General features: G+C 43.2%; 1 protein-coding gene across 3 annotated transcripts; it reads right to left on the reverse strand.

Moving 5' to 3' along the window:
• Positions 1-166,318: 166,318 nt before the first annotated feature.
• Positions 166,319-437,713, reverse strand: LOC148149660 (uncharacterized). 3 transcript variants are annotated; one of them, XM_087988624.1, is made up of 4 exons: positions 437,578-437,713; positions 405,860-405,906; positions 171,376-171,462; positions 166,319-167,569 (listed from the first exon to the last, which is right to left on the reverse strand). In XM_087988624.1, the coding sequence occupies exons 1-4, from the start codon at positions 437,634-437,636 to the stop codon at positions 167,430-167,432; spliced, it is 333 nt and encodes a 110-aa protein (XP_087844750.1). In that variant the 5' UTR covers positions 437,637-437,713; the 3' UTR covers positions 166,319-167,429. The 3 variants fall into 3 exon arrangements, 2 of the variants coding, with proteins under 2 accessions (XP_087844750.1, XP_087844749.1); XM_087988623.1 differs by lacking the exon at positions 437,578-437,713 and adding an exon at positions 420,814-420,990; XR_015757546.1 differs by lacking the exons at positions 405,860-405,906; positions 437,578-437,713 and adding an exon at positions 188,106-188,197.
• Between the last annotated feature and the right edge of the window lie 139,003 nt (positions 437,714-576,716).

Consider the following 576,716-nt stretch of genomic DNA (forward strand, 5'->3'; position numbering starts at 1 on the left):
TATCACGATAACCTTCTGGCAGGCTGCTATTATTTTGTCCTTTGGTCTCTATCCTACCATGTGTTGACTGTCAGGGGGTCTGTACACATCTCTGAAAATTTTTGCCTTCATCATTTTTCACCTCCAACCAAATTGCTTCTATCTCCTGGTTTCATGAATTTAGGTCATCCCTTTCTATTGGCCTAAAGCCATCAGTTACTAGTACCCTTCCACCTTTTCCTAGCTGCTTAAATTGATTTAAAAGTCACACGGAAAAAAGTTGGTTTGAAAATTTGGAAGAGCCAGCATGGGTTTGGTACAGGGAAAATTGGATTGAACTAACTTGCTGGAGTTTTTTTGAAAAGGTAACAGTGAAGTTTGATGAAGGCAAGATAGTTGTGTTGGTGGACATGGACTTTGAAAACATGTTTGATACCATACCATATCATAGACTGGAAGAAAGTGAGAAGCCACAGAATAAAATGGACAGTTCCAATGTGGGCGCTTGACAAGAATCAAAGGGTAATGGTTAATAGGTATTTTTTAGGCTGTAAGGTTTGTGGTGGAGTTTGCTATGACTAGACCCAGGTAAGATTCTCCAATTTGCTATGGTTCCAGATAAGACACCACAAACTTTTAAGGTCCTGGTGGAAGGAGGGATGAGCTGTCTCACTTTCTTTACTCGCGAAGTAAAGAACCATTCTTGGTTGCAACAAGAATAATTTGAAAGGATCTCTTCCCTTGTGGAAACTTTTCTCACAGCCAAAAATAAAATTACATTTTAAAAAGAAGGAATTTAACCAGGTAATCAGATGTTGTTTAATTAAGAAACAAAATGTGAATTTATTAATTACTGATAAGTAACAAAATATAACACACATACACAGGGATTAAAAATAAGAATTGGATTCCAAAAGGTAAAGGTTTGAAAAAAAATCAGTTTGAGTTGTTCATGAAGAACAGTTAGCTGAATGTTGTAACCAGTACCATGAAGATTACCAGCAGTCTGGCTTTCACTAAGGGAACGGTCAATTGTTGAGATTCTTGGCTTTGTATTGAAGTTCCTTTGGCCTGATTCTTTTTTTAAACTGGTTGTGGCACTCAGAGTGGGAGAATCTTTTCATTTTCTCTGGCTGCTAGCTAACTGACATTTAGCAGTCATAATGAGAGAAGGTTTTTAACTGCAACACAGGAGGAACTAGGAATAGATCTTCAACAGTAATCTTCACAGCATACTGACGCTCAAACCCAGGTCGATACAATTGTAGTATGTTGTTCCACTATGACACTCCAGTTGAGTTGAAGCTTGCATTCTTGAATGGAAAATAATGCAAAATGTTCGTGTAATTTTGGACATAGGGTGTAGTTTGTTGCTGAACAAGAGGTCATCAATTCTTTTGTAGTCACAAGAAGTGACATTCAAGTCTTTTACACCCATTTCTTCAGCCTCTTTCTCCAAATAGCCACTTGATTTATATCCACAATAATTTTTGACTGTAACAGTTTTCTTCTAACAAACAAGTTTTGGAATTATAAGTTAAGAATATCCATAATACTTTAGAATTCTGACCAGTGGATAAGAAAGATTTGTCAGAGGATCCTTGCTATTCCTGATATCTGATCTAGATCTTGGTATTCAGGAGACAATATCAAAGGTTGCAAATGACATAAAACTTGAAAGAATTATAAACTGTGAAGAGGAAGATGTAGAACTATAAAAAGACATTGACAAATTGGACTGAGCAAGTAGATTGCGATGATCTTCAGTGTTGAGAACTATAAGTTGATATATAATTTATAGTAGAAAAACATGGAGACACAATATGCAATAAGGGATTATAAGGTATTCTAAAGCATAGACAAAGTTAAAAATCACAGAATACAAGCTTATAGTCCAACATGCTTCTTGGAAGTATACGTTTTTGAAACGCTGCTCATTCGTCAGGTAGCTAGTGGGGCAGGATCATAGGACACAGAATTTATTGTAAAAGATCAAAGTGTCATACAACTGATGTGACGTATTGAACAAATCTAGATTACTGTTAAGTCTTGAAACTGGAGTTGCAGGTAGCAAGGATAATGAAGAAGGCATTTGGTATGCTTTCCTTTATTGGTCAGAGTATTGAATACAGGAGTTCGGAGGTCATGTGGTGGCTGTACAGGACATTGGTTAGGCCACTATTGGAATATTGCATGCAATTCTGGTCTCCCTCCTATCAGAAAGATGTTTTGAAAAACTTGAAAGAGTTCAGAAAAGATTTATAAGGATGTTGCCAGGGTTGGAGGATTTGAGCTATAGGGAGAGGCTGAACAGGCTGGGGCTGTGTTCCTGGAGCGTCGGAGGCTGTGGGATGACCTTATAGAGGTTTACAAAGTTATGAGGGGCATGGATAGGGTAAATAGACAAAGTATCTTCCCTGGGATTGGCGAGTCCAGAACTAGAGGGCATAGGTTTAGGGGAAGATATAAAATAGACCTAAGGGGCAACTTTTTCACACAGAGGGTGGTACATGTATGGAATGAGCTACCAGATGAAGTGGTGGAGGCTGGTACAATTGCAACATTTAAAAGACATATGAATAGGAATATGAATAGGAAGGGTATATGAATAGGAAGGGTTTGGAGCCATTTGGGCTGGGTGCTGGCAGGTGGGACTAGATTAGGTTGGGATATCTAATCGGCATGGACGAGTTGGACCGAAGGGTCTGTTTCCGTGCTGTACATCTCTGACTCTATGACTCAAAGTCTTAATCATTTAGAATGGGTTACAGGCTTTGATTCATTAATATGTAAATTCCAAGGCACAATCCTGAGATGAGTTCAGGTAGTATAAAAAAAGATGACATCTCAGCTCAGACAATGCATTAAAGGTATCCCAACATGAAGTCAGGCTAGTTCTATTTCCAAAGTAGGAATTTATAAAATGTCACATGGATTGACTGCCTACAGATTGTGTGCTTTGTGGGCGGCACGGTGGCACAGTGGTTCGCACTGCTGCCTCACAGTGCTAGAGACCCGGGTTCAATTCCCGACTTAGGCGACTGACTGTGTGGAGTTTGCACGTTCTCCCCGTGTCTGCGTGGGTTTCCTCCGGGTGCTCCGGTTTCCTCCCACAATCCAAAAGATGTGCAGGTCAGGTGAATTGGCCATGCTAAATTGCCCATAGTGTTAGGTAAGGGGTAAATGTAAATGTAGGGGTAGGGGTATGGGTGGGTTGTGCTTCGGCGGGGCGGTGTGGACTTGTTGGGCCGAAGGGCCTGTTTCCACACTGTAAGTAATCTAATCTAATCTCTAATCTTTTGAACAAATAGAATGTATATGCAAATATCAATCTGCAAGTGCAAATTCATCCCATAGGCTTATGTTTATGTGTGTGTGAGAGAGTGTATAGTATAATGGGGTCACCTGTAATGTGGCATGAACCCAAGGTCCCAGTTGAGGCCATCGTCATGGTGACCAAACTTGGCTATCAGCCTCTGCTCGGCGACCCTGCATTATTTCATATCCCAAAGTCTACCTTGGAGGACTGTCACCCGAAGATCCGAGGCTGAATAGCCTTGACAGCTGAAATGTTCCCCAACTGGAAGGGAACATCCTTGCTTGCGCGGTGTCCATTCATCCATTGTCACAGAGTCTTCTTGGTCTCACCAATGTGCCATGTCTCAGAGCATCTTTGCCTGCAACATATGAGATAGACAATTCTGGCAGAGTCACATGAGTATTTGCAATGCGTGTGGTGTTTGATGTCCCCACGCATTGTGGTTGTATCCATGTCAGCACTCTCACATGTCTTGCAGTGGTTGCAATGACAGGGTTGTACAGCGTTGTGGTTAATGTTGTCCTGAAGGCTGGGCAGTTTGCTGCGAACAATGGTCTGTTTAAGGTTTGGCGGTTCATAGATTTATAGAATCCCTACAATGTGGAAACAGGCCATTTGGCCCAACAAGTCTGCACGGACCCTCGGAAGAGTATCCCACCCAGACCCATTCTCCTACCCTATTACTTTACATTTTTTCCCTGACTAATGCACCTAACCTACACATCCCTGAACACTTTGGGCAATTTAGCATGGCCAATTCACCTAACCTGCACATCTTTGGATTATGGGAGGAAACAGGAACACCCGGAAGAAATCCACGCAGACATGTGGAGAATGTGCAAACTCCACACAGATAGTCGCTCAACATTGGAATCAAACCCAAGTCCTTGCGCTGTGAGGCAGCAGTGCTAAACACTGAGCAAGAAGTGGAGACATCAGAAAGATCTTGGTGAGGTGCTCATCCTCATCAATAATGTGTTGCAGGCTGAAAAGAACATGGCGTAGTTTCTCCCCTCCTGGGAAGTACTGGATAATGGGGCGGCGCAGTGGTTAGCACTGCTGCCTCACAGTACCAGGGTCCCAGGTTTGATTCCAGCCTCTGGCGACTGTCTGTGTGGACTTTGCACATTCTCCCTGTGTCTGCTGTCACTGAGCTCAATCTGAACTTCAAATATGTGGCTCACTTTTCCACTATATACGGCACTGTTTTTGTAAAGTGTTCCCTTGTCCATCAGGGATTGCAACATTATTCACAGAAGCTCTCGTGTCCTTTCATTCTCTGACAGAACCTTCACTCTGGACTGCTCCTCCAGATCATTGGCACCTGATGCAATCTGTAGCTGCCTTAGTGTAAGGAGCGACGCTCCTTCATCAGGTGATGGTGATGAAGGAGCGTCGTTCCGAAAGCTAGAGTGCTTCCAATTAAACCTGTTGGACTATAACCTGGTGTTGTGTGATCTTTAACTTTGTACACCCCAGTCCAACACCGGCATCTCCGAATCATAATTAGTGTAACTAGTTCTCCAGCTCCATGGAGTTCCTAGCTCATTCTTGCTGGTCTCATTTTTTTACCATCAAATGTAGATTCTGCCCTATTGAATCTTGCCATGAGTTTGTTTTCTGTTGAGTTCTCAAATGTTCAGTTCTTCCAGCTGCTGACTGCGCAAACAATCTGCTCAAAGCTGTGTTTAAAGAGATCTTCAGACCTCCACTGCCTCCAGCACATAAGAGAAAGCTAAACAGCGTGTGCACTTCTTGCTCCCCATGTTAGATGGAACTATCTGCTAGATATGCTGCCATCATCTTTTTTTCTTGGAAAGAATCCATAGGATCTGTATGGTGTATATAATGGAGAAATAAATTAATGAAAAGAGGCTGTCTAAAACACAATATAGTTTATTGCATGAGAGCAGCTATGTACAGCAATATGAGTATAGTATGATTAATATGGACATTCAATAACATTAATATGATAGACATTGTTAGAGAAACCAAGAAAGACCCAGACAGCAGATCTCCTTTGAAATCCTAAGCTGTTCTCTCACCATCTCCACTTGACCTCATCACAGTGGCCAGTGCTTAAGACATTCCTCAGCTTAAACCCCTTCAGATCTTTACTCTCTAACACAATGGCCTGCGGACCCTGAACTAAACAGGTTTCTGTTCCTTCATTTCTTTGCCCGTCATTCTATTGTCATTTCTCCCTTCAGGCATAACGCAGACAGCCAGTGACAGAGATGTCTTTTGAATTTTTCCAAAAAGGTAATGTGCTCAGCTCTGTTTTTTTTCCTATTACAAGTCTGCTTCCTTTAAGTGTTACCCTAGATGCAATTTTGTTTTGCTTCTGCCAGTCACATCCTCCCTGCCCAAATCCACTAGCATCAGTAAATAATGATTACATCTGTTCGCAGAGATTGAGTACAATTAGTACAATGACATTCTGGTTCTTTTTTGTCATCTTAGCCATTTGGAATTCACTTAAGACCTATATATAAGAATTGGCCCCAATTACGTAGAAATGATGCCACAACAAAGTGACATTCTCAAAGTGTTAGCTGTGACTCATGTTTTGAACAAGGAGAATATTATCAAACCTGCCAGGGGCTCTGGACACATCGGCTGGAAGAATGTCACTGATTCACTCATTGCTGGGAGGCAGCATCTCCTTATGTCTGATGCTCATCCTGCGTTCATCCACCCCCTCCCCCCCTCAAGGGTTACCACCACAGGGGTGCAATAATAGGCCTAACAATACCAAGTGGCAGGGATGTCACAACCATTACAGTGACTTTAATGGTTTGCAGAACATTTAAAGCTATCCTGAAAGACAATTTTCAACAAAAACATGAGATTCACAGAATAAATGTATTTTGTTTTAATCTATTGTTTAAATAGATTTAAGGGGAATCTACATAATAAATGAGTAGAATGAAAAAGAAGGAGAATTTGATGTTGGAATGAAGTCCATTAGGAGCAGATTCATAAATACTCATCTATCTCTGTTGCATTTAATAACGTCTTTCTGTGTTGTACCATTCAATGCAGTTTTATGTTATTTCAGGTGCTTAATTTAAATTCTTTGAGAGAAAGTGAGGGCTGCAGATGCTGGAGATCAGAGCTAAAAATGTGTTGCTGGAAAAGCGCAGCAGGTCAGGCAGCATCCAAGGAACAGGAGAATCGACGTTTCGGGCATAAGCCCTTCTTCAGGAAGGGCTTATGCCCGAAACGTCGATTCTCCTGTTCCTTGGATGCTGCCTGACCTGCTGCGCTTTTCCAGCAACACATTTTCAGCTCTTAATTTAAATTCCCCAATCTTGTAGTTTCTGCAGTGGTGCTCTTTCCAGACTGATTTTCTTGAGAATCAATTCCTTCTAATAAAACTGAAGACAATAGTGGCAGTGGGAATTTGGTGACTGTGCCTGTTTTATAAAGCATACCTGAAAAGGTGATAAAAACACCGTGTGAGGAAACATGACACAATGTTTCTTTGCAAAAGTGAGGACTGCAGATGTTGGAAATCAGAGTCTAGATTAGAGTGGTGCTGGAAAAGTACAGCAGGTCAGGCAGCATCCGAAGAGCAGGAAAATCAACGTTTTGGCCAAAAGCCCTTCATCAGGAATGAAGGCAGGGAGCCTCCGGGGTGGAGAGATAGATTTGCCCGAAATGTCGATTTTCCTGCTCCTCGGATGCTGCCTGACCTGCTGTGCTTTTCCAGCACCACTCTAATCTAGACAATGTTTCTTTGCACCTCATGTTCTAAACTCTAGGTTCATCTCAGATCACTATCACTAACAAATCTAAATCAATGTTTTTCCAGGTTAAAATATACCTGAACACCAGCAAGTTAACTACAAAGATAAAGAATCAGAGAAAATAAGAGCAGGAGTGGTTATTCACCTCTTTGGGTCTGTTCTGTCAATGTAGCCTTACTACTAACTCTTTTAGTGATTGCCCTGTGAAGATGCCACAGTATATAATTTAAACAAGATCATGTATTTGTTTGTACAAAATTGAAACAACAAAGTGTTACTTATTAATACTGTACTAACTCAAACTAAAATTAAAAGTCAAGAAAGCATCCACCCCATTCAGAGTGATTCATTAAAAATATTGATCTCCAATAACAACAAAAAAAATAGAAACATGCATATATGTAGTGCTTCAAATGTCAGTAATAGGTTTTAAGAAGCATTTTAAATGAGGAAGAAATGGGTAAGTACGAAAGAGAGTTTGAGGTTGAATTCCTAAGCCTTGAGACTCAGGCCCAGCTGAGACCTTAGCCTCCAATGGTGGAGCAATTAAAATGACGGATGTGCAAGAAGTCAAAATTGGAACACTGCAAAGATCTCCCATATTCGTGGACTGAGGGATGTCACAGGGAAAAAAAGAGGCAAGGCCCTGGAAGGATCTGAAACCATGTGAACCATCCTTATTCTCAAAAATGTGAGATGTGAAATTTGATTTTGCAGATGTGATTTATTTATGAGCTACGAAAAGCTTCAATAGAGTCCAGCTGCAGAGCTAACACCAAATACTGTTAACCATTCAAATGCAAGCTTGGTCACGGAGATGAGTGTGCACATGCTATTCACTAAATCCTTCATGCAAATTACACGCATTGCAAAGAATTGCAAAAGTAACAAGCTTCTGTTATCCACCTGTAAATAGTATGATTGCCAGACAGCATTTATTCTGGATCAGTTTTCTATATCATGGTTCATATTTCTAAGGGGGCACAAACACAAAGATGGGAAATGTTTCTTCCTGTCCTTCTCTCAAAGTGTATTTGGTTTCACGATGATACTTCAGAATCAGCTGGACATTGAAGACACCAGGATGTGTAAGTTAATTCATTACAGATTTTCATGAGGTCAACCGTAGCGTCAAGAGCAATGAACTAACCAAGAAATCTGAACGTTTGCTTGGTTGCTGAAAAGCTCTACATTGCATTCATTGTCTGAAAATGTTTTGTGAACCACATGTGCAATGATATTGAAAATGGTACCGTGCATAAATGTATGTGTTACAGATACAATACTGTAGAGCTCATTTTAATCCAGTTCGTTTAATAGAAACAGGACACTGGCAGAGACAGGAATTCTTAATGTTGTTGTTGTTGTGTGCTACTAAGCAAAGATGCTTACTATTGCCACCGTATAACATCTGTTGTGGTTCGTGACAATAAACTGCTTTACAAGTCATGACAGGTCTTCTAATCTATCAGGAGTTTCATACCATCTACATGAAGACATGGAAAGGTACCTACTATATCTTGTATTTGGGGCTAATGCATTCCTTTCTGATATTTATTTTGGATTTTGTCCATTGAAAAAACACTTCATTAAAGGGATCTTACATTGCCACATTGAGAGTTTGGAAGCAATTCTCATTGTTTTTTGATACTGATTTATAGAAGAGTTGGGATAAATACATGGAGCAATGCTAATCCTCATTAATAGACATAGATGCGACGTGTCTCATTAACATCTAGTCCACAGTTTATTGCTTCATTAAGAAGTTCCTCTTTCACCAACAAAAAAGTACAAAACATATGTAGGATATCATCCACATCCTAACATAACAACAGCTCAGAAATAGCTTCTGACGTAATGCATGTTATGTCAAAACTCAGCTGAAGTTATCGTGAAGGTGAAGTTACATTGTGGGCGGCACGGTGGCACAGTGGTTGTGGGCGGCACGGTGGCACAGTGGTGAGCACTGCTGCCTCACAGCGCCAGAGACCCAGGTTCAATTCCCGCCTCAGGTGATTTTCTGTGTGGAGTTTGCACATTCCCCGTGTCTGCGTGGGTTTCGTCCGGGTGCTCCGGTTTCCTCCCACAATCCAAAAATGTGCAGGTTAGGTGAATTGACCATGCTAAATTGCCCGTAGTGTTAGGTGAAGGGATAAATGAAATGGGTCTGGGTGGGTTACGCTTCGGCGGGTCGGGTGGACTTGATGGGCCGAAGGGCCTGTTTCCACACTGTAAGTAATCTAATCTACATTATGTAGAAACTCAGGTTAAGATTTGGCAGGCTCCCAGTCCTTGGTTCTTGGCAGTTTCGAGAGGCCTCTGGTCCTCAGCAATTGGACTGGCCCTGGTCCTCAGCAGTGGCTGGTTTGTAAAACTAAGAGGCCAGTGGAGATTTTAAAAATGGTATTTGTCTTAACTTTGTCTCTTTAAAGTCCAGGTAGCTAAGAACAGAATGGGCCCTGAAGGAATATTGGAAGAGTAGGACTAGTCTTAAATGAGGAATCAAGCAAGCTAAAGGGGTCATAAAATAGCTTTAGCAAGCAGAATTAAGGAGAATCCCAAAGCCTTTATTCTTATATAAGAAGCAAGTGGGTAACTAGAGAAAGGATTGGTCCACTAAAGGATAAGGAAGGAAGGCTGTGTGTTGAACCTGAGAGAATGGGTGAGATTCTGAATGATTCCTTTGCATCAGTGTTCACTGAGGAGAGGGACAATATGAATGTTGAGATTAGAGATAGACTTTTGATAACTCTGGATCACATTGACATAACTCGGGAAAATGTGTTGGGTAGGCTAAAAGTTATTAATGTGGACAAATCCCCAGGACTGGATGGGATCTATCCCAGGTTACTGAGGGAGGCGAAAGAGGAAAGAGCTGGAGCCCTGACAGATATCTTTGTAGCATCCTTAAACTCAGGTGAGGTGCCGAAGGACTGGAAGTTTGCTCATGTTGTCCCCCTGTATAAGAAAGATAGTAGGGATATTCCGGGTAACTACAGACCAGTGAGCCTGATGTCAGTCATAGGAAAGATGCTGGAAAAGGTACTAAGGGATAAAATCTATTTATATTTAGAAAAGAATGGGCTTATCAGTGATAGGCAACATGGTTTTTTGCAGGGGAGATTGTGCCTTACCAACTTAATAGAGTTCTTTGAGGAAGTGACCAAGTTGATAGATGAAGGAAGGTCTGTAGGCGTCATATACATGGACATGGTAAACTAATGGATAAAAAGCTGGTTGAGTAACAGGAGACAGAGAGTAATAGTTGAAGGGAGTTTCTCGAAATGGAGAAAGATAAACAGTGGTGTTCCTCAGGAATCAGTATTGGGGCCACTATTGTTTGTGATAAACATAAATGATCTCGAAGAGGGCACTGTTGGTATGATCAGCAAGTTTACAGATGACACAAAGATTGGTGGAATAGCAGAAAGCATAGGGGACTATCAAAGAATAGAGGAGAATATAGATAGACTGGAGAGTTGGGCAGAGAAGTGGCAGATGGAGTTCAATCCAGGCAAATGTGAGGTGATGCATTTTGGGAAGTCTAATTTTAGAGCGAATTATACAGTAAACGGAAGAGCCTTGGGAAAAGTTGATGAGCAGAGACATCTGGGAGTTCAGGTCCATTGTACCCTGAAGGTTGCTGCCCAGATAGATACAGTGATCAAGAAGGCATATGGTATGCTTGCCTTCATTGGAAGATGTATTGTGTATAAGAGATGGCAGGTCATGTTAAAATTGCACACAATGTTGGTTCGGCCGCATTTAGAATACTGTGTACAGTCTGGTCGCCACATTGTGGGCGGCACGGTGGGCGGCACGGTGGCACAGTGGTTAGCACTGCTGCCTCACAGCGCCAGAGACCCGGATTCAATTCCCGACTCAGGCGACTGACTGTGTGGAGTTTGCACATTCTCCCCGTGTCTGCGTGGGTTTCCTCCGGGTGCTCCGGTTTCCTCCCACAGTCCAAAGATGTACGGGTCAGGTGAATTGGCCATGCTAAATTGCCCATAGTGTTAGGTTAAAGGGGTAAATGTAGGGGTATGGGTGGGTTGCGCTTCGGCGGGTCGGTTTGGACTTGTTGGGCCGAAGGGCCTGTTTCCACACTGTAAGTAATCTAATCTAATCTAATTACCAAAAGGAGGTGGACGCTTTGGAGAGGGTGCAGAGAAGGTTTACGAGGATGTTGCCTGGCATGGAAGGTGCTACCCATGAAGAGAGATTGAGAAGGTTAGGTTTGTTTTCATTAGAAAATAGGAGATTTAGGGGGGACCTGATTGAGGTTTACAAAATCATGAAGGTTATAGACAGGCTAGATAGAGACAAACCTTTTCCCAGGGTGAAGGATTCAATAATGAGAGGTCACGCTTTCACGGTGAGAGATGAAAAGTTGAAGGGGGATACACACGGCAAGTACTTTACACAGATGGTGGTAGGTGCCTGGAATGCGTTGTCAGCAGAGGTAGGAGAGGCAGGCACGGTAGATTCATGCTGAAAATGTGTTGCTGGAAAAGCGCAGCAGGTCAGGCAGCATCCAGGGAACAGGAGAATCGACGTTTCGGGCATAAGTCTTTCTTCAGGAATGAGGAAAGTGTGTCCAGCAGGCTAAGATAAAAGGTAGGGAGGAGGGACTTGGGGGAGGGGCATCAGAAATGTGATAGGTGGAAAGAGGGCAAGGTGAGGGTGATAGGTCAGACTGGGATGGGGGCGGAGAGGTCAGGAAGAAGATTGCAGGTTAGGAAGGCGGTGCTGAATTCGATGGATTTGACTGAGACAAGGTGGGGGGAGGAGAAATGAGGAAACTGGTGAAATCCGAGTTCATCCCTTGTGGTTGGGGGGTTCCTAGGCGGAAGATGAGGTGCTCTTCCTCCAACCGTCGTGTTGTTGTGGTCTGGCGATGGAGGAGTCCAAAGATCTGCATACCCTTGGTGGAGTGGGAGGGGGAGTTGAAGTGTTGAGCCACAGGGTGGTTGGGTTGGTTGGTCCGGGTGTCCCAGAGGTGTTCTCTGAAACGCTCCGCAAGGAGGCGGCCTGTATCCCCAAGAAAGAGGAGGCCACATCGGGTGCAGAGGATGCAATAGATGATGTGTGTGGAGGTGCAGGTGAATTTGTGGAGGATATGGAAGTTTCCTTTGGGGCCTTGGAGGGGAGGTGAGGGGGGAGGTGTGGGCGCAAGTCTTGCACCTCCTGCGGTTGCAAGGGAAGGTGCCGGGAGTGGAGGTTGGGTTGGTGGGGGGTTTGGATCTGACGAGGGAGTCACGGAGGGAGTGGTCTTTACGGAATGCTGATAGGGGAGGGGAGGGAAATATATCCTTGGTGGTGGGGTCCGTTTGGAGGTGGCGGAAATGACGACGGATGATGCGCTGTACATGGAGATTGGTGGGGTGGTAGGTGAGGACCAGTGGGGTTCTGTCCTGGTGGTGGTTGGAGGGGTGGGGCTCAAGGGCGGAGGAGCGGGAAGTGGAAGAGATGCGGTGGAGGGCATCGTCGACCACGTCGGGGGGGGGGAAATTGCGGTCCTTGAAGAAGGAGGCCATCTGGGTTGTATGTTTTTGGAACTGGTCCTCCTGGGAGCAGATGCGGCGGAGACGAAGGAATTGGGAGAATGGGATGGCGTTTTTACAGGGGGCAGGGTGGGAGGAGGTGTAGTCCAGGTAGCTGTGGGAGTCGGTCAGTTTGTAGTAGATGTCCGTATTGATTCGGTCACCTGAGATAGAAATAGAAAGGTCGAGGAAGGGGAGGGAGGAATCTGAGACTGTCCAGTAGAATTTGAGATCGGGGTGGAAGGTGTTGGTGAAGTGGATGAACTGTTCAACCTCCTCGTGGGAGCACGAGGCGGCGCCGATACAGTCATCGATGTAGCGGAGGAAAAGGTGGGGGGTGGGGCCAGTGTAGTTGCGGAAGATGGACTGTTCCACATATCCCAGGAAGAGGCAGGCATAGCTGGGGCCCATGCGGGTGCCCATGGCTACTCCTTTCGTTTGGAGAATGTGGGAGGATTGGAAAGAGAAGTTGTTCAGGGTGAGGACCAGTTCAGTCAGTCGAAGGAGGGTGTCAGTGGAAGGGTACTGGTCGGTACGGTGGGAAAGGAAGAAGCGGAAGGCTTTGAGTCCTTCGTGATGGGGGATGGAGGTGTACAGGGACTGGATGTCCATGGTGAAAATAAGGCGTTGGGGACCGGGGAAGCGAAAATCATGGAGCAGGTGGAGGGCATGGGTGGTGTCCCGAACGTAGGTGGGGAGTTCTTGGACTAAGGGGGACAGGACGGTGTCAAGGTACGCAGAGATGAGTTTGGTGGGGCAGGAGCAGGCGGAGACAATGGGTCAGCCGGGGCAGTCAGGTTTGTGGATTTTCGGCAGGAGGTAGAAACGGGCGGTGTGTGGTTGTGGGACTATGAGGTTGGAGGCGGTGGATGGGAGATCCCCCCGAGGTGATGAGGTTATGGACGGTCTGGGAGATGATAGTTTGGTGGTGGGAGGTGGGGTCATGGTCAAGGGGGCAGTAGGAGGAGGTATCTGCGAGCTGGCGTTTAGCCTCAGCGGTGTAGAGGTCGGTGCGCCAAACTACTACCGCGCCTCCCTTGTCAGCTGGTTTGATAGTGAGGTTGGGGTTGCAATGGAGGGAGTGGAGGGCTGCGCGTTCCGAGGGTGAGAGGTTGGAGTGGGTGAGAGGGGTGGGGGAGTTAATATCGCGGCGGCAGTTGGCTATGAAGAGGTCAAGGGCAGGTAGGAGGCCAGCACGGGGTGTCCAGGTGGATGGGGTGTGTTGGAGGTGTGAGAAGGGGTCATCAGAGGGTGGGCGAGAGTCTTGGTTAAAGAAGTAGGCGCGGAGGCGAAGGCGGAGGAAGAATTGTTCGATGTCACGCCGTGTGTTGAACTCATTAATCCGAGAGCGTAGGGGAATGAAGGTGAGGCCTCTGCTGAGGACTGATCTTTCATCCTCAGAGAGGGGTAGGTCTGGAGGGATGGTGAAAACTCGGCAGGGCTGGGAGCTAGGACCTGGTGTGGGGCTGGAGCTGGGTGTGGGGGCGGGGTTAGGCCTGGGGGCGGGGACAGAGATCGGCGTGGGGGCGGGGTTGGGTGTGGTGATGGCGATCGGCGAAGGGGCGGGGTTAGACGTCGTGACGGATATAGGCGTGGGGGTGGGGTTAGGCATGCATTCGGAGATCGGCGAAGGGGCGGGGTTAGACGTGGTGACGGAGATCGTCGTGGGGTAGATTCATGTAAGATGTGTCTGGATAGATGCATGAGTAGGTGCGGAGCAGAGGGATACAAAGGCTTAGGAATTGGGTGACAGGTTTAGACAGTAGATTTGGATTGGCACAGGCTTGGAAGGCCAAAGGGACTGTCCTACACTGTAAATTTTCTTGTTCTATGTATTTCCACAAATACAAATAACAATAAATTTCAATTTATCTACATTGAGAGAAAACCTTTTAAAATAGGAATTCAGCATTACACCCTCTCCTGACAGTAAATGGTACAGGCAATGGACTGTCAAATAAATTTTATTTTTTATTCATTCACAGGAATGTTAGGGCAGCATTTGTTGTCCACCCCAGAGGGCTTTTCGGAGTTAACCACGTGAGTTCTTTCCCCGGACAATTAACAATGGCTTCATGGTCATCACTAGATTCCAAATTTCAATTTTTTATTGAATTCAAATTCTGCATCTGATGTGGCAGGATTTGAACCTAGGTTCTGTAGGATTGAGCAAAAGTCCTCAATATTGAAAGTACTGGACAAAACTTTAGACTTTTCCAGTATCTGAAATATTGGACAAAACCCTGCACTTTACAAAACTTTTAAAAAGAAAATGGATAGCTGAACTGAGTCTGTAGGGAATACACAACACAGGACTATTATTTAGCCAGGAATCCCAATTTATATCAATCAACCAAAACCAACAGGCGACTAACCTGAGACAGTTTTTACACCTTGAGCCACACAGCACAGACAGTATGGGGCCTACAGAGGTATTGGATTTCAACCTTGATCAAAACCCATTCACACCTACTCTAACCATTGGAAAGCCAATTAACTTCAGAAGAAAGCATCCAAGATATAACTGCCAGCCCCGATCTCACCTGAGGGCGGCTTTTCTCAGAAAGACCACTCAATTACTAGGGGTCACGAGCTCAAAGTGAGAGGGGAAAAGTTTTGGGGAGATATGTGTGGAAAGTTCTTCACGCGAGGGTGGTGGGAGCCTGGAATGCGTTGCCAGTGGAGGAACCAGAGGCAGAATGATAGCGTCATTTAAGGTGCCTCTGGACAGATACATGAATGGGCAGGGAGCAAAGGGGTACAGATCCTTAGAAAATAGGCAACAGATTTAGATAGAGGATATGGATCGGAGCAGGCTTGGAGGGCCTAAGGGCCTGTTCCTGTGCTGTAATATTCTTTGTTCTAATAAGCTTCTGCACGAAAGCTTCCCAACAGACTTCCACCCACTTCGAACTGCTTAAAAGATCAGAAAATTACTGATTGCAAACCAGAACCCTACAGTCCTTAGAACATTACCTGGGTATCTGCATTAACAGTCCAGCAGTAATGCCAGTAGGTAAAACTAGAAAGACATGTTAAAGATAAAGGTAGAATTTGACTAACACTGGCAATGCAAATTTTTAAATGAATAAGATCCATAGTCCACAAGCCCGGCAGTAACATTGAGATCATTCTCATGTGTGGTGAACTCTGGGTCAGTGGAATTCAAATTCTCCCCTCTGCTGTGATGGGATTCTCACCTTGATTGCCAGATCATTACCTGGGTCCCAGTAGACCAGCAAGAATGCCACTACATGATGACCTTTGATTTGCATGCAGGAAGATGGGCTTTCATCAAGTCTGAAGTCTCAGGGAAAAAAATCATAACAGAATTTAATTTAGGAGATTTTATGTACAAAAGAAAGAGCCATAGGGAATGAAAATACCTAAGTGAGGTAATAATTTGTGATGGTGAGACATTATTTATCAAACATGACAATCAAACTATTTACATTAATTTCTCAAAATTAATCATGTCTAATTGCAAAATCTCAGACTCAAAGCAGATGCTTGAAATAAAAGAGATGGACTTCCAATGTTTCTGTTTTGTGGAGATCTTAAGTAATAAAGTTAAATGTATCAGGAGCTGGATAGTGGTAACATAAATGGTCATGCCACACAGGCAGATCAACTGCCCAAAATGATTACTGTGGTGACATATTTTCCAGCGGGTTTAGCTGAATGGAAGAATATAACAATTGAGGGAAAAGCTACTGGATGATGGCCAAGAAAATATGTTCACCAAAACCAAAAGGACTGCGGATGCTAGAAATCAGAAACAAAAACCGAAATTGCTGGAAAGGCTCAGCAGGTCAGGCAGCATCGGCGAAGAGAAATCAGAGATGACGTTTTAGGTCCAGTGACCCTTCCTCAGAAATCAGAAAGTGTCCATAGTCTGGCAGAATTAGGTGCACGAGTACAAAAGCACATTGCATTTTTGAATTGCGGTTCTGCAGGTGACTCTCTCATACAAAATGATTACATTTCTAAAAATGCCTCAACTACTGCAGAAGGGAGATTTCACAACAGTGCTTTGACAGTGCAAGCAGGGGCCATGTTTAGAAGAGAGGATGCCATGATCTGAAGGATGCAGAGGTAGAAACCTTCAGGACCATGACTGAATAAACTCCACAGAGACCAATATCCTGTCACCAATTCAACCCTTATTTACATGTGGAGTATGCTTGCCACTGATCCAACTCCCTCAGAGCCAACTCTCAGAGTGAACAGGATGTCTGACACTCCTGTTCTCATCTCTCAGCCAGGGTTCCTTTATTGCACCAGATTAACAACCCCAATCAAGGAACTCACATTCTATGAAGTCTACAGCTCTCCCACTTTTGAGTCCAAGAACATTGGCCAGTACTTTTATTTTGATAGCTCCTCTTACAGGAACTTCATGAAAAGCTTCTAAGCATTTAATTAGGACTTCACCCAGGCAGCCATTTTGTAACTGAAAAATGTTGACCGATCAAAGTGAATGTTTCTCAACCAATTTTGTCCCATTAAAGCTTGGGCCCGAGCCTTTTATGACAATCAGTGGTAACTGAACCAGCTGCTTTTCGTAACATTTTTTGATTTGGTTTATTATTATCACACATACAAAGATACAGTGAAAAGTTTTGTTTTGCATGCAATACTGGCAGATCAAACCATACAAAGTGCATAAGGGCAACAGAACAGAGCAAGGAATACGATGTTATGGCTGCAGAGAAGGTGCACCAAGAGGGAGATCAGCATTAAATTTAAAATCTGAGAGGTCCATTCAGAAATCTAATAACCACAGAGAAGAAGCTGTTGGTATGTGTGTTTAAGCTTTAGTATCTTCTGGTCAACAGAAAAGGTTGGAAGAGATTATAACCAGGGTAGGAGGAGTCTTTGATGTTGACTGCCTTTCCAAGGCAGCAAGAAGTGTAGATGGAGTCAATGGATGGAACGTTGGCTTGTGTTCACTACTCTCTGGGCAGAGCAGTTGCCATATAAGCCATGATGCATCAGGATAGAATGCCTTCTGTAGTGCATTTATAAAAATTGGTAAGAGTCTTTACAGACATGCCAAATTTCCTTAGCCTCATGAAAAAGAGGCATTGTTGTGATTTCTTGACTGTCGCATCAACATGTGTGGTCCAGGAAAGAGTATTGGTGACCATCACTCCCAGGAACTTGATGCTTATTGCCATCTCCACCTCAGTTCCTTTAGTGTAGACAGGGGTGTGCCCTCCTCCTTGCTTCCTGAAGTCGATAATCACCTCTTTAGTTTTGCTGACATTGAGGGTGAGTTTTTTTACATCATGCCACCAAGTACTCTCTTTTTCCTGGACTCTGTGTTGTCATTATTTGTGAGCTGGCTTACAAAGATAGCGTCGTTGGCAACCTTGTAGATGGAGTTAGGATGAAATTTAGCCACACAGTCAAAAGTGCACAGGGAGTACAATATGGGGCTGAGTACATATCCTTGCGGGGTGCTTTTCTCACTGATTGCGGTCTCTAGGTCAGGAAGTTGCAGATCCAGTTGCAGAGGGTGGAGCAGAGACTTAGGTCGCGGAATTTGGAGATCAGTCTGGAGAGCTTTATGGTGTTGAGCTGTAATCAATAAGCAGGAGCCCGATGTAGATATCCTTTTTATCCAGTTGTTCCAGGAAGGAGTGTAGGGCCAGGGAGGTGGTATCTGCTGTGGATCTGTTTCAATGGTAGGCGAATTACAAGGGATCAAGGCTAGAAGGCCACGGTGAGCCATGATGTACCTCTTGAAGCACTTCATACTTGTGGAGGTCAGAGCCACCATGGGAGGCGTTGAGGCACACTGCATGGGTTTTCTTTGGTATTGGTAAGATGGCAGTCTTCTTGAAGCAGGTGGAGACTTCATATCGTAGTAATGAGAGGTTAATGATGTCAGCAAATATTCCTCCCAGCCGGTACATGCAGGATCTGAGTGCCTGGCCAGGGACTCCATCTGAGCCAGTCGCTTTTTGTGGGTTCACTCTCAGAAAGGTTATGAATCTGATATCCCCAGCGATGACTGAGGGAACAACTGGCACAGGTGACACCATTTCACTACCTTCTGTTCAAAATGAGCATAGAATGTATTGAGTGCATCAGAGGAGGGATGTATTTGAGACTGGAACTGTAGTCATACCCTTAATCTGTAAACGTTCCCCAGTATAGGTTCTCAGTCTAGCCAAGGTCTTGTGCAAACTCAAGGGTATAGTCTAGAGTGAATTTTGTTAAAGACTGGTTCTGCAACTACGAAAACAGCTGTATCGTATCGACCTGCAGGAAAATGGGATGACCCTTTAACCAAGTATTTATTTTGATTAATTCTTCTTTGGACGTTGCTCAGCAATTCAACTAATCAAAACCAGATGTAAGTGCACTGTCCAGAGTGTGCACTCTCCTGGCTATCAGCCTATGAGTTCTCTTACTCCATTTAGGCCTCGTGGGATTCTTTTGTTATCAGAGGCATGGTTTATCCACACAGAACTAGGCCCACTCACAGGATCACAGAACATTATGAAGGTGTAGTTAACTCACAGGGATTTGGTCCACTCCCAAAGGCAACGTCCACTCCCAAACTCCAGGATGCAGCAAATGCCCACCTCCCAACACACACATGGGTGTTAGTCTTTACAGAGGCCTAGTTACCCACAAAGGGCCAGGCTTACCGTCAGGAACAGCTTATCTGGAAAGATGTATTTTCTCACAAGGGCTCAGTCCAAACACCAAAAAAGTGAAAACACATGCAAAAAAAACAAAGAAAACCAGAGTGGAAGGGCTCAGCCCTGCCACAAAATCAACATAGTCCTTTTCTCAAAGTAAAAGAGAAAAGAGTAACCCACAGGCTGTAACCAACCAGTGAAATAACAGTTCCCTAATGAGAATTGAGTTACACCTGTAACACATTGACTGAGTAGATCAGGCAGATAAAAATCAGTCCTCAATAAAAAGGAATACCAGTCAACAAACTGGCTGTACAATTCATCCAATTCAGGAATCGTGTTCCCATAAAAGCAGAAACCAACAGCAGCAGGAGTGGATGTGGGCAGCTGGCTCAAAGTCAGTCCTCTAACACTAATGGAGAATCATGGACATCGATCCAGCTCCCTCAGAGCTAGCTCTCAGAGTGAGCTGAACCTCTGACACTCCTGTTTATATCTGTCAGCCAGGGCTCCTGGTTTGGACCAGAATAATAGCCCCAGTCAGGAGACTCATACTCTATGAGGTAACCTGGCTGACCTTGTTACCATCACTGAAGTGACATTTTAGTGACTGACAATAAACTTGAGGATAAACTGTGAAAAGAGGCAAAACAAAGCTAATTAAATAATCAGAAAGAATTCAGAATGAATTCTAAAGTAAGTGCAATTACCCTTATCATACAGGTAGCTTTGTGCTCAACAAGGTCTTGTAGGTGGAATTTATAGAGTTAAAAGAGGGTTAGTTGCAAGGTCTTTGTGAAGGAATTGGAGAGTATAGATGTTAGGGAAAAACAATGACTGCAATGCTGGAAACCAGAGTCTAGATTAGTGTGGTGCTGGAAAAGCACAGCAGTTCAGATGTTAGAATGGACTCACTCATCTTAAATCTTTTAAATTATTTTCATCACATATTCATGGGGTTCAGGGGTCAATTGACCAAAAAAAACCCACATTTTTGCAGGACAATGCTTTTCAGACAGAAGTGTGCCTGAAACCAGTGAAAGAGACATGAATTGCATACATAAAACTAAACAAATGCATCTGTTTTCTGCATGGTCCTTCCAGGACATAATTTTTTGCTTGGTCAGAATGTTCTGTGTTAAAAATAGGTTGTGTTCAAGTAAAGTACATCCCACAATATTTTATTGTATGTTAAAGCAAAACTATCAGACATCTTCCTGGTGAATGCCATTGATTTCTTATGTGGAATTTGAAAAAAAAATGTTATTCAGAACATTAGAGCAGAATTTAAACTAGGTTTCAGGTTTTTAAATACATTGACTTAGATACTAAGCAGAATAAGTTGGAAATAACTTTAAAATGTTCAATCCTATGGAGAGACTTGATTCCCATCCCAGTTAATCATGCCAGGTCATAGCAGGTAGATGATGTTATATGAAAGAAATGACAAAGCTGCTGCACAGGGCATACTGAAGTTAGTATATTCATTGAATATTATTTAGATAATCATTCATTGTGGAATAGTACACACTCCACAAAAGCTGGGAGGGAGAAAACAGTGACCTTAGTGGCTTGAATGTAATGCTGAAGAGAATGTCTACAATTAAGTTGGTGGAGATTTATCAAAAGACATATTCGAAAGAAGAAATTGTAAGGTTTCCCTTAGGTATGGTGTCTAAAAGAGTTGTGTTTTAGACAGAACATGGAAACATTTTTGCCTTTGTTTTGAAATTATGGTTGTGCATCACCACTATCTTTTCTTTATCAACTAGAGATGAGCAATAATACTGGCCCAGCCAACAAAACCTACATTCTGTGAAGGAATAAAACAAATTTCAAGGAAAAAAATAAGTTACTATGTTTACTGAATATTAATTGTGCCATTACACAATTACTGTGTTTGTTGTATATAGAGGATGAGCATGAATTTCATTTTACCTTGTATGAAGGGACAATTATTGGCAGTGTTAAGTCAAGAGGCATATACATGAAATGTTTTGCTCTGAAAATAAATGTATGATAGCCTCCAGTACAATCTTATACTACTGGCTTTCCAGATTTGAACATATCATGAGTGTAAACTGCTTTAAATGACCTTGTTTTCTTGAAAATGCCCTTCATTGTCAGCAAACTTAAATGCTTTGACATATCATTGAGACAGTGCTGATTTGAACAATACTAGGTATATTTTATTTGATCTTATTATATATATTTTAATGGGTTAGATAAGAATATTTCATTTAATGTATTCAAGTTAGTGAAGGATAGGCTGAGACGTTTTCCTCTGCAGTGTAGGAGACTGAGGTGTGGCCTTCCAGAGGTTTATAAAATATGCGGGACATAGATAAGGCAATGTCTTTTCCCCAGGTTGGCATAATCCAAAACTAGTGGGCATAGGTTTAAGGTGAGAGGGGAAATATTTAAAAGGGACCTATGGGACAACTGTTTAACACAGACGGTGGTGCTTATATGGAGCGAGCTGCCAGAAGAAGTTGTAGAGGTGGTGCAATTATAAAATTTAAAAGTCATTTGGACAGTTACATGAAGGGAAATATTGTACAACCAGGTTTTTTCATTAGTGGTTTTACCAATATTCATTCAGATATTTCCTGGCTCTTAGCTCTTCGAGCTAGATTTTAAAATGACAACAACCCAACAGAAACTAGCCAAAATGTTTCAGTTTATCTCCATTTCTTAAGAAATAAATTATTAAATGTTTCTTGATCCAGTGAAACCATTATGGTCAACAGATGATGGAGCTACTACAAAGATTTTCTTTGGCAAAGGTCCACAAAGATCCACAAATATGCATATCCTCCAGACCTCATTAGCAAAAAGGTAAGAGAAATATTCTGGCTCATGGCCTGATTGTTACTTTCCTCAAACATATCAATTGAACAAGACAAAATAAGGACTTGGACAATAGACTTTTGTTTTTAATTATACAGATTGACTTGGAAGGAATTTCTGAACGTAGAATGACCTCAGCTGAGAAAATTTGGATGCAAATTTCAAGGCAGGATTTCCTACTTAAGGCAAGGATAGAGGCAGGGTTGATTCCCTCCCACAGCTCTCGCCTTTTCATAGCCCAAACCTATTTTCATGGGTCACTTGTCACTTATCAAGAACACACAATTTGTGCCATCACAATGGACCTTTTCAAGTCAGTTATTGTGTCACTTTTCCTGAAGCATCAGAAAAGATAGCAAGAAACCTCAATGAGGCAGGAAAGCCTTGAAGATACACACATTTTGTGATCTTTATAGGCAGAAGCTACAATTTGAATTGTTATACAAAGAATGATTGTGAATTGATTGACCATGCCTTTCATTTTTGCTTCATGTTGGCAATTTGTATGATTTATTAGCTTTTTCATTTGGGTTAGTAGATTGGGAGGGTTACTATCTACGTTCAGTTTTTTAAATATGTGGTATGTGAATCATTATATTGAGATAATTTATTTCCTTATTAAAATTTAATTTTAATGCTTGGAAATAGTCAGAATCGGCAGAGGTAACAATTTCTGTGGGATCTGTTCTGAAGACAACATATGCTGTATTTTTTTTCTACTAACTCTGATAATAAGCTTTGACTCATTTCTAGACTGGCCAAAAATACAGTTCCCTAAAGCAACGGCAGGCAGCTTCCAGCACAAACCCATAATTTTATTTTCCAATTTTTAAGCCAATTATATTACATAGTAATTCCAACTTTATGAGATTGTAAAGTATATCTTTATTCTTGGTTATCATAATTAGGCATTTGGGGAGTTTTTATTTACTTGCTGTTGGCAGGGATATGGGACTTTAGTGAGTTTAATGGATATTCTGTGAACCACTGAAACCATGTTAAAAATCACTGAGTGGGTGGGAATTAATTGAACATAGATTGGATCCATTGTATCTTTTGAAATGCCGTAATCCATTTTACTTAGCTATGTATACATGATGAGTGTCTATTCTATTCAAATCACTTATTCGTTTTAAGCCAAAATTCCTGGTCTACCCTATGTTTCTACACAAAATATTGCTCTCCAATTTATAAACACACTTAAACACATATAAACACGATCTGAATCCACCTACTTAAAATATATCAATAGTTCTTTAAATAGATTAGTCAAATAATAATATCCTGAAATCCATTTTGTTTTATGTTTCTAAATGCAGAGTCTGGAATTAGGCTTAATAATGACAAATTTATAGTCAAAGGTACTATCCATTTGAATATCAATGTATGCATCCAGCATTAATTGAAGTCTAAATCCAAAATATATTTACATTCTGAAGTTAGGGATTATTAATAGAGATGGGTTGAATGAGCTGGATTCTAAACAAAAACCTTCAGATTTATCCTGGTCTTCATAACATAGCATTTTCTAGAAGCAAGAACATAGCCAAAATAAATGGATTGCATTTCATGGTGCTCATGGTGCCATACCATCTGCACAGATGCAATGAGCATTTGAGTTTGGATGCCAAATGACAATTTGTTTCATCTGCTGAAAAAAATCAGATCGTGTCTTTGATGAAAAGCTTGGATTGATGTGTTTCCTTGATCTAATTTATGGCTTTGATCTTTTGAATGAATGGAACTGGCTTAATGTGTGGGGAAGATGGACATGTTTGGTGCAGATGTGCAAGGTGTTCATGTTTTCCTAGCTATCTATCAGTGTATTTGCAGCATCTTGGCACTGAAATGCCATTGGGCTTCTCCTGATCACCCATTGTAGCTTGGCAGATTGGTGCAGCAACACAAAAATTGGCAGAAGCCAGGTGTAATATAAAATTTCATTATCTTGTTTTCTATTGTTAATTGTGTTATGCATATGGAACATGGTTGTGTTTGACTGGGAACTGTTATATGACAGAACTACCTGAAGCTCTGTCTTTGAGATCTAACGGGTTGCTGAATTGAATGATTACTTTTGTCACCACTAAATTTAAATTAATGGAGAATTGAAACTGGTTAAATTCACTGTACTGTAATGTCAGATTTGCAATCAATTGGAAACCAGCCTAAAGACATTAATTCCAGATTAATTCAGTATAAATATTATAATTTTATAAAATTACCAATTATTACTTTTCATATTACTATTTATAAATAAATACATCAGTCGCTTTAGTTTGTTAACCATTCAACTGTCCAGCCAGTCTTGAAAAGGACTTTGAATTACTTCAAGATTCTATATCAAATGCAGCAAGTTACTGTTAGAAGTTTGAGGACCTATTATTGCAATACAGAAGATGGAAAATATACAACTATTAGATCAAAAGGACAAAAGTCACTAATAAAAAAAAATGTTTTTACAATAACCAAGATTGTGATTTGAAAATCCCCAAATCTTAAAGATTTTTGAAATTTGTTTATGAAGTATGGTTGTCACTATTAGGCCAGAATTCATTGCCTATCCTAATGTGAAGGTAGTAGTGAGCTATTTCCTTGAACTGATGCAGTCCATGTTGAGTAAGTGAACCCATACTGCTGTTAGGACAACAGTTCCGGGATTTTGACCGAGCAACAGAAGGAATGGGGATATAGTTCCAGGTCATGAGAGTTTATGACTTGGAAGGAAATTGCAAGTAATGGTATTCTCATGAATCTCCTCTCCTTGTCCATCTAAGTTGTTGAGGTGATTAATTTGGAGGGTGCTATTGAAGAGGCCTAGTGAGTCACTGCATTGCATTTCGTAGACAGTGCTCAATTCCGCTACTGAGTATTCATAGTGGAAGGCATGAGGGAGCATTGAAGATGGTGGAAGGGGTATTGATCAAGCATGCTATTTTGTCCTCGATGGTGTCAAAATTCTTCAGTACTGTTGAGATTGCACTTAGGCAAGTATAGAGTGTTGTAGGAGAAAGTGAGGACTGCAGATGCTGGAGATCAGAGCTGAAAATGTGTTGCTGGAAAAGTGCAGCAGGTCAGGCAGCATCCAAGGAGCAGGAGAATCGAGCAGGAAGAAGGGCTCATGCCCAAAACGTCGATTCTCCTCCTCCTTGGATGCTGCCTGACCTGCTGCGCTTTTCCAGCAACACATTTTCAGCAAGTATAGAGTGTTCCATCACACTCCTGACTTGGGCCTTGAAGATAATGAACAGCGTATGGGGGGTTAGAAGTTCAGTTGCTAACCTCTGACCTGCTTTTGTGACCACAATATTTATATGGTTTTTCAGTTCAGTTTCTGGTCATTGGTAACCCCAATGATGATATTTTTGTTTTATGTTGGTAATATGATTCTTTCATGTTTGGTTATTGTCTGGCACTTGTGTGGCACAACTGTTACTGGCCACCTGCCAGGCCAAACCTTCATATTCACCAGATCTTGCTGTATTTGGTCATAGACTACTTCAATATAGTCATGAATGGTGCTGCAATCAATCCATCCCCACTTCTAATCTTATCATGCAGGGAAGGTATTGATGAAGCAGCTGACAATGGCTGGTCCAAAGACACGACCCTGAGGAATTCCTGCAGAGATATTCTGAAGTTGAGATGATTGACTTTAAGCAACCAGAACCACTTCCTGTGTGCTAGCTATAAGTCCAACAAGTGGAGAGTTTTCTCTCTAATTCCCATTGACTTAGAGACAGAGGGTGGTAGTTGATGGGAAATGTTCATCCTGGAGTCCAGTTACTAGTGGTGCACCGCAAGGGTCGGTGTTGGGTCATTTTTATAAACGACCTGGATGAGGGCGTAGAAGGGTGGGTAAGTAAATTTGCAGATGACACTACGGGCGGTGGAGTCGTGGATAGTGACAAAGGATGTTGTAGGTTACAGAGAGACATAGATAAGCTGCAGAGCTGGGCTGGGAAGTGGCAAATGGAGTTTAATGCAGACAAGTGTGAGGTGATTCACTTTAGTTGGAGTAACCAGAATGCAAAGTACTGGGCTAATGGTAAGATTCTTGGTAGTATAGATGAGCAGAGAGATCTCAGTGTCCAGGTACACAGATCCTTGAAAGTTGCCACCCAGGTTGACAGGGTTGTTAAGAAGGCATACAGTGTTTTAGCTTTTATTAATAGAGGAATCGAGTTCTGGAACCATGAGGTTATGCTACAGCTGTACAAAACTCTGGTGTGGCCGCACTTGGAGTATTGTGTACAGTTCTGGTCACCGCATTATAAGAAGGATGTGGAAGCTTTGGAAAGGGTGCAGAGGACATTTACTAGGATGTTACCTGGTATGGAGGGAAGGTCTTATGAGGAAAGGCTGAGGGACTTGAGGCTGTTTTCGTTGGAGAGAAGAAAGTTGAGAGGTGACTTAATAGAGACATATAAGATAATCAGAGGGTTAGATAGGGTGGATAGGGAGAGCCTTTTTCCAAGTATGGTGACGACGAGCACGAGGGGGCATAGCTTTAAATTGAGGGGTGATAGATATAGGACAGATGTCAGACGTAGTTTCTTTACTCAGGGAGTACTAAGGGTATGGAATGCTTTGCCTGCAACGGTAGTAGATTCGCCAACTTTAAGTGCATTTAAGTCGGCATTGGACAAGCATATGGACGTACATGGAATAGTGTAGGTTAAATGGGCTTCAGATTGGTATGACAGGTCAGTGCAACATCAAGGGCCGAAGGGCCTGTACTGCACTGTAATGTTCTATGTTCTATCTACGCCTCATCATCTTTTACATCTCTATCAAGTCACCTCTCATTCTTCTTCACTCCAATGAGAAAAGCCCTAGCTCCCTCAACGTTTCTTCAAAAGACATGTCCTCTAATCCAGGAGGTATCCTGATAAATCCACTCTACAGCCTCTCAAGGGCTTCCACATCCTTCCTACAATGAGGTGACCAGAATTGAACACAATATTCCAAATTTGGTCTAACCAGGGCTCTAAAGAGCTGCAGCATAACCTCGCAGCTCTTAAACACAATCCCCCTGCTAATGAAAGCCAACACACCTTATGCCTTTTTAACAATGGGACCAACATTGATACAACAATTTTCTGCTTTCTTATTCTATTCAGAAAGGATTTGATGATTATACAGACATTAATAGAACAAGGGAAAAGAAGTTACATTCGGGGTCAACATGGAATAATCATACATTTACTCTGAACAATCCAGTTTTGATAGGAAACAAATGGCTTTCTCGTCACTTTTTTGGCTCCTTTTAATCTTAAATTCTGATATGTTTTGTACTGAGGTTTTAATGTTGAAATACACAACATCCCAGAGTGCTTAAGGAAGTGGCCCTAGAAATAATGTTTGCATTGGTGATCATTTTCCAGCATTCTATAGACTCTGGAAACATTCCAATGGACTGGAGGGTAGCTAATGTAACCCCATCGTTTAAAAAGAAGGGAAAGAGAAAACGGGAAATTATGGGCTAGTTAGCCTGATGTCTGTGGTGGGGAAATGTTGCAGTCAATTATTAAGGAATGAATAACTGAATATTTGGAAAGTGGTGACAGAATCTGTCCTACTCAGCATGAATTCACTACTGGGAAATCGTGCTTGACAAATGTTTTGGAATTTTTTGAGATTGTGACCAGTAGAGTGGTCAAAGGTTAATCAATAGATGTTGTCTATCTGGACTTTCAAAACACTTGTGCAAGGTTCCACACAAGACGTTATTAAGGAAAATTGAAGCTCGTGGTATTGGAGGTAACATATTGACATGGATGGAGAATCGGCTGGCAAACAGGAAGTAGGGAGTTGAAATAAATGGGTCCTTTTCAGAGCAGCAGGCAGTGATGAATGGGGTACCACAGGGTTCAGTGCTGGGACCCCAACTGTTCACGATATACATTAATGATTTGAATGAAGGAATTGAATGTAACATCTCCAAACTTGCAGATAACACTAAGCTGGGTGGCAGTGTGCGGTATGTAGAGGATGCTAAGAGGCTGCGTGGTGACTTGGATAGACTGACTGATTGGGTAAATACATGGCAAATGCAATAAAATGTGAATAACTGTGAGGTTACCCGCTTTGGTTGCAAAAGCAGGAAGACAGATGATATTCTGAATGGTGGCGGTTTAGGAAAAGGGGAGATACAACAAGACTTGGGTGACATAGTGGAACAGTCACTGAAGGTTGGCATGCAGTTGCAGCAGTCAGTGAGGAAGGCCAATGGCATGCTGGCCTTCATAGTGAGAGGATTTGAGTATCAGAGTAAGGATGTCTTGCTGCAGTTATACAGGGCCTTGGTATTGTGTGCAGTTTTGGTCTCCTAGTTTGAGTAAGGACATTCTGCTATTGAGGGAGTCCAGCTCAGGTTCACCAGACCGATTCCCAAAACAGCAGGACTGACATATGAGAAAAGATTGGATTAACTGGGCTTGTACCTGCTGGAATTTAGAAGGATTAGAGAGATCTCATAGATCTCACCGTGGGCGGCACAGTGGCACAGTGGTTAGCACTGCTGCCAGTTAGCGCCAGAGACCCGGGTTCAATTCCCGACTCAGGCGACTGACTGTGTGGAGTTTGCACATTCTCCCTGTGTCTGTGTGGGTTTCCTCCGGGTGCTCCGGTTTCCTCCCACAGTCCAAAGATATGCAGGCCAGGTGAATTGGCCATGCTATATTGCCCATAGTGTTAGGTAAAAAGGGGTAAATGTAGGGGAATGGGTGGGTTGCGCTTCTGCAGGTCAGTGTGGACTTGTTGGGCCGAAGGGCCTGTTTCCACACTGTATGTAATCTAATCTAATCTAAAACAGATAAATTCCTGATGGGACTAGATAGGCTAGATGTGGGAAGAATGTTCCCGATGTTGGAAGTCCAGAATTGGGAATCACAGGACTGGGATCAAGAAGAATTTCTTCACTCAGAGTTGTGAACCTGTGGACGTCTCTGCCACAGGAAGCTACTGGGGCCAGTTCATTAGATATATTCAAGAGGAAGCTGGAAGCTGTAATCCCTTACAGCTGAAGGGATTAGGAGTATGGAGAGAAAGCAGGAATGAGTTACTGAATATGCTTGATAAGCCATGATCATACTGAAATTGGTACTGACTCAAAGGGTCAAATGGCCTACTTTTGTACCTATGTTTCACCTTTATGTAAGCTCATTGACATTAATTCTTTTATTTTTGCTTGTACCGTACTCCTGACCCCAAATTTAAACCAGAAATGCCCTGTCAGTACTTTCAAATGTAACAAATGCATGTAACTGGAAATTAATAACTCTGCAAAGTAAATAAATAAGCTCAGCTGGATTGAAAGTTCTGAGATCCATAAGAAGAGTTGGTTTTGAAAGGCACATTGAGAAGTGCTGACATCGTGACAGTAATTCCAGGATAAAATCTTCCATCAAGAGGCAGAGGTAGCCTTGTGGATGCATCCCTATATTCTAGATATTAGAACTAAGCCTAGGAAATGAGGTGTGATAAAATGAAAGCTGCACTACAATACAATGGGTTGACAATCATGAATCCAACACAATTTCATGTTACCATGTGGTATAATTGCTTAACAATGATAATGAGAATCATAACTCAATCAGGGAATTCCATTTGACTCTGGCAGAGGACTGAACACTATAATTTACAGGTATAATTGATATCTTCACTATTCTGAGCAAGTTTAAATGTTCCTGATGCAATTGTCAATAAATAGTATGAAATGTACAGATTCATATTTCACTTTTTTTCAAAATGGTTGTTTTATAAAATCACCACTTTAAACTCCTGTCCCAGGAAACTGGCAAGATCATCAAAACCAGGGGTTGAAAGAAGGAGGGTGAGTAATAGAAGCCAGACCCTCCACCACGAGCAGCTCCACTCTCTGCAACTGTATCCTCAGGTTCCTGACCCACAGGATCAGTGAAGATTGGGGACAATATTTCATCCTCACTTCTGCTCAACACTGGAACCCTCCAGGGGTGCATACTCAGCCCCCTACTGTACTCACTGTATACCCATGACTGCATCACCAAATACCAAACTAATGCCATTTACAAGTTCGCTGATGACACCACCATATTCAGTCAAATCCCAGATGGTGGTGAAACAGACTACAGACGGGAGGTGGTAGACCTGGAAAAATGGTGCACTGAGAACAACCTAGCTCTCAATGCCGGCAAAATCAAGGAACTCATTATTGATTTTCGGTGGGATGTTACTCATGCCCCCCACCCCCCGCACATTAACAACACAGATGTGGAATGAGTAGAGACTGTCAAATTCCTGGGAGTCTCCACTCCTAAACTCAACACTGACATTTTTTTACAAACCCACCAACTCCCACAGCTACCTGGATTACACCTCTTCCCACCCTACCTCCTGCAAAAATGCTATCCCATATTCCCAATTTCTCCGCCTCCGTCGTATCTGCTCCCAGGAGGACCAGTTACACCACAGAACACACCAGATGGCCTCTTTCATTAAAGACCATAATTTCCCTTCCCATGTGGTTGAAGATGCCCCCAATGCATCTCATCCACGTCCCGCACCTCCGCTGTCAAACCCTACCCCTCCAACTACAACAAGGACAGAACGCCTCTGGTCGTCACCTTTCACCCCACCAACCTCCGCAAAAACCATATCATTCACCGACATTTCTGCCACCTATAAATGGACCCCACCACCAGGGATATATTTGCCTCCCCACCCATTTCCGCTTTCTGCAAAGATTGTTCCGTCTGTGTTTACCTGGTCAGGTCCACAACTCCCAACAACCCACCCTCCCCTCCTAGCACCTTCCACTGCCACCGCAGGAAATGCAAAACCTGCGCCCACACCTCCCCCCTCACCTCTGTCCAAGGTCCCAAAGTAACCTTCCACATCCATCAAAGTTTCACCTGCACATCCACCAATGTCATTTATTGTATCCGTTGCTCCCGATGCGGTCTCCTTTACACTGGGGAGACTGGACGCCTTCTCACAGAGCGCTTTAGGGAACATCTCCGGGACACCCGCACCAATCAACCCCTCCGCCCCGTGGCCCAACATTTCAACTACCCCTCCCACTTTGCTGAGGACATGCAGTTCCTGGGCCTCCTCCACTGCCATTCCCTCACCACCCGATACCGAGAGGAAGAACACCTCATCTTCCACCTTGGAACACTTCAACCCCAGGGCATCAATGTGGACTTCACCAGTTTCCTCATTTCCCCTCCTCCCACCTTACCCCAGTTCCAACTTGCCAGCTCAGCACCATCCTCATGACCTGTCCTACCTGCCAATCTATCTGCTCCACCCTCCACCCCGGAGGCTCCCTGCCTCATTCCTGATGAAGGGCATTTGCCCAAAACATTGATTTTCCTCCTCCTTGGATGATGCCTGACCTGCTGTGTTTTTCCAGCACCACTCTAATCTTGACTCTGATCTCCAGCATCTGCAGTCCTCGCTTTTGCCCAGACTCCTGGGAGTGGTCATCCACAACAAGCTTTCTTGGACTCTTTATGTGAACACAGCTGAGGAAATTTGGCATGATGGCGAATACCCTTGCCAACTTTTATAAGTGTGCCATCGAGAGCATTCTGTTGGATGTATCATGATCTGGTATGGCAAATGTACCATTCAAGATCAGAGACGGTTACAGAGAGTGGTGAATTCGGCCCAGACAATCACAAAGGCCAACCTCCCATCTATGGAATCCATCTACCAGGCCCGCTGTCAAGGAAAGGCTGCCAGCATTCTCAAAGATCCATCCCACCCTGGCAATGTTTTTCTACAACCTCTACCATCAGGCAGAAGGTACAGAAGCCTGAACACACACACCAGCCGGTTTCAAAACAGTTTCTACCTCAGTGTTGTTAGAATACTGAATGAACTCAAAAACCCTTAACATTTGCTTGTACTTATGTTTTAGTTTTTGCCACTGTTGACCTATTATTTACTTATGTGGAGAAAGTGAGGTCTGCAGATGCTGGAGATCAAAGTTGAAACTTTATTGCTGGAACAGCACAGCAGGTCAGGCAGCATCCAGGGAACAGGAGATTCGACGTTTCGGGCACAGGCCCTTCTTCAGGAATGTTTACTTATGTATACGACTTAACTCTATGAACTGCCTGTATTGCTCGCAAGGCAAAGCTTTTCACTGTGCCTCGGTACAGAGACAATAAATTCAATTCAATTCTGTGACTACCATCTACAAGATGCACTGCAGAAATTCTCCAAAGTTCCTTAAACAGTATCTTCGAAACCCACAACCACTACCATCTGGAAGGACAAGGGCAGGAAGTACATGGGAGATGATTCACAAAACTAAATAGTCTTATCACTGGACTGGTAATTCAGAGCCTCAGAGAAAGTGAGGGCTGCAGATGCTGGACAGTCAGAGTCGAAATGTGTGACACTGGAAAAGCATGGAGTCTCTGCTGCTCCTCGAATGCTGCCTGACCTACTGTGCTTTTCCAGTGCCACACTTTGCAACTCTGGTATTTCAGAGATTCAACCAATGTTCATGGGACATGGGTTCAAATCTCACCACGACAGTTGACGGAATTCGAATTTAACAAAAAATAAATCTGGAATTTAATGTCTAATGGTGACAATGAAGAGATTGTTGACCCTAAGACCATCAGAAATAGGAATAAAAGTATTCAAAGTTTGGGTGAAGATTTGTAGCTCGGGTGCTCGTTGCTGTGGTTCTGTTCGCCGAGCTGGAAGTTTTTGTTGCAAACGTTTCGTCCCCTGTCTAGATGACATCCTCAGTGCTTGGGAGCCTCCTGTGAAGCGCTTCAGTGGTGTTTCCTCCGGCATTTATAGTGGCCTGTCCCTGCCGCTTCCGGTTGTCAGTTTCAGCTGTCCGCTGTAGTGGCCGGTATATTGGGTCCAGGTCGATGTGTTTGTTGATGGAGTTTGTGGATGAGTGCCATGCTTCTAGGAATTCCCTGGCTGTTCTTTGTTTCGCTTGCCCTATAATGGTAGTGTTGTCCCAGTCAAATTCATGTTGCTTGTCGTCTGCGTGTGTGGCTACTAGGGATAGCTGGTCGTGTCGTTTCGTGGCTAGTTGATGTTCGTGGATGCGGATCGTTAGCTGTCTTCCTGTCTTCCTTAAACTACTGGACTTGTGCCTCACAACACACTTCACATTCAACAACCAGATATACGAACAAATCAACGGAACACCCATGGGCTCACCCATCTCTGGACTCATAGCAGAAGCGGTAATGCAAAGGTTAGAACAAACAGTCTTACCACAAATCCAGTAGTTTACGTATGCCGTTTAGAAACACACCGGATCATCAACTCCACACTCACAGGAATCCGATTCACGAGAGAGGAAGAAAAGGACAACCAACTCCCATTCCTAGACGTGAGGGTACAGAGAACACCAAACGGAGAATTCACCACTAAGGTATACAGGAAAGCCACACACACAGACCAAGTCCTGAACTATGAAAGCAACCACCCCAATACACACAAACGAAGTTGCATCAAGACACTATTCAAAAGGGCCACAACACACTGCAGCACACCAGAACTGCAAAAAGAGGAAGAGGAACACCTATACAAGGTATTCGCCAAAAACGGATATCCTCGCAATTTCATCAACAGATGCCTAAGGGAAAGACAACGGGACGAGGACATGCCGCAACCCAAAGGACTAGCCACACTACCATACATCAAGAACATCTCTGAAATGACAGCCAGACTACTGCGACCACTAGGACTTATAACAGCACACAAACCAACAGCCACACTCAGACAACAACTCACCAGAATGAAGGACCCGATACCCAGCATGAGCAAAACTAATGTAGTGTACAAAATCCCATGCAAGGACTGCATAAAACACTATATAGGACAAACAGGAAGACAGCTAACGATCCGCATCCACGAACATCAACTAGCCACGAAACGACACGACCAGCTATCCCTAGTAGCCACACACGCAGACGACAAGCAACATGAATTTGACTGGGACAACACTACCATTATAGGGCAAGCGAAACAAAGAACAGCCAGGGAATTCCTAGAAGCATGGCACTCATCCACAAACTCCATCAACAAACACATCGACCTGGACCCAATATACCGGCCACTACAGCGGTATACAGAACCACAGCAGGAATAAAAGTAGGCCATTCAGCCCCTCAGGCCTGCTCCGCCATTCAACAGGAACATAGGTGATCTGACATTCCTCATGTCCAATTTTTTGCCTTTTCCCCATCACCCTTGATTTCCCTACTGATCAAGAATCTATCTCAGCCTTAAATACACACAAGGACTGTACTCCCACAAATCTCTGTCTCATTTGAAAAGATATTCTTCCTTTAACAGTGGGACCACAACTTCTCACAGTACTCCAGATGTGGTCCCTCCAGCACCTTGTACTGTTGCAATAGGACTTCTCTACTTTTATACACCAATCCCCTAAAAATAAGTACCTTCATTCTATTCTTCTTCTTGATTACCTGCTGCACCTATGCAATAGGTCTCTGTGTTTCATGATTCAGTATTCCAAGTCCCATTGTATTTCAACTTTCAGCAGCTTTCTTCAGTTTGAATAATACTCTTCTTTTGTTCTCCCCTCCAAATGAACACTTCGCATTTTCCCATATTATACTCCATATGCCAACTTTTTCCCACTTACTTGAACCTATCACTATTTCTCTGTAAAATGTTTGCATCTCTCTCACAGCTTGCCTTTCCATCTATTTTTGTGTTGTCTGCAAACTTGGCTACAATATATTCACTTCCTTCTTCCACATCATTAGTATATATTTATAAACAATCAGCGTCTCAGCACTGATTCCTGTGGAACCCCACTGGTTATGGGTCACCAGTATGAAAAAGAACTCCTTTTCCCCATTCACTGTTTCCTGCTCATTAGCCAATTTATTATCCATGCCAATGTACTACCTCCAACATTTTGGGAAGCCATGCTGACTCTGTTTGATTAGATTATGATATTCCCAAGGTTCTGCTATTACCTCCTTAATAATTAATTGCAACACTTTTGTAAAATTAGATGTTAGGCTAATTGGCTTATGGTCACCCACTTTTCCCTTGCTCCCCTACTGAATAGGGATACCACAGTTAATGTTTCCAACCCTCTGGTGCAACAATCTTTGGAAAATTTTAACCAATACATCCATGATCTCTGTAACTAACTCTTGCATTAGATGCAAGCCAGTAGGGCTTTAGTTTGTCTAACATTTCTTCTTTAGTGACAGTGATGGTACTTAATTTCACACATAGTCTTTATTATAAATGGGACTTTCGAAGTATTTCCAATTGTATAGATAAATGCAAGATATCTGTTTAACTCCACTGTCATTTCTGTGTTCCCCAGATATATTGTCTATGTTCAGTTTGACTTCTCCCTTTTTACATGTTTGAAGCTCTTATTGTTGAGTTTTACATTCCTCACTAGTTTGCACTCATGGTTTATTTTCTCCATCTTCATTGTCTTTTTAGTCCTCCTTTGCTGAATTCTGAATATATCCCAGTTTTTGAGTCTATCACTGACTCTGGTATCATTATATGCTTTTTTCTTTCAAGCTAATACTCTCCCTAACTTCCTTGATTAGCTGTGTTGATTCATCCCTCTCTTAGAATCTTTCCACTTTACTGGGATGTTTTGTTGCTGAAAGTCATGAATTTCTTCCTCAAATGTCTGCCACTGCATGTTGACTGTCATCTCTGCTAATCTATCGACACAACTCACTTTAGCTAACTCTCATTTCATTGGAATTCCCTCAATTTAAGTTAAACACAGTTCTCTGGCCCAGGTTTCTCATATTTCAACTGTCTATCATATTAGTATCACTACTTCTGAGGGAATCTTTTATTCTGAGCTCATTTATTACCAGATCAAAGATAGCTTACTCCATGGTTGGTTCCATGACATCCTTAATGAAGGGCTTGTACCTGAAATGTTGATTCCCCTGCTCCTTGGATGCTGCCTGGCCTGCTGTGCTTTTCCAGTGCCATTTTCTCAACTCCTTCTGTGACATATGCACTAATGCATTCTATCAATTTGTTGTTGTAGCTATCTTTTCCAATTTAATTATCCTAATTGACATGAAGTTTAAAGTCCTTCATAATTTTTACATGCTCCTATTATATGTTGATTTTCCAGCCTTTCCCATAGAAGGGGAGAAAATACACTTTGGCAGTCTGTACACCACTCCACCCAATGTCTTCTTTTACTTGTTTTTTTTACCTCCACCCAAATGGACTCTACATTATCCAAACTTACAATCCATCTCACAACTGTCCTTATTTCATATAGTCATTCAGCATGGAAACAGAGCTGTCGGTCCAACCAGTCCACTACTGCTGTTACTCTACCACCTTTCTCCAAGTTGTCATCAACAGTGCTATCAACACAGCTCCTGCTTAGCAATAATCTGCTCAGTGATATCCAGTTTGAGTTCTACCAGGGTCACTCAGCTCCTGACCTCATTATAGCCTTGGTTTAAGCATGAACAAAGGACCTGAATTCTGATGGTGAGACGAGAGTGACAGCCCTTGACTTCAAAGTCACATTTGCCCGAGAGTGGCATCAAAGGAGCCCTAGCAAAACTGGAATCAATGCGTATCAGAGGGAAAACTCTCCACCAGTTAGAGTTATATGTGGCACATAGGAAGACGGTTGTGGCTATTGGGTGTTGGTCAACACAGTGCCAGGACAGCTTTGCAAGAGTTCCTCAGAATAGTGTCCAACCATCTTCAGTTGCTTCATCATTCTTCCCTCCATCATCATCACCAAAAAGAGGCAATCTAACCACCACTACCTGACATTCAATACTTTTACCATCGCTGAATCCATCACTATCAACATCCTTTGGGCTACTATTGACCAAAAACAGAACTAGACTCACCACATAAACCCAGTGACTACAAAAACAGGTAAGAGGCTGGGAATATTGAGGCGAATAACTCACCTTCTGACTCCTCACAACCTATTCACCATCTACAAGGCACAATTCAAGAACATAATGAAATAGTCCGCACTTACCTGGATTGATGCAGCTCCAACAACATTCAAGACACCACATGCACATGAATCTACTCCCTTCACCAGCAACGCTCAGTAGCAGCGGTATGTGCTATCCACAAGATGGACTGCAAAATTTCACAAAGGTCCTCAGACAGATTCCAAACACATAACCACTTCCATCTAGCAGGAAAAGGGAAACCGATACATGGGAACACTACCATCTGCAAGTTTCACTTTAAATTGTTCACCATCCTGACTTGGAAATATATTACTGTTCCTTTTCTATCGCTGGATCAAAATCCTGGAATTCCCTTCCTAACAGCATTGTGGGTCAACCCACGGTAAATGGAATGCAGTGGTTCAACTTCTCAAGGGCAACCAGACATGGGCATTAAATGCTGGTCAGCCAGCAATGCCCACATCCCACAAATGAATTGACATGTCCACCTTTCAAGCGGTTTTGCAAAGCCTGTGGCAGAAATAATCATTGTCAAAGGCAGTACACTAGAGAAAGGTCTGATGCAGCTGCAATGAGCTTTTCACTGTCCCAAATTGATAGTTCAGAAGGACTAATATCCAGCCACATTAAAATCCATCTGCTATCCCATGGAGGCATACAACCATAAGATGTAGGAGCAGACATAGAGCATTCAGCCCATCGAGTCTGTTTTTCTATTCAATGAGATCATGTTTGATTTGATAATCCTCAAACCCCCTTTTCTGCCTTTTCCCCAAAACCAGTGAATCCCTTACTGATTAAAAATCTGTCTTTCTCGGCCTTGAATTTTATTTAATAAACCAGCTTCAACAGTCCTCTGCAACAAAGAATTCCACAGATTCACTACCCTCTGAGAGAAGAGATTTCTTCTCATCTTTTTTCTTAAATGTGCAACTCCTTACTCTGAAATTCTGGAAGAACGAGAACAAGGAACACAGAACAATGCATCGCAGGAATAGGCCATTTGGCCCTCCAACACTGCACCATCATATTTTTACCTTCCATTCTAAAACTGTCTTCACATACAGGATCCGTTTTACTCTATTCCCTTCCTATTCATGTATTCATCCAGACCTTTCTTAAATGCTGCTATTGTGTTTACTTCTACCACCTCTTCTGGCAGCACCTTGCAGGCATTCATCACCTTTCGTGTGAAAGATTTGTCTCGTAAAACTCTTTTAAACTGCATCACCCTATTCCATCCACCCCAACCCCCATCTGCCAGCACATCTGTGTCCCATAATAATTGACCCTTCCATCCTGGGGAAAAAGTCTCATACTTTCCACTCTATCCATGCCATTAATCATTTCATGATTTAGAGATGCCAGCATTGGACCTGGGGTGTACAAAGTTAAAAATCACACAACACCAGGTTATAGTCCAACAGATTTATTTGAAAGCACTAGCTTTCATAGCACTGCTCCGTCATCAGGTGATTGTGGAGAATAAGATTACAATCTTATTCTCCACAATCACATGATGAAGCTAAGTGCTCCAAAAGCTAATGTTTCCGACTAAATCTGTTGGACTATAACCTGGTGTTGCGTGATTTTTAACAACCTTATGGACTTCTATCAGGTCACCCCTCAACCTCCTGCATTCCAGTGAAAACAAAGCCAGTCTATCTAACCTTTCTTCATAGCTAAAATCTTCCATGCCAGGCAACATCCTCATAAGCCTTTTCTGTACCCTCTCTAAAGCATCCACATTCTTCTGATAGTGTGGTGACCAGAACTGCATGCAATATTCCATTTGTGGCCTAACTAAAGTTCTGTAAAACTACAGCGTAACTTGTCTATCCTTATACTACATGCCCCTTCCAATGAAGACAAGCATGCCAAAGGCCTTTTTTACTGGCTTATCTATCTGTGCAGCCACCTTCAGTCGTCTGTGGACCTGCACACCCAGAGCTCTCTGCATATCAATTCTCTTAAAGGTTCTGCCTTTCACTGTTTAACTTGCACCTGTATTTGACCTTCCAAAATGCATCACCTCACATTTGTCTGTATTAACCTCCATGCCACCAACTGATCTATATCCTGTTGTATCCACTGACAATCCTCCTGACTATCTGCAGCTCAATCAATCTTTATATCATCGCAAAATAAGGCCAGTCACATTTACCTCCAAATCATTTATGTTGGCTATAAACTGCAGAGGTCTCTGTGGAACACCACTAGTTACAACCCTCCATTCTGAAAAGCATCCTTTCACCGCTACCCTCTGTCTCCTCGGATTAAGCTCATCCTATGTCCATCTTGCCAGCTTACCACTGATATCATGGGTGGTGTGGTGGCTCAGTGATTAGCACTGCTGCCTCACAGCACCAGGGTCCCAGGTTCAATTCCAGCATTGGGCGACAGTCTGCGTGGAGCTTGCCCATTCTCCCCAGTTGTGCAACACATACACAGAGGTGCAAGTCATTCATGAAACAATCCTTTCAGAAATGAATGCCAGCAATGCTGTAGCAAAAGAACTCATGCCATAAAACAATGGAAGCGATTGTGGCTTTAAGCAAAACAAAAAGGAAGATAGAAAGTTTTTCAAAAGTAGGAATGGCTAAATCATGATCAGAACAGATGATGAAGAAGAAAATATGCTTGAACAACTACAAGCTAAAATTTGACTGAATTAAAAAATTCCAGGATGCAAAACCAGAAATCTCAAAGTAAGTTGGAAGTTCTTAACGAACAAAAAGTAAATGCTAACAAGATCAGTTAATGGCTGCTCTGGAACAAAACATGACCATAATGCATCAGAATAATGAAATTCTGGAACAAATATTTGTGGATGCCGGAAATCTGAAACAAGCATTGAGAATTCTGGAGAAACTCAGTAGGACTGGCAAAAGCTGTGGAGAGAAATCCAGAGTTAATGCTTTGCGTTTGGTGTCCCTCTTCTTCAGAACTGTTTAGAACTGTGGAAATCAATGGAACTTCCAGACAAAGCCAGGAGATCTGGACGTATCAGTTAATTACATATAAAGACTCATGGGCTCACTTGTTATTGTGAACAGCTAAACTTTCTAATGAAAAGAAGGAGGATGATGTACACATACCTTGCCTTTAGAAGTTTTCACATCTGTGTGTTCTATGTGTACGATCCTTGACAGTTAGTCTGCTGTGGGTCTGCAAGCTGCACATGCAGAAATCAGTTGATATAGTTGTGATGTCTGCTTCCTAACTTCTCAACTGCTTTACTGTTTTGAATGAAATAAGCCATGGAGTTAATCAATCCTTGGCAACTAATTTGTTGGATGGTTATTATTAACATGACATACTCTTGTGTAGTAAAATGCTTCTGTTTTAAACTATAGCATTTTCTGGCTTTATTCTTCGAGTAAATAATCAATATTTTGTACTTTTTTGATTTTAAAATTCTAAAATTTTAAAATCAGAACAACCCTTTGACAATAAATATTATCATTATATGAGAGCCATGGTATCATTACACTTGAATGTGATCTTGTCCACACCCAATGACTGTCTCAAACGTACTTGCAACATGAATCATCAGACAGAGTTTAAGAGTAATAAGCATGAATAATATTTTTGCTAACGTGAATCATGCACTGAATTTTAAAATTGTGATGGCTTGGGTCAGGGACAACAAGATGTTGGTGGATTGGTAGTGAGTATTCCTTAGAGGCTTAAAGTCTCCTGATGAAGAGCTTATGCTCGACATATCTCCTTAACTGTTGATTTAACATTGATGTACAGATAACAAAATACTTTGGAAGTGCTAAGGTTGGGAACCTATTGTTTGAAAACGTTTGGGACCAATGAGTTTCCACATAAGGGATATTTTAGTTACTTGTGTCCATTATAATCTATTCAGGTCTATTCGGATCCATTTGGGCCCTTTGGAAAATAAAACTTTGCTTTTTGGTCTGTTTGGGTCAAGTTACTTTTTTTTCTAAAGTACTTGGACTCAGTGGATCTACAGATCTAGGCGGAGGTGTACTGCAGATGCTGGAGATTAGACTCAGGATTAGAGTGGTGCTGGAAAAGTACAGCAGGTCAGGCAGCATCCGAGGAGCAGGAAAACCGATGTTTCGGGCAAAAGGGCTGATGAAGGGCTTTTGCCCGAAATGTTGATTTTCCTGCTCCTTGGATGTTGCCTGACTGCTGTGTTTTTTCCAGCACCACTCTAATCTGTTCAAGTCCACTTCTGAAAAGATCTTTGGTTTATAGATGTTTTCGGTTTTCTGATGTACCGATAAGGCACACCTAACCTATATCCAAAGTACTGCACTGGACGAGTATTAACACTAATTGTAAAACAGCCAAAAACTTTCCACAGAAGAAAACTAATGTGAAAGAGCTCAAACATTAAAACTGACTCAAGAAATGTTATCGTGTTGAGAACCAAAGGCAGAATTCATACATTTGTTTAAAAAACATAAATCCAAGATTGGTGGCTCAAGCCTCAAGTCATTTGCACAATGATATAATATACAGTGCATTGATATGTGCTAAGAAAAAATTATTAGCACATAAGCTTATAATCAGACTCAACTTAATGCCAGAAGTTAATCTTAAATAGCTGGCAAAAAGAAGGCATTTTATTCCAGATTCATCACAATCAAAGATTAGTGATGTTTGGAACAAACAGTTCCTGATGACTTGCAGATCTCCTCACAGGAAATGAATAGTTCATAAGTGCTCATATTGCCTTATTTTCAATGCTTAACTTTTCCTTTGGAAATCTTCTGCAAATGTCTCTAAAATGGAGCCAGACAGAGAGCAAAACATTTGCAATCTGAAGAAGAAACTGAATTACATGGTGGGTTCAGACAGTGCACAATTTTAACATTTGCTGTTGATACAACACTTGAAAAAATAATATACAATGGGAGGACAGTAGTAGACTTGATGAAGACATTAAAAGACTAATGAAACAGGAACAGCATGAAATGAAACAGAGTAGACTAATCCATTTTGAGGACTGAATATTTTTTGAATTATGCACGTTTATTGACTACTGAATAGGACTTTTTTTTTCTTGGCAGATGAAAATTAATATAGAGAAGCAAGATATGATCAATTTTGGGGAAAGAAAAATAAGGAGAGGCAATATGGACAAATGGCACAATTTTCAAATGTGCACAGGAACAAAAAATACTATGAGCATGTGACCAGAAATTTATGAATGTGGCGGGCAAAGTTGATAAAATTGTTAAAATGTAATATATGGCAGCTATCGTTTTAATCATGGTGGCAGAGATTACAAAAGCAAGGAATTTGTTAAATCTTTGAATGACGTAGCTCTAATTTTAAGGTTATGGCTTCTCATTCTGGATGCTCTCTCAGAGCGAGCTGAATATCATGATGTAACAATCAGAAGAAGAAATAAGACCCTGAATATTTCTCCTCATCATTATCATTTATTTACTGTGCAGTATCTTATGGGGGTCTGAATGACCTGGCAATGACAGGATTTGAAGCAGAATCGCACAAGAAATATCTGGACATCTAGAGAGTTCTAGCTGGGCATCAGGAACAACTCACCGTGCCTTCTATTCATTTGCGGAGCAGTAAGGAAAGTTTCTTTCAAGTTGCCAATCAAGGCCGATTATTGCTTGTTAAATGCTTTTCAATGTCAAGAGTGTGGTGCTGGAAAAGTACAGCAGGTCAGGCAACATCCGAGGAGCAGGAGAATCGACGTTTCGGGCATAAGCCGTTCATCAGGAGCTTTTCAATGTCACAAGTAGGCTCATTAATATTCAGCTTCCTATTTTACCAAACCAGCCAGGTTGTGTAGAGCAGCTCCAGACTGATCATGCTTGTCATGGTGCACAATGGGCTTTGAAAGATGGTACATGGGCCAGGGATGCTGATCCATTCTGACATATCCCAGCAGCCGTGAGTAGAACTGAGAGTGGCACATGGGGATAACATTAGATGGGAATGTTACCACAGGAGCTTGAATGTATTAAATGAGGCAAGTTTGGTGAGATACAGCAATAAAACTTGCTCTGCCAGCCGGCAAAAACCCATGCAAAAGCCTCAACACTTCTGACACTTTGCCAAGAGAGGAGCAAGGTTCAGCCAACTGTCCTTTAGCTCTGCTATGTACAACTACAGTTGTGAAATATAATCTACTGCCCTGAAGATTCTGTCAGTCTTTACAAGAAATTGCTGCTTCAATGTAAGTCACAGAAGTGATGATGAAGATGAATGTACTAAGATTGCAACATTAAATATGATTAATCTGTCATAAAAATCTAATAATCTTTTATCCGTTTGCTTTTCAAACTGCATTTACTTTGCACAAGGTCAGGTGTGAAATGTCAGAATTTGAAAAAAAGCAGCTATGAGGTGACAGCCAGTTTTATACAATAACTCACTTATGTTTAAACATTTTCTAAGATCGCTTTTCTCAATGTAAAGCAGATTTCAAACAGCAGACAATATAAAGGTTTTATACATCTTTTGTTTTACTTAACAATAATTTTTAAAAATCCTTTATGCTTTAAGTCAATTGTTAGCACCTGATGAGAGAGTGGAAGTGAGACAGTTGGGGATTGGGGAAATGGGGTTGGGGAGATGGAGTTGGGCAAGGAAGATGGAGTGGGGATTCTTCGGAAAGAAATGGGTTTGGGGTGGGGTGAGGTGAAGGAGATTGGATGGAGGTTTGGGGGTATGGGTTGGGGTTGGGAGATGAGGTGGAAGATTGGGGAGATGGGATACAGTTAGGGGATGGAATGGGATAAGGGAAATGGGTTTGGGTTGGGGGATGAGGTGGGGGATTAGAGAGATGGGGATGGGATGTGGTTGGGGAGATGGGATATAGGATTGGGGAGACAGGGTGATGGATTGGGGGGATGGGGCGCAATTGGGGAGGTGGGGTGGAAGATTGGGGAGATGGGATGCAGTTAGGGGATGGAATGGGATGAGAGAAATGGGTTTGGGTTTGGGTTGGGAGATGAGGTGGGGGATTAGAGAGATGGGGGATGGGGTGGGGTTGGGGAGATGGGATGTGGGATTGGGGAGACAGGGTGATGGATTGGGGAGATGAGTGCAATTTGGGAGTTGGAGTGGGGGATTGGGGAGCTGTGGCGATGTGAGGGGGTCACGAGATACTGACTGAGAGTGGGTGAAAGGCAGAGGCAGCAGGTGGACTAACACTCCTGGAGGCATGAACTCAGAGGAAGTCTTCAGTGCGTGTATCAGCTCTTTGATAGTGATATCTAATTAATCATCTATACTAATCTTTCCCAATTACCGTATTCTTTATCTTTTCAAGTATTTGACCAGTCTCCTTTTGAAAGTTATTAATGAATCTGCTACGATTACTTGTTCAGGCATCAAAGCCCAAACCTTCATCATCAGCAATTCCTTGTTAATGAATATGAATATCCATCTCGGTGATTCTATATCACAACTCGCTGTGTAAAAAGTAATATTCCCACATGTTGCTGCTCTTTTTGCCTGAATGTATTAGCTCAAAGGGTAGAACCATTCATAAATTGATGTCTGTGGGCATAATTCCCTTCTCTGTGGAAGAGGCAAGCAGGCTGGTGAGAAAGGCAAGCAATTGGGCAAGTCGACTGTTAAAAGCTACTCACTCTGTTCTCACCAACTTAACAGTTAAAGTTCTGGGTGAGAACACCCACTGGGGACTTCTTATCCAGCCAGCATTTAATATCCTTAACTAGTCAATTTGAGATAGTTAAGGGCCTCAGCTTGTACCAGCTTCCACAGCCTTCAGAGAAAATGAGTTTGTTTCTAACTCAAAATCTAAGTGACCTGCTTGTTGGGTTTGAAGGAGGGCTTATAATTTTCTCCAACGTGCAGTCAATCAGAGCAGGAATGGAGAAACACAGGGTGGGTGCTGAAAGTCATTCCCAATTGCTATTGACCACCTTGAACACTGCCCCATGAAAACCAAAAGAAAAAGGACTTACCTTCTTGACATTGGATTCCAGATGACTAGGCCTTGTCCAATGGCCTCATGGATCAAACTGCTGGCTTTGGACTGGCTGATTTGTGATTGACCATTGGCTTCTGGTGAGGGAGATTTCAATATCGAGTCCTGTGATTTGTTGAGACTGGACAGGATGGTTGGAGCTTAGCCCGAATGAATTTTGTCTTCCAATTGGGGTGGAGAGTCAGTAATCACCAAAAACACCCACCCCATACATAAGTTACCGAACTGAAAATCATGGCCAATCATTTTTCTTTCTTTGAGCAGATGTTTTTGTCCTTCCCATCCAGTTCTCAATAATCATCAGTGAACTGCTGGATAATACTTGGAACAAATAAAATCAGTATTATCACAACATTCAATACTGGCCTTCTTTCAATTCCCATTTAAACAGTGCTCATAAATCAGTCAAAAGACCAATCTAGATGATTTTATCTTGTTCATAACAGAGTATTTGTCACTTTACTGATCTTGGCTTTCTACATTTTGCTTTGGATGTAGAGAACTAAAAGAAAATGATGTCAACTTATCATAAATTAGCAAACTATTACCTTAAATTGGAAAAACCAAACTACACCAAAGCTTGTCATTTCTCTTCCTTGTAATTCAAAGATGCATCATTAACTTTTTTTATATTGATTCACTTACGAGACCTGGATATCACTGGCTGGGCAATGTTTACTTCCTGTTTCGTGTTACTCTTAAGAAGGTGATGGCAAGCTGCCTTCTTGAACTGCTGTAGTCCATTTGGCGTAGATTGACACAAATGCAGCTTTGAAGCTAGTTCCAAGATTTTGACCAGTCACACTGAAGGAATAGTAATTTACTTCAAGGTCAGGATGGTGAGTGATTTAGAGGGGAACTTGTGATGAAGGGGTTTGCATTTATCTGCTGCCCTTGTCCTCCTTTGTGAGTTTGGAAGGTGCTGTCTAAAAATCTTCAATAAATTTCTGCAGTGCATCCTGTAGCTAGTATACACTACTGCTTTGATGGTGGAGAAAGTGAATGTTCGTTGATGTGGTGCTATTCAAGCAGACTGCTTTGCCCTGGATATTGTCAGGTTTCCTTGGTTTTTTGGAGCTGCAAGTAGGGAGAATTTACTTTTCAATTCAATTACAAATTCAATACAAAAGAAGAGTCATGTCAGACTCAGATGCTTAAAAGACATCACTAGACACATTGTGTACATCTGTCCACTAGCAAGAAAATAAAAACAGATCAGGCTCCATGCCTTATCCACAATAGCCCATTCGAACTTTTGCCTCCCCACACATCCCCAACATTTTACAACAGGCATGGCAGATTATGCCCCTATAACCATCGTATGGTCCCACATACCTTTAAAGTCAACTCATTTCCCTTTACTCACACTCATAGAGTCTATGAGGCATAGAGAAGTACAGCACGGAAACAAACCCTTCAGTCTAACCCGTCCATGTCGACCAGATATCCCAACCCAATCTAGTTCCATCTGCCAGCACCTGGCCCATATCCCTCCAAACCCTTCCTATTCATATACCCATCCAAATGCCTCTTAAATGTTGCAATTGTACCAGCCTCCACCACATCCTCTGGCAGCTCATTCCATGCACATACCACCCTCTGTGTGAAAACGTTGCCCCTAGGTCTCTTTTATATCTTTCCCCTCTCACCCTAAATCAATGCCCTCTAGTTCTGGACTCCCCCAACCCCAGGGAAAATACTTTGTCTGTTTACCCTATCCGTGCACCTCATAACTTTGTAAACCTCTGTAAGGTCACCCCTCAGCCTTTGACGCTCCAGGGAAGAAAGCCCCAGCCTGTTCAGCCTCTCCCTATAGCTCAAATCCTCCAACCCTGGAAACATTTTTGTAAATCTTTTCTGAACCCTTTCAAGTTTTACAACATATTTCCGATAGGAAGGAGACCAGAATTGCACACAATATTCCAACAGTGCCTAACCAATATCCTGTACAGCCACAACATGACCTCCCAACTCCTGTACTCAATACTCTGACCAATAAAAGAAACCATACCAAACACATGCCTCACTATCCTATCTACCTGCGACTCCACTTTCAAGGGTCTATGAACCTGCACTCCAAGGTCTCTGTTCAGCAACACTCCCTAGGACCTTACCATTAAGTGTATAAATCCTGCTAAGATTTGCTTTCCCAAAATGCAGCACCTTGCATTTATCTGAATTAAACTCCATCTGCCACTTCTCAGCCCATTGGCCCTTCTGGTCAAGATCATGTTGTAATCTGAGGTAACCCTCTTCGCTGTCCACTACACCTCCAATTTTGGTGTCATCTGCAAACTTACTAACTGTACCTCTTATGCTCGCATTTATGTAAATGACAAAAGGTAGAGGACATAGCACCGATCCTTGTGGCCTCCAGTCTTAAAAATTACACACTACCACCATCCTCTGTCTTCTACCTTTGAGCCAGTTCTGTATCCAAATGGCTAGTTCTCCCTGTATTCTGTGAGATCTAACCTTGCTAACCAGTCTCCCATGGGGAACTTTGTTGAATGCCTTACTGAAGTCCATATAGATCACATCTACACTCTACCCTCATCAATCCTCTTTGTTACTTCTTCAAAAAACTCAGTCATGTTTGTGAGACATGATTTCCCACGCACAAGCCATGTTGACTATCCCGAATCAGTCCTTGCCTTTCCAAATACATGTACATCCTGTCCCTCAGGATTCCTTCTAACAACTTGCCCACCACTGAGGTCAGGCTCACTGGTCTATAGTTCCCTGGCTTGTCCTTACCACCCTTCTTAAACAGTGGCACCACATTAGCCAACCTCTAGTCTTCCAGCACCTCACCTGTGACTATCGATGATACAAGTATCTCAACAAGAGGCCCAGCAATCACTTCTCTAGCTTCCCACAGAGTTCTCGGGTACACCTGATCAGGTCCTGGGGATTTATCCACCTTTAACCGTTTCAAGACATCCAGCACTTCCTCCTCTATAATCTGGACATTTTGCAAGATGTCACCATCTATTTCCCTACAGTCTATATCTTCCATATCCTTTTCCACAGTAAATACTGACACAAAATATTAATTTAGTATGTACCCCATTTTCTGTTGCTCCACACAAAGGCTGCCTTGCTGATCTTTGAGGGGCCCTATTCTCTCCCTAGTTACCCTTTTGTCCTTAATATATTTGTAAAAACCCTTTGGATTCTCCTTAATTCTATTTGCCAAAGCTATCTCATGTCCCCGTTTTGTCTCCTGATTTCCCTCTTAAGTATACTCCTACTTCCTTCATAGTCTTCTAAGGATTCACTCGATCTATTCTGTCTATACCTGACATATGATTCCTTCTTTTTCTTAACCAAACCCTCATTTTCTTTAATCATCCAGCATTCCCTATACCTACCAGCCTTTGCCCCTCTACCCATTCACCTTATCCCTTATAGCACATTTGCCAACTTAGTGTCATCACATGCTAATCATATTGCCATCCCTTTGCCCTTGCAGCTCGTAAGCCAACTGACCTCGTACTCAATATGAAGCAACCACATGATAACAGTTTAAAAAATCCAAAGTCAATAGTGAAGAATTCACTTTTTCTTCAAAAAAAAACTGTCATTGATACAAATGCATTAATTTTAAAAAATCACTACAATTAACTTCCTTTAAGGTGATATAAAAATAAGCATTGGAATTTGTAGTCATGCTTTAAAAGTCTATAATTATTTGGGTGTTTCATTTAAAAAACAATGGCAAGCAGCCCACTGCGATAATCTAAAGCTGTGAAATTAATTATTCACTCATAATCCAGTGATGATTACTCTCAGTCTTACATCACCAAAAAGTGTGAAATAGCAAGCAATGACTTTAAAAACAACATAGCCTTTTTTTTTACAAATATTTAAGTAAATAGTTTCATATACCTTGACACTTGGTTAAAAAAAAAGAACTTGACAATTGCTTTGGCAATTGTTTTTTGACAGTTCTACTGAACTAGACAGTTCCAATAAGTTTATATACTTATAATGCATATTTGTGTCTGCTATTAACAATCCCATAGGACAGGATACTCTTCCCAGAGGACAACTGACCACCCCAAAATGTTTCCTAGGGGCTATAACTGAGGGCTAACTTACTGCTCAGAAAAGATACCATATCGAGCCAAACAACTCTGCAATGTTAGAATGTTTTCAACAGGCACCAGGTGTTATGCCATGTTGGTGTGTATGAGGTTCCTTCCTTCTTGACCAACAGAGTGAGTGACCCATGGGAAAACCTGTCCTCTGCACAAACTCCTGTTCCTCCACATCCCTGAGACCTTCCTGAAGACTAAATCCCACTTCAGCAACATTACATGTGTGAAAATCAAATTCTACTATATCCACTCACAAGTAAAAGGAAATGACTATTTTAAAGCCTTGCAAAAGCTGAGTAAATACAAATGTGGTAGAGTTAGTAAGTGAATGGAGATTTAACATGCTCGTAAAGGTCTTATGTTTACAGCAAAGTGAGATCAGGCCAAGTGTGGCTACATGAAAAATGGTTTTAGAACAACATCAGTAGCACACATAAAAGAAGTGGTATGACATGACAGTGCATGATTCCCAGATCTGGGTGACTTACTTCTGCTGCCATTCCTCGGGGTGACATTGAGCAATTTGTTGTGAGCAATGCTTAATGGAGATGCACCGACATCAAGCACTTTTTCCCCATTTTTGCAAACTTCAAAGCTCGCATTAGTGAATGCAAGACCAGGCGAGGGTTTAGATTGCACAGAACAAAAAATATAAACTGTGGAATGTGATCCAAAAGCACCACTAAAACACCAAAATCAAAGTGATAAAAAAATTTAACATGGTGTGAAACCTTGAAGCAGTAGCTTTGGTCAGAGACCTTTAGTGGGGAAATAGAACATAGAACATAGAACATAGAAAAATACAGCGCAGTACAGGCCCTTTGGCCCTCGATGTTGCACCGATCCAAGCCCACATAACCTACACTAGCCCACTATCCTTCATATGCCTATCCAATGCCCGTTTAAATGCCCATAAAGAGGGAGAGTCCACCACTGCTACTGGCAGGGCATTCCATGAACTCACGACTCCAGAACTCAATTCCTCTACCAATAAAAGCCAGTACGCCATATGCCTTCTTCACCACACTATTTACCTGGGTGGCAACTTTCAGAGATCTGTGTACATGGACACCAAGATCCCTCTGCTCATCCACACTACCAAGTATCCGACCATTAGCCCAGTACCCCGTCTTTTTGTTACTCTTACCAAAGTGAATCACCTCACACTTACCTACATTGAACTCCATTTGCCACCTTTCTGCCCAGCTCTGCAGCTTATCTATATCCCGCTGTAACCTGACACATCCTTCCTCACTGTCAACAACTCCACCGACTTTCGTATCATCCGCAAACTTGCTCACCCAACCTTCTAGCCTCTCCTCCAGGTCATTTATAAAAATGACAAACAGCAATGGTCCCAAAACAGATCCTTGCGGCACACCTACCATACCAGGCAACATCCTGGTAAACCTCCTCTGCACCCGTTCCAGTGCTTCCACATCCTTCCTATAGTATGGCGACCAAAACTGCGCACAATACTCCAGATGCGGCCGCACCAGAGTCTTATACAACTGCAACATGACCTCAGGACTCCGGAACTCAATTCCTCTACCAGGACTGTCATGTTTCAGTTGTGCTTTCTTTTTGAATTCTTCAACTTTTTGGGGCCATGTTGACATTTTTTAAAAACGTTTCATCATTTTTTCCTAGTTTTAGATTTCTGTCTGTCAGTTGGATGGAAGGAGTGAGAGAATGCTGTAGAAATATGTTAATGAATGTTGTAATCTTCAATTACTCTGCACTGCACCTAACTGAGAAATAATTTATGCTGACATTCAGTGCAAAAATAAGCAAACAGAAGGTTACCTAGGAACATAAATCACCTTCATCAGCAAAATAGAACATCTTTAAGATGGGATGCATCTGGTATTGGTATAGTAATTAACAAGTATTAATGAAAGAAGTAAGAAATAAAGACATGGTTCTACGGAAAGCAATATTTCAAACAATACTAATGCAACACATCACATTTCAATTATACTGGAGCCAACCAAAGTTTTTTTTTATTATTTGTTCATGGGATTATTTGTTCGCTGGCTAGGCAGTATTTATTGCCCATACCTAATTGCTCAGAGGACAGTTAAGAATCGGCCATATTGCAGTGGTTCTAGAGTTACATATTGGCCAGCTCATGTAAGGATGGATGTTTCCCTTCCTAAAGGACATTAATATAGCTAACAGCCTGCTCTCCTGTCATAACTAGTTGTTGTAACAAACTTGATCCATGCTGCGGGTTTTTGTTTACCCTGATCAGATCATTTTCAGTTGTATGCTGAGAAAAGACATGGAAGACCCTAAAGGAGAGGCTCTTGATTCTGAAAAGTGCCCAGACAATCGCATCCTACTTTGTGAACAGGAGCCTCAATGTTCTGGTGGAGGGAGCATTATAGAGGAAGGGTTTTCGCCTCCAATGGACCAGCAGGTGAGGCCACAACACCAAGAAGATGACAACTTGGTCCAAGGTTGCTATTGGCTTGGTGGAATCATTGCTATCCAGACAAGTGTGCAGCAATGTTGGAGAAAGGTCAATGACTTCCTCGACTCTGCCAGCATGACTGTCATCACCTTCTCTCTGATAACTCACACTCACTCCATCTCTGCTACTGAACTCACCTCCTACCAAGACTAATGCTCTGCCTCTCTCACTGTTGTCTGCAACATTTTCCCTCACTTGCACTCATGCACCCCAACCCTTGACATCACTAACCTGTTTATGCCCTTTGAAATGCCTACTTACTTGGGACATCCCTACCTGCACCAAAGGTGACAGCTGTGCCATCCACTTTTGTCTCCCTCAATATCTGTCTCTTTCGCGTTCTTGGCATAAAACAGCTCAAAATAGAGCAGAAAAAGTCAAGAGTACATATGGTAGGCTGTCCAACATTCATCTCCACACCACTCACAAGGAGGGCACCCTGACTCTGACTGCCCCAAAGTAGCTGACTTCCATGCACCCGGACTGGTTTCAGGGAATGTCTTTGACTTACTGTGCCAGGGCCCCCTGATCAAAACTATCTCTCTTGACTTGACTGAGGACAAGTTTCCTGGCTTTATGCCTATGTTAAACAGTATGGCATTACAGCTGTAATGTGAGGAAAAACATTCTGGCTATTGAGCGAGTGCAGCAGAGGTTCACGAGGTCAATTCCTGGAATGGCGGGATTAACTTACGCTGAAAGACTGGAGCGACTGGGTTTGTATACCCTTGAGTTTCGAAGACTGAGAGGGGATCTGATTGAGACATATAAGATTATTAAAGGATTGGACACTCGGGAGGCAGGAAACATGTTTCCACTGATGGGTGAGTGCCGAACCAGAGGACACAGCTTAAAAATATGGGATAGACCATTTAGGACAGAGATGAGGAGAAACTTCTTCACCCAGAAAGTGGTGGCTGTGTGGAATGCTCTGCCCCAGAGGGCAGTGGAGGCCCAGTCTATGGATTCATTTAAGAAAGAGTTGGATAGAGCTCTCAAGGATAGTGGAATCAAGGATTATGGAGATAAGGCAGGAACAGAATACTGATTAAGGATGATCAGCCATGATCATATTTAATGGTGGTGCAGGCTCGAAGGGCAGAATGGCCTACTCCTGCACCTATTGTCTATTGTCACTGTGGGGTAGCACAGTGGCTCAGTGGTTAGCACTGCTGCCTCACAGTGCCAGGGACCTGGGCTCAATTCCCGCCTCGGGCAACTGTCTGTATGGAGTTTGCACATTCTCTCTGTGTCTGCTTGGGTTTTCTCCGGGTGCTCCGGTTTCCTCCCACAGTCCAAAGATGTGCAGATCAGGTGAATTGCTAAATTGCCTGTAGTGTTAGGTGGGTTAGTCAGAGGTGAATGTAGGGAAATGGATCAGGGTGGGTTTTCTTCAGGAGGTCGGTGTGGATTTTTTGGGCAAAGGGCCTGTTTCCACACTGTAGGAATTCTAATCTAATCTAATCTAATTTAATCTAATCTAGTATATCTGCTTGAAGGTCTAAGTGCAAAAAAGCAAGGCAAAGGATGTTGTGTGCATCCAGGTACACTGAAAATGAGTGAATGCAAAGCAAGTAATTGATGCAGCTTGATCCATTCCATGAGCTGAGGAATGTCACTGTAAGCACAGTGTCCTTTGCAACAATGTGACAACATAGTTGACATAGTATCCCAAGGTACATCATCGAAGTCCAGAAGTGTACTGTAAGTGGATCAGCAACGTGCCATGACTACTTTTAGAAGCATTTGTTGGATGTCAATGTCAGTGCATGTGGTTGGTATCCATAGAGGATGCCCTGAGATTTTGGTGCCTGGTTCCCAACATCATAGAATCCCTATGGTGTGGAAGCAGGCCATTCAGGCCATCAGGTCCACACCAACCCTCCAAAGAGCATCCCACCCAGTCCCATCCCCCTGTAACCCCACATTTCCCATGGACAATCCATCCAACTTGCACATCCTTGGACAATATGGGCAATATTGGCAATATAGTCCATTCATCAGTCTAGTAATGGCAGGGAAGAACCTGCTCTTGAACATATTAGTACGTGTGTTCGAGCTTCTGTTTCTTCTGCCGAACAGAAGAGGTTGTAGGAGAGCATCACAGGGGTCTTTGATGATGCTGGCAGCCTTTCTGTGGCAATAAGATGTGTAAATGGAGTCCATGAATGGGAGATTGGCTTCTGTGAGTCTGGGCTGTGGACACAACAGTCTGTAGTTTCTTACAGTCCTGGGCAGAGCAGTTGCTGCACCTGGATAATATGCCTTCTCTGGGGCAACTGTAAACATTGGTGAGGGTCTTTATGGATGTGCCAAATTTCCTAGGCCACCTGAGGAAGAAGAGGCATTGCTGTGTCTTCTTGACCGCTCCATCTACGTGGGAAGACAGGTTGTCAGTTGTTGTCACTCCAAAGAACTTGACGCTCTCAACCCTCTCAACCTCTGCTCCATTGATAAGATGGTCTCCTCCTTTCTTTCTGAAGTCAATGATCAGTTCTTTTGTTCTATTGACAATGAGTGAGAGGTTGCTATCATTGCACCCTGACACTAAGCACTCTATCTCCTTTCTGTATTCTGACTCATTGTTGTTTGATATCTGTCCTACCATGGTGATGTAGTCAGCAAACCTGTAGATAGCATTCATTCAGAATTTGGATACACAGTTGTGAGTGTACAGGGAGTACAGTAGGGAGCCGGGAATGCATCCTTTTGAGGCTCCAGTGTTGAGGGTTATTGTAGAGGAGGTGCAGTTATCTATCTTCATTGATTGCAGTGTGTGGGTCAGAAATCTGAGGATCGAGTTGCAGAGGGTGTAGTCGAGGTCTAGGACTCAGAATTTTGAGATTAGTCTAAAGGGCAATATGATGTTGAAGGCAGGGCTGAAGTCAATGAGTAGGAGTCTGATGAAGGCGTCCTTGTTGGCCAGATGTTCCAGGAATGAGTGTAAGGCTGAGTAAATGGCATCCGCTGTGGACCTGTTGCATTGGTAGGCAAATTGCAGGGGATCAAGGCAGCCAGGAAGGCTAGAGTTGCTGTGGGCCATGACCAGTCTCTCAAGTCACTTCATGATTATGGACGACAGAGCCACTGGGCAGTAGTCATTGAGGCAAATTACTGGGATGATGGTGGTATTTTTGAAGCACATGGAGACTTTGACTTTCAAGAGGGAGAGGTTGAAGACATCAGTGAATACCTCTGTCAGCTGGTCCCAACAGGATCTAAGTGCACAGCCAGAGACTCCCTCCAGGCCTGTCACTTTCTGGGTTGACTATCAGGAAGATCGATCTGACTTCTGCAGTGGTGATGGACAGAACAGACCCACTTGGGGCTATCAGGGCAGGTGACACCACGCCCCTGGCATTCTGCTCAAAGCGAGCACAGAGAGCACTGAGCGAGTAAGGGAGGGATATATTTTATGCTCTACCTTGCTCTGCTTCATTTTGCATCCCGCCTTGCCTCATGTGGCGGGTGTCTGCATAGTCGGTTTGGCCCTTAACTTGGTCCGGTACTGCCTCTTGGCATCTCTGAAGTCAAGAAATCTTGATATCTAGCTTTCTCAGGCAGATCGTACAATAGAAAGTTGTACAAATTTGAGGAAAAATCTATTGTTAATAAGGTAGTTAACAAACAATAATCCCGTTAATTTACAATTGCTGCATTTGAGTGAGAATCTCACGTCAACATCTGGAACTTAGCTGAACAATGACATGACTTGTTCCCAATGGTGTCTAGGCCTTGCTATTGCTTCTCACATGATTCTGTCATATTTCACACTGCAGCCCACGACATTTAGCCCCCTTTTAAAATTATACCCAATATTTCTTTTTCAGTATTAATCATGTCCCAAACTTGTCTGAACTGAAAACTGCTCAGCCGTCAATAATAGTCATTGCAACAAGTTTGATAAGCAAGATACAAATCTTAATGTAACTCTAGTTGATTTGATTTAAATGAATATATTTACTGTTATGCCACTGGGTACAGTTAACAGAGAGGAAATTAGAATTATGGCCTCTCAGATATTGACCAGCATGAAGCTATGATTAAGAAATGCACATATTTAACATTTTGAAGTATGTGCCTAACCTGAAAAAGCAAGCAACAAAGCTGAAAAATCTATGACAGTGATAAGGATTTGCATTATCACTTTTCAATCACTCCAATTAGTTGCCATGATTCTAAAAATGCTATTATCTTCTTCTTTCAGATGATTTGTTGAAGAATAGCATTATATATATATTTTAAGGCTTAGATTTTTCTCGTAACAAATTGCAACATAATCATTTGGTTTTTTTGTGTAATATTACTGATGAAAAACTTGAATTCAACAATTATGTGAGCCTATTGACACAGTACATAAACTCAGATGATATTAATTAATTTTCTGTGGAGGGAAAAAAAAGCTTAGTATTGCCACATCTTGTGTCTAAATGTATAATGGAAAATCTGTTTGTTTGAAACCAACAAAAATGTGCCTGGGTTTTCAGCATTTGCTTGAATCTGGCATAAAGTCCCCTGCAAACTTGAGATCAATTGAAATCATAGAAGCATAGGATTTTACAGTACAGAAGGAGGCCATTTAATCCATCCTATCTGTACCAGCTTCTGAAAGGGCTGTGCAGCTCATACCATTATCTGGCCCTATCTCAATAGACCTCTAACTTCAACACTTTCAAATATATTTATCAACTCTCTTTTGAAAACTCCCATAGAATCCAACTCCAACACTCTCCAAGGCAGTGCATTCCATATCCTAACAACTCTCTGGGTAAAGAAGTTTCTCTTCATCTCACTCCTAGCTCTCCTACTGACAATGTTGAATTGTGACCCCCTAGTTACTAATATTCCTACTAATGAAAACAGAATGGCCTTCTTTATCCTGTAAAATTGTTCATAATTTTGAACATCTCAGTACGGTCACCTTTTAATCTTCTCTGTTCCAAAGACAATAAGCTCAATCTGTTTTTCCTTGTATCTAAAATCCTTCATTTTTGGTATCATTCTGGTAATTCATAGTGGAAACTTTCTACTGATTAAAGTCAACCGAGCACAAAGCATAATGGGTGTGGTGGACATTGTTGGGGTTTCTCAGGGACCAGGACAACCACCTTGAGCAACTGTAGCAATGATCTTCCCTGCATCATAAGATCTGAGATGGGTATGTTGGTTGATGATTCTACAATGTTCAAAACCATTTGCAACTTCACTATTTTTGAAATGGCTTGTGTCGAAATGGAACAAGACCTTGACAGTGTTCAGGCTTGGACTGATAAGTGGTAAGTAATAGTGCTGCCACACAAGTACCAGATAATGACCATCTCCAACAAAGGAGAATTGAAGAATCTCTCAAAATTCAATGGCATTATCATTACTGAACCCTCCACTGTCAATACCCTGAGATTTACAATTGACTAGAAATTAAATGGATCAAGCCTAACCATATTGTGGATACAAAAGCACATTAGGGAGGTTGAGAATTCTACGGTGAATGATTCACCAACCAAGCTCCCAAAAGCTGTCCACCATATTAGAAGAGGCACATTAGGGGAGCGATAGTCTAGTGGTATTGTCACTACATGTGACTTCAGACCCGTAGCAATGTGGTTGACTCTTAACTGTTCTCTGGGATGGACATAAATGCTGGTCTAGCCAGCAATGCGCTCATCCCATGAATGAATGAAAAACATTTTTACAATGCTCAGGTCAGGAGTGAAATTGAAGACCCTTCACTTTCATAGATGAAGGTAACTCAAACAATACGCAGAAAAATCAACACTGTCCAGTGCCAAGCAGCTCACTTGGCCAGCACCTCATTCACCATCTTAAATATTGACCCTCTCCATAACTGATGCACTGTATACAAGTTGTACTCCAGCAATTTGCCACACCTCCCTCAAAAGCAATGCTCTACCACGACAAAGGATAACTGATGCATGGGATCAGCACTACCTGCAAGTTCCCCTTCATGCCACATATCATCCTGAACTTGGAAATATATTGTCATTGCTTCAATCTCCTTGGATGTACTTGCACCAGATGGACTGCAGTAGTTCAAAGTTCTCAAAGTCAATTAAGGCTTACCGACAAAATTTCCAATAATGCCTGCCTCCGCTCCCTCATCCCATGAAATATTTAAAAGCATTGAATTTTATTTTCCATTCCTGGAATGAACAGATTCACCATGAGCAGGGTACAGCAAGCATCAACATTGCAATAGAATCCAATGCTCTGATGTTTAACAGTGCTGGCATTCCATTGGGGAAAAAAAGTTATATTTTGTAAATTCATGAATTAAAAATCACAGGAAACCATATCCTTAGGGAAGGTGAAATCTGATTGGTATTATTGCTGCGCTGTTAATCCAGAGAACCAAATAATGTCCAAGGTTTGAATCCAGCTATGGCAGTTGGTGGAATTTGAATTTGATAAAAATTTAGAATTAAGAGTCTGATGATGACCATGAAACCATTGACAATTGTCAGAAAAATCCATTTGACTCGCTACTGTTCTTTAGGGAAGGAAAGTGCTATCCTTACCTAGTCTGGCCTACATGTGACTCAAGATCCTTAACTTTTGACTCTTAACTGCCCTCTGGTATGAGCAAAAAATGCTAGCCTAGCCAACGACACCCTCAGCACAGGAATGCATTAGAAAAATAAACTTGCAAGTTTTCAAAATGGTTTTCGTACTCTTGGGTAAATGCACCACGAAGTGTGTTGAAATTAATGACATGCACTTGTATTGGACATTTTATATCATCAGAGCATCCCCAAATTATTCATAACCATCATTGCTGAAATATAGTCACTGTTTTATTCACAATAAATTCATAAATAATCTGTTGGTCAAGGAAGCATCCTTCCAGTCATTCAATGGGAGCTGTCACTTCTTCATATTTGCCTTGAATGGGAAGAGAGTGCCCTGTTTTAACAATTCATCAAACCAACAAATAAGAACATAGAGTTAAATCTTCAACTTAAAGATCAGATCTCAGTTAGAAATGTGTCTTGAATAGATAATATTCTGCATTTTTGTTTTATTTAATGAGGTAGTCTTTCACTGAAACACCAAAATGCAACACTGCAGGTTTAGCTTTAGAACAAAACATTCGTTTATTATAGAAAAGAAAAGGTAAAATAGAATAATTCAGTCTAGTTACATATAGTAGAATTTGAAAGGTCTCAAGTACATGGTAAAAGTACAATCCCACCTATCCCAACACCAGAGGGTTCACATCTCTATCACATCACTCAACAATTTTATTTTGAATTCCTGGTCTTGAAACTTTGATAGCCTCTTCCTTAATTAGCCGTACAACTGAACATAGACTTTCTCACCTTCAAATGGCCCCTTCAGTGTTCTTGATGCTGCAGAGGAATTCTATTAGTTACAATGGACAGTGAACTGCTCAAGAGACACCAATTTTTAATATGTTAGTCCAAACAAAAGCCATTGAGAAATCAACTGGACCAGGAACAAGCAATTCTTGAATAACTAGTCAGGACATAACCAGAGAAGATTTCATTGGACTTCCTAGTCTCATGGTGGGACTCAAAAAGAATAATGAATCTATTCTGATTACTATTGATGGTGCAAGAAATATGTTTCACATAGCTGAGAAGAACCAATAGTCAGCAAGCAAATTTGATAAAACTTAACGAGAATGTGCTGCAATTTTTGTGTGAGAAGGTAGCTTCTCCAGAGGTTTAGTGGGTTGGCTGTGAAGACTTACTTTTGAGCACCAACAACATTTAGCAATCATAGATGAATTATTGATGTATGGCAGAAGATGAGTTATTCAGGAAGATATACTGGAAAAAAATACATTGGGGATACTTTTGGATTACTAGGTGAACAGTCAAGCCTCAGTCAATGGTGTAGCAGCCAGAGATCTCAAAAGAGATTGCAGACCTCAGAACACATTGTGAACTCTTCAGTATGCACAGGATTGGCAGGGCTGGAAAGTATACTTATTGTCAATGAAGGAAATTCAGATGTTAGAAATAGATAAAGTTTGCATGGAGTTGAGGAGAAACAGAAAGAGCCGTACAACCCCTTTGAGATCATTGATGCCCCTTACTTCAAAATCAATTGTTTAAGCACCAGACACAAGTTCATGAGGAATATTTCTGTTCCATGTCTCCCAAGTAAGAATTATCAGTACTGAGGGCACAGCTAAGTCAGCAGCAATCCTCAAGTAACATGTTGTGGATATGAATATGTTCAACACTCACAAAGGGTAAACAATTTTACAGCAAACTTTGGCAGAGAGTCAAAAATTGTGGGGAAGTGGAGGCAGGCTGCAGTCAGATCAACCACAATCTTACTAAAGGTGCAAAACGAACTCCAATTGTTCATGATCTCTGACAAAGCAACACTTCCTCAGTACTCCACTGAGGGACTTCAGCTGAGATTATGTACTCATGTTTTGCCTGAAGCTTGAACACACAGCCTTCTGACTTGGTCATATGACTGTACTTAAGTGGTAGCAATGAAAATTCCTGTAAAACAGGAAGGAAAAACTGAAAAGTTAGACTCTGATGTAAAAACTGAAAACTCTTGTAATATTTAGTCGTAATAGGAACATTGGAACATAAAATCTAGCGTAGGCCATTCAGCCCCTTAAGCCTGCTTCACCATTAAATGAGATCATGGATGATCTATGGCCTAACTCCATATACCTGCCTTGGGCCCATATCCCTTAATAGCCTTGCTTAATAAATATTAGTCTTTGTTGGATTTAAATTTAGCAATGAATTAGCGTTGACCACCATTTAAGGAAGAAAGTTCCAAACTTCCACTACACTTTGCTTTCTCACATCTTTCCTGAATGGACTGGTGGTCATTCTTAGACTATGTTCCCTGGTTCAAGAATCTTCAAACAGTGGAAATAATTTATCCTTACTTGCCCTTCATTTCTATGTTAATGTCCTGAAGACCTCAATTAGAATTCCCCTTAAGCTTCTAAATTCTAGAGAGAAAAAGCCAAATTTGTCTAATCTCTCATCATAACATAACTCCTGAAATCTAGGTATCATCCTTCTAAGCCTGCATTGAATAAGAAATGGCAGATATTTTGGGTGTGCACCTCACAAGAGACACGATATTCCAGCTTTGACCGTAAATGTGTGCTGAGTTAATTGCTTTAACAAATGTAGCAATTGTACACCTAACATTGACTTCACTGCCTTTGCATCAGGATTCCTGCTTCTATTCACCGACTGAGTGATCTTTTGCTGGAAAGCACACACATAAAGATCATTTTCCAGAAAAAAGAATTGCAGACACTGGTGATTTGAAACAAATGTAGGAAGTATTAGAGAAACTCAGCTGGTCTGGCAGGGTCTGTGGAGAGAAAAGCAGAGTTAATGCTTCAAACCCAGTGACCCAAAGGAACATTAACTCTGTTCTTTTCTCCACAGGTACTGCCAGACACGATGAGTTTCCTGTTTTTACATATCTGGTGCCTTGCAAACTTTTCCAAGGTGCTGTTTATTCTTTTACATATTAATTTAAATAACTGACATTTTTTTGTGGCAAAATACTATTAATAATGTCTTTTTGCTCTTTTTGTCTTCTGTGTTCAAAGGCTCAACAGCACGTCTTTTAAAAGATGTAATTAAAGTTTCAATGTGGTGCACAATTACATTGTGGAAGTTTTACTAATGAAGCTTTTAGAACTTGTATATCCATTAAATATCTACCTTTATTGTTACATAATTGCTTGTAAATAGCTCTGACTTTGGTTTATCATTTAGACACCAAAATCATTTGCTGGTTAATTTAACAAACGGGTCCACTCCATGAGGCTGAAAACAGATTTTCTATTTAACTTTTGGTGACAAAGAACACATTTTGTCAAAGTGTTATTGTGTTGCACGTATTGGAACATTCAGAAGAATAGCAAAGAGAAAGGGAACAACATGTTATACTGGATAGGAAGAGAGTGCTATTTTCAATTTAAGGCAAATAATTTTAAGGGAAATGGATTTTTATTTAAATAATCTCAACTGTACTGCCAGAACTGCACTTTGAGACACTGTTTATAAACATGTTGGAAAATGAATATTGTGGTTAAATTAAACTCACTATGTTTTCATAGTTCTGTAAAACTTGACCTGAAAAGAAAATGAACATTAAACATAAATAATTTATTCAAAAGTGATTTCTTTAGTTTGCTCAGCAATGTCGTCAATATGCATGAAATTTGTGATCAACGTACATAATGTGCAACAACATCACTGATGATGGAACTCGACAATTAAATCTTGGATATAAATATTTTCCAACATCAGCAAAATATCAATTTGAAATGCATGAATGATTTAGCATAAATTAACAAGCTCTAATATTATTGTACTGGGCAAACAGCAATCGATGCTTGATCAATTATTAATTTTAAATCCAGATACTAATAGAATCATAGATTTATGGAGCTGTACAGCATGGAAACAGCCCCTTTGGTCCAACTTGTCCATGCCGACCAGATATCCTTAAATTAATCTAGTCTCATTCGCCAGCATTTTGCCTGTGTCCCTAATTGATTATTGTGAACTAAAGAAATGAAAGAATACAGGGAAAAGACAGATTTATGGGATTTCATATCATTCCTGATCTCGTTTAATGATATAAAAAATATATAGGAGGGTAGTGGTAAACAGCTTACATCCTCTGATAAGCTTGGTGGACCCTGCATATATGTTCCCATAATTTAATTTTCCAAAAGAAAAACTGATTTATGAATATATTTTCATGGATTACCTAATTTGCAGAAACACTGACTTAATTAAAGCCTCATTTGTACTGAAGCCAGAATAAGATTTCGTCAAATATGAAATATTTTGTGACTTGCGTAACACAGAAGTAACTTCGTAAAATTCTGTTAATTTTTCAGACACCAATATATTTAACAAAGAAATGCAATGTTAAAAAATAATTTAAAAATCACTTTTACATTAGCTAACAGATATTAGCTATGTTATTTATCACCAATATCACTTCTTTTAATTAAATTCAGATTGAAACTTGAGTGGTACCCAATGAAACACGGACAGATAAAGTCATCTTTGAAACCAGCTATGCTATAAATCAATGGGAACATGAGTAAAAATGATTAAATAAACCAAATATTTGAACATACATTCAATTATATAATCCACTGCCGCACCCCCCCCAACTCCCAACACCCACTTCCTCCTTATTTCTATTGCTGAAACTTTTGACACAATAATATACCTGCTTACCAAATGAAATTTAAAAAAAAACAGTTGTAACAGTTTTTTTATACATTCAAGAATTAAAAATAGAAGGAAAATTAAAAGGAAACTATGTTGGGAAGGTTCCCAGCACGATGACACTAAACATAACATGAAGTATGCAACAAAAACCAAAAGGCTGACCATTTTTGTTATTCCTTTTAACTTCTTTTCCAAAATCAAAGCATTGCAATTGCTTTCTTCATTAAGGCAATCATATTGCTCTTCGCCATTTGTACAGTGGAAATATCAATTTTAATGATCTGCTTGGGTTGGTTTGAATTGAATTGAATTGAACCAAATTTCAGCAGCAAGGTCACTCATTCCCAGTAACTGTATTCACGCTGTAAGGATTTATAGGAGCTGGTCTCAGAAGGCTGAAAATATCTGTGAGCATGAACTAACATTGTTACAAGCTCATAAAAAGTCAGCCTGCTCTTTACTGTTTGGAAAAAGGTAGAAAGGAACAAGGTGCAGGAGAAGGCAATTCAGCCACTAAAGCCTGCTCCGCCTTTCAATAATATTGTGGCTGATCTCATTTCAGCCTCAACTACTCTCTCCTGCTGTGTGCCTGCATACTAGTCTTTTTGTGATTTATGCACAAGGACACCCAGATTCTTCTGCCCTGAAGGTCAGAAGTTGTTGCCCATTTAAATAATCAGTTGCCTTTCTATTCTTCCAATGAAAATGGATAGAATCGTAGAATCCCTACAATGTGGAAACAGGCCATTCGGCCCAACAAGTCTACACTGACCCTCCAAAGAGTAACCCACCAAGACCCATTCCTCTAACCGATACTGTACATTTACCCCTGATTAATGCACCTAATCTACACACCTAACCTGAACACTAAGGGCAATTTAGCATGGCCAATTCACCTAACCTGCACACCTTTGGATTATGCGAGGAAACCTGATCACCCAGAGGAAACCCACGCAGACACGGTGAGATTGCGCAAAATCTACACAGACAGTTGTCCAAGGCTGGAACCTGGATCCCTGGCGCTGTGAGACAGTGCTAACCACTGAGCAATTGTGCCGTCTCTCATGCTTATCCATCAGCTAAATTCACAGAAATGTAGCAGTTACAAGTTTACCTTTGCTGAGATCTTGATCAAAGAAAACAGCTAGATATATATATGAACTTGTGACTTAGAAAGGAATGAATCTTGTTTCATCTAAACTTGTGCCCGCAATTTAAATTTAATCCTGAGTATAGCATCAGTGTCAGGAGTATCATTCCACCAAGCCACCTTATAATAATCTAGCCAGAAGACATTTAGCATTTTGCAATCCTTTGTCCCCACATCGCCACCACTCAACCACCATATTCTCCAACTATTGTCATATTTTGTACTCGGCAGTTATTTGCATTTTCAGTACATTTAAACTTGTAAACTACTTTTCATTTTTGGACTTTTGACAAGAAAATATGGAAAAGTTATTGCTTTAAACCAAGGACACTATGTAAGAAAGTGTTTACAGCTTTAAAAAAAAAGAAAAAAAGTACTGGAAGACATTGTACAAAAAAAAATTGTCTTATTCAAGGCAGTTCTCCTCAGAAACAATATCTTTATTGACCTTTCAGTCAACCAGTTGTGTACAGTTGTGAGAGCTCAGCATAGTAACAACTTGTTGATTCATTCCTGGGCTGGTGGCTACAGCCTTGTGTTTGGACAACACTGGAGAAGATTTTAGCCTGCAAAAAGCAAAATCTCTTTCTCATTCTCTCTTGTGTGAATAAGCAACAAAATCTCCAGGTAGCTGTGCAAAGTGCATAAGTTATGGTTTGGAGACAACGGTGTTGGACTGGGGTGTACAAAGTTAAAAATCACACAACACCAGGTTATAGTCCAACAGGTTTATTTGGATGAAGGAGCAGTGCTCCAAAAGCTAGTGCTTCCAGTTAAACCTGTTGAACAACCTCGTGTTGTGTGATTTCTTTACAAAGTGCATAAGGTCATCAATGTGTAGAAGTGGAATAGAGTGCACTTTTGCGATAATCACCAATGTTCAACAGGTTGATTTTAAAGAGGTGCACTTGCACTAAAGGCCATATTGTCCAAATATTAACAGGTCTTACAGACGTCAAAAAGATAAATTGTGGCACAGATATAAAAAAATGAAACATTTAGGAGTTATTTTGATGCTGCAGGTGGAATATTACTAATAAGATAAAAGTAAGCAGGGAGAGCAGCTTGAGATGTAATGAAGAAATGGAGAAAAGAGACCAGAGGTACTTGCAAAAGCCCACGAAGGTATTAGAAGTGAAGTGAAAAACCGAAAGAACTGTGATGCTGGAAATCAAAAACAAAATAGAAATTACTAGAAAAAACTCAGCAGGTCTGTCAGCAACTGTGGAGAGAAATCAGAGTTACCATTTCAAGTCCAGTGACCTAATTTTAGCTTGAAAAATGGTCTTTTGTATGCAGAAGACAAGGTTGGAGTGAGGGGAGGGAATAAGGAGTAAACATGGTGGAGATAGAGCCCAAAGAGAGAAGAATAAAGTTGGACAGGCAAAGGAGCAGGTAATGGTCAACCCAGGAGAATGAGGAGGTGCTAATGGGCACTGTTGGTGGTTAGCAAGGAGTAGTGTGTAAGAGCAGACCATGTGATAACATGGTCTGGTGTATGGGGGTTGGGGTAAGGGCACAGGAGAAGCTGTGTCGAGTCCTAAAATTGTTGAACTCGATTTTGTGTCCAGAAGGCTGCAGAGTTCCCAAGCAGAAAATGAGCTGCTGTTCTTCCAGCTTGCACTGAGCTTTGCTGGAGCACTGCAGGTCTCAGGTGGGTACCTGTGGGCCTTAGTTATGCCAATTTCTTTGTGGAGTACATGGAATATTCCTTGTTCCAGGCTTATTCCGGCCCCCACCCACACAGCACATTCACCAGTATTTGGATGATGTCATCGGTGTAGTTGCTCTCTCTTGTCTGGTATTGGAATAGTTTATCAATTTCACTTCCAATTTCCAATTTCCATCCTGCTTTCAGCTTCATCTCATCCATCTCTGACTCATCCTTGCCCTTCCTCAACAACTCTGTTTCTATTTCAGGGGAATAGGCTGAGCATCTGTATACATTACAAATTAACTGACTCCAACAGTTACCTTGACTATACATCCTCACACCCTGCTTCCTGTGAAGACTCCATTGCATTCTCCCATTTCCTTCATCTCCATCACATCTGTTGTGTTGATGTCAACTTTAACATGCAGGCCTCCAAAATGTTCACCTTCTCTCCTCAACCGAAGATTCCCCAGCGCCATAGTTAAGAGGACCTTCAGCAGGGTCTGGCACATCTCCTGCACTTCGGCTGAAAGCCTCTCTCTTCCCTCCCACAACAGCGATAGGGTCCACCTTATCCTCACTGCCTATCCCACAAGCATCCACATCCAGAAGATTATTAGCTGCCATTTCCCCCCTCAGTGGGGTATCACCACCAGATATATATTCCCCTCCCCTCCCTTGTCAGCCTTCTGCAAGGACCATTCCCCCCAGGACACATTGGTCCACTCCCTCTTCACTCCCAACACCCACCATGCCTCCATAGCACCTTCCCTGCAACCACAGCAGATGTAACCTTTGTCTGTTTATTGTCTCCCTCCTCAGTATCCAAGAGCCCAAATACACCTTCCAGATGAAGCGGCACTTTACCTGCACACCACTCAATTCAGTCTACTACATTTGCTGTTGACAATGTGGGCTCCTCTACATTGGGGAAACAAAGTGTAGACTGGGTGACTACTTCACAGAATATCTACATTCTGCCCACAAAAATGACTCTGAGCTTCCAGTTGCCTGCCACGTTAACACACCACCCTGTTCCCTGGCCAACATCTTTGTTGGACACTGCACGCTTGCTGCAGTATTCCAGCAAAGCTCAGCATAAGCTGGAAGAACAGCACCTCATTTTCTGCATGGAAACTCGAGAGCCTTCTGGGCTCAAAATCGAGTTCAATGATTTTAGAGCTGAAGACACCTTCTCCCATGTCTTTATACCAACCTCCCCACATCAGGTTTAGTTGGCTATTCCAACTACCAATTCTTAACCACTAACAGTCCCCATTAGCATCCATTCTTAGATTGAGGTTATCTGCACTTTTGTGTGTCCAACTGGTCTTCTCTTTCTTGGGCTCTATCTCCATCCATTTTTCACCCACTATCCTCAACACCCACACTATTTTCTGCATAAAAACACCTTTCTCCTAGCTACCATCAGTTTCAAAGAAGGGTCACTGGAGTCAAAATGTTAATTGTGATTTCTCTCCACAAATGCTAACAGATCTGTTCAACCTTTCTGTCAATTTCTACTTTTGTCTCTGATTTACAGCATCCACAGTTCTTTCAGTTTTTACATGGAAATACAATATTGCTGCAATCATGGAGATATGGTTAAAGGATGGGCAGGACTGGCACTTCAAAATGCCAGGATATAGAGGGTTTAGGCATTATGGGGGCCAGGAATGTAAGAGGGGTGAGGCATTGTATTATTGATAATGGAAACTATGATTATAGTTGCGAGGGTTTTCAATTTTGTTAACGTTAACTGGGATCACCTTCATGTGAAAGGATTACATTGAGTCAGAGAATCATAGAGTTATACCGCACAGAAACAGACACTTCATTTCAACTCACCCATGCTGACCAGATATCTTAAACTGATCTAGTCCCATTTTCCAACATTTGCCTCATATCCCTCTAAAACCTTCCTAATTATGTACTCATCAAGATGCTTTTTAAACGTCATAATTGTACCCGCCTCCACCACTTCCTCTGGCAGCTTGTTCCATACACACACCACCCTCTGCGTGAAAATTGTATCTTTCTCCTCTCATCTTAACCCCATGCCCTCTACTTTTGAACTCTGCTTCCCTCAGAAAAAGACCTTGGCTATTCACCCTAACCATGCCTTTCATGATTTTATAAACCTCTATAAGATTCTCCTCTTAGCCTCCAGCCCGAGATTTCAAAACCTCCAATCTTGCCAGAATCCTTTTAACCCTTTATTGAACCCTTTCAAGTTTAACAGTATCTTTTTATAGCAGGGAGACTAGAATTGAATGTGGTATTCTAAAAGTGGCTTCGCCAGTGTCTTGTATAGCTGCAATGGAATTTTTAAAGAGCACCCAGGATAACTTTCTGTGCCAATATGTAAACAGTACTATCTGAGAAGGAATAGTACTGGATCTAATCCTAGTGAATGAAGCCAGTCAAGTCATTGAAGTGTCAAGATACAGACATTTTAGAGACAGTAACAATAGGGTAGCATGGTGCCGCAGTGGTTAGCACTGCTGCCTCACAGCACCAGGGACCTGGATTTGATTCGACCCTTGGGCAACTGTCTGTGTGGAGCTTGCACATTCTCCATGCGTCTGCATGGGTTTCCTCTGAGTTCTCTGGTTTCTTCCCAAAATCCAAAGGTGTGCAGCTTAGGTGGATCGGCCGTGCTAAATTGCCCAAACTGTCCGGGAATGTGCTGGTTAGGTGGGTTAGCCATGAGAAATGCAGGGTTATAGGGATGGGGTGGGTCTGGGTGGGATGTTCTCAGAGGATTGGTGTGAACTGAATGGGCTGTTGGGGTTCTGTGATCTGTAACACTGTGAGTTTCAAAGTCATTATGGAAATGGATAAGGATATGTCAGTAGTTAAATATCTAAATTGGGGGAAGGCCCATTTCAATATCATTAAACAAGATCTGGCACACATAGACTGGGAGCAGTTACTTGTAGGTAAGTCTACATTTGAAAAGTGGGAGTCTTTTAAAAGTAGGTAAAAACAAGGACTGTAGATGCTGGAAACCAGAGTCCAGATTAGAGTGGTGCTGGAAAAGCACAGCAGGTCAGGCAGCAAACAAGGAGAAGGAAAATCGACGTTTCGGGCAAAAGCTCTTCATCAGGAATAGAGGCAGGGTGCCTGCAGAGTGGGGAGGTAAATAAGAGGGGGGGTGGGAGTCTGGAGAAAGTAGCATAGAGTACAATAGGTGAATGGGGCTGGGGATGGAGGTGATACGTCAGAGAGGAGGGTGGAGTGGACAGGTGGAAAGGAAGATGGGTAGGTAGGACAGGTCATGGGGGCAGTGCTGAGCTGGAAGGTTGGAGCTGGGGTGAGGTGGGGGAAGGGGAAATGAGGAAACTGGTGAAATCCACATTGATGCCCTGGGGTTGAAGTGTTCCGAGGTGGAAGATGAGGCGTCTTTTAAAAGTAGTATTGTGAGAGTTCAGGGCCAGGTTGTTCTTTTCATAATAAAGGGCATGAGCAACAAATCAAAAGAACCTCAGATGTCAAGAGATGCTGAAAATTTAATAAAGTAAAAGAAGGAAGCATATGTCAAATAGGCACATTAAAAACAGGGAAGGCCCTTTAAAAGTTTTGAAAGTGGAGGAGGATGTTTAAAAATTAAATTAGGTGGGCAAAGAATAGCCACAAAGTATCTTTAGCATATGGGATTACGGAAAACTCCAAGGAATTCTATAAATATATTAAGAGCCAGAGGATTACAAAGGGAAGAATGGGGCCGATGACAGACCAAATGGGCAACCTGTGCATGGATCCAGTGGATGCAGTTGCTATCTTAAATTATTATTTTTCATCTGTATTCACAAAATGGAAAGGTATTTTAACCCAGGATTTCATTTGAGATGTGAGGCTCTGCAGCATGTTAACATTAATGAGGAAGAGGTATTAGATGTTTTAACGGGCATAAAGGTGCATAAGGGTTCCAGGGCCTGATGAGATGTATTCCAGATTGCTATGGGAGGTAAGGGAAGAGATTCTTGTGACCCTGACAGAGAAAATCTAATGTGGGTCCTTTGTTCTAGAAGGCACAAGGGATAGACCAGGAAATTACTGACCAGTTAGTCTGATGTCAGTTGTAGGGAAATTATTGGAAAAACTTCTGAGGGACAGGATTAATCAACACATGGAAAAGGCAGAGATTGTTCAGGGATAAAAGGATTTGCTCAGTATGTCAGACTGAGATGACGTTACTGATCCATGTTCCTCCTTCATTCTGGATTAGTGGTGATGGAAGAGCACAGCAGTTCAGGCAGCATCTGAGGAGCAGATGAAGGGCTTTTGCCCGAAACGTCGATTTTACTGCTCCTCGGATGCTGCCTGAACTGCTGTGCTCTTCCAGCACCACTAATCCAGAATCTGGTTTCCAGCATCTGCAATCATTGTTTTTACCTTGTTCAGGGATAGTCAGCACAGATTTGTTGGAGGGAGATTCTGTCTGACTAATTGAGTGATTTGAAAAGGTGACGAAATATACTGATGAGGATAATGCAATTGATGTGGTTTACTTAGACTTCAGTGAGATCTTTGACAAGGACCACATGAAAGGCTGATCTAGAAGCTAGCTGCCATCGGATCCAAGGCAAATTAGCAAACTGGATCTAAAATTGGCTTACAAGTAACAGGCACAGAGCGATAGTGAAAGGCTGTTTTTACCATAGGAAGCCGGGGACTAGCAATGCACCTCAGGGATCGGTGCAGTCGCCTTTGCTGTTTGCTGTGAACATTAATGAATTGGTTGTGAATGTCAAGACATAATTTGTAAATTTGCAGATGACAGAAAAATTGGTGGTGTTGTTGACAGTGAGGAAAATGTTCTCAGGCTACTTGCTGATATTAATCAAATTGAGCAGGGTGAAGTCAGATAGAATTTTAGTCCTGATAAGTGTGAGGTGATGCATTTTGAGAGATCAAAGGGAAGGATATACACAAGTTGTACTAAAGAATAAAAGGACTTTGGTGGACAGCTTCATAGATACCTGAAGGTCGATAGGGTGGTGAAGAAGCTATATGGGATGCTTGTGTTCATTAGCCATGCCATAGAACATTGGAAAATATAACCCCCAAATGCAACTTGCGGTATGAAGTGGTCTCCACTCAATAGTCCTAACTCTGACTCCATCCCTCTCCTTCCAGTGTCCTCACAAAGAGGGGTGGATCTGATGATTCAATAACTAAAGGCTATCTAAGAAACTTGTCATTATTTATCATCTTATTGGCATATTTTATGCCTCTAAGTACTCAACAGCTCTTCTTTGGTGCGCAGTGACGGGACCCCCATGCACTGCTTCTAAAGTTGGTGCAGAGGCAGGGGCAGGTGAGTAGTTAAAAGGAGCAGAACTTATTGCATTTTACAAGGCCAGTTCTTCCCTCTGAAGTTGTGAAATCCATCTAAAGATTTCATGTTGGTTAGTTTTCACATAATTCCTTTAAAGTTGTTTGCTTCCCTGCACTGTAATGCAAAGTATTCATGCAAATTCTAGAGCTGAAGACTTCGGCACAGGAGTAGGTCAATTGGCCCTTTGACCCAGTTGTGCTATTTGAATAGATTATGGTTGATCCAATTCTGGCCTTCCAATTGTGATCATCCTGTCTAGCCCCTACCATGTGCAGAACACTGATGGTTATGAAAATATTTTTGTAGGAATGAAATTGTTGGAGAATTTTTGTTCTCGTCAAGATTCAATAGAAGGTTAAAAAGTGTTAAGTATTTCAAAAAAAAGAGACTATTTACTAAGTGGAGAAAAACTATGGAAATCTAAAGCACAATGGGATTTAGTAGAACTAATTCAATATTCTCTCAAGGTTTACATACGGGTTCATTTGGCAGTTCGGAAGACAAATGCAATGTTTGCATTAATTTCAAGAAGGCCAGAATACAAGAGCAGAAATGTACTGCTGAGGCTGTGCAAGGATTTGGTCAGAATGAATTTGGAATATTGCAAGCAGTGCTGGACCCCATGTCTAAGGAAGGATGTAGTGTCATTGGAGGGAAAACAGAGGAGATTCAGAAGAATGATTCAATGAATAAAAAGCTTGTCATATGAGGAACAGTTGAGGACTCTGAGTGTGCACATGATGGAGTTTGGAAGGATGAAGGGTGATCTTATTGAAATTTACAGAATACTGAGAGATGTGGATAGAGTGGATGTGTAGAAAATGTTTACACTCGTAGGAGAGACAAGGACCCAAGGGCAGAGTCTCAAAGTGAAGGGATGACTGTTAACAACTGAGATGAGGAGGTATTTCATCAGTCAGTGGATAGTTAATCTGTTGAACCCATTGCCACAGAGACCTGTAAAGGCCAAGTCAATGAGTGTCTTCAAGACAGAGATACATAGTTTCTTGGTGAATAAGGGATTAAGGGTTATGGGGAGAAGGCAGGAGAATGGGGTTGAGAAACATATCAGGGAGAAAGTGAGGACTGCAGATGCTGAAGATCAGAGCTGAAAATGTGTTGAGGAAGGGCTCATGCCCGAAACGTCGATTCTCCTGCTCCTTGGATGCTGCCTGACCTGCTGCGCTTTTCCAGCAACACATTTTCAGCAGTTGAGAAACATATCAGCCATGATTGAATGGTAAAGCAGACTCAATGGGCCAAATGGCCTAATTCTGCTCCTATATCTTCTGAGGGGTTATGGTCTTTATTTGAATTTGCTACTGCTGTTAAAGTTTTAATAGATAAGAGCAGTTTTCTGTGAATGGATTGTTATTTCACACCCCATAAAATCAGTTTTCACTTTACACAGACTATCCCCTTAGGCAAGTAAATGTAATCTAACCATACCTTTGAAATATCAGTAGGCTTTCTAATCAGAAAATTAATTTTAATGTGAGTTTTTAAAAAATTCTTAGTTCTTTTTTTAAAAAAAGTGATGATTATTTTGAATTCATAGTTCAGAACAATACATGAAACGTGTAGAATTTATGAAAAATGTTTTTAAAATGAAAAATATGCTATAGACAAATAAAAATTGCTGAAATATCATAATCCAATTATCCCCCTCTTATTATGTCATCTGAGTTGATTATAACTAGACGCTTAAGCTTGTCCTTTTAATTACCAGAAGGGAAGTAGTGTAACTCCATAATAATGTGTTGCCAGGATTAATTATTAAACACAAAACCAATTTAATCTGTCAACACACAATCTCACCACACAAACACATAATATTGATGGATTTTTTTATGAATTGGATATGTATAATAAAAATATCACATGCACTAGTGCTCCCATACAAATCAATAATTCAAATTTCTGAATACAGCAACTTGAAAGCTTCGCTAAACATGTTCTTGGCATATTGTAACTCACAATGTCGACACACTAAACAAGAGCCTTTTAGCAAGGATGTGCTATTTGATGATTACAGTCTGAAGAAATAAACAAGAAACTACCTTTAAATTCTAAATACCACATCTGACCGAAGATTATAACTGCGAGTTGTGAAATATTCTATAATAGTGAATCAAAGTTCCTTTCTAATTTAACGGAGAACTCCATGAATGTTGTATTCTAAGTTGCATTATATCAATATCAAATCTAGTTAACAATGCAAAAGTGAGAATTCACTGCATAAAAACAAGAAAATGGAATTTTAAATGTTCACAATATTTTGGCTCTTTTGCCAATAAAGCTTTCATTAAAATATCCTTTCTTTAAATTTTTATAGCCAAGTATTAATTGATTAGATTATGTATCATTCTATTGAGCCCTAGCATAAAGCAATTTACACTCAGTTTTAATGGAAACATAGGACAGAACTTTGTGATTTTCTGGCTGTATGAACCATATTGAATTTGGTGGTGATTCTTGCCATGAGGCTGAGTGAGATATCTCATCACATTGTGCTAAATTGACTGTAATAATTGCCATTGCAACCCCAATAGCATGAATCTTATTCAATTACCACTTCATCTTACCATGTGCAGTTCCTGAAATAAATTTCCATTCATTGGGCATCCATCTTAAGACCAGCATCCTTGCATCTTTGACAGTCCGATGAATCAGACAGTAGCCCTGCTCATTATTGGGGACTGAGAAGAGATAGATGAGGAGGGGAAGTTGGCACAATGAATAGGGACCTGGATGCCCTGGTGAACAGGGTGGTCTACAGGAGGGAAATCCTCTTCCTAAAGGATGTTAGTGGAGGTCACATTACCACACCATGCCAGCCTGGTCAGAGATAACAAACTGGGGCAATTACATCTTGAGGGCATGGAGAACAGGGCTGCAGTGCTAAAAGGTCAATGATCCTTGTTTCATCAGGGTAAATGCCAAACATTTGTCTCCACTACCTCACAATCACTTGACCTCTAGCACCATGCTAACTTCCAACTGAGCCTCATGATCAAATACCCAGTCTATTGCATATTACACTTTCCCTCACTCACTCTTGTTGCCCCGTATCCTTCCACATCACTGAGCATGCATACCCTCTACACTGTCTCCTCATCTCCTGGAATGTCTTTCCTCCACATGCACCAGTACTAACAGTCATGCCAACCACTTAAATCTTACTCATTCATTTTACTCTTCTCTCCTCACCTTTATGTCATTAGAAGAGAAAATTGCCTCTAGCAGACCGGACATGTGGTGGTTACTCTATATTCCATGTCTTTATAAATGAAGGATCCATCACTTCACAGAAGACTGTGATAGCTCCTGCAGAGATTCAGAGGTACCCAGGTCACAGCAACAGAATAAGTACCACATCATTCCACTGAAATGCTGACATTAACAAGTGGTCAGTGAGTTTTGGGTAGATTTTAGCTCATGTTGAGATTCTAGATGTTGGTTTGCTCGTTGAGCTGAGAGTGGTCAGTATCGTGCATCAAGCACCACTCAACCTGTGCCTCTTACGGTGCCGTCAGAATCCTATGTACATCTACAGAGAACTGCCTAGGGCATAGAGAGAGCATCAACAAGTCTGCCTCCGAGATCCCTCACTAGTTCCAATATGGAAGTGTCATTTAGGATGCTGGGTGAATGGAGTGTGGGATCAGAGTTGCTGAGAACCTCACTCTGAGTCTTGCACAGATGGGAGAAAGAAATACCACATAGAGACAGGCTCAAGACCTTCAGGAGATGCTAGACAATTGTGAAGACCTGCAGTCTTTTGCCCCGAGGACTGGTCCTCAAGGCAGAATGCAGAGCAAGAGTGGAGCAGAGAGCCTTCACCCCAGTCCAGGTACCCCATACTCACAAGGTGACTGTGTTGTACCGGGTTTGCAACTAGTTAGAGGAGGACCCACACACAGTGGAGACTGAGGAGATAGTTGGGCCCTCCTCCTCCTCCTCCTGCTAATGCAATAGTCCAGTCATATTATCATTAGACGTTCAATCCAGAGACTCATGTGAAGGTCTGAGAACGCAGATTTGAATGCTGCCATAGCAGATGGTGGACTCTGCATTCAACAAAAATCTGGTATTAAGAGTTTAATAATGACCATGAAACCATTGTCAATTTTCAGGGAAACCCCATCTGGTTCACAAATGTACTTCAGGAAATGTAATTGCCATCCTTACCTGGTCTGACCTACATATGACTCCAGACCTACAACAATGCAGTTGACTTTTAAGTGCCCATCGAGCAATTACGGCTGGGCAATAAATGCTGACCTGCCAGTGACACTCACATCCCGTGAATGATTTAAAACAACTGTGCTTACACCCTACTCCAACCTTTGGAACTTTAAGCATGTCTGGCCTATCCAGGCCCAAATGCTCCCCAAGGTCATCCAACCAAACCATGAGGCACAATGGATGGGGTCTATGAGTTTTCCATGGAATTCATTATGAGCTATTCCCTAAGGTTTTCAGACATGTCCCATTGCTTGTCGCAGTGTTTGGCTGTCATGCGGTACAGGTGCTAGATTGATGCAGCACATTGATGTACTATGTCCTTAACTGAGGACTGATGCACAAAATAGTTACCTGCCTGGTTGTCTGACTGCACCTGCTACTGCAAGGCATGTCATGGATGGCAAGGCAAGGTAAGAAATGGATGCTATGGACATGCCAGTAGACACCAGGTGAATGTGCAATGAGATCAAGGAAGCAGCCCTGGTAGGCAGCCTGACCCATACTGTTGACTGGGTGCCTGTCCCTGTGTGAAAACTATACCTGATGCAGTTGGACACTGCTGGTTGCCAGTGTGCCCTGCTAGATGTGTCTGGGCTTGCAGGGTCCACTGTTAATACATTGGAATGATGCCCAGGTTGTGGCAATGGCTCCCTGAAATCCATGTGCCAGTATCCATGGTGGGCATGTGTGCACAGCTGGTACCTGTGGATCGTGCCCTGCTCTGCAGTTTGGCCATGGGCATGACAGAGGTCATTTGCAGGAGCCAGGAGATGAAGCTGCCAAACACCCATTATGGGTTTCATGTCAATTTTTCCTGATGGCTAGTTTGGTTCCAATCCAGAGAAATGTCACATTGGACTCAAAACTCCTCAGATGCTGCCAGGCCTGCTGAGCTTCTTGTTTGTTTTTATTTCAGATCTCCAAGAATCGCAATGCTATGCTTTCATTTGCACTTTATCGAATCTTGCACATGCTGACCTAGAATAGTCTAGAGTGAGAGCTGAGTGTTTCTTGACTTTGCCTTTGCCAAAGGTGTGCTGATGGTATGTTACTATATTGAAACAGTTAATGGGTAGTTTATTATTTTGTTAAGTTTTTCATTAGAGTTACAGTTAAGCCAATTACTTTATTTTTATTTTGTCTGTATTTCAACTACAGTGTATTAATACCTGCACTTGCTTTTAAAATAAGATTTTTAAAAAATTTTGAATATACTTTATTCATAAAAAATCTCTGTATATATGCATTGTCACAACAGCAGTTTAGTTCTGTACAGTTGCATATCAAGTAAATAAGCAAAACATTAGACTTTGACTCTACCCTAAAAACCAAAGTCCTTTCTTACACATACAATACTAATAGTTACATAAGAAACATTTAGGATCTGGGCTATCTCCTTGTCATGTTTTGAGGTGGGCTTGGTTTGGTCCAGAGCAATGACCATTAGTGACCTTTACCTGAGGATCACTATGACTAGGTGAGGGTTGACTTTGAGAAGGCAGAACCTTCACAGTGTCCTCATCCAGTAAAGGAATTGAATCCATGCTTGTATGTGAAATGCTGCTTCGTAAACCAGCCATCCAGACAACTGAACTAAACAATCCCTTGTAATGTAAGAAATAAAGCTGAAAACAATGCAAAAAAGAAGTAAGCAGAGGTGAAATGGAGATCAGAGGGTGATGATGAGAAATGATTCCAGGGGATCTGGGTGAAGTTGACTTGCTCATCACAATGAGAAGAGGATTGTGGAGGTCCTTGTGCTCAACAGGAGGAAGACCATCCAATAGAGGGCGATAGTGAGAAGAATAGTGCCTTTGTCAAGGTGGAACTAACAGAGGATCATTAAAAGGTTGAGCTGTGGAACAATATACGGTGTGGAAAGGAAAATCATGCGGAATACATGATGCATCTCTACTTCCTCCGGAAGCTAAGGAAATTCAGCATATTCATAAGAACTCCTATCAATTTTTATCGATACACCATAGAAAGCACTCTATCAGGATGCATCGCAGTGTGGTTTGGCAACTGTTCTTCCCAAGACCACAAAAAACTACAGAGAGTTATGACCACAGCACAGTCCATCCCACAAACCAGCCTTCCATCCATTAACTCCATCTATGCTTCGTGCTGCTCTGGAAAAGTTACCAAAATATTCAAGGACCCCTCCCACCCTCTTCCAGCGAGCAGAAGACACAGAAGTTTGTATGCACATACAAATAGATTCAAGAACAGTTTTGTCCCTGTTGCTATCAGATTTCTGAATGGGCTTCTCAAATTTTATGTTTAATGTTGATCTCCCTCTCTGTGCACCTTCTCTGCTGCTGTAACATTGTTTTCTTCTCTCTGCACAATTACTCTAACACACTTTAGATGGTATGACCTGCTGTGTGCACACAAAATAAAACTTTTCACTGCACAATATAACAATAATAAATCAAATCAAAATAAAAGATCAATCTGATCATCTTTACTCATTCTATATAACACTCAAAATTGAAACTCTCAGTTCTTCACCACACATTTTTACTCAAACCCAACTTAAACAATAATGTTCTGAGACCTCCTGAGCCAAATGCAGTAAAATTATTATCATGGACTAATTAATTACTCAATGAAAATGTTGCACGCTGGTCATAAGTTTTCACATACAGATTAATGCTTAGTACCAACCTAAACCAGAAATTCAAGAATTCACTTCAACAATTTGAGCACATAATCTAACACTGAGGAAAAGCTGCATGATATTACATTTTTTCCAATAAGACCAAGGTTCAGTGTAACAATCCTGTGAAATTCCTACATCAGATTTTCTTGCTACTTAACAGAAACGAGCTTCAGAATTATGTTGCAGCCAGTTGAGGAGATGACAGGATGGCTTCCTTGTTCTTCCACTCCACATTTGATCACAGCGTTTTTTTTTAAAAATGAGGATATGTTGATCAATTCAGTGAGTATTCAAGAGTTTTGGTGTAATGACTGTGAATGATCCACAGAGATAGCTTTCCACAAAAGAAGGAAATTGTATTTCTTGTACTTAACCAATTTTAAGTAAACTAATCAAATTTGGTCAAACTTTCACATGCACACACACTTGAAGTTTGTGCATGTATAAGTAGATTACAGAATGGGAAGATAGATTAAAGTCCAGTAAAGTAAAAGGGGGTGTATGGACCTTGATGGCTGTTGACTTCACTGGCATTAAGCTAGTCTTAGTCATTGTTCTGGGTTTGGCATCATGGCAGTGACAATGTTGACAGTTGATTTGCCTTTGTTTCAATTAATTGAAATGTGACTTCAGCCTTTTAAAAAAAATTAGTTCATGGTTTCCAGCCAGTATCAATTATAACTGGCCCAGACTCAATGGACCTGGGAAATCATAGAAGCCCTACAATGTGGAAGCAAGCCATTTGGCTCTCAAGTCCACATCGGCTCTCTAAATAGCAGTCTACCCAGACCCACCCTCTACCCTATCCCCATAAATCCAGTATTTCCCAGGGCTAACCCACCTAGCCGGTACATCCCGAGACTCTGTGGGTTAATTTAGCATGGCCAATCCAACTAACCGACGCATCTTTGGACTGTGGAAGGAACTGGAACCCCTGCAGACACAGGAAGAACATACAAGCTCCACACATACTGCTAACCGAGGGTGGTCTTAAACCCAGGTGCCTGGCACTGTGAGGCAACAGTGCTAACCACTGAGCCACCATGCTGCCAAAAAGCCTTTTTCTAGACCTCTATGACTCTGTGATTGACTAATTGTAAATCAGAGGTTTCATTAGTTATGATTCATTATTGTTTCCAAAACATTTATATTTTTCCTTAAATAAGACAACTAATACTGTACACCATCTTCCAGATATAGTTTTGCCATTGCCAAATATATTTGAAGTATAACCTCCTAATTCTGTGTTCAAATCCCCTTATGAGAACTGATAACGTTCCTTAGTTTTACTAATCACTTACTGTACTTGCTTTGTAAGCTTTTGTGATTATCCACTAGCACATTCAGATCCCTCTATACCTCAGAGCTCTGCAATCTCTTGCTACTTATCTAATATTTGTTTCATTTTTCCTGCCAAAATAGACAATTTCACATTTTTCCATACATTTGTGGGATCATTATCCATTCACTTAACTCATCTGTATCCCTTACAGCTGCCTTCTGTCATCTTCACAACTTACTTTCATGCATCATGGAGGTGGAAGGGAGGAACTTAATGAAATTACAGTCACCAGGGAATCCATAATAAACAAACTAATAGATCTATGGGCTGATAAGTTTCAGGTCCAGATGCACTACATCCTAGGTTCCTAAAAGAGCTTGTTAATAAGTTAGTAGATGCATTAACATTAACATGATATAATTCCCTGAATCCTGGAAAGGTTTAATCAGACTCAAGAATAGCAGATAGAATACCTTCATTTTTAGATTTCCTTTCTACAGGCCCAATGGTCACTTTGTTCATGCTTGCTTTTGTTTTAGTGTTACGAACATTCCCTGAGTAAGGTTCACCAATGTTTTAACAGTTCAAGTTGGGATACCTCAAATTGTTATGTTCCAGGGTTAGGTGGGAATGAATGGGCTGCCCCTTTTATCATTTGCCCCATTGGTTGGTCACAACAAGGTTGATTAAAATTGATCCCTTACCTTGTAGATATCTCTACCCCAGACTGTATAAACTTTCATTTTAAAAGAATTTAACCAGGTTTTGAGTTTAAGAAAGATGAAATTTATTACTTAATAAATGCAAGAAAATGTATTAACTCAATGTACATAGAGAGAGTTAGGAATGATAAGTGAGATTTTAAAAAAATTAAAAGATAGTTTCTCAGTCATTCAAGAACAGTAGATAGTGGAACATTGCAGCTGTTAAGATGAGACAAAACTTGTCGTGTTGGCAGTTGATTTTGAAATGTTTGGCTTTGCAAGTTAGCTGAAATTGTTTTGTTCTATGACTGACTTCCAGTGCTCATTGCAAACTATGCCTTTTCTTTTTACCTGCAGCACTGGTAAAAGCTATCCTTAAGCTGTGACTGTTATAACATTACTCCATACTAGAACATCAGCTCACTAATACACACAGAACAAGGGTTACAGTTGCTTTTGAACTTCTTTTTTGTGTATTCCTGGAAGGGTAAAACACAAAGATATGTTTCAATTCATGTCCACAATCTGGTATATAACCCACAGGAAATGCTTTCCTGTTGTGTGAGAGTAATTAAATTGCATTAGGAATTTGCTTTTTGAAGTATCTCTCTTTGAAGTCCCCTTTGCACCATACATGTTGCAACATACCAGGGGTTCACAGAGACAATCTTTCAGTATTCAGAGAATTCTATTCTTAAAAGTTGGATGATCAACAAGGCTTGGCTCATAGATTTTGTTAAAAAAAAAGACACATGTCCTATCCAAAAGATCAATAAGTTAGTAAGTAGTTTTGGGTTCTGATCCATTGTCATGATGCTGAAAACTTTTAGTAGCCAAGTTTCTCATGTACTCTATTTCTCTCTCATTAATCTTTTAGGATTTTTTTTTGTTTTTTAAAAAGTATTCTATCTAACGTTCTGACCTGTCTGTCATCTTTGCACAATGATATGCTTTCCTTTTACTTTTGATGTTATATTTGTCATTAACCATCAGCAATGAGACCTCCATTTGCAATTGTTCTCTCATTCTAATGAATCTTATGTATCCTGAAATATCCCCTTAAATGTCTGCTATTGCATCTCTATTAATCTACCCTCAACCAAATTCACCAGTCCTTTTCAGCGAGCTTAATTTTACACCCTCATATTTGCTCTTATTAGGTAGTTAAAATATTAGCCTGAGACCTGCTCTTCTTTCATTCAAACGGAATGCTAAATTGAATCATGTTATGATAACCACAACCTACTGGCACCGTCACTCAGAGGTCAGTAATTAAATCTGCAGTATTGCATAATGTAAGGTCTATCATGGGCTGTTCTTTTAGTTCTTTCAGTCTAAAGCACGACCTGAAAAACATTAAATGAACTCCTTTTCTAGCTAAAAATCACACAACACCAGGTTATGTTGTGTATATATAAACACCAGGTTGTGTGATTTTTAACTTTGTATACCCCAGTCCAACACCGGCATCTCCAAATCATGACTCCTTTTCTTGCCTACTTGTGATTGTGTATATTTTTCTAGTCCATATGTAAATTAAAGACCCCTGTGATTATTGCCATATCTTTCTGACAATTTCTAATTATTTCTTCCTTTATACTCCATTCTACGATGTAGTTACTGCAACAGGTACTGTCAGGTATCATGTGGTTACTATTATTGTCAGGCATAGTAAATTGGCACCCTGATCTGTTTACAATCCCAAAAATACATTGTTTTCCCAAGATATCAACAGAAGGAAAACCTAAATGTTACTTTCAGACCTTCAAAGGTACTTGCTATCAAATCTGGTGCATCCCTCCCAAGTGAGCTGTTTTGAAAACAAGTTTCTTCAGCAACTCACATATATAAATGTGTGTGTATATAAAAGAAACAGAATGAGCTTTACTTGTTTGTTAGTATCCTAAAGTAGGTGCAAGTGTAAATGAAGAATGGAACTTCTCAGGTTTATAATATTTCAAAAATGGTAATATCCCTTATGTGCAGTGAAAACCAACCTTGTAATAATGCTGTAATATAATTTATGTTGTCCCTGCCATTTTCAGTGAATCTGGTGCTTTTTCTCACAGTCTCTTAGGACTACAGTCTTTTGATCTGTGGTGGTAGCACAATTGGAGATATGGAACGTTGTAATTCCTGTCCTCACTGGTGAGCTTACAGCTCAGAATTGCCCATAAAAACATCATAAATAATAATGTTTTTTGAAGTATTGTGCAATCATTGCACTATAAGACCACCGTTCTCAAAAGCGCTTGTGCATATCAGCTGTATGTCTTTTGTGTCTGTGCCTATATCGAAATATCTATGGCACAAGCATTAAACAGTAATAAAATAATCATGCTACAGTTGACAGATGCTTATTGAAATGCTTTTTTTATGACATGTTGGTGTTTTGGGCCTGATTAGTGTCCAGTTCTGTTGTCCGTTTTGCATGTCAGCACTTATGTCTGAATTCACTCAATGTGGAACTTCATTGGGATCTTCCTTTCTTTACAGAACCATTTACAGTGGTATACCTAATACAATCAGCGAATCTGTCTTTACTGCCCATGGAACAAAGGATTCTTTACATCATAGAGTCAAAGAGTCATACAACACAGAAACAGATCCATCGGTCCAACCAGTCCATGCTGACCATAATCCCAGATTTAAGTAGTCTCACCTGCCTGCGATTGGTACATATCCTTCCAAACATTTTTTATTCATGTACTTATCCAAATGTCTTTTGAACATTATAACTGTACCCAACATTCAACACTTTCGTAGGATGTTCGTTCTATACATGAAACTCTCTCTGAGTAAAACATGATCCCCCTCATCTCTTTTTAAGATCTTTCTCCTCTCATCTTAAAAATATTCCCCCTGGTCTTGGAATCCCTGACTCTAGGGAAAATACACCTGCCATTCACCTTATCTGTATCCCTCATGGTTTTACAATCCTCTATGAGGTTCCCTGTCAACCTCCTATGCTCCAGTAAAAAAAATTCCTAGCCTGTACAGTCTTTCCTTATAACTCAAACCCTGCATTCCCAGTAACATCCTGGTAAATCTCTCCTGAGTTCTCTCCAGCGTAATAATATCCTTCCTCTAACAAGGCAAGGAGAACCAAACACAGAACTCCAGAAGAGGCCTTATCAAGCCTCTTCTGTGCAAGCTCAATTTGAGGTCTGAGTCAAAAAGTGTGGTGCTGGACAAGCACAGCAGGTCAGGCAGCATCCGAGGAGCAGGAGAGTTGACATTTCAGGCATAAGCCATTCATCAAGAATGTGAAGTTGGTCTGGTCTGGTCTGGTGAGGGAGAGAGGTGTGTCAGGCTCTTCAGCAGGAGAGGGGGGAACATCACGTCAAGGTCTAGGGAGTGTAAAGAATCTGTGAGAGGTATTTAATTGCATAACATTTGCGTGGTAACTAATAACAACTGGAATGAAATTGTCTAAGTTGTCTGATTTGAAGGTCTAAGTGAATTGTCCAACAGAATCTTTAATTTGCCAAGTGATTTGGTCAGATTTTGCTCTATCGGAGTTTCCACAGGATCATGACACTTAATTTCCACCTACTCTACAGAAATGATTATCTGAATATCGGAAAATCCAGTCCATTGTCTTTAAAATGTTCATATGGAATTGGAATATTTAGATCCTCAGGAAGGGAAAATGGTTCAGGATGATAAGACAGGAAGAGATTGGGGAGTGTTATTGAAGGGGGTCATAGGTTCAGTTAAACTATAGTTAATGACTAGTTTATCTCATCAAAGAGAACTTGATTTTGACATCAAATCTGCTTTGCCAACCACATATCCTAATCTGTGTTGTGGAGAGCCCAGAAGCTTAAAATTCTGTTTAAAATCTTGTTACATTGAGCAGTTTATACTGGTCATATCTCCATGTCAATCAGGTTACACTTGAAGGGAAAGAGACAGACTGGAGATTTACATGGTGAAAAAAATAAATTGCTATTGTATTTTGTGAGTACTTGTGCAAATCTTGGAAAAAAAGACAGAAGAATTGTTTGAAATAATGGTGGACTGCAGTTGTGTTAAGAAGACTTAAGTTATGCGGAGCAAGTGTTCTGATTCACCAGGGCCTGCATTGTAGATTCAAAGGATGATGACTATTTCACAGTGTGGCTCTATATTATCAATTGTTTATTTTTAGTATAGTGCAGTATCAAGTTGTTATAAGATATGCAGAAGTGATTACTTCTGAATACTACATTGACAAATCAGATGTTTTTTAAAGGTCAACTTGCATTTCTGCCATCTTTCACACTCCTTCCTCATGGTGCATGGGTTTTATGGAGACTAATCACAATGGCTAGCTAATACACTTGGACTTGCTGCTATTTTGTCAGGATTTGAGCCCAAACTCATGTTAGTGATAATGTTGCAAAATCACAAGCATGTGAATGAACACTAATAGCTGATGAACAGGCAAATTATATCATGCACAACCTATCAACAAAAAACAAAAATTGCAAACTGATTTTGGGAAAGCAAATCTTAGCAGGACTTATACACTTAATGGTAAGGTCCTAGGGAGTGTTGCTGAACAAGGAGACCTTGGAGTGCAGATTCATAGCTCCTTGAAAGTAGAGTCACAGGTAGATAGGATAATGAAGAAGGTGTTTGGTATGCTTTCCTTTATTGGTCAGAATATTGAGTAAAGGAGTTGGGAGGTCATGTTGCGGCTGTACAGGACATTGGTAAGGCCACTGATGGAATATTGCGTGCAATTCTGGTCTCCTTCCTATTGGAAAGATGTTGTGAAACTTGAAAGGGTTCAGAAAAGATTTACAAGGATGTTGCCAGGGTTGGAGGATTTGAGCTATAGGGAGAGGCTGATAAGGCTGGGGCTGTTTTTCCTAGAGCATCGGAGGCTGAGGGGTGACTTTATAGAGTATTATGAAATCATGAGGGGCATGGATAGGATAAATAGACAAAGTATTTTCTCTGGGGTGGGGAGTCCAGAACTAAAGGGCATAGGTTTCAGGTGAGAAGGGAAAGATATAAATGAGACCTAAGGGGCAACGTTTTCACACAGAGGGTGGTACGTGTATGGAACAGTATGAAGTGGTGGAGGCTGGTACAATTGCAACATTTAAGAGGCATTTGGATGGGTATATGAATAGGAAGGGCTTGGAGGGATATGGGCCAGGTGCTGGCAGGTGGGAGTGAATTGGGTTGGGATATCTGGTCAGCATGGACGGGTTGGACCAAAGGGTCTGTTTCCATGCTGTACATCTCTATGACTCTATGACTCTAAATAGAGGAAATATGGTTTTGTTAAAGAAAAGTAATGTTTAACCAATTTATTGGAGTTCTTTGAAGAAATAACTTATGTGTGGATAAAGGGAACTGGTGAATCTACTGTACTTAAATTTTCAAAAACACACTTGATAAAATTCCACAAGAAAGATTATTATGAGGTAAATTCCTAGAGGTTTTAGAGTGTAACACATTGGTGTAGATAGAAGATTGGCTCACTTACAGGAAACAGAATGTTGGCATAAAAGTATATTTTATGGGTGGCACAGTGGCTCAGTGGTGAGCACTGCTGCCTCACAGCAGCAGGGTCCCAAGTTCAATTCCAGCCTTGGATAACTGTCTGTGTGTAGGTCAGGTGAATTGACTGTGCTAAATTGCCTAGCTCCTCGCATGCTGCCTGAACTGCTGTGCTCTTCCAGCACCACTAATCCAGCATCTGTAGTCATTGTTTTTACAGTGTTATGTACATCAGTCAGAGGGAAATGTGTCTTGGTGGGTTACTCTTCAGAGGGTTGGTGCGGACATTTTGGGCCGAAGGTCCTGCTTCCACACTGTAGGGGATCTAATCTTACGGATTGTCAAGATGTAATATATGGTGCCCACAAGGATCAGTGCTGTGGCCTCAACTGTTTACAACTTACTATGCATTTTATATAAATGATGTGGATTAATGTACCAAAGATATAGTTGCTAAGTCACTGATGGTACAGAATAAACAGAACCTAAGTAGAAAAGCGCACACAAGAATAATACAGAGGGACATCAATAGGTTAAGTGAATGGATAAAGATCTGGCAAATGTAGAATAATGTCCATAAATTTGAGATTATTCCTGTTAACCGAAAGAATAAGAAAGAAGCATATCATCTAACCAGAGTGAGACACTGAGTCCGAGATGCAGAGGCATCTGAGTATCTGAGTGTATAATTCACAGAAGCTTAGCATAAAGATACAGCAGTAATAAGAAAGCTAAATGAAAGTTATCATTTCTGCAAAGGAAACTGACTAGAAAATAAGGAAAACCGTACTTTCGTAGTCAAGGGTATTAGTGAGACTGCCTCTGGAATATTGTGTACAGTATTGATCTCCTTATTTCAGAAAGGCATAATGATACATCAAATCAGTTTAGAGAACATTCACTAGACTAATATCTGGAATGGGCTGGTTTTCTTTATCGGGAAAAGCCAAACAAGCTAAACTTGTATTTGCTGGAATTTTGAAGAGGAAGAGCTTGGATGAAACATACAAGAGTTTGAGGTGGCCTTACATGTGGGAAGCATGTTTTCTCTTGCAGGAGAATCTTAACTAGTAGTCATTTTTTAAAAAAATAAGACAGTAAAAGAGGGGTATTGAGGAATAATATTTTCTCATAGAGGATTATGTATCTTTGGAATCGTCTTCTTCAAAAATTGCTGCAAATAAAGTTTGAATATTTTGAAAGTAGAGATGTTTAATGCACCAACATCCACATATTTAATTAGTCAGAAGAAAGATCTCCAGAAAGTTTACAACGGTTCTACTGTGAATAATAAATGGCAGTTTCACTTTTCCCTTCTGGACTCAGTTCATGTGCAGTAGGGAACTCCCCACTCAGCATAACCAAGTTGTTAAATGTAAACCGGAGCATGATGCAGCACCTCGCAGTTATCTGAATTAAACTCCATCTGCCACACCAACTCACAGTATTTACTGTGGAAAAGGATGTGGAAGATGTAGACTGTAGGGAAATAGATGGTGACATCTTGCAAAATGTCCAGATTATAGAGGAGGAAGTGCTGGATGTCTTGAAACAGGTAAAGGTGGATAAATCCCCAGGACCTGATCAGGAGTATCCGAGAACTCTGTGGGAAGCTAGAGAAGTGATTGCTGGGCCTCTTGCTGAGATATTTTGTATCATTGATAGTCACAGGTGAGGTGCCAGAAGACTAGAGGTTGGCAAACATGGTGCCACTGTTTAAGAAGGGTGATAAGGACAAGCCAGGGAACTATAGGCCAGTGAGCCTGACCTCAGTGGTGGGCAAGTTGTTGGAGGGAATCCTCAGGGACAGGATTTACATGTATTTAGAAAGTCAAGGACTGATTAGGGATAGTCAATATGACTTTGTGCGTGGGAAATCATGTCTCACAAACTTGATTGAATTTTTTGAAGAAGTAACAAAGAGGATTGATGAGAGCAGAATGGTAGATGTGATCTCTATTTGATTAAATTGAACTTCTCTATGTACTCTGTCATGATATCTTTAATATTGAGATGCCAGTGTTGGGCTGGGTGGACAAAGTTGAAAATCATATGATGTCAGATTATAGCCCAACAAGTTTATTTGAAAATATAAGCTTTTGGAGTGCTGCTCCTTTATCAAGAATGTTATCTTTAACATACCTTCTAACATTTTCCCTGGGAGTGATGTTAAGCTACCTGGTGTGTAGGTTCTTGCTTTTAGTCTCCCTCCTTTTTTGAAGAAAGGAGTTGCATTCACTATCTTTTATGACTAACACATCATAAAACCCATTAGCCAACTCTTTCAAGGCGCCAGGATGAAGTCCATCAGGATCTGAAGGCCAGTTAAGGCCTGTAATGTTTTCAAATGATACTGTAATGTTTGAAAGGAAATTGTTCAAGTTGTTTAATTCCTAGAGCATAACTTCTATAAACCTCTGCGGCTCTTTAATATCACTACAAGATATTTCAAAGGTATTTTAATTGTACAATGTAAAAGAAACATCCAGTAGTGACAATCCAAAGAACACAATTCCCAGGAAAATGGATAGCTTTGGCAGTTGAACTTTTAACAGAGGACTTCACTACATAAATAACTGAAGCTGGAGAGCTGCAAGTTACATTACATTGGCAGGAAAGTTTGTACATTTGTTTTAACCAATTCATGTCTGTCAGCAAGTACTTACAATCCGTTAACTTCAGTATGATTCATGATGGACCGGTAGAAGGCTAATTGTTAAAATTAATTTGTGTAAATGACTAAGCAAGAGATAACAAAATTACATCTGCACTTGTTTGGCAAGAATTCAGTGGCAATGGCCTGGAATGGCAGCTGCTTTGAAACAACACTCACCAGAAATTAAATGCTGCAAACATTAATTAATACATTTTTGGACTGTTAATTTGCACTGAAAGGTTCCTGGGTGTAAAACTGCTGTGAAGATGAACCGTGATAATTAGAATTAATGAGATAGCTGCATCTTCTCTGCAGTTGAAGTATGAAAACATGAATGGAAATGGGGTCTTGATTTTGACATTCTCATAAATCTGGATGATAATGCAGCCATTAGTATGAGGGGGATTAAGTGCTGAGGCCCATGTGTTATCCATCAGATGACAGAATATATCCAATATGTCATTGTCGGAGTTTAGACAGGGGATGCTGTCCTTGAAGTGGTTTGAAGGGAAGCTTTCAGAATTAAAGAGATAGTATAGTAGGTGTCATAGGACTGGAAAATAAATAACTTACTTTGCTGATTACCAAATAGGAATAATGACCGGCAGTTTATAATTGCCAACTAACTAATGTCCTATAGTGATTGTGCAAGGTTTTTTTGGGCTACCAATTTATGGCAGTGTATCATAAGCCCTTGGTTCAGTTTAAACCCAGTATAGATTTCTCTTTTAGTGCCCTCATTATGGTTTCTCACACAAATTAGAACTTGAAGACCTCTAAATGTTAGGTCCTTGTACTGCATCTCAATTTTATTGCAAGTTTTGATTTTGTATGAAAGAGGGTAAAGTTATCGCCATTTGTTTTATTATCTCAGGGCATTAGTTTCTTAATTAGTCATTGTATAGCACTATAACACATTTTTAATGTGATGTCTGAGTAAGCATGACTTAATCTAGACAACCATTCTCACTGCAAATTTTTATTTTTGAAAACTTGTTTTGAACACAAGTGAAATTTTAAAATGATTAACTTAGAGATGTTAGCAAATATATGCTGATGCAATACACTGACTTCAGTCATTGTCTCACACCTCTGATGAGGTAATAGAACAAAGCTAAAGGAAAACAATGGATATTTTTGTTATATTCTTATCAATGCAAGGAATGTAAGGTTATATAACACACAATATGGGTAAAGGAAGTTATCTCATGTTCTGTAAATTATATACCTTCCTGTCTCAGGAGTTATCATTTTAACAATTTAGGTATTCAATGGCCTCTTCATATCTGTCTAGGCTGTCTCAAATTGTGATGATCAGAACTATCCCGTTATAGTTTTTATTCACTGGTGTTGCTGGCTGGCCTGCATTTTTATTGCCTGTTCCTAGTTACCCTTGAGAAGATAGTTATGAGTTGCCTCTTGAACCACTACAGTCCACTTGCAGTAGGTTGATCCATAATGCCCTGAAGGAGGGAATTCCAAGAGTTTGACCCAGCGACCATGAAGAAATAGTGACATACTTCCAAGTCAGGATGGTGAGTGACTTGGAGCAGAACTTGCATGTGGTGATGTTCCCACGTATCTGCTGCCCTTATTCATCTAGATGTCATGGATTTGGAAGGTGTTGTCTAACGATCTTTGGTGGATAACTACAGTGTATCTTGTAGATAGTACATTCTGCTGCTGTTGAGTTTGGGTGGTGGGGGCAATGGATGCTTGTGAATGTAATGCCAATCAAGCAGGTTGCTTTTTCCTAGATGGTACCAAGCTTCTTGAGTGGTGTTGTAGCTGCACACATCCAGGCAGGTGAGGCATATTCTATCAAATTCCCAATGATAACCCAACAAAGTTGACAATGGGGAATTCAATAATGGTAACAACCTTGAATGTCATGGGGCAGTAGTTAGATTGTCTCTTATTGGAGGTGGTCATTGCCTGTCAGCTGTGTGGCAGAAATGTTAATTGCCACTTGTCAGTCTAGAAAGGAGAAAATGAGGGCTGCAGATGCTGGAGATCAGAGCGGAAAATGTGTTGCTGGAAAAGCGCAGCAGGTCAAGCAGCATCCAAGGAACAGGAGAATCGATGTTTCGGGCATAAGCCCTTCTTCAGTCTAAGCCTGGATATTGCCCCAATCTTGATGCATTTGAACACGGACTGTTTCAGTATCTGAAGAGTCGTGAATGATGCTGAACATTGTGCAGTCGTCAGTTAACTTCCTCTTGTGACCTTATGATGAAGGGAGAGTCATTGATGAAGCAGCTGAAGATGGTTAGGCCTCAGACAATACCTCAGGGAACTCCTGCAAAGATTCCTGAAGTTGAGATGACTGACCTCCAATAACCATACCATCTTCCTCTGTGCCATGTATATCTCCAACAAGCGGAGAGTTTGCTCTCTGAAACCCATTGATTCCAGTTTTGCTTGCCTCATTGATGCTATGCTCAGTCAAATGCGGCCTTGATGCTAAGGAGAGTCTTTCTCTCTCACCTCACCTCTGGAATTCATCTCTTTTGTCCATGTTTGAACCAAGGCTGTCATGAGGTCAGGAGCTGAGTGGCCCCTTCAGATCCCAAACTGGGTGTCAATGAGCAGATAATCGCTGAGTAGGAGCTACTTGATAGTACTGTTCATGACCTTTTTTTTAACTGGAACCTCTACGGTATGGAATCAGGCCCTTCAGCCCAACAAGTCCAAACCAACCCCCCAAAAAGTAATCCCCCAAACCCATTCCCCTACCATTCTACATTTTATCCCTGACTAACACAATTAATCTACATATCCTTGGATTTTACATCACTTTACAGATGATTAAGAGTAGATTGATGGGATTGTATTTGGCCAGATTGGATTTGTCCTGCTTTTTGCAAAAATGACAGAGCTGGGCAATTTTCCATTGTTGCTTAGTTGCCAGTATCGTAGTTGTACTGGAAGAGCTTGGCAAGGAGAATGATACATTCTGGAGCACATTTCTTCAGTACTATTGCTGGAATGTTGTCAGGACCCATTGCTTTTGTGGGATTCAGTGCCTCTAATCATTTCTTTTTTTTTTAGATTAGATTAGATTAGATTAGATTACATTGCATTACAGTGTGGGAACAGGCCCTTCGGCCCAACAAGTCCACACCGACCTGCCGAAGCGCAACCCACCCATACCCCTACATTTGCCCCTTACCTAACACTACGGGCAATTTAGTAAGGCCAATTCACCTGACCTGCACATCTTTGGATTGTGGGAGGAAACCGGAGTACCCGGAGGAAACCCACACAGACACGGGGAGAACGTGCAAACTCCACACAGTCAGTCGCCTGAGGCGGGAATTGAATCCGGGTCTTTGGCGCTGCCAGGCAGCAGTGCTAACCACTGTGCCACCGTGCCTCCCTCTTTTAAAGCCTCAAGACGTGTTAGAATTTTAAGACTTAGCCCCTTAACATTGCTTCATTAGATTAGATTAGATTACTTACAGTGTGGAAACAGGCCCTTTGGCCCAACAAGTCCACACCGCCCCGCCGAAGCGCAACCCACCCATACCCCTACATTTACCCCTTACCTAACACTACAGGCAATTTAGCATGGCCAATTCCCCTAACCTGCACATCTTTGGACTGTGGGAGGAAACCGGAGCACCCGGAGGAAACCCACGCAGACACGGGGAGAACGTGCATACTCCACACAGTCAGTCGCCTGAGGCGGGAATTGAACCCGGGTCTCTGGTGCTGTGAGGCAGCAGTGCTAACCACTGTGCCACCATGCCGCCCACAAATATCAAATTTAGTGAATCAAATTACCTGAAGACTGGTATCTGTCATGCTGGGGACCACCGAAACAGGCTGCACTGGATCATCCACTCAACACTTCTTGCTGAAGATTACTACAAATGTTTCAGCCTCATCTTTTCACTGATGTATTGGGCTTTTTCTTCTTTGAGGATGGAAGTATTTGTGGAGTCTCCTCCTCCGGTGAGTTGTTTAAATGTCCACCATTTACAAGTGGATGTGTAGGATTGCAGTGTTTAAATCTGATTCATTGGTCATGGGATGGCTTAGCTCTGTTTATCATTTAATACTTATGCTATTTAGATTCTAGAAATATCAACACCAAGCAAATCTTGGCCTTTTGTTTCTTTAATAAATGCAGTGAATTCTTGTTGTAGTTTTTCCAGAATTCTTATGAATGTTGCTTCCAGTACTACCCTCTTTCAATTTCAACTGGAAAATTAGGTTAAGGGACAGGTCAGTAAAATGTAGTAATAGACATTTAAGGGAATATTTCAGAATAGATAGGAAAGATTTTTGGCAATGAAGAAGAGAGATCCACTATCACTAGTTAACTACAGAAATGTGTAGCTCAAAAATGGTCTGAGGAGAGCCAGGAGGGGGCACGAGAAAGGCTTGGCAGAACGGATTAGGGAGAACACAAAGGCATTTTACACTTATGTAAGGAATAAGAGAATGGTCAAAGAAAGAGTAGGGCCGATCAGAGATAGCATAGGGAATTTGTGTGTGTTGGAGGTAGGGGAAGCTCTAAATGAGTTTTTTGCTTATGTCTTTACGAAAGAAACAAACTTTGTAGTGAATGAAACCTTTGAAGAGCAGGTGTGCATGCTGGAATGGATAAAGATAGAGGAAGCTGATGTGCTGAAAATTTTGTCAAACATTAAGATTGACAAGTCGCCAGGCTCGGAACAGATTTGTTCTTGGCTGCTTAGAGAAACGAGAAATGCAATTGCTTCACCACTTGTGAAGATCTTTGCATCCTCGCTCTCCACTGGAGTTGTACCTGAGGACTGGAGAGAGGCAAATGTAATTCCTCTCTTCAAGAAAGGAAGTAGACCAGTGAGTCTCACGTTTGTCGTCTGCAAGGTGTTAGAAAGGATTCTGAGGGATAGGACTTATGACCATCTGGAAGAGCATGGTTTGATTAAATGCAGTCAACACGGCTTTGTGAGGGGCAGGTCATACCTCACAAACCTTATCGAGTTCTTTGAGGATGTGACTAGAAAAGTTGATGAGAGTCGAACTGTGGATGTGGTGTATTTGGACTTCAGCAAGGCATTTGATAAGGTTCGAGCTGAAAATGTGTTGCTGGAACAGCGCAGCCGGTCAGGCAGCATCCAGGGAACAGGAGAATCGACGTTTCGGGCATAAGCCCTTCTTCAGCATCTGTAGACCTCACTTTCTCCTCCATTTGATAAGGTTCCCCATGGTAGGCTCATTCAGAAGGTCAGGAGGAATGGGATACAGGGGAACTTAGCTGTCTGGATACAGAATTGACTGGTCAACAGAAGACAGCAAGTGGTAGTAGAAGGAAAATATTCTGCCTGGGAGTCTGTGGTGAGTGGTGTTCCACAGGGCTCTGTCCTTGGGCCTCTACTGTTTGTAATTTTGATTAATGACTTGGATGAGGGGATCAAAGGATGGGTTAGCAAGTTTGCAGACGACACAAAGGTTGGAGGTGTCATTGACAGTATAGAGGGCTGTTGTAGGCTGCAGTGGGACATTGACAGGATGCAGAGATGGGCTGAGAGGTGGCAGATGGAGTTCAACCTGGATAAATGCGAGGTGATGCATTTTGGAAGGTCAAATTTGAAAGCTGAGTACAGGATTAAGGATAGGATTCTTGGCAGTGTGGAGGAACAGAGGGATCTTGGTGTGCAGGTACATAGATCCCTTAAAATGGCCACCCAAGTGGACAGGGTTGTTAAGAAAGCATATGGTGTTTTGGCTTTCATTAACAGGGGGATTGAGTTTAAGAGTCATGAGATCTTGTTGCAGCTCTATAAAACTTTGGTTAGAGCGCACTTGGAATACTGCGTCCAGTTCTGGTCACCCTACAAATGTCGGAGGAGTTGTAGACAGTGAGGAAGGACGTGGCAGGTTACAGTGGGATATAGATAAGCTGCAGAACTGGGCAGAAAGGTGGCAAATGGAGTTCAATGTAGCTAAGTGTGAGGTGATTCACTTTGGTAAGAGTAACAAAAAGATGGGGTACTGGGCTAATGGTCGGATACTTGGTAATGTGGATGAGCAGAGGGATCTTGGTGTCCATGTACACAGATCTTTGAAAGTTGCCACCCAGGTAAATAGTGCGGTGAAGAAGGCATATGGCGTACTGGCTTTTATTGGTAGAGGAATTGAGTTCCGGAGTACTGAGGTCATGTTGCAGTTGTATAAGACTCTGGTGCGGCCGCATCTGGAGTATTGTGTGCAGTTTTGGTCGCCATACTATAGGAAGGATGTGGAGGCACTGGAACGGGTGCAGAGGAGGTTTACCAGGATGTTGCCTGGTATGGTAGAAAGATCGTATGAGGAAAGGCTGAGGCACTTGGGGTTGTTTTCATTGGAGAAAAGAAGGTTTAGGGGTGACTTGATAGAGGTGTACAAGATGATTAGGGGTTTAGATAGGGTCGACAGTGAGAATCTTTTTCCACGTATGGAGTCAGCTATTACAAGGGGGCACAGCTTTAAATTAAGGGGGGGTAGGTATAGGACAGATGTTAGGGGTAGGTTCTTTACTCAGCGAGTCGTGAGTTCATGGAATGCCCTGCCAGTAGCAGTGGTGGACTCTCCCTCTTATGGGCATTTAAGCGGGCATTGGATAGGCATATGGAGGATAGTGGGCTAGTGTAGGTTAGGTGGACTTGGATCGGCGCAACATCGAGGGCCGAAGGGCCTGTACTGCGCTGTATTCTTCTATGTTCTATAGGAAAGATGTGGTTGCTTTGGAGAGGGTTCAGAGGAGGTTTACCAGGATGCTGCCTGGACTGGAGGGCTTATCTTATGAAGAGAGGTTGACTGAGCTCGGACTTTTTTCATTGGAGAAAAGGAGGAAGGGAGGGGACCTAATTGAGGTATACAAGATAATGAGAGGCATAGATAGAGTCAATAGCCAGAGACTATTTCCCAGGGCAGAAATGACTAACATGAGGGGTCATAGTTTTAAGCTGGTTGGAGGAAAGTATAGAGGGGATGTCAGAGGCGGGTTCTTTACACAGAGAGTTGTGAGAGCATGGAATGCGTTGCCAGCAGCAGTTGTGGAAGCAAGGTCATTGGGGACATTTAAGAGACTACTGGACATGCGTATGGTCACAGAAATTTGAGGGTGTATACATGAGGATCAGTGGTCGGCACAACATCGTGGGCTGAAGGGCCTGTTCTGTGCTGTACTGTTCTATGTTCTATGTGTTACACTCAAAGAGAAAGCATGTAATTGTGCAAAGTTGGGTTACTTACCAGAAGGCTGGACAGAATAGAAAAAGTACTGAGAGTAAATGTTTTTAAAATGATGAAGAAAGATTACTGGAGAATGAAGTCAGTAACGGTCATATCAGAATTGAGTCTGGGAAAATAACAAAAAGGTAGAAGAATTGAACAGCTATTTTGTATTGATTTGCACTAAAGAGGATGCAATAAAATCTGAGAAGTTGTGGCCAAACAGGAACTGGAAGGGGAGGAGCACTGTTACACTTGCAGGGAAAGTGGTAATAAGCCAATTGTTTTTGTTGCAGCCTGACACCCTCCAAATGGACTACATGCTTGGGCCTTAAAAACAATGATTAGTGAAGTAGTTGATACATTGGTTGTAATTTTTCAATGTTTTCTCGATTATGGAGAAGTTCCATTAGAATGGAAGGAAATCTGTCACAGGCAAAATGTTAGAAGTTCTTATATAAGTCATTATGTCAGAGTTCATAGCGAAGTTTTGGATAATCAGGTAGAGTAATTGGAAATGTGAATGGAAATAATTTGCAAATGAACAATCATGTTTCACTAAATTATTGGAGTTATTTGAAATAATAACATGCTATGGGTAAAGAGAAGCTGGCAAGTGTACTATACTGAGATTTACAGCAGTTTTTTAATCTGGTGTCACCTCAAATGTTATCGTGGAAAATAATTTCTCATGACATAGAAGATAACATATTAGCATGGATAGAAGATTGGCTAGCTCGCAGGAAACAGAATAGGTATAAATGGGTATTTTTCTGTTTAGCAAATGAAGTGTAATGTGTTGTGCCCACAAAGGTCAGTATTATGGCCACAATTGTTCATAGTTTAAAATGAATGAATTGAATGAAGGTACCAAAGATATAGTTATTAAATATGTTTATGATATAAAGATAAATAAGAAAATAATTTGTAAAGAGAACAGAAGGAAAAGGAAATATTTCATATTTCAGTTATCCGGGCATTGGAGAGATCATATCTGGAGTATTACATACAGTACTGGCCTCCTTATTTAAGGAAGGATGTAAATACATTGGACTGGTTTGGAGAAGGTTTAGATGACTATACTTGGAAAGGGCAGGTTGTCATGTGAAGGGAGATTGGATTGGCTGAGCCTGTACCTGTTAAAATTTTGAAGAGAAAGAGTTGACTTGATTGAAACATATAAGATCCTCAGATTTTGAACTGTGGTAAACATTTAAAAGTGTGGTGTTGTTCATTTAAAAGAGAGATGAGACAGAATGCTTCCTCAAAGAGGGCGCTATGTCTTTGGGAATTCTATTCCCAAAAAAGTGGGTACAACGTTTGAAGATTTTAAAGGTGAAGGATTTTGACAGACCAATATCCATACGTTGAATGAGGCAGAAAGATACTTCCAGAGATTTTCAACTGTTTTATTATAAATAAAAATGTCAGGTTCTGCACTTTCCTTTGGACACTATACCTGTGCAGAAACCACTTTCCTACTGGGATAGAACCTTACACTTAAATACAAAGTCAGGGCACATCATCTCCCTTCAACCAAATGTTGAGTTGTTCTCTTTAACCCTGAAAGGGGCTTGCACAGGCAACTTTGAAATATCACCTTTCTTTTTAAGAGAAAACTAAACAATTGTACTTTCTTAAGATTTTTATTTAAAAAACTCAGTTTCAGATTTCCAACAAAACCTAGCCTTAACCCTAATTCTAGAGCCTTCAACAATTTTTCTGGGGAATCTTTCCCCTGAATAAATCAATCTGATAGATGATAAACTATTAGCTTCTCACTTAAGTTTAGAGGTTTATTTCCTCTGTAGCATCCATTTAAAACTGGCTTTATCTGTCCTAACATTTTTTCTCACTTGCCACTTTTGTTGAATTTGTATCATACCACAAAAACCAGTTACGCATGTAACATTCTTTTGGTCTTGTTTTCCGGTTCCTTTTACATACAGCATCTCTTTCAAGATTTTAGCCAAATCGAATTCCATGTCAATTGCATCATCAAGATCCAGAGTTTCACCAGCTAATATGCTCTTCATCAGTCTTTTTATTATTTTTGCTTACTATGCCAAGGGACAACTTATCCATTCTATCCCACAAGCATTATCACAAATCCTCCCACACTGGAAAATCCATCATTAAAATTTGCATATGAGGAATCACTAAAAGCGATTAATGTCATACTACTGGTGACAGACAAAGTTGAGAACTTCAGCATGTACATCTCTATTTTTGATTTTATTAAACTCTAATTCATTTTCAGGCCTCCTCCGTCTTTTGAGTTGTTGTTGCTAGAGAAGATTACAGCACATCAAAACTTACATCTGGTCTGGTTTGTGTGTCTGACAAGTTGAGCTGTCTGACAAGGCTCCTTCACTGTCTCACCCTATCCTTCATACCAGCCTTATTGTTCTGTCCAGATCTTCTACAACTAATTGCAAATGGTTCAACAATTCCCAAGTAAAACATTTGGTGTGGAATTGCATTTAATTCACATAGCTAAGTTTCCATACTTCCATACTTGGAAGTTCCAAAAGGTCAACTGCTGATTTTAAATTCCTTCTGAATTTTATTATTAGCTTTTCCTCAAACTCATTCATACACACTAACAAAAATCATTGACATACATCATAAAGATGCCTGACAGTTTTTTTCATTATAATGCCAGTCTGGCCTTCAGGTATGAACATCCCTAACATTAACAGAACTGTCCTTTTTTAAAAAAATAATTCTTTTCTGAAGCATTATTAAGATTTTAAATGCATTTCCGCAATTCCCAGAGTGTCCCTCTATTCCTGGTCTTCCTTCAGATCCTGTAACAAAACTTCTCTTTTGAGTAGGCTACACTGAAGGAGTGCCTCATTGATATCTATGATCTAGTGATGGAGAGGGATAAGTGTGCACTACAGGGCAAGAGTTATAGCTGGGGGCAGGGAAATTATGATGCGGTGAGGCATGACTTAGGATGTGTGGCTTGGAAAAGTAAGCTTCAAGGCAAGGGCGCAATTGATATGTGGAGCTTGTTCAAGGAGCAACTATTGAGTGTCATTGATAAGTATGTACCCGTCAGGCAGGGAGGAAAGGGTCATGTGAGGGAGCCATGGTTTAATAAGGAATTGGAATCCCTTGTTAAATGGAAGAGGGCGGCCTATGTAAAGATGAGGTGTGAAGGTTCAATTGGGGCAATTGAGAGTTATAAGGTAGCCAGGAAGGATCTGAAGAGAGAGCTAAGAGCAGCAAGGAGGGGACATGAAAGGTCCTTAGTTGGTAGGATTAGGGAAAACCCTAAGGCTTTCTATAGGTATGTCAGGAATAAAAGAATGACTAGGGTAGGAATAGGTCCAGTCAAGGATAGTAGTGGGAAGTTGCGTGTGGAGGCTGAAGAGATTGGGGAGACATTGAATGAATACTTTTCGTCAGAATTCACTCAGGAACAGGACATTGTTGTCAATGTGAATACTGAGTCACAATTAAGTAGAATGGATGGCTTTGAGGTATGTAGAGAAGAGATGTTGGAAATTCTGGAAAGGGTGAAAATAGATAAGTCCCCTGGGCCTGATGGCATTTATCCTAGGATTCTCTGGGAAGCAAGGGAGGAGATTGCAGAGCCATTGGCCTTGATTTTTATGTCCTTGTTGTCTACAGGAGTAGTGCCAGAAGATTGGAGGCTAGCAAATGTGGTTCCCTTGTTCAAGAAGGGGAGTAGGGATAACCCTGGTAACTATAGGCCGGTGAGTCTCACTTCTGTTGTGGGCAAAATCTTAGAGAGAATTGTAAGGGATAGGATTTATGAACATCTGGATAGGAATAATGTGATCAAGGATAGTCAGCATGGTTTTGTGAAGGGCAGGTCGTGCCTCACAAACCTTATTGAATTCTTTGAGAAGGTGACTAAGGAGGTGGACGAGGGGAAAGCGGTAGATGTGGTGTATATGGATTTTAGTAAGGCATTTGATAAGGTTCCCCATGGTAGACTACTGCAAAAAATACGGAGGTATGGCATTGAGGGTGAGTTGGAGGTTTGGATTAGGAGTTGGCTGGCTGGAAGAAGACAGAGGGTAGTAGTTGATGGCAAAGGTTCATCTTGGAGTGCCGTCACTAGCGGTGTTCCGCAAGGATCTGTTTTGGGACCATTGCTGTTTGTCATTTTTATAAATGACCTGGAGGAAGGGTTAGAAGGTTGGGTGAGCAAGTTTGCGGATGATACGAAAGTCGGAGGAGTTGTAGACAGTGAGGAAGGACGTGGCAGGTTACAGCGGGATATAGATAAGCTGCAGAACTGGGCAGAAAGGTGGCAAATGGAGTTCAATGTAGCTAAGTGTGAGGTGATTCACTTTGGTAAGAGTAACAAAAAGATGGGGTACTGGGCTAATGGTCGGATACTTGGTAGTGTGGATGAGCAGAGGGATCTTGGTGTCCATGTACACAGATCTTTGAAAGTTGCCACCCAGGTAAATAGTGCGGTGAAGAAGGCATATGGCGTACTGGCTTTTATTGGTAGAGGAATTGAGTTCCAGAGTACTGAGGTCATGTTGCAGTTGTATAAGACTCTGGTGCGGCCACATCTGGGAGTATTGTGTGCAGTTTTGGTCGCCATACTATAGGAAGGATGTGGAGGCACTGGAACGGGTGCAGAGGAGGTTTACCAGGATGTTGCCTGGTATGGTAGGAAGATCGTATGAGGAAAGGCTGAGGCACTTGGGGTTGTTTTCATTGGAGAAAAGAAGGTTTAGGGGTGACTTGATAGAGGTGTACAAGATGATTAGGGGTTTAGATAGGGTCGACAGTGAGAATCCTTTTCCACGTATGGAGTCAGCTATTACAAGGGGGCATAGCTTTAAATTAAGGGGGGGTAGATATAGGACAGATGTTAGGGGTAGGTTCTTTACTCAGCGAGTCGTGAGTTCATGGAATGCCCTGCCAGTAGCAATGGTGGACTCTCCCTCTTATGAGCATTTAAGCGGGCATTGGATAGGCATATGGAGGATAGTGGGCTAGTGTAGGTTAGGTGGGCTTGGATCGGCGCAATATCGAGGGCCGAAGGGCCTGTACTGCGCTGTATTCTTCTATGTTCTATGTTCTATGAGTTACACGTCCAAGAAAAGGTTGCTATAAAAACTAAAAATACATTTTCAAAATTATCTGCCCAGCCATGTGAGAGTCTAACCTAAAATGTGTTTAGCGCAAATATTTCTCAAAGCTTCTAGCTACAAATCTCTCCTTGGTCACACAGATTTTGTCTCTTCAAATCTATGGCTACTACATATTTAAAATATTGGGTTAAAGGAGACTTATTCCCAGCTATGGTGGCATATCACATTGTGGTGTGATAATTTCTACAAGGGAATTGTATTCTTTATCCACCTCTAGCACCCTTAAACGTACTTCAAGTTTTTGTGAGGAGGGATCAGTTAATTGCTAATGCAATTTCCAAACGATTGTTTTCTTATCAGCCAAAATCCTACCTGCAGAGGTCAGTCTGCACTTCTTGGAAGTTATTGCTTTCATCAATAGAATACATTAATGTCTACATTTCATTACAAATTTACTGCATTATAAAATGCAAATGCTTTATCATTTCCCATGTCCAACACATTTTCACTTTTTTCATCAAAGGCTTCCTCAATGTTAACACCAGGGCACTCTTGATGCCATCAGAAATTACACAGCCCTATTATTTCACAGAGGAGAAGTGCTCTTTTTCAAGATGCTAATGAAGTTCCATCCTCAAATGAGAAGTGTTTTTTTTTCATTGATCACATTCTTGTCTTCCTTCTTTCCCAACAAGAGTCCAGCCAATTAATATCACATGCTGTTGAGATACATCCAGTACCTGGTAAAAGTTGGAATTGCCTGAGTTCTATTGGAACAGAAGATTCTCTTATTAGATAAAGACAACTAATGGTGGCTTAACCATCACCATGCCTAAAGTGAGGGTAGAGGTTGCGAAGGAGTGTCCTTTAGGGTAACCTCAGCCACTATAGGAATTGAATCCATAATGTTAGCATTAGTCTGCATTGAAAACCAGCTGTCCAGCCGACCAAACTGACCCCCCCACACCGCCCACTGAATGAATCAGCAATGTAGTCACACATGGTCTGAATTAGGTTTTTGGCCACTAATACTGTATTTTCCTGCTGCTCATCCACATCACAATCACTCTCACAACTTTCTGTTTCACGAGTTGCCTATCATAAATCACATGATAGATGATTTATGATAATGGTTTGACTTCCGGAAGACATCTGCTGAGACTGTTTGAACAATGGTTGGTTTGGAGAGGTTTTTGAGTTATATCTGATCTCCATTTTGGGAACAAAATGCCTGTGAGAAAAAAAAACTGCCCGGCTGATCTCTTCCACTCTTGAAAAGGAAACCTTAATGTTGAGTTCAGGGCTAAATCTATTTGTTCTGCTGAAAGAGTGATTGGAAGAAATTCATAATATTTTATTTCCTGAGGAATAGCATGATTCATAGTCATAGAGCCATTGAGAGGTATAATATGGAAATGGACCCTTCGGTCCAACTCATCCATGCCGACCAAATATCGCAACCTAATCTAGTCCTATTTGCCAGCACTTGGACCATATCCCTCCAAACCCTTCCTATTCGTATACCCATTCAAATGCCTTTTAAGTGTTTTAATTGTACCAGCTTCCACCACTTCCTTTGGCAGCTCATTCCATGCACTCTGTGTGAAAACATTGCCCCTTAGGTTCCTTTTATATCTTTCCCCTCTCACCATAAACCTATGCTCTCTAGTTCTGGACTCCCCCACTCCAGAGAAAAGACTTTGTCTGTTTATCTTATCCATGCCCCTCATGATTTTGTAAACCTCTATAAGGTCATCCCTCAGCCTCCGATGCTCCAGGGAAAACAGCCCAGCCTATTCAGCCTGTCCCTGTAGCTCAGATCCTTTAACCTTGGCAACATCCTTGTAAATCTTTTCTGAACCCTTTCAAGCTTTACATCATCCTTCTGACAGGAAAGAGATCAGAATTGCACTCAATATTCCAACAGTGGCCTAGCCAATGTACTGTACAGCCACAACATGAGCTCCCAACTCCTGTACTCAGTACTCTGACCAATAAAGGAAAGCATACCAAACACCCTCTTCACTATCCTATCTACCTGTGACTCCATTTTCAAGGAGCTATGAACCTGCACTCCAAGGTCTCTTTGTTTAGAAACACTCCTCAGGACCTCACTATTAAGTGTATAAGTCCTGCTAAGATTTGTTTTCCCAAAATGCAGCACCTCGCATTTATATAAATTAAACTCCATCTGCCACTCCTCAGTCCATTGACCCATCTGATCACGATCCCATTTTACTCTGAGGTAACCTTCTTCACTGGCCACTACACCTCCAAATTTAGTATCATCTGCAAACTTACTAACTATACCTCTTATGTTCACATCCAAATCATTTATATAAATGATGAAAAGTAGTGGACCTAGCACCGATTCTTGTGGCACTCCACTGGTTATAGGCCTCCAGTTTGAAAAATAACCCCCACCACCCTTCATGATTAATGATTTGACAAGATGCACTAGAACATCACATGGACAAACAAGGGAAGGGCCCAGAGATACATTCTGATCTGATCCATGAACTGGGTGTTCTGAGTGTACACTGTTCTTGCTGCAGCATTAAATAATAATTGCCACGATAGGCCAAGGTGAAGCAAGAAAATGTAGGAGTGTCCTGTAAGTAGATTGGAGATGTGCTGTTAGAGTTTATAAAAGTTGGCAAAAGTTGAATGACAATGTCCGTGAAGATGGGGGTCATGAAGTTACTGCCTATGAATTTTCCTGAGATACTGGAGGCCAGTATCAAACATGGATGTCTTTTGGAGAGAGCAGCAAATTGCATACACCAAGAAACCACTCCAGTTCCATGTTGAATTTTCAGATGGTTAGCTTTGAAAGTGAGTTTGATAAGATGAGAAGTTGGACTCTGGATAAGTAAATTAACAAGCAATAAAGGGCATCCATTAGGAATTGGCCACTCCCTGGCAAGAATTTTGTCGTGCTGTTTCAGCAAATTGGAGAAGTTGTGGCAAGAGAGTCTTGACATCAAGATGACCATCGCTTCATAGCGCACATCACTCAGAATCTTGTCAAATTCTGCCCATAATTTCCTTTTGCTTTTCAGCCTTCCTGCAATTGATCAAAATTTCCCCAACTTCTGGCCCCATTTGGGTCTGCTAGAGTGAGTGAAGCCGGCATCACAGGTGTGTGTTTCTATGATTTGCAGTGCTGCTCAACTCTCGATAAAATGGATGGAGATTAATAAGAAATGCAGAAGAAACCATGACATTTGTCCCAAGTGGTCAACCTTTTAAAGAAAACTACAGGCAATGGTTGGCAATATTTTCAAATCTGAAGATCTTGGATTTAAGTCCACTCTGTGGATTTGTGTGTAATGTTGAATCTAACACTTTTAGTGCAGTACCAAGAAGTGTTCCAGCATTGGAGGCCACTTGCTGAGGCTGTTTGAACCCTGACCTGCTTTGAGAGTTTTTGGGTTCTATCTGGTCTCCATTTCAGGTACAAAAAAACTGCCCAATTGACCTTTCCCACTTTTGAAAAGAAATCCCAAATGTTGTGTTCAGGGTTTTACTTAAGATGCTAAATTAAGGGCTTTCCCTTAACAGGGGATGTAAAAAATCCCATGATGCCAACTGAAAAAGAGCAGGTGAGACCTTCTGGGCACTTGCTCAACATTCATTGCTCAATCAACAAGTCATCCAATTTATTATCTATTTTATACTATCATCCAATTTATACCATTCAACTCATCATGTTCATGTGGATTTTAGTTAAGGTTTTGACAAAGTCCCACATAGAAGACTGATTTAAGAAGGTTAAAGCACATGGAACTGAAGGAAACTTGGCGAGATGGATCAGAAACTGACTTACTAATAGGACTGGAGCATGGATCAGTACTGGGACACTTATTGTTAATTCTATAGAGACATGATATAAATGAAAAGGTGGGGGAGTATTAAGCAAATTTGCAGTTCGCACCAATATTAGTAGAGTAGTTAATAACAAAGAAAATGGTTATAAGTTACAGGATGATATCGATGGGTAAGTGTTTTATTTCGAGAAGAGAAGACTGAGTGAATACATGATTGAGGCATATAAGATTATTCGGGGTATGGATATGGTGAATAGAGAGCAACTGAAACCCTGGTTGGAGGGTCAGTTTTGAGGGGGCTTAGTTTTAAGGTAAGGAACAGAAGATTCAGAGGGGATTTGGGGAAAAAAGCTTTTTCACCCAGGAGATGGTGGGAATCTGGAATGCACTGGCTGGGAATGTAGTGGAGGCCAGAAACCTTACAACCTATAAAAAAAATTGGATGAGCACTTCAATTATCATAACATTCAAGGATTTGGGACACGTACAGGAAATTGTGACTAGCACACTCGGAGCTACGTCAATACAGGCTAGATGGACAAAGAACCTTTTCTGCATGGTATGAATCTATGAATCTATGAATACTTATCAACAAGGACCTGATTTCATTAACCCTGCTTTCTATCTTGTGGCCAATAACTTTGGAGGTGATGGCATCACTTTGAATATTTAATGCTGCTTAAATGTTACAAGAGATTCTGACTCAAATATCCTATCAAGCACAGAGTTCCAGACTCTGACCTCCCTCCGGGTGAAAAAACATCTCCTCAACTCTCCTCTTAACCTTCTATCTCTTACTTTAAATTTATGTGCTTAGTTATTGATCCCTTTACTAACAGGAAATTTGCCTTCCTATCCACCGGATCTACGCTGCTCATAATCTTATTCACTTCTATCAGGTCCCCTTTCAACTTTCGCTGCTTCAAGGAAAACCACTCAACTCTATCAATCCTACTAGATAGCTCAGATCTTCCTCCAAGTATCCTGCTAAATAATTCTTGCACACTCTGCAGTCCTTCCGAGAATGTGGTAGATCAAACAGGACATAGTGCTCCAGTTGTGACCTAACCAATGTTTAATATAATTCAAGCATAATTTTGTTGCTCATGTATTCAATGGCACAGCTAACGAAGAGAAGTATTAGCGAGGTTTGAGAAAATTTGTAGCTCAGGTTGAGGTTTTGGATGTAGGTTTGCTCGCTGAGCTTTAAGATTCATTTCTCGACGTTTTGTTACCCTACTAGGTAACATCTTCAGTGGGCCTCAGGTGAAGCAATGCCGAAAATTCCTGCTTTCCATTTATAGGTTTGGATTTCTTTGGGTTGGTGATATCATTTCCTGTGGTGATGTTATTTCCTGTGGTGAAGTCACTTCCTGTTCCTTTTCTCAGGGGGTGGTAGATAGGGTCTAACTCGAATTGTTTGTTGATAGAGTTCCTGTTAGAATGCTGTACTTGGAGGAATTCTCATGCTTGTCTTTATTTGACTTGTCCTAGGATGGATGTGTTGTCCCAGTCGAAGTGGTATCCTTCCTCCTCCATATGTGAGGATACTAGTGAGAGAGGGTCATGTCTTTTTGTGGCTAGTTGGTGTTCATGTATCCTGGAGGCTAGTTTTCTGCCTGTTTGTCCAATGTAGTGTTTGTTACAGTCCTTGCACGGTATTTTGTAAATGACGTCAGTTTTGCTCATTGTCTGTATAGGATCTTTCAAGTTCATTAGCTGCTGTTTTAGTGTGTTGGTGGGTTTGTGGGCTATCATGATGCCAAGGCATCTGAGTAGTCTGGCAGTCATTTCCAAGATGTCTTTGATGTAGGGGAGAGTGGCTAGGGTTTCTGGACATGTTTTGTCTGCTTGTTGGGTTTTGTTGCTCAGAAATCGGCAGACTGTGTTCCTTCTTTTTGAATACATGGTATGGGTGATTTTCCTCTGCTCTGCGTAGTTCCTCTGTGCTGCAGTGTGTGTTGGCTCATTGAAATAATGTTCTGATGCAGCTTCATTTGTGAGTGTTGGGATGATTGCTTCTGTAGTTCAATATTTGGTCTGTATGTGTTTTTTTTTGTAGACGCTGGTTTGAAGCTCCCCATTGGCTGTTTGCTCTACTGCGACATCTAGGAATGGCAATTTGTTGTTGTTTTCCTCCTCTTTAGTGAATTTTATGCCAGTAAGGGTATCATTGATGGTCTTGGGGTTAATGGTGTTTGGTGTACATATCAGGGTTCTTAGCAGAGTCAGTAATGCAGAAACTTGAACAAACAGCTCTGCCAACTATCTAACCCAAATTCTGGGTCCTCCACGTGGATAACACTTTTGTCATCACTAAACGAAACAAGTTAGAGGAAACTTTCACGGTCATCAATAATACCCTTTCGGTCCAACTCATCCATATCAACCATTTATCCTAAATTAATCTTGTACCATTTGCCAGCACTAGGCCCATATCCATCTGAACCCTTTCTATTCATATACCAATCCAATTGCCTTTAAAAGCTGTTATTGTACCAGCCTCCACCACTTCCTCTAGCAGCTCATTCCATACACACACACCCTCTGTGTGAAAATGTTGCCCCTTAGGTCTCTTTTAAACCTTTCCCCCCTCATCTTTAACTTATGCCCTTAAGTTCTGGACTCCCCCCCCCCCTCCCCCAGGGAAAAGACCTGGTCTATTTACCCTATCCATGCCCCTCATGATTTTATAAACCTCCATTGGAGTCCAAATCATTAACACAGGGCAGCAAGGTTGTTCAGTGGTTAGCGTTGCTGCCTCACAGCACCAGGGACCAGGGTTTGATTCCACCCTTGGAAGACTGTGTGGAATTTGCACATTCTCACCATGTCTATGTGGGGTTCCACCTAAGTGGGTGCTCCAGTTTCCTCCAAAAGTCCGAAGATGTGCAGGTTAGTGGATTGGCCATGTTAAATTGCTCATAGTATCCACAGATTGGAGGCTAGGTGGATTAGCCAGCGGTAATGCAGAGATAAGGGAGAGGGATATGTCAGGGTGGAATACTCTTTGGAGAGTCAGTGTGGACTCAATGGGTCAAATGGCCTGCTTCCACACTGTAGGGATTCTATGAAACATACACCACAAACTGCAAGAGCCTATCACTGAGCCTTCGTTATGTGTAAATTGGCTCTGTGTTTGCTGACATTATGATATTGTTTGCACTTCAGAGTGCTCCAGGGATTGAGCACAAAAATCAAAACATTGGTTCGCACTGCTGCCTCACAGTGACCAAGACCCGGGTTCAATTCCCACTTCGGGCAACTGTCTATGTGGAGTTTGCACATTCTCCCTGTGTCTTCGTGGGTTTCCTCCAGGAGTTCCGGTTTCCTCCCACAGTCCAAAGATGTGCAGGTCAGGTGAATTGGCAATGCTAAATTACCCGTAGTGTTAGGTGAAGGGGTAAATGTAGGGGACTGGTTCTGGGTGGGTTGCTGTTCAGAGGGTTGGTGTGGACTTGTTGGGCCAAAGGGCCTGTTTGCACACTGTAAGTAATCTAATCTAAAAAAAACAGCGCAGTACTGAGGGAATACTGCATGTCAGAGGTACCATCTTTTGTAGAGAATATTAAAACTAAATCCCATATGTCTGTTCTAGTTGATGTGAAAGATCCCATTGCATTATTGTGAGCAAGAGCAGAGGAGTTCTGGACAACATTTATCCTGCAGTCAACACCAGGAAAGCAAATTATCTGGTCATTATCACATTGCTGCTTGTGAGATTTTGCAGTGTGCATATTGCCTGCCACATTTCTTACATTAAAAGTGACTGCACTTCAAAAGCATTTCATTGGCTGCAAAGCCCTTTGACACATCTGTTAGTAGTGAAATGCGTTAGGAAATACAAATCTTCTTTCTCTTCGTATTAACTGTGTAGAATCTTGGAATACTACAGGAACATGAAAGGTGTCATAAAAATGTAAATTATTTCTTTTATATTGTCTGGCAAAACTGACACAAACAACAATTTTCAGAATGTTAAAGAATTTGGACAAGCCATTAAGTCATTATTTTTCAGTTAATATTGAAATTTATTTCACTTACAGTGCATTCACATTTACATTTCATTTAGTCCTGAATATTGTAATTTTAACATTTCAAAACAATCTATTGTCTATAATTTCTAAATTTATGGATTGTTTTTCTTGACTAGACTGTCCAAATTTGAATTTGTGTCAGCAGCCTCCAGGAGGATGTCTCAGACTGCATTGCTTTAATGCACTCAATTGTCGCTTGAGATCTGCAATAATTTTTACATTAATGTGAAACTGTTAGTATAACTGTAGCCTCAGATAGAAATATCTAACTTGAAAACTTCAGTGTTTCTGTATTAATGCAGTGCAATTTTAGATTATAATTGGAATGGGCATTTGGCATTAAAAGCTTTATTTTTGAATTTCGAGTTTGAGGAGCTGGCTCTGACTCTAACGTGACAAAAATCAAACCACTTAACAGCAGCCGATTCACTTAGCCATAGAGTTCACCTCCAACCATATTCATCTTAGAATCGAGAGCATGGAATGAATCATATTTCTAACTGAACTCGACCAAGAGTTCAACTTAACCTGGCAAACAGTCACAAATAAAGCTTAATAAAGAAGACATTTGGAAAAGATAAATATGTATGGTCTTGATCACACTTGTACATGATTAGAATCAACGTTCCATTAGCCTCATTTCAATGAAGTGAATAGCTTTGTGGTGATAAATAATCTTTGTACCTATTTATTTGTTAAAAGGTACTCCATTCCAAGTAAACTCATTCTCAATAAATAATAATTTTTGATTGATACAAATATCATACAAAAGTAGGTTTGATAAATAAATATATCACTGTTGATAACTGAATCTCAAATGGAATTGTTTTTGAGATTATTCATGCTGTACATTTATTTCATTTGTAACTGACCTTATGCCACATCTCCTTTATGTTTATGTCACATCCTGTGTGAGAGCTGTATTGCATACTTTTGGATTTTTTTAATCAAAGGTTAACACTAAGATAATTCCAATTATATATAACTTTCTAAAGGAGAGATAAACAATGCAGAACAGTGAAAGGTATTTTGTGAATGACAATAGTCTCAGAGCTCATGAATAGCTTGGCATCATTCCATCAAGTTTCAAAGATGAAAAATGACCAAATCATCAAAAACCTGCTGTGCTTGGTGCCTGTCAAAAAGTCCTCCCACAAGCAGTAAACAAGGGAGAAATGGGAATCGTCCTTTTATTATGGCAACCTCCCTGCTTATTAAGTTGATAAATACACTGCCCAGTGTATTACTGAGTTATACAGATCTGGTTTCAAATGGCAAGCTGTGTTGAACTAACTGATTCTAACTCGGGACCATAGGGTGTTACAGCTGGCCTCAACACCTTGGCATTTGACAGGGAAATTTTTTGATTTCGAAGAGACTAGATGTCAGCAAGTAATAAATAAACGTAAGCTTGTGTCCAGCTCCAAAGTCAAATAAACTGATGCAATTCATTAGTCCAAATTTGAACTCATGTGTACAATCAAAGATTGGCGTGAGGTGGATGACACATCCTAATAACTTCTTAGATTGTCTTAGCCTCAGGGCCTCATTAGAATTCGTAGGTTGGTTAACATCCCAATTGCTTGCAGAATCAGGAAACCTGCCCTCATAGCACACGCATTCTCAGCACATTTGTCAGCTATACTTATATCAGAGACACTCCTCTTAAAAGTAAACTTTACATCTGCTAACTCCGTATTTTACTAAACAACATGGGAAGGCTTATTGGTTGTAGCCTGTCAAAGAAGAAGCCCTTACAAATTTGAGACCCCGGCATCACTTAATTCCATCTGAAAGATATTGCATTAACCTCTACCAATTTGGTGATGGTAATGCCAAATGGGTGGGGGCAGAACAGTTCTGTACGAGTTCCTGAAGGGAGCACACATATTCAGCCTAGCTCTTGACAGTCCTTAGTAATTATTCCTCGCAGGTTAATGTAAACTCTACCCATTGATATAATTGCAATAAATTGCATTGCTTGCGAAGACAAGTGACTCTTCTGTTTCGAATGACTAGTAGTCTACCTTCTGTCATTGATAATTAGGCAGGCTCCAGAATCAGCAAAGAAGAAGGACAATTGGGGGCAGCAAGCTACCCAAACTAGCATATGGCATGGAGACAGCAGTGTTGTCTGAAAATACGATAGCAATGGGTAGAGACTATTAACAGCCAACAGTGTTTTGTGACAAGAGTGTCAGGGTTATTACATCTCAAACAACATCAGAGCAGACAATTTTGTGGATCTTAGTGGAGTAGCATTCAGTGGAAATAATTTGGCATTTTCCCTTAGAGAATCTTTGGTTCCACCTGAAATGACAAATATGTTACAACTGTCAATTACAGCACAGGACTCAATGTCCTTATTGAAATGGGAGGATCACCTGGAATAGGCAGGTGCCTTGGAAACCCAGCAAAATGTTCTCTTCAGCAGGGACGTAGCCTGAGCACCGTGTTATTTGGGCAATTAAACTTCAGACCCTTTCCTTGGGACCATTCTCACAATATTAATGTAAGGTGAAAGCAGTGAAAATTGACTCCTGTAATCCTTGAGAAAGCACATATGTATCCTGCATACTTATATTAACAAGAGGTGAAACAAGAAGAGTGCATGGTACACAAAATTGCAGTCGAAATTGTATAAGCCTTTCTTTTACAGAGACCTTAGAATGAGAGAATTGTTAATGATTGTAGTATGGCATATAAAATTCTCAGGAACAAATCTGAATGGAGTCCAGGATAGGGTAGAGATATTAAAATGATTAGTTCATATCACTCTGTAATCTATAAGATGATACTCAGCAGGAAGATGCACTGTTAATTGTAAAATTACAAATGATAAAATAGATGAGAGGATAATCTTTCCAGAATAGGGAAGCTTAATGTTGATTGTGCTGCCAGCCCAACTGGGCTTTTTATAAAAGACACATACAATATAAGCCACTTACCCATTTCATTAACAGATAATTAGAGCCAGCTTTTCTCTCAGACAAGAAAGGTATTTTAAGTTAACATTGCCAAAAAGGGATAAAAAGCAGCTTTGGGGAGTTGGAGGCCTATTAGTTTGACTCATTATAGGTAAAGGGAACATTAAAGGATCTCACATGTGAGCCTGACTTCTTATACCATCTATTGTATGTAGTTTTGTTCAATAATGCCAGTTGTTGTTCTCTCATAAGAGTATCAAACTTACAATACCATATGGTAACCACAGAACCAGAGGTAGGTGAGAAGTGACTAAAGTGATGTCCAGTGAAGGTTAACCCTGTGATCCAAAGTCCAAAATGGGGAAAAAATTAAAGATGAGTGGTGGTAGAGAACACTGGCCATTGGATTTCAAGGCTCATTTGGACACTGAACTGCAGAAGCCATGCAGAAGCCAGAAAATATGAAAGAAAGCTCATGGCAGAGAAGGCACCAGGGAGAAATAAATTGGCCAGAATGAGTGAAGTACTACAGCAATTGAAAGTAACATATAGGAATGGGGATGAAAATCAAACATTCAAGAAATAAACTAATAGCAAGCTCGTGAAAAAAAAAGAGTATGAACAAAATCATGGAGGAACTTCACCAGCAGGAAGCTAACATGGCCAGTGTTAGAGAAGGTCATGAGCACAAAGAGAATACCTTAGGGACAGCTGCAGCAGCAGTATAGCACAATAGATGTAGAACAACAGTGTGAAATTGCTCCAGTGATGGGATAGAACCAGAGAACCAGAGGGCGGCACGGTGGCACAGTGGTTAGCACTGCTGCCTCACAGCACCAGAGACCTGGGTTCAATTCCTGCCTTAGGCGACTGACTGTGTGGAGTTTGCACGTTCTCCCCGTGTCTGCGAGGGTTTCCTCCGGGTGCTCCGGTTTCCTCCCACAGTCCAAAGATGTGCAGGTCAGGTGAATTGGCCATGCTAAATTGCCCATAGTGTTAGGTAAGGGGTAAATGTAGGGGTATGGGTGGGTTGCGCTTCGGCAGGTCGGTGTGGACTTGTTGGGCCGAAGGGCCTGTTTCCACATTGTAATGTAATCTAATCTAAAAAAAAAGAACAAATCCGGGAATGCTGAAATTAAGTGGGAAAACTAGTTTTAAACAGTTACTAGGGAAAGGATCGATCTACCCTTTCAGATGTTGTGCCATGGCTGAGGCTAGGAAACCATTCACTGATGGGCTTGGGAAACACTAGGATCAAAATGAGGAGACAGATACATGCTACATTTCATTAGAAAAGCAGGAAGATTAGAGAAATCTTCAATATAATTCCTAAGCATTACAGTTATGTAACAAGCAGGGCAGTTTGTATTGTTTTAAATATCATTTGGTCAGCACACAAGGGAAATATTCCAGCCCTAGTTTTGCAAGAGGGTGAGCAGATCTTTCTTTCCCCAAAAAGAGGATGGAAATGATGTGTGAATAAAGAATCAATGTAAACAGTGACCAGCCACCAGAAGCGTTCTGAGCACTGTTGTTCTTTTAGCTTGCAGTTGATAGAGAAGGGAACCATTACTCAATTTACTGGTCATGATTCGGAGATGCCGGTGTTGGACTGGGGTGTACAAAGTTAAAAATCACACAACGCCAGGTTATAGTTTAATTGGAAGCACACTAGCTTTCGGAGCGCCGCTCCACAATCACCTGATGAAGGAGCGACACTCCGAAAGCTAGTGTGCTTCCAATTAAACCTGTTGGACTATAACCTGGTGTTGTGTGATTTTTATCAATTTACTGGAATTTCAAACTTCAGACCTTTGAATTCTGGTGACAACATTCCTGAACATCCAGTTGTCGCTTTTACAGAAAGTCAATCCTTTCTTGAAGAGAACAATAAGAAATAATATTGTCTAAGCAGTACACAGAGATGCAGTAACAGCAACTGCAGCCACAATAAGACAAAGAAGTTGCTCCAGAGAAAAAACATCTGGAAGACTGCTGGGAAATAAGAAGGAAACTTTGCAATGGTTCATTTAGACATGAGCTTTACAAATTTAGAGAAAATACTTCAATCCTCAGAAAAGGCCCAGCAGGTAAAAGTATAGCTCCAATTAACTGATAAAAAGCATTCCTAAGACAAAGAGCTCCTTAAGTCCAAATCATGCTGACAAACAATGTACAGGAATAAATGATCTGCATAAATGGCAACTGGAGACTGTCAGAGAAACCTCTCAGCAAACTGTGAAAACACAAAACGCTTTTCTTCTCAGCCTAAAAACCCAGCCATTGTCATGAAGTGCTAATGCAGTCTACCAATCTATTAGCCCCTCAAGGGGATGATAGAAATGCCCGCACTTTTATCTCAAGTATCAGCTAAGTGAACAGGGAATGCTTTTGGTGATGAGTCCTTCAAGCAAGAGACATGTTGAGTTACGCAGAAGTGGACTAAAAGAGTACAGCATTCATGCTCAAATATTACTGGTCAAAAGCACAGTGTGGAGAGATGTCATGTGCCTTGTTGCTTCCCTGCTTTCAGAGCTCTTACATCTACCCCTTCTCTTACTTCCAACCCTTAACAGATTCTGTTGAAAGCCTTCTCACTGCACTTTAATTCCAGCATTGGATAGAATCGTTCAGCTTTCAACTATTATGTGATGTTGTCACATGTAACAATGCCTTCTACATTTAAGTTGACCAATGGAGATTTTGGACTCACACAGAAGCATTTCAAACAATAATTTATCAATTCTCAAATCATCATTAGACTTAAAATACAACATATTGGAAAAACTTTCATTTTCTAGGCACCACAAAATTAAATTGACACAATAGAACAAGCATGTGATAGCAGAAAAGATTTTGTTCAAAGTATTACTTCTACTCAAAAAACAAAGCCATCACCATAAATAAATGTACAATCACAGACTGGTGAGGTTATGGCTAATGAGTTTCTATCATACATGCATGAAGCTAGAACACTTTAACTACTCAATTACTCCCCCAGTCATTGCATTTCAGAGGTAAAAACAATGACTGCAGATGCTGGAAACCAGATTCTGGATTAGTGGTGCTGGAAGAGCACAGCAGTTCAGGCAGCATCCAAGGAGCTTCGAAATCGACGTTTCAGGCAAAAGCCCTTCATCAGGAATAAAGGCAGTGAGCCTGGAGCGTGGAGAGATAAGCTAGAGGAGGGTGGGGCTGGGGAGAAAGTAGCATAGAGTACAATGGGTGAGTGAGGGAGGGGATGAAGGTGATAGGGTGGAGTGGAGAGGTGGAAAAGGAGATAGGCAGGTAGGACAAGTCCGAACAAGTCATGGGGACAGTACTGAGCTGCAAGTTTAGAACTAGGGTGAGGTGGGGGAAGGGGAAATGAGGAAACTGTTGAAGTTCACATTGATGCCCTGGGATTGAAGTGTTCCGAGGCGGAAGATGAGGCGTTCTTCCTCCAGGCGTCTGGTAGTGAGGGAGTGGTGGTGAAGGATGACCAGGACCTCCATTCCTCGGCAGAGTGGGAGGGGGAGTGGTTTTACTTGCACATCCACTAATATCATTTATTGTATCCGTTGCTCCCGAGGCGGTCTCCTCTACATTGAGAAGACTGGGCGTCTCCTAGCAGAGCGCTTTAGGGAACATCTCCGAGACACCCACACCAATCAACCACACCGCCCTGTGGCCCAACATTTCAACTCCCCCTCAATTCAGATCTCAATTCCAGATTTAAATGTAACAACTGACGCAGCATTTATTACAGTAACATCATTTTTACCTGTGGAATAGTTTTGAATGCAGTTCTAAACTAAAGATTCCACATTACTTTTCAAGGAATTCATTCTTCAGTGATTTCAAGTTTTCCTGGCTCCCAGTCAGTTAAGTGTTTCTTTGTTGACCAGTGTATAATTGATTTTCCACCTTTGTAGCTCCCTTCCCTCCTACTCCTTGCAATCTCCTCTTTTCCTTCTGCCACCTTGCAGTGTCCTCCTTCCCTGCCTATCTCCGTCACCGTGGTAGCATCTGGACCTGGCTTACAGCAACCTCTTAGGTCTGGACACAACTCAATGCAACCTCCAAGGCTGGGATCTAGATCAATAAACTCCCTGAGGCATGGCACAATTCACTTCTTTAAACCCCAGACCCCATCTCAATGCACCCAAACCTACAGATTCAGCTTCACACCCGGCTCACAGCAATCCCAGCAAAATACTCATGGCAGTCACTTAACTTTCCATGTGCTTCTCCACTCACAGGCTGACTCTCTCCTGTCTTAGTTGCTGGTAGGGTCACTAATGAACACATCAGTAACAAACATTGGCAAGAAACAGCCAGTGACTTACAGATTCTGTCTCTCTCAGACATGGCTGCAGCTTTATTCATCTTGGTGACAGATGGGCAGCACTGCCTAGTCCAGGCATGGCCCCTGTTATTAGCATCATGTGCACTCAATCCTCCACCATCCTGGTCCAAAGGGGGATTTCGGGGTAAAATAACTTGGGGGTAGATGTAAAATAAAGGGAGTTTGAGCATGTGCAAAATAAACTGTGCCATTGTGATTTCAGATGACATTGAACTGTAGTCTAGATGCCTTGGGATCCAGCTAAGATGTTCTTCTTGACATCTTCTGCAAATTGTTAGATTCAATAAAACTGGTTCTTGTTCACTCATAAGAGTGTAGATCTCAAATTTCTGCAGATTGATCTGTAACTGAGGCAGGGATTGCACCATGTGGTGGTTATCAAATAATATGAGTCGAGGTCAGTTTGATCATATACAGGGATTGAGAAGAACTTCCAGATCATTTATTTTTCATTCATTGACATTGTTGAATTTTTGATATGATTCATACAACATAGCATAGGTTAAATGGACCAGAAAGACTTTCCTTTGATGTCATCAGAAGTCTATATAAAGTCCTGACTGAGTTCTTGTTTGAGTTGTATCAGTGCTGCTCATGCATAGTGAGATTGAATATGAATACTATCAGAGCTGAAAATATGTTGCTGGAAAAGCGCAGCAAGCCAGGCAGCATCCAAGGAGCAGGAGAATCGACGTTTCGGGCATGTGCCCTTCTTCAGGCATGAGGAAAGTGTGTCCAGCAGGCTAAGATAAAAGGTAGGGAGGTGGGACTTGGGGGAGGGGCGTTGGAAATGCGATAGGTGGAAGGAGGTCAAGGTGAGAGTGATAGGCTGGAGTGGGGGTGGGGGCAGAGAGGTCAGGAAGAAGATTGCAGGTTAGGAAGGCGGTGCTGAGTTCGAGGGATTTGACTGAGACAAGGTGGGGGGAGGGGAAATGAGGAAACTGGAGAAATCTGAGTTCATCCCTTGTGGTTGGAGGGTTCCTAGGCGGAAGATGAGGCGCTCTTCCTCCAACCGTCATGTTGCTATGGTCCGGCGATGGAGGAGTCCAAGGACCTGCATGTCCTTGGTGGAGTTGGAGGGGGAGTTGAAGTGTTGAGCCATGGGGTGGTTGGGTTGGTTGGTCCGGGTGTCCCAGAGCTGTTCTCTGAAACGTTCCACAAGTAGGCGGCCTGTCTCCCCAATATAGAGGAGGCCACATCGGGTGCAGCGGATGCAGTAAATGATGTGTGTGGAGGTGCAGGTGAATTTGTGGTTGATATGGAAGGATCCCTTGGGGCCTTGGAGGGAAGTAAGGGGGGAGGTGTGGGCGCAAGTTTTGCATTTCTTGCGGTTGCAGGGGAAGGTGCCGGGAGTGGAGGTTGGGTTGGTGGGGGGTGTGGATCTAACGAGGGAGTCACGGAGGGAGTGGTCTTTTCGGAATGCTGATAGGGAAGGGGAGGGAAATATATCCCTGGTGGTGGGGTCCGTTTGGAGGTGGCGGAAATGATGACGGATGATACGATGTATATGGAGGTTTGTCAGGTGGTAGGTGAGGACCAGTGGGGTTCTGTCCTGAAGGCGATTGGAGAGGCGGGGCTCAAGGGTGGAGGAGTGGGAAGTGGAGGAGATGCGGTGGAGGGCATCGTCGACTACGTCTGGCGGGAAATTGCGGTCTTTGAAGAAGGAGGCCATCTGTGTTTTACGGTATTGGAACTGGTCCTCCTGGGAGCAGATGCGGCAGAGGCGAAGGAATTGGGAATATGGGATGGCGTTTTTACAGGGGGCAGGGTGGGAGGAGGTGTAGTCTAGGTAGCTGTGGGAGTCGGTCGGTTTATAGTAAATGTCCGTGTTGATTCGGTCTTCCGAGATAGAAATGGAAAGATCTAGGAAGGGGAGGGAGGAGTCTGAGACAGTCCAGGTGAATTTGAGGTCGGGGTGGAAGGTGTTGGTAAAGTGGATGAACTGTTCAACCTCCTCGTGGGAGCACGAGGCTGCGCCGATACAGTCATCGATGTAGCGGAGGAAAAGGTGGGGGGGTGGTGCCACTATAATATCCAGGGAATATCCATTGTCCCCCAAGTAACCATCCTGTTACATTCTCAGGGGAAAATGTCAAGGGGACTGTAGAACTTCATTTTTGCTCAGTCATAACAACTAAAGAAACTTGAGTTGAACATCCTCATGACCTGTCTTGTCAGTGCTATCCAATTTAGGACTGCCTTGATGCTCTTAACCAAAGATTTTTACAGATAATTTTTACTGTAATGCAGTCAAATAAGATATACTTCCAGATTTCAGTGAAAAGTATTAATATTGGATTACTTACTTCAGCATAAAATCCTATGTAAAAGAAATATTAATAATAGATTGTAAGTGAGGAGAAAGTTGACAGAAATATTATGTGTGGCTTTAAATGGCTTAACTGCTGGTACATGATTTATTCAATGGTCAACAAGTTAAAACAAATGACTTCATATTCTCTGCTTGTGTATAGTTAGTTTGAAAATATTTTCAATCTTTGAAAGCCCACTACATACTACTCTGTTAATAGTCCTAACAAGTACATAGAACTTTGTTATAGCCATTCAGTTTATTTTTCAATTATAACCTCAAGAACTATTGTACATTATGAGACTTGTTTTGTAACCAAGTGTGAGCTGTTGATAATTTGTTTAAAATATTTGCGTCTACCTTGTCCACAATCAAGTTAAATATTGAATTGATTTCATTTTCTGTTCAACTCGACAGTTACTGGAAAATAAGAAGTCTCAGATTACAGTATTTCAAATGTCCTTCTGTATTGGGTCCTGCCTGCAATGTTTCAGTACAGATTGACTGCAGCATAAAGTCTTCAATTCATTTTCCTGCCACCAAGAAGACAGCTTTAATAATCAAAGTGACAAATAAAACTAGAAATCATCACAGGCCTTTTCACTTAACTGACAACTAGAACATAGTCATAATGAGCTGCAGATTTTATGCTTTCTCTTAGACCATAATAGGTTCATTTAAGACTGTCTGCCCCTGACACTTCATCATTTGTCTGCATTATTTTTCATCTTCATCGCAATAAATTACAGAATACTAGTCTGAATCCCAGAAAATAAACTGTCTCGTTAGCAGTAAACTGCAAAATAAATAGTTCAGCATTGCTTTTCTTTGTTCATCTAGGTGGCAAAGATTAATACATTTCCCTTTTCCCTATTAACACTGCTAAACTTCTCCAAGCTCACTTGCATTCTTAGCTGGAAATGGAAACTGCCTGAATATTTATCATGTGAAGTGATGAGATGGGGAACGCTGCAAGTGCACTTGTCAAATCACACCACTGTTATTAATTTGAGCACAAGTAAAATTGTTCGTTTTATCTGTAATCATGTAATTCATCAGAACACTACTAGAGCATATCACTGTGTAAGCAATTATACAGCTAGAATACCGTATACAATCTATTAAATGCTCAAGAGCTGCAAGATGTGTTGCGATGATTCTTTTTGTTCAAGAATTACGCTGTGCAGCAAAAGATTGTGAAAAATAATAGCCTTTTTTAAAATGAAATTCAAAAAGAAAGAGTTACAGTAATAATTAAATGGCTGGAAAAAAAGGAGCTCCATGATCAATAATATTGCCTCAGATGAGGTGATCAGGCATGAAACATACATTTTTAAACCTGTAAGCCCAAGGTGAAGTGTTATAATTCATACATTAGACAACAATTGTATAGAAAAGCGTGAGACAAAGTAACTCAGAAAGGAGGTGATTGTGTGACAGGTTTTGTGTTGCACAGAAGGGAAGGAGGGAAAGGAGGAGAGTGTTAGTCATTTGGGACTCAATAGTTAGAGGCTCAGATAGAAGGTTTGTTGGGAACAAATAAGACTCATGGTTAGTGTGGTGCCTCCCAGGTGCCAGAGTCCATGATGTCTAAGAATCATGTCTTTGGGGTCCTGAAGGGACCAGCCCCAGGTCATGGTCCACGTAGGTACCAACAACAAAGGTAGAAAGAAGGATAGGGATGTAAGGCAGGATCTCGGGGAACTAATTGGAAGCTGAGAGCTAAAACACACAGAGTTGATATCTTCTGTTTGTTAGCCGTGCCAAATGATAGTGAGGCAAGGAATAGGGAAGGAACATGTGGCTGCAAAGATAATGCAGGAGGAAGGGTTTCAGGTACATTGCTAAGTGGGGCTCATTCTGGGGAAGGTGGGACCTCTACAAACAGGATGACCTTCACTTGAACCAGAGAGGTACTAATATCCTGGGTGGAAAATTTGCTGATGCTATCCGGGTGGGTTTAAACTAGCTCAGCAGGGTGATAGCAACCTGAGGTGTAGTTGCAGTGCACAGGAGGATGAGAGTAGGGAGGGTATGGACAGGATTTCATGGTCACAGGAATGTGCTGGCAGATAGCAAGCTGGTTTGAAGTGTGTCTACTTCAACTCCAGAAGTATCCGAAATAAGGTAGGTGAGCTTGCAGCATGGATAGGTACCTGGGACTTCGATGTTGTGGCCATTTCGGAAACATGGATAGAGCAGGGTCAGAAATGGATGTTGCAAGTTCCAGGGTTTAGAACTTTAATTAAGAACAGGGAAGGCAGTAAAAGAGACGGAGGTGTGGCCTTGTTAGTCAAGGACGGTATAATGGTAGCTGAAAGAACATTTGATGAGGACTTGTCTATTGAGGTAATATGGGCTGAGGTTAGAAACAGGAGACGAGAGGTCACACTGCTGGGAGTTTTTTTATAGGCCTCCACAGAATTCCAGGGATGTGGAGGAGAGGATTGGCAAAATGATTCTGGGTAAGAGTGAAAGGAACAGGGGGACTCAATAGACTTTAACTTCCCCAACATTGATTGGAAATGCAGTAACTCTAGTATGTCGGATGGATCAGTTTTTGTCCAATGTGTGCAGGAGGGTTTCCTGACATAGTATGTCGAAGGGCCAACAAGAGGGGAGGCCACACTGGATCTGGTGTTTGGTAATGAACCAGGCCAGGTGTTTGATTTAGTGGTAAGTGAGCACTTTGGACAGAGTGACCATAATTCAGTTACGCTTAGTTTAGCAATGGAAAGGGATAGGTACATGCTACAGGGCAAATGTTATCGAGTTATCGGGGCAAAGGCATTTATAATGCAAGGCTTAGGATGCATAGAATTGGGTAGCAAAATACAGGGTACAATCAAAATGTGGAGCTGGTTAAAGGAACAGATATTGCGTGTCCTTGATAGTATGTCCCTGTCAGGCAGGGAGGAAGCGATAAGGTAAGAAAACCGTGATTTACTACAGAAATTGCATCTCTTGTTAAGCAGAAAAAGGAGGCTATGTGACAATGACACGAGATGGTTAAGATGAGGTGAAGGAGAGTTATAGATTGGCTAGGAAGGATTTAAAGAGAGAGTTAAGATGAGCAAAGAGAGGACATGAGCAGTCTTTATCAGGTAGAATAAAGGAGAACCCAACAGCTTTCTATAGGTATGTGAGGAAGAAGAGGATGACCAGTGTAGGAATAGGGCCAATCAAAGACAGAAGTGGGAAGTTGTGTGTGGACCCTGTGGAGATTGGAGAAAAGGAAAAGGAGAACATTGCAGAGGAGAAGAACGAGATACGAGATATTAGACTAGAAAGGATCGAGGTTGGTAAGGAAGAGGTGTTAAGAATTCTAGAAGGAGTGAAAGTAGATAATTCCCCTGGGCTGGATGAGATTTATCCAAGGATTTCCTAGGAAGCTAGGGAGGTGGTGTTGGAGCCTTTGCCTTTGATCTTTGAGTCATTTTTGTCTGCAGGTTTAGTACCAGAGGTTTGGAGGATTGCAAATGTTGTGCCCTAGTTCAAGAAGGATAGTAGAGATGACCCAGATAATTATAGACCAGTGAGACTTACATCTATTGTAGGAAAAGTTTTGAAATGGATTATAAGAGATAGAATTTATAATCATCTAGCAAGCTACAATTTGATTGCAGATAATCAACATGGTTTTGTCAAGGGCAGGTTGTGTCGCACAAACCTCATTGAGTTTCTTGAGAAGATGACCAAACGTGGATGAGGATAGAGCAGTTGACATGGTGTACATGGACTTCAGTAAAGCCTTTGATAAGGTTCCACATAGTAGGTGTTGGAGAAATGCAGAAGCATGGGATTGAGAGTGATTTCGCAGGTTAGATTAGAAACTGGCTTTCTGTAAGAAGGCAGTGAGTGGTGGTTGATGGAAAATATTCAGCCTGGAGTACAGTTACTTGTGGTGTGCCACAAGGATCTATTTTGAGACCACTGCTGTTTGTCATTTTTGTAAATGACTTAGACACAGGCATACGTGGATGGGTTAGTAAGTTTGCAGATGACAGTAAAGTCGGTGAAGTAGTGGACAGTGTGGAAGAATATTGCAGGTTGCAGGGGGACTTGAATAAACTGCAGAATTGAGCTGGCAAATGGAGTTCAAAGGTGGCAAATGTGAGGTGATTCACTTTGGGAAGAATAACAGGAAGGCAGAGTACTGGGTCAATGGAAGGATTCTTAGTAGTGTTGATATGCAGAGGGATCTTAGAGTCCATGTACACAGATCCCTGAAAGTTGCCACCCAGGTTAATAGTGCTGTTAAGAAGGCATACAGTGTGTTAGGTTTTATTGGTAGAGGGATTGAGTTCCAGAGCCATGATGTCATGCTGCAACTATACAAGACGCTTAAGTGGCCACATTTGGAATATTGTGTACTGTACTAGTCGTCACATTACAGGAAGGATGTGGAAGCATTGGAAAAGTTGCAGAGGAGATTTACCAGGATGTTGCCTGGTCTGGAGGGAAGGTGTTATGAGGAAAGACTGAGAGACTTGGGTCTGTTCTCATAGAAAAGAAGGCTAAGAGGGGATTTGATAGACACATACAAGATGATCAGAGGATTAGCTAGGGTGGACAGTAAAGTCTTTTTCCTAGGATGATGATGTCAGCTTGTACAAGGGGACATAGCTACAAATTCAGGGGTGATAGATTTAAGACAGATGTCAGAGGCAAGTTCTTTACTCAGAGAGTGGTAAGGGTGTGGAATGCCCTGCCTGCCAATGTAGTTAACTCAGCCACATTAGGGAGATTTAAACAATCCTTAGATAAGCACATGGATAGTGGCAGGGAATGTGCTTAGATTAGTTCACAGGTCAGCGCAACATCGAGGGGCGAAGGGCCTGTTCTGCATTGTATTGTTCTATGTTCTATGTTTTACTGAGATCTTTGGGATATCACCATCAGTCTCGAATGGGGGTTAGGGGATGATATTATGTGACAGACAGTAACACATCTGTGATTTTCTCTGAATTTTCCAATTGGAGGCCATACTAGTTTGAAGCTTGGCTGAAGTTCAGGATTTCAGGTGAGCTCTCAATGATGGAGAGTAATAGGAGACTCTCCAGCTTGGAAACAACAGCAGGATGTCATTGGAAGTGAGTCAGAGAGGAGGAGGTGCCCTTTCCACAACTATTCTAGATTTAAATTAAAAAGTAAAATATCTTGTTGACCACTGTGGGTGGAAGAGGCTGGGGAGCCTTCAGGTTTAGCGCGGAACCAGCCCTTGGGTTACTGCTCAGAGTTCACCCCCAGGCAAAGCAAGATTCCCCATCATTTTCCAACAACAGGCTTTAACAGACCTTTCAATCAGGTTAATTAGGTGTGTGCTGTATGCAGACATTCAGCTTTGCTGCACACACTTCCATCCTTGCTGTTCTGAATTGTAAAATACTGTAAGGTTAGCGCAGCATGAAATCCAGAATGATTTGTTTAAACTTTTTCCATTGTTGTTATTGATTTTTATGAACAGTTCATCCATTTGTTTAGTCCTTTGAAAATCCTGATATATGTATGATTTTTCTTCCGCCTTAAAAGATGCAATTGAATTTTGTACTGTACTATTGAGTTTCTTAACACCTCTCCAGGGGAATGTGAGCTTAATGGTTCAGGTGTCTTCCAAAATGTTAATGCATTTAACCATACAAAGTTTGTTCACACAACCATCATGGAAAATTGAGTTTGTGTATTTTAGATTAGATTAGATTACTTAGATTACTTACAGTGTGGAAACAGGCCCTTTGGCCCAACAAGTCTACACCGACCCGCCGAAGAGCAACCCACCCAGACCCATTCCCCTACATTTACCCCTTCACCTAACACTACAGGCAATTTAGTATGGCCAATTCACCTAACCTTTGATAGCTTTATGAACTTCTGAAGAGGACTAAATTGCTTGTTTAGGTGTCCATTGTCTACTTTAATTGATTTATGAGTTTTCAATGACTTCCAAGTTTTATTATGGGACTTTGCACGCGGTGTCCACCGATACCCTGCAATTGTTCAGGGAGAGGTGGGTGCGGCGGGGAGTGGAGTGCATTATTTCCCCCTCCAACTCTATTTTGATTTAATCCCTACCCTCCCCTTCACTGTTTGATTACACAGCATTGCCCTTTGACGTGAAGGGCACTGCTTGTCACTGGCCACGTGGGTGTTTCCTTTCTTCCAGGTGGTGGAAATTTGAATAAAGATTCGTGCACCTTGTGTCTTTCACTGTGTCTCTCACCTGCAATAATAAAAAATAAATAAATTATGGGATTTTTGAGTTATGTTTATAAAGTAGACACTGTCTGAGTACGTTAGTCAGGTATGGGGGAGAAGGGTTTAAATAGTGTAAGTTAGTAAAGGGGCTTGGAGATGAAGGGAATGGTAGGGAGGGAAGATTTATACTTATCTGAAGAATTGGGTCAATGTCTGTGGAACTGGAGGTGGGCTTTTAAAACTAGAACCATCATCACCATCTGTCAGGGAAGCCTGATTCTAGGCAGTGTCATCCTCCAGGATGGAAATCCCATTCTGCCAGTACTACCTGAGACCCAACTGTCAGCTTCCATGTCAATGCTGAAAGTCCAAATGGAGAAGTGTGCTTTATAGTATATTCATATCTGCTGTAGAGAAAAAAAAAATCAGCTCGTAAGAGTGCAAGACGTTTTTACATCAAAATTACACAGAAAATAAGAGAGGATCGTTTGGTCAAGAACGTCTGCAGATGAAGATAGACTAAAGATGTAACATTTCTAGAAGTAGCTTCTTTAGGATGAAGAGCACACACCATCCCTGGTAATGACAGACAGGCAATTGGTTCATTCAATGACCAAACTGAAAGCAGGCTTTCAAGCTTATCTCAACTGAGGCAAGGGGCAGATGACTTCTTGGAGAGCTCTTTCTGTGGTGGATATACTCTCCACACTGATGGACTTATAAGCTCTGTGGCCTCTATATTTTAGCATGTTACTATCATTTCTGAGGCTACCTCCATTTTGAGACCCTCAGCTTTCTGCTACCTGCTTCAGCATCAATCTCTGCCAATGGTGATACAACATTAGTCCACTGCTATAGGCTTTATTATTGAGCCTACTACCTTGAGAAATCATCCACCATTCTCAGCTAGACAACTCCTGAATTGGTCACCTCTCAGAAGCCAACAATTGTTGGCAGACCTATGTCCCTTGTAAGGTCAGGAAATGGTCCCAAAATTGAAGTTGCAGCAATATCTGAAAATTCACTCCGGGGGTCACTGAGGTATTGAAAAAGCATGATTTTCACTGTCCTGTTGAAAGGATTGGAGGTGGTGATGAAGCATTATTCAATCCTAATCATACTGCAGAAGGCATATGATTTGTTAGCATTGAGTAGATCAAAGCTGAGGGAGATTCATGAATGTAAAATTGAATGATCAGAATCATTGAATTCAAAGTAGAAAAACAGCAAAAGGCTGGAAACAGCTGAGATGTAACTTGAGGAAGTAATTGATATGAAAGGCAGGGGAAAAGTTCCTATTTAATGGAAATCAAATTGAAAGATAAGCCAGCAAATGATTCAGAGTATTGTTTAAAATGAATATTGTTTAAAAATGAATGCTGCCAGATATTGTCAAAAAATTTAAAGATGTCCAAGACAAACAATATTCAATGGAGTTAGAAATGTAAACCTAAAGATTATCTATTTGTAGAGATGTTTTCTCTGACTAAGAATTCTGCAATAAGTATTTTGTGCTGAATAACTTGGTATCTGCAATGCACTGCAAGAAGCATTTTTATCTCCATATGTCAGCCATAACTTAATTTTTTTGTTCACTTATGGGATAGGGTGTTGATGGCGTCATGAGCGCTTTAGGTAACATCTCTGGGACACCCGCACCAATCAACCCCACCACCCTGTGGCCCAACATTTCAACTCCCCCTCCCACTCTGCTGAGGACATGCAGGTCCTGGGCCTCCTCCACCACTGTTCCCTCACCACCTGATGGCTGGAGGAAGAATGCCTCATCTTCTGCCTCGAAACACTTCAACCCCAGGGCATCAATGTAGACTTCATCAGTTTCCTCATTTTCCCTTCCCCCACCTCACCCCCGCTCCAACCTTCCAGCTCAGCACTGCCCCCATGATCTGCCTATCTTCTTTTCCACCTATCCACTCCACCCTCCTCTCTGAATTATGACCTTCATTCCCACCCCCATTCACCCATTGTACACTTTGCTACCTTCCCCCACCCTCCTCTCTGACCTATCACCTTCATCCCCATCCCCATTCACCTATTGTATTCTATGCTACTTTCATCCCACCACCCTTCCCTCTCTCATTTATCTCCCCACCCTGCCTCTATTCCTGATGAAGGGCTTTTACCCAAAATGTCAATGTTCCTGCTCCTTGGATGCTGCCTGACCTGCTGTGCTTTTCCAGCACCACTCTAATCTAGACTCTGGTTTCCAGCATCTGCAGTCCTTGTTTTTACCTAGTTGATTTTAACCCGACTGCAAATCCTCTTGCAAGGATGCCTGCCTTGAAGAAGTTTTCCTCCTCGCTCTACAAGAATCTCAGTGAGTCTCTCTCTCACTGCAACCCCCAGGTCATCTCCTCTGCCCTGAAGCTCTTCAACCATGTCCTGAAACAGACTCGCTACCACAGCCACATTTGCTTTCTCAGTGCCTGCCTCTGTAACCAACTCATCCCACACGGACTCCGGGCTACTTTTAAACCAGCAGAGTTTGGATCCGAACAGGACAAATAGTACTGACTACAGATCCAAAAACACCAGAAACGGTTCTCCTTCAAGATCCTTCGCTCCACACTCGCAGCAATGCGCCGGCACCTAATCTCTCTACAGTCTGCCCTGCCTCAGCTGAGGGCCACACTCTCTCAGAATTGCAAAGGACCCCTTCTGTACTACATCCTGAGGAGAATTCATACTCTCAACAAACAGAATTTCAACACCATCTCAAACATCAAAAACTGTAAGTACAACAAACTTTTATCTACCCACCTCCATAACCAGTGCTCCTCAAACATTCCAGAAAATTCCTCCAGCCTCTGGAACTGCTCAGACACCATTAGCCATGCGGCTGCTGCAGCCACCAACCCAACAGTAATCGATGATGTCACTTCCGCCCCCACCATGGCCGCTTCCACAGCCACTTCCACCCCTCACAATTTCTCATGCACCACATGTGACATCACCCCTCACATCATCGCTGATGTCACATGCTCAGTGACTTCTGCCCCCCCCAATGCCATGTTTGCCACCAATTCTGCACCCACCAACGCCACTCACCTGCATTCTGCTGACATGCTTCCCACTGTCACCATTCCCGCCCCCCCAGAACCCTGAGGGAACACCACCCCTGCTCATGACTACACCCCATTCCCCCTAACACCACGCCCACTCCAGTTACACACTCCACCCCCACTCCCAGCTCCACACTTACCCCAGGCCCTAGCTCCCAGCCCTGCCGAGTTTTCACCATCCCTCCAGACCTCCCCCTCACTGAGGACGAATGATCAGTCCTCAGCAAAGGCCTTACCTTTATCGCCCTCCGTCCACGCATTAATAAATTTAATACACGCCATGACATCGAGCACTTCTTTCTCCGCCTCCGCCTTCGAGCTTACTTTTACAATCAGGACTTCCGCCCACCTTCCGAGGACCCCTTCACCCACCTCCAACACACTCCATCCACCTGGACACCCCATGCTGGCCTGTCACCTGCCCTCGATCTCTTCGTTTCCAACTGCAGCTGAGACATTAACCGCCTCAACCTGTCTACCCCCCTCCCCCACTCCAACGTCTTACCCTCACAACGCTCAGCCCTCCACTCCTTCTGCTCCAATCCCAACCTCACTATCAAATCAGCAGGTAAAGGGGATGCAGTGGTAGTTTGGCGCACTGACCTCTACACAGCTGAAGCCAGACGCCAACTCGAAGACACCTCCTCCTATCGCCCCCTCGACCATGATCCCACCCCCCCATCAACAACCCATCATCTCCCAGACCATACAGAACCTCATCACCTCAGGAGGTCTCCCACCCACAGCTTCCAACCTCATAGTCCGGGAACCCTGCACTGCCCGGTTCTACCTCCTTCCCAAGATCCACAAGCCTGACCACCCTGGCTAACCCATTGTCTCAGCATGCTCCTACCCCACTGAACTCACCTCCACCTACTTCGACACTGTCCTACACCCGCTAGTCCAGGAACTCCCCACATACGTTTGAGACACCACCCACGCCCTCCACCTCCTCCAAGGCTTCCATTTCCCCGGCCCCCAACGCCTCATCTTCACCATGGATATCCAATCCCTCTACTTCTTCATCCGCCATGACCAGGGCCTTCAAGCCTTCCATTTCTTCCTCTCCTAACATCCCCAACAGTACCCTTCCACCAACACTCACATTCGTTTGGCTGAACTGGTCCTCACCCTTAACAATTTCTCCTTTGAATCCTCCCACTTCCTCCAGACCAAAGGGGTAGCCATGGGCACCCGTATGGGCCCCAGCTATGCCTGTCTCTTTGTTGGCTACATAGAATAGTCCATCTTCCGTAGCTACTCCCCACCTCTTCCTACGCTACATTGATGACTGCATTGGCGCCACCTCATGCTCCCGCAAGGAGATTGAGCAATTCATCAACTTCACCAACACATTCCACCCTGACCTTAAATTTACCTGGACCATCTCTGACACCTCCCTCCCCTTCCTGGACCTCTCCATCTCCATTAATGACGACCGACTTGACACCAACATTTTTTACAAACACACCAACTCCCACAGCTACCTGGATTACACCTCTTCCCACCCTACCCTCTGCAAAAATGCCATCCCGTATTCCCAATTTCTCCACCTCCACCGTACCTGCTTCCAGAAGGACCAGTTCCACCACAGAACACACCAGATGGCCTCCTTCTTTAGAGACTGAAATTTCCCTTCCCAAGTGGTTGAAGATGCCCTCCAACGCATCTCGTCCACATCCCGCCCCTCCGCCGTCAAACCCCACCCCTCCAACCATAACAGGGACAGAACTCCCCCTGGTGCTCACCTTCCACCCTACCAACCTTCGCATAAACCACATCATCCGACAGCATTTCCGTCATTTCCAAATGGACCCCACCACCAGGGATATAATTCCCTCCCCACCCATTTCCACTTTCCGCAAAGACTGCTGCCTCCGTGACTACCTGGTCAGGTCCACGGCCCCCAACAAACCACTCTCCCATCCTGGCACCCTCCCCTGCCACCGCAGGAATTGCAAAACCTGCGCCCACACCTCCTCCCTCACCTCCATCCAAGGCCCTGAAGGAGCCTTCCACATCCATCAAAGTTTTACCTGCACATCCACCAATATCATTTATTGTATCCGTTGCTCCCGATGCGGTCTCCTCTACATTGGGGAGACTGGACGCCCCCTAGCAGAGTGCTTTAGAGAACATCTCAGGGACACCCGCACCAATCAACCCCACCGCCCCGTGGCCCAACATTTCAACTCCCCCTCCCACTCTACCGAGGACATGCAGGTCCTGGGCCTCCTCCACTGCTGCTCCCTCACCACCCGACACCTGGGGGAAGAACGCCTCATTTTCCGCCTCGGAACACTTCAACCCCATGGCATCAATGTGGATTTCACCAATTTCCCCATTTCCCCTTCCCCCAGCTCAGCACCGCTCCCATCACCTGTCCTACCTGCCTATCTTCCTTTCCACCTATCCACTCCACCCACCTCTTTGACCTATCACCTTCACCCCCACCTCCATTCACCTATTGTACTCTATGCTACTTTCTCCCCACCCCATCTCCTCTCATTTATCTCCCCACTCTGCAGGCACCCTGCCTCTATTCCTGATGAAGGGCTTTTGCCTGAAACGTCGATTTTCCTGCTCCTCGGATGCCGCCTGACCTGCTGTGCTTTTCCAGCACCACTCTAATCCAGACTCTGATTTCCAGCATCTGCAGTCCTTATTTTTACCATTTATTACTCATCCTAACTGCCCTTGAGAAGTAGTGTGGAGCTGCTTTCTTGAACCAGTGCAGTTTGTGTGCTATAGGTGGACCTGCATTACCCTTGGGGAAGCAATTCCATGACTTTGACCCAGCAACATTGAAGGAACAGTGATATGTTTCCAAGCGAAGGTGGTGAGTGGTTTAGAGGGAAACTTGCATGTGGTAGTAGCAGTGTTCCTATGTATCTGCTGCCCTTGTCCTCCATGCAAATGGTTGTGGGTTTGGAAGATGATGTCTAAGGATCTTTGTTGAACTTCTGCAGTATATCATGTAGATAATACACACTGGTGCAACTGAGCATCGGTGGTGGAAGGAATGAAAACTTGTGAATCCATCAGGCTACTTTGGTCGAGATGGTATCTAGCTTCTTGAGTGTTTCTTGAATGGTAGCATGCTTGTCCTGAAGCCATGTGGTACTGGGTCCCACTTCAGAGAAATGTGTACAAAGTCAAAGCTATAACTACTGAGGGAGTATTAAATCTATCAGAGATGCTGTCTGATAGATTTGAGGTGATAAACTTAGATTCTGTCCTCACTCTCAGATTGATGTAAAAGTCTCTGGCGCTATTCCCAAGATTTCCTGGCCAATATGTATCCTTCAAACTACATCAGGATAACAGCTTATTTGTTTCTTCATAGAATCCCTACAGTGTGAAACAGGCCATTTGGCCCAACAAGTCCATATCGACCCTCCAGAGAGTATCCCATCCAGACCCATTCCCCTAACTAATGCACCTGGTGTATGGCATCCTTGAACATTATGGGCAATTTAGCTAACCTGCCCGTCTTTGCACTGTGGGAGGAATCCAGAGCACCTGGAGGAAGCCCATGCAGACACTGGGAAATAGATGCAAACTCTGCACAGACAGTCGTCTGTGGCTCGAATCAAACCCGGTTCTCTGGTGCTGTGAGGCAGCAGTGCTAACCACTGAGCCACCATGCCATTCACATTACACTGGTGTTGTTAGAGGCTACGTCCTCATTATCTGCTGCATTTCATTTATCACAACAATGAAGACATTTCACAAATATTTCTTTGACCCTTTATAAATGGAAGTTTATTTTCTTTTTTGATTGTCAATCATATTCAGGAAAACATCACAAAAAGGTAGTAAGAGAATGAAAAACCATATTACATTTCTTCAATGAGTCACATGAGCCAAGTGCACACAATGCTGATGACAAACAGCACATTAAATTTGGCTATCAAAAATATTAAATTAAAACAGTGTGCATTAAAATAACAGAAATTTCAGAGATCGAGTAAAAATTTATAATTTGCGGTCTGGGTTTAAATGATAGGCAAGCTTCTGTCTCATGGTTTATTATTTCAGCTGAACTCTTCATTCAAGCTATAGTCTTGCAATTCATTCCCAAGAAAACACTATTTGAAATAAAGAATGACAATAATTGTACCGTTCAATTCATGTATGACACTCATACTGCAAACGGGTGAGTTACCTCACTCCTATAGCAGAGGGCGAGGGAGATATTTAAGAAATGTACTAGCTGTGTTGATGATAGTGCAGTAAATACACTTATGTATGTACCACACATCCTACACCTTCTGAACAAACAAGCATTTAGCTTTCATTTTGAAGTACATCTAGCATGCATAGAATATGCCTTTTCTGAATAGTGTACGTTTTACATCACTACTCTAGAGGATGTAGCAGAAACAAGGTATTGCAAAAAAAGACGTTAATATCTCTGTGCATGTGATGAACCAGGTATTTTGAAATAATGCAGTATTAGATCTCCCAGAATAGCTGCTTACTGCTTTGTGATAAAAACAAGTAATTCCATTAAAGATGACGCACTGAATTTAAGTGCTTTCTGAAAACTTTTTATCCATTACTTCCATAAATGCCAATGATTCTCATTTTTCATTATTCTTTTAGCTAATCTGATAGAGGCATTCGTTTCCTTTGCTGTTCTCAGTACCTAACTTTTTTCAGTTGAATATTGGATGACAATAATTTAGATAAAAAGGACTGTAGTTGCAGTAAACATAATGTACAGAATGCAATATAACAAGTCACCAAGATTACTTCAATAACAACCTCTCTCCTGCCATTTCTACCACCAACTCAAATGAAAGCATTTGGACCAAATGATAGTTTATATTGTCACATGTTTCATCAAATTCAATGCAATGCTTGGGAACATTATCACCTCCATGTCCCCTATCAAAGCACAAACTGTACTGATCTGAATATATACACCATGCTTTCAGCACTGTTGGCTCAGAATTCTGAAATGACTGCCCTAGTTTTTTTATTAATGAGCATCCCAGGCAGGTGCCTTCCTTGAGTTCAGAGATAGCTAATTTGGCTGATTCAGTGTCTGCTTAATCTCCACACCACACACTTTACCTGTCCAGATCTACAGCCTGTCTGAATACTGAAGTCACTGCTACTATGTCCCCAGTTTCCACTGTATGCCCACAGCTTGTCCTTGTCTGGTGGGGCAACATCACACTCAGACTAGTTGTTGGGCAGTTTCAAATGTGAGCTTTTATTTCTAGAAAGCAAAAGGGGGCACAAACAAAACAAATAGAGGCTGCGGTTTGTCCCCACAATGTGAATCCAACACTGGCATGATGATCAATGACTGGTGTACAGTCAACAACAGTTTGCTGCATTCAGCTCTTATCTGCTGGAAGTAGATGTTAATAAGGTTCTGTCTGGCTCGAAGTGCCCAATGGACCTGAGCTCTGATGTGGACAAGGGCAACTTTCTCATCCACAGTGTCCTCATTGCCTCTTTAGAAGATGGTTCCTATTCCTCTATTTCCTCAGCATCCAGCACATCACCTTATTGCCTGCTCCAGTTGTGCAGAGCACAGCATGCCAGGATGATGCAGCACGTTCTATCCAGATCCTAATGGAGGACTCCTCCAGACTCTCCAGGCAGCAGAACTGCATCTTCACCAGCCCTCTCGGCTGCTCCAGCATGGCCCTATTTGAAGCATGTGTAGCACTGCATCTCCACTCTGCATCAGTCAAAGAGTGCCATGAGCCTTGGGTAACCAATGATTCCTGTACCCATCTTTGTAAGCCAGCTAGACCCTCAATTGTACCAGGTACATGCGGATGCTCTAGGATGTCAGAGTTATATCAACCACCAGGTAATGAACACACACCACCAGGAAGTAGTAATAGTGATCAGAGATCACTTGTACATTAACAAAATAATCAAATGAAACCCTTTCATGTTGATGACCTTCACAGCATTGTGATCCAGTCCTCTCAGTACCATATTTGTACAGTCGATGTCACCTTCCACCCAGCTGTGTTCCTGAATCCCATTGTATGGGATGCGACACTGACCTGGTCATCAGGAAACAAAATGAGCCAGTGTGATCTTGAACAGAAGATATTGGTCACTGCCCCAGATGTGACAGATCCCACACGGTTCACCCATCACCCCCAGTTGGAGAATTTCAAAGCAGCTGTCACCTTCACAGTCTTAGGGGGAGGATGGACTCCTACTGCTACAGCCCTCACATCCTGCCCCTGCATCTGGCATGGTTTCACCACAGCTTTCTGGGACATACAGAACCTTCCTGACATGTCCACCTCGCTCATTCCCAGGAAATGGAGTTACAACCGAAACGTTCTGGTCCTCCTGTGAACCCCACATTACCTGAGGAACCCTGGGCAGCAAACCCTCCCTGAGCTTGGTGCCCTTTGTCACTCAAATCAGACCAAAGCACTGTTATCACTGGGCTCTGCCTGGTCAACAGGACACCTCAAAGCCTCCACACACCCCTATCTGCTTGCACTATCCTGGTAACTTACACCCACCAAACAACTCAATGTGGAGATGCTCTGCATTGAAATTTGCCTCCCTGCCTCCTGAACCTCAACATTACACCTTAATTGTGCACACCTTCCACCTCAATGCTTCCCTTGTGGTGACTATGATGGTGGTGATTGTCACTAACATCCTCTCTCATATGTATCATGCCCCCGATGCTGTCCCATGTAACCTTCACCACTCCCTTCACTGTCCTTACCTCCACCTCTACAAATATCTCTGCTTTTTCATCTTTCCGTTCTTGACTGCCTAGTCAGTTTTGACAGTAATGCTCCTACTACTTCTACAACCCCTTTCATCCTCCTGAAATTTCAACAAATGAACTCTAAGAATGTATACATCCCAAATCAGTGACTGACTTCAATGATCAGTTTCTATACAGGACTGACTATTGCGCTGACCAATATGTTCATAGCTCCCTGACTGATGATGCACAAAACCTCTGACTGCTGGCTCTGGCTCTATATGACTGACCATTACACACTCCCCAGCCTGTGGTTGCACATATCCCCCAATCAAAAGCAGCTTGATCAGATGAATCACCCTGGCCATGTATCTGGTCTAAGTACAGTCTATGCCCCTGACTGGCTGTATTGAGACCCACTGACCAACAGTGGCCTACCCCTTGACTGGACTGACAACTAGACCCCAGAACATTTTGACATGGCTGTTTGGTTGATGGTAGGCTGGTGGTATATATGCTGTAGGTGTTAGATTGAGTGTCTCAGCATATAGTACACTCTCTCCCTCTGTCCAAGCCACATCCTATTGACAAACAGTCAGGGCACTTTGACACAGCAGTACTGAGTGACTGAAGTGCTAATGTGCTAACGGGAATGGAAGGCAAGGTGAGGCATAGAATTTACAAGTAGGCCCAAGTCTGCAAACACTGAGAGAGCAAGTGAACAACCCTAAGATGCAGCTTGGACCAACCTGTGATCTGGGAGTCTGTACCTGTGCGAAAAGCGTCTCCACTGCAACCTCCCAACACAATTTGCTCACAATCCCCACAATCCCCTCCCTTGTGGTCTGGTATTAACCTCTCCTCTAAAGTAAGGGTTCTGTGTTCCAAATTTATTTTTGACGAGTTCCACAAGGGGAAACAGTCTTTTTAGTGAGACTTCAGAACTGTTATGATTCCAGCATACATTTATGACTTGCACACCATAATTTAAGACATTTATAGCAGTGAAAATTGTGACTGTTTAAACTCTCCACTAATTTTAAATGACCTACCAGATTAACGTGACACACCCTTCCCCTACAGGTGAAAATGGTTTCACCTGGAAATGAGGGCATTTGAGTCTTATCCAGCATCGAGTCCTGATCAGAGTTTTTAACAGGTGACTCTGAAAATCCAATCACTCAATTTCAGGAAAAATTATTTTTAGGCTGTCTCTATATCCTCAGTACCTTTAACATTATAGGAACTTGAAGTGTTATATTAATAGCATTTATTTTATTTTACAAAACTGTTGCTTCATGTATGTGCTATTGTATGGCATCTGCAGGTAGGTTGGATTGCCTTCAAAACAGATGTCTGAGATTTCCTAATGTGACCAATGCATTTTAATTGTACAATGACTTTGTGCTTTTATCATCCACGCCAGCAACAGATAGGGCTAATGTGATTCTAGAGAACATTAATGAAACACTATCTGAAACTACAGGACAGGCTGCAGAAGAGGTTGTTGCTACCTGTGTGATTACAGCTGAATTTAATACCATCTGTCAGTGGTACACAGTGCCATCTGTCTGTGGTTTTTGTGATTCCATCTGTTACTCTAACAGCTGTTGTTCGGCACCCCTTGGTAGCATCAATGAGATGGGGCAAGTGTCACTTTGGAGTGAATTATATTTACCGACCACATTACTTAAATTTCCATGCTGCACCCTTTGGAAAAAACAGATACAGTACTGATATAGCTTTGTTAATCAGAGACAAGCTCTGCTGATAGATATGACCAGCAGTGGATATTGGATCAGCAAGAGTTTTGTTTTTATATACACTAACACACTTTTAATGAATAAACAATGAACTGTGATAGCCAAGCCTCAGTAAATTATTAACAATATCATTTCACTGACACTATTACTTAATAGCATGTACCAGAATAGTGCTGACAGCTAATTGCAGATTTGTCTTCAGAAAAGATGACCATAAACACCAATCAATCTGTTGCTCAATAACTTTACTTGTATATCCATTTCATAATGTGCTTTCCACCCATTTAGAAGTTTTAAATATATGATGGAAATCAATTCTAAAAGTGTATTTTTGTGTAGATCATAATGTTTTCAAGAAGGTGTTCGATATAGTTCTTAAGTCTAAAGGGATCAAAGGATATGACGAGAACGCAGGAACAGGGCACAGAGTTGGATGGTCAGCCATGATCATATTGAATGGTGGAGAAAACCTGATGGGCTGAATGGCCCAATCCTGATCCTATTTTCTATGTTTCTATATTTTCTATGTTTCTATAATAGTTATTGTCTTTAAGTAAGAGTCCACAAACTGCTGCAGAAATCAAGTAATACATTTCTCTGCAGTCTGTCATGGAATTAATGCTAGATTACATTTATTTACAATGGCATTTACTTTTCAACACTCACAATCCTGATAGCTGCTCTGAGGTAATTTCTTTATCTGCTGAAGAAGAATTATATTGGACTCAAATGACCAACTCTGTTTCTGTCTCCAAACATGCTGCCAGACCCTGCTGAGCTTCTCCAACAATTTCTGATTTTATTTACAGAAGAAATTTAGTGCAGAGCCACTGCTTAACCAGAATACCATGAAGGTCAATGAGCACATGATGATTGAATGTGATTTGGTGTGGTCAAGACACAGGCTCCAGTGTTTTGGTTGGCCTAGACTTTATGGCAGTCCACAGTGTGTCTTGGAATGGTACAACCTTGAGATGACAAATACATGGAAGGGTTTTCCAACAGCAGATAACCTGAAGCAGGAGCAAAGTTGGGTAATGTTACAGAGGTAAAAGTGAGGACTGCAGATGCTGGAGATCAGAGCTGAAAAATGTGTTGCTGGAAAAGCGCAGCAGGTCAGGCAGCATCCAATGAGCAGGAGAATCAACAGCCCTAATGTTACAGAGCTGCAAATAACCAAGGGTGGTGGAGGTACATGACAGAGGCTCATCTGTTATCTTGTTTGATTTTTTTTGGGGAACTTGAGATTACATCAACCACTTGAAAAAAAATCTATCACAAGCTTGAGACAATAAAATGGTAATGAACTTTTCAAAAAGTGAGATTAGGTAACTAGGAGTGACAAGATGCCTGCTCAGATTAAAAAGAACTTAATGTTTTGTTCGTCTGTGTAAATTAGGGGGATTTCTGCATATTTAATCATGGGATGTGGGCATTGCTAGACCAGTTTTATTGCCCTTAGTGACCACTAAAAAAGGCAGCTCATTGTTCATTGCATTTCCGTGGGAACAGAGTCACATGTGCCAGGTGAGGAGGCCAGTTACCTTTCCTAAAGAATTCTAGAGTACCAAATGATTCTCTACCACAATCATCAGTAGTTACATGATCATTGCTAGCCTTTCAATTTCAGTTTTTTTTACTGAATTCAAATTTCACCATCTACCAAAGTGGGATTTGAGATCCAGTCCTGAGAATATTGCCTGGGTCACTTAAATAAATGGTGCTGAATTTGGTTGGCCAAATGACCATCATATTCTGTTCGGTGAGATATGCCTAATCTTTGCTTAGCCCATGAAGGGTGAAGTGTTGAGCAAAGAGATCATGAGACACATTAGTCGCATTCATACCTCTTACCCTGAAGCGCCAACTTCAGTCCCACTACAGGACTTGATGGTGTGCCAAATCATGTCCAAACAGATAGATTTTCAGTCTATATTTGATTTGCCTATGGCTGCAAGACTGGGCATGCTTCCTGATGAGCCAAAGACATGTAGTGACTGCAGTTCAATAGTCTCCCTATACTAGAAGATTCCAAGTGCATATTCTTACCACGAGCAAAAGCCATCCTTGCTCTCAAGGACTACTGCAGTTGGGATGAAATATTGGCCATAGCAACAGGCTCTGGATAGGGCCTTCCAGCTGCATCTTCAACACCATGGCTGAGCACTTCATAAACCAGCCAAAAGAAAATGATTTGAAATGATTGAAAACATGTGTTTCTGCTAAATTTCATTCTAAAGTATTGGCCTATGTGTACTGCATACATCAGCCCCGATCAGTCCCTGATGGAAAGCCCTGAGAATTGTTGATCTAAGTCAGGTAGTGTGGGAGCAGACAGGTTTCCAATGTCATTACTGAAAAAACCCTTGCAAAACTGGATTGCCTACGCATAGGGGCACAATCTTATTTCCGACAGAGAAATATTCCTGCATTGTTTTTGTCATGGTGTCATCACGCGTAACCAAACAAACAATGGTTTCTTTCTGATCCAATAATGTATTTCTACATAAATTAACTCATAATGTCATAGTGCTTGAGAAACAAAGAAAAATGTTTGTCAATTTTCTTTTGGGGGCGAGGTAGGGAAGACTCTTGTAAAGCATATTTTCATTGTTGGTGACTAATAACCTATTCAAAGAACATCAAAACTTTGACCCAACATCTCGGGAGAGAAAAGAAGTCAGTAAACAGTTTGTGTTTGCAGAATTCAGAATGTGAAATGACAAACAAGACAACTCCCTTATGTATTGGTGTCCTTTGAGGCTACACAATGTATAGCCTTTTATGTCTTCAGCAGGCTGTAACTACAACTGTTTTATACTGTATTAAATACACATACATTGTAAACACAATGTAAGCATAGTTTGTCATTGTACATTTACCAGTGCTGCTATCAAAGGCTTGCTTTTGTCTAAAGCTAAGATTTATAGTGTTTCATAATGCAAAGGATCTGCTGTTGGCAAGAATGATGGAATAGATTTATCATTCTTGACAAATTATGCTGCAAGATGTCTTCCCATGACTGCCCACAATAAAAGAAAGTCAAAACGTTCAACAGAATAGTGTCACCTGTGGTTTCCAGTTTATAACCTTTCAACATCCTGATCAAAATTGAATTTTTAATGCAGGCAGCTTGCACATTGGGAATTAATGTAACTAATAGTTAGGGAGTGAAGAAACCCTGTGACTGTTAAATCAAAACAAGTGGTGTTTTATATAAAGGCCTTGGTAAATCAATCTAAATGTAATGTTAATAATACCCTAATCAGGTATTAAAAAGAATAATAGGTTGACATGCATGAAGGAAAATAGACAATCATAGAATGTTTTCTTTAATTAGCCACGATAAAGTAGAGTTAGCTAGGGACAAAAGAAAATGTTAAAAAGTAGATTGAACACTGCATATGCGAAATGTAGTATAATAGATCTTTGGGATACTTACTGAGGTGATGGCCGACAGTGTTTCAGAATTGAAGTTTCTTTCAATGTGACAGTAAAAGCAATTTAACTGCTGTTATGTCAATCAGCAGCAATGTATGATATCACCAGACTTTGCTTAGAATTATGAAAGGGAATATTCAATTTTCTACAAATTCTGTGAAATTATATTTATGCAATATCCTTAGGCTGTGTATATTCACTGTAGGACCACCTTCCTCGCAGTTTTTCCACTAGATATTGCTACCATATACTGATAAACTGGCAAGCCATGTTTTCAGTTATGATCATGAATCTCCTCCTCCTTGATGCATTAGAAGGTCAAAGCAGATTATTTGTCAATGTGTTTGACTACATAATGAAAGCTCCTTCTGTAGCTAACAAGTTGTTGCTTTGTTTCTTATTGATGGAATGTGGGCATAGCCGGCTGGCCAGCATTTATTCCAGGCCCTAGTTGCCCTTGAGAAGGTGATGGTGAGCTGCCTTCTTGAACTGCTGCAATCCATCTGCTGCGGATTGACTCACAATGCCACAAGGGAGAGAATTCCAGGATGTTGACCCAGTGACAGTGAAGGAACAGCAATATATTTCCAAGTCAGGATGGTGAGTGGCTTGGAGGGGAACTTGAAGATGGTGGTGTTCCCGTTTATTTGCTGCCCTTGTCCTTCTAGATTAAAGTGGTTGTGGTTTGGAAGGTGCTATCTGAGGATCTTTGGTGACTTTCTGCAGTGTATCTTGTAGATAGCATACACTGCTGCTTCCAAGCATTGGTGGTGGTGGAGGGAATAGATGCTTATTGATGTAGTGCCAATCAAACAGGCTGCTTTGTCCAGGATGGTGTCAAGCTTCTTTAATATTTTTGGGCTGCACTCATCCAGGTACATGGGGAATATTCCTGCATACTCCTGACTTGTGCCTTGTAGATGGTGGATAGGCTTTGAGGAATCAGGAGGTGAGTTACTTGTTGCAGTATCCCTAGCCTCTGACCTGTTCTTGTAGCCATTACATTCATGTAGAGTAGTGTAACTTTATTTTTCATTTCTACCATACACAGCTGGTACAATAAAACAAGACAGCATTCCTCCAGGACCAAGATGCTATATAAACACACAGACTACACGAGAGTACACTCATATGCAGGGCAGCATATGTGGTGAGTCCAGTTGAGTTTCTGATCAATGATAACTCCCAGGATGTTGATTGTGGGGGATTCAGTGCTAGTAACATCATTGAATGCTGAGGAGCAGTGGTCAGAATGCCTTAGTCATGATGGTCATAACCTGGCATTTGTGTGGTGCAAATATTACTTGCCACTTGTCAACAAAAGATATCATCCAGATATCATCCAGATCTTGTTGCATTTGGACACGGGCAACTTCAGTGTCTGAGGAGTCACGAATGGTGTTGAACATTGTGCAATCATTGGTGAACATCTCTACTTCTGAGCGTATCAGGGAGGGAAGATTATTAATGAAGCAGCTGAAGATGGTTTGGCCTAGGACACTACCCTGAGGAACTCCTGCAGAGATGTCCTGGAGTTGAGATGACTGACCTCCAACAACCAGCAACCATCTTCCTATATGTCAGGTATGATTCCAACCACAGCAGAGTTTGCCCTGATACCCCAGCTTTGCTAGGGCTCCTTGATGTCACAGTCAGTTGAATGCAGCCTTGATGTCAAGAGCTGTCACACTCATTGCACCTCTAGAATTCAGCTCTTTTGTCCATGTCTAAATCAAGGCTGTCACGTGGTTAGGAGCTGAGTGACCTGGCGGAACCCAAACTGGGCACCACTGAGCAGGTTATTGCTGAGCAGGTGCTATGTGATCTCACTGTTGATGACACCTTCTATCACTTTACTGATGATCAGAAGTAGACTGGTGGGGACAGTAATTGGCCGGGTAGAATTTGTCCTGCTTTTTACGTACAGGATATACCTGGGCAATTTTCCATATTGTCAGGTAGAAACCAGTATTGTAACTGTACTGAAACAGCTTGTCTAGAGGAGTAGCAATTTCTCGAGCACATCTTCAGTACTATTGCTGGTAAGTTGTCAGAGCCTGTAGCCTTTGCACTATCCCGTGCCTCCAACTGTTTCTTGATATCTCATGGAGTGAATCGAATTGGCTGAAGAGTGGTATCTGCAAGGCTGGGGACCACTGGAGGAGGTCGAGATGGTTCATCCATTGTGCACTTCAAGCTGAAGATTGCTGCGAATTCTTCAGCATTATCTTTTGCACTGATGTGTTGGACTCTTCCAGCAGTGAGGATGGCAATATTTGTAGAGTCGCTTCCTCCAGTGAGTTGGTTAATTATCCACCACCATTCAAAACTGGATGTGGCAGGACTGATCCATGGTTGTGGGATCACTGAGTTCTCTTTATCACATGCTGCAATTATTGTTTGGCATGCAAGTAGTCCTGTTTGGTGGCTTCACCAGGTTGACACCTTATTTTCAGGTATGCCTGGCGTTGCTCCTGGCATGCCCTCCTGCACTCTCCATTGAACCAGTGTTGATTCTTTGGCTTGATGGTAATGGTTGGGGGGATATGCTGGGCGATGAGATTACAGATTGTGCCAGAGTACAATTCTGCTGCTAACCTGAAGTTACAAGCTCTGAGGTAGGATTACTATACACTGTACCATGTGGTGAGTCCAGTTGACAAGAGTGAAACATAAATAAGTTGCAGGGAACTGTCACAATGAGGTAAAATATGGACAATTAATCTTTAAGTCTCATTGATTAACATCAAATCTCTGGACTTTGGTTTGAGAGAAAACATTTGAAAATGAGTTCTCACAATGAATAGCCAATAAAACTTGTATATCGGTTCAACTAGCATTGCATATTTTAAAGACTAGTGCATTCATTTCTAAGAATTATTGTGTTTTTACTGGTTTTCTTTCTGGGGTGGGTCACTTTAAAATGGCTTCCAAAGTCTCCTGACCTGAAAGCAGTGAAACTCAACAGGATTTTTCAAAGGAAAATTGAAGTAAGATGGCTGAAATTGTCAACCATATCTTACAAAGGCTTTCCAAGGACAATAATCTGGACATTACAATCCATCATTTGGAATGTAGAATTTCCAATTAAACCGCTGGTGTTTCTGGGGATGAGACTTCACAACTCCAGGCATTGCTGGGATAAAGACAAACTCATTAAGTGAAGGATTGAATAACTTCCTCTGCCCCTGCTCAATCACGAAGTTTTCAGCAAAGAATAACTGGGGACTCTGACAAATGGCCATCAAACCCAATTGTCAAAAACATATTGCCCCATTAAAGGCCATTACCAGCCAGTATACACACATCAAATTCCCCTCCCCACACAACCATGTGAGAAGCAATGATTATAAGTTTGTGATTTTTGCAATAGAAAAATCCATTAACGTGAAGAAGAATGAGGAATTTTACAGAATCTAACACTGTCTTTCTTCAACTGGGATCCCATCGAAGTTGGAACACATCACAGAGATAGAGAATTTAAAAGTAATAAATTTCCACAGCACCCACCCTCGAAAATGATTGCAGCTTTAAAGACTGTCTCCAGAAGTAGAACCAGTCGCAACTCCGACTGTAAGTTCAAGTTCATCTTCCAAACATGTAATTCCTTCACCTAAGAACTGTAGGTTTTTATTTCAATTTCACTCCCTATCATCCTGAACATTGCTCTGTTTTCTTGCAGACAAGTGTATGTGTGTATTTGTGTGTGTGTGCATGTACATGCTGTGTGATCTGAGACAGGTTTTGCATTTTGTAATGACTGACAGTTTACTTCAAGGAGTTTGCAATAAATGAACTGCTTAATTTTGATTAACTTAACAAGATCTATCTAACTTGTTTGTAGTTTCATAGTGCAAGAAATACTCAGTAAATCCGTAGCATCCGTCAGAAAGAGAAAATCACACAACACCAGGTTATAGTCCAACCGGTTTAATTGGAACCACACTAGCTTTCGGAGCGACGCTCCTTCATCAAGTGATTGTCACCTGATGAATCGCCTGATGAAGGAGCGTCGCTCCGAAAGCTAGTGTGCTTCCAATTAAACCTGTTGGACTATAGCCTGGTGTGTGATTTTTAACTTTGTACACCCCAGTCCAACACCGGCATCTCCAAGTCAGAAAGAGAAACAGGGTTAACATTTTCGATCAATTATTTTTTGTCAGAACTGAAAAAAGATAAGCAATGTGGCAGCCATAAAATATAAGTATATTTAGTTCTAATGAAGTCATCAACTTAAACACTACCTCTGTTTTTCTCTCCTTAGAAGCTGCTGAGTATTTCTAGCATTTTTTGTTTTGCTTGCTGCTATGATTACTGATACATGGTGAGTTCTTGATCCAATTGTGCTAAATGAAAGTAACAACATAAGCCAGACAAGTCACTGGATAAACTGTGATACAATAAGTTGCAAATCCATTCTGGTAGAGGCTGGGTTTGTATTCTTATTAGTCACATGATAATTTGTGTTTTTTTTTAAATACAGGTAGAAAAGAAATTAAAGTGGAAAGATCTTGCATGGAGTTTGCTGTAAATAAAGAAGTAGTACAGAGTGAAAAATAGCTGTCATTTGTTTTGTGTTTGGCCTTCCTGTTTTAGGAAATGCTGTAAGACTGGGAAAAACCTTAATTTAAAAATTGGCTTGGATTGGATTCCTTTGGAATCAAACAAAACATTCTACTCCTCCATCTTTTCTCCTTTGTTTCCCCATTTGATATTTTTTCATCCTTTTTATTATTAAACCCATTCATTCCAGCCTTGAAGAGACTAACTACTATTTCAACCATTTGTAATCTGAGAAAAATCTAGAGAACATCACCCTATCCTTGACCTAAATGGCTAAACAAATTGGTCCAGAAAGATTGGTTCAGGGTGATGTGTTTCATTACTGTAAGCCGGTATCCCTTCTGACTGGTTAGCATCAATAAATTTGATGGAAATGTTTAAACACATAGTCACCCGCTTTTAAAGAATTGTCATATATAATGTACTGTTTCAACTCATAAGAGTGCTTCCTTTTAGTCCAAGGACCTTTCCAAGGATATTTTCAACATTCCTATCATCTGGAGTGGTTATTCACTTAGAGTATGCACTTACACATGTATGTATCAACATTACAATTACAATGATACTTTTCATTCAACATATTCTACTTACAAATTTACAGATTTTCAACATTCTTAATTTTAAATTCATCTGATGTGCACATCCATAATTCTGAAAACTTCAGTTTTGTTAACTGCATTTAATTCAGTAGCAAAACTGCAGAGCTAATATTTTCTGTTATTATTGATTATGCAGGCTCTAGAAAGGATGATATTCATGTGGTCATATAGCACAGTGTAGATATTTTCGTCCATCAGGATTTCTGAAAGAGTTACCAATGAATTCAACTTTATTGCCATTTTCCCTTACCTCTGCAAATTTTCCCTTTTCGGTATTGTTATCAGTCAGTATTGCACCCAATGGTCTTTAAAGTAACATCGTAGCAAACAAATAATACAATATACTTGAAAGAGAGTGTCGTTATTAACAGAATGCCAGCAATTTCAACAGAAAATGTCAGGTTATTTTTCTGCTGTCATATGAGGAAAGGGAAAAAAATATTGTTTCATAGAAGCAGACTGTATACCTCAGCCTGCCATACACTTCAAACAGAGAAAGACTGGGAGTACGTGCTGGTGGGGTCTGTTTGATTTAATGGTTCATCAAGCTTGAGTAGGCAAGTGACTGCTAACTCTGCTTCACTAATCATGAAAAGCAGGCCCACAAATCACCTGTCGACAACCTTGTTCTACCTTGTTTCAGGTGATTTCCTTTCTGTCTATTATTTCTGCTAAGAGACCCGAGGAAATTAAATACAGACCTTGTCAGTGGCTGGACAACCTAGCACTTTATCAGAGCAGCAGAGGAATAGCAATAAATCATTTCAGGTTTAATCTATTGTTATTGATGAATGTACAATTATTTGTCATCTAATATGTTGTAAATGATGACCAAAGAAATAGATCAACTTTTCTCTTTCAAGGACAGCAATGATGGATTGCTTCCTTAAGCTGTTATTACACATATAATGGACTGCACTCCGATGATGGCACAGTGAGCTTTTTTAATCATTACATTGTAATCGACTTAGGCCAAAATAGACGTATAGAGTACAAATCATAATTCAAATCCTTCTTTAGAACTTTGTCATGAAAGACAGTTGAAAATCCTTTTTTTTACACACAAGAAAACATTGCGTTTTATCAGTTACGATTGCGGTCCTTCGAGATTTCATTGCTGAAAAATAGAGCAGGGCATGTTTTTCTGTAGTAAACACTATTGATTACGTACAGGCACCTACTGGATTGAATTGTAATTGATATTCTTTCTCCTTTTCCTAAATCCAACATGTGATAATGAAGTTGTGATGCTCCATCGCCTTTTCGTCGTGGGGAAGTTACTTAACTCATCCCAGATTTTAACTGTAAATGTCACCTAGCTTTCAGTGAGCTGATGAATCACTTGATTCAATTCCAATTTGATGAGCAAATTTCTAATTATATTTTTTGAGGTCTTACCTTGAAAATGTGGGCCCTGTTATAACTAGAGACTAGTGCACTGGTCTGTAGTGAGGAAGTCAGTAAAAATTGACTTTCCTCAGGCCTAGACAAATACAAGGCCCTTGTCCAAAGCTCTGGAATTCCCTTTCTAAACATTTCCACCTTTGAACTTTTCTCTGCTCCTCGAAAGTCATTCGATGTAGTCTTATCTGTCTAAATATTTTATTATGAGGTTTAGTTTCAAAGTTTGTCTGATAAAACTCCTTCAGTCGTTCTTACTACTAAAGGATGGGGCAGTATGGTGGCTCAGTGGTTAGCACTGCTGCCTCACAGCGCCAAGAACCCAGATTCAATTTCATCCTTGGATGATTATCTGTGTGGAGTTTTCATAGTTCTCCCCATGTCTGTGTGGGTTCCCCTGATGCTCCAGTTTCTTTCTACAGTCCAAAGATATGCAGGTTAGGTGAACTGGCCATGTTAAATTGCCCATTGTATCCACAGATATTCAGGCTAGGTGGATTAGCCATGGCGAATGCAGGGTTACAGGAATAGGGTGAGGGGTTAGATCGAGTGGGATGCTCTTTGGAGGCTCAGTGTGGACTTGATGGGCTGACTAACCTGCTTCTGTACTGTTGGCATTTTATTCTAGGATATTATGTGATTTCAGGTTGTTATTGTAAAGCACTTCTGGATGTTTTGTGGGCAGGAAAGATACTGTATAAGTGTGAGATCTTTCTTTAACAATATATTCAAGAGATGTCAAAATCATCTATGGAAAATGTAAACAACATCAGCTTTTCTTAATGTCCCCTTTGCCCCCTTTTTGTGAGTCCTCTTGTGTCGTACCTATAGAACAATGTTGATAGATGCCCTCTTTCCAGATCCCTGGATGATCAGCAATGATCATGTTGAACGTTGCAGCAGACTTGAAGGGCTGAATGGCCTATCTCTGCTCCTATTTTCCATGTCTCTATGTTCTATGTGCGAATAAGTAAGCAAAAGACTATTAAAGCTCTCGAGATCTGAAATTGACCATAGTTAAGTCAAAACTATAGATGCAAATGAAAAGGAACTTTCTCTGGTATTTGAATACTGTAACAAGATGATGTTGGAAATAGATCGGACTTTTCTTTGCCATGCTTTGAAATCTTTCAAACTGTGTTTTATGTCATTACCTTGGGCTGTTCTATTTTAATTTTCATTTACTTTTGTCTAACACACTTCAGTTTTATTGTCAAAATCAATAAAATGAAAGATCGAATCAAGATGAAAGAAAAAGCATATTATTATGTAAAGATGTGTGGTAGGACAAAAGATTAAAAAGAACATCAATTTTTTTAAAGAAAGCAAAGGAGGACTGAAAGATTAATATGGAGGGAAAGATTAGAGCATGAGAGAAAGCTTGATATCTTACAAGTGTCGAGGGCTGTTGCAGACTACAACATGACATTGACAGGATTTACAACACCACCAACCTTTCTGTCATTGTCAAACGTACTAACTCGTCCTTTCCACTTCTTCATCCATGTCATTTATAAAAACTACAAAGAGCAGAGGCCCGAGAACAGATCCCTGCGTGATATCACTGGTCACCGACCTCCAGACAGAATACTTTCCATCCACTACTACTCTTCTTTCAGCCAGCCAATTCTGTATCCAGAAAGCCAAATCTCCCTGTATCCCATACCTCCTAACTTTCTGAATGAGCTACTGTGGGGAACCTTATCAAATGCCTTACTAAAATCCATATACACCACATTGACTGCTTAACCTTTGTCATCTTGTCTCATCACATCCTCAAAGAGCTCAATAAGGCTTGTGACCTGCGCCTCACAAAGCCATGTAGATGATCTTTAATCAAACTTTTTTTTTTGCAAAAAATAGTCACAAATCCTATCTCTCAGAATTCTTTACAGCACCTTGCTTAACACAGACATAAGACTGACTGGTCTGTAATTCCCAGAGATTTCCCTATTCCCTCTCTTGAACAGAGGAACAACATTTGCCTCCCTTCAGTCAGCCTGTGCTACTCCTGTGGAGAGTGAAGCCACAAAGATCATCACCAGAGGCGCAGCAATCTCATTCCTTGATTCCCGAAGTAACCTTGGATATATTTGGTCCCGCCCTGGGGACTTCTCTATCTTGATGCTTCCCAGAATTTCCAACACATCCACTTCCTTAATATTAATCTCTTCAAGCCTATTAACCTGGTCCATTCTGTTCTCACTACCAACAAGGTCCCTCTTTCTAGTGAATACTGAAGCAATAAACTCATTTCAGCCCTCCCATACCTCCTCAGACTCCAGGCATATGTTATCTCCACTATCCCTGATCGGCCCTATCCTCTTTCTGATCATTCCCTGCTCCTCACATACATGTAGAATGTCTTTGATTTTTCCCTAAAGGCTTTTTCATGCCCCCTCCTCAGTCCATTTTTTAGTTCTTTCCTACCCACCCTGTAATCCTCTAAAGCTGTGCCAGATCCTTGCTTCCTCAACCTTAAGTAAGCTTCCTTCTTCCTTTAATGAGAAGCCCCTCTGCTCTTGTCATTCAAGCATCCAACACCTTACCTTTCCTTTCCTGTCTCAGTGGGACAAAGTGCTCCTTAAACAGTCTCCACATTTCTGTTGTGCATTTCCCATAGAACAACTGTTCCCAATTTATACTCCTCAGCTCCTGTCAAATAGCAGTATAATTTCCCCCCCCCCCCAATTAAAAACCTTCCCATACTGTCTGCTACTATCCCTCTCTATGGCTATGGCAAAAGTGAAGCAGTTGTGGTCATTGTCACCAAAATGCTCTCCCACTGAGAGATCTGACACCTGACCTGACTCATTGTCCAGTACCAAATCCAATATGGCCACCTCCCCCGCACCCACCTCCCCCCCCCCCCCCCCCCCACCCCCACCCCCCTTCCCCGCCCCCCAAGTTGGTCTATCTATATATTACGTTAGATATCCCTCCTGGGTACACCTGACAAAATCGGCTCCATCCAGACCATCTGCACCAAGGAGGTTCCAATCAATATTGGGGCAGTTGCAGTGGGAGGAGCGACAGCGACGACCAGAGCCCTGAGGTGAAGGTAGGAGTGAAGTTTCACAACTTACCTCGGGCATACAGTTTTCTTCATTTTTCAGCAGCAGTTGCAGTGGGAGGAGCGACAGCAAGGACCAGACCCCCGATAGAAAGGTTGGAGTAAAGTTTAAAAATTAATTTTGTGTATAGGCAGAGTGCATGCTGAGCAGGAGTAGATACAGTACTGCTAGGTAAGTGCTTTATATTGGGGCGGTTGCTTTACCTGAAACACTATTCAGGTACCCATCCTCCTCCTTTCACCAAAAAGAGGCACCAGATTGATAAGATGACTAGTCTTTCTTTTTCCTCTCTTTTAGTTTTCAGTTGGCTCGTTGAGAATTTAGAATAGTGGGAATGGAGGTTTGGACAGTTGAATGTTCCTCCTGCAGAATGTGGGAGGTCAGAGTCACCACTTATGTCCCTGCTAACTGCATCTGCGGGTAGTGCACCCAACTTCAGCTCCTCAAACCGCATTAGAGGACTGGAGCTGGAGCGGGATGAAGTTTGGATCATTCGGGAGGCAGAGGGAGTTATTGAAAAGAGTTACAGAGTGGTAGTCACACCTCAGGTAAAAGAAGAAGGTAGATATGTTATTGTCAGGGGACAGAAAGAGAACCAGCAGGCAGTACAGGGATCCCCTGTGGCTGGTCTCGTCAACAAGTAAGAGGAACCTCGATTATCCGAATATCAATTATCCGGAAATCGGATTATCCGAAGGAGATCTCAAGGTCCCAATAGAAACATTACATCAATGACGTGTTCCCAACAGTCACCGCATCTTTTGTTTACAGTGATTAAACAGGCACCGTCTCCAAATGACTGATCCCCTGCCCTCTCTCTCTCACCACACTTTCCCTGGAGTTCTACAGAGGGCTGTATACTTCCCCAGATAATCTGACCAACATTGTCCTGTACAGGGCAGAGGTGGAACCTGTCAAAATGTTGCAATAAAAGTGTGTGTGTGTGTATACACTATTTGGAAACTTACCCCACAAAGGCAGCAGCAGCCTTATTATTGGTGTCCAGTCTGGCGGTCCCGGTGTTGGACAGGGTTGGGGGCCAGGGTTGCAGGGGGAGGTGTTGAACGAGGTTGGGGCAGGGTCTCATGCACTGTGCGCTGCTGCAGTCTCCTGAACAGGGAGCAGCCTTTAAAAAATTCCCAGCCCCAGAGGAAAGACATTTAATCGATTTACCGAATAATCAATTATCCAAATGAAATAGTGCGCGCACATCTCGTTCGGATCATTGAGGTTCCCCTGTGTACCGCTTTTGATGCTCTTGTGAGGGGACAACATACTGGGGCATGCAATGGGGTACAGGTCTCTTGCACCAAGTCTGTCCCTGTTGCTCAGAAGGGATGGGGAAGAGGAACAGAGCATTAGTTATTGGGGACTCCATAGTTAGGGGGACAGGTAGGAGGTTTTGTGGGAATGAGAGAGACTCACGGTTGGTATGTTGCCTCTCAGGTACCAGGGTTCGTGATGTCTCTGACCGTGTTTTCAGAATCCTTGAGGGGTAGGGGGAGCAGCATCAAGTCTTGGTCCACATAGGCATCAATAACATAGGTAGGAAGAGAGATGGGGATTTAAGGCAGAAATTCAGGGAGCTAGGATGGAAGCTAAGAGCTAGGACAAACAAAGTTGTTATCTCCGGTTTGTTACCCACATTTGCCACATGCTAGTGAGGCAAGGAACAGGGAGAGAGAGGAGTTGAACATGTGACTACAGGGATGGTGCAAGAGGGAGGGTTTTGGATTCCTAGATGACTGGGGCTTTGTCTGGGTTAGGTGAGATCTCTACAATCAGGATGGTCTTCACCTGAACTGGAGGGGTACCAATACCCTGGGGGGATTTTTGCTAATGCTCTTTGGGTTGGGGTTTAAACTAATCCAGCAGGGGGATAGAACCTAAATTATAGTTCGAGTATAGAGGAGGTTGAGAGTAGGGAGGCCGGAAATAAGGTTTCAGGGTTGCAAGAGGGCAGTAGCTAGCAAAAGGCTGGTTTGAAATGTGCCTATTTCAACGCCAGGAGCATCCGGAATAAGATGGGTGAACGTACAGCATGGTTCGGTCCCTGGGACTTCGATGTTGTGGCCATTTCGGAGACACAGATAGAGCAGGGACAGGAATGGTTGTTGCAGGTTCCGGGATTTAGATGTTTCAATAAGAACAGAGAAGATGGTAAAAGAGGTGGTGCTGTGGCACTATTAGTCAAGGACAGTATTATGGCTGCAGAAAGGACATTTGAGGGCTCGTCAACTGAGGTAGTATGGACTGAGATGAGAAACAGGAAAGGAGAGGTCATTTTGTTGGGAGTTTTCTCTAGGCCTCCAAATAGTTCCTGAAATGTAGAGGAAAGGATAGCAAAGATGATTCTCGATAGGAGCGAGAGTGACAGGATAGTTTTTAATTTTTAACTTTCCAAATATTGACTGGGAATGCCATAGTTCAAGTACTTTAGATGGGTCAGTTTTTGTTCAATATGTGCAGGAGGGTTTTCTGACACAGTATGTAGACAGAGCTGAAAATGTGTTGCTGGAAAAGCGCAGCAGGTCAGGCAGCATCCAAGGAACAGGAGAATCGACGTTTCGGGCATAAGCCCTTCTTCAGGAATGAGGAAAGTGTGTCCAGCAGGCTAAGATAAAAGGTAGGGAAGAGGGACTGGGGGGAGGGGCTTTGGAAATGCGATAGGTGGAGGGAGGTCAAGGTGAGGGTGATAGGCCGGAGAGGGGTGGGGGCGGAGAGGTCAGGAAGATGATTGCAGGTTAGGAAGGCGGTGCTGAGTTCGAGGGATTTGACTGAGACAAGGTGGGGGGAGGGGAAATGAGGAAACTGGAGAAATCTGAGTTCATCCCTTGTGGTTGGATGGGTCCCAGGCAGAAAATGAGGCGCCCTTCCTCCAACCGTCGTGTTGTTGTGGTCTGGCGATGGAGGAGTCCAAGGACCTGCATGTCCTTGGTGGAGTGGGAGGGGGAATTAAAGTGTTGGGCTACGGGGTGGTTGGGTTGGTTGGTCCGGGTGTCCCAGAGGTGTTCTCTGAAATGTTCCGCAAGTAGGCGGCCTGTCTCCCCAATATAGAGGAGGCCACATCGGGTGCAGCGGATGCAATAGATGATGTGTGTGGAGGTGCAGGTGAATTTGTGGCAGATATGGAAGTGTCCCTTGGGGCCTTGGAGGGAAGTAAGGGGGGAGGTGTGGGCGCAAGTTTTGCATTACTTGCGGTTGTAGGGGAAGGTGCCGGGAGTGGAGGTTGGGTTGGTGGGGGGTGTGGACCTGACGAGGGTGTCACGGAGGGAGTGGTCTTTTTGGAACGCTAATAGGGGAGGGGAGGGAAATATATCCCTGGTGGAGGGGTCCGTTTGGAGGTGGCGGAAATGACGGCGGATGATACGTTGTACATGGAGGTTGGTGGGGTGGTAGGTGAGGACCAGTGGGGTTCTGTCCTGGTGGCGGTTGGAGGGGCGGGGCTCAAGGGCGGAGGAGCGGGAAGTGGAAGAGTTGCGGTGGAGGGCATCATCGACTACATCTGGCGGGAAATTGCGGTCCTTGAAGAAGGAGGCCATCTGGGTTGTACGGTTTTGGAACTGGTCCTCCTGGGAGCAGATGCAGTGGAGACGAAGGAATTGGGAATATGGGATGGCGTTTTTACAGGGGCAGGGTGGGAGGAGGTGTAGTCTAGGTAGCTGCGGGAGTCGGTCGGCTTATAGTAGATGTCCGTGTCAATTCGGTCACCCGAGATAGAAATGGAAAGGTCTAGGAAGGGGAGGGAGGAGTCTGAGACGGTCCAGGTGAATTTGAGGTCGGGGTGGAAGGTGTTGGTAAAGTGGATGAACAGTTCAACCTCCTCGTGGGAGCACGAGGCAGCGCCGATACAGTCATTGATGTAGCGGAGGAAGAAGTGGGGAGTGGTGCCAGTGTAGCTGCGGAAGATGGACTGTTCCACATATCCTATGAAGACAGGCCAAAAATGGCATATTAGATTTGGTACTGGGTAATGAACCCGGCCAGGCGTTAGATTTGGAGGTAGATGAGCACTTTATTGATAGCGATCACCAATTTGGTTATGTTTACTTTAGCGATGGAAACGGATAGGTATGTACCACAGAGCATGAGCTACAGCTGGGGGAAAGGCAATTCCGATGCGACTAGACAAGATTTAGGATGCATAATATGGGGAAGGAAACTATAGGACATGGGCACAATAGAAATGTGGAATTTATTCAATGAACAGCTACTGCAAGTCCTTGATATGTTTGTACCTGGCTGACATGAGGGATGTTCTTAAGTGCAGGAGCTGTGGTTTACTAAGGAAGTTGAATCTCTTGTCAAGAGGAAGAAGAAGGCATACATTAGGATGAGATGTAAAGGCTCAGTTAGGGTGATTGAGAGTTACACGATAGCCAGGAAAGACATAAAGAGAGAGCTAAGATGAGTGAGGAAGGGATGTGAGAAGATGTTGGCAGATAGGATCGGGAAAACCCTAAAGCCTTCTACAGGTATATAAGGGATAAAAGAATGAGTAGAGTAAGATTCCGGCCAATCAAGGACAGTAGTGGGAAGTTGTGCGTAGAGTCAGAGGAGATAAGGGAAGCACTAAATGAATATTTTTTGTCAGTATTCATACTGGAAAAAGACAATGTTGTCGAGGAGAATACCGAGAAACAGGCTACCAGACCAGATGGGATTGAGGTTCACAGGAGGAGGTGTTAGAAATTCTGGAAAGTGTGAAAATAGATAAATTCCCTGGGCTGGATGAACTTTATCCTAGGATTCTCTGGGAAGCCAGGGAGGAGATTGCTGAGCCTTTGGATTTGCTCTTTACATTGTCATTGTCTACAGGAATAGTACCAGAAAACTGGAGGATAGCAAATGTTGTTCCCTTGTTCAATAAGGGGAGTAGAAACAACCCTGGTAATTATAGACCAGTGAGTCTTACTTTGATTATGGATAAAGTGTTGGGAAAGATTATAAGAAATAGGATTTATAATCATCTGGATAGGAGTAAGTTGATTCGGGATAGTCAACTTGGTTTTGTGAAGGGTATGTCGTGCCTCACAAACCTTATTGAATTCTTTGAGAAACAGGTGGATGAGGGTAAAGCCATTGATGTGGTGCATATGGATTTCAGTAAGGCATTTGATAAGGTTCCCCATGGTAGGCTACTGCATGAAATACAGAGGCATGGGATTGAGGGTGATTTAGTGGTTTGGATCAGAAATTGGCTAGCTGAAAGAAGACAGAGGATGGTGGGAAATGTTCATCCTTGAGTTCAGTTACTAGTGGTGTACTGCAGGGATCTGTTTTGGGTCCACTACTGTTTGTCATTTTTTTAAACGACCTGGATGAGGGCGTAAAGGATAGGTTAGTAAATTTGCAGGCGACACTAAGCTCGGTATAGTTGTGGATAGTGCCGAAGAATGTCGTAGGTTAGAGGGACATAGATAAACTGCAGAGTTGGGCGGAGAGGTGGCAAATGGAGTTTAATGTGGAAAAGTGTGAGGTGATTCACTTTGGAAGGAGTAACAGGAATGCACAGTACTGGGAGAATTGTAAGATTCTTGAGAGTGTAGATGGGCAGGGAGATCTTGGTGTCCATGTACATTGATCCCTCAAAGTTGCCACCCAGGTGATAGGGATGATAAGAAGCCATACAGTGTGTTAGCTTTTATCAGTAGAAGGATCGAGTTTCAGAAGCATGACATCATGCTGCAGCTGTACAAATCTCTGGTGCAGGCACGTTTGGAGTATTGCATACAATTCTGGTCACCGAATTATAGGAAGGATGTGGAAGCTTTGGAAAGAGTTCAGAGAAGATTTACTAGGATGTTACCTGATATGGAGGGAAGGTCTTATGAGGAAAGGTTGAGGGAATTGAGGTTCTTTTTTTTAGAGAGAAGAAGGTTGAGAGGTGACTTACTTGAGACATAAAAGATAATCAGAGGATTAGATCGGGTGGACAGTGAAAGCCAATTGTCAAGGATGGTGATGGCTAGCATGAGGGGCATAGCTCCAAATTGAGGGATGATAGATTAAGGATAGATTAAGGATAGATGTCAGAGATAGTTTCTTTGCTCAGAGAGTAGGAAGGGCATGGAACATACTGCCTGCAACAGTTGCAGACTGATCAACATTTCAGGCATTTCAATGGTCATTGGATAGGCATACGGACAAGAATGGAATAGTGTAGGTGAGATGTGCTTCAGATTAGTTTCACAGGGTGGCACAACATTGAGAGCCGAAGGACCTGGACTGCGCTGTAATGTACTCTGTTCTATGTTCTAAGCTCTAAGTTGAAGTCGCTCAGAACCACACCTCTGTTAAATCTGGACCTTTCCAAGATCTGCTGTTCAATCTGTTCTTCCATCTCCCTGCTGCTATTGGGGGGTCTATAAAAAACACCCAATAAACTGACTGCTCATTTCCTGTTACTGACTTCCACCCATACTGACTCAGAAGAGAAACTCTCCTCAACAACAACCTCCTTTTCTGCAGCTGTGCTGCACTCTCAATTCACAATACTACTCCCCTCCTCTTTTAGATTAGATTAGATTACATTACAGTGTGGAAACAAGCCCTTCGGCCCAACAAGTCCACACCGACCCGCCGAAGCGTAACCTATACCCCTACATTTACCCCTTACCTAACACTACGGGCAATTTAGCATGGCCAATTCACCTGACCTGCACATCTTTGGATTGTGGGAGGAAACCGGAGCACCCGGAGGAAACCCACACAGACACGGGGAGAATGTGCAAACTCCACACAGTCAGTCGTCTGAGGCGGGAATTGAACCTGGGTCTCTGGCGCTGTGAGGCAGCAATGCTAACCACTGTGCCACCGTGCCCCCACCCACCTTGTTCTTTTTAAAAGATCTAAACCCTGGAACATCCTACAACATTCCTGCACCTGTGAAATCAATGTCTCCATTATGGCCACAACATCATTGTTCCAAGTATGACCCATGCTCTAAGTTCATCACTCTTATTCCTGATACTCCTTGCATTGAAACAGACACACTTTAACACATCCCTTTGCTCTATCAACTGTGTATCCATCCTGACAGACTCTCCACATTCTATTTCTACCCATTTAACAATTCGCTATCCTCCGATATGTAGCTCAGGTTCCCATCCCATTGCCAAACTAGTTTAAACCCTCCCCAAGTGCTCGAGCAAATCTCCTGCCCAGGACATTGGTGCACCTCCAGTTTAAGTATAACCTGTCCTTCATGTACAGGTCCCACCTTCCCCAGATGTTACCCCAATGATCTATGTGTCTGAAGCCCTCCCTCCTGCACCAGCCCTGTAGCTACGTGTTTAGTTGCACTCACTCCCTGTTCCTCACTTCATTACCACATGGCACTGGTAGTAATCCTGAAATTATTACTCTGCTCGTCCTTCTTTTTAGCTTCCAACCTAACTCCCTGAAATCATTTTTAAGATCGTCATTCCTTTTCCTGGCTATGTCTTTGGTGCCAATGTGCACCATGACTTCTGGCTACTCACACTTCCCCTTCAGAAACTCATAGACTCGATCAGAGACAACCCGGACCCTGGCACCTGGGAGTCAACATATCTTCCAGGAGTCCCGTTCGCGACCATAGAATCTCGTCTGATCCTTTAACTACTGAGGTACTACCATAGCATTTTTCTATTCTTCCCCCTTTCCCTTCTGAGCCACAGAGCCAGGCTCAGTGCCAGAGACCTGGCCACTATGGCTTTCCCCTGGCAGGTCATTTCCACCCCCCTACCACCCCCCCCCCCCCCCCCCCCCCCCCACCCCCCCAACAGTATCCAAAACAGTATACTGCACTTATGAGCAGCGGATGTGATGGACTTCAGTAAGGTATTCGACAAGGTTCCCCATGGGAGACTGTTTGGCAAGTTTAGATCTCATGGAATACAGGGAGAACTAGCCATTTGGATACAGAATTGGCTCAAAGGTAGAAGACAGAGGATGGTGTTGGAGGTTTGTTTTTCAGCCTGGAGGCGTGTGACTAGTGTGTGCCGCAAGGATTGTTCCACTGCTTTTCGCCATTGATATAAATGATGTGGATGTGAACAAAACAGGTACAGTTAGTAAGTTTGCAGATGATACCAAAATTGGAGGTGTAGTGGACAGCGAAGAGGGTTACCTCAGATTACAATGGGATCTTGATCAGATGGACCAATGGGCTGAGGAGTGGCAAATAGAATTTAATTCAGCTAAGTGTGAGATGCTATATTTTGGGAAAGCAAATCTTAGCAGGACTTATACACTTAATAGTCAGGTCCGGGGAGTGTTGCTGAACAAAGAGACCTTGGAGTGCAGGTTCATAGCTCCTTGAAAGTAGAGTCGCAGGTAGATAGGATAGTGAAGAAGGCATTTGGTATGCTTTCCTTTATTGGTCAGAGTACTGAGTACAGGAATTGGGAGGTCATGTTGCAGCTGTACAGGACATTGGTTAGACCACTGTTGGAATCTTGCGTGCAATTCTGGTCTCCTTCCTATCGGAAAGACATTATGAAACTTGAAAGGGTGTTACCAGGGTTGGAGGATTTGAGCTATAGGAAGAGGTTGAACAGACTGGGGCTGTTTTCCCTGAACGGTTGGAAGCAGAGTGGTGAGCTTATAGAGGTTATAAAATCATGAGGGGCATGGATAGGATAAATAGACAAAGTCTTTTCCCTGGGGTGAGGGAGTCCAGAACTAGAGGGCACAGGTTTAGGTTGAGAGGGGAAAGATATAAAAGGGACCTAAGGGCCAACTTTTTCACGTAGAGAGTGGTGTGTGCATGAAATGAGCTGTCAGAGGAAGTTGTGGAAGCTGGTACTTCCACAACTTTAAGAGGCATCTGGATGGGTATATTAAAAAGATGGGTTTTGAGGCGATATGGGCTGGGTGCTGGCAAGTGGGACTAGATTGTATTGGGATATCTGGTCAGCATGGACGGGTTGGACTGAAGAGTCTGTTTCCATGCTGTACATCTCTATGACTCTATTAAGGGGAACAACCACAGGGGTTCCCTGCACTATCTGCCTGTTCACTTTCTGTACACTGACTGTAACTGATTTACCTTTTTCCAATACCTGAGGTGAGACTACCTCCCTGTAATTCCTCTCCATTACCCCCTCCACCTCGCAAATGATCTGAAGTGCATTCAACTCCAGCTTCAGTTTAGAGGGATATAAGCCAAGTGCTGGCAAATGGGACGAGATTAATTTAGGATATCTGGTTAGCATTGGCGAGTTGGACTGAAGGGTCTGTTTCCGTGCTGTACATCTCTATGACTCTGTAGCTAATCAATCCTTGTGAGTGTTGAGGTTCCATCGGTAGATAGGGAAAACCTTCGATAGAGAATGTTTGTTCCTTCTTTGCATGTGGCCCCATCATGGGTGCCTGGAAACCCTCACTCTGATGAATCCCATCCCACTGGAAGAATATCCCCTCCCCCCTCCATTAAGCCAGGGACTTCTATATTTGATGGTGAGGCCACTCTGTTGATGTCAAAATTCCATTGAGGTCACAAAATCCTTGCTAATTGCGACTGTAACCAACTGGCAACTCACAAACGTGAGTAGCTGCAGATCTTACTCCCAACTCATCCCTACGAAAGGTTCCTGTTCCAACACAACTCCCTTCTATTTTCCCAGCATCAACCTTTCTCAATTCCTGACATCTCGCACATGGGAAAATTCAGCCTTTGAATTCTGGGTGATGGCTAGTTTCCTACATTCTCCAGTGCTATGTCTGTGAGGAACATATCATGCACATTGTTTCTGGTGTGAAGCCCTTGGCTGTCCCTGATGTGGCACACAGCAAATCCGGAGATGCCATTAATTTCTTTTGCTGCAGTCAGAGTAAAGCTTAAGGGTCATGATGATCTTGAAAACCACAGACAATGGTATTATGGCCCTTCTGCAGGAACAAGCAAAGCTCAGTGATGGCCTTCTTAGCGAAGAGCAAATGCTTCACCGTATATTGTTCCTCAGCGAAGCAAAGGAGGAGAGATGCTATGTGAAGATCTGCTATGAGCACATCTTCCCACAGAGATCCACACTGATTCCTCCATTTCCCGCCTCTCAGCTCTTCCTCATGTGCTACTGTCCTTCCCCCACTGGCCCAAAGATGATCGTACCAGAGACACATAACTTGGTGAAGCAATCTGTGGGGCTTGAATAAAAGTCAAAATAAAAGTCCAGAGCATAATTAGGACAAACCAAGAACCAATCATGTGGTGGAACAAGTTCTACAGTTCTACAGGATTGATGATGGTTGTCAATGCAGTGCTGGGTGAGATTCTCATTAGGCAAGATTGGCACTAGGGAAGCCAACTTTCTAAAATGTATTCTATAGGCTTAGAACACTTATGTGGGTTTCCTGAATTGTTCCAACATCCATTCTGATTACATTTGGAAGATTCGTATCCTCAGGATGGTCTGCACAGAATGGGAGTGCATTTGTTGCCCATTACATTGGACTCTTGAATACCTGTTTCTTGTCTGAAAAGTAGATACGGATATGCTGAAATCAAATCTCTTCACCACTGACAACCAAGTAAGGACTCACCTAATTGGCAATGTTTAAGGAAAGTTAGATAATTTAACAAATAATGCATTCTAGGTCTACACAGTATCACAATGAGTTGTGGCAATAATAAATATTCAGAAATCTCAGTTTTATTTCATTTCTTTTCTTGTTTGTCATGAACTGCAGATCATGTCTGACTCACCAGCACCCTCTTTCTGTGAATCAGTTTTTTATTTTCAACATCATAACTTTCCCTCCAAAGATTAGTTTTTAACCTACATTCTTTAGCAAGGCAAATATAGCACACCCTTGTATTGTGAAATTTACTGTTAAAGTCAATAAGTAACTTAATGTGGAGTATTTCAAAGTAAACCAGCTAATCAGCAGGGCCACTCCCTGCAGGAGTCCGGTTTGTGCTGGAGTATTTGGAGTGTTCTCACTCAGATCAGAAATCCCAATTTCCCTTGTCTGAGGCAGCAGGTCATCAAAGCCTGAACAGATCAGAACAAATATGGAAATAATAAAACCTTGTATGGCTTTCATCAAGGTTTTATACAATACATTTTTATTTGCTGAAGTATTTGATAATTTAGTGGCAACTTGTGCTGACTTATGCACATCTGTGAGCTGTAGACCATAGCAACAATTACTTTTGGAAGGTTTAAATTTCATACAGGATGCAGACAACGAGGCGGGGAAGAGAGATGAAAACAAAAAAAAAATGCTGGAATTGCTTCGCAGGTCAGGCAGCACCGATGGAACGAAAGAGACTTATTATTCCCAGTTGGTGCCCTTAAATTTGAACAGGGAAAGTCAAAATGAAAGGGGAAAAAATGGGTAAAGAACAATAAGGCCAGGTTTGTATTAACATAAAGGGCATAAGAGATTATTTGGCAAAAGGATTCATGGAGCTTTGGTAGGAAGAATATATAGAGCTAAAAATGTGTTGCTGGAAAAGCGCAGCAGGTCAGGCAGCATCCAAGGAACAGGAGAATCGATGTTACGGGCATAAGCCCTTCTTCAGGAATTAAATGAGGAAAGTGTGTCCAGCAGGCTAAGATAAAAGGTAGGGAGGAGGGACTTGGGGAAGGGAGGTCAAGGTGAGGGTGATAGGCCGGAGTGGGGTGGGGGCGGAGAGGTCAGGAAGAAGATTGCAGGTTAGGAAGGCGGTGCTGAGTTCGAGGGTTGGGACTGAGACAAGGTGGGGGGAGGGGAAATGAGGAAACTGGAGAAATCTGAGTTCATCCCTTGTGGTTGGAGGGTTCCCAGGCAGAAGATGAGGCGCTCTTCCTCCAACCGTCGTGTTGCCATGGTCTGGTAATGGAGGAGTCCAAGGACCTGCATGTCCTTGGTGGAGTGGGAGGGGGAGATAAAGTGTTGGGCTATGGGGTGGTTGGGTTGGTTAGTCCGGGTGTCCCAGAGGTGTTCTCTGAAATGTTCCGCAAGTAGGCGGCCTGTCTCCCCAATATAGAGGAGGCCACATCGGGTGCAGCGGATGCAATAAATGATGTGTGTGGAGGTGCAGGTGCATTTGTGGTGGATATGGAAGTGTCCCTTGGGGCCTTGGAGGGAAGTAAGGGGGGAGGTGTGGGCGCAAGTTTTGCATTTTTTGCGGTTGCAGGGGAAAGTGCCGGGAGTGGAGGTTGGGTTGGTGGGGGGTGTGGACCTGACGAGGGAGTCACGGAGGGAGTGGTCTTTTCGGAATGCTGATAGGGGAGGGGAGGGAAATAAATCCCTGGTGGTGGGGTCCGTTTGGAGGTAGCGGAAATGACGGAGGATGATACATTGTACATGGAGGTTGGTGGGGTGGTAGGTGAGGACCAGTGGGGTTCTGTCCTGGTGGCGGTTGGAGGGGCGGGGCTCAAGGGCGGAGGAGCGGGAAGTGGAAGAAATGCGGTGGATAGCTTCGTCGACTACGTCTGGCGGGAAATTGCGGTCCTTGAAGAAGGAAGCCATCTGGGTTGTACAGTTTTTGAACTGGTCCTCCTGGGAGCAGATGCGGCGGAGACGAAGGAATTGGGAATATGGGATGGTGTTTTTACAGGGAGCAGGGTGGGAGGAGGTGTAGTCTAGGTAGCTGTGGGGTCGGTCGGTTTATAGTAAATGTCCGTGTCGATTCGGTCACCCGAGATAGAAATGGAAAGGTCTAGGAAGGGGGGGGAGGAGTCTGAGACGGTCCAGGTGAATTTGAGGTCGGGATGGAAGGTGTTGGTAAAGTGGATGAACTGTTCAACCTCCTCGTGGGAGCACGAGGCAGCGCCGATACAGTCATCGATGTAACGGAGGAAAAGGTGGGGGGTGGTGCCAGTGTAGCTGCGGAAGATGGACTGTTCCACATATCCTACAAAGAGGCAGGCATGGCTGGGGCCCATGCAGGTGCCCATGGCTACTCCTGAAGAAGGGCTTATGCCCGAAACGTCGATTCTCCTGTTCCTTGGATGCTGCCTGACCTGCTGCACTTTTCCAGCAACACATTTTCAGCTCTGATCTCCAGCATCTGCAGTCCTCACTTTCTCCCCTAGGAAGAATATATAAGCAGAGTATATAGATAGAGTGGTTAAAAAAAGTGTCGAGCATGCTTGCCTACATTGCTCACGCAAAAGTGAGGACTGCAGATGCTGGAAACCAGAGTTTAGATCAGAGTGGTGCTGGAAAAGCACAGCAGGTCAGGCAGCATCCGAGGAGCAGGAAAATCAATGTTTCGGGCAAAAGCCCTTCATCATAAATAGAGTATTGCTCAATCCTTTAAGTATAGGAGTTGGCAAATCATCTTGAGATTGTATAAGACATTGGTGAGCCCTCTTCTAGAATACTGTGCCGGTTCTGATCATCCAGTTATAGGAAGGATATTATTAACCTAGAGAGGGTTCGGTAGAGATTTATCATGATATTTCTGGTTATGAAAGGTTTGAGTTATAAAGAAAGGCTGGAGAGACTGGGCCTTTTTGCACTGGAGCATAAGAGGATGAAAGGTGACCTTAAGACCATAAAACGTAGGAGCAGAGGTTAGGCCATTCAGCCCATCAAGTCTGTTCCACCATTCAATCATGGCTGAAAAGTTTCTCAACCCCACTCTCCCACAACCCTTGATCCCTTTGACAATCAAGAGCCTATCTATTTCAATCTTAAATATATTCAATGACTTGGCCTCCTCAGCCTTCTGTGGCAAGGAGTTCCATAGATTCACCACCCTCTGGCTGAAGTAGATTTTCCATATCTCCATTCTAAAAGGTTTCCACTTTTGTCCCTTTACTCTAAGACTTTGTCCTGGGGTCCTAGTCTCTCCTACCAATGGAAACATCTTCCCAACATCCACCCTGTCCAGGCCATTCAATATTCTGTAAGTTTAAATTAGACTTCCCCCTCATCCTTCTATAGAGAAGTTTATAAAATAATGAAGGGTATACAGCTAATAGAAGTTGTCTTTTCTCTAGGATGGGGATTTCAAGAATAGGGGACTCTTTAAAGGTTGAGAGGAGAGGGATTTTAAAAAGACATGAGGGGAAAATGTTTGCACAGAATGTGGTTCATGTGTGGAATGAACTTCCTGAGGAAGTTGTGGATGTTGTCTACATGGACTTCAGTAAAGCCATTGACAAGGGCCCTCATGACTGACTGGTACAAAAGGTATCACGGGTATCACGGGTGAGCTGGAAAGATGGATACAGAACTGGCTTAGTCATAGGAGATAGAGGGTAGCGGTGGAAGAATGCTGTTTGGAGTGGAGGACTGTGAATGATGGTGTTCCACAGGGATCAGTGCTGAGACTTCTGCTGTTCATGATCTACATAAATGATTTGGAGAAAACTGTAGCTTGTCTACCTAGTAAGTTCGCAGATGTTACAAAGATTGGTGGAGCGGCTGTTAGTGAGGAGATTGTCAGAAGATACAGCAGGGTATAAATCAGTTGAAGACATGGGCAGAAAAATAGCAGATGGAGTTTAATCTGTATGAAAGTGAGATGATACAGATTGGACAGTCAAGAACAGGTGAAAATTACACAGTGAATGACAGAACCCTTTGGAGTATAGATATGCAGACAGATCTGGATGCGTAGGTCCACAGATCACTGAAGATGACAGCACAGGTAGATAAGGTAGTTAAAAAAGGCGTATGGCATGCTTGGAAAGAGCATTGAGTATAAGGGTAGAAAATTTATGCTGCAGCTTTGTAGAATGTTATAGAATTTTAGTTAGGCCACAATTGGAACTTTGTGTACAGTTCTGGTCACCACACGACTAGAAGGATGTGGATGCTTTGGAAAGGGTACAGAAAAGGTTTACCAGGATATTACCTGGTATGGGAATTTTAGCTATGAAGAAAGTTTTGGTAGACTGAGTTTATTTTCATTGGAATGCAGGAGGTTGAGGGGTGAACTAATAGAAGTTCATAAAATTGTGAATGACATGGATTGAGTGGAAAGTATGAGGCTTTTTTCCAGGATGGAGGGGTCAATTATAAGGGGACACAGATTCAAGGTGCTGGGGGTAGGGGGGTGGAATTTTAAAACAAATGTACGAGGCAGGTCTTTCACACGACGAGTAGTGAATGCCTAGAACGTGCTGCCAGAGGAGGTGGTGGAAGCAGACACAATAGCAGCATTTAAGGAGCACCTGGATGTATCCAGAATAGGAAGGAAATAGAGGGATATGGATCCTCTAAGTAAAGGCAGTTTTAGTATGGAAGGCAAAATGTGTTGGTGCAGGCTTGGAGGGCCAGATAGGTGGAAAGGGAGATTGGCAGGTAGGACAGGTCATGAGGACAGTGTTGAGCTGGAAGGTTGGAACTGGGGTAAGGTGGGGGGGAGGGGAAATGAGGAAATTGGTGAAGTCCACATTGAGGTTGCTGTCTGACTTGCTGTGGTTTTCCAGCACCACTCTAACCTAGACTCTGGTTTCCAGCATCTGCAGTCCTCACTTTTGCCCATAAACAATATTTTAAAGGTGGCGATGGATAGCTTCTTGTTAAGCAAGGGAATCAAAGGTCATTGGGAATAAATGCAATTGTAGCACGGAAACACAAAATGCAACCATGATCTTGTTAAAGTGAAGGGGAGGAAAAGATGAAAAAAGAATCAAAAGGGAAGGCTTGTGTTCTGATCTCAGAATCTATTATTAATGGACAAGTCAGATCCAAGACTGAGACCCTGGCTACATAGATCATATTTTGTTTTGCTTTGAATTTGACGGAGTGGTTTTTTGCTGAAACACAAACATGCAATTCTCCAGATTTTGTTTTCACATTAAAACAGAAGTTTATGAACAAAAAACTAAGATGGACTAGAATAAATTAAACTTTTAAAACAAATTTTAAAAACTTTAAGGTCAAAGTAAATGTATAGTATCATTAATCAGAAAACATTCCTTTATAATTTGAAAATAATAAAAACCCTTTTGTATAATATCCAAAACACACCTTGTCATGTACCAAAAACACTACTCCCTTTGTGGGCGGTACGGTGGCACAGTGGTTAGCACTGCTGCCTCACAGCGCCAGAAACCCGGGTTCAATTCCCGCCTCAGGCGACTGACTGTGTGGAGTTTGCACGTTCTCCCCGTGTCTGCGTGGGTTTCATCTGGGTGCTCCGGTTTCCTCCCACAGTCCAAAGATGTGCAGGTCAATTTGGCTATGCTAAATTGCTCGTAGTGTTAGGTAAGGGGTAAATGTAGGGATATGGGTGGGTTGCGCTTCGGCGGGTCAGTGTGGACTTGTTGGGCCGAAGGGCCTGTTTCCACACTAATGTAATCTAAAAATCTAATACTCACACTAGAGTCACTGTAACTGAAAGCTTGATAAGTTTAAGTCACTTAAGTAGACTGGAACTGCAGACAAGCAAAAGCAAGGACTGCAGATGCTGGAAACCAGAGTCTGGATTAGAGTGGTGCTGGAAAAGCACAGCAGGTCAGGCAGCATCCAAGGAGCAGGAAAATTGACGTTTCGGGCAAAAGCCCTTCATCAGGAATAGAGGCAGGGAGCCTGCAGAGTGGAGAGATAAATAAGAAGAGGGTAGGGGTGGGGAGAAGGTAGATAGTGGATAGTTTCTCCCTGAAGCAGTTATACACGAGCTTAAACCTACTCAGCTTTAAGTAACCATTTCATTGCTTCATCCAAACACTTCTAGTCTGTGATTAACACTAACTCTTTACTCCAAGGTAATCTAATTGCACTTTAGCCTTCCCTTCTGTGGAACACTGCTCTAGACAACTATCTTTATTCAAGGACTTGCAAGACAGCTCACAACTCAATGTAAAACAAAGAAGAAAAACATCTTTCTCTCTTTCGCTCTCTAAACTGTGGGTGTTTCCCTTAAGCTTAAAAAAGCATTGCAGAAAGCCCTAACAAATGTTGAGGCTCTATTATTTACTTGGCTGGGTTGCAAAATAATCTAAGGTAGGGAAAAATCCTTAATTGGTGTACAAACATCATTAATTCTCATGCTTGGCTTCATAATTAGTTTTTAAAAGAAAAAGCTACAGAAACAATTACAAAGTAACAATTAACTGCAGGTATGTAGAAATGCCTCATGTTACTAATTCAAAATCTATAAACCCAAACCTGCAATAAATGACATTAATTTATTTTATTATTATTCATTTGCAGTATGTAGATGGCACTGGCTGGCCAACACTTATTGTCCATCCTGCAAGCCCCATAGGAAGGTGGTGTTGAGTTGCCTTCCTGAACCACTGTAGTCCATAAATCATATAGTCCACATCCCAGTTTATAATAAAATGGAAGGCAAGAGATAGTAAATAGTGAAAGGGTGGTAGGGCTTTGACAAGGAGGATAAAAAGGTAGAATGTTACCAAAATGGAGAACAAAAGCAGAATTCTGAGGTGCCTTGGGCAGAAGGGTGCAGCTTCCACAACACTCAAGAAACTCAATACCATCTAGGACAAAACAGTTCATGTGATTGAAACTTTAGTCGAACACCATCAACAATCATTTCTCCTGCCCTTAATTCACAGAGGTAGCAGTGTGAACCAAACAACTGTAACAACTTAACAATGCTCCTCATACTACACCTTCTAAATCCACAAGATCTAACACCTAGAAGGTGAAGAACAGGAGATGGATGCAAATGCCACTATGTCCTTGGAGCAAAATCCATAACATCACTGTTAGTACACTTTGTTGATTTTCACCAGGGAAGCGCTTTCATGATCACGGTTGTCAAATACAGGCAGTCAACAATCTGTAACAATTTTTCAATAATTTATTGAATTTGTGAAGAAGCAATGGTTTAGAAATGATAAATTGGTTAATTAGATACAGAAAAATACACATCCAAGACAACTGGAGATTGTCCACTGATGCCAGCGGATAAACAGGCTGTTGGCATAGATTATGTGGATTTCATTAAAATTGTGAAAGCAGCATTGCCAGTTGAAGTGTTAAAGAACTTTTCCCTGGGTTTTCCTCCTTCTCTTCTGATTCATTTCCATCTGGAAAAGACAGTTCCCTGAGGACCACCTGATAAGGGCAGGCTAATGAGAATGGCCTGATGACAACTGTTCAATAAAGATGGCCTCATAGTCAATTATATTCTATTTCCAAGGGATTATAAGTTTGGTTCTGTCAATTAATGATCAAAATGCTTTTGAGCAATGAGCGTGGGACTATTATAACGTTGGATGATCATTATCTCTTTGCCCACCTCCAACTGCAGGATCGTTCTCATTCCTTCAAAGAATAACAACTTCTTATTTTTGGAAGCACTGCACTTATAAAAGTGTAGTATTGTACCTGACAAATCTTTTGTTGACACATGTGGAACACTACTTTCTATCATTACACAGTTAAATGAGGTTTCATGCTACATAGGAAATGCTAAATATGGAATACTAAAAGCATACGGGTTTAAAAGATACCCTAACTTCCAGCATTGCGAAGGAAGTAACCTTATGGCGTCCAACAACTAATTCTTAAACTATTTATATCTAAGGTACATGCTCAGTTCCCTAATTTGTTGATTACATATTTCAATTAATGTAGTAAAGCTATTAAAACTATTAATAGCAAACTTTGATAATTACTAAGCATAATGCCAGTAACCTTAACCATGGGATGTGAATGACTTTATATCACAGGATATAACAGACACGCTGTCTCGACTTTTGAATTTCTTCTTCTCTGCCTTCATTTGGCTGAACAATTTTAACCAAATGTTTTTCTGAGATATTGATGTTATCTGATGTTTAGAGACAAAAGGAGTCTCAATCAAGTGACCAAATTGAGAGATAGCCTTAATTGCTTCATTCTGCTTAACGATGTGATGTTGTTTGTGGATATGAGGACCAAGAAGTAATTTGTTATCATAGTTGCCTCAGTGGGTTAGAAGCAGAAGGTAGGATACCAACTGAGGCAAATATCTCAAACAGAATGAAGAACTGCAGATGCTGAAGATCCAAAACAAAAACAGAAATGGCTGGTGAAGCTTGGAGTCTGGCAGCACCTGTGGGAAGAAAGCAGAGTTAACAATTCAAGAAAATGATAAAACAAACAATATTGTATGGTTCTAAGCATTACCAAATTCTGCTTGGTTATTCTTTCTTACAAAATTAAAAATCACACAACACCCGGTAATAGTCCAACAGGTTTATTTGGAGGCACTATCTTTTAGATCGCTGCCTCTTCACCAGGTGGTTGTGACTACTGTCGTCTTCTTGAACAGAAACAAGGAATGAAATAATTTTAAAATATTGAAACTGGAATTAAATTATTAAATAAAATCATCCCAACGCCCTCCTGACGAGAGCTTTGTTCTGAATTAACCATTCAAAGGTGAACAAAAAATATATATCTTATTGTATGTGAACAGACTAAAAAATGCTGCCAGTGTCTATGGAACTATATGATTTGTTCCAATCGCTGTAGAGTATGATCAATTTTACAAAATCAATTCAAACATCTAGTTATTAGTTGTAAGAATGTCCCATATCCTTCCTATCTTGAGGCGTCACGTTGACTGCCTGTCCTTAAGTGTTTTCCTCAGTTTTTAAAGTGTTTCTTAAATCCACTAACAGCCATAAAGCTTGTTCCAATGATTCTTCTTTCATCGGTCATGTCAGAGTAAACCTCTTACATAAATGATTTGGAGGAAGGTGTAGGTTGCCTCATTCACAAATTTGCAGATGACACCAAGATTGGTGGAGTAGCAGATAGTGAAGGGGACCGTCAGAGAATGCAGCAAAATATAGATAGATTGGAGAGTTGGGCAGAGAAATGGCAGATGGAGTTCAATCCGGACAAATGCAAGGGGATGCATTTTGGAAGATGCAATTCAAGAGTAAACTATAAAGTAAATAGAAAAATCCTGGGGAAAATTGATATGCAGAGATATCTGGGTGCTCAGGTCCATTGTTCCCTGAAGGCAGAAATGCAGGTCAGTAGAGTGGTCAAGAAGGCATACGGCTTGTTTTCCTTTATCGGACAAGGTATTGAGTACAAGAGTTGGCAGGTCATGTTACAATTGTATAAGATTTTGGTTCGGCCACATTTGGAATATTGCACACAGGTCTGGTCGCCACATTACCAAAAGGATGTGGATGCTTTGGGGAGGGTGCAGAGGACGTTCACCAGGATGTTGCCTGGTATGGAGGGTGTGAGCTATAAGGCGAAATTGAGTAGGTTAGGACTATGAGCGGCGAGGAGAGGAGTGGTGAAGCGACGGCTGCAGGGAAGGGTGAGTTTTCCTGCATTAAAAGGAACTTACCTTGGGAGTCGGGCCATCATTTGCCGAGAGGTGCGAGGGAGGAGCGAAGGACTTCTGGGAAGTCATATATTTGTGTGGTTGCGTTATCCGAAACACTACTCAGGTAGTGTTTTCCACCTATCCTCCTCCTCTAACCAAAAAAGGTTAGGTAAGGTAACGAGTTTATGTTTTATTCCTTATTTTTTTCAACAGTCTCTTTGGGAATTTAGAATAGTGGGAATGGAGGTTAGGGCAGTTGAATGTTCCTCTTGCAAAATGCGGGAGGTAAGGGTCACCACTACTGTCCCTGCTGACTACATCTGCGGGAAGTGCACCTAACTCCAGCTCCTCGAAAACCGCGTTAGGGAACTGGAGCTGGATCTGGATGAACTTCGGATCATTCGGTAGGCAGATGGAGTTATTGAGAGGAGTTACAGGGAGGTAGTCACTCCTAAGGTACAAGAAAAAGGCAGATGGGTTACAGTCAGGGGACGGAAAGGGAACCAGCAGGCAGTGCAGGGATCCCCTGTGGCCATTCCCCTCAACAATAAGTATACCGTTTTGGATACTGTTGGGGAGGATGACTTACCAGGGGAAAGCAGTAGGGCACAGGGCTCTGGCACAGAGTCTGTCCCTGCTGTTCAGAAGGGAAGGAGAAGAGGGGCAGAGCAGTGGTCATTGGGACTCAATATTTAGGGGGACAGATAGGAGATTCTGTGGGGACGAGAGAGACTCAGTTGGTGTGTTGCCTCCCAGGTGCCAGGGTTCATGATGTTTCAGATCGTGTTTTTGGGATCCTTAAGGGGAGGGGGAGCAGCCCCAAGTCATGGTCCACATAGGCACCAATAACATAGGTAGGAAGAGAGATGGGGATTTAAGGCAGAAATTCAGGCAGCTAGGATGGAAGCTTAGAGCTAGGACGAACAGAGTTGTTGTCTCTGGTTTGTTGCCCGTGCCACATGCTAGTAAGGCAAGGAATAGGGAGAGAGAGGAGTTGAACACATGGCTACACGGATGGTGCAGGACGGAGGGTTTTGGATTCTTGGATAATTGGAGCTCTTTCTGGGGCAGGTGGGACCTCTACAAGCAGGATGGTCTTCATCTGAACCAGAAGGGTACCAATATCCTGGGGGGAATATTTGCTAAGGCTATTGGGGTGGGTTTAAACTAATCCAACAGGGGGATTGGAACCAAAATTGTAGTTCGAGTGAAGAAAAGGTTGAGAGTAGGGAGGTCTGAAATCAAGTTTCAGGGACGCAAGATGGCACCGGCAATCAAGAAGTTGGTTTGAAGTGTGTCTACTTCAATGCCAGGAGCATCCAGAATAAGGTGGGTGAACTTTGATAAAGTCCCACACAGGAGGTTAGTGAGTAAAATTAGGGTGCATGGTATTGGGGGCAAAGTACGAGATTGGATTGAAAATTGGTTGGCTAATAGGAAACAAAGGGTAGTGATAAATGGCTCCATTTCGGAATGGCAGGCAGTGACCAGTGGGGTACCGCAGAGATCCGTGCTGGGACCACAGCTTTTTACAATATATGTTAATGATATAGAAGATGGTATCAGCAATAACATTAGCAAATTTGCTGATGATACAAAACTGAGTGGCAAGGTGAAAAGTGATGAGGATGTTAGGAGATTACAGGGTGACCTGGACAAGTTAGGTGAGTGGGCAGATGCATGGCAGATGCAGTTTAATGTGGATAAATGTATGGTTATCCACTTTGGTAGCAAGAACAGGAAGGCAGACTACTACCTCAATGGAATCAATTTATGTAAAGGGGCAGTACAGAGAGATCTGGGTGTTCTTGTACACCAGTCAATGAAGGCAAGCATGCAGGTACAGCAGGTAGTGAAGGCGGCTAATAGCATTCTGGCCTTCATAACAAGAGGAATTGAGTATAGAAGCAAAGAGGTGCTTCTGCAGCTGTACAGGGCCCTGGTGAGACCAGACCTGGAGTACTGTGTGCAGTTCTGGTCTCCAAATTTGAGAAAAGACATTCTGGCTATTGAGGGAGTGCAGTGTAGGTTCACGAGGTCAATTCCTGGAATGGCAGGATTACCTTACACTGAAAGACTGAAGCGACTGGGCTTGTATACCCTTGAGTTTCGAAGATTGAGAGGGGATCTGATTGAGACGTATAAGATTATGAAAGGATTGGACATTCTGGCAGTAGGAAACATATTTCCACTGATGGGTGAGTGCCGAACCAGAGGACACAGCTTAAAAATACGGGGTAGACCATTTAGGACAGAGCTGAGGAGAAACTTCTTCACCCAGAGAGTGGTGGCTGTGTGGAATGCTCTGCCACAGGGGGCAGTGGAGGCCCACTCTCTGGATTCATTTAAGAAGGAGTTGGATAGAGCTCTCAAAGATAGTGGAATCAAGGGTTATGGAGATAAGGCAGGAACAGGATACTGATTAGGAATGATCAGCCATGATTATATTGAATGGCGGTGCAGGCTCGAAGGGCTGAATGGCCTACTCCTGCACCTATTGTCTATTGTCTATTGTCTATTGTCTATTGTCTATTGTCTATTGTCTAACTTGAAGCTTGGGTTGGTACCTGGGACTTCGATGTTGTGGCCATTTCGGAGACATGGATAGAGCAGCGACAGGAATGGTTGTTGCAGGTTCCAGGATTTAGATGCTTCTGTAAGAAAAGAGAAGATGGTAAAAGAGGGGGAGGTGTGGCATTATTGGTCAAGGTCAGTATTACAGTTGCAGAAAGGATGTTTGGGGACTTGTCAACTGAGGTAGTATGGGCTGAGGTTAGAAACAGGAAAGGAGAAGTCACCCTGTTGGGGGTTTTCTATAGGCCTCTGAATAGTTCCAGAGATGTAGAGGAAAGGATAGCAAAGATGATTCTCGATAGGAGTGAGAGAGACAGGGTAGTGTCATGGGGGACTTCAACTTTCCAAATATTGACTGTGAACACTATAGTACGAGTACTATAGATGGATCAGTTTTTGTCCAGTGTGTGCAGGAGGGCTTCCTGATACAGTATGTAGCCAGGCCAACAAGGGGCGAAGCCACATTAGATTTGGCACTGGGTAATGAGCCCGGCCAGGTATTAGACTTGGAAGTAGGTGAGCATTTTGGTGATAGCGATCACAATTCTGTTATGTTTACTTTAGTGATAGAATGGGATAGGTGTATACCACTGGGCAAGAGTTACAGCTGGGAAAAGGCAATTATGATGCGATTAGGCAAGATTTAGGAAGCATAGGATGGGGAAGGAAACTGCAGGGGATGGGCACATTAGAAATGTGGAGCTTATTCAAGGAAAAGCTCCTGTGTGTCCTAGATAAGTATGTACCTGTCAGGCAGGGAGAAAGCTGTAGAGCGCGGGAGCTGTGGTTTACGAAGGAAGTAGAATCTCTGGTCAAGAGGAAGAAGAAGGCTTATGTTAGGATGAGATGTGAAGACTCAGTTAGGGCACTTGAGGGTTACAAGGTAGCCAGGAAAGACCTAAAGAGAGAGCTCAGAAGAGCCAGGAGGAGACATGGGAAGTTGTTGGTGGATAGGATCAGGGTAAACCCTAAGGCTTTCCATAGGCATTTAAGGAATAAAAGAATGACGAGAGTAAGATTAGAACCAATCAAGGATAGTAGTGGGAAGTTGTGCGTGGAATCAGAGGAGATAGGGGAAGCACTTAATGAATATTTTTCGACAGTATTCACTCTAGAAAACGACAATGTTGTCGAGGTGATTACTGAGATACAGGCTACTAGACTAGGTGTGATTGAGGTTCACAAGGAAGAGGTATTAGAAATCCTGCAGAGAGTGAAAATAGATAAGTCCCCTGGGCCGGATGGGATTTATCCTAGGATCCTCTGGGAAGCCAGGGAGGAGATTGCCGAGCCTTTGGCATTGATCTTTAAATCATCATTGTCTACAGGAATAGTGCCAGAAGACTGGAGGATTGCAAATGTGGTTCCTGTGTTCAAGAAGGGGAGTAGAGACACCCCAGGTAATTATAGACCAGTGAGCCTTACTTCAGTTATTGTAAAGTATTGGAAAAGGTTATAAGAGATAGGATTTATCGTCATCTAGAAAAGAATAATTTGATTAGGGATAGTCAGCACGGTTTTGTAAAGGGTAGGTCGTGCCTCACAAACCTTATTGAGTTCTTTGAGAAGGTGACCAAACAGGTAGATGAGAGTAAACTGGTTGATGGGGTGTATATGGGTTTCAGCAAGACGTTTGATAAGGTTCCCCACAGTAGACTATTGTACAAAATGTGGAAGAATGGGATTATGGGAGATATAGCAGTTTGGATCAGCAATTGGCTTGCTGAAAGAAGACAGAAGGTGGAGTTGTGGATAGTGACGAAGGATGTTTTAGGTTACAGAGAGACATAGATAAGCTGCAGAGCTGGGCTGAGAGGTGGCAAATGGAGTTTAACTCCAGGTGATTCACTTTGGTCGGAGTAACCGGAATGCAAAGTAGTGGGCTAATGGTAAGATTCTTGGTAGTGTAGATGAGCAGAGAGATCTCAGTGTCCATGTACACAGATCCTTGAAAGTTGCCACTCAGGTTGACAGGGTTGTTAAGAAGGCTTACAGTGTTTTAGCTTTTATTAATAGAGGGATCGAGTTCCGGAACCATGAAGTTATGTTGCAGCTGTACAAAACTCTGGTGTGGCCACACTTGGAGTATTGTGTACAGTTCTGGTCACCGCATTATAAGAAGGATGTGGAAGCTTTGGAAAGGGTGCAGAGGAGATTTACTAGGACGTTGCCTGGTATGGAGGGAAGGTCTTACGAGGAAAGGCTGAGGGACTTGAGGCTGTTTTCGTTGGAGAGAAGAAGGTTGAGAGGTGACAAAATAGAGACATATAAGATAATCAGAGGGTTAGATAGGGTGGACAGGGAGAGCCTTTTTCCAAGTATGGTGATGGCGAGCACGAGGGGGCATAGCTTTAAATTGAGAGGTAATAGACATAGGACAGATGTCAGAGGTAGTTTCTTTACTCAGAGAGTAGTAAGGATATGGAATGCTTTGCCTGCAACGGTAGTAGATTCGCCAACTCTAAGTACATTTAAGTTGTCATTGGACAAGCATATGGACGTACATGGAATAGTGTAGGTTAGATGGGCTTCAGAATGGTATGACAGGTCGGCTAAACATCGAGGGCTGAAGGGCCTGTACTGCGCTGTAATGTTCTATATTCTATGTTCCATGTTCTATTTTCAATGGAAAGAAAGTGGTTGAGTGGGAACATTGAGGAAGTTAAAATGTCACAGGGGGATCATTTCCATGCTTTACTTCTCTTCCAGGGCACATTGGGGTCTTTAGGGTTAAATATCCCACTACCAAAAAAAACTTACTGCAACAGCAACTGAAAGCCTGTACTCTTTCAATCCACACATGTGGCTGCCCCCCAAGGAAGCCTAGACAAGATCTTTGTCCTTTCCAGACAAGACTAATAGCCCTGGCCCCAACCCAGTCAACTGCCTCCCTCTCCCATTGTCTCTCTTCCCCTCCATATTAATATAGGTATGTGAATCCCCCAGCTACGTCATCTCCATTAGCATAGGTATCTGAGTTCCCCATTTGTTGCAGGCAAAACCTTTCTGCCTTAGTTCCTTTCCATTAACACATAATCATGGAAGATACAATAATCGGTTTCTGTTGACCATTCTCACATTATTTCAGGACATCGACATTCGTTAGGTTTTGTAAAATCATAATTGTCTACGTTGAGTTATGTGATGTCAATCATCCATGTGACTGATAAGTCTTTGTTCAATTCCTATAAAATATACTGTCTCTGAGTGTAAGGCAGAGATTCATGAAGAAGAGTCGCTACAAGCAGGCACTCAGCTACTTTAGTGATGCTTTGAATCTCTCGTGGCTGTCCGATAATAAAGCTACTGTTGTTGAACCGAAAACTTGTGTCGTCCGGATTTGTGGAAAAAAGCAGACATCAGCAACATGATTGAGGTCTACAAAATTGTGAGAGGTGTAGACAGGGTGGATATCAAGAAACTTTTTTTCCCAGACTGGAAGACTCAATTACTAGGGGTCACGAGTTCAAAGTGACAGAGGAAAAGTTTAGGGAAGATATACGTGGAAAGTTCTTTACGCAGAGGGTCTTGTGTGCCTGGAGTGCATTGCCAGTGGAGGTGATAGAGATGGGAATGATAGCATCATTTGAGATACAGACCTTTAGAAAATAGACAGTGGATTTAGTTGAGGATATGGATCATCGCAGACTATGAGGGCCGAGGAGCCTGTTCCATAGCTGTAATCTTCTTTATTCTTTGTTCTTTGTTCTCTTGGACCTATTTTTTCAAGAGGGCAGAAGATACCTCTCTTCTGTCACAAGTGATCATCTACCTTCCTCATACAGCTATGGTACCTCACAAAGTCAGGCAGTTTTTTTTTCTCTCTGGCAGATGGTCGCCGAGTGGTATTATTGCTGGACTGCTATTACAGAGACCCAGGGTAATGTTCCTGGGACAGGGAATCAAATCCCACCATGGCAGATGGTGAAATTTGAATTCAATTTAAAACAAGGAATTAAGAGTCTAATGGTGACTGTGAAACCATTGCCGATTGTCAGAAAAACCCCATCTGGTTCATTAATGCCCTTCAAGGAAAGAAACTGCCATCCTTACCTGGTCTGGCCTACATTGTGATTTCAGACCCACACTAATATGGCTCACTCTTAACTGCCCTCTGACAGGAGAGTTGTGGGTTCTGTACACTCTCGGAGCCTGCTCGAATTTAGCTGGGTCAGTGTTATGTACCATACACGTGCAAATAAAGGGCAAATTGGTGATGGGATATTGGCCTTCATGGACTTATTTCAAAACCAATCCAATTTATGGCGCATGACAGAACAGGATATATGGCCTGCTTCATTTACACCAAATTTAAAAACACAGCCCAAAAACATAATTGCCTTTCAAACATCAGAATGTAACCAACATTGATCTTTTCACACGTCAGATATTAAATCTATTTGACATTTTTGAAAAAAAATATTCGATTTAAGTGTATATTCGTTTTCAAATATCTACTGGTAGAATTTCTGTGGCATGTGCCAGATTCAGCAATTAGTTATGGTTGGCTACGCAAGCAAATTTATCTTGAGTCTCCGGCTACATGGAACAGTGCTACAGCAACTTCAAATTGATTAGCAAGTTACAACACAGACACTTCTATTTAATAGTATTGGAATGCTGTGTGATAAAACAAAATAGCACAAATTCCTTTGAAAGAGTTTCTAATGAAAGCTCCCTGACCTGAAGTGTAAAGTCTGTTTCCTGTGCTTGTTGAAAATTTCCAGAATATCCCATTTTTATTTCACATTTCTCCAATGGCCAAAGTGGCTGAAAAAAATACATTGCTGTTGTTCCATTACATATTTGCTAAAAAATCTTAGCAATCTGGAGCAGAGAATTCAATAAAAGTGAGCATAGGGTAAGATTGCAACAAAATATGAATTAACTATCACACTGTTTCACATTGTTGTCCAAGACCAATTTCACTCTTCCCCTCAAGTCCTGCAATTATGTTGGGATCAGTCCAGGCGATGCTGTTCAGTATGAACTCTAGCAATCTTGTTATATGTGGTTTTCTGTTTATGTGCTGTTCAAAACAAAAGCTATTGTTCTCATTCAAGGAACTTGGGAAGTTAGCATTCAGATAATGCAAGCAGTTAGGAAGGCAAATTATGTGGGTAAGGCAATTGTAATACAGGAACATCTAGGTCTACAATTTTACAGGGCTTTAGTGAGGCTGCCTTTGGAATATACTGTGTAGTTTTGCCCAGTATTTAAGGAAAGGTATTTAAGTATTGGAAGTGGAATAGCAAAGCTGCAGTAAATTCTTGCATGGGACAGAAGAGTTATCCTATGATGAGATGCTCAGTACGTCACACCTATTTTCTTTAGAGTTTAGAAGTGTGAAAAGTGGTTTCATTAAAACAAACACAACTTTGAAATGGGCTTAACAGGGGCATTCAAACATTGATGTCATGTTTGAGGAATCTAAAGAAAAATGGTATAATCTCAAAATAATGGGCCAATCACAGAGGACTAAGATGAGAAGAAATTTCTTTATCTGTGGCAAATCTTTTGAAAATTATATCCTGCGGATGAAAACATTCTGTCATTAAATACATTTGAAACTGGACTTTTGGCATCAAGATTATGAGGAGCAGGCAGGAAATTGGAATTGAAGCCACAGATGACAGGGCAGTCCTGATGGGGCCTCGGGTTGAATCCTGTTCCCATTTCTTGTGTTTTTGTGAAACATTTCTGGAAAGCTTACTGAACTTTATCCTCCTTACTTGCATTACAAGCACTTTAAATTGAGTGGTTTGATTGACTGGTTGAATCAGGACTCTGTAGCAGACCTAATACTAGATAAATTGTGCCAGTTTAGCCTTTCACAAGTTATTAGAAATGTTTGTCAACAAAGATCTCTGCAAGTCAAGTTATCATAGAATCCCTACAGTGTGGAAGCAGGCCATTCAGTCCATCAAGTCCACACCCCCAACATTGCATACAGCATCCAATCAAGATTCAGCCTACCCCCCTTTCTATCCCCACAACTCTGCATTCCCCATGACCAATCCGCCTAATTTGCACATCTTTGGACTGTGAGAGGAAAGCCATGCAGACACAGGGAGAATGTGATACCTCCACATAGAAATTCACCCAAGGGTGGAATCAAACCCAGGTCCTTGGCACTGTGAGGCAGAAGTGCTAATCACTGAACCTTTGTGCCACCACTGGACCATGTATCAGCAACTCATAGGAGTGCTAGAGAACTCGATCAACAACGGCTCCACTGCCCTCTCTGAATTCAATGAAAAATATTTAAGTAAATACTAAAGTCCTCCTTCAAGTCGGCTCACAAGTATTTAGCCAAAACTCCTGCAACCTCAAATTTAATGGACTGTCTAATGTCTGAAGACTACCTTCCCAAACAGGACCTGCTGTCTCAATTTTCAAATGACCAATGTTCTGGCCAAGAAAATGTGATAGACATTTGCTACAACTGCAACAAGAGGAATATGCTGGTTATTAACTTATAGTATTCCACAATTGCACGCTTATGAATGGTTTCATTCAATCTCAAAAGTAACTAATTAATCTACTTTCATACCAGAGGGAAAAAAAATACTTTCACAGGCTTCTTCAATGAACTTGAGATAATCCAATTGTTATAAAGCAAAATTCACACTTTAAAAGAAGTTGAAATATGTCAAGCCTTCTTCTCAGAGGTTATGAGGTAGTCGAAAATATTGATATTTTTAAACTTATCCAAAAATATCTTTTGAGAGATAGAGAGATATTTGTCACTTACGAGGATTTCTCCCTTATGATCAACAAGGGCTGTGGAAAAAAAAGTCAAACCTAGAAAGGTTTGCTAGATAATCATTAGCACAGAGGCCCCATATTCTTTTCAAAGCCAATTTTTTTAACAATCAAATATATTAAATTCCATATCATATCTCCCTAAAAGCTTTGCTCATCTTTTGTCCAAAATCATTTACTTTTTGTAAGTAGCAGACAAAGGACAATCCAATAAAATCTTGAACTTATTTCCATGAAACTACATGCTAAAAATTCTTTTCCATCCAGATAATATCTTAACAGTTTGATATCATCCAGTTTTTGATATCATCCAAAAGTATAAGTATGTATTTCCAACTGAAGAATTGGCTGAGTAGCAGGGCACAGGTGGTGATCGTTGAGGGGCATTTTTATAACTATAAACCACAAGGAACACTTGCTATTTAAACTTGAACATAGGATGTTTGAAGCTTGTGGATGAGATGATAAATTAGTGGGATAGTAAATAATGAAGATAGCCTTAGATTACAGAAGGGTGTAGATGAGTTGATCCGTGGCAAATGGAATTCTATCCAGATAAGTATGAGGTGATGCACTTGAGCAGTACAAACAAGGCAAGGGAATACAATAGGATTCTGGAAAGCATCAAGGATCAGAGGGATCTTGGTATGCATAGAAGATAGTGCAGACTGCAGATGCTGGAGACTGAGAGTGTGGTGCTGGAAAAGCACAACAGGTATGGCAGAATCTGAGGAGCAGTAGAATCAACGTCAATTCTCCTGCTCCTCAGATGCTGCCTGACCTGCTGTGCTTCTCCAGCACCACGCTCTCGACTGTTGGCATGTATGTCCCCCAGTCTTTTAATGTACCAGAACCGGTAGATAAAGTGGTTTAGAAGGCATATGGAATACTTCATTTCATTAGCTGAGGCAGCGAGTTTAAGAGCAAGGAAGTCATGCTGGAAATGCATAAAACTTAGGTTGAGACACCACTATGTGCAGTTCAGAAATCCATATTATAGGAGGGAAATGATTGCACTCGAGAAGATGCAGAGGAGATTTACCCAGATGTTGTCTGGGCTGGAGAGTTTTAGTTATGAAGAGAAACTAGATAAGATTGTTTTCCTTAGAGCAAAGGAGACTGAGGGATCATTATTATGATGTATAAAATTAGGATAAGCAAAGAAGAAAATGTCGCTTTGGTGGAGGGATCAATCATTAGGAACATAGCATTGAGGTAAGCTGTAGGAGGGAATGTGAGGGAATACTTTTTCACCCAGAAGGTGATGGAAATCTGGAACACACTACCTGTGGTAGAGGCAGAAACACTAATATTATTTAAGCTCCTTTTAGATGTACACTTGTGAGCCAAGACACATAAGGTTATGGGCCAAGTACTAGAAAAGTACTTATTAAAGGATTGGACACTCTGGAGGCAGGAAGCATGTTTCCGCTGATGGGTGACTCCTGAACCAGAGGACACAGTTTAAAAATAAAGGGTAGGCCACTTAGAACAGAATTGAGGAGAAACTTCTTCACCCAGAGAGTGGTGGGTTATGGAGTGCTCTGCCCCAGAAGGCTGTGGAGGCCAAGTATCTGGATACTTTCAAGAAAGAGTTGGACAGAGCTCTTAAGGATAGTGGAATCAAGGGTTATGGGGATAAGGCAGGAACAGAATACTGACTGAGGATGATCAGTCATGATCATAATGAATGGTGGTGCTTGCTCGAAGGGCAGAATGGCCTACTCCTGCACCTATTGTCTATAAAATAGGATTAGAATGGTTAGGTGTTGCTTTTGACCAGCGTAGAATGATGGTTGAAGGGATTTTTGCTGAGCTGTAGATCTATGACTCCATAACTCACTGTGAAGTTCTTATTGAAATGAGTCAGCATTGACATTAATGACTGATAGGTTCTTGCTACCAATCATTCAGAATGGCAACAGCTTGTTCATGAGCCACATCATATTGGAATGCCAATACCTTAATAATGTGGCAGAGAAAGAAAGGAAAGGAAACAAAGACTTTGCTTCAGGTCTGAGTAGATCAACTGACATCCATGCACCCTAAGGTCTGTGCATTGAATATACACCTGTTCAATCACATGAAGATTCATCATGCTCATGACCCATGTCAACTTCAAATTAATGCACAGCCAATGACAACAACACAGTCCCACCCTAAGATTGGCAGAAAACATAGGCACATGTTTCCCATTGATCAATTATATGGTTACATTTGCATCTTCCATTTTACAAGACCTGATCTTATATCTCCCACCCATCTGCCTAATTTACAAGTCTACAAAAACACAGATTGGTGTATATACTGTTTCACCCACGGCAAAACAATTATGAATGAGAAACAGACTAGTAGACCCATGCCAAGGTAGTGAAAGATCAAATATTAAATTTGATTAGAAGTGCGAATCATTCCTTCAGGAATATAACTCAAGTCTTAATGAGATATGATGAATAAAAGTTGGGATCAAGGGCAAACCATGAATATTTCAGTTTAGATACAAAGTTAATGTGTTTCACATTATCATGATATGGAGGTGCAAGTGTTGAACAAGGGTGGACAAAGTTAAAAATCACACACTAGGTTATAGTCCAAAAGGTTTATTTGGAAATACTAGCTTTCAGAGTGCTGCTCCTTCATCAAGTAGTTGTGGATCAGGATCGTAAGACACAGAATTTAGAGCAAAAGATCACAGTTATCTTTTGCTATAAATTCTGTGTCTTATGATCCTGCTCCACTGCTACCTGATGAAGAAGCAGCACTCTGAAAGCTAGTATTTCCAAATAAACCTGTTGTACCATAATCTAGTGTGTGATTTTTAACATTACCATGAAGAGGGCGATGGAAAGTATTGTTGAGATCAGGTTATGTGCTTCCCTACAAATGCATGTACATCTCAACTAGACAGCTGAGCTTCTATATGGTCAATAGACAGAAAAGGCCACTTCACTTTGTGAGATATCACAGCTGAATGGGGAAGGGAGATGATCTCGAGTTCAAAAGACGTATTCTGTGATTGCCTAAAAAAATTCCAGGTGGCTTACTCTGACATGACTGGGGAAAGAAGAATCATTAGAACAGCCTTGACTGCTGTTGGTAGATTTAAGAAATGCACTGAAAGCTGAGGAAAGCACCTAAGGATGGTTACTTGAAGTGAAGACTCAACAAAGCAAGGATATGGGTCATGCTCACAGTTAATGACTAGATGTTTGCATCTCTTTTGGAAAATGTTCAGTCTCTGGGAAGATTGGAATATGTCATCTAATTCCATATACACTGACAATGATTTTAAGTCTGCCACAAAGAGTAAGATACGTATTTACAATCAATTTTCCATGGTGAATTCTGAATAAGGGTCTCTTTTGGGAGGAGTTTAATTGATAGTTTCATACCAGTCACAATAATTTTAAACAAGAAAACTTGATTCTTTGTTTCTATTCAAGATGGACTACATACAACTTATCTATGTTGCCCTGATCCTGCTTCCTTAAGAGCATAAAACTATAAGAAATAGGAATAGATCATTCAGCCTCTCAAGCCTGCTCCACCATTCAATAGGATCATGGCGGATTTGACATTACTAACGTACACTTTCCTGCCTTTTCTCCATAACCTTTGATTCTCCTATTGATCAAGATTCTATCTATCACAGCCTTAAGTGTACAGAAGGACTCTGCCCCAACAGCTCTCTGTAGCAAAGAGTTCCAAAGGCTCACAGCACTCAGAGAGAAAAACTTCCTCCTTTTCTCAGTCTTAAGTTGGTGTCCATTGATTCAGAGACGACACCCTCTGGTCTTAGACTCTCTCATGAGGGGAAACATCCTCTCAGCATTCACAACTGTGAAGTTCCTTAAGAAGCATATGTTTCAAAGAGATCACCTCTAATTCTTCAAGATTCTAATGAGTAGACCCTTTGCTCATAAGACAATCCATCTTAGGGATCATTCTAATAATCTGTCTCTGAACTGATATCCTTCCTTAAATAAGAGGACCAAAACTGCTCACAGTACTCCAGACTTGGTCTCACCAGCATCTTGTGCAATTTCAGTAAGATATCTCTAGTCATATACTCCAACCCCTTTGAAATAAGGGCCAATGTTCCATTAGCTTTCCTGATTGCCTGCTGCATCTATAGCCATAGTGTCGTACAGCATAGAAACAGGCCCACCAACTCACCATGTCTATGTCTACCAACAAACACCAAATTAAACTAATCCTGTTTAACGGCCCTTGATCTATAGCTTACTATGCCCTGGCATTTTAAGTACTCATCCAGATGCTTTTTAAATATAGTGAGCATATCTCTACTATGCTCTCACACAGTACATTCCATATTTCTTCCAACCCCTGGGTGAAATTTTTTTCTTCACATATCTCCTCTAATCCATTTGGTCCTCACCTTAAACTTATGCCCTCTGTCATGGGGAAGAGATTCTCACAATCTACTCTGCCAATAACTCTCATAATTTTGTATACCACAATCAGATCTCCCTTCAATCTTCTATGTTCCAAGGAAAACAAACCCACCATATCTGATCTTTCCTCATAACAGAGACTTCTCATCCCAGGCAACATTCTGTGGGCTAACTTTCTGAGTTTTGTGCACATGTACACCCAAATCCCTTTGTGTTGTAGCTTTCTGCAGTTTTCCTCCATTTAAATAATATTCTATTATCTTGTTCTCCCGTGAATAACTTCACATTTGCTCACATTGTACTCCATTTGCCAACTTTTTGCCCACTTACTAAACATATCAATATCTCTCTGTAAACTCGTTTTTCAACAGCTGGCATTGTTAAGCAGGCAGGGCAATATCACAACCAGATGCTCACCATCTTGGGCCATCCTATCATTTCCAATAGCTGAAGTATTAAAGAGGGACCAAGGGATTAAGGCCAAGGTCAACCTCACTGCCTCTTTACCATTCTTTCTGACTTTAAAATACTCCTTAAAACCTCTCTTTCTGGTCATGTTGCAGCTGTACAGCACATTGGTTAGGTCACTGCTGGAATATTGCGTGCAATTCTGCTCTCCTTCTTATCGGAAAGATGTTGTGAAACTTGAAAGGGTTCAGAAAAGATTTACAAGAATGTTGCCCAGGGTTAGAGGATTTGAGCCACAGGGAGAGGTTGAATAGGCTGGGGCTGTTTTCCCTGGAGCGTTGAGAGCTGAGGGGTGACCTTATTCGAGGTTTATAAAATCATGAAGGGCATGGATAGAATAAATAGACAGAGTCTCTTCCCTAGGGTGGGGGAGATCAGAACTAGAGTGCATAGGTTTTGGGTGTCAGGGGAAAGGTATAAAAGAGACCTAAGGGGCAACTTTTTCACACAGAGGATGGTACGTGTTTGGAATGAGCTGTCAGAGGAAGTGGTAGAGACTAGTACAATTGCAACATTTTAAAGGCATTTGGATGGGTATATGAATAGGAAGGGTTTGGAGGGATATGGTCTGGGTCCTGGCATGTGGGACTAGATTGGGTTGGGATATCTGGTCGGCATGGACAGGTTGGACTGAAGGGTCTGTTTCTGTGGTGTACATCTCTATGACTCTATGACCTAGCTTTCAGTTATTTTCTCCAGTATCACCTTTCATGATTTGGTTTCAAGTTTTGTTTTCGTATGCTTCTGTGAAGCAGCTTGGGTTGGTTTACCACATTATTGTGTTTTATAACTGCAAATTGTTGTTGTACTATAACAATTAGCCAAAATTCTAGGACACTAATGTAAGTATGATCTTGACATTTATTTAAGGTACAGTATGAATATTTGTTCAGAAGTACTCGATCATTAAACCACTGTATAAAACAACTTTGCTTCCCCAAGCTTCGTAAAGTTTCGTTCCGACAAGGAAAAAGTAATTCATACCCTTGGAAGTGGTATCTCTCGTAATTTCAGCAATTGTGATCTTTCAACAAACCAAACACTTCTTATGCGTTCAGCAGCTATGCTCTTCTATTAGACAAACATGTAGCAATCAGAGCAGCGGATTGGCCGTGTTAAATTATCCATAGTGTTCAGGGATGTGCAGGCTACGTGGAATAACAATGGGAAATACGGGGTTACAGGGATAGAGTAGAGGGGGGTGTTTGGATGGAATGCTCCTCAGAAGGTTGGTGCGGACTCTGATGGGCTGAATGGCCTGCTTCCACGCTGTAGGGATTCTATGGTTGTATGAATCACATGCAAGCATTTGTAAACAATAATGCGGGCTCTTTATTTGAAAGTAGTACTATGTGCTTTGATATATCACTCATCAATTCATAGGTATAGTGATTGAAACTAGGTAGATCTCGGTGACTGGATCAGTGGTGCTGGAAGAGCACAGCAGCTCAGGCAGCATCCAAGGAGTTTCGAAATCGACGTTTCGGGCAAAAGCCCTTCATCAGGAATAAAGGCAGTGAGCCTGAAGCGTGGAGAGATAAGCTAGGGGAGGGTGGGGGTGGGGAGAGAGTAGCATAGAGTACAATGGGTGAGTGGGGGAGGAGATGAAGGTGATAGGTCAGGGAGGAGAGGGTGGAGTGGATAGGTGGAAAAAGAGCTAGGCAGGTCGGAGAAGTCCGGACAAGTCATGGGGACAGTGCTGAGCTGGAAGTTTGGAACTCGGGTGAGGTGGGGGAAGGGGAAATGAGGAAGCTATTGAAGTCCACATTGATGCCCTGGGGTTGAAGTGTTCCGAGGCGGAAGATGAGGCATTCTTCCTCCAGGCGTCTGGTGGTGAGGGAGCAGCGGTGAAGGAGGCCCAGGACCTCCATGTCCTCGGCAGAGTGGGAGGGGGAGTTGAAATGTTGGGCCACGGGACGGTGTGGTTGATTGGTGCGGGTGTCTCGGAGATGTTCCCTAAAGCGCTCTGCTAGGAGGCGCCCAGTCTCCCCAATGTAGAGGAGACCGCATCGGGAACAACGGATACAATAAATGATATTAGTGGATGTGCAGGTAAAACTTTGATGGATGTGGAAGGCTCCTTTAGGGCCTTGAATAGAGGTGAGGGAGGAGGTGTGGGCACAGGTTTTACAGTTCCTGCGGTGGCAGGGGAAAGTGCCAGGATGGGAGGGTAGGTCGTAGGGGGGCGTGGACCTGACCAGGTAGTCACAGAGGGAATGGTCTTTGTGGAAGGCGGAAAAGGGTGGGGAGGGAAATATATCCCTGGTGGTGGGGTCTTTTTGGAGATGGCAGAAATGTCGGCGGATGATTTGGTTTATGCGAAGGTTTGTAGGGTGGAAGGTGAGCACCAGGGGCGTTCTGTCCTTGTTACGGTTGGAGGGGTGGGGTCTGAGGGTGGAGGTGCGGGATGTGGACGAGATGCATTGGAGGGCATCTTTAAACACATGGGAAGGGACATTGCGGTCTCTAAAGAAGGAGGCCATCTGGTACAAGATCCTTGATTGCAGTTGTTAACCAGGGCCAATCAAAAGCCCTGGCTGACCAATATAATCAGGGGATTTATTGCTGTTGTCTCTTTAAATCTTTATGTGAAACTGGGATTTGAGGTTTGTCCTCATGTCCCTGTAAACTGTTCGAATGGTAGGGTTTGGGGCCTGGCTTTGCTGCTCCTCTCCCTTGTAAAATTGCTGTCTCTTGTATGCAGCTGCAAATGTAACTGTTTATTGTAAACTGTTTTTGTAATTTGTTTAATAAAATAAAAAAATATATAACCAGGAAAAAAATAAAAATAAAAATAAAATCAGGGGATTTAGCTGTTCAGGGAGAAGTGGGCACTGCAGGGAGTGGAGTGCATTATTTCCCCCTCCAACTCTATTTTGATTTAGTCCCTGCCCTCCCCTTCACTGTTTGATCACACAGCATTGCCCTTTGATGTGAAGGGCACTGCTGGTCACTGGCCACTCAGGTGTTTCCTTTCTTCCTGGTGGTGGAAATTGAATAAAGATTTGTACACCTTGTGTCTTTCACTGTGTGTCACACCTGCACACACACAATATGGGTGCAGGGGACGAACAATAATAAGCACTACCGCAGTTAGTTGATAGTGTGGGGGTAAAGAAAATTAAATAAAACAGGAGTATCAGAGGTTCTGTTCACTGAGAGCTGCCTCTGAGGAAGCTGGACCAGTGTAGAGTGAAGGACTCTCCTTTTTGTTTGTGTCAGAGCGGAGGGGACTGACTCTGGACCAGCTTAAAAAAAAGAAAAAAAAAGAAAAAAATAAACAGGGGATTTAGCTGTTCAGAGAGAGGTGGGCGCCACAGGGAGTGGAGTGTATTATTTCCCCCTCCAATTCTATTTTGATTTAATCCCTGCCCTCCCCTTTACTGTTTGATCACACAGCATTGCCCTTTGATGTGAAGGGCACTGCTTGTCACTGGCCACTTGGGTGTTTCTTTTCTTCCTGGTGGTGGAAACTGAATAAAGATTTGTGCACCTTGTGTCTTTCACTGTGTCTCACACCTGCACACACACAACATGGGTGCTGGGGGGGGGGGGGGAATAAGTACTACCGCAGTTAGGTGGTCATGTGGAAAAAAAACAAAAAAAAGAAAAAGCAGGAGTGTCAGAGGTTCTGCTCACTCTAACAAAAAGAAAAACAAATAGGAGAAAAAGAAAAAAGAAGAAAAAGAAAAGAAAAGAAACAGGGGATTTAGCTGTTCAGGGAGAGGTGGGTGCTGCAGGGAGTGAAGTGCATTATTCCCCCCTCCAGTTCTATTTTTTTTAGATTAGATTACTTACAGTGTGGAAACAGGCCTTTCGGCCCAACGAGTCCACACCGACCCGTCCAAGCGCAACCCACCCAGACCCATTCCGCTACATTCACCCCTGCCCCTAACACTACAGGCAATTTAGCATAGTCAATTCACCTAACCTGCACATTTTTGGACTGTGGGAGAAAACCAGAGTACCCGGAGGAAACCCACGCAGACATGGGGAGAATGTGCAAACTCCACACAGTCAGTCGCCTGAGGTCGTAAATCGAACCTGGGTCTCTGGCACTGTGAGGCAGCAGTGCTAACCACTGTGCCACCGTGCCACCCACAAATTTAATCTCTGCCTTCCCCTTCACTGTTTGATCACGCAACATTGCCCTTTGATGTGAAGGGCACTGCTGGTCACTGGCCACTCGGGTGTTTCCTTTCTTCCTCGTGGTGGAAATTGAATAAAGATTTGTGCACCTTGTGTCTTTCACTGTGTCTCACACCTACACACACACAACATGTGTTCTGGGGAAAAATAAGCATTAACACAGTTTGGCGGTAATGTGGGGGTAATAACAATAAAAGAAAAAAAATGAACTGGGTGTTAAAAAAACCAAACAGGAGTGTTGGAGGTTCTTTTAAGAAAAAACAGGGGATTTAGAATCTCTTCAGTTCAGGGGATTGGCTCCATCTGGCTGGCCACAGCCAATGCACCGTGCATAAGTGAATAAAAGGTGACTTCAATCAGCAATTTCAATCAGCCACCATGACAGTAGGAAATTGGCAGTAGGACATAAAAATGACACGACACACACACAAATGATTTCGAGTCAGTGACAAGCCATTCAAGTACTGGTGGAGATTTCATTGCTCTTCCTACACTTATTGTGGAACCCATAAAGAAGAAAGAACCTTTGATGACATAAATGTTTTTTTTTGATGGCCAAGAAGAAAAAAATACTTAGAGCCAAAAGAGGCAAATTTAACAGGAATAAAAAGGTAACTGATAACATGCTAACATTCACCAACGTTGTGATGAAGAATGGTCAGACCAAAAGCCCAATGTTTTGGCTGAAAACATGTACTTTGAATTCCAACAACATTACACAATCATAGGGGATGCAATGGCATCATGGTAATGTCGCTGGGCTAGGAATCCAGAACCCCAGGTTAATTCTCTCTGGTCATGGATTCAAATCGTGGCAGATGGCAAAATTTAAATTCATTTAAAAATCTGAAATTAAATCAGGCCTAATTGGCAGTTATTTTTTAAAACCAATTTGGTTCCTGTGAAAGGAAATCTGCTATCCTTACCTGGTCTGGTCAACATGGGACTCCAGAACCACAGTAATGTGGTGACTCTTAACTTCTCCCAGAAATGGCCTTAACAAGCCATTCATATCAAGAGACATTAAATGCTGGCCCAGCCAATGGCGCCTATATTCTGTGAATTAATTTTTATAAATGTACAATTTATTTTTTAAACATCTTTCCATGTTTCAAGTACAGAGCACTTTGTTGTAAGAACAATTCCAAGCACTGCTTGGCATGAGGTACTTATTTGCTTTCTAATGTTATCCAATTAGATTGCAAGTAAATCTTTAGAGGTTGGAATTAAGTTAGTTTGAGGGTTGTAACTCTTGTGATTAATCAGAATCATAGGAATCACAACTCATAAACTAGCTTAATGATTAATCAGAATCCAGGATATCTCTGCTTCTCAAGTTGAGACTGGATGTATTACAAGAAAATCACATGACAGATTATACAAAGCAATGTCCTGAACTAACTCTTGAGAGATGAATGTTGTAACTTATAGTCAAATGTGATAAATTTCACATCAAATGTTCTTATTAACAAATATAATTACATTTTATTCATTAGCGTAATTTTGGAGCTGGAGTAGATTAAAAGCTTTAAGGCCAATATAGATCAAGTGCATAAATTTAGAAGCCACCAACCAATGACCTTTTTTTACTGTCACTTAATTTGCAAGTGCAACAATCGAGAGATTACAGTTTAAGGACAGGACTATGGAAGCAATTTTTCAGCAGTTTTAAGTACATGACAGTATTACCTTCTCAGGTCATTCGAAGGATATTATCAATTCCAAAAGGGATTGTTCGCTGTTCTGATGCTTTCCTTTGCTCTCCTGTTCAACAGTAACTGATGTACGATATATGCTTCAATATTTTCCCTCAACTCATCAATGATATGATAGATAATGATTGATGATAATCATAGTTATTTTCTATTTAATAAAATAGTCATTGAAGATAAATTAGTCACACCATTTTACTTTAAGGGTAAAAGAGAAGCCTTCCTTACTTGCACCATGATGGGTGTTTTGTCCTTATCCTGTTACTTGGTTCCACCCTTTCCCAATTACTTCCTTGAAAAATGGAGATTGGCCAATCCAAATTTGTTCAGAAGAACTTGAAATGTTGACTTTGTTTTCCTGTCCACAGATGCTGCCCCAACCTCCTGAGTGTCTCCAATATTGTCTGTTGTTATTGCAGATTTCTGGCATTCATAGTATTTTGGATTAGTTCTGTAGTAGAGTCCTGGTATTATTTTCTGAGGACCTCAAGCATAGCTTAAAAATATCTCGACATTATCTTCAAAAGTAGATTACAACAACCCCAGGAAAACAAACAAAACAGTAATTTATATTTGCCTTATGAGACATGAAGACAAGGAGTTAGATTGAGAGTGTAGTAGGACACACGCTTCAGCTGCTGGTACGCCTCACATTCTGTCATTTTGTTGCTGGAGAGAAATTAAAATTAGAATGCAAAAATGTGCAGTCAGCAGTAGCACTGATTTTATGAATTACTGAATGGGGATTAACCACTTAAAGGCAAATGATGAATTTCTTAACAGAATCTGGAACACTGTTCATTCTCTGGAAATATTTTAATTTTTTGATGCTTTATTTCATGCAACTTTAAACATTATGGAGTCTACTGTAACTGTAGCTTTTGAGCAAAAAATATTTTCTCCTGGAGAGTTACAGCTATTTCAAATATTGCAGGAACATCTAAGACAAGGTTGAAATCCTTTTCATTGAAAATTTAATTTCAAATACATCATGCTAATTTATAAATTAAAACAGCAGACATTACAAAGATGCAGTAATATAGATGCAATTACATTTTACATTCACAAGATCTAATTGACTTAACAGTGCATCTGTACCTCTTGCAGTATTAGTGAGAGAATTGAGGCTATATTAATTTATCTTAAAAAAAAACTCTTCCTCCACTGTTAGTTGAGGAAGAGAGTTCCGAAACTCATACTACATGAGAGTAAAAAAATCTTCCTAATCTCTGTCTTAAATAGAGGACGTCTTAATTTTAAATTGTGTCCCTTAGTTTTGGTTTCTCCAACACGGAGAAACATCCTTTCATCAGCCATACAATGAACAATTGAGGAACAGAAAACATAAAAGACAAATTTTACAATAAGTAAGAAAACCTACCAATTGCTTTGCTTGGTTGTGGACAAGATAGTACTTGGGCTCAGACGCTACTTTGCCAAAACTGGAGGTTTGTGTAACTGATCTCAACTTTGGAGATTTGATCTGTCAGATCTCATTAGTCTGCTGCATAAAATGTTTTATCTTGGAAAACAGATAACAAGATTATCAATAAGAGCGCAACAGCTTTACAGAGAAGTGGGATTCAGAAGAATGATGAATGTTAGGTTGAATGCTGAAGGGATGTTACCACTTGTGTGGTAGATGGGGAACTAAAACACCAACTAAAGAACCTAAAATTAGTTGGTATTGTCATAATGTAAAGGATTTGGAGGGAGATTTTTATGTAAATGGACAACAAAAGATCGTGCAGTTCTGGACCTAATTCTGGAGTACGAAGAGAGACAGGTGTTCAAGGTGGCAATGTTAGTGATATCAGCCCAGCACTGTCCGTTTTATGTTTGTTATGACAAAGGAAAAGGATTGTCTGCAAAAAAGGGATTTGGATTGGAAGAATTTCAGATTTTATTAAACCGAGGAAAATTGGTCATGGTCAATGGGGGACAGCTACTTGTGGGTAAATCTACAGCAGGAGCGTGGGGGGGTGGCAGGCATTTATAATGGAAATGTTGAGAGTACAGGCCTATGTCCTTTTCAGTGCGAAATGTCTAGGAATTTTCAGGACTGGGTCAGAAGGAAAAGAAAGGCTTTTAATAAGTACAAAAGGAATAAATCAACAGTGGCTCTAGTGGAGTATACAAAGTACAAGAGAACAAAAAGAAGGCATGATAAAACATTGCATCTAAGATTAGGGAGAACCCTAAGATATTCTAAATATTAATTAAGAGGGAGGGAATAACCAGGGAAAGAGTAGGGCCCATTACAAACCAAAGGGTAATCTATGCATGAAGGGTGTCACATCTGTCCTCACTCAGGAGAAGGAAGATGTAAGTACAGAATTCGGGGAGAGGGACTGTGAGGTTCTTGAGCAATTTGTCGTAGGGAGTATGGAGGTACTAGAGGGGCTTAAAGGTAGACAAACCCCATGTCCGGATGAGTTGTATCCCAGGTTGCTCTAAGGTACAATAGAGGAATCTAGCCCAAAATTTTTAATTCTCGTCCGGCCACAGGGGAGGTCATAGTCATAGAGTCATAGAATTATATAGGACAAAAACAGATCCTTTGGTCCAACTCATTTGCACTGACGACATGTCCTAAACTGATCTAGTCCAATTAGTCAGCATTTGGCCCACATTCCTCCAAACCCTTCCTATTCATGTACTCATCCTGATGCCTTTTAAGTATTGTAATTGTACCCATCTTCACCACTTCCTCTGGCAGCCTGTTCCATACATGCACCAAAAAGTTGCCCCTCAAATAATTTTATAAATCTTTCCCCTCTCACTTAAACCTATGGCCTCTAGTTTTGGATTCCACGGTCCTGGGAAAAAGTCTTTAACTATTTATCCTATCCATATCCCTCATGATTTTATAAACTTCCATAAGGTCACCCCTCCGACATTCCAGGAAAGAAATTGCCTATTCAGCCTCTCCCTCTATCTCAAACTATCCAATCCCAGCAGCATCCTTGTAAATCTTTTCTGAATTCTTCCAAATTTAACAACACCTTTCTTACAGCATGTTTTGTTTTCACTGGAATTTCAAAGAGTGAAGGGTGACTTCACTGAAAGCAAATAAGATCCTGAATGTTCATGACAAGGGCACATGGAAACAATGTTCTCCCCATGTGGATCAGTCAAGAATTTGGTTTAAAATTAGGGGTTGTCTTTTTAGAACAGAAATGAAGAGTTTTTTTTGGAGACTTGCATGATTTTGGATCTCTCTGTTTCAGAAGGTGGGGTTATTGAATATTTTTAATGTGGAAATTCTTGTTACCAAAGGCATCAAAGGGTATCGGGAGTAAATACAAATGGGGATTTCAAAAACGAACAAATCAACCAGGATTTTATTGAATGGTGGAGCAAGCTCAAGGTGTTTAATGTTTAATTCTGCTCCTAAATTGCATATTCATATTCATCCCAATCACAGTAATACTTCTGCAGTCTCATTAAACTATAAGCTATACCAAATGTGCCCACTAAGCTATGAAACCTCCAGGATGCACAAAAGACTGGAAAGTACCACACATGTGCAGAAACTAAGCAAAAGAAAACTGGACAATACATTTATAGCTTGTCTTTTTTTCTTCCTTGAAAAAGTTTCACTTTTCACACTCTGGTTATTTCATGCAATTCTCATTTCCAAAGACTTCAGTGGAAATTATTTGATTTGATCTATTGTCGGTCACGTATACCTAAGTACAGAGAAAAGCTTTGTTTGCGAACAGTACAGGCAGACCATAGTAAGCAAGGCCATTTGGACAATAGGGTGCTTAGACAGAGTGAAGTATACAGGTTACACTGCATAGGAGGTGCACAGAGCAAGTTCAACATTAACAAGATCAACATTTTTTTGAAGATAAAGAGCCCATTCATCAGCCTAGTAATGGCAGAGAAGAAGCTGTTTTTAAACCTGTCAGTACATGTGTTTAAACTTCTGTATCTTCTGCCTGACAGAAGAGGTTGTAGGAGCGCATTACCAGGGTGGGAAGGGTCTTTGATGATGTTGGCAGCCTTTTTGCCGCAGCAAGAAGTGCAAATAGAGTCCATGGATGGAAGGCTGGCTTCCGTGATGGTGACTGCTTTACCGTGGCCTCCCTCAACTTGAATAGAAAGTGTTTGTTGTGGAGTGTAGACAATTCTTGCACCAAGCTCAACTGTGATAGGCCTCTTTACTTCACTATTCAATAGCTTATAAATAGTTCATGTTGTAGGATCAAATAAAAATCCCCAATACCAAAACCCTGGACTGAGACTGCAGAAAACACGCATCAGAGCCAGGAGATTGGGGATTTCTGTCTGGGACGATAGTTCAACCTGGAATTCCCATTCACACCTTCTCTCTAAAAGTACAATCAACCAAAACTAATAGAATCTACCCCAAGTCAGCTTCTACACATTGGGCTATACAACACAGACAGCCTGAGGCTGACAGAGAAACTGGACTTTCAACTTCAAAATCCATTCACACATACTCTTAACAATCAGGAAACCAATAGACTTCAGAAGGAAGCACCAGAAACACAATGTGAGTTTTGAGAAGATTTGTAGCTCAGGTTAAGATTCTGGATGTAGGTTTGCTCACTGAGCTGGAAGGTTCATTTTCAGACATTTCATCACTATACTAGGTAACATCATCTGTGAACCTCCAGATGAAGCACTGGTGGCATGGCCCACTTTCTATTTATGTGTTTAGGTTTCTTTGGGTTGGTGATGTCATTTCTGATGATGACGTCATTTCTGATAGTGATGTCATTCCCTGTTCTTTTTCTCAAGGAGTGGTAAATGGGATCCAAGTCAATGTGTTTGTTGATAAAGTACCAGTTGAATGCCATGCTTCTCAGGATTCTCGTGCATGTCGCTGTTTGGCTTGTCCAAGGATGGATGAGTTGTCCTAGTCGAAATGGTGTTCTTCCTCATCTGTACGTATGGATACCAGTGAGAGTGAGTCAACACAATGGCCAACACAGATTTGAGGGGAGATAATGGGCTACACAGCTACTATAACTGCCAGCCCAGATCCCACGTGAAAAACAGCCTTTTTCAATAACAAGCTTTCTGCACAACTTTCACCCCCAACAAGCAGTTTCAGAACCAAGAATGACAGCGGCCCAGTAGAGAACCAAGAACAGGGCAAGAACCTCAGCAACCAGGCGCACTTTAAAACTGTGTTTCTCAGTTGGGAGCATATACTTCCGAGACCCCAAAGTTCCAACCCAGCTAGGAGGAAGGGGAAGGCAGGTAGTGACAGTGCATTGGGATCCAGTGTAGTTCTTCTGATTAAAGAAACTGTAATTAAAACTGTTCTGAGGAAAGGTCACTGGACCCAAAATGTTAACTCTGATTTCTCTTCACGAATGCTGCCAGACCTGCAGAGCATTTCCAGCAACTTTTGTGTTTGTTTCTGTAATTAAAGCCATTGTTTTCTGCGTGTGTCAGTAGGTTAAGGTTCTATCATGTTAATCTAGCTAATAGTGTGTTCAATAGTATACCTGTTCTCTGTATAAATTGATTGTGTTAATTTCCCTGATTTATTGTATTACCTATTTATCTTGAATTATACTTACCTTCTGTATTGTAAACAAATGCTGAGATTCTTTTGTCCTGAAACACCTGTCTTCTGCCTCTTTCATTTCACATTCCTTAAATTAGTCCAGTGCCCAAAACCAGGGATCTGGGAATGATTCAAACCACTTAAAAATCATAAAATAACTGATTGCAAACCAGAATCCTACAATGTTGAGATTTGGGATTGACAAATATTTTGGCTGGAGGGCAAAAGCAAGCTTTAGTGAGTTGTTGAGGGCTGCACAAATTGAATTTTGTTAACATCTGCTAGTAAAATGCTTTGTGGTATTTATCGGAGAATTCGCCATGTCATTTCCATACTTATTAACTTGCCATTGGTATAACTAAGCCATTATTAAAGCTGTAAAACTGGCTACTTAGTAACTGCTATAAAACTTCATAAACTAAAAAAAATTTACACAGCTATAAACATTCAAAGATATCATTAACAATTATAGAAGAAAAATAAATCACATACTAACACCTAGTATAAAATACTTTAACACATCATAAATATTGTTGCCAGATCATTGAAAATATTTCATAAGCACAGTAATTGGTAAATAATTTACCTATGCTTTTGTATTTTGCACTACTTCAGTTTAATCTGTTTTCAGGGTTAATCACAAAGTCAGAGGGAATCAGGGGACAGAGTAATTCTTGTGAAATAAACTTTTGTGTTAATCTCAGTGCTCATCTTTGTATCCTACCCTCAACTCACAAGGCAGCTACGTTCTTTTTCTAGTTCACAAAAATACCTCTTCTGGTCACTGCTTGAAGGCTACTTCCTGTGGGCATTCATCAAAGACATGCTACAGAGAAAAGAAGATAATCTGTTTTTTTTATCATTTCAAAGTCTTTGATTCTCAGTGTTTGAACCTAAGAAGTTATGATAATTTAATGGAGCTTCATGGCCGGAAAAATGGCTCCCTTGGCCTGCAGAGTGTTGTTTACCTACTGCTGAGATTCGTGCATGAAGAATATCTGATTTTTTTTTGAGGTGGAGGGAGAGTTTGCGACAATGTGGAAACTTACCTCAGTTAATTATAGTGCTAGCAAGGGAAAATACTGAAAAGAAAATGTAACTTAGTGGAAAAAAAATTGTGTTCTTGTCATTTCTTGTATTCGCAGTTGATCAAAGGTGCGTGGGAGTATAATGCTTTCTATACTGAGTGTATTCTACATATTATGAGTGTATAACACAGCAATATATTCAACACAAGAGCCCTTTCTGTAAATATTCATTCTTGGGAAGTGGACATTGGTAGCTGCACCACCATTTGGAGCCATCCTTAGCTGAACGAATCATATCACTGAGAAATGATAAGGAATGAGTGCAAAGTTGACAGAATGGAATAGGACACTGGTTGATATTTAACACTAGTAGTTCCAGATAAAGCTACTCAGGCTGCAGTTGGTTGATTAGCTAAGCACATACTTCAATATCTTAAAATGTTTTTTTTAAAATATTTGAATAGCATGATAGAACATTGCAACATATATTTTATTGCCTATCTCAAATCGCAACTGTTTGTTTTCTGATAATATTGGCACATAGCTAACATCTTCAAAATAATAAAATATGTCCACGATGCTTAATAAATCTATAACTGGACAAGTATAGACACTAAAACACTAAGGGATTGAACAAAGGACTAGTCGAAGAGGTAGAGCGGGCAAGCTGAACTCAGTAGTCCTGTTTGAATGTCTGTGATTGGCACAACAGTTTTCAGTCAGAACAAAGCTGGCAGAGTTCATGGCGGAATTCTGAGGAAGGATCACTTGACCTGAAATGTTAACTCTGATTTCTCTCCACTGATGCTGACAGACTCACTGAGGTTTTCCAGCAATTTCTGCTTTTGTTTCTGATTTCCAGCATTTGCAGTTCTTTCTGTTTTTATGGCAGAGTTCACCATTGGGAAGAACAAATGTTATATTGGGGAGCAGCAGTGAAGTTAGAATTATTCAGTAAAAATTCCATGACATTATGAAACAGTAAGAACATAAGAATTCAGGCATTTACTTCAGCTGTGATCTATGAAAAAGAATTTTGAACTTTCTTATGAAGATCCAGAAGGTAGATTGCACTTGAAATGAGGTTATTTGTAAGAAGCCTGCTACATCAGTGAAAACATTAGTAAGTAAACTAAAGCATTCACTCTCGTAGCCAAGATTTTTTTCACATTTCATTGAGTAATATTATTATAATTATTTGAAAACTGACAACTATCAGGTGGAGTGTGAATCTCTAAAATTTTGGGAAAGAAGAATAGAGAATCCAGACTAACTATATTTGGAAAATACATATAAGTCTGACAACTGTGGTAGTGTAATAGGGTCGGAGTTTGCAACTGACATTAAGATTCCAGTCTTGGCTGCCCCAGGTGTCCCTTGTGAAGAAAGGGAAATTGGTAAGTGAATCACCCCCAATGATTTGCATGTATCCTGACAGCTTATTGCTGAAAGACATTGGCAGTGAGTTAGAACATAAACTACTTACATGTGGTATAGGAGAGAAAAGCACATTAAAAATGTTAGCACTGTTTTCTCTAAGTGAAGGCAAATAAATATTCAATGACTTTTAATGTTTGTCATTCTTTAAAATATAGTCTCATGTTTGTGTATTTTTAATCAACAAACCACTTATTCTCAGCAGAACACAAAACTGTGCCTGCTCAATGACATTTAATGCAGCATAGGTTCCAAACACCTGCTACACATATTAATCTGTCATCGAGAGCACCAATGTGCCAGCAGTATGCATCTGGCATACCGAAATAATCAGTCCTCCCTGGTAACAAATGTGTGCCAGTACTCCCTTCTCACTTAAGCTTTGTTTACATGCAGGAAGTTGATTCCCACCACAAGGCTCTATTTACCTTCCCTTCAGGAACAAGCTCTGCTTCATTTACATTGTCACAGAGTCACAGATCTAGCCTGGAAGTGCACCACTGTTACAACATCACATTGCAGTTCTGGCATTTATTGCACCATGCATTAATTCTGCAATGTTTTGTTTTTTAAAAGCTGCTTGCTTTCTTTGATGATTTATCCAATGTTCAGACTGAAGTGCAATCGTGTACAAAGGTCTGTTCTACTCTGCTGTAGGCATGTGACCTCTATCATGAATGTTACATCCCATTTTTAGACATTTTAAGTTTCACTTCATTAATATCCTTGTGTCGAGCACACCTCTGTATTGAACGCTCAAATCATAGTATCAAAAGGCGCACTGAGGTGAGTGTTCAGAGCTGAAATAAAAAACACAGACGCAGAGCTATGAGCTACCACTGAAGAAGAACAAGGATCACAGTGAAAATATAGCTTGAATGCAAATGGTTGCAACTTTTTACTAGCAGCAAATTACTGGGGATATGAGGAAAAACTGAGAATTATTCCATGTGCAATAGCTATGGATTTGTTGTGCAAACCACCACTACACTTTTATCACTATTGGGAAGGGACTTCCAAAATGCATTCTTAAATCTCTCTGAAGAGGAAGAAGAAACACAGGATAGACATTTTAAAAACTTTGGAGCTACAATTTGAGCTTCAAGTTAATGTTACATATCAATGGTACATATTCAACACTAGGGAACAAAGTGAAAAAAGAGGTAATCAATCAATGGGTAACTCCATTAATTCAGCTTACTGAAGCCAGTGAGTTTGTGCAATTAAAGGATGAGCAAATTAGAGACAGGGTTGTATTGGGAATCTGTGATCCACAAGTGAAAACATGCCTAAGAGAAGACAAGCTTGCACTTGGGAAAGCAACTGACTTGTGGAAATGCCAAAGTTGTGAATTGACACTTGAAGCATATTCATGGCAAAGCAAACCAGGTATTGAATTGTGCCAACAGATTCACAGGGCAGAACAATCACAGTCAAAGGGCAGGATGAAAAAACAGTGGGAAAAAACATATAAAACAAACAGAAGAACATCCAGCATGGAGAAATCAGTGTTCTCATTGCAAGAAACTGGATCACTTTACACCCAAGTGTATGGCTAAACAAAAGCACAGCCAGCATCTGAAGACAACCACGGAAAAGATATTAGCTGAAGATCCTGCTGAATCACCCTATATTATATAATAGATTGCTTCAGTTAATTTGATAGCAGTCATATTTTGTAACGGTTGGAATGGGGACTGCAGAAGAAGAGCACCATGTGCCAGATAAACACTGGTATGTATTGCAACATCATGATATTTACGAACTCGGGCAAGCAAATGTCATTCATCTTAGCTGCAGCAAGTCTACATCTTGGACTGGTAACTCTCAACATGGCACAGCACACTAAACCATTGACTGTGGAACAATTCCCAGGTGAGTACAAAGATATGTTTGCAGGGTTATGGTCTCTTCCACGGGAATGCTGTCATGAAATAAATGAAAATGCAAGACCAATTAAATATCAGCCAAGGAACTTTGCAGCTACCCTTAAGGTCAGCCTGAAAGACAAGACACAAAAATTGGAAATGAAGGAAATAATTCAAATTTAGCTACTAGGGGGATCTGTAGTGCTATGTAATGTCCCTTCCTCTGGGTCAGAATGGCCAGGTTCAAGTCCCACCTTCTTCAGAGGCATGTCCAAAAATGTGATTAAAAATATCTATCATCTAATGTTGGTGGAGATTTTGGACATCTGCCAGGTGATTCTTTTCCAAAAAGAGCAGGCTTAGCAAGGTGGTAAGATAATCAACCCCATTTGGAGGATGTTACTACTTTATTCACACCCAGTGAAGACAATGGAAAATGAGCTATTCTAAAACCAATTGGAGTCTGATTGAATTAATTCTTTTTTTTCAATTGTTTTGTTTTGAGTGATCTGTCAATATCAAGCCTACAGAATGCATTTAGCAACCACCAGTTATGTTTCATTATCATGGGCTTATTTAAAAGCAGAGGGTTCTGAAATTAATTAACGAGGTAAATGCATTTTCTATGCTTTATGACCTGCTGAAATTATACTCGTGGAGTAAAACAAAGTTGTAATAATCATGGTGTGAGCCTTCGTCCTTTTCTGTGGCTGGATGAAGATGGTCAGAACAAACATATCTGCAGTTGTGATACTAATTGATATGATTTTAATTAATTAGTGACTATACTAGAAGAAACAATATAAAAGAAAAAGAAATGGCTCTGGTGTTAAATTATGTAATTATTTTCTTGATGAAGGCAGCAACTACTATATTGAATACAGTAGTCACACTATTAAATCATATATACACACACACACATACACATACACACATACATACACACACATACACACACACACACACTAGGAGCCATACACTGAGTGAAGTTAGGCAAATTAACAATGATAAGCATTTATTTTATGTTTTAATTCAGAAGAATACTTCAGAGATTTATTGCTACAAACTAGCAGTGACAAACAAATCTTGCATCGTAATTTCCTGTTGGAAATTTAATTAAACATTACAGCTGCTTATCAGTAACTCAATTATAAATGCATATGTAAATTACATTAATTAAGATCATGATACTTGTGTAAATGTCAACCAGTTTAATGTTCTGTTATTAACTTCTAACCATTGATTTGACAGCAAAATGCCTATGATGAATTATGTTGTGAACAGTTGGTTTGTGAGTTCTGAATGCATATGCATGCTTTCACCCTCTACAAACAGAGTGAGACTGCTGCCAATGACACTTCAGATTAAAACAGATGAATGCTTCCAGCACTTCTGAATTCAGCTTTTCTTAATCCTTATTTACCTTCGCTCTGATATTTCTGTAGCGGAGATGATCAGTGTAACTGACAGCCGACTGTTTCTTAATGCCATATGTCTTACTTTATACTGCATTCTGACCTTCTACTTAATGTGAACTTCAATTAGTCTTCAGTGTGAGATTTTCCATGTGTGCCTCTTTAGTATGGCATAAGAGTTGTCAATAGACTCACTTACACTTGATAATTAATAAATCAGCTATGAAACCTTACAGGAACATGCCATTGTGGTACGGTGGTTAGCACTGCTGCCTCACAGCACCAGAGACCCAGCTCAGGCGACTGTCTGTGTGGAGTTTGCACATTCTCTCTGTGTCTGTGGGTTTCCTCCCCCAGTCCAAAGATGTGCAGGTCAGGTGAATTGGCCATGCTAAATTGCCCGTAGTATTAGGTGTAGGGTTATGGGTGGGTTGCGGGTCAGTGTGGACTTGTTGGGCCAGAGGGCCTGTTTCCACACTGTAATTAATCTATTACAGGATTTTCATGTTTTATTACTGAATGCAGATCTCAAATTTCACATAACATTTTCAGGCTTAAAATAAGTAATTTAGACTTTACAATGTAACATTATACATTGCTCCAGTTATGGAAATGGGCCAAATAGGACTAGATTAATCTAGGATATCTGGTCAGCATGGATGAGTTGATCTGAAGGGTCTGTCTCTGTGCTGTACAGCTTGATGACTCTAAGACTCAACCAAGGAGTGGCAATCACAATTGGATCATCACTTCACTTCTATGTTTTTCCAACTGAACCGAGTTCCACATTTCCAGCCAGGAATTCTGATTCCAGCTCCATCACAAGTGTAGAGTGTACTCAAAATGAAGCATTTCCTTTACACTGCAGAATAATCAAGAGGATCTCAAACCACACTGCCTTTTACAGCAATCAAAGTGTGGACTGTTTCTAAGATTTAATTGTCCAACAGCTCAGCCAGATACTTTGTCAGCTCCTGCACAAATGTGAGTATGTGAAGGTAAGTGTGGTTAGGGTAGCAGTTGGTTCAGGGGTTAGGTTGCCAGGAAGCCAAAAGGGTAGAGTGCAAGTTGGGCATCATACCAGGGCATAGGTGGCCGGAGTGAAAGGTTGATATTGTGCCAGTAAAGTAATGGAGTACTTTAGCTCAGTCAAGGTCAGTGTCTGTGAAGGAGAACAGGTTTGGTGATGGGGTATAGCATCAGGTTTGGTGATGCTGTGCCTGGCAGGAAAGGAGCAGCATGGACAGGAGGGTGTCCAGTCTGGTCAATTTGGAGTGAAGATGACTGTTTCTCTGGGTGCTAGGCCAGTGGGGAGAAGGGACATTAGGCCTGATGATTAGGCTGGGTTAGTGGTTCTGATCAGGTGGATTGTTTGTCAAGGGTCTCAGGGGTGTAAGGGGCCTGGGCATGTGTAGTTGGGGAGTGGTGTGGGATGGTCATCTTAAATGGTTATTAATGAGTTAGACACAGAGTGGAATCTTCCGAGGTCCTGAACAACAAAGACCATCGTGAAAAATTTGAGAGGATTTGTGAGAGGTGCAGCAAGGCCTTTCTCATCATCAAAAGTACCATGTCACATTTTCCAACTAGGTTCCAGACATGGAATGAGGATTCTCACTTGCAAGCATGAAGAAGTCGATTAACGGGGATTATAATTCATTACCATCTTCTTACTGTCAATCTCATCTCGTTAATAGACATTTTCTTAGATGCCAAGAATTCTGGATGTAAACGTCAGAGTGGGTAGCTGGCACCTCCCGCTCACCACTTGCTCCTCTAGGCCTTCAGCATCTGGCAGCAATATTTCATGGAATGGTCCAAAGGCAGTGACCACTCATACCCTACATCAATAGATGTGGGCATCCAATAAAGCATCCTCTCTATACCATCATAGTTCATCTCCAATCCACTTATAATGTGCTTCTGCACTTTAATCCTACACTTTGGAGAGTACACCAAAACCTTTCGTGGCACAGCAACTTCAAGGACTCTCTGCTCGCAGGGACAGGCACTCAGCTCATAGATTGGACCAGACTGCATCTCAAAATTGCTTGTTTCCTTTTATAGCCCTCACTCACTTAGCAACTACCTGGGTGCTCATTGCATCCCTGCCTTGCTTTTTGTTGATTTACTCTTCAGTTGTTTTTAATAAGTTCACAATATTTTTGACTCGCCTTGCCGATTAATGCATACACAAATCCAGTTCACTTGTCAGGCTTGTTAGCAGTCATCAGTCAAGGGGGTGGACATGACGTGTGGCACTGTGTTATTACAATCTCACACCTACAGCATGTGCCAACTTCATCCACATCAAACACATTGCATGTACATCAACCAAATGGTCATGTCTCAATGTTGATGTGGAGGTAGTCATTATTTGTGTTAATGGATGGCTACTGTCAGTCAGGGTTGTCTATTTACCAAACCAATTAAAACCCAAGGGCTTGAATATGGTCAGTGTCTGCTTTTGATAGTCAGTCTCAGATGTTCCATCTTGCTACTGTTTAGGAAGTAGGCCATTGTCAGTCCTGTTGTTCAAGTGCAAACATTCAAGAGATTCTCAGATCGTCAGTTAGAGATCTTCATGGAGAACATGAAGCCTCCACCCTCTGCTCCACCCTCCTCTCTGACTTATCACTTTCATCGCTACTCCATCCATCTACTGTACTCTTAGCTATCTTCTCCCCAGCCCCACACGTCCCATTTATCTTTCCATCCCTGAGTCTCCCTGCCTCATTCCTGATGAAGGGCTTTTGCCTGAAACGTCAATTTTCCTGCTCATCAGATGCTGGAGGAGAAAGTGAGGACTGCAGATGCTGGAGATCAGAGCTGAAAATGTGTTGCTGGAAAAGCGCAGCAGGTCAGGCAGCATCCAAGGAGCAAGAGAATCGACGTTTCAGGCATGAGCCCTTCTTCAGGGCTTATGCCCGAAACGTCGATTCTCCTGCTCCTTGGATGCTGCCTGACCTGTGCGCTTTTCCAGCAACACATTTTCAGCTCATCAGATGCTGCCTGACCTGCTGTGCTTTTTGAGCACCACTCTAAATCTTGACTTTGGTCTGGTTAGTCAGTCAGGGCTATCCATCTAAGCCTTTCAATGTTGGGGGCCAGTGAATAGAATGGTTGAGCATTTCTGGAAACTGTTGCTGTAGGGAAGTGGGAGGACTCAGTACTAGGGATTAGAGGCAGCAATCTGGAATGCGAGGGCTGAAGGACTGGAAAGGGGAAAATTCAGTGAAAAGGTTGGGGGGTTGGAGGGCTGGACTCAGGGAAGGACATGGAATGCTGTGGGGGGTGTTTCGGCAGGGGACTTTGGAGTGTGATGGTGGGCAGGACCAAGCTGTAACGATGGGCCTCAGGGTGTGAGGAAGAAAGTAAGAGTCTCATCTTGAGGTGTTGCGTGGGAGCACATGGAATAAAAGCAAAAATACTGCAGATACTGGGAAAATGAACACAGAAAATGCTGGAGAAACTTAGCAAGTCTGGCAGCATCTGTGGAGAGAAATACAGCAAACACTTCGTGTCCAGTATAACTCTTCTTCAGAACTCTTCTAGTGGGGTTCAGTGGAGGTAGACTGTCCAGGCAATGTTGGGTATAAAGGGACAGGGAGAATCAGTGGGGACAGCAGATTATCCAAGCTGAGCCTGGCATTCATAGTGTCCGGTGCGATTTGCAGTGTCTCCCAATCACTACAAATGGAAATTGGCTGCGAGCATGCCCAAGTGGGTGGAGTCAATAGTCTACTTGATGGCCAAAAATGTGAGCTTCATCTGTGTGCGATAATAGACCCTTTGAGAAACATTTGCATCAACCAAGCTGTAGAATGCAGACTGAAATTATTTGGAATCATATCATTGTACATGAGGAATGAATGTCATGTACAGGTAGGTGGAATGCAAATGCTAGTCACAAGTAATACAGCCATGTTATTGGCCCTTGCAAATTACAGATACCCAATTCCGTGCAGGAAATGTAATCACAGGCCACATTCAAAGAGGCATCAATAGGCCACAATATAAAGAAATAATGTATGATCTCAGGCTGCACATGGATCTGCAACAGATTCCTTCTCCACCTGAACTATAAGCATGATACAAGGCTCTTATCTATGCAGTGATGCCTTTTATGAAAATCTGGTAGTAGGAGGAGAAGGACATGCAGCACTATATTACCATCTCTTCATAGTCCTGTGTTCCCATTCGGGGCATGGATAGGGGAAGTAGACAAGGTATTTCCCTGGGGCGTGGGAGTCCAGAACTAGAGGCATAGGTGTAGTGTGAGAGTGGAAAGATTTAAAAGGGATCTAAGGGTCAAGTCTTTCACGCAGAGGGTGGTGCGTGTATGGAATGAGCTGCTAGAGGAAGTGGTAGAGGTTGATACAATTACAACATTTAAAAGACATTTGGATGGGTATAAGAATAGGAATGGGTTAAAGGGATATGGGCCAAATGCTGGCAAATGGGACTAGATTAATTTATGATTTGGAGGAGCCGGTATTGGACTAGGGTGGACAAAGTGAAAAATCACACACCAGGTTATACTCCAACAGGTTTATTTGGAAGCATTAGCTTTCGAAGCTAGTACCTCCAAATAAACCTGTTAGACTATAACCTGGTGTTGTGTGATTTTTAACTAGATTAATTTTGAATATTTGGTTGGCATGGACGAGTTGGACTGAAAGGTCTGTTTCTGTGCTGTACATCTTTATGACTCTATGAGAGATTTTTACATCTGGATAATAAGGATACCTAAATCAGGCTCCTACGTATTGACTACAGCACTGCCTTCAACACTACAATCCCAATCAAATTAATCTCAAAACTCTGAAACTTAGGTTCAGCTCCGCCTTCCAACTAGGTCCATAGCTTCCTGAGCCACAGGCCGCAATCAATGAGGATGGACAACTACATCTCCTCCACCATAATCCTCAACACTGGCACCCCAGAGGAATATGTTCTCAGCCCTCTATTGTACTCCGTGTAGACCCATGACTGTGTAGCCAAATTCTGTATGAATGCCATCTACAAGTTTGCTGATGACACCAGTGTTATAGGTCAGATATCAAACAATGATGAGTCAGAATACAGGAAGGAGATAGAGTGCTTAGTGTTGTAGTGCAATGATCAATTTCTCTCTTTCTCATTGTCGGCAAAGCAAAAGAACTGATCATTGACTTCAGGAAGAAAGGAGGAGGACATGCCCCTAACTACATCAACGGAGCTGAGGTGGAGAGAGTTGAGAGTGTCAAGCTCCTCAGAGTGATGATAACCAACCATATGTCCTGGATTTCCCACGTTGATTCAGTGGCCAAGAAAGTATAACAACACTTTGTCTTCCTCAGGAGCTTATAAAATTCAATGTGTCCACAAGGACCCTCACCAACTTTTATAGGTGCACCATAAAAGGCATTCTATCCAGGTGCATAATGGCTTGGTACGGCAACTGCTCTGCCCAGGACCATAAGAAGCTACAGAAGGTTGAATGCATAGCCCAGACCATCACCGAAGCCAACCTCCCATCCATGGACTCCATCTAAACCTTTTGTAGAAAGGCTGCCAACATAATCAAAGATCCATCCCACTCCATTAATACTCTCTTCCAACTTTGTCCGTTGAGCAGAAGGTACAGAAGCTTGAACACACATCAGCAGGTTCAAGAACAGCTTCTTCCTTGCTGTTAACAGACTGATGAATGGACCCAGGTCTCCTGGCCCAGAGGAAAGGACACAGATACTAAGCCACAAGAAATCTATTCTGTGTGCTTTTTAATCAATGATCTCAAACTAAATTCAGCTGAGAAGTATTGTAGGGTAAAGCATCCTGACTGCAGTTTGAGAGGAAATCAGAACTGCAAATCAGTGCACTAAGCTGCATAAATGTGGTATTGTCTGAGTGACCAGCAAGTGGTATTTCACCCCTAGGGATTCCTAAAGCTTGGCAGCTCCAGACATTCAACATAAAATCACAACACAACACAAAAGGGTGCTTTTTGGCCCATTGCGCCTATGTTGGCTCTCTGAAAGAGTTCCATTCACTTGCTTTTTCTCCCTCGTGTCTGTGCAAATTATTCCTTTTGAAAAATGTAGCATACAGTGAGGAGTACATCATAGACACATGGGGCACACAGACAGATGGATGAAATGAGCAGAAACATAACGGACAACATTTAATGCAGAAAAGTGTGCAATGATGTATTTTATTAGGAAAAATAAGGACAGGCCATATAAACTAAATTGTGCGATTCAGGTTATGTGAGAACAGGAGACCCCGGTGTGTGTACACATCTTTGAACACGACAGGAAATATTTTGGCAAGGGAAGATTGTTGAAAAGTAAATGGGATACTCTCCTTTTTATTCATTCACAGGATCAGGGAGCCATTGGTTGGACCAGCATTTATTGTCCATCCATAATTGAGAGTCAACCACATTGCTGTGGGTCTGGAATCACATGTAGGCCAGGCCAGGTAAGGATGACAGATTTCCTTCCCTAAAGGACATTAATGAACCAGATGGGTTTTTCTTCTCAACAATTGACAATGGATTCATGGTCATCATTAGACTCTTAATTCCAAATTTTTATTGAATTCAAATTCCACTATCCACCACAATGGGATTCCAACCTGGATCCTCAGAACAATACCTGTGTCTCTGGATTAGTAGTCCCCCTCGTCTCCCCTATGTCTTGTCCCTGATAATGACTACTTGGGTAGTGTATTTGAGATAACTTGGTTAATCATTGCACAGAGAGATTCAACAGTCACAGGAGTGGGAAAAAAAGGAGGGGGGATATTGACAGGAAAACGTTGGGTATATAGTAATAGATATAACAGACCTGAAGGTGGGAGAACAATGGAGAAATAAGGACAATTACCTGAATAGTTCATTTTAACGTCATATGAAAATAAAACACTTCAAAAAAGGTAGGTTTAGGATTGGAAATAACCCATTGCAGCAGCAAACAATTGGTAGGTGCATTTCAGAAGATGATGAACCAAACAATGAAGAAACATTGAGCAATATTTGGGCAGGAGATCAACAAACTGATTCTGCTTCAAATCTTTTAGTCAGAGCATTTCAGCTTATTAACAACTGTTTTTATAATTTGTTTCTTCCATTACCAATGATCTTAAATTTACCTCATTTGGATTTACCTCATTTGGATTTCAATGTATCTATGACTAGCAACAATAACTCTTGATTCTAAGAGGATCATTCATCATTTTGAACACCTATCAAATCTTCTCTTAACTTTCTTTGCTCTAAGAAGAGTGATGGCCAACTTCTCCACTTTTTTATATATCAATGAAATCCCTCATATTTGGGTACCATTTCAGCAAAACTCTTCTGCAAGCTCTCCAAGGCCTTGACTTCTTCCCTGAAGTGTGTAGTGCTCAGAATTGAATTCATAAAAGCATTTGCAAATATTAAACATGTACACATTGTAATCTTATTTTCAATATTATGAAATATTCTCTACCTTTCTATCCCTGGATGAACAATTTGAACTTCTGAAGACTTCTGCTGTATTTATAATGTAATTTCTACTCAACACTTATCAGATGGCGGAAGGAATAATCTAACAAACAACTTGGGTTGAATTTCCAGCTTTCCAGTGGGTGCTGGGTAATTTTTTTTAGCTTGGCATACCTACTTCAGAAGAAGCTGCCCATAAAGATGAAATTTTATTGAAGGTGGTTTGGGAGCTAATAGGGGTTAGACACACCATAGCCATAAAGAGTTTGAAGGCAGCTATAAGGGATACCAAGGTAAGACCATAAGATCTAGAAACAGAAGTAGGCCATTCAGCCCATCGAGTCTGCTCTGTCATTGAATAATATCACTGCTGATCTGACAATTCTCGACTTCACTTTCTTGCCTTTTCTCTGTATGGTTGATTCCCTTATTGATTAGAAGCCTGTTTATCTCAGTCTTGAATGTACTTAACAATCCAGCCTCAACATTCCTCTCAGTTAAAGAACTCCACAGCTCTAAGAGAAAAAAAAATCCTCCTCATCTCTATCTTAATGGGCTATCCCTTTATTCTATTCCCTGCAAACTTAGAATATCCCAGAAAGGAAAACAACCTTTCCACATCTACCTTATCAAGTTACCTAAGAATTTATTATTTCAATAAGGTCACTTCTCATTCTTTTGTATTTCAATGAGTACAGGTTCAATTTATTCAACCTCTCATAATAAACCAGTCCCTCCATTCCTGGGGTCAGCCTTCTGAGTGAACATTCGCTGGCCTGTCTCGATACCAGCATGTCTTTCCTTCGATGAAAGAGTCCAAAACTGTACACCGTTCTCTGTTGTGGTGTGACTAGTGTTTTGTATTGTTTTAGCAAGATTTCCCTATTTTCATACTCCATTCTGTTTGAAATAAAGGCCCACATTCCATTTGCTTTCCCTTTTATCTGTTGAACTCTTACGTTAGCTTTTTGTGATTTGTGCATGAGGACTCCCAAATCCTCCTATCCTATAGCTTTCTACAATCTTTCCCCAATTAAATAATATTCAGCTACTCAACTCTTCTTGTAAAAGTGCATAACCTGACATATTCCATTTTTATATTCTATCTGACAAGGTTTTGCCCCTTCACTTAACTTTTCTATATCCCTTTACAGACGCGTGGAGTTCTCCTCAGTAGTTGAGGCCTTCTCATCTATCTTTGTATCATCTGCAAACGTGGCTATTGTACTGATAACTCACTGTCCACATGCAAGTCAAGTATATATTGTAAATAATTATGGCTCCAGCACTCCACTAGTTATAGGTTGACATCCTGATAATTTTCCCTCTTTATCCCAACACTCAATCTTCTAACAGTTATACCAATCCTATATCCATGTTAATATGGCTACTTTCAAATGGTCTTATCTCATTAAGAAACCTAATATGCTGAACCTTAACACATATCTTCTAAAAATCCAAATATCTTACATCCACTACTTCCCTTTCATCTATCCTGCTTGTTACCTCCTCAAGAAATTCTAATAAATTTGTTGGCATGGATTCCTCTTTATGAAGCCATGCTGCTGTTCAGCTGTTTAAGTAGGTTGTATAAAAAGGCCTGACTCAGTGCTCTGGAACATCATCCCAGTTATAATAAAAATGATAAGGACATCTAGCTCTCAACTCTCATATTTTCTAAATTTACACAGACTGCCCTTTACTTTTCATCCATGCCCATGGCTTCATTACTCAATGTGAAGGGCAAAAGTGGGAACTGTAGATGCTGGAAATTAGAGTCAAGATTAGAGTGGTGCTGGAAAAGCACAGCAGGTCAGGCAGCATTCAAGGAGCAGGAAAATCGACACTTCGGGCCAAAGCCCTTCATCAGGAATGGGCTTTAGCCTGAAACATTGATTTTCCTACTCCTCGAATGCTGCCTGACCTGCTGTGCTTTTCCAGCATCACTTTAATCTTGACTCATTACGCTATGTGCTGAGCTATGGCATTCACATATGCATTTACCTATTATACACGTTGTACATAATGACTGAAAGCCTTTAAAAATCCAGTGATTCAGTCATAGGCCAAAAGTATCGATAATCCCACTATTTTAAAGTATCAAAAGCAGAAACTGCATGAATTTGAAACCTCTATCCCATTTAAGTGAGCATTGTGGAATTGACAGAACAGAACAATGGAATAAATGGTCTTCTTACGAGGCATAAATTTCTTTTGTTTTCATGTAATTAAACGCATATCTGTATGTCAAACTATTAGTGAAAACAGCAGAAACAAATACAACGTAAAATTCTGAGACTTGGGGAAAAGTTGCTCTGAGAATTTGTTGAAAAGCTCAAAACTTAACAGCATGGTGTTTATAAATAAGATGCTTCTGAGACCACTTAAAAATGAATATAAATACAGGTTTTCACCTGTCAACAAATGATTGCAGACAATAAAAAATCCAAAATAATTCAAAAACATAAGGATTAATTATACTGTGCGGGGGAATTCAGGTGATGACACTGGTGCTAAGTCACCAACTGAGTGATTTCTTTTAACAGTTATTTATCACAAATGGAGAGAAAACAATTGCCAACTTAGACTAGAAAATCTCTGGATTATAATAAATATAGTCTATATATTAATGAAATTACATTTTAGATGTTTTTAACATGAAATATTTTGGATTTCACTTGAATGAAAGCCTGACTTGTCAATTATCACTCAACTGTGTTAAACAGAAGGCATAAAAGATAAAAAAGACAGCGCATTTCCAATCAATTCAAAATTTATTTCTTCAATTTGTATATGGGGCAGACTTCCCAAACAGGGCACAATATTCTTCACGCTTTCAGCAGAGCGGATTACAGCTTTAGAGCACATAAACCAATAAACTTTCCTTGGCAATTATTGATCATCCAGTTTATAGATCAAATTAAAAAACTATTAAGTTGTTCACTGAGATGACTTTATGGTTTCTGCAAGTTTCATTTTTCTTACTTTTTCCAGATCCAGTCTTTTTTTCTTTTAGAGATATTAAATAAATTCATATTATGGGTCATAGCACAGTTAAAACAAATGACTAGGTGAGAACAGTGAAGAGAGAAATTTCATTGAAGTATTAATATGCCTATGTTGTCTTTCCTTTCATGTCCAAAAGAATCAAGCAACTCAATCCAGCAAAAGTCAATCACCCTTCAAGAGAAATCTACTAATCTCCCTTTGATGAATCCAAATCAACAATGTTTTGTGAGAATTTGTTCTACATGTCCACTATATTTTTATTCTAAGATTCAATCTTCCTGGAAAACATGTTGTGTGATTCTGGCAAAATCACAGGATCAATATTCATGTAGAGTATTCTTTCTGAACAGGTGAGCAATGATCCCTTGGAAACATATCACAGTCCCTTCATGGTCATTGGGCCAAAATCCTAGAATTCCCTCCCTATATAGCATTGTGGATGTATCTACACCAAACAGATAGCAGTGTTTCAAGAAAGCAGCTCACCACACATTCTTAAAGGCAACTCGGGATGGGCAATAAATTCTGAATTTAAAAAAAAGTATTAAAGAAGTACTTGATAAGACTCATTCAACTTATCCAGACAGAAATGAAATACATATATCACAGCAAATCTTTATCAAGGGAAAATTAGTCCCAGTACCAAAGGCATTGTGCCAAGCTACCATGTCCATGTAACACCAGAAACATGTAGGTTTTGAACACACATCAAGCACTTAAATCTGTGTACTGGACAGGAATGAATCAGGATGTGTAAGTATACATGAAAGCAAATGATTTATGCCTAAAGTATCAACCCCGGGGTGGAGGGACGGTCTATATCTACATGATGTTTATTCCACTCCTTAGATTAAAGTAACAACAGACCTATTTACTCTACACAGCTAAGATTACAACCACATAATGGATTACTTCTCTACATTTCCCATTATGAAGTGACTTAGTAACATAACTGGTATGACCACAGTAAGTGCTGTTTTCCATTTATTCAGTGTTCCAGAACAGATAATGACTGACAACTGACCACAATGGTGTGGCAAGGCATTTCAAGACCCGTGTACAAAGTGGGGAATAAACCATATCACGTTGTCACCCACTAACCATGTTCAAAAGGTCTAGCACAGCATGTAATATCCATTATGAAATCAATAATCATTACATGTTGAGCAATAAGTCAATATTTTTATATTGCACTATTGCATTTCCATGCAACACCAGTGAAGAATGGATTATAGTTCTCCCATTCAACTCAGAAGACAAGTATGAACAACATAACCCAGCAACCAATTGCCTAACCATTCTGATACACAGGACATTTTCCTTCAAAGAACTTACCTCCTGACTTTACAAAGCTCTTCCATTATCTACAAGGCACATATCAGGAGTGTGATGGAATAATCCCCACTTGCCTGGATGAGTGCAACTCCAACAACACTCAAGAATCTTGACACCAGCCAACACAAAGTAGCCCTTTTAATTGGCACACATCTACAAGCAATGACTCCCTCCACCACCAATGCTCACTAGCAGCACTGTATCCTATTACAAAATGCACTGCAGAAAATTACTAAAGATCCTTAGACATGATCATTTCCATTTAGAAAGATAAGGACAACAGATACATTGGAACACCATCACCTGCAGTTCTCCTCCAACCCACACATCATCCTGACTTGGAAATATAACACCATTCCTTCACCACCCGTGAGTCAAAACCCTGGAATTACCTCCCTTAAGGGCATTGTGGATCTACCTACATCATAGGGACTGCAGCGGTTCAATAAAGCAGCTCATCATCACCTTCTCAAGAGCAGCTCGGGATGGGCTATAAATGCTGGCCAGCCAGATATGCCTATATCCATGAGTCAATTAAAGAAAGATAGATAAGAGGGAGAGATATTTGATGACTGAGCAGGTAAGCATAACCAAGCATTGGACATTTAGAAATACAAATACTTAGATGCCAGCAAAGGTTTTAGCAATATGCAACCAGCCTAGATCATTACTAATCATCATTTTGTGTCACAAAGGGACAGAAACCAACTCAAATCAACATACAACATACCAATCACACACAAAGACAGTAAGGATGAACATTCTAATAGTAATGATTGTTTAGTGATGTTAAGTGACAGCAATTGGCAGAAAAACAATCAAGTTGACATCCTGAGAACAATGCACAACTCCAGATGGATATATAATTACTGGATCAAGAACGTTCTTAAACCTCCGAAGTATTATATTGATATTTGAAATGCCAATCTTGAAAAGTCTGCTTTACCTATATAGCAATATACACTTAAATATGTAGGTAAAATATCAAGTAAACATCAATTTGGATAATTTGTCACGTTTGGGAAAAATGACAATGTATTATGTCTTACAGTCGTTATAGTAATATATTTGGTGACATAGTATGTCTTTGTGGCTCCTATATAATCTCTGTATCTTAGCATGTGATCTAAGGGGTTAAAGATCACTTACTCCATCTTAACTTGAAGCATGTTATATGAATGGAAGGACATAGGACAATAAAGCAGTTTTATAACCTTAATTAGGCCACACTTTGAATATTACATACAGTTCTGCACATCACGCTACCAGAGGGATACGAATGCTTTGGAGACGGTACAGAAACCAGGATGTTGCTTGATATGGGGAATATAAGCTATGAAGAAAGGTTGAATAAATTGGGTTTGTTTTCATTGAAATGGCATGGATAGAGTGGAAAGTATGCAGCTTTTTGCCAGGTGAAGGAGTCAACTACTAGGGGGCACTGGTTCAGGATGCAAGGAGGATGTTTAAAAGAGATGTGTGAGGCACTTTATTTCACACAAAGAGTGGCGAGTGCCTGGAAGGCGAGGTAGTAGAAGCAGACATAATGGCAGCATTCAAGTTGGACCTGAACAAATACTTGTAGAGGAAAGGAATGTAGAACATAGAACAGTACAGCACAGGAACAGGTCCTTCAGGCCTTCAATCCTGTGCTTTCCATAATAAAACTGTCTCAGAATCCCAAAAGTGTTGACACATGCCCTTTGGCCCCACAAGTCCACACTGACCTTTGAAGAGAATCCCACCCAAACCCATTCCCCATTACTCTGCATTTCTCCCTGATTAATACAGCCAGCCTACCCATCCCTGAACACTATGGGCAATTTAGCATGGCCAATTCACCTAACCTGCACATTTTTGGACTGTGGGAGGAAACCAGAGTACTCGAAGGAAACCCACGCAGACACAGGGAGAATGTGCAAACTCCACACAGACAGTTATCCAAGGCTGGAATCGAACCCGGGGATATGGATTCTGTAAATAGGGCAGCACAGTGGCTCAGTGGTTCGTACCGCTGCCTCACAGTGCCAGGGACCTGGATTCGATTCCAGCCTTAGGCAACTGTCTGTGTGGAGTTTACACATTAGAACTTTAGAAGAAGGAACAAGATGCAGGAATACTCAATGAATGGCAAGACACTAGGAAACTCAGAGAAACAGAGGGATCGTGGGGTGCTTGCCTGCAGATCCCCGAAGGTGGCAGGACTGATTAATAGAGTAGTTAATAAGGCATAACAGGAAACTTGCCTTTATCAGTCATGGCATTGATTATAAGAGCAGGGAGGTCATGTTGAATCTGCATAGAACTTTGGTTAGGCTACAACTGGTATACAGTGTGCATTTCTGGTCACCACATTAAAGGAAGAATATGGTTGCAGAGGTACAGAGGAGATTCACAAGGATGTTACCTAACATGTAGCACTTCGGCTATGAAAAGAGGTTGGATGAGCTCAGGCTATCTTCTTCAGATCAACGAAGGTTGACGGGGAAATTAGTAGGTGTATAAAATTATGAGGGACATGGGCAGGTTGAATAGGAAGTAACTGTTCCCCTTAGTCAGAGTCAAAAACAAGGAGCATAATTTAAAAGTGAAAGGCAGGAGGTTAAGAGGGGATTGGAGGAAGACTGCTTTCACCCAGAAGGTGGTGGGGGTCTGGAATGCATTGCCAGGGAGGGTCGTTGAGACAGGAAACCACACAAGCTTGGAAAAGTATTTGAATGAGCACATGAAGTGTCGTAACATTCAAGGCTGTGGACCTAATGGGAGAAAATGGGGCTGGTATATGGTGTATATTTGTAGTAAATAGAATATTTTTGGTGGAGAGACTTGAGTCAAAGTCCTCTTCTGTACTGTATGACTTTATGGTCCTGTGATACTCGTTGCAATTGAGACCTTAATATACCTTTGAATGTGATCTTTACAAATATTAATGAGATGGGAGAAAAGTGTGTTAGTTTCTTCATTGCTTCAATGCTAATTGCTTATGTTATAAGTGGTGACATAAACTTGCTGCATCAGGTAAGATATCCTGCTGGAGGCAAAACATATTTCGATAGTAAGCTGCTGTCTCAAACAACTAATTTCCACAGGGGACTGGGTAAACCAACAGTGCTGTTAGGAAAGGAGCTTCAGGATTTTAAACCAAGAGACAGTGAAGGAATGTCAATATAGTTCTAAACTGAGCTAGAGTGTGGCTTGGAGGAGAACTTGCAGGTGGTGGTGTTTCCATGCATCTGTCACCCCTATCCTTCTGCCTTGCCTTTCCTGGAAGGTGCTGCGGGTGAAAACCTTGCTGAGTTGTTGCAGAGCATCTTGTAAACAATGCACTCTGCTGCCTCTGTGCATTGGTGGTGGACGAATAAATGCTTAACTATAATGGATCAAATGTTGAGGCTCGTTTTGGAGAGAGTAATCTTTAAAGTTTGGCCAATATTTTGAAGAGGTAACAGAGATCCAACCTGTCAGCTGGACAGTCTTAGCTCTTTAAGTGCCACTTAGATAATTAGCTGGACAATCGCAACCTTTACTTGTGCAGAGGAACCCAAGCAGGCAGTGTTTACTTACTCATACCAGAGACCTAGTATTATTACTGGATCTCAGATGCAGGCAGGCTGCTGAAATTGCATGATGTAGGAGCAGTAGTGTCCATAGCACAGGCTGAATGTGACTCTCAATGACATTTGATCAGACATGAAGTGCTTTTCAGTGAGGGACACTACTTGCAAGCAACCTCATAGTGCGTTTCTTGTCATGTTTCTCCTAAAGCAATCCCCCTGCCCACCATTAGGTTAAATCATACAGTGACTGAATGAGACTCTTTAGGTGCCTCATTTGCCAGCAGGATAGGAAAGCCATCCACAATCCTTCCCACCATTGACTTAAAACATGTTGCGACTGAAAGGTGATAGGTGCACACCCATCACCTGATAAAATGCCCCTCACCACCAAACCCACCATGAGGAAGGCAGCAAATTCCACCCTTTGTGTAATTTTCTCTCCATTCTTGTCTTTTTAAAGTTGGGTTTCCAAGCAATTCTATCATGCTGGAGTGGTATTATTAGGAAATCTACCCCTTGTTGCAAACAGGCATTTCGCTCACAAATTTTCGTTGTAATTTGCTCAACATCTTAAAAGCTTTGGTTTCCAATACCGTTCTGAAACGTTCTGCTGAAAAATTGCAAATATACACCATCACTCTGAAGGCATTCTTGATAATTGAATGAGAAAATTGATGTTTTTGGTTAGATCTACATTTTCCAGCATTACAGGGCATGATAATAGTCGATGTTCTCCACTATCCATTGATTCTTTACATTTTGTAACCCTGAATTCATTTTGCTACCTCAAAATTTCTAGATAAAATTGGTAAGTGAATGAATGACTCGAGTTATCAGGATACCTTTCCATCAATTATTCTTTAGATAACCATTAATTAAATCTTTACCTTTTCATTTACATAATTGTGTTGTTGAGATTTATATTCAATACACCCAAGCAAAAGCACTTAATAATTCTGAAAATGTAATAATCACATAGAAATATTGCTGAGGTTAGTGTTGTTATACTAAAATTGAAAGGAATTCACTAACATCTCTAGTATAGTACCTCAGCTCCATGAACTCTGGGGCACTGATTCCTACATAGCTGTAAGCTGCTGTATGCAATATAATTTAGACTATGAATGGCCATGCATAATCCTTTAAAGATATTGGAAGGACAATGTAGCACAGAAATTAATAGCTACTGTCATCTTCAAAGCTACTAGTAATACAAGTGAAATTACAAATTGAGATTTTAATTCACATCAAGCTCTTCTTGGATTAAGCAAAATTTATCTGCTATGGATAGATCTTTGCTTTTTTGTAAGACCCAGAGATAATTCAGTTCCAAGTGGTAATTCTGTATGGAAGTTAGTAAATTATTTCTCTGTGATTTTCCATTGATCTTTAAGAATTTCTATCTAATCATACAATATTGCAAGGTAGAAAGAGGTTATTCTATTCTTCAGCACTATGTCAATGTTAATCCTTGATTCTCTTAGTCCGACACCACTCTTCTTCTCACTCCCTAATCTTTAAGATTCCAATTTTGTTTAATACAATTAAAAATTCGCAAGCAGGAAGGTTAGTGAAGACTGTTTCAATGACAGGTTGTAGCAGAGAATTCTTGCAACTGTTAAAATCATTTTTGCAAAAAAGCAAATGCTCTGTCTTTGGGCACCTTTATCATGCTGTGCCATTATTGAACTCAACTCAATATCAATAGGAAGTATCATTGGTTTGAGAATTTTGAACTGAAGTCTCAGATGCCCACTACTCCCTAATTATGAGCATCATTGTCTCACAGGCATTTTGCTATTAAACAAATCTGCCATGATCCATATACAATAAAAACTCCAGACCTGCAACCTGTAATTCACATTTGCATGCACACAAATCTCCAAAAATAGAATTTGTGCAAATATTTAACCAGAATAAAGGGGCTACAGCTGCCTTTGAATTTACACATGTATTTCATTTGCAACAGTGGGCTGAAAAAACATGGCAGAAATAATGGTAATGTTTCACCAGGACAAAGTAGTCTTAGTAGTAAATCTGCATTCTAGTCTCCAGTTTTCTGAATAATACCATGACGCAACACTCAACAATAACAGTGATAGAAGGAACTTAATCCAGTCAGCTAATAACATCACTACAAAACATTGCCAGTTTGTTTTATACCTTGAAATATTACTTGACCTTCAGTCTGGTAATCCATATAAAACTGCTACATAATAAAACCACACCACCAGGGTCTGTAATAATTTTATGAAATATTGTCATGCACAGCAGAGGATTGCCTTATTACAAACTTTCAGTCAATATTTTGAAAAATTGCAAACAAATAAGTTATTAAGGTGACTGCCACAAATCATGTCATTATTGACATTTGGACTACAGTATCAAGTCTCTGGTGAATATTTAATTAAATGTGGACATAGGCAAGACTGCCTTGCAGCTATCAATGGAATTTAGACATCATTGTTTTAGAATGAGCAAAACAAAAAAAAACTATGGAGTTTCCAGACTCTTATCTCCATGTTGAATACTGGGAAACAGGGAAAATTGAAATCCAGTGGCCACTATCAACATCATGTTGGAGATAGTCTGTGCCATCTAAAATAATCAGGGTGGGCCTTAGAATTATTTATGGTCATGTGATTGAAATTGATTTCAGGAACTGCACCCTCATTATTCCAGGACCCAGTAGATCTAAAGAATTTTCTGATTTGTAAGCTAATGAAACTTGCTGCTTAACTATTTAATTGGAATACACACTCCAAGAATGTGAAGAGGAATACCTCTTTCCATTGCAAAGTTTGTACCATTTTATTTCTCAGTAGTTTTGATTGTGGACTGAAATGGAAAAAGAAAACTATTTTACAAATGAAGAATTGTTGAAGGTTTGCTGCAGATTTTAAAGGCAAGTAACCTAACCCTCATTGTGTGTATTGTTTACACAGTTGCTTGTTCAAGCAGTCATGGAAACCTAGTTTGCAGACGAGGTGGAGATTAGCACTGTATCTGAATGGATCTTTCGCTGGCGACAAGTAGCTGATTGTTCTGTGGACTCGTGACCACTTATCAATGACAAAGGCCTTTTGCCTGGCAACAATTATGTGTTTGGCTCCCAGGTAGCTGAGCAACTAAGGATATGAATGATTTGGCAGAAACTATTGGACTTCTGGATGAGAAAGAACAGTTTTCTGTCTGCAGTGAAAAGCAACTTGAGCCTGATGATAGCCAGTTTTATTTTTCGATCAGCAGTTGCTGTAAACTGTGACTCTTAAGCAATAAGCATTTCTGATAACATAACTTTAAAAGTCTGAACCAGCCACCTTGTACCTTCAATAAGCAAGTGACAGTATCTGGAGGGGGAGAGTCAAGAACAGCACATCCTATCGAGTGAACAAGACAAACACAGCAGACTCTGTGAATGGTGACAAATTGAATAGTCTTATTAGACTTTCCCTCCAGAAATCTCCAGGAATAGTGTGGCTTGATTTCCATTGCACTACCCAATGATTATATTTTTAACATTCGTTAAACATGCCTCATAAAAGCAAAATACTGTGGATGTCCAAAATCTGAAAACAAAACAGGGCAAACTCGTAGATCTGGCAGCATCTATGGTGAGAGAAACAGAAGTAATATTTCAAGTCAAATGCGATTCTTCTTCAGACCTGAAACGGATTGGAAACTGATGGCTTTTCTGGTACAGACAGAGGAGGAGGAGGAGTGAGTAGAGTGAGCTGCAAGAGTCCCAGCTAGGCTTGTCTCTGTGGGATGTGTGGAATATTCCTTGTTCCAGTCCTAATCACAACTCCCTTGTCGATAAATTAATGGTGTCATTAGTGCTGCTGCCTGCTCTTGTCCGAAATTGGAAAATGTTTACTGGTTCAGACTCCAATTTCTCTCACCTTCACCTGGTCCATCTCTGAATCTTCCCTTCCCTTCCCTTCCTTGACTTTACTGCTTCCATTTCTGAGTATAGACTGTTCACAGATACCCATTATAAACCCACTGACTCTCACAGTTACTTCGACTACAACTCCTCATGCCCTGTTTCCTGAAAGGACTCCATATCATTGTCTCAGTTATTCAGTGTCCATCACATCTGTTCTGAAGGGTGCCTGTAACATGTCCTCCTCTTCCTGAGAAAACTGAGGTGTTTACCCCATTCTGATTGACAGGGTCTACTGTGTCTGACACATTTCCCACACTTCTGACCTTAACAATTGTTCTCCCTCCAAGAATAGTGATAGGGTTCTACTTATCCTCACCTTCTGCCCCACCAATCTCCTAATCTAAAGGATTATCCTTTGCTTTTCCATCATCTTCAGAATGGTACCACCACCAAACACATTTTCCCTCCATTGTGAGCATTCTGTATGGACAGTTCCTTCTATGACATCCTTGTCCACTCCTCCGTCACTCCTAACACTTCCTTACTCTCTCATGGCACCTTCCCATCCAATTTCAAAATATATAACTCTTGTCAATTCACTCCACTCTCCTCATTGTCCAAAATCCCAATAATACCCTTCCAGTGAAGCAACATTTTCTTTCAATCTAATCTACTACATTTGCTGTTCAACATGTGGTCTCAACAGTGAGAGACTAAAGTCAAACTGGACAACTGCTTTGTGGAATACCTGCATTCTGTCTGATGGAAGGATCCAGACATTCCAGTTGCTTGCAATTTCAATATTTCTGTCTTTGGAGCATTACAGTGTTCCAACAACGCTCAATGTAAGCTGGACAAACAACAACTCGTTCTCTGCTTTGGCATATATAGCCTCCAGATCTCAATCTTGAGATGCACGTAGAGCATGACCACTGGCATTCATTTATCTTACATCACCCCCATCCTGGCCATGTTTTGTTGACTTTGTTCTCAGCAGACTGGATCACAAGAACATAAAAACATATGAAATAGAAGCAGGGGTAGGCAATCTGGCCCACCAAACCCGCTCCACCATTCAATAAGATCATGGCTGATCATCTCATGGATTCTGCTCCACTTACCCGCCTGCTCACCATAACCCTTAATTCCTTTATTGTTCAAATATCTATCTTTGCCATAAAAACATTCAATGAGTTTGCATCAACTGTTTTACTGGGCAGGGAATTCCACAGATTCACAACATGGTGGCTCAGTGGTTAGTACTACTGCCTCACAGTACCAGGGTCCCAGGTTTGATTCCAGCCTCGGGTGACTGTCTGTGTGGAGTTTGCACATTCTCCATGTGCCTGCGTGGGTTTCCTCCAGGTGCTCCGGTTTCCTCCCACAGTCCAAAGATGTGCAGGTTAGGTGAATTGGCCATGCTTAATTGCCCATCGTGCTAGATGCATTAGTCAGAGGGAAATGGGTCTGGGTGGGTTACTCTTCGGGGGGTCGGTGTGGACTGGTTGGGCCAAAGGGCCTGTTTCCACACTGTAGGGAATCTAATCTAATCTAAAACAAAATTTGGGCGAAGAATTTCCTCAACTCAGTCCTAAATCAGCTCCTCCTTACTTTGAGGCTAGGCCAAAACAAGGACTGCAGATGCCGGAAACCAGACTCCGGACCAGAGCAGTGCTGGAAAAGCACAGCAGTTTAGACAGCATCCAAGAAGCAGGAAAATTGACGTTTTGGGCAAAAGCCCTTCATCAGGAATCATTCAGGCCAAATGATTTGCCCGAACATCGATTTTCCTGCTCCTTGGATGCTGTCTGAACTGCTGTGCTTTTCCAGCACTGCTCTGGTCTGGGGTTTGAGGCTAGGCCCCTTGTTCTACATTCACTCATCTGTGGAAACAACTTCCCTGTTTCTATCTTACCTATTTTCTTCATTATTGAATATGTTTCCATAAAATCCCCCTCATTCTTCTGAATTCCAATGAGTATAGTCCCAGTCAATTTAATCTCTTCTCATAAGCCAACCCTTTCAACCCCAGAACAAACCTATTGAGTCTCCTCTACATCCCCTCCAGTGCCAGTACATCCTTTCTCAAGTAAGGAGACCAAAACTGTGCTCAGTACTCCAGGTGTGGCCTCACCAGCACCCTGTAAGTTGCTGCATAACCTCTTTATTTTTAAACTCCATCCCCCTAACAATGAAGGACAATATTCCATTTGCTTTCTTAATTATCTGCTGCACCTGGAAACCAACATTTTGTGTTTAAATTGTTTTACCATTTAAATAATAGTCTATTTTGCTGTTATTCCTATTAAAATGAATGACCTCACATCTACCAACATTATACTCCATCTGCCAGACCCTTCCTCACTCACTTAACCTATCTATAAGCCCTCTGCAGACTTTCAGTTTCCTCTGCACATTTTGTTCTACCATCCATCTTAGTGTCATCTGCAAAATCTGACACACTACACTATGTAAGAAAGCATTCTGTCACTCCGAGTGCTGCCAATCAGCCACGGTGAAAAGGGAACAGAGCAAAAGATTTAAACTAGTCTGCAAAAACAAGAATCCAAAATCCGACTGTTCAACTGTGAACATTCCATTACCTTCTCTTTATAAACAGCCCAGAGAAACTTACTCAAATGTATTTTAACTTTTACCTCTTTTGGACTCATTTCTCAATTCTAATCTGTGCATATGTTGTTGTGTTAACATTTCTTCTTGTGTTTCATAACATTAACTCACTCTTCAGTGAACTCAAGATAACTTGGTTTAAGTGGCTCATTTAAAAACATAAATTCATTTGGTCTGGGTGGAAAGCATTCACAAAGAAGGGGATCCTTTATAAATTAACCATGTTGCAAGAAACTGAGAGGGAAGGTGAATAAACAAAGCGAGTCAGTTTAGCCCACCATTCCAAGAATTTGACAATTTGAGATACCCTATGTGGAGCTGTAATGACTTCAGGAATCCTGCCTGAGATACAACACAGCTACTACACCAACATCTGCCAAACATAAAGGAGGACTATTAAATCATGCAACTTACTATCCCTAAAGTCCACTCTCAACCATCAGCAAACTGATAGAATGAGTCATTGACTGTGTTATCAAGTTGTACTACTTAGCAGTAACCTGCTCATGGACACTCAGCCTGGGTCCTGCATGGCTGCCTCAGTACCTGACCTCATTAAAGCCTTGGGTAAGCATGGATAAAAGACTTAAACTCAAGAGGTGCATTGATAGTGTTGTCCCTTGACGTCAAGGTAGCATTTGACTTCAAAGTAGCATTTGACCTTGCAAAACTGAATCACAAGGAATCACAGGGAAATCTATCCACTAGGTGGAATCGTACTAAGTACAAAGGGAGATGATTGCGTTTGTTGGAAAAAATGTACATGCTAGTTTTAAGTTAATGACAAGGTTGTAGATGTACCAATCCCTATATTCTATTCTGCTTTCTTCATCCTGAATGAGAAATAACAAGGTTGTATTAGTCTTTAAAAATGCTGTGTTTTTATGTCAGCATTCCAAGAATATTAATGAAATGCAAAATAAATCATAACTCTTAATTCCACATACATTTTAGAAACTTATCAGCTCATAGTTGCCCGAAATACACATTAATGCATGCATTTTCCTTTCCAGCTGTACACTATAACAGAATAATGCACTCATTTCTGGACTGGCAGAGAAGATCAAAAAATGGTGTTTGCCAATAACCAGAAATCAGATACATTGTTGCCGATGGATTGTCCATGCTGACAGGAAAGACATGTCTGGACAAGGATTCCTGGACACTTTGGAAACCAAGCAAGAGGCTGCTAATCATCATACCATGGTCTTTCTATTTTCCATACGAAGAAAATCACATCCTAGTGATACCCAAAGAATATTAGAACTGGTGTCATTTGTGTTGCAATTAAATATGATAGATTATACATTTCAAATATTCCACACAAATAGGACTCTAATGAAAGGTCATTGTTTGAAACAAAAGTCTGTTTCCCTCCAAAGATGCTTCCTAATCTACCGAGTATTTCCAGCACTTTGTGTTTTTATTTTAGATTTCCAGTATGGGCAAAATTTTGCTTCTGTATTTTGGCAACAGATGGGACAAATCTGAGCAGAAATTACCAGGTTGCAAAGAATTATCAACTGAAATTTCCTGAATAAATGCTGATCTGAAGAGTCAGAAAAAAGCTCCATTTAACAACAAAGGAATAAATTACTGCAGATACTGGAATCTATACTGAAAACAGCAAATGCTGGAGATCCTAGCGAGTCAGACAACATCCATGGACGCTGCTGTGATCTCCAGCATTTTTTTTTTCATTTAGCAATGAACCATGGAGTGATTACAGCACAAAAAGTGACCATTTGGTTAATCATGAATCTGTGTCAGCTCTCTATGAGAATAATCCACCTAGATCCACTCCTTTGCTTTCTCAACAGCATATTTTGTCTTTTCGGGTAATAGATTGGATTTCACGTGCTTCCGCTAGATATTGGAAACACAAAATAGGTAAATTGGCTGACCCACTGCCTTTCCACAGACCTAACCCCTTTACTGGAAGTAATAATTAAGTCAGAGACACTTATAAGCAAGCCTATTTGCCTGAACAACGTGCTACCTATGCCAAAATACAATTGGCATAGTGTATTGTGTAGGAGTGGATAGATTACTCCCAATGGCTTATAAGGGAATAGGCAGAAAGAAAGCAGCGTGGATCAATGGGGCCCATCCTGAAAATGCCACCTCCCTCTTTTTTCACTACTGTTTGCCTGACAGAATCCAGACCCTACTCCACTCTCCTCTCCCGCCTCGTGGTGCTGTCAAGTCCCTCTCCAGCCTGAAACCCTGGAACTTACATCTCTTACACTGCGTATGTCTTCATCTTCTCAGAGTGATCAGCCTAGGAATTGGCAAGCAGCAAGCACTTGATAGAGAGAACAATAGCATCAACAAAACTAACTTGTCTTCATAAGGCAATTTCAATATAATAAAATGTCCCACAGCACTCAACTGAAACATTAAAAAACAACTTTTGATGCAAAGCCTGGGTAAAGAAATGTTAGAGCAGATGTTCAAATGTTTGATGAAAGATGTAGATTTAAATTAGTGTCTGGAAGAGAAGAAGGTGATGCAGAATAGTGACTAATTTGGAAAGTAATTTTGGGGCTTTAGCCTTGGCAGCTGAAGGCAAGGCCGTTAGTTGTGGACTGCTTTAAGTTGGAGAAGCTCAAGAGACCAGAACTGGTTGAGCGCAGATATCTCAGAATCGTAGAATCATAGAATCCCTACAGCATGAAAGCAGGCCATACGGCCCATTGAATCCACACTAATCCTCCAACAGCATCCCACCTAGACTCACTCCCCTACCCTATCCCTGTAACCCTGCATTTCCATTGGCTAACCCACCTAGCCTGCGCATCACTGGACATTATGGGCAACTTAGCATGGGCAATTCACCTAAAGGTGTAATGCTGGAAGACATTACAAATACAGGGAGAGATGAAGAAATGAACAGATTTGAAAATAAAGATATGAATTTTAAAACTAAGTTGTTGCTTAACCAAAGGCTAGTTAATGGTAAGTGGCACTCTGGGAACTCTTGATTGGAGTAATAAGTTCATGGGAAAGAGGTGAAGATGATTGTCTGGGAATGTTCAGTTGAGAAAGAAAGGGAGAATTCAGTTGTGTGGAGGAGGTAGGCTGAGCAAGGATTGGTAATGATCTTCAGCATTGAAGTACAAGGATGTCTAGTGAATGGTTCTTCATATTTGACATTCACAGCACATTCATGCTTGACTCCAGGCTAGTACATGAATATAAGGAGAAAGTGAGAACAGCAAGTGCTGGACAGTCAGAGCTCAAGTGTGTGGCACTGGAAAAGCAAAGCAGATCTGGCAGCATCCGAGGAGCAAGAAAGCCAATGATTCAGGCATAAGTCCCTTTCATGATGAAGAGCTTATGTTCGAAATGTTGACTCTCCTGCTCCTCAGATGCTGCCTGACCTGCTGTGCTTTTTCCAGCATCACATTTTTCGACTCTAGTATATGAGTACCTCAGCTTACAAGCATAATTTGTTCTACTCAAGTATACAGATCAAGGTTGATTAGTCTTTCATCTGGTTGTGGGCATTTTTACATCGTCATACTGTTAGATGTTTGTACTTGATATAATCTTAGCTCTTGCAGTATAAAGGGTTAATAGCTGTTACACTAATTGGTAGCATCACAACGATAACAGATGCCATTAGAGAAATAACACCACAGAAGCTAATATCCTGTCACCAAGTCACCCTTTATTTACATGTGTATAGAACTTGATACTGATCTGGTTTCAACAGAGCCAACTCTCAGAGTGAGCAGAACCTCTAGCACTCCTGTTTATATTTTTTTATTATTTTATTAAACAAATTACAAAACAGTTTACAAAAAACATTAACAGCTGTACACAAGAGACAGCAATTTTACAAGGGAGAGGAGCAGCAAAGCTAGGCCCCAAACCCTACCGTTCAACCATTTTACAGGGAGAGGAGGACAAACCTCAAATCCCAGTTCCATATATGACAAGACAGTGACAATGACATTTGTACATTAGACAATACCGTTACATACAAAAGTGCAGACAATACAGACCCAGCAAGCCCCCGCCCCTCCCACCTTCCGACCACTCTAAGGCACTCCTGTTTATATTATTTTATTAAACAAAATTACAAAACAGTTTACAAAAAACATTGACAGCTGTACACAAAAGACAGCAGTTTTACAAGGGAGAGGAGCAGCAAAGCTAGGCCCCGAACCCTACCGTTCAACCATTTTACAGGGAGAGGAGGACAAACCTCAAATCCCAGTTCCACATATGACAAGACAGTGACAATGACATTTATACATTAAACAATACCGTTACATACAAAAGTGCAGACAATACAAGCCCAGCAAGCCCCCGCCCCTCCCACCTTCCGACCACTCTAAGGCACTCCTGTTTATTTTTATTTTTTTTATTTTATTAAACAAATTACAAAACAGTTTACAAAAAAAAACTTTGACAGCTGTACACAAAAGACAGCAATTTTACAAGGGAGAGGAGCAGCAAAGCTGGGCCCTGAACCCTACCGTTCAACCAATTTACAGGGAGAGGAGGACAAACCTCAAATCCCAGTTCCACATATAAGACAGTGACAATGACATTTGTACATTAGACAATACCATTACATACAAAAGTGCAGACAATACAAGCCCAGCAAGCCCCCGCCCCTCCCACCTTCCGACCACTCTAAGGCACTCCTGTTTATATGTATCAACAAGGGCTCCCTGATTGGGCCAGGTTAATAGCCTTAACCAGGGAATTTATATTATATGAAGTTCACCTGGCTGACCTTGTTACAATCAGTACAGTTGGATCACATGTAGCTGAAAACTGAGAGGAGAAATTTCTACTGGAGTCCTACAAATGTCAGTCTCTCCATATACTCAATCAATGTTCACTAGTTTGCACCAGCTTGGTCTTTCTTGTATGAAGGGCTCTCAGAGACTGGTCATGATTATCCTGCAGTTTGGGACGTATTCCGCTACTTTTAGTGGACTCACATGTCATCAGTTGGGTACTATGCTCAAACTTTCAATCCAGTATTCAGGATGGGGGATTTATTATTTGCACATTAATCATGAGCAACCTCCCTCTTTCCCTACACCATGTATTGATGGAAGAATTAACAATTGACAACTGGGGAAGGCTCTTCACGCTTGTCTACTGAATAACAATTCCACATTCCTTCTGCAGCATGAAGTTTGCAAATTCAGAATAGGTATACTCAGTTCAAGCAGTGTTTTGCAGCATTTTGGCTGATTATCTACATTGCAGAGACCAGTCATATTCATCCAGCATAAAAATGTGACAAAACATCAAAAGAGCTGCAAATGCTGGAAATCAGCATCAAAAACAGAAATTGCAGAGAAAAGTCAACTTGTCTGGCAGCATCTGTGGAGAGAAGTCAGAATTAACATGTCGGGTCCAGAGACCCATCCCCTGAACTTATAGTAGTTAGGAAAAAGTAATCCTTTTATGCAGAATATAGGGTGCAGGGAGCATCATAAGGAACAAGTGATAGGTGGAGATCGAGCCCAAAGAGAGAGAAGAGCATTTGGACAGATAAAGGAGTGGATAACTGTCAGACTGGGAAAATGAATGACCTCTCGTACTAATTGTTGGTTGCATGTAATAGCATATCATGTGATAACAAGGCCTGTTGTATGGAGGTTGGAGTAAGGACATGGGAGAAGATGCCTCTAGCCCTTCCTTCAATGTGTATATCTTTGCTGCTTGACACTTAATGATTGTTAACTTGAATGAACGTACGCCACGTCCTGTGAGACCATTGAGCATTAATAGTGGTGTGATGTGACATGGATCAATTCCTGTTTTGTTATTAACAACTGTCCCTCAGAATCAAGTTGACATCTGTCAGGGTACATCAGTCTCAAACGACTGAGGAGCCCAGCGTTGGCTCCACAAGTTTGTTTCACAGTGGGGGCATGTCGCTTCATGGAGAAATGAAATTTACAGCTCCAGGTTGCCTTTTTCCTTTCTTTGCCATCACCATTGTACCTCGGTGAGTTGCTGAGCCTCGAAGCGAGTTGTGCCTCGATGGATCAGGAGCTGTGTTGGCCTCCCAGTCAGGCGTGTAAATGCTTCTGTGCTTTCAGGGAACCTTGGGCATATCCTGAAATCTTCTTTTTCCTTTGATTGCCCTTTTCAGCTTTGGGTCAAAGAGCTGAGAGAAGACAAACTACAAAGACTAGATTAGACTAGATTCCTTACAGTGTGGAAGCAGGCCCTTCAGCCCAACAAGGCCAACTCACCCTCTGAACAGTAACTCACCCAGATCCATTTCCCTCTGACTAATGCACCGAACACTATGGGCGATTTAGCATGGCCAATTCACCTGAACTGCGGGAGGAAAACAGAGCACCTGGAGGAAATCCACACAGATAAAGGGAGAATGTGCAAACTCCACATAGACAGTCACCAAAGGCGGGAATCAAACCCAAGTCGCTGGTGCTATGAGGCAACAGTGCTAACCACTGAGCCACTGTGCTGCCCTATCAGGGCAGAATCAATTACAGTCGCTTTATTAGGAGCTGGACTTTGAAGCAGATAGACACAATTTCATGGGAGACCCTCACACTGGTCCAGTGGCCCTCGCTTTGTTCATAATGATCTGGTGTACACACTGGGGGTAGAAGCTCCCAAGGATTTTAAAATGATGTCTGTAGATGGTTCAGATTTCAATGCAGTAGCAAAGGTTGGTCCACACAAAAGCCTTATGAATCAGGATCTTTCGCGTTCTGTTGTCAAAGATGCAATTGTGCATTGTCACAGTTGACTCAGAGATAGAAGTTTTCACTTATAGTAAGTTGCACCCTGCAGTACATATGCCTTGAAATAGCTTTGCAGAGTCTCAAGTGGGCAGCATGATGGCTCAGTGGTTAGCACTGCTGCTTCACAGTGCCAAGGACCTGGGTTTAATTCCAGCCTTGGGTGACTGTGTGGAGTTTGCACATTCTCCCTGAGGCTGTGTGTGTTTCCTCCGGGTGCCCCAGTTTCCTCCTATAATCCAAAGATGTGCAGGTTAGGTGAATTGGCCATGTTAAATTGTCCACAGTGTTCAGGGATGTGTAGGTTAGGTGCATTAATCATGGGAAATGTACAGTAGTGGGTCTGGGTGGGATATTCTTCAGAGGGGCAATGTGGACTTGTTGGGCTGAAAGGCCTGTTTTCATACTGCAGGAATTCAAATTCGACTTATACCTCTACTACTAAGTTTCTGAACAATGTGATATTTAGCGAAAGAATACATATTCTTCCCCTTGCACTGTGAATAGGCCAGTTGCTGCTTTTGTCCATGACTGGGTTTGATATGTTTATCATTGCCTCACACACATTGATGAATCATTGAATATCCTGATTCATCCCCGGCCAGTACACAGATTCACATGCTAGCCGCGTTATGCACATAATGCATGTGTGGCCTTGGAGTAACATGAATATGTATTTATCTTAACGTAATGCTTTTGGTAATTGGAGATTTCTTGCCTTTGAGAATGGCTTTTCATGGTTTACCAAGCTTGTAGAAAGTGAGGACTGCAGATGCTGGAGATCAGAGTTGAGAGTGAGGTGCTGGAAAAGCACAGCAGTTCAGGCAGCATCCGAGGAGCAGGAGAATCAACATTTCGGCATAAACCCTTTATCAGCCCTTCATCACGTTTACCAAGCTTGTCCTTGTATAGCCAAAATGAATAAATCTCCTCAGGTGCTTCTTCAAGACCATCCCTGAACATAGATCTTGTACACCTCTCAGAATTGGTGATCTTCAATTGCAGCTGCTCACACTGGCTCTGACCAAAGTGTAACAGCTCAACCTTGAGAACGTTGGCTTCGTCTAAATCACCAAGATGTCAATCAGAGGACTATCATTATATCATGGACTTTATGTGAGTTCAGTCATCTGGCTGAAACATCTGTAAAACACAATCATCCTGATATCTGGCTTGCATTCACTTCAAAGTCATATCCTTGCACTTTAACAAATAGAAGCAGCAAATGTGGCAGAACTTTCTTCAGCAGTTTTAGCATCTCATTTCTAATGGTTTCTAATGTGTTTCAATGTTAACTTTCTTGCCAAGCAAGTGCGTGTGAAACTGTATGGTGCTGAAGTCCAGAGTTACTGCCTTGCATTCTATCCTGGAATAGTTAATTAGCGCAGATGACAGGGTTTTTGAACAAAAAGCAATTGGTTTCTATTGCAAAAAAGACATACACCTAGGCTTTTTTTGCAATACGTACACTTTGAACATGACCTCCCAAATGCCTGCTTCACTATCCTATCTATCTCTGACTTCACTTTCAAGGAACCATGAACCGTCACTCCAAGGTCTCTTTGTTCACCAACATTCCTCAGGATCTTAATATTAAGTGCAATAGTCCTGCCCTGATTTGCCTTTCCAAAATACAACACTACACATTTATCTAAAGTAAGCTCCATCGGCCATTCCTTGGCTCTTGGCCCACCTGATCAAAGTCCTGTTCTTTTCTGAGAAAACATTCTTGGCTTCCACTGTATCGCCAATTTTGGTGTCATCTGCAACCTTACTTACCATACCTCCTAACATCACATCCAGATAATTTCTAGAAACTGTATGATGCTGAAGTCCAGAATTACTGCCTTGCATTCTATCCTGGAATAGTTAGTTAGCGCAGATGACAGGGTTTTTGAACAAAAGGCAATTGGTTTGTATCGCACAAAAGACATACACCTAGGCTTTTTTTGCAATATGTACATTTTGAACAATTTATTTTCTATGTGGTAATGTTGCAGACAGCATGATTATACTGACAGATATTACTTGAGAAAATTAAAGATGCATTTCTGGCCAAATTGCCACATCGATGAAATCCTTCTTGAGCAAATCGCTCAGCAGAAATACCTGGTCCATAAATTTTGAATATATAGCGTTATGGATCAGACCAGACCCCCTCAAAATATGGTGAAAGTGGGTACTGCAGATGCTGGAGATTAGAGTCAAGATTAGAGCGGTGCTGGAAAAGCACAGCATGAGCATTTCTGATGAAGGGCTTTTGTCCGAAACATCCATTTTCCTGCTCCTTGGATGCTGCCTGACCTGCTGTGCTCTTCCAGCACCACTCTAATCTTGACTCTCTCCCCTCAAATTATATTAAGAAGGTACCCTGGAACCTAACTTTCTCTTATTTTGCATGTTTTCATTGTAGAGAGACCATATCCCTGGTCCTGACTCCATTTTTAAAAAGGTGTAGTGCACCTGATCAGACACTGCAAGTCCAGAGCTGCACTGTATGGTTAATTAAAATCAGATTGGGGAAAATCAAACAGGACCTGACAGGATGTCCGAACACCAAGACCTAGGTCTCTGTTCTGCTGTCTCCAACTGGATCCTCAACTTGCTGACCAACAGACTGCAATCAGTGAGGATATGCAACAATGCCTCCTCCATGACAATCCTCAACATCAGTGCTCCACAAGGCTACATACGTAGGCTGCTTATTATTCTTCCTGTACACTCATGATTGTGTGGCCAAATTTCGACCTAACTCCATCTACAAATTCACTGATGACACCACCATTGTAGGCTGGATCTCAAACAGTGAAAAGACAGAATACAGGAAAGAGACAGAGTGCTTGGTGACAGGGTGTAACTATGACAATCTCTCCCTCAATGTCAGCAAAAGGAAAAAGCTGATCAGCAACAATCTGTCCCAGACCACACATGTTGATGTGACAGTCGAGAAAGCACAACGCCTCTACTTTTTCAGAAAGCTAAGGAAATTCAGCATGTCTGTAAAGACTCTCACCAATGTTTATAGATGCACCATAGAAAGCATTCTATCCGGATGAATCACAGCTTGGTACGGCAACTACTCTGCGCAGAACCATAAGAAATTACAGCAAGTTGTGAACACAGCCCAGACCATCACGCAAGCCAACCTTCCATCCATTGACTCCATCTGCACTTGCTGATGCCTCGGAAAGGCAGCCAACATTATCAAAGACCCCTCCAACCCCAGTTATAATTACTTCCAACATCTTCCTTTGTACAGAAGATCCAAAAGTTTAGACATACATCAAACATAGAACAGTACAACTCAGGAATGGACCCTTCAGCCCATGATATTGTGCCAAACATGATGCCAGATTGAACTAATCCCTTCTGCCTGCCTTTGGTTCATATCGCTCCATTCCTTGCATATTCATGTGCTTGTCTAAAAGTCCCTTAAATGCCCTTATGGTATCTGCCTTATCCACCAGTTGGCAGTGTGTTCAAGATTCCTGTCACTCTCTGTGTAAAAAAACTTGCCCCTCACGTCTTCTTTGAACTTTCCTCCCCTCGCCTTAAATGCCTCGACCCTAGTATTAGACAATTCAACTCTGGGAAAAAAGATTCTGACTGTCAACTTTATCCAAGAATCTTATAATTTTATAGACTTCTATCACTCTCCCCTCAGCTTCTGCCACTCCAGAGAAAACAACCTGCATTTTCCTAGCCTCTCCTTATAGCTCATTCCCTTTAATCCAGGCAGCATTTTAGTAAAGCTTTTCTGAAGGCAGCACGGTGGCTCAGTGGTTAGCACTGTTGTCTCATAGCACCAGGGACTCGGGTTTGATTCCAGCCTTGGGTGACTGTCTGTGTGGAGTTTGCACATTCTCCCTGTGTTTGTGTGGGTTTCCTCCGGGTGCTCCAGTTTCCTCCCACATTCCAAAAGATGTGCTTGTCAGGTGAATTGGCCATGGTAAATTACCCATAATGTAAGGAAATAAGCCTGGCTGGGTTACTCTTTGGAGGGTTGGTGTGAATTTGTTGGGCTGAAGGCCCTGCTTCCACACTGTAGGGAATCGAATCTTGCACTGTCTCCAAAACCTCCTTATCCTTCCTGCAATATGGCAACTAGAAATGAATGCAATGCTCCAAGTGTGGCCTAACCAAAGTCTTAAAAAACTGCAACATGACATCCTGACTCCTGTACTCAGTTCCCTGACTAAGAAAGGCAAGCATGCTATATGCCTTCTTTATCACCCTATCGATTTGCATGGCCACTTGCAGGGAGCTATGGACTTGAACCCCAAGATTCCTCTGTATATCAATGCTGTTCAGAGTCCAACCATTAGCTGTATACTTTTCTTTAACATTTTATCTCAAAAAGCGCAGCATCTCACACTTACCTGGATTAAATTCCATCTGCTATTTCTCTGCCCATACCTCCAACTGGTCTATATCCCACAGTATCCTTTGATAACCTTCCACACTATCCACAACTCCACAGATCTTTGTATTGTCTGCAAACCTACTAACCCACCCATTTACATTTTCATCTAAGTCATTTATATATCTCACAAAACAACAAAGGTCCCAGGATGGATCCCTGCTGAACACCACTATTCACGGACTCCAGCCTGGAAAACATATTTTGTCTTCTATGGGTAAGCCAATTTTGAATTCACGCAGCCAAGTCATCATGGATTCCATGCATTTTAACCTTCTGAATGATCCTACCATGAGGGACCTTGTTGAAAGCCTTACTAAAATCCATGTAAACAACATCCACAGCACTACCCTCATCGATCACCTTCCTCACCTCCTCAAAAAATTCAGTCAAGTTAGTAAAACATGACCTGCCCTGCACAAAGCCATGCTGACTGTCCCTAACTAGCATGTGCTTTTACAAAGGTGCATAAATCGTATCCCTAAGAATTTTCTCCAATAGCTTCCCAACCACTGATGTGAGATTCACCAGTCTATTGTTTTCTGCATTTATCCCTATTTCCCTTCTTGAACAGAGGAACAACATTAGCCACTTGCCAATCCTCCAGGACCTCTCCAATGGCTAACGAGGATACAAAGAACTTGGTCAAGGCCCTAGCAATCTCCTCTCTCACCTCTCTCAGTAACCTGGAGAAGACACCTTCCGATCCTGAGGACTTATGCACCTTAATACTCTTCAAGAGACCCAACACTACTTCTTTCTTGATCTCAAAATACCTTTGCATATTAGCATGCTCCACACTAACCTCACTATCCCCCATATCTTTCGCCTGCGTGAATATCAATGCAAAGTACTCATTTAGGATCTCATCCATATCCTTTGCCTCCGAGCACAGGTTCCCTCCTTTATTCTTGAGTGGTCCCAGCTTCTCACTAATTATCCTGTTTTTCTTTAATGCATCCATAGAATGCCTTGGGATTCTTTTTAACCCTACTTGCCTAGGTCATTTCACATCTCTTTCTTGCTCTTCTAATTCCTTGCTTGAGTACTTTCCTGCTTTCCTTGTATTCCTCATGGGTCCTGTCTGATTTTAGCTTCCCAAGCCTTATATATGCTTCCTTTTTCCTTTTGACTAAATTCACAACCTCCCTTGTATCCAAGGGTCCATTAGCTTGCCATCCTTGTCCTTCCTCCTTACTGGAACAGATCGGTCCTGAACTCTCATCAGCAGGTCTTTGAACAATTCCTGTATGTCAAATGTGGACCTGCCTGAAACCAGCTCCTCCCAATTAGCACTCCCGAGCTCCTGCCTAATATTGACATAATGTTACCTCCCCCAATTTAGTACATTCCTGCAAGCTCCTGACTATCCTTATTCATAGCTTTCTTAAAACTTGAGGAGTTGTGATCACTGTTTCCAAAATGCTCTCTCACTGATAGGTCAGTCACCTGGCCAGACTTATTAAGCAATATAAGGTCCAGTATGGTCCCTCCTCTAGTTGGACAATCCACATACTGTTTCAAGAAACCCTTTTGGATACACTTAACAAATTCTGCCCTGTCTAAGCCTTTTGATCTAGGGAGTCTCAGTCAATATTGGGTAAGTTAAAGTCACCTGCTATGACAACTCTGTTTTTATTGCATATTTCCATAATCTGCTAACATATCTACTTCTTGATGTCTCATTGACTATTGGGGGGGTTTATAGTAAAATCCTATCAGAGTGATTGCACCCATCTTATTTTTTAACTTTACCCATATTGCCTCAGTGGATGAACCTTCTGTTATGTCCTTCTGAGTACAAAAGTAACATTCTCTGATCTCCAGCATCTGCAGTCCTCACTTTCCCCTTCTCCCAGATTAGTAATGCAACTCCTCCACTTCTTTTACTTTCCTCTTTATCTCATCTAAAACAATGAAATCCTGGAAAGTTGAACAGTCAATCCTGCCTCTCTCTCGGCCAAGTAGCTGTAATGATCACAACATCATAGTCCCATGTACTGATCCAGGCTCCAAGTTCATCTGCTTTAACTATAATATTCCTTGCATTGAAATAAACACACTCCAGCCCGTTAGTACCATCACTTTATGTCTTTGCTGTCCTTTCTTTCTGGTTTATTGGTCCTAATATCTACCTTCTCCTCAATCCCTCGACTTGTTGACCCACGACTCTGGTTCCTAGCCCTGTGCCACTCTAGTTTAAACCTTCGTGAGTAGCATTAGCACTCTCTCTCTGTCTCTCTCTGTCTCAGGAGTAGAGTACAGAGTTGGATGGTTGGCCATGATCAGAGCAGACCAGGCTTGAAGGACTGAATTGCCTACTCCTGCCCACTGCCTATTTTCTATGTTACTATCATCATGAAATAATGCCTTGCACATGTGCTTAAGTAGCTATTATGAGATTTTTGGTACAGTTACATCATGACACACTCATCAACCTAAAGTATATCTGACACCTTGAAATGCCATCAGGGACTTAACATAAAATTAAAACATTCAGGGGGATGAGGATTCAATGGGAAACCTCTCCCAGGGGCATCACTGAGGTCAAAAGGGCTTCTTTTCTAGTATTCACCCTTGACCTCCAACCTCTGGCCCATGATTATTCCCACTGTGGATCATGGGCATGTTTCAGAAGATCTTTTTCAAATTCTTTCATGGGATTTAAGTATAGTTGGCAAGGCCAGCATTTGTGTCCATTCCTAATTGACTTTGACAAGGTTGTGGTGATATCTCTTCTTGAAGTATTCAATTTTTTTTATAACTGTTTGATGCAACTGAATGGCTTCCTGGCCATTTTTGCAGCTGTAAGTATCAACCACATTGATATTGGTTTGGAGTCACATCCAGACCGGAACAAGTAAAGTTGACAGATTGCCTTTCCAAAAGGACATTAGTGAGCCAAGGTTTTTTTTATAACTGGCTTCATGCTCACCATTACAGAGATTAGCTTTTAATTCCTTATTTATTCATTAGTTAAATTTAAATTGCATCAACTGATTCAGTAGTATTTGCATCTGTGCTTCCACAGTGTTAGGCTGGCCCTTTATTAAGCTGGTGGATTCCCTATAATTGGTTCACAAAATGCTGATGGCTTAATGAACCAAAATTGGGACCTTCATTCTAAAAACTGCTCACTCCTGTTCCAAGCTTCCCCACAATGAAAGCAGTCCCACTGCCATTTTACCATCTCCCTGCCTAAATTCCCACCACACAGGACTGAGAAACATTGACACAATAAAGCACGTGCTCAAGTATTTACCTCATATCGGTGCTTGTTGAAAGAACTAATGAATTCAGTGGTAGGCATTGTCTAAATGGACTTCAGCAAAGTATTCAACAAGGTTCCACATGGTACACTGGTTGGTAAGGTGAGATCTCATAGGTACAAGGGGAGCTAGCCAATCGGATACAAAATTGACTTGAAGGAAGGAGACAGACGATGGTGGTAAAGGGCTGTATTTTGAACTGGAAGCCTGTAACTAGTGGTGTGCCACAAGGATTGGTGCTGGGTCTACTGCTTCACAACATTTATATAATTGATTTGGATATGAGTATGGAGGTATGGTTCATAAGTTTGCAGATCACATCTAAATAGGTGGTGTAATGGGCAGTGAAGATTAACTCAGAGAACAGCATGAGCAGTGATTAGCACCACTGCCTCACAGCGCCAGGCACCCGGGTTCGATTCCAGCCTTAGGCAACTGTCTGTGTGGAATTTACACATTTTCCCTTTATCTGCATGGGTTTCCTCTGGGTGCTCTGATTTCCTCCCATAGGGCAAAGATATGCAGGTTAGGTGAATTGGCCATGCTAAATTGCCAATAGTGTTCAGGGGAAATGTAGAATAATAGGGTTGGAGAATGGGTCTGGGTGGGTACTCTTTGAATGGTCGGTGTGGACTTATTCGGCCAAATAATCTGCTTCCCCACTGCAGGGATTCTATGTATGACCTTGATCAGATGGGCCAATGGGTCAAGGAGAGTCAGATGGAGTTTAATTTAGAGAAATGTGAGGTGTTGCATTTTGGTAAGGCAAACTAGAGCAGGACTTAGATGGTTAATGGTAGGACCCTGGGGAGGTATTACTGAAAAAAGAGACTGTAGGGTTCAGGTGCATTTGAAAGTGGAGTCACAGATAAACAGGATGGTGAAAAAGGTGTTTGGCACGCTTGTCTTTCTTGGTCAGGACACTGAGTATAGGAGTTGGGTGATAATGTTGTAGTTGGACAAGAAACTGGTGAGGCCACTTTCGGAATATTGCATTCAGTTTTGGTTGCCCTTCTACGGAAAGGATGCTGCTAAACTTGAGTGGGTTCAGAAAAGATTTACAAATATGTTGCTGGGGTTGGAGGTTTTAAGCTTTAGGAAGAGGATGAATAGGCTGGAGCTTTTTTCTCCCTAGAGCTTTGGAGACTGAGGGATGACATTATTGAGGTTTATAAAGTCATGAGGGACATGGTAGGGTGAACAGCCAAGGTGTTTTTTTCTCAGGTGGAGGAGTCCAAAGCTAGAGGGCATAGGTTTACAGTTAGAGGGGAGAGATTTAAAAGGGTCCGGAGGCGTAATGTTTTCATGCAGAGGGTGATGCATGTATCGAACGAACTGCCAGAGAAAGTGGTGGAGGCGGGTCATAATTACAACACTTAAAATTCATCTGGACGGATAAATAAATAGGAAAGTTTTGGAGAGATAATGGACCAAATACTGGCAAATGAGTAGGTCGAGTTGAGATATGTGGTCGACAGGGATGAGTTGGATCGAAGCCTCTGTTTCTGTGTTGCATGACTCTATGACTTGATAACAACTGATTATTTTCTTTATCTGACAGTTACCTGACATTTACAGAAAGCAAGCCAATAAGTAACTAAATAGTTTTACAATAGAAAGGCCAATGTTAATTCCCATCCAAGCAGCCTAACACTGAGAAATGTCTTCCCATTTCTTTAATGCTGCTAAGTCAAAATTTCTACCTCTACTTCTCACAGGACTGTGGATGTACCTACACCATTGCAGCAGTTCAAGAAGCAGCTCTCAAGGGAGTTACGTTGAGTGATTTTTAACTCTCAAGGGAATTTAGGATTAGGCAATACTTGGGTAACATCTGTACCTCATTATAAAAAAAACCACAATGCGTCTTGGAGATTTTCAATATACAAGTTTATCACAAAGTCACATGAGGAAGTTGTACAATATCAATGTATAAAATTGATGTAATGGTCTAAACTTTACAGTCCAGTATTACAATACATCTGTCGATAGATTTGTACATTCTTGTAACATGTAAAAAGTCCATTCTCCCTATTATGCTAATGTTAGCACTTGAAGAGAACTAACCAGTTAGTCCTATTGCCCTGCTCTGTGCCCATTGATCATGACCAGGGTACAGCAGGTAATTAAGAAGGCAAATGGATTATTTCCCTTCATTGCGAGAGAGTGTTGTGGAGAAAATATAAAGAATCACCAGGAGATGCAGAGAGTTCCTCAAGAAGTAGGTCTTTTATTTGCAAACAAAAAACCGTGACGCTGAGAAAGCAGATTCTCAAATGCCCATGAACCTCAGGGTCTGTGAATTTTTATATTTTTTTATCATGTTTTTGCTGGCTTTTCAGCATGTCCAACTATATTAATCAAAGTACCTCACTCTAGCTACACAATAAACCAGTGATGTTAGTTCCCATTGTCTCTTTAGTTGTACATTCTACTTAATGTTATTCTAATGTCACGGTTAGATATTTATTGCTAACTCTGCTACAGTGATGTTCCATTCCAGACTAACCTGTCATGATAGATATTTAGCTATTCCATCTATTACAATAGTCTCCTGTCTCAAGCTGACTCTACTAACTATTAATTAGATATTTTAATGTCATGTGCCAAATATTTATGGTCCCAATCCTGTCCCAATAACATTTAACAGAGAAACCTTTTTTATTACTTGTATTATCTCATCTCGTCATAGTGATCTTTCAGCCTGAACCTTACTCTGCTAATTGGTGTAAGAGCATTCCACTATTCTTATCCCATCCTGCCTTCCACAGACCACAGATCGCCAGTGGTCTTCATGCTTTAACCCTTCCCATGCTTTCATGTTCTTTATTTTCCATAAGTGATGGAGTTTAAAAATAGAGAAGTTTTGCTTCAGCTATGTAGGGTGCTGATGAGGCCACACCTGGAGTACTGTGTACATGTTTGGTCTTCTTACTTGAGAAAGGATGTACTGGCACTGGAGGGGGTGCAGAGGAGGTTCACTAGGTTGATTCCGGAGTTGAGAAGGTTGGCTTATGAGGAGAGATGAGTAGACTGTGACGGTACTCATTAGAATTTAGAGGAATGAGGGGGGATCCTAGAGAAACATATAAAATTGTGAAAGGAATAGATAAGATAGAGGCAGGGAGTTTATTTCCACTGGCGGGTGAGACTGGAACTAGGGGGCATAGCCTCAAAATAAGGGGGAAGCAGATTTAGCACTGAGCTGAGGAGGAACCTCTTCACCCAAATGGTTGTGAGTTTGTGGAATTCCCAGCCCAATGGAGTAGTTGAGGCTACCTCGTTGAATGTACTTATGGCAAATATAGATAGATATTTGAACAGTAAGCAAATTAAGGGTTATGGTGAGAGAGCGAGTTAGTGGAGCTGAGTCCACAAAAAGATCAGCCGCGATCTTATTGAATGGCAGAGCAGGTTTGATGGGCCTGATGGCCTACTCCTGCTCCTAGTTACTATGTTTTGTTATGTTTTTATGAGTATTTTCATTTTGAAGTGTATAGCCAATCCCTCTGGAAACCTACAAGTGATTTACTCTGAAACACAACAAAACCCCACTTATTTTTTCTCTCAGTTCCCCTTCATCTTGTTGTACAAAGAGTTAACTGGGTAATATTAACTTCATCCTTCCTTTACTTGAATTGATAGAGAGCTTTCTTTTTAAAAAAAATTGAATTGAGCTTCTGTTAATTTGCAGAGAAGTGAATTCACTACTTTAAGAATTTGCAGAATAATATTATTTGTTGTTTTTCCCAGGCTCCACTACTTTCCAATATATAATTTGCAATAATAATCTAAATAAATTTAAATAAACAGAGATATGGAACTAACTAATTGGATTACACTATAAAACAGCTGATGCAGTCTCAATGGGCGAAATGACTGTGCTTTATTGTTTAGTGGTGACACACAGCCAGGCATGTAATATTGCAAATTGTTTCTGCTTATTTTAAATATATTTTGACCACAGTATTAGCAGTTTCAGGAAGTTGATTTATGGTACAATAATTCAAGCAACTTTAAAATAAATGCTTGGACTGTCTATTGCCTATTGACCATTAGAGGGCACTGCAATACCATTAAATAGCTTCACTAGTACTAACAACACTCTTGCATTATCTTCTCCCTTCTCACAGTCCAAGGCCCCAAACTGTTCGTCCACTTGTATCAGGAGTTTTCTCATAATACTTTCAATTTATTAGAAGTGCGCATTGCTCAAAATGAGGTCAGCTGTAAATTAGGGACACCAATCTGCTCCTCTATTCAGTTCACGAGCATAATGCCAGTGTTTCCAGTCTTCTGTTATTTTATTTCCCCACTTCTCTGTCTTTGGCCAATTAAGTTCAGTGCAGCACCTCATCTTTTGATTAGGCTGCATTGTTCGTACTTATTTTCTAATCAACCTTTTCAGAGACATTTTTTCTTTTATTTAAAATATTCAGAGACATTATTGCACTCAGCTGGGACTTGAACCCAGGCCTTCCGCCTCAGGCGACTGACTGTGTGGAGTTTGCACATTCTCCCCGTGTCTGCGTGGGTTTCCTCCGGGTGCTCCAGTTTCCTCCCACAGTCCAAAGATGTACAAGTCAGGTGAATTGGCCATGCTAAATTGCCCGTAGTGTTAGGTGAAGGGGTAAGTGTAGGGGTATGGGTGGGTTGCGCTTCGGGGGTTGGTGTGGACTTGTTGGGCCGAAGGGCCTGTTTCCACACTGTAGGTAATCTAATCTAATCTCCCAGTCCAGGGGCAGAGACACTACCACTGCATCACAAGAGAGCCCCTTCAAAGCTTGTAACCTTGAACCTCATTTCCTCATTTGTGTTTATCTTTCTTATGGGCAGCAGCTGTTTTAATGAATTTATTTCATTAAAACCTCTTTTCGACAGATAAACAGAAAATGCTGAGGTTACTCAACAGCTGAAATCATATTTGTTGAGGAAAAGGAAAAGTTAATATTTCCAGTCATCGTCAGAACTTTTCAACTGCTCGATCTCAACATTTCATTCCATGACTTGTCTTGTCATTTTGTCCTCATCACAGTCAGTTAAGCTTACCTGTCTATTGTCCTGTTGCACCTTGTATTTATTTGTTCCTATCCCTTCCTATTTTCTCTGGCTGTCAACTTGCCTTGTACCTGTTTGGTCTCGAACCTTTTCCAGTGCTGATGGAAGGTAATGACCTTGAGATGTTGCCGAGTTTAGAAATAGGAAAATAGGACAGATGAACGTGTGTCTCAAGCATTAGTGTAAGAGGGAGGGTTATAGATCCCTGCATCACTGGGACTGTCTTTGGGAAAGCTGAGACATGTACAAATGGGATGGTCTGTACCTGAACCACATCAGGATCAACATTGTTGCAGACAGGTGTAAGTGCGTATTGCAGATGCTGGAGATTAGAGTCAAGAGTGTGGTGCTGGAAAAGCACAACAGGTCAGGCAGCATCCAATGAGTAGGATATTCCGAACAGCTTTTCTGATGAAGGGCTTTTGCCCAAAATGTTGATTTTCCTGTTCCTTGGATACTGCCTGACCTGCTGTGATTTTCCAGCACCACACTCTTGATCCTTGCAGGTAAGTTTGCTAGTGCTGTTGGTAGGTATTTAAACTAGTCTAGCAGGGGCAGGGGACACAGAATATCGATGAAACAAAGATGCTTCATGCTGCAGCAAAGGAAGTATGTCAGAGTGAATTTGGCTGCGTTGAGTGTCAAGAGATTAAAGCAAGGCTGGATGGTCTTTAATGCTAGGAATGTAATAGGTAAGACTGATAAGTGAAAGATGTGGATTAACATATAGAAATATGATATTGTTGCCATCACAGAAACATGATTGAGGGAAGCGCTGGACTGGTAACTCAACATTCCAGGGTTTAAGGAACTTTAGGTGAAACAGAGGAGGGTGTGAAAAGGGTGGTGGAGTAGCATTGTTAATTAAGAAGTTAATTACTGCAATAAGGAGAGCTGATATCTTGAAAGGGTCCTTAAGTCAAGCTTTGTGGGTAGCACTTAGTAATTGGAAGGGGACAGCTACTTTTACTGGAAGTATATTATAGGCTTCTAAAGATTCAGCAGAAAATAGAAGAGCAAACATGTAGACAGTTCACAGAGGTGTGTGAGAATAATCATCGGTAATTATACAAGGGGATTTCAACTTTCCCATCATAAATTGGGATAATCATAGTGTTAAGGATTTAGAGGGGGTTGTTTTTTTTAAAATATGTCCAGGGACATTTGTATATCAATGCATAAAGGATCTTGATGGTGCACTGCTGGAACTGGTTCTGGGGAAAGAAGTCAGATAATCCTGCGATGCAGCAGTGGGGGACCACTTAGGCGATAATGACCACTACAGTTCGAATTTGTTCTGACAAGGAAAAAGATGGCCTGAAAAAGACTGCATTGGATTTGAGGAAGACAGATATTATTAAAATAAAGCAGGATCCAGCCACAGTAGACTGAGAACAGTTTCTTGCAGGTAAGTGTACAATGGAGCAATTGGGGCGCATTCAAATGGGAGCTAGGGTGATTCAGAACCAATATGTATCCCTCAGAGGGAAATGTAGGAGTATTAAGTTCAGAGAACATGGGATGTCTGGGACAATTCAAGACTGGATAGAGAACAAGAATTGGGCTTTTAGCATGTCAAAAGGGAGCATTTCAGCTGTGGCCCTAGAGGAATATGGAAAGTGCAGGAGGGAATTTAAGAAAACAATTAGAAGAGCAAAAATGGAGAGTGAAAAAGGACTTGCAAACAGGATTAGGGAGAATCCTAAGACATTTTATAAATGCATTAAAGTGAAGAGGCTGATAAGGGAAAAAGCAGAACCCATTAATGACTAAGGCATTAAACCGCGGGATATTGGAAGGATGGCGAATGAATACTTTGGCCTTCACTCTGGAAAAGGAGAATGTAAGTACAGAATTCAGGAAAAGGGACTGCGAGGGACTTGAACAATTTGACATAGGAAATTGAGAGGTATTGGAAGCTCTGTCAGGCTTAAAAAGAGACAAATACCCTGGCCTAGATGACTTGCAGCTCATGCTGCTGTGGGAGGCTGCGATGGAATTTACAGAAGTTCGGACACAATTTTTTAATTCCTTTTTGGCCACAGAGGATGTGCCAGAGGACTAGAGGATGGCTAACCTGGTTCCACTTTTTAAAGAGGTGGGAGAGATGAACCAGGAATTTGCAGACCACTGAGTCTCACATCAGTATCAGGTAAACTCTTGGAGAGAATTCTGAAGCAGAGAATTAATGTCCACTTGGAAAGGCATGGGTTAGTTAGGGATAGACAGCATGGCTTTGTCAGAGGGAAGTTATGTCTCTCAAATTTGTTAGAATATTCTGAAAATGTGATTGCGTGTATGAATGAGTGAAGTTCAGATGATTTAGTTTATGTGGATTTTAGCAAAGATTCCCATGGGAGACTGACTGAGAAGGTTAAAGCACATAGAATCGAGGGAAAACAATGAATGTTGGAGATCACAGAGGGTCAGCCAGCATCCGTGGAGAGGGGGAAAGCTAATGTTTCAGGTCAAAATGACTCTTCATCAGAGCTGAAGTGAAGTGTGGAGGGAACAGCATTTATGCCACAGTTTGACGGGGTTCAGAGTACTGAGTGTATGGTGTTGGTGGAAAAGAGATGTTGATAATCCAGATTAAATGACCAGAAAGTGAGAATAGCAGAACAATGTGTCTTCTGACAAACTTAAAAAGACAGGAACTGGTATGGATGGAGGGAAGGACATGACAACAAACTAAAAGGAAGGGAAGAAATAGTCTGAAGATAAAATGTTGTTCCTCCAGTTGCACTGTGATTCACTGGAACACTGCAACATGCCAAGGGCAGACAAGTGGCCATGCGAGCAGGTCGCCACAATAAGATGACTGGCTACGGGAAGGTCGAGGTCCTGCATGCGCCCGGCTAGGAGGTGTTCTGAAAAACGGTCACCCAGTCTCTGTTTGGTTTCTCCAATATAGAGTAGGCCAAATTGGGTGCAGTGAATACAATCCACAAGATTGGAGGTTTACAGGTGAAATGCTGCTTCACCTGGAAAGACTGCTTAGGCCCTTGGGGGTGAAAGGGCAGGTTACACAGGACGGTGCCATGGAAAGGGGAGGGGATCGGTGTTGGTGGTTTTGGAATCAACTAGGGTGCCAGAGGATACGATCCCTGTAAACTGCAGACAGGGGGCGTGAGGGAAAGATATGTTTGGTGGTTGCATTCTGCTGGAGTTGTCTGAAATGGCAGAGAATGTTCCTTTGAATGTGGATGCTGATGGAATGGAAAGTGAGGACAAGGGGGATCCAATCACATTGTTGTGAGTGATGGGAAAGGACAAGGGCAGAAGAATGAGTGATAGGTCGGATACATAGGTTAAAGTGAGGACTGCAGATGTTGGAAACCAGAGTTTAGATTAGAGCGTTGCTGGAAAAGCACAGCATGAGCATTCCTGATGAAGGGCTTTTGCTCAAAACGTCAATTTTCCTGCTCCTCGGCTGCTGCCTGACCTGCTGTGCTTTTCCAGTATCACTCTGATCCAAAAATGATAGGTCGGATATAGTTGAGGCCCCTGTCAACCACAGTGGGTAGGAAACCACAGGCCTGTAAGAAGCAAGCCATGTCAGCAGCGCTGTTTTACAAGTGGCATCATTCAAACAGATGTCAGGTAGATGAAGGAAAAGAGTCCTTGCAGGTTATGAGGTGTGAAGAGCTGTAGTGAAGGTAGCTATGGGAGTCAGTGGCTTTGTAGTGGATGGCAGTGGGCAGTTTATTCCCTGAAACGTAGATAGAGAGGTCAAGGAAAGGAAGGGAAGTGTCAGAAATGGACAGTGTGAAAGTTATAGAGGGGTTGAAATTGGAGGCAAAATTAATGAAGTTTTCAAGGTCCTGGCAGGACATCGAAAAATCGATGGACCGAGAAAAGGGTTGTGGAAGAGGACCAGTGAAGGACTGGAACTAGGAACGTTCCACACGCCTGTGTGTTCAGTGGTCTTCATTTTTTCAGTGGCAGTTGGAGGGGGAGGAGTGACAACGAAGACCAAAAGCCCGACTGGAAGATAAATTTAAAGTATATAAACTTACCTTGTGGATAGACGGAGCGCATGCTGAGCAGCAGTGGACTCGGGACTGCTGGTTAAGTAGGGCTTTATATTTGGGCAGTAACTTTACCCAAAACACTACTCGGGTAGTGTCTCCCACTCAACCCCCTCCTCCTCTAACCAATAAAAAGGTTCTCTGCGCCAGATTGGTAAGTGGACCAGTTTTTGTTTTAGTTTTCAGTTGGCTCATTGGGAATTTAGAATAGTGGGAATGGTGGTTAGGGCAGTTGAATGCTCCTCCTGCAGAATGTGGGAGGTAAGGGTCACTACGAGTGTCCCTGCTGACTGCACCCAACTCCAGTTTCTCAAAAACCGCATTAGGGAACTGGAGCTGGAGCTGAATAATCTTTGAATCATTCGGGAAGTGGAGGGGGTTATTGAGAGGAGTTACAGGGAGGTAGTCACACCTCAGGCACAAGAGGAAGGTAGATGGGTGACCTGATGAAGGGTTTTTGCCCGAAAAGTCAATTTTCCTGCTCCTTGGATGCTGCCTGACCTGCTGTGCTTTTCCAGCACCACTTTGATCTAAACTCTAGATGGGTTACCGTCAGGGGATGGAAAGGGAACTGGCAGGCAGTGCAGGGATCAAACATCCTGTGGCTGTTTCCCTCAACAATAAGTATACCGTTTTGGATACTCTTATGGGGGACGACTTACCAGGGGTAAGCGATGGGGCACAGGTCTCTGGCACAGAGTGTGTTCCTATTGCTCAGAAGGGAAGGTGGAAGAGGAGCAGAACATTAGTCACTGGGGACTCCATAGTTAGTGGGACAGATAGGAGGTTCTGTGGGAGTGAGAGGAACTCATGGCTGATGTGTTGCCTCCCAGGTGCCAAGTTTTGTGATGTCTCTGATCGTGTTTTTGGAATCCTTGAGGGGGAAGGGGAGCAGCCCCAAGTTGTGGTCCACATAAGCACCAATGACATAAGTAGGAAGAGAGGTGGGGATTTAAAGCAGAAATTCAGGGAGCTAGGGTAGAAGTTTAGGGCTAGAACAAACAGAGTTGTTATCTCTGGTTTGTTGCCTTTGCCACATGCTAGCGAGGCGAGGAATAGGAAGAGAGAGGAGTTGAACATGTGACTACAGGGATGGTGCAGGAGGAAGGGTTTTGGATTCCTGGATAATTGGAGCTCCTTCTGGGATAGGTGGGACCTCCACAAACAGAATGGTCTTCATCTGAACCAGAGGGGAACCAATATCCTGGGGGGGGGGGAAATTTGCTAATGTTCTTCAGGTGGGTTTAAACTAATTCAGCAGAAGAATGAGAACCCAAATTGTAGTCCAAGTATACAGGAGGTTGAGAGTAATGCTGTCTGAAATAAGGTTTCAAGGGCTCAAGAGGGCACCAGCAAGCAAGACGTTGTTTTGAAGTGTGTCTACTTCAACACCCGAGCATCCAGAATAAGGTGGGTGAACTTGCAGCATGGGTTGGAAGCTGGGATTTCGATGTTGTGGTCATTTCAGAGACACGGATAGAGCAGGGATAGGAATAGTTGTTGCAGGTTCCCAGACTTAGATGCTTCAGTTAGAACAGAGAAGATGGTAAAAGAAGTGGGGGTGTGGCATTGTTAGTCAAGGACAGTATTACGATTGCAGAAAGGACGTTTGAGGATTCGTCTACTGAGGTAATATGGGCTGAGTTTAGAAACAGGAAAGGAGAGGTCACCCTGTTGGGACTTTTCTATAGGCCTCCAAATAGTTCCAGAGAGGAAGAGGAAAGGATAACAAAGATGATTCTAAGGTAGGAGAGAGAGTAACAGGGTAATTGCTATGGGGGACTTGAACTTTCCAAATATTGAGTGGGAATATATAGTTCAAGTACTTAAGCTGGTCAGTTTTTGTCCAATGTGTGCAGGATGGTTTACTGGCACAGTATGTTGACAGGGGTGAGGCCACATTAGATTTGGTAATGGGTAATGAACCTGGCCAGGTGTTAAATTTGGTGGTAGGTGAGCACTTTGGTGACAGTGACCACAATTTGTTGATGTTTACTTTGGCAAGGGAGAGGTATATACCACAGTGCAAGAGTTATTGCTGGGGGAAAGACAATTACAATGTGATTAGGCAAGATTGTGGATGCATAGGATGGGGAAGGAAACTGCAGGGGATGGGCACAATTGAAATGTGGAGCTTATTCAAGGAACAGCTACTATGGGTCCTTGACAAATATGTACCGGTCAGACTGGGAGGAAGTTGTCGAGTGCAGGAGTGGTAGTTTACTGAGAAAATTGAATCTCTTGTCAAGAGGAAGAAGAAGGCTTATGTTAGGATGAGATGTGAAGGTTCAGTTAGGGTGATTGAGAGTTATAAGTTAGCCAGGAAAGACCCAAAGAAAGAGTTAAGAAGAGCCAGGGGGGACATGAAAAGTCGTTGGCAATAGGATCAAGGAGATCCCTAACACTTTCTCAGGAATAAAAGAATGACAAAGTAAGATTAGAGCCAATCAAGGATAGTAGTGAAAAGTTGGAGTCGGAGGAGATAGGGGGAAGCACTAAATGAATAGTTTTCATCAGTATTCACATTGGAAAAAGACAATATTGTCAGGGAGAGTACTGAGATACAGACTAGCAGACTACATGGGAATGAGGTTTACAAGGAGGAAGTGTTAGCAATTCTGGAAAGTGTAAAAATACATAGGTCCCTGGGTGAATGGGATTTATCCTAGGATTCTCTGGGAAGCCAGGGAGATTGCCGAGCCTTTTGCTTTGATATTTATGTTGTCATTGTCTACAGGAATAGTGCCAGAAGATTGGAGGACAGCAAATGTTCTTCCCTTGTTCAAGAAGGGGAGTAGAGACAACCCTGGTAAGTATAGACCAGTGAGCCATACTTCGGTTATGGGTAAAATGTTGGAAAAGATTATAAGAGATCGGATTTATAATTATCTTGAAAGGAATAAGTTGATTAGGGATAGTCAATACAATTTTGTGAAGGGTAGGTTGTGTCGCACAAACCTTATTGAGTTCTTTGAGAAAGTGACCAAACAGCTGGATGAGGGTATAGTTGTTGATGTGGTGTATATGAATTTCAGTAAGGCGTTTAAGAAGGTTCCCCACGGTCGGCTATTGCTCAAAATACGGAGGCATGGGATTGAGGGTGATTGAGCGGTTTGGATCAGCAATTGGCTAGCTGAAAAAAGACAGAGGGTAGTGGTTGATGGGAAATGTTCACCTTGGAGTTCAGTTACTAGTGGTATACCGCAAGAATATGTTTCGGGGCCACTGCTGTTTGTCATTTTTAGAAATGACCTGAATGAGGGCGTAGAAGAATGGTTTAGTAAATTTGCAATGACACGAAGGTCAGTAGAATTGTGGATAGTGCGGTAGGATGTTATGGGTTACAGAGGGACATAGATAAGCTGCAGAGCTGGGCTGAGAGGTGGCAAATGGAGTTTAATGTGGAAAAGTGTGAGGTGATTCACTTCAGAAGGAGCAATAGGGATGCAGAGTACTGGGCTAATGTAGATGAACAGAGAGACCTTGGTGTCCATGTACATTGATCCCTCAAACTTGCCACCCAGGTGATGGGGCTGTTAAGAAGGCACACGGTGTGTTAGCTTTTATTAGTAAAAGGATCAAGTTTCAGAACCATGTGGTCATGCTGCAGCTGTACAAATCTCTGGTGCGGCAGCACTTGGAGTATTGCATACAGTTCTGGTCACCGCATTATAGGAAAGATGTGGAAGCTTTGGGAAATGCTCAGAGGAGATTTACGAGGATGTTGCCTGGTATGGAGGGAAGGTCATACAAGGAAAGGCTGAGGGACTTCAGGCTGTTTTTGTTGGAGAGAAGAAGGTTGCGAGGTAATTTAAATGTGACATTTAAGATAATCAGAGTGTTAGATAGGGTGGACAGTGAGAACCTTTTCCTTTGAGGGTGATGACTAGCATGAGGGGGCATAGCTTCAAATTGAGGGATGATAGATATAGGACAGTTGTCAGAGGTAGTTTCTTTAGTCAAAGTAGTAGGGTGAAACGCACTGCCTGCAACAGTAGTAGACTTGCCAACTTTAAGGGCATTTAAATGGTCATTGGATAGACATATGGACGAAAATGCAATCGAGTAGGTTAGATGGGTTTCAAACTGGTTTCACAGGTTGATGCAATATCGAGGGCCGACGGGCCTGTACTGTGCTGTAATATTCTATATGTACCCTGTAATGAGGCAGACATAACTGGGACACATGCAAATTCCCATAGCCAGTCCTTTGACTTGGCAGAAGTGAAATGAAATAAAAGAGAAATTGTTCAGTGAGAGAGCAAGTTCAGCCAGGTGGAATAGAGTGATGGTGGATAGGATTGCTCAGGCCTCTGGTCTGAGGAAAAAGCCAAGAGCTCTCATTACATCCCAGTGAGGACTGGAGGTAAAGAAGGATTGGACATCCATAGTGAACGGGAGGCAGTTAGGCCAGCGAAATTGTCAATATGGTGGAGGTCATTAGAGGAATCGCGGATGTAGTAGTTTCCCACCTGCTGTGGCTGACAGGACCCTCAACCGCATCTGACCTATCACCTGTACTTCCACCCTTACCCCTATCTATCATTCATAGCAGCATGATCAGGTTCCCCTTATCCTCAATTTTCATCTCACCAGCCCCTATATTCAAAGGATCATTCTCCACCATTTCAGACAATTACAGCAGAATGCCACCACATCTTCTCCTCACTGCCCCCTGTCTGCCATTCACGGGGATCATTCCCTCTCAGATAGCCTAGTCCATCCCAGAATTACCAACACCACACCTCTCTTCACGGCACTTGCCCATGTAACTGCAGCAGGTGCAACTCCTGCTCCTTCACCACCTCCATGCTCACCATCCTAGGGCTAAACACTCTTTCCAGATGAAACAGCATTTCACCTGTACCTCCTCCAATTTTGTATATTGTATTCACTGCACCCAATGTGGCCTACTCTACATTGGAACACAGACTGGGTAACTGCTTTGTGTGCATGGAGGAATCCAATGTCACCGTAGCCGGTCATTTTAACACAGTGTCCTGCTCGTTTGCCCACTTGTCTGCCCTCAGCATGCTGCAGTGTTCCAGTGAATCACAACACAAACTCCCCACCCATCCCAGTTACTATCCTTTCCAGTCTGACAGGCGACACACCATTGTTCTGTCATTCTCACATTCTGATCACTTAATCTGAATTATCACCATGTCTTTTCCACCCATAATCTACATCCAGTACCCTCACCGCATCCTACCCCAAACTATAGCATAAATCCTGACCTTCCACACTTCACTTCAGCTCTGATGAAGAGTCATCTGGACTCGAAATATTAGCTTGCTGTCTCTCCATGGATGATGTCTGACCTGCTATGATCTCCAGCATTTGTTATTTACAGTACAGATTCCAGCATCTGCAGTAATTTGTTCCTTGAATCAGAAGCTGGCTCACTAATACAGTGGTAGAATCTTTAAGAGATTGGAGACCGGTGTCCAGCGATGTACCAAAAGGATCAGTACTGGGGCACTTATTGGTTGTTATGTACATGAATGATAGATGAAAATACTAGGGTCATATCAAGCAAATTTGCAGATGGCACCATGATCGGTAGAGTGGTTAATAGTGAAGAAGATAGTTGTAAGTTATAGGAAGATATAGATGGGTTGGTAAGATGGGCAGACCAATGGCAGATGGTATTTCAGCCTGATAAGTGCGAGATGATGCACTTTGGAAGAAGAAACAAGGTGAGGGAATATTTAATGAATGGAAAGACTCTGGGTAGCTAGAGGAACAGCAGGATCTTGGGTAATTATTCACAGATGTCCAAAGGAGACAGCGCACGTGAATAGAGTAGTTAAGAGGGCATATGGGACACTTGCTTTCATCAGTCGTGATATAGAGTATAAGAACAAGGAAGTCATGTTGGAGTTCTACAGACCGTTGGTCAGGCTTGAACTGGAGAACTGTGTGCAGTTCTGGTCATTTCACTACCGGAAAGATGTGATAGCACTAGAGGTGGTATGGAGGGCATTCACCAGAATGTTGCCTGGGATGGAGAAATTGAGCTATCGGGTGAGATGAGATAGGCTTAGATTATTTTCTTCAGAGCAGAGAAGCCTGGGTGTGCACATGATTTAGTTATATAAGATTATCAGGGGCATGAACAGAGTGATTAGAGAGCAGCTGTTCCCCTTGATTGAGGGGTCAATCATGAAGTGCATTGGTACAATGCACTTTTGGGGAGGGAGAATCAGAGAGGATTTTGGGAGAAAAACCATTTTCGCTGAGCGGGTGTTGGGAATCTAGAATACCTTGGAAGGTTGTCAAAGCAGGAAACCTTACAATCTTTAAAAAATATTTAGATGAGTACTTCAAATATCATAAAATTCAAATGCAGCAAATTGACATGAGCACACTCTTAGTGGTAGTTATGTCAGTGTAAAATTGATGGACAAAATGGGCCTTTGCTATGCTGTATGAAACAACAAATCTATACTAACTTCATTTCTCCACCCCCCCACGAGTTGAGTACTCCCAGCAATTTATACTTTTTGCAATCTACAGAGGATTCGAATTAATCCTGTATAAAAACAAAGACGTCATCATCATTGCTGTCCTCAACTACAGTCAGAATATTTTAATTTGTTTTTTGATGAGATGCTTAAGACAGGAGCATTTACGTCAATTAATCAATTAAAATCCAATATGGAATCTATCATTTTAACTAAATAAATTAAACAGAATCTATTTCTAAGTCTAGTGCTTGCCTTGTTCATAAACTGAAAATTACTTACTGCAAATTTAGTTGTAAACATTTTTATTTATTTAAGTCTCACACTCAACAAAACAATTATATGTATATAACAACGTAACAGTTGCCAAATGTGAAAAGACCCAAGACAAGAAATGGATTCCAATACCATGTTGAGGACAATGGCCCTGCGCATCCCAGTCACAAGTCGAAACAAGAGACCAAGCTGCCTCTGCTTTCCCCTCTATGGCCACTAGGGGAGAACTGCATGAAAGTAGCTAAGAGTGGAGGCCAGCACTCTAATGGTGCACTGAGTGGATCACTGAGCTCAGCTACACGTGTCAATGTACACTTTTTTGTCCTTTGAGGCAAATTGTAAATATTGACATCTGAAACCAAGGGAAAGCAGTGGTGTAGTGTTAATATCACTGGACTGGCAACCAAAACTCCCAGATAATATTCTGGAGATGATATGGGTTTGAATCCCACCATGGTGAATCAAAGAACTATTATGACAAAGTAGGAGGTCATTCAGCCCATTGATTGTATTACCTAGTGCCAAGCACCTGCCTTTTCCCCATATCCCTGCACACCATTTCTCTCCAAATAATCATTCAAAGCTGTCTTGAATGCCTCAGTTGAACCACATTTCCAGGCAGCATGTACCATATTGTACTCGTTTGTGAAAAACGTTCTTCTCTCATCACCCTTACTTTAATGGTGGAATTTGAATTCAATTAAAATCTGGAATAAAGTTAGCCCAATGGCAGCCATGTTAATAATTACCAATTGTCGTTAAAAACACACGTGGTTCTTTAACTTTCTTCTTGGAAGGAAATCTGCAGCCTTTATGGCGTCTGGCTTACATGTGACTCCAGAACTGTTGTCTTATGTTTAGTAGCAGAGTCTATATTAGAGTGGTGCTGGAAAAAGCACAGTAGGTCAGGCAGCATCTAAGGTTTAGCAGCAGGCAAGTGCTGTAATAAAAACTCATTACAATCTTCAGTACCACATGACCAATGCCCTGTTGTTGTGTGATGGGAGCTGACATAAATATCAGAGTGTGACAGTGGCAGATTGTAAGTATATCTCATCACTTCATGTCATACTGGTGCTTTATATCCAGGCCTGCAGTAATGTGATTGATGACATTAAACTGCCCTCTGAGCCATTACGGATAGGTAATAAATATTGAGTTGGCCAGTGATGTGCAAAATCTATGAATGAATTGAAAATGTGTTAACCTCCTTTTATTTACAGCGGTACAGTAGAAGATGGATGAAATGGTGAAAAAGGGGAGCAAAGATTCATGAACATTGACATTTCTGAGCACATGTGAACCCTTCACCGCAGAAGAGTTGAACTGTTTCAGGCTTTGTCTTCAATGGAAATTTTCTCACATGCAGCTCAAAGTGAGCTCTAGTTCATGCTGTTACTCTCATGTCAGAGGGGCTCAACTGAGTTTTGACATTGAGGGCTCTCTGATGACAGCTTCAAGCTTAGCGCTAGCCCCTATCATTTTCTCATAAAGTGAGTTCTGCATTCTGCTCCTCCTCTTTTACTCTTCCTCTTCTTCCTCGAATGAGTTATGTTCATTCTGGACTGTCCCTCTTCCATATCCATATTTCTCCGGAGGCCCATGTTATAGAGAGTGCAGCCAACAGCCACAATGCATTACCACCTTGCAGGAGAATTCTGCAGAGTGCCACACAGTTGAACTAAGCACAGAACACTATCTTCAGACACCCAATTGCCTGCTTGATATTTGTCCTAGTGTGCAGGCAGTATTAAATGCAGTGCTATGTGCCTCTATCCTAGGTTTTCATAGAGAGATAAGTATCCATCTCTTTTCTCAATAATCTATCCGTAAGGTTTTGGAGATGGATTGGAGAGCTACAGCACTCTGAACTGGAAAAGGATGAAGGAGTCAGTAGCAGTTCCATGGAGGAAGCTCTTTCTGTGGTCACAGACCAGTTGAATATTCAGGAATGTAAACCCATCGTATTGATGAATTTGGTTGTTCATTTACTGGGATATTGATGGACACATAGGTGTGATCAGTGATCCCCTGTAGCTGGGGTAATCCCGTTATTGGAAACTAAATCCACTACCCTCTTTACCTGTGAGACTGAATCTGTCCGGGTTTGATTGTTCTATCAAGCTCATCAGTGATCGACTCGATGCCCCTGTGAGCAATCTTGGTGAATTGCCATTGAAGTCCATAACTAATTCTGGGAAAAAGACAGACATAAAGAGTTTCAAGCTCCATTAACTGGCTATTGACAGGGGCAAGGCAAACAGTGTGAAGAGATATGAGGTTTTTCACACTGAGGTTACAGGTCTCAGTCACCACCCGCCGTCCGACTCTGTAGGTCTGAGGGTCATGTTAATGTTTCAGCTGCTACTTTGTGCTCAATTGACCATCTGGTTGCATTTAATAGTCTTGCTCCCTGTTCTTGCAGCCTTGTGATACTAACAATATACCAATTTCTTTTGCAGTTTGAATACTTACAATAAACGCTGAATACTGTGACCCCATCATCGAAGTTTACCCTTCAATGGGGTTCCCTGAGGTGCTCCTGATCATTTCCCCTTTGTGTGCCCACCTCCATTCAGTTGCTTTGCTGCCAACAGAAAACATACTGTGCACCCCAAACAAATTTTGAACATGCTTTTTAAATACATGCATGCAACCAATCTTAATTGTCATGGTGAATAGACCAGGAGAATCTTGCAGTTATATTCCCCTCGCACTGTTAAAAGTCACCAAAAAACATACTAGGAAATCAGTGCACCAGCCAATTACCAGTACTTTATCCCCTCTCTCTCTCTCTCTCTGTCCCCACCTTCCCCCAATCTCAACCCCTGTTTTTCTTCCATCAAGCTGCTCAGTACCTTCCCATCTGCAAGTCAAAGATTAAGTTATACATATGAATTTAAACGTGTCCCAAATTCCATGAAATCAAAAAAATACATTGTGAACCGTTTCAAATTAGCAATTATATTTACTTAACTTGAGGCTCACTTTTTATCACATGCATCTTTATCTCCTTCTGGAGAAGTAGTCTGGCCTCAAGTCACCTTCAGCCAAATTCCTCCATTTTATAACTCTGAGACATTTCAATCAATAAAATCTGTCTTACTTTAATATCGGAAATCAATTTCATGTGGGTTTTTAAGGATTTTCTGTGGATGAGAAGCTATCCATTAAGTCACTGTTTGTATATATTTACAGAAATCCAATCTTATTAAAAATTCAAAGGCAAGATTCCATGATTGAAAATGAATGGAGAACATATCTTCTAATGATTAGGATCTTTATTGGTTCCTTCCTTGCCTTTGTTTTAGTAAAAGCCAAAAGAACTGCAGATGTTGGAAATCAGAAACATAAACAGAAATTGCTGGAAAAGCTCAGCAGATTTGACAGCATCTGTGAAGAGAAATCAGACTTAATGTTTCAGATCCAGTGACCCTACTTTAGAGGTTGTTTTGTATGTTTGTTTCCAAGGAATAGTAATTTTTTGTTTTCATGATTCATTTGTTAAGGTATGAATTTTCCATTTTGCTTTCAATTATATGCAGTAATGTAATCTTTACGAAGGCAAAAGCTTAGTCATGTTGCAGAGACACAGAAGCATGGCTATTATTTATGGTTAAAATCTTGAAGACTAATGCTTGCAATTAGTCATATTATAGTACAACAAGCAATAAAGTAATAGGATATTTTAAAACGTTTAAATAGGAATTGCAGCCTTTAATCTGTTTGATCACTCTGATCCTTTATCACTTAAATTTAAATATTTAAGGGGTTAGTGTAGGGGTGAAAACATTTTGCAGAATCCAGAAGGACATTTGTGGAGATCCTGTTTAACCCGATGTCAAAGCCTCAGTAATATTAACATGATATGTTACATTTCAGATTGGAAGCTCTTTTATAATTGGTCACGTCTACATTATTGATCACTATCAAAGGTTTTGGAAGTGCACATTTAAGTTAAAAACAATGACTGCAGATGCTGGAAACCAGATTCTGGATTAGTGGTGCTGGAAAAGCACAGCAGTTCAGGCAGTATCCGATGAGCAGTAAAATCGATGTTTCGGGCAAAAGTCCTTCATCAGGAATACAGGCAGAGAGCCTGAAGGGTGGAGAGATAAGCTAGAGGAGGTTGGGGGTGGAGAGAAAGTATCATAGAGTACAATAGTGAGTAGGGGAGGGGATGAAGGTGATAGGTCAGGGAGGAGGGTGGAGTGGATAGGTGGAAAAGAAGATAGGCAGGTAGGACAAGTCATGGGGACAGTGCATAAACCAAATCATCCGCTGACATTTCCGCCACCTCCAAACGGACCCCACCACCAGGGATATATTTCCCTCCCCACCCCTTTCCGCCTTCCGCAAAGACCGTTCCCTCCATGACTATCTGGTCAGGTCCACGCCCCCCTTACAACCCACCCTCCCGTCCTGGCACCTTCCCCTGCCACCGCAGGAATTGCAAAACCTGTGCCCACACCTCCTCCCTCACCTCCATCCAAGGCCCTAAAGGTGCCTTCCACATCCATCAAATTTTTACCTGAACATCCACCAGTATCATTTATTGTATTCCTTGCTCCCGATGCGGTCTCCTCTACATTGGGGAAACAGGACGCCTCCGAGCAAAGCGCTTTAGGGAACATCTCCGAGATACCTGCACCATTAACCACATCGCCCTGTGGCCCAACATTTCAACTCTCCCTCCCACTCTGCCGAGAACATGGAGGTCCTGGGCCTCCTTCACCACCGCTCCCTCACCACCCGGCGCCTGGAGGAAGAACGCCTCATCTTCCGCCTCGGAACACTTCAACCCCAGGGCATCAATGTAGACTTCACCAGTTTCCTCATTTCCCTTTCCCCCACCTCACACCAGTTCCAAACTTCCAGCTCAGCCCTGTCCCCATGACTTGTCCTACCTGCCTATCTTCTTTTCCACCTATCCACTCCACCCTCCTCCCTGACCTATCACCTTCATCCCCTCCCCCACTCACCTATTGTACTCTATGCTACTTATTCCCCACCCCCACCCTCCTCTCATTTATCTCTCCACCCTTCAGGCTCTCTGCCTGTATTCCTGATGAATGGCTTTTGCCTGAAACGTCAATTTTACTGCTCCTTGGATGCTGCCTGAACTGCTGTGCTTTTCCAGCACCATTAATCCAGAATCTGTTTTCCAGCATCTGCAGTCATTGTTGATTTTAACCCTACTGCGAATCCTCTTGCAAGGATGTCTGCCTTGAAGAATTTTCCTCCTCTCTCTACAAGAACCTCAGGGAGTCCCTCATTTCCTCTGCCCTGAAGCTCTTCAATCATGTCCTGAAACAGACTCACTACTACAGCCACATTTGCTTCCTCAGTGCCTGCCTCCGGAACCAACTCATCCCACGCGGACTTCGGATCACCTTTAAACTAGCAGAGTTCGGAACCGAACAGGATAAACAGTACAGACTACAGATTCAAAAATAACAGCAATTGTTCTCCTTCAAGATCCTCCACTCCACACTCGCAGCAATGCGCCAGCACCTAACCTCTCTACAGTCAGCCCTGCCTCAGCTGAGGGCCACACTCTCTCAGAACTGCAAAGGGTCCACTCTGTACTATATCCTCAGGAGAATTCATACTCTCAACAAACAGTATTTCAACACCATCTCAAACATTAAAAACTGTAAGTACAATAAACTTTTATCTACCCACCTCCATAACCAGCGTTCCTCAAACATTCCAGTAGATTCCCCTGGCCTCTGGAAATGCTCGGACGTCATTAGCCATGCAGTTAGTGTGGCTACCATCCCCATGCTGATTGATGACATCACTTCTGCCCCATCATAGCCGCTTCCACAGCCACTTCCACCCCTCACAATTGCTCATGCACCACACCTGACATCACTTCCGCCTCTCACATCATCGCTGATATTACACGCTCAGTGACTTCCGCGCCCCACTGCCATGTTTGCCACCACTTCCGCCCCCACCAACACCACTCACCTGCATTCTGCTGACACGCCCCCCACAGGTCCCACTGTCACCATCCCCGCCCCCCCAAAACCCTGGGGGAAACACCACCCCTGCTCATGACTCCACCCCCATTCCCCCCACCACCACACCCACTCCAGTTACAGGCTCCACCCCCACTCCCAGCTCCACACCTACACCAGGTCTTAGCTCCCAGCCCTGTCGAGTTTTCACCATCCCTCCAGACCTCCCCCTCACTGAGGACGAACGGTCAATCCTCAGCAAAGGACTCATCTTCATCCCCCTCCATCCACGCATCAATGAATTTAATACACGCCGTTATATCGAACACTTCTTCCTCCGCCTCCGAGCTTACTTTCACAATCAGGACTCCCGCCCACCTTCTGAGGACCCCTTCACCCGCCTCCAACACACTCCATCCACCTGGACACCCCATGCTGGCCTATTACCTGCCCTCAACCTCTTCATTTCCAACTGCTGCCAGAACATTAACCGCCTCAACTTGTCCAGCCCCCTCCCCCACTCCAACCTCTCACCCTCACAAAGCGCAGCCCTCCAATCCCTCTGCTCCAATCCCAACCCCACCATCAAACCAGCAGATAAAGGGGGCGCAGTGGTAGTCTGGTGCACTGACTTCTACACTGCTGAAGCCTGATGCCAACTCGAGGACACCTCTTCCTACCGCCCCCTCGACCATGACCCTACCCCCCCATCACCAAACCATTAGCTCCCACACCATACACAACCTCATCACATCAGGAGATCTCCCAACCACAGCTTCCAACCTCATAGTCCGGGAACCCCGCAATGCCAGGTTCTACCTCCTTCCCAAGATCCACAAGCCTGACCACCCTGGCTGACCCATTGTTTCAGCATGCTCCTGCCCCACTGAACTCATTTCTACCTACCTCGACACTGTCCTGGCCCCCCTAGTCCAGGAACTCCCCACATACATTCGAGACACCACCCAAGCCCTCCACCTCCACCAAGACTTCCGTTTCCCTGGCCCCCAATGCCTCATCTTCACCATGGATATCCAGTCCATCTACACCTCCATCCGCCATGACCAGGACCTCCAAGCCCTCTGTTTCTTCCTCTCCCGACATCCCCAACAGTACCCTTGCACCGACACTCTCATTTGTTTGGCCGAACTGGTCCGCATCCTTAACAATTTCTCCTTCGAGTCCTCCCACTTCCTCCAGACCAAAGGGGTAGCTATGGGCACCCGTATGGGCCCCAGCTATGCCTGTCTCTTTGTTGGCTATGTAGAACAGTCCATCTTCCATAATTACGCCGACACCACTCCCCACCTCATCCTCCGCTACACTGATGACTGCATTGGCGCCACCTCGTGCTCCCGCGAGGAGATTGAGCAATTCATCAACTTCACCAACACATTCCACCCTGTCCTTACATTTACCTGGACCATCTCTGACACCTCCCTCCCCCTCTTGGATCTCTCCATCTCTATTAATGACGAACGACTTGACACCAACATTTTTTACAAACCCACCGACTCCCACAGCTATCTGGATTTCACCTCTTCCCACCCTACCTCTTGCAAAAATGCCATCCCGTATTCCCAATTCCTCTGCCTCCGCCGTATCTGCTCCCAGGAGGACCAGTTCCACCACAGAACACACCAGATGGCCTCCTTCTTTAGAGACCATAATTTCCCTTCCCACATGGTTAAAGATGCTCTCCAACACATCTAATCCACATCCCTCACCTTTGCCCTCAGACCCCACCCCTCCAACCGTAACAGAACGCCCTTAGTGCTCACCTTCCACCCTACCAACCTTCACATAAACCAAATCATCCACCGACATTTCCGCCACCTCCAAACGGACCCCCCCACCAGGGAGATATTTCCCTCCCCACCCCTTTCCACCTTCAGCAAAGACCATTCCCTCCGTGACTACCTGGTCAGGTCCATGCCCCCCTACAACCCACCCTCCCATCCTGGCACCTTTCCCTGCCACCGCAGGAATTGCAAAATCTGCGCCCACACCTCCTCCCTCATCTCCATCCAAGGCCCTAAAGGAGCCTTCCACATCCATCAAAGTTTTACCTGAACATCCACCAGTATCATTTATTGTATCCCTTGTTCCGATGCGGTCTCCTCTACATTGGGGAGACAGGACGCCTCCGAGCAAAGCGCTTTAGGGAACATCTCTGGGACACCCACACCAATCAACCACACCGCCCTGTGGCCCAACATTTCAACTCCCCCTCGCACTCAGCCAAGGACATGGAGGTCCTGGGCCTCCTTCACCGCCGCTCCCTCACCACCAGACGCCTGGAGGAAGAACGCCTCATCTTCCGCCTTGGAACACTTCAACCCCAGGGTATCAACATGGACTTCAACAGCTTCCTCATTTTCCCTTCCCCTACCTCACCCCAGTTCTAAACTTCCAGCTCAGCCCTGTCCCCATGACTTGTCCTTCCTGCCTATCTTCTTTTCCACCTATCCACTCCACCCTCCTCCCTGACCTATCACCTTCATCCCCTCCCCCACTCACCTATTGTACTCTATCCTACTTTCTCCCCACCCCCAACCTCCTCTCATTTATCTCTCCACCCTTTAGGAACTTTGCCTGTATTCCTGATGAAGGGCTTTTGCCCGAAACATCGATTTTACTGCTCCTCGGATGCTGCCTGAACTGCTGTGCTTTTCCAGCACCACTAATTCAAGTGCACATTTAAGGACAAAGTGAGAAAATAACTATCGCAAATATTTACTTTTATATCTTTCCTCTTTACATCATCAAAACATTTAAAATTACTTCACACTATGAGTTACTTTTTGTAAACCAAAAAACTAGATTTTGGAAATCTGAATTTTTTGTGACCAGTGTATGATAAATGCAGGAAATTATCTTCACCTTCTATGGCCCAATATAAAGCAACAATGTCCATGTGAAATTCATCTGTCTCATGACTTTTGACTGGTTTTGAAGACCTGCAGAAACTGAGAACACAGGCACAGAAAACACCTCCACCAATCTGTGCGGCAGTTCCCTAACTCCATCGTAATATTCCCAAGTCATTACCCAGAGGCAGGAAGAGTTACCCTGGTACATGAAATCCAACTTCTTAAAGGCCATTTGAAGCTAATTGAAGGGGGTTGACTGGGATCTCCCAGTCTGCCTCATGGCTCTCAGGGGAATAAGGGTGTTTTCAGTTTCCTGGACATAGGCTTCTGACAGCAGAGCAGAAACCCCACCAAGTTTAGAGGGTCCCACAGTTCCCAACTTCCCCCCACTGTGCTTGCCTGCTGCAGAGGTCAATGTTTTATTCAAGTCTGAAGTGTTGCAGTCTGCGAAAGTGAAAGATGAAAGATACCTCATTGCAAGTGGCAATAACACACAGATCTGTCACACAGAAACTCATTCAAAGTGTAAAAGAGCAAGCAGACTGTAACAATTTCCGACATTAAATTTTAAAGTAGTTTAAAGCTCCATGAAAAGAACAGCAACAGTTTGTACATTTCATTGCAAGCGGCACTTCTGATGACTGTTAAATACATAGCAGACAAGTGCAACGCAATGGTGCCTGAAAATCAAACTTCTTTTCATTGAAACTCAGGGCTCTCCTACTAAAGAAATTAACAGATTGATTATAATTGTTGTTGTATTTTTCAAGACCTTATATCTGGCCATGACCCGATATGGCTAAAGAAGACATTGCGGGAGCCCTGGCTGATATTTGTGTGCTGAAAATGTGTTGCTGGAAAAGCGCAGCAGGTCAGGCAGCATCCAAGGAACAGGAGAATCGACGTTTCGGGCATAAGCCCTTCTTCAGGAATGAGGAAAGTGTGTCCAGCGGGCTAAGATAAAAGGTAGGGAGGAGGGACTTGGGGGAGGGGCGTCAGAAATGCGATAGGTGGAGGGAGGTCAAGGTGAGGGTGATAGGCCGGAGTGGGGTGGGGGCGGAGAGGTCAGGAAGATGATTACAGGTTAGGAAGGCGATGCTGAGTTCGAGGGATTTGACAGAGACAAGGTGGGGGGAGGGGAAATTAGGAAACTGGAGAAGTCTGAGTTCATCCCTTGTGATTGGAAGGTTCTCAGGCAGAAGATGAGGCGCTCTTCCTCCAACTGTCGTGTTGCCATGGTCTGGCGATGGAGGAGTCCAAGGACCTGCTTGTCCTTGGTGGAGTGGGAGGGGGAGTTAAAGTGTTGGGCTATGGGGTGGTTGGGTTGGTTGGTCCGGGTGTCGCAGAGGTGTTCTCTGAAACGTTCCGCAAGTAGGCGGCCTGTCTCCCCAATATAGAGGAGGCCACATCGGGTGCAGTGGATGCAATAGATGATGTGTGTGGAGGTGCAGGTGAATTTGTGGCGGATATGGAAGTGTCCCTTGGGGCCTTGGAGGGAAGTAAGGGGGGAGGTGTGGGCGCAAGTTTTGCATTTCTTGCGGTTGCAGGGGAAGTGGCCGGGAGTGGAGGTTGGGTTGGTGGGGGATGTGGACCTGACGAGGGAGTCACGGAGGGAGTGGTCTTTTCGGAACACTGATAGGGGAGGGGAGGTAAATATATCACTGGTGGTGGGGTCCGTTTGCATGTAGCGGAAATGACGGCGGATGATACGTTGTACATGGAGGTTGGTGTGGTGGTAGGTGAGGACCAGTGGGGTTCCGTCCTGGTGGCGGTTGGAGGGGCGGGGCTCAAGGGCGGAGGAGCGGGAAGTGGAAGAGATGCGGTGGAGGGCATCGTCGACTACGTCTGGCGGGAAATTGCGGTCCTTGAAGAAGGAGGCCATCTGGGTTGTACGGTTTTGGAACTGGTCCTCCTGGGAGCAGATGCAGCGGAGACGAAGGAATTGGGAATATGGGATGGCGTTTTTACAGGGGGCAGGGTGGGAGGAGGTGTAGTCTAGGTAGCTGTGGGAGTTGGTCGGTTTATAGTAGATGTCCGTGTTGATTCGGTCACCCGAGATAGAAATGGAAAGGTCTAGGAAGGGGAGGGAGGAGTCTGAGACGGTCCAGGTGAATTTGAGGTCGGGGTGGAAGTTGTTGGTAAAGTGGATGAACTGTTCAACCTCCTCGTGGGAGCACGAGGCAGCGCCGATACAGTCATCGATGTAGTGGAGGAAAAGGTGGAGGGTGGTGCCAGTGTAGCTGCGGAAGATGGACTGTTCCACATATCCTACGAAGAGGCAGGCATAGCTGGGGCCCATGCCGGTGCCCATGGCTATTCCTTTGGTTTGGAGGAAGTGGGAGGATTGGAAAGAGAAGTTGTTCAGGGTGAGGACCAGTTCAGTCAGTTGAAGGAGGGTGTCAGTAGAAGGGTACTGGTTGGTACGGCGGGAAAGGAAGAAGCGGAGGGCTTTAAGTTCTTCGTGATGGGGGATGGAGGTGTACAGGGATTGGATGATATTTTTGTGTCATTGTTAGCCACAGGTGAGGTCCCAGAAGACTGGAGGGTAGCGGATTTTATGCCCTTATTCAAGAAGGGCTGCAAAGAAAAGCCTGGGAAATATCACAAGCCTCACATTTGTGATAGGTAAGTTACTTGAGAAGATTCTGAGGGATAAGATATACATGTATTTGGAAAGACAGGGTTTGATTAGGAGTAGGAGAAAGTGAGGACTGCAGATGCTGGAGATCAGAGCTGAAAAATGTGTTGCTGGAAAAGCGCAGCAGGTCAGGCAGCATCAAAGGAGAAGGAGAATCGACGTTTCGGGCATAAGCCCTTCTTCAGGAATGAGGAGGGTGTACCAAGCAGGCTAAGATAAAAAGTAGGGAGCAGGGACTTAGGGGAAGGGCGTTGGGAATGCGATAAGTGGAAAGAGGTTAAGATGAGGGTGATAGGCCGGAGTGGGGGTGGGGGCGGAGAGGTCGGGAAGAAGATTGCAGGTCAAGAAGGTGATGCTGAGTCCGAGGGTTGGGACTGAGATAAGGTGGGGGGAGGGGAGATGAGGAAGCTGGAGAAATCTGCATTCATCCCTTGTGGTTGGAGGGTTCCTAGGCAGAAGATGAGGCGCTCTTCCTCCAAGCGTCGTGTTGCTATGGTCTGGCGATGGAGGAGGCCAAGGACCTGCATGTCCTTGGCGGAGTGGGAGGGGGTTTAAAATGTTCAGCCACGGGGCAGTTGTGTTGGTTGGTGCGGGTGTCCCAGAGGTGTTCTGTGAAGCGTCCCGCAAGTAGGCGGCCTGTCTTCCCAATATAGAGGAGGCCACATCGGGTGCAGCGGATGCAGTAAATGATGTGTGTGGAGGAGCAGGTGAATTTGTGATGGATATGGAAGGATCCCTTGGGCCCTTGGAGGGAAGTAAGAGGGGAGGTGTGGGCGCAAGTTTTGCATTTCTTGCGGTTGCAGGGGAAGGTGCCGGGAGTGGAGGTTGGGTTGGTGGGGGATGTGAACCTGACGAGGGAGCCGCGGAGGGAGTGGTCTTTCCGGAACGCTGATAGGGGAGGGGAGGGAAATATATCCCTGGTGGTGGGGTCCGTTTGGAGGTGGCAGAAATGACAAAGGATGATACGCTTTATCTGGAGTTGGTGGGGTGGTAGGTGAGGACCAGTGGGGTTCTGTCCTGGTGGTGATTGGAGGGGCGGGGTACAAGGGTGGAGGAGCGGGAAGTGGAGGAGAGGCGGTGGAGAACATCGTCAACCTCGTCTGAGGGGAAATTGCGGTCTTTGAAGAAGGAGGCCATCTGGGTTGTTCGGTATTGGAATTGGTCCTCCTGGGAGCAGATGCGGCGGAGGCGAAGGAATTGGGAATATGGGATGGCGTTTTTACAGGGGGCAGGGTGGGAGGAGGTGATTAGGAGTAGTCAGCATGGCTTTGTGAGTGGGAGATCGTGCCTCAAAAATTTGTTAGAGTTCTTTGATGAAGTGACCAGGAAGGGCAGTTGACATGGTGTGCATGGATTTCAAAAGGCCTTTGGTAAGCTTCCACATGGTAGGCTGCTCTGAAAGGTTAAATTGCATGGAATCCAGGTGGAGCTGGTAAATTGGATACACATTTGGCTTAAACATAGAACATAGAACAATACAGCACAGAACAGGCCCTTCAGCCCACGATGTTGTGCCGAACATTTGTCCTAGCTTAAGCACCTATCCATGTACCTATCCAATTGCCGCTTAAAGGTCACCAATGATTCTGACTCTGCCACTCCCACAGGCAGCGCATTCCATGCCCCCACCACTCTCTGGGTAAAGAACCTACCCCTGACATCCCCCCTATACCTTCCACCCTTCACCATAAATTTATGTCCCCTTGTAACACTCTGTTGTTCCCGGGTGAAAAGTCTCTGACTGTCTACTCTATCTATTCCCCTGATCATGTTATAAACTTCTATCAAGTCACCCCTCATCCTTCACCATTCCAATGAGAAAAGGCCTAGCACTCTCAACCTATGCTCGTACGACGTATTCTCCATTCCAGGTAACATCCTGGTAAATCTCCTCTGCACCCTCTCCAAAGCTTCCACATCTTTCCTAAAATGTGGCGACCAGAACTGCACACAGTACTCCAAATGTGGCCTTACTAAGGTCCTGTACAGTTGCAACATCACCTCACGACTCTTGAATTCAATCCCTCTGCTAATGAATGCTAATACACCATAGACCTTCTTACAAACTATATCCACCTGAGTGGCAACTTTGAAAGAGCTATGAACATAGACCCCAAGATTCCTCTGCTCCTCCACCTTACTAAGAACCCTACCATTAACCCTGTATTCCACATTCTTATTTGTCCTTCCAAAATGGACAACCTCACACTTGACAGGGTTGAACTCCATCTGCCACTCCTCAGCCCAGCTCTGCATCATATCTAAGTCCCTTTGCAGCCGACAACAGCCCTCCTCACTATCCACAACTCCACCAATCTTCGTATTATCTGCAAATTTACTGACCCACCCTTCGACTCCCTCTTCCAAGTCATTAATAAAAATTACAAACAGCAGAGGACCCAGAACTGACCCCTGCGGAACTCCACTTGTAACTGTGCTCCCGGCTGAATATTTACCATCTACCACCACTCTCTGACTTCGACCGGTTAGCCAGTTCTCTATCCAACTGGCCAAATTTCCCACTATCCCATGCCTCCTGACTGTCTGCATAAGCCTACCATGGGGAACCTTATCAAATGCCTAACTAAAATCCATGTACACTACATCCACTGCTCTACCCTCATCCACATGCTTGGTCACGTCCTCAAAGAATTCAAGAAGACTTGTAAGGCAAGACCTACCCCTCACAAATCCGTGCTGGCTGTCCCTAATCAAGCAATGTCTTTCCAGATACTCATAAATCCTATCCCTCAGTACCCTTTCCATTACTTTGCCTACCACCGAAGAAAGACTAACTGGCATGTAATTCCCGGGGTTATCCCTATTCCCTTTTTTGAACAGGGGCACAACATTCGCCACTCTCCAGTCCCCTGGTACCACCCCCGTTGACAGTGAAGACGAAAAGATCATTGCCAACGGCTCTGCAATTTCCTCTCTTGCTTCCCACATAATCCTAGGATATATCCCGTCAGGCCCGGGGGACTTGTCTATTCTCAAGTTTTTTAAAATGCCCAATACATCTTCCTTCCTAACAAGTATCTCCTCTAGCTTACCAGTCTGTTTCATACTCTCCTCTTCAACAATACGGTCCCTCTCATTTGTAAATACTGAAGAAAAGTACTCATTCAAGACCTCTCCTATCTCTCCCAACTCAATACACAGTCTCCCACTACTGTCCTTGATCGGACCTACCCTCGTTCTCGTCATTCTCATGTTTCTCACATACACATAAAAGACCTTGGGGTTATTCTTGATCCTACCCGCCAAAGATTTTTCATGCCCTCTCTTAGCTCTCCTAATCCCTTTCTTCAGCTCCCTCCTGGCTATCCTGTATCCCTCCAATGCTCTGCCTGAACCTTGTTTCCTCAACCTGATGTAAGCCTCCTTCTTCCTCTTTACAAGACATTCAACCTCCCTTGTCAACCAAGGTTCCCTCACACGACCATCTCTTTCCTCCTGACAGGTACATACATATCAAGGACACGTCGTATCTGTTCCTTGAAAAGGTTCCACATTTCAACGACATCCTTCCCTGACAGCCTATGCTCCCAACCTATGCTCCTCAGATCTTGTCTTGCAGCATCGTATTTACCCTTCCCCCATTATAAAACCTATTGTTGCACGCACCTATCTCTCTCCATAACCAAGGTGAAAGTCACAGAATTGTGGTCACCATCACCAAAATGCTCATCCACTAACAAGCCCATCACTTGTCCCGGTTCGTTACCAAGTACCAAATCCAATATGGCCTCCCCTCTGGTCGGACAATCTACATACTGAGTCAGAAAAGCTTCCTGGACACACTGCACAAACACCGCCCCGTCCAATCTACTTGATCTAAAGAGCTTCCAATCAATATTTGGGAAGTTGAAATCGCCCATGACTACTACCCTGTGGCTTCTGCACCTTTCCAAAATCTGTTTCCCAATCTGTTTCTCCACATCTCTGCTGCTATTGGTGGGCCTATAGTAAACACCCAACAAGGTGACTGCACCTTTCCTATTTCTGACTTCAGCCCATACTACCTCCAAAGGCAGATCCCCCTCGAACTGCTTTTCCGCAGCCATTATACCATTTCTAATTAGCAACGCCACCCCCCTCATTTTTTACCACCCTCCCTAATCTTACTGAAACATCTGTAACCAGGAACCTCCAACAACCATTCCTGTCCCTCTTCTATCCATGTTTCCGTGATGGCCACAACATCGTAGTCCCAAGTACAGATCCACACCTTAAGTTCACCCATCTTATTTCTGATACTCCTTGCGTTGAAGTATACACACTTGAGCCTATCTCTGTGTCCGCAAGTATTCCCTGTCAGTGCTACCTTCTCCACAGCCTCCCTACATTCTTGGACATCCTGAAAAACAGGTAACCTACTTGCTGGACTACAAGTCCAGATCCCAACCCCCTGCCAAATTAGTTTAAACTCCCCCCGAAGAGTGCCAGCAAACCTACCTCCCAGGATATTGGTGCCCTCTGGTTCAGCTGCAACCCGTCCTGCTTGTACAGGTCCCACCTTCCCCAGAATGCAGTCCAATTGTCCAAATACTGGAAGCCCTCCCTCCTTCACCATCCTTGCAGCCACGTGTTCAACTGCACTCTCTCCCTATTCCTTGCCTTACTGTCACGTGGCACCAGCAACAACCCAGAGACTCTGTCCGTCCTCGCTTTTAGCTTCCAGCCTAACTCCCTGAGCTCCTGAATGACCTCCTCACGCCTCTTTCTACGTATGCCTCTTCCTACCTATGAAAACCTGTTGGGCCTTGCTGAGAGAAAGCCTCCTTCCAACTAATCAAAATTGACCCTTGGCCGACTCCTGTTAAAATTCAGCCCTCTGGTCTCAAACATTGAAGAGATTGGAGAGAATTCTCCACACCTACTATAGCATCATGTTTTGCAGCTAACAAATCACAAATTTATTCCTCCAGCGTTGAGAGTCTGCGTATTGGAAAATAAGACTGCCCACTCACCCTTAAAAAATTTGCTGCTCCAGAGAAAAATCAATGTGTGACTGTTTCCTGCACAGTGCGAACTTCCAAACACCATGTGATGCCAATCACAGAAGTCAAAATCCTGCAGGAATGGTCTATCTCTTTATGTCTTCAAAACTTGCATTATTGAGTATTTCTTCATTGCAACAGCTACCTTACCAGGTTATATAAAATACTGAAGTTTACCATGAAACTCTTTTTACCACTAGGTGGCATCATATCTCCCCTGATGTGTTTCCTAGCGGCAGATGAGGAGGAAATCATTGAGAGAATAAGTTCTTGGCACTGGAGAAGTCAGTTTCTGTACGCAAAATGCAAAGAGATCACAACAGGCTGTGGTGTTACAGAAATTGGGAACTTGCTGCCCCTGTATAGGAAACTTCATTGAATAACAAGGCAAAAAGGTGGAATCTAGAACTTTGTCAAGTCAAAAAGCTGCTATGAAAAATGCAAATCGCCCACTTCCTTGAATAAGACAGGAAAATTGATTTTTCTTTCAACAGTCGCAATGTGAAGGATGTACATCAACAGTTCTGCATAAAATTGTCCACTTAATATGAAGCTGGTTGAGTTGTGTTCATATTGTGACATGACTAACAACCATAAAAGCAAATCCCCTTGACACTACATTTTTCCTTGTGTAGGGGATAGTATATAAAATGCTCATGAGCTCATGGAGTATGGGGTGATTTGCCAGAGATCACTGATCCTGCACATGCCACACATCACCTGGTTTGTTCAAGGTTCCTGTCAGTTGTAAGCTTCAGCAACAAGTAACTGTCCCAGTAGCAAATCCAGTGACAATACGTCCACCATATCGAAAACAAGAATTCAGCAATGCAACTTTTTCAAATTTCATCTATGGGACGGGGCATTTTTGGCTCGGCCAGCATTTATTGCCCATCCCCAATTGCCCAGAGGGCAGTTAAGAGTCCAGAGTTACATGTAAGCTAGCCCAGGTGAGGATCGTAACTTTCTTCCTGAAAGTACAGGAGTAAATTAGGTGGGTTCTTTTCTCAAAAAATCAGCAAGAGTTTCATAATGAGATTTTTAAATTGAATTCAAATTCTCCCATTTACTATGGTGGGATTTAAACTCAGGTTCCACAGAACATTGCAAGTCGTTCTGCTATAATGGATGTTTCATTAATGCAAATTCATTGTAATACGATTGACAAATTGGAGTCACTGTTTATGAAGCGCAGACCTTTACAGCGTAACTTGGATTATAACATGACTCCAAACCCGTTAGTTTCAATGGTGCTGCTATTACGTTATCTTCTTACATCATGGGTTTGCACGAGAACAGAACTACCGTGTTGTAGCAGAATAACTGTATCTGGGTTTCTGGATTAATAGTCCAATGCCAATTCTATGATTCTATGGATACACTAGATCATCAGCTCCTGTGATTCATAATGTTAAATTAAGCAGTCTGTTCTGAAATTGTGCTTTGTAAAGCTTACAAAGTTTATGAACCGTAATAATTGTGAGGCAGGAAGAGGAGTTGTGGGTTGGCAAAAGGGATATTTAACACCTGGAAAATGTCTGACATGGTGAGGAGAGCATGGAGATAGCTGAAAAATTGGGAGGTAAGTCAAAAAGTGGACATAGGAGGTTGACTGACAAATAAAAGTTTGCAGGGGATGTAGGCCAGTCAAGACGTTCAGATCTCAAGGTAGTTCAGAGGCTAACTTGGCAGCCTGCTTGGCAGTCAAGGCAGGGAAAGCACACCTTATTACTTATCTGTCTCTGAGTCTGTCCACGGTGGTCTAACATCACCCACACCTCCCAACTCATCGCCACCTCCACCATTTTTCTCTTAAAGGATCACATAAAATTAGAATTACTGGTTACACAATAAGCAGCTGAATGATTTTGTGGATCAGTGAAAACTTTGGAGGTTTGGTCAGTGGTCAGGGTTTAAGCTGCATAAATAGTAAACTATTAATTGGGGAGAGGTTAGAATGGCAAGCGGCACATATTCAAAAGTTGACATCATGAAACTGGAAAGCTCTCATTTAATCATCACCAATTCCACAAGTGAATTTTTTGCAAAGTGCAATAATTTAAAGCAATATCTAAGTTACTCGTGAAAAGGGTCATAACCCAGTTTCGGCAAGAGTGGCTGCACTAATGATAATGTGGGGCACTGAGTGAGGTAGGGGAGAACAATTGTAAGCATTAACCATTCACGAGTTCCTTCCTGTATGGTTTGTTTCTGAATAAGCGCAGGCCAAAACAAAAATTAGTAGGGTAATGTAAGCATCATATTAAAAACATTTTTACCCTGAACATGGCGCTAGCCCAAACATTGCTGCTGGAACAAATGTCTGATATTCTCATCCATGAAGATCATCCTTCAAATTCAGATACCAGAAGTTTTAGAACTCTGCCAATGCAAAATTTAAATATTACATAATATTAGGTTCTTTCAGGATTTGTTTATGAAAAATTTGGTCAGATGAAATCTATACTGAACACTAACTGCAAATTACCAGCACGTACCCCGCCTACATTCTTCTGTCCATGTTTAAATATACTCCAGTTAGTGAGCTGGCATTAACAAATGATGTGAACAGACCTTCCCCTGTGAAAACACTCTGGCCTTTAAGAAAGGAGAGGAAGATATCAGACAACTGACAAGATGTGAAAATATTTTGATAGCTTCACTTTTCTCCAAGTACTAACTGACTATATATAGGATTCTGATTTCCCTTTGTATTTAACAACAATCAATCTATTCTGCAGCTTTAAACAAAATACTTTCTGTAGAACAAATGCATTGAAGTTTCTGAACATTTAAGTAACCAGAGCACAGGCAATGAGGATGCCAAAGTAATGTACTTTATCACGGGCTCAGCTGATAGATTTGTTCTCATTTACTGAATATAGTGGGCAAGGAATTGAGAGCACTGATGTCCTTTTTTGGGGATTCACTTCATAATCAGATTTTTAAATTGAATTCAAATTCTCCCAAACAACATGCAAACTTTTGGCCAAGCTGTACCTGATGCTGTTTTATTGAGGGATTTAATGAATGCTCATAGTGAATACTGGTTAGAGGCTTTGAAGTAAATTAGATCAAGGCATCAATCAGTTGGTCATCAGCCAATTTTGAACCAATTGCTGCAGCAAATAACATGCATTCAGTAACTGGAAAGGGATCTTCAGTACCTCCCACCCTGTGCTCTTTAAAAGAACAACTTTGATTCCCTTAGTGTTGCGGGCTCACAATAATTTTTAGGAGTTGTCGAAATCTTTGTTAAAATTAATTCCCCGAAGCCTTCAGAATTGAGATAATGAGAATGAAGAGAAAGTACATTCCTGCTATGGTGAAAGGCAAGGCTGGTAGGTGTAGGGAATGCTGGATGGCTGAAGACAAAGAGGGTTTGGGTAAGAAAAAGAAGGAAACATATGTCAGGTATAGACAAGATAGATCAAATGAATCCTTAGATGAGTACAAAGGCAGTAGGAGTATACTTAAGAGAGAAATCAGGTGGGCAAAAAGAGGACATGAGATAGCTTTGGCAAATAGAGTTAAAGAGAATCCAAAGGGTTTTTACAAATACATTAAGGACAAAAAGGTAACTAGAGAGAGAATAGAGCCCCTCAAAGATCAGCAAGGTGGCCTTTGTGTGGAGAGCCGCATGAAATGGGGCAGATATGAAACGAGTATTTTGCATCAGTGTTTACTGTGGGAAAGGACACAGAAGATATAGAATGTGGGAAATAGATGGTGACATCTTGTAAAATGTCCATATTACAGAAGAGGAAGTGCTGCATGTTTTGAAACACATAAAAGTCGATAACTCCCCAGGACCTGATCAGGTGTACCCTAGAACTGTGTGGGAAGCTAGGGAAATGATTGCGGAGATATTTGTATCATCGATAGTCACAGGTAAGGTGCTGGAAGACTGGAGGTTGGTTAACGTGGTGCCACTGTTGAAGAAAGGTGGTAAGGACAAGCCAGGGAACTATAGACCGGTGAGCCTGATGTTGGGCGTGGGCATGTTGTGGAGAGAATCCTGAGGGACAGGATGTACATGGATTTGGAAAAGCAAGGACTGATTAGGGATAGTCAACATGGCTTTGTGTGCAGGAAATCATGTCTCACAAACTTGATTGAGGTTTTTTGAAGATGTAATGAAGAGGATTGATGAGGGCAGAGTGGTGGACATGATCTGTATGGATTTCAGTAAGGCGTTCAACAAGGTTTCCCGTGGGAAATTGGTTAGCAAGGTTGGATCTCAACGAGTCCAGGGAGAACTAGCCATTTGGATACAGAACTAGTTCAAAGGTAGAAGACAGAGGGTGGTGGTGGAGGGTTGCTTTTCAGACTGGAGGCCTGTGACCAGTGGAATGCCACAAGGATTGGTGCTGGATCCACTACTTTTCATCATTTATTTAAATGATTTGGATGTGAGCATAAGAGGTATAATTAGTAAGTTTGCAGATAACACCTAAATTGGAGGTGTAGTGGACAGTGAAGAAGGTTATCTCAGATTACAACGGGATCTTGATCAGATGGACCAATGGGCTCTGAAGTAGCAAATTAAGTTTAATTTAGATAAATGTGAGGTGCTGCATTTTGGGAAAGCAAATCTTAGTAGGACTTATACAATTAATGGTAATGTCCAAGGGAATGTTGCTGAACAAAGAGACCTTGGAGTGCAGGTTTATAGCTCCTTGAAAGTAGAGTCGCAGGTAGACAGGATAGTGAAGAAGGCGTTTGGTATGCTTTCCTTTATTGGTCAGAGTATTGAGTACAGGAGTTGGGAGGTCATGTTGTGGCTGTACAGGACATTGGTTAGGCCATTGTTGGAATATTGCATGCAACTCTGATCTCCTCCCTATCAGAAGGATGTTGTGAAACCTGAAAGAGATCAGAAAAGATTTCCAAGGATGTTGCCAGGGTTGGAGGATTTGAGCTAAAAGAAGGGGTTGAATAGGCTGGGGCTGTTTTCCCTGGAGCATCAGAGGCAGAGGGGTGACCTTATAGAGGTTTATAAAATCATGAGGGGCATGGATAGGAGAAATAGATAAAGTCTCTTCGCTGGGGTCGGGGAGTCCAGAACTAGAGGGCATAAGTTTAGGTTGAGAGGAGAAAGATATAAAAGAGACTTAAGGGGCAACCTTTTCATGTAGAGAATGGTACATGGATGGAAAGAGCTGCCACAGAAAGTGGTGGAGGCTAGTACAATTGCAACATTTAAGAGGCATCTTAAATGGGATGGGTATATGAATAGGAAGGGTTTGGAGGGATATGGGCCCGGGTGCTGGCAGGTGGGACTAGATTGGGTTGGGATATCTAGTCGGCGTGGACGGGTTGGACTGAAGGATCTGTTTCCGTGCTGTACATCTCTATGACTCTCTGACTTTATGACACAGAATGAGATCATCGCTAGATAAGCCAGCATTTTTTGACTGTTTCTAATAAACCAGAGAGCAGTTAAGAGTCAATTACATTGCTGTGCGTTTGGAGTCACATGTAGGCCAGACTAGGTAACAAGGACAGTTTCCACCTCTAAAGAACATTAGAACCAGATGGGGTTTACCTGATAATCAACAATGGATTCATGGTCATCATGAGACTTTTATTTCCTGATTTTCACTGAATTCAAGTTCCACCATCTGCCATGGTGGATTTGAACCCAGGATCCCAGTATGTTTCCTGCGTTTCTGTATTAATTATCCCGTGATAATACCATTAGGCTGTCACCGCCCTGAAGACTGTAGAATGTGATGTGATTGGTACTGTGGGATATTTTGCAAACAACAAGTTTCCTGCTCAAGTGGCTTTCTCCCTGATATGGGTGCACTGAGTAGGAATTCCTTTTGGAATAAAGCATGATTCAGGTAGTATTAATTGTCAGTTGTTTGGATTTGAAATGCACTGCCTGGGAGAATGGTGGGGGAACCGCATTCCATATATATATTTGAAAGTGATGAATTTAACAGGGTAATGGAAAAAGGGATTAGCTCTTTCAGAAGCCGGTACAGACATGATGGGTCAAATGGCCTCCTTCTGTACTGTAAATTATATGATTCTATGGTTTAGTTGACTCTGCCAATTTTTAATTCACCTCCTACTTCATCACCTCGCCACTTAAACTATCTCTAAACCTGTCCACGGTGGTCTAACATCACCCACACCCCCCACCTCTTTGCCATCCCCACCAATTTTCTCTTAATGACCATGTGAAATTAGAATTAATGGTTACACAATAAGCAGCTGAGTGATTTTGTGGATCAGTGAAAAGCTTTGAAAGTTTGGTCAGCGGTCAACTATTAATAGGAGAGTGGTTCGAATGGCAAATGGCATGTATTCATAAGCTGACATCATGAAACTGGAAAGCTCTCATTACCAATTCCACAACTGAAAATTTTGCAAAGTGTAATACTTTAAAAGAATATCTAAGTTAACCTTGGCAGCTATTTAGCTAGTAACCTAGTTTCAGCAAGAGTGGCTGCACTAATGATAATATGGAGCACTGTGCAAGGGAGAGGTGAACAGTTGTCAGCATTAACCACTCACGAGTTCCTTCCTGTATGGTTTGTTTCTGAATAAGCGCAGGCCAAAACAAAAATTAGCAGGGCAATGTAAATTTTGTATTGAAAACATTTTCACCCTGAACATGGCGCTAGCCCAAACGTTGCTGCTGGAACAAATGTCTGTTATTCTCATCCATCAACATTATCCTTCAAATTCAGATACCAGAAGTTTTAGGACTCTGCCAATGCAAAATTTAAATATTACATAATATTAGGTTCTTTCAGGACTTGTTTATGAAAAACTTGGTCAGATGAAATCTGTACTAAACACTAACTGTAAATTCCAGCACGTACCCCGCCTACATTCCTCTGTCCATGTTTAAATATACTCTCGTTAGTGAGCTGGCTTTAACAAATTTCCGAATGATGTGAACAGACCTTCCTCTTTGAAAACACTCTGGCCTTTAACAGAGGTTAGGAAGATATCAGACAACTGACAAGATTGATAGCTTCACTTTTGATAGCTTCACTTTTCTCCAAGTACTGACTGATGATATTTATGGTATTCTGCTTTCCCTTTGTACTTCATGTCAATCAACCTATTCTGCAGCTTTAAACAAAATACTTTCAGTAAGAAAAATGCATTGAAGTTTCTGAACATTTAAGTAATCAGAGCACAGGCAATGAGGATGCTAAAGTAATGTACTTTATCGGGGGCTCAGCTGATAGATTTGATCTCATTTACTGAATATTGTGGGCAAGGAATTGAGATCACTGATGTCCCTTTTTGTGGATTCTCTTCAAGCTCCCAAAGAACATGCAAATGTTTGGCCAAACTGTGCCTGATGTAGTTTTATTGAGGGACTTAATGAATGCTCATAGTGAACGCTGGTTAGAGGCTTTGAAGGAAATTAGATCATGGCATCAATCAGTCTGTCATCAGCCATTTTTGAACAATTGCTGCAGCAAATAACATGTATCAGTAACTGGAAAGGGATCTTCAGCTGGAACAAAACTAACTAAATTCCAGTTGACAGAGTACAGCAGTGCTTCACAGGAGGCTCCACCGAACTGAGGTTATCAGCTAAGAAGGGGACGAAATGTCTGCAAACCAAATTCACAGCTTGACAAACTTATCCACAACAGCTGCAACAACCAGCAGGGTAACACGGCTTTGGTAAGATCACTTCACTGAAATTTGTCTCTTATTGTGCCATAAATACACACTCAGAATAGCACACAGTCAAGAGTGTCAAAAGAAAATGAAGGAGCCCATGGCAAACCTTCATATAACTGGCTTCTTCCAGACCCGAGCTGGATACATTTACAACAATTCACAGATTGAAATATCCATGGTGGTTAAGGGATTTGCTGAGGGTAAAAATGAGAAAGTGAGATATGCAGATGCGGGAGATCAGAGTCGAGAGTGTGTTGCTGGAAAAGTACAGCAGGTCAGGCAGCATCCGAGGAGCTTCGAAATCGACGTTACGGGCCAGAGCCCTTCATCAGGAATGAGGCTGGGAGCCTCGGGGTGGAGAGATAAATAGGAGGGGGGGGTGGGGCTGGGGAGAAGGTAGCTAAGAATGCAATAGGTGGATGGAGGTGGGAGTAAAGGTGATAGGTCAGAGAGGAGGGTGGAGCAGATAGATGGGAAGGAAGATTAACAGGTGGGACAGGTCATGAGAACGGTGCTGAGCTGGAAGGTTGGAACTGGGGTAAGGTGGGGGAGGGAGGGGAAATGAGGAAACTGGTGAAGTTCATATTGATGCCCGAGGTGGAAGATAAGGCATTCTTCTTCCAGGCGTTGGGTGGTGAGGGAGTGGCAATGGAGGGTGTTAACTCAAGAACTAACTACATTGTGTTTACTCACACGAGCAAGGTGGATTGAACAAGGGAATCATTAGGACAGCAGACATTGCCTGAGTACAAAATACCTCTGACTGCACCCATGTAACTTCATCAGCTCAGAAGTGCAATCCAGAACTTAAAAAATTAATTATTCAACTCCTGCAAGGTTCAGCTGGGATGTGCCTCTCTGCAGTGAATCATGAAGTTCTTGCCGAGTCTCTGACAGCAATCATGATGATTCCTTCATTCAATGACAGCTGGTTTTCTGGCCCACAGGATATTATTGAACCAGTCCTGAGTCTGTCCTTATTTTGAAGATTTAATTAATTATAATGTGTACACGCAGACAATGAAAACCACACTGTCCTTGAAAAAGTGATAGTATAGATCTTTGCCATGGAATGCTTCCATTGCCTGGACTGTTCTTGAGGAGCCTTGCAGCTCACAGAAAGCTGAGTCAAGAATCAGTGTAGCCTTTACACAATTTGTGGCATCTGATACCACAAGAGATATAGTGAGGAGAAATATGAAGACGATCACACAGAAGAGATAGGGAAGTCATAACCTAGAGAGGTCCATTATGCCCAAGTTGTCTCTCATTCAAGTGTAACCATCAACCCAATTTCTAATTTATCAGCTGTCTAAAAATCTACATTCATTCTTCTATTGACCTTCAACGCATCCAAGGTCCGAACATAAAAAGAAAAATCATGACATGATGCATATTCCAAACATGATTTATAGATGAAACTATGCAATCTTACGTGCCTAAGACAATAATTAACCTTGTGTACTCCCTCAGTTGCTGGACTCCAATGCTGCGTTCCAACAATGACTGTCCTAATGTTCCAATGCTGTGCTCCCACAGTGACTGTCCTAATGTCCCAATGCTGTGCTTCCACAGTGACTGTCCTAATGTCCCAATGCTGTGCTCCCACAGTGACTGATCCGAATGTCCCAATGCTGTGCTCCCACAGTGAGTGATCCTAATGTCCCAATGCTGTGCTCCAACATTGACTGATCCTAATGTCCCAGTGCTGTGCTCCCACAGTGACTGATCCTAATGTCCCAATGCTGTGCTCCCACAGTGACTGATCCTAATGTCCCAATGCTGTGCTCCCACAGTGACTGATCCTAATGTCCCAATGCTGTGCTCCCACAGTGACTGATCCTAATGTGCCAATGCTGTGCTCCCACAGTGACTTATCCTAATGTTCCAATGCTGTGCTCCCACAGTGACTGATCCTAATGTTCCAATGCTGTGCTGCCACAGCTATTGATCCTAATGTTTCAATGCTGTGCTCCCACAGTGACTGATCCTAATGTCCCAATGCTGTGCTCCCGCAGTGACTGATCCTAATGTTCCAATGCTGTGCTCCCACAGTGACTGATCCTAATGTCCCAATGCTGTGCTCCCACAGTGACTGATCCTAGTGTCCCAAAGCTGTGCTCCCACAGTGACTGATCCTAATGTTTCAATGCTGTGCTCCCACAGTGACTGTCCTAATGTCCCAATGCTGTGCTCCCGCAGTGACTGTCCTAATGTCCCAATGCTGTGCTCCCACAGTGACTGATCCTAATGTTTCAATGCTGTGCTCCCACAGTGACTGTCCGAATGTCCCAATGCTGTGCTCCCACAGTGACTGTCCGAATGTCCCAATGCTGTGCTCCCACAGTGACTGTCCTAATGTCCCAATGCTGTGCTCCCACAGTGACTGATACTAATGTCCCAATGCTGTGGTCCCACAGTGACTGATCCTAATGTCCCAGTGCTGTGCTCCCACAGTGACTGATCGTAATGTCCCAATGCTGTGCTCCCACAGTGACTGATCCGAATGTCCCAATGCTGTGCTCCCACAGTGAGTGATCCTAATGTCCCAATGCTGTGCTCCAACATTGACTGATCCTAATGTCCCAGTGCTGTGCTCCCACAGTGACTGATCCTAATGTCCCAATGCTGTGCTCCCACAGTGACTGATCCTAATGTCCCAATGCTGTGCTCCCACAGTGACTGATCCTAATGTCCCAATGCTGTGCTCCCACAGTGACTGATCCTAATGTGCCAATGCTGTGCTCCCACAGTGACTTATCCTAATGTTCCAATGCTGTGCTCCCACAGTGACTGATCCTAATGTTCCAATGCTGTGCTGCCACAGCTATTGATCCTAATGTTTCAATGCTGTGCTCCCACAGTGACTGATCCTAATGTCCCAATGCTGTGCTCCCGCAGTGACTGATCCTAATGTTCCAATGCTGTGCTCCCACAGTGACTGATCCTAATGTCCCAATGCTGTGCTCCCACAGTGACTGATCCTAGTGTCCCAAAGCTGTGCTCCCACAGTGACTGATCCTAATGTTTCAATGCTGTGCTCCCACAGTGACTGTCCTAATGTCCCAATGCTGTGCTCCCGCAGTGACTGTCCTAATGTCCCAATGCTGTGCTCCCACAGTGACTGATCCTAATGTTTCAATGCTGTGCTCCCACAGTGACTGTCCGAATGTCCCAATGCTGTGCTCCCACAGTGACTGTCCTAATGTCCCAATGCTGTGCTCCCACAGTGACTGATACTAATGTCCCAATGCTGTGGTCCCACAGTGACTGATCCTAATGTCCCAGTGCTGTGCTCCCACAGTGACTGATCGTAATGTCCCAATGCTGTGCTCCCACAGTGACTGATCCTAGTGTCCCAATGCTGTGCTCCTACAGTGATTGATCCTAATGTTTCAATGCTGTGCTCCCACAGTGACTGTCCTAATGTGCCAATGCTGTGCTCCCGCAGTGACTGTCCTAATGTCCCAATGCTGTGCTCCCACAGTGACTGATCCTAATGTTTCAATGCTGTGCTCCCACAGTGACTGTCTTAATGTCCCAATGCTGTGCTCACACTATGACTGTCCTAATGTACTAATGCTGTGCTCCCACAGTGACTGATCCTAATGTGCCAAAGCTGTGCTCCCACAGTGACTGATCCTAATGTTCCAATACTCTGCTGCCACAGCTATTGATCCTAATGTTTCAATGCTGTGCTCCCACAGTGACTGATCCTAATGTTTCAATGCTGTGCTCCCACAGTGACTGTCCTAATGTCCCAATGCTGTGCTCCAGCAGTGACAGTCCTAATGTCCCAATGCTGTGCTCCCACAGTGACTGATCCTAATGTTTCAATGCTGTGCTCCCACAGTGACTGATACTAATGTCCCAATGCTCTGCACCCACAGTGACTGATCCTAATGTCCCAATGCTGTGCTCCCACAGTGACTGATCCTAATGTCCCAATGCTGTCCTCTCAGAGTGAATGATCCTAATGCCCCAATGCTGTGCTCCCACAGTGACTGATCCTAATGTCCGAATGCTGTGCTCCCACAGTGACTGATCGTAATGTGCCAAAGCTGTGCTCCCACAGTGACTGATCCTAATGTTCCAATGCTTTGCTGCCACAGCTATTGATCCTAATGTTTCAATGCTGTGCTCCCACAGTGACTGATCCTATTGTTTCAATGCTGTGCTCCCACAGTGACTGTCCTAATGTCCCAATGCTGTGCTCCCGCAGTGACTGTCCTAATGTCCCAATGCTGTGCTCCCACAGTGACTGATCCTAATATTTCAATGCTGTGCTCCCACAGTGATTGATCCTCATGTCCCAATGCAGTGCTCCCACAGTGACTGATCCTTATGTCCCAGTGCTGTGCTCCCACAGTGACTGATCCTAATGTCCCAATGCTGTGCTCCCACAGTGACTGATCCTAATGTCCCAATGCTGTGCTCCCACAGTGACTGATCCTAATGTCCCAATGCTTGCTCCCACAGTGACTGATCCTAATGTCCCAATGCTGTGCTCCCACAGTTACTGATCCTAATGTCCCAATGCTGTGCTCCCACAGTGACTGATTCTGATGTGCCAATGCTGTGCTCCCACAGTGACTGATCCTAATGTCCCAATGCTGTGCTCCCAAAGTGACTGTCCTAATGTCCCAATGCTGTGGTCCCGCACTGACTGTCCTAATGTCCCAATGCTGTGCTCCCACAGTGACTGATCCTAATGTGCCAATGCTGTGCTCCCACAGTGACTGATCCTAATGTTCCAATGCTGTTCTGCCACAGTGATTGATTCTAATGTCCCAATGCTGTGCTTCCACAGTGACTGATCCTAATGTTCCAATGCTGTGCTCCCACAGTGACTGATCCTAATATCCCAATGCTGTTCTCCCACAGTGACTGATCCTAATGTCCCAATGCTGTGCTCCCACAGTGACTGATCCTAATGTGCCAATGCTGTGCTCCCACAGTGACTGATCCTAATGTTCCAATGCTATGCTCCCACAGTGACTGATCCTAATGTCCCAATGTTGTGCTCCCACAGGGACTGATCCTAATGTCCCAATGCTGTGCTCCCACAGTGACTGATCCTAATGTGCCAAAGCTGTGCTCCCACAGTGACTGATCCTAATGTTCCAATGCTGTGCTGCCACAGCTATTGATCCTAATGTTTCAATGCTGTGCTCCCACAGTGACTGTCCGAATGTCCCAATGCTGTGCTCCCGCACTGACTGATCTTAATTTTCCAATGCTGTGCTCCCACAGTGACTGATCCTAATGTTTCAATGCTGTGCTCCCACAGTGACTGTCCTAATGTCCCAATGCTGTGCTCCCGCAGTGACTGTCCTAATGTCCCAATGCTGTGCTCCCACAGTGACTGATCCTAATGTTTCAATGCTGTGCTCCCACAGTGACTGATCCTAATGTTCCAATGCTGTCCTCCCACATTGACTGATCCTAATATCCCAATGCTTGCTCCCACAGTGACTGATCCTAATATCCCAATGCTGTGCTCCCACAATGACTGATTCTAATGTGCCAATGCTGTGCTCCCACAGTGACTGCTCCTAATGTTTCAATGCTGTGCTCCCACAGTGACTGATCCTAATATCCCAATGCTGTGCTCCCACAATGACTGATTCTAATGTGCCAATGCTGTGCTCCCACAGTGACTGCTCCTAATGTTTCAATGCTGTGCTCCCACAGTGACTGTCCTAATATCCCAATGCTGTGCTCCCACAATGACTGATTCTAATGTGCCAATGCTGTGCTCCCACATTGACTGATCCTAATATCCCAATGCTTGCTCCCACAGTGACTGTCCGAATGTCCCAATGCTGTGCTCCCGCAGTGACTGATCCTAATTTTCCAATGCTGTGCTCCCACAGTGACTGCTCCTAATGTTTCAATGCTGTGCTCCCACAGTGACTGTCCTAAAGTCCCAATGCTGTGCTCCCGCAGTGACTGTCCTAATGTCCCAATGCTGTGCTCCCACAGTGACTGATCCTAATGTTTCAATGCTGTGCTCCCACAGTGACTGATCCTAATGTTCCAATGCTGTGCTCCCACATTGACTGATCCTAATGTCCCAGTGCTGTGCTCCCACAGTGACTGATCCTAATGTCCCAATGCTGTGCTCCCACAGTGACTGATCCTAATGTCCCAATGCTTGCTCCCACAGTGACTGATCCTAATATCCCAATGCTGTGCTCCCACAATGACTGATTCTAATGTGCCAACGCTGTGCTCCCACAGTGACTGATCCTAATGTTCCAATGCTGGACTCCAACAGTGATTGATCCTAATGTTCCAATGCTGTGCTCCCACAGTGACTGTCCTAATGTCCCAATGCTGTGCTCCCACAGTCACTGATCCTCATGTGCCAATGCTGTGCTCCCACAGTGACTGATCCTAATGTTCCAATGCTGTGCTGCCACAGTGATTGATCCTAATGTCCCAATGCTGTTCTCCCACAGTGACTGATACTAATGTTCCAATGCTGTGCTCCCACAGTGACTGATCCTAATATCCCAATGCTGTGCTCCCACAGTGACTGATCCTAATGTCCCAATGCTGTGCTCCCACAGTGACTGATCCTAATGTGCCAATGCTGTGCCCCCACAATGACTGATCCTAATGTTCCAATGCTATGCTCCCACAGTGACTGATCCTAATGTCCCAATGCTGTGCTCCCACAGTGACTGATCCTAATGTCCCAATGCTGTGCTCCCACAGTGACTGATCCTAATGTCCCAATGCTGTGCTCCCACAGTGACTGATCCTAATGTGCCAAAGCTGTGCTCCCACAGTGACTGATCCTAATGTTCCAATGCTGTGCTGCCACAGCTATTGATCCTAATGTTTCAATGCTGTGCTCCCACAGTGACTGACCGAATGTCCCAATGCTGTGCTCCCGCAGTGACTGATCCTAATGTTCCAATGCTGTGCTCCCACAGTGACTGTCCTAATGTCCCAATGCTGTGCTCCCACAGTGACTGATCCTCATGTCCCAATGCTGTGCTCCCACAGGGACTAATCCTTGTGTCTTAATGCTGTGCTCCCACAGTGACTATTCCTAATGTCCCAATGCTGTGCTCCCACAGTGACTGATCCTAATGTGCCAAAGCTGTGCTCCCACAGTGACTGATCCTTATGTTCCAAGCTTTGCTGCCACAGCTATTGATCCTAATGTTTCAATGCTGTGCTCCCACAGTGACTGTCCGAATGTCCCAATGCTGTGCTCCCGCAGTGACTGATCCTAATGTTCCAATTCTGTGCTCCCACAGTGACTGTCCTAATGTCCCAATGCTGTGCTCCCACAGTGACTGATCCTAATGTCCCAATGCTGTGCTCCCACAGGGACTGATCCTAGTGTCCCAATGCTGTGCTCCCACAGTGACTGATCCTAATGTTTCAATGCTGTGCTCCCACAGTGTCTGTCCTAATGTCCCAATGCTGTGCTCCCGCAGTGACTGTCCTAATGTCCCAATTCTGTGCTCCCACAGTGACTGATTCTAATGTTTCAATGCTGTGCTCCCACAGTGACTGATCCTCATGTCCCAATGCAGTGCTCCCACAGTGACTGATCCTTATGTCCCAGTGCTGTGCTCCCACAGTGACTGATCCTAATGTCCCAATGCTGTGCTACCACAGTGACTGATCCTAATGTCCCAATGCTGTGCTCCCACAGTGACTGATCCTAATGTCCCAATGCTTGCTCCCACAGTGACTGATCCTAATGTCCCAATGCTGTGCTCCCACAGTGACTGATCCTAAGGTCCCAATGCTGTGCTCCCACAGTGACTGATTCTAATGTGCCAATGCTGTGCTCCCACAGTGACTGATCCTAATGTTCCAATGCTGGACTCCCACAGTGATTGATCCCAATGTTCCAATGCTGTGCTCCCACAGTGACTGTCCTAAGGTCCCAATGCTGTGCTCCCACAGTGACTGATCCTAATGTGCCAATGCTGTGCTCCCACAGTGACTGATCCTAATGTTTCAATGCTGTGCTCCCACAGTGACTGTCCTAATGTCCCAATGATATGCTCCCGCAGTGACTGTCATAATGTCCCAATGCTGTGCTCCCACAGTGACTGATCCTAATGTTCCAATGCTGTGCTCCCACAGTGACTGATCCTAATGTTCCAATGCTGTGCTGCCACAGTGATTGATCCTAATGTCCCAATGCTGTGCTCCCACAGTGACTGATCGTAATGTTCCAATACTGTGCTCCCACAGTGACTGATCCTAATATCCCAATGCTGTTCTCCCACAGTGACTGATCCTAATGTCCCAATGCTGTGCTCCCACAGTGACTGATCCTAATGTGCCAATGCTGTGCGCCCACAGTGACTGATCCTAATGTTCCAATGCTATGCCCCCACAGTGACTGATCCTAATGTCCCAATGCTGTGCTCCCACAGTGACTGATCCTAATGTTCCAATGCTGTGCTCCCACAGTGACTGATCCTAATGTCCCAAAGCTGTGCTCCCTCAGTGACTGATCCTAATGTTTCAATGCTGTGCTCCCACAGTGACTGTCCGAATGTCCCAATGCTGTGCTCCCGCAGTGACTGATCCTAATTTTCCAATGCTGTGCTCCCACAGTGACTGATCCTAATGTTTCAATGCTGTGCTCCCACAGTGACTGTCCTAATGTCCCAATGCTGTGCTCCCGCAGTGACTGTCCTAATGTCCCAATGCTGTGCTCCCACAGTGACTGATCCTAATGTTTCAGTGCTGTGCTCCCACAGTGACTGATCCTAATGTTCCAATGCTGTGCTCCCACATTGACTGATCCTAATGTCCCAGTGCTGTGCTCCCACAGTGACTGATCCTAATGTCCCAATGCTGTGCTCCCACAGTGACTGATCCTAATGTCACAATGCTGTGCTCCCACAGTGACTGATCCTAATGTGCCAATGCTGTGCTCCCACAGTGACTGTCCTAATGTCCCAATGCTGTGCTCCCGCAGTGACTGTCCTAATGTCCCAATGCTGTGCTCCCTCTGTGACTGATCCTAATGTTTCAATGCTGTGCTCCCACAGTGACTGATACTAATGTCCCAATGCTGTGCTCCAACAGTGACTGATCCTAATGTCCCAGTGCTGTGCTCCCACAGTGACTGATCCTAATGTCCCAATGCTGTGCTCTCAGAGTGAATGATCCTAATGCCCCAATGCTGTGCTCCCACAGTGACTGATCCTAATGTCCCAATGCTGTGCTCCCACAGTGACTGATCCTAATGTGCCAAAGCTGTGCTCCCACAGTGACTGATCCTAATGTTCCAAGCTTTGCTGCCACAGCTATTGATCCGAATGATTCAATGCTGTGCTCCCACAGTGACTGTCCGAATGTCCCAATGCTGTGCTCCCGCAGTGACTGATCCTAATGTTCCAATTCTGTGCTCGCACAGTGACTGTCCTAATGTCCCAATGCTGTGCTCCCACAGTGACTGATCCTCATGTCCCATTGCTGTGCTCCCACAGGGACTGATCCTAGTGTCCCAATGCTGTGCTCCCACAGTGACTGATCCTAATGTTTCAATGCTGTGCTCCCACAGTGACTGTCCTAATGTCCCAATGCTGTGTTCCCGCAGTGACTGTCCTAATGTCCCAATGCTGTGCTCCCACAGTGACTGATCCTAATATTTCAATGCTGTGCTCCCACAGTGATTGATCCTCATGTCCCAATGCAGTGCTCCCACAGTGACTGATCCTTATGTCCCAGTGCTGTGCTCCCACAGTGACTGATCCTAATGTCCCAATGCTGTGCTCCCACAGTGACTGATCCTAATGTCCCAATGCTGTGCTCCCACAGTGACTGATCCTAATGTCCCAATGCTTGCTCCCACAGTGACTGATCCTAATGTCCCAATGCTGTGCTCCCACAGTTACTGATCCTCATGTCCCAATGCTGTGCTCCCACAGTGACTGATTCTGATGTGCCAATGCAGTGCTCCCACAGTGACTGATCCTAATGTTTCAATGCTGTGCTCCCACAGTGACTGTCCTAATGTCCCAATGCTGTGCTCCCGCACTGACTGTCCTAATGTCCCAATGCTGTGCTCCCACAGTGACTGATCCTAATGTGCCAATGCTGTGCTCCCACAGTGACTGATCCTAATGTTCCAATGCTGTTCTGCCTCAGTGATTGATTCTAATGTCCCAATGCTGTGCTCCCACAGTGACTGATCCTAATGTTCCAATGCTGTGCTCCCACAGTGACTGATCCTAATATCCCAATGCTGTTCTCCCACAGTGACTGATCCTAATGTCCCAATGCTGTGCTCCCACAGTGACTGATCCTAATGTGCCAATGCTGTGCTCCCACAGTGACTGATCCTAATGTTCCAATGCTATGCTCCCACAGTGACTGATCCTAATGTCCCAATGTTGTGCTCCCACAGGGACTGATCCTAATGTCCCAATGCTGTGCTCCCACAGTGACTGATCCTAATGTGCCAAAGCTGTGCTCCCACAGTGACTGATCCTAATGTTCCAATGCTGTGCTGCCACAGCTATTGATCCTAATGTTTCAATGCTGTGCTCCCACAGTGACTGTCCGAATGTCCCAATGCTGTGCTCCCGCACTGACTGATCTTAATTTTCCAATGCTGTGCTCCCACAGTGACTGATCCTAATGTTTCAATGCTGTGCTCCCACAGTGACTGTCCTAATGTCCCAATGCTGTGCTCCCGCAGTGACTGTCCTAATGTCCCAATGCTGTGCTCCCACAGTGACTGATCCTAATGTTTCAATGCTGTGCTCCCACAGTGACTGATCCTAATGTTCCAATGCTGTCCTCCCACATTGACTGATCCTAATATCCCAATGCTTGCTCCCACAGTGACTGATCCTAATATCCCAATGCTGTGCTCCCACAATGACTGATTCTAATGTGCCAATGCTGTGCTCCCACAGTGACTGCTCCTAATGTTTCAATGCTGTGCTCCCACAGTGACTGATCCTAATATCCCAATGCTGTGCTCCCACAATGACTGATTCTAATGTGCCAATGCTGTGCTCCCACAGTGACTGCTCCTAATGTTTCAATGCTGTGCTCCCACAGTGACTGTCCTAATATCCCAATGCTTGCTCCCACAGTGACTGTCCGAATGTCCCAATGCTGTGCTCCCGCAGTGACTGATCCTAATTTTCCAATGCTGTGCTCCCACAGTGACTGCTCCTAATGTTTCAATGCTGTGCTCCCACAGTGACTGTCCTAAAGTCCCAATGCTGTGCTCCCGCAGTGACTGTCCTAATGTCCCAATGCTGTGCTCCCACAGTGACTGATCCTAATGTTTCAATGCTGTGCTCCCACAGTGACTGATCCTAATGTTCCAATGCTGTGCTCCCACATTGACTGATCCTAATGTCCCAGTGCTGTGCTCCCACAGTGACTGATCCTAATGTCCCAATGCTGTGCTCCCACAGTGACTGATCCTAATGTCCCAATGCTTGCTCCCACAGTGACTGATCCTAATATCCCAATGCTGTGCTCCCACAATGACTGATTCTAATGTGCCAACGCTGTGCTCCCACAGTGACTGATCCTAATGTTCCAATGCTGGACTCCAACAGTGATTGATCCTAATGTTCCAATGCTGTGCTCCCACAGTGACTGTCCTAATGTCCCAATGCTGTGCTCCCACAGTGACTGATCCTAATGTTCCAATGCTGTGCTGCCACAGTGATTGATCCTAATGTCCCAATGCTGTTCTCCCACAGTGACTGATACTAATGTTCCAATGCTGTGCTCCCACAGTGACTGATCCTAATATCCCAATGCTGTGCTCCCACAGTGACTGATCCTAATGTCCCAATGCTGTGCTCCCACAGTGACTGATCCTAATGTGCCAATGCTGTGCCCCCACAATGACTGATCCTAATGTTCCAATGCTATGCTCCCACAGTGACTGATCCTAATGTCCCAATGCTGTGCTCCCACAGTGACTGATCCTAATGTCCCAATGCTGTGCTCCCACAGTGACTGATCCTAATGTCCCAATGCTGTGCTCCCACAGTGACTGATCCTAATGTGCCAAAGCTGTGCTCCCACAGTGACTGATCCTAATGTTCCAATGCTGTGCTGCCACAGCTATTGATCCTAATGTTTCAATGCTGTGCTCCCACAGTGACTGACCGAATGTCCCAATGCTGTGCTCCCGCAGTGACTGATCCTAATGTTCCAATGCTGTGCTCCCACAGTGACTGTCCTAATGTCCCAATGCTGTGCTCCCACAGTGACTGATCCTCATGTCCCAATGCTGTGCTCCCACAGGGACTAATCCTTGTGTCTTAATGCTGTGCTCCCACAGTGACTATTCCTAATGTCCCAATGCTGTGCTCCCACAGTGACTGATCCTAATGTGCCAAAGCTGTGCTCCCACAGTGACTGATCCTTATGTTCCAAGCTTTGCTGCCACAGCTATTGATCCTAATGTCCCAATGCTGTGCTCCCGCAGTGACTGATCCTAATGTTCCAATTCTGTGCTCCCACAGTGACTGTCCTAATGTCCCAATGCTGTGCTCCCACAGTGACTGATCCTAATGTCCCAATGCTGTGCTCCCACAGGGACTGATCCTAGTGTCCCAATGCTGTGCTCCCACAGTGACTGATCCTAATGTTTCAATGCTGTGCTCCCACAGTGTCTGTCCTAATGTCCCAATGCTGTGCTCCCGCAGTGACTGTCCTAATGTCCCAATTCTGTGCTCCCACAGTGACTGATTCTAATGTTTCAATGCTGTGCTCCCACAGTGACTGATCCTCATGTCCCAATGCAGTGCTCCCACAGTGACTGATCCTTATGTCCCAGTGCTGTGCTCCCACAGTGACTGATCCTAATGTCCCAATGCTGTGCTACCACAGTGACTGATCCTAATGTCCCAATGCTGTGCTCCCACAGTGACTGATCCTAATGTCCCAATGCTTGCTCCCACAGTGACTGATCCTAATGTCCCAATGCTGTGCTCCCACAGTTACTGATCCTCATGTCCCAATGCTGTGCTCCCACAGTGACTGATTCTAATGTGCCAATGCTGTGCTCCCACAGTGACTGATCCTAATGTTCCAATGCTGGACTCCCACAGTGATTGATCCCAATGTTCCAATGCTGTGCTCCCACAGTGACTGTCCTAAGGTCCCAATGCTGTGCTCCCACAGTGACTGATCCTAATGTGCCAATGCTGTGCTCCCACAGTGACTGATCCTAATGTTTCAATGCTGTGCTCCCACAGTGACTGTCATAATGTCCCAATGCTGTGCTCCCACAGTGACTGATCCTAATGTTCCAATGCTGTGCTCCCACAGTGACTGATCCTAATGTTCCAATGCTGTGCTGCCACAGTGATTGATCCTAATGTCCCAATGCTGTGCTCCCACAGTGACTGATCCTAATGTTCCAATACTGTGCTCCCACAGTGACTGATCCTAATATCCCAATGCTGTTCTCCCACAGTGACTGATCCTAATGTCCCAATGCTGTGCTCCCACAGTGACTGATCCTAATGTGCCAATGCTGTGCGCCCACAGTGACTGATCCTAATGTTCCAATGCTATGCCCCCACAGTGACTGATCCTAATGTCCCAATGCTGTGCTCCCACAGTGACTGATCCTAATGTTCCAATGCTGTGCTCCCACAGTGACTGATCCTAATGTCCCAAAGCTGTGCTCCCTCAGTGACTGATCCTAATGTTTCAATGCTGTGCTCCCACAGTGACTGTCCGAATGTCCCAATGCTGTGCTCCCGCAGTGACTGATCCTAATTTTCCAATGCTGTGCTCCCACAGTGACTGATCCTAATGTTTCAATGCTGTGCTCCCACAGTGACTGTCCTAATGTCCCAATGCTGTGAGCCCGCAGTGACTGTCCTAATGTCCCAATGCTGTGCTCCCACAGTGACTGATCCTAATGTTTCAGTGCTGTGCTCCCACAGTGACTGATCCTAATGTTCCAATGCTGTGCTCCCACATTGACTGATCCTAATGTCCCAGTGCTGTGCTCCCACAGTGACTGATCCTAATGTCCCAATGCTGTGCTCCCACAGTGACTGATCCTAATGTCACAATGCTGTGCTCCCACAGTGACTGATCCTAATGTGCCAATGCTGTGCTCCCACAGTGACTGTCCTAATGTCCCAATGCTGTGCTCCCGCAGTGAATGTCCTAATGTCCCAATGCTGTGCTCCCTCTGTGACTGATCCTAATGTTTCAATGCTGTGCTCCCACAGTGACTGATACTAATGTCCCAATGCTGTGCTCCAACAGTGACTGATCCTAATGTCCCAGTGCTGTGCTCCCACAGTGACTGATCCTAATGTCCCAATGCTGTGCTCTCAGAGTGAATGATCCTAATGCCCCAATGCTGTGCTCCCACAGTGACTGATCCTCATGTCCCAATGCTGTGCTCCCACAGTGACTGATTCTGATGTGCCAATGCTGTGCTCCCACAGTGACTGATCCTAATGTCCCAATGCTGTGCTCCCACAGTGACTGATCCTAATGTTTCAGTGCTGTGCTCCCACAGTGACTGATCCTAATGTTCCAATGCTGTGCTCCCACATTGACTGATCCTAATGTCCCAGTGCTGTGCTCCCACAGTGACTGATCCTAATGTCCCAATGCTGTGCTCCCACAGTGACTGATCCTAATGTCACAATGCTGTGCTCCCACAGTGACTGATCCTAATGTGCCAATGCTGTGCTCCCACAGTGACTGTCCTAATGTCCCAATGCTGTGCTCCCGCAGTGACTGTCCTAATGTCCCAATGCTGTGCTCCCTCTGTGACTGATCCTAATGTTTCAATGCTGTGCTCCCACAGTGACTGATACTAATGTCCCAATGCTGTGCTCCAACAGTGACTGATCCTAATGTCCCAGTTCTGTGCTCCCACAGTGACTGATCCTAATGTCCCAATGCTGTGCTCTCAGAGTGAATGATCCTAATGCCCCAATGCTGTGCTCCCACAGTGACTGATCCTAATGTCCCAATGCTGTGCTCCCACAGTGACTGATCCTAATGTGCCAAAGCTGTGCTCCCACAGTGACTGATCCTAATGTTCCAAGCTTTGCTGCCACAGCTATTGATCCGAATGATTCAATGCTGTGCTCCCACAGTGACTGTCCGAATGTCCCAATGCTGTGCTCCCGCAGTGACTGATCCTAATGTTCCAATTCTGTGCTCGCACAGTGACTGTCCTAATGTCCCAATGCTGTGCTCCCACAGTGACTGATCCTCATGTCCCATTGCTGTGCTCCCACAGGGACTGATCCTAGTGTCCCAATGCTGTGCTCCCACAGTGACTGATCCTAATGTTTCAATGCTGTGCTCCCACAGTGACTGTCCTAATGTCCCAATGCTGTGTTCCCGCAGTGACTGTCCTAATGTCCCAATGCTGTGCTCCCACAGTGACTGATCCTAATATTTCAATGCTGTGCTCCCACAGTGATTGATCCTCATGTCCCAATGCAGTGCTCCCACAGTGACTGATCCTTATGTCCCAGTGCTGTGCTCCCACAGTGACTGATCCTAATGTCCCAATGCTGTGCTCCCACAGTGACTGATCCTAATGTCCCAATGCTGTGCTCCCACAGTGACTGATCCTAATGTCCCAATGCTTGCTCCCACAGTGACTGATCCTAATGTCCCAATGCTGTGCTCCCACAGTTACTGATCCTCATGTCCCAATGCTGTGCTCCCACAGTGACTGATTCTGATGTGCCAATGCTGTGCTCCCACAGTGACTGATCCTAATGTTTCAATGCTGTGCTCCCACAGTGACTGTCCTAATGTCCCAATGCTGTGCTCCCGCACTGACTGTCCTAATGTCCCAATGCTGTGCTCCCACAGTGACTGATCCTAATGTGCCAATGCTGTGCTCCCACAGTGACTGATCCTAATGTTCCAATGCTGTTCTGCCACAGTGATTGATTCTAATGTCCCAATGCTGTGCTCCCACAGTGACTGATCCTAATGTTCCAATGCTGTGCTCCCACAGTGACTGATCCTAATATCCCAATGCTGTTCTCCCACAGTGACTGATCCTAATGTCCCAATGCTGTGCTCCCACAGTGACTGATCCTAATGTGCCAATGCTGTGCTCCCACAGTGACTGATCCTAATGTTCCAATGCTATGCTCCCACAGTGACTGATCCTAATGTCCCAATGTTGTGCTCCCACAGGGACTGATCCTAATGTCCCAATGCTGTGCTCCCACAGTGACTGATCCTAATGTGCCAAAGCTGTGCTCTCACAGTGACTGATCCTAATGTTCCAATGCTGTGCTGCCACAGCTATTGATCCTAATGTTTCAATGCTGTGCTCCCACAGTGACTGTCCGAATGTCCCAATGCTGTGCTCCCGCACTGACTGATCTTAATTTTCCAATGCTGTGCTCCCACAGTGACTGATCCTAATGTTTCAATGCTGTGCTCCCACAGTGACTGTCCTAATGTCCCAATGCTGTGCTCCCGCAGTGACTGTCCTAATGTCCCAATGCTGTGCTCCCACAGTGACTGATCCTAATGTTTCAATGCTGTGCTCCCACAGTGACTGATCCTAATGTTCCAATGCTGTCCTCCCACATTGACTGATCCTAATATCCCAATGCTTGCTCCCACAGTGACTGATCCTAATATCCCAATGCTGTGGTCCCACAATGACTGATTCTAATGTGCCAATGCTGTGCTCCCACAGTGACTGCTCCTTATGTTTCAATGCTGTGCTCCCACAGTGACTGATCCTAATATCCCAATGCTGTGCTCCCACAATGACTGATTCTAATGTGCCAATGCTGTGCTCCCACATTGACTGATCCTAATATCCCAATGCTTGCTCCCACAGTGACTGTCCGAATGTCCCAATGCTGTGCTCCCGCACTGACTGATCCTAATTTTCCAATGCTGTGCTCCCACAGTGACTGCTCCTAATGTTTCAATGCTGTGCTCCCACAGTGACTGTCCTAAAGTCCCAATGCTGTGCTCCCGCAGTGACTGTCCTAATGTCCCAATGCTGTGCTCCCACAGTGACTGATCCTAATGTTTCAATGCTGTGCTCCCACAGTGACTGATCCTAATGTTCCAATGCTGTGCTCCCACATTGACTGATCCTAATGTCCCAGTGCTGTGCTCCCACAGTGACTGATCCTAATGTCCCAATGCTGTGCTCCCACAGTGACTGATCCTAATGTCCCAATGCTTGCTGCCACAGTGACTGATCCTAATATCCCAATGCTGTGCTCCCACAATGACTGATTCTAATGTGCCAACGCTGTGCTCCCACAGTGACTGATCCTAATGTTCCAATGCTGGACTCCAACAGTGATTGATCCTAATGTTCCAATGCTGTGCTCCCACAGTGACTGTCCTAATGTCCCAATGCTGTGCTCCCACAGTCACTGATCCTCATGTGCCAATGCTGTGCTCCCACAGTGACTGATCCTCATGTGCCAATGCTGTGCTCCCACAGTGACTGATACTAATGTTCCAATGCTGTGCTCCCACAGTGACTGATCCTAATATCCCAATGCTGTGCTCCCACAGTGACTGATCCTAATGTCCCAATGCTGTGCTCCCACAGTGACTGATCCTAATGTGCCAATGCTGTGCTCCCACAGTGACTGATCCTAATGTTCCAATGCTATGCTCCCACAGTGACTGATCCTAATGTCCCAATGCTGTGCTCCCACAGTGACTGATCCTAATGTCCCAATGCTGTGCTCCCACAGTGACTGATCCTAATGTCCCAATGCTGTGCTCCCACAGTGACTGATCCTAATGTGCCAAAGCTGTGCTCCCACAGTGACTGATCCTAATGTTCCAATGCTGTGCTGCCACAGCTATTGATCCTAATGTTTCAATGCTGTGCTCCCACAGTGACTGACCGAATGTCCCAATGCTGTGCTCCCGCAGTGACTGATCCTAATGTTCCAATGCTGTGCTCCCACAGTGACTGTCCTAATGTCCCAATGCTGTGCTCCCACAGTGACTGATCCTTGTGTCTTAATGCTGTGCTCCCACAGTGACTATTCCTAATGTCCCAATGCTGTGCTCCCACAGTGACTGATCCTAATGTGCCAAAGCTGTGCTCCCACAGTGACTGATCCTTATGTTCCAAGCTTTGCTGCCACAGCTATTGATCCTAATGTTTCAATGCTGTGCTCCCACAGTGACTGTCCGAATGTCCCAATGCTGTGCTCCCGCAGTGACTGATCCTAATGTTTCAATGCTGTGCTCCCACAGTGTCTGTCCTAATGTCCCAATGCTGTGCTCCCGCAGTGACTGATCCTAATGTTTCAATGCTGTGCTCCCACAGTGTCTGTCCTAATGTCCCAATGCTGTGCTACCGCAGTGACTGTCCTAATGTCCCAATTCTGTGCTCCCACAGTGACTGATTCTAATGTTTCAATGCTGTGCTCCCACAGTGACTGATCCTCATGTCCCAATGCAGTGCTCCCACAGTGACTGATCCTTATGTCCCAGTGCTGTGCTCCCACAGTGACTGATCCTAATGTCCCAATGCTGTGCTACCACAGTGACTGATCCTAATGTCCCAATGCTGTGCTCCCACAGTGACTGATCCTAATGTCCCAATGCTTGCTCCCACAGTGACTGATCCTAATGTCCCAATGCTGTGCTCCCACAGTGACTGATCCTAAGGTCCCAATGCTGTGCTCCCACAGTGACTGATTCTAATGTGCCAATGCTGTGCTCCCACAGTGACTGATCCTAATGTTCCAATGCTGGACTCCCACAGTGATTGATCCTAATGTTCCAATGCTGTGCTCCCACAGTGACTGTCCTAAGGTCCCAATGCTGTGCTCCCACAGTGACTGATCCTAATGTGCCAATGCTGTGCTCCCACAGTGACTGATCCTAATGTTTCAATGCTGTGCTCCCACAGTGACTGTCCTAATGTCCCAATGCTGTGCTCCCGCAGTGACTGTCCTAATGTCCCAATGCTGTGCTCCCACAGTGACTGATCCTAATGTGCCAATGCTGTGCTCCCACAGTGACTGATCCTAATGTTCCAATGCTGTGCTGCCACAGTGATTGATCCTAATGTCCCAATGCTGTGCTCCCACAGTGACTGATCCTAATGTTCCAATACTGTGCTCCCACAGTGACTGATCCTAATATCCCAATGCTGTTCTCCCACAGTGACTGATCCTAATGTCCCAATGCTGTGCTCCCACAGTGACTGATCCTAATGTGCCAATGCTGTGCTCCCACAGTGACTGATCCTAATGTTCCAATGCTATGCCCCCACAGTGACTGATCCTAATGTCCCAATGCTGTGCTCCCACAGTGACTGATCCTAATGTTCCAATGCTGTGCTCCCACAGTGACTGATCCTAATGTCCCAATGCTGTGCTCCCACAGTGACTGATCCTAATGTGCCAAAGCTGTGCTCCCTCAGTGACTGATCCTAATGTTTCAATGCTGTGCTCCCACAGTGACTGTCCGAATGTCCCAATGCTGTGCTCCCGCAGTGACTGATCCTAATTTTCCAATGCTGTGCTCCCACAGTGACTGATCCTAATGTTTCAATGCTGTGCTCCCACAGTGACTGTCCTAATGTCCCAATGCTGTGCTCCCGCAGTGACTGTCCTAATGTCCCAATGCTGTGCTCCCACAGTGACTGATCCTAATGTTTCAATGCTGTGCTCCCACAGTGACTGATCCTAATGTTCCAATGCTGTGCTCCCACATTGACTGATCCTAATGTCCCAGTGCTGTGCTCCCACAGTGACTGATCCTAATGTCCCAATGCTGTGCTCCCACAGTGACTGATCCTAATGTCCCAATGCTGTGCTCCCACAGTGACTGATCCTAATGTGCCAATGCTGTGCTCCCACAGTGACTGATCCTCATGTCCCAATGCTATGCTCCCACAGTGACTGATCCTAATGTCCCAATGCTGTGCTCCAACAGTGACTGAACTTAATGTCCCAATGCTGTGCTCCCACAGTGACTGTCCAAAATGTCCCAATGCTGTGCTCCCGCAGTGACTGATCCTAATGTCCCAATGCTGTGCTCCCACAGTGACTGATCCTAATGTCCCAATGCTGTGCTCCCACAGTGACTGATCCTAATGTCCCAATGCTGTGCTCCCACTGTGACTGTCCAGAATGTCCCAATGCTGTGCTCCCGCAGTGACTGATCCTAATGTTCCAATGCTGTGCTGCCACAGTGATTGATCCTCATGTTCCAATGCTGTGCTCACACAGTGACTGTCCTAATGTCCCAATGCTGTGCTCCCACAGTGACTGATCCTAATGTCCCAATGCTGTGCTCCCATTGTGACTGTCCAGAATGTCCCAATGCTGTGCTCCCGCAGTGACTGATCCTAATGTGCCAATGCTGGTCTCCCACAGTGATTGATCCTAATGTTCCAATGCTGTGCTCCCACAGTGACTGTCCTAATGTCCCAATGCTGTGCTCCCACAGTGACTGATCCTAATGTGCCAATGCTGTGCTCCAACAGTGACTGAACCTAATGTTCCAATGCTGTGCTCCCACAGTGACTGTCTTCATGTCCCAATGCTGTGCTCCCACAGTGACTGACGCTAATGTCCAAATGCTGTGCTCCCACAGTGACTGATCCTAATGTTTCAATGCTGTGCTCCCACAGTGACTGATCCTAATGTCCCAATGCTGTGCTCCCACAGTGACTGATCCTAATGTCCCAATGCTGTGCTCCCACAGTGACTGATTCTAATGTTACAATGCTATGCTCCCACAGTGACTGATCCTAATGTCCCAATGCTGTGCTCCCACAGTGACTGATCCTAATGTCCCAATGCTGTGCTCCCACAGTGACTGTCCAAAATGTCCCAATGCTGTGCTCCCGCAGTGACTGATCCTAATGTCCCAATGCTGTGCTCCCACAGTGACTGATCCTAATGTCCCAATGCTGTGCTCCCACAGTGACTGATCCTAATGTCCCAATGCTGTGCTCCCACTGTGACTGTCCAGAATGTCCCAATGCTGTGCTCCCGCCGTGACTGATCCTAATGTGCCAATGCTGAGCTCCCACAGTGATTGATCCTAATGTTCCAATGCTGTGCTCCCACAGTGACTGTCCTAATGTACCAATGCTGTGCTCCCACAGTGACTGATCCTAATGTGCCAAGGCATTGCTCCCACAGTGATTGATCGTAATGTTCCAATGCTGTGCTGCCACAGTGATTGATCCTCATGTCCCAATGCTGTGCTCCCACAGTGACTGATCCTAATGTGCCAAGGCTGTGCTCCCACAGTGACTGATCCTCATATGCCAATGCTGTACCTCCACAGTGATTGATCCTAATGTTTCAATGCTATGCTCCCACAGTGACTGTCCTAATGTTCCAATGCTGTGCTCCCACAGTGACTGATCCTAATGTGCCAAAGCTGTGCTCCCACAGTGACTGATCCTAATGTTCCAATGCTGTGCTCCCACATTGACTGATCCTAATGTCCCAGTGCTGTGCTCCCACACTGACTGATCCTAATGTCCCAATGCTGTGCTCCCACAGTGACTGATCCTAATGTCCCAATGCTTGCTCCCACAGTGACTGATCCTAATATCCCAATGCGGTGCTCCAACAGTGACTGATTCTAATGTGCCAATGCTGTACTCCCACAGTGACTGATCCGAATGTTCCAATGCTGGACTCCCACAGTGATTGATCCTAATATTCCAATGCTGTGCTCCCACAGTGACTGTCCTAATGTCCCAATGCTGTGCTCCCACAGTGACTGATCCTAATGTGCCAATGCTGTGCTCCCACAGTGACTGATCCTAATGTTCCAATGCTGTGCTGCCACAGTGATTGATCCTAATGTCCCAATGCTGTGCTCCCACAGTGACTGATCCTAATGTCCCAATGCTGTGCTCCCACAGTGACTGATCCTAATATCCCAATGCTGTGCTGCCACAGTGATTGATCCTAATGTGTCAATGCTGTGCTCCCACAGTGACTGATCCTAAAGTTCCAATGCTGTGCTGCCACAGTGATTGATCCTAATGTCCCAATGCTGTGCTCCCACAGTGACTGATCCTAATGTCCCAATGCTGTGCTCCCACAGTGACTGATGCTCATGTCCCAATGCTGTGCTCCCACAATGACTGATCCTAGTGTCCAAATGCTGTGCTCCTACAGTGACTGATCCTAATGCTTCAATGCTGTGCTCCCACAGTGACTGTCCTAATGTCCCAATGCTGTGCTCCCACAGTGACTGTCCTAATGTCCCAATGCTGTGCTCCCACAGTGACTGATACTAATGTGCCAATGCTGTGCTCCCACAGTGACTGATCCTAATGTTCCAATGCTGTGCTTCCACAGTGACTGATACTAATGTCCCAGTGCTGTGCTCCCACAGTGACTGATCCTAATGTCCCAATGCTGTGCTCCCACAGTGACTGATCCTAATGTCCCAATGCTGTGCTCCCAGAGTGACAGATCCTAATGTGCCAATCCTGTGCTGCCATAGTGAATGATCCAAATGTTCCAATGCTGTGCTCTCAGAGTGACTGATCCTAATGTTTCAATGCTGTGCTGCCACACTGATTGATACTAATGTTTCAATGCTGTGCTCCCACAGTGACTGTCCTAATGTCCCAATGCTGTGCTCCCGCAGTGACTGATCCTAATGTCCCAATGCTGTGCTCCCACAGTGACTGATCCTAATGTTTCAATGCTGTGCTCCCACAGTGGCTGATCCTAATGTTCCAATGCTGTGCTCCCACAGTGACTGATCCTAATGTCCCAGTGCTGTGCTCCCACAATGACTGATTGTAATGTCCCAATGCTGTGCTCCCACAGTGACTGATCCTAATGTCCCAATGCTGTGCTCCCACAGTGACTGATCCTAATGTCCCAATGCTGTGCTCCCAGAGTGACTGATCCTAATGTGCCAATGCTGTGCTCCCACAGTGACTGATCCAAATGTTCCAGTGCTGTGCTCCCACAGTGATTGATCCTAATGTCCCAATGCTGTGCTCCCACAGTGACTGATCCTAATGTGCCACTGCTGTGCTCCCACAGTGACTGATCCTCATGTTCCAATGCTGTGCTGCCACAGTGATTGATACTAATGTTTCAATGCTATGCTCCCACAGTGACTGTCGTAATGTGTCAATGCTGTGCTTCCACAGTGACTGATCCAAAATTTCCAATGCTGTGCTCCCACAGTGATTGATCCTAATGTTCCAATGCTGTGCTCCCACAGTGACTGATCCAAATTTTCCAAAGCTGTGCTCCCACAGTGATTGATCCTAATGTTCCAATGCTGTGCTCCCCCAGTGACTGCTCCTAGTGACCCAATGCTGTGCACCCACAGTGACTGATCCTAATGTTTCAATGCTGTGCTCCCGCAGTGACTGTCCTAATGTCCCAATGCGGTGTTCCCAGAGTGACTGAACCTCATGTTTCAATGCTGTGCTCCCACAGTGACTGATCCTAATGTTCCAATGCTGTGCTCCCACAGTGACTGATTCTAATGTGCCAATGCTGTGCTCCCATCAGTGACTGATCCTAATGTTCCAATGCTGGGCTCCCACAGTGATTGATCCGAATGTTCCAATGCTGTGCTCCCACAGTGACTGTCCTAATGTCCCAATGCTGTGCTCCCACAGTGACTGATCCTAATGTGCCGAGGCTGTGCTCCCACAGTGACTGATCCTAATGTTCCAATGCGGTGCTGCCACAGTGATTGATCCTAATGTTTCAATGCTATGCTCCAACAGTGACTTTCCTCATGGTCGAATGCTGTGCTCCCACAGTGACTGATCCTAATGTCCCAATACTGTGCTCCCACAGTGACTGATCCTAATGTCCCAATGCAGTGCTCCCACAGTGACTGTCCAAAATGTCCCAATGCTGTGCTCCTGCAGTGACTGATCCTGATGTGCCAATGCTGTGCTCCCACAATGACTGATCCTAATGTTTCAATGCTGTGCTGCAACAGTTATTGATCCTAATGTCCCAATGCTGTGCTCCCACAGTGACTGTCCTAATGTCCCAATGCTGTGCTCCCGCAGTGACTGATCCTAATGTTCCAATGCTGTGCTCCCACAGTGACTGTCGTAATGTGCCAATGCTGTGCTCCCACAGTGACTGACGCTAATGTCGAAATGCTGTGCTCCCACAGTGACTGATCCTAATGTTTCAATGCTGTGCTCCCACAGTGACTGATCCTAATGTCCCAATGCTGCGCTCCCGCAGTGACTGATCCGAATGTTTCAATGCTGTGCTCCCACAGTGACTGTCCTAATGTCCCAATGCTGCGCTCCCGCAGTGACTGATCCTAATGTTTCAATGCTGTGCTCCCACAGTGACTGTCCTAATGTCCCAATGCTGTGCTCCCACAGTGACTGATCCTCGTGTCCCAATGCTGTACTCCCACAGTGACTGATCCTAATGTTTCAATGCTGTGCTCCCACAGTGACTGTCCTCATGTCCCAATGCTGTGCTCCCACAGTGACTGTCCTAATGTCCCAATGCTGTGCTCCCACAGTGACTGATCCTAATGTTTCAATGCTGTGCTCCAACACTGACTGATCCTAATGTTCCAATGCTGTGCTCCCACAGTGACTGTCCTAATGTCCCAATGCTGTGCTCCCACAGTGACTGATCCTAATGTTTCAATGCTGTGCTGCAACAGTTATTGATCCTAATGTCCCAATGCTGTGCTCCCACAGTGATTGATCCTAATGTTCCAATGCTGTGCTCCCACAGTGACTGATCCTAATGTCCCAATGCTGTACTCCCACAGTGACTGTCCAAAATGTCCCAATGCTGTGCTCCCGCAGTGACTGATCCTAATGTTCCAATGCTGTGCTCCCACAGTGACTGATCCGAATGTTTCAATGCTGTGCTGCCACAGCTATTGATTCTAATGTTTCCATGCTGTGCTCCCACAGTGACTGTCCTAATGTCCAAATGCTGTGCTCCCACAGTGACTGATCCTAATGTCCCAATGCTGTGCTCCCACAGTGACTGATCCTAATGTGCCAATGCTGTGCTCCCACAGTGACTGATCCTAATGTCCCAATGCTGTGCTCCCACAGTGACTGATCCTAATGTGCCAATGCTGTGCTCCCACAGTGACTGATCCTAATGTTACAATGCTATGCTCCCACAGTGACTGATCCTAATGTCCCAATGCTGTGCTCCCACAGTGACTGATCCTCATGTCCCAATGCTGTGCTCCCACAGTGACTGATCCTAATGTCCCAATGCTGTGCTCCCACAGTGACTGATCCTAATGTGCCAATGCTGTGCTCCCACAGTGACTGATCCTAATGTTACAATGCTATGCTCCCACAGTGACTGATCCTAATGTCCCAATGCTGTGCTCCAACAGTGACTGATCCTAATGTCCCAATGCTGTGCTCCCACAGTGACTGATACTAATGTCCCAATGCTGTGCTCCCACAATGACTGATCCTAATGTCCCAATGCTGTGCTCCCACAGTGACTGATCCTCATGTCCCAGTGCTGTGCTCCCACAGTGACTGATCCTAATGTCCCAATGCTGTGCTCCCACAGTGACTGATCCTCATGTCCCAATGCTGTGCTCCCACAGTGACTGATCCTAATGTCCCAATGCTGTGCTCCCAGAGTAACAGATCCTAATGTGCCAATGCTGTGCTGCCATAGTGACTGATCCAAATGTTCCAATGCTGTGCTCTCAGAGCGACTGATCCTAATTTTTCAATGCTGTGCTGCCACAGTGATTGATACTAATGTTTCAATGCTGTGCTCCCACAGTGACTGTCCTAATGTCCCAATGCTGTGCTTCCGCAGTGACTGTCCTAATGTCCCAATGCTGTGCTCCCACAGTGACTGATCCTAATGTTCCAATGCTGTGCTCCCACAGTGACTGATCCTAATGTGCCAATGCTGTGCTCCCACAGTGACTGATCCAAATGTTCCAATGCTGTGCTCCCACAGTGATTGATCCTAATGTTCCAATGCTGTGCTCCCACAGTGAATGATACTAATGTCCCAATGCTGTGCTCCCACAGTGACTGATCCTAATGTGCCAATGCTGTGCTCCCCCAGTGACTGATCCTCATGTTCCAATGCTGTGCTGCCACAGTGATTGATCCTAATGTTTCAATGCTCTGCTCCCACAGTGACTGTCGTAATGTGCCAATGCTGTGCTCCCACAGTGACTGATCCAAAATTTCCAATGCTGTGCTCCCACAGTGATTGATCCTAATGTTCCAATGCTGTGCTCCCACAGTGACTGATCCAAATTTTCCAATGCTGTGCTCCCACAGTGATTGATCCTAATGTTCCAATGCTGTGCTCCCCCAGTGACTGATCCTAGTGACCCAATGCTGTGCACCCACAATGACTGATCCTAATGTTTCAATGCTGTGCTCCCGCAGTGACTGTCCTAATGTCCCAATGCGGTGTTCCCAGAGTGACTGATCCTCATGTTTCAATGCTGTGCTCCCACAGTGACTGATCCTAATGTTCCAATGCTGTGCTCCCACAGTGACTGATTCTAATGTGCCAATGCTGTGCTCCCACAGTGACTGATCCTAATGTTCCAATGCTGGGCTCCCACAGTGATTGATCCGAATGTTCCAATGCTGTGCTCCCACAGTGACTGTCCTAATGTCCCAATGCTGTGCTCCCACAGTGACTGATCCTAATGTGCCGAGGCTGTGCTCCCACAGTGACTGATCCTAATGTTCCAATGCTGTGCTGCCACAGTGATTGATCCTAATGTTTCAATGCTGTGCTCCCACAGTGACTGATCCTAATGTGCCGAGGCTGTGCTCCCACAGTGACTGATCCTAATGTTCCAATGCTGTGCTGCCACAGTGATTGATCCTAATGTTTCAATGCTGTGCTCCCACAGTGACTGATCCTAATGTGCCGAGGCTGTGCTCCCACAGTGACTGATCCTAATGTTCCAATGCTGTGCTGCCACAGTGATTGATCCTAATGTTCCAATGCTGTGCTCCCACAGTGACTGTCCTAATGTCCCAATGCTGTGCTCCCACAGTGACTGATCCTAATGTGCCGAGGCTGTGCTCCCACAGTGACTGATCCTAATGTTCCAATGCTGTGCTGCCACAGTGATTGATCCTAATGTTTCAATGCTATGCTCCCACAGTGACTGTCCGAATGTTCCAATGCTGAGCTCCCATAGTGACTGATCCTAATGTGCCAATGCTGTGCTCCCACAGTGACTGATCCAAATGTCCCAATGCTGTGCTCCCACAGTGACTGATCCTAATGTTTCAATGCTGTGCTCCCACAGTGACTGATCCTAATGTTCCAATGCTGTGCTCCCACAGTGACTGATCCTAATGTCCCAGTGCGGTGCTCCCACAGTGACTGATACTAATGTCCCAATGCTGTGCACCCACAGTGACTGATCCTAATGTCCCAATGCTTGCTCCCACAGTGACTGATCCTAATATCCCAATGCTGTGCTCCCACAGTGACTGATTCTAATGTGCCAATGCTGTGCTCCCACAGTGACTGATCCTAATGTTCCAAAGCTGGACTCCCACAGTGATTGATCCTAATGTTCCAATGCTGTGCTCCCACAGTGACTGATCCTAATGTCCCAATGCTGTGCTCCCACTTTGACTGAACCTAATGTCCCAATGCTGTGCTCCCACAGTGACTGATCCTAATGTCCCAATGCTGTACTCCCACAGTGACTGTCCAAAATGTCCCAATGCTGTGCTCCCGCAGTGACTGATCCTAATGTTCCAATGCTGTGCTCCCACAGTGACTGATCCGAATGTTTCAATGCTGTGCTGCCACAGCTATTGATCCTAATGTTTCAATGCTGTGCTCCCACAGTGACTGTCCTAATGTCCCAATGCTGTCCTCCCGCAGTGACTGATCCTAATGTCCCAATGCTGTGCTCCCGCAGTGACTGTCCTCATGTCCCAATGCTGTGCTCCCACAGTGACTGATGCTCATGTCCCAATGCTGTGCTCCCACAATGACTGTTCCTCGTGACCAAATGCTGTGCTCCCACAGTGACTGATTCTAATGTTTCCATGCTGTGCTCCCACAGTGACTGTCCTAATGTCCAAATGCTGTGCTCCCACAGTGACTGATCCTAATGTCCCAATGCTGTGCTCCCACAGTGACTGATCCTAATGTGCCAATGCTGTGCTCCCACAGTGACTGATCCTAATGTCCCAATGCTGTGCTCCCACAGTGACTGATCCTAATGTGCCAATGCTGTGCTCCCACAGTGACTGATCCTAATGTTACAATGCTATGCTCCCACAGTGACTGATCCTAATGTCCCAATGCTGTGCTCCCACAGTGACTGTCCTAATGTCCCAATGCTGCGCTCCCGCAGTGACTGATCCTAATGTTTCAATGCTGTGCTCCCACAGAGACTGTCCTAATGTCCCAATGCTGTGCTCCCACAGTGACTGATCCTCGTGTCCCAATGCTGTGCTCCCACAGTGACTGATCCTAATGTCCCAATGCTGTGCTCTCACAGTGACTGTCCTAATGTCCCAATGCTGTGCTCCCACAGTGACTGTCCTAATGTCCCAATGCTGTGCTCCCACAGTGACTGATCCTAATGTTTCAATGCTGTGCTCCCACAGTGACTGATCCTAATGTTCCAATGCTGTGCTCCCACAGTGACTGATCCTAATGTTCCAATGCTGGGCTCCGACAGTGATTGATCCGAATGTTCCAATGCTGTGCTCCCACAGTGACTGTCCTAATGTCCCAATGCTGTGCTCCCACAGTGACTGATCCTAATGTGCCGAGGCTGTGCTCCCACAGTGACTGATCCTAATGTTCCAATGCTGTGCTGCCACAGTGATTGATCCTAATGTTTCAATGCTGCGCTCCCACAGTGACTGATGGTAATGTCCCAATACTGTCCTCCCACAGTGACTGATCCTAATGTCCCAATGCAGTGCTCCCACAGTGACTGTCCAAAATGTCCCAATGCTGTGCTCCTGCAGTGACTGATCCGAATGTGCCAATGCTGTGCTCCCACAGTGACTGATCCTAATGTCCCAATGCAGTGCTCCCACAGTTATTGATCCTAATGTTTCAATGCTGTGCCCCCACAGTGACTGTCCTAATGTCCCAATGCTGTGCTCCCGCAGTGACTGATCCTAATGTTGCAATGCTGTGCTCCCACAGTGACTGTCGTAATGTGCCAATGCTGTGCTCCCACAGTGACTGACGCTAATGTCCAAATGCTGTGCTCCCACAGTGACTGATCCTAATGTTTCAATGCTGTGCTCCCACAGTGACTGATCCTAATGTCCCAATGCTGTGCTCCCGCAGTGACTGATCCTAATGTTTCAATGCTGTGCTCCCACAGTGACAGTCCTAATGTCCCAATGCTGCACTCCCGCAGTGACTGATCCTAATGTTTCAATGCTGTGCTCCCACAGTGACTGTCCTAATGTCCCAATGCTGTGCTCCCACAGTGACTGATCCTCGTGTCCCAATGCTGTGCTCCCACAGTGACTGATCCTAATGTTTCAATGCTGAGCTCCCACATTGACTGTCCTCATGTCCCATTGCTGTGCTCCCGCATTGACTGATCCTAATGTTCCAATGCTGTGCCCACACAGTTACTGATCTTAGTATCCCAATGCTGTGCTCCCACAGTGACTGTCCTAATGTGCCAATGCTGTGCTCCCACAGTGACTGATCCTCATGTCCCAATGCTGTGCTCCCACAGTGACTAATCCTAATGTCCCAATGCTGTGCTCCCACAGTGACTGATCCTAATGTCCCAATGCTGTGCTCCCACTGTGACTGTCCAAAATGTCCCAATGCTGTGCTCCCGCAGTGACTGATACTAATGTGCCAATGCTGGGCTCCCACTGTGATTGATCCTAATGTTCCAATGCTGTGCTCCCACGGGGACTGTCCTAATGTCCCAATGCTGTGCTCCCACAGTGACTGTCCTAATGTTCCAATGCTGTGCTCCCACAGTGACTGATCCTAATGTGCCAATGCTGTGCTCCCACAGTGACTGATCCTAATGTCCCAATGCTGTGCTCCCACAGTGACTGATCCTAATGTTTCAATGCTGTGCTCCCACAGTGACTGATCCTAATGTTCCAATGCTGTGCTCCCACAGTGACTGATCCTAATGTCCCAGTGCGGTGCTCCCACAGTGACTGATCCTAATGTCCCAATGCTATGCTCCCACAGTGACTGATCCTAATGTCCCAATGCTTGCTCCCACAGTGACTGATCCTAATATCCCAATGCTGTGCTCCCACAGTGACTGATTCTAATGTGCCAATGCTGTGCTCCCACAGTGACTGATCCTAATGTTCCAAAGCTGGACTCCCACAGTGATTGATCCTAATGTTCCAATGCTGTGCTCCCACAGTGACTGATCCTAATGTCCAAATGCTGTGCTCCCACAGTGACTGAACCTAATGTCCCAATGCTGTGCTCCCACAGTGACTGATCCTAATGTCCCAATGCTGTACTCCCACAGTGACTGTCCTAATGTCCCAATGCTGTCCTCCCGCAGTGACTGATCCTAATGTCCCAATGCTGTGCTCCCGCAGTGACTGTCCTCATGTCCCAATGCTGTGCTCCCACAGTGACTGATGCTCATGTCCCAATGCTGTGCTCCCACAATGACTGTTCCTCGTGACCAAATGCTGTGCTCCCACAGTGACTGATCCTAATGTTTCCATGCTGTGCTCCCACAGTGACTGTCCTAATGTCCAAATGCTGTGCTCCCACAGTGACTGATCCTAATGTCCCAATGCTGTGCTCCCACAGTGACTGATCCTAATGTGCCAATGCTGTGCTCCCACAGTGACTGATCCTAATGTCCCAATGCTGTGCTCCCACAGTGACTGATCCTAATGTGCCAATGCTGTGCTCCCACAGTGACTGATCCTAATGTTACAATGCTATGCTCCCACAGTGACTGAGCCTAATGTCCCAATGCTGTGCTCCCACAGTGACTGTCCAAAATGTCCCAATGCTGTGCTCCTGCAGTGACTGATCCGAATGTGCCAATGCTGTGCTCCCACAGTGACTGATCCTAATGTTTCAATGCTGTGCTGCCACAGTTATTGATCCTAATGTTTCAATGCTGTGCCCCCACAGTGACTGTCCTAATGTCCCAATGCTGTGCTCCCGCAGTGACTGATCCTAATGTTGCAATGCTGTGCTCCCACAGTGACTGTCGTAATGTGCCAATGCTGTGCTCCCACAGTGACTGACGCTAATGTCCAAATGCTGTGCTCCCACAGTGACTGATCCTAATGTTTCAATGCTGTGCTCCCACAGTGACTGATCCTAATGTCCCAATGCTGCGCTCCCGCAGTGACTGATCCTAATGTTTCAATGCTGTGCTCCCACAGTGACAGTCCTAATGTCCCAATGCTGCACTCCCGCAGTGACTGATCCTAATGTTTCAATGCTGTGCTCCCACAGTGACTGTCCTAATGTCCCAATGCTGTGCTCCCACAGTGACTGATCCTCGTGTCCCAATGCTGTGCTCCCACAGTGACTGATCCTAATGTTTCAATGCTGAGCTCCCACAGTGACTGTCCTCATGTCCCATTGCTGTGCTCCCGCATTGACTGATCCTAATGTTCCAATGCTGTGCCCACACAGTTACTGATCTTCGTATCCCAATGCTGTGCTCCCACAGTGACTGTCCTAATGTGCCAATGCTGTGCTCCCACAGTGACTGATCCTCATGTCCCAATGCTGTGCTCCCACAGTGACTACTCCTAATGTCCCAATGCTGTGCTCCCACAGTGACTGATCCTAATGTCCCAATGCTGTGCTCCCACTGTGACTGTCCAAAATGTCCCAATGCTGTGCTCCCGCAGTGACTGATACTAATGTGCCAATGCTGGGCTCCCACAGTGATTGATCCTAATGTTCCAATGCTGTGCTCCCACGGGGACTGTCCTAATGTCCCAATTCTGTGCTCCCACAGTGACTGATCCTAATGTGCCAATGCTGTGCTCCCACAGTGATTGATCCTAATGTTCCAATGCTGTGCTGCCACAGTGATTGATCCGAATGTTCCAATGCTGTGCTCCCACAGTGACTGTCCTAATGTCCCAATGCTGTGCTCCCACAGTGACTGATCCTAATGTGCGAAGGCTGTGCTCCAACAGTGACTGATCCTAATGTTCCAATGCTGTACTGCCACAGTGATTGATCCTAATGTTTCAATGCTATGCTCCCACAGTGACTGTCCTAATGTTCCAATGCTGTGCTCCCACAGTGACTGATCCTAATGTGCCAATGCTGTGCTCCCACAGTGACTGATCCTAATGTCCCAATGCTGTGCTCCCACAGTGACTGATCCTAATGTTTCAATGCTGTGCTCCCACAGTGACTGATCCTAATGTTCCAATGCTGTGCTCCCACAGTGACTGATCCTAATGTCCCAGTGCGGTGCTCCCACAGTGACTGATCCTAATGTCCCAATGCTGTGCTCCCACAGTGACTGATCCTAATGTCCCAATGCTTGCTCCCACAGTGACTGATCCTAATATCCCAATGCTGTGCTCCCACAGTGACTGATTCTAATGTGCCAATGCTGTGCTCCCACAGTGACTGATCCTAATGTTCCAAAGCTGGACTCCCACAGTGATTGATCCTAATGTTCCAATGCTGTGCTCCCACAGTGACTGATCCTAATGTCCCAATGCTGTGCTCCCACAGTGACTGAACCTAATGTCCCAATGCTGTGCTCCCACAGTGACTGATCCTTATGTACCACTGCTGTGCTCCCACAGTGACTGTCCAAAATGTCCCAATGCTGTGCTCCCGCAGTGACTGATCCTAATGTTCCAATGCTGTGCTCCCACAGTGACTGATCCGAATGTTTCAATGCTGTGCTGCCACAGCTATTGATCCGAATGTTTCAATGCTGTGCTCCCACAGTGACTGTCCTCATGTCCCAATGCTGTGCTCCCACAGTGACTGATGCTCATGTCCCAATGCTGTGCTCCCACAATGACTGTTCCTCGTGACCAAATGCTGTGCTCCCACAGTGACTGATCCTAATGTTTCCATGCTGTGCTCCCACAGTGACTGTCCTAATGTCCAAATGCTGTGCTCCCACAGTGACTGATCCTAATGTCCCAATGCTGTGCTCCCACAGTGACTGATCCTAATGTGCCAATGCTGTGCTCCCACAGTGACTGATCCTAATGTCCCAATGCTGTGCTCCCACAGTGACTGATCCTAATGTGCCAATGCTGTGCTCCCACAGTGACTGATCCTAATGTTACAATGCTATGCTCCCACAGTGACTGATCCTAATGTCCCAATGCTGTGCTCCCACACTGACTGTCCTAATGTCCCAATGCTGCGCTCCCGCAGTGACTGATCCTAATGTTTCAATGCTGTGCTCCCACAGAGACTGTCCTAATGTCCCAATGCTGTGCTCCCACAGTGACTGATCCTCGTGTCCCAATGCTGTGCTCCCACAGTGACTGATCCTAATGTCCCAATGCTGTGCTCTCACAGTGACTGTCCTAATGTCCCAATGCTGTGCTCCCACAGTGACTGTCCTAATGTCCCAATGCTGTGCTCCCACAGTGACTGATCCTAATGTGCCAAGGCTGTGCTCCAACAGTGACTGATCCTAATGTTCCAATGCTGTACTGCCACAGTGATTGATCCTAATGTTTCAATGCTATGCTCCCACAGTGATTGATCCTAATGTCCCAATGCTGTGCTCCCACAGTGACTGATCCTAATGTGCCAATGCTGTGCTCCCACAGTGACTGATCCTAATGTCCCAATGCTGTGCTCCCACAGAGACTGTCCTAATGTCCAAATGCTGTGCTCCCACAGTGACTGATTCTAATGTCCCAATGCTGTGCTCCCACAGTGACTGATCCTAATGTGCCAATGCTGTGCTCCCACAGTGACTGATCCTAATATCCCAATGCTGTGCTCCCACAGTGACTGATCCTAATGTGCCAATGCTGTGCTCCTACAGTGACTGATCCTAATGTTACAATGCTATGCTCCCACAGTGACTGATCCTAATGTCCCAATGCTGTGCTCCCACAGTGACTGTCCTAATGTCCCAATGCTGCGCTCCCGCAGTGACTGATCCTAATGTCCCAATGCTGTGCTCCCACAGAGACTGTCCTAATGTCCCAATGCTGTGCTCCCACAGTGACTGATCCTCGTGTCCCAATGCTGTGCTCCCACAGTGACTGATCCTAATGTCCCAATGCTGTGCTCTCACAGTGACTGTCCTAATGTCCCAATGCTGTGCTCCCACAGTGACTGTCCTAATGTCCCAATGCTGTGCTGCCACAGTGACTGATCCTAATGTTTCAATGCTGTGCTCCCACAGTGACTGATCCTAATGTTCCAATGCTGTGCTCCCACAGTGACTGATCCTAATGTTCCAATGCTGGGCTCCGACAGTGATTGATCCGAATGTTCCAATGCTGTGCTCCCACAGTGACTGTCCTAATGTCCCAATGCTGTGCTCCCACAGTGACTGATCCTAATGTGCCGAGGCTGTGCTCCCACAGTGACTGATCCTAATGTTCCAATGCTGTGCTGCCACAGTGATTGATCCTAATGTTTCAATGCTGCGCTCCCACAGTGACTGATCGTAATGTCCCAATACTGTCCTCCCACAGTGACTGATCCTAATGTCCCAATGCAGTGCTCCCACAGTGACTGTCCAAAATGTCCCAATGCTGTGCTCCTGCAGTGACTGATCCGAATGTGCCAATGCTGTGCTCCCACAGTGACTGATCCTAATGTTTCAATGCTGTGCTGCCACAGTTATTGATCCTAATGTTTCAATGCTGTGCCCCCACAGTGACTGTCCTAATGTCCCAATGCTGTGCTCCCGCAGTGACTGATCCTAATGTTGCAATGCTGTGCTCCCACAGTGACTGTCGTAATGTGCCAATGCTGTGCTCCCACAGTGACTGACGCGAATGTCCAAATGCTGTGCTCCCACAGTGACTGATCCTAATGTTTCAATGCTGTGCTCCCACAGTGACTGATCCTAATGTCCCAATGCTGCGCTCCCGCAGTGACTGATCCTAATGTTTCAATGCTGTGCTCCCACAGTGACAGTCCTAATGTCCCAATGCTGCACTCCCGCAGTGACTGATCCTAATGTTTCAATGCTGTGCTCCCACAGTGACTGTCCTAATGTCCCAATGCTGTGCTCCCACAGTGACTGATCCTCGTGTCCCAATGCTGTGCTCCCACAGTGACTGATCCTAATGTTTCAATGCTGAGCTCCCACAGTGACTGTCCTCATGTCCCATTGCTGTGCTCCCGCATTGACTGATCCTAATGTTCCAATGCTGTGCCCACACAGTTACTGATCTTCGTATCCCAATGCTGTGCTCCCACAGTGACTGTCCTAATGTGCCAATGCTGTGCTCCCACAGTGACTGATCCTCATGTCCCAATGCTGTGCTCCCACAGTGACTAATCCTAATGTCCCAATGCTGTGCTCCCACAGTGACTGATCCTAATGTCCCAATGCTGTGCTCCCACTGTGACTGTCCAAAATGTCCCAATGCTGTGCTCCCGCAGTGACTGATACTAATGTGCCAATGCTGGGCTCCCACTGTGATTGATCCTAATGTTCCAATGCTGTGCTCCCACGGGGACTGTCCTAATGTCCCAATGCTGTGCTCCCACAGTGACTGATCCTAATGTGCCAAGGCTTTGCTCCCACAGTGATTGATCCTAATGTTCCAATGCTGTGCTGCCACAGTGATTGATCCTAATGTTCCAATGCTGTGCTCCCACAGTGACTGTCCTAATGTCCCAATGCTGTGCTCCTACAGTGACTGATCCTAATGTGCCAAGGCTGTGCTCCAACAGTGACTGATCCTAATGTTCCAATGCTGTACTGCCACAGTGATTGATCCTAATGTTTCAATGCTATGCTCCCACAGTGACTGTCCTAATGTTCCAATGCTGTGCTCCCACAGTGACTGATCCTAATGTGCCAATGCTGTGCTCCCACAGTGACTGATCCTAATGTCCCAATGCTGTGCTCCCACAGTGACTGATCCTAATGTTTCAATGCTGTGCTCCCACAATGACTGATCCTAATGTTCCAATGCTGTGCTCCCACAGTGACTGATCCTAATGTCCCAGTGCTGTGCTCCCACAGTGACTGATCCTAATGTCCCAATGCTGTGCTCCCACAGTGACTGATCCTAATGTCCCAATGCTTGCTCCCACAGTGACTGATCCTAATATCCCAATGCTGTGCTCCCACAGTGACTGATTCTAATGTGCCAATGCTGTGCTCCCACAGTGACTGATCCTAATGTTCCAAAGCTGGACTCCCACAGTGATTGATCCTAATGTTCCAATGCTGTGCTCCCACAGTGACTGATCCTAATGTCCCAATGCTGTGCTCCCACAGTGACTGAACCTAATGTCCCAATGCTGTGCTCCCACAGTGACTGATCCTAATGTCCCAATGCTGTACTCCCACAGTGACTGTCCAAAATGTCCCAATGCTGTGCTCCCGCAGTGACTGATCCTAATGTTCCAATGCTGTGCTCCCACAGTGTCTGATCCGAATGTTTCAATGCTGTGCTGCCACAGCTATTGATCCTAATGTTTCAATGCTGTGCTCCCACAGTGACTGTCCTAATGTCCCAATGCTGTCCTCCCGCAGTGACTGATCCTAATGTCCCAATGCTGTGCTCCCGCAGTGACTGTCCTCATGTCCCAATGCTGTGCTCCCACAGTGACTGATGCTCATGTCCCAATGCTGTGCTCCCACAATGACTGATCCTCGTGACCAAATGCTGTGCTCCCACAGTGACTGATCCTAATGTTTCCATGCTGTGCTCCCACAGTGACTGTCCTAATGTCCAAATGCTGTGCTCCCACAGTGACTGATCCTAATGTCCCAATGCTGTGCTCCCACAGTGACTGATCCTAATGTGCCAATGCTGTGCTCCCACAGTGACTGATCCTAATGTCCCAATGCTGTGCTCCCACAGTGACTGATCCTAATGTGCCAATGCTGTGCTCCCACAGTGACTGATCCTAATGTTACAATGCTATGCTCCCACAGTGACTGATCCTAATGTCCCAATGCTGTGCTCTCACAGTGACTGTCCTAATGTCCCAATGCTGCGCTCCCGCAGTGACTGATCCTAATGTTTCAATGCTGTGCTCCCACAGAGACTGTCCTAATGTCCCAATGCTGTGCTCCCACAGTGACTGATCCTCGTGTCCCAATGCTGTGCTCCCACAGTGACTGATCCTAATGTCCCAGTGCTGTGCTCTCACAGTGACTGTCCTAATGTCCCAATGCTGTGCTCCCACAGTGACTGTCCTAATGTCCCAATGCTGTGCTCCCACAGTGACTGATCCTAATGTTTCAATGCTGTGCTCCCACAGTGACTGATCCTAATGTTCCAATGCTGTGCTCCCACAGTGACTGATCCTAATGTTCCAATGCTGGGCTCCGACAGTGATTGATCCGAATGTTCCAATGCTGTGCTCCCACAGTGACTGTCCTAATGTCCCAATGCTGTGCTCCCACAGTGACTGATCCTAATGTGCCGAGGCTGTGCTCCCACAGTGACTGATCCTAATGTTCCAATGCTGTGCTGCCAAAGTGATTGATCCTAATGTTTCAATGCTGCGCTCCCACAGTGACTGATCGTAATGTCCCAATACTGTCCTCCCACAGTGACTGATCCTAATGTCCCAATGCAGTGCTCCCACAGTGACTGTCCAAAATGTCCCAATGCTGTGCTCCTGCAGTGACTGATCCGAATGTGCCAATGCTGTGCTCCCACAGTGACTGATCCTAATGTTTCAATGCTGTGCTGCCACAGTTATTGATCCTAATGTTTCAATGCTGTGCTCCCACAGTGACTGTCCTAATGTCCCAATGCTGCGCTCCCGCAGTGACTGATCCTAATGTTTCAATGCTGTGCTCCCACAGTGACTGTCCTAATGTCCCAATGCTGCACTCCCGCAGTGACTGATCCTAATGTTTCAATGCTGTGCTCCCACAGTGACTGTCCTAATGTCCCAATGCTGTGCTCCCACAGTGACTGATCCTAATGTTCCAATGCTGTGCTCCCACAGTGACTGTTGTAATGTGCCAATGCTGTGCTCCCACAGTGACTGACGCTAATGTCCAAATGCTGTGCTCCCACAGTGACTGTCCTAATGTCCCAATGCTGTGCTCCCGCAGTGACTGATCCTAATGTTCCAATGCTGTGCTCCCACAGTGACTGTCGTAATGTGCCAATGCTGTGCTCCCACAGTGACTGACGCTAATGTCCCAATGCTGTGCTCCCACAGTGACTGATCCTAATGTTTCAATGCTGTGCTCCCACAGTGACTGATCCTAATGTCCCAATGCTGCGCTCCCGCAGTGACTGATCCTAATGTTTCAATGCTGTGCTCCCACAGTGACTGTCCTAATGTCCCAATGCTGCACTCCCGCAGTGACTGATCCTAATGTTTCAATGCTGTGCTCCCACAGTGACTGTCCTAATGTCCCAATGCTGTGCTCCCACAGTGACTGATCCTCATGTCCCAATGCTGTGCTCCCACAGTGACTGATCCTAATGTTTCAATGCTGAGCTCCCACAGTGACTGTCCTCATGTCCCATTGCTGTGCTCCCGCATTGACTGATCCTAATGTTCCAATGCTGTGCCCACACAGTTACTGATCTTCGTATCCCAATGCTGTGCTCCCACAGTGACTGTCCTAATGTGCCAATGCTGTGCTCCCACAGTGACTGATCCTCATGTCCCAATGCTGTGCTCCCACAGTGACTAATCCTAATGTCCCAATGCTGTGCTCCCACAGTGACTGATCCTAATGTCCCAATGCTGTGCTCCCACTGTGACTGTCCAAAATGTCCCAATGCTGTGCTCCCGCAGTGAATGATACTAATGTGCCAATGCTGGGCTCCCACAGTGATTGATCCTAATGTTCCAATGCTGTGCTCCCACGGGGACTGTCCTAATGTCCCAATGCTGTGCTCCCACAGTGACTGATCCTAATGTGCCAAGGCTTTGCTCCCACAGTGATTGATCCTAATGTTCCAATGCTGTGCTGCCACAGTGATTGATCCTAATGTTCCAATGCTGTGCTCCCACAGTGACTGTCCTAATGTCCCAATGCTGTGCTCCCACAGTGACTGATCCTAATGTGCCAAGGCTGTGCTCCAACAGTGACTGATCCTAATGTTCCAATGCTGTACTGCCACAGTGATTGATCCTAATGTTTCAATGCTATGCTCCCACAGTGACTGTCCTAATGTTCCAATGCTGTGCTCCCACAGTGACTGATCCTAATGTGCCAATGCTGTGCTCCCACAGTGACTGATCCTAATGTCCCAATGCAGTGCTCCCACAGTGACTGATCCTAATGTTTCAATGCTGTGCTCCCACAGTGACTGATCCTAATGTCCCAGTGCGGTGCTCCCACAGTGACTGATCCTAATGTCCCAATGCTGTGCTCCCACATTGACTGATCCTAATGTCCCAATGCTTGCTCCCACAGTGACTGATCCTAATATCCCAATGCTGTGCTCCCACAGTGACTGATTCTTATGTGCCAATGCTGTGCTCCCACAGTGACTGATCCTAATGTTCCAAAGCTGGACTCCCACAGTGATTGATCCTAATGTTCCAATGCTGTGCTCCCACAGTGACTGATCCTAATGTCCCAATGCTGTGCTCCCACAGTGACTGATCCTAATGTCCCAATGCTGTGCTCCCACAGTGACTGATCCTAATGTCCCAATGCTGTGCTCCCACAGTGACTGATGCTCATGTCCCAATGCTGTGCTCCCACAATGACTGTTCCTCGTGACCAAATGCTGTGCTCCCACAGTGACTGATCCTAATGTTTCCATGCTCTGCTCCCACAGTGATTGTCCTAATGTCCAAATGCTGTGCTCCCACAGTGACTGTCCTAATGTCCCAATGCTGTGCTCCCACAGTGACTGATCCTAATGTGCCAAGGCTGTGCTCCAACAGTGACTGATCCTAATGTTCCAATGCTGTACTGCCACAGTGATTGATCCTAATGTTTCAATGCTATGCTCCCACAGTGACTGTCCTAATGTTCCAATGCTGTGCTCCCACAGTGACTGATCCTAATGTGCCAATGCTGTGCTCCCACAGTGACTGATCCTAATGTCCCAATGCAGTGCTCCCACAGTTACTGATCCTAATGTTTCAATGCTGTGCTCCCACAGTGACTGATCCTAATGTCCCAGTGCGGTGCTACCACAGTGACTGATCCTAATGTCCCAATGCTGTGCTCCCACATTGACTGATCCTAATGTCCCAATGCTTGCTCCCACAGTGACTGATCCTAATATCCCAATGCTGTGCTCCCACAGTGACTGATTCTTATGTGCCAATGCTGTGCTCCCACAGTGACTGATCCTAATGTTCCAAAGCTGGACTCCCACAGTGATTGATCCTAATGTTCCAATGCTGTGCTCCCACAGTGACTGATCCTAATGTCCCAATGCTGTACTCCCACAGTGACTGTCCAAAATGTCCCAATGCTGTGCTCCCGCAGTGACTGATCCTAATGTTCCAATGCTGTGCTCCCACAGTGACTGATCCTAATGTCCCAATGCTGTGCTCCCGCAGTGACTGTCCTCATGTCCCAATGCTGTGCTCCCACAGTGACTGATGCTCATGTCCCAATGCTGTGCTCCCACAATGACTGTTCCTCGTGACCAAATGCTGTGCTCCCACAGTGACTGATCCTAATGTTTCCATGCTCTGCTCCCACAGTGATTGTCCTAATGTCCAAATGCTGTGCTCCCACAGTGACTGTCCTAATGTCCCAATGCTGTGCTCCCACAGTGACTGATCCTAATGTCCCAATGCTGTGCTCCCACAGTGACTGATCCTAATGTGCCAATGCTGTGCTCCCACAGTGACTGATCCAAATATCCCAATGCTGTGCTCCCACAGTGAGTGATCCTAATGTGCCAATGCTGTGCTCCCACAGTGACTGATCCTAATGTTACAATGCTGTGCTCCCACAGTGACTGATCCTAATGTCCCAATGCTGTGCTCCCACAGTGACTGATCCTAATGTCCCAAAGCTGCGCTCCCGCAGTGACTGATCCTAATGTTTCAATGCTGTGCTCCCACAGAGACTGTCCTAATGTCCCAATGCTGTGCTCCCACAGTGACTGATCCTCGTGTCCCAATGCTGTGCTCCCACAGTGACTGATCCTAATGTCCCAATGCTGTGCTCTCACAGCGACTGTCCTAATGTCCCAATGCTGTGCTCCCAACAGTGACTGTCCTAATGTCCCAATGCTGTGCTCCCACAGTGACTGATCCTAATGTTTCAATGCTGTGCTCCCACAGTGACTGATCCTAATGTTCCAATGCTGTGCTCCCACAGTGACTGATCCTAATGTTTCAATGCTGTGCTCCCACAGTGACTGATCCCAATGTTCCAATGCTGTGCTTCCACAGTGACTGATCCTAATGTCCCAGTGCTGTGCTCCCACAGTGAGTGATCCTAATGTCCCAATGCTGTGCTCCCACAGTGACTGATCCTAATGTCCCAATGCTGTGCTCCCACAGTGACTGATCCTAATGTCCCAATGCTGTGCTCCCAGAGTGACTGATCCTAATGTGCCAATGCTGTGCTCCCACAGTGACTGATCCAAATGTTCCAATGCTGTGCTCCCAGAGTGACTGATCCTAATATTCCAATGCTGTGCTCCCACATTGACTGTCCTAATGTCCCAATGCTGTGCTCCCGCAGTGACTGATCCTAATGTTCCAATGCTGTGATCCCACAGTGACTGATCCTAATGTCCCAATGCTGTGCTCCCACAGTGACTGATCCTCGTGTCAAAATGCAGTGCTCCTACAGTGACTGTCCTAATGTTCCAATGCTGTGCTCCCACAGTGACTGATCCTAATGTCCCAATGCTGTGCTCCCACAGTGACTGATCCTAGTGTCCCAATGCTGTGCTCCCACTGTGACTGATCCTAATGTTTCAATGCTGTGCGCCCAACTGACTTTCCTAAAGTCCCAATGTTGTGCTCCCGCAGTGACTGTCCTATTGTCCCAATGCTGTGCTCCCGCAGTGACTGATCCTAATGTTTCAATGCTGTGCTCCCACAGTGGCTGATCCTAATGTTCCAATGCTGTGCTCCCACAGTGACTGATCCTAATATCCCAGTGCTGTGCTCCCGCAGTAACTGATCCTCATGTCCCGATGCTGTGCTCCCACAGTGACTGTCCTAATGTCCCAATGCTGTGCTCCCACAGTGACTGATCCTAATGTGCCGAGGCTGTGCTCCCACAGTGACTGATCCTAATGTTCCAATGCTGTGCTGCCACAGTGATTGATCCTAATGTTTCAATGCTGCGCTCCCACAGTGACTGATCGTAATGTCCCAATACTGTCCTCCCACAGTGACTGATCCTAATGTCCCAATGCAGTGCTCCCACAGTGACTGTCCTAATGTCCCAATGCTGTGCTCCCGCAGTGACTGATCCTAATGTTCCAATGCTGTGCTCCCGCCGTGACTGATCCTAATGTGCCAATGCTGTGCTCCCACAGTGACTGATCCTAATGTTTCAATGCTGTGCTGCCACAGTTATTGATCCTAATGTTTCAATGCTGTGCTCCCACAGTGACTGTCCTAATGTCCCAATGCTGCGCTCCCGCAGTGACTGATCCTAATGTTTCAATGCTGTGCTCCCACAGTGACTGTCCTAATGTCCCAATGCTGCACTCCCGCAGTGACTGATCCTAATGTTTCAATGCTGTGCTCCCACAGTGACTGTCCTAATGTCCCAATGCTGTGCTCCCACAGTGACTGATCCTAATGTTCCAATGCTGTGCTCCCACAGTGACTGTTGTAATGTGCCAATGCTGTGCTCCCACAGTGACTGACGCTAATGTCCAAATGCTGTGCTCCCACAGTGACTGTCCTAATGTCCCAATGCTGTGCTCCCGCAGTGACTGATCCTAAAGTTCCAATGCTGTGCTCCCACAGTGACTGTCGTAATGTGCCAATGCTGTGCTCCCACAGTGACTGACGCTAATGTCCAAATGCTGTGCTCCCACAGTGACTGATCCTAATGTTTCAATGCTGTGCTCCCACAGTGACTGATCCTAATGTCCCAATGCTGCGCTCCCGCAGTGACTGATCCTAATGTTTCAATGCTGTGCTCCCACAGTGACTGTCCTAATGTCCCAATGCTGCACTCCCGCAGTGACTGATCCTAATGTTTCAATGCTGTGCTCCCACAGTGACTGTCCTAATGTCCCAATGCTGTGCTCCCACAGTGATTGATCCTAATGTTCCAATGCTGTGCTCCCACAGTGACTGTCCTAATGTCCCAATGCTGTGCTCCCACAGTGACTGAACCTAATGTCCCAATGCTGTGCTCCCACAGTGACTGATCCTAATGTCCCAATGCTGTACTCCCACAGTGACTGTCCAAAATGTCCCAATGCTGTGCTCCCGCAGTGACTGATCCTAATGTTCCAATGCTGTGCTCCCACAGTGACTGATCCGAATGTTTCAATGCTGTGCTGCCACAGCTATTGATCCTAATGTTTCAATGCTGTGCTCCCACAGTGACTGTCCTAATGTCCCAATGCTGTCCTCCCGCAGTGACTGATCCTAATGTCCCAATGCTGTGCTCCCGCAGTGACTGTCCTCATGTCCCAATGCTGTGCTCCCACAGTGACTGATGCTCATGTCCCAATGCTGTGCTCCCACAATGACTGTTCCTCGTGACCAAATGCTGTGCTCCCACAGTGACTGATCCTAATGTTTCCATGCTGTGCTCCCACAGTGACTGTCCTAATGTCCAAATGCTGTGCTCCCACAGTGACTGATCCTAATGTCCCAATGCTGTGCTCCCACAGTGACTGATCCTAATGTGCCAATGCTGTGCTCCCACAGTGACTGATCCTAATGTCCCAATGCTGTGCTCCCACAGTGACTGATCCTAATGTGCCAATGCTGTGCTCCCACAGTGACTGATCCTAATGTTACAATGCTATGCTCCCACAGTGACTGATCCTAATGTCCCAATGCTGTGCTCCCACAGTGACTGTCCTAATGTCCCAATGCTGCGCTCCCGCAGTGACTGATCCTAATGTTTCAATGCTGTGCTCCCACAGAGACTGTCCTAATGTCCCAATGCTGTGCTCCCACAGTGACTGATCCTCGTGTCCCAATGCTGTGCTCCCACATTGACTGATCCTAATGTCCCAGTGCTGTGCTCTCACAGTGACTGTCCTAATGTCCCAATGCTGTGCTCCCACAGTGACTGTCCTAATGTCCCAATGCTGTGCTCCCACAGTGACTGATCCTAATGTTTCAATGCTGTGCTCCCACAGTGACTGATCCTAATGTTCCAATGCTGTGCTCCCACAGTGACTGATCCTAATGTTCCAATGCTGGGCTCCGACAGTGATTGATCCGAATGTTCCAATGCTGTGCTCCCACAGTGACTGTCCTAATGTCCCAATGCTGTGCTCCCACAGTGACTGATCCTAATGTGCCGAGGCTGTGCTCCCACAGTGACTGATTCTTATGTGCCAATGCTGTGCTCCCACAGTGACTGATCCTAATGTTCCAAAGCTGGACTCCCACAGTGATTGATCCTAATGTTCCAATGCTGTGCTCCCACAGTGACTGATCCTAATGTCCCAATGCTGTACTCCCACAGTGACTGTCCAAAATGTCCCAATGCTGTGCTCCCGCAGTGACTGATCCTAATGTTCCAATGCTGTGCTCCCACAGTGACTGATCCTAATGTCCCAATGCTGTGCTCCCGCAGTGACTGTCCTCATGTCCCAATGCTGTCCTCCCACAGTGACTGATGCTCATGTCCCAATGCTGTGCTCCCACAATGACTGTTCCTCGTGACCAAATGCTGTGCTCCCACAGTGACTGATCCTAATGTTTCCATGCTCTGCTCCCACAGTGATTGTCCTAATGTCCAAATGCTGTGCTCCCACAGTGACTGTCCTAATGTCCCAATGCTGTGCTCCCACAGTGACTGATCCTAATGTCCCAATGCTGTGCTCCCACAGTGACTGATCCTAATGTGCCAATGCTGTGCTCCCACAGTGACTGATCCAAATATCCCAATGCTGTGCTCCCACAGTGACTGATCCTAATGTGCCAATGCTGTGCTCCCACAGTGACTGATCCTAATGTTACAATGCTGTGCTCCCACAGTGACTGATCCTAATGTCCCAATGCTGTGCTCCCACAGTGACTGATCCTAATGTCCCAAAGCTGCGCTCCCGCAGTGACTGATCCTAATGTTTCAATGCTGTGCTCCCACAGAGACTGTCCTAATGTCCCAATGCTGTGCTCCCACAGTGACTGATCCTCGTGTCCCAATGCTGTGCTCCCACAGTGACTGATCCTAATGTCCCAATGCTGTGCTCTCACAGCGACTGTCCTAATGTCCCAATGCTGTGCTCCCACAGTGACTGTCCTAATGTCCCAATGCTGTGCTCCCACAGTGACTGATCCTAATGTTTCAATGCTGTGCTCCCACAGTGACTGATCCTAATGTTCCAATGCTGTGCTCCCACAGTGACTGATCCTAATGTTTCAATGCTGTGCTCCCACAGTGACTGATCCCAATGTTCCAATGCTGTGCTTCCACAGTGACTGATCCTAATGTCCCAGTGCTGTGCTCCCACAGTGAGTGATCCTAATGTCCCAATGCTGTGATCCCACAGTGACTGATCCTAATGTCCCAATGCTGTGCTCCCACAGTGACTGATCCTAATGTCCCAATGCTGTGCTCCCAGAGTGACTGATCCTAATGTGCCAATGCTGTGCTCCCACAGTGACTGATCCAAATGTTCCAATGCTGTGCTCCCAGAGTGACTGATCCTAATATTCCAATGCTGTGCTCCCACATTGACTGTCCTAATGTCCCAATGCTGTGCTCCCGCAGTGACTGATCCTAATGTTCCAATGCTGTGATCCCACAGTGACTGATCCTAATGTCCCAATGCTGTGCTCCCACAGTGACTGATCCTCGTGTCAAAATGCAGTGCTCCCACAGTGACTGTCCTAATGTTCCAATGCTGTGCTCCCACAGTGACTGATCCTAATGTCCCAATGCTGTGCTCCCACAGTGACTGATCCTAGTGTCCCAATGCTGTGCTCCCACTGTGACTGATCCTAATGTTTCAATGCTGTGCGCCCAACTGACTTTCCTAAAGTCCCAATGTTGTGCTCCCGCAGTGACTGTCCTATTGTCCCAATGCTGTGCTCCCGCAGTGACTGATCCTAATGTTTCAATGCTGTGCTCCCACAGTGGCTGATCCTAATGTTCCAATGCTGTGCTCCCACAGTGACTGATCCTAATATCCCAGTGCTGTGCTCCCGCAGTAACTGATCCTCATGTCCCAATGCTGTGCTCCCACAGTGACTGTCCTAATGTCCCAATGCTGTGCTCCCACAGTGACTGATCCTAATGTGCCGAGGCTGTGCTCCCACAGTGACTGATCCTAATGTTCCAATGCTGTGCTGCCACAGTGATTGATCCTAATGTTTCAATGCTGCGCTCCCACAGTGACTGATCGTAATGTCCCAATACTGTCCTCCCACAGTGACTGATCCTAATGTCCCAATGCAGTGCTCCCACAGTGACTGTCCTAATGTCCCAATGCTGTGCTCCCGCAGTGACTGATCCTAATGTTCCAATGCTGTGCTCCCGCCGTGACTGATCCTAATGTGCCAATGCTGTGCTCCCACAGTGACTGATCCTAATGTTTCAATGCTGTGCTGCCACAGTTATTGATCCTAATGTTTCAATGCTGTGCTCCCACAGTGACTGTCCTAATGTCCCAATGCTGCGCTCCCGCAGTGACTGATCCTAATGTTTCAATGCTGTGCTCCCACAGTGACTGTCCTAATGTCCCAATGCTGCACTCCCGCAGTGACTGATCCTAATGTTTCAATGCTGTGCTCCCACAGAGACTGTCCTAATGTCCCAATGCTGTGCTCCCACAGTGACTGATCCTCGTGTCCCAATGCTGTGCTCCCACAGTGACTGATCCTAATGTCCCAATGCTGTGCTCTCACAGCGACTGTCCTAATGTCCCAATGCTGTGCTCCCACAGTGACTGTCCTAATGTCCCAATGCTGTGCTCCCACAGTGACTGATCCTAATGTTTCAATGCTGTGCTCCCACAGTGACTGATCCTAATGTTCCAATGCTGTGCTCCCACAGTGACTGATCCTAATGTTTCAATGCTGTGCTCCCACAGTGACTGATCCCAATGTTCCAATGCTGTGCTTCCACAGTGACTGATCCGAATGTCCCAGTGCTGTGCTCCCACAGTGAGTGATCCTAATGTCCCAATGCTGTGCTCCCACAGTGACTGATCCTAATGTCCCAATGCTGTGCTCCCACAGTGACTGATCCTAATGTCCCAATGCTGTGCTCCCAGAGTGACTGATCCTAATGTGCCAATGCTGTGCTCCCACAGTGACTGATCCAAATGTTCCAATGCTGTGCTCCCAGAGTGACTGATCCTAATATTCCAATGCTGTGCTCCCACATTGACTGTCCTAATGTCCCAATGCTGTGCTCCCGCAGTGACTGATCCTAATGTTCCAATGCTGTGATCCCACAGTGACTGATCCTAATGTCCCAATGCTGTGCTCCCACAGTGACTGATCCTCGTGTCAAAATGCAGTGCTCCCACAGTGACTGTCCTAATGTTCCAATGCTGTGCTCCCACAGTGACTGATCCTAATGTCCCAATGCTGTGCTCCCACAGTGACTGATCCTAGTGTCCCAATGCTGTGCTCCCACTGTGACTGATCCTAATGTTTCAATGCTGTGCGCCCAACTGACTTTCCTAAAGTCCCAATGTTGTGCTCCCGCAGTGACTGTCCTATTGTCCCAATGCTGTGCTCCCGCAGTGACTGATCCTAATGTTTCAATGCTGTGCTCCCACAGTGGCTGATCCTAATGTTCCAATGCTGTGCTCCCACAGTGACTGATCCTAATATCCCAGTGCTGTGCTCCCGCAGTAACTGATCCTCATGTCCCAATGCTGTGCTCCCACAGTGACTGTCCTAATGTCCCAATGCTGTGCTCCCACAGTGACTGATCCTAATGTGCCGAGGCTGTGCTCCCACAGTGACTGATCCTAATGTTCCAATGCTGTGCTGCCACAGTGATTGATCCTAATGTTTCAATGCTGCGCTCCCACAGTGACTGATCGTAATGTCCCAATACTGTCCTCCCACAGTGACTGATCCTAATGTCCCAATGCAGTGCTCCCACAGTGACTGTCCTAATGTCCCAATGCTGTGCTCCCGCAGTGACTGATCCTAATGTTCCAATGCTGTGCTCCCGCCGTGACTGATCCTAATGTGCCAATGCTGTGCTCCCACAGTGACTGATCCTAATGTTTCAATGCTGTGCTGCCACAGTTATTGATCCTAATGTTTCAATGCTGTGCTCCCACAGTGACTGTCCTAATGTCCCAATGCTGCGCTCCCGCAGTGACTGATCCTAATGTTTCAATGCTGTGCTCCCACAGTGACTGTCCTAATGTCCCAATGCTGCACTCCCGCAGTGACTGATCCTAATGTTTCAATGCTGTGCTCCCACAGTGACTGTCCTAATGTCCCAATGCTGTGCTCCCACAGTGACTGATCCTAATGTTCCAATGCTGTGCTCCCACAGTGACTGTTGTAATGTGCCAATGCTGTGCTCCCACAGTGACTGACGCTAATGTCCAAATGCTGTGCTCCCACAGTGACTGTCCTAATGTCCCAATGCTGTGCTCCCGCAGTGACTGATCCTAAAGTTCCAATGCTGTGCTCCCACAGTGACTGTCGTAATGTGCCAATGCTGTGCTCCCACAGTGACTGACGCTAATGTCCAAATGCTGTGCTCCCACAGTGACTGATCCTAATGTTTCAATGCTGTGCTCCCACAGTGACTGATCCTAATGTCCCAATGCTGCGCTCCCGCAGTGACTGATCCTAATGTTTCAATGCTGTGCTCCCACAGTGACTGTCCTAATGTCCCAATGCTGCACTCCCGCAGTGACTGATCCTAATGTTTCAATGCTGTGCTCCCACAGTGACTGTCCTAATGTCCCAATGCTGTGCTCCCACAGTGATTGATCCTAATGTTCCAATGCTGTGCTCCCACAGTGACTGTCCTAATGTCCCAATGCTGTGCTCCCACAGTGACTGAACCTAATGTCCCAATGCTGTGCTCCCACAGTGACTGATCCTAATGTCCCAATGCTGTACTCCCACAGTGACTGTCCAAAATGTCCCAATGCTGTGCTCCCGCAGTGACTGATCCTAATGTTCCAATGCTGTGCTCCCACAGTGACTGATCCGAATGTTTCAATGCTGTGCTGCCACAGCTATTGATCCTAATGTTTCAATGCTGTGCTCCCACAGTGACTGTCCTAATGTCCCAATGCTGTCCTCCCGCAGTGACTGATCCTAATGTCCCAATGCTGTGCTCCCGCAGTGACTGTCCTCATGTCCCAATGCTGTGCTCCCACAGTGACTGATGCTCATGTCCCAATGCTGTGCTCCCACAATGACTGTTCCTCGTGACCAAATGCTGTGCTCCCACAGTGACTGATCCTAATGTTTCCATGCTGTGCTCCCACAGTGACTGTCCTAATGTCCAAATGCTGTGCTCCCACAGTGACTGATCCTAATGTCCCAATGCTGTGCTCCCACAGTGACTGATCCTAATGTGCCAATGCTGTGCTCCCACAGTGACTGATCCTAATGTCCCAATGCTGTGCTCCCACAGTGACTGATCCTAATGTGCCAATGCTGTGCTCCCACAGTGACTGATCCTAATGTTACAATGCTATGCTCCCACAGTGACTGATCCTAATGTCCCAATGCTGTGCTCCCACAGTGACTGTCCTAATGTCCCAATGCTGCGCTCCCGCAGTGACTGATCCTAATGTTTCAATGCTGTGCTCCCACAGAGACTGTCCTAATGTCCCAATGCTGTGCTCCCACAGTGACTGATCCTCGTGTCCCAATGCTGTGCTCCCACATTGACTGATCCTAATGTCCCAGTGCTGTGCTCTCACAGTGACTGTCCTAATGTCCCAATGCTGTGCTCCCACAGTGACTGTCCTAATGTCCCAATGCTGTGCTCCCACAGTGACTGATCCTAATGTTTCAATGCTGTGCTCCCACAGTGACTGATCCTAATGTTCCAATGCTGTGCTCCCACAGTGACTGATCCTAATGTTCCAATGCTGGGCTCCGACAGTGATTGATCCGAATGTTCCAATGCTGTGCTCCCACAGTGACTGTCCTAATGTCCCAATGCTGTGCTCCCACAGTGACTGATCCTAATGTGCCGAGGCTGTGCTCCCACAGTGACTGATCCTAATGTTCCAATGCTGTGCTGCCACAGTGATTGATCCTAATGTTTCAATGCTGCGCTCCCACAATGACTGATCGTAATGTCCCAATACTGTCCTCCCACAGTGACTGATCCTAATGTCCCAATGCAGTGCTCCCACAGTGACTGTCCAAAATGTCCCAATGCTGTGCTCCTGCAGTGACTGATCCGAATGTGCCAATGCTGTGCTCCCACAGTGACTGATCCTAATGTTTCAATGCTGTGCTGCCACAGTTATTGATCCTAATGTTTCAATGCTGTGCTCCCACAGTGACTGTCCTAATGTCCCAATGCTGCGCTCCCGCAGTGACTGATCCTAATGTTTCAATGCTGTGCTCCCACAGTGACTGTCCTAATGTCCCAATGCTGCACTCCCGCAGTGACTGATCCTAATGTTTCAATGCTGTGCTCCCACAGTGACTGTCCTAATGTCCCAATGCTGTGCTCCCACAGTGACTGATCCTAATGTTCCAATGCTGTGCTCCCACAGTGACTGTTGTAATGTGCCAATGCTGTGCTCCCACAGTGACTGACGCTAATGTCCAAATGCTGTGCTCCCACAGTGACTGTCCTAATGTCCCAATGCTGTGCTCCCGCAGTGACTGATCCTAATGTTCCAATGCTGTGCTCCCACAGTGACTGTCGTAATGTGCCAATGCTGTGCTCCCACAGTGACTGACGCTAATGTCCCAATGCTGTGCTCCCACAGTGACTGATCCTAATGTTTCAATGCTGTGCTCCCACAGTGACTGATCCTAATGTCCCAATGCTGCGCTCCCGCAGTGACTGATCCTAATGTTTCAATGCTGTGCTCCCACAGTGACTGTCCTAATGTCCCAATGCTGCACTCCCGCAGTGACTGATCCTAATGTTTCAATGCTGTGCTCCCACAGTGACTGTCCTAATGTCCCAATGCTGTGCTCCCACAGTGACTGATCCTCATGTCCCAATGCTGTGCTCCCACAGTGACTGATCCTAATGTTTCAATGCTGAGCTCCCACAGTGACTGTCCTCATGTCCCATTGCTGTGCTCCCGCATTGACTGATCCTAATGTTCCAATGCTGTGCCCACACAGTTACTGATCTTCGTATCCCAATGCTGTGCTCCCATAGTGACTGATCCTAATGTGCCAATGCTGTGCTCCCACAGTGACTGATCCTCATGTCCCAATACTGTGCTCCCACAGTGACTAATCCTAATGTCCCAATGCTGTGCTCCCACAGTGACTGATCCTAATGTCCCAATGCTGTGCTCCCACTGTGACTGTCCAAAATGTCCCAATGCTGTGCTCCCGCAGTGAATGATACTAATGTGCCAATGCTGGGCTCCCACAGTGATTGATCCTAATGTTCCAATGCTGTGCTCCCACGGGGACTGTCCTAATGTCCCAATGCTGTGCTCCCACAGTGACTGATCCTAATGTGCCAAGGCTTTGCTCCCACAGTGATTGATCCTAATGTTCCAATGCTGTGCTGCCACAGTGATTGATCCTAATGTTCCAATGCTGTGCTCCCACAGTGACTGTCCTAATGTCCCAATGCTGTGCTCCCACAGTGACTGATCCTAATGTGCCAAGGCTGTGCTCCAACAGTGACTGATCCTAATGTTCCAATGCTGTACTGCCACAGTGATTGATCCTAATGTTTCAATGCTATGCTCCCACAGTGACTGTCCTAATGTTCCAATGCTGTGCTCCCACAGTGACTGATCCTAATGTGCCAATGCTGTGCTCCCACAGTGACTGATCCTAATGTCCCAATGCAGTGCTCCCACAGTGACTGATCCTAATGTTTCAATGCTGTGCTCCCACAGTGACTGATCCTAATGTCCCAGTGCGGTGCTCCCACAGTGACTGATCCTAATGTCCCAATGCTGTGCTCCCACATTGACTGATCCTAATGTCCCAATGCTTGCTCCCACAGTGACTGATCCTAATATCCCAATGCTGTGCTCCCACAGTGACTGATTCTTATGTGCCAATGCTGTGCTCCCACAGTGACTGATCCTAATGTTCCAAAGCTGGACTCCCACAGTGATTGATCCTAATGTTCCAATGCTGTGCTCCCACAGTGACTGATCCTAATGTCCCAATGCTGTGCTCCCACAGTGACTGATCCTAATGTCCCAATGCTGTGCTCCCACAGTGACTGATCCGAATGTCCCAATGCTGTGCTCCCACAGTGACTGATGCTCATGTCCCAATGCTGTGCTCCCACAATGACTGTTCCTCGTGACCAAATGCTGTGCTCCCACAGTGACTGATCCTAATGTTTCCATGCTCTGCTCCCACAGTGATTGATCCTAATGTTCCAATGCTGTGCTCCCACAGTGGCTGATCCTAATGTTCCAATGCTGTGCTCCCACAGTGACTGATCCTAATATCCCAGTGCTGTGCTCCCGCAGTAACTGATCCTCATGTCCCGATGCTGTGCTCCCACAGTGACTGTCCTAATGTCCCAATGCTGTGCTCCCACAGTGACTGATCCTAATGTGCCGAGGCTGTGCTCCCACAGTGACTGATCCTAATGTTCCAAAGCTGTGCTGCCACAGTGATTGATCCTAATGTTTCAATGCTGCGCTCCCACAGTGACTGATCGTAATGTCCCAATACTGTCCTCCCACAGTGACTGATCCTAATGTCCCAATGCAGTGCTCCCACAGTGACTGTCCTAATGTCCCAATGCTGTGCTCCCGCAGTGACTGATCCTAATGTTCCAATGCTGTGCTCCCGCCGTGACTGATCCTAATGTGCCAATGCTGTGCTCCCACAGTGACTGATCCTAATGTTTCAATGCTGTGCTGCCACAGTTATTGATCCTAATGTTTCAATGCTGTGCTCCCACAGTGACTGTCCTAATGTCCCAATGCTGCGCTCCCGCAGTGACTGATCCTAATGTTTCAATGCTGTGCTCCCACAGTGACTGTCCTAATGTCCCAATGCTGCACTCCCGCAGTGACTGATCCTAATGTTTCAATGCTGTGCTCCCACAGTGACTGTCCTAATGTCCCAATGCTGTGCTCCCACAGTGACTGATCCTAATGTTCCAATGCTGTGCTCCCACAGTGACTGTTGTAATGTGCCAATGCTGTGCTCCCACAGTGACTGACGCTAATGTCCAAATGCTGTGCTCCCACAGTGACTGTCCTAATGTCCCAATGCTGTGCTCCCGCAGTGACTGATCCTAAAGTTCCAATGCTGTGCTCCCACAGTGACTGTCGTAATGTGCCAATGCTGTGCTCCCACAGTGACTGACGCTAATGTCCAAATGCTGTGCTCCCACAGTGACTGATCCTAATGTTTCAATGCTGTGCTCCCACAGTGACTGATCCTAATGTCCCAATGCTGCGCTCCCGCAGTGACTGATCCTAATGTTTCAATGCTGTGCTCCCACAGTGACTGTCCTAATGTCCCAATGCTGCACTCCCGCAGTGACTGATCCTAATGTTTCAATGCTGTGCTCCCACAGTGACTGTCCTAATGTCCCAATGCTGTGCTCCCACAGTGATTGATCCTAATGTTCCAATGCTGTGCTCCCACAGTGACTGTCCTAATGTCCCAATGCTGTGCTCCCACAGTGACTGATCCTAATGTGCCAAGGCTGTGCTCCAACAGTGACTGATCCTAATGTTCCAATGCTGTACTGCCACAGTGATTGATCCTAATGTTTCAATGCTATGCTCCCACAGTGACTGTCCTAATGTTCCAATGCTGTGCTCCCACAGTGACTGATCCTAATGTGCCAATGCTGTGCTCCCACAGTGACTGATCCTAATGTCCCAATGCAGGGCTCCCACAGTGACTGATCCTAATGTTTCAATGCTGTGCTCCCACAGTGACTGATCCTAATGTCCCAATGCTGTGCTCCCACAGTGACTGATCCTAATGTCCCAATGCTTGCTCCCACAGTGACTGATCCTAATGTCCTAATGCTGTGCTCCCACAGTGACTGATCCTAGTGTCCCAATGCAGGGCTCCCACAGTGACTGATCCTAATGTTTCAATGCTGTGCTCCCACAGTGACTGATCCTAATGTCCCAATGCTGTGCTCCCACAGTGACTGATCCTAATGTCCCAATGCTTGCTCCCACAGTGACTGATCCTAATGTTTCAATGCTGTGCTCCCACAGTGGCTGATCCTCATGTTCCAATGCTGTGCTCCCACAGTGACTGATCCTAATGTCCCAGTGCTGTGCTCCCGCAGTAACTGATCCTAATGTCCCGATGCTGTGCTCCCACAGTGACTGATCCTAATGTCCCAATGCAGTGCTCCGACAGTTACTGTCCAAAATGTCCCAATGCTGTGCTCCCACAATGACTGATCCTAATGTGCCAATGCTGTGCTCCCACAGTGACTGATCCTAATGTTTCAATGCTGTGCTGCCACAGTTATTGATCCAAATGTTTCAATGCTGTGCTCCCACAGTGACTGTCCTAATGTCCCAATGCTGTGCTCCCGCAGTGACTGATCCTAATGTTCCAATGCTGTGCTCCCGCCGTGACTGATCCTTATGTGCCAATGCTGTGCTCCCACAGTGACTGATCCTAATGTTTCAATGCTGTGCTGCCACAGTTATTGATCCAAATGTTTCAATGCTGTGCTCCCACAGTGACTGTCCTAATGTCCCAATGCTGCGCTCCCGCAGTGACTGATCCTAATGTTTCAATGCTGTGCTCCCACAGTGACTGTCCTAATGTCCCAATGCTGCGCTCCCGCAGTGACTGATCCTAATGTTTCAATGCAGTGCTCCCACAGAGACTGATCCTAATGTTTCAATGCTGTGCTCCCACAGTGACTGATCCTAATGTTCCAATGCTATGCTCCCACAGTGACTGATCCTAATGTCCCACTGCTGTGCACCCACAGTGACTGATCCTAATGTCCCAATGCTGTGCTCCCACAGTGACTGATCCTAAAGTCCCAATGCTGTGCTCCCACAGTGTCTGTCCAAAATGTCCCAATGCTGTGCTCCCACAGTGACTGATCCTAATGTTTCAATGCTGTGCTGCCACAGCTATTGATCCTTATGTTTCAATGCTGTGCTCCCACAGTGACTGTCCTAATGTCCCAATGCTGTGCTCCCGCAGTGACTGATGCTAATGTCCCAATGCTGTGCTCCCGCAGTGACTGTCCTCATGTCCCAATGCTGTGCTCCCACAGTGACTGATGCTAATGCCCCAATGCTGTGCTCCCACAATGACTCATCCGAGTGTCCAAATGCTGTGCTCCAACAGTGACTGATCCTAATGTTTCAATGCTGTGCTCCCACAGTGACTGATCCTAATGTCCCAATGCTGCGCTCCCGCACTGACTGATCCTAATGTTTCAATGCTGTGCTCCCACAGTGACTGTCCTAATGTCCCAATGCTGCGCTCCCGCAGTGACTGATCCTAATGTTTCAATGCTGTGCTCCCACAGTGACTGTCCTAATGTCCCAATGCTGTGCTCCCACAGTGACTGATCCTCGTGTCCCAATGCTGTGCTCCCACAGTGACTGATCCTAATGTTTCAATGCTGAGCTCCCACAGTGACTGTCCTAATGTCCCATTGCTGTGCTCCCGCATTGACTGATCCTAATGTTCCAATGCTGTGCTCCCACAGTGACTGATCTTCGTATCCCACTGCTGTGCTCCCACAGTGACTGCTCCTAATGTTTCAATGCTGTGCTCCCACAGTGACTGATCCTAATATCCCAATGCTGTGCTCCCACAATGACTGATTCTAATGTGCCAATGCTGTGCTCCCACAGTGACTGCTCCTAATGTTTCAATGCTGTGCTCCCACAGTGACTGTCCTAATATCCCAATGCTGTGCTCCCACAATGACTGATTCTAATGTGCCAATGCTGTGCTCCCACATTGACTGATCCTAATATCCCAATGCTTGCTCCCACAGTGACTGTCCGAATGTCCCAATGCTGTGCTCCCGCAGTGACTGATCCTAATTTTCCAATGCTGTGCTCCCACAGTGACTGCTCCTAATGTTTCAATGCTGTGCTCCCACAGTGACTGTCCTAAAGTCCCAATGCTGTGCTCCCGCAGTGACTGTCCTAAGGTCCCAATGCTGTGCTCCCACAGTGACTGATCCTAATGGTTCAATGCTGTGCTCCCACAGTGACTGATCCTAATGTTCCAATGCTGTGCTCCCACATTGACTGATCCTAATGTCCCAGTGCTGTGCTCCCACAGTGACTGATCCTAATGTCCCAATGCTGTGCTCCCACAGTGACTGACCCTAATGTCCCAATGCTTGCTCCCACAGTGACTGATCCTAATATCCCAATGCTGTGCTCCCACAATGACTGATTCTAATGTGCCAACGCTGTGCTCCCACAGTGACTGATCCTAATGTTCCAATGCTGGACTCCAACAGTGATTGATCCTAATGTTCCAATGCTGTGCTCCCACAGTGACTGTCCTAATGTCCCAATGCTGTGCTCCCACAGTCACTGATCCTCATGTGCCAATGCTGTGCTCCCACAGTGACTGATCCTAATGTTCCAATGCTGTGCTGCCACAGTGATTGATCCTAATGTCCCAATGCTGTTCTCCCACAGTGACTGATACTAATGTTCCAATGCTGTGCTCCCACAGTGACTGATCCTAATATCCCAATGCTGTGCTCCCACAGTGACTGATCCTAATGTCCCAATGCTGTGCTCCCACAGTGACTGATCCTAATGTGCCAATGCTGTGCTCCCACAGTGACTGATCCTAATGTTCCAATGCTATGCTCCCACAGTGACTGATCCTAATGTCCCAATGCTGTGCTCCCACAGTGACTGATCCTAATGTCCCAATGCTGTGCTCCCACAGTGACTGATCCTAATGTCCCAATGCTGTGCTCCCACAGTGACTGATCCTAATGTGCCAAAGCTGTGCTCCCACAGTGACTGATCCTAATGTTCCAATGCTGTGCTGCCACAGCTATTGATCCTAATGTTTCAATGCTGTGCTCCCACAGTGACTGACCGAATGTCCCAATGCTGTGCTCCCGCAGTGACTGATCCTAATGTTCCAATGCTGTGCTCCCACAGTGACTGTCCTAATGTCCCAATGCTGTGCTCCCACAGTGACTGATCCTAATGTCCCAATGCTGTGCTCCCACAGGGACTAATCCTTGTGTCTTAATGCTGTGCTCCCACAGTGACTATTCCTAATGTCCCAATGCTGTGCTCCCACAGTGACTGATCATAATGTGCCAAAGCTGTGCTCCCACAGTGACTGATCCTTATGTTCCAAGCTTTGCTGCCACAGCTATTGATCCTAATGTTTCAATGCTGTGCTCCCACAGTGACTGTCCGAATGTCCCAATGCTGTGCTCCCGCAGTGACTGATCCTAATGTTTCAATGCTGTGCTCCCACAGTGTCTGTCCTAATGTCCCAATGCTGTGCTCCCGCAGTGACTGATCCTAATGTTTCAATGCTGTGCTCCCACAGTGTCTGTCCTAATGTCCCAATGCTGTGCTCCCGCAGTGACTGTCCTAATGTCCCAATTCTGTGCTCCCACAGTGACTGATTCTAATGTTTCAATGCTGTGCTCCCACAGTGACTGATCCTCATGTCCCAATGCAGTGCTCCCACAGTGATTGATCCTTATGTCCCAGTGCTGTGCTCCCACAGTGACTGATCCTAATGTCCCAATGCTGTGCTACCACAGTGACTGATCCTAATGTCCCAATGCTGTGCTCCCACAGTGACTGATCCTAATGTCCCAATGCTTGCTCCCACAGTGACTGATCCTAATGTCCCAATGCTGTGCTCCCACAGTGACTGATCCTAATGTCCCAATGCTGTGCTCCCACAGTGACTGATTCTAATGTGCCAATGCTGTGCTCCCACAGTGACTGATCCTAATGTTCCAATGCTGGACTCCCACAGTGATTGATCCTAATGTTCCAATGCTGTGCTCCCACAGTGACTGTCCTAAGGTCCCAATGCTGTGCTCCGACAGTGACTGATCCTAATGTGCCAATGCTGTGCTCCCACAGTGACTGATCCTAATGTTTCAATGCTGTGCTCCCACAGTGACTGTCCTAATGTCCCAATGCTGTGCTCCCGCAGTGACTGTCCTAATGTCCCAATGCTGTGCTCCCACAGTGACTGATCCTAATGTGCCAATGCTGTGCTCCCACAGTGACTGATCCTAATGTTCCAATGCTGTGCTGCCACAGTGATTGATCCTAATGTCCCAATGCTGTGCTCCCACAGTGACTGATCCTAATGTTCCAATACTGTGCTCCCACAGTGACTGAACCTAATATCCCAATGCTGTTCTCCCACAGTGACTGATCCTAATGTCCCAATGCATTGCTCCCACAGTGACTGATCCTAATGTGCCAATGCTGTGCTCCCACAGTGACTGATCCTAATGTTCCAATGCTATGCCCCCACAATGACTGATCCTAATGTCCCAATGCTGTGCTCCCACAGTGACTGATCCTAATGTTCCAATGCTGTGCTCCCACAGTGACTGATCCTAATGTCCCAATGCTGTGCTCCCACAGTGACTGAACCTAATGTGCCAAAGCTGTGCTCCCTCAGTGACTGATCCTAATGTTTCAATGCTGTGCTCCCACAGTGACTGTCCGAATGTCCCAATGCTGTGCTCCCGCAGTGACTGATCCTAATTTTCCAATGCTGTGCTCCAACAGTGACTGATCCTAATGTTTCAATGCTTTGCTCCCACAGTGACTGTCCTAATGTCCCAATGCTGTGCTCCCGCAGTGACTGTCCTAATGTCCCAATGCTGTGCTCCCACAGTGACTGATCCTAATGTTTCAATGCTGTGCTCCCACAATGACTGATCCTAATGTTCCAATGCTGTGCTCCCACATTGACTGATCCTAATGTCCCAGTGCTGTGCTCCCACAGTGACTGATCCTAATGTCCCAATGCTGTGCTCCCACAGTGACTGATCCTAATGTCCCAATGCTGTGCTCCCACAGTGACTGATCCTAATGTGCCAATGCTGTGCTCCCACAGTGACTGATCCTCATGTTACAATGCTATGCTCCCACAGTGACTGATCCTAATGTCCCAATGCTGTGCTCCAACAGTGACTGATCTTAATGTCCCAATGCTGTGCTCCCACAGTGACTGTCCAAAATGTCCCAATGCTGTGCTCCCGCAGTGACTGATCCTAATGTCCCAATGCTGTGCTCCCACAGTGACTGATCCTAATGTCCCAATGCTGTGCTCCCACAGTGACTGATCCTAATGTCCCAATGCTGTGCTCCCACTGTGACTGTCCAGAATGTCCCAATGCTGTGCTCCCGCAGTGACTGATCCTAATGTGCCAATGCTGGTCTCCCACAGTGATTGATCCTAATGTTCCAATGCTGTGCTCCCACAGTGACTGTCCTAATGTCCCAATGCTGTGCTCCCACAGTGACTGATCCTAATGTGCCAATGCTGTGCTCCCACAGTGACTGATCCTAATGTTCCAATGCTGTGCTCCCACAGTGACTGTCTTCAAGTCCCAATGCTGTGCTCCCACAGTGACTGACGCTAATGTCCAAATGCTGTGCTCCCACAGTGACTGATCCTAATGTTTCAATGCTGTGCTCCCACAGTGACTGATCCTAATGTCCCAATGCTGTGCTCCCACAGTGACTGATCCTAATGTGCCAATGCTGTGCTCCCACAGTGACTGATTCTAATGTTACAATGCTATGCTCCCACAGTGACTGATCCTAATGTCCCAATGCTGTGCTCCCACAGTGACTGATCCTAATGTCCCAATGCTGTGCTCCCACAGTGACTGTCCAAAATGTCCCAATGCTGTGCTCCCGCAGTGACTGATCCTAATGTCCCAATGCTATGCTCCCACAGTGACTGATCCTAATGTCCCAATGCTGTGCTCCCACAGTGACTGATCCTAATGTCCCAATGCTGTGCTCCCACAGTGACTGTCCAGAATGTCCCAATGCTGTGCTCCCGCAGTGACTGATCCTAATGTGCCAATGCTGGGCTCCCACAGTGATTGATCCTAATGTTCCAATGCTGTGCTCCCACAGTGACTGTCCTAATGTACCAATGCTGTGCTCCCACAGTGACTGATCCTAATGTGCCAAGGCATTGCTCCCACAGTGATTGATCCTAATGTTCCAATGCTGTGCTGCCACAGTGATTGATCCTCATGTTCCAATGCTGTGCTCCCACAGTGACTGTCCTAATGTCCCAATGCTGTGCTCCCACAGTGACTGATCCTAATGTGCCAAGGCTGTGCTCCCACAGTGACTGATCCTAATGTTCCAATGCTGTACTGCCACAGTGATTGATCCTAATGTTTCAATGCTATGCTCCCACAGTGACTGTCCTAATGTTCCAATGCTGTGCTCCCACAGTGACTGATCCTAATGTGCCAAAGCTGTGCTCCCACAGTGACTGATCCTAATGTTCCAATGCTGTGCTCCCACATTGACTGATCCTAATGTCCCAGTGCTGTGCTCCCACACTGACTGATCCTAATGTCCCAATGCTGTGCTCCCACAGTGACTGATCCTAATGTCCCAATGCTTGCTCCCACAGTGACTGATCCTAATATCCCAATGCGGTGCTCCAACAGTGACTGATTCTAATGTGCCAATGCTGTACTCCCACAGTGACTGATCCGAATGTTCCAATGCTGGACTCCCTCAGTGATTGATCCTAATATTCCAATGCTGTGCTCCCACAGTGACTGTCCTAATGTCCCAATGCTGTGCTCCCACAGTGACTGATCCTAATGTGCCAATGCTGTGCTCCCACAGTGACTGATCCTAATGTTCCAATGCTGTGCTGCCACAGTGATTGATCCTAATGTCCCAATGCTGTGCTCCCACAGTGACTGATCCTAATGTCCCAATGCTGTGCTCCCACAGTGACTGATCCTAATATCCCAATGCTGTGCTGCCACAGTGATTGATCCTAATGTGTCAATGCTGTGCTCCCACAGTGACTGATCCTAATGTTCCAATGCTGTGCTGCCACAGTGATTGATCCTAATGTCCCAATGCTGTGCTCCCACAGTGACTGATCCTAATGTCCCAATGCTGTGCTCCCACAGTGACTGATGCTAATGTCCCAATGCTGTGCTCCCACAATGACTGATCCTCGTGTCCAAATGCTGTGCTCCTCCAGTGACTGATCCTAATGCTTCAATGCTGTGCTCCCACAGTGACTGTCCTAATGTCCCAATGCTGTGCTCCCACAGTGACTGTCCTAATGTCCCAATGCTGTGCTCCCACAGTGACTGATACTAATGTTTCAATGCTGTGCTCCCACAGTGACTGATCCTAATGTTCCAATGCTGTGCTTCCACAGTGACTGATACTAATGTCCCAGTGCTGTGCTCCCACAGTGAGTGATCCTAATGTCCCAATGCTGTGCTCCCACAGTGACTGATCCTAATGTCCCAATGCTGTGCTCCCAGAGTGACAGATCCTAATGTGCCAATGCTGTGCTGCCATAGTGAATGATCCAAATGTTCCAATGCTGTGCTCTCAGAGTGACTGATCCTAATGTTTCAATGCTGTGCTGCCACAGTGATTGATACTAATGTTTCAATGCTGTGCTCCCACAGTGACTGTCCTAATGTCCCAATGCTGTGCTCCCGCAGTGACTGTCCTAATGTCCCAATGCTGTGCTCCCACAGTGACTGATCCTAATGTTTCAATGCTGTGCTCCCACAGTGGCTGATCCTAATGTTCCAATGCTGTGCTCCCACAGTGACTGATCCTAATGTCCCAATGCTGTGCTCCCACAGTGACTGATCCTAATGTCCCAATGCTGTGCTCCCAGAGTGACTGATCCTAATGTGCCAATGCTGTGCTCCCACAGTGACTGATCCAAATGTTCCAGTGCTGTGCTCCCACAGTGATTGATCCTAATGTCCCAATGCTGTGCTCCCACAGTGACTGATCCTAATGTGCCACTGCTGTGCTCCCACAGTGACTGATCCTCATGTTCCAATGCTGTGCTGCCACAGTGATTGATACTAATGTTTCAATGCTATGCTCCCACAGTGACTGTCGTAATGTGCCAATGCTGTGCTTCCACAGTGACTGATCCAAAATTTCCAATGCTGTGCTCCCACAGTGATTGATCCTAATGTTCCAATGCTGTGCTCCCACAGTGACTGATCCAAATTCTCCAATGCTGTGCTCCCACAGTTTCTGATCCTAATGTTCCAATGCTGTGCTCCCCCAGTGACTGATCCTAGTGATCCAATGCTGTGCACCCACAGTGACTGATCCTAATGTTTCAATGCTGTGCTCCCGCAGTGACTGTCCTAATGTCCCAATGCGGTGTTCCCAGAGTGACTGAACCTCATGTTTCAATGCTGTGCTCGCACAGTGACTGATCCTAATGTTCCAATGCTGTGCTCCCACAGTGACTGATTCTAATGTGCCAATGCTGTGCTCCCATCAGTGACTGATCCTCATGTTCCAATGCTGGGCTCCCACAGTGATTGATCCGAATGTTCCAATGCTGTGCTCCCACAGTGACTGTCCTAATGTCCCAATGCTGTGCTCCCACAGTGACTGATCCTAATGTGCCGAGGCTGTGCTCCCACAGTGACTGATCCTAATGTTCCAATGCGGTGCTGCCACAGTGATTGATCCTAATGTTTCAATGCTATGCTCCAACAGTGACTTTCCTAATGGTCGAATGCTGTGCTCCCACAGTGACTGATCCTGATGTGCCAATGCTGTGCTCCCACAATGACTGATCCTAATGTTTCAATGCTGTGCTGCAACAGTTATTGATCCTAATGTCCCAATGCTGTGCTCCCACAGTGACTGTCCTAATGTCCCAATGCTGTGCTCCCGCAGTGACTGATCCTAATGTTCCAATGCTGTGCTCCCACAGTGACTGTCGTAATGTGCCAATGCTGTGCTCCCACAGTGAGTGACGCTAATGTCCAAATGCTGTGCTCCCACAGTGACTGATCCTAATGTTTCAATGCTGTGCTCCCACAGTGACTGATCCTAATGTCCCAATGCTGCGCTCCCGCAGTGACTGATCCGAATGTTTCATTGCTGTGCTCCCACAGTGACTGTCCTAATGTCCCAATGCTGCGCTCCCGCAGTGACTGATCCTAATGTTTCAATGCTGTGCTCCCACAGTGACTGTCCTAATGTCCCAATGCTGTGCTCCCACAGTGACTGATCCTCGTGTCCCAATGCTGTGCTCCCACAGTGACTGATCCTAATGTTTCAATGCTGTGCTCCCACAGTGACTGTCCTCATGTCCCAATGCTGTGCTCCCACAGTGACTGTCCTAATGTCCCAATGCTGTGCTCCCACAGTGACTGATCCTAATGTTTCAATGCTGTGCTCCAACACTGACTGATCCTAATGTTCCAATGCTGTGCTCCCACAGTGACTGTCCTAATGTCCCAATGCTGTGCTCCCACAGTGACTGATACTAATGTTTCAATGTTGTGCTCCCACAGTGACTGATCCTAATGTCCCAGTGCTGTGCTCCCACAGTGACTGATCCTAATGTCCCAATGCTGTGCTCCCACAGTGACTGATCCTCATGTCCCAATGCTGTGCTCCCACAGTGACTGATCCTAATGTCCCAATGCTGTGCTCCCAGAGTAACAGATCCTAATGTGCCAATGCTGTGCTGCCATAGTGACTGATCCAAATGTTCCAATGCTGTGCTCTCAGAGCGACTGATCCTAATTTTTCAATGCTGTGCTGCCACAGTGATTGATACTAATGTTTCAATGCTGTGCTCCCACAGTGACAGTCCTAATGTCCCAATGCTGTGCTCCCGCAGTGACTGTCCTAATGTCCCAATGCTGTGCTCCCACAGTGACTGATCCTAATGTTCCAATGCTGTGCTCCCACAGTGACTGATCCTAATGTGCCAATGCTGTGCTCCCACAGTGACTGATCCAAATGTTCCAATGCTGTGCTCCCACAGTGATTGATCCTAATGTTCCAATGCTGTGCTCCCACAGTGAATGATACTAATGTCCCAATGCTGTGCTCCCACAGTGACTGATCCTAATGTGCCAATGCTGTGCTCCCCCAGTGACTGATCCTCATGTTCCAATGCTGTGCTGCCACAGTGATTGATCCTAATGTTTCAATGCTCTGCTCCCACAGTGACTGATCCTAATGTCCCAATGCTGTGCTCCCACAGTGACTGTCGTAATGTGCCAATGCTGTGCTCCCACAGTGACTGATCCAAAATTTCCAATGCTGTGCTCCCACAGTGATTGATCCTAATGTTCCAATGCTGTGCTCCCACAGTGACTGATCCAAATTTTCCAATGCTGTGCTCCCACAGTGATTGATCCTAATGTTCCAATGCTGTGCTCCCCCAGTGACTGATCCTAGTGACCCAATGCTGTGCACCCACAATGACTGATCCTAATGTTTCAATGCTGTGCTCCCGCAGTGACTGTCCTAATGTCCCAATGCGGTGTTCCCAGAGTGACTGATCCTCATGTTTCAATGCTGTGCTCCCACAGTGACTGATCCTAATGTTCCAATGCTGTGCTCCCACAGTGACTGATTCTAATGTGCCAATGCTGTACTCCCATCAGTGACTGATCCTAATGTTCCAATGCTGGGCTCCCACAGTGATTGATCCGAATGTTCCAATGCTGTGCTCCCACAGTGACTGTCCTAATGTCCCAATGCTGTGCTCACACAGTGACTGATCCTAATGTGCCGAGGCTGTGCTCCCACAGTGACTGATCCTAATGTTCCAATGCTGTGCTGCCACAGTGATTGATCCTAATGTTTCAATGCTGCGCTCCCACAGTGACTGATCGTAATGTCCCAATACTGTCCTCCCACAGTGACTGATCCTAATGTCCCAATGCAGTGCTCCCACAGTGACTGTCCAAAATGTCCCAATGCTGTGCTCCTGCAGTGACTGATCCTCATGTTTCAATGCTGTGCTGCCACAGTTATTGATCCTAATGTTTCAATGCTGTGCCCCCACAGTGACTGTCCTAATGTCCCAATGCTGTGCTCCCGCAGTGACTGATCCTAATGTTGCAATGCTGTGCTCCCACAGTGACTGTCGTAATGTGCCAATGCTGTGCTCCCACAGTGACTGACGCTAATGTCCAAATGCTGTGCTCCCACAGTGACTGATCCTAATGTTTCAATGCTGTGCTCCCACAGTGACTGATCCTAATGTCCCAATGCTGCGCTCCCGCAGTGACTGATCCTAATGTTTCAATGCTGTGCTCCCACAGTGACAGTCCTAATGTCCCAATGCTGCACTCCCGCAGTGACTGATCCTAATGTTTCAATGCTGTGCTCCCACAGTGACTGTCCTAATGTCCCAATGCTGTGCTCCCACAGTGACTGATCCTCGTGTCCCAATGCTGTGCTCCCACAGTGACTGATCCTAATGTTTCAATGCTGAGCTCCCACAGTGACTGTCCTCATGTCCCATTGCTGTGCTCCCGCATTGACTGATCCTAATGTTCCAATGCTGTGCCCACACAGTTACTGATGTTCGTATCCCAATGCTGTGCTCCCACAGTGACTGTCCTAATGTGCCAATGCTGTGCTCCCACAGTGACTGATCCTCATGTCCCAATGCTGTGCTCCCACAGTGACTAATCCTAATGTCCCAATGCTGTGCTCCCACAGTGACTGATCCTAATGTCCCAATGCTGTGCTCCAACTGTGACTGTCCAAAATGTCCCAATGCTGTGCTCCCGCAGTGACTGATACTAATGTGCCAATGCTGGGCTCCCACAGTGATTGATCCTAATGTTCCAATGCTGTGCTCCCACGGGGACTGTCCTAATGTCCCAATGCTGTGCTCCCACAGTGACTGATCCTAATGTGCCAAGACTTTGCTCCCACAGTGATTGATCCTAATGTTCCAATGCTGTGCTGCCACAGTGATTGATCCTAATGTTCCAATGCTGTGCTCCCACAGTGACTGTCCTAATGTCCCAATGCTGTGCTCCCACAGTGACTGATCCTAATGTGCCAAGGCTGTGCTCCAACAGTGACTGATCCTAATGTTCCAATGCTGTACTGCCACAGTGATTGATCCTAATGTTTCAATGCTATGCTCCCACAGTGACTGTCCTAATGTTCCAATGCTGTGCTCCCACAGTGACTGATCCGAATGTGCCAATGCTGTGCTCCCACAGTGACTGATCCTAATGTCCCAATGCTGTGCTCCCACAGTGACTGATCCTAATGTTTCAATGCTGTGCTCCCACAGTGACTGATCCTAATGTTCCAATGCTGTGCTCCCACAGTGACTGATCCTAATGTCCCAGTGCGGTGCTCCCACAGTGACTGATCCTAATGTCCCAATGCTGTGCTCCCACAGTGACTGATCCTAATGTCCCAATGCTTGCTCCCACAGTGACTGATCCTAATATCCCAATGCTGTGCTCCCACAGTGACTGATTCTAATGTGCCAATGCTGTGCTCCCACAGTGACTGTCCTAATGTCCCAATGCTGTGCTCCCACAGTCACTGATCCTCATGTGCCAATGCTGTGCTCCCACAGTGACTGATCCTAATGTTCCAATGCTGTGCTGCCACAGTGATTGATCCTAATGTCCCAATGCTGTTCTCCCACAGTGACTGATACTAATGTTCCAATGCTGTGCTCCCACAGTGACTGATCCTAATATCCCAATGCTGTGCTCCCACAGTGACTGATCCTAATGTCCCAATGCTGTGCTCCCACAGTGACTGATCCTAATGTGCCAATGCTGTGCTCCCACAGTGACTGATCCTAATGTTCCAATGCTATGCTCCCACAGTGACTGATCCTAATGTCCCAATGCTGTGCTCCCACAGTGACTGATCCTAATGTCCCAATGCTGTGCTCCCACAGTGACTGATCCTAATGTCCCAATGCTGTGCTCCCACAGTGACTGATCCTAATGTGCCAAAGCTGTGCTCCCACAGTGACTGATCCTAATGTTCCAATGCTGTGCTGCCACAGCTATTGATCCTAATGTTTCAATGCTGTGCTCCCACAGTGACTGACCGAATGTCCCAATGCTGTGCTCCCGCAGTGACTGATCCTAATGTTCCAATGCTGTGCTCCCACAGTGACTGTCCTAATGTCCAATGCTGTGCTCCCACAGTGACTGATCCTAATGTCCCAATGCTGTGCTCCCACAGGGACTAATCCTTGTGTCTTAATGCTGTGCTCCCACAGTGACTATTCCTAATGTCCCAATGCTGTGCTCCCACAATGACTGATCCTAATGTGCCAAAGCTGTGCTCCCACAGTGACTGATCCTTATGTTCCAAGCTTTGCTGCCACAGCTATTGATCCTAATGTTTCAATGCTGTGCTCCCACAGTGACTGTCCGAATGTCCCAATGCTGTGCTCCCGCAGTGACTGATCCTAATGTTTCAATGCTGTGCTCCCACAGTGTCTGTCCTAATGTCCCAATGCTGTGCTCCCGCAGTGACTGATCCTAATGTTTCAATGCTGTGCTCCCACAGTGTCTGTCCTAATGTCCCAATGCTGTGCTCCCGCAGTGACTGTCCTTATGTCCCAATTCTGTGCTCCCACAGTGACTGATTCTAATGTTTCAATGCTGTGCTCCCACAGTGACTGATCCTCATGTCCCAATGCAGTGCTCCCACAGTGATTGATCCTTATGTCCCAGTGCTGTGCTCCCACAGTGACTGATCCTAATGTCCCAATGCTGTGCTACCACAGTGACTGATCCTAATGTCCCAATGCTGTGCTCCCACAGTGACTGATCCTAATGTCCCAATGCTTGCTCCCACAGTGACTGATCCTAATGTCCCAATGCTGTGCTCCCACAGTGACTGATCCGAATGTCCCAATGCTGTGCTCCCACAGTGACTGATTCTAATGTGCCAATGCTGTGCTCCCACAGTGACTGATCCTAATGTTCCAATGCTGGACTCCCACAGTGATTGATCCTAATGTTCCAATGCTGTGCTCCCACAGTGACTGTCCTAAGGTCCCAATGCTGTGCTCCGACAGTGACTTATCCTAATGTGCCAATGCTGTGCTCCCACAGTGACTGATCCTAATGTTTCAATGCTGTGCTCCCACAGTGACTGTCCTAATGTCCCAATGCTGTGCTCCCGCAGTGACTGTCCTAATGTCCCAATGCTGTGCTCCCACAGTGACTGATCCTAATGTGCCAATGCTGTGCTCCCACAGTGACTGATCCTAATGTTCCAATGCTGTGCTGCCACAGTGATTGATCCTAATGTCCCAATGCTGTGCTCCCACAGTGACTGATCCTAATGTTCCAATACTGTGCTCCCACAGTGACTGAACCTAATATCCCAATGCTGTTCTCCCACAGTGACTGATCCTAATGTCCCAATGCTGTGCTCCCACAGTGACTGATCCTAATGTGCCAATGCTGTGCTCCCACAGTGACTGATCCTAATGTTCCAATGCTATGCCCCCACAGTGACTGATCCTAATGTCCCAATGCTGTGCTCCCACAGTGACTGATCCTAATGTTCCAATGCTGTGCTCCCACAGTGACTGATCCTAATGTCCCAATGCTGTGCTCCCACAGTGACTGATCCTAATGTGCCAAAGCTGTGCTCCCACAGTGACTGATCCTAATGTTTCAATGCTGTGCTCCCACAGTGACTGTCCGAATGTCCCAATGCTGTGCTCCCGCAGTGACTGATCCTAATTTTCCAATGCTGTGCTCCCACAGTGACTGATCCTAATGTTTCAATGCTTTGCTCCCACAGTGACTGTCCTAATGTCCCAATGCTGTGCTCCCGCAGTGACTGTCCTAATGTCCCAATGCTGTGCTCCCACAGTGACTGATCCTAATGTTTCAATGCTGTGCTCCCACAATGACTGATCCTAATGTTCCAATGCTGTGCTCCCACATTGACTGATCCTAATGTCCCAGTGCTGTGCTCCCACAGTGACTGATCCTAATGTCCCAATGCTGTGCTCCCACAGTGACTGATCCTAATGTCCCAATGCTGTGCTCCCACAGTGACTGATCCTAATGTGCCAATGCTGTGCTCCCACAGTGACTGATCCTCATGTTACAATGCTATGCTCCCACAGTGACTGATCCTAATGTCCCAATGCTGTGCTCCAACAGTGACTGATCTTAATGTCCCAATGCTATGCTCCCACAGTGACTGTCCAAAATGTCCCAATGCTGTGCTCCCGCAGTGACTGATCCTAATGTCCCAATGCTGTGCTCCCACAGTGACTGATCCTAATGTCCCAATGCTGTGCTCCCACAGTGAATGATCCTAATGTCCCAATGCTGTGCTCCCACTGTGACTGTCCAGAATGTCCCAATGCTGTGCTCCCGCAGTGACTGATCCTAATGTGCCAATGCTGGGCTCCCACAGTGATTGATCCTAATGTTCCAATGCTGTGCTCCCACAGTGACTGTCCTAATGTACCAATGCTGTGCTCCCACAGTGACTGATCCTAATGTGCCAAGGCATTGCTCCCACAGTGATTGATCCTAATGTTCCAATGCTGTGCTGCCACAGTGATTGATCCTCATGTTCCAATGCTGTGCTCACACAGTGACTGTCCTAATGTCCCAATGCTGTGCTCCCACAGTGACTGATCCTAATGTCCCAATGCTGTGCTCCCATTGTGACTGTCCAGAATGTCCCAATGCTGTGCTCCCGCAGTGACTGATCCTAATGTGCCAATGCTGGTCTCCCACAGTGATTGATCCTAATGTTCCAATGCTGTGCTCCCACAGTGACTGTCCTAATGTCCCAATGCTGTGCTCCCACAGTGACTGATCCTAATGTGCCAATGCTGTGCTCCCACAGTGACTGATCCTAATGTTCCAATGCTGTGCTCCCACAGTGACTGTCTTCATGTCCCAATGCTGTGCTCCCACAGTGACTGATCCTAATGTTTCAATGCTGTTCTCCCACAGTGACTGATCCTAATGTCCCAATGCTGTGCTCCCACAGTGACTGATCCTAATGTGCCAATGCTGTGCTCCCACAGTGACTGATTCTAATGTTACAATGCCATGCTCCCACAGTGACTGATCCTAATGTCCCAATGCTGTGCTCCCACAGTGACTGATCCTAATGTCCCAATGCTGTGCTCCCACAGTGACTGTCCAAAATGTCCCAATGCTGTGCTCCCGCAGTGACTGATCCTAATGTCCCAATGCTATGCTCCCACAGTGACTGATCCTAATGTCCCAATGCTGTGCTCCCACAGTGACTGATCCTAATGTCCCAATGCTGTGCTCCCACAGTGACTGTCCAGAATGTCCCAATGCTGTGCTCCCGCAGTGACTGATCCTAATGTGCCAATGCTGGGCTCCCACAGTGATTGATCCTAATGTTCCAATGCTGTGCTCCCACAGTGACTGTCCTAATGTACCAATGCTGTGCTCCCACAGTGACTGATCCTAATGTGCCAAGGCATTGCTCCCACAGTGATTGATCCTAATGTTCCAATGCTGTGCTGCCACAGTGATTGATCCTCATGTTCCAATGCTGTGCTCCCACAGTGACTGTCCTAATGTCCCAATGCTGTGCTCCCACAGTGACTGATCCTAATGTGCCAAGGCTGTGCTCCCACAGTGACTGATCCTAATGTTCCAATGCTGTACTGCCACAGTGATTGATCCTAATGTTTCAATGCTATGCTCCCACAGTGACTGTCCTAATGTTCCAATGCTGTGCTCCCACAGTGACTGATCCTAATGTGCCAAAGCTGTGCTCCCACAGTGACTGATCCTAATGTTCCAATGCTGTGCTCCCACCTTGACTGATCCTAATGTCCCAGTGCTGTGCTCCCACACTGACTGATCCTAATGTCCCAATGCTGTGCTCCCACAGTGACTGATCCTAATGTCCCAATGCTTGCTCCCACAGTGACTGATCCAAATATCCCAATGCGGTGCTCCAACAGTGACTGATTCTAATGTGCCAATGCTGTACTCCCACAGTGACTGATCCGAATGTTCCAATGCTGGACTCCCTCAGTGATTGATCCTAATATTCCAATGCTGTGCTCCCACAGTGACTGTCCTAATGTCCCAATGCTGTGCTCCCACAGTGACTGATCCTAATGTGCCAATGCTGTGCTCCCACAGTGACTGATCCTAATGTTCCAATGCTGTGCTGCCACAGTGACTGATCCTAATATCCCAATGCTGTGCTGCCACAGTGATTGATCCTAATGTGTCAATGCTGTGCTCCCACAGTGACTGATCCTAATGTTCCAATGCTGTGCTGCCACAGTGATTGATCCTAATGTCCCAATGCTGTGCTCCCACAGTGACTGATCCTAATGTCCCAATGCTGTGCTCCCACAGTGACTGATGCTAATGTCCCAATGCTGTGCTCCCACAATGACTGATCCTCGTGTCCAAATGCTGTGCTCCTCCAGTGACTGATCCTAATGCTTCAATGCTGTGCTCCCACAGTGACTGTCCTAATGTCCCAATGCTGTGCTCCCACAGTGACTGTCCTAATGTCCCAATGCTGTGCTCCCACAGCGACTGATACTAATGTTTCAATGCTGTGCTCCCACAGTGACTGATCCTAATGTTCCAATGCTGTGCTTCCACAGTGACTGATACTAATGTCCCAGTGCTGTGCTCCCACAGTGAGTGATCCTAATGTCCCAATGCTGTGCTCCCACAGTGACTGATCCTAATGTCCCAATGCTGTGCTCCCAGAGTGACAGATCCTAATGTGCCAATGCTGTGCTGCCATAGTGAATGATCCAAATGTTCCAATGCTGTGCTCTCAGAGTGACTGATCCTAATGTTTCAATGCTGTGCTGCCACAGTGATTGATACTAATGTTTCAATGCTGTGCTCTCACAGTGACTGTCCTAATGTCCCAATGCTGTGCTCCCGCAGTGACTGTCCTAATGTCCCAATGCTGTGCTCCCACAGTGACTGATCCTAATGTTTCAATGCTGTGCTCCCACAGTGGCTGATCCTAATGTTCCAATGCTGTGCTCCCACAGTGACTGATCCTAATGTCCCAGTGCTGTGCTCCCACAATGACTGATTGTAATGTCCCAATGCTGTGCTCCCACAGTGACTGATCCTAATGTCCCAATGCTGTGCTCCCACAGTGACTGATCCTAATGTCCCAATGCTGTGCTCCCAGAGTGACTGATCCTAATGTGCCAATGCTGTGCTCCCACAGTGACTGATCCAAATGTTCCAGTGCTGTGCTCCCACAGTGATTGATCCTAATGTCCCAATGCTGTGCTCCCACAGTGACTGATCCTAATGTGCCACTGCTGTGCTCCCACAGTGACTGATCCTCATGTTCCAATGCTGTGCTGCCACAGTGATTGATACTAATGTTTCAATGCTATGCTCCCACAGTGACTGTCGTAATGTGCCAATGCTGTGCTTCCACAGTGACTGATCCAAAATTTCCAATGCTGTGCTCCCACAGTGATTGATCCTAATGTTCCAATGCTGTGCTCCCACAGTGACTGATCCAAATTCTCCAATGCTGTGCTCCCACAGTGATTGATCCTAATGTTCCAATGCTGTGCTCCCCCAGTGACTGATCCTAGTGACCCAATGCTGTGCACCCACAGTGACTGATCCTAATGTTTCAATGCTGTGCTCCCGCAGTGACTGTCCTAATGTCCCAATGCGGTGTTCCCAGAGTGACTGAACCTCATGTTTCAATGCTGTGCTCCCACAGTGACTGATCCTAATGTTCCAATGCTGTGCTCCCACAGTGACTGATTCTAATGTGCCAATGCTGTGCTCCCATCAGTGACTGATCCTAATGTTCCAATGCTGGGCTCCCACAGTGATTGATCCGAATGTTCCAATGCTGTGCTCCCACAGTGACTGTCCTAATGTCCCAATGCTGTGCTCCCACAGTGACTGATCCTAATGTGCCGAGGCTGTGCTCCCACAGTGACTGATCCTAATGTTCCAATTCGGTGCTGCCACAGTGATTGATCCTAATGTTTCAATGCTATGCTCCAACAGTGACTTTCCTAATGGTCGAATGCTGTGCTCCCACAGTGACTGATCCTGAGGTGCCAATGCTGTGCTCCCACAATGACTGATCCTAATGTTTCAATGCTGTGCTGCAACAGTTATTGATCCTAATGTCCCAATGCTGTGCTCCCACAGTGACTGTCCTAATGTCCCAATGCTGTGCTCCCGCAGTGACTGATCCTAATGTTCCAATGCTGTGCTCCCACAGTGACTGTCGTAATGTGCCAATGCTGTGCTCCCACAGTGAGTGACGCTAATGTCCACATGCTGTGCTCCCACAGTGACTGATCCTAATGTTTCAATGCTGTGCTCCCACAGTGACTGATCCTAATGTCCCAATGCTGCGCTCCCGCAGTGACTGATCCGAATGTTTCAATGCTGTGCTCCCACAGTGACTGTCCTAATGTCCCAATGCTGCGCTCCCGCAGTGACTGATCCGAATGTTTCAATGCTGTGCTCCCACAGTGACTGTCCTAATGTCCCAATGCTGTGCTCCCACAGTGACTGATCCTAATGTTTCAATGCTGTGCTCCCACAGTGACTGTCCTCATGTCCCAATGCTGTGCTCCCACAGTGACTGTCCTAATGTCCCAATGCTGTGCTCCCACAGTGACTGATCCTAATGTTTCAATGCTGTGCTCCAACACTGACTGATCCTAATGTTCCAATGCTGTGCTCCCACAGTGACTGTCCTAATGTCCCAATGCTGTGCTCCCACAGTGACTGATACTAATGTTTCAATGTTGTGCTCCCACAGTGACTGATCCTAATGTCCCAGTGCTGTGCTCCCACAGTGACTGATCCTAATGTCCCAATGCTGTGCTCCCACAGTGACTGATCCTCATGTCCCAATGCTGTGCTCCCACAGTGACTGATCCTAATGTCCCAATGCTGTGCTCCCAGAGTAACAGATCCTAATGTGCCAATGCTGTGCTGCCATAGTGACTGATCCAAATGTTCCAATGCTGTGCTCTCAGAGCGACTGATCCTAATTTTTCAATGCTGTGCTGCCACAGTGATTGATACTAATGTTTCAATGCTGTGCTCCCACAGTGACTGTCCTAATGTCCCAATGCTGTGCTCCCGCAGTGACTGTCCTAATGTCCCAATGCTGTGCTCCCACAGTGACTGATCCTAATGTTCCAATGCTGTGCTCCCACAGTGACTGATCCTAATGTGCCAATGCTGTGCTCCCACAGTGACTGATCCAAATGTTCCAATGCTGTGCTCCCACAGTGATTGATCCTAATGTTCCAATGCTGTGCTCCCACAGTGAATGATACTAATGTCCCAATGCTATGCTCCCACAGTGACTGATCCTAATGTGCCAATGCTGTGCTCCCCCAGTGACTGATCCTCATGTTCCAATGCTGTGCTGCCACAGTGATTGATCCTAAAGTTTCAATGCTCTGCTCCCACAGTGACTGTCGTAATGTGCCAATGCTGTGCTCCCACAGTGACTGATCCAAAATTTCCAATGCTGTGCTCCCACAGTGATTGATCCTAATGTTCCAATGCTATGCTCCCACAGTGACTGATCCAAATTTTCCAATGCTGTGCTCCCACAGTGATTGATCCTAATGTTCCAATGCTGTGCTCCCCCAGTGACTGATCCTAGTGACCCAATGCTGTGCACCCACAATGACTGATCCTAATGTTTCAATGCTGTGCTCCCGCAGTGACTGTCCTAATGTCCCAATGCGGTGTTCCCAGAGTGACTGATCCTCATGTTTCAATGCTGTGCTCCCACAGTGACTGATCCTAATGTTCCAATGCTGTGCTCCCACAGTGACTGATTCTAATGTGCCAATGCTGTGCTCCCATCAGTGACTGATCCTAATGTTCCAATGCTGGGCTCCCACAGTGATTGATCCGAATGTTCCAATGCTGTGCTCCCACAGTGACTGTCCTAATGTCCCAATGCTGTGCTCACACAGTGACTGATCCTAATGTGCCGAGGCTGTGCTCCCACAGTGACTGATCCTAATGTTCCAATGCTGTGCTGCCACAGTGATTGATCCTAATGTTTCAATGCTGCGCTCCCACAGTGACTGATCGTAATGTCCCAATACTGTCCTCCCACAGTGACTCATCCTAATGTCCCAATGCAGTGCTCCCACAGTGACTGTCCAAAATGTCCCAATGCTGTGCTCCTGCAGTGACTGATCCTAATGTTTCAATGCTGTGCTGCCACAGTTATTGATCCTAATGTTTCAATGCTGTGCCCCCACAGTGACTGTCCTAATGTCCCAATGCTGTGCTCCCGCAGTGACTGATCCTAATGTTGCAATGCTGTGCTCCCACAGTGACTGTCGTAATGTGCCAATGCTGTGCTCCCACAGTGACTGACGCTAATGTCCAAATGCTGTGCTCCCACAGTGACTGATCCTAATGTTTCAATGCTGTGCTCCCACAGTGACTGATCCTAATGTCCCAATGCTGCGCTCCCGCAGTGACTGATCCTAATGTTTCAATGCTGTGCTCCCACAGTGACTGTCCTAATGTCCCAATGCTGCACTCCCGCAGTGACTGATCCTAATGTTTCAATGCTGTGCTCCCACAGTGACTGTCCTAATGTCCCAATGCTGTGCTCCCACAGTGACTGATCCTCGTGTCCCAATGCTGTGCTCCCACAGTGACTGATCCTAATGTTTCAATGCTGAGCTCCCACAGTGACTGTCCTCATGTCCCATTGCTGTGCTCCCGCATTGACTGATCCTAATGTTCCAATGCTGTGCCCACACAGTTACTGATCTTCGTATCCCAATGCTGTGCTCCCACAGTGACTGTCCTAATGTGCCAATGCTGTGCTCCCACAGTGACTGATCCTCATGTCCCAATGCTGTGCTCCCACAGTGACTAATCCTAATGTCCCAATGCTGTGCTCCCACAGTGACTGATCCTAATGTCCCAATGCTGTGCTCCCACTGTGACTGTCCAAAATGTCCCAATGCTGTGCTCCCGCAGTGACTGATACTAATGTGCCAATGCTGGGCTCCCACAGTGATTGATCCTAATGTTCCAATGCTGTGCTCCCACGGGGACTGTCCTAATGTCCCAATGCTGTGCTCCCACAGTGACTGATCCTAATGTGCCAAGGCTTTGCTCCCACAGTGATTGATCCTAATGTTCCAATGCTGTGCTGCCACAGTGATTGATCCTAATGTTCCAATGCTGTGCTCCCACAGTGACTGTCCTAATGTCCCAATGCTGTGCTCCCACAGTGACTGATCCTAATGTGCCAAGGCTGTGCTCCAACAGTGACTGATCCTAATGTTCCAATGCTGTACTGCCACAGTGATTGATCCTAATGTTTCAATGCTATGCTCCCACAGTGACTGTCCTAATGTTCCAATGCTGTGCTCCCACAGTGACTGATCCGAATGTGCCAATGCTGTGCTCCCACAGTGACTGATCCTAATGTCCCAATGCTGTGCTCCCACAGTGACTGATCCTAATGTTTCAATGCTGTGCTCCCACAGTGACTGATCCTAATGTTCCAATGCTGTGCTCCCACAGTGACTGATCCTAATGTCCCAGTGCGGTGCTCCCACAGTGACCGATCCTAATGTCCCAATGCTGTGCTCCCACAGTGACTGATCCTAATGTCCCAATGCTTGCTCCCACAGTGACTGATCCTAATATCCCAATGCTGTGCTCCCACAGTGACTGATCCTAATGTCCCAATGCTTGCTCCCACAGTGACTGATCCTAATGTTTCAATGCTGTGCTCCCACAGTGACTGATCCTAATGTCCCAGTGCGGTGCTCCCACAGTGACTGATCCTAATGTCCCAATGCTGTGCTCCCACAGTGACTGATCCTAATGTCCCAATGCTTGCTCCCACAGTGACTGATCCTAATGTTTCAATGCTGTGCTCCCACAGTGACTGATCCTAATGTTCCAATGCTGTGCTCCCACAGTGACTGATCCTAATGTCCCAGTGCGGTGCTCCCACAGTGACTGATCCTAATGTCCCAATGCTGTGCTCCCACAGTGACTGATCCTAATGTTCCAAAGCTGGACTCCCACAGTGATTGATCCTAATGTTCCAATGCTGTGCTCCCACAGTGACTGATCCTAATGTCCCAATGCTGTGCTCCCACAGTGACTGAACCTAATGTCCCAATGCTGTGCTCCCACAGTGACTGATCCTAATGTCCCAATGCTGTACTCCCACAGTGACTGTCCAAAATGTCCCAATGCTGTGCTCCCGCAGTGACTGATCCTAATGTTCCAATGCTGTGCTCCCACAGTGACTGATCCGAATGTTTCAATGCTGTGCTGCCACAGCTATTGATCCTAATGTTTCAATGCTGTGCTCCCACAGTGACTGTCCTAATGTCCCAATGCTGTCCTCCCGCAGTGACTGATCCTAATGTCCCAATGCTGTGCTCCCGCAGTGACTGTCCTCATGTCCCAATGCTGTGCTCCCACAGTGACTGATGCTCATGTCCCAATGCTGTGCTCCCACAATGACTGTTCCTCGTGACCAAATGCTGTGCTCCCACAGTGACTGATCCTAATGTTTCCATGCTGTGCTCCCACAGTGACTGTCCTAATGTCCAAATGCTGTGCTCCCACAGTGACTGATCCTAATGTCCCAATGCTGTGCTCCCACGGTGACTGATCCTAATGTGCCAATGCTGTGCTCCCACAGTGACTGATCCTAATGTCCCAATGCTGTGCTCCCACAGTGACTGATCCTAATGTGCCAATGCTGTGCTCCCACAGTGACTGATCCTAATGTTACAATGCTATGCTCCCACAGTGACTGATCCTAATGTCCCAATGCTGTGCTCCCACAGTGACTGTCCTAATGTCCCAATGCTGCGCTCCCGCAGTGACTGATCCTAATGTTTCAATGCTGTGCTCCCACAGAGACTGTCCTAATGTCCCAATGCTGTGCTCCCACAGTGACTGATCCTCGTGTCCCAATGCTGTGCTCCCACAGTGACTGATCCTAATGTCCCAATGCTGTGCTCTCACAGTGACTGTCCTAATGTCCCAATGCTGTGCTCCCACAGTGACTGTCCTAATGTCCCAATGCTGTGCTCCCACAGTGACTGATCCTCATGTTTCAATGCTGTGCTCCCACAGTGACTGATCCTAATGTTCCAATGCTGTGCTCCCACAGTGACTGATCCTAATGTTCCAATGCTGGGCTCCGACAGTGATTGATCCTAATGTCCCAATGCAGTGCTCCCACAGTGACTGTCCAAAATGTCCCAATGCTGTGCTCCTGCAGTGACTGATCCGAATGTGCCAATGCTGTGCTCCCACAGTGACTGATCCTAATGTTTCAATGCTGTGCTGCCACAGTTATTGATCCTAATGTTTCAATGCTGTGCCCCCACAGTGACTGTCCTAATGTCCCAATGCTGTGCTCCCGCAGTGACTGATCCTAATGTTGCAATGCTGTGCTCCCACAGTGACTGTCGTAATGTGCCAATGCTGTGCTCCCACAGTGACAGACGCTAATGTCCAAATGCTGTGCTCCCACAGTGACTGTCCTAATGTCCCAATGCTGTGCTCCCGCAGTGACTGATCCTAAAGTTCCAATGCTGTGCTCCCACAGTGACTGATCCTAATGTTTCAATGCTGTGCTCCCACAGTGACTGATCCTAATGTCCCAATGCTGCGCTCCCGCAGTGACTGATCCTAATGTTTCAATGCTGTGCTCCCACAGTGACAGTCCTAATGTCCCAATGCTGCACTCCCGCAGTGACTGATCCTAATGTTTCAATGCTGTGCTCCCACAGTGACTGTCCTAATGTCCCAATGCTGTGCTCCCACAGTGACTGATCCTCGTGTCCCAATGCTGTGCTCCCACAGTGACTGATCCTAATGTTTCAATGCTGAGCCCCCACAGTGACTGTCCTCATGTCCCATTGCTGTGCTCCCGCATTGACTGATCCTAATGTTCCAATGGTGTGCCCACAGTTACTGATCTTCGTATCCCAATGCTGTGCTCCCACAGTGACTGTCCTAATGTGCCAATGCTGTGCTCCCACAGTGACTGATCCTCATGTCCCAATGCTGTGCTCCCACAGTGACTAATCCTAATGTCCCAATGCTGTGCTCCCACAGTGACTGATCCTACTGTCCCAATGCTGTGCTCCCACTGTGACTGTCCAAAATGTCCCAATGCTGTGCTCCCGCAGTGACTGATACTAATGTGCCAATGCTGGGCTCCCACAGTGATTGATCCTAATGTTCCAATGCTGTGCTCCCACGGGGACTGTCCTAATGTCCCAATGCTGTGCTCCCACAGTGACTGATCCTAATGTGCCAAGGCTTTGCTCCCACAGTGATTGATCCTAATGTTCCAATGCTGTGCTGCCACAGTGATTGATCCTAATGTTCCAATGCTGTGCTCCCACAGTGACTGTCCTAATGTCCCAATGCTGTGCTCCCACAGTGACTGATCCTAATGTGCCAAGGCTGTGCTCCAACAGTGACTGATCCTAATGTTCCAATGCTGTACTGCCACAGTGATTGATCCTAATGTTTCAATGCTATGCTCCCACAGTGACTGTCCTAATGTTCCAATGCTGTGCTCCCACAGTGACTGATCCTAATGTGCCAATGCTGTGCTCCCACAGTGTCTGATCCTAATGTCCCAATGCTGTGCTCCCACAGTGACTGATCCTAATGTTTCAATGCTGTGCTCCCACAGTGACTGATCCTAATGTTCCAATGCTGTGCTCCCACAGTGACTGATCCTAATGTCCCAGTGCGGTGCTCCCACAGTGACTGATCCTAATGTCCCAATGCTGTGCTCCCACAGTGACTGATCCTAATGTCCCAATGCTTGCTCCCACAGTGACTGATCCTAATATCCCAATGCTGTGCTCCCACAGTGACTGATTCTAATGTGCCAATGCTGTGCTCCCACAGAGACTGATCCTAATGTTCCAATGCTGTGCTCCCACAGTGACTGATCCTAATGTCCCAATGCTGTGCTCCCACAGTGACTGAACCTAATGTCCCAATGCTGTGCTCCCACAGTGACTGATCCTAATGTCCCAATGCTGTACTCCCACAGTGACTGTCCAAAATGTCCCACTGCTGTGCTCCCGCAGTGACTGATCCTAATGTTCCAATGCTGTGCTCCCACAGTGACTGATCCGAATGTTTCAATGCTGTGCTGCCACAGCTATTGATCCTAATGTTTCAATGCTGTGCTCCCACAGTGAATGTCCTAATGTCCCAATGCTGTCCTCCCGCAGTGACTGATCCTAATGTCCCAATGCTGTGCTCTCGCAGTGACTGTCCTCATGTCCCAATGCTGTGCTCCCACAGTGACTGATGCTCATGTCCCAATGCTGTGCTCCCACAATGACTGTTCCTCGTGACCAAATGCTGTGCTCCCACAGTGACTGATCCTAATGTTTCCATGCTGTGCTCCCACAGTGATTGTCCTAATGTCCAAATGCTTTGCTCCCACAGTGACTGATCCTAATGTCCCAATGCTGTGCTCCCACAGTGACTGATCCTAATGTGCCAATGCTGTGCTCCCACAGTGACTGATCCTAATGTCCCAATGCTGTGCTCCCACAGTGACTGATCCTAATGTGCCAATGCTGTGCTCCCACAGTGACTGATCCTAATGTTACAATGCTATGCTCCCACAGTGACTGATCCTAATGTCCCAATGCTGTGCTCCCACAGTGACTGTCCTAATGTCCCAATGCTGCGCTTCCGCAGTGACTGATCCTAATGTTTCAATGCTGTGCTCCCACAGAGACTGTCCTAATGTCCCAATGCTGTGCTCCCACAGTGACTGATCCTCGTGTCCCAATGCTGTGCTCCCACAGTGACTGATCCTAATGTCCCAGTGCTGTGCTCTCACAGTGACTGTCCTAATGTCCCAATGCTGTGCTCCCACAGTGACTGTCCTAATGTCCCAATGCTGTGCTCCCACAGTGACTGATCCTAATGTTTCAATGCTGTGCTCCCACAGTGACTGATCCTAATGTTCCAATGCTGTGCTCCCACAGTGACTGTCCTAATGTCCCAATGCTGTGCTCCCACAGTGACTGATCCTAATGTGCCGAGGCTGTGCTCCCACAGTGACTGATCCTAATGTTCCAATGCTGTGCTGCCACAGTGATTGATCCTAATGTTTCAATGCTGCGCTCCCACAGTGACTGATCGTAATGTCCCAATACTGTCCTCCCACAGTGACTGATCCTAATGTCCCAATGCAGTGCTCCCACAGTGACTGTCCAAAATGTCCCAATGCTGTGCTCCTGCAGTGACTGATCCGAATGTGCCAATGCTGTGCTCCCACAGTGACTGATCCTAATGTTTCAATGCTGTGCTGCCACAGTTATTGATCCTAATGTTTCAATGCTGTGCTCCTACAGTGACTGTCCTAATGTCCCAATGCTGCGCTCCCGCAGTGACTGATCCTAATGTTTCAATGCTGTGCTCCCACAGTGACTGTCCTAATGTCCCAATGCTGCACTCCCGCAGTGACTGATCCTAATGTTTCAATGCTGTGCTCCCACAGTGACTGTCCTAATGTCCCAATGCTGTGCTCCCACAGTGACTGATCCTAATGTTCCAATGCTGTGCTCCCACAGTGACTGTCGTAATGTGCCAATGCTGTGCTCCCACAGTGACTGACGCTAATGTCCAAATGCTGTGCTCCCACAGTGACTGTCCTAATGTCCCAATGCTGTGCTCCCGCAGTGACTGATCCTAATGTTCCAATGCTGTGCTCCCACAGAGACTGTCGTAATGTGCCAATGCTGTGCTCCCACAGTGACTGACGCTAATGTCCAAATGCTGTGCTCCCACAGTGACTGATCCTAATGTTTCAATGCTGTGCTCCCACAGTGACTGATCCTAATGTCCCAATGCTGCGCTCCCGCAGTGACTGATCCTAATGTTTCAATGCTGTGCTCCCACAGTGACTGTCCTAATGTCCCAATGCTGCACTCCCGCAGTGACTGATCCTAATGTTTCAATGCTGTGCTCCCACAGTGACTGTCCTAATGTCCCAATGCTGTGCTCCCACAGTGACTGATCCTCATGTCCCAATGCTGTGCTCCCACAGTGACTGATCCTAATGTTTCAATGCTGAGCTCCCACAGTGACTGTCTTCATGTCCCATTGCTGTGCTCCCGCATTGACTGATCCTAATGTTCCAATGCTGTGCCCACACAGTTGCTGATCTTCGTATCCCAATGCTGTGCTCCCACAGTGACTGTCCTAATGTGCCAATGCTGTGCTCCCACAGTGACTGATCCTCATGTCCCAATGCTGTGCTCCCACAGTGACTAATCCTAATGTCCCAATGCTGTGCTCCCACAGTGACTGATCCTAATGTCCCAGTGCTGTGCTCCCACTGTGACTGTCCAAAATGTCCCAATGCTGTGCTCCCGCAGTGACTGATACTAATGTGCCAATGCTGGGCTCCCACAGTGATTGATCCTAATGTTCCAATGCTGTGCTCCCACGGGGACTGTCCTAATGTCCCAATGCTGTGCTCCCACAGTGACTGATCCTAATGTGCCAAGGCTTTGCTCCCACAGTGATTGATCCTAATGTTCCAATGCTGTGCTGCCACAGTGATTGATCCTAATGTTCCAATGCTGTGCTCCCACAGTGACTGTCCTAATGTCCCAATGCTGTGCTCCCACAGTGACTGATCCTAATGTGCCAAGGCTGTGCTCCAACAGTGACTGACCTAATGTTCCAATGCTGTACTGCCACAGTGATTGATCCTAATGTTTCAATACTATGCTCCCACAGTGACTGTCCTAATGTTCCAATGCTGTGCTCCCACTGTGACTGATCCTAATGTGCCAATGCTGTGCTCCCACAGTGACTGATCCTAATGTCCCAATGCAGTGCTCCCACAGTGACTGATCCTAATGTTTCAATGCTGTGCTCCCACAGTGACTGATCCTAATGTCCCAGTGCGGTGCTCCCACAGTGACTGATCCTAATGTCCCAATGCTGTGCTCCCACAGTGACTGATCCTAATGTCCCAATGCTTGCTCCCACAGTGACTGATCCTAATATCCCAATGCTGTGCTCCCACAGTGACTGATTCTAATGTGCCAATGCTGTGCTCCCACAGTGACTGATCCTAATGTTCCAAAGCTGGACTCCCACAGTGATTGATCCTAATGTTCCAATGCTGTGCTCCCACAGTGACTGATCCTAATGTCCCAATGCTGTGCTCCCACAGTGACTGATCCTAATGTCCCAATGCTGTGCTCCCACAGTGACTGATCCTAATGTCCCAATGCTGTACTCCCACAGTGACTGTCCAAAATGTCCCAATGCTGTGCTCCCGCAGTGACTGATCCTAATGTTCCAATGCTGTGCTCCCACAGTGACTGATCCGAATGTTTCAATGCTGTGCTGCCACAGGTATTGATCCTAATGTTTCAATGCTGTGCTCCCACAGTGACTGTCCTAATGTCCCAATGCTGTCCTCCCGCAGTGACTGATCCTAATGTCCCAATGCTGTGCTCCCGCAGTGACTGTCCTCATGTCCCAATGCTGTGCTCCCACAGTGACTGATGCTCATGTCCCAATGCTGTGCTCCCACAATGACTGTTCCTCGTGACCAAATACTGTGCTCCCACAGTGACTGATCCTAATGTTTCCATGCTCTGCTCCCACAGTGACTGTCCTAATGTCCAAATGCTGTGCTCCCACAGTGACTGTCCTAATGTCCCAATGCTGTGCTCCCACAGTGACTGATCCTAATGTCCCAATGCTGTGCTCCCACAGTGACTGATCCTAATGTGCCAATGCTGTGCTCCCACAGTGACTGATCCTAATGTCCCAATGCTGTGCTCCCACAGTGACTGATCCTAATGTGCCAATGCTGTGCTCCCACAGTGACTGATCCTAATGTTACAATGCTATGCTCCCACAGTGACTCATCCTAATGTCCCAATGCTGTGCTCCCACAGTGACTGTCCTAATGTCCCAATGCTGCGCTCCCGCAGTGACTGATCCTAATGTTTCAATGCTGTGCTCCCACAGAGACTGTCCTAATGTCCCAATGCTGTGCTCCCACAGTGACTGATCCTCGTGTCCCAATGCTGTGCTCCCACAGTGACTGATCCTAATGTCCCAATGCTGTGCTCTCACAGTGACTGTCCTAATGTCCCAATGCTGTGCTCCCACAGTGACTGTCCTAATGTCCCAATGCTGTGCTCCCACAGTGACTGATCCTAATGTTTCAATGCTGTGCTCCCACAGTGACTGATCCTAATGTTCCAATGCTGTGCTCCCACAGTGACTGATCCTAATGTTTCAATGCTGTGCTCCCACAGTGACTGATCCTAATGTTCCAATGCTGTGCTTCCACAGTGACTGATCCTAATGTCCCAGTGCTGTGCTCCCACAGTGAGTGATCCTAATGTCCCAATGCTGTGCTCCCACAGTGACTGATCCTAATGTCCCAATGCTGTGCTCCCACAGTGACTGATCCTAATGTCCCAATGCTGTGCTCCCAGAGTGACTGATCCTAATGTGCCAATGCTGTGCTCCCACAGTGACTGATCCAAATGTTCCAATGCTGTGCTCCCAGAGTGACTGATCCTAATATTCCAATGCTGTGCTCCCACAGTGACTGTCCTAATGTCCCAATGCTGTGCTCCCGCAGTGACTGATCCTAATGTTCCAATGCTGTGATCCCACAGTGACTGATCCTAATGTCCCAATGCTGTGCTCCCACAGTGACTGATCCTCGTGTCACAATGATGTGCTCCCACAGTGACTGTCCTCATGTTCCAATGCTGTGCTCCCACAGTGACTGATCCTAATGTCCCAATGCTGTGCTCCCACAGTGACTGATCCTAGTGTCCCAATGCTGTGCTCCCACTGTGACTGATCCTAATGTTTCAATGCTGTGCGCCCAACTGACTTTCCTAAAGTCCCAATGTTGTGCTCCCGCAGTGACTGTCCTATTGTCCCAATGCTGTGCTCCCACAGTGACTGATCCTAATGTTTCAATGCTGTGCTCCCACAGTGGCTGATCCTAATGTTCCAATGCAGTGCTCCCACAGTGACTGATCCTAATGTCCCAGTGCTGTGCTCCTGCAGTAACTGATCCTCATGTCCCGATGCTGTGCTCCCACAGTGACTGATCCTAATGTCCCAATGCAGTGCTCCCACAGTTACTGTCCAAAATGTCCCAATGCTGTGCTCCCACAATGACTGATCCTAATGTGCCAATGCTGTGCTCCCACAGTGACTGATCCTAATGTTTCAATGCTGTGCTGCCACAGTTATTGATCCAAATGTTTCAATGCTGTGCTCCCACAGTGACTGTCCTAATGTCCCAATGCTGTGCTCCCGCAGTGACTGATCCTAATGTTCCAATGCTGTGCTCCCGCCGTGACTGATCCTAATGTGCCAATGCTGTGCTCCCACAGTGACTGATCCTAATGTTTCAATGCTGTGCTGCCACAGTTATTGATCCTAATGTTTCAATGCTGTGCTCCCACAGTGACTGTCCTAATGTCCCAATGCTGCGCTCCCACAGTGACTGATCCTAATGTCCCAATGCTGTGCTCCCACAGTGACTGATCCTAATGTGCCAATGCTGTGCTCCCACAGTGACTGATCCTAATGTCCCAATGCTGTGCTCCCACAGTGACTGATCCTAATGTGCCAATGCTGTGCTCCCAAAGTGACTGATCCTAATGTTACAATGCTGTGCTTCCACAGTGACTGATCCTAATGTCCCAATGCTGTGCTCCCACAGTGACTGTCCTAATGTCCCAATGCTACGCTCCCGCAGTGACTGATCCTAATGTTTCAATGCTGTGCTCCCACAGAGACTGTCCTAATGTCCCAATGCTGTGCTCCCACAGTGACTGATCCTCGTGTCCCAATGCTGTGCTCCCACAGTGACTGATCCTAATGTCCCAATGCTGTGCTCTCACAGTGACTGTCCTAATGTCCCAATGCTGTGCTCTCACAGTGACTGTCCTAATGTCCCAATGCTGTGCTCCCACAGTGACTGATCCTAATGTTTCAATGCTGTGCTCCCACAGTGACTGATCCTAATGTTCCAATGCTGTGCTCCCACAGTGACTGATCCTAATGTTTCAATGCTGTGCTCCCACAGTGACTGATCCTAATGTTCCAATGCTGTGCTTCCACAGTGACTGATCCTAATGTCCCAGTGCTGTGCTCCCACAGTGAGTGATCCTAATGTCCCAATGCTGTGCTCCCACAGTGACTGATCCTAATGTCCCAATGCTGTGCTCCCACAGTGACTGATCCTAATGTCCCAATGCTGTGCTCCCAGAGTGACTGATCCTAATGTGCCAATGCTGTGCTCCCACAGTGACTGATCCAAATGTTCCAATTCTGTGCTCCCACAGTGACTGATCCTAATATTCCAATGCTGTGCTCCCACACTGACTGTCCTAATGTCCCAATGCTGTGCTCCCGCAGTGACTGATCCTAATGTTCCAATGCTGTGATCCCACAGTGACTGATCCTGATGTCCCAATGCTGTGCTCCCACAGTGACTGATCCTAGTGTCAAAATGCAGTGCTCCCACAGTGACTGTCCTAATGTTCCAATGCTGTGCTCCCACAGTGACTGATCCTTCTGTCCCAATGCTGTGCTCCCACAGTGACTGATCCTAATGTTTCAATGCTGTGCTCCCAACTGACTTTCCTAAAGTCCCAATGTTGTGCACCCGCAGTGACTGTCCTATTGTCCCAATGCTGTGCTCCCACAGTGACTGATCCTAATGTTTCAATGCTGTGCTCCCACAGTGGCTGATCCTAATGTTCCAATGCTGTGCTCCCACAGTGACTGATCCTAATGTGCCAATGCTGTGCTCCCACAGTGACTGATCCTAATGTTTCAATGCTGTGCTGCCACAGTTATTGATCCAAATGTTTCAATGCTGTGCTCCCACAGTGACTGTCCTAATGTCCCAATGCTGTGCTCCCACAGTGACTGATCCTTCTGTCCCAATGCTGTGCTCCCACAGTGACTGATCCTAATGTTTCAATGCTGTGCTCCCAACTGACTTTCCTAAAGTCCCAGTGCTGTGCTCCCGCAGTAACTGATCCTAATGTCCCGATGCTATGCTCCCACAGTGACTGATCCTAATGTCCCAATGCAGTGCTCCCACAGTTACTGTCCAAAATGTCCCAATGCTGTTCTCCCACAATGACTGATCCTAATGTGCCAATGCTGTGCTCCCACAGTGACTGATCCTAATGTTTCAATGCTGTGCTGCCACAGTTATTGATCCAAATGTTTCAATGCTGTGCTCCCACAGTGACTGTCCTAATGTCCCAATGCTGTGCTCCCGCAGTGACTGATCCTAATGTTCCAATGCTGTGCTCCCGCCGTGACTGATCCTAATGTGCCAATGCTGTGCTCCCACAGTGACTGATCCTAATGTTTCAATGCTGTGCTGCCACAGTTATTGATCCTAATGTTTCAATGCTGTGCTCCCACAGTGACTGTCCTAATGTCCCAATGCTGCGCTCCCGCAGTGACTGATCCTAATGTTTCAATGCTGTGCTGCCACAGTGATTGATCCGAATGTTCCAATGCTGTGCTCCCACAGTGACTGTCCTAATGTCCCAATGCTGTGCTCCCACAGTGACTGATCCTAATGTGCCAAGGCTGTGCTCCAACAGTGACTGATCCTAATGTGCCAAAGCTGTACTGCCACAGTGATTGATCCTAATGTTTCAATGCTATGCTCCCACAGTGACTGTCCTAATGTTCCAATGCTGTGCTCCCACAGTGACTGATCCTAATGTGCCAATGCTGTGCTCCCACAGTGACTGATCCTAATGTCCCAATGCTGTGCTCCCACAGTGACTGATCCTAATGTTTCAATGCTGTGCTCCCACAGTGACTGATCCTAATGTTCCAATGCTGTGCTCCCACAGTGACTGATCCTAATGTCCCAGTGCGGTGCTCCCACAGTGACTGATCCTAATGTCCCAATGCTGTGCTCCCACAGTGACTGATCCTAATGTCCCAATGCTTGCTCCCACAGTGACTGATCCTAATATCCCAATGCTGTGCTCCCACAGTGACTGATTCTAATGTGCCAATGCTGTGCTCCCACAGTGACTGATCCTAATGTTCCAATGCTGTGCTCCCACAGTGATTGATCCTAATGTTCCAATGCTGTGCTCCCACAGTGACTGATCCTAATGTCCCAATGCTGTGCTCCCACAGTGACTGATCCTAATGTCCCAATGCTGTGCTCCCACAGTGACTGATCCTAATGTCCCAATGATGTACTCCCACAGTGACTGTCCAAAATGTCCCAATGCAGTGCTCCCGCAGTGACTGATCCTAATGTTCCAATGCTGTGCTCCCACAGTGACTGATCCGAATGTTTCAATGCTGTGCTGCCACAGCTATTGATCCTAATGTTTCAATGCTGTGCTCCCACAGTGAATGTCCTAATGTCCCAATGCTGTCCTCCCACAGTGACTGATCCTAATGTCCCAGTGCTGTGCTCCCGCAGTAACTGATCCTAATGTCCCGATGCTGTGCTCCCACAGTGACTGATCCTAATGTCCCAATGCAGTGCTCCCACAGTTACTGTCCAAAATGTCCCAATGCTGTTCTCCCACAATGACTGATCCTAATGTGCCAATGCTGTGCTCCCACAGTGACTGATCCTAATGTTTCAATGCTGTGCTGCCACAGTTATTGATCCAAATGTTTCAATGCTGTGCTCCCACAGTGACTGTCCTAATGTCCCAATGCTGTGCTCCCGCAGTGACTGATCCTAATGTTCCAATGCTGTGCTCCCGCCGTGACTGATCCTAATGTGCCAATGCTGTGCTCCCACAGTGACTGATCCTAATGTTTCAATGCTGTGCTGCCACAGTTATTGATCCTAATGTTTCAATGCTGTGCTCCCACAGTGACTGTCCTAATGTCCCAATGCTGCGCTCCCGCAGTGACTGATCCTAATGTTTCAATGCTGTGCTGCCACAGTGATTGATCCGAATGTTCCAATGCTGTGCTCCCACAGTGACTGTCCTAATGTCCCAATGCTGTGCTCCCACAGTGACTGATCCTAATGTGCCAAGGCTGTGCTCCAACAGTGACTGATCCTAATGTTCCAAAGCTGTACTGCCACAGTGATTGATCCTAATGTTTCAATGCTATGCTCCCACAGTGACTGTCCTAATGTTCCAATGCTGTGCTCCCACAGTGACTGATCCTAATGTGCCAATGCTGTGCTCCCACAGTGACTGATCCTAATGTCCCAATGCTGTGCTCCCACAGTGACTGATCCTAATGTTTCAATGCTGTGCTCCCACAGTGACTGATCCTAATGTTCCAATGCTGTGCTCCCACAGTGACTGATCCTAATGTCCCAGTGCGGTGCTCCCACAGTGACTGATCCTAATGTCACAATGCTGTGCTCCCACAGTGACTGATCCTAATGTCCCAATGCTTGCTCCCACAGTGACTGATCCTAATATCCCAATGCTGTGCTCCCACAGTGACTGATTCTAATGTGCCAATGCTGTGCTCCCACAGTGACTGATCCTAATGTTCCAATGCTGTGCTCCCACAGTGATTGATCCTAATGTTCCAATGCTGTGCTCCCACAGTGACTGATCCTAATGTCCCAATGCTGTGCTCCCACAGTGACTGATCCTAATGTCCCAATGCTGTGCTCCCACAGTGACTGATCCTAATGTCCCAATGCTGTACTCCCACAGTGACTGTCCAAAATGTCCCAATGCAGTGCTCCCGCAGTGACTGATCCTAATGTTCCAATGCTGTGCTCCCACAGTGACTGATCCGAATGTTTCAATGCTGTGCTGCCACAGCTATTGATCCTAATGTTTCAATGCTGTGCTCCCACAGTGAATGTCCTAATGTCCCAATGCTGTCCTCCCGCAGTGACTGATCCTAATGTCCCAATGCTGTGCTCCCGCAGTGACTGTCCTCATGTCCCAATGCTGTGCTCCCACAGTGACTGATGCTCATGTCCCAATGCTGTGCTCCCACAATGACTGTTCCTCGTGACCAAATGCTGTGCTCCCACAGTGACTGATCCTAATGTTTCCATGCTGTGCTCCCACAGTGACTGATCCTCGTGTCACAATGCTGTGCTCCCACAGTGACTGATCCTAATGTTTCAATGCTGAGCTCCCACAGTGACTGTCCTCATGTCCCATTGCTGTGCTCCCGCATTGACTGATCCTAATGTTCCAATGCTGTGCTCCCACAGTGACTGATCTTCGTATCCCAATGCTGTGCTCCCACAGTGACTGTCCTAATGTGCCAATGCTGTGCTCCCACAGTGACTGATCCTCATGTCCCAATGCTGTGCTCCCACAGTGACTAATCCTAATGTCCCAATGCTGTGCTCCCACAGTGACTGATCCTAATGTCCCAATGCTGTGCTCCCACTGTGACTGTCCAAAATGTCCCAATGCTGTGCTCCCGCAGTGACTGATACTAATGTGCCAATGCTGGGCTCCCACATTGATTGATCCTAATGTTCCAATGCTGTGCTCCCACAGGGACTGTCCTAATGTCCCAATGCTGTGCTCCCACAGTGACTGATCCTAATGTGCCAAGGCTTTGCTCCCACAGTGATTGATCCTAATGTTCCAATGCTGTGCTGCCACAGTGATTGATCCTAATGTTCCAATGCTGTGCTCCCACAGTGACTGTCCTAATGTCCCAATGCTGTGCTCCCACAGTGACTGATCCTAATGTGCCAAGGCTGTGCTCCAACAGTGACTGATCCTAATGTTCCAATGCTGTACTGCCACAGTGATTGATCCTAATGTTTCAATGCTATGCTCCCACAGTGACTGTCCTAATGTTCCAATGCTGTGCTCCCACAGTGACTGATCCTAATGTGCCAATGCTGTGCTCCCACAGTGACTGATCCTAATGTCCCAATGCTGTGCTCCCACAGTGACTGATCCTAATGTTTCAATGCTGTGCTCCCACAGTGACTGATCCTAATGTTCCAATGCTGTGCTCCCACAGTGACTGACCCTAATGTCCCAGTGCGGTGCTCCCACAGTGACTGATCCTAATGTCCCAATGCTGTGCTCCCACAGTGACTGATCCTAATGTCCCAATGCTTGGTCCCACAGTGACTGATCCTAATATCCCAATGCTGTGCTCCCACAGTGACTGATTCTAATGTGCCAATGCTGTGCTCCCACAGTGACTGATCCTAATGTTCCAAAGCTGGACTCCCACAGTGATTGATCCTAATGTTCCAATGCTGTGCTCCCACAGTGACTGATCCTAATGTCCCAATGCTGTGCTCCCACAGTGACTGATCCTAATGTCCCAATGCTGTGCTCCCACAGTGACTGATCCTAATGTCCCAATGCTGTACTCCCACAGTGACTGTCCAAAATGTCCCAATGCTGTGCTCCCGCAGTGACTGATCCTAATGTTCCAATGCTGTGCTCCCACAGTGACTGATCCGAATGTTTCAATGCTGTGCTGCCACAGCTATTGATCCTAATGTTTCAATGATGTGCTCCCACAGTGACTGTCCTAATGTCCCAATGCTGTCCTCCCGCAGTGACTGATCCTAATGTCCCAATGCTGTGCTCCCGCAGTGACTGTCCTCATGTCCCAATGCTGTGCTCCCACAGTGACTGATGCTCATGTCCCAATGCTGTGCTCCCACAATGACTGTTCCTCGTGACCAAATGCTGTGCTCCCACAGTGACTGATCCTAATGTTTCCATGCTGTGCTCCCACAGTGACTGATCCTCATGTCCCAATGCTGTGCTCCCACAGTGACTAATCCTAATGTCCCAATGCTGTGCTCCCACAGTGACTGATCCTAATGTCCCAATGCTGTGCTCCCACTGTGACAGTCCAAAATGTCCCAATGCTGTGCTCCCGCAGTGACTGATACTAATGTGCCAATGCTGGGCTCCCACATTGATTGATCCTAATGTTCCAATGCTGTGCTCCCACAGGGACTGTCCTAATGTCCCAATGCTGTGCTCCCACAGTGACTGATCCTAATGTGCCAAGGCTTTGCTCCCACAGTGATTGATCCTAATGTTCCAATGCTGTGCTGCCACAGTGATTGATCCTAATGTTCCAATGCTGTGCTCCCACAGTGACTGTCCTAATGTCCCAATGCTGTGCTCCCACAGTGACTGATCCTCGTGTCCCAATGCTGTGCTCCCACAGTGACTGATCCAAATGTCCCAATGCTGTGCTCTCACAGTGACTGTCCTAATGTCCCAATGCTGTGCTCCCACAGTGACTGTCCTAATGTCCCAATGCTGTGCTCCCACAGTGACTGATCCTAATGTTTCAATGCTGTGCTCCCACAGTGACTGATCCTAATGTTTCAATGCTGTGCTCCCACAGTGACTGATCCTAATGTTCCAATGCTGTGCTTCCACAGTGACTGATCCTAATGTCCCAGTGCTGTGCTCCCACAGTGAGTGATCCTAATGTCCCAATGCTGTGCTCCCACAGTGACTGATCCTAATGTCCCAATGCTGTGCTCCCACAGTGACTGATCCTAATGTCCCAATGCTGTGCTCCCAGAGTGACTGATCCTAATGTGCCAATGCTGTGCTCCCACAGTGACTGATCCAAATGTTCCAATGCTGTGCTCCCAGAGTGACTGATCCTAATATTCCAATGCTGTGCTCCCACACTGACTGTCCTAATGTCCCAATGCTGTGCTCCCGCAGTGACTGATACTAATGTTCCAATGCTGTGATCCCACAGTGACTGATCCTAATGTCCCAATGCTGTGCTCCCACAGTGACTGATCCTAGTGTCAAAATGCAGTGCTCCCACAGTGACTGTCCTAATGTTCCAATGCTGTGCTCCCACAGTGACTGATCCTAATGTCCCAATGCTGTGCTCCCACAGTGACTGATCCTAGTGTCCCAATGCTGTGCTCCCACTGTGACTGATCCTAATGTTTCAATGCTGTGCCCCCAACTGACTTTCCTAAAGTCCCAATGTTGTGCTCCCGCAGTGACTGATCCTAATGTTTCAATGCTGTGCTCCCACAGTGGCTGATCCTAATGTTCCAATGCTGTGCTCCCACAGTGACTGATCCTAATGTCCCAGTGCTGTGCTCCCGCAGTAACTGATCCTAATGTCCCGATGCTGTGCTCCCACAGTGACTGATCCGAATGTCCCAATGCAGTGCTCCCACAGTGACTGATCCTAATGTGCCAAGGCTTTGCTCCCACAGTGATTGATCCTAATGTTCCAATGCTGTGCTGCCACAGTGATTGATCCTAATGTTCCAATGCTGTGCTCCCACAGGGATGTCCTAATGTCCCAATGCTGTGCTCCCACAGTGACTGTTCCTAATGTGCCATGGCTTTGCTCCCACAGTGATTGATCCTAATGTTCCAATGCTGTGCTCCCACAGTGACTGTCCTAATGTCCCAATGCTGTGCTCCCACAGTGACTGATCCTCGTGTCCCAATGCTGTGCTCCCACAGTGACTGTCCAAAATGTCCCAATGCTGTGCTCCCACAATGACTGATCCTAATGTGCCAATGCTGTGCTCCCACAGTGACTGATCCTAATGTTTCAATGCTGTGCTGCCACAGTTATTGATCCAAATGTTTCAATGCTGTGCTCCCACAGTGACTGTCCTAATGTCCCAATGCTGTGCTCCCGCAGTGACTGATCCTAATGTTCCAATGCTGTGCTCCCGCCGTGACTGATCCTAATGTGCCAATGCTGTGCTCCCACAGTGACTGATCCTAATGTTTCAATGCTGTGCTGCCACAGTTATTGATCCTAATGTTTCAATGCTGTGCTCCCACAGTGACTGTCCTAATGTCCCAATGCTGCGCTCCCGCAGTGACTGATCCTAATGTTTCAATGCTGTGCTCCCACAGTGACTGTCCTAATGTCCCAATGCTGCGCTCCCGCAGTGACTGATCCTAATGTTTCAATGCAGTGCTCCCACAGAGACTGATCCTAATGTTTCAATGCTGTGCTCCCACAGAGACTGATCCTAATGTTCCAATGCAATGCTCCCACAGTGACTGATCCTAATGTCCCAATGCTGTGCACCCACAGTGACTGATCCTAATGTCCCAATGCTGTGCTCCCACAGTGACTGATCCTAAAGTCCCAATGCTGTGCTCCCACAGTGTCTGTCCAAAATGTCCCAATGCTGTGCTCCCACAGTGACTGATCCTAATGTTTCAATGCTGTGCTGCCACAGCTATTGATCCTTATGTTTCAATGCTGTGCTCCCACAGTGACTGTCCTAATGTCCCAATGCTGTGCTCCCGCAGTGACTGATGCTAATGTCCCATTGCTGTGCTCCCGCAGTGACTGTCCTCATGTCCCAATGCTGTGCTCCCACAGTGACTGATGCTAATGCCCCAATGCTGTGCTCCCACAATGACTCATCCTAGTGTCCAAATGCTGTGCTCCAACAGTGACTGATCCTAATGTTTCAATGCTGTGCTCCCACAGTGACTGATCCTAATGTCCCAATGCTGCGATCCCGCAGTGACTGATCCTAATGTTTCAATGCTGTGCTCCCACAGTGACTGTCCTAATGTCCCAATGCTGCGCTCCCGCAGTGACTGATCCTAATGTTTCAATGCTGTGCTCCCACAGTGACTGTCCTAATGTCCCAATGCTGTGCTCCCACAGTGACTGATTCTCGTGTCACAATGCTGTGCTCCCACAGTGACTGATCCTAATGTTTCAATGCTGAGCTCCCACAGTGACTGTCCTCATGTCCCATTGCTGTGCTCCCGCATTGACTGATCCTAATGTTCCAATTCTGTGCTCCCACAGTGACTGATCTTCGTATCCCAATGCTGTGCTCCCACAGTGACTGTCCTAATGTGCCAATGCTGTGCTCCCACAGTGACTGATCCTCATGTCCCAATGCTGTGCTCCCACAGTGACTAATCCTAATGTCCCAATGCTGTGCTCCCACAGTGACTGATCCTAATGTACCAATGCTGTGCTCCCACTGTGACTGTCCAAAATGTCGCAATGCTGTGCTCCCGCAGTGACTGATACTAATGTGCCAATGCTGGGCTCCCACACTGATTGATCCTAATGTTCCAATGCTGTGCTCCCACAGGGACTGTCCTAATGTCCCAATGCTGTGCTCCCACAGTGACTGATCCTAATGTGCCAAGGCTTTGCTCCCACAGTGATTGATCCTAATGTTCCAATGCTGTGCTGCCACAGTGATTGATCCTAATGTTCCAATGCTGTGCTCCCACAGTGACTGTCCTAATGTCCCAATGCTGTGCTCCCACAGTGACTGATCCTAATGTGCCAAGGCTGTGCTCCAACAGTGACTGATCCTAATGTTCCAATGCTGTACTGCCACAGTGATTGATCCTAATGTTTCAATGCTATGCTCCCACAGTGACTGTCCTAATGTTCCAATGCTGTGCTCCCACAGTGACTGATCCTAATGTGCCAATGCTGTGCTCCCACAGTGACTGATCCTAATGTCCCAATGCTGTGCTCCCACAGTGACTGATCCTAATGTTTCAATGCTGTGCTCCCACAGTGACTGATCCTAATGTTCCAATGCTGTGCTCCCACAGTGACTAATCCTAATGTCCCAATGCTGTGCTCCCACAGTGACTGATCCTAATGTCCCAATGCCGTGCTCCCACAGTGACTGTCCAAAATGTCCGTATGCTGTGCTCCCACAGTGTCTGATCCTAATGTGCCAATGCTGTGCTCCCACAGTGACTGATCCTAATGTTCCAATGCTGTGCTCCCACAGTGACTGATCCTTATGTTTCAATGCTGTGCTCCCGCAGTGACTGATCCTAATGTATCAATGCTGTGCTCCCACAGTGACTGTCCGAATCTCCCAATGCTGTGCGCCCGCAGTGACTGATCCTAATGTATCAATGCAGTGCTCCCACAGTGACTGTCCTAATGTCCCAATGCTGTGCTCCCACAGTGAGTGATCCTAATATCCCAATGCTGTGCGCCCACAGTGACTGATCCTAATGTCCCAATGCTGTGCTGCCACAGTGACTGATCCTAATGTCCCAATGCTGTGCTCCCACAGTGACTGATCCTAATGTGCCAATGCTGTGCTCCCACAGTGACTGATCCTAATGTTCCAATGCTGTGTTCCCACAGTGACTGTCCTAATGTCCCAATGCTGTGCTCCCACAGTGACTGATCCTAATGTTCCAATGCTGTGCTGCCACAGTGATTGATCCTCATGTTTCAATGCTATGCTCCCACAGACACTGTCCTAATGTCCCAGTGTTGTGCTCCCGCACTGACTGATCCTAATGATTCAATGCTGTGCTACCACAGCTATTGATCCTAATGTTTCAATGCTGTGCTCCCACAGTGACTGTCCTAATGTCCCAATGCTGTGCTCCCGTTACTGTCCTAATGTCCCAATGCTGTGCTCGCACAGTGACTGATTCTAATGTCCCAATGCTGTGCTCCCACAGTGACTGATTCTAATGTCCCAATTCTGTGTTCCCGCAGTGACTGATCCTAATGTTCCAATGCTGTGCTCCCACAGTGATTGATCCTAATGTTCCAATGCTGTGCTCCCAAGGTGACTGATGCTAATGTCCCAATGTTGTGCTCCCACAGTGACTGATCCTAATGTCCCAATGCTGCGCTCCCACAGTGACTGATCCTAATGTCCCAATGCTGTGCTCCCACAGTGACTGTCCTAATGTTGCAATGCTGCGCTCCCGCAGTGACTGTCCTAATGTTCCAATGCTATGCTCCCACAGTGATTGTCCTAATGTCCCAATGCTGTAATCCCACAGTGACTGATCCTAATGTCCCAATGCTGTGCTCCCACAGTGACTGCCCAATGTTCCAATGCTGTGCTCCAACAGTGAATGACCCTAATGTCCCAATGCTGTGCTCCCACAGTGACTGATCATAATGTCCCAATGCGGTGCTCCCACAGTGACTGACCTAATGTTCCAATGCTGTGCTCCCGCAGTGACTGTCCTAATGTTCCAATGCTGTGCTCCCACAGTGATTGTCCAAATGTCCCAATGCTGTAATCCCACAGTGACTGATCCTAATGTCCCGATGCTGTGCACGCACAGTGAATTATCCTAATGTCCCAATGCTGTGCTTCCACAGTGACTGATCCTAATGTTCCAATGCTGTGCTCCCACAGTGAATGATCCTAATGTCCCAATGCTGTGCTCCCACAGTGACTGATCCTAATGTTCCAATGCTGTGCTCCCACAGTGACTGATCCTAATGTCCCAATGCTGTGATCCCACATTGACTGATCCTAATGTTCCAATGCTGTGCTCCCTCAGTGATGTTTTAATGTCCCATTGCTGTGCTCCAACAGTGACTGTCCTCATGTCCCAAAGTTATGCTCCCACAGTGACTGATCCTAATGTTCCAACGCTGTGCTCCCAGAATGACTGTTCCTAATGTCCCAATACTGTGCACTCACAGTGACTGATCCTAATGTCCCAATGCTGTGCTCCCACAGTGACTGATACTAATGTCCCAATGCTGTGCTCCCACAGTGAATGATCCTAAAGTCCCAATGCTGTGCTCCCATAGTGACTGTCCTAACATCCCAATGCTGGGCTCCCACAGTGACTGTCCTAATGTCCCAAAGCTGTGCTCCCACAGTGACTGTCCTAATGTCCCAATGCTGTGCTCCCACGGTGACTGATCCTAATGTTCCAATGCTGTTCTCCCACAGTGAATGATCCTAATGTTCCAATGCTGTGCTCCCACAGTGACTGATCCTAATGTCCCAATGCTGTGATCCCAGTGACTGATCCTAATGTCCCAATGCTGTGCTCCCACAGTGACTGATCCTAATGTCCCAATGCTGTGCTCGCACAGTGACTGATTCTAATGTCCCAATGCTGTGCTCCCACAGTGACTGATTCTAATGTCCCAATTCTGTGCTCCCACAGTGACTGATCCTAATGTTCCAATGCTGTGCTCCCACAGTGATTGATCCTAATGTTCCAATGCTGTGCTCCCACAGTGACTGATCCTAATGTCCCAATGTTGTGCTCTCACAGTGACTGATCCTAATGTCCCAATGCTGCGCTCCCACAGTGACTGATCCTAATGTCCCAATGCTGTGCTCCCACAGTGACTGTCCTAATGTTGCAATGCTGTGCTCCCGCAGTGACTGTCCTAATGTTCCAATGCTGTCCTCCCACAGTGATTGTCCTAATGTCCCAATGCTGTAATCCCACAGTGACTGATCCTAATGTCCCAATGCTGTGCTCCCACAGTGACTGCCCTAATGTTCCAATGCTGTGCTCCAAAAGTGAATGACCCTAATGTCCCAATGCTGTGCTCCCACAGTGACTGATCCTAATGTCCCAATGCTGTGCTCCCACAGTGACTGTCCTAATGTTCCAATGCTGTGCTCCCGCAGTGACTGTCCTAATGTTCCAATGCTGTGCTCCCACAGTGATTGTCCTAATGTCCCAATGCTGTAATCCCACAGTGACTGATCCTAATGTCCCGATGCTGTGCTCCCACAGTGAATTATCCTAATGTCCCAATGCTGTGCTCCCACAGTGACTGATCCTAATGTTCCAATGCTGTGTTCCCACAGTGAATGATCCTAATGTCCCAATGCTGTGCTCCCACAGTGACTGATCCTAATGTTCCAATGCTGTGCTCCCACAGTGACTGATCCTAATGTCCCAGTGCTATGCTCGCACAGTGAGTGATCCTAATGTCCCAATGCTGTGCTCCAACAGTGACTGATCCTAATGTCCCAATGCTGTGCTCCCACAGTTATTGATCCTAATGTTTCAATGCTGTGCTCCCACAGTGACTGTCCTAATGTCCCAATGCTGCGCTCCCGCAGTGACTGATCCTAATGTTTCAATGCTGTGCTCCCACAGAGACTGTCCTAATGTCCCAATGCTGTGCTCCCACAGTGACTGATCCTCGTGTCCCAATGCTGTGCTCCCACAGTGACTGATCTTAATGTCCCAATGCTATGCTCTCACAGTGACTGTCCTAATGTCCCAATGCTGTGCTCCCACATTGACTGTCCTAATGTCCCAATGCTGTGCTCCCACAGTGACTGATCCTAATGTCGCAATGCTGTGCTCCCACAGTGACTGTCCTAATGTCCCAAAGCTGAGCTCACACAGTGACTGTCCTAATGTCCCAATGCTGTGCTCCCACAGTGACTGATCCGATTTTCCCAATGCTGTGCTCCCTCAGTGACTGATCCTAATGTCCCAATGCTGTGCTCCCACAGTGACTGTCCTATTGTCCAAATGCTGTGCTCCCGCAGTGACTGACCTAATGTCCCAATGCTGTGCTCCCACATTGACTGATCCTCACGTCCCAAAGCTGTGCTCCCGCATTGACTGTCCTAATGTCCCAATGCTCTTCTCCCACAGTGACTGATCCTAATGTCCCAATGATGTGCTCCCGCAGTGACTGTCCTAATGTCCCAATGCTGTGCTCCCACAGTGACTGATCCAAATGTTCCAATGCTGTGCTCCTGCAGTGACTGATCCTAATGTTCCAATGCTGTGCTCCCGCAGTGACTGTCCTGATGTCCCAATGCTGTGCTCCCACAGTGACTGCCCTAATGTTCCAATGCTGTGCTCCCGCAGTGACTGACCCTCATTTTCCAAATGCTTTCCTTCCAAAATGGCTGATCCTAATGTTCCAATGCTGTGCTCCCACAGTGACTGATCCAAATGTTCCAATGCTGTGCTCCCACAGTGACTGATCCTAATGTTTCAATGCTGTGCTCCCAGTGACTGATCCTAATGTCCCAATGCTGTGCTCCCACAGTGACTGATCCTAATGTCCCAATGCTGTGCCGCCACAGTGACTGATCCTGATGTCCCAATGCTGTGCTCTCACAGTGACTGATCCTAATGTCCCAATGCTGTGCTCCCACAGTGACTGTCCAAATGTTGCAATGCTGTGCTCCCGCAGTGACTGTCCTGATGTTCCAATGCTGTGCTCCCACAGTGACTGATCCTAATGTTCCAATGCTGTGCTCCCGCAGTGACTGATCGTAATGTCCCAATGCAGTGCTCCCACAGAGACTGATCCTAATCTCCCAATGCTGTGCTCCCACAGTGACTGTCCAAAATGTCCCAATGCTGTGCTCCCGCAGTGACTGATCCTAATGTGCCAATGCTGTGCTCCCACAGTAACTGATCCTAATGTTCCAATGCTGTGCTCCCGCAGTGACTGATCCTAATGTGCCAATGCTGTGCTCCCACAGTGACTGATCCTAATGTCCCAATGCTGTGCTCGCACAGTGACTGATTCTAATGTCCCAATGCTGTGCTTCCACAGTGACTGATTCTAATGTCCCAATTCTGTGCTCACGCAGTGACTGATCCTAATGTTCCAATGCTGTGCTCCCACAGTGATTGATCCTAATGTTCCAATGCTGTGCTCCCACAGTGACTGATCCTAATGTCCCAATGTTGTGCTCCCACAGTGACTGATCCTAATGTCCCAATGCTGCGCTCCCACAGTGATTGATACTAATCTTTCAATGCTATGCTCCCACAGTGACTGTCCTAATGTCCCAATGCTGTGCTCCCGCAGTGACTGATCCTAATGTTCCAATGCTGTGCTCCCACAGTGACTGATCCTAATGTCCCAATGCTGTGATCCCACATTGACTGATCCTAATGTTCCAATGCTGTGCTCCCTCAGTGATGTTTTAATGTCCCATTGCTGTGCTCCAACAGTGACTGTCCTCATGTCCCAAAGTTATGCTCCCACAGTGACTGATCCTAATGTTCCAACGCTGTGCTCCCAGAATGACTGTTCCTAATGTCCCAATACTGTGCACTCACAGTGACTGATCCTAATGTCCCAATGCTGTGCTCCCACAGTGACTGATACTAATGTCCCAATGCTGTGCTCCCACAGTGAATGATCCTAAAGTCCCAATGCTGGGCTCCCACAGTGACTGTCCTAATGTCCCAAAGCTGTGCTCCCACAGTGACTGTCCTAATGTCCCAATGCTGTGCTCCCACTGTGACTGATCCTAATGTTCCAATGCTGTTCTCCCACAGTGAATGATCCTAATGTTCCAATGCTGTGCTCCCACAGTGACTGATCCTAATGTCCCAATGCTGTGATCCCAGTGACTGATCCTAATGTCCCAATGCTGTGCTCCCACAGTGACTGATCCTAATGTCCCAATGCTGTGCTCGCACAGTGACTGATTCTAATGTCCCAATGCTGTGCTCCCACAGTGACTGATTCTAATGTCCCAATTCTGTGCTCCCACAGTGACTGATCCTAATGTTCCAATGCTGTGCTCCCACAGTGATTGATCCTAATGTTCCAATGCTGTGCTCCCACAGTGACTGATCCTAATGTCCCAATGTTGTGCTCTCACAGTGACTGATCCTAATGTCCCAATGCTGCGCTCCCACAGTGACTGATCCTAATGTCCCAATGCTGTGCTCCCACAGTGACTGTCCTAATGTTGCAATGCTGTGCTCCCGCAGTGACTGTCCTAATGTTCCAATGCTGTCCTCCCACAGTGATTGTCCTAATGTCCCAATGCTGTAATCCCACAGTGACTGATCCTAATGTCCCAATGCTGTGCTCCCACAGTGACTGCCCTAATGTTCCAATGCTGTGCTCCAAAAGTGAATGACCCTAATGTCCCAATGCTGTGCTCCCACAGTGACTGATCCTAATGTCCCAATGCTGTGCTCCCACAGTGACTGTCCTAATGTTCCAATGCTGTGCTCCCGCAGTGACTGTCCTAATGTTCCAATGCTGTGCTCCCACAGTGATTGTCCTAATGTCCCAATGCTGTAATCCCACAGTGACTGATCCTAATGTCCCGATGCTGTGCTCCCACAGTGAATTATCCTAATGTCCCAATGCTGTGCTCCCACAGTGACTGATCCTAATGTTCCAATGCTGTGTTCCCACAGTGAATGATCCTAATGTCCCAATTCTGTGCTCCCACAGTGACTGATCCTAATGTTCCAATGCTGTGCTCCCACAGTGACTGATCCTAATGTCCCAGTGCTATGCTCGCACAGTGAGTGATCCTAATGTCCCAATGCTGTGCTCCAACAGTGACTGATCCTAATGTCCCAATGCTGTGCTCCCACAGTTATTGATCCTAATGTTTCAATGCTGTGCTCCCACAGTGACTGTCCTAATGTCCCAATGCTGCGCTCCCGCAGTGACTGATCCTAATGTTTCAATGCTGTGCTCCCACAGAGACTGTCCTAATGTCCCAATGCTGTGCTCCCACAGTGACTGATCCTCGTGTCCCAATGCTGTGCTCCCACAGTGACTGATCTTAATGTCCCAATGCTATGCTCTCACAGTGACTGTCCTAATGTCCCAATGCTGTGCTCCCACATTGACTGTCCTAATGTCCCAATGCTGTGCTCCCACAGTGACTGATCCTAATGTCGCAATGCTGTGCTCCCACAGTGACTGTCCTAATGTCCCAAAGCTGAGCTCACACAGTGACTGTCCTAATGTCCCAATGCTGTGCTCCCACAGTGACTGATCCGATTTTCCCAATGCTGTGCTCCCTCAGTGACTGATCCTAATGTCCCAATGCTGTGCTCCCACAGTGACTGTCCTATTGTCCAAATGCTGTGCTCCCGCAGTGACTGACCTAATGTCCCAATGCTGTGCTCCCACATTGACTGATCCTCACGTCCCAAAGCTGTGCTCCCGCATTGACTGTCCTAATGTCCCAATGCTCTTCTCCCACAGTGACTGATCCTAATGTCCCAATGATGTGCTCCCGCAGTGACTGTCCTAATGTCCCAATGCTGTGCTCCCACAGTGACTGATCCAAATGTTCCAATGCTGTGCTCCTGCAGTGACTGATCCTAATGTTCCAATGCTGTGCTCCCGCAGTGACTGTCCTGATGTCCCAATGCTGTGCTCCCACAGTGACTGCCCTAATGTTCCAATGCTGTGCTCCCGCAGTGACTGACCCTCATTTTCCAAATGCTTTCCTTCCAAAATGGCTGATCCTAATGTTCCAATGCTGTGCTCCCACAGTGACTGATCCAAATGTTCCAATGCTGTGCTCCCACAGTGACTGATCCTAATGTTTCAATGCTGTGCTCCCAGTGACTGATCCTAATGTCCCAATGCTGTGCTCCCACAGTGACTGATCCTAATGTCCCAATGCTGTGCCGCCACAGTGACTGATCCTGATGTCCCAATGCTGTGCTCTCACAGTGACTGATCCTAATGTCCCAATGCTGTGCTCCCACAGTGACTGTCCAAATGTTGCAATGCTGTGCTCCCGCAGTGACTGTCCTGATGTTCCAATGCTGTGCTCCCACAGTGACTGATCCTAATGTTCCAATGCTGTGCTCCCGCAGTGACTGATCGTAATGTCCCAATGCAGTGCTCCCACAGAGACTGATCCTAATCTCCCAATGCTGTGCTCCCACAGTGACTGTCCAAAATGTCCCAATGCTGTGCAACGGCAGTGACTGATCCTAATGTGCCAATGCTGTGCTCCCACAGTGACTGATCCTAATGTTCCAATGCTGTGCTCCCGCAGTGACTGATCCTAATGTGCCAATGCTGTGCTCCCACAGTGACTGATTCTAATGTCCCAATGCTGTGCTCGCACAGTGACTGATTCTAATGTCCCAATGCTGTGCTTCCACAGTGACTGATTCTAATGTCCCAATTCTGTGCTCACGCAGTGACTGATCCTAATGTTCCAATGCTGTGCTCCCACAGTGATTGATCCTAATGTTCCAATGCTGTGCTCCCACAGTGACTGATCCTAATGTCCCAATGTTGTGCTCCCACAGTGACTGATCCTAATGTCCCAATGCTGCGCTCCCACAGTGATTGATACTAATCTTTCAATGCTATGCTCCCACAGTGACTGTCCTAATGTCCCAATGCTGTGCTTCCGCAGTGACTGATCCTAATGTTCCAATGCTGTGCTCCCACAGTGAATGATCCGAATGTACCAATGCTGTGCTCCCACAGTGACTGTTCCTAGTGTCCCAATGCTGTGCTCCCACAGTGACTGTCCTAATGTTCCAATGCTGTGCTCCCACAGTGACTGATCATAATGTCCCAATGCTGTGCTCCCACAGAGACTGATCCTAATCTCCCAATGCTGTGCTCCCACAGTGACTGTCCAAAATGTCCCAATGCTGTGCTCCCGCAGTGACTGATCCTAATGTGCCAATGCTGTGCTCCCACAGTGACTGATCCTAATGTCCCAATGCTGTGCTCCCACAGTGACTGCCCTAATGTTCCAATGCTGTGCTCCAACAGTGAATGATCCTAATGTTCCAATGCTGTGCTCCCACAGTGACTGATCCTAATGTCCCAATGCTGTGCTCCCACAGTGACTGTCCTAATGTTCCAATGCTGTGCTCCCGCAGTGACTGTCCTAATGTTCCAATGCTGTGCTCCCACAGTGATTGTCCTAACGTCCCAATGCTGTAATCCCACAGTGACTGATCCTAATGTCCCAATGCTGTGCTCCCACAGTGAATTATCCTAATGTCCCAATGCTGTGCTCCCACAGTGACTGATCCTAATGTTCCAATGCTGTGCTCCCACAGGGAATGATCCTAATGTCCCAATGCTGTGCTCCCTCAGTGACTGATCCTAATGTTCCAATGCTGTGCTCCCACAGTGACTGATCCTAATGTCCCAATGCTGTGATCCCACATTGACTGATCCTAATGTTCCAAAGCTGTGCTCCCTCAGTGATGTCCTAATGTCCCATTGCTGTGCTCCCACAGTGACTGTCCTAATGTCCCAAAGTTGTGCTCCCACAGTGACTGATACTAATGTTCCAATGCTGTGCTCCCACAGTGACTGTCCTAATGTCCCAAAGTTGTGCTCCCACAGTGACTGATACTAATGTTCCAATGCTGTGCTCCCACAGTGACTGATCCTACTGTCCCAATGCTGTGCTCCCACAGTGACTGATCCTAATGTCCCAATGCTGTGCTCCCAGAATGACTGTTCCTAATGTCCCAATACTGTGCACTCACAGTGACTGATCCTAATGTCCCAATGCTGTGCTCCCACAGTGAATGATCCTAATGTCCCAATGCTGTGCTCCCATAGTGACTGTCCTAACATCCCAATGCTGTGCTCCCACAGTGACTGTCCTTATGTCCCAATGCTGTGCTCCCACAGTGACTGTCCTAATGTCCCAATGCTGTGCTCCCACAGTGACTGATCCTAATGTTCCAATGCTGTGCTCCCACAGTGAATGATCCTAATGTTCCAATGCTGTGCTCCCACAGTGACTGATCCTAATGTCCCAATGCTGTGATCCCAGTGACTGATCCTAATGTTCCAATGCTGTGCTCCCACAGTGAATGATCCTAATGTCCCAATGCTGTGCTCCCACAGTGACTGATCCTAATGTTCCTACGCTGTGCTCCCACAGTGACTAATCCTAATGTCCCAATGCTGTGATCCCACAGTGACTGATCCTAATGTCCCAATGCTGTGCTCCCAGAATGACTGTTCCTAATGTCCCAATACTGTGCACTCACAGTGACTGATCCTAATGTCCCAATGCTGTGCTCCCACAGTGACTGATACTAATGTCCCAATGCTGTGCTCCCACAGTGAATGATCCTAATGTCCCAATGCTGTGCTCCCATAGTGACTGTCCTAACATCCCAATGCTGGGCTCCCACAGTGACTATCCTAATGTCCCAAAGCTGTGCTCCCTCAGTGACTGTCCTAATGTCCCAATGCTGTGCTCCCACAGTGAATGATCCTAATGTTCCAATGCTGTGCTCCCACAGTGACTGATCCTAATGTCCCAATGCGGTGATCCCAGTGACTGATCCTAATGTCCCAATGCTGTGCTCCCAAAGTGACTGATCCTAATGTTCCAATGCTGTGCTCCCGTTACTGTCCTAATGTCCCAATGCTGTGCTCGCACAGTGACTGATTCTAATGTCCCAATGCTGTGCTCCCACAGTGACTGATTCTAATGTCCCAATTCTGTGCTCCCGCAGTGACTGATCCTAATGTAACAATGCTGTGCTCCCACAGTGATTGATCCTAATGTTCCAATGCTGTGCTCCCACAGTGACTGTTCCTAATGTCCCAATGTTGTGCTCCCACAGTGACTGATCCTAATGTCCCAATGCTGCGCTCCCACAGTGACTGATCCTAATGTCCCAATGCTGTGCTCCCACAGTGACTGTCCTAATGTTCCAATGCTGTGCTCCCGCAGTGACTGTCCTCATGTTCCAATGCTGTGCTCCCACAGTGATTGTCCTAATGTCCCAATGCTGTAATCCCACAGTGACTGATCCTAATGTCTCAATACTGTGCTCCCACAGTGACTGCCCTAATGTTCCAATGCTGTGCTCCAACAGTGAATGACCCTAATGTCCCAATGCTGTGCTCCCACAGTGACTGATCCTAATGTCCCAATGCTGTGTTCCCACAGTGACTGTCCTAATGTTCCAATGCTGTGCTCCCGCAGTGACTGTCCTAATGTTCCAATGCTGTGCTCCCACAGTGATTGTCCTAATGTCCCAATGCTGTAATCCCACAGTGACTGATCCTAATGTCCCGATGCTGTGCTCCCACAGTGAATTATCCTAATGTCCCAATGCTGTGCTCCCACAGTGACTGATCCTAATGTTCCAATGCTGTGCTCCCACAGTGAATGATCCTAATGTCCCAATGCTGTGCTCCCACAGTGACTGATCCTAATGTTCCAATGCTGTGCTCCCACAGTGAATGATTCATGGGCGGCACGGTGGCACAGTGGTTAGCACTGCTGCCTCGCAGCGCCAGAGATCCGGGTTTAATTCCCGCCAGAGGCGACTGACTGTGTGGAGTTTGCACATTCTCCCCGTGTCTGCGTGGGTTTCCTCCGGGTGCTCCGGTTTCCTCCCACAGTCCAAAGATGTGCAGGTTAGGTGAATTGGCCATGTTAAATTGTCCTTAGTGTTATGTAAGGGGTACATGTAGGGGTATTGGTGGGTTGCACTTCGGCGGGTCGGTGTGGGCTTGTTGGGCCGAAGGGCCTGTTTCCACACTGTAAAGTAATCTAATCTAATCTAATCTAAAGTAATCCTAATGTCCCAATGCTGTGATCCCACATTGACTGATCCTAATGTTCCAATGCTGTGCTCCCTCAGTGATGTCCTAATGTCCCATTGCTGTGCTCCCACAGTGACTGTCCTAATGTCCCAATGCTGTGATCCCACAGTGACTGATCCAAATGTCCCAATGCTGTGCTCCCAGAATGACTGTTCCTAATGTCCCAATACTGTGCACTCACAGTGACTGATCCTAATGTGCCAATGCTGTGCTCCCACAGTGACTGATCCTAATGTTCCAATGCTGTGTTCCCACAGTGACTGTCCTAATGTCCCAATGCTGTGCTCCCACAGTGACTGATCCTAATGTTCCAATGCTGTGCTGCCACAGTGATTGATCCTAATGTTTCAATGCTATGCTCCCACAGAGACTGTCCTAATGTCCCAGTGTTGTGCTCCCGCAGTGACTGATCCTAATGTTTCAATGCTGTGCTACCACAGCTATTGATCCTAATGTTTCAATGCTGTGCTCCCACAGTGACTGTCCTAATGTCCCAATGCTGTGCTCCCGTTACTGTCCTAATGTCCCAATGCTGTGCTCGCACAGTGACTGATTCTAATGTCCCAATGCTGTGCTCCCACAGTGACTGATTCTAATGTCCCAATTCTGTGTTCCCGCAGTGACTGATCCTAATGTTCCAATGCTGTGCTCCCACAGTGATTGATCCTAATGTTCCAATGCTGTGCTCCCAAGGTGACTGATGCTAATGTCCCAATGTTGTGCTCCCACAGTGACTGATCCTAATGTCCCAATGCTGCGCTCCCACAGTGACTGATCCTAATGTCCCAATGCTGTGCTCCCACAGTGACTGTCCTAATGTTGCAATGCTGCGCTCCCGCAGTGACTGTCCTAATGTTCCAATGCTGTGCTCCCACAGTGATTGTCCTAATGTCCCAATGCTGTAATCCCACAGTGACTGATCCTAATGTCCCAATGCTGTGCTCCCACAGTGACTGCCCTAATGTTCCAATGCTGTGCTCCAACAGTGAATGACCCTAATGTCCCAATGCTGTGCTCCCACAGTGACTGATCATAATGTCCCAATGCGGTGCTCCCACAGTGACTGACCTAATGTTCCAATGCTGTGCTCCCGCAGTGACTGTCCTCATGTTCCAATGCTGTGCTCCCACAGTGATTGTCCAAATGTCCCAATGCTGTAATCCCACAGTGACTGATCCTAATGTCCCGATGCTGTGCACGCACAGTGAATTATCCTAATGTCCTAATGCTGTGCTTCCACAGTGACTGATCCTAATGTTCCAATGCTGTGCTCCCACAGTGAATGATCCTAATGTCCCAATGCTGTGCTCCCACAGTGACTGATCCTAATGTTCCAATGCTGTGCTCCCACAGTGACTGATCCTAATGTCCCAATGCTGTGAACCCACATTGACTGATCCTAATGTTCCAATGCTGTGCTCCCTCAGTGATGTCCTAATGTCCCATTGCTGTGCTCCCACAGTGACTGTCCTCATGTCCCAAAGTTGTGCTCCCACAGTGACTGATCCTAATGTTCCAACGCTGTGCTCCCAGAATGACTGTTCCTAATGTCCCAATACTGTGCACTCACAGTGACTGATCCTAATGTCCCAATGCTGTGCTCCCACAGTGACTGATAGTAATGTCCCAATGCTGTGCTCCCACAGTGAATGATCCTCAAGTCCCAATGCTGTGCTCCCATAGTGACTGTCCTAACATCCCAATGCTGGGCTCCCACAGTGACTGTCCTAATGTCCCAAAGCTGTGCTCCCACAGTGACTGTCCTAATGTCCCAATGCTGTGCTCCCACTGTGACTGATCCTAATGTTCCAATGCTGTGCTCCCACAGTGAATGATCCTAATGTTCCAATGCTGTGCTCCCACAGTGACTGATCCTAATGTCCCAATGCTGTGATCCCAGTGACTGATCCTAATGTCCCAATGCTGTGCTCCCACAGTGACTGATCCTAATGTCCCAATGCTGTGCTCGCACAGTGACTGATTCTAATGTCCCAATGCTGTGCTCCCACAGTGACTGATTCTAATGTGCCAAATCTTTGCTCCCGCAGTGACTGATCCTAATGTTCCAATGCTGTGCTCCCACAGTGATTGATCCTAATGTTCCAATGCTGTGCTCCCACAGTGACTGATCCTAATGTCCCAATGTTGTGCTCCCACCGTGACTGATCCTAATGTCCCAATGCTGCGCTCCCACAGTGACTGATCCTAATGTCCCAATGCTGTGCTCCCACAGTGACTGTCCTAATGTTGCAATGCTGCTCTCCCGCAGTGACTGTCCTAATGTTCCAATGCTGTGCTCCCACAGTGATTGTCCTAATGTCCCAATGCTGTAATCCCACAGTGACTGATCCTAATGTCCCAATGCTGTGCTCCCACAGTGACTGCCCTAATGTTCCAATGCTGTGCTCCAACAGTGAATGACCCTAATGTCCCAATGCTGTGCTCCCACAGTGACTGATCCTAATGTCCCAATGCTGTGCTCCCACAGTGACTGTCCTAATGTTCCAATGCTGTGCTCCCGCAGTGACTGATCCTAATGTTCCAATGCTGTGCTCCCACAGTGATTGTCCTAATGTCCCAATGCTGTAATCCCACAGTGACTGATCCTAATGTCCCGATGCTGTGCTCCCACAGTGAATTATTCTGATGTCCCAATGCTGTGCTCCCACAGTGACTGATCCTAATGTTCCAATGCTGTGCTCCCACAGTGAATGATCCTAATGTCCCAATGCTGTGCTCCCACAGTGACTGATCCTAATGTTCCAATGCTGTGCTCCCACAGTGAATGATCCTAATGTCCCAATGCTGTGATCCCACATTGACTGATCCTAATGTTCCAATGCTGTGCTCCCTCAGTGATGTCCTAATGTCCCATTGCTGTGCTCCCACAGTGACTGATCCTAATGTTGCAATGCTGTGCTCCCACAGTGAATGATCCTAATGTCCCAATGCTGTGCTCCCACAGTGACTTATCCTAATGTTCCTACGCTGTGCTCCCACAGTGACTAATCCTAATGTCCCAATGCTGTGATCCCACAGTGACTGATCCTAATGTCCCAATGCTGTGCTCCCAGAATGACTGTTCCTAATGTCCCAATACTGTGCACTCACAGTGACTGATCCTAATGTCCCAATGCTGTGCTCCCACAGTGACTGATCCTAATGTCCCAATGCTGTGCTCCCATAGTGACTGTCCTAACATCCCAATGCTGTGCTCCCACAGTGACTGTCCTAATGTCCCAATGCTGTGATCCCACAGTGACTGATCCAAAAGTCCCAATGCTGTGCTCCCAGAATGACTGTTCCTAATGTCCCAATACTGTGCACTCACAGTGACTGATCCTAATGTCCCAATGCTGTGCTCCCACAGTGACTGATACTAATGTCCCAATGCTGTGCTCCCACAGTGAATGATCCTAATGTCCCAATGCTGTGCTCCCATAGTGACTGTCCTAACATCCCAATGCTGTGCTCCCACAGTGACTGTCCTAATGTCCCAATGCTGTGCTCCCACAGTGACTGTCCTAATGTCCCAATGCTGTGCTCCCACAGTGACTGATCCTAATGTTCCAATGCTGTGCTCCCACAGTGAATGATCCTAATGTTCCAATGCTGTGCTCCCACAGTGACTGATCCTAATGTCCCAATGCTGTGATCCCAGTGACAGATCCTAATGTCCCAATGCTGTGCTCCCACAGTGACTGATCCAAATTTTCCAATGCTGTGCTGCCTCAGTGACTGATCCTGATGTCCCAATGCAGTGCTCTCACAGTGACTGATCCTAATGTCCCAATGCTGTGCTCCCACTGTGACTGTCATAATGTCCCAATGCTGTGCTCCCACAGTGACTGATTCTGATGTTTCAATGCAGTGCTCCCACAGTGACTGATCCTTCTGTCCCAATGCTGTGCTCCCACAGTGACTGATCCTAATGTCCCAATGCTGTGCTGCCACAGTGATTGATCCTAATGTTTCAATGCTATGCTCCCACAGAGACTGTCCTAATGTCCCAGTGTTGTGCTCCCGCAGTGACTGATCCTAATGTTTCAATGCTGTGCTACCACAGCTATTGATCCTAATGTTTCAATGCTGTGCTCCCACAGTGACTGTCCTAATGTCCCAATGCTGTGCTCCCGTTACTGTCCTAATGTCCCAATGCTGTGCTCGCACAGTGACTGATTCTAATGTCCCAATGCTGTGCTCCTACAGTGACTGATTCGAATGTCCCAATTCTGTGTTCCCGCAGTGACTGATCCTAATGTTCCAATGCTGTGCTCCCACAGTGATTGATCCTAATGTTCCAATGCTGTGCTCCCAAGGTGACTGATGCTAATGTCCCAATGTTGTGCTCCACAGTGACTGATCCTAATGTACCAATGCTGCGCTCCCACATTGACTGATCCTAATGTCCCAATGCTGTGCTCCCACAGTGACTGTCCTAATGTTGCAATGCTGCGCTCCCGCAGTGACTGTCCTAATGTTCCAATGCTGTGCTCCCACAGTGATTGTCCTAATGTCCCAATGCTGTAATCCCACAGTGACTGATCCTAATGTCCCAATGCTGTGCTCCCACAGTGACTGATCATAATGTCCCAATGCTGTGCTCCCACAGTGACTGACCTAATGTTCCAATGCTGTGCTCCCGCAGTGACTGTCCTAATGTTCCAATGCTGTGCTCCCACAGTGATTGTCCAAATGTCCCAATGCTGTAATCCCACAGTGACTGATCCTAATGTCCCGATGCTGTGCACGCACAGTGAATTATCCTAATGTCCCAATGCTGTGCTCCCACAGTGACTGATCCTAATGTTCCAATGCTGTGCTCCCACAGTGAATGATCCTAATGTCCCAATGCTGTGCTCCCACAGTGACTGATCCTAATGTTCCAATGCTGTGCTCCCACAGTGACTGATCCTAATGTCCCAATGCTGTGATCCCACATTGACTGATCCTAATGTTCCAATGCTGTGCTCCCTCAGTGATGTCCTAATGTCCCATTGCTGTGCTCCCACAGTGACTGTCCTCATGTCCCAAAGTTGTGCTCCCACAGTGACTGATCCTAATGTTCCAACGCTGTGCTCCCAGAATGACTGTTCCTAATGTCCCAATACTGTGCACTCACAGTGACTGATCCTAATGTCCCAATGCTGTGCTCCCACAGTGACTGATACTAATGTCCCAATGCTGTGCTCCCACAGTGAATGATCCTAAAGTCCCAATGCTGTGCTCCCATAGTGACTGTCCTAACATCCCAATGCTGGGCTCCCACAGTGACTGTCCTAATGTCCCAAAGCTGTGCTCCCACAGTGACTGTCCTAATGTCCCAATGCTGTGCTCCCACTTTGACTGATCCTAATGTTCCAATGCTGTGCTCCCACAGTGAATGATCCTAATGTTCCAATGCTGTGCTCCCACAGTGACTGATCCTAATGTCCCAATGCTGTGCTCCCACAGTGACTGATCCTAATGTCCCAATGCTGTGCTCGCACAGTGACTGATTCTAATGTCCCAATGCTGTGCTCCCACAGTGACTGATTCTAATGTCCCAATTCTGTGCTCCCGCAGTGACTGATCCTAATGTTCCAATGCTGTGCTCCCACAGTGATTGATCCTAATGTTCCAATGCTGTGCTCCCACAGTGACTGATCCTAATGTCCCAATGTTGTGCTCCCACAGTGACTGATCCTAATGTCCCAATGCTGCGCTCCCACAGTGACTGATCCTAATGTCCCAATGCTGTGCTCCCACAGTGACTGTCCTAATGTTGCAATGCTGTGCTCCCGCAGTGACTGTCCTAATGTTCCAATGCTGTGCTCCCACAGTGATTGTCCTAATGTCCCAATGCTGTAATCCCACAGTGACTGATTCTAATGTTCCAATGCTGTGCTCCAACAGTGAATGACCCTAATGTCCCAATGCTGTGCTCCCACAGTGACTGATCCTAATGTCCCAATGCTGTGCTCCCACAGTGACTGTCCTAATGTCCCAATGCTGTGCTCCCACAGTGACCGTCCTAATGTTCCAATGCTGCGCTCCCACAGTGACTGTCCTAATGTCCCAATGCTGTGCTCCCACAGTGACTGTCCTATTGTCCCGATGCTGTGCTCCCACAGTGAATTATCCTAATGTCCCAATGCTGTGCTCCCACAGTGACTGATCCTAATGTTCCAATGCTGTGCTCCCACAGTGAATGATCCTAATGTCCCAATGCTGTGCTCCCACAGTGACTGATCCTAATGTTCCAATGCTGTGCTCCCACAGTGAATGATCCTAATGTCCCAATGCTGTGATCCCACATTGATTGATCCTAATGTTCCAATGCTGTGCTCCCTCAGTGATGTCCTAATGTCCCATTGCTGTGCTCCCACAGTGACTGTCCTAATGTCCCAAAGTTGTGCTCCCACAGTGACTGATCCTAATGTTCCAATGCTGTGCTCCCTCAGTGATGTCCTAATGTCCCATTGCTGTGCTCCCACAGTGACTGTCCTAATGTCCCAAAGTTGTGCTCCCACAGTGACTGATCCTAATGTCCCAATGCTGTGCTCCCACAGTGACTTATTCTAATGTTCCTACGCTGTGCTCCCACAGTGACTAATCCTAATGTCCCAATGCTGTGATCCCACAGTGACTGATCCTAATGTCCCAATGCTGTGCTCCCAGAATGACTGTTCCTAATGTCCCAATACTGTGCACTCACAGTGACTGATCCTAATGTCCCAATGCTGTGCTCTCACAGTGACTGATACTAATGTCCCAATGCTGTGCTCCCACAGTGAATGATCCTAATGTCCCAATGCTGTGCTCCCACAGTGACTGTCCTAATGTCCCAATGCTGTGCTCCCACAGTGACTGTCCTAATGTCCCGATGCTGTGCTCCCACAGTGACTGTCCTAATGTTCCAATGCTGTGCTCCCACAGTGACTGTCCTAATGTCCCAATGCTGTGCTCCCACAGTGACTGTCCTAATGTCCCACTGCTGTGCTCCTACAGTGACTGTCCTAATGTCCCAATGCTTTGCTACCACAATGACTGTCCTAATGTTTCAATGCTGTCTCCCCACAGTGACTTTCCCAATGTTCCAATGCTGTGCTCCCACAGTGGCTGTATGGGTCACTTTCAAGTGGGTTGATTTATGCTGAATGGTATTGAGCATCTTGAGAATCATAATGGAACATGAGACAGGAACCATTGGATGCTTCATGGCTTTGTTCACATCTATTCAAATGTTAATGACCTCCACATTGGATAGGATGTGCTCCAAATTCTGAGAAATGTCCTGCACCAGTTTATTCTGGAAACTTCCAAGTTCCTTGACATTGATTCAGGGCATTCTGACAAGGCTACCAATGCCTCAAATTTTGTGATCATTTTTCTTTTAATCTCCTCCAAGCAATATATCTGCCTGTGTTTTCTGCAGTAGAACCCAGGTGCCACTTGGCCTCACTGTTGGTCTGTTGTGCCCAATATCTCCCTCCAAGGGGATCCCACCTCTATTCCATCTGTTAATACTGAGGCTGCCGAAAGCACAGCCACCAATAGTCAAGTGATTCAAATCAGAGATATTCAAGAGGATGTGAAATGCCTTGGTTATGATTAAACAACTGAAATCTGCATGCAATGTATTCCTTACTCAGCTTGCATCATGTTACTTTGAATTCATACTGACATATACATGCAAAATATATTAGTGCATTCACAGCTGGGATAGAAGATTAATAATGCAATGTTGTTGGAGATCCCTCAAGATTTGAGTTTTAAATCAGCTTTGAATGTTTGCAGTTCTGCTTAGGGAGTGTACAGTTCAAATACTCTTGTTTCATCAACACAGCAGCCGAGGATGTCAGTTTCATTCATTAGTATCCATTATTACTATTGCTAGCACATGAATAATCCCATTGGGTTAAACATAAAGAATAGCCAGGAGCTTCTATTTATAACACCAATTGTGGAAATTGTCACTTTTGAAGTCAGAAGTACCTATGCCAAAGCTATTATTCATGATGCTACTATTAAATGACTTAGGGCATTTCAGTATGGCAAAGGTATGATATAAATATGATTTGTTGTTTAGCCACCACCAATTATCACCACACTATTACCAGACCATAATATTTTTACACCTATGGCTTGAATTTTTTAAACAGCACCTTTAACATCGTAAAAGTATATTTGCTCACTTGATTGCAGCATCATAAGGAAATGCACCAATTGCTCCTTAAGACTGACAGTTTTGATAGAAAGGTCTTGTGTTGGTCCTCATTTGAATTTGTAAAGAATAAACGTCCAACCAATTGTAAAGTCAGCCATCTTTGCTTCTTCAGCCTTTCAGATTCACCATCACAAATAAACTTCCAAACCTCCCAAAGTTGTGAAAAAAGCAAAGACATAGTAATGTGAACCTATTTCTTTTAATCTACAAAATGCATTGATCTATTTTAAAAACAACTGCTTTTGACATGGTTTAAAATACATTGGTACACGATGAACTCAATTCTGTGGTCCCTTTCGTGACCACATGAAATAAAGTGGGTGAAAGTAAAAGGTATATAACGATCCAAATCCTAAGAACAATTCAAAAGAGTGGTTGAAGAAGTGAAATTCCTTGTCACTACGAATATATAATACTCAACATTAGCTCAATTCTATGTGATTCAATGCAAGGCATTCCCTTAAATTCAAATAGCTAAATAATCTAATTCAAATCAAACAAAAGTTGAATTGAAAGCTTGTTTGTAAGGATATACATAAGTGCACACTGTATGAAAATTTTAAACATCTGTAATCTCATTAATGTTCCCTAAAAGCTACACTAATTGTTCTGCCACTAATTGAAAATTCTGTAGCAGAGATTTTGCATTGTCTGGCAAAAGGCCTAAATTCTCTTTTAATTCAAGTACATTAATAATTCATGCAACATTTCCTGCTCTCACCAAGGAAGTATTCATTCTTAAGGACCTCCTCAAGACTAAGTCTTTTTGACAAAGCAAGTACTGTAACTATGGAGCCTTAACAGGTTTCTGGTGTTTCTAACATTAAGCTACCAAACCTCTTGTCATCTTGTGAGTCTCACAAAGATACTGGTTTCATCAGCTATTATATCCAATCAGTGGCCTTTCTCCCAGATCACAGAAGGCATTTATCATGTAAGGTAACTTCTGTCAGGTACAAGACAATTTTTAGCATGTAGCTGCAGTTTCTTTTCGACATCTGCTCCCTTTGTTTTGTCTCAATGCCAAACAGAAAAACAACAGACATGGGAAAATCAAGGTTATTGAAAAGCTATTTTCCTCTTAGGTTTTAAGAGCATCTAATGATTGAACTTTTGAGTAAGACCACGTACATTATCACTAATGTTCAGCTGAAAAGCCACTTGACACACCTGGGAGAATGAAGTGAAGCTCTCTCAGACAACAACACAGCCTTTAATCAATATGAGTCACGCACAAGGTACCAGTCTAGTTGCATGAAATGTAACATTTTGGGTTGAAATGAAAATTACTCCAGTGAAGAACCTTTGCAAGTTATCATTGACAGTATTGAGTCTGACCAATATTTCTCTTTGGCAAAACTTCTCAATATGGAAGGTACGGCTGATGGGAGAGGCAATTTAAGGACGGCAAACATGGTGACTCCTGTCAGTCTCACCTGAAGAAGTCAATATCGAGTAAAGAGAAACACACATGAATAATCTGACTACTATATTTGAGTACTGGAAGACAATTTGGATGAAAAACCTGAGTTTTCCTTATATAATCCACTTTTTACGCAGCGTTGGGATGGGCTGGTAGATAAAATAAGATCATTTGCCAAAATATGGTCATCACAGTTTTTCTCCTCTGCCTATTATTGAAGTGCTGCTGAGACTTCCTTTAAATTCCTATCCAGTAGTTGATCTGAATTTTATCTTGTCCCATCTAAAGGGTATTAGTCAATCAGATGGGCCTTTAAGTAACAATCATTACATGTCCAACATTAGACTAGCTTACTTTTTTGTTAAATTCCAGATTTTTAAATTGAATTCAGATTTCACCATGATAATAGTTGAACCCAGAACATTAACCAGATATTGTGGATTAATAGGTTACTGACATGACCACTACACCATTGCAATTCATTAGCAAGGCCACACAAGTTCCTCTATTACTCAGAGCATTGCTGCTTTTGCCAATTAAGTAATATGCAACTTTCATATTCTTCCTATTAAAATAAACAAATTCAAGTTTCTGTCATTAAACTCAAGTTGGCAATTTTTTTGCCTACTCACTTAACATATCTTTGGCAAATTCTTATCTTCTCTTCATAACATACTCCTATTATTTTTGGATCGTCAACTTTAGCAACCATATATTCAGACTCATAATCTGAATAATTAATGTAAATCATACATGATTTTGGCCTCAGCATATAGAACATAGAACATAGAACATAGAACAATACAGCACAGAACAGGCCCTTCGGCCCACGATGTTGTGCCGAACTTCTAACCTAGATTAAGTACCCATCCATGTACCTATCCAAATGCCGCTTAAAGGTCGCCAATGATTCCGACTCCACCACTCCCACGGGCAGCGCATTCCATGCCCCCACCACTCTCTGGGTAAAGAACCCACCCCTGACATCTCCCCTATACCTTCCACCCTTCACCTTAAATTTATGTCCCCTTGTAACACTCTGTTGTACCTGGGGAAAAAGTTTCTGACTGTCTACTCTATCTATTCCTCTGATCATCTTATAAACCTCTATCAAGTCACCCCTCATCCTTCGCCGTTCCAACGAGAAAAGGCCGAGAACTCTCAACCTATCCTCGTACGACTTCCTCTCCATTCCAGGCAACATCCTGGTAAATCTTCTCTGCACCCTCTCCAAAGCTTCCACATCTTTCCTATAGTGAGGCGACCAGAACTGCACACAGTACTCCAACTGTGGCCTAACCAAAGTCCTGTACAGCTGCAACATCACTTCACGACTCTTGAATTCAATCCCTCTGCTAATGAACGATAATACTCCATAGGCCTTCTTACAAACTCTATCCACCTGAGTGGCAACCTTCAAAGATCTATGTACATAGACCCCAAGATCCCTCTGTTCCTCCACCTGACTAAGAACCCTACCATTAACCCTGTATTCCGCATTCTTATTTGTTCTTCCAAAATGGACAACCTCACACTTGGCAGGGTTGAACTCCATCTGCCACTCCTCAGCCCAGCTCTGCATCATATCTAAGTCCCTCTGCAGCCGACAACAGCCCTCCTCACTGTCCACAACTCCACCTATCTTCGTATCATCTGCAAATTTACTGACCCACCCTTCGACTCCCTCATCTAAGTCATTAATAAAAATTACAAACAGCAGAGGACCCAGAACTGATCCCTGCGGAACTCCACTTGTAACTGGGCTCCAGGCTGAGTATTTACCATCTACCACCACTCTCTGCCTTCGACCGGTTAGCCAGTTTTCTATCCAATTGGCCAAATTTCCCTCTATCCCATGCCTCCTGACTTTCCGCATAAGCCTACCATGGGGAACCTTATCAAATGCCTTACTGAAATCCATGTACACTACATCCACTGCTCTTCCCTCATCCACATGCTTGGTCACCTCCTCGAAGAATTCAATAAGACTTGTAAGGCAAGACCTACCCTTCACAAATCCGTGCTGGCTGTCCCTAATCAAGCAGTGTCTTTCCAGATACTCATAAATCCTATCCCTCAGTACCCTTTCCATTACTTTGCCTACCACAGATGATCCCTGTGGCACACCATTTACCACATCTCACCTCACTCAAGCCAGTGGACATATTCTGACTCATTTCTGATTTGTACCTTGTAGATCAAGGACAGGCTTTGGTGACAGGAGGTGAATTACTCATCACAGAATTCCAAGCCTCTGTCTTGCTCTTGTTACCATGGTACTTATATGGTTGGTCAAATTCAGCTTCTGGTCAATGTAACATTCAGGATTCGGTGATAGTTACAACACTGAATGTCTACGGACGATGCTTAGATTCTTTCTTCTTGGAAATATTCATTGCCTGGTGTTTATGTAATGTGAATGTTACCTGCTACTTATCATCTCAAACTTATTCAGGCCTTGCTGCATATGGACACAGGATCTTTCAGTATCTGAAGAGTTCTAAATTGTGCTGAACAATGTTGACCTTATGATGGAGAGAAGCTGGAGCAGCTGAAGATAAGTATGCTTAGGACATTATTCTCATAGAGACTCATAGAGTCACAACATTTCTATAGCATAGAAAGAGACCCTTTGGGCAATCATTTCCATGCTGGTCATCAAACATCCAACTATCCTAATCCATCTTCCAGCAACTGGCCCATAGCCTTCAATGCTATGGCATTTCAAGTGTACACCTAAATAGTTCCTAAATAACTCTGAGTCTATACTTGATGGAGTTTAGAGGGATGAGGGGGATCTCATTGAAACTTATGGAATACTGAAATACTCACATAGAATGAAGTTGGAGAAGATATTTCCACCAGTAGGAGAGATGATGATCTGAGAGCATTGCCTCAGAGTGAAAGGATAGCCCTTTAGAACTGAGATGAGGAGAAATATTCTCTGTCAGAAGGTGGTCAATCTGTGGAAATCATTGCCACAGAAGTCTGTGCATGTCAAGTCATTGAGTGTATTTAAGATGGAGGTAGGTAATAGGGGATCAAAAGTTACCAAGAACAGCCAGGAGAATGGGATTCAAAAACATATCAGCCATGAGTAAATGGTGGAGCAGAGTCAGTGGGCAGTGTGCTGATTCTACATCTATATCTTACGGTCTTACAGAAATATTGGATGGCATCTTTCAAAGGTAGAATGTGATCATTTCAGATTATAAATTGTAATGAAGATTTGATCAGGTATCCTGTGTTTTCTTCAAAAGATGCTTGCTGCAAGTTGTTAACCTCTTTGTGCAAGTAGACAACAATAGTTCTGTGGTTCAAAGGTTTTTGTTTGGCATTTCCACATTGTCTGGAAATGTCCCACTTTCATAGAAAAATGGCATTGACACAATACAGCTAAACATTGTTTTTGTTTGTGCCATTTATTTTAACTCCACATCTGAAACAATTAATTTTAGCACGAAAGGATTTAATGTTGTTTGTAGTAGCCTATCCTAAGTTGTTTTGTCGTTTATATGCATTAGTAAATTGACAAAGGCAGATAATCTTCTTAAGATAGGTTAACTTTCAGTTCCCATCATTCTGTTTTGCTGTTCTTTTTGAATTTTAGCTTCTATCTCTATTTGGACAGGTCTTTCAATATGAAGTCCTCTTTTGATTGTTACATATCTGAAAGGAATGGATCAGAAATTCTGAAAACAACTTTGTCTCAAATTAATTCTGACAGCAAATCTTCATAAACATAAAATTCTGACAATGTACAGAAAGTATGATTGAAATTGATGACATTTTCCTCTGAAAGACTTAACCTTGCTCTTTCATCAATGTAAATTGTCAACTGTTCCTACAATATAGTCATATGGTTTCTGTGTCTTTTCTTACATTCTGTCATTTTAAAAGATGATCTTCTATTGGATCTGTAGAATAAAGAAATGTATTCACTTGGTCTTCTCTTGGCTTCTTTAATCTGAAGCAGTTCTACATGTCACAAATTGTCTTTTCCATGCCATCCAGCTTAATTTTCTGTTTGAAATATTTGTAGTTTTAAATATCCTAGGAAGTATATTATCTTTCTTCAGTTTCACTGTTTAGCTGCTGTTTCTTTTTAATTGACTCAACTGTTGCAGAATTTTTCAATGCTTTGTAAGTGTAACTGGTTTTGTTGCTCAGGGTTTATGTTGGACAATGACTTAAATTGCATAAAAAATTGTGTTCTTCTGCAAGTTGTTTCAATTTTTGTAATTGTTCCACTTTAATTACTGGATAATGATGATAAATTGCCAGTGAAGATGTATTATTACAATGCTTTGTTAGTTTAATGAAGATTCTTTTCACTTCTATTTTCTTATTTCCACCTCAGAATGTTTAAAAATTCCTTCTAATTAAAATTAGAAAACATAAAAATTTCAAAATTATACAACAATCTGTGCTGAAAGAAACATTGTCACGCATTTAATAATTGCTGAACTTCTGTAATTTTAAGCAAAGTCATTTTTCCCTTTCTTAGAGATTTGCATCCCCATTTATGGATGATTCACACCCTTTCTGCCACTTCATGATATAAAATTGTACAACTTTAAATTTCAAAAAATGGTATCACACCACTATTACATCTTTAAGAATATTTCAGGTGCATAATAAAACTTCATGTTTTCCTCAAAGCACTGATTCTTTTTTCTAAAGCAAAAACCTCTTTTATTTTCACTCTCCTTACTGTTCTAATAATTTTCCAAACAAATGCATCTTTATCAAAATCAGAAATTGCTGGAGAAACTCAGCAAGCCTGGCAGCATCTCTGGAGTGAGAGCAGGCTCAACATTTCAGATTCAGTGATCCTTCATCAGAGCTAATAGCAGCTGGGAAGAGATAACATATATGCAGAAGAAGGGGTAGCAAGATGTTGGTAAAGAATTTCCAGCATCCATAATATAATGGATTAGCTTCTTAGTCCAGAATTTTCTTCATTAAATGAAAGTTCATCCTTCCAAAAAGGAATTTATTTTACTTACAGTGTTCAATATCAATTGTTGTATCCTCGGTTTATGATTCAGATGTTTCCCGTTGTAGCTTTGGTGATCAGTTTTGCAGCCTTTCAAGTTGATGGCTGTGCTGCTTTCACAGAAACTGGCAGACTCCATGTGCTTTTCGGCTGCTGAATATTTAAAGATACAACCTTACATTTCTGATTGAATTGTTTTTATTTATTTCTTCTCCTCAGATTACTTTTGAGGAGGGAAAAAATTCTTCAAGCTAGTGCGATCTGGTTGGCATCCACACTGCTGGCTACCATGCTATGCATTGTGCTCATACACGCTGCTACCATCTGGGATGCTTTGAGTAGGTTCAATGTCACAAATCTTTCTTACTGATATTAGTCTAATACACTGATATTAAATAGGGAAGGGTGTCCAAATGCTTTGAAGTATTAGAAAAGTATATCCACCATTAAATGTGATTCAATTATTGGAAACCATTGTTTAAATAAACCAGATTGTGCTAGGAGTTACACCAGAAATGGATTTCAGACCATCAACTGAGCCCACAAAATGATACAACTCTGCAGGCTACAAGCTGTGTACATCAATACCCAGAACTTTGTTTTGTAGACAAAAGGAATTTGCCAACCACCCAACTATAGAATCCATCTACCAGGCCCGCTGTCAAGGAAAGGCTGCCAGTATTCTCAAAGGTCCATCCCACCCTGGCAATGTTTTTCTACAACCTCTACCACCAAGGAGAAGGTACAGAAGCCTGCACACACGCACCAGCCAGTTTCTAAATAGACTCTACCTTATTGTTGTTAGAATACTGAATGGACTCACAAACGTTTTAACATTCGCCTGTACCTGTGTTTTTGCTGATGTTTACCTATTATTTACTTATCTATGCTACTTAACTCTGTGATCTGCCTGCGTTGCTCGCAAGACAAAGCTTTTCACTGTGTCTCAGTACACGTGACAATGAATTCAATTCAGTTCAATTCAATTCAATTCACTTTGCATATTCATTGCAACTTTTCAAAAACAAAGGATCATGAGTACAGGCACAACTGCTACAGCTCATGATAGCATCCCAGCCAATCAGAATCTACTCGCCTGCTGCGAGGATTAAGATTCACAGTTAACTGTTCTGGAAGCATCACCATGCCGATGATGATCCAAACATATCAGCACTTTCTCTCACGTTGTATAAAACAGTGTCTCTTTTTTCTCTCAAGTTTGCTTCTTGTATCCTACTTCTGATGAATGCAAGATGAAAAGCTTCAACTTGTAATCACCTTCTAGCTGATGAATAAATATAGTTTAACATTCTGGTGCACGACTTACAAGTTAGTTCTTCCCAGAAATAGTCCTTTGCATCCTATTGGGCAAGAGTTATCTTGTGATGTCAGTTAGCCCTTCAGGTATGAACTGCCTTACACTACAGACAATAGCTCCTGTTGAGAAGTAGATTAGAGTACATAATGTGCAGTTTCTTCTATGAAGTAGCAAACTTTCAGACTGATCGTGAGCATCATGACAGGAAATCTAATTTTCTTTCAAAATGGCTTTGATTGGAAACTGGCAACCATCAGCCACTATTTCTCAACCTAAATATCACAGCAATCATTATATAATCTAGTTGATAGGGTAGAAATGTTCTGAAGCAGGCTTCAAATAAAATGTACTTTTATTCTTGTCAAAGACCCATTACTGGTAAGCTTGTCAGAATTGTACAAGACGAAACGTTTGCAACAAAAACTTCCAGCTCGGCGAACAGAACCACAGCAACGAGCACCCGAGCTACAAATCTTCTCACAAACTTTGTACAAGAGGTCTCTTAAGCAAACAACTGATCATTCTCTCAAGAAATCTTTGGACAGTATATTCACATATGCTCTGTAGATACACAGAACAGTTTACATTCATTTTGCCGGGTCTAGCACGAGAATGCAATTGACTTAGTGCTCTCCTATTCATTTTTCATCCAGCGCCTCAGTTCATCTTACATCGCTGCAGCAAGGTTGTTACTTCCTCTATTGACGATAGGAGAAATGTTTGTGTCACTTATCCCAAGTTCTAGCAATGCAGGATGTGAGATCACTAGTCCTTGCATACTTTCAGCTTTTTCCATAATCCAGGTCATTTGACACTACGCATTCTCTCCATGAGCAGTCTGACATTGTCCTTGATCGAAAAGAGCACTATTCCCTCAGCTTGCAGCTTATTTGTGACTACCAGAACACATAATGCAGATTTATGTCCAGTTTCATTGCAGCATCCTGGATGCCATCTAATGGTTCCAGTTCATCTCCAGCTCTGCTGTGTTATGTTTCATGGTCAGTATGTGGTATACGTTTAAGAGTCATGCTCACGCTATCACCACTGCATCATAACATATAACCTGAAGATGTAAAGGTTTCATATGTATCCTGTCCATGGATCTCTTGAAACATGGCACACTAATCGAAGTGTCTGCTTCTGTCATAACCTAAAGTTTAATATTAGCCCAGTGACTGATGTGCCTGCAGAATGTAATGATTGTATATAATCATCATCTCTAAAAGATGTCTGCTAAATTCTTTAATACTATAATCTCTACACTTGGTTTCTTGTCTTACAGTAACTAACGTAAGCATTGCTGATCATATAACACAAAATTCACAATGGTATTAGCAGTGACTCTCTATAAAAACTCCAACAAAAACAGGAAGTGTTGGCGAAAGTCAGCAGGAATGGTAGCAGCTGTAGAGAGAAAACAAAGTTAACCTTTTGAGTACATGACCCATTGTCAAGAAGGAGAAGGTACTACAGATTGTATAAGGATGGGAGACTATGTGGTAGGATGTTGTGAGGGGATGGGGGAAGATCCTGAGATGAGATGAAGCTAGTTTGAATCATGGAAATAATAGCTTGATGTTCAATGGTGGTGTCATAGTATGGGGAAGATAGGAGCCAGCATCCAACAACTGGTGCTCAGCATCCGTAAAGCATGTCAGATGACAGCAGCACCACCCTTGTCAGCAGGTTAGATTATGAATCAGAGTTGGAGATGAGAGCAAATAGTGCAGTCTGTTTGGAGGAAGATAGATTAGAATGGGTGAAGGGAGCAGACAAATTAAGACAACAATATCACATCAGCAGTTCCCAATGAACACATCGAATGCAGGTCGAACACGAGGGTGAATGGTCCAGGTGGAGGCAGAGTGTTGGAAGTGAGTGAAGGATTCTGCAGGATGGGAAAAAGGACTCTGTTCAAAGAAATTTGCCTCACAAAGAGGTAAAGATGATGGAAGAAAGATTTGACATCAGGACTTGTCTAAAATTCATGGAGTTGAGGGCATTAAAGGATAAAGCAACATTATTTGCTGAATATAGACTGTTCCACATTAGAAACCAGAAAGTTATGATAAATACCCAAAGTGAGGTGGGGTTAGGAGGAAAGATGAAGTCAAAGGGAAGATGAGAGGTGGAACGTTCCAGAGGGGCATGGGTACACCTGCTTTGTTACAGCTTGCTTTCCTTAATACCTGAAAGGAAGAAAACATGTTTCTTGTGAAAATGTTGAATCAGCTGAGAAGTGATGGAGAACTGGCAGAATGGACAGCTTTAAGATAACGTGAGGTGGTATTGAGAGCGTGAGAGAGGTTGAGTGTGTGCATGTGATGGTGCATCTCACTGAGTGGATCTCAGGATGCAGTTGAGAACAGCTGACAAGGGGCTTCTGGACTTGAAATGGTAACTCTCCAGACATGCTGCCAGACCTGCTGAGTTTCTCGACTATTTTGTGTTTTTGGTTCAAATCTCAAAAATCCATAGTTCTTTATTTTATTTAGTTAAATGAAGAATCTAATATTTTTGTGACAGATATTTTATAAGCTAAATGAAGAACAACTAAATAACTGTTTTGGACATTAGAGGATTCGAACAATCAGCAATAACAATTCAAATGATTATAAATAACATTACACATACATAGTGCATTGACCACCAAGAAGATTTAAGTTTATTCAAGAGAAAATAAATTTCTAACATAACCTTAGTTAAAAGAAAGAAAAAACAATTTAAAAAGCTGCAATACAAAGCCAGTGACCTGAATTATACTGGGGACTCATACAGGGAGACTTGATTTATGAATGTCTGACTTACGAACGCTCATACTCACAAAAGAAGCATAATTTTATAGACCTGACCAATGAAAAATTTCCTGTGCCTACAGACAGCTGCTTTACATTGTTCTGCATTGTGTTCTGACTTTTCCACAAATTCCAGGACAGATCTTGTTCTGCCTGTACAGGCTTTCCTTAGCAATAGTTTCACAACAGCACATGTAAAGTTTGTGCTATTAAGGGACCAGTAGTCTTAAAGGGACCAGGACCAGTGGATTGGCAGTTATAAATTACACTGATATGAAGTCAGGGACACACAACTTAAGATGGGCAGGTGGAATCATGGACAGCAGAAACATCTTTTTAGATTCAGCATCCAGTGGCAGCTTTACTGAAGTACAACTCTTCAAGTAGCTGATGCACTTTGTTTGACAGATCAAAGAATAGATTAATCCAAGACGACAACTCTAAAAAATATGCTTCCATTGGCAAGGAGTAATACATATGGTTTTCTGTACAAGATCAGAAAAGATTTGGAATTTAATCAAAGATCAGCTCAAGGGAAGGCCTAACTTCAGTGTCAACAGGCACCAACTCATATCATGTAGACAGCAACCCCATGAATCTATCAACCACTTTGATGGAAGATGTTACAGCAAAGGACATGAGCGTGTGTTTTCCAAAGATTGATTTAGTTATCACCTCTACATCAATTCAAGGCTTTAGGAAAGATCTTTTGTAAAGAACAATAGCTATATGATTGCATTACTGGAGGATAGGGGCAAGTATGAAGCCAAAGTGGTGTAGGACCCAACAACAATTAACTGCTTTAGGTGCAGCCAACGCTATTGCTATGATCAACAAAGTGCATTAAATTAACAAATGATTTGGAGGGGCCAGTGTTGGACTGGGGTGTACAAAGTTAAAAATCACACAACACCAGGCTATAGTCCAACAGATTTAATTGGAAACACACTAGCTTTCGGAGCGATACTCCTTCATCAGGTGATTGTGGAGGGCTCGATCGTAACACACAGAATTTATAGCAAAAATTTATAGTGTGATGTAACTGAAATTATACATTGAAAAATTGATTGTTAAGCCTTTCATCTGTTAGAATACAGTGATAGTTTCACTTCTTACATGTGTAAATCACAAAATCCTTTTTTAAAAAAGTTGGATTCTCGGGTTAGCTGTTAACAATGGTGATAGCTGGATAATATGTTGAAGGTGTTGGCCCCCTGTGTTCTCTGTCTATGCCATGATGTTTAGATTGATTCTAATCTAAAAAGTGAGATAACGGAGTTTTACATAAATTCATGCAGTTTTTGAGCTCAGAGTTCTACATGAATGCATGCAGTTTTTGAGCAAAGTACAATGTAACCCTGAAAGTACAAATTCACCCCACAAAATATATGTGTGCATTCGATTATCCAGATGTTAGATTATCTGGCAGGTTTGCAAGGTCCAAATACTCAGCCAAACTATGTTAACTGGCAATCAATTATCCAGCATTCAATTAGCCGAACAAAATACCACCTACCCGTGTCCTTCGGGTAATTGAGGCTCCTCTGTATTCCTCTTCATCAATGCATTGCTATTGAAAACTATTTAATTGCAGACATTCTCCATATTGATCTCACACCTTGGCTAAAGCCAATGTGCCCAAGTGCAATAATTGAGAAGATTCATTTGTTTTGTCTATAGAGAAAGGAACTTGGCATTTGATGACGTCATTTTTAAGGCTGATAGGTTCTAATACCAGCCGCATTATGCCAGAATCCCATATCCATGTTACACCAGGAACACATGAGAGTCTAGCATTTGAATCTGTGTATTAGCCATGGGTGAATCAGGCCATATAACCATGAATACATGTTATGGTTAAATGTATGACAAATGTAAAAAAAACCCGTTAGCAGATCCACACAATGTTCCAATCAGATCTATTTACAGTGAATGTTGAAGGTTATATCCTTCAAATTTCCCATTGTTCAATGACTTAGTGACAAAACAAGCATGAATTTCACAGACATCCAAGTGCTATTCTTAGTTAAACCAGAATTCCAGAAAAGATAGAGTCTAACAACAGACATCAATAAAGTCAGGCACAGTAAGTGGATAGTGACCGCTACCACATCATCACTCCACTATCCATGCTCAATTAGTCTACCAGAATGAATGGTATGTGTCATTGTACCAATGATCATTATGTGTCCAACAGCAAAACAAGATTTCTGTATTGCATTGGTACATTTTGATGCAACATTAATGGAGAAGGAATTAACATCTCCAGTGGAAATTAATCTCAGAAGACAAATATAAATGACCTTGCTCAATAACTAATTATCTCATAATTGCACATCGCAGAATGGTCCTCTTCAAAAGGGAGGCAAATGGCCTAGTGGTATTATACCTAGAATCTTAATCCAGAGGCCCAGGCGATTTCCTGAGGAAAGGGTGCAAGTCCCATTATAGCAGATGTTGGAATTTGAATTCAATAAAACTGTGGAATGAAGAGTCTAATGATAATCATGAAACCATTGTTGATTGTGGTAAAAATCCATGTGGCTCACCAATGTCCTTTAAGGATGAAAAATGATGTGCTTACCTGGTCTAAAGCAAAAAAAAAAGCCTGCAGATACTGGAATCCAAAATAGACAGGCAGGAGGCTGAAAGAGCATAGCAAGCCAGGCAGCAGCAGGAGGTGGAGAAGTTGACATGTTTGTGTGTAACCCTTTTTAAGACTGGGGCTGGGTGTGGGGGGAGCTGCAGATAAAGTGGATGGCATGGACAGGGTGGTGAAGAGGGGATAGGTGAAGACAGGCAGAGGGATCGACCTGGTTGGTCAAAGAAGAAATGAATCCATTTGGTGGCAGGGAGCAGTGGAAGGGAGGTTATTTGAATTTGGAGAACTTAATGTTGAGTCCTCCAGGCTGTAGGTTGCTCAGGTGGAAGCTGAGGTGATGTTCCTCCAATTTGAGGTTTGGTTCCTTGTTGCAAGGGAGGAGGCCAAGGATGGTCATGTCAGAAAGGGAGTGGGAAGGGGAATTCAAAAGTGCGGTGACTGGGAGATCCGGTCGGCACCTGTGATGCTCAGCGAACCATTCCTTAAGTTTACATTTGGTCTCCCTGATGTATAGAAGACCTTGCCTGGTCTGGCCTATATATGATTCCAGAACCATAACATTGAGAGTGACTCTTACCTGCTGTCTGGAGAATAAGTGCTAGCCTAGCCAGGGATTCCCATATCCTGTCAATGAATAAAAGAAAGTTAAGAATGAAAAATGAACAAGCAGGTAAAGAATGACCAAAACTGTACACTGGGCAGAGTATGAGTTACAAACACAAGTACAAGAGCTTAGATACCATAAAACATTTTTATAAATATACAACAATCCCAGGACATAACACGTCAGCATGGTTCTACATTGCAGAGGAAGAGAAACCCGCTCAGACCAATGTACAACATAATGATCATGCAGAAGGGATTGAGGAAGCACACTCCAATAATTGTGCGATGATAACCAAAAAATGGACTGGAGGACATCTTCTGGACAGGTCACCAATTAATAAGACTGTAATGCATAGGAGTAGATTTGGCCATTCAGACAATTACGTCTGCTCCACCATTTGATCGTGGCTAATGATGCTTGTCAACCCAACTTTCCTGTCTTTCCCCATAACCTTTGATCCCCTTACCACTGAGAGTCTAGCTACCTCTGTTTTACAGACACTCAACCTGGCCTCCACAGCCTTCCATGGCAATGATTCACTCTGAAGTTCAGGACAAGTTCTCCAATGTCCAAAGTGTTACATTGAGTTTTGAAATGTTAGTTGTGTAAGCCTATTTTACCTGTTAGGTATATGTAGTCAATTTGATAATTATGTTGATAACAACGAAGTATATCTGATGGGATAAGTTTTATCATTGGTCATAAAAGGACAATCTTGTCTTATGTCCCACAGTCAGTCAATCAGTATACCCATGAGATATCCCACAGTCAGTATGTCAGTACATGTAAGAGATACGCATATGCGACTGCATCATAACCTGTGACCTGAGGCTCTAAAAGTGCCATATGCTACCCTACCATTTCTAACTATATGTTCTTCTATTGTTAGCTAATAGCTTAATGTTAACACAGACACAAATTGCTTGAAGAATGTAATGTCTGTACATAAATTATAGGTCTAATAAATGATTAGATTTCCTACAGCATGGAAACAGGCCCTTTGACCCAACCAGTCCACACCAACCCTCCGAAGAGTAACCCACCCAAACCCATTCCCCTACACCTAACCGCTATGGGCAATTTAGCACGACCAATTCACCTGACCTGCACATCTTTGGACTGTGGGAGGAAACCAGAGCACCCGGAGGAAATCCACACAGACACAGGGAGAATATGCAAGCTCCACACAGGCAGTCACCTGAGGCTGGAATTGAACCTGGGAACTGGTGCTGTGAGGCAGCAGTGCTAACCACTGAGCCACTGTACCACACCTTTTTTTTAATAGAAACAATGCTCCACATGGCTTTGAGTTCACTATTGTCTTAATATCTCCATTGATGATGGGATTGCCTACAGTATTGAAACAGGCCCTTCAACCCAACTAGTCCATACCGACTCTCCGAAGACCCATTTCCCACTTAAAGGTCACCAATGACTCTGACTCTGCCACCCCCATGGGCAGCGCATTCCATGCCCCCACCACTCTCTGGGTAAAGAATCTACCCCTGACATCCCCCCATACCTTCCACCCTTCACCTTAAATTTATGTCCCCTTGAAACACTCTGTTGTTCCCGGGAAAAAGTCTCTGACTATCTACTCTATCTATTCCCCTGATCATCTTATAAACCTCTATCAAGTCACCCCTCATCCTTCACCGTTCCAATGACAAAAAGGCCTAACACTCTCAACCTATCCTCGTACGACCTATTCTCTATTCCAGGCAACATCCTGGTAAATCTCCTCTGCACCCTCTCCAAAGCTTCCACATCTTTCCTAAAATGAGGCGACCAGAACTGCACACAGTACTCCAAATGTGGCCTTACCAAGGTCCTATACAGCTGCAACATCACCTCACGACTCTTGAATTCAATCCCTCTGCTAATGAACGCTAATACACCATAGGCCTTCTTACAAGCTATATCCACGTGAGTGGCAACTTTCAAAAATCTATGAACATAGACCCCAAGATCTCTCTGCTCCTCCACTTTACTAAGAATCCTACCGTTAACCCTGTATTCCGCATTCTTATTTGTCCTTCCAAAATGGACAACCTCACACTTGACAGGGTTGAACTCCATCTGCCACTCCTCAGCCCAGCTCTGCATCATATCTGAGTCCCTTTGCAGCTGACAACAGCCCTGCTCACTATCCACAACTCCACCAATCTTCGTATCGTCTTCAAATTTACTGACGCACCCTTCAACTCCCTCTTCCAAGTCATTAATAAAAATTACAAAAAGCAGAGGACCCAGAACTGATCCCTACGGAACTCCACTTGTAACTGGGCTCCAGGCTGAATATTTACCATCTGCCACCACTCTCTGACTTCGAACGGTTAGTCAGTTCTCTATCCAACTGGCCAAACTTCCCACTATCCAATGCCTCCTGACTTTCCGCATAAGTTTACCATGGGGAACCTTATCAAATGTCTTACTAAAATCCATGTACATTACATCCACTGCTCTACCCTCATCCACATACTTGGTCACCTCCTCAAAGAATTCAATAAGACTTGTAAGGCAAGACCTACCCCTCACAAATCCGTGCTGGCTGTCCCTAATCAAGCAGTGTCTTTCCAGATACTCATAAATCCTATCCCTCAGTACCCTTTCCATTACTTTGCCTGCCACTGAAGTAAGACTAACTGGCCTGTAATTCCTGGGGTTATCCCTATTCCCTTTTTTGAACAGGGGCACAACATTCGCCACTCTCCAGTCCCCTGGAACCACCCCCATTGACAGTGAAGACGAAAAGATCATTGCCAATGGTTCTGCAATTTCCTCTCTTGCTTCCCACATAATCCTAGGATATATCCCGTCAGGCCCGGGGGACTTGTCTATCCTCCAGTTTTTCAAAATGCCCAACACATCTTCCTTACTATCAAGTGTCTCCTCTAGCTTACCAGTCCATTTCATACTCTCCTTTTCAACAATACGGTCCCTCTCATTCCTATCCTGAGGAACCCCCGCAGAGGTATCCAAGACTTGACCAATCCCGAACAACAAATTTTCATTTGATTCATGTCCTTTGTGCCATGTTTGACTCTAAACAGGGAACATACTACAGCGAGACTTCGGAGAACTAGGAAGAAGGCTGAAAAGCAGGATGTCCAAGGTGGTTATCTCCGGTTTTCTTCCAGTTCCTCGGGCTAGTGTGGCCAGAAACAGGGAGATAATGGACTTGAACGTGTGGCTGGGGAACTGGTGCAGGAAGCAAGGATTTAAGTTCTTGGATCACTGGGGTATATTTTGTGGTAAACATAAATTCTACAAGAGAGACGGCTTGCACCTTAATAGGTTAGGGACCAGTATTCTGGCAGGCAGGTTTTCTACTGCAACACCGCTACATTTAAACTAAGTAGCGGGGGGGGGAGGGGACAAGCTGGATGTTTAAAAAGGAAATTGAAGGGAAAGTTAGAACAAGAGAAGTCAAGAAAGACAACTGTATTAATGAGGCAGAAAACTCGGAAAGGCATCATGCTGTAAGGTTGAGTGAAATAAGGGTTGATGGGAAGGGTGAGAGCAGTAACAAATTAAAAATACCATACATGAATGCATGAAGCATTAGACATAAGATGGATGAGCTTGAGGCTCTTTTGGAAATTGGCAGATGCGATATTGTGGGGATAACTGAGACGTGGCTTCAAGTGGACGGGGCCTGGGAAATGAATATTCAAGGATACACGTGTTATCGTAAGGACAGACTGACGGGCAGAGGGGGTGGGGTGGCCTTGTTGGTAAGGGACGATATTCAGTCCCTTGCGCGGGGGGACCTAGAGTCAGGAGATGTAGAGTCAGTGTGGATAGAGCTTCAAAATACCAGGGGTAAAAAGACCCTCTTGGGAGTCATCTACAGGCCCCCAAACAGTAGTCTGGATGTCGGATGTAAGTTAAATCAAGAGCTGAAATTGGCCTGTCGCAAAGATGTCACTACAGTTGTTATGGGGGATTTTAACATGCAGGTAGACTGGGAGAATCAGGATGGTATTGGGCCACAAGAAAGAGACTTTGTGGAGTGCCTCAGAGATGGATTCTTAGAGCAGCTGGTGCTGGAGTCGACCAGGGAGAAGGCAATTCTGGATCTGGTATTGTGTAACGAACCAGAATTGATCAGAGACCTCGAAGTGAAGGAGCCATTGGGAAGTAGTGACCATAATACAATAAGCTTCAATCTGCAATTTGAGAGGGAGAGGGTACAGTCGGAAGTGACAGTACTTCTGTTGAATAAAGGGAATTATGGAGCTATGAGGGAGGAGCTGGCCAAAGTTCAATGGTGCAATACCTTAGTAGGGATGACCGTGTATAATGCAGAAGTTTCTGTGTATAATGCAGAAGTTGCAGGATCAGTTCATTCTTAAAAGGAAGAAAGATCCCAGGAGGAGGCATGGGCGGCCGTGGCTGACGAGGGAAGTAAAGAAACATATAAAGTTAAAAGAGAAAAAGTATAACATAGCTAAGATAAGTGGGAAAACTGAAGACTGGGAAGCTTTTAAAGAGCAACAGAGGATTACTAAGAAGGAAATACGCAGAGGAAAAATGAGATACGAAGGTAAACTGGCCAAGAATATTAAGGAGGATAGTAAAAGCTTTTTTAGGTATGTGCAAGGCAAAAAAATGTTTAGGACAAAAATTGGGCCCTTGAAGACAGAAACAGGGAACAAAGGAACAAAGAACAAAGTTCCTATTACTAGGAACAAAGAAATGGCAGAGGAATTAAATGGGTACTTCAGATCTGTGTTCACTTGGGAAGACACAAGCAATCTCCCTGAGGTAACAGTGGCTGAAGGACCTGAACTTAAGGGAATTTATATTTGCCAGGATTTGGTGTTGGAGAGACTGTTAGGTCTGAAGGTTGATAAGTCTCCGGGGCCTGATGGTCTGCATCCCAGGGTACTGAAGGAGGTGGCTCGGGAAATCGTGGATGCGTTGGTGATTATTTTCCAGAGTTCAATAGATTCGGGGTCGGTTCCTGAGGATTGGAGGGTGGCTAATGTTATACCACTTTTTAAGAAAGGTGGGTGAGAGAAAGCAGGTAATTATAGACCAGTTAGTCTGACCTCAGTGGTGGGAAAGATGCTGGAGTCTATTATAAAGGATGAAATTACTGCACATCTGGATAGTAGTAACAGGATAGGACAGAGTCAGCATGGATTTTTGAAGGGGAAATCATGGTTAACTAATCTTCTTGAATTTTTTGAGGATGTAACTATGACGTTGGACGAGGGAAATCCAGTAGATGTAGTGTACCTGGACTTTCAGAAAGCTTTTGATAAAGTCCCACACAGGAGGTTAGTGAGTAAAATTAGGGTGCATGGTATTGGGGGCAAAGTACTAGATTGGATTGAAAATTGGTTGGCTAATAGGAAACAAAGGGTAGTGATAAACGGCTCCATTTCGGAATGACAGGCAGTGACCAGTGGGGTACCGCAGGGATCCGTGCTGGGACCACAGCTTTTTACAATATATGTTAATGATATAGAAGATGGTATCAGCAATAACATTAGCAAATTTGCTGATGATACAAAGCTGGGTGGCAGGGTGAAAAGTAATGAGGATGTTAGGAGATTACAGGGTGACCTGGACAAGTTAGGTGAGTGGGCAGATGCATGGCAGATGCAGTTTAATGTGGATAAATGTATGGTTATCCACTTTGGTAGCAAGAACAGGAAGGCAGACTACTACCTCAATGGAATCAATTTATGTAAAGGGGCAGTACAGAGAGATCTGGGTGTTCTTGTACACCAGTCAATGAAGGCAAGCATGCAGGTACAGCAGGTAGTGAAGAAGGCTAATAGCATGCTGGCCTTCATAACAAGAGGAATTGAGTATAGAAGCAAAGAGGTCCTTCTGCAGCTGTACAGGGCCCTGGTGAGACCACACCTGGAGTACTGTGTGCAGTTCTGGTCTCCAAATTTGAGAAAAGACATTCTGGCTATTGAGGGAGTGCAGCGTAGGTTCACGAGGTCAATTCCTGGAATGGCAGGATTACCTTACACTGAAAGACTGAAGCGACTGGGCTTGTATACCCTTGAGTTTCGAAGATTGAGAGGGGATCTGATTGAGACATATAACATTATGAAAGGATTGGACACTCTGGCAGTAGGAAACATATTTCCACTGATGGGTAAGTGCCGAACCAGAGGACACAGCTTAAAAATACGGGGTAGACCATTTAGGACAGAGCTGAGGAGAAACTTCTTCACCCAGAGAGTGGTGGCTGTGTGGAATGCTCTGCCCCAGAGGGCAGTGGAGGCCCACTCTCTAGATTCATTTAAGAAGGAGTTCGATAGAGCTCTCAAAGATAGTGGAATCAAGGGTTATGGAGATAAGGCAGGAACAGGATACTGATTAGGAATGATCAGCCATGATTATATTGAATGGCGGTGCAGGCTCGAAGGGCTGAATGGCCTACTCCTGCACCTATTGTCTATTGTCTATTGTCTATTGTCTATTGACTGCATTTTTTGCTAGAGAGCTTTGATGCCATGCTCTGTCAATGGTGTGGCAGTTATGATATCAAGGGCTGTCACTCTCATCTCACCTCTGGAGTTCATCTCTTTTGTCCATGTTTGAGCCAAGGCTGTAATGAGATCAGGAGTTGGTGGAACTCAAACTGGGCATCAGTGAGCAGGTTATTGCTGAGCAGGTGTTGATTGAGAGCAATGTGGATGACAGTTTACTGATGATCAAAAGTAGACTGGTGGGGTGATATATGGGCTGTGTTGGATTTGTCCTGCTATTTGTGTATGGATATAACTGGGACATTTTCCACATTGGAATTGATATGATAGTGTTATAGCTATATAGAAATAATTTTGTGATGAGTGTAGCAAGTTCTGGAGCTCAGACCTTTAGTACTATCATAATGTTGTATGAGCCCTCAACTTTAGCAGTATCTAGTGCCAACAGCTATTATTTGATGTCAAGTGGAGTGAATCAAATTAGCTGAAGAGTAGCCACTGGATGGGCCATCCAGTCAGCACTTCTGGCTGAATATTGTCACCAATGCTTTAGCCTTAATATTTTGGACTGATGTGTTGGGCTCTCCCATCATTAAGGAAAGGATATTTATCGAGTGTTTTTTTCCAGTGAATTGTTTAATTGCATACCATTACTAATGTGGCATGATTGCAGTGCTTAGAACTGACCTATTGGTTGTAGGATTGCTTAGCTCTATCTATCACCTGTTGCTTATGCTGCTTGACATGCAAGTAGTCCTGTTTGCAATTTCGCCACTTAGATTCATGATTTTTGTTATTCCTAGTGCTTCTCCTGAGATGCCCTCCTGTCATCTTTATTGAGTCAGTGTTGATCCCTAGCTTAATAGGTTATAGGTAATACCAGATTATAAGATTGCATATTGTATTGGAGTATGATTCTGCTACCACTGAAGGCCCACTGTCCTTCTTGAGCTGTTGATCTGTTCCATTCCGTTTATCATAGTGCTAATGCCACACACAATATCAGAAGGGAAGATTTGTCTTTGTCCCTGCATAGGTCTGTCTGACAGTCACTCCCATTAGTACAGTCATGGTCAGATTCATCTAAGGTAGGTGGATTAGTGAGAATGAGATCAAGTATGCATTGTTGGTTCCCTCACTGTCTAAGACAGACCCAATCTCACAGCTCCATCTTTTAGAATTCAATCAGCTTGTTCCATGATTGAGCTTCTTTTGGTGGTGGACATTGAAGTCATCCACCCAGAGTACATTTTGTACCCTTGACACTCTCAGTGCTTCCTACAAGTTTTGCTCAATGTAAGATAAGTAATAATTCATCAACCACGTGATGCACAGTATGCGTCAATCAACATTAGATTTTCTTGCCCATGTTTGACCTAATGCCATGAGACTTCATACATCCAGAATCAGTATTGAGGATTCCTGGAGCAAGTCTGTCCTGACTGTATAATTCTGTGACACTACCTCTGCTAGTGGAACAGGACATACCCAGGAATGGTGATTGTATTTTCTGAGACACTCTCTATAAGATATGATTGTATGAGTATAATTATGTCAGGCTCTTATTTGATTCACCTATGAGACTGCTCTCCCAATTTTGGTACTAGTTCCTAGGTGTTGGTAAAGAGGACCTTGCAAGATCACCATTGTCATTTCTGGTACTTTGGTCAATACTGGTGGTCCATTCAGTTCCATCCTTTATTTTAGACTTTCTAGTGGTTGATACAACTGTGAAACTTGATATTTCAGATAACAGTTTAAGAATCACTGGTTTCTGGATATCCACCAGGTAAGAACAGCAATCTTTGTGAAACAGACTTTTCATTTTTAATGTTTTATTCCATGGTGTGTTTAAAATTGAGAATTCCAGGGCATTACCTGGGTTTCTGATTATTAATACAGTGACAACACCATCATCATTACCATTACCTTCCTCTCTTCCATGAGCTAATATAAGCTACACTGCACCAGATAAACGCCTTAATAGAAGCAAAAATCACTGCAACTCAATTTGGACCATCAGACAATAGGCATCAAAAGGTATTCCATCCAGCTGTCACCTGTTGATGTGACTCTGGTGATAGACATAAGCTTCAAGTAGAATCTTATGTCATCATAAACATAATTGAGAATCCTCAAACATTGTGTCCACTTCCTGGTCCATCCTTGCAAAACTGTGCAGTATTTATCTGCCAATTTCATCAAACACATTGTTGTTCTCTGCATGATACTCAATCATTAACTGGTTTGGTTGTCTGGAGAATATGAGGAGAACAGCATCACAAACAAAAACATCATAAACAGCTTTACCCATCAACTCCCCTCAGTATCAGGCCCCTCAGAACAATTTATCCCACTATTGGCATTCATTGTTCAGCCTTCTCTTCCTATCCCTTGCATACAGTTTTCTGGAGATCTTTCCACACATGGTACATAAGGTTGGTACATAAGTTGGCAGGATTGTAATCTTCATAAAAATAATCTTCAACATTAGCACCTTACTCTCTTATTTCTTACCAACTGCAGCCACAATGCATCTCCCCTTGAAGAGCTGAAAGTTGCCTCTAAGTACAGTCAATGACACCTGCTTTCTTTGTAACCCTAACAGTGTCCCAGCCAATAGATTTTGCTGCTGCTTCTCCATTTCAGTACCATGAAAAGCAAGTGGTATGTATGTGATCACTGCCAATGTGTGTGCACAGTGCACTCAGCAACGCCCACGTACCCACTTTTCAGAACAAAATTAAATTTCTTGGCCAAGGGCTTTAAAGTAGATCAGCAACTTGCTACTAAGTAATTGCAATGAACAGAGAAACTTCTGCTCGCTCCAGTGTTAATTTACCCAGTCAAAGAAGCAGCTTGACCCTGATTGTTATGCCATAATCCTTTTTCCAGCTATTTCAAAAGATCCTACCGTTCTCAGTATTTTATTTCAATACAAAGTTTTGTCCCTGGTGTGGGGGAGTCCAGAACTAGAGGACACAGCTTCAGAGTGAGAGGGCAAATTTATCATGCAGATGGTGGTGCATGTATGGAATGAGCTGCCAGAGGAAGTATTGGAGGCTGCTACAATTGCAATATTTAAAAGGCACCAGGATGGGTATAAGAATAGGAAGGGTTTGGAGGACTATGGGTCGGGTGCTGGCAAATGGAACTAGATTAGATTGGGATATCTGATCAGCATGGTCGAGTTGGACCGAAGGGTCTGTTTCCGTGTTGTATATCTCTATGACTCTATGACTCTATTAAAGTCTTTCCAGTTCATTTTTTCAAATTTTCATTATTTTTTCTCAGCTTAGATCTTATTTTACAAACATTTTTGACACAATGCATTTAATTATCTTTTTATCTGCAAATATTACACAATTAACAAAATTCAATTTTTAAGTTGATTAATTATTCTAGAAACATTCATCTAGGTTTGCCTGCCACAAAATGAAGGGATTACTTGACACAAAATTATTTTATAGGCACAGATGTGGCAAATCCAAATTGGATACTACTTTACAGCAGATTTTTTTCCACAACAATCTGCTTTGAAATTAAAATTAATTAGCCTTATCATACAGTATTCATGATATTTTTTACTAACAAAATACTGGCGGTATCATTTACTTTGTTATTAATAATGTAGTCCAAGGGTTAACTTAGATAAAATTCTAGTTGACCAACAACCTGATAATAATTCCACATTTGAAGGTAGTTTCCATTACAGCACAAATCACTACAATGTTCACTTGATGCTTAATTTAGTTGCTTCATTCTAAAACATGTTCTTTAATGGTGAATAAAGAACCTTGTTTTTAATTGACAAATTTTATTTCAAAAAATGAAATATGGTGATCAATATTATTATATTTGGGCCTTTGGCAAGATTCATTTTCACTATCTTTCAAATAAGATCAATTTATAGCATAACGGTATGGTTATGCCAACAAAGCACAGTTTCATTTGCACGTAATCAGGTTTCAATTCAAAATAATAGCCAAGCTATGAAGAGCAGTGACCCAGCAGAAGTCCTCCAACTCTGTGTCTTTTCAATGTACACATTGAACAAGCAGAAATAGCAACCGTTTGTTTAATACATCATTACCAATCAAAGCAAATTTGAAGAGACAGGTTTATTTCTCAAGATTTTTGATCCCACTGTTCACCAATTTCTTTCTCTGTTTCATTCTAATGACAGCACTATTTCTAAAACTGATCAGAAGAAGAATGACTCACAGCTGTGCCTTGTTTTTCTTAATCAATAGCAATAAATTAATATCTGTTAAATAGAGGCATAGAATCATAGAGATCTGAAGCACAGATGATCTATACATGCTCTTATAAAAAATCAAAATATTATATCATTCATAGGCTATACACTAAAGCAAAAAACAATTAAAGAAGATTTTCTCATGTGTTAAACTAAAAGAATAATTAGCAGTACACATGTTTGGTTTGATGTAGCAGTTTAGGTCCCTTTCAAGTCTTTCCCCTTTCACCTTAAATCAATGCCCTTTAGTTCTGTACTCCCCCACTGTGGGGAAAAGATTTTGTCTATTCACCCTATGGTAAAAACAATGACTGCAGATGCTGGAAACCAGATTCTGGATTAGTGGTGCTGGAAAAGCACAGCAGTTCAGGCAGCATCCGATCCATGGCCCTCAGATTTTATAAACTTCTGTAAGATCACTCCTCAGCCTCTGACGCTCCAGGGAAAATAGCCTCAGTCTATTCAGAATCTGCCTACAGCTCAAACCCTCCAAACCTGGCAATTTCCTTGTAAATCTTTTCTGAGCCCTTTCAAGTTTCACAACATCCTTCCAATAGCAGGGAGACCAGAATTGCACACAATTATTGTAATAGTGACCTAGTGGTAAATAAAAACCAAAAAAACTGGGGACGTTGTAAATCAAGAACAAAAACAGAAATTGCTGGAAAAGCTCAGTATATCTGGCAGCATCTGTGAAGAGAAACCAGAGTAAACAATTTGGGTCCAGTGAGGAAGAATCATCAGATCTGAAATGTTAACTCTGATTTCTCTGCACGGATGCTGCCAGAGCAGCTGAGCTTTTCCAGCAATTTCTGGTTTAGTTCCATTAAATGGTGTTGGTTCAAGCTTGTTCTTGACTTGGAAATATATTGCTATTTCTTCACTGATGCTAGGTCAAACTCCTGGAATTCCTTCCCTGAGGGCATTGTGAGTCAGCACACAGTAAGTGGATTGTAACAGATCAAGAAGGAAGCTCCTCACCAAGGAAAATGCAATCAATGTTGGCCAGCCAGTGATGCGAACATCCCACGAGTTAATAAATGTTTAAAATTTGAATTCACGTATCCAAAACATTTGCCTGGGACACGAGAGTTCTCACCTCGCAATGTTGCAACAATGCCACCATCTGCTAAACTAATTTTGCAGTTGTGCAGTTGAGTTTCTAAAGGATTAATTGTGAAACTTAGCAATTGCTTTCATACCATGTTTCTATTTCTCCTTTTCAAAATTTCCTGATCTGCCTCAATATCGAAGATGGTCTTTTGTGTGTTAGTTCGCAAAAATATTATGTTTTGAATTCATATCTGGAAGTTCCATCATTTAAGCTGTCGAAAAGCTGCTACTCCCTCATCAGTGTGAAATAATGATTTGCAAAATGTTTGATTGATTGAATCATGTGCCATGCTTAGTGAAAGCATGCCTCCTTCATAACTTTAAATATGGATGCTGTATTCATACAGATATTCCTGGAATGGCCTTTTAATTGAAATGGTCATTGATGAACTGCTAAGATGGCTGTGAAAAGTCAGATAACCTTTGTTTATTCGGACCATATTATCTGAAGCTTTTGGAATATTCTAATTGAATCCCCCTGAATGGGATCTTCTCCTGAATTGGGCAGGCAAAGACAAATGCCATCTGTAAGATTTATATCCACTATTGTTAATGATTCACCTAAAAACTTAAAGCAGAAAAAAAACTCTCCAATTGCTCATCTCCAAAACCAATGCTTTCACAAAAGAGTGCTGAATAGACTAGTTATCTACAAAATGAATGTGAAAGACCACAATGTATAACCTATCGTGTATGAATTGTCATTTATCTTTAAGACATCCTGGCGGGACAATGGTCATTGATCATGTGTTTGAAATTGGCTCCTAATGCAGAAATTCTTAATTATCCCAAAAACGAGGAAAAGGAATAACTACACAAGAAACCTGAAAATTCAATAGATTCTACAGATTAGAGTGTTGTATTTGTCTTTTAAGAACTGAGAGACTGTAAGATCTTTGAATATCTGCCAGCCTAATTCCAAAACTTGAAGTCCAGCTGTAACAAAATTTGCCCGCCTGTTGCAATCGCTTAACTTGCTGACCTGCTGAATATTTTTCTTGCTGAAGCTATTCAGCAAAAATCTAACATCTGACTTTAGCCGTTTTAGTTAATTTATAATGCCACATCTCTGTAGCAGATGGGTCTTAAAGCTGGGCCTCCTAATTCAGATGCAGGTCCTCTACCACTGCATCACAACAGCCCTTAAAAGAACTGTAATTCAGGACTGGGCAAGAACACTCTGACCTGCTATGTCAAACCAAATTTGTGAACTGCTAATTATTCTTTTAGTTTAACACATGAGAAAATCTTCTGTAATTGTTTTTTGCTTTAGTGTATGGTGTATGAATGATATAATGTTTTGATTTTTTTATAAGAGCATGTATAAATCATCTTCATTTTTAAACCATCAAAGTGGGGTTGCTGTTTCTTCAAATTGACAACACACTAAAGGGACCTTAGGAAAATACATATCTACCTTTCCCCTCCAAAAAAAAAGCTCATGGATTGTGAATAGTAGGTAAAGGAATTGGGGGTTTCGGTTTATTTTTCCTCCACTGTCCATAATATAGAGCAGCATTTTGGATTGCTTACAATTATCTTACATTGAAACAGAAACAATCATTAAATGTCTCTTTCATTGTCCAGTCAACAAATATAAACAGTAAACAATAAAGAACCTAGCATGCAGCAATGAGATTGAACAAAAATGTGCTGCATGTGATTTCCAGTTCAGCATATTTAATATAGTCAAACATTGGGCAGAACTCCATAATTATTTAGAGCTATTCATTCTTATGTGACTATGTCCCATATTTCTAAACCCTGATTATAGAAAGAATAACTTATAAGTTATCACATTGCAGTAGTTTCAGTTGTGGCATAGTTGTCGCCCATTCACTCTGAGTCAGAAAATTATGGGTTAAAGTCACATTCCAGAGGGTTACGCACAAAACTTCAGGCTGACAGCCCAATGCAGTAGTGAAGAAGTGGTTCACTGTCAGAGGTGATGGCTTTCTATCTTCTATTTTTACAAGCCGTGGAGTCAAAGGTTCTAGGGGACAGACAGGAAAGAGTTAAAACAAAAACCAGATCAGCTGTGATCTTATTGAAAGCTTGAAATGCCAAATGACCCATTCCTGCTCCTCAGTCTCATTACACCTTCTGTCAGATATATAAGCTACATGTAAAAACCCTATGACACAATTTCAAAGAAGAACAAGAAAGTTATCCCGAATGTCCTGACCAAGTTCTACTCCTCAATCAAAATGACAAGTGCTTGGTTACCTTGTCGTAATCACATTGTTTTTATATGAGTTGACTGTCATAAATTACCTACACCATAACTGCAAATACACACCACGAAGAAAGTACTTCAATAGCTGAAAACCACTTTTTGACCAATGAGGCCACTTAATCTGCTGTGTAATGTTGCTCAGTCAATCCTCTCGTTCCTGGGACATCACTGTTGGCATTCCTCAGGGTATTGCCCTGAGCCCAACCATCATCAGCTGCCAAATTCATGACCTTGCCTCCAATGTAAGGACAGAAATAGGGATGTTTGCTCATATGCAGCCAGACAACACTTGGGATTGGGCTGATAACTAGCAAGTTCACGCCATGCAAGCTTTCGGCGATGACCATTTCAAACAAGAAAGAATTCAAATATCCCCCTTGACATTCAATGGCATTACCACTTCTGATTCCCCCGCCCCCACCCCCCAACAACATTCTATCAGTTTCCACTGATCAGAAATTGAACTAGACATGTCCCATTAATACAGTGTCTATATGAAAAGCTCATAGGCTGGGAGAATAATTCAACTCCGACACCTGTTTAAAACACACAACTCAAGGGCGTCATGGAATATTTCCCATGTGCCCAGATGAATGCATCTCTGCAAAGAAGTTTAATGCTATCTAAGACACAACACCCTTGCTTAATTTGCATCTTATCCACCATCCTTAACATTCATTGTTTCTACAATCAATGATCGGGCAGCACTCAATATCATTATAATTTACACTGCAGCAACTCACCACAGTTCCTCCGACACCAAATTCGAAACCTGTGCCTTCTACCACCGAGATGAACAGGGGCAGTAGGTGAATGGCTGCATCACCACATCTAAGATCCTCACAAAATTACTCACCATGCTGATTTGCAACTATATTGTGCCTGCTTTACTGGAGCTGGGTCAAATTCCTGAAGTGTCCTTCTTAACAGCATTTTGGGTGCCTCCTATACACTGTGGACTGCAACAGTTCAAGAAGACAGCTCAGCATCAGCTTCTCAAGGACAATTATGGATTGGCCTAACCCACAACACCAACATCCTATGAACAAATAAATAGCTGCAAGTCATTGTTTTGCATACATGCCTCTGCTCCATCATCTGTGTAAAGTCATAAGCAAGTTCAGATATTCAAAAAATGCATTTAAAATTGGTAGAATTGCTCATGAATAACCCACCTATTGAACTGTAAACAGTGTGACAGCTCTTCATGAATAAAAATCAATCTCTTCTTCCTAGCTGTTGACATACAAATGACAACACTGTGTTCAGAAGATTAAAAAGCTAAACCTTTACAATTTATTTGCCTGCTGAGCCTGAAATGATTGGCATCATGAGTAATGTTTAATTACATTTTAAAAATGCAATTGTTATGTATGCATTGATTCTGATACTTTACACTCAATTAAGACTTGCAATTTTTAGAAAACAATAACAGAAGGCTGAATAGCCTGGGACTTTTTTCCCTGGAATATCAGAAGCTGAGGTTTATAAAATCACGATGAGCATGGATAGGGTGATTAACCAAGGTCTTTTTCCTCAGGTGGGAGAGTTCAAAACTGGAGACCATAGGGTTAAGGTGAGAGGTGAAAGATTTAAGAAGGACCTGAGGAGTAACTTTTTCATGCAGAGAGTGGTGCATGTAAGGAACAAGCTACCAAAGGAGACAGGTATAATTACTACATTTAAAAGGCATATATGTGGGTGTGTGACTAGGAAGGATTTTGAGACATATGGGCCAAATGGTGGCAAATGGAGCTAGTTCAGATTGGAATGAATCTAGGTCTGGTTGGTGCGGACGAGTTGACCAAAGGATCTGTTTCTATGCTGTATGAGTCCATGACTCTATGCCTCTGAAAGGATTCATAACATAAATAAATACCTGAATAAAACATTATTAACTACAGTTCATATGAACCATAGTACTGGTTACTGAAAATAAAATCAATCATTAAAGCAATTGGAATGATTTCTAATGAAAGCTTCAATGCAGCTTTTGTATTGAATTGAATTGAATTGAACTGAATTTATTGTCACGTGTACCGAGGCACAGAGAATAGCTTTGTCTTGCGCGAGCAATACAGGCACATCACAGAGCTCAGTAGCGTAGATAAGTAAATAATTAGATTAGATTACTTGCAGTGTGGAAACAGGCCCTTCGGCCCAACAAGTCCACATCGACCCGCCGAAGCGTATACCGCCCAGACCCACACTCCTACATTTACCCCTTCACCTAACACTACGGGCAATTTAGCATGGCCAATTCACCTAACCTACACATTTTTGGATTGTGGGAGGAAACCCACGCAGACACAGGGAGAATGTGCAAACTCCACACAGAGAGTCGCCTGAGGCGGGAGTTGAACCTGGGTCCCAGGCGCTGTGAGACAGCAGTGCTAACCACTGTGCCACCGTGCCGCCCACATAGGTAAACAGCGACAAAAACAAAAAAACACAAGTACAGGTGAATGTTAAGAGTTTGTCAGTCCATTCAGTATTCTAAGAAGAGTTGGGTAGAAACTGTTTAGAAACCGGCGGTGCATGTGTTAGGCTTCTGTACCTTCTTCCTGATGGTAGAGGTTGTAGAAAAATATTGCCAGGTGAGATGGATCTTTAAGAATGCTGATGGTCTTTCCTCGGGCGTGGTAGATGGATTCTATAGATGGGAGGTTGGCCTTTGTGGTTGTCATTGAGTCATAGAGACCGGGCCGAGTTCATCACTCTCTGTAACTGTCTCCGATCTTGAATGGTTCAGAATTGTATGCTGTGGTTCTGTTCGCCGAGCTGGGAATTTGTATTGCAGACGTTTCGCCCCCTGTCTAGGTGACATCCTCAGTGCTTGGGAGCCTCCTGTGAAGCGCTTCTGTGTTGTTTCCTCCAGCATTTATTCCTCCGGCCACTGCAGCTGGAACTGACAACCGGAAACGGCAGAGACAAACCATTATAAATGCCGGAGGAAACAACACAAAAGCGCTTCACAGGAGGCTCCCAAGCACTGAGGATGTCACCTAGACAGGGGGCGAAACGTCTGCAATACAAATTCCCAGCTCGGCGAACAGAACCACAACAACGAGCACCCGGGCTACAAATCTTCTCACAAACTTTGAACAGAATTGTATATCTTAGAGGGCAAATTATTGTACAATATGGTTTCTGATGTTCTGGACACCATTGTTCCTTCAAATAGAGATACAAAGATATGATCTAATGATCATGAGAAACTTGGCTGCACAGTGGGACTGGGAACTGAATATTTAAGGATATTTAATTTGCAGGAAGGACAGACATGAAGGAAATGAAAGTGGAGTTGCACAGAAACTAAAGGATGGGATCAGTACATTAGTAACAGAGAATCTCAGATTGAAAGAGCAACGTGTTGAATCTATTTGGGTGGAACTACAAAATAGTAAAGGGCAGCACACATTAGTTGGAGTCATTTATAGGCCACTGAATAATAATGTACTGTGGGGATACTATTAATCAGGAGATAAGAGATGCATTTAGCATGGGTACCACAGTTATCATGGGTAACTTTAATCTGAATATAGACCAGGTAAACCAGCTGAGTACTAAAGCTCTGGAAGGTGTTTCCTGGTGTGTAATAGGGATGGTTTTTAAAGCAGCATGTTGAGGACCCACACAGTGAATATGTTATTTTAGAACATGTATTATGTACTTAGGAAGGCCTAATGACCAAACCTGTTGTAAAAGAATGTGTAGTGATGAGTGACCACAATATGGTAGAATGTTATATTACAATAGAATGTGAGATAGTTCATTCTGAAGCTAGGGTATTAAATTTAAATAGGGGAGCTTAAAAAGTTAAGAGTCACAAATTGGCCTGGTGACTGTGCGAGAGTGGAAACATTATATGAAAGAAAATACAGGATACCTTGGTTGTGACACAGAAGATTAGATTCCCTACAGTGTGGAAACAGGTCCTTCAGCCCAACTAATCCACACCGACCCTCCGAAGAGTAACACACCCAGACCCATTTCCCTCTGACTAATGCACCTAACACTATGGGCAATTTAGCATGACCAATTGACCTAATCTGCACGTTTTTGGATTAGTGGGAGGAAACCAGAGCACATGGAGGAAACCCGCGCAGACACTGGGAGAATGTGCAAACTCCATGCAATTCTGAAATCAAACCTGGGACCCTGATGCTGTGAAGCAGCAGTGCTAACCACTAAACCAACGTGCCATGAAATAGCTATGAAGAGAACTTGTAAGATGTAACATTATATCCCTGATGGCTTATTCCACAGTTCAGACATGAGAATTTTGCAAAAAAAACCAGAGGCAACATTAAAAACTCAAATTAAGCACTAATATCTTTAATAGATTTGAAAAATAATATATCACTTGCAATCATTGAAGGTAGCAGGGTAGATTGACACAACATTGAAGGAACCATAAGGCATCCTCAAATTTATTAATGGGAGTTTATAGTACAAAAGCAAGAAAGTTATGATGAATCTGTAAAAAGTACTCATTGGTTCAGCCTTAACTAGACCATTACATCCAGACCTGGTCATTGCACTTTAACTTGTAAACATATTAGAGAGCTATCAGAGATTAAAAAAAACAATATTTTATATGGATTGGAGAAGCTGAATCAGTTCTTGTAGAAGAGAAGGTTGAGAAGAGACTTGACAGAGATGCAGACAGACAAAGAGAAACATTTCCATTTATGGGTCAAGAACCAAAGTATCAGCCACTTAAGGTGGTTGGCAAAGGAAGCAATGATGACATGAGGAATCACATTTTCATTGAGTAAGTGGTTAGAATCTGAAATGCGCTGCCTCAAGTGTGGTGAAGACAAATCCAATTATGGCCTTCAAAATTGAATTGAATAACTGTTTGCAGAAGACACATTTTAAGAGCCATGTGGAAAAGGCAGGGGAGTGTCAATAGGTGATCTGCTTTTAAGAGAGCAAGCATACACGCACTAAGCCAAACAACCTCCTTCTGTCCTATTATAATTCTGTGATTCCATGCACCTATTACCAATACTCATGTTACAATACATCCATTAAAATTTATCTGTGGTCGGGAGTACTTGTCATGAATTCTTACATATGAGTGCATGGTCAATTGAACATTTTAGCAGCTAACCAAGCTGCTTCAGCATCATAATACCTTCTGCACTGATCAATATATATATCTTCCTTCCCAAGGTGGGAAGGTCTTTGATTGTCTATGTCATATTGTCCTTTTAAAATCCACCTTAAGCTCCAATTAGATGTTTAAGTCTTTGGTCAAACCACAATATGAGAGATTTCCTTAACAAATTCCATGTTTACTTTTCTATCCATCACAGCTGTTGCACGTGCTTTCAAGATCTTTAGCAGTCCTCCTTGTCATATGCACACAGACTCACTTGCATACCCATACACATATTTCATCATTGTGCAGTAATTAAGCAATTCAAGCCTCTTAAAATTACTGACATTTTACTGACTATTGTCTGCTAGTTATTTTGTATTTCAAAAGGAGAATCCATTAATCAACATCATGTCTCTCAGTTTGCAAATCACTTAAGATCAATTTGACCAACTGAGTCAACATTCATAAAAATACATACATGCCTTTATATAATACAAAAACACATTAAAATAATTGCACAGAGGCCAGTATCCAGTCACCAAGCCACCCTTTATTTATATGTGCTCAGAACATGGACTATGACCAGCCAGCTCAGAGCCAGTCCCTAGAATGAGGAGAGTCTCTGAATCTCCTGGGTTTCATTTCTTCTTTTTTTTAAAGTGGTGAGTCTTTCATGCACACTAATCCAGCTCACTCAGTGCCAGCTCTCAGAGTGAACAGAACATTAAGCCATTATTTTCCCCCCCCCCACACTACCACCTAACTGCGGTTATCTGTCAGTCAGGGCTCCCTGATTGGCCCAGGTTAACAACCCCAATCTAGTCAACAATCAATACACATTTTCTTTATATTCCCAGATGTGATGCCTAGAGTTTTCCCTCCACGTAAAACTTCTCCACAGTTCTCATCTGACAACAAGTGAAACATAGCTTGAAGAAATATTTGTTCATTGATTTTGATAAATTTAATGACATTTTATGACTATATTCTATAGGTTTACATTTTATTGACCAATCCTCTGCTATTTGGAATAAGAGAAACCATCCAGCAGTTGTTACTCTCTGCAAAAATGTTGTTTTCAACAGATCATTTAAACTATCGATATTCACAAAGGGTTGAATAGCTTCTGTAAATCTCAACTTCAAATTTTAATTAAGAGCAACTACATCACTTAAAACTATTATAGCTCCATACATTATGGAAACTGGTAATCTTGGCACTAGAGAAAGTTAAGATCTTCAGATGCTCAAAGCTCTAAGGGATATAGATAAATCTACAATACGGTAGACCTAGTCTATATGGATTTCAGTAAGGCCTTTGATCAGTTTTCTTTGGAGGGTCGGTGTGGACATGTTGGACCGAAGGGCCTGTTTCCACACTGTAGGGAATCTAATCTAATCTAATCTAATCACATGGTAGGTTGATCTGGAAGGTTAGATTGTATGGAATCCATGGGGAACTGGTAAATTGGATACACAATTGGCTTGATGTTAGGAAGCAGAGGGTAATAGTGGAAGGATGCTTGTCAGACTGGAGGCCTGTCACTAGTGGTGCACATTAGGGGACGGGGCTGAGCCCGTTGCTGGTTGTAATGTATACCAATGATTTGGATGAGAATGTACAAGGCCTGATTAGTAAGATTGCAGATGATGCTAAAATAGACAGTATTGTGGACAGTGACGAAGGCTTTCAGAATTTGCAGCAGGATCTTGATCAGCTGGGGAAGCAGGCTGCAAAATGTGAAATGCAGTTTAATATTGATAAGTGTTAGGTCTTGCATTTTAGAAAGTCAAATCAAAGTAGGAGTTTCATGGTGAATGGTAGGGCCTTAAGGAATGCTGTGGAACAGAGGAATCTTGGAGTTCAGGTGCACGGTTCTCTGAAAGTGGATTCACAGGTAGACAGGGCAGTGAAAAAGGCTCTTGACATAATAGCCTTCATCAGTCAGGGCATTGAGTATAGAAGTTGGGAAGTTATGTTGCATTTATACTGGATATTGGTGATGCCATGCTTGGAGTATGGTGTTCAGTTTTGGGCACCTTGCTATAGGAAGGATATTATTAAACTGGAAAGAGTGCAGAAGAAATTTACAAGGATGTTGCTAGGACTCAAGTGTTTGAGTTGTAGGGAAAGGTTGGGCAAGCGAGGACTTTTATTCTTTCGAGCATAGGAGACTGAAGGAGGATTTTATAGTGATGTATAAGATCATGAGAGGCATGGGTAAGGTGAATGCACTCATCTTTTTTCCCAGGATTGCGGAATCGAGGACTAGAGGGCATCCATTTAAGATTAAAGTGGAAAGAATATAAGGGAATCTGAGAGGCAACTTTTTTTACAGAGAGTATGGTACACATGTGGAATGAACTGCCAGTGGAAGTTGTTGAGGCAGGAATATTAACAACATTTAAAAGACATTTGGACAAATACATGGATAGGAAAGGTTTAGAAGGATATAGGCCAAGTGCAAGGAAAATGGGATTAAGATGAATAAACACTTTAGTCGGCATGGACCAGTTTGGCAAAAGTGAGGACTGCAGAAGCTGGAAACCAAACTGGTCCATGTGGTGCTGGAAAAGTACAGCAAGTCAGGCAGCATCCAAGGAGCAGGAAATTAGACGTTTCGCGCGAAAGACCTTCATCATGCCTGGCTTTTGTCCGAAACATCGATTTTCATCCTCCTCGAATGCTGTCTGACCTGCTGTGCTTTTCCAGCACCACATGGACCAGTTTGAGCCAAAGGAACTGTCTTTGTGCCGTAGGACTTTATGACTATGACTCTAGCTCTCTGATTACATGTATATATTAGATAATCACATTTTCTGTTGAGTGGCACCAATGGTAAACAGATGTTTCAGGTTGAATTTTGTACTTAATATCCCAGAATGTTAGTCTCTGTCCCAGAAATTATCACTCCCCATCTACCGAACACATACATGTTAAACCTGCGTGAGATGAAAGATCTAATTTAGTGTAGTGATTATGTAGTTACTGTTTAATTGACTTTGGGAATTTTCTTCCATTTTTGCAGAAAAGAAGATAGCCTGACCATATGTTTCCAATGCTAGAGAACTTTCCAGTAATAAGTAAACACAGTAAGTAATACCATAATTACATCTGCCACCACCACATCTGAGGCAGTGCATTTCAGATTCTGACCACTTGCTGAATGAAAATGTTATCCATCACTTTCTTTGTCAAATTCAGACAATTATTTTTGAAAAATTCAAGTATCACAATATGGGCATTCTTCCTACATGGAGAATGGGTTTGGAAGGAATGTGTGCTTCCCTTTGGAATGGTAAAGAAGCCTCAGCACTGGTGTCTCTTTAAGGAAAAAACAAATTATCAGAAATAATTTGCATTGAGTTTTTCCCATCTGTACCTGGAGCTCTGTTAAATGTGTTTTTTCTGCATTATTGGGGTCGGTTTGGAAGAGAGTGGCCTTTGACTTTATGTCAAAGTACAAAACCAGATGATAGTAAGTTAGGAATCTGGTGTGTATCTACCTCCACTTTTATATCCAATGTATTCCATTCAAATAAAAGTTTGCTACACTGTAAAATATGATGTTAGTCCACTAACAACCATTTGGCATCGTCTCACAATATTAAATTCAGGTTAAGCTGCAACTGAACTGTCAAAATTGTAGAGTATTTATTGTGTAAGCAGATGTCTAATCAGCTCCATATTCAGTGTCCAACTTAAAAAATTCATAACATTTTACTTACAGAATCATAGAACTATGCAGCACTCAAGAAGGTTATTCATCCTATCATACCTGTCCTGGACCTGAATCCAAAAAAACTGCCTGCTAATTTGATTACCCTATCTGTTTCATGCTCTGATAAACAAAAGCATTTAAAAATTTTGTAAAGAGAGAAAGGGTTGAAGGGTCTTAATATCTGATTTGTAAATAAGACAGCGGTGCTGAGAATTCCTCTGAAGTACTTCAGAAATAATATTTCTAATAGAGTCCTTCAGAGAAAAAACATCCCGTCTCTTCCTAAGAGTCAACCTTGGGTATATTTGCATGTTACAAACAGATCGATGACTAAACCATTACAGTGTCAATGGGGTGAATGCTTCAGCATAAGCGGGGGAAGGGATTTAGCTGCACAGTGTGACAGCAATATAAGTGTTCCCACAAGAGAACAAAATCTACTATAAATCATTTATTGTTGCTACTGTTACTAAGGCTAGTTTACCAAAAAACAATTGATTGTTCTGTGGCTCAGGGTCAGTGAACATTCATAGCTGCCTGATGAGATGAAACTTGTTGACCACCATAGGCTTCCGAGGTAACCTTTCATTAGTTTATTTCTTACACAGCAAAAATGCAATCTATATATACAAGGCTAGTTTGATTTCCATCTAACACTATACAATGACAAGTTCACTGAACCACTGAGACTATTGATGAGTCTGCACCTTGTAGATGATGGATACATGATTCTGTGTTCTTACTGTAAAATACACACTACAATAAAATCATTCATTTAGTTCTGCAATTTGGAATTTTCTTCAGTTTAGAAGTACTCCTCAACCTGACAAATAAAAATATATGGTAAAAGAAGCAAAATTACTCTAACAAAACTAAACACTTCTATTATTAGTCAGCTCCAATGCAAAGTTTCCTTGGAAATGCTCTCTCTTTCTGATCATTTCCTCCATTCTCACTTTTAGATTGTTCTTTCACTAACATTGCTGAAAAGAGGCATGTTACGAAAGATTTTCAACTTGTACTCTTCAGCACAAATTCAAGAATTTTAAACTTTTAACAATTACAACTTTACATTCATTTTTCTTTTATTTTTCTCTTTTTTTTAACCCCCACACTACCACCTAAGTGCGGTAGTGCTTATTTTTTTCCCCAGCACCCATGGTGTGTGTGTGCAGGTGTGAGACACAGTGAAAGACACAAAGTGCACCAATCTTTATTCACAACTTTACATTCATTCAGGAGTTTGAGTCCTTCTGACTGGTCTAGCATTCACTGTCCTAATTGCTCTTGATGAGGTGATGGTAAGCTGTAGTCTAGAACTGCTGCTGTCTATTTGGTGTGGGCACAAAAACAATGCTATTAGGGATAGAGTTCTATGAATTTGATCTGGTAACTCTGGAGGAACGGGATGACATGTTTGCGAATCAGTAAGATGAGTGGTATGGAGGGGAACCTGTAGATACAGGTTTTTCAATTATCAGCGGTCTTAATAGTAGTGGTCAGGGATATAGAAGTGCTGTCTAAAAAGTTTTCATGAATTCCTACAGTACATTGTGTAAGTGATGTAGACTGTTGGTACTATGCATCAGTGCAGACAAAACAAATGCTTTTGATGCAGTGTGAATCAAGGGGCTGCTTTTTTCCTGGATGATGCCAAGCATCTTGAATGTTGTTGGAACTGCTCTCATCCAGGCAAGTGGCTAGTATTCCATCATACTCCTGACTTCTGCCTGGTAGATAGTGGAAAGGCTATGGGTAGTCAGGACATGAGTTGCTCGCTGTAGGATTTCTAGCCTCTCACCTGCCATTGTAGCCACCATGTATGTGTAACTCATCCAGTTCACCTTCTGCTCAATGGTAGCCCCATTATGTTAAGTAGGGGATTCAGTGATAGCAGTACCATTGAATGTCAGAAGGTTCTGACTTGTTGGAGATGATCATTATCTGACACTTTTGTGGCATGAATGTTACTTGCTATTCCTGATAAAGAGCTTTTGCCCGAAACGTCAATTCTCCTGCTCTCGGGATGCTGCCTGACCTGCTGTGCTTTTCCAGCACCATACTCTAGACTCTAATCTCCAGTATCTGCAGTCCTCACTGTCACCCTGTTACTTGCCATTTGTCAGGCCAAGTCTGGATATCTTCTGAGTTATGCTGCATGTGGACATGGACTGCCTCAGTATCTAAAAACTTATGACCGGTGCAATCACCAATGGAAATTCTTACTTCTGACCTTATCATGGAGGGAATTATGAATTTTCATTGATGAAATGGCTGAAGATGATTGGCCCTGGGCACTACCCTGAGGAACCCCTGTACTGACATCCTGGCATTGAAGTGCCTGACCTCTAACAACCACAACAATTGTCCTTTGGTTGATACATCATATTTACGTATGTCAGATACTGCTTCTGGCCTACCCTTCTGCACTCATCATCGAGGCACTCTTCATTGATCTCTTGGCTTAATGCTAAAGACAGAATATAGGATATGCCAGGTCATGAGGGTTTGGACTATGGCTCAAGATAATTTGGTTCACAACACCTCATGAATATTGAGTCCCACTGTGCTGCCATGTCCTGTGTGCCTGACCTACTATGGAACAGGGCAAACCCAGAGTTGGTATTAGTGACAGTGATGTCTTGGAAATTTGTTAAGGTATGATTCAGTGAGTGTGATTATGTCAAGCTGCTGCTTGATTACTCTTTTGGACAGAACTCCCAATTTTGACACAAGCCCCAGGTGTTAGGAGGAGGACTTTGCAGGGTAATCAAGGCTGAGTTTGCCGCTGTCATATTTGTGCTTAGGTTGATGTTGGGTGGTCCTGGTATCACTTGTTTGAGACTTTTAATGGCTTTGGTATGATTGAGGTTCTTGCTAGACTACTTCAAAGCGCAATTAAATATCAACTACAAGCTGGACTGGAGGGCTTACCTTATGAAGAGAGGTTGACTGAGCTTGGACTTTTTTCATTAGAGAAAAGGAGGAGGAGAGGGGACCTAATTGAGGTGTACAAAATAATGGGAGGCATAGATAGAGTCGATAGCCAGAGACTATTTCCCAGGGCAGAAAGGGCTAACACGAGGGGTCATAGTTTTAAGCTGGTTGGAGGAAAGTATAAAGGGGATGTCAGAGGCGGGTTCTTTACACAGAGAGTCGTGAGAGCATGGAATGCGTTGTCAGCAGCAGTTGTGGAGGCAGGGTCATTGGGGACATGTATATGGTCACAGAAATTTGAGGGTGCATATATGAGGATCAATGGTTGGCACAACATCATGGGCTGAAGGGCCTGTTCTGTGCTGTACTGTTCTATGTTCTATATTCTAAGCTGTAGATCTGGAGTCACATGTGGGCCAAACTAGATAAAGGTGGCAAATAAAAACCACAAGAACTGCAGATGCTGTAAATCAGACACAAAAATAGAAATTGCTGGAAAAGCTCAGCAGGTCTGGCAGCATCTGTGGAAAGAAATCAGCGTTAACATTTTGGGTCATGTGACCTTTCATCAGAACTGTTCTATGGAAGGGTCACTCTACCCGAAACATCAAGTCTGATTTCTCTCCACAGATGCTGTCAGACCTTTCTATTTTTGTCTTTGATAAAGATGGCAGATTTCCTTTCCTAAAGCGCATTAACAATTGACAATAATTTGTTGGTAAAGATTAGACTTTTAATTCTGATTTATTTTTATTGAATTCAAATTCCATCATCTGCGATGGTGTGATTTAAACTGGCCCATGGAATCTGTGGATTATCAATCCAGCAACAAACCCATTGCATCAACACCTCCACATTTTATTAGAAAAGGAAATTGATTGTTTAGTAATTGACTGACTAGCTCAGGCATTGGTATGGAGGAAGCACTGAGAATTTATAGGCTCCCCAAGATCCCGAGGAATTCGAAAGGGTGCAAGGTTTCCAGCATGTTCCTTTTGATTGTAGGGGACAGGTTCCACAGTATGAACAGATGTTTCTTCTAGGAAGCATAAATGAGCTACACTATGAACTTAACTGATTACCTCAAATTGGTTGTTAGTCTATCATTGGCAAAATATTTCTCTTTTGAGCAACATTCAAAGTCTGTTTTACCAAGTGATGGCTTACGTGTCTATTTCAAACTCCATTATCTATTCTAGGTAAGGATATTTATGATATAAGCAGCAATCATGATCTTATTTGTCCCTTGGAAAAAGAAATCTTGAGATATTGCTGTTAACCTAATCACAAATCTAGTGTACCTATACAAGGGTGCAAATAAAGAGGAAAGACTAGGTCAGTGAAACCTGAGCTGCACTTTCCTCTGATTATCTGGTCATTCAACTCATTGCTGTTTGTGGGAACATCTTGTGGAAGCTTGTCGCCTGATCAAACATTAATGATTATACTTCTGAAGTATTCCATTGGCTGCAAACTATTATGAGTTATTCTGCGATTGCAAATAAATGTAATTAACAAAAACTATACAAAGATTCTTCAAAGCCATGAAGCTTCGCAATCAAAGTCAATGTGAATAAAATGAAAGACTGCAATTTTGTGCATACAAAATTGAAAATAAAACTGGGTTCCTAAATGTGGCCTAGAAAACATTAGTCAGAAAGTCTCAAACGTTGCAGATATTAATGCAATTATCGATTCTGAAAAAAGAATCGTTCATCTATGATAGCTACATCCACATTTTCCTCTATTAATATAAATTCCAATGACTTCCATGACCTGACCTGACTTAACTCTCACTGGCAGTCATCATCAGTCTTAACTGCCCTTCATACCTATTGGCAAGAAACATATCTAAAGAAATCTCATTAGATTGACAAGTCTGTTTATTTGTTTAAATTTATCAATAACATAAATCTGATATTACAAGCAAAATTATGGAATGGTGTATTACAGTTAGTTTTTTTTAATAAACTGAAAGAGAAATATTTTCTCACATGATAGAATTATGGGACTATAAATGAATTGTTAACCAAAGCTGAACATATGATAGATATCTCCAAGATTGTTATGTGACAAAATTTCTTTTTGTTTAATACTAGCTTGATAGCTATTGTTCTGTCCTCTGTTTTTAAATTGGGTTTTCATTCAGATTTAATGAAGCTACTTTACTTATTGAAGCACACCCACGTATATTTTATGAAGCTGCCATACATATATATTCACATACTTTATAAGTATTCTATGATTATAGGCATATTCATATGGAGAATTTATGAAGCTCTTGGATGTGTGGATGTACTGTTTCTACATATTTTATGAGGATACATTCTCATGCATTATTTAGTAATTCTCAGCTTATCCTGAATGGCTGAAAGAGAAATGTATCACCACATCATGCTGCTTCGAGTGGGAGCTGTACAGATTGTACAACGTTGACTTAGGAGGTCTGTTAAGGTTGGGGACAATAAGAAGATTCTTTTTCACTGGTAGTCCTTTGGGATAACCTCGTTTCTCTTGAGATCATTAAGTAATTATTGTACTGAGTAGGGAGATAAGTTCATCGATATGCATAAGCTTAGTACCATGATAGATTTAGACTCACCATTGGAAGTTTCCTATTGCTGTTGTATTGGCTCAGGAGACTAGAGTAAGTCTCCTAAAAACATGATCATATCTCCTTTGTCAAGTGGTCAAAGATTCCAGGGGAAAGAAATGTCTCCCTGGGGGATGAGGTTATCTTGTTTAGAAGGTTATTTACTTGTCTGGATCTTTGAAAGAGAAAATTGTTTAGTCTTAAATTTGAAATCTGTACATGAGCGAGCTAATTGGAGTTCACACTGGGATTTTGTCATACTAACTAACATGTGCAATAGGCAGGTCTTTGATTTTATTTTCTTGCTTCTATGTTTCTGATTTCTTTTCCCTTTATCTTCCACTCTTCCTTTTACCCCCCTCAATAGCACCATTCATACCTTACACTAGTTAGAATCACAGGAAATCATCATTTAGTCCGTTCAATCCACGCCAACTCTTTTAAAAAGCAATTCAATTAGCTAAACTTTTCCATCAATGCCATTGCTATTTTATTTATGTAAATATTATCCAATTCATTTTGAAAGTTACTATTGAATCTTTATGAATAGGTCTTTTCCAGAAGGTAAAAACAGTAAAACTGACAAATTAGTCCAAATTATCTTGGATACTTCAAAATGGAGGTCCAGTACAACCAATCCGTTCATTTCAAATTATTACCTTTCATTTTGTCTTCAGGGATGGTGTTTTGCCAATTACCTTAAATGTAGCCCTAACTTTTTATTAGAGATATTTCAACTATTGAAAATGTTTTCTCATTGTTTACTGTTTCTAAATATTTCATGGTTTTAAAATCTTCCACCAAATCTCCTCTTAACCTCTCTATTTTAAGGAAGATCAACATTCTTCATTCTTAGTGACTTCACTTCCTGTTGTCATCAAGATGGTCTGAAGTTAAATATAGTGGCTGTTCAAAGAGACTTGAGAGTTCAGGTGCATAGATCTTTACAATGCCACAAACAGGTGCAGAAAATATTCAAAAAGCTAATGGAGTGCTGGCCTTTATTTCTAGTGGACTGGATACATAGGTTATTCTATAGTCATACAAAACCCTGATTAGACCCCACTTGGAGACCTATGGGCTCTGAACTTGGAGATCTGAATTTCCACGCATTAGGGAGGATGTTTTGGTCTTGGAGGGAGTACAACATAGGTTTGCAAGAATGATATCTGGATTTCAAAGGTTACATTATCAGCAAAAATCATACACATTAGACCAGCTTTTTTTCTAGAATTTAGATGGTTTGGTGTGATCTGATTGAACTTTTCAAGGTATTAACAGGAAAAGACAGTGTCAATAAACATGGACTATTTCCAGTGGGTGTGAATTCTCAGAAAAATCTGAGAATTAGGGCCAGACAATTCAGGAGAGATATCAGGAAGCACTTCTACACACGAAGGGTGGTAGAGGTTTGATACTGTCTCCCACAAATGGCAGTGATGATAAATCAGTTGTTAATTTTAAATCTGTCAAATAACAAAAAAGTCTTTCTCAAAGTTATTAAGGGACATGGGAAAGACTCATTTCCGGTCAAGATGGTGGCGGACTAGAATGCTCCAATTGTAGCTCCTCCGCTCTTTCTGTTTATTTCCCATTTCCTTCTCTTTTCTTCCCCTTTTACCTTTTTGGTGATATAGGAACAGTCAGCAGGCTGGAGGCCCAAGTGATGCAGGGACAGCCAGAGTCCTGAGTGGACTGGGATGGTTATTGGACTGGGGACTGGTACAGTTGGTCAGCAGCTTGTGAGCCAGGTCAGATGACGTGTGAGGCCTCTTGCACTGATCTACTGCAGGCCCTTTATGGAAAAGCTGTAATGTTTATCTTTTTAACTTTGTTTCTCACTTTTTCTAACTTATACTAAGAATAACTGTAAGTAATGGGAACTTTTTTCCTTTCTTTTCCCTTAATTTCTCTCTTTTGTATCCAAGACCTGAGCCTAGGTACTTTGTATCTAAGATGGCGCCATTTGGAGCAACATTGTAAACTTTTCACTGTATTCTTGTACTTCCATACTTGAGTAAATATGACAACAAAGGATAGTCTGATTCTTCCAAAGATAGGTGTACAAAGTTAGGCCATAGATCAGCCATGATCTCAGAGAGTGGAGGAATAGACTTGCGAGGTTGAATGGTCTACTCCTGTTCTTATCTCCCTACGTGCCTATCTATTCTTTCCTGTTTTCTCTGACAAGATCTTCTTTTTAAAGAAAAATCTTAACTTTACTGAGTTTTCCTGTTCTATTATTGTTTCTCCTTAACACCACTGGCTTTTGTTTAAATAAGTTTGTTTTATTTACCAACTCTCCAGTTAGCAAGCAAAACTGTGGCCTACGCATGATTCCGCCCTAAAGACAGATCAGGAACCTGACACATGCATCATTTCCAGGTCCTAGCCTTCCACCATGTCTGTGTTGTGGTACATCTTAAAGTGGGTTGCAGGTCACAGACTCGGGGCAGATTATCTGTCAGGCAGAGTCACAACATTGTATACAAAAGACTGTATGCAATCAACATATGGAATTGAACTCTCTTAAAGGCAAGGTACATGTACAACACCCCTTGACAGGTATACACAAAATTGTGTCAGTGCTTTCACTGTTCAGTCTTATCATTACCATTCCATGCCACCAATAAGCTCCTAAGGAAGTTTATCAGCCTGCTAACACAAGGTGAGAGGGATCCTAGCAGCACCGACAAACCCCCTCCCCTTCCCACTCTTCCCCGACCCAAGGCAACACACCATCTGCCCTCACTTTGAACATTACAGAATGACAGCATTATTTTCAAACTAACATCACTCTCACATGCATTTGAAAATTCAGCTCAACTCATCTGAATTTTAATTATGGCTTTTAAAAACACCAAAGCGAATATAATTGTTCTTTCAAGCTAAAGGAGAGAACACACCATCTCTTCACTGACATACATTTCAGGAGAAAAATCAAAATGAACTGATGATAATCAACTATTTATAAATGGTGATATCAGCAAAGGGAAGCTTGGGAGCCAGGCTGAATGATGAGCTTGAATCAAGTTTCGACATCAGTGAGTCTAGCACAGGAAATAAATGTAACAAAATGAAATATACTCACTTATTAGATGACAAGGGCATAGAAAAAGGTATCAGGAACATCAATAAAAAATCCATGGCAGCACATCAGTTCTAAACAATGGGGACCCCTTTTGGACAAGTCATTTAAACCACCTTTTGAACATACTGCTCCTTCCTACGAATATGTATGCATCATATTTCTACTTACATGTTATTTGTCGATAAAATGTTTCCATGCAACTGGGTAAGCTCTTCTCCTGAAACCATTACTATTTGTCACCAAGAATGTGGATCTCAAAACAAACATCCTTTTGAAATGTAAAAATTAAACCTGTCTAAAAAATGTGAAAGCAAAAGTTATTCCAAAGGCATGTTGATGTGAGGTCAGTAGGCTGGCTCTAGTCAGCACTTTTAAGCTGGCAATAAGTCTGTGCATGCTTGAAAATTTGAAGGATTGCATGAGCCTCCCCAACTATCAGCACACGAGCACATTTATTTCATAAGCAATCACAAAAGGAGTTTTATTCTGCCCTTATATGGCATACTGCTTGACTCTGATTTTGAGCAGGGAGAGATAGCAGGGTGATCTACGATGACTCTTTAATTGAGTGAAGCAAACTTTTTTTGCAGACATGACACCCTGCAATTATATAGCTTGCTTCATAAAGTAAAACCTTTCACACTTTAAGTGCATGTGTAGAGATATACTCAGGGCTAATATTCAGTCTGTCATTATATGCAATGATGTTCTTTATTAATATTACGGCCCTAACAACCACAGAAGTGTGATGGAAGGAGAAGTGGATAATAACAGAAGTTTGGGAAATCAGAAAAGCAGACTAAATGTTACTTTAGGATCTCATTTCAATATCTTAACCCCCTACATTTCCCAGCCAGCAGCTTTCTGAATGGACAGGTCAGCTGGCTGTCTGACTAATGGGATGTCCTGTGCTAGAAAAATACAACTAGAGTCTGGAAAGGAGAGATAGAATGATTAGGGAAAGAGAGAGAGCGGTCTTGGAGATATTGTACAGATGGGGTGGGCAGAGAAAGATTACAGAAAGGAAGATAGCAGGTCATTCTGCAGATCAGAGTTGTGGAATAAATGGAACAGGTCCATCTTGAATTTATCTAAGTCCTTCAGCTACTGGAAATCTCATCCAGCAGCTGTTAAATCTAAAATGTTGCTAAAATCTGATGCACTCAGGTCGTTATTTGTTTGGATTTTACAGTTGTAATGACAGCTAAACTATCAACATTTACCATCATTATTCTGAACAAATAGCAAATGCAAGATTGAGAGCCCTTGTCGAGGTCTACATCACAAAAAAAGGCCCTTTGGCCCATTGAGTCTGGGCCAGTCAAAAACAAGCACCTAATTACTCTAAATTAAAAAAAACTCTGGATGCCGGAAATCTGAAAACAGAAACAGAAATTGCTGGAAAATCTCAAGAGGACTGACAGAACCTGTGGAGCCAAAGCAGAGTTAACACCTCGAGTCCACTTCTAAAGAAGGGTCATTGCATTCAAAATGTTAACTGCTTTCTCTTCACAGATGCTGCCCAATCACAAAAATATCCCTCAGACACTATCCTGGATTTCCTGTCACTGTGCTGTTAAATGTGGAAATCTGAAATTGCTGAGTTTCTGCTATTGTTGTAACTATTCTAATCCCATTTTTCCAGTACTTGGTCCATAGCCTTATAAGCTGTAGCATCACAAGTGCATTTCTTAAATGTTTTAAGGATGTCTGCCTCTTTCACTCTTACAGGCAGTGAGTTCCAGATTCCCGGAAACCTTCTGGGTAAAAAAAATGCCTTTCTTCATTCTCTAGCCCAGGCAATATCCTGATAGATCTCCTCTTCAGACCCTTGCTCCCTCTTCAGTGCGATCACACTCCCCCTACAATGTGAATTCCAGAACTGTGCATAATGCTGTAGCTGTTGCCCAACCAACCTTTTATACAATTCTACTATAACCTCTTTGTTCTTAAACTCTATGCTTTGGCTAAATAAGGCAAGTAACCCATATGTCTTCTTAGCCATTTTAACTATTCAAGAAACCAGTGGATATGGATACAAAGATCCCTCTGATCCACGTGCTTCTCATGCTCCTACCTTTCCTTGCCTTGTTTGTCCTGCCCCAAGCACCCTCACCTTTATCCAGATTGAATTTCATTAACCACTGATCAGCCCATTGGACCAGCCCATCTGTATCCTGCAATAATCTAAGGCTATCCTCCTCACTATTTACCACTCCACCAATTTTTGACTCATCCCTGAATTTACTGATTAACCCTTCTACATCCAATCTCAATCATTTATATATACCACAAGCAGTAAGAGCTCCAACACTGATTCTGAATGAACCCCAGTGGACACAAGCTTCCAGTTACAAAAACATCCCTCAGACACCTTCCTGTATTTCCTGCGACAATGCTGTTAAAGGTGCAAATTCTGAAATTGCTGTCAGTAGCTTTGTAGTTCTTTGGGGTACACTGCTGAGGTTCTCTCAGCCAGCAATGAATAGAAGATCATTAAATTGACATCAAACTTCACTCAAATCCTCTTAGATACTTTAAAGGCTCTTGAAAATGTTTTTTGAATTATGTTTAATTGATTTTTAATGGTGTGCCAACTTCGTAATGGCGTGCCAACTGCTAAACACCCCAAATATCCTTAAATTTATAAATACCCTTATATTTATGTAATGTTAAATATCTCTACAATGATAAGAAATACACAGCCAAAGTATTGCAGAAATACCAGTACATTACAACAAATGATCTTGTTACTCTTTAAGACTTAACAGTTTTTGCTGAGTAGCCACTTGTTTCTCGGAAGATAACTGTATGAAGGCCAATTGGGCCTAAAGGCCTATTTTGTGCTGTTCATTCCACATAATTCAATGTAAGTTGGACTGGAGATGTGTAATACATTTCAACAAGAAGAGGGTGAACCAGTGTTCATAATATAATGACTGCGTAGGTGCAAAATCCATTTCTCACATGACCCATCCACCTCAGTAGTTAAAGACATGATTAATCTTTGAAATTAATAATACAGTCTTTCAGGATGGAGGAATACATGATAAATGATCCTGAGCTCGTATCAAATTGAAACTGACTAAGCCATTCATTTTGTACACATTTTGGGACATTCGTCTCTAAATTAATTTCATTTTTTAGGTGTATGTGTACTAAGTGATAACATCTAGCAAGTATTCCGGGGATAAATTATGTTGAATGCCCAAGTAATAAAAGAAATATAACAAAAGGTTATTAATATTAAGCACATTTCAGATACTACCTGTTATTCATCTGTATTATGTCAACCTAACTTAACAATGGATTGTAGTGATGAAGTTCTTTGCTCACTAAGCTAATTCTGTTAGCTGAGAGATTCAAAGTGGAGGATGAAAGAGGAGTAAAATTCAAACATGTTACAAACATTTTCTGGAAAGCAAATGGGACAACGGTAGGCGTGCAGAATCCTCATCACTGTCTGAAAAACAGGTTTGGTTTCTACATTATTTTCCTCCTCTTCCAGCCTTTTGCAGAAGCCATCAGCCTGTACCCCACTAGAAATTGTGTCATACGGACAGACACTGAGTGTGATTTATTCACAGCCATACTGATGCTTCATTAAAATCTATCTGTATCAAATTCTGAAGCATAATGCAACCAAGCATTAAGGCTACTTCTGCTCTTATCTCCCCTTTGTATAATTCCACTGGAATTCCTCTGGATCGGGCTTTAATAAGTCTTTATCGCTCGTACCAAGTAATTGTTTTCCCTTATGAATATTATGGGCATAATTTAAGATGAAAGCAAGACTCAGAGCAGTAATAAAACAACAACAAAAAAAACATAATACTGTTTGTGACTGATCTCAGTCATACGGTGAGCATTAGAATTAGAAATTGGCCATTTGACCTCACCGTAGTAACTTATGTACAAAAAGGTTTGCATTTCCTTGTCTTAATGCAATTTGATGCAGGGCCAACCAAAGGCTGCACCGAAAGTTGTTTTTTAAGAATATGTATTTGCCTAAATGAAAAATGATAAGACGTCAACTGCTGATCAGGACGGTGGACTGAAATCAAAAGCTACATGAGAGGTGACCTTCATCTAAAGATGTGATAAGCATCAGCAACTTCTCTGAATAATTATACTGAGACCCTAGGGCTAATTTTCAATGCTACTGCTGACCTTACGGCAAAGATCAGCGAAAAACAGCAATGCGATTTCCTGAGGAAGGGTGACTCGACCCGAAAAGTTAATTCTAATTTCTCTCCACAGGTGTTGCTAGACCTGCTGAGCTTCTCCAGCAATTTCTACTTTTGTCTCTAATACAATGTTCTCTTTTTTTTATCACTGCTCTGAGTCTTGCCTTAAATTATAACTAAAATGACATTAAGGGCTAAAAAAAGGTTGCTTGGTGTGTATGACAAAGATGCATTAAAATTCAATCTTGAGGACCAGTGGTGCTTTTATACAGGTGGAGTCAGCAGCAAAAGCAGGGCTCCAAATTTTTGAATCCATTTTTCTTTATAATTTTGAGAATAAATGGATATTAATGGGATATTAACATGAGTGAGAATGAAGTGCACTCAATGACCATGCACAAAACACATTTTTCAGAGTGGTACAGAATGCTGGCATGTGAGAAAGAAGGAGGGCAACAGAACAAGGCCAGGCATGTCAAATTTCAACAAAGGGCAGCACGGTGGCACAGTGGTTAGCAATGATGCCTCACAGCGTCAGGGACCCAGGTTCGATTTCAGCCTCGGGTGACTGTGTGGAGTTTGCACATTCTCCCCTTGTCTGCGTGGGTTTCCTCTGGGTGCTCCGGTTTCCTCCTACAGTCCAAAAATGTGCAGATCAGGTGAATTGGCCATGCTAAATTGCCCATAGAGTTAGGTGCATTGGTCAGGGGGAATGGGTCTGGGTGGGTTACTCTTCAGAGGGTCAGTGTGGACTAGTTGGGCCGAAGGGCCTGTTTCCACACTATAGGGAATCTAATCTAATCTAAAAAAGGAATAAAGGAAGGAATCATCAAATGGTATGTAAAACCTAAAAGATTGAAACCCATCGTTCAGGACATTTGGTTTGTGTGAACGTTTCCACAGACTGTTAGAATGGGGTTAAGGAGAAACGTCTTCAGCCAGAGAGTGGGAAATCGATGGAATTCACTGCCACAGAAGGCTGTGGAGGCCAGGTCATTGAGTATATTTAAGATGAAGATAGATAGATTCCTGATTAACGAGGGGATCAAGTGTTATGGGGACAAAGTGGGAGATTGTGGTTAAGAAACTTATCAGCCACGATTGAATGGTAGAGCAGACTCGATGGGCTGAGTGGCCAAATTTCTGCTCCTAAGTCTTATGGTCTTATGTCAGTCTGTTGTCATGTCTTTTATTGACGTTATCCAGTTTATTGCAGACAAGTCAACCTGCATATTTGTATTTCCTTTATTTATATTTTGGATCCTAGTTTTGAATTGGAGTACTTCACTTTCTATCCCAATGAAGTAGTTTATCATGTTATGGAATGTTTCCCAGAAAGTATCTCTCATCACAGGAGTATAAATTAACCCTTTCTCATTGCACAAAACTAAACATGGAAAATCTTTCCAAATTGACCCTTCAACATTCAGGTCCAAAAATTGACCTTATACATACTGAGGAATTCATTTCTCACAGGACTAATGTAAATATGGTTTGACCAGTTAATAATATGTGCAGATTAAAGTCAATCATGATTAATGCAGCATTCTTGCTACATACATGTCTAATTTCCTGTTTAAGCCCCCTCCTACTACACCACTACTGTTTGGAATCATAGAATTGTTAAAGTGTGGAAGCAGGCTATTTGACCCATTGAGTCCACACTGCCCCTTCGAACAGCATCCCAGCCAGACCTTCTCCCTCCTACCCTATCCCTGTGACCCTGCATTTCACACGACTAATCCACCTTGCCTGAATATCCCTGGATGCAACGGGCAATTTAGCATGGTCAATCCACCAAACTTACACATTTTTGGACTGTGGAAGGAAACCCACACAAACACTGGGAGAATGTGCAGACTCCACATAGACAGTCCCCTGAGGCTTGAATTGAACTCAGGTCGCTGATGCCGCAAGGTAGCAGTCCTAACCACTGCGCTGCCATGTACTGGAAGACTGTAGATAACCATCGGAAGACTATAGATAGCTACTGAAAGACTATAGATAGTTCCCACTTATGTTTTCTGACCCTTGTTGTTTCTTAGCTCAGACTGACTCCACACATAGATTTCTGGTTCCACTAACATTTGCCACTATTGGACTGATTCCATCTTTCATTAAGAATGCCATACCACCTCCTTTTTAGTTTAACCTATCCTTCCTACAGAGTGATTATGCTTGGATGTTTAATTACAGAGTCATAGAGTCATAGAGATGTACAGCATGGAAACAGACCCTTCAATCCATCCCGTCCATGCCAACCAGATATAGCAACCCAATCTAGTCCCACCTGCCAGCACCTGGCCCATATCCCTCCAAACCCTTCCTATTCATATACCCATCCAGATGCCTTTTAAATGTTGCAATGTACTAGCCTCCACCACTTCCTCTGGCAGCTTGTTCTATACACGTACCACCCTCTGAGTGAAAAGGTTGCCTCTTAGGTCTTTTATATATCTTTCCCTTCCCACCCTAAACCTATGCCCTCTAGTTCTGGACTCCCCAACCCCAGGGAAAAGACTTTGCCTATTTATCCTATCCATGCCCCTCATAATTTTGTAAACCTCTATAAGGTCACCCCTCAGTCTCCGACGCTCCACGGAAAACAGCCCCAGCCTATTCAGCCTCTCCCTGTAGCTCAGATCCTCCAACCCTGGCAACACCCTTGTAAACCTTTTCTGAATCCTTTCAAGTTTCACAACATCTTTCCGATGGGAGGGAGACCAGAATTGCATGCAATATTCCAACAGTGGCCTAACCAATGTCCTGCACAGCCGCAACATGACCTCCCAACTCCTGTACTCAATACTCTGACCAATAAAAGATAGCATACCAAACACCTTCTTCACTATCCTATCTACCTGCGACGCCACTTTCAAGGAGCTATGAACCTGCCCTCCAAGGCCTTTTTGTTCAGCAACACTCCCTAGGACCTTACCATTAAGTGTATAAGTCCTGCTAAGATTTGCTTTCCCAAAAATGCAGCACCTTGCATTTATCTGAATTAAACTCCATCTGCCACTTCTCAGCCCATTGGCCCATCTGTCAAGATCCTGTTGTAATCTGAGGTAACCCTCTTCGCTATCCACTACACCTCCAATTTTGATATAATCTGCAAACTTACTAACTGTACCTCTTATGCTCGTATCCAAATCATTTATGTAAATGACATTTATGTAAATTGCTCTGTATTCTCATTGTCCTTTGATTCCTAGATGTTTAAATTGACTACATTGAGAGATTTTCTACTACAACTGCCCTGTTTACCTCTGCTAGGAAACTGTCTTATTCTGTTACACATAATTGCTAATTCTGCAATGTAACTGGGCATTGCATGGGGCTGTTTTCCCTGGAGCGTCAGAGGCTGAGGGGTGACCTTATAGAGGTTTACAAAATTATGAGGGACATGGATAGGATAAATAGACAAAGTCTTTTTCCTGGCGTCAGGGAGTCCAGAACTAGAGGGCATAGGTTTAGGGTGGGAAGGGAAAGATATAAAAGAGACCTAAGGGGGAACTTTTTCACACAGAGGGTGGTACGTATATGGAACGAGCTGCCAGAGGAAATGGTGGAGGCTGGTACAATTGCAACATTTAAGAGGCATTTGGATGGGTATATGAATAGGAAGGGTTTGGAGGGATATGGACCGGGTGCTGGCAGGTGGGAGTGGATTGGGTTGGGATATCTGGTCGGCATGGACAGGTTGGACCAATAGGTTTGTTTCCATGTGTACATCTCTATGACTCTATGAACACTTACACACAGAATAGCTTCCTGGCCAAGTCCTTTACATAAAAGACAACGATATGTATCAGGAAAGAGGAGTTTTGAGAACAGATGTTAAAATGGTTAGCTCTTGTGTGGAGGGAAAAGGATGGAGTGATTCTTATTAAAGATAAACAAACTATCAATAAACGCTGGGGGGAGCACTTCAGAAACCTCCACAACCCATACCACACATCATGAGCTCAGTAACACCCCAGCCTGCACAAAATAGAGAAGCCCATCCGCTAGCTTAAGAACAACAAGGCTGCTACAGCAAATGGTATCCCAGCTGAGACATTGAAGTGGGGAGGCAAAGAACTCCTGCTGCAGCAACACACCTTTGTCTGCCTTATCGGGAAGGAGGAGAGCATTCTGGAGAGCTCCGAGATGCCACAGTCGTGAGTACTTTCAAAAAACGGAGCAAGTCTGACTGTGGTAACTACAGGGAAATCTCTCTGCTGTTGACTGTCGGAAAAGTCATTGTCTAGGTCCTCCTCAATGATTTCCTCCCTGTGGCTGAGGGAGCCCTCCCAGAGTCACAGTGTGGCTTACGGCCATGGAGGGACACAACAGACATGATTTGCACTGCACAACAGCTGCAGGAGAAATACAGAGAAAAGAACATGTGTATGTCAATCCTACAAAGGCCTTTGTTAATTGGGAAGCATTATGGAACATCCTTCTCGACTTGGGCTGTGCCTTGACGTTTATCACCATCCTTCACCTGCTCCACGATGAGATAGAAGTTATGGTGATGACAAATAGCATGACTATTAACCCATTCCCCATTCGGACCAATGTCAAGCAGGGCTGTGTCATCTACCCCAACACCGTTCCCAATGTACCTCATAACAATGCTGCATCTCACTGCTGACAAGCTCCCTGCTAGAGTGGGGCAAACTTATAGAACCTGTGTGAAATTATTCAAGCCCAAACTCAAAGTCACCCCAATTAGTGACATTGAGCTGCAGTACGCAGATGATGCTTGAGCATGTGCAATCTCAGAGGATGTACTCCAGACCAATATCAGCATCATTACGGAAACTAATGAGAGCATGCGTCTCACCTTAAACATCTGCAAGACGAACATCCTCCATCAACCTGGTCTGGCATTGAGGAACAAACCTCTGATCATCAAGGTCCATGGGAAGGCCTTAGAGAATGCTGACCACTTCCAATACCTCGGGAGTGTCCAAAGCAACTATTAATGATGAGGTCCAACATCACCTCCAGTGCGCTAGTGCAGCCTTTGGCCACCTAAGGAAAATGATATTTGAGGATAGCAGCATCAGATCTGACACTAAAATTATGGTTTACAGAGTCATGGAAGCTCCCACTCTCCTCTCTGGTTCCAAGATGAGGACTTCCTGAAACAAACACCTCAAGGTTCAGGAGCAGTACAACCAACGCAACCTGTGCAAGATCCTGCCAACTGTCTGAGAAGAAAGATGCACCAATACCAATATCCTCAACCAGGCCACCATTCCCAGTATTGAGGCACTGACCACCCTTGATCGGCTATGACAGACTGGGCATGTCATGCCCATGACCGCCAAGAGGCTGCCCAAGCAGGTGCTCTAATCCCTGCTCCAAAATGGCAGGCAAGCCCCAGGTGGACTGATGAAGCACTTCACTGCCACCATCAAGGCCTCACTGGTGAAGTGCTGCATTCCCACAGATACCTGGGAAGCACTGACTCAAGACCATCCAAATTGGAGGAGGGAAGACATTGAGCACATCGAGACTTTTCATGACAACAAACTGGAAGCCAGACAAAAGCAGTGAAAGGAGCATACTGCCACACCGCCCCTTCCCATGGCCAGCACCTCCCCCAAGTGAAACAGAGCCTGTGGTAGCCTCGTTGGTCTGTGCAGCTACCTACAGACTGACGCTGAGAGTGAAGAGAGTCATCCTCATCTGCAAGGGACAGTCAATAATGACTGGGCCAGTTTCCATAATGTTTATATTTATTTATTTATTAGTCTTATTTTTATCCATTCACAGGATGCATGTATAAGTTGGATGAAGGGTCTGTTTCTGTGTTATATGACTGTATGACTCTGTTGACATTGCTGGTAAAGCCTGTATTTATTGCCAATCTCTTGTTGGCCATGAGAAGGCTGGAGTGAAGTTTCTTGCAGAGCTGCTGCAAGCTGTGCAATGAAAGTACAGTTACAATGCTTTCCAAGGAGGGAGTTTCGCAATTTCGTCTGAATGGCAATAGGTGATCTGTGATATATTTCCAATGCAAAAGAAATCAATACCTTCCTGCTAAATATGAACAGTTGCACCCCAGCATCATATATGAGCTGAAACCATTAGTTTGGTCAGTAAAAATAAGTGAAAAGAAATCAACAATACTTGAAACATTAAGGTCTAATTTGAAAAAAAAAAGCTGAATGATATTTTTAGTGTTTCCAATTACTAACTCAATAACATATTATGTGATATATTACCACTAATTAATTAAACTCAGTTTGACACTAATATCAAGAACATGGAATTAAAGGATATGCAATAAGGAATTCAGAGTCTTTTGTTTAATTGCACAATTTTATTCTGTACCACTTGCACACTCAGAATCAAATTGGTAAAGTAATTAGATGAGGTGAGATAGTCAAAAAAAAAAATCACCGCAATGGAGATCCTATTGCTTAGGGCAATTAAACTGACTTGGATGGAATTCAATTTATTACTCAAAGCTGGAATATTGCAAATGTAGTTGAAACATATGTACTCCTCAGTCTCTTCTAGTTGATCCCTCATTAGCGCATCTACTTTTGGCCTATTTTTTTCATGAAAGATATCCAATTTCAATTGATTAAGATTTAACAAATCCAAGTGAGTCAAATAATTTTACATTTGATTCCATAAAGTTTTACATAAAAGCTCAATCTTCTTGAATCTCTGACAGTATTAAAATCATTGCATGATTTTTGAGCTGACTTATCCTTTTCTGTTCTTTAATTTATTGTTCACATCTCTGTCTTTCAAGCCATGTATTATTCTCAGAAGAAATGCTGGTTGGATATCTTGCTACGAGCATGCAAATGATATGGCTGTTTGTCCAAATGACAGGGTATACCAAGAGTTGACTATATAAGCTGACATCTAATCAAGTTGCATCTCCTTGTGGCTTTTTAAAAATTCATTTGTGGGTTGTTGATATTGCTGTTTATCCAGCATTTACTACTCATCGCCAGTTGCTTGAGAAGGTGGTGGTGAGCTGCCTTTTTGAACCGTTGCAGTCTATCCTCTATAGGTTGACCCACAATGCCATTAGGGAGGGAATTCCAGGATTTGGACCCAGTGACAGTGAAGGAACAGTGATATATTTCCAGATCAGGATGGTGAGTGGCTTAGACGGGAACTTGAAGGTGGTGGTGTTCCCATGTATCTTTTGCCCTTGTCCTTCTGGATGGAAGTGGCCATGGTTTTGGAAGCTGCTGTCTGAGCATCTTTGGTGAATTTCTGCAATACATCTTGTAGATAATACACGCTGCTGCTATCGAGTGTTGGTGGTGGAGGGAGTGGATTCTTGTGGATGCAATGCCAATCATGTGAGCAGCTTTGTCCTGGATTGTGTCAAGCTTCTTAACAACTGTTGGAACTGCACTCATCCAGGCAGGTCGGGACTATTCCATCACACTCCTGACTTGTGCCTTGTGCATATGGTCAGGTTTTTGAGAGTCAGGAGGTGAGTTACTCGCTGCAGTATTTATAGCCTCTGACCTGTTCTTGTCACCACTGTGTATGTGTAGCAAGTCCAGAGGAGTTTCTGATCAATGATAATCCCCAGGATGTTGACAGTGGGGGATTCAGTGTTGGGAACACCATTGAATGTCAAGGTGGTTAGACTGTCTCTTACTGGTGATGGACAGAGCCTTGCATTTGTGTGGTGTGAATGTTACTTGTCACTTGTCAGCATAAGGCAACAGTGAGGATTGCAGATGCTGAAGATCAAAGTCCAAATTAGATTGGTGCTGGAAAAGCACAGCAGGTCAGGCAGCATCTGAGGAGCAGGAAAATCGATGGTCCGGGCAAAAGCCCTTCATCAGAAATGGGCATTCCTGATGAAGGGCTTTTGCCCGAAACGTCGATTTTCCTGCTCCTCAAATGTTGCCTGACCTGCTGTGCTTTTCCAGTACCACTCTAATCTTGACTCTGATCTCTAGCATCTGCAGTCCTCACTGTTGCCTAGTTGATTTTAATCTTACTGCGAATCCTCTTGCAAGGATGTCTACCTTGAAGAAGTTCGCCTCCTCTCTCTACAAGAATCTCAGTGAGTCTCTCTCTCACTGCAACCCCCAGGTCATCTCCACTTGTCAGCATAAGCTTGGATATTGTCCAGATCTTGTTGCATTTGAACAGTATCTGAGGAATGGTGTTGAACATTGTGCATCAGCAAACATCCCCACTTTTGACCTTATAACAGATGGAAGGTCATTGATGAAGCAGCTGAACATGTTTGGGCTAGGACACTACCCTGAGGAGTTCCTGCAGCGATGTCCTGGAGCTGAGATGACTGACCTCCAACAACGACAACTATCTTCCTATGTGCCTGTATGACGCCAACTGACAGTGAGTGTGCCCCTGATACCCATTGATTCTAGTCTTGCTTGGGCTCCTTGATGCAACTTTTGGTTGAATGCAGCCTTGATTTCAAGGACTGTCACTCTTGCCTCACCTCATTAAAAGATCTCACTCTTGAGGAGTTATTTCAATGTTTCTTTTTGACTGTGCTAAAATGCTAGCCATGCACTCCTCGGGTATTTGGTTGGGTGGTGTCAGCAGGAGTAGAATGGTGGGGACAAAGGCCACTCCCTTGGGGCTGTGCTTCATCATTTCCACTGATTCACAGCAGAAATAGATTTCAGAAGATGCAAACCCTATCATATATCAATACTAATTCAATTTTTCCACTCTCTCTTTAGTGGATTCAGTGTCTCTGGGAACAATGTGGAATGATACCAACTAATGCCAAATGCCTACTCTTTCACTCGCTCTATCCAATAAAGCATGCTGCATTTTAACAATGAGGGCCATATATAGAGTCCTCATGGTATTTTGGGATAGCCACCTATCTGGTAAAGGTGTTGCACTGGGTGAGTGAGCAATGTAGAACAGATTCTGTACCCTTCCCTACCCATTCCCACATCAACTAGGAAAGTTATCATTGCATAGTAGGAGCACCTATCACTATACTGTCCTTGCAGACAGGGAGGGAACCAGTCCATACCCCACAGTGCCCTTGGAAGTCTGACAAGTACTGTGCTGGTTGAGCCCATAACCTGAAGGTCCTGAGAAAAGGTGGCTCAGTGGTTAGCACTGCTGACTCACAGTGCCAGGGACCCTGTTTCGATTCCGGCCTTGGGCAACTGTCTGTGTGGAGTTTGCATATTCTCCCCGTGTCTGCGTGGATTTCCTCCCACAATCCAAAGATGTGCAGGTTAGGTGAATTGACCATGCTAAATTGCCCATAATGTTAGGTGCATTAGTCAGGGATAAATATAGGGTAGGGGTCTGGGTGGGTTACTCTTCAGAGGATTGGTGTGGACATGTTGGGCCAAAGGGCCTGTTTCCATACTTAGGGAATCAAATCTAATCAAGACAGTGTCTGCCTCTTCTCAAGTTGGTGGCAATAATGTCTGCATCATTGAGATCTCTATGTACAGTTTGTAAAGACCAATGACATGGTAGCACTTTGTCTGTGAGCAGGAGAAAGTGAGGTCTGCAGATGCTGGAGATCAGAATCGAGAGTTTGTTGCTGGAAAATCACAGCAGGTCAGGCAGCATCTGAGGAGCAGGAGAATCGAGGTTTCTGGCCAGAGCCCTTCATCAGGAATGGTCTGTAACCAACCTTTCAACTTCAAACGCTTTCAGACAGCATGAAGCTCAATGATGTGATAGCAAATGAAGCATAGCAGCATTTTGTAAGTTTAATGTCTTTGCCTCCTCAGTTACTTCATATCTAGAGGAAGGGAGCCCATGCTTTGTCCCATCAAATAGACACTGACTCCAGCCACCCTGGTTGTTGTCCCACACAGTTTCTTAATGCAGGCTATTCTGAAAAATGGCATGTGATGGCAGGGAACACAGCCCAAGAGCAACATCTTCAGCACCAGGTAAAGCTGGTCACCAGCTTACCTCCAGAGTCTCCACATACGCTTTTACCTTGTACTTCCTGGACAGCTCAGTTTTCATTGACCCCCACATGTAGAAACCTACAACATAGAATACCAGCTCCAAATTTCCTCTTAGCACCGCCCTTCCACCCCAAACCCTGACATTACATTTTAGCACTGCCCACCATACCCTCCATGTAGCCCACAATGGTGAGGATGGTGAACAACCACGTCCCATTACCTTCCATGCTCTCCCATTCTGTGTCACCAACGTTCCTCATATCTTGACATGGTCCGTGTTGCCACCTCAACATGTTTCTCTCTCAGCTTAGAATCTGCCCATCCCAATCACCATAGATCACCCATTTGCCCTTCCACCCCGCCCCGAATCTCTACCACATTCTCCAGTGCTCAGCATATGGATCCCCAAGATTGATTGCTCTCCAGCCCGAAGGCTGACTTTGATGGACAACCAGGAAATGACTGATCAGACACCGACCCATTATCCATGAAGCTTCCTGACTAATGCAACTCCCCTGATTGCTTGCAATGGCCCTACAGGACTGACTGTAGCCCATTCCCCGGACTGTACTCAAGCAAATGATTGACTGTGGCCCAGCCTCTGCAATATGAATGGACTGCTCCCTTGACTGATGGTACAGGGATGCACTGAGTGACAGCAGCCTCCTTTGTGTTGATTACCATTTTTAGAGGCATGGTCATTTGGATGAAGAATCATGCATATGTTTGTCAAGCAGGCAGCCTGCACATGGTGTAGGTGTGCGATTGATATCTCACTGTGGTGTGGGAGAAATGATCACTACTGACAAGCAGTCTGTCTGTGATTTCATTCAACAGCAAGTCAATAAATTAGTTAGTACTGTTAGCCATGGCAAGGTAGTGATGCTCTGAGCATGCGAGTAGTCACCAAAAGAGTGAGGCAGCAGCCTTGAGACACAGGGCGAAAGTGAGGACTGCAGATGCTGGAGATCAGAGTCAGGATTAGAGTGGTGCTGGAAAAGCACAGCAGGTCAGACAGCATCAGAGAAGCAGGAAAATCAGGAATGATGAAGGGCTTTTGCTCAAAACGTCGATTTTCCTGCTTCTCAGATGTTGCCTGACCAACTGTGTTTTTTCAGCACCACACAAATCTTGAGCATTGAGACACAGCTTTGTGTAATTCATGTACTGGGCATCTGTCCATGCATTCACAGTGTCCGTGCAGCAGCATTTCAATGCCAGAAAGCAGTGCAGTCTGAAGTGCAGGAGATTCCTGCAAGTGTTTCGGACATTTACCATTAGGGTTCTGAGACGCTGGGACATTGAATACCAGCATATGTAAATGTAAAATACTGAGCCGGGTGCCCTGCACTGAGATGTTGCTGGATGGCCAAGATGGTGCTCAGAGGAGCAAGTGGTGAGCTTGAAGTCACCAAGTACCCATTCTGACTCTCGTGTTGGGAATTGTCAACTTCTTGTTTCTCACAGAAGTGTGTACAGAAAGCTGCATAACAATCAGTTGTGATTCATTGTTAATAAGGCTGCAAACAAGCAATAAATGCTCCAATGTACATCTCACTGCTCCCGACTGAGATTCACATCTTGACACCCTGAACTTTGTTTGAAAATGGAGCGAATTACTCTTAACATCGAGAAAGGCCTGGCCTGACTTCTCACATGATTCTCCCTTATTTCTCATATTTCTTTCCCACAAAGCCCATGTTGTTCAAGCCTCCTTAAGTTTCCACCCTTGAGTACAAAATTCTCTGAGTGAAATGAAACAGCGTGGTGATCAATAGGTTTTTTCAGACAGGGGCATGTACTGTTGTGAATTTCAACAACAGTCAGTGTTGTGACCCTGACTTTTCAAAATATTTAGTATTGATTTGGACATTGGAGTATGGGGAAAAAAATCATTCACTTGCCTGTGAACTGGCCAGGTAATAACCAGGGCCAGCAGGTGTGCTCACTGCCCAATTCAGGAAGGAGTATGAGAAGCTGCAGGCCAATTGGTGACCTTCAAGCTTGAAGAAGTAATAGGGCTGCCTCCTCACAGAGATTAAAGTGCCCAGTCCCCAATATCTTTAAACTTAACAATAAAAATACCCTCAGCAGCTGAGCCACAATTAAAGAGGCGGAATCATAGGGATTTGTTGCTGCAGCCTCACTCAGGCATGCTCCCTGGAACTCTCTGGTTCCCCAATCTGCCATCGGGAGGTTGCTTCCATGCAGCTGTACTGTTCTACCATACTTCCAATTTTCCACAGGCTTCAGTCAATGGGTCTTATTCAGACTCGAACAAATTGCATTGGCTACTCATTACTTTAAGTTGGGTATCCCTTTTGTATCACCTCTGGGAAAAAGGCCTGGAAATATGATGGAGTCAATAACCGCAAAACCACTGGCTGTAAGAATTTAGCTATATTCACTGAAACAGTTAAAAACTATTTGTTTTTTTCCAAAGTGAATCTAATTTCCAAAATATTATGGATACAGTAACTGGTAGTTACAATAATATTAACTTACCCACATGTGAGTCAGCAACTTACAAGCACTTTCTCTAATAGGCATACAGTATTCCCTAATGATGACGGACACTGCTCCATACTGAGAAGATCAAACTTAAGATCTGACTACCAGTTTCTGGACACCTCTATTGTCTTTGCAAATGAGATCCAGAGCTGTGGGAATATTTCAATCGATCAACTGACAAGAATATTTGTCAAGAGTGAATCCTCAACTCTTGAACTCCTGTTGTGGAATCCATTTGGAATTTATTCCCCAGTCTACATCCAAGACATATTTGAACTTAACCTCAACTGAGCCAAGGTCAAACTTGGCTTTAAGAACTGTCCTAAATCAATTAGTTGGCCTTATATTAACAGTTATTCCTGCAATTTTCTATCAGGAGGCACACGAACTACAGACTGAAAGGAGAGTTTTGACGAGGAGAAGCTGTTGCCATGGGCAGCAGGGTCAGTAGCCAGAATTCACAGATTTCAGTTCATTGATGATAGGAGCGGTGGGGCATGAGATGAATTTTTAAAAATTAAATGTGTCATGTTATAATGACCTGCAAGGGTGGTTGAAGCCGATTTGATTATAACTTCCAACAGAGAATAGGATCTATATATATATTTGAAAATGAAGAACTTATAAGTCTTCGGGGAGAAGACAGGCTAGTGGTACTAAGTTGGTAGCTCCTTCATATCCAAAATGGGTCAATTGACTTCCGTCCATGCTGAATAATTCTAACAAGGTAGGCACCAAAATTATGAACTGACAATTGTTTATCAACTTTGGGATCATAACTGACAGCACTGAAACAAATACACTGAGGCAGAAATTTCTTTTGGCTTGATTCCAGGTTTTAAATGGCTGTTGTATCAAAATTTGGCTTTGGGCCAATTTATGTTATTGGTTTGAGTTACCAACATCCATAAGACCTCTGCAGGCAACTCATATGCATTAAGAAATACAAGTTGGAACTACTTCTTTGGTCAAAATGTCACCTGGTTTTGTCTCGGGGAGCTAGTATTCCAAAAAGTTATATGAACTATGTATATCTAGTTGGCATCAGTGAACAATCAAACATACTAGTTACAACAATTGGTTAGGGTGGTACAGTGGCTCAGTGGTTAGCACTGCTGCCTCACAGTGCCAATCCATTGCCTGTGTGGAGCTTGCATGTTCTTCCTGAGTCTGTGTAAATCCTAGAGTCTGAAGATATGCAGTTTAAGTGGATTGGTCTTGCTAAATTACCCAGTAGTGTCCCAAATTTGCAGGCTAGGTGGGTTAATCACATGGTTGTGGAGATAGAGTGGGGGAGCTATGTCTGGATGGGATGCCTGTCAGAGGATTGACGCAGACTTGATGGGCCGAGTGGTCTCTTTCCGCACTGTAGACATTCTATGGTAACCCTTCTAATAGGGATTCATTCTTCTGATCATACAAAGACATCTTTCTAAAGTACAAAACATTTAAGAAACTATTAAGAGTATCAGAACACAACATGTGCCGGTAGCCAATTAAGGAGTTTAAAGGCCACTTAAGATATCCTGTCACAAGCTGATAAGATTTTTTGATTTGGTTTCCAGGCTGCACTTACACTCTTCAGGACCAGATTAATTGCCTTAAGATGGTCCCCTGATTATAGACAAAGGAGCCAGCATCCCAGACAGGCTCAGAGGCCTTTCCCATCTGCCTGCTCACAGCTACAGCCTGGCTTATGAAGGCTTTCTTAATTCTAACGATTTAAATGGTTAGACATGAAAATTAGTCCCTCCTCATTCTAAAACAGTCCGCAATTCTCTTGCCCAGTCTAAATGGCATGAAATATAATTTAATATTTTAGAGTTGGTAGCTCTACTCACAACTCTATAGATACTCCTATGGGTTTCAGATTGGTGAATCAATGGTACTCAGACCTGACAGATCATTTCTGTATTCCACAGATTTGCAGATCTTTACTAATCAAAGCAATTACAAACTGATTCAAATAACATTTATATCCATTTTCTATTCCTGCACAAAACTGATTGAACCATTACTTTTCTCTTGAATTTGCAATAAAACTAATGCAAGTCTACACTGTGTACAGACAGATAATGTTTTATGTTGAAGTGGCAGATGGGTTCCCTAGTTACATCAGGTCACAAAACCATGATTTCCATATCAATATGGAAAGGTAGGAGAGGAATGCTGTGAGCATCAAATTGAGTACAAACTGAGTGTGCACTAAGAGAGCAAATGAGGATCTGGTCGAATCAAGGAAATGGCTGCAGTGCCTGTGTATAAAAGTGGCCTATCAGCAGGATTACAATGAAAAATTCTGGTCCACTCCAATGGGCAGCACTGAAGTTGTTATGATACCAGATGATGTTATTACTGGATAAATCAAATTTCAGATTGAAATCTGGTTTGACAGTTTTTGTTTTGGTTTAAATGAAGGGTTCTTTCACTAAAACACAAGCAGACAATGCTGAAGACCTGGTTTTAACAAAAATAACATTTTATTATGCAAAGGAAATGGAAAAAAGAATAAGTCAAACTATTTCCATTTCATATATGTTTCAAGATTCCAAATCACATTATATAATACAATTCTATTAATCCCAACAGCACTCCTTTACAGTACTCACACCAGAGAGAAATCTCTTCTCATTCACTTTAATAAGGCTTAATTTTAACAAGGTCTTCAATTCCCTGTCACAAGAATCATCATGCAAATGAGCTTAGACATTCCCAGCTTCAAATAATACATTCAGTATTTTAAGTAACCATGTTTAACTAACCAGTGTTTTAACTTACATTGCAATAACCTACTTTCGAGCAGTTCTAAACACTTCTTCAGTAACAACTGTTTTACACATCCATCTTCAGCCAGACCTTTGCAAACTAAAATCCAAAAGGGCTATGGGTATTTCCTCTAAGCCAAAAAATAATTCAGTACATCTGAAACCTGATGCAGAACTGTTTACTCTGTTCTTTTGTATTATCCTCCCTCTGAAAATGAAGTCTGATTCCTCTCCAGGAATCATGTGATATTTAAAATATCACTAAGTCTACAGAAAGGCTTGAAAGTTAATCATTTAACACCTTTGTAGGCACAGACCAAATGCACATGGGGCTAGCTCAAAATTTAAATAAATTAGAATATAGATATAATATATAAATCACACACACGTTACCTATCTAATGACAATACCTGTCATCAGGAGATACGAGTGATTAGTGCCCATGGAGCATGCTCTGAAGCATTGGTGCCAGGTGTCCAAAACAGACATCTGAAGGAGCAGGTGGTATGTTGAATTGAATTAGCTTTATTGTCACATGCACTCAAATGAGCTTACAAGTCATCACTTACAGTGCCATCTCTTAGATACAGGGCACCTTGGTACAGATTCTTCAGTACCAAAAAGAAAAATAAAGAAATAAAAAGTCCAGCATTACAGATTGTAGGAATAAATGAGAAAATAGAGAAATAACAGGTGCAGAGCAACAGTCCTTCCAATCCAGTCCATGCTGTCAACTAACCTCCAGTCCGCACCGGATCTTGACTCCACACTGTGCTTGGCTTCACCTTGAGGTCTCAAGGCCAGGTGAATGCTCTAAAATCACCTCGAGGCCAGAAGTCCATGCTGAGGCCACATTGGGCTGAAAGACCATCGCATGCTGCATGCCGCTGAGACAGTGCCACGCCAGGCTGAGCAACTACCAGGACAGATTGAGAGACAACCACACCAGGCCAGGAGACCACCAAATAGGGCCAAGAGACCCTATGGCAGTCCAATAGACTGCTACGGGCCATTCAGAGACCACCATGCCGGACTGAGAGACCATCGTGCCAGGCTGAGGGACCACCATGCCAAGCTGAGAGACCACCACACCAGGCCAAGAGACCACTACATCATGTCAAGAGACAACCACACCAAGCCAAGATACTGCCACATCAGGCCAAGAGACTACCACACCAGGCCAAGAGACTACCATGCCAGGCTGAGACCACCATGCTGGGCCAAGAAAACATCACACCAGGCCAAAACACTGCCAAACCAGGCTTAGAGACCAACACACAGGCTGAGACCATGATGCAAGGCTGAGAGATTGCCATGCCAGGCTGAGAGACCTCCAGGCAGGGCCGAGAGACTTCCAAGCCAGGCCAAGAGACCGCCAAGCCAGTCTGAGAGACCACCATGCCAAGCCGAGAGACCACCACACCAGGCCACGAGACGACAATGCCAGGCCAAGAGGCCGCCATTCCAGGCTGAGAGACTTCCACACCAGGCCAAGAGACCACCATGTCAGGCTAAGACACCACCATGCCAGGCCAAGAGACCACCATACCAGGTCAAAAGACCACCATGCCAGGCTGAGAGACCACCATGCTGGGCTGAGAGACCTCCATGCTGGGCATGGAAACCTTGAAGCCAGGCCAAGAGACTGCCAGACCAGGCTGAGAGACCACCATGCCAGGTCGATTGACTGCTAAAGGCCACTGAGAGGCCACTATGCCAGGCTCAAAAACTAGGAGACTGCTGAGCAAAGTCCATGCTGAGGCTGGGAATTCTTGATGAAGAAAAAAGCAAAAGAAAACAAAACACAGAAGAGAGAAAAAAGAACAAGAAATAGATGGGGACATTGGGCTTACCAGGTACCTGGTCTAACTTTCATTCTAGGAACTGAACCATCTAACTTTTATCTTGTGTGTCTAAGATTAGGAAAGTTCATAGTAATGAGGTGAGATTAATAAATGCTGAGAAATGAATGTATACTTATGTATGCAAATAGGCCCCTTGCTGCTTACTAGTGAGAATCCCATCTCACTATTCAATGCCTGGTGAGAAAATGAATTTTTGCAGTTGATATCAACTGTCTATCTCATGCAATTTTCCCACATTTCTCATCAATGTCCATGTCATTCAGTGCCGGGGAAGATTATTTTAGTACCTGGGAAGACGGTGTCTTTGTTTCAGATTTTCAGCATATCCTGTTTGCTACTTTCTACTATAGAAATAACTGCTTCAGCTACAGCCCGTATGCTACAGTGCAAAATAAACCAAAAAAGTCAAGAATTATTTATGGTAACTGCACAATAAAATTAGATTCACAAGAGCAGTTTTCTAATTTTAACTCACAAAGCACATAAAACGTAATAGCTTCCAGGTTGGCAGAGTTGAAAGCTGTGATACTTCAGAGCATGTACTATATTACTTATGTCCAACTTGTCTCCCTTGTGAGATACATCTGCTGTAGTTTATCCTCATTGCAACAATTTTACTACCAAATGTCAAGATATTTTATCACATTGTATGAAATAAAGCTATCAAGGGCAATAGAGTTGTCAAACTGCTTTGTTGTCCTTCAGATGAATTTTTTCATCATTTCTGATAAATATTTGCATAGCTTGCAAGCAACAAAATCTGAGGACCAAAATCAAAGCCTGTCAAGTGAAGGTGCATTATTCTATCATTGTATAAGACCCCAGTGTTAGAATCATTGTAGTTTGTCCAATTTATTTAATTGGGTACTAAGGAATGGAACTATATCCTAATGCAATGAAGTGTATTTCAATTTCCAAATAAATATGAAAGTGCTGCTAATGGATTTAATTGGATCAAATTGGTACATTTCATCACACTGTTAAAGGCTTGTCTTCTTTTAAATATTTTCATGGGACATGGGCATTACTGGCATGTTGCCCAGGCCTAATTGCCCTTGACCTGAGTATCGTTCTACGCCATTTCAGAGGGTAGTTGAGTCAACTAAAATTTGCCATGGATCTGGTGTCTTAAGTAAGTTAGACTACACAAGAATGTTGGATCTCTCTCCATAAGGAGGCATAATGAACCAGCAAGATTTTTATAGCATCTTACAGTACTTTATCTTGTTCATCATTACTGAACTTAGCTTATATTATGGATTTATCATTTAAATATGCATGGATAGAGTGAATAGCCAAGGTCTTTTTTTGCAGATTTAGGCCAATAGCCATAAAAGAAGGCATAAAGGGGCAATGGAGGTAAAAAAAAATGATAGTATTATCTTAAATTAACAAGGTGACCCCGAGAGACTTTCAGACAAGGTAACAGACTGTAAGGGTGAAGCCTCATTTAGTGGAAGAGACACAGAGGAGTATGGCAGAAGTTGAACATCCAGCCAGTGGCAGTAATGTTCCTAGATTTTTAGCCTAAAATAAGGAAAACCATATTCTTAATAGAAGGAAAATGGAAAGGGAACATTCCCGTCACCAGACACCAGTGGAGACTGTGATATTTTCCCCGATGACCAGTCCTAATATCTTGTAGCAGTGTGTGGTACTGGCATTATGTTGTTTGGAGATAGTTTGCTGTCACCAATTCTTCTTTTGCTTTGTTTTATCTTGAGCTTATCAAGCGATTCTTAGTATGGCATAAACCACTGTGAAGTATCTACAGAAGATGCATGATCTTAGATAACGTGAAGGTGTATTGCATACTAGTGATAACTACATTTCATCAGACCTACTTATTAGGACCTTAGGAAGCTCATACAGATGCATCTGATCCCTCCAAGAGCTAGGGTGACATGTCTTGTTTCTACTCACAATCTGTGTCTAAGATCAATACAAGGAATGGAACATGATCATTCTTCTCTTCAGAAGCAACATTCAGCTCTTCAACACCTGTCCCCAATCTTTTGTCCTCTTAGTACAATCATGTATATAACAATATTACATTTACAACTGACAACTCTCCCTCCAAGTTTCTGATGATGACTCATACATTCTGGAAAAGCATTCACTTCGATCTTGGAACAATGGTTGGCCCCTTGCCTGAGGAGTTTTGGCCCAGGTTCTAACGTGCGGATCATTTCTCCACTAGAAGTCTTTTTTACCTCTCTGATAGTCTTTCAGGAGGGCGTCTTTGTGGACATTGTTGTGGGTTTAATACTCTATCTTAAGTACCTTAATTCCCTGAATTTCCTTCCCATCCTTGGAAGACAGCTGCTCTGTTGAAATAAGCACTTTTTTCTTTGTCGTAATCTGTATTTCTGGATCAATCACTTTCAAATTAGAAAAAATAGTTTCTGTTTTGAAGTATCCTCAATGCTTATATCAGGCAATTTCTTCTTCCTGGCCATGTCTTGCCTCTGTGGATATTGGTCTGGCTCCAGTGGAGCGATATGTAAGTTATCTCCACAGAGTTTTTAGCCTTATCATCTATTTGGCACCTATTGTGGGTGTTTGACTTGCTCTCTTATACTAACATTATTAATCTTATTTGATTTTTTTCTTCTCTTTGAGTTCTGCCATGAGTTTGGGAAGTTCAATAAATTCTGTCTCCTGACTAGTTGTTCAATAATAGTCTGTTCCTGAGCCACTTGTTCTTGGATGGTATCAATCCCCTCAAGCTCCGTTGATGAAGTTGAGTCGAAACCTATATGCAAGCTCAAATCTGAAATTGGTTCCTTATGAACATTATAACCGTTTTCAACTCTATTACATATGGGGCTATAGTATAACTTGCAGTGTGTATATACTCTGACAGTTATTCCATCGTGTCACGTAGTTAAATGTCGAGTTCTAATATTTGCTTCTTCACCAATGGTAACTGACCTGAAACCACCTGGTCAAGGTTTACTGACTATATGACCCAATGAAAAGATGGGATCTTTTGGACCTCAGGATCAGTGGTTTCAGCTGCTGGTTTGATTCCCATGTTAATGGCATTGCTAACCAGAAAAGAATCTCAATAAACAGAACACTTCCAGATGTGCCAACTGAGCCACTAACCAGTGAGAAGGCTGAATTCATTCTTGGACAGTTTGTCAACGAATTTCAGGCAAGCAACAACAGTTTTTACTAAGTTAGTGGCTTATGAATGCAAATTTTCAACTTCCTAGAATCAAGAATTTGATTTTTTTTTCTTTGTTTTCTATTTCATACTAACTTGCAATGAAGTGTGTGATCAAAGCTCAAGGTATCTCAAGCAATTAACATAAGATCTTATTCCTTTTATGAAATCGGTGACATGTTTAAAAATTCATTTGCGGGATGTAGGCGTCACTGGCTGGCTAGCATTTATTCAGGCCTCATTCCTGATGAAGGGCTTTTGCCTGAAACGCCGATTTTCCTGCTCCTTAACTGCTGCCTGACCTGCTGTACTTTACCAACACCACTCTAATTTTGACCCTGATCTCCAGCATCTGCAGTCCTTACTTTCACCTACCATTTATTGCCCATTCCTGGTTGCTCTTGAGAAGGTGGTGGTGAGCGGCCTCCTTGAATCACTGCAGTTCACCTGCTATGGATTGACCCACAATGCCATGAGGGAGGGAATTCCAGGTTATTGACCCAGTAACAGTGGAAGAATGATGATATGTCTCGAGAGCTTTCCATCATTCCTTAATCTGCTTTCTCTGAACCCAGAAGCTGCTAACCGAACTATAATGAACCTTCTCTTAATTTAGCATTTTTAATAATTTTATATGACTTCTGTCATTGATGTCAGTGCCATGGTGGGGCGGCTTATAAAACTTTTCATTGAATTTTTCATGTACAATGAACAATAAATTTCTATTCTATTCTATTCTATTCTATTCGAGTAACACTTACTCCAAATCAAGCACAAAATCAACAGAATACCCATTGAATACACAAGTTCTGTGTCATTTGGTTTCTTCTCTCTCTCTCTCTCTCTCTTGCACTATTAAATGTGATCTAACATCTCAGTAATAACCTGCTTACGGATGCTCAAAGTGGATTCTGCCAGGGCTACTCAGTTCCTGACCTCCTTACAATTTTTGTGCAAATAAACACAAAACAGCTGAACTCCAGAGGTAAGGATGAGAATGACTGCTTTGACCTCAAGGCAACATATGACTGAATGTGACATTGAAGAATCCGAGCAAAATTGAAATCAATGGTAATCAAAGAGAAAACTCTTCACTAGTTAAAGTTATACCCAGCACAAAAGAATGTGATTGTTGTTGTTGAAGGTTAATCAAACTTGTCAGTGACAGGAGAAACCATGCGTGAGTCCCTCAGGGTAATGTCCTAGACCCAACCATCTTCATTTGCATCATAAATTACATTGCCCCCATCATAAGGTCAGAAGAAGGATGTTTTCTGATGATTGTACCATGTTCAGCACTATTTGTGATACCTCAGACATTGCAGCCCTCCAGGTCCATATTATACAAGAATAGGTAATATTTAGTCTTGGGCTGATAAATAGCAAATAACATTCAGGTCACATAAAGGCCAGATAATGATTATCTCCAATAGGGGGATATCTGTTGTCAATCAATGTATTCAATGGCATTGATTTGGAGAAGCCAATATTGGACTGGGGTGGACAAAGTTAAAAATCACACAACATTAGGATATAGTCCAAAAGGTTTATTTGGAAGCTAGTGTTATTGGACAATGACCTGGTGTTGTGTGAGATTTTTAACTTCAATGGCATTACCATAGCTGAACCCCCAGCATCGATCTAAAATTCATATTCAGAGGAACCTCAATTATCCGAAGGATACGGATGGGGAGTATTTCATTCAGCTAATTGAATTCCAGATAATGAAATGCTGGATAACATAGTTTAGCTAAGCATCAGAACCTTGTGATCTTGCTGGATAATCCAATATTCAGATAATCGAATGTTGGATAATCGAGGTTCCTCTGTACTGTGTATGCTGAAGATCTGAAACAAAAACAAAAAATACTGGAGAAACTTTACAGGTCCAAATGTATTTGTTGAGAGAAAAGCAAAGTTAATGTGTCTCTTCCAATATCTCTTCTTTGGAATCTCATAATCAACATTCTGAGTATTGCCGTTGATTGCAAGTTGAACCTAGACTCTCCATAATAGGCATAACTGTAGCCATTTAGTCACCTTCTGACTTCCTAAAGCTGTCCACCATATTTATTGGTATAAGTCAGGAATAAGATGGAAAATTCTGATATTGGAACCCGAGCCACACTTATGGTGCTTGAGAACATCCAGGACATGTCGGTCTACTTGACTGGTATCCTGTTTACTACCTTAGACACTCAGTCTCTCTGGCACAGATTCACACTGATAATATGTTGTACAAAATGCACTGCAGCAACTCACCAAAGCTCTTTCAAAAGCATCTTCCAACTGACAAGCTATATCACTGAGGAGAGCAAGGGCACAGGGTGTGTGAGACACCATCATCTACAAGATCTCTTCCATATCACATGCCATCCAGAATTGGAACCAGAATTCTTCAGGATTCCTGAAGAAGGGCTTATGCCTGAAACATTGATTCTCCTGTTCCTTGGATGCTGCCTGACCTGCTGCGCTTTTCCAGCAACACATTTTCAGCTCTGATCTCCAGCATCTGCAGTCCTCACTTTCTCCTCGAAGATTTTATAATCCCAGCCAATTTTACTACTGGCTACATCAGGTCCCATATAGAATATATATTTTTCGTTCCATTTTTGTCAATGTAGTGGTCATTCTGAAATGTACACACACAAGACTGCAAAATTTCTTTAACAATGAAATAAAACTTTATTACACAACACACAAAAAGGTGAGCTAGACTAGATCAGGCCTACTCCTGTTCTTATTTCTTATGGTCATTTGGTCTCTGAGTAAAAACAAATTCTCCTTATCTCAGTCTTGAGTGGCCTTTCTCTTATCGTAAAATTGTGCTCACTGGAGATTGCCCTATCAGTGCAAACATCTAATCTGCATCTACCCTGACTATCCCTTTAAGTTAAAAACTCACAACACCAGGTTATAGTCCAACAGGTTTAATTGTTTAATCCCTTTAAGCATCTTGTAGGTTTTAATGAGAACACCTCTCATGCTTCAAAACTCAAGAGAAGGCAGGCCCAGTGTCCCCAATCTGTCTCCCTGGAACACGTCTGGTGAATCTTTGTTATCATCCCACTATGGCAGTAATACTCCTCCTGAAGAAAGGAGACAAAAACTGTACACAGTACGGCAGGTTTGGTTGAACTAAGCTCTTTTACAATTAAAGGTAAACAAAGCAAGACTTCTCTACTCAAATCTGTTTGTGTTAAAGATGAACATTCCATTAGCTTTTGTCAGTGTGCTTCATCTGTAATAAAGTCTTGAGTGCCTTATTGGCAAGGGTACATTTGTCCCTTTGTACTTCTACAATTTCCAACTTCTTATCATCGCAGAAATAAACTACACTGGTTTTTCTCCAACCAAAATGAAAAACCAAACATTATTGCACATTATCTTCTAGTTCCTTTATGCTTGCCTACTCATTAAGCCTGTCCAAATCTTCCTGAAGTCACTTTATATCATCCTCACAACAGACAATCCTATCTTGCTTTGTACAGTCCACCAATCTGGAAGTATTATGTTTGATCTCAATGCTTAATTTTTTTTATATATAGCTGATTAAAATTGGGAAATATAGTGTGCTTGAAAGCTAAGGTAACTGACATGAAGTTGTGCATAAGGCGATGGTACAGGTCAATAAAGACATAACGGCAGACATTTAAGAGAATATTTCAAATATGAAAAGCATCTTCTTTCTTTAAGAAAAAAATCTAAAGGAATGACCCATCTTCTGTGGTTAATCAAAAGCGTCAAAAACACATTGAATTGAGCAAAGTTGAGTGGAAGGATAGATGGTTGGTCAAAGTACAAAGAATAGTTGAGAGTGATTAAAAGGTTAATTCGGAGGAAAAAAAATTAGGCCATGAATTCGAAGCTAAGTTGAAATGTAAAAATGGTAACAAGAAGTGATTCAGGTATTTAAAGAGAAAAAGAGAGTGAAGTGTTGGGCCTCCAGAAAGTGAGAATGGGAACTGAAAGAAATGTGGATGCTGGAAATCAGAAACAAAAACAGAAGTTGCTGGAAAAGCTCAGCAGGTCTGGCAACATCTGTAAAAAGAAATCAAAGTTAAGGTTTTGCATCCAGTTCTGAGGAAGGACCCGAAAGTTAACAGTGAGAATGGGGAGTTGATCATAGATATTATGGACTTGGTGGATGAAGTTAACATATTTTTTCTTTTGTCTATCCTACAGAAAATGTAAAAACAATTCTAGAAATAACTGTCAAGGTGTATCACTGTAGAGGAGAAAGAGAAAACACAGAAAATGTGCAAAGAGAAGTAATTCAAAGCAAACACATGGGTCTGCAGACTGACAAGACTTGAAGTCTAGATGGACTTCATCCTAGACTATTAAAAGTGGTTCCTACATTCAAGAGAAATTCCATCAGCCTTGAACCATATATTTTCCCTCCATCACTAATGAACAGTGTCAATAGTATGTATGATCTTTGAGATGCACTATAGAAATTCACCGCTGGTTTACCACTGACCAGAAACTGAACTGGATTAACCATATAATTACTGTACTATGAGAACAGGTCGGAGGGGAAGAATCCTATAACAATTAGCTAACTTCCTGACTCCCTAAAGCTTGTCCACTATCAAAGCATAAGTCAAAAGTGTGATGGAATACTTGCCAGTTGCAGCTCTATCATCGCTCAAGAAACCTAACTCCATTCAGCTTAATTGGCAACACATCTCAAACATTTTTTCACTCCACCACTAATGCACAGTGTCGATAGTATGTGTGATCTTTCAGATGCACTACAGAAATTCACCAAAGGACCTTTGATGCACATTCCAAACGAACAACTGCTAGTACCTAGAAGTACAAAAATGGCAGATATATGGGAACCACCATTTGCAAGTTCACCTCCAACCTACTTACCATCCTGACTTGGAAATATATCACAATTCCTTAAGGGATAGTAGGGTAAAATCATGGAGTTCAATCCTGAACACCTTTGTGCCTACATCTGACAATTAGTCTGTAGTGGCTCATGAAGGCAGCTCACCATCAATTGGCAATATATGCTGACACAGTCAATGAGGCCCACATCCCATGAATGAATAGAAGAGATTATTGGAAAGTAACAAATGTAACTCCTCCATTCAAAAAGGCAGAGTCACGGCAAACATTAAGCTATAAGCCAGTTAGCTTATGGCTGTCATAGGAAAACTTTGGAATTTATCGTTAAAGAGATTGTAGCTGAGCAATTAGAAAAACTCAAGGTAATTGAGAAGAGCCAGAATGCTCTTGACAAAGGGAAATCATATTTAACCAATTCAATAGACCTTTGTGAAGAAATAACGTAATGTGAATAAGGGGGAGTCTATAGTCACACTGAACTTAAATCTCCAGAAGGTATTTGATAAGGTCTCATTTCAAAGTTAATTATGGAAACACACAAGATTACCAATAGTGACAACACCATTTTTGTTTGTTAACCTGGGGACTAAGATTATGGATGGCATCTCTAACTTTGCTGAAATCAGCTAAATTAATAGAGTTATCAGTTGAGCTTGAAACCTTTTAGGTCTGAATGAGTAATTTACTCCTTGCTCTCAGCAGCTGAACAAACCATCTAATACTTATCTATTACAATCCATGGATTTGGAAAATAGTAGTTTGCTTTAATAGGCTTCCATACTTTGAATGGGCACGTACAATATATGGGGCATAGTTGCTGAGCTAATTTTGCAAGCTGTTTGTATTTATCCCATTATCTTTCACCATTTTACATGAAATTGGCATTGCTAATTGTTTGTAGTTTATTGGAGAGAGTGATCTTAATGGGGCAGGTGGTGTTTAATCATGCATTACATTTTTTTCAAGTTCCCATGTCTTAAATTAGCAACTGCAGTTAATGGCTGTCTTGTCAATGATCTAAAATATGCAATCACATAAAAATGTACGTGTGACAATAGATGCAATCCTGTTTGCATATTTTGTACTGTTAGTTTGTTCTTGGGTATCTGTAACATTTTCATGCAAATACAATGGAGCAACTTCTCTCATTCGCTTTCTTTCTCATCAGCTCTATGACTAATTGACTCATTTACTTAATTAGTGTGCACAGCATATTTTTTCAGTACTCCATTCAATTACGAAAATGTTCACTGTGTTATCACCGGAGTCAGCTAATCTAATTTCTAATTCATATAATTACCATCTAATGCTAATCACATCACCCACTTAAAGATAATTCCATCCATAAAATTTGTCTTGTACTCCTATTACTTGATTATAATAGCTGTAAAAGCATAAATTATGACTTGCATCATGGATCAGACACTTTCAGATCACACTCACTTGGTACTTGAAATAACTCTACAGAGGCTGGCATCCTGTTACCAAGTCACCTTTTATTTACACGTGCACGGTACTTGACACTGATCTGACTTCTTCAGAGCCAGCTGTCAGGGTGAACTGAACCTTCAACACTCCTGTTTTTTTTTCTTTTCTTTATGATCAGGATGTCTGACACTCCTGTTTATTTCATTTTTTCCCCCTTTTTACCCCCACACTATCGCCTAACTGCAGTAGTGTTTATTTTTTCCCCAGCGCCCATGTTGTGTGTGTGCAGGTGTGAGACATAGTGAAAGACACAAGGTGCATGAATCTTTATTCAAATTTCCATCACCAGGAAGCAAAGAAACACCCGAGTGCCCTTCACATCAAAGGGCAATGCAACACTCCTGTTTACATCTGTCAGCCAAGGCTGCCTGATTGGACCAGGTTAACAGCCCCAATCAGGGAACTCATATAAGGTCTACTTGGCTGACCCTCTAACAATCACCATGTTGCTTATACTATATTAATTTCATTTTGTGAGGCATTATTTGCTGTGATATTATATGTCTATCCTTGCATACACAAGTTACCATCTAATGCTAATCACATCACCCACCTTAAGTGAGGTGCTGTTGTGTAATGGTAATGTCCTCACCTTTAAGCTAGAAATGCTGGGTTCAAATCCCACCTACTCCTAACCAAGTTAATAGAAGGTATCTATGTGAAAGATAAGGAGTGATGTTTTTATATGTAAATGGACAGACACACTGGTCTTACTTTCTTTTTGCTATTGGAAACCTGGTTTTGAATTAAAAGGAACTGTCAAGTACTGGTTAAAAATGGACAATTAATTTTTGACTTCCTTCATTTGAATTCTAATACCTGGGACTTTTCATGGACTATTTTTAAAGGGAAAAACTCAGATGTAAGATAATCACAGTGATCACCTGACTCACTGAACAAGGTTGATAACTGTCAAACAGTGCGGAGCTGGAAAAGTACACCATCGACATTTCAAGCTTAAGCCCTTCAGTCTCTTCTCAAGGTTGATAACTGGCCAGGTTGAACAGAAGTATCATCAAAATGACTGAGATCAGTCACTCCCATTTGATTTGATTTATACCTTTCTGGATGTTTCATAAATTAGGATGAATTTTACCGGCAGACTTTCCACGTTGCATTATATTGTAAAATCAATGAAACTAGACATGGGTATGCACAAAGAAATTATATTTCTGGCAACTACTGTGAGCAGTAGAGAAAGTAAATGATGGATTCATAACAGCAGAATATAAAGACTTTCCCTCTTTCCTGCTTTTTCTCTCAGTCTTTTGGAAGAAAATGCCAATGAAAAACCTTCGTTCAGGCATCGGGGCCTCCATTTTGCCAAGAGATGCGAGGGAGTAGCGAAAGACTTCTGGGGAGTTTTTAAGTGGGTGTGATCATGAATGGGACTCCTGAAGGTATGCTGCCTCCCTGGTGCCAGGGTCTGAGATGTCGTCGATCGGGTTTACAAGATTCTGAAGGGGGAGGGTGAGCAGCCAGAAATAGTGGTACATATTGGCTCCGATGATATAGCCAGGAAAGGGATTGAGGATCTGGAAAGTGACTACAGACAGTTAGGTTGGAAGCTGAAGAGCAGGACGAGTAGAGTAGTGATCTCAGGTTTGCTACTGGTGCCACGAGACAGTGAGGTGAGGAACAGTCAGCGAATGCAGCTTAACACGTGGCTGCAAGGCTGGTGCAGGAGGGAGGTCTTCAAATACCGAGACCATTGGGATACCTTCTGGGGAAGGTGGGACCTATACATGAAGGATGGGTTGCACCTGAACTGGAGGGTCACAAATGTCCTGGTGGGAGATCTGCTTGTGCGATTCGGGAGGGTTTAAACTAGTTTGGCAGGGGGGTGGGAATCGGAGCCACATGTCTGAGAGGGGGGCAGTTACAGACAGGACAGTGACAGGATATATTAAATCTATCAGGAAAGTTTCTCATGCGATGAAACAAAGGGATCGGTTAAAGTGTGTCTGCTTTAATGCAAGGAGTGTCCCGGAATAAAAGTGACAAACTTAAACCATGGATCAGTACTTGGGGCTACGATGTTGTGGCCATAATGGAGACATGGGTTTCACAGGGGCAGGGACAGTTGCTTGATGTTCCAGGGTTTAAAACGCTTAAAAAGAACAGGGAGGGTGGAAAAAGAGGAGGGGGTGTAGCATTGCTAATCAGAGAGTGCATCACAGCGACAGAAACAAAGGTTGTTGAGGAAGGTTTGTCTTCTGAGCCAGTATGGGTGGAAGTTAGTAACAACACGGGAACAGCCACCGCATTGGGGGTTTTCTACAGACCACCTAATAGCAGTAGAGAAATTGAAGATCTCATAGGCGGGCAGATTCTGGAAAAATGCAAAAGTAGCAGGGTTGTTTAAACCCTCCCGAATCGCACAAGCAGATCTCCCACCAGGACATTTGTGACCCTCCTGTTCAGGTGCAAACCATCCTTCATGTATAGTTCCCACCTATAGATGGGTGATTTCAACTTTCCCAATATCGACTGGAACCTCCTAAGTGCAGATGGTTTGGATGGAGCCATTTTTGTCAGATGTGTTCAGGAGGGTTTCCTTACTCAGTATGTAGACAGACCAACAAGGAGAGAAGCCATTTTGGATTTGGTGCTCAGCAACGAGCCAGAACAGGTGTCAAATCTCGCGGTGGGAGAGTACTTTGGTGAAAGTGATCACAACTGCCTTACATTTAGCATAGCCTTGGAGAGTGAAAGGTGCAGTTACCAAGGGAAGATATTTAACTGGGGAAAAGGAAATTATGTCGCTATCAGACAGGAGTTGGGAAGTACAGACTGGGAGCAATTGTTCCTCAGAAAGGGCACAGCAGACATGTGGAGACTATTTAAGGAGCAGTTGTTGTGAGTGATGCACAAATTTGTTCCTCTGAGACAGATAAGAAGGGGTAAGATTAACGAACCTTGGATGACGAGAACAGAGGAGCTTCTCGTCTAAAGGAAGAACGCAGCTTACGTAAGGTGGAGGAAGCAAGGATCTAGCACAGCTTTAGAGGATTACAGGCTTGCTGGAAAGGAGCTCAGAAATGGACTGAGGAGAGCCAGGAGGGGGCACGAAAAAGGCTTGGCAAGACGGATTAGGGAGAACCCAAAGGCATTTTACTCATACGTGAGGAATAAGAGAATGATCAGGGAGAAGGTAGGGCTGATTAGGGATAGCGGAGTGAACTTGTGTGTGGAGTCTAAGCAGATAGGGAAGCCCTAAATGAGTTTTTTGCTTCGGTTTTCACCAAGGAAAGAGAACTTGTTGTATATGAAAACTTAGAGGAGCTGGGATACAGTCTTGATCAGATCAAGATTGATGAAGATGATGTGCTAGAAATTTTGGAAAACAGTCATATAGATAAGTCCCCAGGACCAGATCAGATTTATCCTAGGTTGCTCTGGGAAGTGAGAAAGGAGGTTGCTAAGCCGCTGGCGAGGATATTTGCCTCCTCACTCTCCACAGGAGTCATACCGGAGGATTGGAAGGAGGCGAATGTTGTTCCACTTTTCAAGAAGGGTAATAGGGAAATCCCGGGCAATTACAGACCAGTCAGTCTCACGTCTGTGGTCAACAAAGTTGTGAAAAAAATTCTGAGGGATAGGATTTATGACCATTTGACAAAGCATAGCATGATTAAAGGCAGTCAGCATGGCTTTGTGAGGGGTAAGTCATGCCTTACAAATCTTATTGAGTTCTTTGAGGAGGTGTCAAGACAGGTCAATGATGGTCGTGCAGTGGATGTGATGTATATGGATTTCAGCAAGGCATTTGATAGGGTTCCCCTTAGTAGGCTCATTCATAAAGTCAGGAAGTATGGGATACAGGGAGATTTGGCTATCTGGATTCAGGATTGGCTGGTTGACAGAAGGCAGAGAGTGGTTGGAGATGGAAAATATTCTGCCTGGACACAGTGGTGAGGCTCTGTTCTTGGGCCTCTGCTCTTTGTAGTTCTTATAAATGACTTGGATGAGGAGGTTGAGGGGTGGGTTAGTAAATTTGCAGATGACACAAAGGTTAGAGGTGTCGTCGATAGTATAGAAGGCTATTGCAGGCTGTAGTGCAACATAGACAGGATGCAGAGCTAGGCTGAGAAATGGCAGATGGAGTTCAACTTGGATAAATGCGGAGTGATGCATTTTGGAAGGTCGAACTCGAATGCTGAATATAGGATTAAGGACAGGATTCTTGGCAGTGTGGAGGAACAGAGGGATCTGGGTGTGCAAGTACATAGATTCCTCAAAGTTGCCACCCAAGTGGATCGGGTTGTTAAGAAAGCATACGGTGTTTTGGCTTTCATGAACAGGGGGATCGAGTTTAAGACCCGCGAGGTTTTGCTGCAGCTCTACATGTCCATCGTGAGACCACACCTGGAATATTGTGTCCAGTTCTGGTCGCCCTACTATAGGAATGATACAGAGGCTTTGGAGAGGGTGCAAAGAAGGTTTACCAGGATGCTGCCTGGACTGGAGGGCTTGCCGTATGAAGAAAAGCTGGAGTTTTCTCTCTGGAGAGAAGGAGGAAGAGAGGAGACCTGATCGAGGTGTACAAAATAATGAGAGGAATAGATAGAGTCAATAGCCAGAGACTTTTCCCCAGAACAGGATTGACTGGTACGAGAAGTCATAGTTTGAAGATATTAGGAGGAAGGTATAAAGGAGACGTCAGAGGTAGGTTCTTTATGCAGAGAGTTGTGAATGCATGGAACACGTTGCCAGCTGTGGTGTTGGAAGCAGAGTCATTGGGGACATTTAAGCGACTGGTGGACATGCACATGGATAGCAGTGAGTTGAGGGGTGCATAGGTTAAGTTACTATATTTTACATTATGATTAAGTCTCGGTACAACATCGTGGGCCAAAGGGCCTGTTCTGTGCTGTACTTTTCTATGTTCTATGTTCTAAAAGCAAATCAGTATAATATCCATTCACCAAGATCTCAAACATATCTACAAAGTTTGCTGCTGCTGAGGATATTTCATCAGTTTTTTTTTATTCAATAATGGAATGGGGGCATCGCAGGCTCGGCCAGCATTTATTGCCCATTCCTAATTGGCCAGAGGGAAGTTAAGAGTCAAACAAATTGCTGTTAGTCTGGAGTCACATGTTGGCCAGACCAAGTAAGGATGGCAGCTTCCTTCCCTGAAGGCCATTAACCAACCAGATGGGTTTTACCCTACAATCGATTCATAGTCATCATTAGACCCTAAATTCCAGACTTTTGTTGAATGTCAAACTTCACCATCTGCTTTGGCAGGATTCAAACCCAGGTCCCTAGAACATAACCTGGGTCTCTGGATTAACAATAAAGTGATAATACCACTAGGCCATCGCCTCCCTTAAGCAAGTGTGATCTTAAGAAAAAGCTAACACCTCAATGACCTCAAGAGCTCATTAAATTTCATATTCTTAAATGTCCTTTTAATCAATGCTCTCCTCTTTTTAAACTTTATACCTGTGTTTGTGTGTGTGTGTGCTTTATGTCACATGTTCTGATTTTTCTCAATGTTTTGAGTTTTGACTATTTGGAGGGTTGGTGTGATCTTGTTGGGCCAAAGGGACTGTTTCTACTCTGTAGGAATTCCATTATTTTTTTTGGAGGGATATGGACCAAGCACAGGCCGGTGGGTCCAGTTACTTTGGAAACATGGTTACCATGGATTGGTTTGACTGAAGGGTCTCTTTCCATGATACATGATTGTTGAATGTATGATTAGATTTATTGTTGTCACATGTACAGTGGATAGTGCAGCTCTGTGCTAAAAATAGGTTAAGAGCTTTGTTGTAGCCAACCAACGGTTTAGAAAAAAGGGGCTGACTCCCTCCTTCTGACTTTGTCATAACAGAACAGAAGAATATAAGGAAAAGGACTAGAAATAGGTCTTTCTCCACCTTGAATATGCTCCATCATTTAGTAAGATCATGACTGATCTCATTTTGACCTTAAGTCTATTTTCCTCTTTGCCTTTACTCACTTCTGGATCAAAAATCTGTCTAATGCATTTTTGAATATTTTCAAATCCAGTCTCCACTGTTTTGTAAAGTAATTCAGAATGACCCAGCCACTGAGTTTAACAGATCCCAGTAGTGACTAACAATTCAAACAAGCAGCTAAATAGGCTGTTTCTCTCATAATGAGGAAAGAAAGATATTAAATACCTTCTTAGATACAATAGGGACAGCCATAACATTCTGATTAAACATTCCTGTACTACTGATAGAGAACTGTTGCACTTAATAGAATGAAAGAATTTAACCAAAAAGAAAACAATGAGTGATATGCATTGTTTTGTGTGAATTTGTTTTGAAATAATTGGATAATATTTTCACTAACATTTTCATAATGGGAGAATATGAATTTTAAATATGACATTGCACAGATTGAAACACTTTGGCCAAACCTAAGTAAATCATTTGATTTTATCAATTTGATTTTTCTTCATTAATTTAGTTTAAAAACAATAGCAGGATTAGGGTCTCTTACTTCTTGATTTACTGGTGATAGTGATTGTGTTAATGCATCCATCCCAGAAAGGCAGTGTACCTTTAAGAAACTGAGATGGCTTCACAACACATGATATCAGTGTAAAAGCCCATGTCTTATCATTGGTTCCTTTTCAATACAGTAAAGAGTAGTCAATGCAGTCAACTATGTGTAGTTTTACACTGTAGTTGCAGCATCAGTAATCATAGAATGTAGATTATGTGTAAGTCTAAAGATTTTATAATACTATAAATTATTAATATTGTTTATAAACTTCAAGACATGTGTGTCAACAAGAATCCGACCTTAATAGCATATGCTCGATGGGTTAATATAGAAGGTCATATCATGCTGGCAGCAGTATTTGACCCAAGAAACCACATCACAGTGGTAGTAATTGGGTACTAAAATCTCGTGGCTACTAGTTGGGACTGAAAGCTAAAAGTGTGATAGTGACAGTTGTAAAGCGATTTTTTTTTGTTCTGTCAGTTATCATTTACCTAAGTTCAGAACTAACATTTGCAAGCAATAAGTAAGACTACAGTGCTGCAAACTATACTGAAGAACCAAAACCTCAGCAGAGAAGGAAAGTTTGTGAGTGCATTTTGCCTTTCATTTACAAAAAATAAAAGGAGGCCACAAAGCGTTTTATTCAACAAACAGCAGCTTTGCAAGAGGCCCAGGATAGCCATCACAGCAATCCTGGGAAGATGTATAGCCTAAAATACAGGAAAACATCCTTCTATGTTTCACTGAGGCCTTACCTATATCCATACCATTTACTTTTGAAAACAGCAGCAAAGCAGCAGATATGGTGCCCATGATACCACTCCAATATGACCTTTGGTGTGAATAGCACCTTCATTTAGAGAAAGAAATCTGTCACCCACATCTGGTGTGACTGGCATGTGACTCCAGGTGCACAGCGATGTGATTGACTTTCCACTGCTCTCCAAAATGGCCTTGAAAGCCACTCGTACTAATCACTACAAAGTCTCAACAAAGAAATGAAACTGAGCAGATCACGTGACATTGACCGAGGAACAAAAGAAGACAATGGCAGAAAAAGTCCTGTCAACCCTTAAAGTCCTCCTTATGAGCATCTGGGAGCTAATGCCAAAACTAGGAGAGCTGTCTCACAGGCTAGTCAAGCATCAGTCTGATACAGTCATACTCAAGGAATCATACCTTACAGACAATGTCCCAGGTCCTTTTTAAATCTTTCAATACTTCCATGACTTGATCAGTTGGTTCATATCCTTATTGATACCAGGCTAACAGCTGGCTTCTCCTGCCAAGCTCTTGTATTTTTCTGTGCCATGTCACCGATATGTACATTGGCATATCTTAATCCTATCCAGACTAGCTTAATTTGCCAAAAGGGTCTGAAATTCCATGAATGAATAAAACAAAATTGTGGCCCAAGGGACACCAAGTGCCGCAAGTGATTAAAAAAAAAACTTAGCCAGGTCATTGTGGAGCAGTGTTCCGAAAGCTAGTGCCTCCAAATAAATCTGTGTGACTATAACCTGGTGTTGTGTGAATTTTAACTTTGTACACCCCAGTCCAACATCGGTGTCTCCAAATCACGAAAAGAACTCAGTCTTTGTGGTATGTGTTACATATAGGGATGGACTCAGAACATATCATAATGGCAGTAATTATGAAACCACATTGCATACTTCTGATTGTAAAGCAAAATCTTACTCTAAGATTATCTTTGGTGGGTCTCTGTGTGGTGAATGGTTTATTTAATATAATAATCTAAAAGCTCGTTGACATATGAAGTGTCCAAAAAAAAAATTTTAAATTGAGTGCCTACTGATATTTTCATCTTTGTAAGTCACAGATCTAAAGTCTAAAAAAGCAACAATGGAATTTTATTTCAAAAGATCTAATTATTTGACAGCAGGAGTGGTTTTTGGATACATTTTATGAGAAGATGATTTCTCTATTCTATTCCAAAGATAGTTTAATTTATTGTTCACTTACAAATAAAACTGAGTGAGCATCACCAAAGATTTCACAAAATGAAGACTTATTAATGCAGCTATGAAATTGGATTGTAATGGCCGTGGAAGGGAAAATGAAAAAAAAATTGTGATAGTTTGAAGAAAGTAAAGAATGTTTTAGTAGTTTAATTATGTATACTATTAAAGGAATTGTGTATCTGAAGTAGAAGTTGGAACTCAGTATGTCATTGGCATAGCATCAATGAAGGTCAAATAGGTTAATTTTGGTGACAATGTCCTGAAATCAAAAATTGACTAGGAAACATCTGATTTGACATTATGTCATGGCATTTATGTTATCTGGAATAACATCATGAGACAGGCATTAGGTCCTTGCATTCAATAATGAGTGTCTGCTCTAGGAACCCTTTGGGAAGTTGAACTAACTTACAAAGGACCTGTTTCATTCCAGTTTTATTGACAAGATATGACCTCAGAAGCAATCTCTGCCAAAAAGATTAATAAAAAAAGTGAAAAATAATGTTGATAAATGCCATTTTAATGGCCATTAATAGCCAAGATTCCTGTTGTATCTTATTATTTTACTCTCCCCTAATGCTATTAACTGAGGCTATTACTGATGAAGTAAGTAGATCAACATTCATTTCTGTAGAAAGTTAATTGCCAGTATAGGCAAGATACAATGCCATCAGTTCCTCCATGTTGTTTAGTTGACCCTTTCAGTTCCAGGTCCATTGAAACCAAATCTCTGCCTTTTCGATCCTATACAGTGATTTTATATTGTCTTCTTATAGTAATCAATTAATGGACAAGGGATTAGATTGCTATCTTAATTATTCAAAGTAGAAAATTCAGAATTCAGCAAGGGTATAATATGCTGTAAACTTTTCAAAATATTAAGATTGAGTTCTTATTCATGTCTATTAATATAAAATATCAGAAAGTGCCCTGTCTTTTGATTTTATAAATATTTATGGATGAAACATGATGAATACAGTGCAGGATCAGATTTGGAGCATTTCTGTGAGCTTGCATGGAGGTGTTCAGCACAGTTCACCTCCAAATGGCCAAACCGGTGAAAAATAACATTGCAAGTTGCACCCAGAGCAAAACAAATTTCCACAATCTTTTACAATCCTATGAAATCTATTCATTAAGAAGTCAGTCTTACCCATAAGACTGGTCCTATCCACAGATAGAATTGATAGCCATGGGAATTTCATTTGAGAGCATGGTTTTGCAGAAACTTAAAATTAAGCTTTATTTTCAATGCATCGACAAAAATAGGCGCCCATCAAAAGCTTTTAAATACTTGTTCTAATTTACAAAGGAATTGACACTGTGCAATAATGCACATAAAATTTGCTCTATCGTTGTATTAATACCATTTTCAGTTAGTTCAGGTCAGTATGATAACAGTTAGTGGATTGGACAAACTGGGTATAATAAGCAGAATCAGAATCAAGGAATTGTTATGGTGCAGAAACAGTCAGTTTAGCCCATCATGCCTACATGAGCTCTTCAAACCAGCATCATTACCTAGTGCTAATCTGCTTTTTCTTTATGTCCTTGCACACTATTTCTACCAAAATAATCATACAATGCTCTTTTGAATGCCTCAACTGAACCTGCCTGCATTGCATTTTCAGGCAGTGATCTACTCACTGTTAGATCAAAGTTTTTTTTCTCATGTCGCCCTTGCTTCTTTTGCACATCACCTTAAATCTATGCCCTCTTGTTTTTGTTCAATCTCTGAGCTGGAACAGCTTCTCCCCATCCACGCTATCAGATAAATTAATAGAAATATTTATATATATATAAATATCTAAGAGATAAGTAGAATAGTGATTATGGGCAAGAATTTTCAATTTGCATCAGAACGGATTCAGCTGATGGTAATCTGCTTTAGAATTACACAGTTAGCTGCTGACAATGTTTCCAGTCAAATTTCCAAGGGCAAATGTAGCGCTATTATTTTAAAAAGGAGGGAGCGAGTAAATAGGGAATTAAAGACTGGTTTGTCTAATATCAGTTGTAGATAAAATGCTGGAATCCATTCTAAAGGATGTGATGATATGACACTTTGATAACATCAATGGGACTAGAGAAATTCATGAAAGGGAAGTCATGTTTGATCAGCCTACTCAAGTTTTTTGAGGACGTCACTGATAGAATAAATTCAATTCAATTCAATTCAAATGAGGGAAAACTAGTGGATGTTCAGAACATTTGATATTTGATATTTGTATTGGTTTGGATATTCAGAAAGCTTTTGATAAAGTCCTACAAAAGAAATGAGTGTGCAAAATTAAAGCACATGGGATTAAGATAATTCATTGACATTTTGCAGACAGGAAATAAACATTAGGAATAAATGAGTGCTCTTCAGAGTGAAAGGTGGAGACTAGCACTTGCAACATTTTGCTTCTATTTGATGTTCCAGCTGGCTGGGCCATGAGTCCAGAGCAAAAGGGCCCAGTCTCGGGATGCCTTAGGCATCTGTGTTTGGGCCCAGGCCATTCAAAATATGTATCAGCAGTTTGGATGAGTGAGTTTATAACAAAATTTCAAAGTTTGCTTACAAAACAGAACTAAAAAGACTTTCGAGTGGTAAGGAATGGTGAATAGGCTTCACAGTGATCCAGACAAAGATGAATGAATGGTTAAGACATGGCAGGTGCTGTGTAATTTGGATAAATGTGAAGTTTCCCATTTCAATAGAAAAACAGAATTATTGCTATAAATATGTTTAAATGATATTAGATTGCAAAATTTTGGTGTGCCAAGAGACCTGGATCAGAATGTATAATGTCACTGAAGCAAACATGCAGTTCTACCAAGCAGTCAGGAAGACAAATTCTATGTTGGCTTCCATCGCAAGGAAATTTCAGCACCGGGGAGAAAGTGAGGTCTGCAGATGCTGGAGATCAAAGTTGAAACTTTATTGCTGGAACAGCACAGCAGGTCAGGCAGCATCCAGGGAACAGGAGATTCGACGTTTCCTGAAGAAGGGCCTGTGCCCGAAACGTCGAATCTCCTGTTCCCTGGATGCTGCCTGACCTGCTGTGCTGTTCCAGCAATAAAGTTTCAACAATTTCAGCACCGGAGCAAGGATATCCTGCCTCAACCATACAAGGCCTTGGTGAAACCACGCCTAAGGTAATGTGTGCTGTTCTGGTCACCTCACCGAAGAAAAGATAAATGTGCTACATAGGGAGTTCAGTTAAGGTGACCAGACTGATTCCTTAGATGGTAAAGCTGTTGTTTGAAGAGAGATGAGGGTGGTTAGGCCTATATCCACTAGAGTTTAGATGAATAAGAAAGGAACTTAATGAAACACAGAATTCTGAAATGGGTAGACAGAATAGACCCCCTTGAGATGCAAACAGAAAATGTTGGAGAACCTCAGTGGATCTGGCAATAATTGGGAAGAAAGAAACAGAGTTAATGCTTCAAGTCCAATAGGACTCAAAGTTTTGACAGCATTTTCTGCTTTTATTTGTTTCTTGTTCTATTTACGTGGATGTGTGAGTATGTGGGTGTGGGGAGGGAGTGTTCCAGAATGAGGGATCATGGGGGTGCAGTAGACCATTTAAGACTGAAATGAGGAGAATTTCTCCACTCAGCTGGTGGGGCACCTGTCAAATTTTCTACCACATCAGGCAATGAAAGCCAAGTCACTGAATGTATTTAACAAAGAAGCAGATAGATTTCTAGAGACTAAAGTTAATGAAGGATTTGGAGAAACAGAGCAGGAGTGGAGGATTGAGATGAATGATCCATGAAGATCATGTTGGATGGCAGACAGGCTTGACGGGCTAAATGGCCTACTCTTGTTCCTATTTTCTATCTTTGTCTGTTCAAAAAAAAATCCAGTGTCGAGAGTGTGGTGTTGGAAAAACACAACAAGTCGGGCAGCATCCCAAGGAGCAGGAGATTGGGCATTTCGGGCATAAACTCTTCATCAGGAATGAGGCTTGTGGGCCAGAGGACTCAGAGATAAATGGGAGGAGTGGGGCTAGAGGGAAGGTAGGAGATGACTTGAGGGGTGCAGAAAGAGAAGGACTCACTAAGATTCTTGTAGAGAGATGAGGAGAACTTCCTTGGAAGAGTGAGGTTAAAATCAACTAGGAGAAAGTGAGGACTCCAGATGCTGGAGATCAGAGTCGAGAGTGTGGTGCTGAAAAAGCACAGCAGGCCAAGCAGCATTTGAGGAGCAGGAGAGTCAATGTTTTGGGCATAAGTCCTTCATCAGGAATGAGACTTGTGGCCCAGGGGGCTGAGCAGCCAAATACTTACCTTATTATATTTAAGAATGTTTCTATGACCTAAGAAAAGTTATCCTATTAAATTACACATGGTGGAAGCTGCAACATGTTGAGAAACTTGCATTTCCTATGTAAGAGATCCTAGCGCAGATTCTGCAGTTAGGCCAACATTGTATCATCAGCATATGTGCATAATGGAACTTCTGCAGAAGCATACACCAGCAATGTTTTAGAGATTCCAACTTGGCTATTTATGACCCCTGATTGCCTGCAGATATTTAAAGGGCTGCTAATTAAAAGAATCAAACAACATATTGTTTGGCTTGATCCCGTCAGGATATTGCAGTGATTGGAATGTATACCTATGACTGCGTCATCAAATACCAGACCAATGCCATTTACAAGTTCGCTGATGACAGCACCACAGTCGGTCGAATTTCAGATGGTGACGAAACAGACTACAGATGGGAGGTAGAAGATCTAGAAAAATTGCTCACTGAGAACAACCTAGCTCTCAAAGCCGGCAAAACCAAGGAGCCCATTATTGACTTTTGGTGGGATGTTACTCATGCCCTCGTACACATTAACAGCACAGAGGTGGAATGAGTGGAGACTGTCAAACTCCCGAGCATGGTCATTCACAACAAGCTTTCTTGGACTTTCAAAGGGTCTATGTTCATAGCTCTTTGAAAGTTACCACTCAGGTGGACAGAGCTTGTAAGAAGGTCTATGGTGTATTAGCGTTCATTAGCAGAGAGATTGAATTCAAGAGTCGTGAGGTAATGTTGCAGCTGTACAGGACCTTGGTAAGGCCACATTTGGAGTACTGTGTGCAGTTCCGGTCGCCTCATTTTAGGAAAGATGTGGAGGCTTTGGAGAGGGTGCAGAGGAGATTTACCAGGATGTTGCCTGGAATGGAGAATAGGTCGTACAAGGATAGGTTGAGAGTGCTAGGCCTTTTCTCATTGGAAGGTTGAGGGGTGACTTGATAGAGGTTTATAAGATGATCAGGGGAATAGATAGAGTGGACAGTCAGAGACTTTTTTCCCTGGGAACAACAGAGTGTTTCAAGGGGACATAAATTTAAGGTGAAGGGTGGAAGGTATAGGGGGGATGTCAGGGGTAGGTTCTTTACCCAGAGAGTGGTGGGGGCATGGAATGCGCTGCCTGTGGGAGTGGCAGAGTCAAAATCATTGGTGACCTTTAAGCGGCAATTGGATAGGTACATGGATAGGTGCTTAAGCTAGGACAAATGTTCGGCACAACATCGTGGGCCGAAGGGCCTGTTCTGTACTGTATTGTTCTATGTTCTGTGTGGATGCACTGGTTACAAAGGCCCAACAATGTCTCTTCTTCTTCAGGCAGCTGAGAAAATTTGGCAACTTCTTTAGGTGCTCCATCGAGAGTGTTCTGTCTAGATGTATCACTACCTTTATAGCAACTGCACCATTTAAGATCGGAGATGGTTACAGAGAGTGGTAAACAAAACCCACCCGGACAATCACAAAGGCCAACCTCCCATCTACAGGCCCGCTGTCAAGTAAAGGCCGCCAGCATTCTCAAAGATTCATCCCACTCTGGCAATGTTTTTCTAAAAACTCGACCATCAGAGAGAAGGTACAGATGCCTGAACACACGCACCAGCCGATTTCAAAACAGTTCCTACCCTACTATTATTAGAATACTGAATGGACTCACAATTCTCAACATTCACCCGTACCTGTGTTTTTGTTTTTGCTGGTGTTTACCTATTATTTACTTATCTCTGCTACTTAACTATGTGATCTGCCTGTATTGCTCACCAGACAAAGCTTTTCTCTGTGCCTCAGTACACGTGACAATAAATTCAATTCAATTCGATTCAATTCATGAAGGGCAGATAGATTTCATTGACTATCAGATCCTTGATTGTGGTCGTTCACCTTGGCCAACCAGGAAGTTTATTGTTAATGAAATCCACTTGACCCTTGTTCCAATCACTGCTGATATGAATGCAAGTAGATCACCTTGTTTGAATCTTCCCAAATATAGTCAAGGAGGAGCTTGGAAAGACATAGTTCTAAAGGGTGTATTTTGAAAAGAAGTTAATAAAAAGTTAAAAGTTGTTTAAATGGTCTGAAATATTCGTCTGCATGCATCAAAAGAGAAAATGTCAGGAATTTTGAAACATTTTAAGTCAGCAATTTTTCTTTCTGCTTTCAAAGGTTTTCCACTCTTTCAGAGATCTTTTCAGCCTTTGCAAGGCAGAATGGTTCATGTGAATTTGTAATACATTATTCTTAATAGGCTGTTGCATATGCAGCTTGACAAAATGCAAATTTCAGAGATGTGCAAATTATTTTCAAGCATTTAGTAAATATGCTGCTGATTTACTGAGATGGAGCTTTAGTCTAATATTCTGTTTCACTTTGAATAGGTAATTATTGTTATGAAGGTGTAGAGGTGTTCTGTACCTTTAAGAGAGAGGGGAAGCTGGCAAGGACTGACTGAAAGTACAGAGTATCCTGAACAAGGTAAAAATGTAACATTTGGTCAAAACAAATAGCTGGAGTTGTGTTGCCATGGAACAAAGACAAATTCAAATTTGGCCAATCAGTTTAAATTATGCCACAGATACCAAAATGAAACCAATGAAATAATCTGATGTTTTGGGGTATAAAATGGGACATTTTGAACAGTTAGAGGGAGAACTACCATAGCATCCTGAAAATTTGTCTCTTTGGTCATATCTTCAGTAATGCACTTCACTAATTTTTCAGATACTTAATTTGTTTTAAAAGAGATAAAGTTATGACTATTTGGCTGCCTCAGTGATGCACCAGTTATGTTCTATAAAAATCCACCTCATAACATAATTGGAACAATGGGCTGTGCACTCCCTAGCTGATGAAACTCCATTTACTTTACCAGAGTTCGCTAGCATGTTCTGTTTTTTTGCTCCCAACCCCCCCCCCCCCCACAATTTCCCACAGAACACTGGGTTGTATTATGATCCCCATCTCCGTGAAGTAATTAATGTATTGGAAACACACAGACATTTTCGGGACAAACTTCAGTCAGCATATGTAGACAAAATAAAGGCATGCTATCAGTTAAGAATTATTGTTATAGACAGTCTGCTGAAATATCTGGCATAATTTCTGCAAATAGAGCAGATCCCAGGATTGTAAACCAATGCCATGAGAAATAGTGCAATTTAACTTAATCTACTAAGGTAAAATCTTACATGCATTAAGAAAAACATCAATTGAACAAAATAAAAAGTTTGTGAGATGAATTTGTACTTGCAGAATTACATTTTGTTTTCCTCAAAAGCTGCACTTGAGAATGTAAGTTTTTTTAAAGTTCTGTGATTTACATATGAAAGAACTGAAACCAGCATGTTCATTCTGAAAGATGAAAGACTGAAAAAAACAATCTATGTATTTTTCAATATATAATTCCATTTTCATCTCACTAATCTTTTGTGATAAATTCTGTGTCTTACGACCTTAGACTCCACAACCACTGATGGAGGAGCAGTGCTCTGAAAGCTAGTGCTTCCAAATAAACTTGTTGGACTATAACCTGGTGTTGTGTGATTTTTAACTTTGTGCGCCCCAGCCCAACACTGGCACCTCCAAATCATGCATTTCTGTACGTTTTTATATTAGCAGGAAGGCTGTTTCTGGATTCTTCCATGACCATAATTTCCCTGACACTCTCAAATGTTATCTCCAGATTGTGATCTAAATGACTGATACAGGAGCATTTATTTCTTCCTTGCAAATTCAACAAATGTCTGATCTGTTTACTTCTTTCAAGCCCTAAATTTTAACTACTATATTTCAAGCACTACCCCATAAGCATTGAGTGTATCATCGGTGTCAACTTCATATTCTGCAGAATGTTCTTCTAATAAACTGGAAACACAGTCTGAGCTGGTGAAACACCCTGTAATATTAGTGTCCAAACTTCATCTTCATCTTCATCTTCTCACTGACCATCTTCTCAAACTTGCTACCATACCTTTCAACCTTATCGTGATTAAATTTAGGCACTAAGAGTAGATTCTTAGTTAAATCAAATCCTTCATTGAAACTAGAATAATCATCCAACCTAATACTTCTTTTTTTTCCCTTTATTCCAAGCTTTTCTTCAATCAACTCTTGTCTTTAATCTCCCTATCTCTTTGGAGTTCAAGACTTTTTTATTTTGACGTCCCTTTGCTTGTTAATTTCTTAATTTGCTATTTCAAGCTTTCTTAACTCTATTTCCTTCATTTTTTCTGCATGCTCTAATACTTCTGTTTTCTCTACTCTTGCTAAATCCAGTTTATTTTTCATTTCTAACTGTACCTTAGCTAATTCAGTTGTGACATCCCAATTTCAGGTCTACTTACTTCTAATTCTAAATCATTTGGTTCATCTCACCTTTATAAGATCCTGTTTTTATTTCTGCTTTTTAAATTATCAGCTAACACTCTCAGTTTAGCTTTATCAAAGAGTTAATAAACTCCACTGTTTTATGTTCCACTTCCAGAAAACTTTTAGCAATATTCAAAGCTATCTCAGACTCCCAAGAAATAAACTTCACCACAACACAGCTTCCTTCTGGCCAGAACCATCATATAGCTGTTACCATAACAAGAATCATAGAGTCATAGAGTTGTACAACATGGAAACAGACTCTTTGGACCAATTCGTCCATGCTGACCAGATAGTTTAAATTACTCTAGTCCCATTGACCAGCATTTGGCCCATACTCCTCTCACCCCTTCCTATTCGTATACCCATCCAGATGCCTTTTAAATGTTTAAGTTAAAAAACACAAAACACCAACAGTCCAACAGGTTTATTTGGAAGCACTAGCTTTTGGAGCACTGCTCCTTCATCAGGTGGTTATTATATATAACCTGGTATTTTGTGATTTTTAACTTTGTACACCCCAGTCCAACTCCAAATCATGACTTTTAAATGTTGTAATTGTACCAGACTCCATCAATTCCTCTGGCAGCTCAATTCATTCACACACCACCCTCTGTGTGAAAAGGTTACCCCTTTGGTCCCTTTTAATGTTTCCCCTCTCACCTTAAACCTATGACCTCTAGTTTTGGACTCCCCTACGCTGGGGAAAACAAAATTGTCTATTTACCCTATCCATGCCCCTCATGATTTTATCAATCTCTATAAGGTCACTCTTCAGCCTTCAATGCTCCAGGGAAAGTAGCCCCAGCCTGTTCAGCCTCTCCCATTCAAAACCTCCAACCCCGGCAACATCCTTGTAGATCTTTTCTGAACCCTTTCAAGTTCATCAAGATTTTTCATGTAGCAGGACATTGATCTTTCTTAAATCCAGTATAATTAAAAATCACAGGAGAACACCCACCCCCCCCCCCCCCCCACCCCCACTTATTATGATTCCAGCTGATCTTATCACTGAATAATTCACATTTCAGGCCTCAGCTCTTCATCAGACTTATTATTCAGCCCTTCATTATTCCTGAGGAAGGGCTTAGGCCCGAAATATACTCTCCTGCTCCTTGGATGTGCCTGACCTGTTGTGTTTTTCCTGCACCACACTTTCAACTCTGATCTCCAGTATCTTCAGTCCTCGCCTTCTCCCTTCAGACCAACGCATCCATGCCGACCAGATATTTTAAATTAATCTAGTCCCTGACCTGTTGTGCTTTTCCAGTGCCACACTTTGCAGCGTTGGACTGAAGGGTCTGTTTCCCTGTTTCATAATTTTATGACTCTATCTGATGCCATTTTAATTTCAATGCCTTCTACGAATTATCATTGAAATCACTAGAATCAATTTAACATTGAATACAGAAGCTTAAAATAACCTGCGTTCTCACCATTTGCCAGCTTACAACAATTGCAACATGGCGTCTCTCGGCAGCTGATGAATATCATAGAATCACAGAAGTTTTTGAATTATAGAACCCCAATAGTTCAGAAGATGGATCTTTTGGCCCAACAAGTCTACAGATTACAGAGGAGGAAGTGCTGGATGTCTTGAAACAGTTAAAGGTGGATACATCCCCAGGACCTGATCAGGTGTACCCAAGAACTCTGTGGGAAGCTAGAGAAGTGATTGCTGGCCCTCTTGCTGAGATATTTGTATCATCGATAGTCACAGGTGAGGTGCCAGAAGACTGGAGGTTGGCTAACGTGGTGCCACTGTTTAAGAAGGGCGGTAAAGACAAACCAGGGAACTGTAGACCGGTGAGCCTAACCTCAGTGGTGGGCAAGTTGCTGGAGGGAATCCTGAGGGACAGGATGTACATGTATTTCGAAAGGCAAGGACTGATTAAGGCTAGTCAACATGGCTTTGTGTGTGGGAAACCATGTCTCACAAACTTGGTTGAGTTTTTTGAAGAAGTAACAAAGAAGATTAATGAGGGCAGAGCAATAGATGTGATCTATATGGACTTCGTAAGGCGTTTGACAAGGTTCCCCATGGGAGACTGATTAGCAAGGTTAAATCTCATGGAATAAAGGGAGAACTAGCCATTTGAATACAGAACTGGCTAAAAGGTAGAAGCCAGAGGGTGGTGGTGGAGGGTTGTTTTTCAGACTGGACGCCTGTGATCAGTTGAGTGCCACAAGGATCAGTGCTTGGTCCTCTACTTTTTGTCATTTACATAAATGATTTGGATGCGAACATAAGAGGTACCGTTAGTAAGTTTGCAGATGACACCAAAATTGGAGAGCAGTGGACAGCGAAGAGGGTTACCTCAGATTACAACAGGATCTTGACCAGATGGGCCAATGGGCTGAGAAGTGGCAGATGGAGTTTAATTCAGATAAATGCGAGGTGCTGCATTTTGGGAAAGCAAATCTTAGCGAGACTTACACACTTAATGGTCAGGTCCTAGGGAGTGTTGCTGAACAAAGAGACCTTGGAATGCAGGTTCATAGTCCTTGAAAGTGGAGTCTCAGATAGATAGGATAGTGAAGAAGGCATTTGGTATGCTTTCTTTTATTGGTCAGAGTATTGAGTACAGGAGTTGGGAGGTTATGTTGGGGCTGTACAGGATATTGATTGGGCCACTGTTGAAATATTGCATGCAATTCTGGTCTTCTTCCTATCGGAATGATGTTGTGAAACTTGAAAGGGTTCAGAATAGATTTACAAGGATGTTGCCAGGGTTGGAGGATCTGAGCTACAGGGAGATGCTGAACAGGCTGGGGCTGTTTTCCCTGGAGTGTCGGAGGCTGAGGGGTGACCTTACAGAGGTTTACAAAATTATGAGGGGCAAGGATAGGATAAATAGACAAAGCCTTTTCCCTGGGATTGAGGAGTCCAGAACTAGAGAGCATAGGTTTAGTGTGAGAGGGGAAAGATATAAAAGAGACCTAAGGGGCAACTTTTTCATGCCGAGGGTGGTACGTGTATGGAATGAGCTGCCAGAGGAAGTGGTGGAGGCTGGCACAATTGCAAAATTAAAGAGGCATTGGGATGGGTATATGAATAGGACGGGTTTGGAGGGATATGGGCCGGGTGCTGGCAGGTGGGACTAGATTGTGTTGGGATATCTGGTCGGAGTGGACAGGTTGGACCGATGGGTCTGTTACCATGCTGTACATCTCTATGACTCTATGACTCTAAGTCTGTATCAACCCTCCAAAGAGCATTCCATCCAGATGTATTCACACCCTGCAACCCAGCATGAGGTTTTAACCACTGCTAATCCATCTATTTTTGGATTATTGGAGGAAACCAGACGGCCGAGAGGAAACCCATGCAGACACAGGGACAACTTGCAAACTCCACACAGACCATCACCCAAGACTGGAATTGAATCAGGTTCTGTGGTGCTGTGAGTCAGCGTGTTAAACATTGTGCCACCTTACTGCCATTGTGTTATGGTGATACAGAAGGAGACAATTCAGCCCATTGGACTAACAATGTTAAATGCCTGGCTTGTTAAACAGCCATCATGGCCCTGTTGCCAATCTCCTGCTTTGTCCCCATGCCTTGCACTTTATTTTTGATGCCCAGGATAGTAGAGGAGGGAAAGCTTTTGAATCTTGGAACATGGGGACTGATTCTGGGCAAAATGGCACCCTAAGAGCTGAGACTGCAATGTGTTTTGCTAGTGGCATTTGGGAGGCTTTGAAGTAACTTGGCAGGTATGTGGGCTCCAAGGGAGAAGTGTAAAGGAAAAGATCAGGATTCACAAAATAGTTAGAGATGCAACAGGCATGAACACAGACAATAACAGGTCAGTAGGTGAATTCACAGCAAGGAAGAGAAAGAAATGAAAAGGGGGATGGTGCACAGAGTAGATGTAGAGTCGAGAGCAAAGTCCAATCAGATATAGAAGGAATGCTAGTAGTTGCCAGTAGATGGACAGAATAAGGCACAGTCATGAGGAGAGACTAGATAGGCTGGGTCTGTTTTCCTTGCAGCAGAGAAGGCCGAAGGACGGTCTGATTGAGGTGTGTAAAATTATGAAAGGGATAGAAAGGGTAGATGGTGAGAATCTTTTCCTCATTGCAAGTGTGTCTACGACCACAAGGCATAAGTTTAAGGTGAGGAGTAAATGGTTCAGAGGAGATCTGAGAATTTTTTTTTGGTGGAAGAAATATGGAATGTGCTGCCTGAGAGGGTGGTGGACACGAGTACTGTTGCAACATTTAAGAAGCATCTGAATGAGCAATTAAAATGCCAAGGTATACCAGGCCACGGACCAAGTGTCGGTAAATGGGATTAGTATGTTTTGGTGACTGTTGATTAGCATAAAAATGATGAACCAAAAGGCCTATTTTCATGCTGTATGACTCTATGACTTTCTGATTATAAGTTGGGGTTGTTGGCCTTGGAGAGAAAAAGGCTGAAAGAGATTTTCAAAACCATTCAAAAGCACAGTAGCTATGGCAAAGCTGTTCTGGCTGAAAAGAAGGAACAACAAGTGGACATAAATTTAAAGCAATCTGCAAAAGACAAAAGGGAAAAGTGAAAAAAAACATACTCTTCACTCAATGAGTTATTAAGGTATGGAATGCACTGCCTGGAAGTGTAATGGAAGCAAGATGAATTAAGGCATTCAAGAGGGTGTTGGTTATTACAGACAAAGAATTCCCCTGAGCAGTTTGCCTTTGTTACTGCTACTTATTCTTCTTTTCTCAGCTTCTCCTATTTGATTTGAGATTGCAACAATGTCATTTGATTGTCCTTCTCCATCTCTTGCTGTCATTTATCAATTTCTCTTCTAATCTTGCTCTGTTTAAGCCTTTTGTTATCACATATTTCTGTATGATCTTCAACCTCCCCTTTCTTTTTCCAGATGGTTCTAGCTCAATCACCCACTTCATCACATTTCCTGTCTCCCTCCACAACAGATCGCCATACCATTTTAGCCTTTTATTGGGCTCCTTTGTTCTTTGCCTTCACACTGACCTCCTAATGCCCAGATTCCTGATATTGTCCTTTCTTCTTACTCCACACATTCACACCATTCATCTACATCACATTAAAATCCAATTATTATTCATCTCCTCTTAATGTTGCCCAAAATCCCACTTGTACATTCTTCTGTTATCTCCAGGGATATGCGCCTGCTATCTAAATTTCAATAATAACAAACAGATAAAAATTTGTAGAAGCACTTGTTTAAATGCTTGTAATAATACAAACAATCATACTTACAACCTAATTTGAACCAGTAGCATTGGAAATAAATTGGACAGGAAAAAGTATGACTAGAATGATAATTTGTACATCTGGACACCAAGAAATTCAAAGCATATTTTATTGTTGATTCATCCGAGTGATTAATGTATCTTTCATATGTGCTTTTACAAAATGCATAACTTGGTGTGCCCAACAGACAGCCTGCAATACTTATTTATATCTTCCTCGTTTTATGACAGGCTGAATAAATCCATTTAGCTGAAGCTTTAGCAGCTTCAATCCTTTTAGCATGCTTGGATGTGAAGCTGAAGAGCCCATCCAGTTGTCAAAGAGTTAAATCTCCTCTAGCTATGTTATGACAAGTGACTCTACCTGAAGGACAGGCGAAGCATTAAGTGAATTTATGCATGAGCTACTCTGGAGAACCATTATTCTCTTGTGGCAGATGTAGCCCTTGGGTCATGCAAGGATTATTTAAAGCTCGCATCAATGTTATGTCAGCTGCTGAAAGGTAACTTTTAAGTTAGTTCAGCAACAACTGACACTTTGTTCACTGTCATTTTCTAATTGTTAAACATTATGGTGAAGTGAAAACAATTACATGATAAATACTACAGTTGGGTTTTATTCGTAACTTAAAATTTTACATTTGCTTTATATGTTAATAATGTTACACATCATATTATTTTGAGAAAAAGGATTGACTTTCAAATGCATTCAATCGCAGTTCTTACTCCAGTTTTTTAGCAGTAGTGTGTTCCACAATATAAAACACTGTCTGGTTACATTCAGGGATCAAACTGCTTGCTAACAGGAAATATCCAAGGAATGTATTCTAATCTGAATACTAACTTGATTGCATCAGTGGTGGAGGATGATCAATTTTTACGGACTTCCATTTTCAACACTGAATTCCAGAATTTAATAGCTATTTCAACTCCCACTAAGGCCTCATTTTGCTTCCTGGTTTTGTTTCTTCTGTATTTGGATAGCTGTTGTTTGTACTGTTTCTGCTATTTACCCTCAAAACCAGACTTGCTGTCAATTAGAAACATAGGGACAAAAGCAGGCCATTCAGTCTATTCAATTTTATTATGGACCAGACCAAACCTCTTCAAAATATATTAAGATAGTCTAGACCCTAACATTTTCTTATTTTAAAGGTATGTATAAGGCATGTGTTCCTAATGCAATTCAATTAGTCAAGCTATCAGGCTTGAAACAAAGCACATTTTATTCCTATACTATAATCAAAATACAGACCAAATAAAAATGGAAGAATTGGCTTAACTGCAATTCTATTGAAATGCCTAACAAAATAATACACATTTAGCTACTACTAATTAACTGTTCTAATATGATAATATCCCATAAACACACCCTTGGCAAAGGCAAAGTCAGGAAAATAGATTGTGTCATACACAATTCTAGCAGCAGGAACAGAACCCCAGCTTTTACCTTTACAGAGACGAGAATAAAAGCTTCCACATCTGGCCTCAAGACCTCAGCAACTTCTGAAAGGCAAAACTAAAAATCCTGATTCTGTGGGAGTTTGAACCCCCCCAATTCAGGCTGCATCTATTGTTCCAACTTTAAAAGAAAGACCCAGAGCCTCACAATTTGTTTACTTTATTGACTTTGAAGCAGACTGCTTGTTACCTGTGCCTCAACTTGTCTTCATCAAAAATGGACAAAATATGCCTCTTAATGCCATAGTATCGTCACAGTCTGTTCTACCATTTAACATGATCATAGCTGATTCAACACTTCAATACCTATTATTCACACTATCCCCATAACTCTGTACCTATTTGGGAATTAGCAAACTACTGTGATGATGCTGTTCCTTTAACTAGGTTATATTGTCCTCTTTTTTTTTCAAAAAAGGGTCATAAAGGCAGAGGTTCAGATATATCTAGAAATATCTATTTGAGAAGGTTTTAGTCTTTCTTTTATAACACTTGTACAAAGAAATGGGCGTGGCCAGTTCTCGCAGTTCAGTGTTTTGATTTGGTTTGGTTTTAGCAAGCAATTTTGAGGCTGCTGGTCAAAGAAACAGCTCCATGCTGATCTGCCCCTTCTCTGACATCTCTCCTCTAAGAACTTGTGTTTGATTTTATCTTTTTTGCCAAGGGGATGTTTATGGGGATGGTGCAAGCATTTGGAACAGCATCATTAAGTTGCTATAGAGTCAATTGGGTTTTCAGATAGGTTAAGTTATTCTAAATTTATTTATTTTTGTTTGTTTTTCATTCAGTAGTCTATTAATAAACTCTGTTTTGTTTAAAACGGAGTGGTTGGACCAGCTACATCACTCCTGGAATATCCACTTGAACCTGTTTAAAACAATGAGAAAAGTTAGGATCTGGGCTACCTTCTTGAAATGTTTTGAAGGGTCTGGCCTAATCCATAACACTACCAGCCTTAACTTCAAATACATTTGAAAACTAAATTTCCACAGCTTCTGGAGTAGAAAATTTCAAAGATTCACAACCCTCTAAGTTAAAAAAAAACCTTGCCATCTCAATCCTAGATAACATCCCACTTAATTTAAACTTTAATTAACCTTAATTACATTGGCCCAGCCAGCAATGTCCATATCCCACGGATGAGTTAAAAAAATCAACGCACTGCATCTTATCTGCCTATCCTCATAAGAATTTTGTCGGTTTCCATGATTTGATCAATCATTCTTCAAAACACTAAAAACAACAGGCCCAGCCTGCCCAATATATCTTCATAAGATTGTTCTGCCATCCCGGGAACAAGTCTAGTGAACATTTATTGCACTCCCTCTTTGGCAACAATAGCTTTCTTAAGATTCAGGAGACCAAAGATTCACGCAATATTCCGGATGCATCGTAATCAAGTTGCTGCACAATAAATAAAACTGACGTCCTCTTGTAATGAAGGCTAATTTATGAATAGCCCTCTTAAAAGCTTGCCACACCAACTTCAAACTTCAGTGACTTAATGATGAGCTGAGCCAGGTCCCTTTGCATAACACTTTCCAGATTCTCACTACTAAAAAAAAATATATGTTCTTCCTACCAAAGTGGATAACTTTACATTTTCCCACATCATATTCTAAGTTCTTGCCCACTCACAAAGCCTGTCCAAATCCTCCTGTAAATAGTACAATGCACATTCCTGATTAACCTTGTATCACCTATAAATTTGGCAATGTTACATTTGATCTGCATGTCCAAATCTTTGATATATACCAAGAACATGTTAATCCTTCTGGTACCCCACCAGTCAACATCTGCCAACATAAGAATGACCTATTTATTCCTACTCTTGGGTATTGTCTGTTAGTTGATCCTTAATCCATGTCAGTACGTTACCTCTTATCTCACATGTTCTAATTTTGCCAACCAAACTCCTCTGGGGGAATCATATTAGAATACTTCTGAAAATGCAAGTACACTGTGTTCATCAACTTCCTTTTATCATTGTTATTAGTAATAGCATAAAAAAAATCCAACATGTTTGTCAATCATGATTTCGAATTGCAAATCCATGCAGACCATTTATTACATCCTTCATTTTGCCAGCATTTTACCGATTATTGATGAGAGACTAACAGATCCACAGAATTAGAATTAGAATTAATTTTATTGTCGCATGTACTCAAGTTCAGGGATACAGGAGTACAGTGAAAAGTTTACAAAGTTGCCATTCTTAGCACCACCTTAGGTAACCTAGGACCAAAAATCTTAGGTATAAAAATAAAGAAATAAGTCAAAGTTAAACATTACAGTCTTTCTTAGTACAATGTAGAAAAAAATGAAGAATTTCAGTCCTCAATTAGCCATGAGCCTGCAGCCACTCCACGCTGGGCTTCCCCACAAGGGCTCACACTCCCCATGAGGGCGCGATCCCTATCTCCCTGTTTCATTCACATTCCGTTCTTAAATAGTGAGTGACATTTGCAAACTTCCAATCTGCAACAAGCTTTTACAATGTTTTATACAATGCCCCTTGCCGTCACTACTATTTGGTGGCCTATGACTAACTCCAGAGTGTGGTGTTGGAAAAGCACAGCAAGCCAGGCAGTATCCGACGAGCAGCAGAATCGACGTTTTGGGCATAGGCCCTTCATCAGGAATGAGCCTTGTAGGCCGGAGCGGGCTGAGAGATAGAACATAGAACATAGAACATAGAAGAATACAGCGCAGTACAGGCCCTTGGGCCCTCGATGTTGCGCCGATCCAAGCCCACCTAAACTACACTAACCCACTATCATCCATATACCTATCCAATGCCCTCTTAAATGCCCATAAAGAGGGAGAGTCCACCACTGTTACTGGCAGGGCATTCCATGAACTAACGACTCGCTGAGTGAAGAACCTACCCCTAACATCAGTCCTATATCTACCCCCCCTTAATTTAAAGCTATGCCCCCTTGTAATACCTGACTCAATACGCGGGAAAAGGTTCATACTGTCGACCCTATCTAACCCCCTAATCATCTTGTACACCTCAATCAAGTCACCCCTAAACCTTCTTTTCTCTAGTGAAAACAGCCCCAAGTGCCTCAGTCTTTCCTCATACGATTTTCCTTTCATACCAGGCAACATCCTGGTAAACCTCCTCTGCACCCGTTCCAATGCCTCCACATCCTTCCTATAGTATGGCGACCAAAACTGCACACAATATTCCAGATGCGGCCGTACCAGAGTCTTATACAACTGCATCATGACCTCAGGACTCCGGAACTCAATTCCTCTACCAATAAAAGCCAGTACGCCATATGCCTTCCTCACCGCACTATTTACCTGGGTGGCAACTTTCAGAGATCTGTGTACATAGACACCAAGATCCCTCTGCTCATCCACACTACCAAGTATCCGACCATTAGCCCAGTACCCCATCTTTTTGTTATTCTTCCCAAAGTGAATCACCTCGCACTTAGCTACATTGAATTCCATCTGCCACCTTTCTGCCCAGCTCTGCAGCTTCTCTATATCCTGCTGTAACCTGCCACATGCTTCCTCACTGTCAACAACTCCTCCGACTTTCGTGTCATCCGCAAACTTGCTCACCCAACCTTCTAACCCCTCTTCCAGGTCATTTATAAAAATGACAAACAGCAATGGTCCCAAAACAGATCCTTGCGGAACACCGCTAGTGACGGCACTCCATGAAGAAACTTTGCCATCAACTACTACCCTCTGTCTTCTTCCATCCAGCCAATTCCTAATCCAAACCTCCAACTCACCCTCAATGCCATATCTCCGTATTTTCTGCAGTAGCCTACCATGGGGAACCTTATCGAACGCCTTACTAAAATCCATATATACCACATCTACCGCTTTCCCCTCATCAACCTCCTTCGTCACCTTTTCAAAGAATTCAATAAGGTTTGTGAGGCACGACTTGCCCTTCACAAAACCATGCTGACTATCCTTGATCACATTATTCCTATCTAGATGTGCATAAATCCTATCCCTTACAATTCTCTCTAAGACTTTGCCCACAACAGAAGTGAGACTCACCGGCCTATAGTTACTAGGGCTATCCCTACTCCCCTTTTTGAACAAGGGAACCACATTTGCTATCCTCCAGTCTTCTGGGACTACTCCTGTAGACAAAGAGGACATAAAAATCAAGGCCAATGGCTCTGCAATCTCCTCCCTTGCTTCCCAGAGAATCCTAGGATAAATGCCATCAGGCCCAGGGGACTTATCTATTTTCACCTTTTCCAGGATTTCCAACACCTCTTCTCTACATACCTCAAAGCCATCCATTCTACTTATTTGTGCCTCAGTATTCTCATCGACAACAATGCCCTGTTCCTGAGTGAATACTGAAGAAAAGTATTCATTCAGTGTCTCCCCAATCTCTTCCGCCTCCACACGCAACTTCCCCCTACTATCCTTGACTGGACCTATTCCTACCCTAGTCATTCTTTTATTCCTAACATACCTATAGAAAGCCTTAGGGTTTTCCCTAATCCTATCTACTAAGGACCTTTCGTGTCCCCTCCTTGCTGCTTTTAGCTCTCTCTTCAGGTCCTTCCTGGCTACCCTATAACTCTCAATCGCCCCAATTGAACCTCATATGAGATATATGGGAGAAGGATGGAGTTGGGGGAAAGGTAGCTGAGAGTGCAATAGGTAGATGAAGGTTGGGGAGAAGGTGATAGGTCAGAGAGGAATGTGGAGCAGATAGATGGGAAAGCCGATGGACAGGTCCAGAGGGTGGTGCCAAGATGGAGGCTTGGGATTGGGATAGTGTGGAGGGAGGGGAAATGAGGAAACTGGTGAAATTCACATTGATCCTGTGTGGTTGCAGGGTCTGAAAGCGGAATATGAGGTGTTCTTCTTCCAGGCGTCAGGTGATAAGGGTTTTGCGATGGAGAAGGCCCAGGACCTGCATACTCTTGGCGGAGTTGGCTGAAGTGTTCAGCCACAGGATGGTGGGGTTGGTTGGTGCAGGTGTCCCAAAGATGTTCTCCGAAACGATTCGCGAGTAGGCATCCTGTCTCCTCGATATTGAGGCGACCACATTGGGTGCAGCACTATACAGGACCATCTCTGACACCTCCCTCCCCTTTTTGGACCTCTCCATCTCCAATGACTGACTAACCATGGATATCTACGACAAGCCCACTGACTCCCACAGTTATCTACACTACACCTCCTCCCACATTACCTCCGGTAAAAACACCATCCCTTATTCCCAATACCTCTGCCTCCACTGGGTCTGTTCCTAAGATGACCAATTCCAAATGAGAAAATTCAAGATGGCCTCCTTCTTCCAAGATTGCAATTTCCCATGTGGTTGACGATGCCCTCCAGTGCATCTCCTCCACTTCCAGCATCTCCGCTATTGAATTCCAGCCCTCCCAAAGCAACAAGGACAGAACACCACCGGTCCTTACCTTCCACCCCACCAACATCCACATACATCACATCATCCTCCGCCACTTCCACCACCTCCAAACAGACCCCACCACCACAGATTTATTTCCCTCCCCACCCCTATCAGCGTTCCGGAGAGACCATTCCCTCCACGGCTCCCTCATCAGATCCACGCCCCGCCATCAGCCCACACCCCACTCGCGACACCTTACCTTGCCACCGCAGGAAGTGCAAAACCTGCGCCAACACCACTCCCCAAATCTCTATCTAAGGCCCCAAAGGATGCTTCCATATCCGACAGAAATTTACATGTACCTCCAATGTCATCTATTGTATCCCTTGCACCCGATGTGTTCTCCTCTACATCAGGGAGACAAGATGTCTATTTGTGGATCGTTTCAGAGAACATCTTTGGGACACCCGCACCAACCAACCCCACCGTCCTGTGGCTGAGCACTTCAACTCCCCCTTCCACTCTGCCAAAGACAGGCCAGTCGTGAGCCTTCTCTACCGCCAAACCATTACCACCCGAGGCCTGGAGGAAGAACACCTCATATTCTGCCTTGGGACCCTGCAAACACACGGGATTAATGTGGATTTCACCAGTTTCCTCATTTCCCCTCCCCCACATTATCCTAGTCCCAAGCTACCAACTCAGCACAGCCTTTCTGACCTGTCCTGACCTGCCTTTCCCACCTATCCACTCCACACTCCTTTCTGACCTATCACCTTCTCTCTCACCTTCATCTACTTATCACATTCACAGCTACCTTCCCCCTCAACCCCACCCTCCTCCTATTTATCTCTCATCAACACCACCCCCCTCCCCACCCACCGACCCATAAGCCTCATTCCTGATGAAGGGCTTATGCCTGAAATGTCGATTCTCCTGCTCCTCAGATGCTGCCTGGCCTGCTGTGCGTTTCCAGCACCACACTCTCAATTCATATCCCCACCCTCTGCAGTCCTCACTTTCTCCTATAAATAATTCCAATCAAAGCTCTTTGCTCTTTCTTAGTTCGAGCCAAGCAAATTCAACACATTGTTCTGAAATAGTTCCTCACTAATGCTTCTTTATTCAGTTAGTGACCACTTAAGGACCTAGACCCATGTGGATTGCAATTCTTTCAGATCCAGGCCAGACTAGAAAGAAACAATCTCCCCAATTGGTTTAAGGACAGACTGTCAGTTGTGGAGTCTGTCCTTAAACCTGCCCTCATCTGCAAAATAGGCAGATTAATACATAAGTTTAGAAAGTGGTCAGTGAGTACAGTCAAATTTTTATTGATTTCTACTGATCCCCAAAGACCTCTTAGCCCTAATACACTCACCCTGTGACATTACCTCAAACACACACTTCCTTGATCACTTTTTATCTTGGCTAGTTTTAAGCAAATCATCCCAACTTTAAATGGTGTTTGCCCTGCATAAGATCATGCCACATGCTGAGATGTGTGCTCCTTAGTGTGTTTATCACAGGACTGCACAGTGCAACCATTTCAATGAGCAGGAGGTACAATATTTCCATGCCAACTGCATTAAACGTAATGGGCGTTGGTTAATTATGTATTGCAATCCACACACACATTTTCAGTGGCTACTCAATCATATCGCTATTATTTCCTCTAAGTAATTGCAGCTTTCCAATGGGAAAATCTTCAAACACATGATCTATCTCTGATTCTTCTTGTATCTTCCTCTTACAGCTTTTGAGCGAACACTGTGTAGATAATCACAGATGCTATTTTCATGCTAGTTCAGGCAAAATGAATGTCTCAATTACTTTAGCATCAGAAGTAACCACATTGGAGTATTATAGAGAGCAGCAGTTCCCTCAATTTTAACAAAAACTTGTACTTTTTCAAGGTGAATAACAATATTCAGCCTTGATATCATGAAGAATTGGTGAGAGATGCTCTTCTTAGCTGTCGTAGCCCTTGTGGCTACCTGCCAGTACAGGTACAGTTTTGTCGGAAGTATAACGGTTTGTGATGAAACTTATATTTATATGTCTTAATATCATTTATTTCAGGTTTGGGATCTTGGAGTTCTAAGTTAAAAATAATGGTTTATCCACATGTTTGGAATTCACAGTGAGCTTTTAAAAGCAATAATACCCATTATTTTTGATGCAGTAAAATGTGCTAAGCAGCATTCCTAAGAAAAGGAGTCCTAGAATCATTGATCCATTGAGGTCTACCACACAGGAAAAGACCCTTCAGCACATCGAATCAGCACTAGTCAAAAGCAGCCACCCAACTATTCTAATCCCATTTTCCAGCACTTGGCCCATAGCCTTGTTTGCCTTTGCATCGCAAGTGCACATCTAAATATTTCTGAAATGTTAAGAGGTCTTCTACCTCTACCATCCTTACAGACAGCGAGTTCCAATTCGCAGCACCCTCAGAATGAAAAATATTTTCTTCGCATCCCCTCATTTACTCATGTTCTGCATGAGAGATTGATAATGAGGGTAAGAGCATGTGTGATTTTAGGAAATTCGGCTAATTGGATCTAGAATTAGCTGAGTGGCAGGAAGCAGAGGTTGTTTGTCATGGGATGTTTTTGTGACTGGAAGTCTGCATTCAGTGAGATTCCACAGAAATTAGATTACTTACAGTGTGGAAACAGGCCCTTCGGCCCATTAATTCCACAATGACCCTCCGAAGATTAACCCACCCGGACCCATTCCCCTAATCCTACGGGCAATTTAGCATGGCCAATTCACCTGGCCTGCACATTTTTGGACTGTGGGAGGAAACCGGAGCACCCAGAGGAAACCCACGCAGACACGGGGAGAATGTGCAAACTCCACACAGCCAGTTGCCTGAGGCGGGAATTGAACCCGGGTCTCTGGCAATGTGAGGCATCAGTGCTAACCACTGTGCCACCCAATTAGTTTTGTTGCCCTTGTTATTTGTAGTATGTATAAATGATTTAGATGTGGAGGTAGAAGACTTGATCTGTAAGTTTGTGAATGATTCAAAAATTGATGGGGTGATAAATACTGAGGAGAATCACCTCAGATTACAGAAGATTTTACATAGGCCAGTCAGATAGGCTGATCAATGCAAATGTAATTCAATGTGGATAAGTGTAAGGTGATGCACTTGGGCAGGACAAATAAGGCAAAAGAATAGTAGGACAACTGTAGGAGTTTATCTTATAATAAAATTATGTTAATAACCACTGACAAGAAAGTTGGCATTCAAGTAGTTGGCAAATAAGTGAAGTTGAGTTTTTGAAGTTTTCAAAAACAGGAAAATGAATTGAAGTTGGGGTGGGATGGTGCAGCACTGGAGGAAGCTAATTTAGGAGCACAACGATAATAAGTAAAAATGTGTGATCTATAGTTCCAGCTTAGGTTGTAATTTTAAATACTACCAGTCCACCAAAGTATTACAAAAGAGAATAGCCTGTCTCCCTTGGAAATTAGCTAGACTGGGTCTTGCTAGATATACAGTGCTGGATCTTCTTAGAAATGTAACAATATTTGTTAGCTATACCAGAGTGCACTAGATTTGTTCTTTCTATTCAATCTATAAAGTGGGATTTGGGTTATTTCTACAGTGCGTTTGAAAAGTTTGGAATCCGTATTTTAAGGGAATCGAGTGTTCATTTTCTTGTTTATTTTCATTTCAGTTCTTAATGAACTTTTGTATAATTGTTAAAACAAAGACTATAAAATTATGTTTTGTAAAAGATCACTTCAGTAACAAATCTTCCTTAAACGGCACGGTGGCTAGTGGTTAGCACTGTTGCCTCATAGCACCAAGGTCCTCAATTCGATTCCAACCTCGGGTGACTGTCTGTGTGCAGTTTGTACATTCTCTCCGTCTCTGCGTGGATTTCCTCCCACAGTCCAAAGATATGCAGTTAGGTGAATTGGCCATGCTTAAATTGTCAATTAGGTGCATTAGTCAGAGGGAAAAGGGGTTTGGGTGGGTTACTCTTCAGAGGCTCGGTGTGGACCTGTTGGGCCAAAGGGCCTGTTTCCACACTGTAGGGAATCTAATCCAAAAAAAAGATCAATCCAGTCAGGTTCCTACTGGGGGTCTGTCTTGTCTGTGACTAACATCAATTAGCCATTAGCCTATAACAATTGGAGCCACTAGATTAAAATATATTGATCAGATATTTCAAGAAAATATGCTTCTGCCAATAGCCTTCTTTAAATATGCATAGTCAGGTTTTCAAAAGGCTGTTTTTATTCATGTAATTGAAAGGGTTCAGAAAAGATTTACAAAGATGTTGCCAGGGTTGGAGGGTTTGAGCTATAAGGAGAGCTTGAATAGGCTGGGGCTGTTTTCCCTCGAGCGTCGGAGGCTAAGGGGTGACCTTAAAGCGGTCTATAAAATAATGAGGGGCGTGGATAGGATAAATAAACAAAGTCTCTTCCCTGGGGTGGGAGAGTCCGAACTAGAGGTTGAGGGTGAGAGGGGAAAGACATAAAAGAGACCTAAGGAGCAACATTTTTACACAGAGGGTGGTATGTGTATGGAATGAGCTGCCAGAGGAAGTGGTGGAGGCTAGTCCAATTGCAACATTTAAAAGGCATCTGGATGGGTATATGAATAGGAAGGATTTGGAGGGCTATGGGCTGGGTGCTGGCAAGTGGGACTAGCTTGGGTTGGGATATCTGGTCGGCATGGACAGGTTGGACCGAAGGGTCTGTTTCCATACTGTACATCTCTATGACTCTGTTACTGATTGTCCCAGTCAAGTGCAATATGAGCCTTGCTTTCTTTTACATCTTTATCTTTCCAAATCACCTGCAACTGTGTGCAGGGAGTTAGGGGTTCAATGTACCAAGCTTGCAGTCACACCATTTGATCAAGGTATTAAGAAAATTTTTAGTTTAATATTTATTCACAAAATTTGGACTTGGTTGCAGTATTAAACTGTTTCCAGATGAGACAGTTAGATGATATTATAGCAAGCAATGCTCCAGTGTCCAGGTACTGGTTTCACCTTCACTACTTGCCAATCAGGAAGCAGTACTCATAGTAACAGCCTACTCACAGTTACTGTTGTTTTATGCAGTCAGTACGCACACCATTCAGGCTATGGGTAAATCTGAGACCTTATAACTGTGTAAATAGTTAGTGTTGTTACTAAAACTTATGACTTCTATCTCAACATAAGAAAGCTGTGAAGCATTCTTGGATCTGAAAATGGAAATCTTGCTTTAGGATTTATCAAACCAAAACAGCAAAGTGATGCCATTCCTGGTAACTGTTATGAACAACGGACATTTCTGCTTCAGAATGTCAATGGTGAAATATGGAATGCTTATACATTCAATGTATGAAGGTAATGAAGGTCATTTAGGTAATGAAGATCATTGGGCTCATTCTATAATTCATTTGTTATGAAATTAAATGAATAACAAGTAAGAATTTATGCTGGTGAAGCAATGTTATAAACAGAATGAAGAAAGAAAGACAGTGGAATTTTATAAGGGTCAGAGAGACATGGGTTCTGATTAACTGTGTGGCAGCATTGGACAAGAAACCAGGGAGATAGATTTCAATGTCAAGATCATCATGCTTCCTCTTGTATGAATTGAATTGAATTGAGTTATTTCTTGTCACATGCAATCAAATGAGTACAGTCAAAAGTGTATATGTCATCCTTTATAGCACCATTTTAGATACAAAGGTACCTAGGTACAGCTTCTTCAGAGCTGAAAATGTGTTGCTGGAAAAGCGCAGCAGGTCAGGCAACATCCAGGGAACAGGAGAATCGACGTTTCGGGCATAAGCCCTTCTTCAGGAGGGCTTATGCCCGAAACGTCGATTCTCCTGTTCCCTGGATGCTGCCTGACCTGCTGCGCTTTTCCAGCAACACATTTTCAGCTCTGATCTCCAGCATCTGCGGACATCACTTTCTCCTCACAGCTTCTTCAGTTGCAAGATTAGTTACCAACACACAGCACCACTTGGGTACAGAGTACCTAGGTATAATCCTTAGTTAAGGAATAGAAATATGAGAAAAAAGGTACATTACAGCCATTCACAGTGTAACCATCAAGTCAGAAAAACAAGAGCAACGTTAAAAAGACAAACACCACACTGTCTCTCCAAGGGGTCTCCGCAGCAGACGAAAGCGGGGGCGCCCGCTTGGTTTGACCAATGCTGCTGCCATGCTCTTCACCAGGCCACTGGCCTCCCCACTGCAGGCCTCTGGTCACTGGCATCCCTGCTCCAGGCTCCTGGCCACTGGCATCTCTACTCCAGGCCATTGGTCACTGGCATCCCTGCTCCTGGACACTGGTCACCGACATCCCCCCTCCTGGATACTGGTCACTGGCATCTCTACTCCAGGCCTCTGGTCACTGGCATCCCTGCTTCCGGCTCCTGGTCACTGGGATCCCCACTCCAGGACACTGGTCACTGGCATCCCCTGCTCCAGGCCACTGGTCAATGGCATTCCCGACTGCAGGCCACTGGTCACTGGCATCCCCACTCAAGGTAACTGGTCACTGGCACCCCGCTCCAGGCCACTGGTCACTGGCATCCCCTGCTCTAGGCCACTGGTCACTGGCATTCCCTGCTCCAGGCCACTGGCCACTGGTTGCTGGTATTCCAAATTCGGCCGCTTAACCTGATTCAGAGGCCAGGAGTCAGAGGCCGGGGTTAGGTGTCTCAGCCAAGAAGTCTGAAAAGACAGAAGGACAGAAGAAAACCATAGAAGGGAGGAAAAAAAGGAGAAAAAAGGAAAAGAATGGGTGGAGTGGAGCTTGTCCAGCTCCAGCTGGAGAGTGCTACTCCCCCGCTATCTTATTGGAAGTATGCTTTTCACAAGCAACGTGATAGTTTCCTTGTGGGCAGCAGTGAGTTGCCAGCTAATGGTGATTAATGCTCGTTAAACTCATGGTTGACAACTCGACTCACTTCATTAATATTCTTCTGCCAATCTTGCCCCACAAACTGGACATTGGGAAAACTTAACATAACAGTTATGTGGTGGACTTAGCAAACTATTTCCTCCGAACGATTTCTATCTTGCTCAGATGTTCCATTACCACCATTGCTGTGGTTATGACAATGTTCCTAACAACATACCATTCGGAACCCAGAGCAGCCCAGATTCATAAATTAAGCGTGGTGAAAATGAAAACTGGGATCTTTTCAAACAACAGGATCTTATTTGTAACTTGTAGACTGAACTTGTTAGTGTGTGCACAATGCACATTCCAAATATTATGAGCTGGCAGTCTGAACAAAAAGAATATTGTCAGCAAGTTCCATTTCCGTTTCCTTCTCAGGGCTCCATAAATCCAGCCCAAACCTTTGCCACTTTAAACTTTCCCATCTATCCCTTCCATACTTTCTGATCATGACTCCCTTACCACATCTCCCCAAGCTGAGCATTGGCTCAAAGACTTGTTATCAGACTTAGTTTGGAGAAGGGTTAGACCCAAAACATCAACTTCTCCATCTTTTCATGCTGCCTGGCTAGCTGTGCTCTTCCCACCACCTGCTTGTCTGCTTTGGTTATTCGGCTTCCCAAGATTCAGACAGCTAAAAGCAAAGTGACTATTCAGACACCTCAGTCTCCAGCTGTAGCTTCCCTTAGTGATATGGGTAAGACCCATCTCTCAAAATGTACTGAGAATCCTGGCACAATGATCAGACAACCTGCCAACGAGGAAAAATAATTTCATTACACAGCTCCCTTCAATTTTTTTTGTTGATATTTTAGGGATTGAAACTTTTTTTTCATTAATTTCCTTTCTCAAACCTTCAAAGATATGAATGTGTCTAATTGATTCCCATTAACCTTCCTTGATCCAATGGAAACCAGTGTTTCTTAAACCATTCTTCATTATCAATACCTCTCTATTGGTAATATTTTCCTAAGTCTTTGCTTTTGCTTTTGAATACATTAGATGACCAATAACAAATGGCACAGAGATGTACAGCATGGAAACAGACCTTTCTGACCAGCTTATCCATTCCAACCAGATATCCTAAACTGATCTTGTCCTATTTGCCAGCATTTGGTCCATAGTGCTCTGAACCCTTTCTATTCATGTAACCACCCAGATACCTTTTAAATGTTGTAATTGTATACACCATTACTACTTCCTCTAGCAGCTTGTTCCGTACATGCACTACCCTCTGCAAGAAAATGTTGCCCTTCAGATTTTCTATGGTGCAGTGGTAGTGTGTCTACCTCTGGGTCAGAAGGTCTGGCTTTAAGTCACACCTGCTCCAGAAATGTGCAATAACATCACTGCACAGGTTTGTTAGAAAATATGTGTTTAACCAGATAACCTTTCATAAATATTCCAACAATGGCTGAACCAATGTTTTGTGCAAATTTGACATCATTTCTTCTCCTCGAATCGCAGATGTTTCAATGCTTTACAGCCAATTCATTATTTTTGACAAATAGTAGTTATTGTTTTGCAGACAAACCTAACAGCAAATTTGAACATAGGTAGATCCCGTAAACCCAAGTGAAGAATCATTTCCCTTGCTTTAAGTATTGTTGTTTAGGACCCTAAGATATTGCATTGTTCATCTTTGAACCATGTCATGGAATAATCTAAAAGGACAACTTTAAGCTTTCATGCAAGACGTACACCCCCAATTTTGCATGGCTCCTTCAGCTCTGTACTGCAGTGTCAGCCTAGATTATGGAGTCAAGTCCTGGAATGTAACCAAAAACAAAGAACAAAGAAAATTTACAGCCCAGCAACAGGCCCTTCGGACCTCCAAGCTTGAGCCAATCCAAATCCACCGTCTAAACCTGTTGCCCAATTCCTGAGCATCTGTATCCCTCTGCTCCCCACCTACTCATGCATCTGTCCAGATGCATCTTAAATGAATCTACAATGCCTAACTCTGCTACCCCTGCTGGCAATGCGTTCCAGACACCCACAATCCTCAGTGTAAAGTACTTGCCATGTGTATCCCACTTAAACTTTTCATCTCTCACCTTGAAAGTGTGACCTCTCGTTAGTGAATCCTTCAACATGGGAAAAAGCTTATCTCTCTCTACCCTGTCTATACTCTTCATGATTTTGTAAACCTCAATCAGGTCCGTCCCCCCCCAATCTCCTTTTTTCTAATGAAAACAAAGCTAACCTACTCAACCTTTCTTCATAGCTAACACCTCGATTCCTGATGAAGGGCTTTTGCCCGAAACGTCGATTTCCCTGCTCCTCAGATGCTGCCTGACCTGCTGTGCTTTTCCAGCACCACTCTGATCTAAACCTTCCATACCAGGGCAAGGTTATCAGCACTCAGTCGAAGGCTGACGCAATTGCTCATTAGGATCTTTAACCAGCCCAGACAAAACAATCAACACTATGAATACTTTGCTTCAGTTTTCACTAGTGAGAAGGACCTTGTCATTTGTGAGGACAAAGTGAAACAGGCTGACATGCTTGAACAGGTTGATGTTAAGAAGGAGGATGTGCTTGAAATATTGAAAATCATGAGGATAAATAAGTCCCTTGGGCCAGATAGGATATACTCAAGGTTACTGCGGGAAGTGTGGGAAGAGATTGCTGCACCTTTGACGATGACCTTTGCGTCCTCACTGTCCACTGGAGTAATACCAGATGATTGGAGGGTGGAAAATATTATTCCCTTGTTCAAAAAAGAGAATAGGGATCACCTGGGAAGTACAAATCAGTAAGTCTTACGTCGATGGTGGTAAATGTTTGGAGAAGATTCTGACAGACAGGATTTATGATTATTTGGAAAAGCATAATTTGATTAGAAATAGCATGACTTTGTGAAGGGCAGGTCATGCCTCATAGGCCTTATTGAATTTTTTGTGGATGTGACAAAACACATTCATGAACGTAGAGCAGTGGATCTGGTATACATGGATTTTAGCAAGGTGTTTGATAAGGTTCACCATGGTAGGGTCATTCAGAAAGTAAGGAGGAATGGCATACAGGGAAATTTGGCTGTCTTTATAGAATTGGCTGGCCCATAGGAGACAGAGGGTAGTAGTAGAACATAGAACATAGAACAAAGAATGTTACAGCATAGTACAGGCCTTTTGGCCCTCATTGTTGTGCCGACCTGTGAAATTAATCTGACCTACACTGTTCCATTATTATCCATATGTATATCCAATGCCCATTTACCACTGTTGCAGTCAGGCTGTTCCATGCCCCTACTACTCTGAGTAAACAAACTACCCCTGATATCTGTCCTAAATCTATCATGCTTCAATTTAAAGTTATGTCCCCTCGTGTTAGCCTTCACCATCCGAGGAAAATTCTTCTCACTGTCCACCCTATCTAACCCTCTGATGTCTTATATGTCTCGATTAATTCACCTCTCAACCTTCTTCTCTCCAACAAAAACAGCCTCAGTTCCCTCAGTCTTTTCTCATAAGACCTTCCCTCCACACCAGGTAACATCCTAGTAAATCTCCTCTGAACCCTTTCTAAAGCTTCCAAATCCTTCCTATAATGCGGTGACCAGAACTGTACACAATACTCCAAGTGTGACCGCACCAGTGACCTCCTGCTCTGAAACTCAATCCCCCTACCAATAAACGCCAACATACCATATGCCTTCTTAACAACCCTATCAGCCTGGGTGGCAACTTTCAGAGATTTATGCACCTGGACACAGATCTCTCTGTTTATCTACACTGCTAAGAGTTTTACCATTATCCCAGTACTCTGCATTCCTGTTACTTCTTCCAAAGTGAACTACCTCACATTTTTCTGCATTAAGTGGGCGGCACGGTGGCACAGTGATTAGCACTGCTGCCTCACAGCACCAGAGACCTGGGTTCAATTCCCGCCTCAGGCGACCGACTGTCTGGAGTTTGTACATTCTCCCCGTGTCTGCGTGGGTTTCCTCCGGGTGCTCCGGTTTCCTCCCACAGTCCAAAAATGTGCAGGTCAGGTGAATTGGCCATGCTAAATTGCCCGTAGTGTTAGGTGCAGGGGTAAATGTAGGGGAATGGGTCTGGGTGGGTTGTGCTTCGGCGGGTCGATGTGGACTTGTCGGGCCGAAGGGCCTGTTTCCACACTGTAAAGTAATCTAATCTAATCTAATCTAAACTCCATTTGCCACTTCTCAGCCTAGCTCTGTATCTTATATAATGTCCCTCTGTCAACCATAACATCCTTCAGCACTATCCACAACTCTGTCTATCTTAGTGTCATCTGCAAATTTACTAACCCACATCCAGATCATTTATAAAAATGACCAACAACAATGGCCCCAAAACAGATCTTTGCAACACACCACTGGTAGCTGAGCTCCAGGATGAATACTTCCCATCAACTACCACCCTCTGTCTTCTTTTAACTAGCCAATTTCTGATTCAAACCGCTAAATCACTTTCAATCCTGAAACTCTGTATCTTGTGCAATAGCCTACCGTGTAGATTGTAAGTATTCAGACTAGAGCTCAGTGACCATTGATATTCCGCAGGGATCTGTTCTGGGTTCTCTGCTCTTTATGATTTTTATAAATGACATGGATGAGACAGTGGAAGGATGGATTAGTAAGTTTGCCGATGACACGAAGGTTAGTGGAGTTGTGGATAGTGTGGAGGGCTGTTGTAGGTTGCAACGGGACATTGACAGGATGCAGATGTGGGCTGAGAAGTGGCAGATAGAGTTCAACCCGGAAAAGTGTGAAGTGATTCATTTTGAAAGGTTGAATTTGAATGTGGATTACAGGATTAAAGGCAGAATTCTTGGTCATGTGGAGGAGCAGAGGGATCTTGGAGTCCATGTCCATAGATCCCTTAAAGTTACCACCCAAGTTGGTTAGGGTTGTTAAGAAGCTATATGGTGTTTTGGCTTTCATTAGCAGGGGGATTGAGTTTAAGAACCATGAGGTTATGGTAGAGCTCTATAAAACTCTGGTTAGACCACACTTGGAATATTGTGCTCAGTTCTGGTCACCTCATTAGAGGAAAGATGCGGAAGCTTTAGTGAGGATGCAGAGGAGATTTATCAGGATGCTGCCTGGAAACGAGGGCATGTCTGATGAAGAAAGTTTGAGGGAACTAGGGTTTTTCTCACTGGAGCAAAGAAGGATGGGAGGTGAATTGATAGAAATGTGCAAGATGATGAGAGGCTTAAATAGAGTCAATAGCCAGAAACATTTTTCTCCAGGATGGAAATGGCTATTAAAAAGGACACATTTTTAAGGTGATTGGAGGAAGGTTTAGAGGAGTTGTCAGAGGTAGGTTCTTTACACAGAGAATGGTGGGTGCGTGGAATGCGCTGCCAGCAGTGGTAGTAGAATCAGATACTTTAGAGATATTTAAGCAACTCTTGGATAGGCACATGAATGATAATAAATTAAGGATATGTAGGTTGGTTTGATCCCAGAGTAGGATAAAATGTTGACACAGCATCGAGGGATGAAGGACCTGTAATGTACTATTCTATGTTCTGTGTTCCATGAACATGGGCTCCTCTGGTGCAGTTGTGGTGCCTCTACCTTTGAGCCAGTAGACCATGATTCAAGTCCCACCTGCTCCAGAGGTTTATAAAAATATCCCTAAATAGATTGATTAGAAAATATTTGTACTGAGGAGTTCCTGTTAAATGACATCCTGGAGCTGAGATGATTGACTCCAACAAAAAACAACATTTTTCTTTGTGTTAGGTGTGACAGACCAATGAGGAAGCTTCCCAATGTTTCCCTTTGATTTCAATTTTTCTAGGACTCCTTGATACTGCACTTGGTTAAATGTTACCTTGATGTTAAAGGCAGTCATTTTTACCTCACCTCCAGAATTCCACTTAGAAGAGGGAGGGGTGGTTATGAGGAGGGGGAGTAACATTGTTAATTAGAGAGTACATCACAGCTGCAGAAAAGGAGGCTGTTGTTGAGGAGGGTTTCTCTTCTGAGTCAGTATAGTTGGAAGTCAGTAACACGAAAGCAGCAGAGAGATGGGATAACAGATTGGACAGCAGATCTTGGAAAGGTGCAGACGTAACAGAGTTGTTGTTATGGGTGACTTCAACATCTCCAATATTGATTGGAATCTCCTTAGTGCAGATGGTCTGAATGGAGCTGATTTTGTCAGATGTGTCCAGGAAGGATTCCTGACTCAATATGTAGATAGGCCAACTAGCTGAGAGGTCATATTAGATTTAGTGCTAGGCAACAAGCCAGGTCAGGTGTCAGATCTTTCGGTGGGAGAGCATTTTGGTGACAGTGACAACAACTGCCTCACCTTTATTATAGCCATGGAGAGGGATAGGAACATACAGTATGGGAAGATATTGAACTGGGGGAGGGGAAATTATACTGCTATTAGACAGGAGCTGTGGAGTATAAATTGAGAACAATTGTTCTATAGAAAATGCACAACAGAATTGTGAAGGCTATTTAAGGAGCATCTGTTGCAAATGTTGGATCACTTTGTCCCACTGAGACAGGCAAGGAATGGTGGGGTGAAGGAGCCTTGGATGACAAGAAGAGGAGCTTCTTGTCAAGAAGAAGAAGGAAACTTACTTAAGGTTGAGGAAGCAAGGATCTGGCACAGCTAGAGGATTACAGGGTAGCTAGGAAAGAACTCAAAAATAGAATGAGGAGACCTAGGAAGGGGCATTAAAAAGTCTTGGTGGGAAGGATTAGGGGAAACCCAAAGGCATTCTACACTTACGTGAGGAATTAGAGAATGATCAGAGAGAGAGTAGGACTGATCAGGGATAGGAGAGGGAACTTGTGTCTGGGGTCTGAAGGGTATGGGAGGTCCTAAATGAGTTTTTTGCTTCAGTATTTACTCGGGCGGCACGGTGGCACAGTGGTTAGCACTAATGCCTCACAGCACCAGAGACCTGGGTTCAATTCCCGACTCAGGCGACTGACTGTGTGGAGTTTGCACATTCTCCCCATGTCTGCGTGGGTTTCCTCTGGGTGCTCCGGTTTCCTCCCACAGTCGAAAGATGATCGGGTCAGGTGAATTAACCATGCTAAATTGCCCATAGTGTTAGGTAAATGTAGGGGTATGGGTGGGTTGCACTTCGGCGGGTCTGTGTGGACTTGTTGGGCCGAAGGGCCTGTTTCCACACTAAGTAATCTAATCTAATAAAAAAAAGAGCGAGGGACCTTGTTGATGGTGAGAACACAATGTACCAGGTTAATAGACTTGAACAGATTGATATTAAGAAAGTAGATGTGTTGGAAATTCTGGGAAGCATCGAGATGGGTAAGTCCCCAGAGCCAGACCAGATATATCCAAGTTTCTATGGGAAGCAAAAAATGAGATTGATAGGCCTCTGGGATGATCTTTCCACAGGAGTAATACCGGATAATTGCAGGGAGGCGAATGTTGTTCCACTGTTCAAGAAAGGAAATAGGGAAATCCCTGCGAATTACAGAACAGTCAGTCTTACATCTGTGATAAGCAAGGTACTGGAAAGGATTCTGAGAGATAGGATTGATGATTATTTGGAAAAACATAGTTTGATTAAAGATTAGATCAGATTCCCTACAATGTGGAAACATGCCCTTCAGCCCAACAAGTCCACAATGACCCTCTGAAGAGTAACCTACCCAGACCCATTTCCCTCTGACTAATGTACCTAACAGTATGGGCAATTTAGCATGGCCAATTCATCTGATCTGCACATCTTTGGATTGTGGGAGGAACCAGAGCACCCAGAGGAAACCCATACAGACACAGGGCAAATGTGCAAACTCCACACAGACCGTCGCCTGAGGTGGGAATCAAACCCAGGTCCCTGGCACTGTAAGGTAGCTGTGCTAACCACTGAGCCACCATGCCACCCTCAAGTTAACCAATTATCACCATAGTCAGCATGTCTTTGTGAGGGGCAGGTCATGCCTCACAAGCCTTATTGAGTTCTTTGAGGATGTGATGAGACAAGTTGACAGAGGTCGAGCAGTCGATGTGATGTATATGGATTTCAGTAAGGCATTTAATAAGGTTCCCCATGGTAGGTTCATTCAGAAAGTTAGGAGGTATGGGATACAAGGAAATTTGGCTGCCTGGATGCAGAATTGGCTGGCTGAAAGAAGATAGCAAGTGGTAATGGATGGAAAGTATTTTGCCTGGAGGCCGGTAACCAGTGGTGTCCCACAGCGTTCTGTTCTTGGGCGTCTGTTCTTTGTAATTTTTATAAATGTCTTGGATAAAGAAGTGGAAGGATGGGTTAGTAAATTTGCCGATGACACAAGTTCAGTGGTGTTGTAGATAGTGTCGAGGGTGTTGCAGGCTACTAGAAGACATTGACACAATGCAAGCTGGGCTGAAAAGTGGCATATGGAGTTCAACCTGGATAAATGTGAAGTGATTTGTTTTGGAAGGTCAAATTTGAATGCTGACTACAGGGTTAATGACAGGATTCTTGGCAGTGTGGAGGAACAGCGGCATATTTTGAGGTCCATGTACATAGATCCCTCAAAGTTACTACCTAAGTTGATCAGGTTGTTAATAAGGTGTATGGTATTTTAGCTTTCATTAATAAGGGGATTGAATTTAGAGCCACGAGGTTTTGCTGCAGCTCTATAAAACCCTGGTTAGACCAGACTTGGAATATTGTGTCCCGTTTTAGTCGCCTCATTATATAAAGGATGTGGATACTTTAGGGAGGGTGCAGGGGAGGTTTACCAGGATGCTGCCGGATTGGAGGGCTTGTCTTATGAAGAGAGGTTGAGTCAGCTAGGACTTTTCACATTGGAGAGAAGAAGGAAGAGACATGACTTGACTGAGGTGTACAAGGTAATGAGAGACATAGATAAAGTAGATAGTCAGAGATGTTTTCCCAGGGCAGAAATAGCTGTCACAAGGGGTCATAAGTTTGAGGTGATTGGAGGAAGGTATAGGGGAGATGTCAGGGGTAGTTTTTTTACACAAGGAGTGGTGGGTGCATGGAATGCGCTGCCAGTTGTGATAATGGAGTCAAAGACATTTGGGACATTTAAGTGACTGCTGGACAAGCACATGGATAACAGTAAATTGTAAGGTGTGTAGGTTAGGTTGATCTTAGATTAAGATAAATGGTCAGCACAACATCATGGGCCAAAGACCCTGTACTGTTCTAAGTTCTATGTTCTGTTACTGTTCACATTTAGACCAAAGCAGTCATACATTCAGGAGATAAATAACCCTGTTGGAACAAGAAACTCAACATTAGTGATGAGGTGATTACTGTCTAAGTGTCACTTGATAGCAATGTGATCAGTTTGCTGATGATCAAGAAGAGACTGATATGGTGGTAATTGACTGGATTGATTTGTTCTGCCTTTCTTGGTCCGAATGTAGCTAGGCAATCTTCCATATTGACTGTGTTCTTCATTCCTTCGTGGAAGATCAGCATCTCTGACATGCTTTTGTGGCACATTTGTAGTGACCCTATCTTTGAGAAAGAAGGCCTGGGATCAAGTTCTACCTGTCCAAGAAGTATGGTATGACATATCTGAACAATTTGATTAAAAATCTCTGAAAAGGTCAATATTTGTTGCCCATCCCTCTCCTCACTGAGACAATTAATAGTCAATTATAATATTGTTCAAAGAGTTAATTATAGAAAAGCATTCTTATTTACAACGTCTTAAGACAGCAATACTGCACTTCCAAAACTCCTACCAAGACTAATCAAGAGAACACCATCATCTCCAAGTCAGAAATCATTCTGACTGAGACATATGCGTCCTCACCATCAACAATTGCTTTCAATGGCAATTAGCCCAAATCCTAGAATTTCCTGCATAACGGCATTATGGGAAATGTCTCCATGACATAAAAGTTTGTGAAGAACAGATTTTGTTTTAAAGTTGATGCTGGCAGACATTTTAAGGTGCCACTTTTTTTTCCCACCAACAGAACTGATTATCAACTCTGATCCAGAGTTTCAACACGACAGGCAAATCAGGCCAAATCTCTAATAAACCCAGAAAGTATTTGTTATGCTGGTCAGGTTTCTCCATTGTACAAAACTCAGATGGCAGCAGTTCAAGAAGACAGCCCACTATCACACTTTAAGGATAATGAGGGCTGGCAACAATTGACAACCTGGGCCAGTAATGCTGATATTGTGAGAATACATGTTTAAATTAAAGCTTAGTAATGCACCCTGAAGTCACTACCATTTGGGATGAAATACCACAATGTGAAATGATTTCCTGGTATTTAACATAGCATTTATTTATCATCACTTTCTGGACTCTATCAGTTCTGGGTATTAAGTAAATTCTTATTAAGCACATTCTTATTCAAGATTTTCTTAGTCTGTTAATTTGATTACCAAAAGTTAAGCATTTTCTTAACATAACTTGTTCTCAAAGGAAACTAAAATTGTACTTCCATTGAAAACCAGAAAATTGTGGATGCTCAAAAGCTGGAAAGGAAATGTTGGAGATATTTATCTTCAGTACAATCTCGTTAACCTAAACCTGAATCTGATCAGAAGCGTCAATTTTGGTGATTTTTTTTATGGACAGTATCGCTCTGAGATATCCCACACTAGTCTCCAAAATGTGCCTCATTAGCTATGCACCAAGCTTCTATGGTTCCTCGCTCATCCTATTTTCTCTCTTGCTAGAGGTACAACTGCCAAGACTACACAGTAGTCCATGACCTCCAATGCAATATCATCTTCCCCCTCATATGTTAAGATTCCCCTTCACAAATATTGCCTCTTGTCCTTCCCCTAGCTTGTTGCCTCCAATCATCATAATGCCTTTCCAAACTATCCCCTCATAGTAATTCTCCATAATTACCTTCTTGACTTTCATCGAGTCAATACCAAAGAGTGACCATGGCTCAACCCCCGTGAAGAATATGGATAGACAGTAATGACTAATGTGTGATCAGACTCCTCTGACTATATCTGTGCAGCACCCCAGCTGAGTTAGAGTTTGATTCATTGTTGCCACATGTACTGAGATACAGTGAAAAGTGGTATTTTGTCTGCTATGCAGGCAGATCATACCATACACAATTCTGTGCTCAGTTTGCACTGTTCCTGTAGGACTGACTGTGGCCCACTCCACAGACTGTAGTGATACAGACCTCCTGACAGCCCCAAGCAACTGACTGACATTAGAAACTGCCCTTGACTGGGCCAGGACTCTCCAAATGAAAGGTGTCTCTTTTGCCCGAATAAGGACTACTCCCTTTGGAATTTCAGACATGGCCATCAGGCTGAAGTACATGCAGCATGTCTGCTGCATGTGGAAGCTGTTGGCACATGGTGCAGGTGTGAAACTGATATGCACAATGCCATCTAGCAACATATCCAACCCTTTGACTGGTCACTGTTGACATCCATGACTATCTGTCTGGCTTTCTGTCTGCATTGAAATGAAATGCAAGACAGATGTACTGTGAGCCTATAAGCTCTGACTGAGGGGGCAAAACCCCCAAAGGCAAGGCAAGGAAAGGCAGAGATTCCATGACCACCATAATATAAAGTGAGTAATCACTAGAAAGTGAATGAGGAGCACCAAGATGCATCCTGGTTGAATCTAGGAGTCGGGTTCTTGTCTCTCTGTGCAAAGGGTCTTGGTCTCAGATTAAAATGAAAGGTGCCAATGCATTTTAAAGTGAAAATTGAGGAGTGTAATCATATTGCGAGTAGGTCAGCAATATGCCATGAGGGTGCAGTGAGACTGGTGTATATCCAGTGCCAACTTCCATGGATGAGGGTTGCGGTGGACACAGCCAATGGAGTATGCCCTGAGATGTTGGTAACTGCTATCCAAAATGGCGGTTGTGAAAAGCAAGCAAGAGGCTGGAGTCAGCAGGTACCTACTTTGACTTTCATGTTGGGAATTGTCATCTAATTTCAATCTGTAGGTGGAAGAATTGGAGACTCTATGTCAATGAGGTAGACTTTTAATAATGATATGTTACTGCATGCAAATGAATCTAAATAGGCCTCTTCCCACTCACTAGTGAGATTCTTATCGTCATTCAAAGATTTTCTAGAGAATTCTCGATAATGACAATCTTATTTCTGCTGATCTCACCCTATTTTCTCACCTGGCTCGTCAATGGACATGTCATTCAGGGGCTGGGAAGATTCTATCAATTGGCCCTGTTTCCCTTTCTCTGTGGATGCTGCTGAACCAGCTGAGTGTTTTCAACACACACATTCCATGACGCACTTAATCATTTAATGCCAAGCACTCTTCCACTTAAACCTTTGTGTTGGCCATTTTGTTACATCTTCCCAAATCTTGGCAAACATTCAATGTAAATAAGCCAGGTATTATTTTAAAGCCAACCAACAATGTTGATATTTCTGGGGTTGAATAAGTGCTGCGATTTATTTTGATGCCAGTCAGATTTAACAGTTATGTAAAAAGAAAGCAAAGAAATGCAAATTAGAAATGAAATCTGAAATTGCTAGAAAAACACAGCAGATCTGGCAGCATCTGTGGAGTGAAAGTAGAGTTTTTCTTTCAGGTCCAGTTCTGAAGGAGGGTCACTGGACCTGAAATGTTAATGCTGACAGATGCTGACATACCTCCCCATATCTATACAGCTTTCATCCAAGTGTTCCAGTTTCTTCAGACAGTCTAAGATGTGCAGGAAGGTGGATTAGTCATGGGAAATGCAGAGTTACAGGGATGGGGTGGGGCTGGGAAGATATTCTTCAGAGGGTTGGTATGGCCGATTGGCCTGCTTCCTCACTGTAAGGATTCTATGATTCTATGACATTTGACAGTGTATGCGGTTAGCCCCAGGGTCTTGGAAGAGTCAAATCTGTGGCACAATTAAGTGTCAGCAACATTTATCTTTCACTTAGCTTTCCTACGTAAATAGAATATCTGCTTTCAAAAATGTTTCAAAACAATGTTTTCCGCTATCCAAATGATTTTTGTTTTAAATGTTGAGAAATAATCAACCTAAAATTCTTAATTAACATAAGGCTCTGATATATCAATGTGCATATAAAATTGAATTAGTGTCTCATACAATTCCTCAAAGAATGCTGAAGCACTTAATAAATCCGTCGGATTCTTTTTTAAGATGAGGATTGATGGTCAGGCTAATATCAAAAAAAAAACAAATCCACGAGTGACTTGGAATGTAAAACATGAAAGATAAGCATTTGTCTTTGTCAGAGATGACAAGCTAGACATGTCCATGAGCAAGGCTAATCGGGTAACTCATGAGTAACAAATAAGTCACTGTTGGGTCATGACTGAACAAGCTTCCAGCACATTGTGATTAACTTTGACATATTTTACTTACAACAAAACTAAATTTTCAACTCAAATATAAATTGATTTAAATTGATGTCTTGTAGCACAAAATATTGATTTGAAAGCGCTTTTACTTGACACTTTGGTGGTGTAATATCATATAGTAAAAATGTGATTTTATTTTTTATTAATATGATCTCAAATAAACATAGAGTAATAGAGATGTACAGCACGGAAATAGACCCTTCGGTCCAACTCGTCCATGCCGACCAGATATCCCAACCCAAACTAGTCCCACCTGCCAGCACTTGGCCCATATCCCACCAAAATCATCCTATTCATATACCCATCCAGATGCCTTTTAAATGTTGCAAATGTACCAGCCTCCACCACTTCCTATGGCAGCTCATTCCATACATGCACCACCCTCTGCATGAGAAAGTTGCCCCTTAGGTCTCTTTTATATCTTTCCCCTCTCACCCTAAAGCTGTACCCTCTGGTTCTGGACTCCCCCATCCCAGGGAAAAGACTTTGTCTATTTGCCCTAACCATGTCCCCCATTATTTTATAAACCTCTATAAAGTCACCCCTCAGCCTCTGACAAGCCTGCTGAGTTTTTCCAGCAATTTCTAATTTCTGTTGGAAAACAACCCCAGCCTATTCAGCCTCTCCCTATAGCTCAAATCCTCCAACCCTGGCAACGTCCTTGTAAATCTTTTCTGAACCCTTTCAATTTTCACAACATCCTTCCAATAGGAAGGAGACCAGAATTGCATGCAATATTCCAAAAGTGGCCTAACCAATCTCCTGTACAGCTGCAACACGACCTCCCAACTCCTGTACTCAATACTCTGACCAATAACGGAAAGCATAGCAAACACCTTCTTCACGATCCTATCTACTTGAGACTCTACTTTCAAGGTGTTGTGAACCTGCACTCCAAGGTCTCCTTGTTCAGCAACACTTCCTAAGACTTAAGTGTATAAGTCCTGCTAAGATTTGCTTTCCCAAAACGCAACACCTCACATTTAACTCCATCTGTCACTGCTCAGCCCATTGGCCCATCTGAGCAAGATCGCATTGGAATCTGAGTAACCTTCTTCGCTGTCCACTACCCCTCCAGTTTTGGTGTCATCTGCAAACTTGCTAACTATATTTCTTATGCTCACATTCAAATCATTTATATAAATAACAAAAGGTAGTGGACCCAGCACCGATCCTTGTGGCACTCCACTTGTCACATGCCTCCAGTATGAAAAACAACCCTCCACTACCACCCTCTGTCTTCCCCTCATAGATCTTTAAGAACTGTTCATTGTTTGGCAACTGAAAATTGTTGTGACCTACCCAGAAAGGAACTCAAGTTAAAATTACTGGTATTGTCACATTAAAATATAGTTTTGTCTGTGATTTTTATAAATGCAATGTGTGGGTTCCAGTCCCAGTAGGGAGGTTTGAGCACAAAATTCAAGGCTGAAACTGCATCACAGCATGAAGTGTGCACTGCAATGTCAATCTTCAGATGAGATTATAAACTAAAATTCTAATTATTCTCCAAGGAGGACGTAAAAGATCCCATGGCATTATTCTGATAAAGAAACAGAGAAACTATCCAATATTTATTTCCCAATCAACATCATAAAACAGATTATCTGATTTTTACTGTTGTTATTTCTGGGAGTTAAATGTGTGCAGATTAATAACCATACTTCCTTCTTTACAGTATAAAAGGCTTTAGGATGTCCTGAGATCAGCAAATGACCCATATAAAATGTAAGCTGAAAAATGTGTTGCTGGAAAAGCGCAGTAGGTCAGGCAGCATCCAAGGAGCAGGAGAATCGACGTTTCAGGCATAGGCCCTTCTTCATTGCTTTTCCAGCAACACATTTTTCAGCTCTGATCTCCAGCATCTGCAGTCCTCACTTTCTCCTTATAAAATGTAAGTCCTGCTATTATTTTAGAAAGTTTCATAAACCCGGGCAACAGATTACTGAAGAAAGTGTTCTTTGATTGAATCATTGATTTTGTGATTTATTTGATTCTGTAACCTTTACTGGTTGCAGGTTGGAAAAAAAAAAGCCTGCAAAGATACCTTCCCTGATATAATTTGTGTGGTCCTATTTGGGACTCAGGTGCCATGGCTATACTTTACTCTGATGTTCACTGCAGTTAACTAGTTATTAACATACAAGCCTATGAGGAGCTTTATTAATTAATGTTTCAAATTAGTGGCTATAATTGATAGGACGTTGGACTTGGAAGAGATCAGGCTAATAAGCACTGATGAAATTAAATTCCAAATCTGGTGGATTTAACTGTGCATTTTTGATTGAAATTGGATGTAGTTTTACCAGTAGCAGATGTGTGAAACATTACAATAACACAAAACCATTCAATTTATGCATTCAAAGTGGAAATAATGATCATGGGAGTTTTTTTTAAATTGCGTTATATGATTGGGTTCAGAAAGGATCATTTAAAAGTAATAATCTAATAGCTATCATAGAAGAGAGAAAACAGTAAACTACCATCCAGTTAACATGAAAGCATTCATTGGAGAAAATGTTGAGATCCATTATCAAGGATATAGTCACAGAACACTGAGAAAATCAGTGATTACACAAAGGCAGTATGATTTTATGAATTAGAAATCATGTTTGACAAAATTTTGCTGATGAAACGTAAAAGATAGATAAAGGACAACTAGTGGATATAATATAATAGGAATTTTGTTAATGGTGTAATTAAGTATCACACAAAAGTTTGACGCACAAGCTAAGGGCTGATAGGGGTTGTGGTAGTACTGGTTTTGCTGAAAAAAGACAAATTTTGCCAAAACCTTTTGCACTTTTCAAAACGTTTTGCAAGAGTACAGATTCAAGGGGAAAAACAACATTTATGCTGCATAAAAGGAGACTGCTGATTGATGGGCAATTGGAATCTGACTGAAAGAGGTGTTGCCATGGAGAATGCATCCATTAATGCTGATAAGCAGCCAACACCCAAACTTTAGTTAAATTTTCAACTGTGCATGTTGACTCCAATTGGTCAGGCGAAAGTGAGTACTGCAGATGCTGGAAATTAAAGTCAAGATTAGAGTGGTGCTGGAAAAGCCCAGCAGATCAGGCAGCAGCCGAGGAGCAGGAAAGTCAATCTTCCTGCTCCTCAGATGCTGCCTAACCTGCTGAGTTTTTCCAGCACCACTCTAATCTTGACTCCGATTGGTCAGGGCAATGCCCAGAGAAATGAACCAGCAAATAAGTTTTACCCGCTTTACTGAGTTGAAAGAGATGCTATGCTTGTCCTGTCTGTAAAGAATAGGAGCCTGTGTGTTAATATATACAGGAGAAAGTGAAGACTGTTAAAATATACAGCACATCCACAACACTGTTAGCCTGAATGACAATTCTAAATTGGTTGTCAGCATATTTCCTTGCGAGTTCAGAATTATCCTGCAAATGCAGAATCACATCTAATTTTAGACACTGTGTTGTGAATTTTTCAAAAGTGGGCTGACTAGGTATGGTCACCTTGCTGCCAATAGCCAAAGAAACACTGTTTGACATAATGTGTCAACCTTTGGAATGTACAACCTATATACCTCACATCACACAGGCACTGAAACCCATTTGCCACGTTATTCATTTAAGTGATAAATAGAGTGTCTTTTTGGCTTGCATCCTATTCGTGGCAAACACCATTCATGTTGCTGTTGCACAGTGGCAGCAAGAAACAGCTCACTGCATGTGCTGCTTTGAGATATAATCTGATGTAGGTTGAGCACTTTTCTGAACCAAGAGTGACTGCCTGAGTGCCTTCTATGAGTATGTGCAAATATACAGTGAGAAAAGATCTGATCAGGGTAACCATTATCCTACAGGATATCTTTGATGCACACTATTTCAGCATCGGGTTTTCACAGAAAACACATAGCTTGGTCCCTATTTATATGGTTTCTAATTAAGACTAATATTATAGTACACAGAATTGGAGGGATCCCAACATGTACACTGACCAGTGAAGTTGGTTTTTCAATAGAAATTAATGGAAAACTCCCTGACCAATTTCTCAAGGAAGAAGGAGCTCATTTGACTGACCCATTTCGAAGGTGAAATAGAGCACAAGATGGAGCCCACTAAGTCACGTAAGGAAATTCTTAATGCAGCAGTGGATTCAAATAAAACAAATCTATCATCAACATACCACACATATATAAGGAGTAGGATGTTAAGCATTAGTCCATTGATGACACGTTTCTCAAGGAATCCAACAAAAACATTTTGGGGCACTGGGTGTCACTGTGTGAGTTGCTGATTTCATCAAGTACTGACTAATGCAATGATAGAGGGTCTAGATCATCATGATATTATTCTTCAGTAAATGTCCATGAGTAGTACATTGGTGAACAACCTAACAATGTCAAGTGAGCACATGGATACTGTACATTATCGATACGCACGTGATGTATGGTCTTTGCAAATATGAAGGAATCCGCCATCGTCTCAGTGCAGAACTTGCTGGTAGCAATTTGCCCAATAAACATATTAACAGAAATGACTTTAATACTAATAAGAGAAGTACTGTATGGCAGAAGTAATTAGATTCTGGAAATGCATGATTAATGCCAATTAAGAGATGGTGTCTGCAGAAATCTGGATACATGTGCCAGTCACATCCTCATAACAGTAATTTATGTTGACTGGATGTCAACTTTGTGCAGTGGTGACTTTGAACTCTTGCATCTTGTCAGCTTATGTTCATGTCAACTACTTCACAAAGACTGTAAGACCATAAGACATAGGAACTAAAGTAAACCATTTGACCCATTGAGTCTGCTTTGCCATTCACTGAAATCATGGCTGATCTAATAATCTTCAACTTCATGTTTGTGCTTTATCCCCAGAATACTCAGTCTCCTTACTGATTTACTGATTAAACATCTGTCTATCTCAGCCTTTAATATGTTTAGTAATCCAGCCTCAACAGGCCCCTGCACTAAAAAAATCCATAGATTCCCTACCCAATAATAGAAGAAAGTCCTCTTCATCGCTTTCTTAAAAGGGTGTGTCTTTACTTTGAGATTATGTCCTTTGGCCCAATATTCTCCCACAAGAGAAACAACTTCTTCACATTTACCCTGTGAAACTCCCTAAGAACTTCTCTTTTGCAATTAAGTCTCCTTTCATTCTTCTAAACTCCAAGTGTGATAGAGGAGGCAATGGCCACCTGGTTATTTCTCTGGAATATTAATCCAGAGATGCAGGTAATGTTCTGGGACACTGGACAAATGGGGTAGAATTTGAATTCAATGATTCTTTTTAAAAATCTGAAATTAAGAGTGTAATGTTGACTATGAAACTATTCTTGATTGATGTAAAAACACATCTGCTTGAATAATTTCCATTAGGGAAAGAAATTTACCTTCCTCACCTGGTCTGGTTTACATGTGACTCCAGACCCACAATGTGGTTGACTCTAAACTGTCCTCTGGGCAATTTGGCTTGAGCAATAAATGCTGGCCTAGTCAGTGACAGCCACTTCTCAAGAATTATTTTAAAAATAACGAGGAAAGTTTGAGTTGTTTGCGCTTTTTATCATTACAGGGAAAAGGCCGGAAAGTGGGCTTGACGATTATCAGATCAGACATGATGTCATTGGATGATGAAGCAGACTCAATGGGCTGAATGGCCTATTTCTGTTCCTAGATATTATGGCCTTATTATGGTTATACTATGGCATCAACTTAGACAAGAGAAATGATAACAGCAAACTCGACCCTGTTGACCATGCAAAGTTACCAACTTCTGGGGATTAACGTCACAAGTGAGAGAACTGTTTGACTGTCTAGTTAAATAACAGCCTGACATAGTCATAAGTTATACACAATGTCCCAGAAAATACCATCACAAGCCTGAGTATGTCCTGTCCCAGGGAAAGGGCAATCCCATTAGACATGGCAGCACTGTGGTACACATTTGGGAGAAAGTTGCTCTGGAAGTCCTCATAATTAACTCTCATGCATCAGATCAAACATGGACATTGAAATTTTCTGACATTTACCATATATTATCCCCTTAGCTGATAAAGCAGTTCTCTACTGTTTTGAACAATATTTGGAGGAAGCACAGAGCGTGGCAAGGGCACAGAATGTACTCTGGGAGAGAGACTTCAATGTTCGCCTTGGCAGCACCATGACTGACTGAGCTGACTGAATCAGAAAGGACATTGCTGCTAGATTGGGTCTGCAGCAGGTGGTGAGGGAAACAAGAGAGGACAACATACTTGACCTCATCCTCACCAATCTGTCTGCCACAGGTGCATCTATCCATGACAGTACTGGTAAAATGACCACAGTCTTTGTGGAGACAAAGTGTTGTCTTCATATTGAGAATACTCTTCAAACAGATCTATCAACTTAAGACTAGGCATCTTCAAGGTGTTTTATGTCATCAGTAATGGCAGCAAAATTGTACTCCAACATATTCTGCAACCTCATGGCCTAGCATATCCCCCACTCTACCATGACGACCAAACCAGGAGATCAACTCTAATTCTGTGAAAAGTGCAGGAGGGCATTCTAACAGCAGCATCAGGTATAACTAAAACAATGTCTTTCAAATGAAGTGTGCTATGAAGTTGAAAGAGTGCATGTTCACTTTAAAATATGAAACAGCGGAATGTTTTTCAATAAACAGTCCAGCTTCCAGCCATTCTGCTTGGTCAGCTGAGCCTGCACTTTAAATTCACTCCAAAATTTAGAAAACACTCTCCATTTTAAAGTGAACATAAATTCTTTCAACTTTGCAACCAGTGTTAATCTGCTGAAGCTACAATGCAAGACTACTTCTGTGCCAACAGCATTAGCAGCAAGTGATAGACTGATCTAAGTAACTCCACAACTGATGGATCAGAGTTATTTTTTTCAGATACAGTAACCCTTTTTCAGAGCAGAGGATAAGACTGACACATTCACTGCAATCTTCAGCTAGAAATGCCGAGTAGATGATCCATCTCAGCCTTCTCCAGAGATCTCCAGAACCACAGATGCCAGTCTTCTGCTAACTCAATTTACTCCACATGATATCAGGCAGAGAATGCCTGCTGACACCGCAAAACCTTATTACATCTGTGCATTCTGTGCCAACAGTGCAGTGATGTCACTCCATCCTATTCACTTACATTTATTGTGCTTATTTGGATGCCACCATGTTTTTTACTGGCAGACAAAGCACATAATTTTCCACAGGAACAATGAGAACTCTTCAAGATTGTCAGAAGACACAGCCTATCAGAAACCAAACAGCCATAAAAAGCATTCAAAAGGTAAAATCCTTAGAGCCATCACCCAGGAGACATTTCTTTCATTTCATCCTTCAAGATGTAAAATGCAAACTAATCTGACACTTCAAAAGGTTTCTAGAGAGTTTTCCCTGAAGGAATTGAAGGAGTATTCTAATCTGTCTTTCAAGGCTCCATCTAGTTTGTTCATAAATACATGATTGTTCTTTGGGCATAAAATGGTTACAAAATTTCCCAGTAACATATTTGAACATTAAGGCCATATTTGCACTAAAGAGCTTTTTAGAACAGAATGTTTTTGGATCATTTAAACTCAGCTAAAAAGCCTATACATGCTTATTTTGTATTAGCTGACCTGTTTACCTGACAGCTCACTGTTCTTTTATTTGAAACAGATCTTTTTTGGTGATGGATTTGATTTTTTTTTCAATTTCCTTCCATTCTCATGATGGGTAAAAATCAAACTTAAAGAACTTACAGAGATTTTAATTTGGAGATGAAAGTGTCTTCCTCCACACGCCCATCACAGATTCCCATAATTTAAAGGTTGCTCCCTTTATGATCTCAGCTGTAGCCCAGAAGTATGTTTACACAGAGTTTTCACTGTGCAGGAAACACCTCTGCTAATCCATCAAGTTTGTTTCTGTTGTCCATGGAATCCCTACAATTTGGAAACAACCATTCGGCCCAATGAGTCCATACTCATTCACGGAAAGCATCCCACCCATGCCCAACCCCTACCCTATCCTTGTAACCCTGAATTTCCTATGGCTAACACACTTAACCTACACATCCCTGGAAACTATAGGGTAATTTAGCAGGGCCAATATTGAAAGAGCAACATACCTGTCCTAAGGAGCAGAAGTGAAGATTTGATGTTTTCATTTTATTGTAGCAATTTCATTATAATTCCATTATTCACCATCAATTCAAATGGGCCTCACATGTATTTTTATTGTACTAAAACCAATATTTTAAGGATCTGAGATTCCCCAGCTGTTGTTATGCAATATATAACTCAGAACACAAGAGATCGTCCGTTTTGGCCATTATATGACTGATCACATACTTTTTGAAGATGATATCCCCAAATTTTTAATGATATAGAGAACGTAATCTTTATTTTAAAACCTATAACCAACACTAAATTCACGCTTCTTTTTCTTCTGAGAAAGATGAGAGATTGGATTGAATGGATCTTTTTGCACTAGAATTTGGAAGAATGAGAGGAAATCTCCTGAAAAAATATAAAATTCTGACAGATTTGGACACACTGGTTGGTGTTTGCCTGGTCAGGGGGTCTAGATCTGGGGAACATGGTTTCAAGAAACATGGTAGACCATTTCAGACTGACATGAGGAAGACATTTTCACAGAGCATTGTTTGCTTAAATCAGAATCTGTGAGCAACTAGGCGTGTTTGTGAATGCATAAACACGCATGCCCATATTTTCTGCACTGCATCATCACATAGAGTGTACATATGACATCAGGTGCAGGTACAGCACTATGCACATGCATTTAAACACACCCTTTTGAAACAGTGTTCAACTGCAGAGAGTCAGGATGCGGGAGGGGGGAGAACTGGGAGAGGAGAAACATGGTGGTGGTGAGGAGGAGGTAATTGAGGGGAAAGAGAGAATTTGGGGGTGAGGAGAGAATCTGGAGCAGAAGGGGGAATTGGGTGAAGGAGGGAATTTGAGGTCAAGGAGAGAATTGGTGAGGGAGGAGAGAAACATGAGGAGGAGAGAACTGGAGGAGGAGAGAATCAGGATGGAGGCAATCATGGGAGATAGAATCAGAGAATCATCAGGGAGCGAGGGAATCAGAAGGAAGGAAGGACGAATTGGGGGATACAGAGATACTCTAAGAAGGGGGAAATGTTAACCGATTATCCCCATCTCCCAAACAATCCCCTTTCTCCAACACCCACTCCCATCTCCAGGCAACCACCACCAGCGCACCAGATCCTGACCACCCCTTTGTCCCAGCTCCACTCCTCAAACACAGCCCCTCCCCTGAACTCACCCCTCTCCTGAACACACCCCTCCTCTCCCTCTCTCTCAAACCATCCCTCGAATCTCTTGAAAAACACCACGCACCCATTCCCATCTCTCCCATCCTGGGTCCCAATTGACCCATCCCCCTCAACCTTTCCTGTGTGCCTATCCACCCACCTCTCTCAGGTCCTGGACCGTGTCTCCCCAAACTGTTAAATACAAATGTACTATTTAATGTGTCGCATAGCACATATGCAGTGGTGTCAGCAAACAAAGCCTTTTCTCAGGCAAAGGCTGGTGAACTTGTGTGGTTGTTGACCACATGAATCTGTGGAAGTCCCTGAATATATTTAGAAATGAACTAAACAGATTTCTAGACAATAAAGACCTCATTAGGATAGGGCGAGAGTTGGACTATCATATTAAGGTTGGGGATTGGGCTCAATAATGTTGAATTGCAAAATCAGCTGCAGTGGACCTAATGGCCTAATCTAGTTGCTTTACCTAGGTTTCTTTTTAATTCATAATTTGCTACTTTTGGTATTCAACTAAACATGGAACTTGGAGCTAAATCGCTATGAAGAACATTTCAGGATTCTTTAACAAGGACAAAAAAAGGACTTAAATCTTTAGCTAAGGTTTCCAGAATCCTCTCCGTCGCACATGTTACTCTTAATTGATGTGTTATTACTGTATTTTCTCTGTTGCCCTAATTAAAATAAAATCTGTGTTATGGAAGTGAACAAAACACATTCAGAAGGTTTAAATTTGATATAGAATCAGAGTGGTACACACAGAGGATCATTCAGCTCACCAAACCTGGGCCATGTTTCTTGTAGAGCTACCAAATTAATTCTACTCCCCTTCTCTTTCCCCTGTAGCTTGTAATTTTCACCCCTTCAACCGTATATCCATTCCCTTTTGAAAATCGCTTTTATAACCTGCTTTCATCAACCTTTCAATCATTGAGTTAAAAGATGTTTCTCTATTTCGTCTTTGATTCTTTCGCCAATCACTTTAAATATGAATTCCCTGCAATTCAGAGTAGCTCTTCCTTATTTACAAACAATCTCTCATTTGTTGCATCACTGGGTGGCACGGTGGCTCAGTGGTTAGCACTGCGACCTCACAGTGCCAGAGTCCCAGGTTCGTTTCCAGCCTCACGTGACTGTCTGTATGGCAGTTGCACATTCTCCCTGTGTCTGCGTGGGTTTCCTCCGGGTGCTCCTGTTTCCTCCGACAGTCCAAAGATATACAGGCCAGATGAATTGGCCATGCTAATTTGCCCATGGTGTTAGGTGCATTAGTCAGAGGGAAATGGGTCTGGGTGGGTTACTCTTCGTAAGGTTGGTGTGGACTGGTTGGGCTGAAGGGCCTGTTTCCACATTGTAGGGAATCTAATCTCTATTAACTCTTCTCTACTGTGAGAAGAACCACCCATGTAATCTCTCCACATGACTGAAATCCCTCATTCCTGTAGTGATGTGTTGTATTAGATATTGAGTTGTTAATGGGTTAATTCCAATCGAGACTGTTCTTACCTTGTATAGTTTTCTTAGGATTTTATATGTTCCTATGAAAATTACCATAACCCTCTTCAAAACCTCAGTGAATATAGCCGTAACTGATTCAGTATCTCTATATAACAGTCCTGCCATCCCAGGAATCAGTCTTATAAAACTCTGTGGCACTCCCTCCGTAGCCAGAACATCCTTCCTCAGATAAGGAGACCAAAATTGCACACAATTTTCCATGTGTAGTTTCACCAAAACCCTGTACAATTGTAACAAGCCACCCCTGCTCCTATACTCAAATCCTCTCACTATGAAGGCCAATATAGCATTTGCCTTCTTCGCCACCTGCTACACTAAATGTAGCAGGTAGCTTCAGTGAATGTTGTGCAGATTGGGAAAGCATAATTGAGGTAGAAACTCAATCAAGATCCATTGACAGACTGGGGAGGCTCAGGGACATTTCTCCTGCTGTTTGTTATTATTGCTTCAAAATAAGGACAACTTGTTTCACTTGAAAACCTTGAAGTCAGCTGAGAGGTGTTGTTGCATTAGCAAATGGATTTGAAAAGAATAGTCAAGTGCAAGGTCAACAATGTGACACCTCAGAGTGAATCCAATTACAGTTGTATAATCATCCAATTAGATAGCCTCTTCATTTCAGTTTATTTATATATGAAATTATTGACTTACTGCTCTGCAGCTGTTCCATATCTTTATGTTTTGTAATTCACTTAGTCTCGATGGAGAAAGTTATATCAATGCTTTCAGATGGAACAAAACTGTGATATTGTATTTATAACCACATGTCTTACCACAATTAAGGTTAATTAGGGCTTATTTTTAGAGGTGAAAATGTGTTGCTGGAAAAGCGCATCAGGTCAGGCAGCAACCAAGGAACAGGAGAATCGACGTTTCGGGCATAAGCCCTTCTTCAGGAATGAGGAAAGTGTGTCCAGCAGGCTAAGATAAAAAGTAGGGAGGAGGGACTTGGGGGAGGGGCGTTGGAAATGCGATAGGGGGAAACAATTGCCTACGAATGAAATATTGAAAGGATATGTAACAATGCTACTCGTCTCTGTATTTTCAGCCTCTATAAATTGCTGCAATGTTATGCTTAAATGATAAATCACCAGTCTGACTTGTATTTGTAATGAGATTTTTAATCACACTACCAGTAAATATCCTGTAATGAATGAAAAGAAATCTGTTTTATGTACTATAAATGATTGTACATTTCTGCATTGATTAGTGGCATATTTGAAAAAAAAACTGAGATTAATGCTTTTCATTTTGGCTACAAATTCTTCACATATTTTAAAATTCAAAGGTAATGCTAACCAAAGTTAATAATTCATGGACAATTTTAATGCTTTTATGTTGAATGCAGTTGCTATTTATCCTCCCGGAGTTTTTGATAAGGAAGAAGTAATCAAAATCATGCTGAAGCAGAAAATATGAAAGCTTTATTCACAATACTTTGATTACTGAATGCATATGGATAACAGGTGAGGTATTTATGGAACTAAAATCTACAATTACTGATATTGTAATTTTTTAACTTGTATTGTACAATATTGTAATCAATATTGTAATTTTTTAACTTAATTCTTCTGTTACATTTCTTTATCTATTACATCCTCTGTTAGCTTCAGTAATTATTAACGGCTGCCAACAATTACAGTGCAACATTGAAGTTGACTGATGTCAGTGTAATAGAGGAGGCATGAGAGAAACATTATGCACAGTTTACCTTTAAACATCTTAGCACCAAAGGAACAATGCATAAATGAAGGCATGAAATTTCCATGTAGCTGCTCCTCAAGTAGTGCTCCCACTGCCTTCCTGGCACCATTCTGAGAGCAGAACAGGACCAGCTTAGATGAATGATCCTAGCATCGATTAAACAAAGGTCTGGCAAGATGACAATGTGCACTTCATCAGTCATGACAGTGCTGAGAATGACAGGTTACAAAGATTACCATTCAGTAAGAATGGGATCAGTTATAATCAGAGGATTCCATAAAAAAACAGCACCCTTCGTACTTTCAGTAGGACCTTAGGGGAAGCTTTCCATTTACTGGTAGAATTGTGGAAAAAGATTAAAAGAATTAGACAGAAAGCATGCAGCTTGGAACCTACCGTTAGATTTAGCCTTTTAGCTGATCTCAGCACACTACTTCAAAGGCCGCATAGCAATTTTAACAGCACTAGTTATGTGCACCTCAAAGATCATGCTGACAGCAGTGCTCCATTTTGTATTCTGCATGGTTGAAATTGAATGGGAGGCTAGGGCAGTAAAACTATCCAACTTGCTTGGGGTATAACCAGTTTCATCCGGGATTTTATTCTGCCTAAAGTAACTCCTTACCCTACAGGTTGGAGGGGAAATGCAACTCCTTTACTCATCAAGGCAGCATTTGACTGAGTTTGGCATCAAGGAGCTTGAGCAAAATTGTTGGAAATGTGTTGCTGGAAAAGCGCAGCAGGTCAGGCAGCATCCAGGGAACAGGAGAATCGACGTTTCGGGCATAAGCCCTTCTTCAGGGCTTATGCCCGAAACGTCGATTCTCCTGTTCCCTGGATGCTGCCTGACCTGCTGCGCTTTTCCAGCAACACATTTCCAGCTCTGATCTCCAGCATCTGCAGACCTCACTTTCTCCTCAAAGATTTCTGAGCAAAATTGTTGTCAATAAGACTCAGAAGGAAAATATCTTTAATTAAAGCCGTCATACTGAGCATAAGAAAAATCATGGTTGCTCGAAGTCAAACATATTATTACAGGATAGTGCTCCTGTAATAGTGTTGAATTTCTTCATTGTTTTTGAATCTGTTCTTGCAAAGCAAGTGATCAGCATTCCTTCACATTCTTAAGCTGTAACCTTTACATAGATGATAGAAAAGCTTTGAGCAGTTAAGAAGTGAGTTACCTTCCAATGAGCATCCAGCCTTTGAACTTATCCACCAGTCACAGGATTTGTGTGGCTAATTCAAATGAGTTTCTGGTCAATTTGAACCCCTAGAATATTGATAGTGGGATATTCAGGGATAGAATTCCCCGTGAATGTCCAGGTGAGATGGTTCAACTCTCTCTTGTTGGAGATGGTCATTATGTTGCACTTTATGTTACTGACCATACTTGTAAAAGGGAACGGCTACTGTGTCTTGTGGACTATGTGAGTGCATAGAAAACATGAGGGCAGTTAGAAGAGAAACTGGAAAATAATGCAAGTTCAGAACTTCGACAAAGGCTAGCCCTTGGGGTCCTCAATTCCAAACAGGAGAGATATTAGTCTCAAAACATTAAGTCTGTGATTGTCCTCATGGATGCTGCCAGACTAGCTGAGTTTCTTTAGCAATTCCCACTTTATATTTCATATTTCCACCTTTTGCTTTTGATTTGATCTTAAGGGAAGATTAGTACAATGGGATAGCGGCAAGGAATAAAAACAATAGAGGCAGCTGAAGAAATAATTTTACTCCTTGTTACAAAAGCCTATGAGTTCTTCATATTTATTCATGAAAGTGAGGGTGGATGGTGGGGGCAGTAGGACTTATAGAGATGTTTTCTATTGGGAAAGAAAAGACAGGGGTTATTTTAGGATTACGGGATGATCCAATAATTATCGACTATTTAGCAGATTAAAGCAGGACCAGACCAAACTGGCCATCAACAGGTCCAGGCAGCGGGCCGTGGAGGGAGTCGTTAGGGCCGACTGCCTGCCCCTCTTCCCCGGTTACGTTAGGGCCCGGGTGTCCTTGGAGAAAGAGCACGCGGTGTTCACTAACACCCTGGAGTTGTTCAGGGGGAGGTGGGCGCCGCAGGGAGTGGAGAGCATCATTTCTCCCTCCAACTCTATTTTGATTTAGTCCCTACCCTCCCCTTCACTGTTTTGATCACACAGCACTGCCCTTTGATGTGAAGGGCAGTGTTTGTCACTGGCCACCCGGGTGTTTTCCTATCTTCCTGGTGGTGGAATTTGAATAAAGATTCGTGCACTTTGTGTCTCTCACTGTGTCTCACACCTGCACACACACACCATGGGTGCTGGGGCAAAAATAAGCACTACCGCACTTAGGTGGTAGTGTGGGGGTTAATATAAAAAAAAGGAAAAAAAAATATAAAGCAGGACCAGATAGTGTTTTATTTGGCCCAGCCAGATGTGAAAATAAATTGTGAAATCAAGTGAATTTTCTGCCATATATGTATGAATCTCCAACCCATCGGCTTAGCAGGGTGTTGATAGGGGCTATACCAGGGGAGTTACTATAATGAGAAACAGTAATTGTTCTAACAGAGACAGGGGTACCAAAGGTAGCTGTAGAGTGAGATTGATCAGATCAGTAGCTGCGGGAGTGAATAAAGTAAATGAAGTGGACCTTTGGAAACTGGAAACAAATGCAAATCAAATTGTTTCAAGAGAAATGCTACTTTAGTCTACATATTTACTAAACTACTTTAAATTTCTATTTTTTAATTTCCTCATATAGTTGTTTTTTTGCATGATGAAAGCATGAATACCTTAGTGTCATAGATAACTGGAATACTTTATACAGGCATCTCCTTGGCACATGAAGGGAATATCTGAATATCCTCTACAGTAAAGTTGGCTGGTTTACATCAAACAGAATTATTATTTCCACAAATGAGTTACAGCACCTGTCGTTCAGGCAAACAAAACTGACAAGGATGAAGAATTCTTGCTCCATTCAGGAAGATAACCAAGGTAGTGATACCTGTCAGCCATCTCAGTTAGCTGAAATAGTTGTCAGTTAGTAGTGCCATGCTTAGAGAATTGGTAAGGTGATGAGCATTTTGACAGGAACACATCAGAAATGTGAGTAAGGCTGGAGTGTAATGAGCTCTGGTTTTGCATAATCAGGTGAAGGAAATCTGATATGTGCTCCAGAAAATCTATCATGTGTGAATGTGCAAAACTAGCATGCATTACATTGGATGCCAGATGGAAAATATCCACAAGGCTTATTTAGATTCAGATGTTATTTGATTTAAGAGGCCTTCACAAGTTGAAGTCTTTTGAAAATGAAGGTTGGAAAATATTGCTGTGGGAAAAGAGTTATAACTTTCTGTCTTTTCAAATGAACTACAATTCAACGCATGCTAAGCCAGTGCCACACTTAAAAGTTGGTTTATTAATAAAAACAAACAGTGTCATAGAAGGGTCAACATCTTAAACATGAAATACATCGAGTTAGACCCCATCTACCACCCCCAAGAAAAAGAACAGGAAATGACATCACTAACCCAAAGAAACCCAAACATATAAATAGAAAGCAGGAGTTATCAACAGTGCTTCGCCCAGAGGCCCACCTATTAGGGTGACGAAACATCTGGAAATGAACCTTCCAGCTCAGCGAGCAAACCTACATCCAGAACCTCAACCTACAAATCTTCTCAAAACTCGCTATGAAGTGCTTTATTTAATTTTCCAGACTGTGATGGACCGACAATATGTTTCTAGCATTCTCATTTTTAAGTGCTAAGCCAATCGTTGAGACCTTCCTTTCTTATGAGCAGAATTTTTAAAATCATTATTTTTTATTCTCAGGTTGAAAAAAACATGCAAAGCCATTTTGTTGTGTATCGTCAGTGGCCTTAGGAAGAAGGTAGGAACCGAGGAGAAAATGTGCAGGGTTATTGGGAAAAAGCAGGAAATTGGCACTAAGTTAAAATGTTCAGCCAGTCAGTGCAGATATGATGTCTTCCTTCTGCACCAAAATAATTCTGTGATCTGTAATCTGTAAGTGTTCCCCAGCATTCAGTAAGAATATAAGTGATCTGGTGTGGTCACAGCTACACATTCTGACCACATTTAGACTCTCTTGTTTATCAAAAATCTTTTAAAATTAGTCTTGTATAAATTTAAAGACCCAGACTCTACTACTGACTTGTAGAGTGCTTCCAAAAAGTTTGAGCATAATGCATTAGCATGTAAAATAAAAGCACATGGGATGTGGGGCCATTGCTTTAACATGGATAGAAAATGGAGTGACAGACAGGAAACAAACAGTAGCAATAAATAGCTGAAAATGTGTTGCTGGAAAAGTGCAGCAGGTCAGGCAGCATCCAAGGAGCAGGAGAATAGTCATTTCGGGCATGAGCCCTTCCTCAGGAATGAGGAAAGTGTGCCAAGCAGGCTAAGATAAAAGGTAGGGAGGAGGGACTTGGGGGAGGGGCGTTGGAAATGCGATAGGTGGAAGGAGGTTAAGGAGAGGGTGATAAGGTGAGGGTGATAGACGGGAGTGGGGGTGGGGTGGAGAGTTCAGGAAGAAGATTGCAGGTTAGGAAGGTGGTGCTGAGTTCGAGGGTTGGGACTGAGACAAGGTGGGGGGAGGGGAAATGAGGAAACTGGAGAAATCTGAGTTCATCCCTTGTAGTTGGAGGGTTCCAATGCGGAAGATGAGGTGCTCTTCCTCCAGCCATCGTGTTGCTATGGTCGGGCAATGGAGGAGTCCAAGGACCTGCATGTCCTTAGTGGAGTGAGAGGGGGAGTTGAAGTGTTGAGCCACAGGGTGGTTGGGTTGGTTGGTCCGGGTGTCCCAGAGGTGTTCTCTGAAACGTTCCGCAAGTAGGCGGCCTGTCTCCCCAATATAGAGGAGGCCACATCGGGTGCAGCGGATGCAGTAAATGATGTGTGTGGAGGTGCAGGTGCATTTGTAGCGGATATGGAAGGATCCCTTGGGGCCTTGGAGGGAAGTAAGGGGGGATGTGTGGGCGCAAGTTTTGCATTTCTTGCGGTTGCAGGGGAAGGTGCCGGGAGTGGAGGTTGGGTTGGTGGGGGGTGTGCACCTGACGAGGGAGTCACGGAGGGAATGGTCTTTTTGGAACGCTAATAGGGGAGGGGAGGGAAATATATCCCTGGTGGTGGGGTCCGTTTGGAGGTGGCGGAAATGATGACGGATGATACAATGTATATGGAGGTTGGTGGGGTGGTGGGTGAGGACCAGTGGGGTTCTGTCCTGGTGGCGATTGGAAAGGCGGGGCTCAAGGACGGAGGAGCGGGAAGTGGAGGAGATGCAGTGGAGAGCATCGTCGATCACATCTGGGGGGAAATTGCGGTCTTTGAAGAAGGAGGCCATCTGGGTTGTTCGGTTTTGGAACTGGTCCTCCTGGGAGCAGATGCGGTGGAGTCGAAGGAATTGGGAATATGGGATGGCGTTTTTACAGTGGGCAGGGTGGGAGGAGGTGTAGTCTAGGTAGCTGTGGGAGTCAGTCGGTTTATAGTAAATGTCCTTGTTGATTCGGTCGCCCGAGAAGGCTAGACCAGGTTACGATGGCATATTTCCTTTCCTAAAGGACATGAGTGAGACTTTAAAATAAACCATTCAAATTGTTTTCCTAATCATTGCTGCAAGTGCATATTGACATTACGTGATTTATGTGTTAGGAAACTCAGATTCTATGGCTTTCTTGAACCATAGTTATTTTTTAGGAAGTTTCATTATGATTGCCTTTGAAGGCACTTGGGAGGACAGAGTGTGGTACTGGAAAAGCACAGCAGGTCAGGCAGCATCTGAGGAGCAGGAGAATCAATGTTTCAGACATAAGCCCTTCATCAGGAATTACTGATTCCATTCCTAAGCCATTCCTGATGAAGGACTTACGCCCGAAACAGTAATTCTCCTGCTCCTCAGATGCCGCCTGACCTGCTGTGCTTTTCAGCACCACATTCTCGACTCTAATCTATAGTATCTGCAGTTCTCACTTTCTACTACTTGGGAGAACAGTTAAGAATGAATGACGCTGCTGTGAGAATGGGGCCATATAAAGTCCACAGACCATGCTCCCTTGAATTGAATTTTTGTTACAACAATCCAATAGTTCCAACATCACTTTTACTGATACCAAGGTCTAGATTTTATTATAAAGCGCCGAATTAAGAGTCAGCAATTTTCCTCTACCTGCAACCCTGCCTGTGCCCCAGCATTGCAGGTAGATGGAATCTTCTTTTCCTGGGATTGGGATGGTGTGAAGTCAGACCTGTTGCCAGAGGTGAGATTTTATGATGTAGCCCAATTAAAAGGCCTTCTTCAGTTTATGTATATGGTTTAGAATCTTCAAAATGGCAGGTTGTGTCGAGTGTATTGAAAGGCATGGTGACAGTTCAAAGGTTTAGATGATTACAGGGATGAGCAATGTACACAGTAGACAGTGTATTAGTAAACCACAACTGCACACCAACACTGTTCCATTTCTTTAAATATTTCATCTCATGAAGCTAGAACAAACATTGTGTATGTTATATATGCAAATTGCTAACTTATTCCAGTTTGACTATTAGATTATATTACATTTAATCATGTGATTTTAAAGCAATATTCTGTGAACATTGAGAATAAACCATGCTATAAATGAGAAAAATGTAGTAATTACTTTGTTTGATTTTATACAAACTGAAAATATGACAGCACAAAACTCAAAAATACTGCAAATATGCTATTGGTCATCAACATCTGAAAAAAGGAAAATTCAGACTAATGTCCATTGACCTTTTCACCAATGTTAGAAAACAACAAAATAAACCATGAGGAGGAGCAATGAGTTCCAATTGATCGTACACCCTACCCATGTGTTTGGTTTACAAGTTTGCCTGCATTACAGTCAATGAATGTGGGACAATAATGCATCACAATCTCGCCACTATTTTCCAGACTTATTCAATGTAAGTTACCCTTCCCCTGCCCCTGTCAACCCAGCAAGACATTTACAAGGTGCTATGTCTTCCTTCCTGGAATAATTCCTGCCAAACCTTCATGTATCGACAAATAAATCCTTATATGTGTAGAAGGAAGTCAGTGCATAGAAAAAATTCAGATGCAATTAAAGCCGATTAATATCATAATTCATCCCTGGCAGTGAGCTCTATTCTTGGCTGCTGAAGTCAATCTTGCAGTTTTCCAAATTTCACAACTTTATGTCTAACAATGATGACCAACTTTTATAGCTGTTATGTATATAACTGAAAAAGTTTACAAATGTTCTTGAATTGAAATGTGTGATTGAGCAAAATACATTGGATTCTCTCAGCTTTTCCAGAATGCTTAGCAGCACATATATGTGCAGAATGATTTTTGAGATAGAAAATTAGCATATATGTTCTTACTTACACATAAGGTATCTTTAGAAAAAGCTATCCATGGGTTTCCTAGCACTCTTTGGACTTTGCATTGGCTGTCTGTGAAATTGCCACTCGTCTCCTTTATGCATGCCAGAGTTAGAGATTGAATGTTTATCTGACATACAACTCTTTGGTTTAACAGTGCTAACTTGTTCTTTTTTAATTCTTTCATGGAATATGGCCATCCCTCAGTAAGGCTATCATTTAAAGCCCATCCCTAATGTTCATCAGGAGGTGACCCACTTTCATGAACCAACTTTTTGTTAGTTTTAGATCTGAGGTAGATTTTGTTTTGTTAAGCAAAGGTATTAGGGGATATGGACCAAAGTCAGGTACATGGAATCAGGCTACAGATCAGCCATGATCTCATTAAATGGTGGAATAGGGTCAAGGAACTGAATGGCCTATTCCTGTTCCTGTGTTCCTAACTGCTACAATCCATATGCTGTCTCCCAAAGGAGCAACATTTCCTGCAATATGTCTGGATGCCTATCCCCGAATCTTGCCTTTTGGCAGAAAGAGCACTCATCATTCTGCAGGATGATGGAATAAAGGTTAAATGCTGAACAAATACTTTGAAGAAAATGAAATTAGTTCTTATAAAGGAGAATATTTTAGGGTCAAGTACATACATCAAGGGGTCTGTAAAGGTATCGAAATAAGAATTTAATGAGTAAAGAATCAGTTGTATAAATGGTTTTCTTTAAGAACAAGCTGATCTTTAGAGTAGACAGGAAAGAAAAACAAATTGTGTGATATCCATGCAGTCCTGAAGGTGAGGACACTGGGACCAGTGCTCGGGTCACCTCTCTCCTGGCAGTAAGACTCATATTCCTGGTGGAATCAATCTCGTGCAGAAAGGCATATCCACATATGTAATGTTATGTTGGTTTCTTCTTGAAGAGCACCGCTAGGTTCAGATAGACACTCAGTGGTAAATATTCTCTACTTTGACAAATAAGAATATTAATAAGATATGCAACAAAGTACTTGAGAGTAATACAAAAGATTCAAACATTGTTTATTTCTATTTTGATTGTTCTCCAGAGTGCTGCCGAGGAACTGAAGCTTTTTTCATCATCATGCAGAATTCTCTATTTCAGCTATTTATGCATATTTTGTAGGAATGACTACTGTTGGAGAGTACTGAAAAGATGACACCAGCTACTAAGTAAGAAAAGGTCTATTTACAAGTGGTATGAAGTATCTCTGCAATCACAAAATGTCCACACTTATGCTCACAACTCCTAATATTTTCTGTGATATTTATCTCCTTTAGTCTGATTGCAAACCCAGGCTTAATCAAATAACCAAGTGAGCAGAGATCACCTGACTCACGTAATCAAGCATCCATCAATTAAACATTGAACATGACAACCACAATGTGGGTTTATGGATGAGTAAAAAAGAAGGGTGTGTAACTCTGTCAATTATTGCATAGATACAATTTCCCTTTTAAAGAAGCAACAGTAAGCTTTTTTAAAAGTTAGCTCTATCTGCAGGGTGCCTCATGGACAAGAAGTGTATATGACCATTTTGAAATGATGAATCCTTTTTAAAAATCATTCTATTAATATTTCATTTTGTCATTGTTATTTTAGAATGTTAAATCAGGTTCAAAACAAGCTTGATCAATTATAGAATCATAGAGATGTACAGCACAGAAACAGACCCTTCGGTTCAACCCGTCCATGCCGAGCAGATATCCCAGTCCAATCTACTCCCACCTGCTAGCACCTGGCCCATATCCCTCCAAACCCTCCTATTCATATACCTATCCAAGTGCCTCTTAAATGTTGCAATTGTACCAGCCTCCACCACTTCTTCTGGCAGTTCATTCCATACATGTACCACCCTCTGCATGAAAAAGTTACTTCTTAGGTCTCTTTTATATCTTTCCCCTCTCACCCTAAACCAATGCCCTCTAGTTCTGGAGTCCCTCAACCATAGACAAAAGACTTTGTCTATTTATTCTATCCATGCCCTTCATGATTTTAAAAACCTCTATAAGGTCACCCCTCAGCCTCCGATGCTCCAGGGAAAACAGCCCTAGTCTGTTCAGCTTCTTCCTATAGCTTAAATCCTCCAATCCTGGCAACATCTTTGTAAATGCTTTCTGCGCCCTTTCAAGTTTCACAACATCTTTCCAGTTGGAAGGAGACCAGAACTGCATGCAATATTCCAACAGTGGCCTAACCAATGTCCTGTACAGCTGCAATATGACCTCCCAACTCCTGTACTCAATACTCTGACCAATAAAGAAGGCACACCAAACGCCTTCTTCACTATCCTATCTACCTGTGACTCCACTTTCAAGGAGCTATGGACCTGTACTCCAAGGTCTTTTTGTTCAGCAACACTCCCTAGGACCTTACCATTAAGTGTATAAATCCTGCTAAAATTTGCTTTCCCAAAGTACAGCACCTCGCACTTATCTGAATTAAACTCCATCTGCCACTTCTCGGCCCATTGGCCCATCTGGTCAAGATCCTGTTGTAATCTGAGGTAACCCTCTTCACTGTCCACTACACCTCCGTGAGATCTAACCTTGCTAATCATTCTCCCATGGGCAACCTTGTCAAGCGCCTTACTGAAGTCCATATAGATCACATCTACCGATCTCCCCTCACCAATCCTCTTTGTTACTTCCTCAAAAAACTCAATCAAGGTTGTGAGACATGATTTCCCAAGCACAAAGCCATGTTGACTATCCTTAATCAGTCCTTGCCTTTCCAAATATATGTGCATTCCCTCCAACAACTTGCCCACCACTGACGTCAGGCTCACTGGTCTATAGTTCCTAGGCTTGTCCTTACCACCCTTCTTAAATAGTGGCACCACGTTAGCCAACCTCCAATCTTCCGGCACCTCACCTGTGACTATTGAAGATACAAATATCTCAGCAAGAGGCCCAGAAATCTCTTCTCTAGCTTCCCTCAGAGTTCTAGAGTACACCTGATCAGGTCCTGGGGATTTATCCACTTTTATGAGTTTCAAGACATCCAGCACCTCCTCCTCTGTAATTTGGACATTTTGCAAGATGTCACCATATATTTCCCTACAGTCTATATCTTCCATATCCTTTTCCACAGTAAATACTGATGTAAAATACTCATTTCGTATCTCCTTCATTTTCTACGGCTCCACACAAAGGCCGCCTTGCTGATCTTTGAGGGGCCCTATTCTCTTCCTAGTTACCCTTTTGTCCTTATTGTATTTGTAAAAACTCTTTGGATTCTCCTTAATTCTACTTGCCAAAGCTATCTCATGTCCCCTTTGTGCCCTCCTGATTTCCCTCTTAAGTATACTCCTACTTCCTTTATACTCTTCTTAGGATTCACTCGATCTATCCTGTCTATATCTTACATATGCTTCCTTCTTTGTCTTAACCAAACCCTCAATTTCTTTAGTCATCCAGCATTCCCTATACCTACCAGCCTATCCTTTCACCCTAACAGGAATGTATTTTCTCTGGATTCTCATTGTCTCATTTCTGAAGGCTTCCCATTTTCCAGCTGTCCGTTTACCTGCGAACATCTGCTCCAATCAGCTTTTGAAACTTCTTGCCTAATACCGTCAAAATTGGCTTTTCTCCAATTTAGAACTTCAACTTTTAGACCTGGTCTCGTCTTTTCCATCATTTTTAAAAATCTAATAAAATTATGGAGGCTGGCCTCAAAGTGCTCCCCCTCAGTCAATTAATTCACTAAATGTTTTTATGAATAAATTTTGAGTATTAATTAAGCTATAACAGAAGATATAGCATTGAATATCAATCAAAACCTTGTCTTCTATTTTTCATTATCCTTTCTTTCTACATTCACAATGATATTCTGGTATTTCCAGTATCTATTGCCCAATCTTTGAGACAGTGGTAGTGAGGTGTCTTCTTAATCTGCTGAAGCAGGCAGTGATAGTACTTCCACAGTGCTGTAAGGCAAGCAGTTTTGGGATGTTGGCCAATTGACAATGAAACAATGGTGAAATGTTTCCAAGTCAATATGATGTATTTGAAGTTGAAGTTGGAGGTGGCGGTATTCCCACATACCTGCTACCCTCCTAGTTCTATTGGACACTGGTCTGTGAAGTGCAATTGAAAAAAACTCATAAACTGGTTCTGTAAGTGCATTTAGTGGATCGTACACACCACTTCGAGGGGGTACCATTAGTGGAAAGAGTGAGTATTTAAGGTAGTGAAACAAATGCCCATGAAGTGCATTGATTTCATTATGATGTTGTCCACCTTCTTCAGTGTTCTTGGACTTGCACAAATTGAGTGTGATGAAGTGCATTCTATCATACCTTGTAAATGGTGGTTAAGCTTTGGGGAGTCATGAGGTAAGTAACCCATTGCAGAATATCTGACCTTTATACTCCTCTTGTGGTCACAATATTTATGTGGCTTGTTCGATTTCTTGTTTCAAGAAAATGATGACACCAGAAGTTGCTGTATCTTCCACAGCAATTCTATTTAGCAAGGTAGTAGTGTTAGGTTACATGATGAATTATGTCCCCAGTTTAAACATGGGTCTTTGGCTACATAAGTATGTTTAGTGATCACTCTAACTGATAATGGAATGATCGCATAGACCTGCCATGTATAGGTTGATAAGGATGAGATCAAGTACGTTTTTACTGCTTATTGCCTCTTGCCACACCTAGTCTGGCAGGTTTGTTCTCTGGGAATCAGCCAGCTTTGTCAAAAATGGTGTCACCAAGTCACTTGTTGTGATGTACCCAACTCACGGTACATTTTGTACCTTTGTTGCCCTCAGTGCTTCTTCAGAGCTGTGTTATTGATTCACAGTTGAGGGATGGCATGAGGTAGAAATCAGAAAAAAAGGCTTTGTTTCCCACATTTTCCTGACACAATGAGACTTCATGTGTCTCGAGTTAATGTTGGACTCACAGGACAACTCCCTGCTGACTATGCACCATTGTGTCACCATCTCTGTCAGTTCTGCTGGTGAGACAGGCCATGCCCAGTCTAATAAAACAGCAATTTGAGCATACAGTCAAATTATTTGACTCTCTGAAGATGTATAAATTTAAACTCCTGTCCAAGCTAATTTACAGTAACACATTCTCCTGCTTTAAATCTGTTTCCTCCTTTGACATTGCTTTTTAAGAAATAAATCATACCTTCTAGAAAGTTGTAATCATTTTAACTTTGATCATCATTTATGGCAAAATATTTCACATTCCAATTAATCTTTGCATGAAAATTTCCATTCATCTCCCAGCTGGAAATCTAGAATCCAGAGAATCATTGAAATAAGCACATGAGTCAGCCATTTGCCCTTCAAGCTAGCTCCACCACTCATGATGATTATGGCTGATCATCCAACTCAGTAGCTTGTCCCCACTTTTCCTCCCACCCTTTGCTGTCTTTATCCTCAAGTATTATATCCAACTCCTTCGTGAAATCATACAATGTTTTGGTCTTGACATTGTATGTGCAAAAATATTTCATTTATCTACAAATGTTTTATGTCCACTGACATTTCTGTCCTTTGGAACAATTCCAGTAAATTTTGTCTTAATCTTTGTATTTCAGAAAATGCAGTTCAGGTTTTCAATCTTTTCCTTGTAATTCCTACCCCATATCCCTCTTATCATCCTGATAAACGTGCGGTATATTTTCCCCTCCTGTAGTGGGAATGTTCCAGATGTGACCAATAATCTTCACAATGCTTTGTATATCTATAAAACAGTCTCAAAATAAAAATTAGATTACTTACTGTGTGAAAACAGGCCCTTCGGCCCAACAAGTCCACACCGACCATACCCCTAATTTACCCCTTCACCTAACACTACGGGCAATTTAGCATGGCCAATTCACTTGGCCCACACATCTTTGGACTGTGGGAGGAAACTGGAGCACCTGGAGGAAACCCACGCAGACACGGGGAGAATGTGCAAACTCCACACAGTCAGTCGCCTGAGGCGGGAGTTGAACCCGGGTCTCTGGCGCTGTGAGGCAGCAGTGCTAACCACTGTGCCACCGTTTTGTTAAAGATATCTGAACCTGAACACCTAGTTTTAAAGATTTAATTACTTAGATTTGTTTGTTTTTTCCATTTCATTGAGAATTTATTTGAATTACATTGTTATTTTTAATCAGCCATCATTTCACATATTACTGCATTAAACAGAACCTGTCAAGTCTCCCAGAACTTTAAGTATCCTGTTGTAATTTTGCAAGGTAATTAAGGCATATAAATGAGCCATTTATACAAGAGTTCCATGCCCATGTCTATCTTCTGGCTAAACTTTTCCCAATGTTTCTTCTTCCAGACCCATCAATATATCCTTTAATGTCTCATGTGCTTATCCAGCTTTCTCTTAACTGCATCTATGTAAGTTTCCTCCACTACTCTTTGGGGTAATGAGTTCAACATTCCATTCATTCACTGGACAAAGAACTTCGTCCTGAAATTCCTGATAGATTTATTAGTGATTATCTTATAATAATGGTCACTAATTCTGACTCACACAAAAATGGTAATATTGTCTCTATGTTTACCCTTCCAAACCTTTTAATAAGTTAAATTTCACTATCTAACTGCAACCCAACCTCAATTCTCTCCTTGTCTTTTGCATTCACATTCTTCAGTTGATATAATCAGAAAATATTGTTAACTGCTCTGTTATGTCTAAATCCAGACCATGATATTTCTAGACAAAAACATGTCCTGCACTGAAGCAATGGTTCAGTTATTTACATGGTTTGCAATTGTTTGAGGAAGACAGGCAGATGAAAAATGGGCTTCATGTGGAATGGGACAAGGTCAGCAATCTTACTGAGGCTGAAGTAAATGTCTTTTTAAGGAGATGCTGCTATTGAAAATTCAACATTTGCAGCCTGATGCTAATAACAACTTTAACACTGTAGTTGCTTATGTGTGAGGGAGCGAGAGAAAAGGGCATTAGATCATCTCAGTTGAGATTCTTTTCCTATCATAAATTAATCCTCCAAGATCCCAAAAATATTTGGGGCCAACTGGTCTTATAGCATGTAAATGAATGCAAGCAAAGAACTTTAAAATAATGAAAGATAAAAATACCAAGTTTGGCTGCTCTAAACATCTATTACATTAAAGACAATCAATCACTAACAGATAGTACAAAAGAAAACATGATATGGAATAATCTTCTAACTGTAATTCACATCATAAGCAATGAACACAATCACAATAAAGTGAGTTTAGCTATCTATAATTAATCAAATTTACGAGGTAACAAATCATTATTAATGCCTTTAAGAGTGTAAGATTAGTCGAGAAATGACTGGGATCAATGTTATCATGTAAAAAGCATTAGTATTCATATTACAATCCTCTCTATTTCAATGTGTGTATAACCCATTAAAAGTAAACAGGTTAATAACATTATTAAAGTAGCAAAGAATGGAATTTGAAGTAATACCTCAAATATTCATGTGATAATATTATTTGTAATAATTTCCAATCTGTCAAATGGAAATGGCAATTACATAATTACTCTAAGTGTAAGCTTTAAGTACTGAAAAAGCTATTACCAAACGAATAGCAACAAGCGGACTCCTTTTAATACCAACATTTCATGTCTAATTAAATAGCACAGAAATCATATGTCAAATACTTACATCATAGCATTAAATTGTATCTACTTTGGTGTTCATGAACAGAATTACAGTGCTTTATCAAAATGATCGACTAAATCTTTCTGCATAAATTTTGAAGATTCGCATCAATAAAACAAAATGACCAGATCATGCTAATAATCACTTACATTGTTTTCATTTGAAAACAGATCTGGAGACTGAACATCCTCAATAACTGGTGGTCTAGTTATTTCATAATTGTGTGACAGCGTAAACCTGGAGGCTTCTATTTGTATGCTCAATGAAGGATGGCATGGGCATGTCACGAACACACAAATTTTGCTCCAATGCTCAGTAAAAGGTCATTTCGTTTTATACTATAATTGTAGTTAAGTATGATACACTACATTGGTCTGCAGTAGCTAGTAATAAATTGTTGCAAGTCATGGATGACAGATGGTGGGAGTTCAAGGCAATGCTAAACAAAATAGATTCACTATATCTGTTAATGACTTTGCAACTGCCAGCAAATCTGTTTGGTGTCCAATCGCATAAGAAATCGGCAGGGTGCAGATTTTTTGCATTATGATTTTTCTAAGTTTAATCTTTTTACATGACATTTTTAGCAGTTTTTTTTATAATGACTATAGTATGAAGCAAATGGCATACTGTCAAGCTGAGAAACACTTCATAAGAGAAATTGTTACGCAAGGAAGAAAGTTAAAAAATACCAGTGAATTCAATATTGCACATGTATTCTATCAATTTGTTGTGATTCTCCAAATCACAAATGTATAAGCTCCTGTGTTGGAGGGTACAAAATATTTTAGGAGAAGGATTTTGGTTATTTAAGAGATTCATTCTTTGAGAGGCAATCAGTCAATACAACCCATTTCTGAAGGGGGATTGTTCTGAAAGAGTGATAATCTTCCTCCTCTCAGTCCAATGAAAATGAGTTGTTTTCGGGAAAGGTTCATTGACCACTAAGCAAACTTGTACAGTGGGATACATAAAACTGGGGATTGGCTATGATCCTACTCTCATTTCTAGTACCACTTTCTAGACTGGTCAAAGATTAAGACTTTTAGAGAAAACATGTGTGCATATATAAAACCTATGCAGGAATCAGTGTTCATTTATCAGACTTGGCTAAGATTAGATTAGATTAGATTACATTACAGTGTGGAAACAGGCCCTTCGGCCCAACAAGTCCACACCGACCCGCCGAAGCGCAACCCACCCATACTCCTATATTTAGCCCTTACCTAACACTACGGACAATTTAGCATGGCCAATTCACCTGACCTGCACATCTTTGGACTGTGGGAGGAAATCGGAGCACCCGGAGGAAACCCATGCAGACACGTGGAGAACATGCAAACTCCACACAGTCAGTCTCCTGAGGCGGGAATTGAACCCGTGTCTCTGGCGCTGTGAGGCAGCAGTGCTAACCATTGTGCCACCGTGCCGCCCCAACTCACCTAAACGCACCTTCAATTGATTGACAGAGATGTGCCTACTCTCACCAGATGTGATTGGCTGAGAGCGTTGAAATAAGGCCCGCTGAGGAACCCAAACCAGGGCAGAGATCTAATTCCCCAAAAGATTGGAGAAACTATTTTCTCACATTTTACGTTTACACTATCAGTCCATTGTCAAATGTTCTTGTGACTAATATTTCATTGTCATTGGGTGAAAGTATCTCAGTATTCTTAGAAGTGAGGATGGTAGTGATGCACATTGTAAATTTAAGGTTTCGAGGCAGGGAACACAAAGCAAAAGGCTGCACGGGACAAATCACCTGCAGTCTGCTCTTGTCTTTATCTTCGACTTTATTCTTGTCTGAAAAAAGATGAGTTTATAATAATATTAGAGTGGAAGAAATCAGAAAAAAAAAGACTGAGAAACCTATTGACCTTGCCCTTCCATCATGGTTGATCTCTGGCCTCACTTTCTGCTCATCCCCAGGTCGTTTGATCCACTGATGTACCAATAATCTGTGCATCCTTCACTGAAAATGTTCAATCATAGAGCCCTCTGGGAGAGAACGTTCCAAAGATTCACAACCTTTGGAGTGAAGAAATTTCTCTTTATCTCATCCTGAGTTAACATCCCTGTATTCTCAACACCCCAATCAGTGGAAACAACTTCTCTGTGACTACCTTGTCAAGTTCCTGAAGAATCTTATATGTTTAAATTTAATCTCCTCTTCTTCTCAACCTCAGACAATGTTTGTTAATCATCATAGGAAACATTTCAGTGAACCTTTGCTATATCATTTCCAATGAATGTTATTTTCCTTCCTTAAATATGAAGACCATAACTGGACAGTGTCTTTTTTTACCTATGTCTCTCCCACCCTCAGTCATTTCCTCATACCATTTTATGCATGTTTCACTGGTCACTAACCTATCTCATTCATGAGCCCTGGATAAACTTTCAAGTCAATATTTCACCTGATCTCTGTCCCTTTTCAGAGAACACTCTGAGTTCACAATTCACCAGGCTGCTGATTCCATCCCAATTTAAATGGAGTTGATCCCAATAGAACAGCTTTATCTTTCCACAATACTCTGTCAGTGTGCCACAAAACAAATCTCCTTTCAAAACCATGTTTTGAGCTATGTGTTTCGCTTTTTAGTCTGTGTTACACTACACCAGTTTGTTAATGGCTGACATAATCTAACTATCATTACCCTTGAGATTCTTACATTACTTCTTTAAGTAGTTTTAAGACAGAGGTAGTAGATCTTTGATGACCAAAGGGATGAATGATTATCAGGAGCATGCTGGAATATAGGTTTGAGGTTAAAATCAGATCAGCCGTGCTCTAATTGAATATCAGAGCAGGCTTGATGGGCTGATTGGCCTATTCTTTTTCCTTGTCCTTACGTTCCAACTAATTTAGAACCCAGTTCTTCAAACCTCTTCTGCAGAACCTTACTCTTCATTCAACCTGTTTTGCTGATACCTTCAATGACCATGATAACTGGAACCTTACCCCTCCACCACCCTTTCCACTTTCATTCCCCTTCACATTTTGAGCAAGTAAATCGATCTTTGGAAATCCCACCTGCAGAGACAATATTTACACTTTGACTATTGCTCCTTATCAATATAATCATTCTTTTATAATCATCTATTTTAATCATGATTTGGAGATGCCAGTGTTGGACTGGGGTGTACAAAGTTAAAAATTACACAACACCAGGTTATAGTGCAACAGGTTTAATTGGAAACACACTAGCTTTCGAAGTGACGCTCCTTCGCCAGATGGTTGACAACCACCTGATGAAGGAACGTCGCTCCGAAAGCTAGTGTGCTTCCAAATAAATCTGTTGCACTATAACCTGGTGTTGTGTAATTTTTAACCTACTTTAATGGCCTTTCAGTGTCATTCCATAGGCGAAAGTGAGGACTGCAGATGCTGGAGATTAGAGTCGAGAGTGTGGTGCTGGAAAAGCACAGCAGGCCAGGCAGCATCCGAGGAGCAGGAGAATCGTCGTTTCAGGCAAAAGCTCAGATTCCAGCTCAACACCTCTGAGCTGAGGTTCTTCATGCTCCAGGTACTTGACACTGATGTGTTTGCCCAAGAGCAATTCTCCTGACAGTTTGGACCTGTAGGTTTTTTTGGTTATAAGGAGCCTAACATTTTTTGAGGCACCCGATAACTATATCCTCTCACAAGATGTCAGGTTTAGTTAAGGAATATTACAACTCCAGGCTTCCTCTAATTTTGAGATGCTATTGTTTTTTACATGGCAGTTTGAGAATCAGGGGAAACCATGTTAGGATTTTTGATGAGGTTAAGGTGACTGGCAGAGATATGTGATTTTGGTTTAACCCTTAATGAGATGTTAAGAGAATATTTTGTATGTGGCATTAAAAATGTACCATGCAAAAGCCCAACTGGACTTCAACAGACACTACTACTGGTTTTGTCATTAGAAATTGGAGTTAGTGGAGCTTATGATTTACAGGGGGCACAGATGGAAGTGGATGCCTTCGCCAGGTCGACTGAGCTTGGGGGATTCCACTTGAGTGAAGGCAATTTCATAGCCTCACTCGGGATATATCCTGACAGAGGGGACTGTAGGTCAGCCCACAGCAAAACCCCAAAACAGTCAATTCTCGGCCAAATTATTAACATTTTCTTCAGGATCCAGGCCAGCCAAGCCATTGTGGTTGCTGCCAGTGTGTGGACCTGAGACAGCAAAAGAGTCCCATTGGGCCGAAATTGAGCAAGAGAACTCAAAGGCCTGTATCCAGGAAAGTGTACACCCTGGAAAGCCCACCTACATTAGTTTGGAACAGTCAAATTGCTTAGCAACATTCAAATCAGAGCCGATCAAAATAAACATCTAATTAAATGGTCGACTTATGTTAGCATAAGACCTCAGCTAGACTGAGAACCTACACTGGGGAACCTTTACTGATTAAGGGTACAATTTTGGTTCTTTCTCAAATAAGAAGCAGCTGGATCAGTTAACACTGATTGTAGTACAAGGCTTGGGCCCAAGCCTGGTGGGATGAAATTGATTGAGAAAGATTCACCTTGATTGGCTTACCATTTTTTGATTTTCAAATGAGTGAATTCCTAATTAAATGCTCAGAAGTTTTCAGTAAGTTCTGAGGACTATTAAAGGAGACAAGGCCAACTTGCATGTTGGCCAGGAAGCAATTCCATGATTCTGCAAGACCCACCCAATGTCATTTACCTTACTGGCAAAACTAGAGGCAGAAATCAGGAGGCTGGAAAGTGAAGAAATCACCAATCTTACTGATTTTGAAGCCTGACAGGTCGGTTCACCTTTGTGGAGATTTTAAACAAACGATTAGCCACTTTTCACAGCTGGATAAATATCCAATCACTCACATAGGGGATTTATACACAAAGCTGGCAGGAGCCTGTCCTTCACAAAGCTAGGCATGCGTACTTGCAATTGTGGTTAGATGAGGATTCCCAGAAGTATGCTACAATTAATATCCATAAGGATTTGTACCAATACACGAGACTACTATTTTGGGGCATCATCAGCTTGTGCCATTTTTCAGCAGATGATGGAGAACATTTTACAAGGTTTAACCTGGCCATTTAGCTGGATAATATGCTAATAATAGGGAAGACCAATAAGGAGCACTCAGAGAACTTAGACATAGTCCTTAGATATTTCTCCAAGGTAGGCATACACCTTAGAAGGGACAAATCTGTGTTCCTGGTACTCAAAGTGGCATACTTGGACTACAGAGTTTGACAAAACTGGGTTATGTCTGTTGGAAGATAAAATGAGAGCGATCAAAGGTATCCCATGTCTGTAGTGGAACTTAGGGCTTTCCTTGGATTGGTGAATTATTATGGATAGTTCATTCATAATCTGGCCTCCAGCCTGGCAACCTTACATCTGCTATTGAAAAAGGTTCAGTCTTGGAAATGGTCTTGTAGCCAAGTCATAGCCTTTAGGGAAGTGAAGAAGCAGATATCATCATCTAAGGTTTTGGCATGCTATAATTCCGAGTGAGATCAGCTACTGATGTGCAATGCCTCCCCGTGTGGTATTGAGGTACTGTTGGCTCACGTATGACCCGGTGCTAAGAAATGCCAAATAGCATATGCTTCTGGACTTTGGCTGGTGCAGAGCGTAAATATACCCAGGTAGAGAAGGAAAGTTTAGCTGTCACCTTTGGTGTGAGAAAGTTCCACATGTAAATTTGTAATAATAACAGGTCACAAGCCCGTGCTAGGGCGAGTCAAAGAGGATAAGCCTGTCCCACTCATAGTTTCAGGTCAATTTCAGCAATTCTAAGTTAGAACATCTTCAAGTTAGAACACCATCCAGGAAGCCCACAGCTGCCACCCTCTGGCAGATACTTCACCAGTGGCGCTGTCACTGGAAGGCTCCATTCTGGTTTTAAACTTTCTGGACGCCATTCCGGTCACCACTGACAATATTCGACTATGGGCACAAAGAGATCCAGTCCTAGCAAAACTGAAACAGTTGATGGTGATGAAGGAAATAAAATGGCCATCGTAACCAGAATTGAAACCTTTCTGGACCTGGAGAGATCAGATCACAGTAGAGGACGGCATAATATTATGGGCTCCCTCAGTGATTGTCCTGAGCAAACGTCGCCACCAGATACTGGCTGAACTCTGCCAGGGTCATCCGAGGGGTACCAAGTTGAAGATGTTGGCAAGAGATTATAATGGTGGCCAGGATTCAATGCTGATATAGTCCAGAGTACCCAACAAGGACAAAATTTACCTCCAGCAGATACCTCACATTTGTGGGAATGGCTGAGTACACCCTGGAATTGGTTACATGTTGAATATGCTGGTCCTTTCATGGACTCAACATACTTAGTCATTGTGGATGGCATACAGAGTGTTGGATAGGCATAGAATGTCAAACAGGGGGACAATGATAGAAAAGCTCTGAGCATCTTTTGCAATACGTAGCCTCCCGGAAGTGATGGTCACAGACAATGGGCCATCATTTACCAGCAGGAATTTTGAGTACTTCCTAAAGTTGAATGGCATTTGACATATAAGGACAGTTCCATACCATCCACTGTCCAATTGTCTGTTGGAAAAAGCAGTACAAACTTTGAAGGCAGGCTTAAAGAAACAGCCTACAGCATCACTGGATACCAAACTGTTCCAGTTTCCATTTGACTATCAGACCACCCTTCTTTCCACTACAGGGATAGCTCCAGCAGAATTGCTAATAGGGAGAAGAATCCACATCAGTTTAAATTTGATCTTCTTGGACCTGGGGGAGGGGGGGAAGGTTAAATGGCATCAGAAATGCCATTGCAGGACACAAAACTCATCTTAAGCAAGAGAGACATTTTACTTCTGGGGATGAACCTTGGTGCCGAAACCTCAAATGGCTCTGCATGGGTAAGAGGCATAGTTAACACGAGGTCAGGTCATGTGATGTACAAAGTTCAGATAGGTGAGGCATTCCTGATCAAACATATGGACCACAAGAAAGCTACAAACTTACAAACGTTGCAGGAGAAAAACATGTCTGCTGCTCAACAGCATTTCCAACTATGTTGTGGTTCTGTTCGCCGAGCTGGGAATTTGTGTTGCAGACGTTTCGTCCCCTGTCTAGGTGACATCCTCAGTGCTTGGGAGCCTCCTGTGAAGCGCTTCTGTGATGTTGCCTCCGGCATTTATAGTGGTTTGTCTCTGCCGCTTCCGGTTGTCAGTTCCAGCTGTCCGCTGCAGTGGCCGGTATATTGGGTCCAGGTCGATGTGTTTGTTGATAGAATCTGTGGATGAGTGCTATGCCTCTAGGAATTCCCTGGCTGTTCTGTTTGGCTTGACCTATAATAGTAGTGTTGTCCCAGTCGAACTCATGGTGCTTGTCATCTGCGTGTGTGGCTACTAAGGATAGCTGGTCGTGTTGTTTCGTGGCTAGTTGGTGTTCATGGATACGGATCATTAGCTGTCTTCCTGTTTGTCCTATATAGTGTTTTTGTGCAGTCCTTGCATGGCATTTTGTACACTACTTTGGTTTTGATCATGCTGGGTATCAGGTTCTTTGTCCTGGTGAGTTGTTGTCTGAGAGTGGCTGTTGGTTTGTGTGCTGTTATGAGTCCTAGTGGTCGTAGTAGTCTGGCTGTCAGTTCAAAAATGTTCTTGATGTATGGTAACATGGCTAGTCCTCTGGGTTGTGGCATGTCCTCATTCCGTTATCTTTCCCTTAGGCATCTGTTGATGAAATTGCGGGCTTATCCGTTTTTGGCGAATACATTGTAGACATATTCTTCTTCCTCTTTTTGCAGTTCTGGTGTGCTGCAGTGTGTTATGGCCCTTTTGAACAGTGTCTTGATGCAAGTTCTTTTGTGTGTGTTGGGGTGGTTGCTTTCGTAGTTCAGGACTTGGTCTGTGTGTGTGGCTTTCCTGTATACCTTTGTGGTGAATTCTCCGTTAGGTGTTCTCTGTAACATCACGTCTAGGAATGGGAGTTGGTTGTCCTTTTCTTCCTCTCTAGTGAATCGGATTCCTGTGAGTGTGGCGTTGATGATCCGGTGTGTGTTTTCTATTTCTGTGTTTTTAATGATTACAAAGGTGTCATCTACATATCTGACCCAGAGTTTGGGTTGAATTTGCGGTAAGACTGTTCTAACCTTTGCATTACAGCTTCTGCTATGAGTCCAGAGATGGGTGAGCCCATGGATGTGCCGTTTTTTTTGCAGGTTCCTCAGTGTGTTGTACATCCTATTGGTGAGCTGTAGGGTGGGGTCAAACTCTCTTTTGGTAGGTGTTGGTATCTGCAAGTAGTTGTTGCGCTTTCTGGATGTACTCTGCTTTGTCCAGGATGACCTTCATTCTGCCTTTGTCTGCTGGTAGTATGATTATGTTCTTATCAATTCTTAGTATTTTTAGTGCTTCCCTCTCCTTGTTGTTGAGGTTGTCTTTGTCTTTTCCTTGTTATCAGGGGTACGATACTTTGTCTCACTGTTTGTTGTGTCTCTTTTGTCAGTTCATTGTTTGAGTGTGCATTCTAGTGCTTCCAGGAAGTCTGCTGTCTTAGCGTCCTGCAAAAAAACAGACAGATAATCAGGTTTGACCTACAGAGAATGAAACCTGAAAGCAACACCACCCCCAGATTCCATGGACTACCTAAAGTGCACAAACCAGACATCCCACTCAGACCCATCGTCTCGCTACCAGGGACACCATCACACAAACTGGCTAAAGAACTACAACAGAAAGTTAAACACCTGATCAGCGGATCCAGACACTCTATACAGTCAACACAGGAATTCTTGGACATCCTCAGAAATATACACATAGACAAGGAAGAAACTATGGTCTCATTAGAAGTAACGACACTGTTCACCTCTATCGATAAAACCCTAGCCAGAGAAACAATAGCCAACCTGCTGGACATACAGAACAGACAACAAGATGGGGAACCTATCAACAAAGACTGCATACTCAAACTACTGGACCTGTGCCTCACAACACACTTCACATTCAACAACCAAATATATGAATAAATCAACGGCACACCTATGGGCTCACCCATCTCTGGACTCATAGCAGAAGCTGCAATGCAAAGATTAGAACAAACAGTCTTACCGCAAATTCAACCCAAACTCTGGGTCAGATATGTAGATGACAACTTTGTAATCATTAAAAACACAGAAATAGAAAACACACACCGGATCATCAATGCCACACTCACAGGAATCCGATTCACGAGAGAGGAAGAAAAGGACAACCAACTCCCATTCCTAGATGTGATGTTACAGAGAACACCGAACGGAGAATTCACCACAAAGGTATACAGGAAAGCCACACACACAGACCAAGCCCTGAACTATGAAAGCAACCACCCCAACACACAAAAGAACTTGCATCAAGACACTGTTCAAAAGGGCCATAACACACTGCAGCACACCAGAACTGCAAAAAGAGGAAGAAGAACACCTCTACAATGTATTCGCCAAAAACGGATAACCCCGCAATTTCGTCAACTGATTCCTAAGGGGAAGACAATGGAATGAGGACATGCCACAACCCAGAGGACTAGCCATGTTACCATACATCAAGAACATTTCTGAACTGACAGCCAGACTACTACGACCACTAGGACTCATAACAGCACACAAACCAATAACCACTCTCAGACAACAACTCACTAGGACAAAGAACCTGATACCCAGCATGAGCAAGACCAACGTAGTGTACAAAATTCCATGCAAGGACTGCACAAAACACTATATAGGACAAACAGGAAGACAGCTAACGATCCGTATCCATGAACACCAGCTAGCCACGAAATGACACGACCAGCTATCCTTAGTAGCCACACATGCAGATGACAAGCAACATGAGTTCAACTGGGACAACACTACTATTATAGGATAAGCCAAACAGAGATCAGCCAGGGAATTCCTAGAGGCATGGCACTCATCCACAGATTCTACAAACAAACACATCGACCTGGACCAAATATACCGGCCACTGCAGCGGACAGCAGGAACTGACAACCGGAAGCGGCAGAGACAAACCACTATAAATGCCGGAGGAAACAACACAGAAGCGCTTCACAGGAGGCTCCCAAGCACTGAGGATGTCACCTAGACAGGGGACGAAACGTCTGCAACACAAATTCCCAGCTCGGCGAACAGAACCACAACAATGAGCACCTGAGCTACAAATCTTCTCACAAATTTCCAAATATGCTGGAACCCATGGGTTATCCTGCTCCATCTAGTGTGGAAGAAATTTCGGAGTCTGAGATGCAGCCTCACTGCCTTTCATGCCTGAAGAAGAGGATGAATTTCTTCAGGGATGGTCTGAGCGCAAAAGGCAGGCTACAGTCCGATACACACTGCCCCCATCTGAGGCTGTGTCAGAGGAATCCGATCCAGTGTGAAAACATCTTGATTGAGTTTTTTGAAAAAGTAACAAAGAAGATTGAGGGCAGAGCAGTAGATGTGATCTATATGGACTTCAGTAAGGTGTTCGACAAGGTTCCCCATGGGAGACTGATTAGCAAGGTTAGATCTCACGGAATATAGGGAGAACTAGCCATTTGGATACAGAACTAGCTGAAAGGTAGAAGACAGAGGGTGGTGGTGGAGGGTTGTTTTTCAGACTGTAGGCCTGTGACCAGTGGAGTGCCACAAGGATCAGTGCTGGGCCCTCTACTTTTTGTCATTTACATAAATGATTTGGATGCGAGCATAACAGGTACAGTTAGTAAGTTTGCAGATGAAACCAAAATTAGAGGTGTAATGGATAGCGAAGAGGGTTACCTCCAGATTACAACAGGATCTAGACCAGATGGGCCAATGGGCTGAGAAGTGGCAGATGGAGTTTAATTCAGATAAATGCGAGGTGTTGCATTTTGGGAAAGCAAATCTTAGCGGACGTTTACACTTAATGGTAAGGTCCTAGGGAGTGTTGCTGAACCAAGAGACCTTGGAGTGCAGGTTCATAGCTCCTTGAAAGTGGAGTCGCAGGTAGATAGGATAGTGAAGAATGCGTTTGGTATACTTTCCTTTATTGGTCAGAGTATTGAGTACAGGAGTTGGGAAGTCATATTGCAGCTGTACAGGACATTGGTTAGGCCACTGTTGGAATATTGCGTGCAATTCTGGTCTCCTTCCTATTGGAAAGATGTTGTGAAACTTGGAAGGGTTCAGAAAAGATTTACAAGGATGTTGCCAGGGTTAGAGGATCTGAGCTACAGGGAGAGGCTGAACAGGCTGGGGCTGTTTTCCCTGGAGCGTCGGAGGCTGAGGGGTGACCTTATCGAAGTTTACAAAATTATGAGGAGCATGGATAGGATAAATAGACAAAGTCTTTTCCCTGGGATCGGGGAGTCCAGAACTAGAGGGCATGGGTTTAGGGTGAGAGGGGAAAGATATAAAAGAGACCTAAGGGGCAACTTTTTCATGCAGAGGCTGGTACGTATATGGAATGAGCTGCCAGAAGATGTGGTGGAGGCTGTTACAATTGCAACATTTAAGAGGCATTTGGATGGGTATATGAATAGGAAGGGTTTGGAGGGATATGAGCTGGGTGCTGGCAGGTGGGGCTAGATTGGGTTGGGATATCTGCTCGGCATGGACGGGTTGGGCTGAAGGGTCTGTTTCCATGCTGTACATCTCTATGACTCCATGAGTCTATGATTCTATCTCAAGAGAGGCTACAGGAAAAAGAACAGGCCTATGTCTCCAGATGTAAAGGGGGAGAGATGTAGTGATTGTAACAAGTTCAAAAAGGAGGACCTCATAAAATATGAGTTCAATGATTGGGGCTGTTAATCTGGTCCAAACAGGAAGCCATGACTGACTGTTCACTCTGAGAGCGGGCTCTGAGAAAGCTGGATCAGTGTCAAGTACTATGCCCATATAAATAAAGGGTGACTCAGTGACAGGATACCAGCCTCCGTGGAATTATTCCACTAACAACAATTCTTATGTCAAACACACAATTCATCTAACACACTTTCTTCCATGCCAGAAAATAGAAAATACTTGCATGGTCATCTCGCAGCTGATTAATTTACAAAAAATCCAGGATATCTTGCATGTTCAAGGCATTTATCTGTATGTTTAAAACATTGTGTGTATATTTGGAGATAGTCTGTAGGAGGGAGAAATGATTAAGATTGATTGCATGTGGGAAGTACAGTGCTCTGAGTCAAATATTTATAACTTATCAAATGTACTTAAAAGAAATGTTGAGAGTAAATATCACAGAAACACAAAAGGTTTAGTGAAACTCATTAAAATACATCTGGAATGTTTGTTCATCATTATGCAAAAAAAAAGTCTTTTTTTGGTCATTCTCAGTTCAAAAGCTTCACTTCAAACACATTAATGTGTGTTGCCAAACTACTTTCAAAAGAATAGAGAAGTTGATTCCTTATTTTTCATCTTTGCACAACTCACTCATCAGTTGATACCTATAGAGCTTATTCAGTAATCAGTTCAGTCCAACCACTAGCTATCTCTTCTGGGCAATGAGACTCATTGCCTTCCAAATAGTCATCTGCCAACTACCAGCAAGCTTGGATGGTTCTTTCTTGGCCAGTTGTGGAGCTTTCACTGTGATGTGCTTATCAGAGTCTAGTCTGATGCACTCGAAGCATCCGAGTATCAGAATCTGGGCTGATGGGAGGGTCAGGGGGTCACTTTGCTGCTGCTTCCCCTGAGGCCTTGGTACTTTCACTCTTTGAGGCCCAGAGATCATTTCTGGGTGAGCTGGATATTCTACTGACGAGGTACTGGAGATGTTGACTGGTATTCAGAGGATTACAAGTGAGAGAAGGCATTGCAACCAATGGTTGGAAGTAATGTGCAATGCATAGAAACATCGACAATAGAAACAAGATAAAACCATTTGGACCTTCAAGCCCGCTCTGACATTCAATATTACCATGACTGATCATCCTACTCATCACCTTCATTCCTGCTTTAGCCATGCATCTTTTGTGTATCAATATTCCTTCCAGCCTCTAATCACAGCAGAAGACAGCCCATAACAATGCTGAACAAAGTCATATGGGTGGAGCAGTGTCTGACATTTGGTTCCTCACCCCATACGTGAAGAAAATTTCTCTTAGAAGAACAGGATTACGATGCTTTGTGAGTAATCGAACATTCATTCACCCTGCTTTTGCCCCATACCTTTTGAATCCTTTAGCCCTAAGAACAATGTCTAACTTCCTTTTTGAAAACATCCAATGTTTTAGCCTCAATCGCTTTCTGTGGCAGAGAATCCCACAGGCTCACTACTATTTGGGAGAGGAGATTTATCCTCATCTTAATCCTAACTGGCCTTCACCATGTCTTGAGACAGTGACCCCTGGACACTACCGTCATCAGGAACAGCCTTCCTGCATTGACCTGTCCAAAACTGTTAAAATTTTATAGGTTTCCATGAGAATCCCCCATCATTCTTCTTCATGCATGAGACTGACCACATGATTACTGAGAGTTGCAGTGGAGTGAAGAGCCATTCTTATTCGGTTGATGGGGCATGAATGTTTCGTTATCCTCACAGGAGACATTCCGGTCTTCTCCAGCAAGGAACAACACTTTCTTCTCATATGGCGCAAGGGTCCTCCTTCCATCTCTACATTTTGTTGTGCTTTGTTATGGGTTGTCTTTTGTAGATAGAGGCAGGAGGGAATTAAGTGAGGTGAACGTGGGTGGTACAGCTATTAGTGCTGATGCATGTGGGAGTAAGGTGGTGAGGTTTTCTCAGGATTGAGGAGGCAGGGGCAAGGTGAAAGAAGTTGGGTTGAGAGAGAGAAGAAAATAAGAATTTGCAGGCAATAGTGAATGGTAGGCATGAGTCTTGGTGGAAGGTGGGCGAAGTAGCAGAGATTGAGTGAGTGTGAGGTGGAAGAGAAAAGAGTATGGCACTTACAATGGCATAATAGAAGCCATGGAGCTTCTTATAGCACTGCTGGCTATTGTATAGCACCATGGAAACAGCAGTGAGGCAAGTGATGACCTAGACTGCCAGGAGCTGATACACTGACTGCTTCCTCCAGGAAGACGATGTCTCTCCTCTGCAATGCCCCCTTGACCAGGACATGTCCCAGTCAGAGAACCAGGTGTTATCTTTTCCTTCTCCAAACGTTCAGATTCTGTCTGTCAATGAGCAAGGCAGTTTTGAAATACCACAGCTGGTCCTGGTGTATGGCGGCCTTTCAAAAATACAAGGTGTGTTGGTGCAATGGATGTGCATATTTCCATGGATATCTACTGTTTTGCGAATGCCATATGGTAAGATGGGGCTAGACTTGGATATGAGAGACGACAGAGAGTCACGGTAGGTAATTAAAGTGGTACATTTGGTGAGACAGCTCACTATTCTGCATTGTAAAAACCCCTCTAAAGCATTCTGTATGACTTAGACGATAAACTACAATTTAGCATTATGTTGCTGTTCTTTCAGTTTTGCTGGGTCAATATCCCTGCTCTGTTCTAGGAATGATGTGATTGCACAGAGGACATTAATACGAATGTTGCCAGAGATGGGGCCTTTCAGCTGTGAAGAGAGGCTTGATAAGCTGAGGTTGATTTCTTTAGAGTAGAGAAGGCTTGGGGAGGAGGGGATGGGAGTTGGAAGGGGGGTGTCTGATCAAGGTTAACACAATTATGAGCCGCATGATAGAAAACAGTTGTTGCTCTTAGTTGAAAGGTCAGTAACAAGGGGGCATGTTTTAAGTTGAAAGGCCGGAGGTTTAGAGGGGATTTAAGGAAGCATTGTTTCACCCAGGTGATGATGGGAATTTTGAATGCACTGCCTGGAAAGACAGTTGAGGCAGGAAACCTTTAAAAAGTACTTGGATGAGCACTCTAAATGTCATTATATTCACTTGGGCTAAATGAAATAAAGTGGGATGTGTGTAGTTTTTATCGGTGCAGACTTAAATTGCCTCTTGTGTACTGTACGATTTCTGGAATCTACAATACTATGAGCTCTCTTGCCAGCAACACCCTAGGAGAACTTACAGCATGTGCACTGCAGCAGTTCAGAAAGGCTGCTCATCACCATCTTCTCATGCCCAATTAGGGATGGCAAATGAATGTTGGCTTAGGCAGCAACACCCATATCCCATGAATGAATAAACAAAAAGTAAATAAGCCACTATAAGTACATCGCTAATAGACTTGAATCTGTTTGACAATGTTCAGTAGCAAAGTTACAATGCTGAAACCTAAATCGTATTTTACCATTTCCCTCAGAAAAATTCCAACCAGAGAGGTGAAGTTTGAATTTCATTCAATGCAATGATCCATTTTTCCAAATTGATTGTTTTGTGCAGTTTTAGACTTAATTCACCAATTCCAAGCTTTTTGTTTCAAATAGATACTTCCTACTCCTGAATTATCACCACCTCCAAGTTTCCATGCAAGTTATGCAGTTTCACAAGTTGAACATTTATTGGTGCTACTTCTTTGACACTGGATCAACTTCCTGAACTCCCAACCAAACAGCATTGTGGCAGTGCCTTCACCACACACTTAACAATTCATGGGGGTGGTCTCAGTCGGACAAAAATGGGCAGTTAATGTCATCCTTTCTAGTGACATCCACACACATCCTGAGAAGAAATTAGATAAATACAAAAGCTGATGCAGTACAGGAGGGAAAAATCCAAAGGAAAAGTGTAAAGGAAAAGGTAGAAAAACTTTAATGTACTGCATTGGCATTGCAGATATTGGGATTAATTTCGTGTGGGTACAGGATAGGGGATATCCAGAATTCTCAGACCTATCCTTTGGGTTCCAGCACAGACTGTAACTCAGCCAACACTGACATCTCTCTTCAGTTCTTGTTTTCATAATTTTATCTCATAAGTTCAGTTAACTGATTTCTCTTCACTGAGCGTGTCACCATTCATATTACCAAATTTTTTTTTTAACTGGCTCTATCATTCCTGCGACTTTCATTTTGATCTTGTTCATCATTAATTCGGTATTATTCCATAGAAAGGACCAGCTGTGGTGCACAGCTTATATATTTTTTCTAATTCCTCTAGCTTTAGACCCCAGTTTAAAAGAAAATGTAATTTGCAGCTGATAAAAGTCTGAAATGCAGTTGTATTTATTTTAATGGTGGCCGAGTAATCTATGGTTTTGTTTCATTTAATTTAAAGTTTGCATTGATTCTGAGTCCCTCAGAACATAAAAATACTTATTGCAATAACGTTAAGAAAAAAAATGTAATGTAAAACTTTTAAGAAATACACCCATTTTGGCTGTCATTTGGATTATGCAAATAGTAAAGTTGTGTTGTGAAAGTGGGAAAAATGTAGAGGTTCAATTTGCTGAAAATTACATAGCTGAGCCCAGAGCAAAAGACAAAGGGAGTGCTAAAGTGGTAAACAGATGATAGAGATGTAAAATGGGAGTGAATGGTGTGGGCGGCACAGTGAGTCAGTGGTTAGCACTGCTGCCTCTCAGCACCAGAGACCTGGGTTCGATTCCCGCCTTGGGCAACTGTCTGTGTGGAGTTTGCACGTCCTCCCCATGTCTGCGTGGGTTTCCTCCGGGTGCTCTGGGTTCCTCCCACAATCCAAAGATGTTCAGGTCAAGTGAATTGGCCATGCTAAACTGCCCATAGTGTTAGATGGATTAGTCAGGGGTAAATGTACAGGGATGGGTCTGCGTGGGTTGCTCTTCAGAGGGTCGGTATGGACTTGTTGGGCCCAAGGGCCTGTTTCCACACTGTTAGGGAATTTAATCTAATTTAGAAAGAGAAAATAGATCTGCAGTGCTGAGACCAAAACCACAAGTCACAGCTGCGAGTGGCTGGTGGTGTTAGAAAAATGGAGGAGAGAAGTCATGCTGCTCCCTTTGTCTTCTTCCTTTGGGCTTCCTCCCAATTTGTTCCATGTGGTCTTCCTCCCCTTCTGTCAACAGCACAAAAATCACCATTGTCCATCCCTTCCACTTCTGAAGAAGTCTATCAAATTCAAAATGGTAAGCCTGCTTCTCTCTCTAAAGGTGCTGCCAGGCCTGCAGAGATCCTTCGTTACTCTCTTTTTTTTATTTCAGATCTCTAACATTTGGAATATTTTTCTGTTATTTGGTTAAGCTGCACTTGTTCAGTACTCTTGCGAATGGGGAACAAGAATGTCTTGTAACTTCTTACTGATTCTGCCAATCAAATTAAATCAAAAAGAAAGCCATGGGGCAATTTCTATAAATTAATAAACATCTGAAGCATCTTTAATATACTAAGATATTCCGAGGCACTCTGGCATTGTGATCTTCACAGATTTGTTACGGTGGAGAAGAAAGTGATATAGCCCTTCATATCAGCACCAGTTCTCGGAGTACTTTAACTTGGTGCCCTTTCCCCATAACATTGCTCATTATTTCTATCTAAATAATCAACCAGTGTGCTCTTGAATACTTCAATTGAAACTGCCTGCATCACATTGGAAAGGCGCTGCCTGTTGTACATAGGTTAAGGTAAAGTCAGTGTAGTCCTACTGTCGCATTAGACTTTTATCACTGACTCAGGTGGTGATTTAACCTTAGGTTCATGACACCTGAGACAAGGTGAGAGAAGAGAAGATCTTCTTAATAACTTCAGCTGGTACATGAATTGAACCCATACTATTAGTATCACACTGTAGTGCAAACCAAGCATCTAGCCAACTGAACTAACCACACCTCTGCAGAATCATGCATCACACATCTCATTATTACCCTATCCTTATGAAACAGCAATAACAGTCAACTTGGCATGAAAAGAGCAACAGATTCACTACAGTATATTAAAATGTGTATTATAATTTAGTTTCTGTACATTGAACTCAGATGTATGGTCTTTTGTTTTGAATCTCTGTGTGATACACAGTTCACAGAACTGTGAGTGATTTGAAAATAATGTTTTTCATAGGCCATCTCCTTCCTTCTTGGCACAATTACAGCAAGAAATGTCATCTATAAGGTTGGAGATTCTTTGTCATAAGAGTTTATGAACATGCGCAATTTTACACGTGTGAATTTCTCAGCGAAATCCCTCTATGTATATTTAAGGTGTGAGCAGATTAATTTGGAGTGTCAAGTTCTAATTCTGTCCAGGTTCCAGGTTGCAGTAAAAAGCCTAAGATAATTGAACAGACCAGCATTGCCTGAGAGTACAACATTTATAGATGACCTTTTTTATTATTACCGGAAATGGAAAGATTTGTTCCTCTACAGAGCAAAATCTAATTAAATTAAGTTCAATTTAATATATTATTACTATTATTCCCTGGGTTCTAATATTCTGAGATTACTTACAATCTGTATCCAATACTTTGAAAATAATGTATGGATATAATGAAGACACAAGCTGAGCATCACTGAATCTAAATGATAGTTTAATTCTAGGTGAATAATACATCACAGGCAGAAAAAGGTGGCCATGGAGGATTCATCACATACATATTAGTGTGAGGATGACAACCCCAACAAAAATGATGAGTTGTGCATTGATGGTAGGGGTAAGTTAGCTGGACAGCTGGTTTGTGATGCAGAGTAACACCAATCGAGAGAGTTCAATTCCCTCACTGGCTAAGATGACTGAAGATTATCTCCTCCTCCACCTTTCCCTTTGCCTGAGACGTGGTGACTGTCAGGTTAAAGCAGCATCAGTCATCTCTCTGTAATGTGATAGCAACCCTAGCGTCCAGTAGGACGACGGCTATGTTACCTTTATGCGTCAGAGGAGTTCAAATTTTCTCATGTTCCTCACATCAAATATAAACTAACACTTCAGTGCTGGAACAGCAGATTGTTGCATTGTTGGGTGATGCATTTCCAATGAAATCTTAGACCAAGGGCCTGTACCCTGTAAGGTCGACACATAAGGCCTTATCATAGAATTCCTGTAATGTGGAAGTGAGCCATTCAGCCTACCGAATTTACACCAACCCTCAACAAAGCATCCCACCCATGCCCAAGGCTGAGATTTAATCCAGGTCCCTGGTGCTGTAAGGCAATGGTGCTACCACTGAGTCAGCATGCCACCATCACTTTGGTCACTGTGTTGCCAATATTGGATGGGACTCCCACGCCATACAACTAAAGTGCAAATTTCTTCTTTAGAAACAATATCACATTCGTCTGCTGATGATAGCACCTCTGAAGAATAGCTCACTGTCCATCTAACAGACTAAGTCTCAACAAATTACTGATGCAAACAGAAGAAGTTTATCCAACAAATGCACAAATGTGGCTGAATCATGTTTCTGCTTAGCTATGTAGGAGTTGTGTCAAGTATTTTGGAAAGTTTTCCACCTGGAGGCCTAGTGGGTTTTTTCATTGAATCTAACCAAGCCTACCTCATTAACTATGTACTCCATTCCTATAGCATCTTTCCTGTCCAATTCTAACACCATCTTACAAGACATTCCTGGATGAACTTGGCACTACCAGGATATCCCAGAATTGACTGGCATCCCTGGTACTAGGTGAAAGTGAGTACTAGCAGCATCTTTAAAAGACTGCTGTGCACCAGTACAAGCTTAGCCAGTACAGAGCTGGCCCTGCACAGTTCTTGATATTTGCTTTAGACATGGCAGACAAAGAGAATTTGTTGTCTTGCGTTGTGGACAGAGACCTGGAAGTCTTGTTGAAGAGAGTGATACATAGATGGGTCACCCTTTTCCTCCAAGACCAGCATAGATGACCAGGACACCAGATCATTCCAATCTTGTCCAGGAATACCACCCAAGTCTGTGCAATCTCAGCCATCTGGAGGAATGTACAGTACTTTAGGAAGGAGTTGAATTAGATTAGATTAGATTAGATTAGATTAGATTAGATTAGATTAGATTAGATTAGATTCTCTACAGTGTAGAAACAGGCCCTTCGGTCCAACAAGTCCACACTGCCCCTCCAAAGAGAAACCCATTCCCCTACCCTATATTTACCCCTGATTAATGCACGTAACACTATGGGCAATTTAGCTTGGCCAATTCACCTAACCTGCACATCTTTGGATTACCTTCTCCACTCTGCCATTTTCTTTCAGATATCTCCCAATCACTTTATCTCTGTTACTGTACCCACTTCCCACCAAGATTCCTGCTTCTCCACTCTCACTATTTCCTACTGTGCCATCTCACTCATTCTCACCTACTCCAACCCCAACACCACTAAACCTGCATGCCTTCTGTGTTGCCTACTCACTCACTAGGGACACCTCTGGACACCTCCTCACTTGCAAGAAAAGTAAAAGCTGTGCTAAATACTTTGACCTCTCATAATACCAACCCTGTTCCTGTTCCATGAGGAAAAAAAACCCTATAACATGGCAAAGTGTGATGACAACTGCCTGACATTCTATTCCCCACTCCTTATATGATGAAGATTCTGAGTCTGAATATTCTGAGCTGCCATTTGATTAAGCTGGTCTAGTCAATGAGTTATGTTTGTCCTGGATCTTGAAGTGAATGGGTTAATGCATTAAAAAAAAGTAGAAGATAAAATTACTGTTGCCTAGCAACAGGATTCCTGTAAGACAAAACCATCCAAGAGGTCAGGCTGCATGTGCAGATTCAGTCAAAGAGGTAATGTTCATTTAGCAGTCCCCAAAGAGCCAGAGCTGTGGGAAAAAAAACACTTGTTTGGCTGAGAAGAAAATTTCAGAAGCAGAAAGCTGCTGGAAATTGCAGACATGAAAAGCCCATATCTTTGCTCTGAAAGCCATGAAGAGGAAAACTCAAGCCAACTGAACAATGAACTTTGTAGTGAAGGCAGGAAGATCCTTTACCGAAATTTGACTATCTTTAAGGCAAAGAAGTTGGGGTTTTTATTTCAGATATTTGTCACAGGACCCTTTCAAATAGTTCTTGTATCATGTAAAATAGTTCATGTTCATCCCTTTTTACGTTAATAAACTTTGTTGTTCTTTTGTTGAAAGCATATCATCAGCCTCTTGGAAATTTGTTTAGAGACTAATCACCATAGTAAACAAATAGGAATAATAAAACTTGTGGTTTCTCCAGCTAGGTTTCACACTGAGATCTAACTTGCTCAGCATTACCATCAGCTGAGACTATGATACCATGTTAAGGACTTTAAGCTAAAATGAAGCATTTTTATAGCATGAAAGTTAATAGCTAACCACTCATAAAACTGACGTGCCAATCAGATTGCATAGTGCACTAATTCTGAATTGGATGACAACACATAACAATGAACTTCTGAATTGTTAAGACGTGCAGTTAAGTCATAATAAAAAATGCTACTGATTCCAAGGTTGCATTGTTGTGTTACAAGGGATAATAAAGTCAACCAAAAGTCAACTGTCTAGGGAAAACAAATTGGCTTTCTTGAAGACTTTTTAACTGCAGTGGGAGAGATATCACTCCCTCCTCCCACCCCCACCCTTTTAATGATGTGAATGCTTCTGGCTGTACTATTCACATCCTCAAGCTGCCCAGGATAGCATCAATAAGAATAATACTGATGGTCTTGAAGGTTTCCTCTAATTGGTTTTGTTTAGTGATGACAAAGATGTCACTAAACAAATGATCACTAAATAAAACAAATTAGAGGAAACTTTAAGACCATCTATAATATCTTTACTGACAGAAAATTCACAGAGGAGGAAAGCAATAACAAATTGCCATTCCTAGATGTCCCAGTAGAGCAAAGAGTCAATGGGGAACTTCAAACCAGCGTCTGTAGGAAAACAAGAGATACAAACCCAATACTAAATTACATAAGCAATCATCCCAACACCCACAAACAAAGCTGCATTCGAACATTAATTCAACGAGCCACGATGAACTGCAGCACAGGAAGTATGAAGAGCAGAGGAAAATCACCTATACAGTGTACTCAAAAAGAAGGGGTACCCAATGAACACTGTCCACTGATTTCTCAGCAACAAACCCAAACAAGCAGAAAAAATGCACCCAGAAACCCTAGCCACTCTCCCCTGCATAAAAGACATCTCAGAAATGACTGTCAGACTACTCAGACCTCTTGGCATCATGGTAGCGTATAAATCCACCAACACACTAAAACAGCAGCTAATGAACTTGAAGGACCTTATACAGATAACAAGCAAAACAAATGTCATTTACAAAATACATTGCAAGGACTGTAACAAACACTACATTGGAGAAACAAGCAGAAAAATAGCCACCATGCTACATGAACATAAACTAGCCACAAAAAGACATGACCCGCTATCACTAATTTCCTTATATACAGGTGAGGAAGGACACCACTTTGACTGGAACAACACATGCTAGGACAAGCAAACAGAGACATGCACGAAAATTCCAAGAAGCATGGCATTGCAACCACAACTCTATCAAAATAACACATTGACTTGGACACCATCTATCACCCTCTGAGAAAAAGAACAGGAAATGACATCACCAGCACAGGAAACAGCATCACCACACAGAAAATGACATTACCAACCCAAGGAAACCTAAACACTTAAATAGAAATCATGACATAGCACCAGCGCTTTACCGGATGCTCATTGATGATGTTACCTAGTATGGTGATGAAATGTCTGAAAATTTACCTCCCAGCTCAGCAAGAAAATCTACGTCCACTACTCAACCTCCCTTCATAGCTAGCTCACTCCATACCATTGAACATTCTGGTGAACCTCCTCTGCACTATCTCCAAAGAATCCACACCCTTTTGGTAATGTAGCAACCAGAACTGTATGCAGTATTTTAAATGCGGCTGAATCAAACTCTTATACAACTATAACCTAACCTGCCAACTCTTTTACTCAATACCCCGTCCAGTGAAGGAAAGCATGCCATATGCCTTTGTTTTATGTTCTTTGTTCATTTGTCTCTTCGATCTGACACTGCCATTCAATGTGACCATGACTGATATCCAACTCAGTATTCTGCTTTCACCTCATATCCTTTGATTCCTTTAAATCCTCAAGAACAGCATCTATCTCCTTCTTGAAAACATTCAATATTTTGTTTTCAACCACTCTCTGTGGCAGAGATTTCCACAGGCTTACCATCAAGTCATAGAGTCATAGAAAGGTACAGCATGGAAACAGACCATTCAGTCCAACTCATCCATGCTGACCATCCTAAATTAATCTAGTCCCATTGGCCAGCATTTGATCTATATCCCTCTAAACGCTTTCTATTCATATACCCATCCAGATGCCTTTTAAACATTGTAATTGTACCAACCTCCACCACTTCCTCTGGCAGCTCATTCCATACATGCACAATTCTCTGTATGAAATAGTCGCTGTTGGGTCTCTTTTAAATCTTTCTTCTCTCACCTTAAAACTATACCCTCTAATTCAGAACTCCCCCATCTCTGGGTAAAGACATTGTATATTCATCTTATCCATGCCCCTCATGATTTTATAAATTTCTATAATGTCACCCCTCAGCCTCCGATGCTCCAGAGAAAATAGCACCAGCTATTCAGCTGTAGCTCAAACCCTCCAACCCTGGCAACATGGTTGTAAATCTTTTCCAAACCGTTTCAAGTTTCACAACACCTTTCCTACAGCAGGGAGACCAGAATTGAACACATTATTCAAAAGATGGCTGAACCAATGTCCTGTACAGCTGCAACATAACCTCCGAACTCCTATACTTGATGCACTGACCAATAAAGGCAAACATAAAAAATGCCTACTTCACTGTCCTGTCTACCTGCAACTCCACTTTCAAGGAACTATAAATCTGCACTCTCTTGTTCAGCAGCACTCCCCAGGACCTTACAATTAAGTGTATAACTCCTGCCCTGATCTGCCTTTCCAAAATGCAGCACCTCACATTTATCTAAATTAAGCTCCATCTCCCATTCCTTGGCCCATTGTCCCATCTGATCAAGGTTCTATTGTACTCTGTGGTAACCTTCTTCACTGTCCATTACACCACCAATATTGGTGTCATTTGCAAACTTACTAGCCATACTTCCTATGTTTACATCCAAATCATTTATATAAATGAAGAAAAGCAGTAGATCAGCACCGATCCTTGTAGCACACCCGTGGTCACAGGCCTTAGCCTGAAAAACACTCCTCCACCACCACCCTCTGTTTTCTACATTCAAGCCAGTTCTGTATCCAAATGGCTAGTTCTCACTGCATTCCATGAGATCTAATCTTGCTGACCACTCTAAAATGTGGAATGTCTTCCTGCAGTCCATATAGATCATGTCTACTACTCTACCTTCATCAATCCTCTTCATTACTTCTTCAAAAGACTCATCAAATTAGTGAGACACAATGTCCCATGTGCAAAGTCATGTTGACTATACCTAATCAATCCTCGCCTTTCCAAATACGTGTAAATCCTAACCCTCAGGCGCCCCTCCAACAATATGCCCACCATGGATGTTAGGCTCCCCGGTCCACAGTTCCCTGGTATTTCCTTGCAACCTTTCTTAAATACTGGCACCACGTTAGCCAACCTCCAGACTTCCGGCACCTCACCTATGACTATTGATGATACAAAAGTATCTCAGCAAGGGGCCCAGCAATCACTTCCCTAACTACCCACAGAATTCTAGGGTGCAACTGATCAGGTCCTGCAGATTTATTCACCTTTATGCATTTCAAGACATCCAGCACCTCCTCTTCTGTAATATTTTTCAGATTGTAGCTATTTATTTCCCCAAGTTTTCTAGTTTCCACATCATTCACCACAGTAAATAATGATGCAAAATAGTTGTTTAGTATCTCCCTCATCTCCTGCATTTCCACATATAGACAGCCTTGTTGATCTTTAAGGGGCCCTATTCGCTCCCTTTTGTTCTTAATGAATTTGTGGAATCCCTTTAGATTCTCCTTAACCATATTTGCCAAAGCTATCTCATTTCCCCTTTTCATCTTCCTAATTTCCCTCTTAAATATACTCCTACTGCTTTATACTTTTCTAGAGATTCACCCGATCCCTGCTGTCTATTCCTGACATATGTTTCCTTTGTTTTCTTGACCAAAATCTTAATTTCTCTCATAATCCAGTATTCCCTGCACCTACAAGCCTTGCCCTTCACTCCAACAGGAACATACTGTCTCTGGACTCCCACTATCTCATTTTTGAAGGCTTCCCATTTTCGAGCCATCCCTTTACCTGCAAATATCCACCCCAATCAACTTTTGAAAGTTCTTGTCTAATTCAGTAAAAATTGGCCTTCCTTCCATTCAGAACTTTAACTTTTAGATCTGGTCTATCCTTTTCCTTCACTATTTTAAAGCTAATAGAATTATGATCACTGGCCCCAAAGCGCTCAGCCACTGACACCTTAGTATCACAATCTGGGTAAAAATATTTCTCCTTAAATGAGTCCTAACAGATCTACCCTGTTTCCTTAGACTGTAACCCAAGCCTCTGGACTCCCCGGTCATCAGGAATTCCTTCCTGTATTTACCCTGTTTTGTCCTATTAGAATTTTGTAGGGTTTTTCTTTTTATCTGAGGTTCATTCTTCTAAGCTCCAGAGAATAATGTCCGAGTTGATCTAATCTCTCTTCATACATCAGTGTCACCATCTCAGGAAAAGTTTAGTAAACCTTTTGTTGCACTCCCTCTATAGCCAGAACATCCATCCTCAGATAAGGAGAACAAAACTGCACACAACACTCCAGCGGTCGTCTCATCAAGGTCCGGTCTATTTGCAGGAACACATCTCTGCTCTTTTACTTGAATCCTTGCACTATGAAAGCCAACATACCATTTGCCTTCTTCACTGCACCCGTATGCTTAGATTAGATTACTTACAGTGTGGAAACAGGCCCTTTAGCCTAACAAGTCCACACCGACCCGCCATCCACCCTGACCCATTCCCCTAATACTACAGGCAATTTAGCATGGCCAATTCACCTAACCTGCACATTTTTGGATTGTGGGAGGAAACCAGAGTAAACCCACGCAGACACAGGGAGAATGTGCAAACTCCACACAGAGAGTCACCTGAGGGGGGAATTGAACCCAGGTTTCTCCAGTTACCTTTCAGTGACTGATGAACAATGACACCTAAGTCTCACTGCACCTCCCCCTTTCCCAATGTAAGATAAAAATTAGATTATTAGATTCAGATAATAATCTACCTTTCTGTTTTTGCTCTCAACATGGTTAATCTCATTTTTATCTACATTATACTTCATCCAGAATGCATTTGGCCACTCACTCAGCTTGTGAGTGGCCAAATCACACTGAAGCATCTCTGCATCCTCCTCACAACTCACCATCCCACCCAGGTTTGTGTCATCTGAAAACCCAGAGATATTGCATTTAGTTATCTCATTGGAATCATCAATATATATTATGAAGAACTTGGGTCCAAGCACTGATCCTTGTGCCAAACTCATCTGGTTTGTTTCTTGTAGTGGGAGTGGGATCTGGAAACTGCATCAAAAACTTGTTAGCATCATAAGCTGTCACCCTTGGCCAAGGTGTTTTATTTAAAATGTTGCTGCTTCTTGTGCTACTGAGACTAGCAAAGTGGAGGCTTTCTCTCGAGATGCATATCCATATCCAATCTCCTTTTCAGTATTGACATTGTCCCTTTGCCCTCCTGACAGCTCCTTGGAGTGAGTCAGGAGCTTCATGTCAGGCATACCCTCTCTCATGCTTTGCCTGGCATTGGTTCATACTTATTAGACACATCCTTATACACAAAGAAGTATCAAGAGACCGAAGTTCATTCATCTACACATGGATACAGATTGAGATGCTAGCTTTTACTGGCAAAAAGAATGTTGTTTGTGGCATCTGAGAAGTTAAGGGTCCCGACTGAATAATGCTTTGGTTTTATCACAGAGTTCAGGAAGTTGAAAGACAAAGAGAAATATGTCATGTCTGAGAGAGAGAGAGAGATGCCTCTGTGATGTTCTGACTGAAACTACATTTATGGTTGTTCTATGCAATTCTTTGGTGAATAGTTATCAGATTTATAGTTCTCTTCATTGGGATGAAAAGTCAGTGATCTGATTGCGCGTGAACTAGTGCTACAACTACAACAGTGTTATAGCCCCTTTTATGTTTTAAATGTGAACCCTAGTGGATATGTGAGATCTAATCCTATTGGGGTTCAAGTAGTGATACATTAATAGCTCTCGTTGAGGCACATTCAATGCAAATGAGGGTACCTAGTACCTAATTTTTGGTGATAGTTGTCTGCAGTGATAAACGTACAATGCTGCATGCTACTATAGGTGGGAGCTCGCACTGAACAGCCAGTCACACTTATGTTGGCAAAGCACTGCAGATCATTCATCCTTTGGTGATATTGGAAAGCAGTTCTCTTGATCTCTCAGCAACCTCAGTTCAAAATGCTTTTGTCGGTCTGAATGGCATTGAGTTGTCATCTTATGGGGACAACCCATCTTTTTCTTTCCCCAAGAGAACATAGAAAGAGCTATTGTTGAAATGGAGAGCTTCTTTCTGTCTGCTTTCTGAAATCTCTGGATGTCTCGGAGATATTATAATTTAGTAGGGTCTGCCAGGGCTGCCTGTGACCAAATGAAACTAGAAAACCAGTGAAGATTATGCTAACCAAGACATAATTTGGTAAGAACTTGACTATTTATATAAATGGGGAACAAGGGGCCCTTGTGGTAATTTCCGTCCCTCTGGAACAGGAGACCTGGGTGGAAGTCTAGCTTGATTCAGTGGTATATAATAATATCTCTGAACAGGTTGATTAGAAAATAGAAAATATCAATTAATAAGAACAGGTCATTTATGGGGTTGGGCTTTTGTGATCCACAAATTTAAATAAAACTTTGGCTATTGAAAGTAAATGCTTGCACCCTATCAAACCAACATTTTATCACCGATGTTTAACAGAAAAAAACCAACAAAGTTTGAGTGACTTGCAGACAGTGAAATGCTGTCATATGCCAAGAGGTTGGAACCCAGGATATCCTGCCTGTCTACCACATTATACATGTGCATGCATAAGCATCGAGCTGAGAAGAAAATTATCGTGTGAGACCACCAGCCTCGTTCTCAAGCCCAACATACCTCCTACCTTCTTGCCTGACACCACACTTAGTCTTCAGAAAATAAGATTCAGTCGTGAGTAGTGCTCATCACACTCTTATGGATATTAATCCATTCAGACCCATACAAAACAATTCTTTTTACTTCCACACCATGGATACAGATGCCTATCTGAGAAGCCTCCCTGATTGGGTACATCAGCCATAACCCTTCTCTTCGCCCATAGCCATCTTTGCCTGAGCTTTGCTTTCCCAACAAGAGGCCTCAGCCCTCTGTGATTCTTCACTTCAGATTCACCACCCTCAACCCCCACACATGCACACCCCTGCACCACAAGGGATCTGCATCCACACTATCCTCGAACATTGACTATTCCTATCCTCCTTCCATGGAAAACAGACTGGAACATAGATTCCACGACCCCAGTGTTGCTCTATGATTGAGCTTTCCCAATGCTGCACCATCCTCCAAAAATGCTCTCCTCCTCCAAGTTGGCTGAAATTTACCTTGTGCTGTTGCCTTGACCAATTGATTTCTTTCTCTCTCCTTCTGTCTTTGCAATCTTTCCCCATTTCACTCAGTTAACTTAAAAGGGAAGAGCCATTTGCTAAATTCCTAACTTCAGAACATGAATCTTGAATTCTCAGTAAGAAGAACGACACATTTCAATAATTGGTTATCTCAGTATCTGAATTGAAATTATAACTAGAATTTCTATTTTCTGAACAATACCTTCAATACTACAATAATATTATTCCAGTAAACCTGGAAAAATAGGCAATTAAAGTTCAATAGTTGGACTAGATATTGTGACACTGACACAATTTTGATGTTGGACAAAATCAATAAGGTTTTGCTGATTTTTCATCAGAACAAATTTATAGCAATATTGGGCAGGTTGACTTATTTTAACCTCCAATCTTTATTCACATTATATTATTGCAATAAAATGTTATCAAGTTTCTTTTTAAAAGGTTCAATGTGAGAGAGACATACTCCTATTCCTTTTCCAAATCTATTTCATTAATAAGCATTATTGATAATGTAAAGGGATTTGTGACAGTGCAGAGTGTAGAATTACAGGAAAGAATGAACAAAGCTTACAATTGACTTCCAATTAATTCATTTCTTGCTTAAATAAGACTTATACTTGAACATGGAACAAGAATATCTGACTGAGATGTGTTAGTAATGCAAAATAACAAGATAATATTGTCCAGATACAACAACCATATGAATGGTACACGGTTTCTCTACAAAACAAATCATATAAAAATGTAGGAGAAAATGAGGACTGCAGATGCCAAAAAGTGTAGTGCTGGAAAAGCATGGCAGGTCAGGCAGCATCTGAGGAGCAGGAGAATCGACATGTATATTTTATTATTCATTTGTGGGACATGGGTGTCACTAGCACAGCCAGCATTTATTGCCCATTCCCAGTTACTTTTATGAAGGTGTGGTGAGCTGCCTTTCTGAACCACTGCACTCCTTGTGCTGAAAGTAAAACCACAACACTGTTAGGAACAAGATTTCAGGAATTTGATCCGAAACAGTGAAGGAACAATAATATATTTCCAAGTCAGGATGGTGAGTGGCTTGGAGGGGAACTTGCAGATGGTGGTGTTCCCATGTATCTATTGCCCTGTCCTTCTAGATAGATGTGGTCATGCGTTTGGAAGGCATTGTCTAATGATCTTTGATGAATTTCTGTCGTGCATCTTGTAGATAATACACATTGCAGCTACTGAGCATTGGTGGTGAAGTAGCTGATTGTGGATATTTTGCCAATCAAGCAGGCTGTTTTGTCTTGGTTGGTGTCCAGCCTCTTGAGCATTATTGGAGCTGTACTCATCTGGGCAATTAGGGAGTAGTCTATCATGCACCTGATTTATTTCTTGTAGATAGTGGACAGACTTCAAGGAGTCAGCAGGTGACCTGCTCATTGCAGTATTTCTAGCCTCTGACTTGCTCTTGAAGTCAATGCACTTAAACAGTCATAGAGATGTACAGCATGGAAACAGACCCTTCAGTCCAACTCATCCGTGCTAACCAGTTTTCCTAAACTGATTTAGTCCCATTTGCCAGCAATTAGCCCATTTCCCTCCAAACCCTTCTTATTCATATACCCATTCAGATGCCTTTTAAATATTGCAATTGTACCAGCCTCCACCACTTCCTCTGGCAATTCATTCATACACGAACGACCTTCTGCTTGAAAAAAGTACATCTTAAGTCCCTTTTAAATATTTCCCCTCACACCTTAAACCCATGCCCTCTAGTTCTGGACTACCCCACGCTAGGAAAAAGACTTTGGCTATTTACCCTATCCATGCCCCTCATGACTTTATAAACTTCTACAAAAACCTCCTTAGCCTCTGACACTGCAGGGAAAACAGTCCCAGCCTATTCAGCCTCTCCCTATAGCTCAAACCCTCCAAACGTGGCAACATCCTTGTAAATCTTTTCAGAACTCTTTCATGTTTAACAATGACATTCCTATAACAGGGGAACCAAAATTGAATGTAGCCTTCCAAAAGTGGTCTCACCAATAGTTTCTGTTCAATGGTAATCCAAAGGAATGTTGATATTCAGGGTTCAGTGATCGTTCCATTAGAACTAGGAGCAGGAGCAGACCATCTGGCCCTTCGAGCCTGCTCTGCCATTCAATAAGATCATGGCTGATCTTTTCATGGCCTCAGCTCCACTTACCTGTCCTCTCAAGATAACCCTTAATTCCTTTAGTTCGAAAAATTATCTATCCAAGCTTTAAAACCATTTACTGAAGAAGCCTCAACTACTTCACTGGGCAGGGAATTCCATGGACTCACAACCCTCTGGGTGAAAAGTTCACTCTCAATTCAGTCCTAAATCTGCTCCCCCTAATTTTGAGGCTATACCTTCTTGTCCTAGCTTCACCTGCCAGTGGAAACATCCTCCTTCTATCTTATCTAATCCTTTTATAATTTTACGTTTCTTTAAGATCTCCTCTCATTCTTCTAAATTCCAATGAATATAATCCCAATCTACTCAGTTTCTCCTCATAAGCCAACCCCCTCAACTCTGGAATCAGCCTAGTGAACCTCCTCTGCACCCCTTCGTCTGCCAGTACATCTTTTCTCAAGTAAGGAGATCAAAACTGCACACAGCACTCCAGTTGTGGCCTCACCTTGTACAGCTGCAACATAACCTCCCTACTTGTAAACTCAATCCCTTTAGCAATGAAGGACAAAATTCCATTTGCCCTCTTAATTCCTGTTGGACATGCAGACCAAACATCCAGGTCCCTCTGCACAGCAGCATGCTGCAATTACTTACCATTCAACTAATAGCCATTTTTATGGTTATTCCTACCAAAATGGCTGACTTCATATTTATTAACATTGTACTCCATCCCCCAGACCTTTGCCCACTCACTTAAACTATATCCCTCTGCAAAGTTTCATAGTTCTCTGCATGCTTTGCTCTACCACCCATCTTAGTGTCATCCACAAACCCTGACACACTACATGCAGTCCCCAACTCCAAATCATCTCTGTAAATTGTGAACAATTGTGGTCCCAACACTGATTCATGTGGCACACCAGTAGGCACTTGCTATATCTCCCACCATCTCTTTTAATATCCTAGGATGCATTCCTCGGGGCCAGGAGACTTGTCTGTCCTTAGCTTCTTTAGCTTGCCCAACAGTACCTCTTTTG

This window comes from Chiloscyllium plagiosum, unplaced genomic scaffold (assembly GCF_037043375.1).
Source record: "Chiloscyllium plagiosum isolate Xiang-an unplaced genomic scaffold, Cpla_swu_hap1 HiC_scaffold_7, whole genome shotgun sequence".
Classification (NCBI taxonomy): Eukaryota; Metazoa; Chordata; class Chondrichthyes; order Orectolobiformes; family Hemiscylliidae; genus Chiloscyllium; species Chiloscyllium plagiosum.

What these genes read in the sequence shown, in the direction of transcription:
- LOC148149660 (XM_087988623.1), bottom strand. Translation starts at nt 420,890, where the DNA reads ATGCTGTTAAGAAGGACACTTCAGGAATTTGACCCAGCTCCAGTAAAG. An exon ending in TATAGTTGCAAATCAGCATG is followed by an intron (nt 405,907 to 420,813) that starts GTGAGTAATTTT and finishes ATTCATTGACAG; the next exon opens with GATATGGGAATCCCTGGCTA. An exon ending in ACTTATTCTCCAGACAGCAG is followed by an intron (nt 171,463 to 405,859) that starts GTAAGAGTCACT and finishes CTTTTCTTACAG; the next exon opens with AAGCATCTAAATCCTGGAAC.